The 460,911-nt window shown below is 39.1% G+C and overlaps 1 protein-coding gene and 1 pseudogene across 2 annotated transcripts; both read left to right on the plus strand.

Moving 5' to 3' along the window:
• The first annotated feature begins 57,351 nt into the window (after positions 1-57,351).
• spas (spastin) lies at positions 57,352-363,590 on the plus strand. Of its 2 annotated transcripts, XM_067140818.2 has the most exons (9): positions 57,352-57,802; positions 133,261-133,431; positions 183,774-183,932; positions 222,542-222,708; positions 272,480-272,662; positions 272,920-273,177; positions 282,360-282,550; positions 348,111-348,304; positions 362,124-363,590. In XM_067140818.2, the coding sequence occupies exons 1-9, from the start codon at positions 57,352-57,354 to the stop codon at positions 362,285-362,287; spliced, it is 1,938 nt and encodes a 645-aa protein (XP_066996919.2). In that variant the 3' UTR covers positions 362,288-363,590. The 2 variants fall into 2 exon arrangements, with proteins under 2 accessions (XP_066996919.2, XP_066996920.2); XM_067140819.2 differs by lacking the exon at positions 183,774-183,932.
• Positions 192,992-194,813, plus strand: LOC136864168 (piggyBac transposable element-derived protein 4-like; annotated as a pseudogene).
• Positions 363,591-460,911: the final 97,321 nt, after the last annotated feature.

A 460,911-nucleotide genomic window follows, 5' to 3' on the forward strand; every position in this document is an offset into this window, starting at 1 on the left:
ACGAGCAAATTTCACAAATATCTGCCTCAATATCTTATTCCAGATTTGAGTAAACAGAATCAGTGGTATTTGACTTACTGGAAGGTGTTCGTGAGCCCCCTGAATCCGTGTGTGCCACTTTGGTAACAGCATTTCAGGTACTAGTGTGTGTGGTTATTTGACGCATGTAATCCAAGAAGAAACTGAATGCAATACGCGCTTGAAAATTGTTTACACCTCAGTTAATGCATCTCTATTGATGAACTTGATCAGTCACTCGGATACGCCTGCGGTATCCCCAACCGCGATTTACTGGCCTAATTACGGGGCTATATGAATTTGTTCAGGTTGATCTACCGTACTGCAAGGACTCTTCGAGTCATTTAACACAACAATCACCACCACCTTCTCACTGCCATGGAGATAATAATAACGAGGTTTCGGTTGAAAAGGAGATTAATTAAGACATATTTTCTAGGGGGTAACGAGCTATTCATGAATTGAATCTGCGTATATTGTCTTTGTACAATTGTATGATTTATTTATAACTGCTAAGTAAAGGAATCTTCATTTTGCTTTAATAATAAAAAAACACTGACTTGTAAACGTATCGTTCCCTGTCATATTTTTTTATGACGGTGAGTAAATATTCTTAATTTTCAAAGAGTTTTCCAGGGATTCTAATTAAAGACATAACTAACAACAGTGTTGAATAAAATTATTTGATGGTATACTCCTTGCTTCTGACAAAGTGATATTTAATATCAAATTTATTGTGTAATTTGCCTTTAACTTTCTCCAAAACAGGAACTTCGAATGTTAAAATACACTTCCAGTTCTTTTCAATAATTATGACTAAAATGGGGATGATCTCATGTCATCGTTTATAAAATGGGTACTACACTGAAAGTGTTATATGAGTATTTTCTCAAATTATGACGTTAATGTCAGTCCCAGTGCGCGCGTGCAGCCGCTGGTCTCTGTCGGGTGCTAGAGAAACTGTTTCGGGTCAGAGTGGAGTCGGTTATGTTCGGCTGTGCGTGACATCAGCGCGGTGCTTGATGGCGGTGAATCTTAGGCCTCCCATGTAACACATACCAAATAGAGATGAACCCATTCGGTGGGCGAAGCGGCGAGATCCGCGGCTGCAAGTGGCGTGCTCGGCGGGGAAAGCGGATATATCCGCCGATTCAATTTTTTTCCTCAGCTGTCTGCCTGCAGGTGTTTATTTCATTTTCAGCGGCGTATACTGGATAAGTCTGCCCTCTGATGTGAATTGCTTCAACTATGTTCTTCCAATACCAATGTGTCATATACGAGTTTCATCATAAAGAACGCAACTTACGTCCGGGAAAGCACGACCTAAAGGCCAATAGCTTCGCTTTGAAGCTTTAGCTCATCGCCTAATCGTCCCAAGGATGCAATAATATTGCTGTAGGAGGGATTTCTAGAGATTATGGTACTGAACAGACAGCTATGATGATATTTTAGAACTGTAATCTGATTTATTATCCTTTGTCTTCAGTTCTTCCTTCACGACTGCAGTGTGCCTTTACCGCGAGTTACACAACGTTTATTATCGTACGCAACCGTAATATATGCACAATTCATGATTTCCGTCCAAACTGCAGAGACCAGGGTCCTATTCGATAATTTTTTTCTTAAAAATTTTCCCGCTAAAACGAGGAAAGTTTTTCAGGGGTTCGGCCTCCACCGACCCCACAGGCCCCCGAGAGAGGCCTCCATCGCATTAACCTCTGGCAAGGTAGTAGTATAATAGGACAGTTCGGCCGCCACCACCCCCACCACCGGCTCACAGAGGCCTCCTCCACCACCACCACAGCCAGAGGCCTGCCAGAGGCCTCCTCCGCCACAGCCAGAGGCCTCTTCCAGTGCTGCCAACTTAACCTAACTAGCGCGAAATTTGAATTGGTAAACAAAGCCATGATCATTTTTGACAGCCACGTGCTTTTTGACAGACAACAACGCATCGCTAACCTCAGTGCTGCCATCCTGACGGGCCTAAACCTTAATGCTACCAACTTAACCTCACTAGCGCGAGATTTGAATCGGTAAACAAATCCACGTGCTTTTTGACAGCTGTCACCCGCCATCTTTAAACTACAGAGCACCGTGCTGCCTCTTTATCGCAGTAGCTGCAAATTCGTCACCTGTCATCGGCAGTGCTGCCATCTTTGCGGGTCTAAACCTTAGTGGTACCAACTTAACCTAACTAACGCGAGATTTGAATCGGTAAACAAATCCACGTGCTTTTCTGACAGCTGTCATCCGCCATCTTCAATCTATAGAGCACAGTGCTGCCCTCTTTAGCTACTTACCTTTGAAATGTGGTGGCGGATAATTTGAAACATGCTTTTTGACAGCAGCCATCTTTGAGCACCGTGCAGCCCTCTTTATCTAGATACCTGTGGTGGCAGACAATTCCACGCGACAGCAGCCAGCTTTGAGCACAGTGCTGCCCTCTTTGTGGTGGCGGGAAATTCCACGTGCTATACAAACTCACGTGCTTTTTTCTGACAGCTGTCATCCGCCATCTTGCATCACAAACCTCAGTGCTGCACTCTTTAGCTAGATACCTTTGAAATGTGGTGACGGCAAATTCCACGTGTTCTTGTTTGGAAACAAACCTATGCGCTTTTTTGACAGCTATCATCCGCCATATTTAATCCAGAGAGCACCGTGCTGCCCTCTTTAGCTACTTACCTTTGAAATGTGGTGGCGGCAAATTCTACGCGCTCTTGATTGGAAACAAACCCATATGCTTTTCTGACAGCTTTCTGACAGCTATCATCCGCCATCTTTAATCCAGAGAGCACCGTGCTGCCCTCTTTAGCTACTTACATTTGAATTGTGGTGGCGGCAAATTCTACGCGCTCTTGTTTGGAAACAAACCCATGTGCTTTTCTGACAGCTGTCATCCGCCATCTTTAATCAAGAGAGCGCAGTGCCGCGCTCTTTAGTTGAAATGTGGTGGCAGCAAATTCTACATTCGCCATCTGTAATCTACAGAGCGCCGCGCTGCACTTTGTGGTGGCGGACAATTTGAAAAGCTGCCAACAGAGCATCGTGTTGGCATCTTTATTCTTCGACATGTGGTGGCGGCAAATTCCACATCCTCCATCTGAGAGCACCGTGCTGCGCTCTTGATCGTAGTAGCGGACAATTTAAAACGAAGCGATTAAGAATATAATCGAACACTGTACTCGATACAACATATGATCAGAACATCGATTTGTTCTAAGAGAAAACAAGAGTACAGTTTTGAACGGCTTGCGTATGATAGCCATTGTTATAACCTCCTTTTCCTACTATGTTAAGGCATAGCTTTATCGAACATACAACGCGATCTTACACATAAGATAGCACGCATATCGCGTACCTGCAAGTTTAGACTTGAACACAAAATACTGTTTATAGTTCGACGTTGTTGAACACTGCATTGCATGACTAGAATCGAGCACTGTTTAGAAAGAAAAAAATCTTCTCAACATACTTACTAAGCTGCTCTTCCTCCTCTATCAAGCTACATCTCTATCGAACCTGCATTGCAAAAGCAAGAGTGTGCAAGTTTAGACTTCAACACATACTACCGTTCAAAAACATATATACATACTAGAGTTCGATGTTGTTGAACACTGCATTGTAAGACTAGAATCAAACACTGTTTAGAAAAAGGAAAAAAATTCTCTTCTCAACATACTTACCGAACTAGACAATAACATACTTACGAATCTGCTCAACACCGTTTTTCTTGCTTTTCTTCTTTGAGTAATAAACAAACTCTATCTTGCTAATAAGGAACGGGAGGATGGTAATACCTAATCTAAAATAAAAGAATATGCCAATTCTACATTATTTATTTACATCTTGTATGTACAAGTTCTATCTCGAATCATTTCACCGTAGTGATGTTTGCGTACTTCTCCTTTCTGAACACAATTCTTGTATGTACAAGTTTAAACTTGAATCTTTTGCTGTACTACACTCTTAGCGTACTTCTTAATATCTTTATACAATATGTTCAGTAAATTGTGATGTAAGACAGCTTAACGTATATATTTTACAAAGTACACACCTCTAGCATAATGTTCACACACACGTACTGTACCAGGAAAGCCCAGGTCCTGGTCCATATCAATCGAAAGAAACGTTATTCCAGCATAAAAGATCCAACCGACGTACGAACATCTAAGTAAAGAATGTTCCAGTATGTGCCAGACTCCACGAGTGCACTAGGCGAAGTCAAGTTACGTCACCTGTCGCTCGAAGCTCACCTCCCCTAGAGTTATTTCTCGAAAAGAATTTTCTTTGCCAGCTTTTCAACGCCTTAACCAATTTCAACGGGATAAACGCTGAATTGTAGCGGACGTCATAAAAGTTAATCCCTGTGAATTTCGATTTAATTCATCCCATGGTTGTTGAGTTATAATAATTTAAAGTCTAAAAGAAATTACGCACTCACGGTGACATGGCCAAGAGAAATCACCCCTCCCAGCGCCAGCATATATATGTCAAGGCTAACAGGCAGAGCAGCGCAGTACAAGGACGAGTATACAGATGTGTGTGAGTGAGACAGAGGAGAGACCGACCCGCGTACAGTATGTTCGCGCAGTCACGGTGAAAGTACTTGCCGTCGCGTTTCCGGAACACGAAGTTATATCGCCGACAGAATTATAAAGGACGTCGCACTGTATTTCGTACGTCGCGTCGCGACTACAGTCTAATTCTAAAGATATTTGAGAATATAATGCGAGTGAACTTATTGAAGTGCAAATATCAAATATTTAACGTTCACAGAATATATCATTACGTGTAGACTTAGGTTACTTCACATGATATTGAACTTCTACAGAAACTAATGTGTAGAATCACCAGAACTCATTTCTTTTCGAGTATTGAACTGTATTTCTTTATTCACGCCATATTAGTATACGACTTACAGTAGTAATCTGGGTGAATACTAAGAATATTTCTGAGGTAATATGACGTTATAATAACAAGATAAGCAGAAAATAATCCTTAGTGATTTAATGACTGTGTTCAAAGACTGTGATTATAGACTATGATTTGCCTTTTCAAGTGTGAACTGTGTACTTACGGACGTTTCAGTAACGACTTTAAATAGTATTTCATACAGGAAGGAGTGTGATCCTTCATTTAACGTCTTGAAGTTCAATTACGCCATAAATTGTGTTCAACAGTAAATGACAGTGTCAGTGATAACTACTCGCACTAAGTGAATTTTTCGTGTGCGAAAAATCACCTTAACAAGCTGCAATTCTACATGATCCAGTTCCAGCCGTCATCACCTCATCGGGAACGTCAACATGGTGTGTTAAGGGAACATCGCCGATCCTGATTCTCCACGGAACATTCCAGATGTCCATCTTTCAACATTTGTAGCAACATTTCTTTCAGTAAGTGAGTGGAAACAAACTGACAAAAATTTTCTCATTAATTTTGAACAGTGGAAACTTCAGTGCCGCGTGTGAACAAATATTTCAGAGTTCTCATAGTTCCTCAGAAGTGATTAATTTAATTTCAAATTTCATTTTCATATCTCGTAGAAAGACTTTAGGCTTTTCAAGTGTGCTATATATCAAGGTTTACGAAACTGAAGACTGAAAATTTTTAACAGAAATTTAATTTCCCATATCAATTTGCAATTACAAGTGTGTGCTTATGTTTAGAAAGACTTTAGGTGGAAATTCAATACTTCATATTCTCACATATGAAAGACTTTGGAATCAGTGATATTCATTTAATTTTCATGAACAGAATTCAGGAAGATTGCGTTCAAATTTTAATTTCAATGCCAGATTTGAGTCCAATAATCATATTGTAGGGTGAAGAATTAATAAATTGTTTAAAATTTTTTTAACCATCTATTATTCGCTCTGCGAGTCTATCCTACACTGTATCGGCTCCAAAACCAAGTTCCACTCCCTGAGGTCCTACACATGACCTTTACCCAAAAACTTTTCCTGGTACAATACACACACACACATATGCATCCGCTTTATGTAAAGTAGTACCTATCAATATTACTATGCCCCCAGGCTAGAGTGTTGGTAGAATTTGGAATGACAAACCGTTTGCAATCAACATTATTAAGGGCTACCTTACTAATTAAATGAGTGTACAACTGGTGCTTCTTGCTTCTAATGACAGACATTTGCTTATGCAAAATAGGTGGATTACTTTTAATGCAATTGTTATAGTTTTCAAAACTTAGCTGATTCTGAATGACATTCTTTTTAACCCCCTTCAATCTCTTTATTTGTAGTTCATTTAAGAGTTTTATGCAATATGACTTGGATTTAGTACCTACAAATGAATCGATAATATTTCCAGCACATTCATCTTTCATTTTACCTAGAACATTTTTGTTCACTAGCGGTAGATGATATTGATTATTTCCAGGGTAGTTACTAGTATCAAACCTACCCAAGTCTGGCTTTATATCATTGTAATAGTCATCAGTTTTGATTTGATAAATAAACGAATCGGTATCTGTGTAGAGCAATTGCGCATTATGCGCGTACTTCTTCATCATATAATCGTAATGGAATTCATACATGAGTGTTTTAGCCAATTCAAGTACTGCAAAGCCGACGTAGGTAGGTTTGTCGTACTTAACCCTAACACGATTCATCTGTATAATAACTAAATTCTCATGTATGATGGTACAGCTGTGGAAATTTGGTTTACTTATTAAATAGTTAGTACCATACCATTTCTTAATATTTTCCCAGTTTGTAATCAATTTTACATCAACGCGTTTGTCAACATTTTCCATAGTCTTACCAAACACACTGTTATTCATGAGCTTGTAGAAATCTTTCTCAAACAAGTTAACTGCATTTGTTCTTAAATTATTATTCAGATCGATATATGGCTTTAGCCACGGTGACTGATTAAATTCTATTACACGATCAATTTTGGATAACTTCAAACCATGCTGCAAACACTGTTTTAAATTTCGGTAATGAATGATATACTTGGATTTATCACACAAATTAGCAATTAGCATTTTCGTCGTTGATGAGATGTACGGGGACTTCATATTTTCAGGGCAGAACGGTAAGTCATTATGAGAAGTGTGTAAATCTTTAAGATACTGTAAGTCAACTTCGAGGATATAGCCTTTATCAGCTTCATCGCCTACGGCGTGCAGCTGTAAAGCATCAATTTCGCACTGCGTTAGCCAGCGGAAACCACTCACCGGTAGATGCTGACTCATCGCCCACCCATACTGATTGTTAGCATCGAGATAAACAATATACTGAGATTCCTGACTAGAATCGAAACTCGGCATGTACTTATTATTTGCCTTAGAATACCGCCCGCTGCACTGACTTAGACCGCCTCGAATAGACGATTTGATAAAGTGCACCATATCAATATCAGTTAGCAGTTCCAAATTCACCTGCGTGTATTTTAACATGGCATCCTAAATTAACCCAGGCGCTGTAAAATACTGACATGGGTCAAGGCTGTAGGTTTTCTTGCAAACACAGCAAAAATTTTCAAAAACATCAGCTAACAAAAGTACATCCGTTTTTAAATATAAGTCTGAGTATTCACCTAGCGTTTGAATGTGGAACTGCTCCCAGATATGTTGTGCATGTAAATAGTCATCATCACTAATATCTTCTGAATTCAGCGAGCTGTCAAAGGATTGTTTCGATGGTAAGGCACGTTCTTCGAGGCGTTCTAAGCAGTCAAGATATTCATAACAAAAAACATCCTTAAGCCGAAGTAAATTAAACTGCCCTTCTTCAGGAAAAACGCGTCGAATTTCCGTAAATTGTTCTGGCTGTAAATGACTAGAAAGTTTATCGAGGCTACTCGCCATAAAGCGAAACGAGTCAAGGAATCTCAGTTTTATAGAATGTTCCGCATCTACTTTTACAGACTTTGTAAACGCAATGTACCGCTCTTTATTCTGAGGGATTATATCTACTTTTTCATCTGAAGCTCCAAATTGTGAAATGAGGAAATGTGAGTCGTAACCAGATAAGTTATGAAAAATTACAGGGATAAATTTTGGAACTCTGTACTTAAGATTACAGCTATAATGAGCGGCACATCTGTAGAAACCAGTGAAATGATCATGATCAAAAACTTTAGGGTCATTTTCGGAAAATTCCCCATCACAAATGCTACACTTTGTAGCATGTTCATGATCATTTAACTGAATTCCGGTGAGTGGTTTCATAGGAATATTACTATGTAGAATACGACCAAGACGTACTGCATCACTTTCAAGTCTTTCTGAAAATAGTTTAGCAGCATCAGGTCCTCGATATAGCACTAACTTGTTAAGCGTACTATCATAACTACACTTGATGTAATACGCGAAGCTATACGGGGCATGCATGTGCGTAGTATTAGTGAAAGAGTTGTCAGGATTAGGTGAGCATGTGCTGCATGGCGTGAGGATGGCTTCAAAGTCTGCATAAATCACGAAAGGTACCCACATCTGCTTGTGAAAATTTGTACATTTTAAAACATTATTGCCCGTAGGAGGTATCTCTGGTTATACATGATTGCAGTCATTCTTGGAATGGTTCGTTAACTGATCTTCAGTTTTAAAATACTGCAAGCATCCATCACATAGCCACTTTTTACCATCATGTTTTGACAACTGACTACCAACAAGTCTACTCAGATTTTTAATCCAGCAAAAGTGGCTATTCTCACTGTTTTCGATATAGAGTAATTTAACATGAGTACTCTTCTTATTACGCGTATAATACAGAGGGCCTACTACAGACTTTTTCTCTACACTATACACATTAATGCTAATGTTATTTAGTTCTTCAAAGCGCTTAATATCTTTTAACTGCACAGGAAATTCTATACTATCGAAATTTAGCTGCGTTGAATAGTGTGGATACGATTATGTTCTATTCGCTACATTCGATTTAGCAGGATTTAAAGCCGACATCACCGCCCATGCAAAACATGCCTCGTCATTGTTTTGGATGTTTACAACAGCTTCTTTTCGCTGAATCCATGTCGGCAGCTCGATGTACGATGAACCTCGCATGGGATTGTACTTATTAATGTTAACTTCTAGATACATTACTTCAACTAAAGCCCACCCTTATTCCTTTTCCTGAAATTCCTCGCTCTTAGTTGAAATAATGTTAGAGACATCCCTAAGTACATCACCAAAATTAGTTGACTGACTTATGACGAAATTGTTCGTATTAAATGATTTAATGTCCGTTATTTCGGATTCATCCGTGCTTTTAATGTACAAGGCGAAAAGTTCAAAATTAACTTTAAATAAATTTTGATTGGACAAAGTTTTAGCGAGAAGCTGTTGTACATCCGGTTGAACACAATTTAAAAAGTTTGAAGTGCTCTGAAACTTTTGACTGGCACGAATTCTACAACTAAAAATCCTGCTTTTAAATGCAGTATTAATTTCCTCGATGTTTGCATTACAGCCACTTCTACTAGCATTATTTTTATGCGCATTACTCCGTAAGTGACCCTGAAAATGTGAAGATATTACATCAGTGTTACAGTGTTCGGAGTAAATAGTTTGAAGTTCATTTTTCCTAGGTTTTTTACTACTAGTACTTTCTACAGCTACATCAGTAGCTGTACGCTTTTTCCCTACTACCTGAGGGCAAGTAGATATTTGATGTACCTCTGCTAAGTGAGCCTGGTATTGCTCTACATTAGCGAAGTACAGCCCGCAAACATCACATAAAGCGGATGTTATGCTAGGGTGTTTTGATTTAACATGACGCGTAAGGGCATCTACCCTCGTAAACGTCGCCTCACACTGCTCGCAGGAGAACGTAGTAGATGCCTTACTATGTTTTATTTTTAAGTGACGTGTAAGGGCATCTCGTCTTGTAAAAGTTACATCGCATTGCGAGCAGGGAAACATGTTGATTTCAAGTCCTGAAAAGAGAACAACCATTTATGAATAGAGATTAGCCTAAAGTTGCAACGTGCGGAAGAAAACCAAGTTTTAACTTATAGAAGTCAGACATTGTCCTAAATTTAAAAAAGCATGCAGAGAGACATAAATGTTTTATACCTAACAAAGCAGAAGCACTTTTGTTCTTAAAACTATAGTAACTTATTGTCCTTTCCTCGAGTCGCAATGAAAAAACAAAAAATTTAATTAATAACGATCAACCAGCATGAAAGGTTGAAGAGAACAACTATTTATGAATGGAGATTAGCCTAAAGTTGCAGCGTGCGGAAGAAACCAAGTTTCAACCTATAGAGGGCAGACATTGTTGTAAGTTGTTAAAAGCAAACAGAAAGTGATAAATGTTCTATACCTAACAAAGTCGAAGCGTTCTTGTTAAAAATATAGTAACTCTATATCCTTTCCTCGAGTCGCAAAGGAAAAATGAAAATTTAATTACTAACGATTAACCAGCATGTAGGATTAAAGAGAACAACTATTCATCAGTAGAGATTAGACTAAATTTGCGATGCTGGGAAGAAACCAAGTTTCAACCTATTGAGGTCGGACATTGCTGAAAGTTTGAAATTATAAGATTAACCTCTTCTACAGCATGCTGATTGAAGAGAATAACTATTTATCATTAGACTGAAGTTACGATGTTCGGAAGAAACCAAGTATCAACCTATTGAGGTCGGACATTGCTGAAAGTTTGAAATTATAAGAATAACCTCTTCTACAGCATGCTGATTGAAGAGAATAACTATTTATCATTAGACTAAAGTTACGATGTTCGGAAGAAACCAAGTTTCAACCTATTGAGGTCGGACATTGCTGAAAGTTTGAAATTATAAGATTAACCTCTTCTACAGCATGCTGATTGAAGAGAACAACTATTTATCATTAGACTAAAGTTACGATGTTCGGAAGAATCCAAGTTTCAACCTATTGAGGTCGGACATTGCTGAAAGTTTGAAATTATAAGATTAACCTCTTCTACAGCATGCTGATTGAAGAGAATAACTATTTATCATTAGACTAAAGTTACGATGTTCGGAGGAAACCAAGTTTCAACATATTGAGGTCGGACACTTCTGTAAGTTTGAAATTATAAGATTAACCTCTTCTATAGCATGAGGATTGAAGAGAACAACTATTTATCATTAGACTAAAGTTGCAATGCTCGGAAGAAACCAAGTTTCAACCTATAAAGGACAGACATTGCTGTGAGTTTGAAATTATAAGATTAACCTCTTCTATAGCGTGCGTATTGAAGAAAACAACTATTTATCAATAGAGATTAGACTAAAGTTGCGATAGAAAAATTTCGAAACATACCTTAAAATGTACGCGCTGCAAACTGTTACTCAGATGAATAAAATGCGTGCGTTCAAGCCTGAAACTCGAGCGATAATATTCTGGTCGTACCTAAAAAGAACAAACATACATGAATGTGGTGTAGGGTACGTCAGCTTGCCTAGCTATCTTTACAACTCGAAGTTCGAAACATACCTTAAAAATGCACGTGCTGCAGACTGTTACTCGGATGAATAAATTGCGTGCGTTCAAGCCTGAAACTCGAATGATAATATTCTGGTCGTACCTAAAAAGAACAAATATATATGAATATAGTGTAGGAATATATATATATATAAAAGGGTACATCAGCTATCCTAGCTATCTTTACAACTCGAAGTTCGAAACATGCCTTAAAATGTTCGCGCTGCAAACTGTTACTCGGATGAATAAAATGCGTACTTTCAAGCCTGTAACTCGAATGATAATATACTAGTTGTACCTAAAAATAAAAGAAAATATATGAATGTAGATGTTCATTACGTAGCGTAGAAGTTGCTTTGCAAACAGTAACTAACAGTTCAGGCTTACCTTAAGTTGGAGGCTGAAGAATAATATTCACAGCAGACAGTACTTAGACGGGGGATGTGCACGTAATAAACACACACAAAGAACTGTGAGCGCTTCACGCAGACTGCAGCGAGTAAATATGCTGCTTGTTACCAAGCGGATGTGAAAGTTGCTGACACCTGCAGTACAGTTGGAACTAAATGTTTATGCAACAAGAGCTCTCATGAGGGCCTTACGCTGAGTTCTGCAGGCTGACGTATTTAAGCCGGGATCGAACCTGCTGTTGATGCCGAGGTGTCAGAATTTAAGAGTTCTGCAGCGGATCGAGCCTTATCAAGTTAGCGCGCGATCCTCGACCTCTGGACTTAAACGGGAGGGTACTAAGCTAAGCAAGAAGCCGACATCCGCGGTATTCCTTACCTGTAGGCACTTGAAGGTATTGAGCTAAGACCGCATCCGGCTAGATCATGTAATTACACGTTATGACGATCGCGCAGGTCCCTCGCATAGCATTTGCTTCTTTACGGCTTCCGACAGTAGGGGTTCGAACCCGCTGTCTCCCGAAGTAGCGAGAATGTTGAGGGTGATTCATCTGTCGGATGGAGGCGATCCTACTGTTGCATATTACATTCTCAGGTAGTTTCGAATAACCAGAAAGCGTGCAAAAAGGCAGCATTATGTAAGGGCATATAACGCTGTTGATGGGGACGTTAAACCTTGTGCAGACTCCTTCGAAAATGATTGTGAGTACAAGATGTTGATGGCGATTCATCTGTCGGATGGAGGCGATAAGCTGTGTGCAGGCTTCTTCGGTAGGAGTAGGCTATGTGCCGGTACCGGGTTTTACCCTCCCCCCTACTGTTGTATATTACATCTTCGGGCAGTTTCGAATAACCGGAGGGTGTGCAAAAAGCCAGCATTAAGTAAGGGCATATAACGCTGTTGATGAGGACGTTTAACCTTGTAAAGAATCCTTCGAAAATGATTGTGAGTACAAGATGTTGATGGTGATTCATCTGTCGGATGGAGGCGATTAGCGGTGTGCAGGCTTTATCGGTAGGAGTGTCTGGCTCCATGGCTAAATGGTTAGCGTGCTGGCCTTTGGTAACAGGGGTCCCGGGTTCGATTCCCGCGGGGTCGGGAATTTTAACCTTAATTGGTTAATTTCGCTGGCACGGGGTCTGGGTGTATGTGTCGTCTTCTTCATTTCATCCTCATCACGACGCGTAGGTCACCTACGGGTGTCAAATCAAAAGACCTGCACCTGGCGAGCCGAACTTGTCCTCGGACACTCCCGGCACTAAAAGCCATACGCCATTTCATTTCATCGGTAGGAGTAGGCTATGTGCCGGCACCGGGTTTTACCCTCTCCCTACTATTGTATATTACATTCTTAGGTAGTTTCGAATAACCAGAGGGTGTCAAAAAGCCAGCATTAAGTAAGGGTATATAACGCTGTTGATGGGGACGTTAAACGTTGTGCAGACTCCTTCGAAAATGATTGTGAGTACAAGATATTGATGGCGATTCATCTGTCGGATGGAGGCGATAAGCTGTGTGCAGGCTCCATCGGTAGTAGGCTATGTACCGGCACAGTGTTTTACCCTCTCCCTACTGTTGCATATTACATCTTCGGGCAGTTTCGAATAACCAGAGGGTGTGCAAAAAGCCATCATTAAGTAAGGGTATATAACGCTGTTGATGGGGACGTTTAGCATTGTGCAGACTCCTTCGAAAATGATTGTGAGTACAAGATGTTGATGGCGATTCATCTGTCGGATGGAGGCGATAAGCTGTGTGCAGGCTTCACCGGTAGGAGTAGGCTATGTAGCGGCACCGGGTTTTACACTCTCCCTACTGTTGTATATTACATTCTTAGGCAGTTTCGAATAACCAGAGGGTGTGCAAAAAGCCAGCATTAAGTAAGGGTATATAACGCTGTTGATGGGAAAGTCAAACCTTGAACAGGCTCCTTCAACAGGAGTATCCTATATGCCGGTACCGTGCAGGTTCTTTCGACAGGAGTAGGCCATGTGCAAGCACTAGGTTATACCCTCTCCGTACAATCGTAATATTTTATTTAAGAACTTACACCAGAAGGAATTACTAACACGATTAAGAAAATGTTCCGTAAGTTACAAGTAGCTTATCATGTACGCACTGTCTTCGTTCAAGGTTACTACAGCCGGAAGACGAGTGTACAATTTCAGTCAACGCATGTATTCCTCACCTCGCTCTAACTACACAGGTACAACTTCAAAGACAGTGTTCTAAGCAGCGGAACAAAAATGTAACCTGGTGTGAGCACATAGCCTGTTCCCAAAGCTTAACACTGTAAATGTTAGGAGCTCCTTTTTTACAGCTAGATGCGGTTCTTAACGTAACAGGGCCGGGATTAAAAATATGTTTTACAGCCGAGTGCCCCCTCCTGACGCAAGAGTTTGAATCGCAAGAATCTGTTTACGGCCGATTGCCCTTCCTGACGCTGAAAGACCAGGATTTAGCCAGTTACCCTTCCTGATGTAACAAGACTAGGATTTATTTTTAGACTGCACTTGGCTAGAAATAGCCACACGAAATTATTATATAGAAAGAGAATTGCCGGCTCCTACGGTTTGGTTTAGTGTGCTTGCCTCTCACCCGGCAGTCTCGGGTTCGATTCTCTTAGAACGAAGGTGCACCCCAAACACATCATTCAATGTTCTGATCATATGTTGTATCGAGTAGAGTGTTCGATTATATTCTTAATCACTTATTTTGTAATGTAATCTTTAAGTATTCGATAAAGCTATGCCTTAACAGAGCAGGGAAAAGGAGGTTATAACAATCGCTATCTTACGCAAGCCGTTCAGAACTGTAGACATTTCTTCTCCTAGAACAAAGGTATTCCTTGACATGTTCTTTTTAAATTGTCCGCTACTACGATCAAGAGCGCAGCACGGTGCTCTCAGATGGCGGATGTGGAATTTGCCGCCACCACATGTCAAAGAATAAAGATGCCAATACGATGCTCTCTTGGCAGCTTTCCAAATTGTCCGCCACCACAGAGTGCAGCGCGGCGCTCTGTAGATTAAGGATGGCGAATGTAGAATTTGCTGCCACCACATTTCAACTAAAGAGTGCGGCACTGTTCTCTCTGGATTAAAGATTGTGGATGACAGCTGTCAGAAAAGCACATGGGTTTGTTTCCAAACAAGAGCGCGTAGAATTTGTCGCCACCACATTTCAAAGGTAAGTACCTAAAGAGGGCAGCACGGTGCTCTCTTGATTAAAGATGGCGGATGATAGCTAATAGAACTTTTCAAATTGCCCGCTACTACGTGCTTAAGGTAGTAGCCATAAAGAGGGCAGCACGGTGTTCTGTGGATTAAAGATGGCGGATGACATCTGACGAAATTGCCCGCATGATAGCAGCACGGTGCTCTGTTGATTAAAGACTATCATAGTAAACTTTTTTCACTAGATTGTACTGCTATCTTAGCATAACCTATACGTATGAACTTAAAGTACAATGAATAGTCATGCTTCACAGCGTGCACAAATTACCTACCGATTTTGCATGCATCGACTCTAATACTAAACTTCTTCCGCTAGATCGTACTGCTATCTTAGCATAACCTATACGCATGAACTTAAACTACAAAGAATAGCTAAGTTCAAAGCGTGTACACATCACCTATCGATTTTGCATGCATCGACTTTCGTACAACGATCGCATATGTGTATTGCTAACGTATGTGTATAAAGTTAAACTTCTCCCGCTAGAGTGTACAACGATCACAATTGTGTGCTGCTACCTATGTGCATGAATTTAAAGCATAAAGAATAGCGTGTACACATCACGTATCGATGATGCATGCGCCGACTATCGTACTAGGCTTCTTCCGCTAGAGCATGTAGCAATTGCTTTTGTGTTTCCTTAACCCATGTGCACGAACTTAGAGCACAAGGAAGAGCTATGTTCTAAAGCGTGTACACATCACCTATCGATGATGTATGCATCGACTATCGTACTAAACTTCTTCTACAACAGCGTGCAATCATCGCTTGTGTGTTCTGCAATCTTAACATAACCTATGTGCGCGAACTTCAAGCACAAAGAATAGCCAAGTTAAAAGCGTGTACACATCACCTATCGATTTTGCATGCATCGACTTTCGTATTAAACTGCTTCCACTAGAGCGTGCGACAACCTTATAACTATGCTGCTAACTTAGTATAACTTATACGCATGAACTTAAAGCCTAAAGAATAGCGATGTATAAAAATCTTGTGAACATAGCAGTAAGAATAGCAATGTTTTAAAAGCGTGTACGCATTGCCTATCGATTATACATGCATCAACTAGAGTACTAAACTTCTCCCGCTAGAGTGTGCTGCTATCATAGCATAACCTATGTGCACGAACATAAAGCACGAAGAATAGTTAAGTTTCAAAGCGTGTACTTATCACCTATCGATTTTGCATGTATCAGCTATTATACCAAACACATTCCGCTAGAATGTACAATGTTCACATGTGTTTGCGCTGCTACTTTAGCATAACCTATGCGCATGAACTTAAAGCACAAAGAATAGCGATGTTTAAAAATCTTGCGAACATAGTAGCAGTAGGAATAGCAAGGTTTAAAAGCGTGTATATATCACCTTTTGATAATGAATACATCAACTATCGCACTAAACAACCTCTACGCGATCGTGCGACCATCGCTTGTACGTGTGCTGCTATCTTAACATAACCTTTGTGCACGAACTTAAAACATAAAGAATAGCTATGTATAAAAATCTTGTGAACATAGCAGAGTGTTAACTGCGTAGGTGTAGACATTGAACTTTGCATGCTGAAGCAGCATACTTCGTGACCGTGACGTCACAGCCACGTGCTCTTGTTTGGTAAACATAGCCACGTGCTTTTTTGACAGCTGTCTCCGTGACGAACCCTAACCTCACTTTGGAGGACAATAGAGCGTCGCTAACCTCACTGCTGCCATCTTTACGGCGGTAAACCTCAAGGCTGCCACCTTATGCATGTTATAGCGCGGAATTTAAAATCCAACAACAGAACATTGCTAACCTCACTCTTGCCATCTTTACTGCGGTAAACCTCAAGGCTGCCACCTTATGCATGTTATAGCGTAGAATTTAAAATCCAACAACAGAACATTGCTAACCTCACTCTTGCCATCTTGAAAAGTTCAGTGTCCCAAGCACTAGTTAGAAAAACGTAACTCATCGCACCTCGGGGATTTTATTAAGTAAGACGTAACCCCTAGATTCCATTCCTTGTTCTGAACATAAAACCATTTACCAATAAAGATTAATTTTCTACACTTAACAAAGTACAAGCGTTCTTGCTGATAGCGATCGATGAGGTTGTTGCTCCTTTAGCCCTTTAGCCTATTAGCCCTTTAGCCTATTAGCCCTTTAGCCCATTAGCCATTTTGCCCATTAGCCCTTTAGCCCATTAGCCCTTTTGCCCATTAGCCCTTTTGCCCATTAGCCCTACAAGGAATGTGCGGTAAGGAGGAGGAAGAGTCCTTTCATCCTTTTTGCCCTTCTGATAAGATGTAACCCCTGGGTTCCATACCCTATCACGATTTTTTTTCGGCTTAACATTTTGCACAGTAGCCCTCGCCTGCACAAGCTACATGCTTGTAATCTATGTCAACAGATTGAAACAATATGTTTCCGAACCGATATTTCATGTTACATATTTATGTAATAACTTGTTCAACAGCTAGGGACTTAAATGTAATCAGAGTATTTCTTATAGCATTAGAGTTCTGTTTAATTTTACTTCCCGCATAAGCTACATGCTTGTAACCCATGCCAACAGATTGACTGATATTTCATGTTACATGTTTATGCGATAACTTGTTCGACTGATTTTCACACAAGACGAATGATGGAAGGTAAATAATTTGAAGTTATACTTTTGCTATATCGTTTACCGAGCGAGTTAACTGCGCAGTATGGGTACAGTGTGTTTTTTATTTTTACACTAGGCTAATCATTGAAGTTGTAGTTGTGCAATATTTCTTACTGAGCGAGTTAGCTACGCGATATGTGCACAGTGTGTTTCCATAGTTTTTGATTTTACACTAAGCAAATCATCAAAATTGTACTTTTGCTCTGAACACATCAAACAATGTTCTGATCATATGTTGAAGTTAACAACATCGATTACAGTGTTCGATTCTAGTCTTGTTATGTTTCATTCTGATCTTCTTAGAACAAGGGTATCCCCTGACATATTCTAAACACATGATGTATTGAGTACAGTGTTCGATTCTAGTCATGATCACTTATGTTGTGTTCTGAACACATCAATCAATGTTCTGATCACATGTTGAAGTTAACAACATCGATTACAGTGTTCTATTCTAGTCTTGTTATGTTTCAATCTGATCTTCTTAGAACAAGGGTGTCCCCTGACATATTCTAAACACATGATGTATTGAGTACAGTGTTCGATTCTAGTCTTGATCACTTATTTTGTTTTCTGAACACATCAATCAATGTTCTGATCACATGTTGTATCGAGTACAGCGTTTGATTATACTCTTCTTATGTTTCGAAAGTCTAAACATGCACAATAATGTTATCGCTGCACACGCTTACCTTCGCGATGCAGGTTTAAACTTGTTCGATATAAAGCTATGCCTTGACATAAGAGGCGGAGGAGGAGGAGGAGGTAGAGATGGAGGAGGAGGAGGAGGAGGAGGAGGAGGAGAATGATAAGGCCTTAACAGCCTATGTATAGTCGCCATTGTTTGAAGATGACAGCTGTCAAAAGAATTTTTCAAATTATCCGCCACCACATTTCAGCTAAAGAGGGCAGCAGGGTGCTCTGTTGATTAAGCACATAGAATTTCAAATTGCCCTCCACCGCATGCATAACAGCAGCTGTTATCTTGCGCAGTAGCCTCTAAGCTAGCTTTCTTCATAAGAGTAGCCGCCATCTTGTGCGAGCACCCCTAGGCTGTCTCATAAGGAGCTATGTATAGTCACCATTTTGTGTCCGCCATCTTGCGTAAGCATCCCTAGGACGTCTCAAGCCATCTTGTGTCCCATAAGAACAGCCACCATCTTGTAGAAATAGATAGCTGCCAATGCCAAAGGGCTTAAGTAGTAATCGAACCGTTGATCTCATCATTAGACTATGTTTTTTCTTGTTCCTGATACTACGAACTTACGTATTAGGCGGAAAAATTTTGTCCGTTTTGCTCTACGATGCACCGTTTTCGAGATATTTAACATTTTGCATTTAAGCCTCCAAATTTAATGAATCGAACCAGCACGGTACGTTATACTCTTTACCATAGCTAGACCTGATCATGTTACGAAGACTCGCTTCAATACAAGCTAAAACAGAGCAAATGCCAAAGGGCCTAAGTAGGAACCGAACCGTTGATCCCATCATTAGACTATAGTTTTCTTGTTCCTCATACTGCGAACCTGGGTATTTGGCGGAAAAAGTTTGTCCGTTTTGCTCTACGGTGCACCGTTTTCGAGATATTTAACATTTTGCATTTAAGCCCTAAATTTAATGAATCGAACTAGCACGATACGTTAGTCTCTAAGCTAGCTTTCTTCAGAAGAGTGGCAGCCATCTTGCGCAAGCACCCTTAAAGCGTCTCATAAGGAGTTGTGTATAGCCGCCATCTTGTGTCCGCCATCTTGCGCAAGCATCCTTAGGGCGTCTCATGCCATCTTGTGCAAGGACCCTTAAGCCGTCCTATAAGAGCAGCCGCTATCTTGAGCAAGCATCCCTAGGGCATCTCATAATGAGTCGTGTATAACTGCCATCTTGTTCAAGCTTCTCAAGGGCGTCTCATAAGAACCTATGTATAGCAGCCATCTTGCGTAAGCACCCTTAAGGAGTCATGAATAGCCACCATCATATGCAATTAGCGTCGAGAGATGGCTGCTGTAGAATTTTTCTTTTTAAATTATCCACCACCACATTTCAAAGGTATCTAGCTAAAGATGACAGCACGGTGCCCTCTTGATTAAAGATGGCGGATGACAGCTAACAGAACTTTTCAAATTGCCCGCTACTACAGAGGGCAGCACGGTGCTCTGTAGATTAAAGATGGCGTATGACAGCTGACGAAATTACCCGCATGATAGCAGCACGGTGCTCTGTTGATTAAAGATGGCGGATGACACCTGTCAAAAAGCACATGGCTTTGTTTCCAAACAAAAGCACGTGGAATTTGCCGCCACCACATTTCAAAGGTATCTAACTAAAGAGGGCAGACCTATCTGTGTCGGTGCGACGTAAAGCCCCTAGCAAAAAAAAACACTATGCTCTGTTGATTGAAGATGGCGGATGGTAGCTGTCAAAAAAGCACGTGAGTTTGTTTCCAAACAAGAGCACGTGGAATTTTTCAATTTGCCGCCACCACATTTCAAAGGTATCTAGCTAAAGATGGCAGCACGGTGCTCTCTTGACTAAAGATGGCGGATGATAGCTAATAGAACTTTTCAAATTGCCCGCTACTACGTGCTTAAGGTAGTAGCCATAAAGAGGGCAGCACGGTGTTCTGTGGGTTAAAGATGGCGGATGACAGCTGACGAAATTGCCCGCATGATAGCAGCACGGTGCTCTGTTGATTAAAGATGGCGGATGACAGCTGTCAAAAAAGCACATGGCTTTGTTTCCAAACAAGAGCACGTGGAATTTGCCGCCACCACATTTCAAAGGTATCTAGCTAAAGAGGGCAGCACTGTGCTCTGTTGATTAAAGTTGGCGGATGACGGCTGTCAAAAAAGCGCGTGAGTTTGTTTCCAAACAAGAGCATGTAGAGTTTTTCAAATTACCGCCACCACATAGAGAGCAGCATGGTGCTCTCTTGATTAAAGATGGCTGCTGTCACGTGGAATTGCCTGCCACCACATTTCAAAGGTATCTAGCTAAAGAGGGCAGCACGGTGCTCTCTGGATTAAAGATGGCTGCTGTCAAAAAGCATTTTTCAAATTATCCGCAACCACATTTCAAAGGTAAGTAGCTAAAGAGGGTGGCACTGTGCTCTATGGATTAAAGATGGCGGTTGACAGCTGTCAAAAAAGCACGTGGATTTGTTTATCTCGCGCTAGTGAGGTTAAGTTGGTAGCACTAAGGTTTAGGCCCGCCAAGATGGCAGCACTGCGGATGACAGCTGATGAATTTCCAGCTACTATGATAAAGAGGGCAGCACGGTGCTCTGTAGTTTAAAGATGGCGGATGACAGCTGTCAAAAAAGCACGTGGCTGTCAAAAAACACGTGGATTTGTTTATCTCGCGCTAGTTACGTTAAGTTGGTACTACTGAGGTTTAGGACTGTCAAGATGGCAGTACTGAGGTTAGCGATGCGTTGTTGTCTGTCAAAAAACACGTGGCTGTCAAAAAACACGTGGATTTGTTTACCTCGCGCTAGTTAGGTTAAGTTGGTACTACTGAGGTTTAGGCCCGTCAAGATGGCAGTACTGAGGTTAGCGATGCGTTGTTGTCGATGATAGCTGTCAAAAAGCACGCGGCTTTGTTTACAAATTCAAATTTCCCGCGGGTGGTGGTGGAGATCTCTGGGAGGCCTCTGTCTGTGGTGGTGGTGGAGGAGGCCTCTGGGAGGCCTCTGGCTGTGGTGGTGGTGGAGGAGGCCTCTGGGAGCCGGTGGGGATGGTGGCGCCTGAATCCCTGTATTATACTACTCACGTTCGATACCCTAGCAGGCTTAACGTTGCTCTGACCACCCATTATCCTCCTAGACTTGATATGATGCTAAGGAGATGGTGTAAGACTTAAGGCGACCTTAGGTCTTGGGGAGTTCAGATGCGTGGGATGATGATGCTTGTTGTTTAAAGGGGCCTAACACCGAAGGTCATCGACCCCACTTTGGAAGTTCAGCGACCGCGCAAGGTATTAGCCAAAGAAAGACAAGGGCTACGAAAGGCGTTAAAAATGAAAGACTCCTTAGCCCCTGGTAAACCTAACAGCGTTGGGGTCGGAGAAGAACAAAGAAGGTCGGATAGGATGGATAAAAGTAGAAGCAATGCCAGGACTTATCTAAGGGCTCTCGTAGACGCCAAACCCATGCTACAAAGTTCTGAGCCGCTGAAAACGAAAAGTTTACCGTGCTATTATAACAAAAAAAAAAAAAGATGCTACACACGAACATAATAGTAAATAGAACCCAGGGCCTCCTCCTCGTCCGAATGGCAGAGAGGGTAATAGGGTTGTTCCAATCAATAAAATAGATGTATTAAGTCTTACAGTACTCTTTCTAGTCTTTCCACAGGTGCTGTCACTCCACATGATGCTTCCCAAATATACGATCGAGTTCACCACCTCGTATTTGCTAATCTTGGTAACATTTAGCTGTTCAGAATGATCTAATAAACATCCCGAACCACCAAGCTGGGAATAATAAGTTAGCTGCAGTTGAATGCCCCTAGCAGTCTAACAAATTATCGGATAAACATGTAACTTGAAATTTTGGTTCGGTAATATAATATTTGAATCTGTTGGGTTATAAGCATGTAGCTGATGCAGAAAGTGAAATAAACAGTTCGCCTAATGCTATAAGAAATACATTGGTTACATTTATGCCACCAGCAGTCGAACAAATTATCGGATGAACATGTAACCTGGAATATCGGTTCGGAAATACACTATTTGAATTTGTTTGCATGGGTTATAAGCATGTAGCTCATCCGGAAAGTGAAATTAGACATAACGCCTAGTGCTATAAGAAACACATTGGTTACATTTATGTCCCTAGCAGTCGAACAAATTGTCGGATAAACATGTAACTCGAAATTTTGGTTCGGTAATATAATATTTGAATCTGTTGGCATGGGTTACAAGCATGTAGCTCATGCGGAAAGTGAGATAAACAGTTCGCGTAGTGCTATAAGAAATACATAGCTTACATTTAAGCCCCTAGCAGTCAGACAAATTATCGGATAAACATGTAACTTGAAATTTTGGTTCGGAAATATACTATTTGAATCTGGTGGCAAGGATTATAAGCATGTAGTTCATGTGGGAAGTGAAATAAACCGTTCGTGTAGCGCTATAAGGAATACATTGCTTACATTTAAGCCCCTAGGAGTCGAACAAATTATCGCATAAACATGTAACATGAAATATCGGTTCGGACACACATTATTTCAATCTGTTGGCATCAATCTGTAGCTCATCCAGGAGCGTAATTAAACACAACGACTATAGAGAAAGCTAGCTGAGGGGCTACTGTGCAAGATGACGGCTATAGATAGACTCTAACGGCCTTTCCTTCTCTGGCGAGACACAGCTCCCCTCGTCCTCCTCCTCCTCCTCATGCGTACAGCAAAACGGCAAAACGGCACGGGACACAGCTGCCCTCCTTGTCCTCCTCCTCGTTATTCGTATAGCAAAAGGGCATGGGACACAGCCGCCCTCCTCTTCATCCTCCACCTCCTCATCCGTACAGTATTTGTATTTGTATTTATTCTAGAACATAACAGGCGTTCAGCACCCTAATACATGTTCACAATAAAACGTTAATAATAATAATAATAATAATAATAATAATAATAATAATAATAATAATAATAATAATAATAATAATAATCTACAAATAATACTAAACTGAAACTCTATATACTAACTAGCTACCTGAACGAAATAATCCTTAACAACCGTAACCTACTAAATATATACTATACAAGGTCATTTTATCTGTACAAGTCACCGATTCCTCGTTCCAGCACACTCATCACGTGTCCTTATGCACTCATCAACTTGCGTCACATTCATTGTTCCCTTACCTACTCTCGATAAATACCAAAAACAACGCTAGTCAGCAATTACATTCCATCCTGTCATATCAAAAACAAACAGTCCCTACCTTTACAAAATCACACACCATTTACCCAACTCCACCCACTCCACTATTTACCCAATACCATTACTCCCCTCACCATTAATTATATCATACTATCTCCATCCAATGCATATCATCCAATTATTAAACACGCTTACCCTAGACATACATCACTATTCCAATCAACCTATCCCCGTGTCCACCCTTTAACTCTGCTTCTTTCATTTTGCTCTCACAGGACATTTTACCGCACATAGATACCTCTTCAGCTCGCCCCCGTTTTCCCACTGCTTGATAATCCATCTTAAAATAGCCTGCTCCTCCCCACTTCCCAATAGTTTCCGATGTTCGGCACTCAGTAATCTACTTCTTATCTTACTTGTTCCTTCACAGTCATTTAGTAGGTGAAAATCGTCATTCACTGACCCACAGAGTATACACACTGTCTTGTCTCTCCCTAGTAACCAACCCTTATTTTTATGCAATCCCAAAATCCACCACACCATCCCACGCCTATTTAACCTGTCAACGTATCTAATACTTATCCCTGTTACCTCCTCTATTTTAATAAAAACATTCAGCGAATTTCTCAGTCTACTTTCCCCCAATAATTTCTGCCTATGAATGTCCCTAATCCTCCTCTCAAGCACCCTCATCCCTCTGGCTTCTCTCTTCGTCCAAACCACCCCCCACAGATGCCCTAATCCTATCATCTCCAAATATCCCTTAATTTTTTCTAGCCAGCCGCCCTTATACATGCTCGTTCGTTGTTGTTCATACGCGGCCTATAATACTCTCCCCCATTCCTGTCTTTTTAAATTCATCCAATATCTATCTATTCTTTTCACACACTCAGATTCCAGATCGTACCCACACATTAATCCCGCCCCTGCATTCGGTGTGCATCTCGGCAGACCCATCACTATCTTTCCAAAACTACTAATAATACGTATTAATTCACCTCTTTTCTCATCCAACCCCCATACTTCTGCGCCATACAAAACCTTCCCGAAAATCACCGATCTTAACACTAACCTCAGGGTTTTATAACTAATACCGGGATATTTAGCTAACAAGTTTTTGACTGAGGCTAGGGCTGCCAAGCCTCTGCTTTTCGCCCTAATAATCTGATCGTTCCAGTTTGCTTTACTGTTAAGAATGACTCCTAAATATTCCAACTTCCTTACTTGTTCCAACCTTTCTCCCTGCAGCACCCATTTCCCTTCCACCCCTCTTCCTTTGTTTCCCTGGGCTACTAGCATTTTAGATTTATTCCGATTAATTCTCAAGCCCCATTTCTTCGCAAAAAGCGACACTGCATTTAAAGCTCTTTACATCCCTCCTGAAGTTAGAGTCATCAATATCACATCATCAGCAAATATCAGTCCCGGTACCTCTAACCCATTAATTACCGGCACATCCCAATTGCTGGCCCCATGCCCCTCCAAGATATCGTTAATAGATAAAATAAACAAAATTGACGATAATTTACATCCTTGCTTTAAACCCACCTTAGACTCCAGGGGTCTGCTCAATCTACTGTCTCCCAATTTTACACAAAACGTGACTACCCTATATATTCCCTCCACTGCCCTCAACATCTTTTCCTAAACCCCCAACCTACCTAATTTCTCTAATAGAGCCTCTCTATTCACCTTATCAAACGCGTTTTCAAAATCTATTGCAGCCACATAAACCGTACTTCTCGACAGGCTCCTATACTTTTCTAAACCGGTCTTTACTATCTTTATACTATCCACTGTTCTTTTCTTTTTTCTAAATCCTCCTTGGAAATCTGTCAATTTTTCATTTCCCTCAGCCCATTCACTTAACCTGTTCGCCAACACACCCGTGTAAATTTTACTTAAGGAGTCTAACAGGGAAATTCCTCTATAATTGTTCAAACTGTTCCTACTACCCTATCCCTTGTATACTGGACATACAATTCCTGTTTCCCATTCCTTCGGGTACTTACCCCCTCATAGATCTTACTGAATAGTTTAACTATGTCCTCTACCACTGTCTCATTTTTGCTAATTTCTTTCCAGAACTTGTTATTTATCCCATTACATCCCCCCGCGGACTTGCCCCTGACTCTTCTTATCACTCTCAATGTATCTTCCTTTGTAATTTCCTTATCCAATTCATAATTCGCCACTCTCCTATTCCTCCAAATTACTTCTTTCCCCGTCCCTCCCCACCTTTCTTCCCCCTTATTACCGAGTAATTCGCCAAAGTACCTCACCCACTTAACTTCCTCAATTCTCATTTTCTCTACATTCCTTCCCCCCTTAATTATTCTATTAATATTTCCCCATACTTTTTCAATGCTGTTAGTCTTACAATCTTTATTTATAGCTTCAATTTGTTCTTCTAACCACGCCTTCTTTTACCTCACAAAATTTCTTTTTGCACTCCTTCCTCAATTTGCAGAAAACCTCCCTTTCTGCGCTCCCACCTTTCTTTCTTTACTCTCCTGACGCACCCAGCACCCTCCTTCTCATTCCTTCACACTCTCTATTAAACGTTTCTTCACCCTCTTTCTTATTTCTCCTTCTACATTCTGTCTTCTGCGCTATCATCTTTATTGGATGTAGCAGCAATTCCAAGGCTTTATGAATATTATTCTCCTCTAACGCCACTTCCCACCCATATTTCAGAGGTTATACTTCCTCTTTTGCAACCCTATCCTAATCTCGTCCCACTTTCTCTGGCCATTTATACTTATTGTATCCACTCCCTTGTTTATCCTTCGTCTCCGCTTCCTTCCTTATGTACTTCTCTTCCCCCCTTATCAACATAACCCACACTGGGAAATGGTGTGATTCTATCCAGTCTCCTATTTCCATTCTTACAATATCCTCCATCACTCCTTCCGAGCGTAAAACCATTTCTATCACACTCCCTCCCTTCTCAGTAACATATGTAAATTTCCCCGTACTGTCACCCTCCATCCATCCATTCAGAATATACAAATTTCCCGCAGCGCACATCTCTAGGAGCTTCTCCCCATAACTGTTTATAATTTTAAACCTCACTCCTTCTACTTTTCAACATACATATACCATCCTCCCTACTATATACTGGGCTCTGTTCCCCTATTCTCGCGTTCTAATCTCCGAATAACAACATATCCTGTTCTTCTGCAAACTTCCCTCTTATTCTACTAATATCCACCAATAGCTCTTCAAAAAATACTTATTTGCATATGCTGAACTACTAGGATGGCAATAAACGAACAATAGATTTATTTTCTTCCCCCTTCCCTCAACCCCTCCCATATTCAATCTCAACCATATAGTTTCTATCATATCTGTCTCTATATCCTCTACCATTTCACTAATTTCTTCCTTAATAAATACTATCATCCCTCCTGGTGCGCGTCACTTACTCCTCTCATTTCTTTTATATTTATATTTAATCACAAACCCCTTCCATGCTATCTCCCTCCCTGTTTCCAGCCACGTCTCCAAGAGTGCCACCACATCGAAACATTCTATTACTTCCCGAACTTTCTTATTTCCTAATTTGCTTATTAATCCCTCAATATTCACAAATCCTATTTTCCAATATAGTTAAAATTTTCCCTCCCTCCCTTCTAAGTCTCCTTCTTTAGTCTTACTCCTTGTAGTTCTAGCCCCTTCATCCCCTATCTCCATTCCTCCTTTTTTGCAGACCTATTCCACTCCACGCCTTCCGTATCCTCTATCCCCTTACGGACTTTACCCCAAAGGTATTTTAAACTCCTACTTCTTCCCTTGCTCATAACTGATTTATCTTCCTGTCTATCAGACTTCTTAAGTCCTTTCCCGCTCACTAAACCACTGCACTCTGTTCTCGCCATTTCTTGCTGCTCACCCTCACTCACCCCTTCACAATTCTGATCTTCTATGTCCACACTGCACTGTCCCATTCTCACCTGAGTTGATCTCCTCTCTCTTCGGCTCCACTCCTCGTTGTTACTTCTTTCTTCCTTCCATCTTGCCTTGTCATCTCTCCTCCCTCGGCACTAGCACGATCGTCCATCTCCTTCAACTTCGCCACTGAGTGCTCCCTCACCCATCTTCCGTTTGTCGCCACCAACCTCTGGCCTCTTATTCGTGCCTTTAGTCCCTGATATCTCGCTCTCCAAAGGTGCCTATTCAGTATCTTCATATTTTCACTTCCTTCCTTTCCCATGTCTCTTTTCACCCCTACTTTCTTGCCCTGTAAGTTGTTGCCGTTTCTTATCACAATTTCTGCCATTAGGGTTGAGAAAAATTTTACCCTAATTGGCATCAGCCCTTTTGTTCTTCCCACTCGCTCCACATCGTCAATGTCCACTTCACTGAAGTGTATCTTCATCCTATCCCGTATGACCTCTACCACCTTAGCAATCAGTTCAATCTAGCCTTCCCTCTCACCATCTTCCACACCATACACAAATATTTCTTTCTTCATTCTCTCCTGCCTGTAACCCTCTGCTTCTCTCTTCATCATCGTCACCTCCTCTTCCAGATGTTTCACTTCCCTCTTAATAACTCTATTTCTTTCTCATTGTTGTCCACGCTCCTGTTCGATTCCTCAGTCTACGTTTCCAGCCATTTCTTCATGTCTCCTATCTCCTTCCTCTGTTCCTTATCCCATTGACACTTTTCCTGTATAACTTCACTCACTACCACCTTAAGTGCTGAAAAGTCCCTCATGTTGAATTTCCCGCTGGTATTTGGGCCTGGGTTCAATTCCACCCCCCCAATAACCAGCAGCACGGCTATTACTGTCGCTACCAGCACCGATTCCCCCATTCCTACTCCTTCTTTTCTTAACACCCGTCCATTCTTGATCTCCTTCCTCTGCTTCAACTGCCATTTCCCAATCGCGGCCCGGTACTGCTCAATACCGACCATGTTTACGGCACGCACTGCACCACGCGACTTCACTCCTCGGCTGCTCGAGCTAGACTGTCATCCGTATAGCAAAAGGGCAAAAGGGCAAAAGGGCTCCTCCTCTTGGCTATACATAGGCTGTTATAGCCTCCTCCTCCTCCTCCTCCCCTGACAGAACGTAAGAGAACAAGAGGAAACATGTTGACTATTGAACAGTAAAAACTAAGCTCAATCCTGTTACAATTAGCACACACTAGCTGATGTACCCGTGCTTCGCTACGGGATTCTCAGAAAGACTGACTTTGTGGTTTTCCTAACCTGAAATCAACATAGGTCATTACAAAAACGTAAGTATGAATGTAGTATGAATGTAGTATGAATGCTATCATATAAAATACTCGATCAAATGGAAAGCCGCACGTTTTATCACTTTTAACGAACAGAGCTGCGGTTAGATTGCGGTGCCAATCTAATAGTCCAAAATTCTAGAGCTGGGATGACCAGGCCGCAGATTACCATGAACACTCATCTGCCATTATTCCGCTAAATATGCACACTGTTCATTCCAATCAGTGCCTCAGAGTAGGGATTGAATAGCCCGAATGCTATGATGATCCAGTGTGTTACGTACCAGTTGTATCAGAAAATTTATAAACCAGGGGAATGGCATGCTAAAGAAGAAAGTTATCTAACTCCCCAGCTACTTCCCATCAATATTCAGACAGGCTGTTACACTCTGTACGACTGGGCGAGTTGACCGCGTGGTTAGCGGTGCGCAGCTGTGAGCTTGCATCCGAGAGATAGTGGATTCGAACCCCATTGTCGGCAGCGCTGAAGATGGTATTCCGTAGTTTCCCACTTTCACACCAATCAAATGCTGGGCCTGTACCATAATTAAGGCCTAAGATACTCCTAGCCCTTTCCTGTCCCATCGTCGCCATAAACCTATCTATGTCGGTGTAACGTAAATCAAATAAAAATACTCTGTACGCAGCAGTAATCCTATCTACCGGAGATGAGGGGCAACAGAAGACACAAAGCACATCACGACAAACAATGGTCAATGTAATGTTATTGTTGATCAATGTTATGAGCTTTCTATACTGTAGGCCTTCACATTTAGATTTCTTTCGACTCTGTGATTTGTAAACCATAAATTGTAGTTTCTTATTCTCCGACTTTACATACCGATTTTCATTAAATGCTGTTTACCCATTTTCTCGTTACTCGGCGCTGATATGGACTTCCAAATTCATGAATATCTTTGTGATCACAGCCAGTACGGTAACAATGTATAAGACATGAATAATAGGAAATTTGATACTATATAACCTTAGTTATGTTGCATTCATCGATTACACCTCTAATAAGAAATATTTCAGAATTACATTTTAGGCCTTCCCCTAAACTACCATTTCACTCAGCGTGAATAAAATAATTTACAGCCTTGACTATAGCGACTTATTTCCTGACTTTGCATACCGATTTTCATCAAGATAGGACTACTAATAACAACAATATTTGAGAATTAAATTTTAGGCCTTCCCCTAAACTATCATTTTTCTCAGCGTGAATACAATTATTGATAGCCTAGATTGTAGCAACTTATTCCCCAACTTTGCATACCATTTTCTTTAAAATAAGACCACTAATAACATAAATAGTTGAGAATTCAATTTTAGGCCTTCCCCTAACCTACCATTCACTCAGCGTGAGTAAAATGATTTATAGCCTAGATTGTAGAGGCTCATCCCCCGACTTCACATACCGATTTTCATTAAATTCTCTTCAACCGTTTTCTCGTGATGCGTGTACAGACAGACACACAGACAGACAGACAGACAGACAGACAGACAGACAGACAGACAGACAGACAGACAGACGGACAGACAGACAGACAGACAGACAGAAATTACGGAAAAGTAAAAAGTGCATTTTCTTGTTACTATACATGACCGATACAGAAATACGATTATTTTCAAATTCTGAGCAATGTACAGACAAAACTCTTATTTTAGATATATAGACTAGAATTGATTGCAGAACAAGCTAATGTTGTGTGTCTTTATCCGACATAACAAAACATGCTGATAAATAGTGACTTTTAACGCTACTATGCTGTATGTTTCTATTCGACAAGGCAAGTTACAATTAGCACACACTAGAGTTGATTGCAGAACAATACGAAAACCTGTTTACAATTAGTGTTTAAAACAGAAAATTTATAATGCAAAACATTATGAGATTTTGAATTCTGCATTGTAAGATTAATCTCTCTGTATATACAAACTCACTTCTATGCAATCAGCGCGCACACATGTTTTGCAACAAATGGTGTATATCCCCATCCGACGTACAGTTGTACTTCTTTTTAATTCTGTAGATAAAATGATTACTACATAGCAGGGGATACCTTTGCTCTAAGGAGATCGATTCTGCGGGATTCGAACAAATGCAATAGAGAAAAAAATATGTTTAGTGATTTAGTTTCTTTTTGCTAGTTGCTTTACGTCGCACCGACCGAGATACGTCTTACGGCGACGATGGTACGGGAAAGGGCTAGGAGTGGGAAGGAAGCGGCCGTGACCTTAAATAACGTACGGCCCCAGCATTTGCCTGGTGCGTAAATGGGAAACCAAAGTAAACCATTTTCAGAGCTGCCGACAGCGGGATTCGAACATACTATCACCCGAATACTGGATACTCGCAGTCGAGCCTGTGTAAGCGGAACGAACGGTCGTGCTGTGTGGAGTGTGCTGGGTGAGCGGAGCAAGAGTGGGAAGCCGACGGGGCGAGTGGGGTGTGACAAGGAAGATGATCGTCGTAGAACAATATAGGGCCGTCATAGGTAGATGGCAGGGAACAACGAAGAAGAATACGCCTGGAAGCAAAGAAGTGAGTGTGGAACTGAGATTGAAGGGTGAGATGTTATTGGCGGTAACTGTGGTCTCAGTGCTCTTGGTGATTGGGGGTGGAAGTGAATCCAGACCCTCAGAGCAGTGGAAATGTGAATTGGGAGGATATAGAGGTGATAAAGAAAGTGGTAAAGGAGGTAGTTGAGGAACTCTGCCTGTTTGAGCAGTTAAAGCAGATGATTCAAGAGCAAGTCAAGGAACACGAGGAGACGACGCTGTGGATCCAGGAAAACTCGAACGAAGTTAAAGCTTGCTTGTTGATGATGCTTGTTGTTTTAAGGGTCCTAACACGAAGTTAAAGGAAGAGTGGAAAAAGTGAGAGAGAAATAGTATTGCTAAGGGAGAAAATAAAAAATATGGAAGAGGAGGTAATATATTTGAAGAAAGAAGTAGCAGCCCACAATCTAGAACGGAGGAAGAAAACCATATTTATGTACGGTCTACAAGAAGATAAGGGAGAAGCAAAAGTGACCTAATCTATTAGGTGGTAGATGTCATACAAAAAATAATGAAAATTAACTTTAGTGAGGTAGATATAGACGACGTTGAGAGGGTAGGCACGATGAGGGGGCGCAGATCTATAAAGGTGACGCTGCTATCATCTCTAATGGCGGACATGGTAATCAGAAATGCCGGAAACTCGCAGAAGGAAAAGATATGGACTAAGCCGGACTTGGGAAGAGAGGGGAATAAAAATTTTAAACTCCTGGAGAAACATAGGATTAAGGCAAGAATGCAAGATCTGCGGGCACATACTGTATTAAGGATAAGTCACTGGTGGTGTCCAATGGTAAGTGGACCCGCAATTGGACGGTGCCGAAACTTCAGTCTTTGGAACAGTGTTTAAAACAGGTTGAAACGAGTGCCGGAGAAGACAGACATTATGAAAAGGCAAGTCCAGGAACCAGTGCGAACAAGGGAAACAGTGAGTTGAGTGATCTTAGTGTGGAATTGAGTCAGGAGGAAAGAAAGAGAAGGCAACAAAGTTTCGACGAGTTTTGGTCTGACAGTGAAAAAAGGAAAATATGGGCCAGAGAATTAGTTAGAGAAATAAGAGGAGAGTCCGGTGGGGAGGGCTGTTTAAGCCCAAGTGTGAGTGAATGTGTTGTGCAGAGTGAGAAACTTAATAAGTGTGAGGAAGTCAATAAAAATAAGGTAGGAGCTTAAAAGATTTATGGGGAAAGATAGATAAAAGAGAAGAATGTATAGTAACTAGGAGTCAAAAACTAAAGCTAGTATGTAATTTAGGGCTAGTGTTTTGTTTGTATTGCTGTTCTTGATGTATATAGAATAGTAAGATGGTTTGTTATGATGGGTAATAAGAAGAGTGTGACGGTGGTATGTGTTGGTATACTAAGTATAGTGAATTAATGCAGTAAGTTGTAATTGGTATGCAGTAATGTAATTTGGAATGGATCTGGAGTGTTAAGTCTAAGTGAAAGATTGTGGAGTTGAGTGTTGGTATAATAGGTATAGTCAATTAATGGAGTTAAGTTGTAATTGGTATGTAGTAAGGTAATTTGGAATAGATTTGGAGTGGTAAGTGTGAAGTGGCGGTATGTGATTACGAAGTTGGTGTAGTATTGGTGTCTGTATAGTGAATTTGGAGTGTAAATGAGTAATTGTGGAGTTGGATGGAGTTTTTGGTAGGTAATGAAGTATGTGTTTGTATAGGGAAGTTAATGGGGAAATGTGTTTGGAGGTACGTGGAGTTGGAGGTACGTGTCTGTATAGTGAATTTGATGGTGATAGTGGTATGTGTTGGTATAATAGGTATAGTGAAATAATGGAGTAAGTTGTAAGTGGTATATAGTAAGATAATTTAGATTTGATTGGGAATGTTAAGTGTAAGTGAATGATTGCGGAGTCGGATGGAGTTTTCGGTAGGTAATGGAGTGTCTTTATTTATTGCTGAAATGTGGAGATGGAGAAGTGGTGGTATATGTAATGGCAGAATTTAGGTGTTCAATAAATCAATCAATACTGATCTGCATTTAGGGCAGTCGCCCAGGTTGCAGATTCCCTATCTGTTGCTTTCCTAGTCCTTTCCTGAATGATTTCAAAGAAATTGGAAATTTATTGAACGTCTCCCTTGGTAAGTTATTCCAATCCCTAACTCCCCTTCCTATAAAAGAATATTTTCCACAGTTTGTCCTCTTGAATTCCAACTTTATATTCATATTGTGATCTTTCCTACTTTTATAAACGCCATTCAAACGTATTCGTCTAGTAATGTCATTCCACGCCATCTCTCTGCTGACAGCTCGGAACATACCACTTAGTCGAGCAGATCTTCTTCTTTCTCTCAATTCTTCCCAACCCAAACTTTGCAACATTTTTGTAACGCTACTCTTTCTTCGGAAATCACCCAAAACAAATCGAGCTGCTTTTCTTTGGATTTTTTCCAGTTCTTGAATCAGGTAATCCTGGTGAGGGTCCCATACACTGGAACCATACTCTGGTTGGGGTCTTACCAGAGACTTATATGCCCTCTAATTTACATCCTTACTACAACCCCTAAACACCCTCATAACCATGTGCTGAGATCTGTACCCTTTATTTACAATCCCATTTATGTGATTACCCCAATGAAGATCTTTCCTAATGTTAACACCTAGATACTTACAATGATCCCCAAAAGAAACTTTCACCCAACGCAGTAATTAAAACTGGGAGGACTTTTCCTATTTGTGAAACTTACAACCTGACTTTTAACCCAGTTTATCAACATACCATTGCCTGCTCTCCATCTCACAACATTTTCGAGGTCACGTTGCATTTGCTCACAATCTTGTAACTTATTTATCACTCTATAGAGAATAACATCATCCGCAAAAAGCCTTACCTCCGATTCCACTCCTTTACTCATATCATTTATATATATAAGATAACATAAAGGTCCGATAATACTGCCTTGAGATATTCCCCTCTTAATTATTACAGGGTCAGATAAAGCTTCACCTACTCTACTTCTCTGAGATCTATTTTCTAGAAATATAGCAACCCATTCAGTACCTCTTTTGTCTAGCCCAATTGCACTCATTTTTGCCAGCAGTCTCCCATGATCCACCCTATCAAATGCTTTAGACAGGTCAATCGCGATACAGTCCATTTGACCTCCTGAATCCAAGATATCTGCTATATCTAGCTGGAATCCTACAAGCTGAGTTTCAGTGGAATAACCTTTCCTAAAACCGAACTGCCTTCTATCGAACCAGTTATTAATTTCACAAACATGTCTATTATAATCAGAAAGAATGCATTACCAAAGCTTATATGCAACGCATGTCAAACTAACTGGCCTGTAATTTTCAGCTTTATGTCTATCACCCTTTCCTTTATACACAGGGGCTACTATAGCAACTCTCCATTCATCTGGTATAGCTCCTCCGACCAAACAATAATCAAATAAGTAATTCAGATATGGTACTATATCCCAACCCATTGTCTTTAGTATATCCCCAGAAATCTGATCAATTCCAGCCGCTTTTCTAGTTTTCAAATTTTGTAACTTATTGTAAATATCGTTGTTATCATACTTAAATGTTAATACTTTTTTAGCATTAGTCACCTCCTTTATTTGGACATTGCCCTTGTAAGCAACAATCTTTACATACTGCTGACTGCATACTTCTCCCTTTTGAAGATCCTCACATACACACTCCCCTTGTTCATCCTGGAATGTCCTTCTTGGAATCTATTTTTGCCTTAAAATACCTATACATACTCTTCCATTTTTCACTAAAATTTGTATGACTGCCAATTATGCTTGCCAACATATTATCCTTAGCTGCCTTCTTTGCTAGATTCAATTTTCTAGTAAGTTCCTTCAATTTCTCCTTACTTCCACAGCCATTTTTAACTTTATTTCTTTCCAGTCTGCACCTCCTTCTTAGTCGCTTTATTGCTCTATTATAATAAGGTGTTGAGAGGGATGTTAATTGAGAAGTGGTGTTTGTTTGAATAATTGTCTTGAGGTGTGTTATGAGGTGGAGTTGGAGGTAGGTGTATATAAGTGACGGTATGAGATTGGAATGTTGACGTATGGTGGCATATGGTGGTATGTGTTGTTATAGTAGGTATAATGAACTAATGGAGTAAGTTGTAATTGGTATGTAGTAATGTAATTTGGAATTGATCTGGAGTGATAAGTCTAAGGGAAAGATTGTGGAGTTGAGTGTTGGTATAATAGGTATAGCCAATGAATGGAGTAAGTTGTAATTGGTATGTAGTAAGGTAATTTGGAATAGATTTGGAGTGTTAAGTGGCGGTATGAGATTGGCAAGTTGATGTAGTATTGGTGTCTCTATAGTGAATTTGGAGTGTAAATGAATGATTGTGGATTTGAATGGAGTTTTTGGTAGGTAATGAAGTATGTTTTTGTATAGGGAAGTTAATGGTAAAATGTGTTTGGAGGTATGTGGAGTTGGAAGTAGGTGTCTGTATAGTGAACTTGATGGTGATAGTGGTATGTGTTGGTATAATAGGTATAGTGAAATAATGGAGTAAGTTGTAAGTGGTATATAGTAAGATAATTTAGAGTTGATTGGGAATGTTAATTGTAAGTGAATGATTGCGGAGTTGGATGGAGTTTTCGGTAGGTAATGAAGTGTGTTTATTTATTGCTGAAATGTGGAGATGGAGAAGTGGTGGTATATGTAATGGCAGAATTTAAGTGTTGAGAGGGATGATAATTGAGAAGTGGTGTTTGTTTGAATCATGTCTTGAAGTGTGTTATGAGGTGGAGTTGGAGGTAGGTGTATGTAAGTGACGGTATGAGATTGGAAAGTTGAAGTATGGTGGCATATGAAGAGTGATTGTGTATATTAATTAGGCAGGGTTGGTAAAATTTGGTTTGGTGGACGTGATGGCAAGTTTAATATGGAGCATGGCTTGGTATTAAAATTGATTAAGCATAGTTGAATATGATGAGCAGGAACAGATAAGTAGTACAAGGATAAAGTTGCAACGTGAGCAGAATACGTAATGGCAGAATGTAAGTGTAGCGAAGACATTATGATGAGGTACACATACCCGGCTGTTGATGTAACGTAAGTCTGAACGCAATAACCCCGAGTGGGTCAAGTAGAAAAAAGGTAGGTGGAATGGAATGTGCAAAGGTTTGCGTGTCTAGTCAAGAGGGGCATGAAAGTCTTTGGCATTCTTAATACCGCTTATTTTATTTCAACTTTATTATGTCTTTTAATTATATTTTATTTAAACTGCCCATTCTAGAATGACAATAGAAATATTCAGGGGAGACGTTGGACGTGGCATGAAAGGGCCGAGGATGACTGCCGTGGTGACCCTCACTTTGGGGGTTACGTTTCCGGAGTATCCGAAGAATTCCATGTTATGTCCAAGGAGTACGTTTGATTCTTCTTCTCCTTCTCCTTCTTCTTCTTCTTCTTATTATCATTTTGTTTGTTCATTTTGTTTACTGCGTGTATTATTTTTCTTTTCTTTTTTCTGTACAGTATGTGGAGTTTGAAAGAGTGAATTTTGGCGTAGGCTGGACATTGTCATTTTTCTCATTTAACGGATCAAATGCGTATTTGTTACTGTAGATCTAGAGAAAAATAATAAATTATAAAAAAAGAATACTGGATACTTGCCGCACTTTTTTGCCCGGTTAGTGATTTAGTTACCGTAACAAAAAATCATACTACTGTGGAGATAAAATTATTTTAATACTTAGCAGGGGATATCTTTGTCCTACATCATACTGTGTTAAGGAGAAAAATTCTGAATTCAAACTCCGTTCTAACACAATAAAAACATTATGCGATTGAAATTTTGTTTACAAGGGAAAGGAATAAAGTGTACTTCCTCTTAAATCAATAATCACTACTATTATGCAGATAAAATGAGCTGTGAGAGTAATTGGAAATGTGACGGTATCTACACTTACAACAGATGTTTAGAACACACAATGTTTAAAATCGATCCACGAAATACAGAATTAAACGTTACATTTCTCTTAAAACAATAATCACCACTACCACGATTACCATTACAGTTTAAACCGACTATCTTACGCTTCGGAGACTAACACGTCGCCAACCTTACAGTCTAAAGTTGATTACAGCTAAGATACAATTTATATTATTTGCCTGGTGTGAAAATGAGAAATTACTGAAACGCATCTTCAGAGTGCGGTTCGCACCTGCACGCTCCAAGCTGATAGCCGCATGGTGTAGCATGTGAATAAACAGTAAAACAATAATCACTGCCTACTATTACACTGCATCATAAAACTACACACGCAACTACAAGATGAATCCGGTTTTCGAAGGCGTTGACGTGTAAATTATTAGCACTCCACAGTAGAGACGCACACACTTACCTGAGATTAACAATACTTACATATTGTAAAGGTGGCAGCAATGAGGTTAAGCGCCTTGAAAATGGCAACAGCGATGCTCTATTGTCCTTAAAAGTGAGGTTAGGGCCCGTCAAGATGACAGCTGTCACCTTGTCAGCTGTCAAAAAGCAGATGGCCAAGCACGTGGCTTTGTTTTCAAACAAGAGCACGTGGTCGTGACGTCATAGTATTGTGGTATTCTGCGTCAGCATGCGAAGTTCAACATCTAAGCCCACGTGGTTAGAACTGTCAAAAGCACGTGGATTTTAATTCCCGCGCACTACGTAGTTAAATTAGTGCACAACGGACATGCTAAGACAGCAGCTGTCATCTTAACGACGTAGGAGCATAAATTTAAAATCCACGCGGTCAGCGCAACGTTAAGCTTGCAGGGGTATCGAACTTGAAGTGTAGGTAGGGATTTTATTCTGTATTCGTGAATTCTGATAACAATATGCGAAATCCTGCAGAGCTAAATTCCGGCACCACATTACTTTTACGAATTATATTCGGTATTATGAAGATAGGTTAGATTTTCCTGCGTGTATGTACCCAAGTCGCGAACTTGTAGAAACAATGAACTTTGTATTCCATGTGTTAGCAAATACTTCCAAAGCTAGCGAACTGGCCTGTGCAGTCTTGCTGATATGTGCATGCTAGGCTAAAAGGTAAAAAAAAACATGAACTCGCTATTTCATGTCTCAACAAAGACTCCTGAGAAGTACTTTTCCTGTTACGACTTGACTTTAGCAGCGAAAAGATGCCCCCAACCAGACCTGATCTAATCTCTGTGTAGGTTAATAATATTAGCTTTACGTCCTACGAAATACGTTTTAGAGTCGCCAAAGTGCCGAAAGTTAGCCCCGCAGTAGTTCAGACTCAGTCTCCGTTTTAGAACTTCAAATATGCTTCCCAATATTACACCCCGCTATGAATAAAGCATTCGTATTACCTTACACTATATCGCTAGTCCTATGTGTAGCCGTCAACTTCCAGCAATCTTAGCACCAAAGTCCCTGGATCATGTCTCATCTCGTCTAGTTAGGTTGAGCCTCAGACTTGAGATTGGAACGCCCTTGTAAAGTTAAGCCAGGCGTCAAATGCGTGGGTTAACCTAGCACTCTTAACTATAATCACATTGGTAGTTGGGTTAAGCTAGCATTCTTGGGTCTGTAATACTTACGCCCTTAAGCCTAGGCCCGAATCCAGGACCTGTGAAGTTATGCTTGGAGTCAAATCTGTGCCTGTAAGGGTCACGCTTACACTATAATTACGTTAGCAGTTGAGTTAAGATTTTATCGGCATCGAATTTAAGACTTAGGTCCTTAGGCCTAGGGTCAAACCCGGGTTCTGTCAAGTTAAGCTTGGAGTCGAATCCGTACCTAATAGGTTAAGCTTACACTATAATCACGTTAGCAGTTAAGTCAAGATTGCTTAGCCTCTAGGCTAGCTTTCTCCATATAAACCTGTGTATAGCCGCCATCTTGCGCAAGCGCCCCTAAGCCGTCTCATAAGAGCAACCACCATCTTGCACAGTAACCTCTGACCCAAGTTCTAGGAGTCAGTCTTATAAGAGCCCGTGAAGCCACCATGTTGTGCAATTGACGTCAAGAAGGGCATCTGACCGTAAAACTGAGGTTGGGCTCCTCCATGTGGTTAGGTGTGCTCTAGTATGCGAATCTCCATTGTCCTACCAATCAAAATAACGTCTCGAGAATACCCATTGCCCTACTATTCAAGATAGCGTCGGGACGGACATCTGGCCGTAAAACTGAGGTTAGGCCCCATCAAGATAGCGGCTCTGAGGTTAGGCTTGCTCTCTTGCGCGTGAAAGTAAAGTTAAGCCCCTCCAAGATAGCGTCTGTGGGGTTAAACTCGCTGTCTTAGGCGTCAGAAAGGGCATCTCGTGGTTAAAGTCAGGTTAGGCCCTCTATGAGGTTAGGCTTGCCCTCTTACGAGAATACAATAAGGTTAAGACCCTCCAAGATAGCGTCTGTGAGGTTAAGCATGCAGTCTTAGCCAACATAGCAATGACCTTGCCAGAGGTCAATGCGGTGGAGGCCTCTCTCGAGGGCCTGTGAAAAACATCTACTAAAATGTCTAAAAGAATTACCGGCCAGATAAGATAATTTACTGGCTATGATAAGTGAAATTTTGGAATTTGGTGGGGAGAATAGTGATCATAGTGTAGTAAGTTCTGCCGAAGTGGAATTTGTAAGTGACAGGAACTTACCTCGAATGTGTACTGCAGGCTTGAATGCACAGTGTTCGGGCCCAGCTGACGCGAATTTTCAACAGTCGCGAAAAAAACAACACGTGTTCTATTCCAGTTCAAGTAGCGATCATGACAGTGACAGTGATGACTATAATACTGATTACAATCCAACCAGTGTTAGTTCTTCGGCAACTTATACTGAAAATGGGCAAAGAACGTCTCGCATTGATCCAAAATTCCATCGTGATGTAAAGGGAGAGTTTTTAGGGAAAAAAAACCGACCAAAATATTTTAATTACTTTTTGATGACGAGTTATGCCAGAACATAGCTGAACAGGCAAATGATGCCTAGCAAGAAATCGCACATAAAACCCAGTTTAGTAAGATGAAACGAAGGAGTCGAGATCAAGAATGGGTCCGAACAAATAACGACGAAATAAAGATTCTTATGGCCATAATGTTGCCGCAGGGTATTGTACAAAAACAAAATACAGTAGAGACAACACGCGACACTCAGCGATATATGGAGGGACAGCTATTAGAGTTCTCTCTAGCGGATTGACCTGAAAACTGCTGATTCTGTCATAAGAGCACGTGTATTTGTGTGTGAAATTTTTGCTGTTATTTATGCGTTTTCAGTGAGTTGACATAATTAAATAGTAGCGTGTGTCATTCCTTGATATCTCCTCTCAACATGAGGGGAAAGGTTTGTGCTGTGTTTGGCTGCAGTAACTATGAAGTAGAGAAGAATGCGCGGTCTTTCTTTCGTTCCCCTCGTGGCAAGGAAATGTAAGTAATATTGTGTTTGCATATATATTCTTCAGGTGACAAAGGGATTTTTATAGTACTTCATAATTTTCTGACCTGCTCGAGCCATATTTTAACTGGCTTAAAATATAATACGCAAATTTTATTGTATAGTGCAGCAGTTCACCTTCTATACCGATGTGTTGTAGGCGTGATCTGTGGGTTTGATTCAATTCAGGAAAATATATATGCTTATGAGTGTGGCTGGTTGTGTTCCAAGTTACCCCATTTGGAATGCCGTAATGCGTTGTCAAGCACTGAAGAAAATATGGGTGATTTAAGAAATGTACCGGTACATATTTTGTTGAAAGAATATGATGATGCAAATTTGCTTTACCTTAATGTAATGGCATTATTGCAAGTATTGCTTATAGGGAAAGTTTGAATGTTTTTGAGGCTAAATTTATAGATTTTCTTTCTGCTAGTAGGCTTCAAGTTAAAAGGATAATTGTCCAGCTCTTAAATGTAAATTCATTTTCGGAAGCTTATACCCCTGATGGCTAAGTGTCAATTGATATGAACCATCCATACATACCAAGAAAACGATCGCGTTTCGGAATGGAATCATAAGAATTATGCGAAGCCGAGACAGTTTATATAACTTGATCTGATTCCATGTGCATCATAATGAACAGCTGTAAAAGGCATAACACGGTGCAGACTGTAAATACTGTAAATATTACTTGTAGTGTAGAGTAATATATTCTGTGTGTGTCACTTATAAATTGTAGGTATATAAACTTGATCCCTAAAAAGCGCTAAGCACCATAACAGAAAATTTCCTGAGTATTATAATTTATACCATTGGAAATCTTTTATGTACATGTAAACTTTGTAAAGCTGCAATTTACATATACAGAAACATTTATTTCCAGACAGAAATTGCTACTAAATTGCCTAAAATATTCCGGTAAAAGTTACTGTATAAACGAAAACCAGAGCTTTGCTGTTAGGAAGAAGCAACCTCGATATCGCAGTGTGAAAGCACTTAGTACGTTCTTGCAAAAATTATTGAAAAATTAAAGTAATAGGATTTTTCAACAATTAAATACCGTACATTATATTCGAGTAAATATTTCTCTTAGGACCCTTCAGTTGTCCATTTTAGTCTAAGATTGTTTTCAATCAAGTAATTAAAATTTTCATCAACCTGGGAGTGAGCCGGTGTGTACCGAGCTCCCCGCTTGAGGGGTTAACACAATAACAACAGCAGATAAATTTGTTACAATGTTTATATTTAATCGCATTTCTCAGGGTAGGCATTGCTTCAGATGACTCCATGTAGTTTCGCCACTGCCTAGGAGAATAATGGACTCTGTTATGGAGTGCACAGGAATGAGAGGGAGACCAAGGCGGCGATGGTTAAACTCAGTTTTTAAACCATTTAAACAGAAGAGGTATAGTACTATATGAGGCCACAACACTAGTTACTTGTTACAAATAGAGGATCGTGGCGACGTTTGGTAAATTCTCAGAGGCTTGCAGACTGAACACTGAAAGGCATAACGGTCTGTGATTATGTATGTATGTATGTATGTATGTATGTATGTATGTATGTATGTATGTATGTATGTATGTATGTATGTATGTATGTATGTATGTATGTATGTATGTATGTATGTATGTAAATTGATGTAACAGTGTTTCTTTTTTAACAGTCTAAGAAGGGACTTAATAGGACTAATTATTCATTATTATTGTTATTATTTTTATGTGCTTTTACTTATTTTAATTATCTCCTGTCCAATATTCCGTTTCGGCTACTATTTCACATGAATCCATCAGGATAATGTAGAGACGTAAGATGGCGGTGAGCGCACGCTTCCGGCTTCAAAATCCTGCTGCTCATTGCCACTTTAAGTCTATATGCAGGACGAATAGGAATGCATAGTGTGACGACTTCTGCTGGTTGATATGTTTCTACACAACGCGGCGCTGGCGTAGATGGAAGGTGATCAGGTGTCTCCGAATATGTTATTCTAAATGAGATCTGATGTGACTTAATTCGGAATTTATCGTTTAAATAAATGATTTTCAACCGTGTGTTAATTATGGTGATGTTTCAGGACTGTGCATTCTGTCTACTGACCGATGACTGTTTTTATGTGCGATCTGTTTTTCGTTCAAATTAAGATATAGTGTTCGTTGTTTTGAAAGTAATATATGAAAAGTACGTAGGAAATATTTTGCATTTATTATTCTGAAATTTGTTCGTCAGTACCTTAACAAATATCTCAAACGTGTATGTGTCTACGGAGCTAAGTGATATTTCATTAATTCACTGCGAAATCAAACTCAGTTGCAATTATCAATGTTCCGAGGTATCTGTGAACAGCAGAGGTGAAAGAAGGTGCTGGCTGGAATGAGTCTAACTACAAGGTCGAAAGATGAATTAAAATTTCAATAAAGATTATATTTTCAATAGAAAACAAGATTTAACAAATTTTCACTAGATGAAATAACAATGAAAAATCAGGTACAAATATAACTTTATAAACGAAAGGACAAGTTAAGGGATCTTTACAAATTCTGGGCTTCGAGCCCCAAGTTTATAATTCCTGAGCCCTCAGCTCACAACCACAAATTACCAAAGGGCAGAAAAACTCCTCATTACATGAGCACTTGCTCCCACCTAGTAATGTCAAGCCCCCTAGAGGCACCTTTTAAAACACCATAAAGAGCTGACCCGCTCTCAATCTTTCAATCATATTAAAGACAATACAATGCTTTACAATCACTTGCCATCGAGGCGCAACTTACAAGAATTAAACAGGGGTATCTTGTACCCACCCTACAGGGCCTTAAAAGAAATATAATAGGTTAATTAAATGGCCCAAAATACCAATATGAATGGAGGTGTAGCTTGCGCTCCTACATGAAACCTTATAAAACCTAAGGGCACTAGGCCGCTGACACAGGGGCTATTCCCAAACTAGGGAGGTGAATCGTATAAGAAAATTTTAATACATTAAGAGTAGAAAATCGGTTATGAAAACGTAGTCACCTAAACTCAAAATGAAGGGGAGCTCGAGAGGGTAAAGCACTCCCTATCCCCGATTTACAGTTAAAGTAATAAGAAACTTCTACATAAGCCGGCACTAAGTTACATTTTTAGAAAGGTAGGTTACATTGAAAAGGATTCGGACCTTCCCCGAGGGCTAAACTGCGGATCTAGCAAGAAATAAAAATGTTAAAAGGCCATTACCTTGTAGAAGAGCTGCTGGCGGAAGAAAGAGGCGCTTTCCGCCTCCTGCTATACTTCCATACACTAAGCTAGATGTTGTACGAGTGACCGAGAGCCAGGAAAATCAGCAGTTTTTATACTCTCGGGGAAGATTCGAGACCTTTCGTGAATGATTAAGACACACCCACAGTCGTTTATTGGGTAGCTTACAGTTACACATCAACACTGGGGAAGGAAGACGCCATTGGCTAAAAATTAATGACAGAAATTTACGATTGGCTAATTTCAAAACTGGCGGAAAGAAAGATTAATATTGCCAACCCACAAATGAAAGAACAACATTTAGTAAAGAACAAACTTATGAATACAAAATATCTTCAAGAAAAGTTCCTTCACTTCGCACCAGGGTGCATGATCATAGTTTTTGGTAGAGACATCTGTGAGAGAATGTCCACACTTCTTGATAATTAGTAAACAAAAACAATTCGAAATTAATACAGTGACATCTTCTGATAAACGGTTGAATTAAATTTGTTTTAAAGTTCAGAATTTCAGCTGTAAGGCGAAAAATTCAAATCTTCGGCGTACAGGTGTACCAACCGATACAATCAATATTATAACCTACGTTCAACTGCTAGTATACATGCTAGGTAATATAAACATATCATAACTCTAGAGGCACCCACATGATTGTTACGCGCCGGTATGTCATACATATGTAATTCCTATTTAACTACTTAAATTATATGTTAACATGCTCAGCTTAATGAATCTTACCAATACTTCACCCCATCAGTCAGTTAACTGGACACATTTGACATTTTCCGGATATGTCTTGTGGTCGTACGAACTTGCATTTCATTCCTTACATCTTTTACTCGAAAATAAAATCGGTGTCGTATGTAATGGAAAATTAATTTTGGTACCAAGACCTGAGCATGTTCAGTACACCACAGAAGTCCACCATGAGAAACAGTAATTGGAGGTAAACTATTCCGGCATTCTTGGAATATTTCTCCCCATAATGCTGCTTGTACACTAAAACTTCTCACAACTTCCTCTACATCAGAAAACATAAATGATAAATAATTCGATGGGTAAATGGGATACTTGGGACGATTTCTATATTCTGGTAGACTTGTTAGGACTGAAAACGGACTGTCTTTTGCCTCTTCTGTATTAAATACAATGGCGTATGTCTCTTAGTGCCGGTAGTGTCCGAGGACAAGTTGTCTCGCCAGATGCAGGTATTTTGATTTGACGCCCGTAAGCGACCTGTGCGTCGTGATGAGCATGAAATTATGTTGAAGACGACACATACACCAGCCCCGTGTCAGCGAAATTAACCAATTATGTTTAATATTCCCGACCCTGCCGAACCCGGGACTCGTGTGTCCAAAGGCCAGCACGCTAAGCATTTAGCCAGGGAGCCGGACTACTCTGTATTGTTTGTCAGAGGACGAGTACATGCTGTAAAATCTGACACTTTGTTTGCATGTTTAACAATATATCCACAGAAGTGATGAATAACATTCATTTTTGAACCGGTGAAAGGAAGTATTTGTTCATCTTCCCAACTTTATAATAGTGGCTGATCAAAGGTAAGCTTGCTGTAATCCTTTTCCTGAACTATACTTATGATTTTAGCATTCTCTTTGACAACAGCTTTCGCCATGGCTCTAATCTAACTAAAAAAAGTGATTTTAAGGGTACTATCACTTAAAGGCTGATCTTGACTTGGGATAGGCTTCGACCACTTTAAGAATAGAGTGGGACCTTTTGGGGGTGAAAAAATGCCGTATTCCATTCGAATATTTATCGTGACCCGACCTGCAACCCCGGACATAGCATGCTGTAGGCATATTCGCATGCGTTAGTAAATTGAAGCACATGCTAAAGTATAAGTCCTACTTCTCAAATGCTTAATCTTCTTCACGTTTCAATTCACGAAAAGTTAACATCAGATATTTTGCACGTATAAAACTGGAGAACGTATAAAACTAGCGAAAAAGACCAAAATCTGTTTACATACTTCCACATTAAACCGACAAAAGAATGCGTACATGGACCTTTTTTATCGACAGCAGCGCTGCATATGGCGGAGAACAAGTGCACCATGTGTTAACATGTGATTCAGAGGGAGTTCTCACACTATTCATTTCTATTCGTCATGCTATACGAGGTTTGTCCGGAAAATACGTATAAAAGTTGAATAATAACTTTATTTGACAATTATTCAGGTATTACAATATGGTCTCCTTCAAAGTACTCTCCCTGAGACAAGATGCACTTCTGCCAACGCCGTTTCCACTGTTGATAACATTGTTGAAAGTCTTCAGTTGTGATGCTGTTCAGTTGCCGTGTCGTTTCTCCCTTGATGGCTTCCACATCACCCAAGTGCCGCCCCCGAAGCACCATTTTGCATTTCGGGAACAGGAAGAACTCACAAGGGGCTAAATCGGGTGAATAAGGCGGGTGGTCTGTCACGGTGATTGAGCTTCGGGCCAAAAACTCACGCACAACGAGCGACGTGTGAGCGGGCGCATTGTCGTGATGAAGGATCCACCTGCCCCCTTGTGCCAAATCCGGTCGAACTCGGGCCACACGAGCTCTGAGACTTGATGTTGATGCGCTGTTCCTCAATCAGAGAGAGCTCCATACCGACGGCAGGTGAAAACGGGTAACTTTCAACAAGCAGCCGCACACTGCTACTGACACGCAGAGCTCTCCGACTCGAACTGAGCGTTGAGAAGATTGGCGACAACAGCAGTGCCACCTAGCGCGCCTCCACGATACGTGATACGTCACCCCGACGGATTTATACGTATTTTCCGGACAAACCTCGTATGTCTGTGCAACGCTCTATCTCGTAGTATTGGTGCTATTGAAGACGAAAACATGTGGCCGCCGCCATCTTACGTCACTACAGATCCATTGTAAATTTCGATGTTACTGTGTTACGTGCAGGCTTGTTTTTCTTTATGAACACTTTACATTAATTTTTTGGAAAACTGCTGTGTGGTAGAATAGCAAATACCTGCGTAGTGTTTGGATGTGGTTTTTCCTATTCACGAAGAAAGGAAAGGAAGGAAGTAGGATTTCAATTCACCGCTAAGTGGCTTAAATGTGCTCATGTATACTTGTTGTGTAGTTAGTAATCAGTTCACCTAGAGCCACCGGCGAGTGCAGATGTACGGAGTGGAGGGTCCCTGGAGTGGGAGAAGGTAGTGTAAGTGCGGAGTGTTGGAAGTCAGCGAGGTGCTTACAGGCAATGATTGGTGTAGAACAGTACAGGGCGAGCATAGGTGGTTGGGAGGGAAGAAAGAAGAAGTGAAGACAAGAGGATGTAGAATAGAACTGGATAAAATAGGATACTTTATGCTTTCTGCAGCGGTGATTTTGATATTGCTTTGGATCGGGGGAGTAGAACTGAACCCAGGTCCGACTTCCAGGGGAAATATGACCTGGGAGGACATGGAAACAATCAGAAAAATCGTAAAAGAGGTGGTAGCAGAGACATGTCCCTTCGAACAAATCAAAAACATGATCAAGGAACAAACGAGGGAGTTTGAAAAAATGAAGGGGTGGTTTCAAGAAAAGGTAGAAGACACAGCTTCACAGGTGAGAAGAAATGGTGCAGAAGTTTCAGCATTAAGAGAGGAGATAGGGAGATTGGAAGAGGAGATGTCGAAACTGAAAGCCGACATAGTTGCTAACACCCGAAGTCGCAGAAATAAATGCTTATTTATATATGGAGTGCAAGAGGGGAAGAAGGAAGATAAGACGAGTATAATTTATAAAGTAGTGGACATAATTCAGGGTAAAATGAAAATAAATTTCAGTGAAGTGGACATTGATGATGTGACAAGAGTGGGAAGATTTAGAGGTAATAGGCCTATCAAAGTGCAATTATTTTCTACATTGATGGCTGATACAGTGGTGCGTAATGCAGGTAACGTGCAAAGGGAAAAAATATGGATAAGGAGGGACATGGGAACTGAAGCGTGGAGGAATGAAAGAACCCTTAAAAAACACATGATACGAGCCAGGCAGCAGGGGTTGAATGCAGTCATCAGAGGACAGGAATTAGTGGTGACAGGCAACAACTGGAGGAGAATATGGTCGGTGAATAGACTGATGGATCTAGAACGGAGGATGAAACAAGATGAGGAGGCTAAGAGAAGTGTAGTGAATAATGGGGATGACAAACGATTGGAAGATAATAGGCAAGTGAAAGATAACGAGGGTAGAAGTGTAATTATCGGAAGTATTACTGAAAAGTGTCAATATAGACAGAGTGAGGTGCTAAGTGGAAGTATGAACAACGGCAAGGAAAGAGCAGTGGACGGACAGTGCAGGGGAGAGGCTGAAGAACAAATGGGTGAGGGGGGCAAGGAGAGTGAGCAACAAGAAGCTGAGAGAGCTGAGTGTAGTGGTGTAGTAAGGCAAGATCAGGGTAAAAAAGTAAGGTCAGAGTTAACCCGTGAGAGCTTCGCGCGGAATCAGAGTTTGAGCGGAGGGAGAAATAGAAGCTATACGGACATGTGGAGAGTTATGAAATGTAATGAGGGTATTGTAACAAGAAGCAAAAAACAATAATATAGCGAGTAAGTAAGTAATTAAGGGCGTGGAGGCTGAAATGTTGTGATGGAGAAGTGGTATATAAGTTATGATATGTTATAGGGTTGAAATGTGGTGTTGAAGAAGTGGTGGTATAAGATGGTGGATGGCAGATTGTTGATATTTGGAGTTGGAGGAGTGGTGGTAAATGTGGTGTTGGATAAGTGTTATATCGTTGGAATGTGGTGTGGGAGAAGTGGTGATATAAGTAGAGGTGGTATATAATGTGGAGTTGGTGTTGTATTGCTGAAATGTGGTGTTGGAAGTATTGAAGGCTTAGTATTTATGATTAGGTGATGTATGGTTTGGTATTGAGATGGTTTATTTATTGCTGAAATGTGGTGTTGGTAGTATTGAAGGCTTAGTATTTATGATTAGGTGATGTATGGTTTGGTATTGAGATGGTTTATTTACGGCTAATTTCGTGGGAGTTGGGAGGTGGTATTATTGTATTTGTGTCTGGTATGAGTATTTAATTTTTGGAGCTGGAGAGAGGTGAGTTTATTATCATTTTGTAAATGTTGGTTTGTTTGTATGGAGAGGAGGAAGAAATATGAGGTTGGAGAGGTGTTGGTATATGCGTGATTGCCGAAATTTTTGGGAGATGGAGAGGTAAATTTTATTATGGAGTGTTATGGCGGAATAAAATGAAAGAAAGCAATGTTAACGCGGATTGGTAAAAGCTGTGGTATGATGGATTGGAATATTTAATTTTTGGAGCTGGAGAGAGGTGAGTTTATTATCATTTTGTAAATTTTGGTTTGTTTGTATTGTTGATATAATGTGGAGTTGGTGTTGTATTGCTGAAATGTGGTGTTGGAAGTATTGAAGGCTTAGTATTTATGATTAGGTGATGTATGGTTTGGTATTGAGATGGTTTATTTACGGCTGATTTCGTGGGAGTTGGGAGGTGGTATTATTGTATTTGTGTCTGGTATGAGTATTTAATTTTTGGAGCTGGAGAGAGGTGAGATTATTATCATTTTGTAAATGTGGTGTTGGTAGTATTGCGGGCTTAGTATTTATGATTAGGTGATGTATGGTTTGGTATTGATATGGTTTATTTACGGCTAATTTCGTGGAAGTTGGGAGGTGGTATTATTGTATTTGTGTCTGGTATAAGCTGTGGTATGATGGATTGGAATATTTAATTTTTGGAGCTGGAGAGAGGTGAGTTTATTATCATTTTGTACATTTTGGTTTGTTTGTATTGTTGATATAATGTGGAGTTGGTGTTGTATTGCTGAAATGTGGCGTTGGAAGTATTGAAGGCTTAGTATTTATGATTAGGTGATGTATGGTTTGGTATTGAGATGGTTTATTTACGGCTGATTTCGTGGGAGTTGGGAGGTGGTATTATTGTATTTGTGTCTGGTATGAGTATTTAATTTTTGGAGCTGGAGAGAGGTGAGCTTATTATCATTTTGTAAATTTTGGTTTGTTTGTATGGAGAGGAGGAAGAAATATGAGGTTGGAGAGGTGTTGGTATTTGCGTGATTGGTATTTGTTATTCATTGCCGAAATTTTTGGGAGATGGAGAGGTAAATTTTATTATGGAGTGTTGTGGCGGAATGAAATGAAAGGAAGCAATGTTAACGCGGATTGGTTAAAGCTGTGGTTTGATGGATTGGAATGCAATGACGGAATATTATGGCTGGTTTGGAATGCAATCTGGTAATGTTGCTGTTGTAGCTTATTCTGGAGTAGGTCAGGGAACAATAGAGGTGATGAAAATGCTGAAGCAAGAAGGTTGCGTATGTATGAGTAATAACAAGCAGGAAGTTGTAACACCAGCAGTAGAATAAGGTTGCGTAATGAGTGGGTACGTGTGAATGATAACAAGCAGAAAGTTGCAACACCAGCAGTAGAATGTAAACATAGACCCGGCTGAGGAGGTAAGATAGTTTGGGACCAGCAATAAGAAATGGGATAGTTGTTATTCTTAGTCTTATTTTTACTTTTATTTTTATTCGTGAGTTGTTGTAAACTGTTGTTGATGGAGTTGGTTCTGGTCTATAACTGTGGCGTTAGGTATTTTTGTTTTATTGTTCATTTTATTTTGTATATGGTGGAGAGTGGTGGCTTAGGTTGGACTACGTTTATTAATTTTATTAGTTATTGATGTTTTATTATTTTTGTTTGTAAATTTCTGTTGGAGGAGTAGGGTGGCTTAAGTGTGAATTTAGAATTAGACAGGGGAGTAGCTGGACGTGGCATGAAGAGACGGAGGATGACTACCGTGGTGACCTAACTTTTGAGGTCACGTTTCCGGGGTATCTGACGGGCTTCATGGCATGGCCAAGGTGTACAGTAGCAGTAGTTAGTATTTATTTATTTATTATTATTGTGAACATGTATTCGGGGCTGAACGCCTGTTATGTTCATTAATAAATACGATACAATACGATTGTGTAGTTAGTAATGCAATTTAATTTACCATTAAAGATATCTAATTATATAGAGACAGACGTTACTTCTTCATCAGGATGAAACGTTGAGTGTGTTTATAATTATTTACACGGCATAAGCCCAAAAATACAACTCATGAATAATCATAATGTTAGTAAAACACTTGGTTACAGGTGATGATTTCGTTTTGGTTATCCTCGTAATTGAATAATAGTAGTCCCGGTCAATCAATCACTGCTGATCTGCGTATAGTGCAGTCGCCCAGGTGGCAGATTCCTTATCTGTTGTTTTCCTACCCTTTACTTAAATGATTGCAAAGCAATTGGAAATTTATTGCACACCTCCCTTGATAACTTATTCCATTCCCTAACTCCCCTTCTTATAAACGAATATTTGCCCCAATTTTTCCTCTTGAATTCCAACTTTATCTCTATATTGTGATTTTTCCTACTGTTGAAGACACCAGTCAAACTTATTCGTCTAGAAATGTCATTCCAGTCCATCCCTTCCCTGACTGCTCTGAACATACCGCTTAATCAAGCAGCTTGTCTCCTATCTCCCAGGTCTTCTCAGCCCAAACTTTGCAACTTTTTTTAACGCTACTCTTTTGTTGGAAATCACCCAAGACAAATCAAGCTGCTTTTCTTTGGATTTTTCCAGTTCTTGAAGCATTTAATCCTGGTGAGGATCCCATACACTGGAACCATACTCTAGTTGGGGTCTTACCACAGATTTATATGCCCACTCCTTTACATTCTTACTACAACCGCTAAACACCCTCATAATAATGTGCAAAAATCTGTACTTTCTATTTACAATCCTATGTGGTAAAATCTGACCAACCTCAATGAAGCATTAGCAAATAATTTGCGGTATTAATAGCTTCTAATTATTAAAACTAAATACATGACTAACACATATCTTTAAAGATATGTTGCAAGGATATCGAAAATACTATTAAATTAGAGTGGAAAGATTAGTAAGCTTGCATAAATCGAAATAGCTGTTAGGTTTATTATAACAGAATATGATTTCTATATATCTCAAGATTTGTGGTAGAGATGTTTTTTCAATTCTCTACAATGTGATACTTGTAGGGGAGTAGTTGTACAAAAAGAACATTCTTATCCATTAATTTAGTTCCGGGGTTATCTGTGGAACGCAGAGGTTAAAGAAGATGCTGGTGGGTATTGGTCTATCTACGATAGTCAAAGATGAATTTAAAATTTTAAAATTTTAAAATAAAGATTATATTTCTTTTCAGATCTTACATTTAAAAAAAAAAAGAAATTTGCAGATACATAGGTAGTTGGTACAAAATTCGAGAAACCAAGAATTGGTAATTTACAATTTTTGAGCTTCAAGCTTCTAATTTACAAGGTCCCAAAATCAGCAATATTGCGTTTAGTCAGATAGATCTGGAGAGATATCTCCCAAAACACAATTTCCAAGAGCAATTTGCTCCAACAGTTACAAGTTACGGCCTTCCAAACGCACCACTCAATGTTACACCACTATCAATTAAATTACAAGAAAAGAGCTTACATGCTCTACGAATTCAACCAAGGAGACTGCGCTCTCAAACTCTTACGGCCTATGCAAGGCAACCATTAACCTTTACAAGACTGAAAAGTGCGTCTCTGCTCAATACAATTATACCTTTTTGCCTCTCTGCACACAACCTACAATTGAATGGGTGAAAACCATAACGGTATAAGTGGCATTTCTTTAAAAAATGAGTTAAGTGCAGGATGTAACTCCAGGAGGATGTATCCTTTCACCAACCAGGGGATACAAGTGATAGCGGTAATATTCTGCGCTCTAGTGATGGGTGGTATAACTACAAATACCATGCTTTATATGAGTGTTGAAGATGTTTAAATGTCTTTTTCTCTGAATGACCAAAATGTTACTTATACCGTTATGGTTTTCACCCATTCAATTTACAATATCATATGAATTTTAGTTTACACAGGGGTATTTAGTACCCATTCGACTGGGCCTTCGTGAAGAGAAACGGGTTACGTTACTGGCACAAACACAAAATATATGGAGGCGTACACTTGCGCTCCTCGAAATCAGAAATTAAAACCATACTTGGGCTTGCAGCCCGACGATGCAGAGGGTAATCGCGCACTACTGAGGTGACCAGAAGGACAAGTTAATTTATGATTTACAAGAGCAAACCATTACAAAATCGTAGTCACCTCAAGATTAATTGAAGGGGAATTCAAGAGGGTAATGCACTCTCTGTCCCTGATTTATAGTTTAAGTCCTTAGGACTTACATGAAATTTTACATTAGAAGGAAGGAAGTTTACATTTTAGGAATCGACTGTTACATAGTTAAGGATTAGAATCTTCCCCTCGTGTCAGCTTGAAGAGATACTACTTTGATGGAGAAACTGTTGCCCATAACCTTAGCAGATATTCTGCCTGCCGAAGATTGAGTCTCCCGCCTCCTGTCTTAACACAAACACTCAGTAAGACGACGATCAGTTAGACAAACTAGCTCAAAAAACTACAGTTTATATACCCGAGAGGAAAGAGAAGGCTCTGGACTAAATCCGGACACACCCTCTCATTTTTATTGGCGGATAAAATAGGTACAAGAATCGTTTGATTGGCTGAAAAATAAATACATAAAATTTCTGATTGGTTAGAAACCAACCCTGGCGGGATGAGTAAGAGGTGTTGCAATCTTTGAAGTACCGGTACCAAAAATAAGAAAAGTCAATTCAGTTCAGAAAACCTATAAACACAAAATTTCTTCAAATCTCTAATTATTCCACTTAGCACCAGAGTGCATGACCTCAGCTTTTAAATAGAGACATCTATGGAGAATAGTTCAAATTTCTTGAAACCAGTGATACACAAAAACAAAACAACGAAATCTAGTCAGTTTAGGAAACTTTAGAATAACATATTACTCCATCATTTAGTAGTGACATCTGTTGACCAATGTCCCACTTCCTGCAATACCTGTTTCAAGTTTTGTATGATAGATAACGTAAAATGTAACAAAGGCTTTTCAGTCTGTCAAACACACAGCAAATACAGTGTAAATTATAACCCTATAAACATACCTGGAACATTCTGGAATGTTAGTGTGTTTTTTACAGGTATGTTTATAGTGTTATAATTTACATTGTATTTGCTGTGTGTTTGAGAGACTGAAAAGCCTTTGTTACATTTAACTAAGTCAACACTTGAAAACATGTCTTCGTTCTTAACATAACAAAAAAAAATTGATAGATAACGTTCTTCAAGGCACTTCTTTTAAAACCGCGGTGTTGAGGTGTACCTACCGGTACAAATTTCTTTTTGAAATATGTGTAATCTGTAGGCATATGTTACTACGAAAAATGTTGTTCACGTGTGGAAACTTACTGAGATGTATTTCAGACAGAATACATATAATGGTTTAAGCTGAGTCTTAAAACGGAACATACCGTACCTAATGTAGTCACAGGTAAATTGTATGAAAAAGAAATGTTTTGAAGGCTAAGCTCACATGCTTTAGATCTAAACCCAATGGACACGTATGTTTATTGCCTAATAATAATAATAATAATAATAATAATAATAATAATAATAATAATAATAATAATAATAATAATAATAATAATAATAATAATCCTTTTCTATAGCTTTGCTCACACCTTTGGGGTCGCGGGAATGAACTGTGTCGCACATGTGGGTTTGGTCCTGTTTTATGGCCGGATGCCCTTCCTGACGCCAATCCTATATTGAGTTATGTAATCACTATTGCGTGTTTCAGTGGTGGTTGGTAGTGTATTGTGTTGTGTGAATATCAAGAGGAATGTGTTAGGACAGACACGAACACCCTGTCCCCGCGCCATAATAATTAATCAGAAGCGATTCAAACCCCGATCCGTCCTGAATCGAACCCCGGGACCCTCTTGTCGGAAGAGCTATACCAGATGAATGGAGAGTTGCTATTGTAGCCCCTGTGTATAAAGGAAAGGGTGATAGACATAAAGCTGAAAATTACAGGCCAGTAAGTTTGACATGCATTGTATGTAAGCTTTGGGAAGGCATTCTTTCTGATTATATTAGACATGTTTGTAAAATTAATAATTGGTTCGATAGAAGACAGTTCGGTTTTAGGAAAGGTTATTCCACTGAAGCTCAACTTGTAGGATTCCAGCAAGATATAGCAGATATCTTGGATTCTGGAGGTCAAATGGACTGTATCGCGATTGACCTGTCTAAAGCATTTGATAGGGTGGATCATGGGAGACTGCTGGAAAAAATGAGTGCAATTGGACTAGACAAAAGAGTGACTGATTGGGTTGCTATATTTCTAGAAAATAGATCTCAGATAATTAGAGTAGATGAAGCTTTTTCTGTCCCTGTAATAATTAAGAGGGGAACTCCTCAAGGCAGTATTATCGGACCTTTATGTTTTCTTATATATATAAATGATATGAGTAAAGGAGTGGAATCGGAGGTAAGGCTTTTTGCGGATGATGTTATTCTCTATAGAGTGATAAATAAGTTACAAGATTGTGAGCAACTGCAACGTGACCTCGAAAATGTTGTGAGATGGAGAGCAGGCAATGGTATGTTGATAAACTGGGTTAAAAGTCAGGTTGTGAGATTCACAAATAGGAAAAGTCCTCTCAGTTTTAATTACTGCGTTGATGGGGTGAAGGTTCCTTTTGAGGATCATTGTAAGTATCTAGGTGTTAATATAAGGAAAGATGTTCATTGGGGTAATCACATAAATGGGATTGTAAATAAAGGGTACAGATCTCTGCACATGGTTATGAGGGTGTTTAGGGGTTGTAGTAAGGATGTAAAGTAGAGGGCATATAAGTCTCTGGTAAGACCCCAACTGGAGTATGGTTCCAGTGTATGGGACCCTCACCAGGATTACCTGATTCAAGAACTGGAAAAATCCAAAGAAAAGCAGCTCGATTTGTTCTGGGTGATTTCCGACAAAAGAGTAGCGTTACAAAAATGTTGCAAAGTTTGGGTTGGGAAGAATTGAGAGAAAGAAGAAGAGCTGCTCGACTAAGTGGTATGTTCCGAGCTGTCACCGGAGAGATGGCATGGAGTGACATTAGTAGACGAATAAGTTTGAGTGGCATTTATAAAAGTAGGAAAGATCACAATATGAAGATGAAGTTGGAATTCAAGAGGACAAACTGGGGCAAATATTCATTTATAGGAAGGGGAGTTAGGGATTGGAATAACTTACCAAGGGAGACGTTAAATAAATTTCCAATTTTTCTGTAATCATTTAGGAAAAGGCTAGGAAAGCAACAGATAGGGAATCTGCCACCTGGGCGACTGCCCTAAATGCAGATCAGTATTGATTGATTGATTGATTTATTGATTGATTGAAGGCCTCCAGGCTAACCGTTCAGCGAGTGAGTTGGACAATAATTAATAATAATAATAATAATAATAGTAATAATAATAATAATAATAATAATAATAATAATAATAATAATAATAATAATAATAATAATAATAATAATAATAATCATAGACAGTAATCATAACTATGTGATTGGCGTTACGTCCCATTAACTACTTTTGCTGTTTTCGGAGACGCTTAGGTGCCGGAATTTAGTCTTGTAGGAAATCTTGTACGTGCCAATAAATCTACCGACACGAGGCTGACCTGTCTGAGCACTTTCAAATACCACCGGACTGAGCCGGGTTGGAACCTGCCAAGTTGGGATCACAAAACCAACCGCCTGACTCACTCAGCCCATACGCGCCTTATTAATGTAATTGCATTACTGTTTCCGGAAATATGTACGAATCATACTGTAAGATAGGAATGGAAATAGGATTGACCATGGATCGGTCAATAACAGCCTGGGTATTTTAAAGCATTTGTAATTTGATATACCAGTGTTTTGTTTTTAACAGTAAAATAAAGGACCTAATAGGTATAATTAATCAGTATTATTGTTATTGTTTCGTTGTGCCTTTAAGTTTTTAAATTATCTCCAGTCTAGTATTCCCGTTTCAGGTACTATTTTACATTGTAGCAATTGAAGCTTTCACGGCAGGCGTTACAAATCATGTCACCGTCTTCCGGGCTTTTAGGCCGTGGTCCAGGAGCGCGTGAATGTCCCGATGTTTTACCGTAGACTATTTTACGTTAATGTCGAGGGATAATGTAGTGACGTAAGATGGCGGCGGCCGAACTCTTCGGGCTTCTGAATCCTGCTGCTCATTGCCAGTCTAAATCTATATGACTGTGGTATAGCCCCTACTTGTTATTCTAGCTTCTTGGGTGGGGGGTGTCACTGTTACGTCATAGGATGCAGCATGTCGTTCAGTGATGGCGGACGGATGCAGCGGAAGGCTAGTTCAAAATCCCCGAAGAAGTCGCGGAAAACGGATGAACGAAATTTGAAACAAGACTTTCCATCCGTGCATAAAAGAAATTTATACGTTGTTTCATTTCCAGTGATATTTTTGTTTAACATTTTACGATCTGTAATATATCAGTTGTTTGTTATATTTAAGTATTTGTATTTGTCTACTTCGCGATTTGTGCACCGTCCAAAAACGAATATAAACTGTAATGTAGAAATCGTTATACCAGATAGTAGTGAAAGTGAAGCTCAAGATTACCCACAGGATATGTCTCAGCTTCATCCAAAACATCCCACTGGTCCTGGACCAGGGGACCCTTTGTTAGCCAAACAGAAACATCATCATAGAAGAGCGTTCGAGTTTATTTCCAAAGCATTGAAAATAGACGAAGAAAACGAAGGTAAATTTCACCGTTTCACTACCCTTCGGGTAGATATTACCTCTGCACGACTTTTTGCTTGTGCTGTTGTTAAGATTTTTATATAATGTTTTATAACCATTATCCGGGGAGAAATATTATACTTCCATGGCATAGCGAGAAATAACCAATTGGGGTTACAAACTGAAGGAAAATCCTTGATTACAGAACGATTACTGTAAATACCCTCTTTGCAAAAATAAATTTGAATGTCTTTTTAATTTTTGTGTTTTACCAATATGTTTCAAGTGCTGGTTTCTCAGAATTAGGATATTTATTCATTCCATCCCACACCAGTAACTTTCTCCCTTCTCAATTATATTTTTACTATTTAGTGTTGTAAGTATTACTCGCACACTTTTTAGTGATATATTTTTGTACAGGGGTGAGGAGTAAGGAGGGAGCTCTCCCGGTTTTGGTACAACTGAATGGAAATGAAATCTGAATTAAATCTGTAAGATGATTGATCGATATGAATTTTCTAAACCTTTATCTTAAGCCAACAACTGTCACACACACATTAAACATTTCTCGATGCAAATCTTATTCCTGGCATGAATTCTATAATTTGGCTTTGGTGTGTAAACAACAACAGTACTAGTACATAAAGTATACACCAGATGTCGCACAGCATTGCATAAGCGATTCATAGTTTGTGTTTCAAAGGTTGCCAATACGAATCTCGAAGATACCGAGGTTGACCGATTCAGCACTAGGGTGTCCATCTATCACTAAAAAGTGTGCGAGTAATACAGCTGGTTAGTAGTGTCCTTCCACCGTCCGGGAGGTCCTGTAGGTCCACCAAAGGTCTTGGTACATGCATCCTACTGCTAGTGATACTGCCTTGCTTGTCTCTCCCCTTCCTCTTTACCCTGGCAGTAGACCTACTTGCCTATTCTCTGGCTTACATTGAAGATAGAAATTTCATTCTCTAAAAAGCACTAGACGGGTAAAACTTCCAAACCCTGTGTGCAAGAAGTGAGGTTAGAAATTCAACATTGCGCAGCTCGGGCGACGTCATGTAACACTCGGCAGGCTTGCCAACTTATGCATTCTTAGTGACAAGACCATTGGGCTGGATTGGTTAGGTCCGTGTAGTGATGAGACCATTGGGCTGGATGGGTTAGGTCTGGGGAGTGACAAAACCGGCATACCACAAAACCATTGGGCTGGTTTGGTTAGGTCCAGTTAGTGACTAGACCATTGGACTAGGGCAATCAAAGGGCTGTGGGGGCATAAGCCCTGAGGTTAGAGCCGCGAAGCGGCCCTTAGGCCTCTAGTATCCCGCGTGACACCACCATTCGTCTCGGTAGGTTAGTGACAAAACCATTGGTCTCGATATGGTTCTTTTACTTTTAGCAAATATGGCAGCCCTGTACTTGCACACGGTGCAAGCTCTGTCGGAGACGAAGCGAAGCTTGTCTGACGAATAGGAACACATCGCGAACATTGGCCGGCCAATAGGGACACAGCACATGGTCGCATTCAGCTGATTTGCACAGTCTTGGTTTTAATTCTGCTGTATAAGTAAGAATGTTTGGGCGGGAAGGTGGATTTCTAGCAAGCATAAAGGAAGGTTCTCCCTTTTCTGCTACTTAAGGTATCGTTGCACATCATTTTTATGATTTTTATCATCCCAAAGTCTGCACATGGGGTACGGAAGTGGCGCCAAAAGAGGGAGATACATAGGTACATATTGTCAGTGGAATTTACTAGTGTATTTTACGGGTAATTACTCTCCACTGCCAAGAAATGCTGAACCAGTGTGAAACTGACTGGAGGTGCTATCCGTGCTAAGGGTAGATTAATTTTTTCATAGAATTTTTAATTTTAAAATGCTTTCAGAATATCAAAGTTGGTAGGAGATTCTGTAGGTTGCGTAAGTGAAGTGATCAGTGCAAATATAACATGTACTGTGATGACTGGCATATTAATTTGTGGAGGCCTCTTGATCTGTGATCATTAGTGCTTAAGTGCATGGGGTTCTGTTTCTGAAGATGGTAGAACTATAGTAACGGGGCCTCAAGGATTATTACATATAATGTTACTTTAAATGCTGCTCTTCTTACCTTAAAATGATCAGTGGAAGAGATATGTGTTCAATACGCTTGCCAGGGACCAACTCACCTGCCCCTAGAAGTACATTTACTTTTATATGTCATAGAATGTTATAGATTTCTGCTGTATAACCAATTCTGCTTTATAACCAAAAATACTGTTTTAGACGCCATACTCCATTGCTTATAACGGTGATTGGTTCACGTATGGAAGAGGATGACGTCATTGACACCTAGGATGAGGCCGAGATTTTGTTACCAACCATTGCAGAAGAAAAGAAATATGAAGAGTCCATGGAAGTTTAAAAGGCCGCGGCGCATATTCTCCGCCCGGCAAGTAGTTCTAATCTATCTTTGCACATCCAGGTCAATCTCTGGCATTAGAACAGTGGCCCCTTTGGTGCCACACTCCCTTCGAGAGGCTCTTTTCTATCGCCGCGGCGCTTACTGTCCGCACGGCGAGAAAAAATGTATAGCCTTATCAAACTAACAGTTGGCAGCATTGTCGTTCCTCTTGGCGCTCCCTCTCAGCTCTACTAGTGCGACAGTCAACACGTGCGCCACCGAGTGGTGGATCATGTTACTAAACCTTGAGGCCCCTTTACTACAGTTTTGTCCATACTTGTTGGAACATGATCAATAGGCCTACACCACCAGAATAACCATGTGCAAAGAATATCTGATAAGAGATGCTAACAAACCCATAACCTATAAAATATATACCGTATTATGTGTTACATCCTTCAATTGCATAGGTTTTGTCCTGAAAAGTGTTTCTTTGAAATTCTGGAGATCTACAGAAACAGACCCCACGCATGTAAGCACTAATCTATGAAAATAATTATTGCAGGTTAAGAGCCTTCCACAAATTCCTTTGCACGGAATATGTAATAGAAGATGCAAAAAGAGCCATAACCTATAAAATAAAATGGTTAATAATAAGGAGGTTCAAGCATGTAAATTGTTCCCAGAACTTATTACTCTGATTATCAGGCTTAACTCAGAGAATTAAGAGTAGGCCTAGATGAAGTATTATTTGATCCTGTGATGATTAAAATGGGATTCTGCAAGGCATTATTTTGCTGTCTTATATATATGGTTAATGTATAGTGCAAGAGGTTGGAGTGTTAAGTGAATATATAGTGAAGTGCAGTATATGAAGAGAGAATACAAGAAACGTTTTAAAAACAACACATTTGTAACACAATAAATTCCACTGCCTTCTAGATACCATGCCCAAAGCAAGCACAAAATGTCATCAGGCAAGGAATACGTTGAGAAACTCGACGTTTGCCCTATCTGTGAGAAGAAAGTGGAAGATGAGACATCGGTAGAGTGTGACAGAGCGTGCCAGAGATGGCACCACTTGGCTTGCACAGAGTTGCAATAGGGACAATTCAATGCCCGAAAGCAACCAAGAAGAAGAAATCAAAGTTAATGTGGCTATGCAGCGGCTGCGAACAGGATTTCGTACTATACAAAGCAGGAAAATCAATGCAAAAAGAGATAGAGTCGCTAAGTTAGATGTGAACAAGAAGCTAGACATGATGGCTGAGACCCTAAGTAAGATGAAAGAAAGCCAAACTTCACAAAATGCTAGAGGGTCAGTCATCAAAAACACCCAACATCAGCACGAATCCAACCGTGGTTGGGAGAGACGAGAGAAATCACAGAAACCAATTATGGAAAATCCCAACGCCAAAGGGAAGGACCAACAGCAGGAAGTGGGAACAGTGGAAACTGCAACAGAAAAAACAAACCAAAACAGACGGCAGACGAGAAGAGTGATCCAACGAAACTGACGAAGAACTAACCGCAGTAAATATTGAAACAACGCGGGATGAGGAAACGAATGAAGGTTATAGAGTTGTGTCCTACGAAAGGCGCAACAGTTCTCGCACGATAATAGGATCGGGAACCGCTGAAGGCGATTTAATTCAGGCAGGCGAGAGGAGGGCCTGGCTGTATATTGGGCGCCTGTCACAAAACGGGACAGCAGAAAAAATAAAGTACTTCTTGATTAAGAAAAACATTAGGCCTACTCCTGAAAGTATATCGTGTTAAGAGTTGAGAACCATGGGAACCAATAAGGCATATAAAGTAGGCATTCCACTCCAGGTGCGAGAAAGTGCCGAGAGACCAGAATTCTGGCCTAAAGGTGTCCTCATCAGGCCTTTTCATTTCTCTTGCACAAGAACGAATAGATCCTATCCAGGAACAGAGCTCGAAGCCTAAGAAAACTCAGAGAATAGACATAATGCTCTGGAACATAGAGGGCCTAAAATCCATCCTGAACTTAGGCCCTCCAGATTTATTTAAGATAGGTATTGTGATCCTAACTGAGACTTTCTTCACAAATCACATCAATGTAGAACATTACTACAACATCCACAACCTCGCAAGCCAGGGAGAAAGCGGATGTCAAAGTGGAGGCATCTCTTGTCTAATCAAACCGCGGCTATCATCGCATCATGTTATCCAAAGAACGCTGAACCTGCTCACAATGAAGGCCCTAAGATTGAACATTATTGCTGCCTATTTCCAACCTCACAATACAGCACAGGATATAATTGAGAGCCTGGCAGCACATTAACGCTCATCAGTTACAAAGATGCCACCATTCTAGCAGTTGATTTTAACTGTCGCACGGACAAAAAGCACATGAAAAGCAAAACAGTCCTAGAATTCCTAGAAGTGGAAGGTTTTATCCTAGTGAACAAGCCACACACTCCAACCTATGTATACCACAATGGCACTAGTATGATAGACTTGTTATTTGTCAACAACTATATCAGAAGCACCTACTTCAAGACTCTCGCAAATGCAGGCGTGGCCCCCCTAAGGAAACACATACCTGTATACGCTCTGGTCACAATAGATGAGCCTCTACCAAACATCAGAGATCAGAAGAGAGTAACAATAAAGAAAACACTGAATACCAGCATCCTAGCCGAAATATCTCCATCATCGAAAGATCACATTCTTGATCAAATAAAGCAGGGAGAGGTAGACTCCGCAGCATTGAAACTGGACAAATACATAAAGGACGCCCAAACGCGCAGTTCAGGGAGCAAACGAAAGTCACAGCCTTGGTTCGACATGACCTGTTATGACAAAAGAAAACAGGTATTGGACCTCCTATACACTGCAAGAATCTCCAAAACTGAAATAGACTTGCAGACCTACAGCATTCAGAGACGCGCCTACAAAAAACCTACTCGAGAAGAGAGCAACCTGGGTAGAAGAAGGAAAGAGATTATTAGAGAAGGCATGTGAAAACTACTTTGCAGCTTTGAAACCTAGGTCACCAAAGTTCTCCCAAACTATCAGAATGGAAACATGGAAATCACACTTTCAACAGATCTATAACAGGCAATCAACCCCAAGGACAATCCACGCAACTCTAACTTCAGACTTCCCACGCATCACAACAGAGGAGGAAACAAATACGGTCATGGAACTGAAAAGCCATAAAGCTGCCAAACCAGACAAAATCTTTAATGAGCATCTGAAGGAAGCCCTGTCACACCTAGAGGAATTATGGACAGCCTTATTCAACAAGTGCCTAGAAATAGGCAAAGTACTGAGCAACTGGAGGACCGCAATGCTAAAACTCTTGTACAAAGGTAAAGGTAGCCCCGACCACTCGGACTCCTACAGAGGAATTGTGTTGGAGAATGCGCTGTTCAAGGTATTCACCAGAATCATATCTGCAAGACTAGAAAAGGAAACAATCGGACAAATACCGGATGAGCAATTTGGATTTAGGAGAGGCAGATCGACATTTCATGCAAAAAGTAACTTAATGGATGATATAAAGGAACCACTTAGGCATCACAGAGGGAAATTTCACGTCATATTCATTGACTATAAGAAGGCCTTCAATCTACTGAACCACCAGATAATCATCAATAAGCATAAACGTACGATCGGGGAAGGCAGCTATCTAACGATCATCATGGACAACATATTTCAACTAAACGAGCTCATCATCAAAGACAACATCCAAACTTCCACCCTGATACCACAGACCAGTGGAATTCTGCAGGGGGACCCGGCCAGCCCCCTACTGTTCAATCTTGCAACATCAGACGTTATCCAGTGCTTCGGAAATCTAAAGGAACAGGTCACTTTCTATGCATACGCAGACGACATGGCACTAGGCTCATCAAACCTCGAGGTACTACAGGAATGTATGTATCGCCTAACATTATGGGCAGAGAAGAATAAGCTAGAGATCAATGAGCAAAAGACAGTCCATGTGATATTTAGGAAGGGAGGGAAAATAACGGCAAAAGACAAACTGTTCTTCACTCCAAACCAGGAACCAATCAAAATAGCAAAGGAATTTAACTACCTCGGAATGACACTACAGACCACCGGAACGACGTACACTAAGCACATCAGGAATAGAGCAACAGCAGCCATAACGGCCATCAATGACATCCAACTCCTGCGAAGACTCTCTGTACCCACTGCCATAAAGATCTTACACACCAAGATAATGCCCATAGTGACATACGGACTAGAATTAATATGGACACATCTCACCAAATCAAATCTCAAAGACATCGAGCATATCAAAGCAACATATCTTAAGAGATTATTATGTGTATCGAAATTCACTCCCTCTAGACTAACATACGAACTCATCAGAGAACCTTTATTCATAGAACAATTAAGACAAAATGCCCCTACCATCCACAAAGGCATATCAGGAACTGTTAGAAGAACTTCAGAACAAGAAAAAAGAAATATGGCTGGAATTGTACTCGACCGAAGCAATGACGTCTACAGACTGGAAAGGTGCGGACTACGATCTGCGCTACACGCTGACGCGATTCGCAGTGCACGGGTTCCACCCTCCCGTATGCAAGAAAAAGGGTTTCCACACTCCAGACGAAGTATCGTGTGTACGTGAACAGTGTGATCGGTATCATGCGCTATGGTGTCACCAGAGACGTATATCGCTAACACAACTTTGTAGCAACTAAATTGCTGTATGCAGAACATCTATGCACGTGCGCTTTTCTCTTATTATTATTATTATTATTATTATTATTATTGTTATTATTAAAATAATAATATATGATACAAGTTCTGGAATTACAGAGAAGGCCTGTTTTCAGACATACAGGCGAAACAAATGACAGGGCAGTCGTGCCTAGATGCGTGCGCTGAAAAATGGTAAGTCTTACTGAACTTTTGCCCTAGAGATATTCTTGCTTATATAGAATAATTAAAACCGACACTGCGCCGATCTTTGATATGCGGCCATTTCCTGTCTTCCTGTTGGCTGGAGGGCAGTTCCTATTGTCTCCAGTAGAGCTCACATCATGTCCAGCCCACTGTTCCCACATTCCATGAAAATTACAAAACCACGGGAGTTTGAAAGTGACGTGTGTTAGTTGTAGTCACACTCTCCATAATGTAATTATATTAACTTCCCGAAAAAGTGAGATTGGATGGCTTTGTCAAAAGCCAATACTGTCGTGGTCTACTAGAGGCCTGCAGGTGTAACCTGCTCACTTTGCTTACCCCCAGCCCAATGGTATTGTCACTAACCGGACCTAACAAATCCAGCCTAATGGTCTTGTCATTAACCAGGACATGTCATATTCTTGTCACTACCGAAAAGTGTTGTCACTAGCCTGACCTAAGTTGGCACCCATGTGTAGCAGGCGGTGACGTCATGAGAACTGTGTCACACTGCATTCTTTAACCTCTCTTTTGCAAACTAATTTGTAAAGATTTACCTGATATGATGGTAAACGGAATGAAGAGTTGGGTTGTAAGGATGAAAAGTCCTCTCAGTTTTAATTATTGTGTTAATGAATTGAAAGTACCTCATGGGGATCACTGTAAATACCTAGGTGTTAATACAAAAAAAAAATCTTCATTGGGGTAAGTAACCACATTAACAGGATTGTAAGTGATAGTTACGGATCTCTTCGTGTGGTTGTGAGGGTATTTAGGGGTTGCAATAAGGATTTATAGTGGGGGGTATGTAAGTCATTGGAAAGACTCCAGTTAAATTATGGTTTCAGTGTATGCGATTCTCACGGGTATTACTTGGTTCAAGAACTGGAAAAGAGCCAAAGGAAAGCAGCATGATTTATTCTGGGTGATTTCCGGCAAAAAAGTAGAGTTACAAAAATGTACCAAAGTTTGGGCTGGGAGGACTTGATAGTAAGAAGGCGAGCTGCTTGACTAAATGGTATGTTTTGAGATGTCAGCAGAAAGGTGGCATTGAGTGACAGTAGATGGATAACCTTGAGTGGAGTATTTAAAAGATAGCAAGAAGGCGAATTGCTTGATTAAGCGGTAGGCTATGTTCTGAGCTGTCAGCAGAAAGGTGGTGTGGAGTAACAGTACATGGATAACCATGAATGGAGTATTTTAAAGTAGGAAAGACCAGTATGAAGATAAAAGTTAGGAATCAGTGACTGGAATAATTTTCTAAGGGAGATTTTTGATAAATATCTCACATTGAAATCATTTAAGAAAAGATGGAAGGAGGCCAGAATGATCCAGCAAATCTATGACTTAATCCTTGCAGGACCTGTCTGGGTAGTAGGGGTTTCAGACAGGGAGAAACTATAATTAGTTGATAGTTTTACCAATTTCCTTCTTTAAAAAAAAAATTCTCTCATCACTCTCCTCCTCCTCCTGCTGTTTTCACTCCACCTGTCTCCTCTTATCGTATCTTACAATCACCGTATTTACTCTTGTATTACACCCCCCCCCCCTCCAATGGCTTTTCGAAATGAAGAAAATGAAAAAATTAATCTTGCATACAAGAGACACACACACACACACACACCCCCTCCCCCCCAACATAATTCGTCAGAGAAGAACAACGATTCTGGCAGCTCTGATGACATTGCACTAATTTGTGAATAGTTTCCTCCGTACAACCCACACAATGAAAACATTCGTCGAAGTCATACTGTCGTATTCTATGAACAGGACAGACTGAGGACTTGGGTTCGAATATCAGATTGACCTTGATATAAAACACTTTCTGACACCATTAAATTCTTACTCTAATTTATTTAAACAAACTATCAAATATTCTCTTCCAATAATATTGCATCACACTTGTAATTATTCTCTTCTCAATATTAGTTTTAAATAACTGGCTAGTTAAGAGACTTTAAAGACTGAAGAGAATTTATAAATGCTGTATAGTGAATCATAAAAGTGTGTGTATTTTCCAAAGAAGTCAGTGAAGGTAGCAGTATATGGAGTTGGTCAGATCAGGCAGCAGTTGAGCCTGCCATCACTGACTTTATTCTACAGATTCTGTTCTCTGCCAAGTGATCTAGTGTCCATCCCTTCCCAAGAGAACATTCCTTTCTAATGTTAACAGAATAACTGCCTGAATAACACCAGAACTACGACCACAGAATCACACAGAATGGCCAAGAATGACCAAGAGGCTCCCTTGTCACTCTCCTGTATCACTTCTCTGAGCTTCTGGAACAAGTCATCCCCTATTACCATGTTCCGTCACATCACTGATCTGTTAGCTACCTATTGGTTACTTCAAGTGTGGTCCCACCCGTCTCATGGATGTACATGTGACTGGTGACCTTCCCGAGATTCCTTCTGGAAAGAATTATTGCACCACAGCGTGCGTTCTTATTTTTACAGGGCACCTTGCTACGTGACTAACAACAGGTTTGTTTTTCCTGGTCCACCCACTAAAAGCTTCTAACTATGACCTTCTAGTCTGTTTACTTGCTTCTCTGACCAATATTCTGATTGCACAAGTTTGCCTCATTCTCAGCTCACTGAAATGTTCCAAGTTGAGAGTAGCTTTAAGAAATGCTTTTAATTATAATTGTAATTCTGCACTTATTCACTGCACTGATATTCTATTACACTTAATCATTCATTTCCACTGTTTTTTGCTGTATCTTCCCTTTATATATTACGCTTAAACCACTCATGATTATTAGGGATTTCTGACTGGGAGGTCACGGATTGAATCTCGTTCGATGCGCTCGCCCCATAATTTCCACGGAAGGACGTGTTGCGAATCGGTGCTCGCAACAATACGGTACATCTGTGTTTCGTATTTAAGAAATGTTTGCTTCTGTAGTTTTGGCCTACTGCAGCTCTGCTCGCGTCGCACAGATAGGTGAATAGTTTCATGTCTGACCCGCGCATTGCAAGCACACATCATTCATCTGTGTGTGTGTTTTTTGTAGCTAAGAATGTCCGCCAGCATAATGGTTAGCACAATTGGCTGCCGTTCTTGGGAGCCTGAGTTCGATTTCTGGTACTGTATTGCCAGAAGTTTACGAATGGCAGCAAGACTGATATGCAGTAAAAATGGTACATGCAACTCCCTTACACTGGGAGGCCTGCCTAAAAAGAGCTCCACCACCTCGAGATGAGGAAAAAAGTTTACTTTAGTTAAGAAATATTCACAGTTTGTGCTATTAATATAGCAGGCGAGATCATTAACAAAGTGATCGTTTAATATCGCGTAACTCGGGCCAATATACCTTTTCTTTAATAAAAGGTAGGTTTAAAACGTGATAAAAACAATTCAATCGTAACTATTGTTTTACTCACCAACGTACCTCACAAATAATAATAACATACATTATTATAGACCAGAGCCATCCAAACAGCGCTCTTGCCGCGCTCTAAGCCAGCGCTCTGAGTGCTTTGGGGAAAGGTAGTTTCGGTAGTGGTGGGAGGAGCTTGGCTGGCTGAGCGAGCGGTCTGCCCGCCTCGCCGAAGCGCTTTGTTGACGGCGTGTAACTAAATCAGTTTCACAGTTCTCATGACTGAACAGCATACAAAAAAAAAAAGAAAGGAGTGGTGAAGCAGCAGCCTTTAAAGCAGCTGTACAGCTTATAAAGGGCACGCCGAATGTATAGTGTGCCACCGAGATTTAATGTGTTTAAAAAAGTACAATTTGGAACGGCACTACATTGCCAACTACATGGATGATTACGGTGATTTGACAGACGCCAGTCGCCACTTGAAGTTGGAAGAATTGAAAGAAAATTTCAAGCAACACTGTTCTGTAACTATTATTGTTTTAATTTTAAAATGTCTGTTTACAAACGGGAATGAAGAAATGATTGAATTAGTATGTGAAGAACACAAAAATTGTGACTTTCCGTATTTTTGTCTGACAGGAGATTGAGAAGAGTGAGGTTGGTGGACCCAATTTACGAGCAAGCTACAAATGTTCGCCGCGAATTGCCAGAGCTGGGAAACCCTTCACGGAAGGGAATGTAATCAAGGAGTGCCGAATGGACATGGCGGCATGTATTTGTCCTATGGAACCAGTTGAGAAATTTGATAAAAGTCTCTCTTTCTCCTCAAACTGTGGCTCGCGGAATAGACGATATGGCCGTTGATATGGAAAATCAGTTGATTGAGAAGGCAGCAAATTTTGTACCCTTTTCCATCGCCCTCGACGAATCAACCGACATTGTGGACAGAGCTCAGCTCGTTATTTTCATTCGAGGGGTGGATGACGATCTTCGAGTCACCGAGGATTGCCTAGACTTGGTAGCCCTAAAAGACACCACTGCCGGTTTCGATATTTTCCAAGCAGTGGAGGGTGTTGTTGAGTCAGTGGGATTAAAATGGTAGCGGTTGACAAGTGTATCGACGGATGGAGCTCCTGCTTTATGTGGTCTACGCACGGGTTCCTCAGCTATGTAAAATTAAAAATGGCTGAGAGCGGTGGTACCCTAATGGCGGCGATCAGTGCTTGAAACACCAGAAGGCAATCTGTGCAAAAGTCGCCAAGAAAGACATAATGGGAAGAGTTGTGCGAATGATAAATTTTCTTCGCTCCCGTGAACTCGCGCACCGTCAATTCAAAGAGTACCGGGCGAGTTGGTCGTGCGGTTAGGGGTGCGCAGCTGTGATCTTGCAATCGGGAGATAGTGGGTTTGAACCCCACTGTCGGCAGCCCTGAAGATGGTTTTCCATGGTTTCCCATTTTCCCACCAGGCAAATGTTGGGGCTGTACCATAATTAATAAAGGCCACATCCGCTTCCTTCCCATTCCTGGGCCTTTCTGGTCTCATTGTTGCCATAAAACCTATCTGTGTTGGTGCGACGTAAAGAAAATACCAACAAAAAATAAAGAAATTCAAAGAGTTCTTGGATGACATCGAAGTGGAGTATCCGGATATCCCGTACCATGCAGAAGTAAAATGGCTGAGCAAGGCGAAGGTGCTTCATAGAGGTTTTTTTTTTTTTTTTTTTTTTGCTTGCGGAATGCAATAAATACCTTTTATGACATGAAAGGGCAGCCCGAAGTTCTTTTGCGTTATCCTAAGTGGGTGGCGTACTTGGCCTTTTTAAGTGATTTTACTGCCCATCTGAATACTTTGAACACTTCGCTTCAGGGCGAAAAGCATCTGCGATTTGGTGGAAAAAATTCAAGCGTTCAAAGGAAAATTGATTTTGTGGGAAAATCAGTTGCGTGCAAGGAACACAGGACATTTTCCATTGCTTGAAACAGTGAAATAAGGTGTTGTCTTTGATGAGTACTTGCAGGTAATTCGCCAATTACAAAAATAGTTTGAAAAGAGATTTTCAGAATTATCAGAACTCCAAGCGGTGTTAGATGTATTTGTTCGACCATTTTCTCTTAGTGCAGACAGTGATCCACAGCTATTTCAATTAGAGTTGCTTGAACTGCAGTGCAATGTTCGTCTTAAAGACCGCTTTCTAATGTCATGAAGTTTAGAAGAATTTTACAGCGGCTTTCCGCAAGAAAACATGCATCGAATAAACATGTATAAACATGCATGTACAGTTCTGTCAATGTTCGGCTCAACGTACATTTGTGAGCGTTTCTTTTCGGTTCTTAAGCTGACCAAAAGTAAACATCATGCAACGATGAGTGATAGAAACTTGTGCAAATGTTTAAGAATAGCTGTGTCTAGAAATATTGTAGGCCTACTCAGTTTCGAGAAGATTGTTTGCTCCAAAAGTAAAAGCTCGTAAAAACGACTGAGCAAAAGTCACTCAAGGCTTGTACTGTCTGTTCATATTGGTATAATTTTATTGAATTTTCCTCTCAGATATGTTCAGATTTCAGTTTTGAATAAATCTCATTACTGTATTCTTTACTTAACACTTGATTTCGTTTCCTGCATATTCCATACATCGGAGTACCTTTCGATTTGTATGTGCGGTATATTGACTTGATTTACTTAATTCCTGTTGTTCCTTGTGGAACATAGGGCATCAACAAAGCATCTCCATCTGATCCTGTTGCCAGCCAACCTCTTCACCTCTCTCCAGGTCTTGCCTTTTTCCATTGCCTCCATGTGTACAGATCTTCACCACGTTTGTTTGGGCCTTCGTCTCCTCCTTTTACCCTGCAGGTTCCAACCCAGTGCCTCTCTCTCAATGGCTTCATTCCCTTTCCTTAACGTATGCCCTATCCATTTCCGCCGCTTTATCTGTATGGCCATCTTGGTTTCACCCGTCCTTCTCTATAGTTCATGATTGGAGATTACTTCCGGCCAGTAGATGTTTAAAATCTTCCTTAAACATCAGTTGACAAAGGTCTGCAACTTGGAGGTAATCACTTCAGTCACCTTCCAGGACTCAGACCCATACAGTAGAACAGCCTTGATATTACTTCGGAAAATGCAAAGTTTGGTCCTGATAGATATTTTGTTGTTCTTCCATACCGGATAGAGCCAGACAAAGTCACCATTTGCTTTTTGTATACATTGAGAAACATCCTGTACTGCTCCTCCATCTTTGGTAACTACACTGCCCATGTAGGTGAAACTATCCACATCCTCTATAGGTTCATCACTGAAGACAAATGGGTCTAGTTTGTTAGTGTTCATCCTTAGGGCCTTGGTCTTCTTTGAGTTAATCGTTAGTCCCACCTTTTTTCCTTCTTTTACCAAGTCTTCAATCTTTGATTGCATTTCACCCTTTTACCAAGTCTTCAATCTTTGATTGCATTTCACCATGTGCCTCAGACAGGAGACACAGATCATCAGCGAAGTCTAGGTCTTCTAACATAGTAGCCAATCCCCACTGGATACCGCGTTTCACATTTCGCGTTACATTCCGCATTACCACATCAATCACCACCAGGAACATGGTTGGCGAGAGGATACAACCTTGACGTACTCCTGAACGTATAGATATAGGCTCAGATACACGGCCCTCATGTATGACTCTGCATTTATAATCACGGTATGTTTCCTGAATGAGGTTGGTAATTTTTGATGGCACTCCATACCGCTTCACTTCCTTCCACATAGCTTCTCTGTTGATTGAATCGAAAGCTTTTTCGAAATCGATGAACACTGCATAGAGGCGAGATGACCATTCAGCACACTGCTCCAGAATTATCCTCAAGGTGTTTATTTGGTCTACACATGAGCGATTCGATCGAAAGCCTGCCTGTTCCCGTCGGAGCCTCAAGTTGATATACTCCTTAATTCTGTTCAACAGAACCCTGGTGAAGTCTTTGCTAGGGATTGAAAGAAGCGTAATGCCCCTCCAGTTGTTACAGTTTGAGATATCGCCCTTCTTTGGCAACTTCACCAGCAACCCACATTTCCAGTCTGTCGGCATTTCTCCATTAAGCCATATCTTCTCAAATAGCGGCTGCAACATATTGGCAGTGGTATCCATATCAACCTTCATGACTTCGGCTGGAATATTGTCAACACCTGCTGCCTTACCAATATGTAACTCTCTCAATGCCCGCTTGATTTCCTCCACTGTTGGAATGCAGACTTTAATCCTTTGGGTCAGGCTGGGTTTCTTCCTCTTCTTCTTCACCTTCTCCTGCATCTACTTGCTCCTCCAAGGAGTGGTTTAACACCGCAGAGAAATGTTCCTGCCATCGCTTCAGGTGATCCTCGGAGTTTGTTAGGAGGACACTATCTTTGTTTCTGACTGGACGGTTTTTCTGCATCTGCTTCCTTGCCAGAACTCTGGTGATGGTATAGAGTTCTCTAAAATTTCCTTTTCTGGCTGCCTCCTCTGCTTGTTGAGATAGGTCATCTATCCATTTCCTTGATCTCTCCTCACACTTCTCTTTACTTCCTTATCCTTCGCAGCATATTTGGATTGCAATTCTGCCTTCCTTGCTCGTGTCTTACATGCATTCATTACTTCCTTTATCTCTTTCCTTTGATAATTTCCCATGTCTGGTCAGTCATCCAGTCTTTTTTCCTCCTGTCCTTAAAACCCAGGATATTTTCACTTACTTCAGTAAATACAGATCTAGTCTTCACCCATTTTTCCTCAATAGTTTCATCCTCCACCTCAGTGAGTGCTTGGAATCGATTCTTTAGTTCTATCCTGAAGGCTTCTTTCACATTTCTGTCATCCGTTAACTTTCCAACATCATATCGCTTCCTTATTTGCTCTATCCTTCTCTTTTGTGCCTGTATCTTCATTCTAAAGGTAGCCACAACAAGATGGTGATCACTACCAATATCTGCACCTCTCTTATTCATCACATCCAACAATGAACTCCTCCACCTTTGTCCAATAGCCACATGATCTATCTGGTTTTCTGTCCTATGATCCGGTGATACCCATGTCACCTTATGGCAGTCTTTATGTGGAAATATAGTACCACCAATAACCAAATCGTGGCTTGCACAGAAGTCCACAAACAGCTGTCCATTCTCATTTCGTTCCCCTAAACCATGCCTTCCCATAATATGTTCAAGTCCTTCGTTGTCCTGTCCCACTTTTGCATTCAAATCTCCTCCAACTAGGATGATATCCTTCCTTTTCTGTTTCTTAACCGTTCTATTAAGATGTCCATAGAACTCCCGTTTGTCTTCCTCCTCCGCCGGCTCCATAGGTGCATAGCATACTAACAACACAATGTTTCTAATATTGGTCTTAAAACGTGCCACTATTATCCTTTCCGTCACAGGGTACCACTCCATAAGGCTCCTCTTGGCCTCCTTATCCATTAATATACCCACACCTCCATAACTCACTCCGTCGCCCTCGGGTCTTCCAGAGTATACAAATGTAGCTCCATCATGGGTTGCCAATTCTCCAAACTCATTCCATCTTACTTCACTCAAACCTAGGATGTTCAGGCCATAACCCCTCATACATGCCACTGCCTGTCGTAGCCTTCCACTTTCCCGCAGAGTCCTCACATTCCATAGCCCAATTTTCGTTAGCCTTTTCAAGCCAAAGGTCGTCATCTTTGGATCAGTCCGGTTTCTCATTGTTGATGTTTCTGTAATAAGGTAATTTAAGGTTGTGCGAGTTATTGGCCCACAGCACCCGAGCTTGGTGGTGGGGCTGCCACCTACGCCTCCAAGCCTACTGTTTTCTGTTGGGGTAGTCTCCCTTAGCCTTTGAAGATCCCTCTTCACCACAAGGCAGTGATTTTCCTCTTTATTTTACCCCAAGAGGAAGGGTTGCCAACTTTTCCGTACCAAAGGTCTCCTTCTCCGCCTCAGTTGCCATTAAGGACTTCACCAGAGCCCGTTAGCCGTTACTTTTCAGGGTTCCTGTAAGGCCTTCACAGCTACCCTAGCGGTCCTGGGGCACACAAGGTCCCCGCTGTACTTCACCCTTACAGGGTATCCCCTACTTCGTACTGTTGCCCGTCCCCCACGACGTGTACGAGGGGATGGACTTACGGGGGACATATGCAGTATATTAGTTATGGCAAAACAGCCCTATCAATATGTCAACAAACCCACAAAAGCCGTCGGACGCACGACTGTACGTACATACATACGTACTGTATCTAGTCAGCGCGGTCCGAACATCGTCCGTCTCATGTTTCCTCGCTGCCACACTGTAGTAGTGGTAGGGGAAGGAGCGCTAGTTTGACTGCTCAGTGCTCCCCGAGCGCACTCTCGGAGTGCAATGGCTGATGGCCCTGTTATAGACAGTTATGCATTTCAGCATTCAGTCTGCAAGCCTCTGTGAATCTACAAAATAATATAGATATTGATTCCCATAGGAAACCTGAAATATTTGTCCTGAATGAGTAAATTTATATATCAATATAAATGGTCCGTTATTGGACATTATATTGGTACAGTATGTAATTTACTAAATGTCGCTACAATCCTCTATTTGCAACTAATGCTGTGGCCTCATTTAAATCTATACCTCTTATATTTAAATCCTTAGAAACTGAGTCTAACCATTGCCGTTTCACGGGACTTAACTGTGGCCAAGATTAAACTTGGCAATTGGGAGGGACCCAGAGAAATAACCATAGGCTCTGCATACCTCCCATATGACTCAACTAATCTTCCCCCATCAGAAGAAGTTGAGAACCTAATTTGCAACGCAAAGAGGAAAGGCGAACACCTAGTCCTTGGAGCAGATGCAAATTCACACCACACGCCATGGGGCAGCACGAACTGCAATGCAAGAGGCGAGTCTTTACTAGAGTTTATTATTGGAACTGAGTTGACGTTACTAAACCTAGGAAACAAGCCTACATTTATAAATAAAAATCGCAGCGAAGTAATAGAAATTACACTAAGCACTACACATATTGCAGACTTTATTAAAAACTGGAAGGTACTGGAGGAATCATCATTCACAGACCACCAGCACATCCAATTTGCAATAGATGCGAACTATGTGGGATTGAGATGTACAGAGACCCAAAAAGAACTAACAGGGACAGATACAGAGAAGTTCTAGGGAAGGCTGTACAAAAAATTCCAACTAACATGAGAGGACAGAAAGAATTAGATGAGGCAGTGGAACTATTAGAAGAGGCCATTATAGACTCATTCTATGAAAACTGTCCTCTCAAAGAAAAACAACCTCCAAAAATGTAACGTTGTGGAACAACAAACTAGCCAAAATGAAAAAAGAGGTTAGGATGTTGTATAAAATATCATAGGAAACTCACAGAGTATAACATAGAGATACGGAAAGCAAAAAGAAAATCTTGGAGACTGTTCTGTGAGAAAGTGAAATCACACACTAAAACAGCAAGGCTCTAGAAGGTTCTGAAAGCAACCCATATAAATCAAGTGGGGGCACTGGAGAAACCAGATGGGTCATATACTCAGGCGGGGAGGGACACGTTGGAGATACTAATCGTAGGTTATGATTTTCATTTCCGCGTTGACATATAACTAATATGATGGAGTTCGAGGTGGAACATCCCTCAAACTCTTATCATATGTGGAGATACTAATGGCGTGTCACTTTCCTGAATCTGGGGAGATGACTGAAGAAGAAATGGTTGGAACAGAGACCGGAGTTCGAAGAGCAGACTGGGACGGTGCCAACAGAATAATAAAACATAACCATGTAAAATGGGCAATCAACACGTTTCATCCTATAAAGGCTCCGGGACTGGATGAGATACTTGTGATACTCCTACAGGAAGGATGGGAGATACTCATCAGTGCCCTGACGCACCTTTCCAGAGCTAGTCTAGCTTTAGGGTATGTGCCGAAATCATGGTTTGAAGCTAAAGCAGTATTCATACCTAAGCCTGGAAGGGCAAATTATGCCCAAGCCAAAGCATGCAGACCATTATGTTTAACCTCCTTCATGCTGAAAACAATGGAGAAAATTCTGGATAAATATATCAGAAGAACGGTGCAACTGAACTCAACGTTACATGAAATTCAGTTTGCATATACTCTTGGCAGATGAGCCACGTTCTGACGAATAATACACCCATGGTATCCCCTGCCTGTCGTGAGAGGCGACTAAAAGGAGCGACCAAGGGATGATTGAATTAGAACCATGAAACTACTTTTGATTCGTACCATCATGCGGGGAACACCATGGGTTGCCTGTACTTGCGAGTAGTACCACTAAATTAGGTACGGAATAGATTTGTGATTAGTAGCAGTAAATCCGTGCGTCGTACCCATGTGAGCAACACTGCGGGTCTGGGCGTAGCCTGTGAGTTGTACCACTATATGAGCTGCACCGTGGGTCTGCGTTGCCTGTGATTAGTACCCACTATGTGAGGAACACCCCAGGATCGTGCAAGTCCCTGTGGTTAGTACACCTAGGTGAGGAACCTTGTTGGTTTGCGTTGGCTATGGGTGGCTCCATTGTGTGAGAAACACCGTAGGTCTGCGTTCCCTGTACGAAGTGAGTAGTACCATCTTGTGTGGAACACCGTGAGTCTTCGCTACTTTTGAATAGTACCCCAACATGACAAATATCATGGTTCTACTTCACTCGCGACATGTACCATTCTGTGGGGCCTTAGACGTGGATTTTGCACCTCTTTAGACATCAAGCATCATTGTGCTTTATAAGTGGTCCCTTGGTCAGTAATACTATTATTTACGATCTTTTTTTGAGTCTGATCCACTGTTTTTTGTTTGTTGGGTTCATGTCCATCCATTCATTCTTCATGACATATTTTATTTTGGTCAGTGGATGAATTTGAACTTTTTGTTATTTCATTTCGTACCATTAGGGGCCGATGACCTCGATGTTAGGCCCCTTTAAACAATCATCATCATCATCCAAGTTCTGAAAGTATTCCTAAAAGTCTTGCATGCGAGAATTTATCATAAATGTGAGGAGAATATCGAACCTCGCAGTTTGGCTTCAGACATAGTTTTGGTACTAGAGAGGCATTATTCAGTCTGCAGGTATTAGTCCAACTGTGCCGAGATGTCATTGTCGATGTTTTTGCTTGTTTCATCGATTACGAAAAGGCCTTCGATACAGTCCGCCATGATGAACTTATGAACATTCTTCGAGAATTAGGACTTGATGGACGGGACATTCGTATTATTGGTAATCTCTACTGGATCCAGTGTGCTGGCATAAGAGTTGATGGTCGTGTCTCGGAAGAAGTCTCAATTATGAAAGGAGTTACCCAAGGCTGTATTCTTTCCCCCATGCTTTTCAACATCTATTCAGAAAAGATTTTTCGAGATGCTCTTCACGGAAAGACTCGAATTGTGGTTAATGGTTTCATCATAAATAACATCAGGTACGCCGATGACACTGTGCTACTTGTAACCAATCTCCAGGATCTACAGGAACTACTTAATGCTGTCACTGAAGCCAGCAGCGCAATGGGCTTGAAGCTTAATGTAAAGAAGACCAAGTGTATGGTTATAAGTAGGAAAGAAGATGGCATTCGAGGTAATCTTACAACAGCAAAGGACCAAATCGCAAGAGTGACAACATTTAAATATCTGAGATGTCACATCAATGATGACTGGGACTTTACTCACGAGATACGATGCAGAATTGAGCAGGCCAGAACTTCTTTTCAGAGACTTAGAAAACTTTTGACAACCGGTGCTACATTTTCAGCATTCTGTTATATGGCGTTGAGGGATGGACACTGAGACCATGTGCAAGAGGTTGCAAGCATTTGAAATGTGGACGTACCGAAGGATGCTGAAGATACCTGGGACAGCTAAAATGACCAATATAGACGTTTTGAACCATATGAGCAAAGAACCAGAAATTCTCACTACCATCAAGAGAAGGAAGCTAGAATACTTTGGTCATATGATGCGGAAATCTAAATACCACCTTCTGCAAGTAATAGTCCAAGGGAAAATTAATGGAAAACGTGGTCCGGGGAGAAGTAGGACATCATGGCTCGGCAACTTGAGCCAGTGGTTTGGGGTGAGAAAGCTTACTGCGGCCGTGAAAGCCTTTTTTGATAAAGCTTACTCTGTTCAGAACAGCTATGAACAAACAACAGATCATGCTACTGATCGCCAACGTTCTACGAGGACATGGCACATGAAGAAGAAGAAGAAGAAGATGATCCACTGAAGTAACACTCCACCAGTTGGTCTGTAGACTAGAGGAATGCCTAGAATATAAAGAAATTGCACTGGCGGCATTTCTGGAGCCTTCAGCAATATAACCTATGACTTTTGTGATCAAAGCACTGGAAAAGAGCAATGTGAGTAAAACCGTCGTCAAATGGATTAAATCCATGTTAGACGGAAGGAAGATAAAAGCAACTCTGTTTGAAGAAACTCTGACGGTTAGGGCCACCCGATGCTATGCTCAGGGAGGAGTTCTTTTACCCTGCTGTAGAACCTCGTGGTGAACAAAATCGTAGCTATGCTCAACGAACATGGTTTTTATATACAAGGTTACGCAGATGACCTATTCTCCGGACCACCTTTTGAGCAGACTAAAGCGGAAGTGAGTGTATAGACCAGGGGATGGCGCGGGCGACTGGGGCAGCGCCTTCGGTGTTGTTACACGGTAGGTGAGGGGGAAAGGGGGGTGCGCTACTCAGAGCGAGTTTTGGCAATGGTGCAGTCAATGCGGAGCTGCCATACTTACTCACTCAGTGGATGTCCTGAACACATGGGTGCAGTTTCAATCACAGTCTGTTTAAAAAATCAGTGAGAGAATTTTATCAGTATGCTTCGCTTTTACAAAAACAGTGTATGTGCGTATTGTGTGCTAATTCATAATTCTTGTAGTCTCTTGTACGTTTGTAGGTTTCTTCTTACTCCTTATTGGATATTATTGTGCAATGGATCCGAACAAAAATTCACCAGACTCTTATCAGTTGAAGAAGAAACGCAAGATTTTTACTTCCGGCGAGAGAAATATGATTCTGTCTGTTTATACGCATTTCCGAGCAAATAGTATTGACGGCAGGATTAGTTTACCTCGTGTGCTGACCCCGGTTCTGATTCCGACTTGGGTATGCAGCCACTTGATAGTGACACAGATTAATTACTGCGGCACAAGGTAAGCTGACGCTGAAACCTCCTGCATTATAATAATAATAATAATATGTAATAATATTTTTATAAAAATATATTTGTAATAACTAATTTATTGAAATTGTACTGGACAAAGCCGAGGTGGGACAGGTTTTTGTCTGGATCTCCAACTTCATCTGTCAGTTCCAAGTTAATTCCAGTACGAGTAGGCCCATATATAATCCTCACTTCTCTCCCTTTTTCATAAATTGCTCGTGAGTAGCAACTCATTTCAATCAGAAATCAGGCCATATATTTAGATAATAATAGTGAATAATAAATAATAAAATGTTATATATATATATATATATATATATATATATATATATATATACTGTATATTGATAATAATAATAATAATATGTAATAATATTTTTATAGTCCGCCTCTGTGGTGTAGTGATTAGCGTGATTAGCTGCCACCCCCCGGAGGCCCGGGTTCAATTCCCAGCTTTGCCACAAAATTTGAAAAATGGTACGAGGGCTGGAACGGGGTCCACTCAGCCTCGGGAGGTCAACTGAGTAGAGGTGGGTTTGATTCCTACCTCAGCCATCCTTGAAGTGGTTTTCCATGGTTTCCCACTTCTCCTCCAGGCAAATACTGGGATGGTACCTCACTTAAGGCCACGGCTGCTTCCTTCCCTCTTCCTTGTCTATCCTATCCAATCTTCCCATTTCTACACAAGGTCCCTGTTCAGCATAGCAGGAGAGGCCACCTGGGCGAGGTACTGGTCATTCTCCCCAGTTGTATCCCCAACCCAAAGTCTGAAACTCCAGAACACTGCCCTTGAGGCGGTAGAGGTGAGATCCCTCGCTGAGTCCGAGGGAAAAGCCAACCCTGGAGGGTAAACAGATTAAGAAGAAGAATATGTTTATAAAAATATATTTGTAATAACTAATTTATTGAAATTGTACTGTGAAATTTTAGTTAGTACATTAAAATTGTGAAAGCCTCCGTGGCTCAGGTGGCAGCGCGTCGGCCTCTCAACGCTGGGTTCCGTAGTTCAAATCCCGGTCACTCCATATGAGATTGGTGCTAGACAAAACGGAGGCGGGACAGGTTTTTCTCTGGGTACTCCGGTTTTCCCTGTCATCTTTCTCTCCAGTATCATTTAATTTCATCTGTCAGTCATTAATCGTTGCCCCAGAGGAGTGAAACAGGCTTCGGCAGCCGGCTCAATTCCTGTCCTCATCGCAAGATGGGGCTTCATTTATTCCATTCCTGACCCGGTCATTGACTGGAAAACAGATTGTAGGTTTTCACATTTAAAATGTAATTCAGTAAATTAATTGTTTAAAGATGTAAGCCGTTAAAAAACTGTATGGGATTCTAACACGCACACGTTAATGTATTAATTATTTTAAATTCATTCGAGGTTCAATCCGTGAGCTGTGCTGTATTATGGTGGTGGAGTACAACTTTGAATCGCGCGCCGGCTCATTTGGCTACCACGGCGTGTGACGAGACAATAACGTCACTTCCGCTTTAGTCTGCTCAAAAGGTGGTCCAGAGAATAGTGATTGTGGTACGAGGTAAGGTGATCAAGTGTTATCCAGGACCTCATGCAAAGGTCACGTAACCTTGTGGAGAACTGGTGTCGGGAAGAAGAACTATCAGTCAACCCGAACAAGATAACTCTGGTCCCTCTTACAAAGAGAAAATTAGAGGGAAAGAGATCACTGAAGCTCTTTGGGCAATATATATGTGGAAGAACAGGCACTGTACCTAGGTGTAGTGTTAGATAAAAATCTAACCTGGAATCCACATATAGAAAGGAACATAACCCGGGCCAAGAACTTGCTGTGGTGCATGTAAAAGAACCGTCGGGAAGACGTGGGGCTTAAGACCATCAATGGTAATGTGGATATATACAATGATCATTAGACCATTAGTGGCCTATGCTCCAATCATCTGGTGGCAGAAAGTAAGCCAAGGAAAAGTCAGTAGTAGATTGGCTAGCCTACAGAGAATGGTATGCATAGCTATAACTGAGACTATGAGAATTATGCCTACAGAAGCCTTGAATACTTTACTAGACCTCCCATTACTATTCAGTTTCATAAAAGGACAGGCTAGAATGAGTTCATATAGATTGGCATAATCTGAGTGCTGGAATGCACAAAGACCCAATCTAGGACACTGTAAAATTAACAGAGTAATAACAGAGGATGTTCTACACATGCCTTCTGATCATATGATACCAAAGTACAACTTTGAAAAACTGTTTGAGACCCAGATAATAAAAAATGAAGACTGGGATATCAACAAATGGAATACTGAAAAAGAAGATATAGTGTGGTGGACTGATGGCTCAAAGACTGGGGATGGCACAGGAGGAAGGATCAACGGGGAAGACCTTGAGAGATCAATCCAGATTAGCCTGGGCAAACACGCTACAATCTTTCAAGCTGAAGTGATAGCTATCACAACATGTCTTGAAGAAAATCTGAAAATTAACTATAGGAATAAGAACATTTTCATTTTTACGGACAGCTAAGCGGCCATTAAGGCACTAGAAGCAGTCCAGATAATATCCAGAATTGTCTAGTATTGCCATTCACATCTCCTGAAGCTCTCAAAGTACAACATTGTCAAAATAATATAGGCACCAGGGCATGCAGGTAGAGAAGGAAATGAAAAGGCAGATAAACTGGCCAGGAAAGGGACAGAAACACATTTTGTAGGCTCAGAACCTGTGTGCGGGATTTCTTATGGACAAGCCCGACACTAGATAGGAAAGTGGGTATAAGAGAAACAAATTGAGAACTGGAAAAATACTCCAGGAAGCAGGCTTGCAAAGGAACTGATAAAAGGACCAAACAAGAAGCATACTAAAGAACTGTTGAAACTCAGCAGAGAAAATATAAGATGGGTAGTAGGACTGTTGACAGGACACTGCCATCTGAAAAAAAAAACACCTACATAGAATTGGAGTAATAAGAGACAATATATGTAGAAAATGCAATGAGGCAGAGGAATCAGCTGAACACATACTTTTAGAATGTGAGGCGCTAGGTAGAATGAGACTCTCCACTCTAGGACTACCAGGTGAAGAGAGAAAAAAGTGCAAGAAGACCCATTAAGAACAATCTGCAGCTTTGTGAAGGGAGCAGGTATATCTAGGTGGGAATGAAGGAAAAACATGGTAGCAAAAGATCTTGGAGATCAACGCTAATTAGGAACTAATATTTAGAGGCCCCATGAAGAAAAGAAGAACCATCGTCGTCTTGGTCTCCCTCTACTTCTCTTACCCTCTATAACAGAGTCCATTATTCTCCTAGGTGACTATCCTCCTCCATTCGCCTCACATGACCCTACCACCGAAGCCGGTTTATGCGTAGAGCTTCACCAATTGACTTCATTCCTAACTTAGCCTTTATCGCCTCATTCCGAGTACCATCCTGCCATTGTTCCCACCTGTTTGTACCAGCAATCATTCTCGCTACTTTCATGTCTGTTACTTCTAACTTACGAATAAGATATCCTGAGTCCACCCAGCTTTCGCTACCATAAAGCAAAGTTGGTCTGAAAACAACGATGTATAGATAGTTTATTATTATTATTATTATTATTATTATTGTTTATTTTCCTTAAATTGTACATGTACAATTTAGGGGTGGTAGATGGAGAAAGGGCAAGCCCCACATACACGGAAGTGCCTCCATCTCCACATGTGTACATAGACTCTACTGAATATTTACATACAAACTTATGTAGACAATTTTAAATTTACATATTTACACTACAAACACTGTACCCTTAGAATAATGATTATCTTGATTTATCCTGAAAATATTAGAGTAAGAACACCCAGCCATTTATACTCTCACTCAGACCCCTGTATACACACTCATTCACAACCACTCCCACACGCTCACGCATACACATTCGCCCACATACTCCTGTACTTGCACCCATCTTTCTTGCAATTCTAATTTATACAAGTTATATACATCACATACGGGTTTCTATTTACATATACATTTTCTTTACTTCACGGAGGAAGTGAAGAAGAGGAGGTAGCTTTACCTCAGATGGTATAAGGTTCCAGGTACGAAGAGCCCTTGAGTAAAACCCATTTAAATATGAGGTTGTTCTAGCGAAGGGAGGGACAAGAGTAACTCCTTGGACTCTTTTAACAGAGCGGTAATTGAGCTGCAGGCAGTGGAAAGGGGAGAGGTGTGTATTATCTGTCAGGGATTTCCTAAGGAAGGCTACATCTATTTGTGTACATAACGAGTTCACTGGTGGCAATGACCTGGCTGTGTTTAAGGGGATGTGTTTGTTAATTAAACGTTCTGCTCGTCGCTGGATACCTTCTAGTTTCATCAAAAGATGTTCACCATACTGGGGGACAATGCGATCAAGGGCAGATTATTAAAATCAATCAAAGGCATTTATGTTGACAATTAGGCTGCAGTGAGAACTGATGGTAGAAGGAGTTCTTGGTTCAGGGTAAATACAGGGGTTAGATAAAGCTGTAATCTTTCACCTCTGTTGTTCGTAATTTACATGGTACATCTGCTGAAAGGTATAAAGTGGCAGGGAGGGATTCAGTTAGGTGGAAATGTAGTAAGTAGCCTGGCCTATGCTGACGACTTGGTCTTTATGACAGATTATGGAGAAAGCCTGCAGTCTAATATCTCTGAACTTGAAAATAAGGGCAACGGGTATGGTATGAAAATTAACCATTCGAAGACTAAACTGATTAATATAATAACAGTAAGTTACTTATTAAATTGACCACCTAATCAATACAATAAGTCATTGTCTTGGATGATTTACATTGATCTATTAACTAAAAATGGTACATGTTTCACCTAGTATGAAGGCATTCGGAGAACGCGTGGGTTCGAACCCCACCGTCGGCAGTTCTCAGAATGGTTTTCTCTGGTTCAATATTTTCACTTCCAGGCAAATGCCGGTACAGTTCGTATCCATAGGCCAGAGGTGAGTCCTCCCACCCCTTACCCAATTTAATTCACCATAACACATTTCATTTTCATTAGCTCCTCGACTGAGGTTGGTGCCAGTAAGGGCATCCAGCCGTAGAAACATCCCGTATAAATTAATCTCATCTCATCCAGAGCCGGTATCAAGAAATGAGACTATGGGGTAGACATACATACAGATAGATCAATGTTAAAATTGGACCTCTATGGACCATCTCAATTTGAAGCGATGTTAAAATGTAGTAGTCAAGAATGTGAGTTTATTGACAGTTGATGAGCCCTCGTCAAATGATTCAAATGTTTCAAGAGGTCCAATTTTAACATTGAATAACCTTTAATCTACAACTTTTTATCTTCTCAATGTGTTCTACATTTCTACCATATGCCTATGACTTTCGTCTTTTGTCTCCTAGAAAGGAATATAGTGATCTCCTGACCAACATTCAGTTTCTGCTTGGGTTCGTTTTCAAGAACCATCTTTTCCTTTGGAGTACATAAAGTTAGATAACAGCAGATTCACCTGGCATATAAATAAACATTTAAACACATTTGAAATAAACAATATGAATTATATTGACTGTGCAATTGTTCACCTCCATAATAAGGTCAATAATTCACGGAAATATATCATTCTTGTCGCCACAAATCTTGATGATGCTGGTCACATTGTCAGCAATGACAATGGCAGAGGATGTAGTTTACTGCCAAGTAGCAGTCTTGCATCATGCTGTGGGTTCCAGACCATCAATAATAATAATAATAATAATAATAATAATAATAATAATAATAATAACCTAAATTCAACTAATATCACCCACCCTAATAATAATAATAATAATAAGTGCGGACCTCGCTGGAAAAGGATAATGACTACGACTGCAGTCCAGCCGTGGGTTCAGTATTGCCAAGGCAGCCAAGACGGCACCACGCCGGATCTCCTCAAGGATATGATCCATATTAAAATGCTTATAGGAAAAGATGGCAAAGATTTAGGGACTCAACTGGCCAAGTGGAATACCTGGACCTAGCCTGGGAGGTACGAAATCAATTACTGGAAAGAAAGATTGAAAAATGGGAGGAACTTTGCCATAATCTCTCAGAAAATGAGTCAGATTACGAATTTTGGCGGATTCTCACAGAAGCCGCATTCCAACAAAAGTTTACAATCTTGGAAAATCGGATGTAACAAGAGTTTTTTTTATAGATTTATAATTCATAAGCGAACAGCAAGGATTGTCTAGTATCGAAGAAAACGAGTTAGATCGCAAATTTCGGCGGATTATATATAAAATAGCACTACCAAACATTATGCGGTTATAAGGAAACCACAAAAACCAATGGCAGCACCAATATGAGGCATACTAGGCAAGACGAGGAGTGAGGTAGTTTGCCATTGCTTTCTTCACTGGGTCAGAAAGTTCTATTGCAGCACGACTGACCCTATGAGCAACACCTTTCATAACACTCAGATGCACTAGTCGTGCTCTGAATGTCATTACTCAGCACCACCCATACCACAGCAGCTTCCATATTGTCACAGCCATGGATGAGACTGGGACTTCGGTGGAAGCTACACTTTACTCTGGCCTGTGCCAAGAGATGGATACAAAAGTGCTGTATCCATCAAGAAATGGCAGCAGGCAAAGTATCCCCATAAAAAGAATTAACTCTTTTCACTTCCTTTCACCCCCCCCCCCCCTCTCATAAGTGAATTTCCTGTTTAAAATACTTGTCTCTTTAATAGTAAAGGATCTTCTAAATACCAGTTATCACGACTCTAAAATCTTCAGTTTTGAGATATGTGTCACCATAAAAGGAATTCAACTCCATTTCACCCCCGTCCCCCAAAATGATTTCGCCCAAAAGGAGAAAGTTTGGGACCCCAAACAACAAATAATACTGTAGTAATCTTGTTTATGTATTGAAGAAATTCTGAAACTAATTAATGTAGGGAAAGGGAGAGCTATGGATCAATACACATGGTGGAAGAAGGGAGTTTTGAAAAATGACATCATCTATGAAGCTATGTTACGCAGCAAAATAACATGTTTAGCTATGAAATGGGAAACAGATTTGTTAGAAGAAATTTTTGAGAGATTGAAACCGCCATTATCTCGTTTTTTGAAGTAGAAGGAAGTAGTTTTGGAAGTGGATTCTTCATATGTTTGATGTTACGCAAAGACGTACTACTAGGGTGATATCATCACCTTGACATCCAAATGGGGGACTATTTTAACTGCAGAATATTTTGTGAGGGTGGACGCCATCATAAGTGTTGTATGTAATCATAAAAGGAGATAACGTTACATGTCTTCTGGGGTTGTGGCTGTAATTTCCAGTTTCTTTCTATCTCACAGATTTATCAACATAACAAATCCATAGTGGGGAATGTTAGAAGGATATTTTAGTCAGTTACCCAAATTACGTCCTTGTAATTCCTGAATGGCTGTGTCCCTCTTTAGAAAAGCCATTCGTTAAAGAGACTTCTCGACAAATACTCTCACGCCTTGGTTAAGTTCATACGGCCCCTCCGTGGTAGCAAGTTCTCATGGTTAACAGTCAGGAATTTTATGAGTATTTTCAGAATATGTTTGAATTTAATGCTCTAATAATTACACATATTTTATATTTCAAGAATAGAACGGTTAAGTTTAGAGGTAATCACTTCTTTATTCTTCACCGAGCTCGATAGCTGCAGTCGCTTAAGTGTGGCCAGTATTCAGGAGCCCTGAAAATGGTTTTCCGTGGTTTCCCATTTTCATACCAGGCAAATGCTGGGGCTGTACCTTAATTAAGGCCACGGCCGCTTCCTTCCTACTCCTAGCCTTTTCCTGTCCCATCGTCGCCATAAGACCTATCTGTGTCGGTGCGACGTAAAGCAACTAGCCAAAAAAAAATCTTTCTTCAGAAACCCTCTATGACCTGCCTATTCGCTCTGTTAAAGTCTTTTAATGGCTTCCCTTGTTTCCTCTACTCCTTCAGTTGCTTCTAGATCTAGGACTTCAAACCGGTTTTTCAACTGTAACTTAGTTTTCTACTATCGGTTCCTTTTTTAGCTTGCCAATGTCATAAAGTCTACTTCGTCTCTGGAAAATTCTTGTGTGTGCTGATATCTTAAATTTAAACCAAGCCATCACCAAATGATGATCAGATCTAACATCGGCTCCTCTCTTATTTCTCACATCGTGAAGCGAGCCCCTCCATTTATGACTTGCTGCCACATGATCAATTTGATTCTCTGTGCGATGGTCAGGCAACACCCGTGTGACTTTATGGCACTCCTTATGTGGGAAAAGTGTCCCTTCAATAACCAGATCATGTTCTGCACACAATTTATTGAATAATTCGCCGTTCTCGTTCCGCTCACCAAGCCCATGCTTTCCCATAATGTGTTCCACTCCTTCATTATCATTCCCCACTTTTGCGTTTAAGTCTCCTGTGAGCAGCACAACTTCTTTCCGTTTTATTTTCTTTAAAACGCCTGTTAATGTTGCATAGAATTCCTGCTTCACTGAGTCTTCAGACAGCTTGGTTGGGGCATAACACTGCACTATGCATGCTCAGTAACAGTTCAACACCGTCCCTTGCAACCTCTCCATGTTCTCGCCCTGAGTACAAGAGGGTCATTCCATTCCGGCACTTTATTTTTCTCCAAAGTCATCCCACCTCACTTCACTTAAACCAACGATGCAGATAGGTCTTATGGCGACAATGGGATAGGAAAGGGCTGGAAGTGGAAAGGAAGAGGCCGTGGTCTTAATTAAGGTAAAGCCCCAGCATTTGCTTGTTGTGAAAATAGGAAACCAAGAAAATTCAGTCGGTAATTCTCCATTTCTCTGATGATCTGTGTCAGCTTCCCAGGTTCTCTCATTGAACGAACACTCCAACATCCAAATCGTGTTACCTGTTCCGTGCTAAAGGTCGTCAGCTTTTTGTCTGTCCGGCGATTTCTCTTCTCTGTTTCTTTAATAGGTGTATTTAAGAGCTTACGAGTTATTGACCCATAAACTCCGAGTGCCTTGGTGGAGCTGCCACCTTAAGGCCAAGGCACTGGCCCTTACACGGATGTTGGTGTCTATACTGAAGAAAGAGCCTCTCCTCTTCTTAACAGTGTATACTTCGGTTATACCGCCGGTACTCGGTCACCACGTACCCAATCTGTGATAACAGGGAGCACCGCGAGAAGGATGGGTTTGACATTTGGCTGAGAGAGCCCTTGCTCCCCATTCTTCTCGTAGCATTATTCAGTTGCCTGGCGCGTACTGAAAATCTGATCCTGACAGCCCCTCTGTGGTCTTGAAACCACACTGGATTTCATCAAACTTCCTCTCAACCACTGATCGCACCCTCCCTTCCCAGATGCCAGTGAATACATTACCTGGTATACTAATCAATGAGATACCTCGATAGTTGTTGCAGTCCTGCCTGTTCCCTTGCTTATAGATAGGTGCAATTACTCCTTTGGTCCAATCTGAAGGTACATTACCAACCCTCCATGCTAATCTTATTATTCTATGAAACCATTTCATCCCTGCCTTCCTACTATACTTCACCATTTCAGGTCTGATTTCATCTATTCCTGCTGCTTTATGACCATGGAGTTTATTTACCATCCTTTCCACTTACTCAAGCATAATTTCACCAACATCATTTTCCTCCTCCCCATGAGCTCCGTTGTTCGTGACACCACTATGAAGATTTCCTGTTACTTTGAGAAGATTTTCAAAATATTCCCTTCACCTCTGCAGTGATTCCCTGGGATCTATTATGAGTTCACCTGAATTACCCAAAACACTGTTCATTTCCTTTTTCCCTCCTTTCCTAAGATTCTTTATTACTGTCCAGAAAGGTTTCCCTGCTGCTTGACTTAGCCTTTCCAGTTATTACCAAAATCTTCCAAAGACTTCTTTTGGTATTCAACAACTATTTGTTTCGCTCGGTTTCTTTCATCTATGTGCAATTCCCCGTCTGTATCAGTCCTTGTTTGGCACCATTTCTGGTAAGCCTTCTTTTTTACGTTTACAAGCTTTTACGTTTACTTCATCATTGCACCAAGATGTTTGCCTTTTCCCATCTCTACACACAGTTGTTCCTAGGCATGCTGTTGCTACTACAGCATCCCTGTATGTCACTCATTCTCTTTCTATATCCTGAACCTGCTTACTGTTCACTGTTTGAAACTTACTAATTATATCCATGTATTTCTGTCTAATTTCCTCGTCCTGGAGATTTTCTACCTTTATTCGTTTGCAGACAGATTTCACTTTCTCTACCCTAGGCCTAGAGATACCTAGATCACTACAGATCAGATAATGGTCTGTTTCATCGAAAAATCCCTGAAAAACCTGTACATTCCTAACAGATTTCCGGAATTCAAAGTCAGTTATGATATAGCCTATTATGGATCTGGTACCCCTAGCCTCCCATGTGTAGCGGTGAATAGCCTTAGCCTATGCTTAAAGAATGTATTCGTAACTGCTAAACCTATACTAGCACAGAAGTCCGGGAGACACTTCCCTTCTTATTAGCTTCCATATCTTCCCCACATTTACCAACCACCCTTTCATATCCTTCAGTTCTGTTTTCAACTCTTGCATTGAAATCACTCATTAGCACTGTCCTATCCTTGCTGTTGACCCTGACTACGATGTCCCTCAATGCTTCATAAAACTTGTCAGTTTCATCCTCATTTGCACCCTTACATGGTGAATACACTGAGACAAGTCTCGCCCTAATTCCTCCAACTGCCAAATCTACCCACATCATTTGCTTGTTTACGTGCCTAACAGAAACTGTTGCGTGCAATAGTATTCCTGATGAACAGCCCTACCCTAGAGTCTGCCCTTCCGTTTTTAACTCCCGTCAAATACATTTTATAATCTCCTATTTCTTGATATCTCCCCTTACCCGAATATCACTTGCTCCTAGGATATTCAGACGCAACCTCTTTGCTGACTCAGCCAGTTCTGCTTTCTTTTTTTCCATAAGCCCCATTAATATTGATTAATATTAATAATAGTAATAATTATCTTACGCCCCACTTCACGATTTTCGGATACGCCAAACACAACATACTATGCATTAATTAAAAAATCGAGGCAAATGATCGTACAAAATTAAACTTTACAATAAAACGCATTACCACCATACCTGTAGATATACATAAATGTGGTAAACTTTCCCGTTGTTTATTTTTAATCTTCCCATCCTGGAACTTCTGGCACTATGCGGGCAATTGATAGCATACCTAACCTAGGCCTTTCCTATACCATCGTCGCCATAAGACCTATGTGTGTCGGTGCGACGTTAAACAAATAGCAACAAAAAAAAAAATTCAAATGAAAGCAGTGATTAGATTTATTCAGGTTTACTGTGCGGTAGGCCTACTGCTCAACTGACAGAGACAAATGACTGGCTTTTAAGTTCTTTTCTATCATTATTGCATAATATGATAGTACGATACGCTTATCCATGTTCGCTGTGGGGTTGAGTATGAAGTGAGACGAATTTTCGTAGCAAGGTTTTATGTTTGTATGCTCTTCCTGACGCCAACGTAATCAGAGGAATTAATGAGATGAAACGAATGATGTGATATGAGTAACTAAAACTGACTATATTTACTTTATATGTAGGCCTAAAAGTCATGTTCACCATTTATTGTCTTTTTACATTTAGAAATACTGGCTTCCAACAAAAATACCCAGTATAACTCAAATACATTCATAAGCTTGTTGAAGAATTGTGCAGAATGTTTACATGTATAATTTATAGCTTCTTAAATAACCTAGAAGCCATGTGTTCACTGCAAAAAATTTGAGGTTATCACATATTGGACCCCCATTACTTTTTTTGGCCTTGAAAGTCTAAGAAGAAGGGGTCTAATATGCGAGTAAATACGATAATTACGTCTTGTATGAATTTAACTTACCTGTTTTAAATTCCTGGCAACGGATCGATTTGAAGCACCAATCTCAAAGTCCGTAGTCTATTTATTGGCTTTACTATTCTACTAACATGTCACTTGGCAGATAAAGATTGGTTCGACCCCCACTGTCGGCAGCCCTGAAGATGGTTTTCCGTGGTTTCCCATTTTCACACCAGGCAAATGCTGGGGCTGCACCTTAATTAAGGCCACGGCCGCTTCCTTCCCACTCCTAGCCCTTTCCTGTCCCATCATCGCCATAAGACCTATCTGTTTCGGTGCGACGTGAAACAAATAGCAGATAAAGATTTAAAAGCTATATACATAGGCTAAACGGATACATAGTACATCATTAAGACAAGCGACATTGCAAACTAATTCATATTTCCCTAGGGTGACTAGACTTTTTTTTGCTTTACGTCACACTGACACATAGGTCTTATGGCGACGATGGGATAGGTGATGATGATCCTTGGTGTTTTAAGGGCCTAACATCGAAGGTCATCAGCCCGATGGGATAGGGAAGGCCTAGGTGTGGGAAGGAAGCGACTATGGCCTTAATTAAGGTACAGCCTCAGCATATGCCTGGTGGGAAAATGGGTAACCATGGAAAGCCATCTTTAGGGCTGCCAACAGTGGGATTCGAACCCACTATCTCCCGGTTGCAAGCTCACAGCTGCGCAACTCTAACCGCATGGCTAACTCGTCCGGTGACGTCCTATTTTATCCGGACATGTCCTCCTTTTTAGATCATTGTCTGGGTGGATTATTTAAAAAAGCTGAAATATCCTCCTTTTTTAGTGAATCTGCTTATTTTTGGGTAATCTGTTTTACTACTTCATTTTTACAAGTATTCTTCATACGCGGCGGTATCGTCTATATTGTATCGTATATAGAAATGTGACTGTGGATATGCAGTTCATATGATTATTCTAGGCATGCTTTGCATTATGAAAATGTACGCTATTTACTACTCTGTATACAGCATGCTTCTCTCTTCAGCATTACTCCATTGTAACTGTGATATGTTAATGTGTGACGGCTGACAATGGGACAAGCAACAGGAGATTACTGGGATTTGAAGGAAGCCTGTTTTAACACATTGGAGACCGTGTCTGAAGGTGGCATATGGGTAGGCGGACTGCCATATTTTGAAGTTTTTTAAAAAATTGTAAAAAATACAGTGAAACCTCGGAATGCGAGTAACTTGGTCTGTGAGTGTTTTGCAAGACTAGCGAACATATTAAATAAATTGTAACTTGATAAGCGAGTGAGGTTCCGCAATACGAGCATCACATGTGCCTACGATTTCCCCTCCCCTGTTCGTTTGTTGAATGGATGAACGAGGTCCTTGGTCCTGTAGTGAAGAAATACCTTTCAGAAAATAATCTGCCGCTCAAAGTCTTGCTGATTATGGACAATGCTTCATCCTCCAGGCCTTGAGGACTACTTACTGGATGAATTCAAGTTTGTTAAGATTAAGTTCCTTCCAACACTATTCCAGCCTATAGATCAGCACCTCATTTCGAACTTCAAGAAGCTATACACCAAAGTACTATTTGAGTGATGCTTCGAATTGACCGCAGAAACAAACCTTACCCTGCGAGTGTTTGGGAGAAATCATTTCCCCATTGTGAACTGCCTGAAGATCATCGATAAATCCAGAGATGGAATCACCAAGACAACTCTCACTTTCCCTTGGGGAAAGCTTTGGCCGGATTGTGTTCTTGGACGTGACTTTGAGGGGATTGTTGGTGAAAATGAGCCGCCAATTGTCGATTAAATTGTGTCCTTAGGGAAGACTATGGGGCTGGAGGTGAATGACGTGGACATTCAAAGGCTGGTGGAAGAACATAGCCAGGAACTGGCCACCAACGAACTGATGGACCTGCATCGTGAACAACAGGAGGAGGTTATGGAGATCTCGTCCGGGGAAGAGGAGGGGGAAAAGTCAATGGAATCTCTCACTTCAACCGAGATTCGCGAGAAGTGCAAAATGTGGGAAACAGTGCAAAATTTTGTAGAAAAACACCACCCGAATAAGGCTGTAGCATTGCAAGCTATGAATCAATTCAATGACAATGCAATATCACATTTTCGTGAAATCCTCAAAAAGAGGCAAAAGCAACAGTCATTGGACAGGTTCTTCGTCTAAGTTGCACGAAAATTCCAGTGAGCCAACAGAGAGCAGTGATTCAGTTAGTGAAATTCGTGTTACACAGTCACTCTTCTCATGTCATCTCTCGTCTCCCTCACACTAACAATTATTCTATTGTAAGAGAAGGTGTACTTCAATTTGTTTTACGTTATATTTCGTTTTAGAAATAGTATGCAAATAAATATTTTTGTGTTGTGGACGAATCATCCGTGTTTCAATTGTTTCTTATGGGAAAACTTGCTGTAATATATGAGCGCTTTGGATTACAAGCATGTTGTCGGAACGAATTATGCTCGCAATCCAAGGTTCCACTGTAGTAGGTAGGTTGCAATTGTAACACGTATATATCATTAAAAAGATTAAAAAGTTGCATTAGGATATATTGAATACTTTTCACATTACATATTTTCTAACGGTATGCCATTTGCAACAACAAAAAAAGTCTGACAACAAAGTCTTTAACATAATGTGCTTGAGGGTGGAATAGTTTGAAGCATTCAGGGACACAGAACACATTGGATACCACCAGCATGTCTCTTTTCTCGTTACTTTCCCATTTGCTGCTTTTCCTTTATCTGCACAGGCTTTGCAAGTGCATCCAAATCACCAAAAGTACTCGGCGAATGTGAATCAGTCCCTGTCTTTGAATTATCATGGCTTGCGTCACTTTGTTCTAAATGAATCTCCAGTCATATGAAGATAATGAAACATTAGCTAAATAAACCACAAAGTGCAAATTCACACCTGGGTGGAATATGATAGAATAGGTTATAAATACCTTCATCACTAACATGAAGTTCGAAATCAGGGTCTAGATCTGAATCATCTACCTCTTCTTCTGAACCACTGTCATCAAAAATCTCTTCTAAAATCTCTAGAATTCTACTTTCATTCAATGATCCAATCATGATAGCAGAAACGAAACAGTCTAAACACTTCGCACGATGTAAACAAAACTCTGAAAGCGCGTGCCTTGAGCAGCTGGAAGCATGGAGTGTTGAAGTGCTTTCAAGCAAAAATAAGCTCCTATAAGTTCGAGAAAACTACGACAGAGGGCACGAGCGCACGGTATAGCTTACAGTGACTCTATATGTACAGTGTGGCCAAGGCCAGTCCAGCCGCCATGTTTTTGCCAAGTACTCAATCAGCTGATTTTTCATGTATGTACTTATTTCAATTACAACGAGACTGCAGGCTCATACAGAGGGATTATAAGGGTCATTATATTCTGGTGGGCACTTACATGATTAAATATAGATTGTACCGTATATTAATAAGTGGCTGAGGATATGAGCACATACTAGATTAAATTTGATAAAAGGAAACTCGTGACCTCTTCCCGAGGCACATCCCAATGGAGATGAGCTGCACATACCTTTTTAAACAACACACCAGTCCTCCTGATTTTCTTAAATCTCTGGCAGTAGCGAAAATCGAACCTGTGCGTTCGAAGACAAGAAGTTATAGTGCTAACCATTAGGCTACAGATGCGGACAGTAGACTGATGAAGGAGGTTGATATGGGTAGTAATTATTTCAATAAAGAATAGTTCAGTGTTTAAAATGTTATTTATTTTTGCTTATACTGTATGTATATATCAGTACTGGGCATATTTAGACTTAAGTTACCTGAATACTGGTAGCTGACTTCTCATTTAAATAATTCTTGGCATACAGAAATTTACAATTACTTAAGTACTGGTAGCTAAAAATTCTGTGTTGGTAGGCAGGTAGGTCTACAATGACATTTATATTATAATACATATGGGATCGTACAGACACTACACATAAGGGTAGACTCATTGTCTTGAATACTGTGTGTGATGAATACAATGAGATTTTTCTTTCACATATCACATACTGTTGATATGTATATAATCTAAACACACATAGAACATAGGAAATAATTTTAGTAAATTAGGCCTACTCTATGTATATTATCCAGTGGATACACAATATTATATTACCTAGCTAGTTCGATATTTACATTACATTAACATGATATATCTTTCCACTCATAGCACAATTATAGCAGAAAAAGTAAGCAAATCTTGTATGTAACATTTTCAGTAAGGATTAATAGGTTACTGTGTTAAATGTAGAAGTGGTACTAGTTCAATAAATTTTAGACAAGTAATTGTTTAGTTTAAGATACCAAGTTCATTTCATGGTACAAGAGGCATTTCATTGAGTAAAATAACACATTACCTTTCCTGAGGAGATTCGAAGAGATTAGTTTTCAGTTTTAAGAGTTTGGAAATATCATACAAAATCATACACTGGATACATATTGAAATTGGGAAGACATAGTGTTACCAAATGTAAGGTCAACTTATTAACCTCAATTTGCATAACTTTTATCAGAATAATATGATCCCATGAGTAAGTAACTCAAATTAATTATTTTTCAGAAATATATATGGTACAATACAAAAAGGAATTTACCTGTAATGTGTTAATGTAGGCCTAGGCAAATTATAGGGTAACACATCTTTTCATTACTCACAAAATCTTATTTTAAGAGAATCCTCAAATATTACTGTATTTACAAATTAATTATAGCATTATTACACAAATCGATAGCCTAGTACTTTCACAGTTTCCATCACATATTATTCACACACATCATGACAATATAGCCCAGTACAATGAGTTTAATACCTTCATTCAAATCAAAGATGAATGAGCTGCTACAGACTTGCTGCTAAAAATGTTTTTGCCATTTCTTGTTCTGGAGGTGATTTTTAACCTTAAAACAATATATCTGTTCAACAAAGTGTTCTGCAAATCATGACAGTCAGGAATATGGCACACAGTAACCTCACGTTTTACTCTACATGCAAAATAGTGTACTAAGTTTACATTTTGAGGTTTTACAATACCTATGTAGTTAGAAAATATCTCTTCTACTTTAAAAATAAATTGAAAAGTAGGTTCATTAGCAAACCATAATGTGTTATCTTTGAAGCATTTCAGCCTGGTCAGTTTCTCATAAGGTAAGCCGTAGGGTTTCAAACCACCTAAACTCATTAAGCATTTATCACAATGCTCATGGTTTTCACTTATGCTTTTAATAATGTAACCCAATAAACAATACATGCTATTTTGTTCACTTGAGCTCATGACTAATCTCTTAAACACCAAACCCTGTGGTAAGTTAGGTTCATTTGTTACCTTTGAGGGTTCAATATGCTTTATATATTCAAGAAAACCTGCCATTGTTTCTCTGTCATCCTCACTGTAACTTCCTCTGTTTACATCTTTCATGTAGGCCTATTGGGAGAGCATAGTTTCAAATTCTGTTTAAATTGTAATGCAGTTGGGACTATCTGCTTTGCCCTAACAAGACTGAAAAGGTTTTCTAAAGAGTCCTGGGTAAACCTGGAAGTCAAAATATACTTGTAATTACAATCATTTAACAGAATATTTTGTAAATCTAATATGGATTTAGTACATATCTTAACACCAGTTTGCACTGGTTTCCAAACACCTTTCTTTCCAATTTTAAGTAAGGAAAAAATGTCAATAAACCTTTCCAGAAAGAGAATACTTTCATTATATGATACTATATTATGCTTACTTAAGGCCATAGTTGGACAGCGGGAGGTCAAAATTGCAAACCACTTTTCTACCAAGTCTATAAACCATGCTGTTGTGAAGTAATCAGGTCTGTTTTCTTCCTCTGCTAAGAATTTTAGACTGCTGCTTACTGTGTGATTGATCACATTAGTAGAGGTCGATACCGTCATTTTATTGAAATGTGTAGGAGACAAGTCATTCTCACTTAACTTTGGTGCTAATTTAAAAGTGGATCTGTTTTGATGTTTGGCAATCTCCTCTATATGAGAAAAGTTTACCTTACTGGAGATTAAACCAAATTCTTTTACAATGGATTCAGGAACTGTGATTACTTTATTGTTTGCAATCATAGATTTGATATTTTTAAACAAATGTACTGGGTCTGGAATGACATATATTTTTGAAGTTTCATCAACAGGATGGACAAATTTATTAACAGTTTCACAGTAACGACCAGCTTTAACACCTACACTCCTCCAAAAGCCCTGATTTGATGACCCCATGTCTGATACGATTCCTAATATGGTAAGACCAATTTCATCCGCCTCTTTTGTAATTTCAGAAACAATACTTCCATACACTGCACCATTAGTACTATCCCCTGTTAAATAATAGCCTACTGTTTGTTTCCATTTACTCGATATGCCACCTAACATGAAGACCAAGGCATGTGTAGCTTCACCTTTATGACCTGGTAATGTACATATCCCCAATAAATTGTTTAGTTGAGATGTCAAATTCATTTCCTGGTACAATAGACATTTCATCAAGTAAAAGAACACATTGTCTTTCCTGAGGAGATTTAAAGAGATCGGTTTTTAGTTTTAAGAATTTGAAAACATCATACAAAATTCCTGACTGAAATGGGAGATTCTGAATTTTCCTTCGGAGGGTTCTTAAAGAAGGGAGAGGATAATTTTGTTCTAACAACTCTCCATATCCATTCCTTCCACATAAAAACTTTAATTTAAGTGCTTTTTGAATAGTTGTGTTTGACCAACTTGATACTTTTCCCCCTAAAGAGTTTAACTGGTCATCCCCAAAAACCTTCTTTTGTGTATTTGTCATTTTTTTTACGTTGTTTCTCTATAAGTTTATTATATTTACTACACCTATTTTTAAGCTTACGGTTCTGTAACAAAAGCTTGTCATACTTATTTTTATACTGTTCAAGCTTACTCTCTAAACACTTCACTTTTTGTCTATCACTTAACGACACAAAAGAAATATCTGATGCTACAGATTCATCCAATACAGGCACTGGGAATATTTCACTTACATTTCCTGAGGTGTTGATAAGCTGCTTTTTTGGGCTTGGAAGTTTACGAGGTTTGGGAGGATTCCTTTTTATTTTCGGTGGTTCTCGGTGTGAAAAAATTGTTGGAACTGCGTTCCATTTGAGGGCTCTTTTTCCATCTTCCCTCGTTTTTTCCCTACATGTCTGCTTCAAAATGAGCCTATAAAAATACGAACAATAGTATATAATGACTAGTTTTCATTTGGCAAATTGGAAGGAAGTACACAAACAAAAGTAATCTCATGAATTTTGTGCCATATTTGGTACTTACCTCGCACAAGTAGGAATAATTTGTAGGATTCCAACCTTCTCTTCTAACCATAGCACCCCATTGTTTCCTTCGAGATGGGTCCCGCGGAAAAGATTTCATTACAAAACCCTTTTCGGGTCTGTTTGTACATCCATAAGCACAACAGCCAGGCATGTTATTTATTTTGAACTCAGATAACTTAAATCCATAGATGTTCACACGTTTCAAAACTAATAAACCTTCGTAGTTAATAATGAAACATTATCGGTATTATTAATGATAAAATATGTAGTTTAAACTTCACAGAAATGCCGTCAAAGGAGATCTTACACTGTGTAGAATACATATGTTTACATCAGCTGACTGAACATTCGGCAAAAACATGGCGGAGCCAATCAGAATGAAGCACTCGTTGGCCACACTGTACATATAGAGTCACTGTAGTATAGCTGTTATAAAAGTTCTTTAAAGTGGTAGGTATAGTTTCCGCCAGATTCTCGTTGTGGCTGTGTTGACAATATAACAAATATGCGGGCCCGAGTTAGCCTCGGGCGCGGTCAGTCTGCGCTGTTACCCCACCCCGATACACACTCGGGCTTGGTCTCGAATGTGTTAAATGGATGGCACTGAAAAGTGATATTGATTATTGCAATGTTGAAAAATGCATTCTGTATTTGCAATAAGGGGTAGTGAAATGAAAACTGAACATCCACCATAACACACTTTCCATGCGAAAGGTTGCTACACTGTTGTTACGTATCGATACTGCCATCACTGTGGTAGGGAACTGCATAGTGACAACTTTCACAGGTGCATGCGATTGTTGGGTTATGTCCTTGTTGGAGCGCGGACTGGTCTGCAGAGAAATGTGGTTTGTTTTTTTGTGCCTGAGGGTACTGGAGTACCCGAAACTCGTCGCATGTCTGCTGTGTATGGTGAACACTTCATGACCATGACGAGTGTGCACGAGTGGCATTAATTTCGAGAAGGGTGGACACCACTGCCGGACAATGCACGCCCAGGACAGTCCCATAGAGCCATTACTCCTACGCTTCAGCGATTTGGTTGGGAAACACTGCATAGTGACAACTCACAGGTGCACTCAGTTGTTGGCTTATGTCTCTGTTTTAGCGCAGACTGGTCTAATGTGTTCGTCCAGCTGTAGAAATGGAGGCAAGCAAAGAAGAGCAGAGAAATGTGGTTCGTATTCTGGTGATTGAGGGTGCTGGAGTAATTAAAGTCAAGAATTTCATGTTTGGTCTGTATTAAATAGAGATTACAAAACAGTGAAGTAGATTGTACAAGATCCACCTTTTCAATAAAAGATGTGTTGTAGGTTAAGATTACAACCTCATTTTATATGGTACCGGTTTCAACATCCATGGATGTCATCATCATCAATACAGATCCAAAATGAAATTTATTTCAGGGAAACACTTCAGCATCCTCCGTACAGACCAGATCTATCACCTCTTGACTTTCACATTTTTGGCGACATGAAGAAAGACATTCGTGGACGTCTGTTTAATTCAGACGAGTGGTTGTGGATCTGTCAGCGAACTTCCTCTTTCTGCAAAACTGGAACTGATTGTCTCGTATCCCGGCGGGATAAATGTATAAATGCTTTTGGTAATTACTTTTGAATAACCATTCCATTGTCACACCCGTAGTTGGTATGTCAAATGGTTTTCTGGGAATTATTATTTATTTTAGGATCCAACACACACAGTAGAATTGGGATATTTTAAAACCCTTATTTAACATCTAGGACGTAGAAGCGACTAACCTGTGAAGTTTTGACTTTGTTTATCGGAACAGTAGGCCTAATGGGGGAATGAGTTTTGTTTTAGGGGTAGCATGTTTCAAAAAGATTTATTTAACATCGATGACATAGAATATTTTGATTTTCAGAGTCAACCACCATCTATATAGGGGAGAAATATTTTGAAGTATGTGATATTGTACACCTAGGACATTAAAGACCAGCCTTGTTGTAAAATTACAACTTCGTACGTCAGCCTGTTTCGGAGGTATGAATAGTTTTGTCTCTGGAACTAACCCCATGTAACCCCGTAGAGATGGAATGTTTTAAAACATTTCCTATTTCATACCTAGGATTTAAAATGTATACCGCCTTTTGGAATTTTTCTTTGTACAGTAAACTGTTTCCGAGGAATAAAGACATTTGTTTTCCGATCTAAGCTCCTACTTGACTCTCTGAGGGGTTAATTATTATTAAAACCTTCCCTTATTCAACATTTAGGATATAATTTGAAATTTTAACATCGTAAGTGAAAACGATTCCATAGAAATGAATATTTATGTCAGCGGGTCTCACTACGCTCCCTGTCAAAACTCCTTTGGGGTGTATTGTTTCAAGACCACTTCTTATTTAAAATTTAAGACTTAAGGGACGCTAAATATAAACTTTGTAGTGAAACGGTTTCAGATAAATTAATATTTTGGTCATCATGTCTTACCCCCCTCTCTGTGAAAAACGCATAGGGGTATATTCTTTTATGACCACTTTGTATATAAAATCTAAAACATACAGGAGCAACAATCATGTGAAATTTCAATCTATGTCAAACGTTCTCAGAGATTAATATTCTTGTCAGTAGACCTCAACCCCCCTCCCAGTCTAAACCACTTAGATATTTATTGTTCTTAAGATCACTTCTTATTTAAAATCTAAGCCATTAGCAGCAACCATTATGTGAAATTTCAACCTAGTGTGTCAAACGCTTTCAGAGAAATTAATATTTTTATATCAAGCCTCACTGCCCAGTCAAAACCCGTTAAGGGTGTATTTTTTTAAGATCACTTCCGATTTAAAATCTGACATACAGGAGCAACCATCATGTGAAATTTCAATCTCATACCTCAAACAGTTTTGGAGATATGAATATTTGTTTCCAAGCCTCACCCTCCGGTTTGAAACACCTGAGGGTGTATTGTTTTAATACCACTTGTTATTTAAAATGTAAGACATAAAGGAGGAACCATCATGTGAAATTTCAACCTCATAAGTCAAACTGTTTGAGACAAGTGAATATTTTTGTTTTTGGATATTAAACCCGTTTAACACTTTGTTTTGAACTTGTCTCGTGAAACATCTAACGCATAAAGAAGCAATCATTGAGTGATGTATCGGGGGTACACCTTCTCCGTCCTGTTAAACTGCGCATCTTCTATGAGGCTATCTGTGTTACGGAACTTGAACTAATGTAACGCAGGATACTTGGATTTGCAACTGTTCGATGTCTCTACCATTGGCTTAAGTGCTCCCACTGGCAGGATTAAGGACAGTTAATTCTTAAGGGAAAGTTAATTTTCAGAGATAGCAGACCTTAAGTTTGTGAAGATTGCTTTGTTCTTATGTCAAAATTGTCAACACCTCTGACCCCCCTCAAACTCCTGTATCTAGCAGCCAATCAGATATTTTGTGAATATTTTCTCTTGCCAATTGGAATTGGGGGTGTGTACAGGCATCCAGCCTATCTGTAATGAGTTCTGGAAACTTCCCCTCGAAATGCTATAAGAGCTGGGTGCTTTAACGCTCGAACTGCGGCTGGGTCATTTGTGACCCAGCTGTTATTTCTTTCTTCCCTATCTTCTACAAAAAAAATATTTGTAGCATGTGTACAGCCACGGAATATTGTGCATTCTCAACGTGTGTGTCGTGTGAAGTGCCAATCCTACAAATAAGCTATATGTAGCATAATGTACATCGTGTGTATTGATGTCAGACGATTGGTCTCTACAAATGGAGGATATGGACATCCTTCATGCTTTACTGTACATTCGCGGTGCCATAGGAGCAAGGGCTTAGAACTGGACTCATTGTGGGTCAGCGAGGTGGGGCAGTCCTATTGTCCACATATTTCTTATTTGTATGGTTAATATTCTACATCAAAATACCCTATGTATATTAAATTTCAAAAAAATCTCCAGCACAGGTACTGGTATATTCATTGGCTCTACACTTGATACAAATAGTTCTTTTTCAGAATATAGAGAAGAAAGAATTAACAGCTGGGTCACATGACCCAGCTGCGGTTCTAGTGTTATGTCATCTTCATCGCTCCAGTTCAGTGAGTGTGGCGTGTTATTCGGAGACAGGGGCTGGAGCTGGACATTCGGAAGGCCCAGCTAAACAAGGTAATAGCAGAATTTTCTTAAACTTATGATAGCTCCACATATAACTTCAAGTGAAGGTTTCAAACCTCTTTCACTTTATGGAAAGTTCTAATTTAACAGTTTAAATGTAGATTTTTGGCAGGTCTGAGGACTCTGTTCAAATATCGGCTGGGAAACATATAAACTAAGGGAACAAAGTGTGGTTACCCTTGGTTGATTCCCATTCAACTTGGTATGGGGTGACTAAAATTTTCTAAAGCTATAAAATCTTAACACATGTTTGGCATTTAGTATTTCTTATTTAGTCACTCCTCTGTAGAATAGGCTTAGCCTCTGCAACTTCAGGCCATAAGCCCACTTATACTCCGTACTGCTCTACTTCTAAATTGACGTTTTAGCAGATTTTGGCTCTGTCTGGTGGTTATGCACTGAAGCATAGACATCCAACCAATCCCAAGCTGCCATTCATATTGATTTATATCGGCAGAGCACGATCTCGAAACTTAGTTGCCAACTCTAATATTTACATTCGCCACGTGGTTAACCTATCTCGCTCAGCGTGTTTGGTATTCGGTACGGTTCGCGATCTTTTGCATTTTCCTTCAATATTTAGTGTGTTTTTCGTATTGTTGGAGGGTTCCAGTGACTCCGAGATTAGTAGAGTGTTCCCTTTGTAGGCCATAACCTGCTTTCTGTCCCAGCCATTAGCCGTTAATGGTGTGTTATTTCCTCATTATCTTTTATTGTTAATAATATATTCTCTTATAGTGCCAGATATTGTTAGAAAGTGTAGTTCTTGTGAATTTGTTTTCAATCCATATTCATTCGTTTTTCTGAGTACTGTATTACAATTTAAAAGGGCTGTTTACCGCGGTCATATTGCATCAGCTGGCAACAGAGGGAAGGCGATGCTCATTTATTTTACGAAACTTCAATTTAGAAGTAAGGCCGTGCGGAGTATAGGGGTTTAAAAGTTTTCCTAAAAGGAGTACAAGTGTCTTGCCTCCTAGCCTGTTGTTCATGGCCAATTATGTAAAACCCTTTCTTTTTCATTAAGGCCATTTAGAATGGGCACTCATTGCCTTTGTTTAAATTGTAACTAGCAAATGTACCCGTGCTTCGCTACGGTATTCTACATTGTATTCGAATATCGAAGTAAATAGTGTACATGCAGTAAATTAGATTGTTTTAAAATTGCATGTCTCTTAGCGTCATCCGAGAAAGAGCATGGGGAGGTCCCCGTACGTTGTTTCCAATGTAAAGTGTTTGTTACGGATTTGTGATATAACGGCAGGTTCACTTGCCTACTGCCATTCACAATCGAGTTGGGAAGTTAACACTATAATTGCAAGCCCCATTGCCTACTACGCGGACAGAATCGATTTGGGGAGTTTTCGTTAAAATGGCAGCCCCCTTTCCTACTTCCAGACAGATTACAGTTGATGAGTTTTTATTATAATGGCAGGCAATTACTCTACTATCATTCGAAATTGAGTTGTGCAGTTATCATTATAATGCCAGGCCCATTTTCCAACTGCCAGCCAGCTTACTGCCGGTCACACCAAGTTGGTGAGTTTCCATCAAAATAGCAGGCCACTATGCCTACTGTCAGTCACATTTTAGATGAGGATATTCCTTTATAATGGCGGGCACCCTTGCCTACTGCCAAACACAATCAGGTAGGGGAGTTTTAAACAAAACTGCATGCTCACTTGCCTTCTGCAAGTCAAATCGAGAAGTGAACTATTCATTAAATTGTAGGCCTTGCTTATTAATGACAGTTACACAGGAGTTGGAGAAGGAAACCTTTCCTACTGCCAGTCAAAGTCGGTGTGGGGAGTACTGATTACAGTAGCAGACCCACCCTTTCTCGATCGCTACAAATCGACATCAGTGAATATATATCGACATACGAAAGTATATGCGTGTTTACAATATTGAAGACCTTCATTTACAGATTAACTGCTACTAAACGTACGTCATATCGACAAAGGATTATACCATAAGACACGCCGGATTTAGAGGCCTAAATGGCTGGTCCCATGATATGTCATGATATGGGTCAGATTGACTTAGAAAGGTGGAACAGGGTAAAGTTTTTGTAAGATTATCTCACATTACATTACTTTTCGGATAATTATGTGACAGCTACATATATAGCATTTGGCTCACATATGGCTACTGGGTGGGCCAATTTTCGTGAAGAGTTTAATGATTCTGTATTTCATATAAGTAATTGAAAGTATGAATTATGCATGTGAAAATTCCAAATTGACTTAACATCGATTAAAGAGAAAAATCAAACGTAAAAGGGATACAGATACGGCAAAAAGTCATAAGACCACGGTTGTAGATCATTCCAAATTGAACGGAGATTGTGCAATCCGTTATAGGATAGGAATTTCCGAAGGTCTGCACCATCATTAAAATTGCCTGCGTATTTCGATATACTTCGGGGATTCAAAGTGAAAAATTTAATGATCTAGGAAGTTTTCCGTTCGTTACAGGCTTAAACGTATAATTTTGTCAAATTTCAATTATCTTCTTTTTCTTCTGGCAGATTATGGCGCAATTTGGATTTTGGGCGAGGCGGGTAAAAATTAGTACTTTCAGGAAACTAAACCAAAAATTATGGAGATGGTCATTATTACCCCTTAAACGGAAAGCTGTACGAAAATTTCGCCAAAATAGTCAGTGTAGAGGCACACAGTCGTTCGATTTGATTTATATAGATAAGGAATCTGCTCCATGTAAAACACCTTTTGGGCTATGTCCGCTGGACTTAACCTGCAAAAGTGACCATTCATGATATCTCCCTTAGTAATCCTCCTGACGAAAGAATGCACATGAAAAAAAGGTTTAGAGGTGGAATTCCATCACGTTTGGTCGATTTCCAGTCAGGTTGGTCTTGTTCTGTATATGTTGTGGAAGAGTAAAATCACCATTTGTGTTCCCTATAAACCGCCAGTCCATTCCGGAACATGAAATGTTATTTACGTTTAAAACCTACCTTTGGACAGGTGGATGCTAAATATAAATTTTGGTTCGAATGTCTTCAGTAGTTTTCAAATTGTAAGGAGTACGCTTTACACGCACCCGCTCGGGAGTTAAGTCCGATGGGACTTGTACAGAAAAACGGTCCGTTAATGATATCTCCCTTATTAATCCTCGTATCGAAATGATGCACATGAGAAAAAAGGTTTAGAAATTATTATCTACCAAGGTAGGTAGATTTCCATTAAGTTTGGTTGTGTATATTTTGTGGAAGTGCAAAATCACTGTTTCGGTTTCGTATAAACCCCCAGTCAGTTCAGGGATTTAGAAACAATATTTGCCCAAAACCTATCAAGGACAGGTGTATTCTAAATATGAGTCTTGGTGGAAATACATCCAGTAGTTTGTAGCACTCGCGTACATACGGCGTAATTAAGGAAGAAATAATACAGTTAAGAAAGTTGAAAGTAATAGAAAATGGATTATAACTGCGGACAGCCGGATAACGACAAATATGTAAATGCCAAGTGAATGTATTGGAAAATCAAATGCCCCTCAATAAATTATGCTAGTGTGAGTAATGGATATAATAAAGCGGTAACAGAGGAGAAATTTAGGTCAGTGATTCTTAGGTAAACAAATAATAAGAAGATGACTAATGGTGTTATTACTTAATCTATTCGAGGGCGGTTATAATATCCAACGATATTCCGCCAATATCCCTCAGATAGGCCGATTGACGCCTCTCTTGCCTTCTACCCAAGGAACAACCACGAATTTAAAAGCATGATGAGGAAAATGGCAATACGTTACTTCCCTGCTGGCATGCAGTCAGAGACGTTGCCATGGTAACCTGTAGTTTCGTTGTCGGTCTGTCGGTCACTCAATGCAGAGCATGATATCAGCGGAAAATTGTAAATTTCTCCGTCATGTGAAGAGTAAGGTAAATTATGAACATAACGAAAGTTGTTTATAATGAAGAGACGTTTCACGTACGGTAAACGAAGTTTACAGAAAATCAATAGTATAAGAGAAAATGGAGGAAAACCATTCTGGTTTTCCTATAAACCACCCGTCTATTCGACGATTGTAAAATAATATGCATATAGAAACCTTCCCCGAGATGAGTATTCTCTAAATATGAAGTTTGGTTGAGATCTATCCAGCCGTTTCGAAGTGATGGTGGAAAAACCATTCAGGTTTTCCTATAAACCCCCGTCTATTGAAAGATTTTAAAATGATATGCATATCGAAACCTTCCCCGGGATGAGTATACTCTAAATATGAAGTTTGGTTGAGATCTATCCAGCCATTTCGAAGTGATGGTGGAAAAACCATTCTGGTTTTCCTATAAACCCCCGGTCTATTCAAAGATTTTAAAATAATATGCATATCGAAACCTTCCCCGAGATGAGTATACTCTAGATATGAAGTTTAGTTGAGATCTATCCAGCCGTTTCAACGTGATGGTGGAAAAACTATTCTGGTTTTCCTATAAACCCCCCGAGTATTGAAAGATTTTAAAATGATATGCATATCGAAACCATCCCCGGGATGAGTTTACTCTAAATATGAAGTTTGGTTGAGATCTATCCAGCCGTTTCGACGTGATGGTGGAACAGACAAACAAACAGACAGACAAACAGACAAACAAACAGACACGAAACGTAAAAACCACCGATTCGGTCTTGAGTTGACCTAAAACGGATAAATATCTGAAAAATTGGCAAAACAAAAGAAATTACAGACAGCGGACCCCCTACAATTTTATTTATATAGATTGTTTATAGGCCAGTGTGTAACGAACTGTTGAGTAGAAGTGACTATAAAATTTGTCAGGCATTACTTTGTAAGGAACATATGCTTCTTAGAGGCTGGACTATATTAACTTTTAGAGCTCAGACTCCTAGGCTATATATTATAAATTAGTGGAGCAAACATGCTCTTATAAATAGTGTATGTGTTCAGAGCTATAATGCTCATCCCTTGTATATTATCGTGTTCATAATTCTCTCTAGTTTCTTGTACCTTTTTTGACTTAGAGTCCGCTGTTATCAGAGCTGAGAAGCTCATTGTCATTCTATTTAACTGTTATTTGCTCTAAATTAAAAAATTTAAAAAATGAAAGAAATAAAATTTCAAAATTTAATGCTCTAACTTATGTTCTGGTCATTTCCTTGTCCGCCCATTCACCCCGGCACCTTCTTACACCTCTGTGTTCCACGATGTCCCCAGAACAAGTGAAATTTCAATTTTGTCTGGTGAACAGTTTTGGAGGAATGAATATTTTGGTTTTCTGGTATTTATTCCTGTTTCATCCCCTTAGAGGTGGAATTTTTTGAAACTTTGTTTGTAATCACCTACACTGTAATAGAAATATATCCCAAAAATTTAAATTCTTTATGTCCGGTAGATTTGCCTGGGCGTTGATTGACAGTAAATCGGGACATTGTCTTTTATATTTCGTCGCCTGAATGCAGTAGTAAGAATCTTACAAAAATCAACATTTGAGATAAATATACTATTTTACTCATAAAATTGACCTCTTTTCGATGCAGTTAATACAGTTGCTACAGCCAATAACTCAATACGAACTGCTCCTAAATGTGAAGGTTCCTTAAATACAATGAGATTTTCTCAAAGTCTCACTAATGGATTAACCTAAGCTAGTCTATACACTGGTGGCTAGTGTAATACTGGGTTATTAGAACAGTAGTCAGTGACTAATATTATCTGGAAGGCAGTCGTATTCGTGCAAAAATTAGTTTTGAGTTTTAGTTTAAGAACATGCTTAACAACACTATAATTATTGACATCAAAGAAATAAAATGTTATGAAGAACAATGAGAATCTGTCAACTGACTTTGGCCGTGGCCGGTAATATACAGAGTGAGTGAAATTCCAGGCAAGTGCACCGAATATTCTTGAAGTTAAAAATTGTGCAATGTTTGAAGTTATACTGCAGTTGCAGGTAATATAATATTTGTTTTCTAGTGTCACCTGAAAGTGATTTGGGCTTCAGCTTGTTATGCAGTACTGAAGACCACGACTTTACTGAGGCACTGCCATAAACCATTGATAGTAGATACGAAGTTAGCCACGTTGCGACCCCATTGACACCAGTGCTCCTCGTAGAGTTTATGTATTATTGAACTATCAGTGTATTTTCTAGATGTACTGGCCCGGCTATAATGGGACTCTATGTGACTGAAACTATATATGTGAACTTCGATATCTTGAATTGCTTCACTAGGAGTAGTTGTGTGAAGAAAAGTGCTTGCCACCATGGTCTTCGAGAAATCTATGTTCTCATCGGTCTTCTTTATGATGATGTTGATGGTATTATTTGAAACAGTGTAGCTGAAAAAAATTTCTTACACACTCGCACAATTTTACATCCATTATTGTAGTAGTATGCAAAATTAGGTTTACTCTTGGTACTATTTTATCTTTTCGAAGGCAATAGAGATGTAATGCATTTACTTGTGTTTGGCATATGTAATGAAGCTGGTCATCGCGCCTTGGAATGGACATGGCAAAAGTAAATACATTCTTCAAGAAACTCCTGTCCCACATTATCACATATAGCAGTGGTCGTCGCAAGTTGTAAATCGATTACTGGATAGTAGAAAGGAATGATCTGAGGTTAATAATGCACTGTAAAGTTACACCATCCTTAACATAGACTCCTGGTTCTTGAATTTCAACTTCACATTTGCCCCACCTGTCTGACCTGTCACCACTACAGAATGCATAAATTGAATGTGAAAGAAATGAGGACTGACAAAACCAGGAATGTGTTCGTGAACAAATGGGTCTAGTGGTGGAATTACAAGGTCCAGCGCGCAGTGAATTTCTAGATCACCATATGGGGAACACAGATCTGCCATCAAACAAACTGTAGCAACCACCAAGGACAATTACTTTTGTGACTTCTATGAACAATTAGATTATTATTATTATTATTATTATTATTATTATTATTATTATTATTATTATTATTATTATTATTATTTCGTATGGCAAAACAAGGATACATTATAAATACATATAAATACATATTTCTTAAATAGTATGTAATTTACAGGCTAGCATTCAAAACTTAATGTCCAGACTTTTCAGCCAGTCCACTGCTTCTGTAGAGGCACTATGTAATTCTTGAACAGATCCATTGAATCTTCTTTTTGGGCAGTCCATAACAACGTGCTGGATGGTCTGAGGCACATTATCACAGTCGCAGAATGGGTCTTCAGATTTTCCCCACTTGTGAAGCCAGAATTTACACCTTCCATGGTTTGTCCTGATTCTGTTTAGAGATGTCCATTTCTTTCTCGGTAAATTGAAACCAGGAGGAGCTCTACAAGGATGGTGGATTAAACCCAGGTGGTCAGGATTTGAGGAGGTCCATTCATCATGCCAGATCTCATCAGCATCAAAATGTGTTTCCAGTAGCTTCTCGCCTAACTTCCATGATGGGTTTCTGGACTTTAATCTCTTTGGTTTCTGAGGGTTGCAGTCCTGATGTAAGGGCAGGTGAGGATTACTGCGACATTTCTGCCATTCTCTTACAGGAGCCAGTTTTCTTTGTATGTGAGGGGGATGGATGTTGGATAAAACAGGTAACCATTTTAGGGGTGTCAATTTGATGGTGCCTGATATTGTCCTCATGGTATCATTCAGTTGTGTATCAACTTTTGAAGTATATACACTGTTAAGCCAGACACGGCAGCAGTATTCTGCAACTGGATAGATCAAGGCAAGAGCTGATGTCCGTAGTACCATCGGGTTTGCTCCCCATCCTGTTCCACTGAGCTTGTGTAATATGTTGTTCCTTGTTTTTATCTTGGCTGCAGTGTTAGAGAGGTGTTGCTTGTATGAAAGTGTCCGATCCATTGTGACGCCCAGATACTTTGAATATGGGTTATACTTAAGTTTTTGGCCTTTGAATTCGACTTGAGGTACATAGTTGGCTTTTTGATTGTCTAGGTGGAAGCAGCTTACTTCAGTTTTCTTCAAGTTGGGTTTGAGTTGCCATGTACTGAAATATTTGTTCAGGTTATGGAGATCCTTTGTGAGTATAGTTTCTGCTGTTTTGAAGTCACTCGATTGGGCAACCAGAGCTATGTCATCTGCATATATGAATTTCCTGGAAGTAGTTTCTGGAAGATCTGCAGTATAGATGCTGAACAGTAGAGGAGCAAGAACTAATCCTTGAGGTAAACCATCGTTTAGTATATAGGGCTTACTCTTATTGTCGTTTAAATGTATTTCGAACGCTCTATTGCATAGCATGTTGTTCAGCAGTGTTGCAAGGTTCTTACAGGGAATGATCTTCAAGAATTTCAAAATCATCCCTTGTCGCCATACTGTGTCAAGCTGATGTCAAGTCCACAAAAACAGCGATGGTCTTCTTCTTGTCTTGAAATCCGTTCTCAATGTGGTTGGTGAGTGCCAAGACCTGGTCACAGCAGCTTCGGTTAGGTCGGAATCCTGCTTGTTCAGTTGGTATGTGTTGGAAGGCTGTGGTTGAGATTCTGTTGTAAATCATTCTCTCCATTAACTTGTAGCAAATACTTAGAATGCTATTGGCCTGTAATCTTCAGGACTATCTCCACTTTTTCCGGGCTTTAGAATGGCAACTATTTTAGTTCTCTTAAGCAAGGATGGAAGCCTACCACTTCTTAAGATGTCATTAAAGAACATAAGTAACCAGTGTAGAGTTCTATGTCCACAATGTTTCAGGAATTCTGGATATATCCCATCCATTCCTGCTGCTTTGCCTGGTTTTATTTCTTTTAGAGCTGTTGAGATTTCTGCAGTTGTGAATTCCCCTGAGAACTGGGGGGTTGATTCAGTCGAGGATATCCTAGTGTTTAGCTCTTTATTGACTTTTTTTAAATTCATCTTTATTGACATTTTCTGGTATTTTGGATAGTTTAATGATCCTTTTTGCTACATCTACTGGAGATACCTCTGAGCTCTTATTAATATATTTGGGAGTACAACTACCAAGTTTTCTAAGAAGTGTCCATGCTTTTCTGCTTGAGTGTTGGAAATTCATGCTTGCTGTCATTGAGTTCCATTTGTCTTTTCTGGAAGAATCTAGGCAGAGCAATAGTTCATCAGCGACTTCTGTTCTGTTGCTGATTGGTATTCTTCGTACAGCTCATCACATCTTCTATTCCATCCGGGGATATATTCTTTTCTAAATCCTCTGGGAATGTGTTTCTTTGCTATGGAGTGTGTTAAACTAACAAATCGCTTATAGATGTCCAGCTTGGGTGGAATCCATTGAACATTGTGATCCAACTCATTAGTAAACGCTTCCCAGTTTGCTCTTTCAAAATTCCAGTGAGGTACAGGTGTTGATCTTATTATTGGGACTTCAATGTCAATTTTTAGAAGAATTGGTCTATGCTGACTTCGGGGAAAATTGTTCAGTACTTTCCTGCTGCACTGTAAAGGTCTTCCGTGCTCGTCCCTTGAAACAAAACAGAGGTCTGGGTTGGTGTCCTTTTTCCATCTTCCTGAGTGAAAGGAGCCTCTCTCTTTTGCATCGTACACAAGGAAAACATCATCTGTTTCAGACCATTCTAACACACCAAGACCATCTGAATTAGTATCTCCATACCCCCAGGAAGTACTCCTACTGTTGAAATCTCCCATGATGGCTGCCGGATGATTTACATTCTTGATGGCTTCATTACACCAAGGTTGAGATGGTGGTTTGTAAATGTTTACTATTTCCAAGTCTGCAACTTTAATCCTGGTGGTGAAAATGTTATCAGAGCTGATGTCAAGAATTTTTACTTGCTCAATATTATTTTGAATGTGCGTAGAGATGCCATAGGTTTTATGGAAGGTAACTGCAACAAGATTGAATCCTGGTAGTTTACATCTGGAGTGAAGTTGGTTTTCATTCTCGCAATGTGTTTCTTGAAGTAGTACGACATCTACATGGTTGTCGTTACGCAGTTTTAAGAGGTAGTCACTTTTGGATCGGCTTATACCCTCAACATTCAGTTGTAGGACCTTCAAATTGGGCCCTATGTCCTTTGTTTGGCTCTGAAAAGAGCCATTTTGATTGGAATAATTTTCCGCCATTATAGTCGAAGTTTAATGTATCCTCTATTTGCTGGGATATCCGTTACGCAGAGCTTAAGGTCCAGCAGCCAATTTCGTTGCTTACTTAGCACCACCCGGGAGACATGTGTAGGGTAATTTAAGGTTATACCTACGGACGTAAAGCAATGCTTGTCTGGAGGAGTCAATGCTATCACCAGATCTCGTCATCATGCCACTGAAGATGTTGGTCATGTCATCCACATCAAGGACAAACATGGATAGCTCCTTCGAAACCCAGTGGATATACTTAGACAGAGGCATGAACACTTCAGTGCCATTTGTAATAAGAAATTCCCACATCCAAACATCTGCACATTGAATCTAATACAGAGTGCAGTGCCACCCGTCATGCCTGCGAGGTTGCAGCTGCCATCCGCGCAATGAAAATCAGCAAAGCAACTGGTACTGATGACATCCCTGTTGCAGTTTGGAAGGAGATAGGCAGTGTGGAACTTTCTAGCAAAATTCTTCAACAAACGCATTGAAGACAATGACATACCATCCACCTGAAAGACCAGTAATACTGTGCCAATCTGGAAAAGTAAGGACGATGTTACTATCTGCCAACGACCACCCAATTTGTATCCTCTCCTCTGCCACACTATATATATAATGGTGTATGGCCTCCGGAGAGGCCTGGTGCAGGTCTTTTCTAGCAAACGGCCTATTAGTGCCACACTATGAAAATCTTTGAGTGGGGTGATTGTTGCACACCGGGAAGCATCAGTACTGTCTCATCAAACCAATGTGGCTTCGTTAATGGCCACAAAACACCACATGCTATCCATGCTGTCCGGTTGCTGGTAGAAAGGTGCAGAGAGAAGAGAAGAATGGTCCATATGGCCTTTCTAGATTTAGAAATGGCATTTGACTGGGTCCTCCATGAACAAATCTGTACCCATGGTGACCCAGAGAAATTTGTCTGGTGGGTTCAGCTCCACCACAACTTGTCGTATATACGCTACCTTACACCTAACCTAGTCCTTGTAAAACCTTCAATTACTATGTTTAAAATATTTTAATTATCTGTTATTATATGCTAAGTATGACTAACATAATGATTTCCCTGTAAATATGTATTGTAAGTTCGTATAATCTCAAAATCTGTTCAGTTGAAAACTGTAGAAAACTCTGTAATATTCGTATATTAGGTATGATCCACTATCATTCTAATACATGTGTAGACTTCTCAAAACTTACCTTGATGTTCTATTATCCAGATACGTGTGGAAGCTTTGGGAATTACAGCAGAGTCTCGTTAATCCGAACTAATTGGGACCGCAGTCTGTTCGGATTACGAAATTTTCGGATTAACCGGAAAATATTTTCTAATAATAACGTTATTGTTTTTACATCCCACTAACTACTCATACGGTTACCGGAGATGCCGAGGTGCCGGGATTTTCTCCCGAAGGTGTTCTTTTACGTGCCAGTAAATCTGCTTACACGAGGCTGACGTATTTGAGCACCTTCAAATACCACAAGACTGAGCCAGTATCGAACCTGCCAAGTTGGGGTCAGAAAGTCAGCGCCTCAACCGTCTGAGGAAAATAGTTTCTACAGTACAGTACATGCTGTAATCTGAAATGCCCATTATTTAGCAGTTACATTAATAAAATACTGTATAAAATTACAGTAGGCTAGTTAAGAACCCGTAGAGGAGAAAACGACTAAAACTAGGTTAAAACGTGTCTCCTAAAACTGCTAAAATACGGTAACGGGTTACACTAGTCTCATGTTCAGATGCCGCGGCCGCCTAGAACTTGCCGTACGCTACGTCGAGCAACACTCCACTACTACGCCCATTGATGTGATGTTTATGAGATTCTGGTTTAACACTGCATCTTCGAGTAGGTCCCAATCACTACAGCAAAAGAAACTAACAGACTTTGTAAAGATGAACGCGCAGTGATTGATGGTTTATGATGTGTAATTATGTTTACATTAAGTTATTCTAGTAAAATATGACTAATAAAGTGGAAGTAAGTCTTCATTCTATAATATGTTCATTCATTTCAATAAGGAGACCTTTTTTAAAAAAATTGAATATTTCAGTTCGGATTAACCGGACTTTCGGATTAACGGGGTTCGGATTAACGGGACTCTAGTGTACGTAGACTTCTTCATTATGGGTTTTAATATTGTTGTCAAATATTCATGTTTAATCTACACTCCAGTTGACTGGTCAGTCGATAGATTGTTCCTTGAATGATCAGGTGTGTTCCTTTCAGACCTTGCAAGAACATTTCCAAAAGTTAGAGATTTATAGACTAGCTGTCGAACAGTATATATATCGAGCTGAAGGCCGAGAGGCCGGTAGTTAGTATTGTCTTGTGATGGTGAAGTGAATAATAAGTATGAGGACTTGTTGATATCTGTACTTGTCAGAATCTACTGTAAATTTCTTCAGTGTGTTTCTCTTAATAATGTTGCAGTGTTGTTTATAAATGTATGTAATTGTGTAGTCGCAAAGTGAACTGAGTGTTGTTAAGGAATAGACTTGGCGACAATAAAGTGATTTTCCAATTAAGAAGTTAATGTATCTAGTGTGGTATTTATTTTTACCAAATAAAATTGCATTGAGAACAAACTCTACAAGCTTTGTCCATTGTGCAACTAGCATCACAGCACCATTTGACTTTCAAGTGGAAGTTCATCAAGATTCCGGCCTGTCACCGCTGCTATTCATCCTGTGCATGGACACAGTAACTGCGGACCAGCAAACACGGCATCCATGGACCGTTCTCTGTGCATGTGGCGTTATGCTGGCTAGAGACTCGTGAAACATGCTTAATGAATTGGTTACCCAGTGGAAACCAAGGCTGGAAATGTTTAGATTGCGACTAAACCTTGCAAAAATAGAATATCTGGAGTGCGTAACCCAGACAAATGGGACAATGTTATTCGATGACACTCCATTACCGAATACATCTGAGTTCTGTAATCTTGGCTCCTGGGTGACAGCAGACGGTGACACACTTGTAGATGCTCGAGCACAAGTTAACGCTGCCTGGTTGAAGTGGTGCCAGGTCATGGACAGTGTCCTTTGCGACTGTTAGATCCTCCTGTGTCTCAGATTGAAGATGTACCACGCAGTTGTTCGCCCAGTGATACTGTATGGGGTGGAATGTTTGCCGGCAACAAAGAGACATGACTACAAGATACGAATCTCGTGATTTCCATATTGACAGCTAAGTTCACTAATATAACAATTTATTACTTTTCTCCTGTTCAATACATCAAGTGTGCTACAATTAAAATTTACTTCTATACATGTTTCAAACCTTTTGGGCCATCCTCAATAGAAATTAATTATACATAATAACGAATAAAAACACTTAAAAATTAAGGAATGGATATGTGGTCTACATCTTATGTATGGTCTTAGTCTTAACTTAATTCATGATCTTAAAAGGTTACAATTGTTAAAATTCTTTGTTTGTACTAGTGATCCACTTGTCTTGAGTAATATTTCCTGATGTTTTGAATGATAGAATATTGGCTAATGGGAAAGGCAATCTTTAATGAATGAAGTTAGCTGCCAGTAGGGAGCTTAAGATGGCAGCAAATATTGTAGTGTTAATATTTCCTGTAAATGAAAAGGGGGCAAATTAATTTACTGGAAAAGAAATTATAGAAGTGTTGACTCAGTGTTGTTAAATAATGGATAACAACTGACCTCCCGTTTCCCAGTAGAATGGCCGTGCTCTTATGTGTGGTCTAGTGTGAACTGAGATGCTTGTTTGTTGCAGAGGACTGAAGCTCTTGAGGGTAAGAGAGGGGTAAGAGTGGAAAAGTTTGGGGTGTAGGTCAAGGGACTGAAAGTGGGGAAGGCGGAGCCTTTGTTCGTTAGAGGCACGACGATACGTTGTTGGATGTGTGTTTAAATAGAAATGAAATAGAAATTTCATACAGGAAATTAACTCTTCATTAATCTCATTCAAAATGTGTTCTGGATTAATATATTGGTTTATGACTATGTACGAGGGTAATCCCAAAAATAATGTCTCCTATTTTTTTTATAAATACAGAAATCTGTTTGTGTGGCTGTTTATCACAATATTGTGAAGAGCATTTCCCGTGCTCGCATATAAACATGCGCACGCCGCACTGAGGCACTCAGTCTTGGCTTGGCAGCCGTTGAGAGTGGAGCTCCTGTTGAATGTTACTGCCAAGTGTGAAGTGCTCGCAGTTATTCGGTTTTTGAATGCAAAAGGTACTGAACTGATTGAAATCCATCGCCAATTGACGGAAGTGTATGGTGAGTCGTGCATGGATGTCACAAATGTTCTTAAGTGGTGTACAGAGTTTGCAGCCGGTAGGACTGAAATTCACGACGAAGAAAGCAGTGGAAGACCGTCAAGACAGTCGTAAAGGCTGAGCAAATCGTGCGTGAAGATCAGCGGATCACCCTGGATGATCTCTGCACTTTGGTTCCTGAGGTTTCCCAAAGTGCTGCTCACAGAATTTTAACGGAAGGTGTGCGCAAGATGGGTGCCATGCATGCTGACTGAAGACCACATCCGGCAACGAGTTGATTCTTCCCACGCATTTCTTCAACGCTTTGCAGCCGAGCAGGACAACTTTTTTGACTCAATTGTTCATTCCACTTTACACCTGACACCAAGCAGCAATCACGCCAGTGGTGGCATCCCTCTTCGCCAAAGCTGCGGATATTCAAGCAAACACAGTCTGCCGGTAAAGTCATGACAACTGTGTTTTTGGATCGAAAAGGAGTATTGTTGGTCAACTTTATGCCCGCTGGGACCACAATTAATGCTGACAGGTACTGTGAGACCCTGAAGAAACTCAGGCGGGCAATTCAAAACTGGAGAAGAGGAATGTTGAGCAAGGGCGTAAATATTCTCCATGACAACGCTCGCCCGCACGTCGCCCGGCAAACCGTTGCTCTCCTGCAACACTTTCAGTGGAACATCATCACCCACCCACCCCATAGTCCTAACTTGGCGCCCAGTGACTATCACTTGTTCCCTAAGTTGAATGAACGTTTGGCTAGAAAGCGATTCAGCACCAACGACGAGGTGAAAGACGAGGTTCACAACTTCCTGAACAGCTTGGCAGCGAGCTGGTATGACATGTGCATACAAAAACTGTCATAGCGTCTACAAAAATGCATTGACCGAAATGGTGATTATGTAGAAAAATAGCAGAATGTTCAAGCTGTACAATGATGTAAACTATTGTAGAAATAAACAGGTCTATGTATTTATAAAAAAAATAGACCTTATTTTTGGGGATTACCTTCATATGTTTTCGAATAGGTTAAGCAGTTGCCCTTTCTATGCAAAACAAATGATCCCTAAATCTTGATTAACATACCTAATGGTTCAAGTCTTTCACGTGTATGCTCATAGTTGAAAAAAACTGCTGTATTTGATGGCTCGTGAAAGACATCCACATTCGAAAATGAGTTATTACAATTGGAATTTTTGCTTTTGGATGGAGATTTAATTGGCACAAACTTTTCTCTGATGAAAGGTGGTTTTTCATTTGAAAGGAAATGTGAACGGGTTTACCATAAACATTCTTCTTCAAGAAGACTTGTACAATTGCTTGAAACTGCTTGCCCTGACCAGAAATTTGATTTTTTCGATTTGTATATTGTACATCTAGATTTCAGAGAATACTGTAATCGGTTGAATATTTTGTAATAAAAAAAATATAAACCGATGAGCAACACCATGGTGTCTACAGGTCATGAAAGTCATCATGTTGAGTTTTGGTCATGAAAGTCCTAAAAAAGTCATGAAATTTGTTTTCAGGTCATGAAAATAGCAAACAGATAACTTCAGATATGTGAAGTTTACTAATCTCTACAGTGAATAAACCATCAGTGCCATGCTGCTTTTCATAAACACATTTATTTCTATCATCATCATCATCATCATCATCATTTCTCCTCATCCAGCTGGTTTGGTTCTTTTATGGTACTTCTCTAACTTCCTCTCTCCTTCTGCTATTTCTTTCCATTAGGTATCAGTCCCATGTGGATTTCATCAATGTCTTCTTTTTTCCTCATTTTTATCCCTTCATCTCGTGATTCCACCTTTAACATTGTTATATCGTTATCTGTGTCTACATACTGTACCGCAAAATATACATTTCATGTTTCTGTATTGACAACTAAAATAAAAATCTTTAAATTGTTATAGTGATTTAACTCTATTCAGGTAAACACTCTGAAAAACTTTAATTTTATCTGTTCAACCCCATTTAAGAGAATATTTTGTAAATTGTTCACTATTTGCATTCTTATGCATTTGTTAGTCTTGCCTGCAGTTTACCTGAATGATGTTACTAAAATCAGTTGAACCCCTTGTGGGTGAGGGACGCGGACGAAGAATATACCCACGGTATCCCCTGCCTTTCGTAAGAGGCATCTAAAAGGGGCGACCAAGGGAAGATTGTACTAGAACCATGAAACTACTTGTGATTAGTACCATCACGCGGGGAACACCATGGGTCGCCTTTACTTGCGAGACGTACCACTATGTTAGGTACACAATAGGTTTGTGATTAGTAGCAGCAGAGAGCAGTTCATTGTGGGTTTCCAGTACTTGTGATTAGTACCACTATATGCGGAACATCACGGGCTTACGTTGCCTGGGATTGTACCATTATGTGAGAAACACCCCGGGTCTGAGCATTTACTGTGATTAGTACCACTATATGAGCGACACTGTTGGTCTGCGTTGCTTGTGATTTGTACCCACTACGTGAGGAACACCACGGGATATTACGAGTCACTGTGATTAGTACACCTATGTGAGGTGCACCATGGGTTTGCGTTGTCTACAAGTGGTGCCATTATGTGAGAAACACCCTAGGTCTGCGTTACCTTTACGACTTACAATACTTGTGAGTAGTACTGTAATGTTTGGAACACCGTGAGTTTACACTACCTTTGATTAGTACCGCAACTTGAGAAATACCATGGTTCTACTTTACTAGCGATAAGTGCCATTATGAGGGACCATTGGCCTGGATATTGAACCTCTTTAGACAACAAGCATCATCGATTCAGGATTGTGCTTTGGAAGCAGTCCCTTGGTCAGTAATACAGTTTCTGGGAAGGTGAGGCATTGTAGGTCAGATCCACTGATTGTTTTAAATTAATATTCATCCATTCATTGTTCATCATCCTGTTTCGAATTCTGGTCAGTGGATGAATTTTGTACTTAAAAATTGTAATTGCATTTCGTCTCATTTCGTACCATTAGGGGCCGATGACCTAACTGTTAGGCCCCTTTAACACGTTGACGACAGCGCATTTTTTTCAGAGTTTATTCATTAGGAACGAAGTGAAAAATCAGAGATACTTGAACTCTAATGGATACATTACATACTATTACATATCTTAAGTACGGCCTATAGGCTTTAGTGTGCACTGTGTGCTGAGACCGCCCGGCGGGTCTCATTGTCCACAAGTAACGCACGGGGTTCGCGTGCACTCTGTGACCTGCCGGCCACCTCATTGAAATTGGCGGTCTTTATGCAGCATTGTTTGTTTTGATCAAACGTAATGTTGTGAAGCAACATTTTAAGTGTGTATGCAGTTCTGCTGATATAATTCTTACAATGACTTGGTAAGCGAGCTGAATTTCTTACTTTCTTACGTTTCAAATGAATCAAAGCTATGTATTAGTTATATTTTGAGACATGTCGTACAATATATCACTGTACAGAAAAACAATATATATACAAATCTCCACCCTATCAATACAAATTTATTTTACATTAAGCAAGTAAATATAGTCAAATAGTCAAGACTAGTTTCGACCCCTAGGGGGTCATCCTCAGTTGACATGCAATAAAAATTGTATTGTTCATAAAAACATCACATATAGTGGTAAAAGTTTGGACTAATTTAGACTGATCATTAATGTTGATATGTCTAATGCAACATTAATGATCAGTCTAAATTAGTCCAAACTTTTACCACTATATGTGATGTTTTTATGAACAATACAATTTTTATTGCATGTCAACTGAGGATGACCCCCTAGGGGTCGAAACTAGTCTTGACTATTTGACTATATTTACTTGCTTAATGTAAAATAAATTTGTATTGATAGGGTGGAGATTTGTATATATATTGTTTTTCTGTAAAGTAATATCCATCAATACGGAAATGAAACTTATAAATAACAATATATCACTGCTCGGTGTGTATAGTGAACAATATTGTTTTTTCCAGAATTAATGGCATGGATGTTGAAAATATTTCTAAATTCTTCCAAGAGATTATTTCGGAGGACGATAAGGAAAAGAAAATTGAAGTTAACTCTTGCGAATCAAGCACATGCATTTCAGATCCCCTTCCGTCAGCTTCTCATGAGACTCCAAACCGACTGTGGGAAACCCGTTCATCAGCCGCAGTTCTTTCCGTAAGCTATAATGATGCAGAAGACGCAAATTACAGTGGTCAATCGTGTGGCTTCAGCTGAAAGTACTTCAGATGATTCATACGTCGAAGACTTGGAGGAAGAAGATCGGCCTCGTCCACGAAAAATACAAAAGTGGGACATCCTTCAGCGTCATGTTAATGGACAACCATCTGGGGATCAGTTGCGACAGTGAACACAACACACAGGGCAGATATCTGCAAATGTACAACCAGGCCTTCAAACACCAGTGATTCAGGTAGGACAGAAAACAAATCTTTCATGGTTTGATGTCACTGGACAACATCTTAAACAGTTCCAATGTCCACCAACAGAGAAAATTCAGAATTTATGTAACAGGAATACACCAATAGAGATACTCAAAGGTCTAATTAGTAATGACATTATTAACTTGATACTGGTGGAAACAAACCGAAATGGAAAAAACACAAAACAAAATAAATTGACAGATGTAACTGAACCCGAGTTGTGGAGCTTCCTTGCACTCATTATTAATATGGAGCTAGTAAGATACCGTAAAATATCAGACTAGTGGTCAAAGCATTTTTTTATACTGCAGCCCTTTTGTACCGTTAGTAATGACACGTGACTGGTATAAGGATATTTTGAGACTTCTTCATTTTGCAGATAATGCCACTCTAGATAAGTCAGACAAGCTCAGTAAAATTAGACCTTTACTTGACCTTCTTGTGCGTAATTTCAAAACTTTCAGAGTTCCTGGGGAAGCTGTAATAATTGATGAAACAATGGTGCCTTTTCAAGGTGTTTTGTCCTTTAGACAATACATCCGTGGTAAAGCTTCAAAATATGGTGTTAAATTGTTCAAGTTGTGCGATTTGAAAGGATACACTTACAAGGTAATTGTTTATCAGGGAAAGGTGACCCATGTTCCTTCTACATCTGATGACCGAGTCAGTAATATTGTTGTTAAAAAGTTAATGCAGGATTATATTGGTCAAGGTCGTACTTTGGTAACAGACAACTTTTATAATAATTTGTCGATTGCCCAGTATTTGATAGAAAATGACACACACTTAGTAGGAACTCAAAGAAAAAATGTGAAAGGTATTCCCAAAAATGTACTGCTATGTCCATCAATGAAGAAGGGAGAGATAGTTGGCAAAGAAAGTAATTCTGGAATTATTGTAACAAACTGTAAAGATAAACATAATGTGAGATTCAACTCTACGACACATAAATTAGATCCGATTGTTAGAGGAAAAGAGAATAGGAAAGGCAAAAACCTAGTGAAACCTGAAGCAGTTGTATACTACAACCCAAAGAAGCAAGGTATTGATTTATCTGACCAACTGAGCAGCTGTTTCACTGTACTGAGAAGAACAATTAGGTGTTATCATAAAGTTGCACTGGAACTTTTGCTTGGAACGGCTATTATGAATGCGCTCATTTTACATAATGAAGTAATGGGGAAAAAATTGCAAATTGAAAAATTTGGAGAGGGGATGGTCGCTGGAATTTTGGGGAACAGTGTGAGAAAAGCAGCTACTCTCTCCATTTCTCCCAAACGCCGTCATATTTTGAAGGAAACAGAAGAAAAAGATGGCCAAAATAGAAAAGTACTTAAACGTTGCGTCAGTTATTACGCAGAACTAGTGAGCATCCATGACAGAACTTAAGCTCAGAAGCACTGGAAGAAAGTGTCCACGTACTGTGAGGACTGTCCCAAGAAGCCGTCGTTGTGCCTGCTTTGTTTTCATAAGCAACACTGAAGTCGTACCTCACATTGTTACATTCATTCCCTTTTTTTACCATCAGTGTATTAGTTTAACAAAATATTAACCAATCCATGTATGCAATATAATTTTCTTTATATTAATATTATTATTAATAATAATAATAACAATGCTGTTAATATTCAACTCCAATACAACTGATAGTTATGATTTTCTGAACAGTGTTAACCTGAATGTCTCTATTCTTATATTTGTGCATATTTTCTTCATAGAAAATTATTTAAGTAATGGAACAAGCATATTGAATAATTATTTAATTATCCTAGCTCCTATGTACTCCCTGCATGTCCCACTGTATACGAAGCTAGTTTGCCTTATGTAGAGATGAACCAGAAAGGACGAAAGCATAATCTGTGAACGGCACGCAATACGGCTCCAGTGTGTATATATATATATATATATATAATGTGTCAAGAGACTGCCTGCGGGTCTCACCGTCCAGAAGTAGAGAGTTGGTGTGACCCACCGGTGGGTCTCATAGTCGCCAACATGTTAAACAACAAACATTGTCGTCATCATCAAAATCAGTTGAAAAAGGTCATATGGTGTTGGTGGTTTGTTCCTGCCTGTTGCTCTGATAACTCAGTTCCATAGATGCAAACACAGGAAAATCAGGATTATCATCTCTGGCTACACCATGGGTGCTGAGGAGCCCTATCCTATATATGAACCTATACACAAACACTGAATAGCAGACATATGAGCACTGAAAATTATTTAACGTCCGAGTGGAAGGCTAACTTTTTGGCTTGAGTCTAGCTTGACAAAATAATGCATATGGTTAAGGTAATAGTTGTAACTTGTTCCTGAATTATAGAATAACTGTAAATCATCTTACCATTTACTCTATTGTAAAAAACCAAAAGAAAAAAAAACCCTCTCGTTGCAGCCTGTCTTGATAAAATAATTTAAGATGCCATACAATATTTCTAATCGTATTCCACTATTTCGGTTAGGCATGGTATTTGCAGAGATAGGTGGTGACAATGAATGAAAGGATACATGCCGGAGACGTGAAAATTCTCAAAAATGTTTTACTGAACCTTTACTCAGATTACACTGGATGAAATTGGTCAAGAATATTAGAAAGCAACAGAATCTGGACTAAAATATATTTTGTTGGATGACAAATAGTGGAGAGATAAGAGTAAAATGGTAAGGAACTCTCTACTTGCCCTGATCTCACTGCATCTGGATGAGAGGCAATAATGTTAACCTCTTAACTGGGCATGACGTATATATTCGTACGCCGAATGTTACAGGACAATGGGCATGACGAATATATACGTAATCGTCTTTTACCGCGAATATCTCCTGGGTATGATGAGTTACTTTGCCGCCTTGTGTATTATTGTCTAAATTGATGTTTTCTTCGCACGATTGCAGCAAATACCACATGTCACACTCTTTGAAGCGTATTTGTTTTTATTTTACATCTGTGCGGTGTTACTTGTCCGCAGTAGGCCAAATATGGCAGCATCTAGTTCAAAGCGTAAGTTCGAAAAGCTCGAAGAAGACGAGATTATTCAATACTTAGAGGATGATTGTGACGATTTTCCTTCTCAGAAATCTGAAGATGAGTGGTTCGATGCAGAGGAAGGTGAGTCTGATAGTGAAAGTTGTTCCAAGAATGAGAATGATGAACAAGATGAACAACATGACGAATCGGATGAAGGCGAAGTGGAGTTCTGGTGAGGTAAATGACGTAACTGACCGTGAAGTTAATGTAAAATCTTTCACGATGTCACTAGCATGATGTGTAAGTCATAAATATTCCTTTATTTTATTTGTTTCAATTGTAGGTGATAACATATGAACAAAATACACAAATTTCAACCAGGTAAATGAACTTGCAGTTAACGTAAATGGTTCAGAATGTCACATTCATGATATGATATTTATAAATACCCCTTGCTTTTATTTGTTTCAATTTTTGGCTGTGAAATATGGGCCAAACTATCAAATTCCAACCAGGTAAATGACCTTGTAGTTAATGTAAAAAGTTCTCTAACATTAAAATTAATTAATTAAAACTCCTTTAATTTACTTTTTGTATCACAGATGAATGATATTAATGATATTACTAACTTTCCCGTCTATACTGCCGTGTAACAACAATCTGCTTTAAAAATGCACAGGGCAGGTTACACCATGCACATCAATAATACCCAGTTAAGTGGTTAATAATGATGATGATGATGATGTGTGCCTCCGTGGCTCAGGCGGCAGCGCACCGGCCTCTCACTGCTGAGTTCCGTGGTTCAAATCCCGGTCACTCCATGTGAGAGTTGTGCTGGACAAAGTGGAGGCGGGACAGGTTTTTCTCCGGGTACTTCAGTTTTTCCTGTCATATTTCATTCCACCAACACACTCCAATATAATTTCATTTCATCTGTCATTCATTAATCATTGACCCAGAGGTGTGCGACAGGCTTCGGAAGCCGGCACAATTCCTATCCTCGCCGGTAGATGGGGGCTTCATTCATTCCATTCCTGACCCGGTCGAATGACTGGAAACAGGCTGTGGATTTTCATCATCATGATGATTTGTGATGTATTTGAGTGGCTTTTTGATGAATGTGTAATTTATGTACCATTTTCTCTTCTAACAGAGGAACAAAAATTCAAGAAAAGTTTATATATATGTATATTAATTTTTAAGGTGTTCATTCAATATGCACTGCGCTTTGTTAAGAGTTCGCTGGCATTCATCCTTTTTTACTTCGGTTCCTAAGATTCCAGTTTTGTTTTCACAGTTTCCTTCTGCACTGCACTAAGGTGTAAAGTTATCTGTTTGACTCTGTTCCTTACCTCTACATAATGGTCTTTTTTTACAAGGATTCTTACTTGAACTATTTTTTAATACCTTAAAATTTTCTTTTTATTATTTTGGTAGGTCCTATCGCTTGAAAGGGAGAGGCAGTTTTCAGTATCAGTTTCATTTAAGTTTTTGAGCAAAATGCATGCAACTTTAAGCACATTGCACTGCAGTTTATTTACTCTCTTACCCTATAGCATATCAATATACAGCACAGTACAAACTTTCTGCATAACCTTTTACTTTCCTCTAAAAGATCAATAATTGAAACTTTTCATTAACTTCATTTTAACAATGTCCGAATCGTTGGCTGAACAGTCAGCGTACTGGCCTTCGGTTCAGAGGCTGCCGGGTTCGATTCCCTGGCCGGATCGGGGATTTTAACCGTAATTGGTTAATTCCAAGGGCACGGGGGCTGGGTGTATGTGTTGTCTTCATCATCATTTCATCCTCATCATGACGCGCAGGTCGCCTACGGTCGTCAGATAGAAAGACCTGCACCTGGCGAGCCGAACCCGTCCTGGGATATCCCGGCACTAAAAGTCATACGACATTTCATTTTAACAATATCATTTTCCAAATTGTCTGCTGCTTTTAAATGGTCTTTCAGTTTTAAAGTGGAATTGATCTGAGTTCTACTACATTCATTTCTCTTTTTTTGCTAATTGCCTTTCCAATAACCGACTTTGACTATCGAGGATCATTTTTATGCAATCTTTAAGAGATAACGTGGTTCTCACATTCTTCGACATCTCTACCAACACGCACATTACAAGAAATGAACTTGTGTGTATATGGATAAGAAATTCTACCTGTCAATACTGTTTATTGTAAACGTCGACTTACATCAGTACCGGTTTCGACTCTATTTGGTCATCAGCTGACAAATCATAATATTTCATCTGTTAGGCATTGGTTTTTGTTACTTATCTAAAAAGATGTCATCCAATAGCACATCCAGATGTGTAATGGGGATATGAGTTGGATGTTATCGTCATTTCGTTCATGATTCCGTGAGATTAAATAACTCATAAATAACGAAGAAATGAACTGTCATACACACACCCTCTTGCCCCTGGTTATAAAACTGTACTGTACAAAGATCGGTGAGCTTTCTTCCTAATTGGGAATTGGAATTCCAGAGTTCATTAGGTATGCCCTGCTTGGTCGATTACTCATGCAGATACAGAATATAGACCTTGACTTTCATAACAAAACTGTGATAGAACGTGTCCCTTATCTCTTCAAGAATTGTTAAAAACTTGCCAGTCACAATTCTTTCTCATGCATTTTATACTCTAAATTTCACTGAGAAGTGATCTTCGAGAGAGATTAAAGAAAATGCCTGGTCGGTGGTCGGGGAAATGGGTGATCTTTAAATAGAGGTATAAAGTACATTATCCTTATAGGATTTTTAACTACCGGGCGAGCTGGCCGTACGGATAGGAGTGTGCAGCTATGAGCTCGCATCCAGAAGATAGTGGGTTCGAACCCCACTGTCGGCAGCCCTGAAGATGGTTTTCTGTGGTTTCCTATTTTCACACCAGGTAAATGCTGGGGCTGTACCTTAATTAAGGCCACGGCCGCTTCCTTCCCATTCCTAAGCCTTTCCTGTCCCATCGTCGCCATAAGACCTATCTGTGTCAGTGCGACGTAAACCAACTAGCAAAAAAAAAGATTTTAACTCTTTTCCTTTAAAAATCAGTTTTCAGTCTCTTAACTGGAGTGGTCTTTCAGATAGGTCACACAATATTAAAAAAAAAAACTTTGTATGATTCAGATCTGGAAACACATTGTGACTACTTTGCCAAGAGTATTTAATAAATATAATTGATGACCACGGAAAGAATGTCTGGGCGTTTGTATTTTTGTAAAAGGAATACCTTGAACATCGCAGACATACACCCTTTAGAAAATAAACAAACTACCTACACTAGAAATGCATGAAATCTGAAATTCAAATTCATGTAAAGAATAGGGCCAACATTACTGTGTTATTCAGTGTTCTTCACTATCCTCATTGTTGGTGGTCTTCCACAAAATGGTAGTAATGTAGAAGGGGCAATGGGTGTCTGGAATGTACTGTTGCACTTTATGCATGTTGATCTTCTTTTCATTGACTGGCAATTCATCTGGGTAAAGTTAAGTTGTGTCCTCATCCTGAGGTGGTGCAGCCCTTTTTAGGCACATCCCCAACGGATGTGAACTGCATGTACCATTTTAGCCACATACCAGCCCTCCTACCATTTTTAAATTTCTGGCAGTACCACCTCGGCCCCCCGAGGATGGCAGCTAATGGTGCTAACCATTATGCTATGGAGACACACTTCATCAGGGTAGGCTCTGATAAAGTTCAGATGTTCTGGTATTGAGACTGCTTTCTGCAGCCAATAGGACCAGACTAAAAATCCATCAGTCCATTCGGAGGCTCAAACAGCACCTAGGTTCTTTGTCGTAGACATACATCTTATTGGACATGCTGTCAGAAGAATCTCTCTTCTGCCCCGGTTTCTGCTGTTCCAATGATACGCAAATTTTATTGCAGTACATTGGCCACCAAAATGCAGTGTCGACCATATCATCCGAAGAGTCTGCGCTAACCTCAAATTGCTGCTTTCTTGCCGACAGAACCAACTCCCGGTATTCCTTGGGCATGTATACTCGGTCCGCTTCACAAACTTCCCCCCAATCAAAGTGAAATCCCTATCACAAGGGATGTAAGAATTCCCTCGCTCTGGATAGTAGTGGTAGATCTTGTCAGAGCATTTCTGAGGAGTTAGTACCAGCAGGAGCTGAACAGTTGTGTGATTCTTGTTGTGCCCAGTGTACCCATCACTGAAAAGTTGTAGCACTGTCACATTTTTTGGCATGTCATTGATGATTGATGGAAGTATTAAACAAACATCATTCGCCCCTATGTATGCTACTCCTTCAAGCTACAAGAATATCTTTGAGCCATTGGTATTCAGTTCATGGATGCAGAAGGCAAAGACTCAACTGCTGCAAGTAGAATATGTCTGCTTAATCGAAGCACAGTGCCTTGACGGCAGAGTTTTCCTTGCAGAGATCTTCAGTCTGTTTTATGTTCTTGTAGAGCTTGTTTGCTCGGCTTTCATGAATCAAAAGTTCTGTAGAAGCGATGCTCTTGGTAATGTTGTGGAGTGATTAGCTGCAAAATTTTACACTCTGTTCCTCACACACCACGTAAGTGTCAAATTGAGAATGACCGAAACTCAATCCATAGTTATCCTGGAAATAGCTGTGATAATGTTCAAACTTGCAGATATCAAAAAACTTGGTTGTGTACATCTGGTGCATGAGCTTAACATTTAGTCGACCATCCAAGTAAGTCTCTTCCCGTGACAAATAATGGGATTGGTAGATTGGGAATGATGTACTCATCCAGCCTCTTTATTTCATAAGTGGGGATCTGGAAGTATATCTGTGGTAGTCCTTCGGAGTCCTTTGCTGTTGAAAAAGGTCTCTTAGATGGCTGGCGGAGACATTTTTCATATATAGAATGGAGGTTAAGAAAGGCCTTTTGTCAGAGAGCTATCCTTTCGCTACAACAAAGGATGAAGTATGGACAGGAAACCATGCAAAGTTTGGCATCCACTTTACATGCTCTCCCTCTCTTGATTTGATACACTTCAATAAGCAACTGCAGGTATGTGTCCTGTAGGTCCTTACCTTCTCCATGTCATTCAGTTTACCCAATATAATTCGTTGCCTTTGGTTGTGGTACCATACACAACCATTAACCCGACTCAAGGAAGATAGGGCCACTTTCGCTATTCTCCACATGAGTAACTCCTGCCTGGCGCATCCACGTTGCGGGGGTGGGCATCCTCTACTCCAGTAGGCCGGTGTAAGAGGATGGCTAAGTTCAAGTGGGGACCCAGTCCCACGGGGTATAACGTGGAACCCATGCCCAGGGTTACGGGTGAAGACCTTAACGGCGGATCCAGCAGAGAAGGAGACCTTCGGAATGGTGGAAAAGGCGGATGAGGCAACCCATCCTCACTGGGGTTAATTGGTTGAGGACGTAAGATGGGTAGACGGGACTCCTTAGTCGCGGTGAAGACAACCTATGTAGGAGTAGGATGCTCCAAAATCAATGTCCCCAGCCAGTGGATAGGGTTGAGCGTGGAGTTAACGGCCTCACCTTGTAAAAAAAAGCATTGTTCAGAAGACTTCTACGAGAAAACCGGACGGAAATCAAAGACGACAAAAGCTTAGGAAAAGGACACGAGTAAGGAAAGCGGATATAAACATGGCGACATGGAATGTATGAACAATGTTGAAATCGGGAAAAATGCAAGAAATTGTAAATGAAACAAAATGATTTGGATACGACTTAGTAGCGATTCAGGAAATAAGATGGAAAGGGCAAGGATGTATTGAAAATCAAGATTATAACCTCTATTACAGTGGGCCGGAAGAAAGAACAGGACAGTTCTGTACAGGATTTATAGTACATGGAAATTGAGGAAGAATGTAATAGGATTTGAACCGATCTCAGATAGAATATGTAAGCTTCGGATTAAGGGGAAGTTTAGGAACATAACTGTTATATCAGCACATGCACCAATTGAAGATGCAGATGAGGAAAGGAAGGAACAATTTTATGATGAGTTAGTACAAACCGTTGAAGAGGGACCAAGAGGCGCGCGGCTGTGAGCTTGCATCCGGGAGATAGTAGGTTCGAATCCCACTATCGGCAGCCCTGAAAATGGTTTTCCGTGGTTTCCCATTTTCACACCAGGCAAATGCTGGGGCTGTACCTTAATTAAGGCCACGGACGCTTCCTTCCAACTCCTAGGCCTTTCCTATCCCATCGCTGACTCCATATGCTGAAGAAAGATTGGATGAAGTACAGTGTGGCTTTAGGCAAAATAGGAGCACAGTAGATCAAATATTCGTGGTACGTCAAACGATGGAAAAATGCTATGAGCATAATATAGATCTGCATATGTTGTTTGTAGATTTTAGACAAGCATTTGACAGTATTTACAAGGATAAGCTATATGAATATATGGAGACAATAGGAATACCACAGAAACTGATTAGGATGTTCAGAATCACTTTAGGAGAAGTAAGGACAAAGGTGATGGTGGATGGAAGAATTGGAAATGAGTTTGCTCTTAATACAGGAGTCAGACAAGGTACTCTCAGCTACTTTGTGTAATCTGGCAATTAACCAAGTCCTTGAAAAAATAATGGATACCGGAAATATTGTATGTAAATCTAAACAAATTTATGCGTATGCGGATGATGTAGTGTTAATAGCCAGGAATGATAGATATTTGAAGGAAATGTTTCTTGAAATGGAGGAAGCAGGAAAACGGATGGGATTGAAGGCGAATGACAGTAAATCCAAGTATATGCATGTGACTGTTATAGAGGGCAGAAGAATTCAAGATAATCTGACAATAAATGGGCATAATTTTGAGAATGTACGAAGTTTTGAGTATTTGGGAACCATGTTGACAAACAATAATAGAATAAGTGAGGAGATACATCGTAGAATAATAGCTGGAAACAGGGCCTATTATGCAAATCTTACATTATTTAAATCTCGTCTATTGTCTAAACCTACAAAATTCAAAATATATAAGACCCTTATTAGACATGTAGTGACATATGGCTCAGAAGCTTGGAACCTTTTAGTTGATGATGCAAATAAATTAAGAATATTTGAAAGAAAGATTATTAGACTAATATACGGCCCAATTCAAGACCAGAATGGTTGGAGGATAAGGACGAATGCTGAAATACGGAACATATTAGACCAGGAGGATATAGTTAGATTTATTAAGGCACAGAGACTGCGGTGGCTTGGCCATGTGGAAAGAATGGAGGAAGATCGAATGCCAAGAAAAGTAATGAAATCCCGAGTAGATAAAAGACATTATTCGGAACAAATATTTCAGATTCCCTAGGGGAATCAACATCTATATCATAGATAAAAGACGGAGACAAGGAAGGCCCCTTAATAGATGGAGCGATGAAGTTGAAGCCGACTTGAGGGCAATGAACATCCGCCCATGGAGACCAGCCGTTCAGGATTGAAGTAGATGGCGGACTATCGTAGAAGAGGCCAAGGCTCACACAGGGCTGTAGTGCCGGATAAGTAAGTAAAGTAAGTAAGTAAGCAGGCATAATTTGTTGGTCTTCTTTGGTGACAGCCTCAAAGCAATTAATTTTACATCTGTAAAGGAAAAGTAAAACAACTCAAATAATTCAATAAAATTAAAAAACTAGATATAATCCCTATATCAATATAATAAATAGCAACAAAGTGAAGACTACTTAACATACCTGCAATCAGGACCAGATACGTTGTAGGGAACTAGCTTGCCAATGTGGTTATTGTATTCTTCCCCAGACAGCTTTGCCTTTTAAGTAATGGTTTTCTTGTATAATCCTGGATGATGGAACACCTTTCCTCTTTTTTTCCATTTTCAAGGTGTGGACTGTCTGACTCTCCAGATGATGACATTACAACAAAACACAGACTTTCTTTGTGTGAATTACATGCTAGTATGATTCTCTCTTTCTTCCCATGTGGCTTTGAGGCTACAAGAGTGTGTGTTCTGAAATCTGTCAACAAAGCGTATTGTTACCTGTGTTATTGGTAATTAGTTACTAAAGGATGCGAGTCCTGACCTTAAGCTCACTAGAAAATCAAAACAAAATTGTTGGCAATGTAATTGCCACTTTTGCATAAAGATTTTATTTATAACATCAAATCATAACGGAGTGTGTATTCCACACTTCTAACTCAACGGTACCATTTTTGTGACTCATGCCCATTACAAAATCAGTGATTCAATTGCTTCTTGAACTTTATCTTATATCCCAATCTTCTAACTTTGTAATCTTGACCCCTCTGTCATCGATTCTTTTGAACTTGTGACTAATCATTTTCCTAATTCTTCCCAACTTCCTGGTCTTTGAACATTTACATTCACATGCTTGCTGATAGACCTCACTTTCTGAAGTCTGCTTTATTTAGAGCAAAGAAAAGATACAAAATAATAGCTGCAAAATAAAATGTCGGAATACACTCAGCGTAAATCACAAAATTATCTGCTGATCATGTTTCAGTCTCTCTGCAAAGACAACTGCTGCATAACCAGATGGCATGCAGACATTGCAGTGTCATGTGGTCAGTGTGGATTGTATATATGAAATAATATGGATGGATGTACCTGAGTAATATATGTGTGTGTGTATGTATTTATGTTGCAGGACAAAAGGAACTTGCAATTGAACTCTACAAGAAAGGAATCTCAGAGCTGGAAAAGGGTATTGCAGTGGATTGTGTTGGGGGAAAAGGTGAAGTCTGGGAACGAGCCCAGCGTCTTCATGATAAGATGAAAACCAACTTAATAATGGCCAAGGATCGCCTGGATTTCTTAGGTATTTTAGTAGAATGTGCAAGCACCATTTTCTGTGATACCTTAATTCTGCTTTTGGTATGTCTCTCCCTTATATTATACTCGGTGGACTCTCACTTGGTGCCATTTGACTTTCTTTACTGGAAATTCAAATAATAAATCGTGGAAAGGAGAAAGGTGAACGATTTTCTGTGTTAAAACTGTTTTCTCCCTAATATTGGGAAATAGGATTGTGAAATTCTTGATTCCCCAGATTTTGCTATTTACATATTTGTTTCTAATTAGGAATAACATTATTTAGCATAATGGCATATCACAATTATCTAACACACCGGTACCTATTTTTGTGTTATTTCGTGGCCATAGTTTTGGTACAAATGACCCAAGTGAGGGAGCATCATCTGTTGTATTGATGTATCAATAACTATTTGAACTGTTAAGTATCTCTCTGATAGATTTTTCTCATGATGCATGTATATTTTTAACATTGAATCTCATAAAAATTACTGAAAAATCTCCATCTGAAAATTTCAGCCAAGTTAATACAAGTTGCTACATATTTGTAATTATATAGTCTGACCAACTTTCATTGTTTATTAAAGTTCCTAGTTTCATTTCCAACAAATATTTTTTAAAGTGTTAAAATGTGTTTTAGAATATGGTGAAGCAGAACATATTTTAGCAATTTGCCAGTGAGACGAGAGTTCTCAGCAATGGAATATTGTCTTCACAGGACAGAATGGAACAAAACAGATGTGAGAACCTGTACGAAGCCACTAGGGCACGCCTACTGTCTAATAGTATGATAGCATACCAGAAAGATTATAGATTAACTTTCTTTACTCATGTACTTCCTGAATGTTATTGTCTAAATTATTCAGAAATTACTACATTAAGATCAAAGATGAATGTAGATGAGGCTTTAGAAAACCTGTTATCTTACTCAATATTCATTCTTTCTTAGCTTGTAGCTTTGTCAGTCATACAGTATTTTTATTTCCCACTGTCATTTACTTAATTTTGGATTTCCTTTTTTTATCAGAGGTACCCATACTATTAAATTATAGTGCACAGGAAGTAATTATATATTTTATCTAAGGGTCTATCAAATCTGTTAAATGAGAATAGTTATTTGAAATGTATAAATATTTGAGTAGGAACGCTAACAAGAAATAGTATTATGAAGAATAACAATAATGATGTTGGTTTTGTCCCCCACTAACTACTTCTACAATGTTTTAATACGAGGAGTGTTCTTTTTTTTAAAGTAAGTACCGTTTTGATGTAGAACAGGTAATGCAATTTTTTAAACAATTCTTTTTTTACATGTAAGCCTGTACCTTAAACTACTTCTCAACGTAAGTTCCAGGCATATTTAGACACTTGTCATATCGTGAAGCCAGCTTCTGAATTCCATCCGCATAGTAATCTGCCACCTGATGTGCCAGCCACTGCCGTGGGGTCCTTTTTAGGTCATCGTCGTCGTGGTGCTGACTTTCTGAATGCTTTTTTTAGGCGCAGGAACAAGTAAGTGGTAGTCACGAGACACTAGGTCATGACGATACGGAGGATGATCAAATTGTCCCCAATCAAATGAAGCGATGAGGTCTTCGGTTTGATTATCTGTGTGAGAACGCACATTGTCATGCGGCAAAAGAATCCCCCTTGTGAGCATGACAGTCATTTGTTTTGGGTTGCGTGAGCACAACTTCCGATAATCTAAGCATCCTGACACAATTTCATACAGAACACTCCTTGAAATTTCAGCCAACTCATAACTTAATGACGAACCTTTGCATCAGATTTTTGCACCAAATCTTCGGTATTGACAGACGGTCGTCCACTACACTTCTCATCATGGACATTAGTACGGACTTCTCTAAATGCTCGAACCCACTTTTTTTTTACCATTCCTTTGCTCGTAGTGTGTTCTCCATACACTTCACTAATCTGCCGATGAATTTCGACAGCTTTCATACCTTTTCCATTTAAAAATCGAATGACAGCGCGTACTTCACACTCTGTGGGACCGTTAATTGTCAGAGGCATTTTCAATACGCACAAACAAATGTAAATATGGACGAATGTTTCCGTAATGGCGTTTGTGGCTAGCCTACAGATGTACGTACTGGGCGAGTTGGCTATACAGTTAGGGTCGCGCAGCTGTGAGCTTGCATCCGGGAGATAGTGGGTTTGAACCCCACTGTCGGCAGCCCTGAAGGTGGTTTTCCATTTTCACACCAGGAAAATGCTGGGGCTGTACCTTAATTAAGGTCACGACCGCTTCCTTCTCACTCCTAGGCCTTTCCTATCCCATTGTCGCTGTAAGACCTATCTGTGTCGGTGCGACGTTAAGCAAATTTTCACAGATGTACGTACTGAGCGCCCATGCTCTGAACAACAATCAAAGTGCTGCAGCGGCCATATTTTATAACTCTACTTACTTTAAAAACATGCTTCGTATATTTCAGTTGATAAATTAATGAATAAAATTAGCATTCATCAATAGAGCAATGGTCTACATTATTAGGAGAGTCATAGTTATGGTCAATCAAGTTTGTCTTCTGAAGATGCAAAGCAAAGTCTTTGCGAACATAAAGATTCCCTGCAGTTTGCCTGTTTTACATGGCGATATACCAAAAAGTATGGTGTCTACACAGCTTTTATTATATAATAATAGTTAATTATTATTATTTTTTATTCCACTATCTACCTTTGTACGGTTTTCAAAGACGTCAACATGAGGCTGGCATGCTTCAGCACTTTCAAATGCCACCAGACCCTGAGGTTGGTTTGAGCCTGTCGATTTGAGTTCACAAGGTCTGCGCTCTACCATGTGAGGTACTCAACTCATCACTGTTTTTATTATGGTGAAAATTTGTGTTCACTTTTCCATTACTTTGATTGCTTTCCATAGTAATTCATGTAAACAATAAAGGTCTACAAAAGGTAATGTTACTGTGACAGTGAAGGCCAAGACTGCTGGGGCAATCACCATTGCCAGGCTGGACATTGCTAAGGGACAGCTTAGAGGTAGCCGAACCACCCGTAATGTGTTACGGACGGTTTCAGGAGATACCATTCCCATACCTGCCTCCATTTACGGTTTATCCATAATATTTACGGAAAGGCAGTGTGTTTTATGGTTTTGCGGGTATACTGTCATATTTTACATACCAAGATCTTCTTTTTAAAATTCTCACTAAAACAAGCTTGCGCACCGATACATGCTGTGCAAACGGTGAATATTTGATACATTGCTGTGATTTATGTTCATCCATTAGGTACAGTCTTCAACTTTGAATACGAGATTCATCCTGAATCCTAGTCGATATAGATTTGTTTGTGTTGGAAGAAACCAACTCGTTCTTTAATGCATTGATTCGTTCATTAACCTTTATAGTCCTGTATTCACCCTGAATTACGAACCGTAGGTTGTGTTGTGGTTACGAAATAATATGTGAATTATGTTTGTTGCTTAATTTGCTTCATATTTATTGCCATGTGTTGCTAAGCTGAGGTTATGTATTTGTAAAGTAACGTGAATTGTGTTCGTTGCTTACTTCGTCTTAAGATCGTATTCTTTATTGATAATCATGAGCAAATGTATGAAAAAAACCCATTATCATCAGGTGTTTAGGGAAACATATTCTTTGGTTTTTCCGTATCTACTGAAATCTAGAAAAGCAGACAAATTTGTGCTTTGTACCATGTTCTCTTGTGATATTAACATAGCACATGGTAGCAAAAATGACCTGACTAATCATGTAAAGTGTGTTAAACATCTTGGTAATTTGAAATCTAGGTGTGAAAATCAGAAAATTAACGTTGGTTTGTTTTTTTGTGTGCCAAAGGTGGAGATAATATTTACAATGTAATTTAGGCCGGGTGTTTACTTCCTTTTTAGTGGAACACAAGATTCCATTGAGTGGAGCAGATCGTGTAGGAGCTATGTTCAGAAATATGTTTCCTACATTGGAAATCGAAAAAAATATTGTTGTCGCACAAAAACGTGTATCCTGAACGAAATGGCGTGTGTTGCAACGCAGGACATTGTTACTTGTTTACAGAATAGTCCGAAGCAATGATACCAATAAGTTGTATCCTATTGTAGTTACTTTGTATGATTCTGTTTGTGAAAGTATTATAAGTATTGTTCTATCGGTACAAGCATTGGAAGGGGATTCGACAGGGCATAACATAGGAAAGCTGTTATTGTCGTTAAGAACTGTCTGTCATTCTGTTCAGACAATGCTCTGGTTATGATCGGAGAAAAAAATGGAGTTTTAGCAGTTTTGAAAGAAGCTCATCAGGATATTTTTGGCATTGGTTGCAGCTGCCATTTAATTAACTTTGCTGCTGAAAAAGCTGCTGCAACTTTACCAGTTAGAATTGATGAGATTCTTGTTGATATTTTCTATTTCTTGGAGAAGACTGCCGAAAGAAAAGAAACAAAGAAGTTGTTGAAGCATGTATGCACAAGATGGTTATCCCTAGCCAGGTGTTTAGACAGAAATTCAATCAGTCAGTCACTACAGATCTGCAATTGGGGCAGTCACCCAGGTGGCAGATTCCCTATCTGTTGTTTTCCTAGTCTTTTCGTAAATGATTGCAAATAAATTGGATTTTGATTGAATATCTCCCTTGGTAAGTTACTCCAATCCCTAACTCCCCTTCCTACAAATGAATGTTTGCCCCAATTTGTCCTCTTGAATTCCAACTTTATCTTCATATTGTGTTCTTTCCTTCTTTTAAAGACACCACTCAAACTTATTTGTCTACTAATGTCACTCCAAGCCATCTCTTCACTGACAGCTCGGAACATACCACTGAATGAAGATGTTGATTTCCAAAGGGAACCTGAAATATTTGTTCCGAATGAGTAAATTTATAATATGAATATAGTTGGTCCGTTATTGGACATTGTAAATTTTCCAGCTAACTCATTTCCGGCTGCCAGCGTTTCGCCCCAGTGTGCTAACTTGGGCTCACCAGTTGGTAAATAGCACACCTACCAAGACGCATGGCTAGTGCATACCGTGGAGGCCACTGCGTAGGCTACTTGGAGCCACCGGTCGTGCCGATGCACTATGAGAGATGGTAGGTGTGCTATTTAGCATCTCATGAGCCCAACTTAGCACATTGGGGCGAAACGCTGGCAGCTGGGAATGAGTTAGCTGGAAAATTTATAATGTCCAATAACGGACCAACTATATTGGTATTACATACCACTTAGTTAAGCAGTTTGTCTCCTTTATCCCAACTTTTCCCAGCCAAAACTTTGCAACATTTTTGTTACACTACTCTTCTGTCGCAAATCACCCGGAACAAATAAAGCTGCTTTTCTTTGGATTTTTTTCCAGTTCTTGAATCAAGTAATCCTGGTGAGGGTCCCATACACTGGAACCATACTTTAGTTGGGGTCTTCACAGAGACTTATATGCCGTCTCTTCTACATCCTTACTACAACCCCTGAACAACATATTATTACTGTAAAACCTCGATAATTCAAAATCTCACCTAATTCGAAGCAGCTCTCGGTCCCGGAAACATGAGGTACAGTTTTGCTTGTTATTTAAATCGTTTAGTTCGAAATACGGATAATTTGTAATTCACAGAACAATGTCGGTCCCATTACCGAAATTCAGACTTTTTAATTCGGAACGGCCTTTACATTTTGAAAGAAAATAGTATTTTATGGAGTAATTTAAATTCAAAATTTCTCCACGTCATGAAAGTACGCGTCTTGTGCAGGGGTAACTTTGCGCTCTTTCACCCACTTCGGCATGTCTACCGTGTGCTTCATATCAGCTAAGTTTGAACGGAATCGTAATTATTTTGTATTCGGCGTTTTAAGGAACACCACAATATTACGTAGCAGGCAGTGTACGGAGAGGTAGAATCCGCGAACACTGGCGATGCCGACAGTTGGCAAAAAAGAGTGGCTTATAGCCTATAATCAATTCATATGCACCTAACAATATTGTCAGTGCCGATGAAACTGCACTGTTTGTTTCTTTTATTTTTTTAAAATGCTGAGGCCAAATGAACTTACGGTTTTAAAGGAGAGAATTGCCAGCCAGAAAATGTGCTGTGTTGCTCTGCAGTGCACACGGGAGCGAGAGACTTCCTTCCCCTGTCATATGAAAGTTCGAAAAGCCACGATGTTTTAAGGGCGTCGGCCACTTTGCATGCAAGTACAAGGCATCTAAAAATTCAAACAGTACAGTAATCTAAAAGATAAAGCATTTGCACAGGGGAGCCAGCATAATTTTTCCTCCTCTTTGAAACATGTTTTTCTTCCTTTTGTACCGTGAGGTTATGTTTGCCATTGTTTTATCCAAGTGCATTATTTGAATAATGTAAATGCACCTTGTTGGATACATTTTGGAAATAATTTTTTTTCCATGGCATTTGAGAGGTTTGAACTGTGAATCAAGGTTAATTGCATGCAGTAACGGGTCTTAGAATATATTGTGATCCTGCAAGGCTTGGTATTTCTTAATTCGAAATCACACAATTGGAAGTCTGATTTTTGCGTCCCAGCGACTTTGAATTAACAAAGTTTTACTGCACATTATTTTATTATTATTATTATTATTATTATTATTATTATTATTATTATTAATATTAATAATACTAGATTATTATTACAACAGATTATTAGACCAGTGGGATCCACTTCTTTAATTTTTTTAGGGATGAGGTGGTAGTGTGTGCTTCAGATATTTCTGAGAGTTTATCTCTTTTTACAGTTCGCAAAGTGGGGGTCAGTAGATCTTGATTCTTCCTCATCTTCTGCCAAAAGAATGGCATGTTCATCCAAACGTGACTCACACCTGTTCTTAGAAGCGTGAATCCCACTACATCTCGTCAAGAAAAGCTGTACTGTTTGTTTTTTCCCCCTCTGACCTAAAAGAGGCATTTTGTCCTTTTTTTCATGTGACTATCCCGTCATTTCATAAGATCAATACAGTCCTTCACAGTCCTTCCCTGCATATCCTTGTACTGTTTGAATTAATGATAGATCTTTCGAAATAGATCCTCACCAAGTTTGTCAAGCCAAGCATTAGGAAATGTTTCTAAAGCCCATAAAATGTATAAAAATTGTGTTGATTGAACCTCGGGAAAGTTGGTATTCTTTATGTAAATATTCACAGTAGTGGAAGTGCAAAATATATCCCCAATATTCAGTATTTTGTGGAAGCAAATTGTTAGCTTAAGGTATCCTGAGGACATTTTACTTAATAGAATCATTTTCTGATCACAGTAGGTGCTAGCTATGTGGTGAAAATAATTGCTATAGCCTATTTATGGAATCTTATCTTTTTTTTGGTGTTTGTATAATTTCTACCCTTGTAGCCAAGCAATAAAGTTGTGCGTCGGGATAAGACTGAGAAGATGCACCACTGAGATGAGTTTCATATCCTGACCCTGATAACAATCCTGATCTGATCTCGCCCAGAGCAAATTCTGAAACTGTTCTTCAATTGTAGATCCAAACATTACAATAAATTACAACTGCCATTGACTCCACTCAAGGATGAATTATCATATTTTTTCGTACAAATGTACACTCACAGAACACCTTGAAATACTAGAGATAGGAATTTCATATTCACAGAACATGTTCATTAGTATGTTCTGCAGAAATGATTAGCATTTCAGTCACCTAGGTTCAGCATATGTTCTGTTGCCTAGTAGGCACTGGGTCCTCCATGGGCACTGATAACTTGTTCCATGCGTGATGGCATCGACGCGTATAAGGCATGAATGGTGTCCTGGGGTATAGCCATCCTTGCTGCATTCACCTGGTTCCACAGTTCATCTTTGGTGGTGGTTGGCATTGGGTCACAGTGCCGCACCCGTCGTTTCACCATATCCCACACATTTTTGACTGGCGACAAGTCCGGTGATGGGGCAGGCCAGGGCAAGTCCTGTGACAACAAGAAGGCGCGTGTTCGTGCTGCAGCATGTGGTCGCGCATTGTCCTGCTGAAATATGGCGTCTGGGGTGTCGTGCAGAAAGGTTATGGCTACGTTTTGCAGCATGTCATTCACGTAGGTCAAACTGGTCACAGTGCCCTGGAAGCACACCAACTGTGATTTGTAGTTGTACCCGATAGCACCCCACACCATAATTCCTTGAGTTAGTGCTGTATGTCTTGTGCAAATGCAGTCAGTGTGATGCCTCTCCCCCTGTCTGCGGCTAACAAAAATGCGGCCATCATTTTCAAACAAACAGAATCTGGATTCGTCCAAAAACACTATCTGCTGCCATTCCTGTCCCCAGTGATGTCGTTCCATACACCATTGCAGTCTAGCATGTTTATGCACATTAGTCAAAGGTAGATGGAGAAGCGGACGGTGTGCCGGTAACCCAGACCGTAATAAATGGCAACGGACTGTCACTCTTGATAGTGTACGATGTGTTACACTGTTGCACCATAGCCAAGGAGGATGCAGATCTCTCCTGCAATGCCATTCGGATGAGGTGTCTTATCTTCTCGGGAGGTGGTCTGGTTGGTGCGACCAGACTCATCCCGTAATGTTCTCCGGTCTTCTGTGAACCATTCTGTACATGCGCATTGCACTACCGATACACTTCGTCCCACACAAGCAGCAATTTCCTGAATGAATGCATCACAATCTCTCATTCCAATAATGCGCCTTCTTTCAAACTCGCTCATTTACGTTATGGTTCTCGCATACATCTGCAAGGCATCCTGTACGTCTGCTAAGTCCCACTGATCCATTGCCTTCGGTTTATAGCGACGAGAACCGCAGGCACATTTTACCAGTCGGTGGTGGTGCGCCGAGATATCAAAGTGGACCTTGAACCTGAGGGCCGACATGGTTCAAATGCTAAGCATTTCTTCAGAACATACTAATGCACATGTCCTGTGAATATGAACTTCCTATCTCTAGTCTTTCAAGGTGTTTGGTTTTAATGATCATGAGTGTACAAACACAAGACTAATGACATAAGGATGCCCTAACAAGGGAACTATCGATACAATCATATCTAAATCGACAATGAAATTTCACAGATAGGATGAGGAGACCATAAAATTGTGATGCATAAAATTTTAGCTGCCATTTCGAACTGCAAGCTATCAAAATCTTGATACAAAGTCCGTGTGACAGTGCAGCTACTGGAAAACCCTTGCATCTTGCTGGCTCACACGATGCACAGCAGAATGGAGTTCCAGTTTTGCTGAAGAAAGAGAAAACAAACTGGCAGGCTACCATGCACCAAGGTCACTTTATTGTTAAGGAACAAATGTAAAATGAATCATAAATGTGGTGCATTAATCGCATGATAAAAACACAAATATTTGTGACAATGCATAACGAATATGCAATTTAAGGCCACTTTGTTCTTCACAGTTTTCCTTACTTGATTGAAGGCAATATTTTGCAGGCACTTTGAACTCAGGACGTCTCTCCATTGTGTAATTGGTTACGAAGCATGAATATTTAATCATGTCCTTGAACTGTGGGGAAGAAAATTGAAAATGAATGAAGGATTGCATTTTCAGTATGCTGTTTCTCATCAAACTGAAAGTCTTTACAAGCCGATACATTGTCTGTTAAACGGCGATACAAAGTCATCCATTGCCAGAAGAAAAAATCCTAGGGCTGTATTTTCCCTGTAGTGCCAGGAGGAATCTGGAGGAATGTCTTCGAGGCAGCTTTTATCACTAAATTAATCCAGAAATCTAATGCCCCCGTTTTGCTGGGCAGCTCAGCCGGTAAGCAAAAGTTCCCAGAGGCGGAACGTTCGCTTACAGGCAACGCTAAATTATAGAGGGCAGGGACAATCTAAGGACTGACGACAAATGAAAACACTAAAAAGAAATGGGTTTTAACATTTATTAAATAAAATATTAGCACTTTCCAGACTCAATAAATATTTTCCAAAATCTTGAAATAAATTATTTATCTCTTCCGTGCTGGAATTCACCTCACAGTTCTCCATAAAATTTCATTCTGTAAAGATACGAAAGTGGGTCTTAATGAATTGTCTTAGAAAATTAAATGAACTATTATTTGAGAGAATCCTATCTCAAAATATCAAAATTCTGAATTATATCTTTCTTTTTGAATTATAATTTAAATTGACAATACTCTGCGATTCATTTAACCGTGAGTCAAAGTTCTACCTCACACGAAAAATCCAATAACTCATTTTTATTAATTAAATATTATTTCAATTAATTATTTAAGCTTCAAATTATATAATAAAATTATTTTGAAATTCAATATCCAACTCATTTAATTCTTATTTTTATGTCAATTGTCCTAGTGTTGTGCACAACTCACAATAAAGACTTAAATTTCCCGCATTGTAGCGTTAGACATTTTACATTTTGTGAGCTTAGTTCATTGACGCGATCCTTGCTTAAGTATTTTCCCTCGAAGCAAAGATCCTAATCTATCTTATTCCGTCATAAAATCACTTAAAGATTCATAATTGAGCCAAATATGCTCGCCACAAAACAACAACAAAAAATCGAAACTTTACGCGCTCAGCGTACACATAACATGACGAAATATAACCATGGAAATCACAATTACAAACAAAATCAGTCATTCATCCATCTCACATTCAAGCTTTGGTCCACGGTGATATTATTAAATAGATTTAACGAATCCTATCTCTTTATTTTTATTTTTAAATTTTATTTGAAATATGAGAGCTTCTCTCGATGACCATATCAGACAAGGGCTACCATTACGATCGTCTGACGTGTGATTGTGACAGGATTATCACTTTTCCAATGTAATAAATTCCACAACGATGTTCCAGGATAATTTTACAGTAGAAATCGTCACTAAAAATTCCATAGAACTGCCTACAGTCACAGATAAATAAACATTCGCGCATACGGTCTATGAGTCACGACTACGTTATTTTTAATCCCTTATTATCACAAATTATTGATCAACATGTGCTGCATAAGAAGAAACTATGTTCAAAGACACACTCTCTTCCTTAACTGACTCATGTAATGGACACACCAATAAAATCCTATCTTAAGATCCATTTACAAGTCTCAAAAATACCAATAACAGTAAATGCAAAATTTGTGGACATTCAAACCACGACCAATATTCCAGGCCAACATCTACCTCAATATAGCACACATTAATCACTTATAAGCACAGCAATAATTACACTCATGACCTTTAAACATTCTATTAGACCGTAATAATGTCACTTATTATTATTATTATTATTATTATTATTATTATTATTATTATTATTATTATTATTATTATTATTATACGCGCGCGGTCGCGTCATCGCAGGCTATGGTTTAATGAAATCATAGATGACTCTATTCTATCTCGAATCTATGGTAAACCACAAAACATCAAGGAAAAATCCTAAATTCACAGAACACGTCGATATTCTGTCCCAAATAATTCAGAAGTTATTCCATCATTAATTTATAAATTAATAACTATTATCGCGTGGGTCAAATATTTTTAACACTTCCCTAGACTTATCATGGGACAGTGAGAACATGTCACGAAGCACTCACTCACATAGAACAAATTATAGGTCCCAATTACACTCCCACACACATCAAATCTACCAACACCAGTGAAAGAAGAGTGAAATTCCTAACTACAAAGACTATTAGAAATGATTTCAAATATCCAAGCAAGGACTACGTCTACATAATGATTACAACAGAAAATAGAGAAAAGTATAATTTAAAATCTTAGCTGTAGTAGACTTGGCTTCTGGACTCGGTTGATGATCAATGAATATTTAACCAAACTCCATCTCCGATGTTATTCTCTCCCGGGCTGAATTATGCCTCACATTTTAATGATACATGGCTGCAGCAGGCGAGGACTTAGGACAAATACAAACTCCGTCGTAATGCTGAAATTCCATTCTTCCAAAGTATTTCAGGACTGCTAGGAATCTTGCGTCTTCTGGTGAAAGCTGAAACTAAAAGATCCGTCTTAGAAATAATTCCTAACACACACTCGATTCTTCAAGATGGCACAGTTTTACCTACTTTAGAAAATTTTCTTCAGATTTATAAATTTAAAGAAATCTGAACTGCTGCGTTTCCGATATTTCGGCGTCACTAAAATTTCCTCAGAAGCAGAAAATTTATTGTCTTTCCTCAATGAATGCTGGTAATATTCCACGTCGGATACGTCGTTTCCAATAACACATGTGCTCATACAATTATTCCCGTAGACAACTGAGCAACTGAGCAAATTAGCAGAACAGAATGAGCCGAATGAGCAGAATAGAATGAGAAAGATTTTCCCAAGTACATGGGTATTTATTTCTTCAAGACGTAGGTGTGTTTGTTAAATAAATTTAATTGGCTGAGATTTTGCGATCGGGCTAACCTTGCGATTCAATTGGTTAAATATCATGACGTCAAAATCTCAAAGTATTGATCGCTTTTAATCTGGTCGGGTTCCTGTCCACGTGCCACCCTTCTGATGTCTTCAACAAGGCACAAAAAAACCCAGACTCGCTTACACGGCACGGGAAAAACCGGTTTCCTGCTGGCTATCAGATAGTGCAGAGTTGAACTCACCTTCCTGGACGACAATTTTATGCATGGTTCCACTCAAGTATTCTTTCCACACAAACCAATAACCAATTTTCAAGGGTGCACTAAGAGTAGCAAACATTTCTCTTCTGCAAATGGGAAGACAGATTTTTAAACCAATATGTCAATTCCTTTCTCTCCATTTTTTGATTTTGTGGCTGTTACAATTATATAGTGATTCCGGGTGAGATGGCGCAGGGTAGCCCAGTACGGCAATCGCCCGCTAGATCATTCGACCACTGCATCTCGTGTGTACAGTGTGTACATGAGAACAAAAGCTATCTGCTGGATGTCACATGGTGCGAGTGATTTCGCCTGAAATCCTGGATATTTCTAGCAAGTATGTCTTCTCTGTGTTCAAAGTTTTGCTACGGCATGATATGAAAGCCCACTGACTGGGTTGTTCAAGGCAAATTAACTTTGCATTGGCACAGGCGGTTGACTAGGTTAGTCAACGACTATGCTGGTGTGATATACGCCATGTTGGGCCAACGCAGTTCCTGGGCCAGGGGTGCACCGTCTCTCCCCAAATGTCGGGTGAGGTGGCGCGCTACTACATTTCTGGGAGAGACGGCGCGGTATTCTTTGAATTTCCATTTAGGTGTAAAATGTGTTTCCATTCTCCGATCAGCTTGTTAATAAAATATATTATATAGCCTATATGTATTTTGTTTAATTTTATGTCAAATTATACTAATTATGGAGAAGAGGAAGCAGCTACATACAGCCTAATCGAAGTTTGTGGTACATGCCTTTAATGCAACTTTAAAGCATAATATCTCTAACAAAAGAGAAATATCAGTGAATGAAAAGAACAAAGTGCAAAGAAAAATTGCAACCACTGCCACAACGGGAAAGAGTGGGAAAGGAGAAAAACCTCATTCCAATGAAGCAGCCAAAATGATTCAAGATGGGCAAAATGTTACAATCATCAGATATTGCATTAAGTGTGTGGAGTGCTGGGAGAACTATTATTTGACACAAAAAAAAGGACGACGATTGGATTAAGTGCACAGTCTGCAACAAGTGGCTGCATGAATTGTGTTCAGTGTATAAGAACTTGTGTAATGATTGTGGATGAGAGAGAGTAAGCAAAAACATATCCTAAAAGAACTGAGGGATAAATCTGAAGTTTAAACAATTAACTGATTTATTAATGACCAAGGAACAATAGACACGTGAATGTAAATAAGGTAAATAAATGTATTAAACCTGTAATCATAGTTTAATTCTTGATTTCTTCCCTCCTTAGCGAATCAAGTACATAACACCATCTCACCCGGACACTACGGGAGAGATGACGCAGGTGACACACTTTCAAATAAGCAAACTCTTTCTATAATCTACTTACATTAAGACCCTTTCCTTCATAAGGCAGTAAGAAGAGATATCAGGAATGACGTCTAGCATAAAAATAAGCTAATCGAAATGTTGGCGAAGACTTGCTGCACGATCATTACAAAATGTGCGCCATCTCTCCCCGACTTTATTTCTGGCATGAAACATTTCTTTCGAATCTCTCAGGCCAAAGGTTCCAGTTGCATCCTGTAGTACAAGAACAATTTCGGGAAAAGAGTACCAGCCATGCAAATTGTGTATTAATGGGTGAGTGCATGAAGCGATTGTGTAACTGCTTTGTACGTTTCTCACCAACAACCAATAGTCCTTTTCGCTTTCATTTCGCACACAAACTCCCCTATGATCTGTACTGTATATTGAAGAAGGGGCGCAGTCTAAAAATTGCTCTGTTGCTGCTTCCACAAATTTATTTGCGACTTTACCTTTTCCGTCTTATTCGTGCAAATATGCACAGGATATAAATTTTGTGATTTTTTTACTTTTTATTCTATACGTTTTCTTGAAACGACTCAACCATGTAGTACGTGGGCTGAAATTAGTTTGCCCCATTGAAATCTCTCTTGAAATTTCCAAGGCCCACAGTCGCAGGTCTTCATTGCATGCATTCCGCTTCAGCCTTCTTGCTTCTGCGAAGCGAGAAAATAATTTTGTATAGATCAATTTCCTGTGTTCAACAGGACTTACTAATGTAGAATCTAATTGGTTCTTCCACCTGTACAGTTGGTGTAGTGATGTCAATGTACGACAAATTTTGCGAATAGTGGTTAATGAAAGCCGCTTCTTATCCCCCTTATTTAACCATAAATTTACAGCTTTCCTCTTGTACGCAAGATTTACAGTTTCACTTTCTTCTGTGGACATGAAGCATAGCTCGAACTAGATTTCTTAGATCAGACGTCATCACGTAGTTGCTCTAGGGAGCTCTGCTCGGGACAGGTGTTGGTCACGTGACGAGAGCAGCGGACAGGCGGGTTGAATACCATGACCGTACTGTACTTGCCGCTCGGAAATGTTACCATATGAACAACCGCTTGTATTATAATAATAAAAATAATAATAATAATAATAATAATTTGCAGCATGCATCATATGAGACGAACAGGACACAGATTACGTTGTATAACAGGACAAGAAAATTATTCATTGACAAAGGTATACAGCAGTGTGCAATATTTCCTGAATAAACACATTTTCACTATTAACTGAAGCTTTGGGACACGTACATTTACTGAAAGAAAATACAATTTATGTGATTTGTACATATTCTTTGCACTCTCATTAATATACATTTAAATATTTCTATTGCATTTATGCCTATGACAACAAATTAAAACACGCAGACTGAAGCATATCAGTGATGTACTCCTCCTTCACGGGACCTTTAGGCTCGTTTAGATAGTATTGTATCAATGTTTGGTACTATCGTTTGCGTACTGGCAAGTCGCAAAACACATTTCAAGTTTTCATCGGTGAGCCTACTTCTTTGTCAAGATTTACATATCTTCATTAATGAAAACATATGTTTAGAATAATAAATTGATCTGAAGTTTAAATGTGTACAATCTATGAAATCTCTCCCGTGAAAAACGAACATAAAATTCAGTCAGACTGTTTGTGCTTGCAAACCTATCTTTCATTTCAGTATCGCACTGTAAGTCAATCAGTTCTAGCTGCAGTTCTGGTCCAACAGTTTGCACATGCACTGAGAAGGGAATAGCGAACACCTGCAGATCCTTTTCTAATGCCTGAATATCGTGAAACCTACTCTCAAAATCGTCATATAGTGACATTAAAACCTCTTTATAATCTTCTAATGTTTTTTTTGTAATTTTATTCAATATTTTATTACATACTAGCTGATGTACCCGTGCTTTGCTACGGGATTTTCAGGAAGACTGACTTTGTGGTTTTTCTAATTGAAGTCAACATAGGTCATTACTAAAACATCAGTAGGAAAGTAGTGATTAAAAGCAATAAAATACTCGATCAAAAAAAAAAACCTCACATTTTCTCACTTTTAACGAACAGTACTACAGTGTCGATGTAACAGTCCAAAGTTCCAGAGCTGGAATGACCAGGCCGCAGACACTGCCTTTATTCCGTTAAATATGCACTCTGCTCATTCCAGTCAGTGCCTCAGTAGGGATTGAATAGCTTGAATGCTTTGATGAACCAGTGTGTTACGTACTAGTAGTATTAGAAAATTTATGAACCAGAGGAATGGCATGCTAAAGCAGAAAGTTATCTAACTCCCAGCTACATCCCACCAACATTCAGGCTGGCTGTTACACTCGGTATGACCGAGCGAGTTGGCCGTGTGTTTAGGAGCGCACAGCTGAGAGCTTGCATCCAGAAAATAGTGGATTCAAACTCATCTGCCGGCAGCCCTAAAGATGGTATTCCGTGCTTTACCATTTTCACACCAGGCAATTGCTTTGGCTGTACCTTAATTAAGGCCAAGGCCGCTTCCTTCACACTCCTAGCCCTTTCCTATCCCATCGTCACCATAAGACCTACCTGTGTCGCTGCAACATAAGGTAAATTTTTTTAAAATTTGGTACGCGCCGGTAATCCTATCTATCGGAGATGAGTGGCAACACACAAGACACAAAGCACATCACAACAAACAGTGGTCAATGTAATGCTATTGCTGATCAATTTTATGAGCTTTCTATATTGTAGGCCTTCACATTTAGTTTTCTTTCGACTTTGTGATATTAGGGCATCTTATAAAATTATTTATAGTGCAGACTGTAGTTCCTTATTCTCTGACTTTGCATACTGATTTTCATTAAATTCTGTTTACTCATTTTCGTGTGACTTGGCGCTGACACGGACTTGGTAAGAAAAATCTAAGTTCATGAATATCCCTGTGATAATAGCTGGTACGGTAACATTGTACAAGACCTAAATTATCGGAAATTTAATAGTATATAACTTTAGGTACGTAGTATTTATATCGATACGACCACTAATAACATGAATATTTGATTATTAAATTTTAGGCCTTCCTCTAAAATACAATTTCACTTAGCATGAATAAACTTATTTATGGCCTAGATTATAGCGACTTATTCCCTGAATTTGTATACTGATTTTCATTAAGGTAGGACCACTAATAACCTCAGTATTTCAGAACTAAATTTTAGGCCTTCCCCAAAACTACCATTTTTCCAGCCTGAATACAATTATTTATGGCCTAAATTGTAGCTAGTTATTCCCAGACTTCGCCTACCGACTTTTGTTAAGATACGACCACTAATAAATATTTGAGAATTAAATTTTAGGCCTTCCCCTAAACTACCATTTTTATCAGACCAAATACAATTATTTGTGGCCTAAATTGTAGCAAGTTATTCCCCGACATTGCCTACCGACTTTCGTTACGATACGACCACTAACAGCAAATATTTGAGAATTAAATTTTAGGCCTTCTCCTAAACTACCATTTCACCCAGCGTGAATACAATTATTTATGGCCAAGATTATAGCAACGCATTTCTTGACATTGAATACTGATTTACATTAAGATACAACCACCAATAACATAAATATTTGAGAATTACATTTTAGGCCTTCCCCTAAACTACCATTTTACTCAGCGTGAATACAATTATTTATAGCATGGATTATAGCGACTTATTCACCGACTTTGCATACTGATTTTCATTAAGGTACGACCACTAATAACATAAATATTTGAGAATTAAATTTTAAGCTCTCATCTAAACTACCATTTCACTCAGCGTGATTAAAATTATTTATAGCCTAGATTGTAGCGACTTATTCCCCAACTTTGCATACCGATTTTCATTAAATTCTCTTCAGCCGTTTTCTCGAGATGCGTGTACATACATACAGACAGACAGACAGAAATTACGGAAAATTAAAAAGTGCATTTCCTTGTTACTGTGGACACAACAGATATGAAAATACCATCCTTTTTAAATTCTGACCAATGTACAGACAAGACTCTTATTTTATATATATAGATTAAACATTTTGCTGTGTTATTTTCTTGAATTATTCAATACTCTTCTTCCCAAGAAGGTTTGAAACTTGTTGGCATCGATGGCCTACGCTGTGCTGAAATCTCTTCCATAGCAAATGCAACATTAACTGACTAGATTTGAACGTCGTGTGATGTGAGCATAAAGAAGGAAACACACTACTGTCACCTCTCATTAGTTCTCGCGTACCGTGTCGCAATCTAATCTGCCCTTTGCACCACTGGCCTCCAGTACGTACTTCATCATGCACTTCCCCTACTTCTTTCCCTACTTGCTTGCTAAGCTGCTGTCCTTCCTCGAGAGCGGGGAGCAAACTGACTCCGAAGGTATTTTGCTTACGATTGACGATGCCTGTCTTAGACGACTGCAGTGTCTCTTCACTGGATTGATGGGAATAAGATTTGGGGCTCAAACTCGGATCCGTAACACCTCTCGTACCCTACCTGGCAATGGTGTGGCTTCTATTTCAGGTAATGCAGATGAGATGTTGCTGCTTCCACTATCACTTTCACTGTCACTATTTCTCTTCAGACACAACTCCGAGACGATACTGGCACCCATGGGATGATTTTTAATTAGTTTGATCACATGTCGACACATCTCCCTTTCTTCTGAAGTTATTTCACAGGAAGAGGAGAAACCTTTTTCACTGAAATAATGTAATTCATACCCTAGAACATTACCCGGATTCATGACTGCTCTCTCAAAGGAACATTTGTTAACTGCCTGGCACAGAAAGCTCAAGGTAATGCGCTTGCTTCAGCTGGTCACCAGGGCTGTCCACGTCAAGCTATATGCTAACGCGCGCAATCGTATTAGACATTTCCGTGTCGATTTCAGGACCTTACAGCTCAAAAATGGCAGCTAAATTTTCATGCATTGCTTTTGTATGGACCTCTCATCCTCTCTGCGAAATTTTATTGTCTGTTTCAATATGACCGTATGGATAGTTCTCTTGTAAGCCCCTAATATGACTTGCCAACAATACTTTTAAGAAATAGGCAGTAAATAACTTGCATTGCTCTAAATATATAGCATTCCTTCTCAAATCTAGGAAGAAATAGAAATTTTTTTGGGTGCCTCTGAACAAAGGGATGTTTTTAAGTGCCTTATCTTTCTATTCATATTATTAATCTTGATGTATACGAACATTTGAATTAGATCGTGCATTTTAGCTTTTAGTAGAGTGGTGATACAATTAGACTGCTAGACTACAGTTTTCCTATAGTGAGCATTTTATTGTGTTGTGAGTGAATGCTTTTGTAAGTTTTCTTTAAAAATATGTAGAATAAAATACCTTAAGTTTTATTTCAAATTTAGGGATGTTAATCTACTTATGTATTTATATGTATGGATAAATGATGTACTATTTCCTTCTTAATTTAATGCATGAGCTGTACGTGAAATCAAACAATGCCAAACCTTACAAAAAATCTCACCTTTTTATGTTTCAGTATTATGTAATTGTTTATCCATATATCAAATATCAATCCTTTATCAGTGTCTACAACATTTGAAAATTATTGTAAAGTATGAAGAATGGTTCTAATAGCTCTTCTCCCCCATGTTACTGAACTTACGCTACATGATTTTGTCATCAGAGCTGCAACATTATCATTCAGCAGCAAATGTGTAGTGTTTAAAGCAGTACTACATAGTCTGTACTCCGGGATATCTGATTATCATTGTTATATTTTCTTGTCCATGGTGTTCTGAGCATTTTCTTCATTGGAATTGAAACAAAATATATGAATTTAACAGGATTAAAAAAAAATTACATCATCTATCCTTTTAAATGAGGTAAGTACATACATCTTGCAGTGTTAAAATTCCATGTATGTTGAATTGAAATGGTTTTGAAGCAAAAAAGTTGTACAAATGCTTCATAACAGTTCTGGTATATCCAAATAATTTTCCATTAAGTTAGTGTACAGAATCTAAAATTAGAGAAGTCAGAAGGCACAGAGACGTGGTAAATACGGTGGATGTGGTAAAGCCTCTCAACCAATCTTGTCCAGCATTCTGTGGATGACTAAAATATTTGAAGTCTTGGGTTGCCTTAGAAGAATATACAGTAATACCTTTTCTGTTTATTGGTTGTGATCTCTGTTGAAATTTTGTTATAATTTCTCCATCTATGCAGTACACCCCAAAATGTACCATCTGATTGTGTGGGAGTAGCTCTTACTAACAAATACGTTTAAAATTTTACTAGTCACACCTTCTTAGTATGAATATTCTGCAATCCATTACAGAACAGTTCATGAATCTTTTTTATAATTCTGTGCAGCATTTTTCCTTTTTCTATGTTTAAAAAAATCAAGTGCAAGCTATACTGTTCACAACCATACTTTACATATTGATGCAGTGGAATGTGTCCCACACATATTGCAAAGCCAATACACGGGGATATCTACTTAAACGGACTCTAAATGTTGGATCTCCGTTAACTATTTTTGTGCATTATTTGTTATTGATCAAAAAATAAAGATGTGTGTTCAAAAAGTACAGCTAAATATGGAAAGATCAAAAATACATTTCATAACACAGTTTTCTGAACAATCCATCACTTGAATTAATTTGTAAATTTGGTTTTATTTAAAATGGGATTGGCTTCAGTAGTCACCAGATACTAGAATAGTATGACTTGCATTAGGCCAAAATATTGTTTATATTAAATGCCCTAAAATGCCGTTGGATAATGCTTCGGGTATGTATTGGTGGGGGGCATGATTAACATGAACACATGCACTATTAATGCAAACACTCCTATATATTAACAATATTCAGAAACAGAAAAATCAGAACATTAATAGAGCTTGTTTCTCAAATATATTTTACAACGAGTCTTATGTACGGAGTTTTTCAATAATATTGACAAGTAAACAGGAAAATAGAACTTGACTCATAAAAGTTTTGAAGGAATGTCTTATGTACAAAGCTATCAAAATCAGAACTTAGAAAAGTAGAACTGGCTTCATAAATACATTTTCTGAATAAATATCTTATTACTTTAAAAGAAATGTAAAAAGTTCTACCACCAGATGTATTGCCTGGACATTCTCCATTGGGAAATGTAGTTCTCTGAAGGAATGCCCACTTTTCTAATCTCATTTATTGATATAAAATCATCTACCACCTTCTCCAGATTTAATGCCTTAGAAGCCTTCTTTTGTAGGCTTATATCCAGAAGGCTCAATGAATTTAATCTCTACTCTCCTGTAGTAGTATGGAAATAAAGCCTGAGGAAAACCTCTCAGCTGTTGAGGTTGTCATGGGAATTGCCATCACCATTTTTTTAAACTTGAACATTTCTTAGAGCAAATCAATAATATTGTCTAGTAGACAGCCTATAGGTGACCTTCATGCTTGTGAGGATGGGGCTTTACCTAAGATGACTTCTAATGATGAAGATGGCACACACACGCAGTCTTCGAGCCAGATGAAGGTCAAAACTACCGATTTGGCTGAGAATCGAGCCCGACCCTCTGGACCAAAGACCATGGTGCTAACCATTGATCTTTAAAATGAACTACTTTCTTGAAGTGATAGGTAATGTTCTCAATTATTTTTCCTTCATTCAGCAACAACTCGTGAAATATTCCTCTGTAAAACAAAAGAATATCAGAGTCTACATCGTCTTCATGAAGTTGTAAGTTTTTTTTATTTGTTTGCACCATTCCCAAGTAGAAACTGCTCGAATTCAAGTAAGAATTTGTAATATGATGTATCAAAATGGGGAGCCAAACAATTAACATTGGTATCTATGATTGCAAAGAAAGGACACCTATACCTTTGTTCAGCTGAATCAAACTGATCTGCTGAATTACCTTCAGAATCGTCATACTATTTGGAAATCTTCATCCCTCTAGTCAGAGTGGTTGAATGAACTTCTGCAACTTTAATGGCCATTCACATATCTCGTCGCACACCTTGCTTTTTACACTGTTTGAAATGAATGCTCGATTGATTGTACAACATGGTTCGTGATTGTGAGACCCACATACCAGAAAGTTACTACCATTGAACGTGCCTTGCTCGAATATCTCCACTTCTGAGAGCATTGTGTTTACTCACACTTACAAAACTTATATTTTTCTATAACTCTCAATTCCGCACCTCTTTCGACTGTACATGGATAACTTGTTAATTGTACTGATTACTTTTTTACTGGGTGAGTTGGCTGTGCGGTTAGGGGCGCGCAGCTGTGAGCTTGCATCCGGGAGATAGTGGGTTCGAACCCCACTGTCGGCAGCCCTGAAGATGGTTTTCAGTGGCTCCCATTTTCACACCAGGCACACCTTAATTAAGGCCACGGCAGCATCCTTCCAACTCCTAGGCCTTTCCTATTCCATCGTCGCCATAAGACTTATCTGTGCTGGTGCAACGTAAAGCAGATTGGTAAAATTCTTTCAAGAATAAAATTACTGTGTCCACCTATTCAGTACATTTATTCTATTCTTCTATTATTCTATTCTGTTCTTCTACATGTTGTGGAACATGCTGCATGTTGATGGGGTTATAACCATAGAGTCCTGTGACCTCTCAGTAATGGGTATGGGAAAAGTGTGGGGGTACTACCTCCTACAATTGTAGAAGAATTTTTGTAAGAAATTGATGGACAGTTTTATGGGAAAACAGTGTGTATTTTTTAGTGTATTTTTAAACATTTCAGCAAGGACATGGGTTCATCCTTTTTAAATTATTAGACAGTAATAATTATGTTTTTTAATTAGAAGATGCTATGGCTGAAGAAGTCTTAAATTAGACGAAACATTGCGATAGTTCATATATCACACCCTCGCACTATATATAGAAGTGAGAGATATTATTGTCAGTATTCGATTACTATTATTGTTATTATTATTGTTGTTATTATTATTATTATTATTATTATTATTTCAGTTGTATATTTTGTCATTAATATTTATAAGCTAGGAGGTCTCCATATGTGGTATGAGTAATTTGTTTTGTACAACGGCTGGGAAAACATTGCTATATTGAACTTGGACTCTCTGCGCAAGTCATGTGTATATCCCAGTGTTTGATGAGATGGACTTCTTGTTGTCGTCGGGAAGTTCTATGACTCATATGAAACACCCCAATGTTTGTTGATCTTGTGATTGCCTTGTGACACTCGAAGAGATTCTGGGCGTGGTCTTGGCATGTGGATCCACTCATGATTGTATGGCCAGGGTGAAACTTGATGTATCATCTGGGAGGAAGGGGAATGCTGATGTCTATTTAGCACATGATGAAACGGCGGGAAACCACACACCCGGTACGGGAAAGGAGTGCGGACACACAGTACGGGAAGGAAGTAGTGCTAACATACGATACGGGAGTGAAACTGGATATATGGTACTGGAGTGACACTGCTGCACTATACTGGACTGGACTTCAAACATTTGTGGAACGTAGTCTTTTTATGTTTGTGAAAAGTGACTGAAATACAATTAAGTATTGTAGCACTTGTGGCACTTGTGAGATAGCTGTATGCTAATAAAAATAATTCAACCCCTCTTTCAGTCCTTTTTACCCCCTCCCCCCCAAGTGATTTTTCCAAAAACAAAAAGTATGTAATACTTTATTTGTAAAAGAGATTAGGAATACCAATTTTTATGTCTGTAACACATTCCGTTTTTGAGATATACCCATTTAAAAAATTCAACCCCCATTGTCAGTCCTGTTCACCCCCTCCCGCTTAACCCTCTCGTGCGCACAAGCCTCATATGAGGTCCCAAAATTGTTTTTCGTTTAGTGCAGCGTTCATTTAATATTGTTATGAATTTGTGGAAAATTATGACTCTGTTCTTCACTTTAGACCTCATGCGAGGTGTGATATTAGTTACAACTATATCTATGAGATGACAGCACTTCCTTCCAGCTGCGAAGTTGTAGGCAGTTGTGGCGCTCTTGTTATTTGTGTGTTTCATATGGAGACTAAATTATTGAAATTGATACGTCCTTTACAAATATATGCAGCTGATAAGTAAAAATGTTTTATATAGCAGAAAAGCATGCTCTTTCCAATGGTATTAGTATTTTTATTGTACATGCAATTTATTACCATTATTTTGTGTAATAATGTAGGGGGCCTCATATGAAGTCTAAATGTACGAGAGGTTATGGTTCACAGTCATAACCTCAATTAGAACTACACCATATTGTAGTGTTTTGGTGGAATTTTTTATGCAAACTGAGACAGACTACTGATGTTTCATGGCACATTTGTCATATATTCTCATTTCTATGCATTTAGAACAAAATGGATGAAGAACCAGGGCCGTCTGTAGAAAATGTTGTCTTCACAACAAATGTCACAATATACTCTGCGCCCTGCCAGTAATACCTGACAATATGATATAAATCGCTTTTGCGAAATACGGAAGTATTTGCACTTCATTGACAATCAGAACATTCCAGCAGACATCAATGATCGGCTTATACGTTTACGTCCTATGATTGACCACTTCAAGCACATCTTTAGATGTTCTTCCCAGCCAGAAGAATTTTCATCAGTTGATGAGATGGTCCCTTTCAAAGGCCGATCAAAGCTGACACAATGTATGAAGAGTAAACCCTAAAAATGGGGCTTCAAAATTTGGGTCTCAACCAGTTCCTCAGGATACATCCATAGCTTTGAGATCTATCAAGGAAAAGTGCAAAATGGTGAAGGTCATTCTGAATTTCGAGCAGTTGGTGGTGATGTTCTTAGGCTGCGTGAAGACGTGAAGTTCAAAAGCCATAAGCTTTTGATAATCTGTTTACATCGATTAATCTTCCCTAGAAACTTCTTGAAGATGGCATTTATGCTTCCAGGACTATCAGAGCTAACAGGCTTTGTGGTGCTGATCTCAAGCTGCGGTCTGTGAAAACCTTGAAGAAGGAACCAAGAGGGTTGTGTTCTGTTACGTCGCAGTCCAACATCATAATAACCTGCTAGCATGATAATTCATTTTTACACTTAGCATCTACATTTGTTGGAGCAGAACCTGTAGGTGTTGCTAAGAGATGGTGTCGAAAACTGCGTTCAATAATTGAAATTCCACAACCATATTCCATCAGCATTTACAATTCCCACATGGGTGGCGTACATCTAATGGACTCGCTCGTAGGTTTTTATCGGCACACCATAAGGCACAAAAGGGAGTACTTCAGAGTATTCCATTATCTACTGAATGCGACCATTGTGAACAGTTGGATCGTCTGGAGAATGAACCCAGTTTGTGAGAAGCTGGATCTGTTAAAATTCAAGTCCTCAGTAACTACTTCTCTCATTTACATGGGAAGCAATCATGAACCCAAGAAAGGAAGACCCGCTTTACAGATGCCACCAGCAACCAAAAAATGGTTGAAACTGAAGGCTACCTATAAGCTAGGAAAGGATAGAAGTGCCACCTTCACGGTTCTTCAAGGGAAACCAGGTATGTCTGCCTTCGCTGCCAATATGCCCTTTGTCCACGGTGTTTTGAGGAATTCCATAGCAGGAAATAACAACAGCCACTCCTTGATGCAAAATTTAGTTTGATAAAACGTGCATGTAAAACTGACATCCAGCGCACAGTATCTCCCAAGAAAATTATTCCTCAGTTCAGTTGTGTTGTGTTATGCATATATGCCTCATATGAAGTCCGTGGAATTTTCAAAGAAAATACACTATTGTGTCTTTTTCTTTAACATGATTGTATTTTGTAACCTTCCAATGAATAAAAAAACAAGACAATATTTATTTTCACTTCAAACTGAAAATGCATGCACGAGAGGGTTAATAGGTTTTCCAAAAACAAAAATATGTGTTTCTTTATTTTTAAAGGAGATTCCAAATAAAACTTTTCATAACTGTAACATCTTCAGTTTTTGAGATATAAGTATCCTCAAAAAGGTATCCAACCCCTTTATCACCTTTTCTTTCATCCTTTGGATTTTTCCGAAATCAAAAAAATACGTTTCCTTATTTTTGAAGGAAATTCCAAATACCAATTTTCATGTCTGTAACATCTTCAGTATTTGATGTATAAGTTATATGTTTAGTCCTCAGCCCGGAGGCTGGTTGGATCCTCAACAGCTCCGCCATCAGCTGTCATAGATGGCCTAGGCATCACTGAAGAGGCGTACTAGGGAAATGAGGAGTAAGGTAGTTTCCCGTTGCTTTTCTCACCGAGCCAGAAGTTGCTATTACATATCAGTCTGCCAAGCCCACTGAAATGCATGCACTAACCGACCCTATGAGCAATATTTTCACACCATTCATAGCAGGGACTGGCTGCAGAAGGAATGGCATTACTAGCATCACTCATACCCCAGTCACTTTTATTTTGTCAAAGCCAAGGATAAAGCTGAGACAGATCAATGAAAGTAACAATATTGCTCTAGCCCATACCAGAAGACATAGTGCACTGTAAACACTAGGTCCCGCCAGCAAAGGCATGATGTATAAGTATCCACATAAATATAATTCAGCCAAGTTCACTTCTCTTCACCCACCCTACCCCCTTAAGTGGATTTTCTGAAAACAAAAAATATGTGTTTCTTTATTTTTAAAGAAGATTCCAATTAACAATGTTCATGTCTGTTTTTAAAAACATCTTCAGTTTTTGAGATATATGTATCCACATGAAAAGAATTCAACCACTTTTCTAGCCCCCCCCCCCTACTGAAGTGCTTTATCCGAAATCAAACAAATACGTGTTACTTTTATTTTTAAAAGAGATTAAAAATAACAATTTTCTCATCTGTAATGTGTTAAGTTTTGCTATATACTGTATATAGGTAAGGGTTATTCTGCCCAAAGGCAGGTCCAAACCTACGCAGAGGTGTTCCTGAGCTGGAGTTTACGTGTGGTAGGGTGGCCAGTTCCTTTCCGCTCCTCCATTCCCGTACCCCCCCCCCCCCCACCACCAGTAGTGCATGGCAACCCATCCAACTCCTGACCACGCCCAATGTTGCTTAACTTCGGAGATCTCACAAGATCCGGTGTTTCAACATGGCTACAGCCGTTGGCACTGTGTATATGCTCGTTTTAAAAATTTACCCCCTTTAACACTTCCCCTTACGTGGATTTTCAGAAAACAAATTATGCGTGTTCCTTTACCTTTACAGGAGATTTCAAATACCAATTTTCATGTCTGTAACATGTTACCTTTTTGAGATATACTCATTTTAAGAATTCACCCCCTTTGTCGCTCCTGATCACCATCCCTTAAGTAGATTTTCTAAAAACAGAAGATGCGTGCTTATTTTTAAAGGAGTTTCCAAATACCAATTTTCATGACTGTAACATCTTCAGTTTTTGAGATATAAGTATCCACATAAAAGTATTCAACCGCTTTTTTACACCCTTAGCGGCAGAATATCCAAAAATCCTCTGTTAGTGAGCACCTACATTATAATATGAATGTATCCCCAAAATTTCATTTCTTAATGTCCAGTAATTTTGGCTCCGCAATGATGAATCTGTCAGTCAGGACAAGTATTTATATATCTAGATATCCAGCAAGATACCCATGCTTCGTTACGGTTTTAAACTGAAAATATTTAAACTGAGCCTGTAAAATTTGCCCTCAGTTCGTACGTCAAACTGGTTTTGGGGAATGATTATTTTCTGATCTAACACTCATTTGAACTCCATAGGGAGGAATTTGAATGTTTTAAACCCTATCTTATTTAAAATCTAGGACGTAAAAGCGACCAACCTGAGAAATTTTGATTTTGAACATCGAACCATAATGGAGGAATGAATAATTTTTAAGGGGTGGATGTTTTTAAATATTTATTACCATCTAGGATATAGAAGACCACCCTTCATAAGAAATAAGTTATTGCCTGAAACAAATTGGAAGAATGGATATTGTGTTTTTGAGATTCAACCACCATCTAAACTCCTTACGGGAGAAATATTTTGAAGTATACAATATTTTTCACCTTTGACATAAAAGAACACCCATCTCGTAAAATTACAACTTCATACATCAAACGGTTTTGGAAGGATGAATAATTTTGTTTCCGTAGCTAACCTCATTTAAGACTTCAGGGGTGGAACGTTAAAAAATATTTCCTACTTCACACCTAAGATTTAAAATACAAAGTATATACCGCTATTTGGAATTTTGTCTTCGTACGTTAAACCATTTTGGAAGAATAAATGAATTTTTTTTTTTTTCTTTCGGATCTTAACCCTCAATTAACTATCTGAATGGTTAAATTTGTTTCAAACCTTTTGTTATTTAATACCTAGGATATCATTTGAAATTTTAATTTCATAATTCAACAGTTTCATATAAATGCATATATTTGTCATCATTCATCAACCCCCAGTCAAAACCCTCATAGGGGTGTATTGTTTTAAGTCCACTTCTTATTTTTATCCTCATAAAAATAATTCAACTCCTTTTACACCTTCTTTAAGTAGATTCCACACACCCCGTCCCACCACAAAACATGTGTCTTTTATTTTTAAAGGAGATTCCAAATACCAATTTTCTCCTCCGTAACATCCTTAGTTTCTGAGATATAAGTATCCCTAAGCAAAGAATTCCACTCATTTTTCAATTCACTTATTCCCCCCTTTAATTGGATTTTCCAAAAACAAAAAATACATGTTTCTTTATTTTTAAAGGTGATTCCTAATACCAATGTCCACGTCTGTAATATCTTCAGTTTTGGAGATACCATCATCTTAATAAAAATAATTCCACCCCTTTTTCAGTCATTTTACCCCTCCCCCTTAAGTGTTTTTCCGAAAACAAAAAAAAATAGTTACTTTATTTTTAAATAGGTTAAAAATACCAATTTTCACTCTGTAATGTGTGGTAAGTTTTTGAGATAGGCTGTAGATATTCTTATTTCAAAAATTCATCCCTTTTAATACTTCCCCTTAAGCAGATTTTCAGAAAACAAATTATGCATGTTCCTTTACTTTTGCAGGATATTCCAAATACCAATTTTCACGTCTGTAACATCTTCAGTATTTGATATATAAACATCCTCATAAATAGAATTCAACACTTTCATCACTTCTTTCACCCACCCCACCCCCTTAAGTAGATTTTCAAAAGAAAAAAGTTTATTTTTAAAGAAGATTCCAAATACCAATTTTCACGTTTGTAAAATCTTCAGTTTTGGAGATACCAGCATCTTAATAAAATGAATTCAACCCCCTTTTTCAGTCAATTTACCCCCCCCCCCCCCCAAAGTGCTTTTCCAGAAACAAAACATTACCTGTTACTATCTTTTTAAGAGAGATTACAAATAACAGTTTTCATATCTGTAACATGTTACGTTTTTGAGATATATTGTAGATACACTAATTTTAAAAATTCAACCCCTTTGTCACTCCTGTTTACTCCCTCTTAAGTGGATTTTCCAAAAAAAAAAAAAAAAAAAGTATTTATTTTTAAAGGAGATTCCATATACCAATTTTCATGACTAAAATCTTCAGTTTGGAGGTATAAATATCCACATAAAATGTATTCAACCCCTTTTCACCTTTTTCACCCCTGTTAACAGGATTTTTGCAAAAACAAAAAAATATGTATTTCATTATTTTTAAAGGAGATTCCAAATTCTGATGTTCATGTCTTTAAACTGTTCAGTTTTCAAGATACAGATACTCATTTTTAAAATGCACATCCCCCCCTTTTCGCCCCCTTAGCGACAGAATATCCAAAAACCCTCCCTTAGTGAGCACCTACATTGTAATATGAATGTGTCCCCAAAATTTCATTTCTTTATGTCCACTAGTTATGGCTCGACGATGATGAATCAGTCAGTCAGGACAAGTTTTGTATATTATATATGAGTAAAGAACTGGAATCAGAGATAAGGCTTTTTGCCGATGTTATTCTGTATAGAGTAATAAATAAGTTACAAGATTGTGAGCAACTGCAAAAAGTCCTCAACAATGTTGTGAGGTGGACAGCAGGCAATGGCATGATGATAAATGGGGTCAAAAGTCAGGTTGTTGCTTTCACTAATGGGGAAAAGTCCTCTCAGTTTTAATTACTGCATAGATGGGGTGAAAGTTTCTTATGGGGATCACTGCAATTACCTAGGTATTAATATAAGGAAAGATCTTCATTGGGGTAATCACATAAGTGGGGATTGTAAATAAAGGGTACAGATCTCAGCACTTGATTATGAGGGTATTTAGGGGTTGTAGTAAGGATGAAAAGGAGAGGGCATATAAGTTTTAGGTAAGACCCCATCTAGAGTATGGTTCCAGTGTATGGGGCCCTCACCAGGATTACTTTATTAGAGAACTGGAAAGAAAAGTAGCTCGATTTGTTCTGGATGATTTTTGACAATAGAGTAGTGTCACAAAAATGTTTTTGGGCTGGGAAGATTTGGGAGAAGGGCAACAAGCTGTTCGACTAAGTGGTATGTTCCAAGATGGCATGGAGTGACATTAGTAGACGAATACGTTTGAGTGGTGTTTTTAAAAGTAGGAAAGATCACAATATGAAGATAAAGTTCAAATTCAAGAGAACAAATTGGGGCAAATACTTGTTTATAGGTAGGGGAGTTAGGAATAATTTACCAAGGGAGATGTTCAATAAATTTCCAAATTCTTTGCAATCATTTAAGGAAAGGCTAGGAAAACAATAGGTAGAAAATCTGCCACCTCTGTGATTGCCCTAAATGCACATCAATGTTGATTGATTGCATGTGTAAACAGGTTCAGGATTGTACTGAGAAATATCGTGGAAAGCAGACATACGTTGGAATACTGCTCTTTTACCTGTGTTACTACTGTTACTGCTCCCTCAACTTCACTATAACTTGATGCTGCGACCTCAAGGACTTGAATGCTATCTTTAAAGTCACTGTAATCAGTATCTGATTTGTCCAAATACCTTGAAATAGTAGCCACATTTTTGTAGTTTGAACCTGCTATTTCACAGTTTAAATCAGCTGATGTTGTCAAACTCAAGTATCTATCAAAGTAATTCTGAAAATTGTAAATGAAATGATTTAAATGCAGTATTACCCCTCTTTTGCATTAAATGCAGTATTACCCCTCTTTTGCACTTTTCAAGGGACCAAGGAATACTGGTGTAAAAGGGGGGAAAGTGTAAATCGTGGGAAACAACTTTTTCAGGTATATATAAAAATGCTCTGGAAAAGGAGGTAAATGTTACACAAATGCATATTATTAATTTATAGAGTATTTCAATCTCAATCGATTTACTGTACTTACATAAATTAAAGGTCCATGTAAGTTAATTACTGTACTGTATTAACTGTTGATTACACTATCTTTGTAATTCTGCTCATCCTTTACCGGTAGGTGGTTAAAAATTTGTGTAATACTGTATATTATTTTACTGCTGTAGTCATTTCCGGCTCCAGGTGCTCTCACAGGTGTTATGTCATCTACTGTAATTATCTGTAAACTTATGGTAGCATGTGGAATATGCCATAAAGGACCCTCTAGAGTGGGAATTATGTTGTGGTGTATACTGTAAATGGCACGTAAGGAGAGATTGCTGGCTCAGAATATTCCAGGAAATACATGGGAAGGGTTAAAACAAACACAACTTCTTATCATGAAGGAAAGACATGTGATAATTAAGGACTGTTTTTTGAACAGGTTCCTAAATTATTTAGAAAGTAGTATAGTAGTGACGGGCAATGCCCATTGTTGTTTGATCACCTTTGACAAAATTTCAAAATGCATTCAGTGGAATCAGTAGAAAAGATATCATTAAATGGTTGCAACAAAAAACACATCCATCTTGTTGGTACCACATGGATTTCTGTATGTTTAGTGGAATATCTTCTAATAATTATGGCAGCACTGCCGTTAAGAACTGGAAATACTTGTTGTTATATAATATTCTGTTATTAAAATAGGCCAATTACTTAAATCGTACATCACACATTTATCTCAGCCACCGTGGCTTCTCAGTTGATAGGTAGTACATGTTACGAAGATTAACTTGTCCATTGTGTTTGTTTGAAAAATCATCCATAAATAAAATATTAGGCAGGAGTTTGTTGCCGTGGACACTATTCGGAATATTATAATCGATTAAAAAATCATTGCTATGTAGCTGCTGATGAAGTGAAATGCGCAAGGGGTTGGAATGTAGTATTTGCAGAACAACACATTGACTGGTCCCACTCTCACATTTAATCTGTCTTAGTGATATATGTTTTGTATGCCATAGCTACTAAATGCTAATTTATCTCCTTCCTCAGTTACATTTACAAGGACAGATTGTCAACTTTCTTGATTTTTGCAAAATTCAGTATGAATATCTGAATAACTTACGAAGAAGTCATCTGGTCAATATTAGAACATATCACAGACTAATAATCTGCATGCAAACAGATACCCGAAGAAAAGAGTACAGAGAGTTTATAATATTTGCATTTGATTTTTATGTTTGCAACTGTATAATAAGGCAGCCAAGTTGTTGCTGACTCAGCTTTAACACACGCATTAAGCGTCATCTCTCTGGGGCAGACGAGGACGACTATTAAACTACGGCACAATTCTTCTTCTTTTGTGCACTTGAAGTAAAATATTCTGCCTGCCCTATCATTTTTAAACTAAGAATTATTAACAATACCTCACAATCATCACGTCAACACAAGAACAACTCGACCATCGACCACAACTTTTGATGGAATTATTGTGTGTGTTCAATAATTTTATCTTCCTCAATTCAACAGAACAAAAAAGCAGTTGAGTGCTCCAACATTTAAGAACATTCTTCCAATTATATCATGTATTTTAACTTGATGCTTTCAGCATCCTGAAACGTATTTTAATGTGTATCAATTTGTGACCTTGTCTATTTTACTTATCTGACAAGAATTTTTGCTGATGTGTCCTAAAAGAAGGGCAAAACATGTCTCGAAACTTGTTAATATCATCCTAATTAAACAGTTTTTTTAGTGTTGTGAATGTGGAATCTTTGATCGTACCCTTAAAAAGTATACTGTCGGCAATACAGGCTTTGCAGTGAAATAAAATTTTATGCAGGTTTAGTTAGTCATGTCGAGCATATTCTATATCAGGATGTTGAAAAAAATGGAATAATAAGCTGATCGTGCTAAAATCTGTACATAACCAATGCAGTAAAATGATTGAGGTCGTATCGGCTGCAACTGCCGACAAAAAAGAGAATGTAGAAAAGTGAGAAATAAACTGGAAGCAATCAATAAAGAACTAATGAATGGCTTGATTTACTTCGTAGAACACTTCAAAGAAGCCTCGAATGATTTAGAAGGAGACAGCAGTTCAACAATACAAAACATGCTCCTTTGGTTCCATCATCTAGTACCAGGAATCGCATATGGATGCAGATGAGGAGCTAGAGTGCTATCCAGTGATTGCGGCGGTGGTCTGTCTTGATTATTACAACTACAGTACCTACAAAACAATACCAGATGTGTCTTTCGTTTAACTCTGATTGGAAAGGCACAAACTGTTAGTGAACACAGCACGCTAGTAATCGGCCATTCAGCCAGCCTAGCCAGTACCCCAGCCGTAGCAAGTCCAGTCTGCAAAGGTTATCAAGCCCTTTTAGCCAAGCTACTTTGATGTGCCCCTCGTGTCGTAACAAGCCCAACCTAGATCTGTAGTGCTGTCGCATGATGCAAGCCTAGTTTAGCTGGCAGACACGCACAAGCCCAGCCAAGCCTGAGACCGCTTATTGTTCATCTATACGTTTTCCTTAATGTAGATTCATCTGGAGGCTCAAAATCAATATATTTTGTTAGGAAATTTCTCAGTACCAGATTATTTACTTTGTCAAGAGGAATGTCTGTGCAAACGAATGTTCTGCATACTGTATATAGTAGAACCTCATTAATCCGGACTAAATGGGGCTCTACGTTGTCCGAATTAATGAAAGTCCGTACTAAACAAAATATTTTATGAAATGAGCCCAGGTACATATTTAAATACTGTGTTCAGTAAAAAGAACCTGTACAATACAGTATTTTAAATTTAAGAAATACAAAGGTTGTTTAGTGTACACGATATCATGCAATACAGTATTAGGCCGTACAAAATAGAGAATAACTATACTCCACACTGCTTTACTTCTAAATTGATGTTTTAACTGATTTTGGCTCTGTCTGTTAGTTACGCGCTGAAACATAAACATCCAACCAATCCCAAGCTGCCATTCACATTGACTTATATTGGAAGAGTGCTGTTTTGAAACCTAGTTGCCAACTCTAATATTTACAATCACCACGTGGTTAACATATTTCACTCAGCGTGTATGGTTTTCGGTATTGCCCCCTTATTACCTGGCTAATCCAGCCACTGAGTGAGAGAGCCCAAGGGGAAACGTTCTTTCAAGGCTGACCGAATTTTTAGAGGCATTAAGGGAGTAGGATGGACGACCAAGCAAAGAATAAATTTTCAAAACAATATTTCTGACATTTATTCAATATAAGCATTTGCAGAAAAACACAAATAGTCTTACTGTGACAGAATTTTAAATTGTGATTTCATGGTGTCGAGTCTCTTCCAGTAGTGAGTGAACAAAATTAAATTAATCTTCGTAGGTGTAGACAAAAGTTAGGCTCTGAAAAATAACCTCAAATTAGGCCTCCATCGGCTTCAAAAATTGAAATCAAAGAAAAATGTGACTGAGCCTCTCCTAATTCACAGTAACATTTGCATATCAACTGGTATTTAACTTTGTCTTATTATTTACTATAGCAAAATTTAATTTAAAAATCCCACTTGTCCACGTAGTAAATCTCTGATTGAAATTTTAATTAATAATTATTTACACTATTCCAAGATAGGTAACGCTAGCTTATTCAATTTATGAAAATCCCCCTGTCAATCGTGAGTCTACTTCCAATGTCACAATTAATTAATTGACACTACTGTTGATTGCCATCAAATTATTTCATTACATTTCCCTTTAATAATCACACGTTCACAAAGTTAACGTATTCCACCTATTAAATTATTAATTCAGTCATGACTCAACTGATAATTTAATTAATTATTTATTATTACCTCCTTGATTTACATGTTAGATATGCAATCTAGTGCAAATTAATTTCTGTCCACACAGTATTTGAAATCTTTGCCTTTGCAGTTTTCTTTTAACTACATGATTTTTCATCTGAATCAACTTCAACAGAAAATAAATTTTAATCTAGTCTTTAAGTTATTATAATCTCAATAAATTTTTATTAAGCACTTCCATTGAACCAACACTTTGACATAAACAACGCAGGAATAATCTAAGTCATCGCGGTGAACTCATGACTAGATTAAAACACAATGTGAAAAATGAACATCTGAAAATATTGCTAACTACTCCATTCATCTCATTCTCATTCACACAAGGGTAACATGAATTTTATATACATTATTTTATGCTCGAATCCTGATTTAATTTTATCAGTTCATTATTTTTACACATGGTCGGGTCAGTAAAGTCAAGTAGATGAACCTAACCTGTTAACACATTCGACTTAGCCTATGATCAGTGATCGAATTGGAGTTATCACTTTGAGTAAATTATTTAAGAACGACGACGATCTACTGTAATTTCAGAATATTATTCGAAGATTTGATAGATATAATCATCACCATCAGGTGGCTCATGAGGTTGCTAACACAGAGTCCGTGAGCCTCAATTAATTATTATTAATTCCTACACATAAGATATGCATTCAACACGTGCTCCAAATTATACTAACTCGCAGTGTTCCAAAGACACTAACTACAAATTATTATAATTATATCCCTCAGGATCACCAATATTCCAGGCGCATTCACTAATAGAGCACATTAAAAACCTTATTCAAGAATAATCTAACACTATTTATTGCTCACGGCCGTTAAGTCACTGTTTAACCCAGTTTCATACTCAAATTTCATTATTATTATTATTATTATTATTATTATTATTATTATTATTATTATTATTAATGATTATTAAATTTATCAGCCATCTCAAAATTATCTTGAAAATGGATGATATGATCCTAAAGAATTGTAGGTAATGCATGGATGACATTCAGTTCAACTCTACTCATTGAAATCACATACAGTTCCATCTCACAGTATCTCAGATATCACATGCAATTTAACCCATTACTGCCTGAATTAATTTTTTTCTGAGATTTGCTTATTTATTGTGTTTTGCTGCATGTTTGAGACCAAAATAAACTAATAAAACAAGTTTTAGAATTTTGGAATCGCTAGGTCATAATATATTTGATGTTGCCAGATGGCAACGCTAGGCGCTTGCACTACCTATTTTTAAACAATGGTTTTGAAAGTCGAATTTAGGTTGCAAAGTGGGTATTTTTTGTTTTCGTGCAATAACAGTTTTGAAATATCTTAGCATTATTTGCTGTAAAAATATGGAATATCAGTTTTTAGTCACATCACAGCAAAAAGAAAATAGAATTATTGAACAAAGGAGAAAATATTTGTTTGCAGTACATACAGTAGATACATATGTACAGATCATTGCCTGTGAAAACAAAAAATAATTGGAACACTAGAATAACATCAAAAATAAAGAAAATGAAGAATCAAAGAACTTCAGATGCAGTTGCAAACTATAGAGTAACTACAGTAGTCTATATTTTCGGAGACATATAAAAGCCCACCCTCAATACTTGCGTGTTAGCCGCAGAGATAGAGAATGACAATCTTTCACTGTCTTCATATCATCCTGCGTGTCCCAATAAGAATGCTTGGAGGGCAACCTATTATATCCAGAAATGAAAAGTATGGTGATAAAACGAATTTCATCAGAAGTTATTTGTGGGTCCGTACAATTTAAAAACACTGCATACGTTTTAGTCTCTCTAACTAAATGTTCGATCAGCTGGTTATCTGTAAACAATTCAAAAATGTCAACAACAGTCGTGGATTTTTACTTGCTATAACTAGGCTCCATTGGTCTATCTTTAGTTTATTTGATTTATTATTTCCTCTATCAGTTATCCGCTCTTTCGCAGCATTGGGTATTGAAACAGATCTTGCATCAGTAGACAGAAAAGGCACTTCGTCCTCTGGTAACACAACTTCACCATCGTAACTAATCCCAATTCTTTCATTATTTACAAGCTTCATTTCAGCACTGCCACGTAACTGTCGAGAGAGAGATTATCAATAAGCCCACCATCATCTTCATCACCAGGAGCCCTCATCTGTAAGTACATTTACATAGGGCGGTTCCACAAAAATATCACCATCGAGATCTTCAGTCAGTAGCATATCCAGTGCTTCTAAAAGCGAAAATCCCTTCCTGCAATGAAGATGTATGAATCAGTGTAAAGTATCATGATCTGACAGCTGCAGCAATTTTACTGAGTATAAACTCCTAGCGTTGCCATATAATTCAACAAGCACTACTACAGCATTATGCGCCCGTACTATTTCAAATGCTTACAACACACATAATGAAGTGTGCACAACACTACTGTAAACATAATCCAATGAAAGAACTTAACTTACAGATTTTATATCCTTAGATGAAGCCGGCAGCCATTTCGCAGGAATCTTAAAATAACCAAGAGTCCACCAGTCTTTGTGTCACAACAATAGATTTTTAAATTAAATAAACGTGATTACTCGATTCTACAAACTCTTCTCTAACTGTCAGATAACACAACAATCTTCCTGATTATTCAAAAGAACAACTACAGCAAACTACACTAATGGAGTTCACAAACCTCGATCACACACGTAACTCGTCTACGTTTAACACATTGGAGACCAAGCCCGAGTGTGTATCGGGGTGGGGTAACAGCGCAGACTGACCGCACCCGAGACTAACTCGGGCCCGTGTATTTGTTATATTGTCAACACAGCCAGGACGAGAATCGAGCGGAAACTATACATACCACATTAAATAACTTTTATAACAGATATACCGTGCGTTCTTGTCCTCTGTCGTTATTTTCTCAAAATTATAGCAGCTTATTTTTGCTAGAGTTTGCTTCTAAACTCCATGCTTCCAGCCTTGGTTCCAGCTGCTCAAGGCACGCGCTTTCAGAGTTTTGTTTACATTGTGCGACTGTATTTTGTTTCTGCTATCATGATTGCATCATTGATTGAAAGTAGAATAGTAGAGATTTTTTGATGACAGAGGTTCAGAAGGAGAGGTAGATGACTCAGATCTAGACCCTGATTTCGAACTTCATGTTAGTGATGAAGTTATTTATAACCTATTCTATCATATTCCACCCAGGTGTGATTTTGCACTTTGTAATTTATTCAGCTAATGTTTCATGATCTTCATATGACTGGAGTTTCATTTCGAACGAAGTGACGCAAGTGATGATAATTCAAAGGCAGGGACTGATTCACATTCGCCAGGTACTTTTGGTGATTTGGATGCACTTGTAAAGCCTGTGCAGGTAAAGGAAAAGTAAAAAATGGGAAGGTAACAAGAAAAGAGACATACTGGTGGCATCCAATGTGTTCTGTAGCACTTTGTGTCCCTGAATGCTTCAAACTATACCACACTCAAGTTCATTATGTGTAAGACTTTGTTGTCACACTTTTCTTTGTTGTTGCAAGACTTACCGTTGGAAAATGTGTAATGTGAAAAGTATTCAATAGATCTTAATGCAACTTTTTAATCTGTAGAATAGATGCAACAAATAAACATTACATGCAGAATTTACTAGTACATTGCCTTTAGACTATCCTGAAGCAGTTGGGAAGCTTTTATGCAAAGATGGATCTGCTGAAGAAACCAACAACATCTACCTTGATATCTGCATTCCATTTGTAGTATATCTTGGTGAAAACATTCCCCTTGCTCATCACTAACTGCCCAAATTCTCAGGGAAGAAGTTTAAGTGTGAATGTAGAAAATGCATTTTCAATGACATCCTACATCCTAAGTTTCTGTAGTTATTTAAATGATCATTGATAAGAGTATCACTATTTTGTACTTTTTTGTTACCTAGAAACCTATTCACCACTTTTTTTATGACAACCACGCAGCAAGTTCAGCGGGATTCAGCTTAGCATCAAATTGTGAATTCGTAAGCAATTGTCTTACCTGAGGGCCAACAAACTTCCTTCTTTTACCTTGGCTGCACTTATACTGGGAAACAGTTCTGTCAGGTATTTGAAAGCTTCCCCTGTTTTGTCCATTCCCTTCACAAAGTTTTTCATGAGCCCCAGTTTTATATGTAAAGGCGGAGGATACACATTTAAAAGGTTCACCAGTGGCTTGTGTTTTATATTTCCGTGGTTCGAATTCTTCTCTCTTGGGCCGCTCTTTGACTATGTAGTGTTGTTCAATAGCTTGACTATCCGACAGGCACAGGAAACTACAGAATTTTGTGAATCCACTCTGTAATCCTGGGAGAAGTCGAATAACTTTTCAATTGCAAATACGCCAGTTATGTTCCTTGTATTTAATTGCTTCTAGAATCATTGACATACTTTCGTGTGTTTCTTTCATACTAACTGCATGGGCCACAGGAACAGATGGCAGTTTATTGCCATTGTGAAGTAGTACAGCCTTCAAACTAATTTTGGAAGAATCTATAAATAAATGCCAATTTTCAATATTGTATACAATTTTTAGCTTTGACATCAAGCCAGTCACATCACAACAAACACAGAGTGAACCATCTTGCCTAAAATATGGTAATAAGTTTTCATTCCTATTTCAGTAAATGGTAACTTCCATGTCCTTTCCCAGTAAATTCCACTCCTGAAGTCTTGAAGCCAGGACTTCAGCATCGTGCTTTGACAGATGTAAGTTGCACACTAAGTCATTAAGTTCGTTTTGTGAAGGATAATGTGGATATCTTTCTTCCATGGCACTGTAAGATGACTGAAGGAGCCACTGATAAGTAATTTCCATGAGGTATTGGTCTGATGGCTGAACGCAAATCGGGATATGAGATTTTATTTTTATTTTTTGATGAAAACCCTGATATTTTGGTTGTGCAGAAATAAGTGATTGGTATGATTTTCTTGTTCGCGCTATGAAACTTGAAGTCCAAACGGCATGTGCTGTTTTTCCCCTTTTAGCCACTGAGTCAGTTTTACATACCAAAGATCTAGTTTAGCTTGAACTTCTGCTTCTGTCTCACCCCATAGCATAACATCATCAGCAAATACAAGTGCATTTGTTGTCCGATCCTTTGTTTTCACTGCTTTATAACCTCATCCATGACAGTAATGAAGAGAAGTGGTGATAGACAACTTCCTTGTTGCACTCTGCTCTTGGTTTCAAAACAGTTTGACCTGCCTCCTTGAATTTGCACACAGCTCTTTGTCTCTCGGTATAGTTATTTTACTCGAGCTATAATCTCATCTGGCACTTCTTTACGTCTCACACATTCCCATATGTGCTTACGTGGTACGTGATCATATGCCTTTTCAGTATCCAGGAATACCACTATAACCGTTCTATTCTTATCTGAGAATTTTTCCAAGAGCGTTCTGTCAAAAAAATGAGGTCTAGCGTTCATCTGTTCGGTCTAAATCCATGTTGTTTTCCTCAAGTTTAGGTTTAACAAATTTTCTGATTTTTCTCTCCAAGAGGGTCTCATATATTTTTAACCCATGAGATAGAAGGGTTATGTCTCTATAATTGTTACACTTCTTTCGGTCACCTTTCTTAAATAGTGGAATAATCACTCCTTGCCTCCAGCCACTAGGGATTTCATTTTCTTCCCATATTTTATTTAGTACTCTGTACAACCATTGTACTCCAGCTTCTCCAAGTGCTTGAATCATATCCACACTGAATTCGTCCAGTCCTGCAGACTTGCTGTTTTTCATTTTACATATTGCTGTTTCCACTCCCAGCCAGGTCAAACTTTCTACATTATAATTTATAGGGTTGTGCCATTTCTAGCTTTGACAGCAGCTTTTACATCCTCATTCCACCATGCTGTTACTTTGGATTTTCTTATTTGGCTCTGCCTTCAACATACTCTCTCAGCTGTCTTCACCAATACTCTACTCAGGTTATCCCATTCCTCATTTGCAGATCTCAGATGTTCTTTTGTCTTAAAAACTTATGCAAAAATAATATGTAATTACATAAAAATCTGCTCCCTGGTAACGACATCCAACCTCATCCCAGTATAAATGTTAATTATAGTAGAAAAGATTGTGATATTTTATTTCTTTGTATATTTTTGTAGTAGGTTATGTACCTAGTCTGGCCATAAATACAGTTACTGTACAAGCTACCTGATGCCAAGTTCTGCCATTTTTTCCTGCATTAACTTCCAAAGTGATTCTATTGCTTCCAGTGTCTCGTAATCATGGAATGGGGCAATTATGAAAATGGTGTTGTGGTAATAGCGTAGGAAGACAGTCTTTTGGTATCTTTCATACCCTTAAGAAAGTTGAGAATGTGATTATTATAACCTGGATTTATAAGAACAATCAAATAGTAAACTAAGGTGGCAAATAAACACAAGAAAAAAGAAAATGTAAGGAAAACTACGTGAAAATCTGAGGAATTACTTCTTTCATAGATCTCTTACCTTATTTGAGGCTGTTACAATATATAGGGAAGTTAATCCTGAAATTTTCTTGTATGAAGCTACTGCCTCTGTCAGTAAAGAATAATTTGTACAGTGAAAATATTCTTTCGACGTAACATGACATTACAGATGCAAGTGAAAAGCACTACAGTTCTTCTTTGATGAATTCCTGTAAAATATCTGTTCTTTCACCAGAAAGCTTTTTAGAAATTTGACACTTGTTTTATAACCAGGATTTCAGTAATATCTGACTGGCCTTGTCGAATGCAGTTTGGTAACACCGTGATTTTATAAAAACAATGTTACTGGAATTTTGTATCAGAGAAAATGAATGTTTCAAAGAGTTATTTCGAGTTTCCGACTGTTATAGTACTGTAAAACAGGTTTAAGTGGATCACATGTACTGAAGCTACTCACAAATGCTCAGATGCCAAATTACACCTTCAAAGCAAACAAAATTAACTCGCCAGTAGCCCGAGTTTGAAGGGGGAGAAGTGATTTAAAGTAATACAGTACTTATATTTTTGTGGTACTATAGCAGAACACAATATGTCAAAGAACTTTATTTTTCAGGACATAAAGTGAATTTCATTTTGGTTACGTATTGACGCTTTTAAAAGTTGGTGAGTTAGCTGAAATTCATATTGTATTTCAGTGGTCTCTGAGTGCAAGTGGCGTACATTTGTGATAATAAAAAGAAGGAATAAGTTTTATTCAGAAAGTTCATAGAACAAATCACTCAGTTGCCTCAAATGTACTAAACATATTGGAATCTTTATTTAGGGAACAGCGTATTCTACGGGGGTATAGGGTAGCATGCCTGCCTCTTACCTGGAGGCCCCGGGTTCGGTTCCCGGCCAGGTCAGGGATTTTTCCCTGGATCTGAGGGCTGGTTCGATGTCCACTCAGCCTACGTGATTAGAATTGAGGAGGTATCTGACGGTGAGATAGTGGCCCCGGTCTAGAAAGCCAAGAATAATGGCTGAGAGGATTCATCGTGCTGACTACACAACACCTCGTAATTTGCAGGCCTTCGGGGTGAGCAGTGGTTGCTGGGTTGGCCAAGGCCCTTAAGGGTTGTAGTGCCATGCGGTTAGTTAGGGTTGTTCAGTATTCTACGGGCACTAGAATCATACCAGGCGTTGCCATCGTACTGTCACAAAATCTACTACCATATTGGCATTAAAACTGAAAATTCAATTTTTTTATATATTGGGTTCTGCCTTATTACCACAGATATGGTCCTTAGAACACTGCTTTGGCATCTGTGCATGTGTGATCCAGGTAATTGGGAGGGATGTTTATGGAAACAATGTCTCTCTTTTGGATGCCATTTTTAGCAAAACATTCCTGGGCTGTGGCTATGCTGGCTCTTCTTCTGCATTTAAGTAATACGAAACTGTTTCCACTTATGTTCTGAGTAGTATGACAAACCATGAACTGTATTGAGTTAAAACTGGCTGAGGATGTAAAGAGTTAGAAGCAGTTCACAAAACTTTTGAATTTTAATCGGTGACTTTACACACACTTTCTTCATCCAGGAGACAAGAAATTCCACGTCTTTAGAATGGCTTCTAACAGTTTCAGTGACACAATGCAAACAATGAGCAAGGTATGTCAGGTGAACTAATTTATGGTAAATAATTTTTAACCCTTTTCCTGCATTAACAATATGTTGAGCAGCATCACTGATAAATAACAGTACATTGTCATACTGTACCAGTTTTGGCCTCAGGAAAACTGACTAGTCATTGAAAAATTTTTCAACAGTGGAATTATTTATTCAGTCATGTACTTGTACATTAAGAAGAGATGATCTGCTGCCTGCTTTCATAGCATAAAGCACAATGCTACACACCACATTATCCTGATGCATGTGTGGTTTCTTCTATAGAAATGCATATTTTTTCATGCTTCATTTTATCCCAGTCATTACAAATTCCATCTTGACAACACTGTGGCACATAGTTTTTGCGCATTGTTGATTCATCTCGTATGCTTTTATTGGTGCATTTTTCTAGAAATGCCCGAAGCTGCACATTATTCAGTTTCCAAAACAGCATGTCAAAATTCACTAAATGTATCTCTTGAACTTGGTTCTTCACCTACGTTGCTTGTAATCGGTTGCTGATTTAACTTAGACTACTTCTTCTTAACACTCTCCTTACGCCGCGTTGTATTAATATACTGCATAATGCTGTAATTTTTCTTTGCAGAAACACACTGTTCACATACCAAACAAAATAAGACTTTGCCGTCCTCACTAAAAGTATTACTGCGAAACTCGTTTATGTATATTGTGTAACAATACAGATTGAGAAATTTCTGTGGATTTTTTAACTTAGCTATAGCACCTCACCTTATTGAACCAACTTGTTATTCATGACTAATACACAGCAACTGGGTGAGCTAACAGCTTGGAACTTGCAGATTCACCAAGCGTGTGACAAAATACCAATATCCAGTTTGACTGCCTAATTGCAGAAGCAACATCAGCATTGAATCCCAAGTTTTTCTCTTAGTTGTCTTACTTAGTCTCTTACTAGGTGAATCAAATATAAACCAGAATTATTTTTTACAGTTTTATTGAATCCACCAACAAATACACAACAAGCACTTCATTTTTCTACATAGTCTCCCGAATTTGAGACACATTTTTGCCACCAAATTGGCAACCTTTTTTATGTCATCGAAAAAAGAAGAACGTGTGTGCAGCTAGTTGTGCATGTACTCCTCTACCGCTGCATCATCATGAAATCACTTTCCTCTCAATGCGAAGTTTGTTGAGTTATGCAGCTTTTGTCTCAACCAAAAGACGGCAGTAATAGGCTGCATTCACTGCCCGTTGTTCGTGCAAGAAATCTACAAGCAAAATGCCCGCATAGTTTTTAAAAAACAAAACAGTTGCGAGCACCTTTCCAGCAGAAAGGCTTGTTTCGGCCTTGACTGGACCAGCTGCACCTCGTTCTCGCCACTCTATACTTCGTTGTTTTGACTCCGGGGAGTAATGATGAACCCAAGCTTCATCAGAAGTGACAATGCAACGCAAAAAATCATATCCTTCCTCCTTGTAGCAATCTAGATGCCTCCGACAACCATCCTGGTGGAATTTTTTTTTGTTCCTGGGTGAGGAGACGAGGAATCCACAAGGCAGACAATTTCTGAAGGTAGAGTTCATCATTGATGATGGCTTGAACACTTCCAAAGCTTATTCCTACGAGTGAAGCAATTTCAAAAATGTTTATGTGGCGATCTTCCTCAATAAGGTCATGTACAGCACGAATGTTGTCTGCAGTGATGCTTGTCCGCGTTCATCTTTGGTGGGGCTCGTTTTCCACTTCTTCCTGTCCTAGCAAAAATTGTTTGTGTCATTCATACACCTGGGTCTTTGAAAGAATTGCGTTCCCAAATTGTGCACGGAGCTTTCTCAAATTTCCGAAGCTTTGGTTCCTTCTTTCGCCAGAAACTTGATGATGCGCTGCGCAACGGACGTGTGTACCTCTTGCTCGATCCTGGCGTACTGAAGCGAGTGGTCGCTCTTTTGTATGTGATGCATCAAGATCCTTACTCCGGACATCCCCACCAACATCCTTTCAAAGCCCCACCCATTTCCCATTCGCTACGGGAGCCGCTAATTTTTAATTCTGCTTTATATTTGATGCACCTACTATGTGGTATTATTTGACTACATCCAGGGCTTCCCCATTTTAAACTTTTACCCTAGCTTTGCCTTTTTATGCATTTGACTGAAGTTGCTATGTTATTAGCCAATAAAAAAGGAATCGGTGAGTAATGATTGATAGGAGTGACATGTACTTTTTGAAATAACTGTTTTCAGGTAAAATATGCTTTTTCAATTCAAAATCATAAAATAAGCAGTCAGAACCATTTTTCTGTGGAATAAGCATTCTTAACACGTTGACTGCCAGGACACATAGCAAGAAATGTGCCGGTGGCCAAAGCATTCTTTCTTCTGTGCATATAGTAAATAAGCAGTAAAGCAAATTTCGAAGTGATATTTCACTTAATCGTTCAATGTACGTACGAAATGCAATAAAAATTCCCAGCGCCCCGAGGTACCGCCGTGGCCCCGCAGAAAAGTTCACTGCATGGTTTTGCCTAGATGACCAGAGCGGTACAGTCTAGCGGTATTAGAAGCTTGCTTTGTTTGATAGTACACATTGTAAATAACAGAGAGCATGCCACGATTTATTTACTAGCACTTAGGACTACAATCGCAAGGCACTCATTGTTTTACAGTAGGGTGTGTGCGAAATACTTGCGAGGTATTTCTAAGTTATTGTACCAGTGAACGGAGAGGTTAGTTATAAAAACGAAACTGTTTTCTTCTCGATCTTGGAAGATAATGACGCTAGCCCTTCAGTATGAGAATTCTGGTATGTAGTGTCCATGCCTAACTGATCTATTATGTTTTGCAACACAAAAACACTTCACCGAATCAAATTTGAAATATATTTATTTCCTATTTACTCTTGCCAAATGTTCAGTGGTAGTGTAAAATGTTTCTATGTTGTCAATGAATGTTGTTAATTTAGGAAATGCAAATACGCTCATGTTTACGCTATATTTTTTGCGATAAGCGTAGAAATCAGCTCAGATATGGGTGCAACAACTTGGAAGGAATCAGTGTGGCCTATTGATTAGGTAAGCATAAGCTTGGGGTTAAAATAGGAAATCACAGAAAACCATAACCAGGTTTCCAGACAGTAGGATTCAAACCCACAATCTCCAGAATTTTGAGCTTGCGAGATAGCTAATCTGGTACACCTAAGCACATGGCTAAAGTGATTGGAAAAATACTCACATATTGCCAATAAAAGGAGGCTGGATTAATAAAAAATGAAGACTATATTTTGGAAACCAAGCACAGGATTTGCTCCGAGGCCATAGCGGTACGTTAGCATAGTGAATTCAACAGCTCAGTGGTCCGCCGGTCTGGCAGGAAAAGTCATATAGCAACACTTGTCAGCGGTACTTTGTACCGCCGTGGCCTCATGAGACACTCTCTCAGCGGTACAATGTACTGTTCTGGCAGCCAATGTGTTAGGTACTACGAGATAATTAATATTGCTTATCAAGGTGTGTCTTATGAAGTATAACACTTCAGCCTACCATTAGAAGTAGTGATGGGAGTATTCAAGACCAAAATGTCGAATTCTATTCTTAAAAGTCCTAGAGATATCTCAACTGTTGATAAAAGTATTTGAATACTTCCGCACGAGGTAATCACCAATGATAATCCCAAAGCGAGACCACATTGGTCTCTCTTTATGCAGTATTTGAGAACAGTGAGGATAGTAGCGTCATCTCTCTGGAACTACCTCTGTATTCATGTTGGGGGTAAGGAGAGTAATGCACAACATACGAGTATTTACCTAAGATGTATTTGAATGCGTCTCTCAGACGGAAGAATGAGAACTCGATTTATTCGAATACTTCTCTCAGACAGAAGAACGAGAAGTTCTCGATGTATTCGAATGCCTCTCTCAGATGGTTAATGGTCACTGTCTAAAAACAAATCACTTACAATAAATTGTTTGCTTTCTTTATACGTCTTATAAGGAGAAATAAAATGTTTCTTCTTTTCTTTTTTCAGAATTTGCTTTACGTTGCACCGACACGCATAAATCTTATGGCAATGATGGGATATTAAACGGCTAGGAGTGGGAAGGAAGTGGTCATGGCCTTAATTAACATACAGCCTCTGCATTTTCCTGGTGTGAAAATGGGAAACCACGGAAAACCCTGTTCAGGCCTGCTGACAGTGGGATTCGAACCTACTCCGTCCCGAATGCAAACCGACAGCTTAGTGTCTCGACCCACACGGCCACTCTCTCAGTGAAAAAAGAAGTTAGTTAACACAAATGATATGTAATATATACATAATATATGAATGAAAATACACATTTTGACAACCAATGGCATAATATCCAATTTATATAAAATATCTGCAATTCAAAATTTCCCGTGTGTTAATCAAATAATATATACAATGTGCAAGGCTAGCCTTTGTTAAAGCACTTCCTGAACACTCATTGTTCCTGATGTCTTCAGTTTGCTTACATTTCAGTTACTCGAGTTACGTAAGATTCGAGAGAAACTAGTTTCCGAATGCAAGTTTTGATTCTTAAATGTTCTCGGATGCATAGTAATCGATTCTGGAAAATATTCGATTCTGCCCGTCACTAGTTAGAAGTATGAAAAAATATACATATTGCCTAGAAATCCAAGCTTTACTGTCGACCAAAATATTATACGCACTCGAGTTTGGAGGTGGTTTATGAAATAACCAATAGGCCCACTGAAAATAATATAAACACCATCTTTTTTCCTCGCTTCATTTCACGTTTGGTCATGTAGGTTTTGAATTTTTAATTTATATTGTAATATTTTTTATCGCAGGTGGAACGCAAAAGATGCCCTTTTGAGCCTGTTTCAACCATGTCGTTCTACCAATACAAATACAAACTGATATTTAAAAATGTGAAATCATTTATGTATTTCACAGTCATACAGCATAACTATTGGATACGTAAAAATTTTCCAACCACACCGATCCGAGAAAGTTACCTCAGGACATTGTTTCTCCGAAACCCCTTGTCTGATGAAATCCAAATTTTAACACAGTATGCACTGGGATGGTTTAAATATAGTTTATAAATTTCAGAATTTTGTGTTTCCAAGAAAAAAAGTTATAAATTTTCTGAGGTAACTTTTTCTCGGATCGGGGTGGTTGGAAAATTTTTATGTATCCAATAGTTATGATGTATGACTGTGAAATTTGTAAATGATTTCACATTTTTTAATATCAGTTTGTATTTGTATTGGGTAGAACGACATGGATGCTTAACTGGCTTGTGCTGGAAAGACCTTGTAATGTTACTGCGATAGTGCCAGACACCGTGCCATGCCACACCACGCTGGAAGTTGAGTCTACTGATTACAGTTGGCTGCACAGTGGCATTTGCTTCGCAGTATGCTTAAAACGTCCCTCTGGAATTTAATAATTACCTGGAATCAGCATTGAAGCCATTGGCATTATTGAGGCAATGAAAAACATTTCCCATCAATTTTTCTCATAAGGAATAGCAAGCTCACGTCCTCATCCTGAGGTGGTGGAGCTCTTTTCAAGCACATCCCCAGTGGAGTTGAGCTCCATGTATCATTTTATAACAGCTCTTCTCCCAGTCTTAAACCTCTGGCATTACCGGTAATCGAGCCCAGGTTCCCCAAGGACGGCAGCAAGTAACACTAACCGTTACGCTACGGAGGTGGTCAGCTTTTCCTTTTACAGTTTTACTTCTTGCTTTACGTCGCACCGACACAGACAGGTCTTATGGTGACAGGGGAATGGGAAAGAGCTAGGAGCGACCATGGCCTTAATTAAGGTACCCCACCATTTGCATGGTGTAAAAATGGGAAACTACAGGAAACCATCTTCAGGGCTGCCGACAGTGGTGTTCGAACCCACTATCTTCCGAATGCAAGCTCACAGCTGCGCGACTCTAATCGCACGGACAACTCGTTCTGTGGACACCTTTTCTCATAGGGACATTGGACCTCCAACGGCAACTTTAAAAATATATTACTTTTGTTTTTATGTTGTTTTTGCTTTCTAAATTTTTTAAGTATTTGGTATTTACTTACCAGCCTGACTTCTCCGCTGCTACCTGGCCTTTCGTCCTACCAGTCACTAGAATTCCCATGCTGGGGTTTTCTACCCACAATAAATCATAAGTTATGAATTTCATTATGGTCCGTATTGACAATTGATAGTACCCACGATAAACACGTATTTTCCATCTTCATATTAACTAACTTCAGTTCATTTTGTTGGCAAGTGCATATTCCTATAAGACGCCTCCAAGACCTTCGTTCACTGAATTTTGGTAGTGAGTGCCATTTGTTTTATTACCTTAGATGGCAATAAGGTAGGTAAAAAAAAAAAAAAAAGGGTTTCTTATTCATCAACGAACAGCTGATTGCCTTGGAATATCAGTTCGGTCTATCAAATATGCAGTGAAGAAGAATAAAGAAAATGATGGCAAGGAAATCATTGAAGGTACTCCCACGCCCGATATGAAGAAATGACTCTCAGCAGGACGACCACACACTCTAATAGAACAAGTAGCGAATATTTATGATTAACTTAAATATTATATTTAAGTGGTCCGCCTATTCAATACGTATATAATTTATTACATCTAGTACATGTTTCGTCCCCTAAGGGACATCATTAGCTAGAATAAACTACAATAATATATCAGAATACAAAAAGTACATTACTAGATTGTAAAGACAAATTAAAACACTTTTATATACAAGGACATTTAAAATGAATTATCAGCAAACTTTGTTAAAGTTGCAAAACTGAATAACGTGAAATGGAACGAGGAAAATGGTGTTATATTTTCAGTGGGCCTATTGGTTAGTTCATAAACAACCTCCAAACTCGAGTGCACATAATATTTTGGTCGACAGCAGCTATTATTCCATGCTGACTTTTTCCTTTCTTGATATTTACCTGATAGACAAGTTCGTTGTTAACCGATTTTTTAATTTCACTTCCTCAGTTATCCAGAATCCTCTACAAACTGCTTGGGATGCTGCATTACATTTTCACCAGCCAAATTGTTCTTTAGAGTATCGCTTGAAATTCCTTGATGAGTTTATCATGATCACGATTTTACTTATTTTGTGTGTGTGTGTGTGTGTGTGTGTTTTTTAAAATCTGACCCCACTCTCAGTAAAGGCATTTCTCTGCAATTTCTTTGTATAAAATTTTGGAACCCTCATGAGAACTTGAAATCTCTAACCTTATATTATGATTTGTAATACTGAAGTGTAAGCTATCCCTACCATTGTTAGTGAGCACATTTTTGTTTTTGCTTTTTATTTTAGTTGGTCTAGTGCACCTGGGACAGTTAGAAGTGGATAACGAGCCTAGAAAGCAGAGGTTGACTCATCCCCGTGCAGTCTCTCCCAAGCCTAAGTCCCATATGCTTCAGCCCCTATTGAATGATGGACCTGAGGGTAAAGCCAGCCCTCCCATACCCCCTAGTAGGTACAAACAAAAGTATATATTTCTCACATGTGTTGGTCTTAATTTTAAAGCTTTGGTCCTATTTATTTTTGTTATTTATGTTTCATCCATTCTATCATTTTGTTTTTAATTTCTTCAAACTGGTGAAATTGAAACTATTATGTTAACATTGATTTTTTCACGGCCCGTACTTGTAAACATCATATGGGCTTTTGGGCTTATGCCATGTCAAGAAGCAAGGCAAAACTCTTTACGTTTCACAGAGAACTTTGCTCCGCATCTTCAGAAGAAAATTTCAACTGTTCACGAGGAAGACTTCTACAATAATAACCCTTCAGCTTACTGTTACAAGTATGAAAAAAATATGCATATTGCCTAGAAATCCGGGCTATAGTCATTATTCTATCCTGACTTTAGCCTTTTCCAATCACCTGATTGACAAGTTATTTGTTAACTGATTTTTAATTTCACTTCCTCAGTTATCTAGAATCCTATGCAGGCGTGCTGAGTGGCTCAGACGGTTGAGGCGCTGGTCTTCTGACCCCAACTTGGCAGATTCGATCCTGGCTCCGTCCGGCAGAATTTGAAGGTGCTCAAATATGTCGGCCTCGTGCCTGTAGATTTACAGGCACGTAAAAGAACTCCTGCGGTACCAAATTCTAGCACCTCGGTGTCTCTGGAAAAAAACGTAAAAGTAGTTAGTGGGATGTAAAACGAAATAACATTATTATTAGAATCCCCTACAAACTGTTTGGGATCCTGCATTTCAGTTTCACCACCCAAATATTTCTTCCTCGTGAACAGCCGAAATTTCTCTGAAGATGCGGAGGAAATTTCTCTGCGAAACGTAAAGAGTTTCGCCTTGTTTCTTGACCCGCCATAAGCCCAAAAGCCCATATCACGTCTGAAACTATTATGTTGCTTTCTGGGAACATGAGGCCTGTTAGACAAATGTAACATTTTAGATTGAACTTTACATTGTGAACATACAGAAAATATTTGTTCGGTCTTTTTTTAATATAAATCGCCTCTTTTATATCATTAGAAGCATTACTCAGTGCTCTGCAATTAATCGCAATGCATTCATTGATGCTCGATTCATACATCCTGTGGAAAAGCTACGGTATAGGTATATTCCTATATCCCCCCCCCCCCTTTTTTTTTTTTTTTTTTTTTTTTTTTTTTTCTAATATTTTCCCTCTCAATTTTTACCTTGTTCTGAAGTGTAGTGTACTCTGTTTGAAATGTAGGAACACTAATGGTTTTTTCCACATATTTTATATAAAGTAATTTAAACGTGATATAACCAAGCATGTTGGCTGCGCAGTTCGGGTCACATAGCTGTGAGATTGCATTCAGTACATGGTGGGTTTGGACCCCACTGTCGGCAGCCCTGAAGACAGTTTTCCGTAGTTTCCCGTTTTCATATTAGGCAAATGATGGGTCTGTAGGCCACCGTTGATTCCTTCCCAGTCCTAGCCCTTTCCTATCCCATTGCTGCCATAAGACCTGCTTGAGCTGGTACGACATAAAGCCAATAGCAAAAAGGAAAAGCTGTATGTTAGGAACTGTTGTCTGTTCCAATGGTTAAAGCGACTGGTTGCCCTCCAAGTGGTCCTTGTTTAATTTCATGATTCTGCGTAAGAGTTTTGTTCTTATTATGCGTGTCCTAAGTGGGGTTGAAACACCCTCCTGAAGAAAATTGAACTACAATATATCTGAATCAAATGTTCTGTATTTTGGTCACAAAAACCTCATATTGTTGACAATGATTTCTGCCGTGTTGATCACATGCTCTTAGGTCTGTAACAGTGCATGCAGCCGATTGTCTGAATGTAAGAGACTTTGTACATTCTGATTCAACAGCCCGGTCTACTTTATATATGTGAAATTTGTCTCATGAACTTGTGTGGCTGAGGCATTTTTGCTGTTACATGCGTGTTCCTAACTAACTTCGGTTGAGACTGGAAACGAAGCGGCAGTGGCCTATAACCCTGAAGTTGGAGTGGTGAAACTGCTGAAAATCACTTCTAGGATAGCTGGGATGGGATTTTAATCCATTTCCCTTTTCATTTATATTCCCATGGCTGATAGACCCTCAAAAAACTTAAATTTGTTACTGTGTTGGGATTCGTACATGAACCAACTGGTTCAAAAGCTACAATGCTAACCTGTCCATTGGGTGGTATCCTGTTATCAGTTAGATCAGTGCTAAATCAGAGGTGAAATGATTCAAGTTATTCTCCTTCTCTGTTACATTTTATATCTATTAATGAATTGTATTCCCTCTTCCCTTATTACACTCTAGGGGAAAAGAAGGTATGAAACATAAGAGTTTATGCAGGCTATTGTAATGTGTTCACACATGAACCCAGGGGCGTAGTGAATGTGGTACGGACCCATTTTTTAAAATAAAAATTTAAGCTCCCTCAAATAAAATGTAAAAGCTAGTAATAACTAATATAAATTGAATTACAGCAGGTATAAGTAATGCAATATATTGTCATGGGATTATTCATTATTATATTTGACTGCCTCCGCAGTATAATGGCTAAGTTGCTGGACTGCCAACCATGAGGTCCCGGGTTCAATTCCCTGCTCTTCCACAAAATTAAAACTGGCCAGAGGGTTTGGAATGGCGCTGTACCTGTCTCAGCTTGCCGGGCAGTGAAAGTAAGGAGCAGAGAAGAGGAACTGGGCACCCTGTCTCAAGGAAATACACCTTGAGACTCATTGAGACTCCAACCAGTCTTTGGACTGAAAATTCAACAGTCAAACAGATTTTTAAATATATTACAGTGACCGAAACTCAAAATAAGCATATAATTCTAGCTGCTGTTTGTTGTACTTATGTTGAACCCTAGTGAAACTGGGCCATGCAATGTGTCTTTGGCGAGGTTAAAGTATTGATGATTTCGCTCACATCAACGGAGCTTTCACACTTGATAATGAGGAGGCTGACAATGAGTTCACGGAGTCTGTCTTGGGTCATAGAATTTTGTAGGTAGTTCTTCATAAATCTTAGCTTTGAAAATGATCATTTGGCCATAAAAATAACAGGAATAGTCAGAAACAGGTAAAACACTGTATGTAAGTCTAAAATACTCGCAGGTACGATTGAATACTCTATTACTAATAGGTTTGTTAAGTCGGCTATAGAGGTTAATGAGGCTATATTTTGTTTTTACAAAGCATTTCTGAAACTTATTTCCTCGTCTGGGAATTCACTACATAAATCTTCATCATATTCATTTTGAAGAACCATTGCTGCATTGTGAATTTCTTCGTTGGAAGCAGAATTTAGAAATTATGGGAAAAAGGTTTAGAATAAGTGGTTAACATAATGCATACCCTCAAAATTATTATTTCATTGGGCTACAGTAATGTCCAAACAGCCATTAAAAACAGTGGTTCTCAAGTATGCTTTTTTGATGTACTAGCTGTCCATCCTGACACATTTGACGATGAAAAATTCAATTTTCTATATTTTAAATTTTCAAATTGTGGTGGAATGCCCCACCTCATCACCAAAAAATTAGCTGATGACAGTACTTGTTCAAAGTTATGTTGGTAGCAAGACAAATTATCATCTGTGTTCTGTATAAGAAAACATGCTTTATCAAGCTCTACATTTTCTGATTGTAAAATTTGTGATGCTAAATTAGTATTTTCCAGAATCTTTGTTTGCAACAATATTTGAACAATGTTTTAAAATTTCTCTTAACCCTTTCCCATCCACATTTTCACTCCGCTTATCCCCAGGCTTCAACCTATTATATAGGAAACATTGAAACAGAGCACATTGTTTCAGAAAAAGTTAAATATAATAAAAAACTGTTGATCACAATATATTCAAATTTTCAACAATATTAGAAAACATACCATCACATTCATTTTTCTATTCAATGAGTCATAAGGTTCCTGCTTCAAACCTCCACCCCTCTACTGGTGATACTCGAAACAGAGGTAGGCTGTTTTTGTCGCATTCTCATGCTGCTTCAATCCCTCTCAACCAATAATCACGTGATTCTGGAAGTGGAATGATGCCCATGTATATCAGTTTTTATTTCTTTTGAGTAAGTGTCTTCCCATTATGTACCTTTTTTTTTTTTTTTTTTTTACTGGAAAGTGCCTGTTTGAATGCTGCATTTATATAAATGTAATTGGCTATGTCACTTAATAGTTTGTCTCCTCCTAACATATGTAAAAAGTAATGTTTCTCGTAATACTTTTTCAAAATTATGGACAGGTTCAGCACCATCCATATAATCATTCCGAGTAACAAAACTAAATGTTTGTGTTACCTGAACTGCCATGGCATTGCCATCAGGTCCAATTTCTTGATATCTGTTTTCACTTATATCACTGTTATCACTAAAATTATCTTTGTTGATATGTTATTTACTCACTAAAACATTACCTCCACCCCTACTCAATGATTCATTGTCACGTTCTTCGCCTATATTCAGGTTAGTTTCAATATCTGCAGTATTCAATCCCGCCATGTTAACGGACGAAACAGCTGACCAGCACTCGCGGAAGTTCAAGATCGTTGCCTAGGCAACGTCAAAACCAATAATCGCTTTTTTTTTCTTTTCTTTTTCTGAGCCTTGTAGAATGACCTGCGTGTTCATAAATGCCTTAAAAACATTTCACAGCCGAAGGAAATTATAAAACTATCGCACAGACTGCAGGTAATGCAGTCGGGCGCTAAGGAGTGGAAGGCAGAGTGAAGAGTCTGGCACCAAGGTTGGGAAAGAGTTAATTGATTTTTCAAACCAACAGCTTGTTCTGTTTCTTCCTTTCTCTTAGATATCAATATTATTTTTTACGGTCTTAAGTATGTCAACAACACCGGGCGAGTTGACCGTGCAGTTAGGGTCGCGCAGCTGTGAGCTTGCATCCGAGAGATAGTGGGTTCGATCCCCTACTGTCGGCAGTCCTGAAGATGATTTTCCGTGGTTTTCCATTTTCACACCAGGCATATGCTGGGGCTGTATCTTAATTAAGGCCACGGTCGCTTCCTTCCCATTGAAGGCCTTTCCTATCTCATCATCGCCGTAAGACCTATCTGTATTAAATAAAACTAGTATGTTTTTATTGTTTAACCACCCATTCACTAAAATAAAATCTTAAAAATTAGGACTTTGTCCTTATCAAATTGTTAACATAACAAATGATTAAATTAGATGGTACATGTTTCGCCTCTCATTGTAGGCATCATCAGCCATAGTTTCACCTTAAGAATAAATCAGGTACCTGATTGGAATTGATTTATGAAATACTGTTGATTTATAACTATGTTTTGTAAAATGCACAAGAGGTCATTATACAACGATTAAAATATAAGATGCAATATATTATTGCATACCTGCCAACTTTCCCAATTTAGGCAGGAGACTCCTGACTTTCAACAGTTTTTCCCGCCTCCCGATTATTCTATTATTTCTCCCGATTTTAGCATATTTTTTGGTGAACTTAAAACATTTTCAAATCCCACCCTTTCACCTTTTTTCGCCAGTGACTGGAAGTCCTTCGCTCATTGGCCGCTTTCAAACGAAACATTGACGTTTATTAATGAGTGAAATGTGCGCGAATTTGCAATGTTTATTGAAACCTGTATATCGCGGTGCGTATATCAATTGTCAATCTCTCGTTCTCGCGTGCTATGTTCGTGTTCGTTCACAGTTCACATCAGTCTAGTCGATTCTAGAGACTAGTTGCTAGACATGGAGTCTTTTTTAGTAATTTGGTGACAGAATATCAATGATAATGACTAGGGATTTTAGGAGCCATTTGGAGACAATTCTGACTAATTTTAATTTCTCAATATAAATAAAGCAAGTGTTTTGTCTGTAGATTGCTCAGAATTTAAAGAGAATGATATCTCTGTACCAGTCATGACCACAGTAACAAGTGGAAATGCAAGTTTTAACTTTCCATAATTTCTGTCTGTATGTATATATGTATGTACGTACGCTCATCACGAGAAAACGGCTGAAGAGAAATTAATGAAAATCGGTATATGAAGTCGGGGAATAAGTCGTTACACTCTAGGACATAAATAATTTTATTCACGTTGAGTGAAATGGTAGTTTAGGGGAAGGCCTAAAATTTAATTCTCAAATATTCGTTATTATTGGCCCTATCGATAAATATTACATAACTAAAGTTATATGTCATTAAATACCCTATCATTTATGTCTTATACAATTTTACCATACCGGCTATGATAACAGAGATATTTGTGAATTTGTATTTTTAACAAGCTCGATAGCTGCGGTCGCTTAAGTGCAGCCAGTATCCAGTATTCGGGAGCTAGTGGGTTCGAACCCCACTGTCGGCAACCCTGAAGATGGTTTTCCGTGGTTTCCCATTTTCATGCTAGGCAAATGCTGGGGCTGTACCTTAATTAAAGCCACGGCCACTTCCTTCCCACTCCTAGACTGTTCATGTCCCATCGTCGCCATAAGACCTATCTGTGTTGGTGCGACGTAATGATATTGGATTTTTGTTGCTAAGTCCATATCAGCGCTGAGGTACGAGAAAATGGGTGAACAGAATTTAATGAAAATCGGTATGTAAAGTCGGGGAATAAGGAACTACAGTCTACACTGTAAATAATTTTATTCACCCTGTTTGACATGGTAGTTTAGGGTAAGGTGCCAAAAATTTCATTTTTAATTACCTATCTTATTGGTCATATCGAAAAGTACTACATAACAAAAGTTATAGAGAATACAATTTCCGATTATTTATATGTTATTCAGATTTACCGTACCAACTTTAATAATATTGATGGTGATTAAATTGTGAAGAATGAGAAAAAAGTCATGAAGGAACGATCGCTTGAATAATATCACTAGAGGGAGCCATGAAAGAAAGGACAACTCACTTTACATTAGATGCTCTAATATCACAAAGTCGGAAGAAAACTAAATGTGAAGGCCTGCAATATAGAAAGCTCATAAAATTGATCAACAATAACATTACATTGACCATTGTTTTTGTGATGTGCTTTGTGTATTCTGCTGCCATTTATCTCCGATAGATGGGATTACTGCCTCAGTGATCCCAAGAGCGATGCCGGTGGGAGCTTCAGCTCCTGGCAGGGTCACCCTTGCCGGTAAGGTCGAGGGTGAGGGGCCAGACTAAATGACAGACCTTCAGCTGTAGGTTCTGAAGGAAGAAAATCTTTGTCTAACACAGCCCCATAGGCACTGTGGGCCCATATCTCACATGCCCAAAATAACTTCCATGAAAAGTCAAAATGAGAGATACACCGGACTGCTGAACCCGATGGCAACATGGCGAGGATAAAGGATTATGAGATTTGGAACATGGAATATACGAGGATTAGCTGGAAAGGAGAATGAACTAGTGGGAGAATTTGAGAGAGCAAGACTTGTAGTGCTGGCACTGACAGAGACAAAAAGGAAAGGTCAAGGGGTGGATACAGTGGTGAACGATCATGTACTCATTTAGAGTGGAGTTAGCATCAGACTAAGGGCCAAATCAGGAGTAGCACTACTGATCCACAAGAACTTCAGAAACAAGATTCAAGAATGGAAATTCCACACGGATAGGATTCTAACGGTCAGCATACGATTAGATCTTGAGATAGAGCCGATGACGTTTATTGTGGTTTACGGAGTGAGCGACGATGTAAGAAAGGAGGGGAAGGATAGGTTCCACGAAGAGCTCCAGAATGTGGTGGATGACACTCGAGCGGAAATCGTATTAGGAGATCTCAACGGCAGAGTAGGAAACCAGCCAGAGGGAAGTGGCGGAGCTGTTGGCCGGCATGGTGAACACATGGTTAACAACAATTGTGAGAGGATTGTTGATTTCTCTGTTGCCAATACCATGTCCCCGCATAAGATGATACATATGTACACGAGGGAGGAACCCAGCCGAGATAAGCGCTCCATCTTAGATTATGTGTTAGTGAAGAGAGATCACCTCCAGAAGGTGACAGATTGTCGAGTGTACCGTGGCTACGAAATAGGAAGTGACCATTTTCTCTTGATAACAACAATGGAAACAACAGCAAAGGTAAAGAGGAAACAACCTAAAAACAAGAATCAAGAAAAGATTAAGGTATACAAGTTGAGAGAACAATTATGTACAGGAGCAGTTCACACAGGAAGTGGAGGAGGAGTGTCATAGGATAGAGGAGAGGATCGAGGAAATGGACCTGGAGGGAAAGTGGAACATGTTCAAGAAGATACTATTAGAAGTGGCAAGTAAAGTATGTGGAACAACAAAGGTGGGGGAGTACAAGAAAAGAACAAGCTGGTGGAATGATGATATCAAGGAAGAAGTAAGAAAGAAAAAAGAAATACGGAAGAAATACTTAAGAAGCAAGATGCTGAGGACCATGAGCTCTATAAGGAACAAAGAAGAAAGGTTAACCCTCAGACACTCAGCGCGCCGATCCATCGGCGTCGACTTATCAGGCTATTTAAGTATGAAATATTGTTTGTAGAGTGCAGCACAAATTAACTACGGTATCTTTGGGTTTTAGTTCATAGTTAACTCACCAGATAGACTCACTAGACGTAAGAAATAATTTGCTTCAGACAAATGAAAAATGCACACCGTGTATGTTTACATCTTGGCGCTGAGAAGTTTTAATTCAATAAGTGTCGTCGTGTTTTGCTTCGTAATACGAATTCAGCTCAGCTAATTTCCCTTATATAGTTTTCTGTGATATTCTATTAGTATTTCTAAGTTTTATTCGCCATTTTTGAGTGAAGTGTAGTTAATTATTCCCTCGTTCAAAGGGTTTGTTGTTGTTTATTTTTGTGCAGATTTTCAATGGAATTCATCACTAAATGATACTGAAGTATTAGATTATTTAGATGAACTAGATAGCGATAGTGATTTTAGTGCCGAAAGTGACTCTGACTACACGGAGGACGACGACAGTGATTCAGAAATTAGGCCTACAGCTGCTCATGCCATATCTGACAGTGAAGATGATGAGATGAATGATGACTGCAGGGAAGTTCTGCCACCTGAGCAACCTCTCACACATCCATTCCAATATCAAGAATTACCTGGACCCAAACACATGCCAACTCCTGATTCCCTTCCAATAGCATATTTCTATCTGTTTTTCAGAGATTTCCTTCTTTCCCTCATGGTAACAGAAACTAACAGGTACGCACAGCAAATTATTTCTAGTAAGCAAGTGTACCTACTCATTGAAAGAACTGGACTAGAACTTCTATTGCAGAAATTAAAGGCTTTCTGGCATGCATCCTCAACATGGGTATAGTAAAAAAAATAACCATTGCTTCATATTGGAGTACACTACCTTCTCTAGCCACTCCATGGTTTGGAAAAATGTTCACTCAGCATAGGTTCTCCTTCTTGTTGCGATTCTTTCACCTAGTTAACAATGAGGGATTGCCAGTTCCAGTAGAAGTAGGTTATGACCCCTGTGCTAAATATTAACCTTTAGAGGATCATGCCAACAGGATTTTCAGGCACCATTACACTCCACACCAGCAAATTAGTGTAGATGAGAGTTTCGTAGGTCCTAAAAATAGAACTAGCCTCAAGCAGTACCTACCCAACAAACACCACCACAGATGGGGGATCAAATTTTGGATGATTTGTGATTCAGTATCCAACTATTGTCTGGGATTTTACACTTATAGAGCTGCAAGATCTCAAGAAGATAAAGACAACATTGCAAAAAATGGTCTGGGGTACACTGTTGTAAAGAAGCTTCTGGTCATGGGGGGTTACCTTAACAAAGGCTACCATGTATTTGTGGACAATTATTTTATGTCAGTGCCACTTGTTCACCATCTCTACCAGCTGTGTACATTTATAACTGGAACTGTTAGGAGGAACAGAAAACTTTTGCCACAACAATTTAAAAATAAATTTTTTGTTGGACAGAAAGTGTACTATAGATCTGGTCCACTTCTAGCATGTGCTTTCCATGAAAAGAACTCTAAAAAAACCCATTCATTTTTCTGTCAAGTTATGCTACAGCTAACGATCAAGAAGTTCCTGCATCCCACAGTTATTTCAATAGGAAGACCAAACCAGAAATAATTGCAAATTACAATAAATTCATGGGAGGAGTTGACACATCTGACATGATGCTATATAGTTATCTGGATGAAAGGAAAACTGTAAGGTATTGGAAGAAGGTGGCTTTTAATATGATAGCTAGGATGGTGTTGAACAGCTACATCCTTTACAAGGAGAATTATAAGGGGCCTGGGAAAATTAAATCTAGGCTCAGTTACACAGTAGCCATTATTGAACACCTGGGGGAGGAGTGGATGGCTACAAAGTCATCAGTCATCGGCGGTGATCTACGAGGACCACAGGGGTTAAGGAAGCTTCCAGGGAAAAGGGAATCTCAATGTGTAGTTTGTAGCACTAAGGAGACAAGGAGGAGATCAAGAACATTGTGCCAAAGGTGCAATAAGGGCCTGCATGGAGTGTGCTACCCCAGGCATAAATGCTGAACTCCAAGTGTGGTGTGTGCAGTGTATCACTAACATTTTTATAGTATTTTATAAATTTACAGTACCTTGAACTTAATTATTTCAAATTAAAGAGAAATTTCTGTTCTTCCTTGTAGGATAGGTTTACACAGAGCAAGACAATCAGTAATTCAAGTTTTTAAACTTCAAAAGTAATTTTTTTCATCAAAATTATTTTTTTCAATTTTGATTATATTTTTGTGAGTGTCATGTCATATTGAATAATGTGAGATATTTTTTTTCGTAATGTACAGACATATGTGTATCAGTACAATTTTTTTAATTTGAATATCATTTAAATAGCTGGTATAGTAAATTTTTAAACATTTAGATGAAAAATCATGAAAATAACTGTGAGTGTTTTGGGTTGCACTAGTGAAAAGGGGCTGAGTGTGAAAGGGTTAAAGACCTAGTGAATATAGCAAAAAAATAGTCATGGGAAGAATTCGGACAAAGAATGGAGAAAAATTATAAAGAGAACCAGAAGCTGTTCTATAGAGCACTGAAAAATATTAGAAAGGAGAAACATTGCCCTCTAAAGTTTATAAAAGATAAGGAAGGGAAAATCTTAACAGAAGAGAAAGAAATAATGGAGAGATGGAAAGAATATTTTAAATGATTTACTGAATGGAAATGAAAATGAAGACAGCCCACGGTCAAGTGAGGAAAGAGAGGAGATGAAATGCAGTTGGCTGTTAGACAACTCAAGAATGGGAAGGCCCAAGGACATGATGGAATAGCCCCAGAAATGATTAAGAACTTGGGAAAGAAAGCAGAAGACTTTCTATTCAAGATTATGGTAAAGGCCTGGAGAACAAAATAGGTACCTAGGGATTGGGAGGTAGCAGTCATCATCCCCATCTTTAAGAAAGGAGACAATCAAGAGTGCAGTAATTATCGTGCCATATCCTTGTTATCAGTGCCTGGGAAGGTCTTCTCAAAGATCCTGGAGACTAGATTAAGAAAGGAGGTAGAGGCTAAACTTGAAGAAGCCCAGTGTGGCTTCCGCCCGAATAGAAGCACGCAAGATCTCATATTTACTGTTAGGATGGCCAGTGCAAAGCTACTGGAGAAGAACAAGACCCTTCATGCTACATTTATTGACCTGAAACAGGCATTTGACAGAGTCCCGAGGTCCAAACTCTGGAAAGTCCTAAAGGAGTATGGAGTTAGCAAGTCACTTTGCAGTTCAATCACGAGTCTGTATAAGAACTATCGGAATTACGTGCGGACAGGAAATGTGAGGTCAGCAGAGTTCACTACGAGACAAGGAGTCTGGCAAGGCTGCAGTCTTCGCCCTCTTCTTTTCATCGTGTACCTCGACCAAATTATGAAGCTGTGTCATGAGAGAATCAAGAAATTGATGGTCGGAAATTACCTCATGCGGCCAGTACGATTTTCTGACCTGGCAATTGCTGATGACCTGATTGTTGTTGCCTCCAGCGAACAAAACCTGAAACACAATATCATTGTATGGGTGGAAGAGCTTAAGAAAAAAGGTATGGATGTGAATGTGGACAAGACAAAGACTATGGTTATCAGCAGGAATGAGGAGAGACACTGTATCATGGTCGATAGTAAACCATTAGAGCAAGCCACCAAGTTCAAGTATCTTGGCTCAATCATCAGCTCAGACGGGAAGATGGAGGAGGAAATAACAGAAAGAATAGGAACAGCAGGGTGCTTGTTTAATGCCATCCGAACAAACTTCCTCAACAAGAAGGAGATCTCAAAGGGCACAAAATTAGCCATTTACATATCCACCTTTGTACCCACATTGACCTATGGCTGCGAATCCTGGGCGCTAACAGAAAGAACCAAGAGCAGAATCCAGGCAGCAGAGATGAGGTACCTCCGAAAAGTGGAGGACAAAACCAGGAGAGACAGGATCAGGAATACAGCCATCCGGAAAGTACTGAATATGAAGCCACTGGAGAAAACCATCCAAGAATATCAATTGAGATGGTTTGGCCATGTCCACCGAATGTCGACAGACGGCTTGCCGAGGTTAATGAGGGAGGTGAGAGTGGAAGGAAGGAAGGCTTGAGGAAGACCACGGAAGTCATGGGAGGAGGGGATTAGAGAAGCACTGCAGGAGAGGGAACACACTGTACGAGAGGTCGTTGCCATTACCGGAGATAGGAGTAGATTACAGTAAAATTAAATTCTTTCAAGGTCCACCTATTCAATACAATGACGTTTTATTGTGATTTAATCACATGTCAAATAGTTAAATCACAGTAAAACGTCATTGTATTGAATAGGTGGACCTTGAAAGAATTTAATTTTACAAATCACAATAAAACGTCATTGTATTGAATAGGTGGACCTTGAAAGAATTTAATTTTACTGTAATCCCACTTCAATACGGAACCAATGAAATTCATAACTGTAAGATAGGAGTAGATGGAGATCTCTCATATCCTCGACACCTCCTGGTACAAGAGGACCGGATTAAGTAAGTAAGTAAGTAAGGTGCGTATTGAGTAAAACAGCCTGCCTGAATATTGGCGGGAAGTAGCTGGGGAGTTAGAGATCTCTCTTCTTTAGCCTGCCATTCCTCTGGTTCATAAATTTTCTGATAGGCCTACTACTGGTACGTAACACACTGGATCATCATAGTATTCCAGCTATTCGATCCCTACTATGAGGCAGTGATTGGAATGAGCAGTATGCACACTTAAATGGAATAATTACACCGGAGTGTTTGCGGCCTGGTCATCCTAGCTCTGGAACTTTGAACTGTTAGATCGACACCGTAGTACTTTGCAGGTTATAAATTTCATTTTTTGTCCGTATTGAAGATTACTTCTGATACAAATTCTTATAATTTTGTTAAATACCACCTATTCAATACAATAATGACTTAATAAAAACTTATATATTTATTAAGTTGTCAACAATTATCAATCAATTATCTAAGATTTCTGAAGGAAATGAAAAATCTAATGAACTCAATATATGTTGTACATCCCTTGAAAACACTAGGAGCCTTCCCCTGATCAAAGAAAAGGCTTTCAGTGTCGCAATACAAGCAGGTAGATGGATAATAACCCATTTTACAACAGCTATTTCCTCCTTTCTGACATTTTCTTTCTCCTTACAGTAGCCTCCCAAGGTTTGTTTAAACAAGTGCATTCTTCTGTTAACTTTCTGGGCGTCTTTTGCAGTTTTTATTTACCAGATTAAACTGTAAAAATGTTGAAAGATGAGGGCTCTAGGTATTTTTTAATTAAACGATGGATATCAGGCAATAGTGACTATACAAGTGACGGTGATGTCGTATACTGTCAAGTATGCAACAAGAGTGTAAAATGTGATAAAAAAAATTCAAATTGAACAGCATTCGAAAAGAATTTCACATCTGACATCAAAAGAGCAAAGTAACTGTACGCAACAGCTACTTTTAACCGACGTGAAAACACGGTGTGATGTTAGAACATTTTCCGCTGATATTTGTAAAACTTTCGTATGCAGCAATATTCCACTGCATAATTTGAATAATCCATGTCTACGCTAGTTTCGTGCAAAGTATTTTGCTAATCAAAGGATACAAGATGAATCTACCCTTAAGAAGAACTATTTACTTTCACGCCACGTTTCTATCTGACAAAAGAGGGAACTGTATCTGGATATCAGTAGATGAAACAACTGATTCGTGTGGCTTAGTGAATCGGAGAGTGATTGTTACAAAGTGCGCCTTTTAGTCACAGATACAGCTTCGTATATATTGAAAGCTGGTCAGTCTCTTCGAGCATTTTTTCCAAATCCCATCCATGTCACATGTTTGGCCCATGGATTGCATCGTATTGCAGAAGATATACGTACCAGCTTTCCATCTGTCGACAAAGTAATTTCAAGTGGGAAAAAACTGTTCCTAAAAGCACCAGCTCGTGTGCATTTGTACAAAACTCATCTGTTCAGGTTTTTCTTCCGCCAGAACTTGTTATTACAAGATGGGGAACTTGGTTATCCACAGCATCGTTCTACCAGGAGAAATTTAATCAAGTGAAAGATGTAGTTGAAGGTATTGATGATAGTCATACTCCACGTGTTCGTGAAGCAAAGTGCACGTTTTAATCTGAAACTGTGTATAAATATATCAGTTTTACCCATCTGCATTATTCGTCGCTTTTGAAGGCGATTAAGGACCTAGAAAGTCATGGAGCACCCCTACAGAAATCCCTGCATTAGTTCTTTAAATCGTGTCCCTAGTGAAACTAGAGAAAAAGTTAAAAGAAAAATCAGTACGGTGTTGGACTCAAACCCAGGACCGAAGAAGATTCAATCCATAAACAACTACATAAGTGGAATCAGGCAGTCTTTGCCATAAGAATGTTCCGAGCAGTCAGTGCCAGTGTACAAGTATTGCCCACTTACGTCCGTTGGTGTAGAACGATCATTTTCAGGGTACAAATTAATTCTGTCCGGCAACGGAAAGTCATTGACCCGTGAAAATATTGAAAAATTCTTGATAACCTACGGCCATGCATCATTTTACAAGGAATTAAACATGCTTGTCAGTTTAACACTGAGTTCAAATTAAATAATAAGTCTGGTAACTGTATTTTTGTTTTATTTTTAGTGCATATTTTCGTGCATATATTCAACATTTTTAGTGCATATGTGCATGCATATTTTTGGAGTTTTTAGTGCATATGTATCCGGGCCTTCAGTTAGGAAAACTATAAGGACAGTTCTTCTGAGAATTCCGTAGCGAAGCACGGGTACATCAGCGAGTTATTTGATACAAATAGCATTGCACTTCACATAAAATCAGACGGGCGCTTGATGCAATTTATTAATCTATGCATTTGCTAAGTAATGGCATGACTGATTAACACATGTAGAGCATGAATTCATACTATTTTCGGAAGGTTTATAGACCGATCATTTCATTCACATACTTCTTGTCAGGGAAGTAAAACGGAACATTCTTGAGACTAACGGCTTGCTCCCGGAAGATGCAACTTATTCTGTGAAGTACACGAATTTATGGCCTTTTTCCGTAATCACGCATCCGTGGCTACATGTCTTACCCGAGTTGGAGATCATGTTTCTTTCACAAGGGATGACAAATAACCTTTTCAGGGCTAGAAAAAACGTGACCGTATGTACTAAGTGGTAATAGCGAAAATTCGTGGTGCGATAAGTGAGGTATTTTTATATAGATTTAATACGATCAGAATCGGGACTTTGAATTTATGGCATTCTAAGTGGGAAAGCATGTTATTGAGGAATGCACTAACAAGATTTCACTGTATATGTTTTAAAATGCGTGGTTTTTGAAACTTTGTATATTGGACAAACAGGGAGAAACTTTTCAATATGATACCTGGAATGCATCCATGCAGAGAGACACAATAGATACTCAGCCATGAGTTCACACATGACAGCTTAAATCATAAATTTTCTACAATAGAGAAGGATTTAACAATCCTCCACACATGAAATATAGGTAAACTAATGAATAGATCAAAAACAGAATCCTAACTTCAACACTAATGAGATTACTGGATACATACACATCCTCCTACAAGAGATTTCAAATTTAGATTCATAAAGAAAAGTTACTAAAAAGAAACCGAAAAAATACCCCAACTCTCCACTACTTCCATTCACCTCAACATTACCTCCTACCTTCCCCTCTGTTTCTCATCTTGTCCCTCGCACCCATCAGCTGTTCAACACGTACACTCAACCAACAGACAGCATATGCAAAGCACTCCCAATGGACCAGCGGGGATGTAAGCAATTGTATATTATTTTCATTTCGAACACTACAACAAAGTTTTCTTCACTTCTACGACCATTCTTGTCTTGTCTTTTCATTTCAGACTCCTAACTACACACTAACATCGAAAGATAACACAACGTTCATACCAATCTTCAACTATTTTTTAAAGGAGTTTCCACCTATTCAAGTAGAAACTAAAATCCACAAGAACTTAAGTAAACGGCACTAATTTCACATATATACGCTCAACCAACCGTAAACATTAATCATATTACTACGAAGTGTTAATAACAGTAACAACTTGCTCCTAGAAGGGGAAGAAAAGGAAACAACACTCAGCAAAATGTTTCATTAGTGCACATTATTCTTCATAGATTGGAATGTTACCGTGCTTTCTTAAAGTGTCACCAAACATTTTACTAGTGTCGAACATATTTTGAACAATTCTAAGTCGCCTAATATTTTATTGTCTGTGCCAGTTTTTGTATTGCACACTTCTTAGCTGAAGATGTCCCTCAAATCGGGACGAAATGTGTACTAATTAGACGTTAAGTCCAAAATAGACAATAAGCTAAATTTATGTAATCATAGATTAGCCATTAAAAAGTATTGGAAGGTAGAAATCATCTCTTAAAATCAAAGTTGAGACATGAAAGTAACGAGAATGTTCATTGGTATAAACAGGTGGGAACATTGTATACTGAATGAGGAAATAAAGGATAAGTTGGGAATGAACTCAATTGATGAGGCTGTCCACATGAACCGGCTTCAGTGGTGGGGGTTATGTGAAGTGAATGGAGGATAGATAACGTATGAGAATGATGGTCTCAGTCATGGAGGGTAAGGGAAGTAGAGGGAGACCAAGATATAAGGATGATTGGACTCAGTTTCTAATGATTTAACCCTGGAGAGGGCGCATCACGGTCTTTTCGACCGGGTTCAGAGATAAATGTTCATAGTTCGTAGCGTAGCGTGCCACTAGCTTCCATCCCCACAGTACCTTACATTGGACCCGTCCACTAACAGTGTGCATAAACAGTGTGCATAAACAATTCACCCCCTCATGCTCCTCAGTTTCAGCCTAAGTGCATTGCTTGACGGACCTGGTCTAAAACTCCTGGCGCGCTCCATGACGGATGCATGTTTATGAGTCGCGTTATACTTCATTTTTTCAGTTAATATACCAAGAATATGTCATGTTTTGTTTTATTTTTGTGTAAAACAATGCCTTCATAAATAGTGAAGTCCAGCGCATCATACCGGGAAAGAGAAATCCAAAGACTTATAAAGAGCGTTAGTTTCACGCACAAACAACCGTTGCCCAATGACTTTGTTTTTTACTATCTTGAACATTACTCTAATATTATTTACAAGCATGCGAAATGTATCTTTAACATTCAAAGGCGTAATTATTTGAAAGAACTAAACCAACAGCTAAGCATGAGATATTTGCAAGAACGGTATTCAGACTCTCCCAGCGGGGCTAAAAAAGGAACATTCACTAAATGTTAGGATTATCTGAAAAAGAGCAGCCCTCTGAGCTCTACAAGAACTAGAAGGGCCTGCAAAAAAAAAAAAAAAAAAAAAAAAAAGACTAGATGCCGTAGATGCCATGTATGCCAGTGATATATCTACAAAGAACACTCGGCAGTGACATGTTCGGTGCAGTACGGAAAGTCAGGAATCTAGTGATGACGCAGAATAAACGTCAGTTGTTTAACATCTGATTTTTTGTCTTGTCAAAATACCTTTGAACATTATTTACAAGTTTATGCTAAATTATTTACTAGTTCTGTAATATTAAAAATAGTTTTTGCTTAACTTTTGCTATTTTCTTCATAACTCGGTCTAAAACACCATGCGCGCCTCCTCACAGGATTATTTTTACGCACCCCCTCCAGGGTTAAAGAACGGAGTTAGAGAACTAAATGAGGTCACAGAGTTTCTGTAGTTACAAACAGAGGATTGTGGTAGAGTTGAGTAAAATCACAGAGGCCTGCAGACTGAACGCTGATAGGTATATCAGTCTATAATGAAGATGGAAATGAAAACCTACAACCTGTTTTCCAGTCATTGACTAGTCAGGAATGTAATGAATGAATCATATATAGGCTATTAGTACGATGGGGTCGCCACTCCCAAAGTGATTTATTAATGACTGATAGATGCTATGAAATGATAATGAAGAGTGTTGCTGGAATGAAAGATTACAGGGAAAACCGGAGTACCCGGAGAAAAACCTGTCCTGCCTCCACTTTGTCCAGCACAAATCTCACATGGAGTGACCAGGATTTGAGCCACGGAGGCTCTTATAATGAAGATATATGTTAAATTTGAAATGTTAGTAAGAAATTAAATAATGCTTTCTAATGTAGGTTTTCTAATTTACAAACTGAACAAATAAGTACTGTACTTGCAAATTATGGTAGTAATATATACTTGTAGATACTTCATGATTGTGTATATATCGCGTGGAACAAAGCACATAGTTTAACATTGAAGAACATAACCTTTGATAATAATCTTTGAATCCTATGGTAGAAAATACATGTCATTTTATTTAATAAAAAACAAAATCAGTCTAAAACAAAACCTGGTGTTTACTAGTTATTTACGTTCATGACCATTCTTTGCTTTTAGTGATATTGTGCTACATTTATGATTATTCTTTGCTTTTAGTGATACTCTGGTGGCAACTCTAAAGAAAAATGATGTGAAAATTTGGTGAAATGCTCCACCTACTTGCCAAAATTAAATGTCCCCTCTTGCTGAAAATGCACTCAGATGGAGCACTGTCGCTGAATTTTGTGTGCCAATTTGGGATACAGACATTCTTTTGTAATGATATCATAGGTGTAAGATAAATTACATTTCTGAAGAAATCAGATTTATCTTCGATTGTCACCATTTAAGCAAATTTTGGCCTTCATTTCAAGCATAACTTGTGCTAGATATGCATCTATTCTGCACTGGTGTCTTGACAGGGATATGGGGCTTGAGAGTTTTTAAAATATTTTTATGAGAGAGCATATAAAACACTAGACAAACCCATATATTAGTGTTTTCCTCTATCACCTCTCCAAATTTGGTCCAATGTGGGCTAGTTATACTCCCGCTTGTTTACGTTACCACGATCCATTCACTAGATGGAATTTTTGCTTAGGCCTTTTCTTTTTTCTTTTTTGTACCCTTCTGATACTTAGTTTGTTCTCCGAACGTCAACTATACATTGAAGCCCCTGCACCAACGTCCTTTTGTTGTTGAGACATATTCCCCACCCGCCAAAACTAGGCCGAGCAGTGAACAAAATAACAGAGATGTCTCTCAAGGAAATAACAGGGGATTGGAACCTGACACCCCGTGCTGTTTATGAAAGGGAACATGTGGACAAGCTGTAGCAGGGAGGAAGGAAAGAAGCACGTTGCAGGCACACACGCAGTTACTCTGCAAAACTTGTCGCTGTGCACTGCGCAGGCTCATGTCAACTTCATGAATATTCGCTATGCTTTACAAAGACTCGTCCACTGTCTCTCTCGTACCACAGCCGAGTGCACTGTACGTGCCATGAACTATCACTTGCAGTGCACTGATGAGGACCTTGGTAACGGCAAGACTCTCGTTCTATGTAGCTTGTACTTTAAGAGTTGTTCATGGGAGTTGATAGTTGTCACAGATAGGATATTTTTAAATTATTAAAATAGTTGTTTCCATGTATTTTGTTGTGTAGCTATTGTATATACCCTACATCACTTCTCTTATAAGGTACTTAAATACTTGGCAAAGAATTTGCATGGAAAATAAAATGCTCTCATTTATAAAATGATTGCTGTTACAGGCAGTAACACACAAAAATGCATGGCAGTGTCATGAAAGAATTTTCCTTCTTTGATCTTTAAAATAAGGAAATTTTAAGTTGATCTCTTGTTTCAGTATCATCTCTTAATGCTTGAAATCTTTATTGAAAATCACATCGACAAGATATTTCAGAAGGTTATTCTTAGTTGGAAATCAACCAATTTTGAGCACTTTAATGGATATTGTCACTGACGAATGTCTGAAGAGATAAAGTCAACCTAGTGGTTCAGATCGCATGGGTGTGAGCTTGCCTTAGGGAGAATGTGGGTTTGAATCCCGTTGTTGGCAGCCTTGAAGATTGTTTTTCCATGGTTTTCCATTTTCACACCAGGCAAAGGCTGTACCTTAATTAAGGCCATGGCCATTACCTTCCCAATCATAGCACTTTCTCATCCTCATGGCGGCAAAAACTTTTAACGTGCAAGTACGACGTTAAACCACTAGCAAAATGATAAGAGTGCCTCACATCTGCTTTACGTTGGGTGTGGGTTTTTTTGTTATTTGTGTAAAGAAATTCATTCTGGGTAAAATTTTTGGCAGTTCCAGAAGTAAAGGAGCAAAATTTTTGCTCAAATTTCCTCACTTTGCAAACACTGCCAGCTCTCTCGAGTCAGAATGTGAACTGTTAAGCCTATTGCTCACGGTAAAATGTTTTGTAAAATTTGTTGTACAATTAATTTTATAAAAATTGGGTGAAAACAAGTTGTTGCTCATGGTAAAATTATTTTATAAAATCCGTGAAAGCATCAGAATGGCCATCTATGAACTAACTTCTGAACTAAGATATTTGTGTGCTGCCATCTATCGATAAACTTTTAAATTAAGAATCAGCTGTTCAACTTACAGTGTGTTTAAGAGTATGGCTCCAACAAACGGAGCAAAACTTGCGGCTTTAGCTGCAATTATATGTTGTACAGTGGTAAAAAGGAAGAAAAGAAATGCCAGGAAATGCTGGACTTGGGATTGGATCAAAAGAAGAGAAGAAGGCAGACGATTGCTGTCCTTGGTCGAAAATGAGTTGAGGTTAGTCCACCCGGAACCTGCCATTTTAGAAAGAAGTGTTTGTTTACCATCGAGCTTCACAATCTTCTCATGACATAGCGCCAGCATCATCGTGATGTCAGCTTCGCTGATGGGTTTGTTTTTGTAAAATTAATTTTATGGAATAGAAAATGTCCTATTTTATGAAAAGTTTTATCAAAGGCTTTATAAAACTTGAATTTTACCGTGAGCAACATGCATTATGCTCGAATAGAACTGTAGCTTCCAATCTAGTGAGCACTTTTATAGGTGAATCACCGAGCTCGATAGCTGCAGTCGCTTAAGTGCGGCCAGTATCCAGTATTCGGGAGATAGTAGGTTCGAACCCCACTGTCGGCAGCCCTGAAAATGGTTTTCCGTGGTTTCCCATTTTCACACCAGGCAAATGCTGGGGTTGTACCTTAATTAAGGTCACGGCCGCTTCCTTCCCACTCCTAGCCCTTTCCTGTCCCATCGTCGCCGTAAGACCTATCTGTGTCGGTGCGACGTAAAGCACTAGCAAAAAAAATATTATAGGTGAATCATTGCGCTGGTTAATTAACTATATCTTTAATCAGATATGTTGGGAAAGCGAAGTTGTGTTTTATTTATGAGAAATTAGTCCTTCATAATGATGAATGATATACTCCAAAACTGAATAAAATATAAACTTGTTTTGAGAAATGCATCATAATCCTCACATGCTCTTCAGTAGGCAACCTGCTTGATCAAAATTGTCATGCGGTTTACTTTCCTTTCCTTGTCGTAATGAGTGTGCTGTCTGGTATTAGCTGTATAGGGACGTGTTGTGTGAAATGCCTGGCAATTACCTTTTGTTTTTCAAATGTTTTGTTTCTCAGCAAGTCGCTGAGTACAATTGTCTCCGACACCGTACTTTCTTCCTGCATGGTTTCAGTGTTCCCGGCATCTTCAATAACCCTAAGCTTTTCTTTGGCCTTGAACAAGAAATTATGAGAACTGGTAGCCATACTTAATACATGGTTCACACTTCACCTCTAATATGCTACCACCGCCACACAGACCAAGGCCAGACACTATAGTATAATGGGATCCACTGTTTGCGGTGTATTTTAAATAAAGCATGCAACCGAGTTTTTCTTCGCTAAATTCCGGGGAAGCTATGCATGGACTATTCGTCTATATACGTTGTGTGTATGTGTGTATATATTATACAAGGTTGGCTGTTTTCATCCCATCCTTAGTTTGCCCTAAGTTATTGTTACTGTTGGAAGTAGTCTGTAACTAGTTGAGTATGATTCTCATTCTGTACTTCTTAGTAAGACTAAAATAACCACCATGCTGTAACTAGCAGTTATCCTCAGGAGTATGATTTTGACTAGTAAAAGGGTCTTTGTCACTTATATATATAGTATTGTAATTCATTACCAGAAATCTTTTGAGCAGGTTTTTTGGGTTGACCATGTTAAACTTCTAGGCTTAAGTTTTACTAATGGTTCCCTAGTAAATGCAGGTGTGACCTTTGGAGTTAGTGATCCAGTCATTCTGCATGAATGATGGGTGGCATTAGTATTCAGTTCATATACTTTTTGGAGAAAGTTCCAGATGAGGTAAAGATTTTGATGTCTAGAAATCTCTAGTTTGCAGTATCACACTGTGGTTAAGTCTGCTGTACACAGTGGATTGATCAATGCTGCCTCATGCTTCTTTCCATACATGTTGCAGGCCTGTGTTGTTTTTGTGGGTGAGCCTGTTAGATGAAACCTAGGGGTGAACATTACAGGATGTTAAACTAGCAACCAGGCTGCATTTCACTGAAATTAACAACTGATCATGGTCAGTAGAAAAGGCGAGGAACATAGTACAAAGTTCTCAGTAACATTTGCAGCAAAAGTGCGAGCTGTGAGGTGTCATCTGACTACTACTATCCCTCTGCAATCGGCAAACCCAAGGCACGCTAGATATCACCATCGGGTTGAGCCAAGAAGCACCAATGATTAATCAGTGTGTTAAAATAAAATACCAATCTTAATCACATGATGATCCTACGAACTAGAAATTGCAACCAACATTTCCGTTCTTACCTCATTTAGGATTTTCAATCCTTTTACTAACCACCATTCTCAGATTGACTCGTTTATTTGCTGTGAAGATGCCCAGCCACATCAGTCTAATCTAATTCATATTTCTCCTTGTAGAGCCAAAGGCATCCAGGAAACGCTCCAGTTGGTATATTCTGCAGCCAGTTCTTTTACTGCATCCTATGTTCTGTCAATTCCAATGAGTTCCTCTTCACCTGTTACACTCTCAGGTGTTCCTAGGTCTTCTGTGCTTTAGGTGTTCATTTGTGATCACTTCAGGCCATCTTATGTTGATATGCTGCAAACTGTTATACAAAAGATTTTTTAATTCCAATATATCTTCCTGTTCAATAAAATTATATTTTATGTACATGTTTCAGCCCTATGTTTGGGCCATCTTCAGTAAAACAATTAAAATATTAAAACATGACTATAATTTACCGCAAGTGTTTGTTGTTGTTCCAAAAAGGGGTTTAGTTGAACAAATGAGCTATTTGCTTTCTGGATTCAACCCTTGACGTCTTCCTCTGCGCTGCCAGTTTTTCACATTGTGCTCTGAAGTTAGACAAAGGAGCCAACTTCCTCTATTCGCTTGCCGGATATGGTGAGTTGGTTTTTTGCAGTACCATTGATTGTTCATCTCCTTAGTCTTTGCAGCATTTGTTTTAAGCCCGACAACTGCTGCTTCTTGCTCTAACTCCAGGAGCTTCTCCTTCATATCTTAAACGCTTTTAGACACTGGGCAGATGTCATCAGCAAAGTCTAGGGTTTCAAGGAAGCTGTCATCCTCCCATTGTATACCTCTACATCTTCCCTCCATTGATTCCTCATTACTCAGTCTAACATGAATGAGAACAATGTAGGAAAGACGATGCAGCCTTGGTGAACTCCTGAACTGATTACAATTTGCTAAGTTAAATTTTCCTTCATGAATCATTTGACATTTGTATCCATCATACACCTTATGGATTATGTTGGAGATTTTATCTGGAATGCCATATTCATGGAGTGTATTCCATATTTCATTTGAGTTTACCAAATCAAATGCTTTTTTAAAATTTAAGGTGAGATATAGTGGGCTCTGCCATTGTACTCTTTGTTTCAGAATGATGCAAAGAAAGTTTGAGATTGCTAGGCCTACAGCTCTGAATTTTGGCAGAAACCAGCTTATTCCTTGCACAATTTGCAATTGAATGTGTCTTTGATTCGCTTGAGGACAATTCTGGACAGAAATTTGCAGGTGATGGGCATAAGCGTGATGCCCCTCAAGTTGTTGCAATCTACAGTATCACCTTTCTGTGGGATATTTACGATTAGTCGTCCTTTCCACTTCCTTGACAATTTCTCTTCTTGCCATACTTTTAAAAAAATTGGCTTCATCAGTCTGACCGAGGTTTGGTATTGACTTTGAAGATGACAGGAGAAATGCTACAGACTCCTCATGCCTTTCAGTTGCTAATTTTTATTAATGCTGTTCATATTTCTGCATATGAACACTGCAACGGCATATCGGGACCTGCACTTACAGTTTTAAATATTTCCTGAATTTCTGTTAAGGTCTTCAGTGAATTGTTCTCTCTACATCTTGAGCTGATCTTAGATTGTTAGGGACCGAGCTCGGTAGCTGTAGTCGCTTAAGTGCGGCCAGTATTTGGGAGATAGTGGGTTCGAACCCCACTGTCGGCAGCCCTAAAGATGGTTTTCCGTGGTTTCCGATTTTCACACCAGGCAAATGCTGGGGCTGTACCTTAAGGCCACGGACGCTTCCTTCCCTCTCCTAGCCTTTTCCTATCCTACCGTCGCCATAAGACTTATCTGTGTCGATGCGATGTAAAGCAGCTTGCAAAAAAATGTTAGGATGTCTCTCGCTTTGTTCTTCATGAGCTTACATTTTCTGAACTTGTCATGGTATGGATTCCTGTAGTCTGTCCCCGTTCATGAACCATGGGCAACGGCAGAGTGGCCTAGTAAGTGGTCCTGAGAGTCGGGATACCAGTTGCTATGGAATGGAAGTGGGCGTCTCCGACATATTCTGAGTCGTGGCCCCCCTTGAGCTCAGGCGGCTAGGACTATACAATCCACCGGTGGTTCCTAACCGGTTAGAGGAGAGATCCTCACTTGGACTATGTGTAAGTAGGGTAGCATCCTGCTTCACAAATTTACAGAGCTCAGAACATTTCAAGCAAGCCTCGGACCTATGGGAGTAATGGAGTCGCACTTCCATTTGCCAGGCGAGGGGCTCCTTGAAAACAACTTGGGGAACAAAATGGCATCCGATGGGGAGCTATCAGTATTAATGCTGCTTATGGAAGGAAGAAAGTAGAACTGGCTGAATCCGCAAAGAGGATGCATCTGGATGTGCTAGGAGTAAATTATATTCGGGTAAGGGGAGATAAAGAGGAAGAGATAAGTTATAAAGTGTACTTGACGGGTGATAAGAAGGGAAGGGCAGAGTGTGGGGTAGGGCTGTTAATCAAGAATACTATTGCACATAACATAGTTCCTGTTAGGCATGTAAATGAGCGAATGATGTGGGTAGATTTGGCAGTTGAAGGAATTAGGACAAGAATTGTCTCATTTTATTCACCATGTGATGGTGCAGATGAGGATGAAGTTAACGAGTGTTATGAAGCATTGACTGACATCGTGGTCAGGGTCAACAGCAAGTATAGGATTGCTAATGGGCGATTTCAATGCGAGAGTAGGAAATGGAACTGAAGGATATGAAAGGGCGATTGGTAAATGTGGGGAAGATAGGAAGCTAATGCGAATGGGAAGCGTTTGCTGGACTTCTGTGCTAGTGTGGGTTTAGCAGTTACAAATACATTCTTCAAGCATAAGGCTATTCACCGCTACACATGGGAAGCTAGGGGTACCAGATCCATAATAGATTATATCTTAACAGACTTCAAATTCAGGAAATCTGTTAGGAATATACAAGTTTTCCAGGAATTTTTCGATGATAGAAACCACTCTCTGGTCTGTAGTGAACTATCTCTATGCCTAGGATAGAGAAAGCGAATAAGGGGAGAAAATCTCCAGGACGAGGAAATTAGACAGAAGTGAGAAGTTTCGAACAGTAGACAGTAAGCAGGTTCAGGACATAGAAAAAGAATGGCTGGCATACAGGGATGCTGTAGTAGAAACAGCAAGGGGATGCCTAGGAACAACTGTGTGTAAAGGTGGGAAAAGGTGGAATGATGAAGTGAGAGCAGCTTGTAAATGTATAAAGAAGGCTTATCAGAAATGGCTCCAAACAAGGGCCGAGGCAGACAGGGAATTGTACGTAGATGAAAGAAACAGAGCAAAACAAATAGTTGTTGAATCCAAAAAGAAGTCATGGGAAGATTTTGGTAATAACACTACCCAGCATGATTTTTGCGGCAAAGCATCCGATATGTGATTTTAACTAAATAAGATCTTCTGATTTCAGAAATGTCATTGGTTCTATTGTATCACATCTATTGTCGCGGCCACCAAATTAGGCGGGTCAGAGAAATTACGCTGTTGCCAAGATTACATAGCAACTGGCGAAGAAATATCTAACTGAACACAACGTTTCGGAGCGCGAGGCAAGTTGTTCTCTCTCAAGCTCCTGATGTTACTTCATATAATGTTTCAAAACAAATTATACTACAAGCTTCAGAAAATACTGCTGATTTCAGTGGTATAACTATTTTCCATATAAACCGCTTTAAATAATTACTAAAAATAAAATCTTGAACGAGTAAATTTAAATCCGTATAATCATGTATTTAAAATTTCGGTAAGCGGCCAAGTTTTAATTTCTTCAGCCAATAAAATTTCGTCTGCGGGAAAAACATAAAAAATCGCCTGACTTAAATTTTTATCTGAAACATATTTCCGTGAGTCTTGTAATTTTCCTGGAAAATGGTTCGGAAAACGATCGTGTAATTGTCGCTAGCTGAGGTAGTTCGGGGCGCGCGCCAGCACAGGTCACAGGACGCCGTAAATACTTTTGGATTACATATTAATATGTATCAGTTTTATTACATTATAACTTGAAATATTTGAATACTGTATATTGTACTGAGTAATATAGAAAAAGAACTAGTTTAAAGAATAGGTTTACATTAATTTACAGTGAATTAAGAATTGATTTCTAGCTTCAAGGCAGTCTAAGATTTCTTAGTCACTGTCATCTCTGATCTCACTGTCTGTCGAGTCGTCATTTACGCTGATGATGAATGGCTCCATTCTTTCTTCCTTGCTATTTTCTTGGCCCAATCGTCTGTTTGAAGATTTTCTGCGCGATTGAAGCACTTTTTCGAATCTGCAGCATTCACACGATCGATGGCTTCTGATGTGAGTTTTTCTACGTCCTTTATTTTGAATGTCTTGTTCCTGTCCGCCACTTCTCTCTTGACTTGAGCCCAAATCAATTCACATTCAATATCCATCTTTAACTGCACTTACGGTGCGAGCTCAACGGTTGCATGCCAGGGAATGGCTCGGGTAAAGTGGCCTGGAGCGGATGGGCTTCAACAAGACAGCACTGCACGATCAGTGTTGCCAATCCGTGCTCGGAGGTAAGCAATTCTCGACCATCTGTCACTTCGCCGTTCCTGTATCTGACGACAGCGCAGTTTTTCTCACCCGCCTAATTTGGTGGCCGCGACAATAGTTTTCGTGTTATTTGCCATTGACTGTCTGAAAATGTGTCATTGAGTCACAGTGCTGCTTTGTGATAACAGCGAATCGGCAGTTGTTAGAGTGGCCGTGGTTTGCTTAAAGGCTGTACTACTTCATAACAGAAACATTCTAGCTTCGATTCCTGTGGCACATTCCGTTTCACTAAAAGAAAATGATATCACAATGCAAACTATTTTAGATAAAATCAAATATCATGAGCACCGGTGGAATGCGTGTAGTGACTTGAAGGTGTGTGGTATCCTATTAGGACAACAAGCAGGCTACACTATATTCTGTTGTTATTTATGTGAATGGGACAGCAGAGCTAGGGACAAACACTGGTCTACACCTTCCTCACCCAAGAGACAAGTTTTGACACCTGGTGAAAAATGTTACAAATGCTGCCTTAGTTGCCCCACAAAAATTATTTTGCCTCCGCTATACACCAAACTGGGAATCATGACACAGTTCGTTAAGGCCTTGGACAAAAGTAGCCCCTGTTTCAAGTACATTGCAAGCAAATTTCCACATTTATCTGATGGAAAAGTCAAGGAAGGCATTTTCAATGGACCACAAATTAGGAAGTTTCTGAAAGATAGAAACTTTGAACAGACGATGAATGCATGAATGCCGTGGAACTTGCTGCATGGAATTCAATAAGAGAAGTCATGATGAAGTTCCTAGGAAATGTAAAGGAAGAACAATATGAAACCATAGTGAAAACGATGTTGGCTGATATGAAAGAGTTGGGGTGTATAATGAGTCTGAAACTGCACTTCCTTCATTCTCATCTCGATCACTTTCCGGAAAATCTTGGGGCTGTTAGTGAAGAGATGGGAGAGAAGTTCCACCAGGACATCAAGGAGGCAGAAAGAAGATACCAGGGGAGGTGAGATGAACCAATGATGGCCGACAAACTTGATGCAGTCAGGTGCTTGGCAGTCAAGCGTTCATTCCAAGGGGACATCTAGGACTGTTAAAGTTTATTTTGTTCACATTTATGATACTGAATAAGAGTTACATTGTTTGCTTGTAAATCACGTTCAATTGTCAAAATAAATTGCTTTCATTGCCTCAGAGTCGTTTGTTTATGTGTTTTTTGTGTAAATTAGTATTACATTACAATAAATGCTAAATATTTCATTGTAATTTTATACTCGATGATTATTCATTGTATATAATAATTCAAGACAATATTCGACTATTTTAAAATATATATAATAATACAAAAATTATTAATATTTACAAAATAATGAACATTTTACAGTATTTTATATGCAGTATTCAGATCTATCTCTTATTTTGATATACCAATTGCAAGAAAATGTGACGTGATACGTAGAAACGGACAACGGATTCGTATTCAGCGACCCAAAATTACTTAAGATCACCTATCACACCTCTTGCTGCAAAAAAAAAAAAAAGTTTGAAAATGCTGGGTTGTGTAACCTGGAACGGCTAGGTCAAGTAGCAGGGAAATCTTTCTGGACAGTAATAAAGAGTCTTAGGAAGGGAGGGAAAAACGAAATGAACAGTGTTTTGTTTTGAGTAATTCAGGTGAACTCGTAATAAATCCCAGGGAATCCCTAGAGAGGTGGAGGGAATATTTTGAACATCTTCTCAACGTATGTTGGTGAAATTACGCTTGAGGAAATGGAAAGGATGGTAAATAAACTCCATTGTCATAAAGCAGCAGGAATAGATGAACTTAGACCTGAAATGGTTAAGTATAGTGGGAAGGCAGGGGCTGTCAGGATCAGATTTTCAGTATGCACCAGGTAATTGATAAATGCTATGAGAGGAATAGAGAATTATGTTTGTTTCGTAGATCTAGAGAAAGCATATGATAGGGTACCGAGGGAAAAGATGTTCACCATACTGAGAGACTATGGGATTAGGGATAGATAATTAAAATCAATCAAAGGCATTTATGTTGACAATTGGGCTGCAGTGAAAATTCATCGTAGAATGGTAGAATGAGTTCTTGGTTCAGGGTACTTACAGGTTTTTTTAAATGATATTTGTTTGTCGCGTCGACCTCTGTAGATCATTTGCCACTACTTGCACCATATGATATGAACCTGTATGTAATTGTAATTGCGGATGTGTAGAGTGTTGAATGTGAGGAAGGGAATGTTAAGGGTGACACAAACACCCAGTCCCCAGGCCTGGGATATTAATCATTTTACATTTAAAAAACCCTGACCTGGCCAGGAATCGAACCCGGGGCCGCTGGGTGACAGGCGAACGCGTTGCCCCCTACACTGCGGGGCTAGACACTTTCAGGGGTTAGACAAGGGTGTAATCTTTCACTTTTGTTGTTCGTAGTTTACATGGATCATCTGCTGAAAGTTATAAAGTGCCAGGGAGGGATTCAGGTAGGTGGACATGTAGTAAGCAATCTGGCCTATGTTGACGACTTGGTCTTACTGGCAGATTGTGCCGAAAGCCTGCAGTCTAATATCGTGGAACTTGAAAATAGTTGTAATGAGTATGGTATGAAAATCACCCTTTCGAAGACTAAATTGATGTCAGTAGTTAAAAAATCCAAGAGAATTGTGTGTCAGATTGGTGATTCAGAGCTGGAACAAGTAGATAGTTTCAAGTATTTAGGATGTGTGTTCTCCCAGGTCGCTAGTATAGTAAGTGAGATTGAATCAAGGTGCAGTGAAGGTAATGCAGTGAGCTAGCAGTTGCGATCAACAGTATTCTGTAAGAAGGAAGTTAGCTCCCATACGAAACTATCTACATCAGTCTGTTTTCAGACCAACTTTGCTTTACGGGAGTGAAAGCTGGGTGGACTCAGGATATCTTATTCATAAGTTAGAAGTAACAAGACATGAATGTAGGGAAAATGATTGCTGGTATAGGCAGGTGGGAACAGTGGCAAGAGGGTACTCAGAATGAGGATATAAAGGCTAAGTTAGGAATGAACTCGACGGATGAAGTGGTACACATAAACTGGCTTCAGTGGCGGGGTTATGCGAGGCAAATGGCAGAGGATAGGTTACTTAGGAGAATAATGGACTCTGTTATGGAGGATGAGAAGTAGAGGGTAACCAAGACGACGATGGTTAGAGTTAAGTTTTTAATGATTTAAAGGTAAGGGGTATAAAACTAAATGAGGCCACAGCACTAGTTGCAAATAGAGGATCGTGGAGACGTTTATTAAATTCACAGAGGCTTGCAGACTGAAGGCTGAAAGACATAACTTTCTATATTGATAGTCTATGTATGTATGTTCTTAAACAAGGTTCTTGTGATGACATGCAGATTTATAAGTAGCTTTGTTGGTTTTCTCCGAGGATTCTTTTACCAATAGCTGGTTCTGCTCCATGCTTTTTTCTTCACCTCTTTTTTTATATCATTGTATTTTGCTTCCAGTTGTTCTTTGTGTTGTTTGCTGGTTCAACTGATCATCTCAGATTTCTTAGATTTGTTGGGCCGATTGCAGAAACGGTATTTAGACAATGTTTAAGGTTAAACAATGTCCAAGTATAGTTGTCGCATTGCAAAGACGTTATTTTCACTTGGACTCTGTCAAAAACCAATGTTCAACCAGCCATGTTTAAATGCTGCCGAGCACACTGTTTAACCTCAAATTTTAGAAATTAATCACAATCGGAGGTTACGTACCATGAAACATATAATTTGTATTATCATGTTGAGACAATTCCTGGAAGAAAGGTTAGATCAACTGCTTCCTGTGGGTCGTCTGCTGCGAAATAGCAGCAATTCATTTGAAATGTATGTTGAGGTACAGTTTAAAATACGATTTCGATTTTCAAGGGATAATATAAGGTACTTGTTTCTTGAGCCTAAACAAAGGATAATCCAGTAACTGTCAACTTAACTACAATTCTTGGCAGCAAATATATTTTATTATATTTGGGATAATTTTGCTGGAATTATAGGTCGCATTGACTACATCCATATCAGAATAACTTGTCCTGATCATCAGAGGGCTGTCACATACATCAAGGAAAAGGCTTTTTTTTTTTGCTTTACGTCGCACCGACACAGATAGGTCTTATAGCGACGATGGGATAGGAAAGGCCTAGGAATTGGAAGGAAGTGGCCGTGGCCTTAATTAAGGTACAGCCCCGGCATTTGCCTGGTGTGAAAATGGGAAACCACGGAAAACCATCTTCAGGGCTGCCGACAGTGGGGCTCAAACCCACTATCTCCCGATTACTGGATATTGGCTGCACTTAAGCGACTGCAGCTATCGAGCTCGGTGATAGGAAAAGGCAAGGACTGGGAAGGAAGAGCCATATCCATAACAGCCCCAGTATTAGGCTGGTATAAAAGTGGAGAAACTACAGAAAAAATCTTTAGGGCTGCTGGTGGTGTGTTTTGAACCTACGACTTCCAGAATGCAAGCAACATCTGCAGGGTCTCTCATATAAACTAAGACCATTCAAGCGGCAGTTTTAGTCTCCGATATGTAAGGTGCAGTATTGGAGGCGCGCGATAGTTCTTGACCTTGCAAACAGCGCTCACATGTTCGACAGCGCAAGTATCAGTTGCCAGTCTGAATCTCTGCTGTTAACATGCTGAGGAAGTTATCATTGCAGCACCATATTTTCATATGTGAAAGTTATTTCAAGTACGAGCTGGCTCGACGGGTACGTGATACATTCGTTCAGCAATTTCCAGGTGAAGTGTCTTTCACCCTTTCCTTTATACACAGGGGCTACTATATCAAATCTCCATTCATTTGGTATAGCTCCTTCATGCAAACAATAATCAGATAAGTACCTCAGGTATAGTACTGTAGTAGTATATCCCCCAAAACCTTATTCATTCCTGCTGCTTTTTTAGTTTTCAACTTTTGCATCTTATTGTAAATGTCGTTATCATAGATAAATTTTAATACTTCTTTAATATTAGTCACCTCTTCTATCTGGACAATATTCTTGTAACCAACAATCTTTGTTGCGAGTCTTGAACGGTCATATCAGATGTAAGGCTTTTCAGGTGTTTGCTCTATTAACCAGCGTTTCGTCTTAGGTCTGACACTAGACTCTTCAGAGTGGGATGTGTCAGACCCTACCCACTGACGCTGGGTGTATACAGGTGAACTTATCAGAAGCCTATATAAGAGACATAGTCTGATAACTGCATACGGGAGATTAATCTCCAAAATGGAATTATTGCCTGCCTAGCAATTCCGAATGGAAAATTCTAAATTCCCACGGAGGGAATTAGATATTTTTCACCAATAGAGCATGTCAAAAACATATCAGGTGTAAGGCTTTTCAGGCGTTTGCTCTATTAACCAGAGTTTCGTCTTAGGTCTGACACTAGACTCTTCAGAGTGGGATGCGTCAGACCCTACCCACTGACGCTGGAGCAAACGCCTGAAAAGCCTTACATCTGATATGTTTTTGACATGCTCTATTGGTGAAAAATATCTAATTCCCTCCATGGGAATTTAGAATTTTCCATTCTTGAACGGTCATCGAATAAATCACTCACATAATTAGCATAACAAGTAGGGGTTTCTGCTAGACTCATACTGCTCCACAGCATTCATTATAAATAGGTCAAATAACATGTCTTGTTATGAAATTGCTCCATGCGTTGCCTTGGTACTTTTTTTGAAAAGTTTCTTTTAGGATGTTTATTACCTGGTAATGTGTCAAGAGAAATTTTTTGGATTTTTTTATTGTGACATTGATTGATATTTGACAAACCTTTTGTACTTTTAGAATTATTATTATGTGTTTAGTTTAAAGTTTTATTTATTTTTTAAGTTCTTGAAGTTTTGGATTGTTTTGGGTGGAAGTTTGTCCTTGTTACAGCCCATATTGTCTGCAAATTAGATGATCTTTTCCGACAAATAATAACAATAACTTAAGTGACAGTTGTATGTGTTTACGCTTCGTGCAATAGATATGATGTACACAGTTCCGAATGTCATTGGGACTGTCACCAATTATCCTAGTAAACCCGAGAACAAATCCTTACACATTGGAGGAACTGATAGAAAATGTTAGGAATGAAATCGGAAACATTACAGTGGCAGAACTCACTCGTGTCAGCCAGAATGTGGTTACCAGATACAATGCCTGTATAATCCAGGAAGGTCGGCACTTCCGGCATCTTTTATAAGGTAAGATTTATATACACCCTTAAAGCAGGGCTACCATGCGCAACATAATTTTGGCTGTAGCACAGAGTACAAACATTGTGCGTTCAGTCTTAGTGTATTTGAGAGACCCTGTATATGGCCCATACAATTCATTCGGTTACATAGTACAGTACTTTACTTTCATTTTCCCTTCACAGGTGCTATTTAGATTACACTCACTGTATCAGCGCTATATGTAATAAAGGCTACAGTTCCTCGTACAGTGGCATGTCACTTTTGTCTTGATAATATTACGAGAATTCATTGCCACCGAAAACAATATTCTTATCTGCTCATGCTTAGCCACATTTGTGTAATGTGTAGGAAGACGACAGCTGACTAACGTTCGGCGCATGCACCAACGAATTTCATTGTTTGCATGGAAATACTTGTCTCCATTTTCGAACCAGAATTGAAATTTGAAACAATGTCTAGCTAAGTACTGGCTGAATACTGTTCATGTAATGGAACATCGTGCGTAACTTAGACATTTAGGTAAACACTGTCTAAGGCTGAAAACTAGTCATAGTTTCTGCAATCTGCCCTTTAAGTTTAATAATACCCAAGGCACTTTCGGACATCCATTCTTTTGTTTTGTCATTCTCGATAGCCTTGCACTGCTTCTATGTATCAAGCTAAACATGCTTCATCTTATCCCGTACTCTTTTGATGTCTGAATCTCGTTAAAGAGGTAGTGCCTCAAAGTGGTTCCTGAGTTCTGGTTGGAATTCTTCGCTTGTATAATTCTCGAGTTTTTTGAGTCAGTTAATGAGTAAACTTTTATCTGACCTTGCAACCTGAAAGCCCACTCTAGAGTTTACCTAACTGGTTGTGAAAGCCTACGTCAGTACATCATTTAGCAGAAACATAGAAAAATGGCAGTTTGATTATGAAACAATTTGTATCTTCAAGGAAAGCTCTGAAATAAGTGTTTTACCAGATAGAACAGTGTTCCACAACCATTATGACCCCACAAGGTGAAAGGTGTGATGAAAACTTTTGTCTCTTAATCCATTTTTAGGAATTAATAGTAAAGTATTTATTTTTATGTTTTTTTTCTGTTAGCCCACTTGCAATGTTACATTTGATTGTACACTCATTTGCAAAAAAAAAAAAAAAAAAAAAAAAGTGCACCTTGAAGGAGTTGTCAGTTTTGCACAAAGCTTGATAGATGTGATTGCAATGTTATTGTAAGCAATTACTGATGACAGTACCAGTGCAGGAAGGTAATTTATTGCAAAAAACTGAACACTTCACAGGAGACTCAGTATCCTGTGGGTACACATCTAGTTTGGATAAAAGATGTGATGCAAGTAGGCATGTAGGCATACAGATTTTCTGTGAAAGCCTGAGACATACCTGTCCATATTTGCTGCAACTAGTCCTCTAGATTGTTGGAACTCCTAGGCTGCTGATATTGAGAATCCAGATGGTCTGCACCATGTCTGATAGTTGATAAATCTGGTGATCGGACAGGCCGTGGTAGTATGGCAAAGTTGCAGAGGCATTCCTGTGATGCGCTTGCTGTGTATGGCCGAGCGTTATCCTGTGGGAAAATGTCTCTTGGATGCCCTCACATGGAGAGCAACACGTGCTGCAAGATATCCTGCTCATTTCGCTGTACTGTCAGTGTCTCTCATATCACTACTTTGGACCTACTGTCATATACGATGGCCCCCAGACCAGCGCACCAGCAGAGGGGGCGGGGTGTCGAACTATAGCTTAGTTAGGATTGAAGCACTCACTATGCCACCTCCAAACATGAACTCGACCATTGTCAGTACACTGAGATAACCTGGATTCATCACTACTGACAGCCTGATTCCAGTCCGTAGTAGTCCAGGTTTGTTGTTCATGACACCACAGTAAACGGTGACGACAGTGGCTGGGTATCAATGGCAGGACACATAATAGGTGCTGTGAAATTAAATTTCCTTCAGCCAAGCACTTGGAAATGGTTCGGTAAGACACGTGCCTGTAATGATGGTGCTGTGATGTGCCTGGGTGGTGGATACTGTAAATATTGGATCTGCTCATGCTTTTCAGATGATCAAACAATCCTCTCTTGGTGGACAGTCAAGGGTATTCTGAGCCCAGTTGACATGTCGGTTTGCCCTCACGTATCCATTGATCCTGACATGCCCCAATCGTTTTCTCATAAACGTCGTAGATGATGAGCGATCCGCTGATAAGACCATCCAGCTTCACGCATTCCAATAATGTGCCCCCTCTGAAACCCTTATAACTTAGCCAAATCTCTTCAGTTGCATTATGGGGATATGTTGAGGGGCTAACAAGTATTCCACAACCGGAAGCAGCATTCTGCTGCGTGCGAGTAGCATTTGCAAACCTTTACATAGGCTACAGATGACAATTTCACAGCCATTGGTGGCAAGACCGTTCAACTAATTGTCACTACACTAATCATTTCACTATTTGCTTGAGGTGTAATTGCATGCCAAGTTTGCAGCGAAACTACAACTCCTTCGTGGTGCACATTTTTTAAATTGCAGATGAGTGTATTTTTATGACATGAATTTTTACGGATTTTAAGAAATTAAATATAAATTATTTACTCACATTTGTTATGTTGTAGTTCTGCTTATTGATACTCGGTACAAGTTTTGTGTCTGTATTTTTCTCTAAAAGTGAAACTTTCCAATCTTTTATTTTTATATTACATTGTTTTGGTATGTGTCCCTATTTGTCAGTGTTTCTTAAACTTTTATTACTTTTTCCCTGTAAGGATCACCCACCGATTGTTGTGCCCTTCTTCCCTTGAGAAAACATAGTCATCTGCATGTGTCTTTTTCTTTTAACTTGTACAGTGAAACCTCATTAGTGCCTTTCTCATTAACACGTTTTTCCACTTAGCACATCATAGATTCAAAGTCGCGATTCTCATCGTATTAAATCTACATAAAAATACCTCACTTATCACTACAGAAATTTTTGCTATAACCATGTAGTACGATCACATTTTTCCTATCCCTGGAAATGTTATTTGTCATCTCTTGTGAAAGGAACGTGATTTCCAACTCGGGTAAGAAAGAGTCCTCACTACAGTTGCATGATAACAGGAAAAGATCTTGAATTCCTGAACTTCACAGGATAAGTTGCAACTTCGGGAAGCAGACCGTTAGCCTCAGGGATGTCCAGTTTTCCTTGCCGGTTAGCAGCAAGATTGCTGAATAACACAGTGAGCCTGTTTGTGCTTGTATTTCACATTCCATTCAGAAATTAGAAATTTATTTTGTGTTGAGTGGTACAATGAAGGGTAGCGAATATTTGTTGCCTGATAGCCTACATCTGGATTAGGAACAATGATAATGTTATTGGCTTTACGTCCCACTAACTACTTTTACGGTTTTCGGAGACACCGAGGTACTGGAATTTTGTCCCGCAGAAGTTATTTTATGTGCCAGTAAATCTACCAACACAAGGCTGACGTATTTGAGCACCTTCAAATACCACCGGGCAGAGCCAGGATCGAGCCTGCCAAGTTGGAGTCAGAAGGCCAGCGCCTCAACTGTCTGAGCCACTCAGCCCGGTAGGATTAGGAACATAATCATGTGAAGTTGACTAGTGTAGTGCATATTTGTCTTGTGACAGCATAGTTATGGATTCGGAGAATGTCACGAAATTCTTTACTAATGAATACAGTTAAAATCCGTCAGAAAGTGGACTGGCATCTGCATCTTGAAGCGCGCAGAGGTAGCCTGAATGTTGAAACTCGCACCTTCGAGTTACGACTCGATCATTCGATTTGGTCTAATCTAAGTATGGTCTATTTAAAATGGCGGCCAAAGTTGTAGTCGTACATGGTTGAAGTCGAGTGTAACCTCCAATTCATTGTCTAAGAAGTTGATCAGAAAATAATGTTTAGTATCCCACTGGTTCGAAATAAAGGTCGTTTACTACCATTTGTTTTAGAAAGAGTGTGATCTGCAATAATACTTCGATATTTTTATGGGCCCTTGTGCAAATGTTTTTATATTTGTTGTCTGGTGGTTTATTATTATTATTATTATTATTATTATTATTATTATTATTATTTATTTTTTTTTTACACCTTTCAGTGCACTGTTATTTTATAATCCCCAGCGGAAGAGGTTTTTAGATTTGTTCTCATATTTGTTTGTTGTTGTTTTTCACACTTTCTAATATTCTCTGGTCATCTTTAGAAAGGGTAGATACAGTTTTCACCGTATCCGTGGATACGTGACGTAAAATGCCATCATATAGGAAAAAATCGTATCTAGTGTTTCCATATCCCTGTTGGATAGTTTTTATTTGTGTATTCAGTAGTACATTTCCTCACTTAACACATTCTTTTTCCTTATCCCCTGCAGAAACTTCTTAGCGAGGTTTTACTGTATTGCATTTCATATGCAGATTCCTTCTTTTTTGTGTCATAAATGTACATAAATTTCTTGTTATCAACTCCAGAGCATGTTTGTATTTTGTATTTCTTTGTTGTATTTACATTTTGTAAAAGATTTTAGGAATACCATGTAATTTGGTCTGATAGCCATCAGTGAGTTGTTGTTGTTCTTGTAGTAGTTGTAGTATCATATAGTGATTTGGTTTCCTTTTTGTAGTTTGGTGGTTAAATATGACCCATGCTTTTCACGTATGGTTTATTTTTCAGCTTTGGGCCGAAAGCTCAACATTCCTGCTCGACGTGCTGCTGGGTCTGTCGCAAATAAGAGCCAGACACTTCCACGCAGCATGGGTTCACGATCTCAAAATTCTTTGGGGACCACTCGACCAGCCAAACCTACATCTACACCACCTGCTATTAAACGTCAGCTGTCGGTATGCATGTTTGAATATGTGGATGCATTGAGATATATACAGAGTTATTCAACTGAGTTGGCTATCCCAGATACCTTCTGATCGTTAAAGATATCAATCTTCTGTTTTCAAATTCTTAAATTGTATTAAGGGGCTTGTAAAATACTGTCCAGTTCGTCTCCATCATATATGTAATTACCAAGGAACCGTTAGCAACTTTGTTTTTTTGAATTGGACTGTACTAATTTCACCCAATAAAACAACTAAGAATCGAGCGACAAATTCGGTAATTGTCATAAAAGGAAAAGAAAGTTCCACCTGATCAATACTTTTTTTATTTACATGTAATGCAGATTATCACATGTCTAGGACCGGTTTCGACCTCTTAACAAGGTCATCCTCAGCTACATTAGAATCTTATTTGCATTTTCACCTTATGCCTCATAAAGATCTTTAGGACATACTCTATTGTTTAACAATATTATTTAAAAAAAAATTTCCCCCTCTTGCTAAAATTTTAAAACATTACATCATAACTGAAACTGTGACAAAACAAGCTTATATCTTAATATACACATGCAATTGTAGCGGAATGAATTCGTCTTCAAGCTTATTGAGTGTAAATGTTTACCATAGGCGTTTTGCCTATTCAGTTGAAATAAGCCCCATTTTACAAATGTATAGTCATTTTTGAGGGGAGCTTTGTTTATATTCTTGAATGTTATAGCAATGAGCTACCAGTAAAATATATTAATTAACTAAAGTTGCGTGTTGATAAAATGTTATATTACATGTTCACATTAAAATATTAAAGTATGATAATGTACTTAGTAGACTAAATTGTGTGTTGACTTCAATAAAATTTTACATATTCACATTAAAATGTTATGAAGTGTGACTAATGTACTTTGTGACACTGAAAGTCTAAAATAGCTGTTGGCCTTAGTTCTTGCATTATATTATGTTGTTGCATTAAAATACTGCACAAATTTGCCTTTTACACAAAACATTAGATATTTGATGCATTGTAAGATATGCTATATATGAATGTCTTTTAAGTCCAAATAGTAAGTGACAGCACTTCCTTATATTTTATAAATGCAAATTCAAATTAAAAGCTTTAATATGCAATGCTTATACACTTTGTGTATGACTCAACCACTTTTTAATTGACTTGAACATATTCTGGCCTGTCTGATGCGACTGTTGTTCTGGAATTTTCTCACTCTGAATGTCGTAAATGTTGGTGGTTCCTTTCCTTTTTATGAAGTTGGCAAAATCTGTAAGTCGGAATGAATGAATTGAATTAAAAATTCTAGTTGAAATGAAACTTTACGTGATATAGTATAAGTTCTAAAATAATCTACTTACTGCTGTGGGGTGGTTGTGATGCGAGTTGCTTGTCTGTCTGTCGCGTATTGTATCTTGTACTAATGGTTCTGGTGTTGTCTGTATAAAAATATTTTAAATAATATTGTTAAACAATAGAGTATGTCCTAAAGATCTTTATGAGGCATAAGGTGAAAATGCAAATAAGATTCTAATGTAGCTGAGGATGACCTTGTTAAGAGGTCGAAACCGGTCCTAGACATGTGATAATCTGCATTACATGTAAATAAAAAGTATTGATCAGGTGGAACTTTCTTTTCCTTTTATGACAATTGGTAACTATCAATACGGAAAAATGAAATTTATAAATCAAAATTCAGTAATGTTGCAAGTGATAAATATCATTATGGCTCCGTATTGAAGATACTATACTTGTAGGATGCTAATTAATTTATTATTAACCACCTATTCAATACATTAAAATTTTTATACAATTAGGAATTGATCATTGCCACCTTAAGAATGCGAGACATGTTTCGCCTTTCATAGAAGGCATCGTCAGTCACTGTACCTCCTCAAGATTAAATCAGGCACCTGATTTAAAATTAAAGTATAATTACTAAGATCTAATATTAACATTTTTACAATAGGACCAGACTAAGGAAAAGAATACATATTTGGTATTAATGTGTATAGCAACAATATCAGCCATTGGCTGTTGATTACTAGTTGTGTAAGGAACATATACAGTACTTAGTAGCAGTAGTCTGATTTGAATATTTATCATTATATTACATTATTTGGAGTGTTAGGAAAATATACCAGCGATTTGAGAGAATATTAAATGAGACTTTGCTCAGAAGTAAAGCCATAATATTGGAAGAACTACCTGGTTAAGTCTTAGGTTGGAGAATTATGGCTTGCAATAAGTAATTGGTGATTTATCTTGGCGTAAAAGGAAAAAGAATACAGTATTGGGTATTAATTTGTATAACAATAACAATGTTACTAGTTGTGACAAAGGTACATGCACATGCTTAGTTGCAGTGGTCTGATTTTAAAAATTTAAATATTACGTTATTTGGAATGCTAGGAAATATAATTACTAAGTTTAATATTAACATATTTACAATAGGAGCAGTCTAAGGAAAAAGAATACAATATTCAGTATTGATTTGTAACAACAATATCAGCCGCTGGCTGTTGATTGCTAGTTGTGACAAAGGTACATATACAGTGCTTGGTAGCAGTGGTCTGGTTTGAAAATTTAAATATTACATTATTTGGAATGTTAGGAAAAATATTCCAGTAACCTGAGAGAATGTTAAATGAGACCTTATTCAGAAGTAAAGTTGTGATAATTGGAAAAACTATCTGGTTGAAGTCTTAGGTTTGAGAATTTTGGGTCCTATTTGACATTGTCTCAAGTTACTGGAATATTTTTCCTAACATTCCAAATAATGTAATTTAAATTTTCAAACCAGACCACTGCTACCAAGCACTGTATATGTACCTTTGACACAACTAGCAATCAACAGCCAGCGGCTGATATTGTTGTTACAGATTAATACTGAATATTGTATTCTTTTACCTTAGACTGCTCCTATTGTAAATATGTTAATATTAAACTTAGTAATTATATTTCCTAGCATTCCAAATAATATAATATTTAAATTTTTGAAATCAGACCACCGCTACCAAGCACTGTATATGTACCTTTGGCACAACTAGCAATCAACAGCCAGCGGCTGATATTTTTGTTACAGATTAATACTGAATATTTTATTCTTTTTCCTTAGACTGCTCGTATTGTAAATATGTTAATATTAAACTTAGTAATTATATTTCCTAGCATTCCAGATAATGTAATATTTACATTTTTGAAATCAGACCACTGCTGCTAAGCACTGTATATGTACCTTTGACACAACTAGCAATCAACCGCCAACGGCTGATATTGTTGTTATACACATTAATACCGAATATGTATTCTTTTCCTTAGCCTGCTCCTATTGTAAAAATGTTAATATTAGATCTTAGTAATTATACTTTAATTTTAAATCAGGTGCCTGATTTAATCTTGAGGAGGTACAGTGACTGACGATGCCTTCTATGAAAGGCGAAACATGTCTCACCTTCTTAAGTTGACAATGATCAATTCCTAATTGTATAAAAATTTTAATGTATTGAATAGGTGGTTAATAATAAATTAATTAGCATCCTACAAAAATTCAGTGATGTACTTATTTTGCAAGTCCGACGGGCACTTTTGAAGATATTAAAGGGTTTCATATGTGTAGGCATTAGACAGAACATGATGCACCACTCGGTGTGATGCCACGCGACTCACGGGTTATTGAGAAATGCACACAACCCAACCCCTTTTTGATGGATTGTAAATTTCCCTGCGCAATGGAAGTGGGTGAAAATGGGGAGAATGAAACAGTGCTCCTAAAAATACCTGAACATCTTCTAAACAGCGGTGAATGCTAGCACACTAGTGTAATTTATTCTCAACTTGACCACTGCCTGCTGTAAGTATATCGATCTTACATGTTGGCTTGAAGGAGGACCAAAGAGTCCATCAATAACATTCTCTTAATTTTTTCATCCATTTTTTTTTTTTTTTTTCCAATGACCATGTCATTCATTGTATTTTGAAGTTGTTGGTTACATTTCATGTACAGTGCACCCTTGAGAAGGACAATAATGCAATTGAAGTATTACAATGTCACTGTGTTATCTCGTCTCTTTCCGTTTCAACCTCAACGAAACAAATGTTTTGTAACTTCGAAATGCTGTACATCATATTGTTATTTCTCGGGGCCTGCTCGAGATTAGAGTGAGGTACACGTGTTTATCAACAAGCCTTGAATCAAGCAGCATCGCAAGGAGTGGCACATCGCTTTCTGTCTAATGCCTACACGTATGAAACCCTATAACTCCTACCCCTCATATTAAATTTCTCTGTGTTGTCACTACTACTCATATTTTAAATGTGAATTTCTATCTTATATGATCAGTATTAATCTTTCATGATTTTAGAGATAGCACTTGCTCTTAAATTATATATTTAGGCTATAAACATTTACAGCAAGCTATACTGGAGCAAATAAAAGCAGTATGTACAATTTAAGACAATTTATTTTACATTTTGATCATTATTATTACTATCATTATTGGATAACAATTCGTTTTGTTAGTAATTTCACAGAACAAATTATTGGTAAAAAACAATTGAAAAACTGTAATTCAGTTTCAGGTTTCATACCTTGCAGTGGCTTGTAGCCTGAAACCGCTGTAGATGGCGATTTCTTGACATTGGAATCTGTTGATTTATAATTGCAGCAGCCGTCAACATCAGTGACATGTTCTGTTACCGTACATTACAGTTGATAAAAATCATTGTTGCCCGTATTGAAGATACTGAATGTAGTATGCTAAATGGTTTATTTTGTCACCTATTCAATACATATAAATTTTACATTTAGGATTTTATTAATTATTATTATTATTATTATTATTATTATTATTAATTAATAATAAATTCCTAAATGTATTATTATTATTATTATTATTATTATTATTATTATTATTATTATTATTATTATTATTATTTATTAATAATAAATTCCTAAATGTAAAATTTATATGTATTGAATAGGTGACAAAATAAACCATTTAGCATCCTACATGCCGTACATTAGCCGAGCATCGCCAGTTCACATTTAGGTGCCGTCAAATGCTGTTGGATATATTCATTAGGGTACAAGGAAGGGGTATGGCCTCCGGAGAGGCCCGGTGCGGATCTTTTTCTTGTAGACAGCCTATTAGGCGACCTGCATGTCTGCGAAGATGAGGGCCGTATCTAGGGTGATTTCTAATGCTGAATACATCACACACTCCCAGCCCCCGAGCCACTGAAATGAACCAATTAAGGGTAAAATCCCCAATCTGGCTGGGAATCGAACCCGGGACCCTCTGGACCAAAGGCCAGAACGCCAACCATTTAGCCATGGAGCCGGACAACAGTACACCGTGTATGACTAGGAGAGCACATGGTGACCATGTTTGTTTACTAACACTCGAGCCTTCGCACGCGTGAGTGGAATGGACACAACCGATGGCTACACTGCCATCTGCCGTATTTACTTGTGTATTAGACCCCCTCGTGTGTTAGACCCCCCTGGATTTTCGAGACGAAGAAAATGAAAAAGGAAAAAAAAAATCTCGCCTCTAAGAACCCCAACATAATTCGTCAGAGAACAACGATGATTCCGCTTCAAAGCGGGTACAAGTCTTATTGCAGCTCTGATGACATTGCACAAATTTGTGAATAGTTTCGTCCGTACGACCTACGCAATGAAAGTGCGTCGAATCCATGCGGTACGTCTGTGTTTCGCAGTTAAGAAATGTCTGCCTCTGTAGCGTAGGTCTACTGCAGTTCTGATGACGTCGCACAAATAGATGAATAGGCCTAGCTTCGTGTCCAACCCGCGCATTGCAAGCATGCATCAGTCATGCTATGTGTCTGTGTTTTTAGTTAATAATGTCCGCCAGCATAATGGTTAGCACAATTAGTTGCTGTTTTCGGGGGGTCTGACTTCGATTCCCGGTACCGTACTGCCAGATATTTACGAATGGCAGGAAGGTTGATATGCGGTAAAAGCGGTACATGTAACTCCCCTCCACAAGGGGTGTGTCTAAAAAGAGCTGTTCCACCTCGGGATGTGGAAACGAGTTTACCTTAGTTGAGAAATATTCGCGGTTGTTGCTATTTATACAGCAGGCGAGATCATTAACAAAGTGGTCGTTTAATATCTCGTAACTCGAGCCAATATAGGTATATATTTGGAGAGAAGTAAGTTTAAAACGTGATAAAAGCTATCCAATTAAAACAATTGTTTTACTCGCCAACGTACCTTACAAATAATAATAATAATAATAATAATAATAATTATTATTATTATTATTATTATTATTATTATTATTATTATTATTATTACGTACTTTAAACGATTTTCGGAGACGCCAAACAAAGCATACTAGGGTATGCCTTATTATTATTATTATTACGTACTTTAAACGATTTTCGGAGACGCCAAACAAAGCATACTAGGGTATGCCTTGATAAAAAAAAGAGGCAACGATCGTATGAAATTAAACATGATAATGAAACGCATTACTGCCACACCTGTAGATATGCATAAATGCGGTATATGTTCCTGTTATTTATTTTTTCCGTCAAACTTTGGCACTATCAGGGCGATAATATAGGTACCTAACCTAAACAGTGTGGTCTGTCTTACCTCATGGACAGCTGTTTACGCAAATCCTGATGTGATAAATGTAGAGAACAAGCATGAAATGTACTTAAAAATAAGGGTCTGTGTTTCAACAGCCTCAGTTTTTCCAGTTACTATGTATTCCATTCAGAAGTACAACTCGTAACATACGCTAGTTATCAGCTGATGGTTTGGCATGCCTTCTACAGCACGGCTTAATTCGGAAGGAGTGGCTTCTGCTACATATACACCAACTGGGAATATCACAGACCATCTGGGAATAAATTTACACTGTTTAGACTCTATAGTCGGGAACAAAATTATTTTTTTAAAGTTCAAAAAGATGGGACCTCGTATGCTCTTGATTGCAGTGCATGGCTCAAAGAGAATGAAGCATGGCTGACGCGACTGACGAGAGATAGCAGTGAAGATGATGTCACATAGAATGCCGACACGCCGGTAGTAAGGCCGAGAAGTTGGCGGCGCATTGCGATAATTCAATTGAAAGCAGTGATCAGGTTTACTGTGTGGTAGGCCTACTGCTGAACTGACAATATTTAATATTTAATTATATGATAACACGATACCCTTATCCCTTTCTTTTACGGGATCGAGTATGAAGTGAGACGAATCTTCGTAGCGAGTTTTTACGGCCATATGCCCTTCCTGACGTCAACCTCACCTGAGGAATTAATGAGATGTAACGAATGATGTGATGTAATCAAAACGGACTTTTATATGTACCGTAGGCCTAAAAGTAGTGTTCACCATTTATTGTCTTTCTATGTTTAGAAATACTGCCTTCCGACGAAAATAGCTGGTATAATTTAAATACATTCTGAGTTTGTTAAATAATAGTATAGAATGTTTACATGTACAATTTATAGCTTTTTATAACCTAGAAGTCAAGTGTTCGCTGCACAAAATTTTGAGGTTATCGCATATTGGACCCCCCTTTACTATTTTTGGCTGTAAAGGTGGGGGAAAAAAAGGGGTCTAATACGCAAGTAAATATGGTAAATAACAGATTTTGGACTGACTGTCAAATAGTATCTGGTTTTTACAAAGTTCCACGCTGGATCAAAAGATGGCAGTACAGTGTAGCATCGTCTATTTTGTCGGGTAAGAGACGGTAGATGAGTTGTGGGCGATACAGTGTCATATCGGGCCCCACCCGCCACGCGACCGGAAGAGGAGTATCGTAATGTCGGACCTCACCCGACAGACGAGAGGTAAGTGTCAATATCTCCAGAAGTACTTGTTAAATTTGCAGAATAAGCACTTGTCGCTCGATTCTTAGTTCTGTTGGTGGTAATTAGCATAGTTCCATTTAAAGAAAAGAAACAACGTTGCTACTGGTTTCTTGGTAATTATGTATGTGATGTAGACGAATTGGACAGTGTTTTATGAGCCCCTTAATACATTTAAAGGATTTTGAAACAGTATGTCTATACCTTTAATGAATCAGAAGATATTTGAGGTGGACAACTTAGCAGAATAACGCTGTGAAGACACTTGCAATATATTAACAAAGTTCAGTTCATGAACAGTAGGAATTTTTTTATCTATCCTTTGCCCTGTCATTAGAACAACATTTACTAAATTTGGAAGGGGTGTAAATTCACCTTCCCTGAGTTTGTGTGTTACTGTAGTCACGTCCTAGTTCGTGAACCGTGGGCAATGGCTGAGTGGCCTAGTAAGTGGTCCTGAGAGTCAGGTTACCAGTTGCTATGGAATGGGAGTGGGCATCTCGGACATATTCTGAGTCCTGGCCCTCCTTGTGCTCAGGCGGCTAGGACTATACAATCTACCGGTGGTCCATAACCCATTAGAGGAGAGATCCTCACTTGGACTATGTGCAGGTAGGGTAGCATCCTGCTTCATGAATCAACCGAGCTCAGAACATTTTAAGCAAGCCTCGGACCTATGGGAGTAACGGAGTCCCACTCCCATTTGCCAGGCGAGGGACTCCTTGGAAACAACTTGGCGAACGGAATGGAATTCGATGGGGAGCTATCAATATTAATGGGGCTTATGGAAGAAAAAAAGTAGAACTGGCTGAGTCAGCAAAGAGGATGCATCTGGATGTGCTAGGAGTAAGTGATATTCGGGTAAGGGGAGATAACGAGGAAGAGATAGGAGATTATAAAGTGTACTTGACGGGTGTTAGAAAGGGAAGGGCAGAGTCTGGGGTAGGGCTCTTTATCAGGAATACCATTGCACGGAACATAGTTTCTGTTAGGCACGTAAATGAGCGAATGATGCGGGTAGATTCGTCAGTTGGAGGAATTAGGACTAGAATTGTGTCCGTGTATTCACCATGTAAGGGTGTAGATGAGGATGAAGTTGACAAGTTTTATGAAGCATTGAGTGACATCGTGGTCAGGGTCAACAGCAAGGATAGAATAGTGCTAATGGTCGATTTCAATGCGAGAGCTGGGAATAGAACTGAAGGATACAAAAGGGTGATTGGTAAATGTGGGGAAGATATGGAAGCTAATGGGAATGGGAAGCGTTTACTGGACTTCTGTGCTAGTATGGGTTTAGCTGTTACGAATACATTCTTCAAGCATAAGGCTATTCACCGCTACACATGGGAGGCTAGGGGTACCAGATCCATAATAGACTATATCTTAACAGACTTCGAATTCAGGAAATCTGTTAGGAATGTACGAGTTTTCCAGGGATTTTTCGAGGATACAGACCACTATCTGATCTGTAGTGAACTAAGTATCTCTAGGCCTAAGGTAGAGAAAGTGAAATCTGCCTGCAAACGAATAAGGGTAGAAAATCTCCAGGACGAGGAAATTAAACGGAAGTACATGGATATGATCAGTAAGAAGTTTCGAACAGTAGACAGTAAGCAGGTTCAGGATATAGAAAGTGAATGGGTGGCATACAGGGATGCTGTAGTAGAAACAGCAAGTGAATGTCTAGGAACAACTGTGTGTAAAGATGGGAAAAGTCAAACATCTTGGTGGAATGATGAAGTGAGAGCAGCTTGTAAACGTAAAAAGAAGGCTTATCAGAAATGGCTCCAAACAAGGTCTGAGGCAGACAGGGAGTTGTATGTAGATGAAAGAAACAGAGCGAAACAAATAGTTGTTGAATCCAAAAAGAAGTCATGAGAAGATTTTGGTAACAACCTGGAAAGGCTAGGTCAAGCAGCAGGGAAACCTTTCTGGACAGTAATAAAGAATCTTAGGAAGGGAGGGAAAAAGGAAATGAGCAGTGTTTTGAGTAATTCAGGTGAACTCATAATAGATCCCAGGGAATCACTGGAGAGGTGGAGGGAATATTTTGAACATCTTCTCACTATAAAAGGAAATCATCCTGGTGGTGTTGTGAACAGCCAAGCTCATGGGAAGGAGGAAAATGATGTTGGTGAAATTATGCTTGAGGAAGTGGAAAGGATGGTAAATAAACTCCGTTGTCATAAAGCAGCAGGAATAGATGAAATTAGACCTTAAATGGTGAAGTATAGTGGGAAGGCAGGGATGAAATGGCTTCATAGAGTAGTAAAATGAGCATGGAGTGTTGGTAAGGTACCTTCAGATTGGGCAAAAGCTGTAATTGCACCTATGTATAAACAAGGGAACAGGAAGGATTGCAACAACTATCGAGGTATCTCATTGATTAGTATACCAGGCAAAGTATTCACTGGCGTCTTGGAAGAGAGGGTGCGTTCAGTCGTTGAGAGGAAGTTGGATGAAAACCAGTGTGGTTTCAGACCACAGAGAGGCTGTCAGGATCAGATTTTCAGTATGCGCCAGGTAATTGAAAAATGGTACGAGAGGAATAGGCAGTTGTGTTTGTTTCATAGATCTAGAGAAAGCATATGACAGGGTACCGAGGGAAAAGATGTTCGCCATACTGGGGGACTATGGAATTAAAGGCAGATTATTAAAATCAATCAAAGGCATATATGTTGACAATTGGGCTTCAGTGAGAATTGATGGTAGAATGAGTTCTTGGTTCAGGGTACTTACAGGGGTTAGATAAGGCTGTAATCTTTCACCTTTGCTGTTTATAGTTTACATGGATCATCTGCTGAAAGGTATAAAATGGCAGGGAGGGATTCAGTTAGGTGGAAATGTAGTAAGCAGTCTGGCCTATGCTGACGACTTGGTTTTAATGGCAGATTGTGCCGAAAGCCTACAGTCTAATATCGTGGAACTTGAAAATAGGTGCAATGAGTATGGTATGAAAATTAGCCTCTCGAAGACTAAATTGATGTCAGTAGGTAAGAAATTCAACAGAATTGAATGTCAGATTGGTGATACAAAGCTAGAACAGGTCGATAATTTCAAGTATTTGGGTTGTGTGTTCTCCCAGGATGGTAATATAGTGAGTGAGATTGAATCAAAGTGTCGTAAAGCTAATGCAATGAGCTCGCAGCTGCGATCAACAGTATTCTGTAAGAAGGAAGTCAGCTCCCAGACAAAACTATCTTTACATCGGTCTGTTTTCAGACCAACTTTGCTGTATGGGAGCGAAAGCTGGGTGGACTCAGGATATCTTATTCATATGTTAGAAGTAACAGACATGAAAGTAGCAAGAATGATTGCTGGTACAAACAGGCGGGAACAATGGCAGGAGGGTACTCGGAATGAGGAGATAAAGGCTAATTTAGGAATGAACTCGATGGATGAAGCTGTACGCATAAACCGGCTTCGGTGGTGGGGTCATGTGAGGTGAATGGAGGAGGACAGGTTACCTAGGAGAATAATGGACTGCTATGGAGGGTAAGAGAAGTAGAGGTAGACCAAGACGATGATGGTTAGACTCGGTTTCTAACTATTTAAAGATAAGAGGTACAGATTATTATTATTCACAACACTAGGATTGTGGCGACATTTAGTAAATTCACAGAGGTTGCAGACTGAACGCTGAAAGGCATAACAGTCTATAATGAACATAAGCCTCTCCATCTCCTCTTGTGTTATCACCACTTCTCCCTAGTCACTCTTGCCCAGTCCTCATCTCTTCTCTGTACACACTCTACCACTCCTTTTATCCACCTGTCTCTTGGTCTTCCTCTTGGTCGTTTACCTGTTATCTCCATGTCGTGCATCCTCCTCGGTATCCTTTCCTCTGTCATTCTCTTCATGTGTCCATACCATCTAAGTCTAGATGCCTCTATCCTATTCTATAGTGGTTCTTCTTTTACTATATCTCGAACCTTCTCATTTCTCATCTTATCCAATCTTGTCACTCCTATCCTGCTTCTCAGAAATTTCATTTCATTTGCCTATATTCTATTCATGGCTCTCTGCATCATTACCCAAGTCTCAGCTGCGTACATCAGAACAGATATATAGTACATCCTGTATATCACCCTTTTGCTTCTCTGAGGGACATCCTTGCTCCAAACCAGGCTTCTGACACTTTTCAGGAATGCTCCTGCTTGTTTTCCACGCTTGATTATTTCCTTATAATTTCTTCCGCTTTCCTCTATGATACTTCCCAAGTACTTGAAACTCTGTACCTTCCTAAGCTGTTCCCCTCCAAGCAATATCCCTCTCGTAGGTCTCTCCTTCTTTCTAGGTGTGATCATTATCTCACTCTTTTTGGCATTAAATTTCATTCCATAGTGTTCCACCTCATCTACCCAAGCTTCTAACTGTTCCTGGATATCCTCTTCCTTTTCTCCCCAAACTAACAGGTCACATCATTACTTTCATTTTTCCTTCTCCAATTTTTCTTGCCACTTTTGTCATTATCTCGTCCATTGTTACTTTGAAGAGCAAAGGTAACAGAGCACTTCCTTGTTTTAATCCACCTCTTTGCTCAAACCTGCCTGTTCTCTCTTCTCTTATTTTCACACAACTGACACTCCCATTATACATCTCCTTCACACTTTCTACAGTCTGTTCCTCAACACCTTTTCTCTGTAAGGCTTCCCATACCTTGTTTCTACACATAGGTCAAAGTCCACGAAGGCAATCACAAGATCCTTACCCCATTCCTAATGATGCTCTTGTAGCTGTCTTACTGCGAATATAAGGTCTACTGTAGACCTTCCTGATCTGAAGCCATACTGCTCTTCTCTTAACTTTTCTTCCACCCTCTTTCTGATTCTGTTCTCCAGAATCTTCTCAAACACCTTTGCACAGTGGCATATCAATGTGACTCCCCTATATTTCTTAAACTCTTTTCTATTCCTCTTCTTGAAAATGGGTATGTTTACCCCCTTCTTCCAATCTTCAGGGGTCTTCCTTTCCTTCCATACTAATTTCAACACATGATACAGCCACTGTTTCCCTACCTCTCCTGCTGCCTTCACCATCTCAATACTTGGTTCATCTAACCCTGGAGCTTTCCCTCCTTTCATCTTGTCCAGTGCCAGCTCCACTTCTGCCCATGTTAAGTCATTTTCTTTTTCCATATTTCTTACTTCCTCCCTGCTTCTACTTTCCTCCCCAGTGCATCCTTCTGGGTTTAGTAAATCTTCAAAATACTCCTTCCACATTCCTTTGAGTTTCTCCAATTCCTGCACTTCATTTCCATTTTTGTCTGCCATTATAACATCTTCCCTCATGCCTTTCCTCTTACTCTTGACCATTCCATACAGTACTTTTTTATTTCCTTTGCTATCCTCTTCCATCATGTTTGTCCACTTTTCCATCCATTTTTTCTTCCCCTCTGTTACAGTCTTTTTAGCTTCTACCATTTTGGTCTTATCTTGTCTCCGTTGTCCTCTGTTGAAACCATACTCTGAAAGCTTTATTCTTCTCCCTAACTGCCACTTTGACTCTGTCGTTCCACCATGGGGTCTCCTTGCATCTTTTCCTCGCACTAGTTCTCCCACCCACTTCCTCTGCACTTTTTACTAGTGTCCTCTTCAACCTTTCCCATTCTTCCTCTCCTGTTTTTGTATCATCTGTTGTTAAGTTCAATCTTATTTTTTCCTGGTATTCTTCCTTGGTTTCCTTTTCCTTCAGTTTCCATATTTTGATACGTCTTTCCTGCTTCTCTGTTCTCTTTCTTTCCATCATTGTTCTCAGTTTCATTACCAATAGTCTGTGGTCACTATCTAGGGCCTCTGATGGTATTACCCGTACATCTATAACATTCCTCTTCATTTCCCAGTCGTAGATCATGTAAATGAAATGTCGTATGGCTTTTAGTGCCGGGATATCCCAGGACGGGTTCGGCTCGCCAGGTGCAGGTCTTTCTATTTGACTCCCGTAGGCGACCTGCGTGTCATGATGAGGATGAAATGATGATGAAGACAACACATACACCCAGCCCCCGTGCCATTGGAATTAACCAACTAAGGTTAAAATCCCCAACCCAGCCGGGAATCGAACCCGGGACCCTCTGAACCGAAGGCCAGTACGCTGACCGTTCAGCCGACGAGTCGGACGTAGATCATATAATCTACAATGGATTCCCTAGACCAGTCACTGCTATACCACATTATCTTATGGCTTTCTCTCTTTTTGAACCACGAGTTCCCGACCATCATCCCATTTCTCTTGCACAAATCAAGTAGCCTTTCTCCTTCCTTATTCCTATTTCTCCATCCTTCCGCTCCAAGCATGTTCTCATAACCCTTCCTTTCCATGCCTACATGGGCATTCAAGTCCTCCATTACCACGTTATTTTGTCCATTCAATTGTTTCTCCAATTCTTCCTCAAAGTCATCTTTCTCTTGTTGCGTGCATCCTGCTTGTGGAGCATACACTTATACAATTTCCCAGGTTTTTCCTTTGACTGTTATTTTGACTTTTATCAACCCGTCACTTATCCCTTTTACTTCCTCTTCCAATCCATTTCTTACTACCACTCCTACTCCATTTTGCTTTCCTTCATCATTTCCTATCCAGTACAACCAAAAACCATTCCGCAGCTCTCTTTCCCTCACCCCTCCACTTAGTCTCTGCCAGCCCTTAGTACATCCAGTTTTCTTCTTTCCATCATGTCTACGACCTCCTCTACTTTTCCGGTCATTGTTCGTATATTCAGTGTGCCAATTCGTAATCCTGTTCCTCACCAGGGTCGTAATCTGTTACATCCGTCCGGCTTATCGTTCCTTGTTTCCTTGAAAGCAAGTTAATATCCATCACCGGCTTGCTAGGACCCTCGTGACTTCACCAGAGCCTCGTTAGCCGCCATCTTTTTCAGGATTCCTGTAGGGCCTTCACAGCTACCGTAGCGGTCTCGGGGCATCCACAGTCTCCACTGTAATTCACCCCCACAGGCTATTTCCTACTTGATGACGTTGCCCATCTCCCACGACGTGGACGAGGGGTTGGACTTGTGGAAGACCCTTGATTCACAGTTTAAACCTTTCAAATGCCATGGAAAATAAAAAGAACGATTTCCAAAATGTATCCATCCAACAAGGTGCATTTACAGTATTCAAATAATGCACTGGGATAACTCACCGGCAAACATAACCTCACGCAATGACATTAAAAAGAAAAAAAGAAAAAATGATTCAAAGACGAGGAGAAATCTATACTGGCTCCCCTGTGCAAGTGCTTTATTCATTGGATTACTGTAATGAATGCATTTTAGATGCCTTGTACTTACACGGAAAGTACCCAATGCCCTTAAAACATTGTGGCTTATGGAACTTTCCTGTGACTAGAGGAGGAAGTGTCTTGTTTCCGTCTGCATTACAACACGGTACAGTGACTATTCTTGTACGATTTCCCACCATGACATTTGTCCATGGCCGCCTTGTCTTGTAATTTAGAAAGGGCAACTCTTGCCTCGTCACAAAGTATTCTAAGACCCATTAAAGCATGCAATCACCTTGGTTCTCAGTTTAAACCTTTCATATACCATGAAAAACGCTATTTCCAAAATGTATCCAAAAAGGTGCATTCACATTATTCAAAAAATGCACTTGGATAAAACACTGGCAAACATAACCTCATGCAATGAAAGAAAAAATTCAAAGACGACAAAATTATGCTGGCTCTCCTGTGCAAATGCTCTATCTCTTGGATTACTGTACCATTTGAATTTTTAGTACTTGCACGGAAAATGCCCAACGCTCTTAAAACATCTTGGCTTATCGAACTTTCATATGACGACGGAAGGAAGTCTATCATAATCTATTAGCTTCATTTCCGTATTGATTGCTATTACAACATAAAATAATTTAGAAGCCTCCACCTTATCAATACAATATTTATTTACTATAAAGCAGTAAATTCAGTCAGTACCGGTTTTGACCCCTATGGGGTCATCTTCAGCTGACACACATTAAATTGGTTTCAAAAACATCATGTGTAAAACATTACACCTTCATATAACTGACTCAATTAAACCAAACATTAAAAAGTTGCTTATTAAAATAGTAAATGGATCTTATTCTTTGGTTTGAAAAGTACTTATTATGTGAGGCATATGACCTCATGTACCTAATCTATTAAACATCAAATGAAGTTTACACTTGTTTACACTAGTATTTGTAAAATTGTTACATATTTACAGCATTTATCGTCTTATATAACTGACTCAATTAAACCAAACATTAAAACGTTGCTTATTAAAATAGTAAATGGATCTTATTCTTTGGCTTGAAAAGTACTTGTTATGTGAGGCATATGACCTCATGTACCTAATCTATTAAACATCAAATGGAGTTTACACTTGTTTACACTAGTGTTTGTTAAATTGTTACATATTTACAGCATTTATCGTCTTCTAGATATATATACATAAAAGGTTTAGACCCGATGTAACAGGCTAGTTAAAAATAGATGAAATGGTAAAAACAAGCAAAATGGGTCTAATTTTTTGTTCTGATTTGTAATGTTTGTTATTGCTGCATTGCACTTGTAAATTGGTAAGTACACGGTGTATATATGCTAAAGTTGAGGCTTATAATTGTTTTCATTCGTTCCAATGTTCCTTAACAACTGCTAGTATGCAGGTGATGAAGTTATCTTGATATACAGATGTTGTTATGAAAGATTGCGTGTGCCATTATTAAGTTAAATAGTGCCTATTATGACCTGAATTTCATTTGATATGCCGTGCATCTTGAAGTAAGGTTTAAATTATATCGATGTTAGTTAATGTACATTTGTTCTGGTGATAGCGTGAGGGCTTCTTTTATGTTGTAGAATATTATATCTGCAAGTAGAAATAATTTATATAAGAAACGGCGTGTAATAGGTTGAGAAAAGTGAGTTGTGTGTTAAAGTACTTACGTTGAGTGTAGGCACTGTGTGTGCTGCACAGCTGCTCGTCGAGATTTGTGACGTGTTATTCTGGGGCTGTAGTTCGCGGCTGTGGAGGAGAGGTTTGGAGGGATGGGTGGAGCGCCTGTGGAGGGAGCGGGATTAGAGTAGGGGAAGTCTTTAAGTGGTTCATTTGTATGTGTGAGTTGTTGTTTCTTAATTCTTTTCAGATAATCATTTTTTAGAAGGGGAATGACTGTATCGAAAAGAATGTTGGTTTTTCTGTGATTTCATTTAAGTTGAAATTTGGGTTGACGTATTGGTCTAAGTTTATGTAGAATTCTTCCAATATACTGAGCAAGGGGCTCTTAGGGTTGGTATTCAGAATTTGCATGTCATTGTTAATGTTTGTGAAACACAATTGGAGAAATGACTTAGTATTTCAAAATATTACTACCATCACCACTGAAACCGAAAATTCCATAAACAAAATACCCCAGGGACAACAAGATGAAATTAGATATGAAATTAAAAAAACATTACCACGGTATATTAACAGAATCAGTAAAGAGAACAATAAGCAAGACACCATAAACCACATACAACTCAAAAAGTTTAAAAACAAAATTCAACAAAATAATTTATTAATAACTAAAGCAGACAAAGGTAATACAACAGTTATAATGGATAAAGATGAATACATAACTAAAACCAAAACTTGCTTCCAAGATGAAACCTACCAAACTAAAAACAAAGATCCCACCAATAGCATTCAAAAAACCTAAAAATTTTACTGAAAAACACCCACTTCCTTTTAAATGAATAGGAAACTACATAACTAATCACAATGAACCCAGGGCTACCTACTGCTAAAGCATACCCAAAAATCCATAAAGATAATATTCCCATGAGGCCTATAATAAACTATAGACCAAGTCCCACCTATAAATTATGACAATTCATTCAAAGATTTCTTAAAAAACATTGTGTGTTCCAGCCAAGAAAACCATAAAAAACTCAATAAAATTATGCAACATCACCAAAAACATAAAAATAGAACAGCACCATAGATTAGCATCGTATGACATAATAAATATGTACCCCAACATACCTACACAAAAAACCATAAAAATCATAGAATCCAATCTCAATAATCATAGCAAGCTCAGTAAGTTAGAAATAGAGGAATTCATAAAATTATTACACTTTGCCATCAACAATAATTACTTTAAATTTCACGATACTCTATACCACCAAAAAGGATTACCCATGGGATCGCCAACATCAGGCATATTGGCAGAAATATATATAGACTATCTAGAACACCAAGAAATCCGAAAACTAGACAACATCCCCTTTTGGTGTAGATTTGTAGACGATGTATTTGTTATAATAGATAATAGGCATACCAACGAAAATAAAATCCTAGAACAACTAAATAAAATAGATCCTCACATAAAATTTACTATGGAAACCGAAAATAACACCACCATAAATTACCTAGATATATCCATAACTAGCCACAATAACCACTTAACATACTGTACAGAAAACCTACTCACACATCTAACGCAATAAAAATAGACTCCACCCACACACGCACAAGAAAGCCGCATACTATAGTATGATATACAGAGCATACAATATACCACTCACGAAAAAAGACTTAAATAAAGAATTGAATCTAATCCATGAAATAGCCAGACGGAACGGATATAAAAAAGAAATGATCAACGAGATCATTAATAAAATAAAAAACCAATCTGAAACCAAGCTAACTAGAATTGAAAAATATAAAAAAGACTATGTACTATTCACCTACAATAATGGCCACATACATTCCATAACTAACATTTTTAAAAAACAAGGCCTGAAAACCACACGTAGCAATACCAACATCTTACATAATTCCAAATCAGTCAACAACATAAATCAATACAACCACTCAGGTGTCTACCGCCTGAAATGTAATGACTGCAAGGCCAGCTACATAGGGCATACCGGGAGAAACTTTCAGATACGATATAACGAACACATAAATGCAGTTAAACATAGACATTTCTCAGCCATGGGACAACATATTAATGACCAAAAACATAGATTCACAAACATTAACAATGACATGCAAATTCTGAATACCAACCCTAAGAGCCCCTTGCTCAGTATATTGGAAGAATTCTACATAAACTTAGACCAATACGTCAACCCAAATTTCAACTTAAATGAAATCACAGAAAAACCAACATTCTTTTCGATACAGTCATTCCCCTTCTAAAAAATGATTATCTGAAAAGAATTAAGAAACAACAACTCACACATACAAATGAACCACTTAAAGACTTCCCCTACTCTAATCCCGCTCCCTCCACAGGCGCTCCACCCATCCCTCCAAACCTCTCCTCCGCAGCCGCGAACTACAGCCCCAGAATAACACGTCACAGATCTCGACGAGCAGCCGTGCAGCACACACAGTGCCAACACTCAACGTAAGTACTTTAACACACAACTCACTTTTCACAACCTATTACACGCCGTTTCTTATATAAATTATTTCTACTTGCAGATATGATATTCTACAACATAAAAGAAGTCCTCACGCTATCACCAGAACAAATGTACATTAACTAACTTCGATATAATTTAAACCTTACTTCAAGATGCACGGCATATCAAATGAAATTCAGGTCATAATAGGCACTATTTAACTTAATAATGGCACACGCAATCTTTCATAACAACATCTGTATATCAAGATAACTTCATCACCTGCATACTAGCAGTTGTTAAGGAACATTGGAACGAATGAAAACAATTATAAGCCTCAACTTTAGCATATATACACCGTGTACTTACCAATTTACAAGTGCAATGCAGCAATAACAAACAGTACAAATCAGAACAAAAAATTAGACCCATTTTACTTGTTTTTACCATTTCATCTATTTTTAACTGGCCTGTTACATCGGGTCTAAACTTTTTATGTATATATATCTAGAAGACGATAAATGCTGTAAATATGTAACAATTTAACGATCACTAGTGTAAACAAGTGTAAACTCCATTTGATGTTTAATAGATTAGGTACATGAGGTCATATGCCTCACATAACAAGTACTTTTCAAGCCAAAGAATAAGATCCATTTACTATTTTAATAAGCAACGTTTTAATGTTTAGTTTAATTGAGTCAGTTATATAAGACGATAAATGCTGTAAATATGTAACAATTTTACAAATACTGGTGTAAACAAGTGTAAACATCATTTGATGTTTAATAGATTAGGTACATGAGGTCATATGCCTCACATAATAAGTACTTTTCAAGCCAAAGAATAAGATCCATTTACTATTTTAATAAGCAACTTTTTAATGGTTGGTTTAATTGAGTCAGTTATATGAAGGTGTAATGTTTTACACATGATGTTTTTGAAACCAATTTAATGTGTGTCAGCTGAAGATGACCCCATAGGGGTCGAAACCGGTACTGACTGAATTTACTGCTTTATAGTAAATAAATATTGTATTGATAAGGTGGAGGCTTCTAAATTATTTTATGTTGGAAGGAAGTCTCTCGCTTCCGTGTGCATTGCAACACAGTACAGTGACCCCTACGCTTGTACGATTTCCCGGCTGACACTTCTCTCCTTTAAAACTGTAAGTCTGTTTGGGCTTGGCATTAAAGGAATAAAAAATGCATTTTCATTGGCACTGACAATATCCTAATATAATCTATTAACTTCATTGTCCGTAATGAATGTTAGTATTCGCAAATATAAAGACAGGAACTTTTCACCTAATCAATACCTTTATTCTATTATAAAGTACTTAAAACATGCTAATATGTCGGTACCGGTTTCGACCCTTTTAGTGGGTCATCTTCAGCTGAAGAACCTATCGTCTTAATAACAAATCACAATTTGTCCTAATTATGAATGACTCGTGCTAACTTAAAGTTATGTATTGTGGTAATAAATAGGGCCCAGATTTAAAAAAAATGTATATGCAATTGCATTTTTGACATATTTTGAGGGTTAGTGCATATTCTAGACGTAAGAGCATATTCCGGTACATAATGTCTGAATTTAAGGACAGTTACAAGAACTACTAAAATAAATCCGTTTTGTAAATCCCTAGCTAGTTGCCTGTTTTATGTGCATCCCTCACTAGTTGGTATTTTCGACTCTCTGTGTAACGGCACTTTACTTTTACAACTGACAATGGCAACAGATAGCTTAGGTGTGGGTAGGCAGGCCGGACTTCCCTGAATTCCTTTCTCTACCACAGCAGATAATAATTTCAGTTGGTTGGGCACGTGGTCAGGACAGAAGTATCTCCAGTTCACTAGTTACGTTCCATTTTAATGCCCTGCATCTCATTTTTAAAAGTGTTAGTTTCTAAAAATGCCAAAGGAAAAGAGCAGCAGAAGAGATTTACTAAATCAGTGGGTGTTGGGTAATAGGGACTATTCAACAGATGGTGTCATCGTGTACTGTCAAGTTTGCTCAAAGGGAGTGAAATATGAAGAGAAATTTCAGCTTGAACAGCATTCAAAAACAACTGCACATATTAAAGCAAAGGAGGAGAAGAACAGCACACCACAACAACTACTTCTTACGCAGGTAAAGCCCAAGTCGTGTATTCTGAATACATTTTCAAATGATCTTTGTAGGGCTTTCGTATGCAGCAACATTCCTTGGAATAAATTAAACAATCCAGTTCTGAGGTCATTTCTCGAGAAATATTGTGTAAATCAAAAAATACCGGATGAATCAACTCTTAGGAAAAATTACCTACCTCCGCTATATGAATTTACCCTGGAATTGATCTATTCTGATATTGGAAGAAACTGTGTCTGGATATCGGTGGATGAGACAACGGCTTCATGTGCCGTTACATAGCAAATTTCGTGGTTGGTAAATTACATCCAGACGAACCCAGTAAGCCTCATCTTCTTGCTTGTAAAGTACTAGAGAAAATCAACCATAGCACAAGAGCAAGATTTGTGAATGATTCTCTGCGACTGTTGTGGCCATCTGAAATTGAGAAAATTGTTTTAAAGTGCTTGTACTGCTCTCAGATGCAGCTTCGTATATGTTGAAAGCAGCTAAGGCCCTCCAAGTATTTTATCCAAAACTCATACTTGTAACCTGTTTAGTGCATGGATTACACCGCATTGCAGAAGAAATACGCGCACAGTTTCCAACTGTTAACAATTTAATTGGATGTGGGAAGAAACTGTTTCTGAAAGCACCAGCTCGTGTCCAGTTCTACAAAGATTGTCTACCTGAAGTTTCTTTGCCACCTGAACCTGTCCTGACTAGGTGGGGGCATTGTTATCTGCAGTATCATTTTATCAGGAAAATTTTAATGAAGTGGAAGAAGTGGTTGAAGATGAGCATGTTGTGTGTGTGTCCATGCTGCAGAAGTTGTGTTTGAAACTGCTACTGTTTATCAAGATGTGAATTTCATTCATGCACATTTTTCTAAACTTCCAAAAGCCATTGAGAGCTTAGAATCTTCTGGTGCTCCCCTCCATGAATCACTTGATCTCGTTGAGAAAGCTGCATCTTCATTGAATTCCGTTCCAGGCGAAATTGGAGAGAAGATTAAATGCAAGGTAGAAAAGGTGTTGAATTTGAACCCAGGACGGAAGAAGATTAAGTTAATTAGTCAATACTTCAGTGGAACTAGGGTATCCTTGCCAGATGTATGCTCCGAAACATTGGTGCCCATGTATAAGTACTGTCCAATCACGCCAGTTGATGTAGAACGATCATTTTCAGCCTATAAACTCATTTTGACGGACAATAGACATAGTTTGTCTCCAGAAAACATTGAAAGACTACTAGTTCCCTATTGTGATGCTTCTTTTTGCAATAAATGATACCTGTAAATAGGTAAGTGAATAAAATCGCATGTTTTTAAGAGCATATTTCCTAATTTTCCGTGCATATATTCTAACTTTTTAGTGCATATTTGCATGCATATTTTCAGGCTTTTTAGTGCACATAAATTCGGGCCCTAGTAATAAAATATGATAGAAAAATGGTTTTGAAAAGTCTGCATAGTTTTTAAGTTCATTTTGATGCTGATCTTGATGTTCACTCATTTGAACCAGTGTTGCTTTGTTGACACACTTATATGAAAACGTTTCAATGTTGAGCTGGTAAAATATTACTGTGTTAATTGCAAATGATTAATGTTAAAATAATGATATGTTATGATAATAAAATGTGCTTGAAGAAGTAACTTTGACAGTCTAGAAAGTTCACCCGTTCATTAAAACACTGTTCTTGATGTTTCTACATATTCTCACTCATTCAATCCATTGTTTCACTGTTATACACCTATTTTAAAATATAAAATCTCTCATTGCTAATGTTCCGTCCTCTCAGAAAATTTATACAGAGCGCGCTCTTGTCCGCGTCTCTATTGAGTGTCCAGAATGCATCTGGTTTCCGGCAAGAAAGAGACAGACTAGTACAAGACAACATGTCGGCGAGAGAAGCATTCACGGCCACATGGCCTCTAACTTAATCAATAGCCATCCAGGCATTTCAGTTATTGTTAATGTGTAAATAATTTCTACGCAGTTTGTTAATCATGTTTAATTGTAATAAATGTTTTATTTACGTGTAATATTGATACATGACTCGGCCCTATGGTCTTATCACGTGCTTAACCAAACTACAGTCCACTACCAGAGTAATCATCGCTGTTTAGTAATACAACATGTGTGCTACAGCATTCAATTCGTCACCCAACATTTTGGTCCATTTCCGGGCCCGATATTACACGGTAAAAGTGAAACGCGTGTGAAATATCCGCAGGATTGGAAACATACAATGCAACGTGGGACTCTTCAGTTTACAAGGTCAGATTCCCTTTAATTACCTTTTCCTTGCATTATTTACATTTGTGTGAGCCAGTGCTTTACGATGGACGAGAACGAAATCGCAAAGCTGATCAAGCAACGGGGTTATCTGAAAGGTAGAATCACAAAAATCAAAACTTTCGTCGAAAAGTACGACACTACTCAAAACCTAGCAGACATTAGGGTTAGATATGATGCACTTGTTGATTTAGAAAGCAAATACGATTTAGTTCAATCGCAGCTTGAGGTGGAGGATAGTAAACGAGATCATGGTGTAGATAGAGATGAAGTAGATGACATTGTGTACAGTTTGAAGGCAAAAATGCAGGTATTATTGTCGCCAGACCAACACGAAAATGCCGGTAGTACCAGAAGTAACACTTCCAATTCGTCGCATGAAAATATCAACATCAAATTACCCGCGATTAAACTACCCATGTTTAGTGGTAACTATGAAGATTGGATGTCGTTTGAAGATAATTTCAAACTATTGGTGCATGAAAATTCCAGTCTAGCAACCATTCAGAAATTTCACTACTTACTAGGAGCAGTTCAAGGTTCAGCTAAAGCATTAATTCAGAACCTTCCAACTACTGAAACAAACTATACGGTAGCTTGGAATCTATTATGTGATCGGTTTCAAAACAAGAGATTAATAGCAGCAAAGCATGTTAGAGAAATCTTAAACATTGCAACAGTGGAGAATGAAACCGCTGAAGACCTCAGGCAGTTCATCGGCACATTCTCAAGCAACTTACAAGCCCTTAAAGCATTGAAATTAGATACTCCTCTCGAAGAAGTAATATTATCACAACATATTGTTGATCATCTTGATTATGAAACCAGGAGGGGCTGGGAACTAGAAGCAAACGCCAACAAACATTCCTCCCTCAAACAATTAACATCTTACATTGAACATCGCTGCCAAGTCCTTGAAAGCATGCAAACATCTGTCAGTCAAGTCAAGGTGCGCGGTAGTAAAGAAAGCTCACACAAGAAAAAACCGTCGTCCTATACACATGTTGCATGCATTAACAATCAGTGCTCTTATTGTAAACAAGGTCATACACCAGGACTTTTTGCATGTGAAGCATTTCTCAAGTTAACTGTGTCAAATCGCATTCAGTATGCTCGTGACAACAAACTCTGTTTAAATTGTCTTCGAGCATCACATAAAACATCAGAGTGTACATCCAGTCACTGTCGCAAATGCAACAAGGCCCACAACACATTACTACATCTTGAAAATCACAAGTCTAGTACAATTAACGAAACTACTTCTAACAACAAGGTGGTATTTGCCAGCGTTCACACAACCACCAAGAATGAACATCCATGTACTCGAAACAAACCATATGTGTTGTTATCCACAGTTATTGTCAAAATCAAGGATCACAGTGGTAAATTTCGCAAGGTTCGAGGACTCTTGGACAGCGGCAGTCAGACTCATCTCATTACTACAGACACTGTCAGCAGACTAAATTTAAAATGTAAAGAAGACACCACTTCTATTGTAGGCATTAACAATTCTTCGTCAACTCTGAAACACAGTGTGGATATTCACCTCCAGTCCACAACATCAGATTTTAACACTAACATAAATTGTTTAGTGGTTCCTGCCATCACAGGAGAAATGCCTTCCATGGAGTTAGACTACAAATCGTGGAACCTACCTAATGACATCACACTAGCAGATCCTAAATTCTACAGTCCAGGCAAGGTAGATTTAATCATTGGTGCAGAGATGTTCTTTAACATTTTAAAGACAGATGGGAAAAAACGTGCAGGTGATTACCCGGTATTGCAGGACACTCATCTGGGTTGGATAATTTCTGGTAAATGCCCTCAGTCAAACAGCCATCCTGCATGCAACACAGTCACTTCTCTCTTTGTCAAAAAGGAAGATCAACTCGACACGCAACTTCGTAAATTTTGGGAAATAGAAGAATTGCACACTAAACCTAAAACTCAGGATGAACAACAGTGTTTACAGCACTTCAAGGAAAACACCACACGCACTCCTGAAGGAAGATTCGTTGTCAGGTTACCTCGTAAAGAAACTCGATCACCCTTGGGCAATTCTCGTGATATGGCAACACAACGATTTCAACAACTGGAAGCAAAATTCAAGAAAAATCCAGTATTGCATGAACAGTATGCGAACTTCATGTCCGAGTATGAACAGTTATCTCACATGAGGGAGGTAGGCCTACATGCAACAAATGATTCTGAACATTATTACTTGCCACACCACGCAGTATTTAAACAAAGCACAACTACATCAGTCAGAGTAGTTTTTGACGCATCAGCCAAAACTACTACTGGAGTGTCGCTTAATGATACATTGTTAGTAGGGCCTACTATACAACAAGACCTTTATTCCATTGTGTTGAGATTCAGGACACACAACATTGCATTTACGGGAGACATCACGAAAATGTACAGACAAGTTCGGGTTCATGAAAATGACACGCAGTTGCAAAGAATTATTTGGAGGGAATCGCCACAAACAGCTATCAAGACTTACGAACTATTGACTGTCACGTATGGTACAGCTTCCGCTCCATATTTGGCAACACAGTGCCTCAAACAATTGGCAGAAGATGAAGCAACCTCATTTCCACTGGCATCAACGGTTTTACAAAGGGATTTTTATGTTGACGATGCCCTGTGTGGTGCGTCCAACATCGCTGAAGCATTAAAATTGCAAAGTGAACTCATAGCCTTACTCAATAAAGGTGGTTTTCCCATCAGGAAATGGTGCTCAAATCATCAAGCTATACTTGCCCTGTTCCACCTGAAGACAGAGAAATTAACTTACCTTTCCAGTTTGATAATGATGACACCATACAAGCTTTAGGATTATCATGGCATCCTACGTCAGACAAATTCTTAGTGGCAAACAGAATCAAACACATTCCAGGGAACAGTAACATTACTAAACGCACCACTACGTCAGTTGTAGCATCTATATTTGACCCATTAGGATTGATCAGCCCATTAGTGATACTATACAAGATATTTTTGCAGGACTTATGGTTACATCAACTTCACTGGGACGACCCACTGCCAGATCCATTAGCATCAGACTGGGCAAAATTACAAATGCAGCTAGCACACATTGACAACATACAAGTAGAACGCCACGTATTAATTGAGGGTGACTTGGCAAATATTCAAGTTCATGGATTTTCAGACGCTTCCGAGCGAGCTTATGGCGCATGCATCTACCTTCGGTCAGTGAATCAGGAGGGTGAAGTATCAGTCAAACTGCTATGCTCTAAATCGCGCGTAGCTCCGGTTAAACGAGTCACTCTTCCTCGTCTAGAACTTCTCGGTGCAGCATTATTAGCTCAGTTGGTACACAAAACCATGCCAGTCTTAAACTTGGCCATTAATGAAACACATTTATGGACAGACTCCACTATCGTACTATCATGGTTAGCATCACCAGCATCACGTTGGAAGACCTTTGTAGCAAATAGGGTAGCTCACATTCAACAATCAACGAACACTAGTGACTGGCATCATGTACCATCACAAGATAATCCAGCGGACTTGATTTCTCGAGGCGTCAGACCAGCAGATCTGCAAAACTCAACCATTTGGTGGTCAGGACCCGCCTGGTTGTCCACTTCTGAGTTAAATTGGCCGCAGCACAACAATGTTGAGGATTCGCTCGCCATAGCAGAGCAGCGACAATCATCCACACTATTAGTAGTGACACAAGCTGAAACTATTATTGAGAAATTCTCATCATTAATAAGACTGCAACGAGTAATAGCTTATTGTTACAGATTTTTGCATAACACTAAGCATGCCAGGGACAAGAAAATTGGACCTTTAAATGTTGAAGAATTGGAACATTCATTAGAAGTCTGCATTCGTATTGCACAAAATGCAGCCTTCTCAGAAGAGATTGGAGACCTGAAAAATGGAGGCGTAGTCTCTAAGAAGAGCCAGACAAGGAACCTATGTCCCTTCTTACACAACAATATTCTACGGGTCGGAGGCAGGTTGAAGAATGCATCGATTCCGTTTTCATCCAAACATCCAATACTGTTACCATCAAAACATCACCTGACGACTCTAATTGTCAAACATGAACACTTACAACAAGCTCATGCAGGACCAGAATTGTTGTTAGCAACCCTTCGTCAACGTTATTGGATTCTGAATGGCAGAAATGTAGCCAGACAGCAAGTGCACAAATGCGTAACATGTTACAAATTGAAAGGCGTAACTAGTCATCAACTCATGGCTGACTATCCTGAGCATAGAGTTCAACCAGCACGTCCATTCAGTGTTTGTGGCATTGATTATGGAGGTCCTATTCTACTTCGCCCAATTAACAAGAGGAGCAATGTCCGTATCAAGGCATACATCGCACTATTTGTTTGCTTCACGACAAAGGCTGTACATTTGGAAGTAGTCAGCAGTCTTACTACAGATGCCTTCTTAGCCGCACTTCGCCGTTTCATAGCCAGAAGAGGAAAGCCCGCAGATATCTACAGTGACAATGCTACTACGTTTATTGGAGCCGATAGAGAATTAAAAGATCTTCACCAATTCATGGCATCACCGCAGCATCAAGAGGAAGTTGTAAGCAATCTGGCAAACAAGGGTATCAACTGGCATTACATTCCACCTCGTTCACCCCATTTTGGAGGATTATGGGAAGCTGGCATCAAGTCAGTTAAATATCATTTGCATCGAGTTGTTGGAAACTCATCATTAACATTTGAAGAGCTTAATACTGTGCTCACACAAATTGAAGCCTGTTTAAATTCTCGTCCACTTACAGTCCTATCCTCAGATCCGACTGACCCTCAACCCTTGACTCCAGGTCATTTTCTTACTGGTAACAGTTTGAATTCCATTCCTGAATCCAATCTGACACTTGTACCCAGCAATAAACTTTCAGCATGGAAACGGTTGCAGCAAATGGTGCAACACTTTTGGACCAGATAGCATAAGGAATACTTAACCCAACTACAAAACAGGCCAAAGTGGGCCTCCCAGCAACCTTGTATACAACTTGGAGCAGTGGTGGTTATCAAGGAGGACAATCTACCCCCGCTTCAGTGGAGACTAGGTGTGGTTGAGGAACTTCACCCAGGTCTCGATGGACTTGTGCGAGCAGTCACCATAAAAACTGCTCATGGAAATTTCAAGAGACCAATAGTGAAGTTGTGTCCCCTTCCCATCGAGTAGTGTTTTCTTTTTAATGACAATATGATTCCTTACAGTGTCAGTGAGTTGATTGGTGTATAAAGTTGTATTTGTAGTTATATTGTACAGTCATTTAACAAATGAACAATTCAAAAACTCTCATTGTGCAGCTGTAAACAAAACAATGCATCAGCCTGCACACCAGTGTACAGTTCTGTTTCATTTTATCTATGTTAATTAGTGATTGACGTTCATTTAAGTGCAACATTTATTATTATATATTTGTATTCTGATGACATTTTGTTTTATGTTAGTGTTATTTTCATTGAAACTGTATTTTGTCTTGATTGAATGCAATCAACAGAGGGGAGAATGTTCCGTCCTCTCAGAAAATTTATACAGAGCGCGCTCTTGTCCGCGTCTCTATTGAGTGTCCAGAATGCATCTGGTTTCCGGCAAGAAAGAGACAGACTAGTACAAGACAACATGTCGGCGAGAGAAGCATTCACGGCCACATGGCCTCTAACTTAATCAATAGCCATCCAGGCATTTCAGTTATTGTTAATGTGTAAATAATTTCTACGCAGTTTGTTAATCATGTTTAATTGTAATAAATGTTTTATTTACGTGTAATATTGATACATGACTCGGCCCTATGGTCTTATCACATGCTTAACCAAACTACAGTCCACTACCAGAGTAATCATCGCTGTTTAGTAATACAACATGTGTGCTACAGCATTCAATTCGTCACCCAACAGCTAACTTACGTAGTGCTGTATATATAAATTCCGCGTCGGTAGATTTATTATTGTATGATGATGTAAGTTGATGAGCTTGTATAATGTCTTCATAAGCTCATCTCAGAGTCGATTTGTTGGGCTTTGAAGTTCTGTTAACCAATGTGCATTCGCGTTCGTTGTATTGTCAAAAGATCTGGTGGAAAAAGAGAAAAGAATTTTACTAATTGAGAATGTCTATGGAGCCTGTTTTAAAAATTAATGTTGTTGTTGCTTACTGTTGGCGCTAGTTGGGAGCACGCCGTGCACTGTTTTGTGTGCGCCGAGGACTAGCTATTGCGGCATTGGAGGGGGGAAGTAGTGGGGCCAAAGAAACGACTTGGAGAGGAGTTGGGGTAGGGCGGAGCGTGTCTATTGGAGGTTCATGTGTGTGTTTTTGCTTTTGTTTGTTGACTCTCTTTAAATAAATGTTTTTTAAAGGTGGAATGGTGGCATTAAAAAGGATGTTTGCTTTTTTCTGTGATCTTGTTCAGATTAAAATTTGGATTAGCATACTGATCCATATTGATATAGAATTCTTCCAATATATTGAACTTACTCCTTCAAGCATGTTTTATTATCATAACATATCATTATTTTAACATTAATCATTCGCAATTAACATAGTAATATTTTACCAGCTCAACATTGAAACATTTTCAAATAAGTGTGTCAACAATGCAACACTGGTTCAAATGAGTGAACATCAAGATCAGCATCAAAATGAACTTTTAAACTTTGCAGACTTTTGAAAACCATTTTCCAATCATATTTTATTACCACAATAAAGTTAGCATGAGTCATTCATAATTAGGACAAGCTGTGTTTTAGCATTATAAGTTATTACTAAGACGATAGGTTCTTCAGCTGAAGATTACTCACTAAAAGGGTCAAAACCGGTACTGATATATTAGCATGTTTTAGGTACTTTATAATAGAATATACGTATTGATTAGGTGAAAAGTTCCTGTCTTTATATTTGCAAATATTGACAATATCCTTCGGTGCGTAGGAATTGATTATATGAGCCACGCTTTTTCACTAACTGTCGGCATTGTCAGTCTTCATGGATTATGTTTCTCCATACACTACCTGCTACGTGATATTGTGGCGTTCCTTAAAACACTGAATACAAAAGAATTACGATTTCACTCAAACTTAGCACACTGTAAACACACTGAAGTGAGTGAAAGTGCAGAAAGCTACCCCTGCATGGAAGACACGTTCGTTTATGACACTTAGACATTTTGAATTTACATTACTCTGTAAAATACTATTTTTGTAAGGCTGAATTTTGGTAATAGGACCGACATTGTTCTTCGAATTACGAATTAACCATACTTCGAATTAAACAATTTAAATAACATGCAAAACCTACCTCATATGTTTCCGGGAACGAGAGCTGCTTTGAATTAGGCGAGATTTTGAATTAACCAATTTCGAATTATCGAGGTTCTACTGTATCTAATATTAATGAAAAGTAATTGAATAACGCAAGAAATATGCACACAGCGATGTGCCATATGTTGTGGCTAGACACTATGGAAGATATCAAGCAATATTGAAATGGTAAGCCTTCCTCAAGGTCACAGCGTGGACAAATGGATTATGGTCAATTATCTTTTGGTATAGAACTAAGGGGTAGCAGCTATACGTATATTAATGTAGAACTGGGTTGGTCATCAGTTATTCTGTGTATCCACCACTTTGTCTGCAGTTTCTGTACATGTCGTTACCTGATAACCAATAATGAAACAATCACTTTTTGATATTACAGTATGCTTAATTCCATCCTGATACTTCATTTCTTCGAAAAAGCATGATAGTCTACACTGAGGCTCTACAACAAAGGCAACAATATAAAAAATACCGAATTTACTCATGTATTAGACCCCATCACATATTAGACTCCCCTGGCTTTTCAAGACGAAGGAAAAGAAAAAAATCTCGCATACAAGACCCCCAACGTAATTTGTCATAGAAGAACGATTCTGATTCAAAGCGGGTACGAGTCGTATTGCTGCTCTGATGACATTGCACAAATTTGTGAATAGTTTCGTCCGTACGACCTACGCAATGAAAACGCATTGAAGTCATGCGGTACATCTGTGTTTCATAGTTAAGAAATAGCTTCGTCCGTAGCGTAGGCCTACTGCAGCTCTGATGACGTCACACAAATAGGTGAATGGTTTTGTGTCCGACATGCATTGCAGGCATGCATCAGTTATGCCATGTGTCTGTGTTTTGTAGTTAAGAATGTCCACCAGCGTAATGGTTAGCACAATCGGCTGCCGTTCTCGGGAGTCTGAGTTTGATTCCCGGTACCGTACTGCCAGAGATTTACAAATGGCAGGAAGGTTGATATGCGGTAAAAGTGGTATATGTAACTCCCCTCTACTTGGGGTGTGTCTGAAGAGAGCTGCACCACCTCGGGTTGAGGAAACGAATCTACTTTAGTTGAGAAATATTCATGGTTGTTTCTATTAAGAAGGCGAGATCATTAACAAAGTGATTGTTTAATATCTCGTAACTCGGGCCAATATAGGTATTTTTTGGAGGGAAGTAGGTTTAAAACGTGATAAAAACAATCCAATCATAACGATTGTTTTACTCGCCAACATACTTAACAAATAATAATAATAATAATAATAATAATGATGATGATGCACACAAACAAGACTTTTTCAGAAAAAGCATTGTGACTTTTGGGACTTTCTAGGATGTAAAGTGCAAAGAGGCTGGATGAACACCGTGCTCAACACAGCGAGCTAATGAAAACCTACTGGATCTATCAAAAATTGAGTAAACGCCAGAATGTATAATGAAACTTACCGTGGTCCCTAGGTGGCCGATTAGCGAATAATAAATAAATAATAATTTTATGTTTCCGCTTACTATTAACAATTTTCGGAGACACCAAACGAAACATACTAGTATGCGTTAGTAAAAAATGGAGACAACGAACGTACGAAATTAAACATCATGATGATAAAACGCATTACCACCACACCTGTAGATATCCATAAATGCGACAAACTTTCCTGTTATTTATTTTTATTCTTTCTATCGTGGAACTTTTGACACTATCCGGGCAATAGCATACCTAACCTAAACATTGAGGTCTCTCTTATATCATTTACAGCTGTTCAGATAAATCCTGATGTGATAAATGTAGAGAATAAGCAAGAAATATACTTAAAAATAAGGGTCAGGATTTCAGCAGCCGCAGTTATCAAAAGAATGCTCCCAGTCACCGTGTATTACATATGAAAGTACAACTCGTAACATACGCTAGTTATCAGCTGTTGGATTGGCACGCTTTCTACACAACTTTATTCGAAAGGAGTGGCTTCTGCTACACATACACCAACTGGGAATATAAGAGACCATCTCCAGAAACCATTTGGGAAATTATTCACCCTGTTTGAACTCTATAGTCGGGAACGAAACTGTTTTTAAATGGTTCAAAAAGACAGGACCTTGAATGCTCTCGATTGCAGGGCTGCTGCTATGGTTGACGAGATGGCAGGGAAGTTGGCAGCGCAAGACAGTAATTCAAATGAAAGCAGTGATCAGGTTTACTGTGTGGTAGGCCTACTGCTCAACTCACAGAGGCAAATGACTGGCTAATAAGTTACTTTGTATCAATATTGCATAATATGATATACCCTTATCGTTTTTCTCTACGTGATCGAGTATGAAACAAGACGAATCTTTGTAGCGAGTTTTTATAACCGTATACCCTTCCTGACGTCAACCTCATTGGAGGAATTAATGAGATGTAAAAGACGTGATATAAGAGTAATTAAAACTGACTATATTTACGTTATATGTAGGCCTGCCGGGCGAGTTGGCCATGCGGTTAGGGGCGCACAGCTGTGAGCTTGCATCAGGTAGATAGTGGGTTCGAACCCCATTGTCGGCAGCCCTGAAATGGTTTTCTGTGGTTTCCCATTTTCACACCAGGCAAATACTGGGGCTGTACCTTAATTAAGGACACGGCTGCTTCCTTCTCACTCCTAGCCCTTTCCTATCCCTTCGTCGCCGTGAGGCTTATCTGTGTTGGTGCAACATAAAGCCACTAGCCCAAAAAAAAAAAAAAAAAAAAAAAAACCCAACCTCTGTCTCCATTGTAAATTTGATATCGTTTTCTATTTCGTTCACCCTTCTTAATACTTCTACCGGACCCTATTTGTTTTTCATCTATAATAATGAAAACGTTGTCCACATATCTCACCCATTTGAATAATCCTTTACTTTTCTCAGTTATTTTATTTGATTCCAAATAGTCCATGTAAATATTCGTCCGAATACCAGACGCCTGGGAACCCATAGCCAACCCCTTCTCCTGTTTGTATATTTTGTTATTAAATCGAAAATAATTGTTCTCTAATGTGTATGCTAACAACTTGATACATTCTTCAATCTCTATTTTTCTTAACCCGCTATGTTCTGTTAAATTCCTTCTAACAATATTTATTGTTTTAGAGATGGGGATGTTGGAGTACAGGTCTTTAATATCGAGACTATGAATTGTGTTATTTTCTTTCATTTCAATCTTCCTTGTTCTGTTGCGGAAATTGCATGCATTACTGACTGTTGCCTCTGTTGTGAATTTAAAATGCTTCCTTAAGAATACCTATATAAATTGGGCTAAACCGTATGTCGGACTATTTCTATAGTTTACTATCGGTCATATGGGAATTTCTTGCTTATGGATTTTGGGCAATGCCCTCACAGTGAGCATTCCCGGTTCATATTTATTAGACTATAAGTCATAAATGAAAGAAAAGTTCCACCTAATCAATACTGTTTTATTGTCACATGTAGGACCTTTTGAGAGGTCTTATGGTGACTATCAATACAGAATAAAAAATGAAATTTATCAATCAAGATATTTATTAGACTATTCGCGTCCTTGGAGTCTAAAACAAATCCTACTTCTTTCAACATCTTTTTTTTTTCAATTCTTTTGAACTACGTTCGCCGGATCTTTCTTAATTAAAGTGAACTTGCCATTCTTTAGAAACTCCTCTGTTTTATCAATATATTCTTGTTTATTCATTAGAACAATCGTATTAACCCTTATCCGTTTTGGTTACTGTAATGTTGTTGCTTTCAATTTTCCCTTTTAATCCTTTTAATTTTTTTATTTATTATGATCACTTCTTTGTCCTTATACTCTATTATCTTAGACAATATTTTTCCCATTTCATGCCTTGTCGCTTCTTGCTCCTCAAATTCCACTTTGGATATACCTTTTCTACTTCTGCTATTATCTCCACTACTTCCCTCTTATTACTATTATTATTATTATTATTATTATTATTATTATTATTATTATTATTACAAATTTTCATCCAATTATGCTTAGGCCCTGTTTCTAATATTGCCGTTTCTTCCACGCTAAATTCTGTATCTGTCAAATTCTTAACTGGAGGATAGAATGTAATTTCATTACTATTCGACCTCTTATCATCTTCTTTATCGTTCCCTTTCTCATCTTTAGCCCCTTCAGTAATTCAAGTTTCCTATCTAATGTATTCTGCTTCCTTTTGAGAATGAAATGCAATGAATCCTCTACACTATGTTCTATCTCATCCCTACCAAACCCAGAAAATCTTTCATGATCTGCAGGTGAAGGTCATATAAGTCCTGGTTCAAATGGCTTTTCTTAATATGTAAGAACCTAATTTCACTTTTCAACCCTGTCTGATTCACTTTGAACTGAGTCATCCTCTTATGTCTTCGTGAAATTCCCCTTCTCTCCACCGACTTCAAATGTTTTGGAATTAATTTATTTCCTAAATCAATTCTTAAGAAATTTCAAGACCTTAGATAATTTGGCTATTTTAACTTTTGTATTTTTAAATTTATTTGTTAATTTTCTAGCTTGCCTGGCATGCTCAGAATTGATTATTTTAACCATGTTGGTTCAGTCTTGTCCATATTGACTTATATTCATTTTCTATGAAACTCTTTCCTGCCTTGTCAATACTTTACATTTTATTATAATTATCTACCGTACATGTTTCGAGAGCTACTACTCTCTTCTTCAGTGGTGCCAGAACATCAAATTAAATCCTTGGACTTGATACATTTGTATAATACAGTCATCAACAAAACAAATTTTACATAAATCTTGAAATTGTTAAAATATATCTTTGTGTCTAAACTGTTCACTTACACTTAATATGTCATTTAGTAAAAACTTTAAAAATAGAAGAATTTTCAAATCATAAAATGAATAAAACCTATTAAGTTAGTCACTATATAATACTAAAATTTAAAATCTGCTCTGCTCTTCTCTTGAAACTCCTCCTTTCCTTAAGTCCTACATCAGACTATTTACTACTCTGTTGTCGGCTGTAACTCGATTAGCATACATATAACTTCTTCCTGCATAAAGCGAGCAGTTCAACTCGGCTTATGGATGTGTTTGAGATGACTAAACAGACCAGTCTTGGCATAAAACATACACCCACACAAATCACACTGAATGGATGCAGGAGGGCGGAATTGTAATTGATGGAGCTTTCTTGCTTGTCGCTTGGCCTCTTGATGTCTGCAGGGTTCTCTTTTGAGCAAGTTGACCAGTGGATGTAGTGTTCTACCACAGTGAAAATTCTTCCCATGTCTATATATTTATACCAGTTGTCTTCATGATGTGTTTCAGCTGGTCCTTAAAATGCTTAAGAGGGGCTCCATGAGGTGTACTCCTGGAGCAAAGTTCACCATAAAGAATTTGGTGGGGGAGCCTGGTATCACTCATGCGGTTAACATGGCCTAACCACTTCATTTGATGAGCGATGATTGTTGCCACAATGCTATTTAGCTGCGCTTTGTCATGAACTGCATTGTTGGTCACATAGTCCTTTCACTTGATATTCAAGGTGTATCGTATTTTTTGTTGGTGGAAGCACTCAAGTTTTTTGATATCACGGTGATAGTGTGTCCAAGTTTCACAGCCATACAGTAGCATGGAAACGACAACAGCTTTGTACACCATGAGTTTGGTATGCAGTTTTAGGCCGTTATTCATGAAGACTGTGTGCGTTAACCGTCCCAATTCTTTTATCAACATCTTGTTTGCAGGTACACCATTTAGACAAGATGCGTCCAAGATATGAAAAGTGATCAACCTGCTCCAGTGTTGTGTCTAAGATGGAGATACTGAACCCAGGAAGATTTAATCCTGGGGCAGGTTGTGCAAGTACCTTTGTGTTTTTTTTTTTTTTTTTTTTTCAATGGCAAGACCAAAATGATTACATACAGTTGACTGACTGTTGTAATTCTGCAGGTGTTAGAGCGGGAGATGCAGTGTCATCGGCATACTGCAGTTATGTCACTCAGGTAACCAGAGTACGTCTTTGTGGGTGAAGTCTTGTTAGATTGAAAAGACCTCCATCAAAACGAAATTTAATCTCCATGCCTAAGTTGTTTGCAGGTGATTCATGCAGTATGGCAGCCATGTACAGTACAAAGAGTGTAGGAGCAAGCACACAACCTTTTGTTCAATCCATGAGTGATTGGGAACGAATTTGATACTGAGTTACCATGAAGAACCTGTCCATACATGCCATCATGAAGAGCTTGAATTAATTCCACATCCAAAATGTCTCAATACTTTCCACTTAGCAGATCTTGGTACTGAATCAAAGGCTTTTTCCAGATCACAGAAAACTAAATACAGAGGCTGCTGTTGATCTCTGCATTTTTCCTAAAGTTGTGTAGCACAGAACATCATATCTGTTAGGCCTATGCCTTTGGAGGTTCGGAAACCACATTCAGACTCGGTCAAAATCCTCTCTGAGAACTTGGAGCCAGTTTAATAGAATTTTTGTGAGAATTATACCTCCAGTTGACAAAAGCGTGAAAAGTCTAGTCTTCAGTGGTATACCTCCATTTTGTATGAGTTCCAGGGGGATGTTATCAGGTTGCCTTTCTTGGTTTTAGTTGATTGAGTGCTTTGGTGAAGTCTCTGTATGTGGGTGGAACTGCCATCCATGGTTGTTGAGGCTGCTGAGGGACATTACAAAGAAAGTCCTAAACGGCATTGGAGGCACGATTTAGAAGTGCAGAAAAATGTTCCTTCCAATGCTCTAAAATTTCTTCATTATCAGTTAAAATGATGGAGTTGTCAGCAGTCTTCATTGACCACGATGAAGATCGAATTGGACCATATATCTCCTTTATGCCAGCTTTGAAGTTTTGCAGGTCACGGGCATCAGATAGTCTTTGCAGTTCCTCAGCTTTTTGTTGCCACCAGTTATTCTTGGTTTCCCTAATTTGTGCCTGACATTTACCTTTTAAGTTCCAAGAAATGTGATTTCTTCTCATTGAAAGACGGATCTTGAAGATAAGATAGATGGGCTTCCCGTTTGGCGTTGATCAGACACTTATTTTCTTCATTATTTTCATCAAACCATTCTTGTCTTTTTTCCTCACAAAACCAATGGTTTCCTCAGCTGACCACCTCCACCACCACCACCACCACCACCATATTCTGCTTGCAAAAGGCAATATTGTGTTTTCTTTATGGAGGGTAGTAGAGGAAGTCCATTATTCTCCTAGGTAACCTATCCTCCTCCATTCACCTCACATGAGCCCAACTCAAGAACATTGGCTGCTGTAGGAACGACGAAATAGTTCGGCATCAACCACAGCAGTTTTGGTGTGTCATTTAGTTTCAAGTTTGGATATGTTGTCCGGACCTCATCAATGTTTTAAATTAAGACTCTAAGTTGTGTCATACCAAAGTGTTTATATTATTATTGGTTATATGTGTGCTTGCCAACGGCTGTAGCTGTGTTGAAACACCGGATCCCGTGAGATCTCCGAAGTTAAGCAACATTGGGCGTGGTCAGGAGTTGGATGGGTTGCCACGCGCTGTTGGTGGGGGGTAAGGGAATGGAGGAGTGGAAAGGTACTGGCCACCCTACCGCATGTAAACTCCGGCTCAGGAACACCTCTGCGGAGGTTCGGACCTGCCTTCGGGCAGAATAACCTTACCTTACCATGTGTGCTTATGTATTCCAGTTTGTGCGTGGCTGAAAATGACCCAGTGTATATGGGGTCAAAACTAGTCCCAGTTTTATTTTATTTTTATTTTTTTCGCTATTGGCTTTACGTCGCACTGACACAGATAAGTCTTATGGTGATGATGGGACAGGAAAGGGCTAGGACTGGGAAGGAAGCAGCCGTGGCCTTAAATAAGGTACAGTCCCAGCATTTGCCTGGTGTGAAAATGGGGAAACCACGGAAAACCATCTTCAGGGCTGCCGACAGTGGGGTTCGCACTTACTATCTCCCGAATACTGGATACTGGCCGCACTTAAGCGACTGCAGCTATCGAGCTCAGTAGTCCCAGTTTTATAAGACAGTATACATTCTAATGGTATTGAATAGGTGGACCCTTCCTACCCTTTGATAGCGATGTTTCATTCTACAAGAACATCCTCAGATTCTTTCAAATCGTGGTTTACTGTTTTCGCTCCAGGCAAATGCTGGAGCTGTATCTTAATTATGGCCACGGCCGCTTCCTTTCTGTCCTTTTGTCGCCATAAGACATATCTGTGTTGGTGCGACATAAAGACAGTTGTAAAAAAAATCATTTTAAATCATACGGAAACATAGTTGCTTAGTTAAAGTTGATTATGGCAAATTGGGACCACAGGCACTTTGCAACCACTAATAGTTTCTGAATTTGTTAGGAACTGCTTCAAGAGTTCGATGACAGACCCATTCAGCTGACTGCCAAATGAATGATCCCACAAGAACTGAAAGGATTCAGCATTTTCAGTTGCTTAGCCTGGGTACATTCTAAGTTAACAGTCATACGTAAGAGAACACACTTTGTGTGAGCCAAGCAGCATCGCGTCTGGACAAATGATCCATGTATAGTTATCTCTGATTAATTCTGATTTTGCCTGTATCATAATGATGTCCACTCAAGGGTCATGCAAAAGCATGGAAAATAATTCAAACTAGGCTATCCAAAAAAGATGGACAAAAAAAGAAATGAAAATGCCTATCTTTGGGGATGTGTTTCAACTGATGGGGTTGGACTATTTGTTGGGGTACCAAATTACATGAAATTGATGGTCTGTGTGCTACTGTTGGACAAAAAAGTGTTGCTGTATGTCCAGTTTCTGTAAACAGGGGGCTCAGAGTACAGATCTACTATGTATTTCAAAATGATGATGTGCTGTCATCCTAGACTTGTGCAGAATGGTTTGACTTGCATAAGAGTGCCACTCCCCATCTCACTTGGTTCATCAGCACTGAATGTTAATGAGAACATTTGGGACATGTTGGAACTTCTAGTGAAGATGAAGAAGCAACACCTGAATTTTCGCTGTACTAAAGGAACAGTCGGCCATGAAGTGGGCCAAACTCATTATCACTGATATTCAGAGGAACGCTGATTGTATGCCCAAATACCGTACACCAAAGCCGTAATTAAAACAGTTGGTGATGTAACACCATATTAAGGAATTAAGACAGTATTCCATAATTTTCAGTCTGTGTACTTATATAAGAACAGATGAATTTCAACCGACCCCTGACTGTCTCGACAAAGCCATATGCGTCAGTGAAACATTGGACCCCGCTTGAATGCAACCACAGTGTAATGGTCTGCTGTTGTCTTCCAGGGTACCGTACACTTATGGGCACGTAGCCGTGAGCTTGCATTCTGGAGATAGTGGGCTCAAACCCCATTGTCGGCAGCCCTGAAGATGATTTTCTGTGTCTTCCCATTTTCACACCAGGCAAATGCTTGGAATGTATATTAATTAAGGGCACAGCAGCTTCCTTCCCACTCGTAGCCCTTTCCAATCCCATCGTTGCCATAAGATTTATCTGTGTCGGTGGGACTTAAACAACTTTTAACAAAAGACACTTCCAGAATATATGAAGGTAATCCCAAAAATAAGGTCTCATATTTTTTAAATTAATACATAGACCTGTTTATTTCTACAATGGTTTACATCATTTTACAGCTTGAACATTTAGCTATTTTTCTACATAATCACCATTTCGGTCGATGCATTTTTGTAGGTGCTGTGACAGTTGTTGTATGCCTATGTCATACCACCTTGCCGCCATGCTGTTCAGGAAGTTGTGAGCGGCGCTTCGGGAAACCGCGGGAACCAAAGTGCAGAGATCATCCAGGGTGATCCGCCGATCTTCACGCATGATTTGCTCAACCTTCACGGGTGTCTCGACGGAAGTTGATGGTTTCCTGCTCCTTTGTTCGTTCGTCATGAATTTCAACCCGACCAGCTACAAACTCTCTATATCACTTACGAACATTTTTGACATCCATGCATGAATCGCCATACACTTCTGTCAATTTACGATGAATTTCAGTCGGTTCAGTACCTTTTGCGTTCAAAAACCGAATAACTGCGTGCTCGTCGCACTTGGCGGTAACATCCAACGGGAACTCCATTCTCAACGGTTGCCAAGCCAAGACTGAGTGCCTCAGCGCGGCGTGCGCATGTTTATATGTGAGCGCGGAAAACACTCTTTACAATATTGTGAGCAACAGCCACACGAACAGAGGTCTGTATTTATAAAATAATATGAGACCTAATTTTTGGGATTACCCTCGTACATACATACATACATACATACATACATACACATATTCATTATACAGAGTATCTCAAACATTTTGAGTCAAATTGGATCAGGTGATAGTGGGTCCACAAGTGACATGTATTGAGATACGGAAGCAATGGTCGGAAATGATGCATTTTTATTGTATTACAGACATACACAGCGTACACCGCGTTACAGCAAGAACAACAACAATAATAACAATGTAGCTCATAGTAATTTTTCAAAGTGACTACTGCCAGTCTCAGTTCATGCATGGCAATGGCGCATGAAGTTCTTCCGTACTCTTTCAAAGATCTGTGGTGTCGTACCAGGAGACAGGCAGCTTGGGCCCTTGCAAGCAGGTCTCACACACCTCACCGTGGACACAACACAAGCTGTCTGATGAAATGGACAACTGACAACAGGGATACTGGTGTGCGTGCGGCACAGATTAATGCGCCAGTGCGATGCAGCGGTAGTCGCATTATACACATGCTTTGAGCTAAGTTGTGTACAGTATATCTGTTTGATGGTCAAGGGTGCACGCTGTTTGTCACCTGCTGCCTGTTCCAGTGAAAAACAGACACCCGGGATCTTCGCGAGAGTGTGGCAGAACTGCTTGCGCCGTTGCAATACATGCACTGAGACTGGCAGTCGTCAGATTGAACGATTACTATGAGCTACATTGTTATTATGCAGTTATTACGTATGTTCCTAACACAATAAATATGCATTTCAGACCGTTGGTTCCCTATCTCAATATAATCGGTTGTGGACCGACTATCAACTGTTTCAACTTGATACAAAAGATTTGAGACACCCTGTACATTGTTATGCCTTAGTGTGTTCAGTCTACAAACCTCTGTGAATTTACTAACTGCCACCCCAATCCCCTTCTGTGGCCTAGTTTAATTCTATACCTCTTATCTTTAAATTGTTAGAAACAGAGTTGAACCATTGTCATCTTCAAATCAAATCAAAATCTCTTTATTTGCAAATGAGGTGTCTACCTCGGTGGCAAATGGTACACTAAAATACATTATTGTCAAGCACTAAATTTTAAATTAACAAGAGAAGAAGAAAATTTTTTCTAGAATACAATAATATACAATTTACGCTAACAATTTTTTCTATTAAACAAACAGATCATCCTTAATAAATTTATATTGTTTACAAAATTCTACTTATAATATCTCCTATACTTACAATCATAGTCAACTCATATACAGTATGTGGAATACTTCAAATAATACTATACAACTGGTATAAGATTAAAATTTACATTGCATTTATTTTTTTATCTTTTTTTACCCAATTTGGAACCTAAGTAGCATAATGACCTGCTGCGTCTTAACCAGGGCCCCTTTTGCCACCACTTTTCAGAGTTCCTGAAGGGCCTTCACAGCTACCGTAGCGGTCCCAGGGCCCTCGAAGTCCCCACTGTATTTCACCCCTACAGGCAGTCCCCTACTTTGGCTGTCCTAACTCCATGGACCAGCGGATGGAATTAATTTTTTCACACACATTTTTTGTTTACAATAGCCTGCACTGGTCGAATGCCCTCTAACATTTCATTTATTTTCCCCATTGCTGTTTATTCTCTTCTTGAATATCTGTACAGATTTTGGAAAAGGATCAAACACTACCCGTGGTAAACTGTTCCACTCCTTCACGCCCTTCCCAATGAATGAAAATTTACCCCCTCTACCTTATTAATTACTTACATGAATACGATGAGTACTTAAACAAGGCCAAGATATTTCACTGCTTACAGTTAATAAAATATCATGCATATTCGAACTATGATGTACAGTAGAGTCTCGATTATCCGACCTAAACGGGACCTGGAGTACGTCGGATCACCGAAAATGTCGGATAATACAGAATAACTTTGAAAATGAACTGAAACAATCAGCAAGGCTATACTCTAGTACTAAAACAATGACATGTTTTACGGTACTCTGTTTATTGAATTATCAGTTCAATTGTACAGTACATGGAGTATTGAACGAAAACATTCCAGTTGTCTTACGAAAAGAAACTTTTCTCCACAGATATTAAGCTGCTTAATGCCGTACAGGTTTTTCTATCGATCAAGCCAACCAGCACTGGCAGGAAAATTAGGGCCCCCTTCGTTAAACTCCTTCTGGAAATACACAGCCTTTTCCTGCAGAATGGGGCCAGATATTGGCTGGTCCTCTTCCCGGTGTTGAGATAACCAAATAAATAGTGCTTCACTTACTTTCTCGTACTCACATTTTTCATTTCTTCTCTGCTCCGGTAGAGCACCACTTTTCAATTTCTTCCCTCTGTTTTTCCAGTCTCCCACTGTAACACATCCAACACCATAATCTGAAGCCACATTTTGAAGAATTTCCCCTTTGTCCAGTCTCTTTAATGCACTCAACTTGTCTTCTATAGAAACAATCACTTTCTTCCATTTACTCGCTATACTCACAGAGGATATGAAAACTATAACATCCTCACCCAACCAATACTACAACGAACAATGACTGAAGGCTCACTGCACCTGACCTTGAGAAAAAACTGTCCTACCGCCAGCGGTCAGGCCAGTGCTTGTCCCATGGTCGCACCCTCCACAGTGGGTGTGCCTGAATTTAGTCTCCACCAAAAGTTCAAATTAAGTTTACCATTGTCGGATAACACGGAATGTCGGATAAGCGAAGGTCGGATGAGCGAGACTCTACTGTACTTCGGAATTTCTAAAATAGCTGCAATGCTAAGGAAGCTCTGCAGGTTTTATAAGTTATTTTGGGTAAGTTTATTCTGCATTATTTCTTTACAAAATATAGCCAATTAGTCTATAATCATGTTAACTACATCTTTTAAATTTTATCATAATTACTCAGAAATTAAATTTAATCCAGTTGGGAGAACATCAATTTGGCTTCAGAAGAAATGTTGGAACACTTGAAGTAATCCTGACTTTACATTTGATCTTAGAGGATCGAATTAAGAAGGACAAGCCCACATACATGGTGTTCAAAGGTCTTTAAAAGGCATTTGATAATATCTGTCACCAGGCTATTCTGCTCATTAAATACGTTCCCATACCAATGATTTAATTCATTAGTTATTAGTAGATTGTCAGTGATTACCTCGCCTTCTCTAGACATTATCATATTCCTAATGCTTATAGTGAATTTTTCACCCATTTTGCCTGCATATATTTGTCAGGAACAGTTTTCTTTTCAGAAGCGAGTTCTTTGGGCAGATTGTGAAACCTATTTGTATGCTCCGAACTAAATTGCCTTTTGTTGTATGCATTCCTTACTTTCCTTTTAAGGCTCCTAATTTTCCTGTTGTATTCCAGATCTGGGTTCAGTTAGTAATTTAAGGGGCACAGACTGCTCAGTAGCTATTGACCTGAAAAATTAGCATCTATTTTTTCCAAAGTTAGTATCAATTTTTCCAAAATTAGCATCTATTTACAAAGTTAAAATAATCGCATGGTATTATTAATTTTAACGACTCCAAGTTTTTGAAGTGCAGTACAATACAAATTCATTGTTCAAACGAAAGCATTGTCAGTACTTCGGCATTGCTTTTTTTTCAAATTGCACCGTCTGTCTGTAACCACTGTTTTGTAATGAGACAACACGTGCTCGTTATCTACATTGTTCGTTGGGGTCCACAACAGCTTAAGACAGTATTTAACAAATATGCTGAACTGTGTCTGAACTGCAGTTAATGCAAGCATGACATCACATTTTTCACTTTCTTTCATCTTGGTTTGAATTGCATGTTTCAGAGAATAGTAACCAGACCAGATATCAATTCGTGAGAGATCTGTTACTCTAAACAATTTCTCAAGCTCATCTAATTTATCAGTGTTATTCAAAATTATATTTTTTGGATACAAAGCTTGAGAAATTGACACAAAATGCTTATGGTTGGGGTCTTTAGCTTTCAGTGTGGCTGCACTGTGAAAAATGAGCAACTTTGACAATTGTGTCTTTACATGCAGCCTGCTGTAGAGGAGTGAGCTTAATCAAAGCATTATTAGTTGCCGCAGAAAAATTCCCCTCACAAATGAAGGTAAAACTGGCGTCAAGGTTATGCAGTTTGGGGTAAAGGAGATGAGAGGTAGGATACAGAGACCCTTCAAGTTCAGTAAGGAGGTCAACCAATCCAGCTGCATGATCTGTGACAAAAACCATGTGGGAGTGAAGCCTATTCACTTCTCGGTCACTCAGATCAGTCAGGTACTTAATACCGTAGTTGTTGCTGTCTTTTATGTCAGACATCTTGAAAAATGTAACATCATCAGTAAAGTAAGCACTCAAATAGAAGACAGCCTGAAACCAGCTATTCCATCGGGTTATGACAGGTGCAGGAAAAAGCTTTGCTTCCTTTGAAGCACCATACTTTGATGTTAAGAATATATATATATTTCGTATGGCATGAGGATACATTGTTACAATTTGGTTATTAACAAATATGTACAATTACACGAAAAACAGTATGTTAAGAATTGTAAATAATTATATTTTCGCTTTCTTGTGTTCAAAAATGCAGACTTTGCCATTGCAACCACATGATTTAAATCTCTCATCACTGCGACTCAACTATTGCCAACCAAGCTGATCGTATGTGCCCAGCACTGTACATGCATTAAATGATCCCCTATGACCATGCATAATGTTTCATAACACCGGGTCATGTACGGACACTGTCACTAACAAACATTCTAACTGCAACATATGGTACACTATAACTGCGCAGAGCTTCTAAAACAGCACGAGAGCATTTTGTAGCATTTCCTGCATCAAGATAGTTTACAGAAACAACGTGCAGCTCTCTTTTCAATCCGGCTGGGACTTGGAATATGATGATAAAAACACAATGGCCCATTCTATCTAGTTCCATCACAGAGTATGTTGATGTTCTTCCCCACTAGGGCCCCTGCTGTTCTTCTCTGGCGGTCAGATGCAACTTCTGGAAAGGAAGAAAGACCTCACATTATAACAAAATAATTTAAAATTACTTGATCAGTTGGGTACGGGTAAGATAGTTCGATATGAAAATCTCACTCAAATTCGGTATCCCTCAATTTTGCGTGTGGTTTCGATGTCATAATCCCTAAACCATACCCGATCAATGAAATCGAAACTTACCCGGTAAATATACTTCACATAGAGTTCTCACATATGGCAGCTCTTCATTTGAAAACTCAGTAAACCAGGCTCTTAGCTCATTGCTTTCTAGCTTTTCCAGAGGTATATTTGCTTTGGCAAATACTTCAACTGTGCGTTTCGAGAAGTTATCTCTGGAAATTTTTCGTCATTTACAACTATCTGTGTAAGCACAGAAGATTGCTTTCTTTGAGACGAACTAGCAGCAGGTGTTGAACTTTCGTTATTGATTTACTTACGTGTTTTTTAGATTTAACATGTTTCACAATGCTATCTTTTTTCTCCCACCCAACTCAGCAATTACAATACTTGCAAAACACTGTCGCTGAATCTGTGGCATATAAACCATTCTTTGCATATTGCTGAGCCCTTTCGTGCGCAGTTTTTGTTGTGCGCCACATAACCTAAACATCGCTCGACTTTCTACTCTTCACTAGTTTCAGTTTGGAACAACAGGAAAACAACGCTGCATCTATCTCGTTATTTCCGTAACACTATTTACATTTTGATAATAATCGATACAGATCTTTTTCCCCTTGCTATTCCCATTGTAAATATCGACTAAAGTCGGCAAGCAGCAAACAATCGGCTACTTTTATTCATCGATCGGAATGGTCGAAAGATTTATGCATCATACTTTGAGTATTTCTGACAATTTTCCCGAAATATGTTTTCGCCAGTGAAATAGCACATTTTTACAGAATTCACGCCAAAATCACATATTCATACTAATTTTGCATTTTGGGTCACAATTCGCATTTTGTCACACTTCTATTTATGCGAAAATATGATTTTATTCCACATTAGAATTACCATAGGCTTGGATTCAGTACAGGATTTATTGCATTTATTGCAGATCCAATTTTTTTCAGATCCCTATATATGTACAAAAAACTACTTTCAATGATATTTTGGTTTAATTTTTTGTCTTTGTCCATCAAAATGTGAAAAAATCTGTCAGAAAATAGTCGTAGCAGTTGAACCTACGCTGTACACAAATAATACCCTGAATTTGTGTCCGGGTTATGGATCCTCAAATCTCCAATAAATGCCTTTATGTCACGCAATGTTAGGTGATGCCAATTTCTCGTTCTGCTTTTTTTGTGGTCGGTGTTGCTTGTATTTTCCTTTTGTCCCCATGTAATTTAGTTCCACTGAGAATATCATCAAATATTTCGTCATCAAAAACTAGATGAAAATATTCTACAGGGGGCGTATCTGTATCAAGGTGTGATGGTAATATTGGCCCTTGATTAATATTACAAACGGGAATAATATTTGTTGGCCCAGGGTCGCTATTACTCACGTCTGTCCAGTCATCTGCTCTGTCGCTATCTGTTTCAGCGTCACGTGTCGTTGCACTGACGAGCTGGAGAAAGAATTTTCGTCCTTGGGCACACATTCACTAAAATCACACACTTCCTTGACCATATCATCCAATATTGACACTGTGTCTGTATCACTGATCCGTTTTCACGATGCCATTTTACCGGAAAACCGCGAAAATATGTAAGGAGTATGCACACGAGAAAACTGTGCCACACAACATATGAATAACGCACCTCCCACAAGCAGGAGAACAAACTCAGCAAGATACTGCAGGGATTTCCCTCACCGGAAGAGTTGAGAGAACAACTCGTGCCATCTCTGAGCATATTTGGTTACCTCCTCCACTAATAAACCCGCAATTTTTGAACGGAACATATATATATATGTTTCCACCCGGAGTGTAAGAAAAGTCGACCATGTATATGTTTCCGCCCGTGAAGAGTTATTAACTATTATATTAATATTAACTAAGTTATCCCACATTACGTTTATGTGCTCACCTTGTGATGCCGAGCTGGGTAACATTTGCCATAGAATCTCTTGGAATTTAAAGGGTTTAGTTTTACTGTACTGGTATACTTCTATTTTCTCCTCATTGTCTAGTCTGTTGTTTAAGGGATGTCTGATATTTAATTGTGCAGCAGAGTGGTCGCTAATTCCTGGTACTGCCATACAACTAATGTGTAAGTCATCAGGTCTTACAAGATAAAAAATCGTGTTGTTTCTTGTAGTAGAAAAGTCTACTACTTGGGTAAATCAACCATCCCTAATTAGCTTGTTTACCGCGACCTGACTGTAGCCCCTTCCTGTAGCCTCGCCAGACCAGTTTGTGTCCAGAAGATTTAGGTCACCTGCAATTATAAAACATTAAGGTTAAGCTCAAATATTTGTGTGCTATTTGCTGACGTTCCATTTATGTATTGATGAGAAAAATTACAATATATTATATCTGCTTCCCTAGTGGTTTTAATGCAGTCCCAAGAGTCTTGCTGAGGACAATCATTACCAAAATGGTTAAAAGTGCTCCTACAAAGTAATTAATTTACATAGAAAAAACAGTGGTGATGCCAATGTAATACAATATTTTTTCTGTTTTTTGTAATGCTTGTTTACTTAGTAAGTGACTGGCTGTGAGGTTTGTGTCACGACGCTGTCATCTTGTATTCGGGAGATGAAATGAAATGAAATGGCGTATGGCTTTTAGTGCCGGGAGTGTCCGAGGACATGTTCGGCTCGTCAGGTGCAGGTCTTTTGATTTGACTCCCATAGGCGACCTGCGTGTCATGATGAGGATGAAATGATGATGAAGACGACACGTACACCCAGCCCCAGTGGCAACGAAATAACCAATGATGGTTAAAATTTCCAACCCTGCAGGGAATCGAACCCGGGACCCCTGTGACCAAAGGCCAGCACGCTAACCATTTTGCCATGGAGCCGGACATTCGGGAGATAGTGGGTTCGAACTCCACTTTTGGCAGCCCTGAAGAGGTCTTTCTGTGGTTTCCCATTTTCACACCAGGCAAATGCTGGGGCTGTACATTAATCAGTGCCATAGTTGATTCCTCCCACTCCTAGCCCTTTCCTATCCTGTCGTTGCCATACGACCTGTCTATATCAGTGTGACTGAAAGCAAATGGTAAAAAATAAATAAAAGAAACAAAATTAAGAATGTTTCTTCACACATTTAGTGTTGCTCTTGTGCAAAGGATTCATGAAAGGTTTCTAGCCTCAGTAATACATACACTCCTTAAATCGATAGAGCTCGGTGTCTAGTTACTGCAGGTTATTGATACATTTGCAATAGTTTTCTGTATGATTTTCAATATAGCGTTTGCTATTACTACCAAATTACATTTTAACATGTCTTTAAAATATCATCGTTAACTTTTAAAGATTACTAGGAAAAACAAACAGAAAAGTTATTTCCCAGAATATTTTGCTGTTTGGGCTATAATTGAGATTGTGATTTGAAATATATTGTTTTAGATAGAGAAATCCTGAAGTTTACAAAGCCCTTAACTTTATAACTGTACTCATACACAAATTTATTTTTCATTTTATATATACAATGGGTACCTTGACTTAGAGGTGTTTCTTTTTTTAAATCTGTGACAGGGTCCTAGCAGTTCACCTGTACGACGTGCTAGTGGCAGCAATGCTGGCAGCAAGGGCACTCCATCCCGCAAAACTCCATGTCCAACTCTCAAAGGTGTTGACCCAAAACTTGCTCAAATTATTCTGGATGAGATTTTAGAGGGTGGTGCCCCTGTACAATGGGAGGATATTGCAGGGCAAGAGGTAAGACAAATAGATTTACTAATGCTATATTTCAGCTCATATACATTTTTCTTACTTGAAATCTGCAGTGTTCACTGCTTGAAATCAGTATTTTAACTTCTCCTTGGTTTCTTTCCTGTTCTACTATTCTGTTCTTGTTTTCTCATGTCAGAAAGTGGGATCTTCTTTTCTTCAGCGGCATGTTAAATGCTTTTCTTTACGTTTTAGTTTTATATTGTGTATGGGTGATTAAAGGTTTTCTAGTTAATATTCTCCAGGTGGCGAAACAAGCCTTGCAAGAAATGGTGATACTTCCTTCATTGCGGCCAGAACTCTTTACTGGATTGCGCACTCCGTCCCGAGGCTTGCTGTTATTTGGCCCCCCTGGAAATGGCAAGACTCTGCTTGCACGTGCTGTTGCTACTGAGTGCAGTGCTACGTTCTTCAGTATTAGTGCAGCTAGCCTCACTTCTAAATATGTGGGTGAGGGTGAGAAGCTTGTGCGAGCGTTATTTGCTGTTGCTCGTGAGCTCCAGGTAATACATTTGGCATTTGGGTCTCATTTTCTTATTAGTTTATTTATTTCATACTTGGTTATAATAAAAATATTTTGTAACATTAACATTTTTGACTATTTTAATGGAAATTACAAGTAATGAACTTCATTCCAGTTCCTTATTGGCTTGAAATATCTAAGATAAAATTCTAAATATATGTTTGCCATTTGATGGGTGATCTATCTAAAAAGCTACATAGGACATGTTTTGATCTAGCCTAGAGGACATCATCAGTTAAAGTAACACAAAGATGAAAGACATATACAAAAACAGTGATACATAATAAACTTAAGGTAAAATACAATTGACAAATGCAATGAAAATCTATGTTTAAAATGTATATAGCTTCGATCTTGGACAAATTTAATTGTAACAGGTGTGGGTCCAACCGTATTTAATACACCTATTGGTTGGCTGGAGGAAATAATTGTGAAGACTGTTAAATGTTCTGTTTGTCATGCTTCTGGAAACGGAGTGAAGTTTTAAAAATCTGTTGCATTCCTTCATAGAGAACACAAGTATAGCCAGGATTTCCTCCTTCCTCCAGCCTTGTGCTTATATAGCTCAGGTTGAGTTGGTGTTGACTTCCACACTGCCATTTATCATATTCAATATAAAGAAGATTTGTTGAACTAAGATTTAATGGACATTATTGTTTATTTTGGAAAAGGGAAAATGATAGATGAATTCACTTTATAGAAAGGGGACACATGGTACTTTGCCCTCCTACCCCCATGAATAAAACACTGTTGAACTTATATGGGCTGAGGCGAAACATCATGTGAGCTTACTTATTACAGACTTCAAAGTGAAAGAAGTGCAAAGGTTAATTGAAGGTTTAGCCTGTGTCACACTTGATAACTGGAGGAATTACATTAAGAAAATTGAATACTATGTAGAAGGCTGATGAAATTCAGGACGGCGTCTAACCCTTCATCGTCCACCTTGGTGACTCCTCAGACAGAGACCATCTCCAGAAACCATTTGCGAATAGATTCTCACTGTTTGGGCTCTATAGTTGGAAATAAAACTATTTTTTAAATGTTTTGAAAAGATGGGATCTCGAATGCTCTCAATGGCAGTGGAGATGTCATTTGGGATGATGAGACACCGGTAACAAGGAAGTTGGTGGCACAAGACTACAATAATTCAAATGGAAGCAGTGTTTAGGTTTACTGTGTGGTAGGCCTCCTGCTCAACTGACAGAGACCAATGATTGGCCATTAAGTTCTTTTATGTTAATATTGCATAATATGATAAATAAAACTGTATATCCAACCCTTATTCCTTTTCTGTATAAGGTTGAGTATGATGTGAGCAAATTTTCAAAAAGTCAAAGATACCCGTCTCCCTTAATCTCGAAAACCACAGATTAGGGAGCGGATATTGTTTATTGTAACCATTTCATAATTTGTGATACATGCAGTATACAAAATTAGGAGTAACCTGCGATAATTATTGAAATTATGTTAATAAATGGTACATTCAATGAAAATTAATATAAACACAGATGATTAGAAATTGAATATAGAAAGAATAACCTGAACTGAATGTTGGAGTTGTGTTGATTGATGGCACTTTGAAAGAAAAACTGAAACATCTATGAATATTAATATCTTTTAAGATTATAAACAAAACCTCAAAGAATCTCAATATTGCCTTTACAGACTATTGATAAAAGGGAAAAAAAGAAAATGAGTATTCGGCAATACGGCAGACTAATAGAACTACTACGACAAGGTAGTCTCATACTGTACCTTAAACCTACGTACCTAATGGCTCTAGACTTCAACGGAGTTATTTTGTCTAGGTTACCTTATGCTCAGTTCAGTTCCTGGCTGACATGTATCACATCCTTTCCTTCCCTCATTTTCCTACCCCACATTCCCCTTATAATGTTAAATAATTTTGTGATTTTCCCCAGGTGCATCCATTCTCTGTTCAATAACTTTACAATTGTATACAGCTGATTTTTGTTCTCAATTTTCCTTACATCCTCCTCATCTATAAATTTCTCTCGTATTTGCTTTGTCATTGAACAATCTTTTATAAGGTGTGCCCATCCCATTTCTTCAGAACATAGTAAACATTTATTTTCATCTCTGTTTTGTCTGTATGCTTTATTTTTATGTATCCCCATTAACCACCATATTATACCCCTCATTCCCTTTTTTGTTATAATCTCTACCTTTATCCTCATTATCCCACTTACATTACAAAATTCTTCTAATGACCTCTTACTTCTACATTGTGCAGCAATACATTGCTTTTCAATATCCTTAACTTTTAGGACTATATATTTTTTTCATATTCTCATCTTCTCTATACAGTCTCTTTTCCAGTAATATCCTATTCCTGTTGTTTCCAAAATGTTCCGTACCCCATCCACCCAGTATCCATGGTTCTGATGTTTCATTTGGTGTTGATATGCTATCTTAGTTTTAATTGAGCACTTCACTTCTGAATATACGTTTTCATCCGCTCTTATCATCTTCTGAGACAACCCTATCCTTCTCTTCTTGGCTACGACCACCCCTCTGCTCACAGAATTAAATGCTTTCTCCAAGCCAATAGCAGTAATGTACAATTCTCCACGTTTCTTTTTTACATACTTACCCATTATTGTTTTCACTACAAAAATATTATCAGTTGTCCTCATCCTTTCTCTAAAGCCTGACTGAAGTCTCTCCAGAATAGATCCCCCCTCTGCCTACTTCATTATCCTTTTTGCTAACACACCTGTGTATATTTTACTTAATGTATCCAGCAATGTTACGCCCCTGTAATTATTTGGGTTAGATTTATCTCCACCGGGCGAGTTGGCCGTGTGGTTAGAGGCACGTGGCTGTGAGCTTGCATCCGGGAGATAGTGGGTTTGAATCCCACTGTTGGCAGCCCTGAGGATGGTTTTCTGTGGTTTCCCATTTTCACACCAGGCAAATGCTGGGGCTGTACCTTAATTAAGTCCACGGCCGCTTCCTTCCAACTCCTAGGCCTTTCCTATCCCATCGTTGCCATAAGAACTATCTGTGTCAGTGTGACGTAAAGCCAATAGCAAAAAAAAAAAAGATTTATTTCCTTTCTTCTTGTAGATTGGGCAGATCACTCCCTTTTGCCAAGATTTTGGAAACTCCCCCCCCTCAAATATTCTGTTAAATAATTTCACCATACTTTGTAAGATATCCTTATTCTACGCCACCTGCTTCCAAAATTCGTTAGTGATGCCCGAAATCGCTCCTGATTTGCCTTTCTTGGCTTTCCCTAAGACCTCTCTTACTTCTTCTATCAATATTTCCTTGTCTAATGCAGGCACAGTACACCCCAGCCCTACCAATATTTCGTTTTCATCTATTCTCGGTCTCCACCTATCTTCAGTCTCTAATAGTTTCTTATAATGCTCCACCCAGATAGCCTGACTTATTTCAGTCTGCTGAGGAAGCTTCTGCATTCCACAAATCCTACTAATTGTACTCCATACTTTTCTACTATCATTCTGTTTTCCATTGCTATTCAGTTCAACAACTCTGTGCTCCTGCCATTCGGACTTAGTTGTATACAGTATTTCTCTGTATTCTCTTCTCAAGTTACAAAATTCAATCCTGTTGTTTTCTCACCCGTGCTTTCTATACGCCTTGAATGCTTTCAGTACTTCATACTTTTTATGCCTGCATTGTCATTGTACCAACCCTTTCCTATTATGTTCTTCCCCTCCTTAATCCTCATCTTCTCCCCTGCCATCTTTACAGTGTTTTCTACTATTTTAACTGCTGCAGTCATTACGTTAATGTCGATCATTGAGTCTATTCCAGCTTTCACTATCTGGCCTATTTCTCCTTCATAATAGTTCATAAACTCCTTCCTTAGCTCCTCTCCACCTGTATTTAGTAACTAACGTTTCTTTGAATTTTATTGTATTGCTTGTTAATGCCCTACCCTCTCTATCATTTACTCTGACAGTAATTGATAGATGATGTGACTCACCCCATTCTTTAACCTTCATGCTTTTAATCACAGGCAACGCATTCCTAGAGCATAGCGCCAGATCTATGCTACTACCCCCTGTCTCTGTTATGTATGTCAGGTTCCCTAATTCGTTGCCATGCCACCATCTGTTCAAAATATATAGTTCTACTGTACCACACAGCTCTAGCAACTTTTCTCCATTTTTATTACAGCCCTTATCCTGGCTCACTCTCTTTTGTACATAAACTTCTTCTGCCTCTTTGTCGTACACCGGCTTCTGGTCCGCAACCCTCGCATTGAAGTCCGCCATTATTAGAATACCTGCATCCTCAAAAATGTTTTGAATTCTATTAATTTCTAGTGCCAACTCATCAAAGAAATCCTTTTTCTCAAATGGAGAGGCTTCAGGAGGGTTGTAGACAAAACCAATACATAAATCTGCCTCACTCATCGTACATCTTTATTTTGACCCACATCATCTCCATTTTTGATTCAATTTGGTCTATTCTAGCTTGCAAATCCTCCCTAACCATAACCATTATCCCACCCGGATATCTGCCCCTGCCGGTTCGTCTTTCTTTTGCCTTATAGTAAACCGTGAACTCTTCTGTTTCTACATTACTCTTTGGTGGAATCCAGGTTTCCACACATGCGAGGATATGCAAGCTTCGTAACAACTCTTTAAAAGATTCATTCTGTAACTTACTTCTAAGACCTTCAATAATGATGCACCCAACTGTTATTTCTAGTTATTTCTTTCTCCCCTGCCCCTCACTCTGGCTGTTCTTCTTAGACCTCATAATCCTAGTAACACCCAGTTAATCAGAGTTCTCATCTAGAGTACTAACACATTCTCTATCGAGGCCACCCTCATTTAAATTACCTTTTCTATGCCAGAAGTCCTTCAGACTCACAAGCCTGCGTTTCGGTGTTGCGTCTCTCACGGAGTCAGCACTCAGCTGTCTCTGTAGGTCACCAGGACTGCCCTCACTGTTAGTTGTCTCTGTGTCTGCTTCTTCCTCTCTCTGTCCTTCTCGCTTCACTTCCTGGTCGTCACTTGCTGCTCCGCATTCTGTTGGTCTCAGCTTGCTCGTACGTTCACCTTCCTCCTCGGCCAATGTACTTGCTGTGTTGCACATATTCTTTAAGTGCTCCACCCCCCCCCATGTTCTAGTCCACTTGCCATCACCCACCACTGATTTGTTGCCCCTTATGTAGGCCATTAATCCTGCACACCTACCTTTTCCTAGTTGGAACTGTAGGTTTTTCTGGTTCCTGAGGGCTTCTTTCTCCAGCTCCTGTTTGATCCATAATTTTTCACCTTTCAATTGGCTTGTATTATACAAAATCATCTTCACTAGTAGGGTTGATACGAACCTCACTCTCACTGGTCTCTTGCCTTTTGCCTTCCCCATTCTCTATATATCGTCTGTATCGGTCTCCCTGCAGCTGATCTTCAACCTCTCGTTTATTAGCTCCAGCACTTTGGATACCAGATCTTCTTTAGTGTCCTCGGGTAGCCCATATATAAAAATATATTTCTTTCGGGTTTCCTGCTGTCGCTTGTTGTCCTGCCGCTTCAATTCTTTTATCTCTTCCTCCATTCTTCTCACCGTATCCCTCAGACTTGATATTTCTTTATTATTTTGGACCACCATTTTTGTCACCTTGCCTATCTCCTCTTTCACTATTTCTTATAGATCACTGGCTTGCTCTCGTAGTAACTCTCTCATTTATTCAGCATGACCCTTAACGATTTCCCTTATCTTCTCCATCTCTTCTCATCCTACCACATTATCAGTATCAGGTCCGGGATTCATCTCGACCCCTCCAATGACCAACAACACTGCCATCGCTGATGCAGCCATCAAAATTGAAATCAGACTCGCCTGCTGTCCGGCTCTGCAACCCATGTTGCACCTCGTGGGCCTGCCTCTACCATGCCAACGACCTATCGCCGCCCAGTACAATTCTATTGAAATCCCCATGTCAGCACTCACTCACTCAACAACCTTCCTCTTCGCTTGCACGATTACAACTCGCAAGTTTTTACAACTGGATGCCCTTTCTGATGTCAGCCTCATCGGAGGAGTTAATGAAATTAAATGAATGACGTGATATACTGTAAGAGTAACTAAAACTGACTATATTTACTTCGTATGTAGGCCTAAAAGTCATGCGTTCACCATTTATTGTCTTCTTTATTTTTTAAAATTTGAAAGCCTGAAAGGCTGCCTTCTGACGACGATAGCCAGTAAGACTCGGAATACAATCACGAATTTGGTGAAGGATAGTGTAGAATACATACATGTACAATTTATTTCTTTATACCCAGAAGTCACCGGACAAAATGGGAGGCTATCGCATATTGGACTTCCCCTTACTTTTTGTGGCTATAAAAGCAGAAAAGAAGGGGGTGTAATACACGAGTATGGGCCAATGACCTGCAATGTTAGGCCCCTTAAAACAACAAGCATCATCATAATCATCATCATCATCATCATCATCATAAATACACGAGTAAATAGGGTAATTATTGAAATCATTTTCTCTCTTTTTTTCAGGAATAAAATTACAGACAGCTTATTTCAGAGACATAAGTTAACAGTGCAATATGTACTGATGGCTCTTTTATCATATCTGGTTTGCAGTATTATTAATCAACATTGTTGATTTTAAACCCAATTTGTAAAAATTTGTATAAAATAGTGGTTATTTTACTAATGACTGTGAAAAGTGTGATATAAGCAATTCCTAAATGTTCAGCTATTTCAATTTTAGTTTTATGTAGATTATTGTCCACTTCTCATGAATTTAACTTTCTCTTCATGCATGTAACTTTTCCTCTTTCTGTTCTCCGTGGCTAACTTACAGCAATGTACAATTTCTACTAACAGAACCACAGTTTTTATTTCTCCGTACACCAGATGTCAACTGTTGGCATCATTTTAGTGCTTACAGTTCAAACAGAAGCTTGTCACTTCCCATGACTTTTGTTATACCACCACACCGCACCCCTCCGATATTCTTTCTCTTTTAGTTAAAAGCCACACGGTCACTTCGCACAACCTTTGTTCCACTACCACACTCCATCCCCCTGACATCTAGAGCTAAAGCCACACCGCCAACAGAGCCAACTCTAATGTATCACATTTCTGACTCGCCTGTAATATCGTCAGAGGAATTACATACGTCGGTGACATTATATTAACATTGTTACATACAAATAAACTGCATGTGGTGAAAATTAATATGTTTAACACCAAATTACGTATAAATGGGTTACGTACAAATGAGGTTCAATTAACTAGTTTTTTAATTACATTTTACCGGGACTTACAGAAATGTACGTATAAAACAGAATCATGCAGAACTGAGTTATGTATAAATCAGTCTCAATTGTATATTGATTTACATAAGCCGGACTGAGTGGCTCAAGACAGTTGAGGCACTTGCCTTTTGATCCCAACTTGGCACTTTCGATCCTGGCTCAGACCGGTGGGATTTGAAGATGCTCAAATACATCAGACTCGTGTTGGGAGATTTAATGGCACGTAAAAGACCTCCTGCAGGACAAAATTCTGGCACCCTGGCATCTCTGAAAATCGTCAAAAGTAGTTAGTGGGACATGAAAACAGTAATATATTATTCTTTTACATAACACTGGTTTTTACAGAACTTGGTGTTGTAATCATCATGGACCTGCTAATAGTCAACCAAGTTTGCATGTAATTATTTCAAGTAGTAGAAAATTTTTTTGTTTTTGTTTTTGCTAGTTGCTTTACGTCGCACCGACACGGATAGGTCTTATGGCGGCGATGGGACAGGGAAGGGCTAGGAGTGGGAAGGAAGCGGCCGTGGCCTTAATTAAGGTACAGCCCCAGCATTTGCCTGGTGTGAAAATGGGAAACCACGGAAAACCATTTTCAGGGCTGCCGACAGTGGGGTTCGAACCTACTATCTCCCGAATACTGGACACTGGCCGCACTTAAGCGACTGCAGCTATCGAGCTCGGTAGTAGTAGAAAGGTTACCATACATACAGACAGGCAGATAGAGATGACAGAGAATTAAAAATTGCATTTCGTTCTTACTGCGGATACAACCGTTATGGAAATGCCATTCATTTTTAATTCCGAGCAATGTAGGCTACAGATAAAACTCTTATTTTATATATATATACTGTAGATCATCTGTCCCACCCCCCTCTTTGTGAGTCACTGCGATATTGCAGGTTAGAAAAATGCCAAACCACAGGCGTATTTACATTAACGCTATATAAATGTAAATACAACAGTTTTACAGAAAAACAGAATGGGCACACATGCATCAAATAGAGAATTATAGGCAATATAAAAATATGGTTTAGGCTTGTTCTAATTGGAAACATCTTTATGAAGCCTACATTCCTGGACAAAAGAACAACCAAAGGCTATTACGTGCCCCCACACATTCCAAAAGCAGTTTATTTCCCACCCACTCTTGCTATATCAAGCAAGCAACTTGCATACAGCCTTTCCATCGTGGGTTGGAAACATGATGAAGTTTGTAACATGTAACATGAGATGTAGTCGCACCAGAAAAAGTGCTTTCATCTTGAAAATTCTGTGGCTAGAAATTTGTATTCTAACAGCATGTATATTTTCAATTCATTCTGGTTTAAAGGTCTGTGAGTGGCTCAGACGTAGAGTGCTGGACTTGTGATCCTAAGTTGGTGGGTTTGATCCAGGCTCAGTCTGATGTCAGTAGATTTATTTGCATATAAATGGACCCCTGCAGGATAAAATTCCAGCACCTCTGTTGTTTATGGAAACTTTACAAGTAGTTAGTGTGTCATAAAACCATTATTTATTTATTTATTTATTTATTTATTTATTTATTTATTTATTTATTTATTTATTTATTTATGCATTTATTTATTTATTTATTTATTTATTTATTTATTATTTCTTTCTTTCTTTCTTTCTTTCTTTCTTTCTTTCTAGTTTTGCACTGATTTGAATGTTTACCTCCAAGTATCTGTAGTATTTGGGCATTTTCATTTACATCTTGTTGAGTGATTATGCGATATACCCAAAATGGTAAAATGAAATTATTGTATGGTTGTGTATGAATGTTTAAGATTAATTACAAGTTTATAAGCTTTTGCTGAGTTTTTTAATATGACGACAATCCTAATAAAAGTTGCTTTGTTCTCAGCCATCTATCATCTTCATTGATGAAGTAGACTCACTCTTATCAGAACGACGTGAAGGAGAGCATGAAGCGAGTCGAAGGCTTAAAACTGAGTTTCTGGTGGAATTTGATGGATTGCCATCAAATCCTGATGAACGTGTTCTAGTGATGGCTGCTACAAACCGACCACAGGAACTTGATGAAGCAGCTCTCAGGTTTGTGATCAATATATGGTATACCAGGTGGTCCACCCACCCCTTGTAATCTAGTTTCATGCTCCTCACCTTGTTTACTACAGTTCTGAAATATTTGTTAATAAAGAAGCCATATTTTCCAGGGTTGACTTATTAAATGTAATAAAAACTTTCCAATCTGTCAGACACACAAAAATTTCAAATGCAAATTAAAACACTATAAACATACCTGTAAAAATTGCATATAATATACAAAGAATGACATGTTTCATTCTACGAGAACATCCTCAGATTCTGTCAAATCACTTAAATTATGTGCATATATGTACAGTATAGTTTACATAGTGTAAACTTGTCTGATATAGATTTAGGTGATAATATGAACCATATGTAAGTAAAAACTGATCGCATGGGAAACGACCAACACCGTATAATGAAATATTTTGTACTTATCTATACTGCCAAAAAAGTCTGTTGTCTCCTCACTATAACAGATCTGTGAACCTGGGATAGGAGCGGTTTTGAACTTAGCTAACGGTTCCTCGGAGAGGGGCAGGGGAGGAGATGGGCGCATGTAATGATGTGTGGATCTTTCCTGCTGGTTGGAGGAGAGCAGGTTATTACCTTTTTCATTCTAAAGCTAGCAACTCTAACCAGGAGAGGGGGGGGGGGGTAATTGGGGGCGGAGCGTTTTGAAACTTTTTACAGCTATCTTCATCTAGTACTGTAATTATGTATTGTGAATAAATGCAAGATTTATGATGTGGGTTTAATAAATTAGTTATTGAATTGGAGTGTACCTATTTTAATGTTTAACTCATGTTCTGACTACATGAGACATTTATTTTATTATTGTTCATCATCATCAAGTTTTCCGCTCCAGTTTCCCGGGTGTGGTTTACGAGCGCTCTCCATTTTAGTCTATTCATGTAACTTCTTAATAACTTTATTATTATTAATTCTTTTATTACTATTAATATTGAAAATGAAAAAAATGAAAATCCACAGCCTGTTTCCAGTCATTCGACCGGGTCAGGAATGGAGTGAATGAAGGCCCCATCTAGCGGCGAGGATAGGAATTCTGCCGGCTGCCGAAGCCTGTCGCACTCCTTGGGGGCGATGATTAATGAATGACAGATGAAATGAAATGATATTGGAGAGTGTTGCTTGAATGAAATATGACAGGGAAAACTGGAGTACCCGGAGAAGAACCTGTCCTGCCTCCGCTTTGTCCAGCACAAATCTCACATGGAGTGACCGGGATTTGAACCACGGAACCCAGTGGTGAGAGGCCGGCGCACTGCCGCCTGAGCCACGGAGGCTCATACTATTAATATTATTATTATTATTAATTTTACGAGTATTCCTGTGAGTTTTATTTAGTGATATTTGATAATCTATAAAGGATCGTTCCGAGCCTGCGATGGTAAGTCAGGTGCACTTACTACAGATAAGAATATCCTAACCCACATTCCAGACCCTTATGTCAGGGATTACCTCCTGTGGGATTCATTGAGCGCTGATGTATAAGTGTAACTGTTGTCCAGATGTTAATTAAGTAAGGTGAATAGGAAGGAGTTTTTTAAAAAGGTATGTTCGTTCAGGTGGTTTTTGTTTTCTTTTCTCACGATGTAAATTTTGATGGCTTCCTTAACCCTTTAAGTGCTGAGTTGTCTGTTGACTGTTCGGTACATCAGTGCTGAGTTTCTTCATTCATATGTGAAAAAAATTGTAGAAGCCTCAATTTTTAACTTATCATTGGAGTGATTAGCTTACAATGTTTCTAAATATTGGTTCCTTATAAATCTAAATGCAAATGGAAAATCCTACACTTACGTTCAATATTATTTTGAGAGAAACCAAAATTACACTTTTGTGCCTATACGTACATTATCTTTATACAAAGTAAAGATCCCAAAATTATATCATTCCCTAAAATCTGTAGGCAGCTAACTTCTTAGAAGTACAAAAGTTGATATTTTAAAAGACTTTCTAAACCTGTAATGTGGTGATAGTAAAATGTTTTCTACTGGTTGTTTATGATGCTGATTTATTCAACTATCTGCACCAATTCCACTGGCAAAAACGTTTTTAAAAAATCAATGATTTTAGGGTTGGCATCAAACACTACTTGGCCCTCAGAGTCTGTTACAGTTACTTGCAAGTCTGGTGGAGAAAAGAATCCGTCCACCGCTAAAATAGTGATAAAATAGCTTTTGAACTCACCGTGTTTTTCTTCTTTAGTTTAGGAGGAGGTTCTGTTTCTCTCTCACATACAATATTTTCGGCACACTCTGTATCACTTTCACTTTCAAAATCGCTTAACAATTCATTAAAATCATCCTTTATCATCACTTTCCACTGTGGTTAATAACTGAAAGATTCTTTGATCCAAAATAACATCGCAGCAAGAGCAACTAAATTGTTGTTGTTCTGCCATGTTTGTTTACATCACAGATGAACTCCACAGATGTCTACAAAAAGCTCCGTAAGTTACTTCCTGAAGCTGTAATCTGTGATCAGTTAGTTCTACAGTACATAATGCCCAACAGATAGCAGAACACGTCGGAGATCAAATTGGCACTCGAGAGTGAACCGCGGAAAAGAAAAAAAAAAGTTCTCGTGCACCGCCTATAGACGGGAGAAGTAGTGCTGGACGGGACGCATCAGCCCGTCTATAGGCGGGCGTAGCACTCATCAGGTTAATTTCCAAAGATTTACTGTTATTTTTGAAGTGTAAGATTTTTAGGTCGGTGTTGATGTCTGTGAAATGGTGTGAACTGTCGTATATGTGCTCCCCAAAGGCTGAATGCTGATTATATCTACAATAAATAAACTTGATATTTCCACCTATTCAATACAATTTTAATGCTGTTATTCAATTACAAAATATTAAATTTCACAGGACTAGTTTCAACGCGTACTTGCGTCATCTTCAGCTTTTTCGGAAAATAGGCAACCTTAAAATTCATGACATGTCTTAAAATGTTTGGCATGAAATCCCATTAAATCTATAATTAAAACCTTAACTCATTAAAAACTATTATGACAAGTAAGACTTGCAAGTCAGTTGTATAATAAAAGTTCATTGGTTAAATGATATTCTTATGAACAAGCAGTTGTGGAGTCCTTAAATTTGTTGAGCGATTGATAAAATATTGTGTTCCATTTCACTACAACTTGTATACTGCAGAACCATCTCGAAAAACGTGAAAGTTGGTCATATGGAATTTTCTGGATAAAATCTTCTATGTCTTAGGCCTATGAGGTGGAAACATTAAAGTAGTTTCTTGTGATGTTTGTGAAACCAATGTTTCCTGGTTCAATGCGGAACCTGTAAATATATTAAAACGCGGTTAACGATCCAATGTTGAATGTGTTGTGGCTCTAATCAGCAAAATCATGAAGTGATTATATGTAGGACTCACCTCAAACTGCCATGAGACAATGCTATTACTAGCCGCGCTCAATGAACAATGAAAGCTCTGAGCAGGTTTGCATGATCGGACGTAGCTAAAGAGGGGAAGTAGGGGTGGGTTGAGACGATGTATGTGGACCGCTCGGAGTGTGGTTGTTTTCTTTTGTTATTTGTTTGATTACTTTTATCTCATCATTGAAATCTGTTGTGCTCATAGGTAAGGAAATAGCTCTGAATAACAGCATTAAAATTGTATTGAATAGGTGGAAATATCAAGTTTATTTATTGTAATTCTTGGTCCAATACGGAAAAATGAAATTTCTTATGTTAACTGATTATATCTGATCATGTTTTTGTATTCTTTGCATCTTGTTTGGAAATTACGTTTTTGTTTGGCCTTGTTTAGCTTGCGTTTGCTGATGTGTCACTGTAGTGTGTAGTTCGTTCTAAAAGCAACTTTTAGACCTTGCTTTTTGAAAATATTAGCTACTTTGTATGTGTTCTTGTTGACGTAGCTGATAACTATGTACTTTTCCATGTCATGCGTGATTGTTTTCCGGGCATTTTCTTGTGTTTATTTAATAGTTTATCTACTGTGCTCGGAGTGTGGTTGTTTTCTTTTGTTATTTGTTTGATTACTTTTATCTCATCATTGAAATCTGTTGTGCTCATAGGTAAGGAAATAGCTCTGTGTATCATTGTGTTCAGACCTGCTATTTTGTGCGTGTGTGGGTGGTTTGACTCGTCTATAATGTGTGACATCTGAGTGGGCTTCCTGTATACTTTGTAAGACAAGTTGTCACTATTCCTACTGATTGTAATGTCTAAATAGTTTATTTTCTTGTCAGTTTCTGGTTCCATCGTGAACCTGATGGACTTGTGCAAAGAATTTAGTGTGTTTAATAACTGGTGTCCATTAGTGATGTCATTATCATATACGCAAATTACATCATCTATAAATCTTCTCCAGTTGAAGATTCCATTGGAATTCTTGCTGTTTAAGAAGGTGTTTTTAAAGTTGTTTAAGAAGATGTTTGCTATTATACTTGACAATGGTCAGCCAATGGCTAACACTTCATTTTGACAATAGATTTTGTCATTGACTGCAAAGCAATTTTGGTTTAACATTGTTCTAAGAAGGCTAATAAATTCCCTGGTTTCTTGTAGAGACATGTACATGTACAGTAAGGTTCAGATGGATGTCTGGAATTTGTTTGTTGATTGCTTGTTTCGTTTTGTACGCAAGTTTAATTTAGTCTCTGAACCTTAGCAACTTCTGGCACCACACTCAATGGACATCATGCGCAACTTTTTTTACACGAATACAGTAAAACCTCGTTAACTCGAAGTAGTTGGGATGCAAAAATTGGACTTTGTATTACGTGATTTCGAATTAACCGCCAACACATAATTTGGAAATGCCAACCCTTGCGGTGTCACAATATATTCTAAGACCTGTTACTGCAGCAATTAGCCTTGATTCACAGTTTAAACCTCTCAAATGCCGTACTAAAAAACTATTTCCAAAATGTATCCAACAAGGTGCATTTACAGTATTCAAATAACGCACTTGGATAACTTACCGGCAAACATAACCTCACGCAATGAAATCAAAAGAAAGAAAACATGATTCAAAGACGAGGAGAAATCTATACTGGCTCCCCTTTGCAAGTGCTTTATTCATTAGATTACTGTACTGTATGCATTTTAGATGCCTTGTGCTTGCACAGAAAGTGCCCGATGCCCTTAAAAAACATTGCAGCTTATCAAACTTTCCTATGACGAGGGGAGAAAGTCTCTCGCTTCCGTCCACATTACAACAGTACAGTGACTACTTGTACGATTTCCCACCATGGCACTCCTAAGACCCATTAATGCATGCAATCACCGTGATTCTCAGTTTAAACTTTTCAAATGCTATGGAAAACACTATTTCAGGAATGCATCCAGCAAGGTGATTTACACTATTCAAATAATGCACTTGGATAAAACAATGGCAAACATAACCTCACGCAGGAAAAATTTTGCTGTCTCCCCTGTGCAAATGCTTTATCTTTTGGATTACTGTACTGTTTGCATTTTTAGATGTCTCGTAGGCCTATTTTTATGGAAAGTGCCAGACACCCTTAAAACATCATGGCTTTCGAACTTTCCTATGATGGGGGAAGGAAGTCTCTCGCTTCCGTGTGCACTGCATAGCAACACAGAACATTTCCCGGCTGGCAATTCTCTCTGTTAAAACCATAAGTCCGTTTGGCCTCAGCGTTTAAAAAAATAAAACGAACAAACAATGCAGTGTCATCAGCATGACAATATTGTTTGATACGTATGAATTGATTATAGGCTATAAGCCACGCTTTTTCACCAACTGTCGGCATCGCTAGAGTTCGCAGATTCTATCTCTCCGCACACTGCCTGCTTCGTGATATTGTGGCGTTCCTTACAACGCCGAATACGAAATAATTACGATTCTGCTCGAACTTAGCAGATATGAAGTACACTGTAGACACGCCGAAGTGGGTGAAAGTGTGCAAAGTTACCCCTGCACATTCCGGAAGACACGTTCTTTCATGACACAGAGAAATTTTGAATTTAAATTACTCTGTAAAATACAATTTTTTTAAAAAATGTAAAGGCGGTTTCGAATTAAAAGTCTGAATTTCGCTAATGGGACAGACATTGTTCTTCGAATTACGAATTATCCGTATTTCGAATTAAACAATTTAAATACCATGCAAAACCGTACTGTACTGGGAAATGATTGTGGGGCTAGAGCATGGGAAGGATCTCGGGTAGTGTTCGGTTGATTTTGTAGCAGGTAGAGAGACGGATAGTATCGCAGGGCGAATAATAGACGGTAAATCTTTTTGATAGAGTTTATTAACAATATCCACAGAAATATCACCCTGCAATTGGAATTGCAAACTCGAATTTCTAGCTAATATTTGCCAAAAAGTGCAAAATAAAAAGATTTATGTTACGATCTTCTGTGACGTCTATTTGCTTGAGGATGTCCAAAATAATTATTACTCTTTCATAGATCATGTACAACCTACAGTTCATCTAATTTAAATGCAAACACAAAATATCACTTAGTACCTTGAATATTATCCAGTACGTCACTTATGGTGCTGACCTACAGTCTTTCTAATTTTTAGAGTATAAAATGAACACACACAGTCATGAAAAATTTGATAAATTAAATAAAATATTTGGTCACTTGCTGTATGTCTCTACAGTTCGTTTGAATTGAAAAATGAAATTAATAGAGCATTTGTAAATCCTAAAGTTCATCTAGGTAAAAAGGAATTCAATTAATTAATGACTGAAAATAACTTTATAGTTTAAAAGCAAAATATGAATTTCTTTTAAATGATGATAAGTTACGAGTTGATATTCACACGAAGCACTTGTTAGAGCACTGTAATGGACTAAGTGCTTTGTAAAAGTCAGTCAGTTGGATTACTCACTCAGAATACGAAAAGATCTGCTTACAAGTGTCGGAGTTGTGCTGTACTGCGACTTGGTGTCTGGAACATTCCGCAGAGTGCGGCCAAGGCTCGAACTCAGCACCGGTGGCGTTCAGTGAAGATACCACGTCATTCTCCCTCGTCGACGTCCCTTGATGGGTACCATAACTGAAGAAACCACGTAAATTCCTTGTTGGAAGCGCGTTCGATGTAGCAGGATCTCGCAGCACTTTGCCAAGATTTCCGTTGTTCTTGGAGGCAATGTCGGAACACGTGAAGTTCAATTGGCACTATTGAGTTCAGAAATATCACGGATATTAATACTGCACACCGACATAAGTTGTAATGCACAGTTCTATTCTTATATTGATTTTACGGTGTTGAATTAGCATTCACAGTCCATGCTACGGAAAACTCAGTTTTTGTGTACACAGTTCATGGGTTTGAGATTTAACACAGTTCATAATTGTCAATAATTATGTCTGAGATTCGACTGTAAAGTAATGAACACAGTCCATAAGCACTTGAAAAATGTGATTTATAATTCACTGTTATACTATCGTAAAAGAAATACGTCCTAGATTGACGATGTCGCGATGTCGTATACTGATCAGTAAAATATTGGACACTTCAATTCTCACTTCCAATTATACCTTCACTCGGTTAACAAATTTACAAGTATCATATTACGATAATTCAGTCGGAGAAATATCTCGAATATTTCCGTCGGCGCGGCACGCCAGAAACTTTACGTACGACATTGTTGTACTATTTTAACAGCGTTCAAGTGTGGCCACGACTATGTCCTCGCGAATCGCGACGGAACATACTGTCCTTACGGCACACTTACTGCACACACTGCACACTGTACTCTCTGCACACTGGTTATGGCCTTGGCCCAGTGACCTATTTATACGGGTCTTGCGAGCAGCACTCAGAATCAGGTGATGAAGAGGCGAGAATTCCTTCCTAACTTTAAATTATCATATTTCAAAAACCACTGGACGGATTGATTTCAGATTTGCAGGGTTTTACTTCCAGAATATTAACTACAATTCAGCGTTGGTCTCGTGTTGATCGGTCAAGGCGTTAAAAAGTTCATAAAAATAATCGAGAAAGTTCCGAAGGGGGGTAAGCTACAGGCAGCGGTGACGTCACTTGACCTTGTTCAACTGGCGTTCTCCTTCGTGCTGCACAGTGAGACGAGAACATTCTCTCACACAGCTGTTCATGCATCGGAACTTAATTGTATGTGCCGGGGCCTGTGCCTTCCTGGTACAGTACCTCATGTTTCCGGGAACGAGAGCTGCTTTGAATTAAGCAAGATATTGAATTAACTGATTACAAATTACCAAGATTTTCGTAAGTAGACAAATGTGATGATTTTAATGAAGTAAAATTGTCAAAATTTCTGGCTTCAAGATGACTTTTCAATAACAAACTCTGCTTCTTGAAAGCCTTAATTCTATCACACATGGTGCTAATTAATATGTTTCTCCCTTGCAATGAAATATTTAAATCATTAAAATAAAATGTTATATCCACTAGAGGTCAGCTACCCATTGTTTATTCTGCAAAGTTGGTTGTGGAGAATCTTTCATCTCCATGAACAGAGCAATTTCTTCAATTATTGCAAAGAAGGTTGCTAGCACTTTCACGCAACATAATCAGCACAAAATACAATAAAAGGGAATGTCGTTACATTCTGCCTCGAGATCTTTTTAAAATTCTTTGAACTGCTGATGGTTCAAACCTTGCTTTCTGCAGAAATTTACACATTTTGATACAGTATCCATAACAGATTTAAAGTTGAGAATTTTTTTTTTCACATAATTGTTCTTGATGGTAACACAATGTACCGATAATATTGGAGGTAACTCAGCATCGCGCACCTTCCTTTTGATGTGGCATGCAAAACCTTTCCCTTCCGACGACATCACTGCTGCTCCGTCAGCAGCGACACTACACAGATTACATGTGATAAATATCATTTTTGATCCGTATTGATGATATTTGATTGAAATAATAACAGTAAGTTATTTTATTAATTTGGCCACGTAATCAATACAATAAATCTTGTCTTTGTTGAATTACATTGACATGTTTATTAAAATGGTATTTGTTTTGCCTAGGGGCTGCCTGACGGAGGCGGTAAAGGCATGCTCAGTTCGCCCCGAAGGTCGTAGGTTCGAATCCTGGTTAGTTAGTCTTAAGAAACGAGATTTCCACTTCCGGAAATGCACATGGCCCTGAGGTTCACTCAGCCTACACTAAAAATGAGTACCAGGTTAATTCCTAGGGGCAAAGGCGGCCGGGCGTAGAGCTAACCACTCTCCCTCATCAAGTGCCGAGGTTACGGATAGTGGAAGCCTTTACCTTCCACCATTCCAAGGGCCATCATGGCCTATATGGGGATGACTTTGCTTTACTTGTTTTGCCTTACATATAGGCATCATCAGCCATGAGTTTATCCTTGAAATAAAATCAGGCACCTGATTTACATATAAATAAAACTAATTTATAAAAAGCCTTGAAGAGACTTGAAAGAAAATTAACATATGGTAAAAGACTAGTACAATGTTGGTTTTAAAGACTATGCTATGAGTGAGAAGTTTACATTTGGTAAAAGTATTTGCAATAGTGACATTGGAAGACTACTATTATAAGTAAAATGAATAAAGCAACAGTTTGTTATAGACAAGTGGTAAAATTGCTATAAAATTATGTTGAGCGACTAGCGCTTAGAACTAGATAATAATGAGAATTACGATCAAAATCGTATTTTTTAAAACATAATGTTGAATAAAATAATGTTGAAAGATGGTCAAGTGACCTGTAATTATTGGTTTACGTAAGATAAAAGTCAAAAGTCAATAGATATGGTGTTGTGGTTCACTTTGATGAAGAAGTACGAGGTTGTAGTTGAAGGTTAATATACAATGTTGATATTCGACCTCTATGGACCATCTCATTTGATATGATGCTATAACGTTGTTAAGACGTAGGTTTGTTGACATGCTGGTCGAAAAGGCAATGGGACAGTTGAATGTAGCTAACGTATTGAATGTTGGATCAAAAGTAGAATCTTTAAAAGGAAATCAGAAGCGTGGTGTTAATTTTATGAAAAAAAATCATAATAAATTTTTAGGTGGAAATCGTGTACACTTACCATTTGAAGATGGCGAGGGTAAGTTGTTATGTTATGAGCTAAAAGTTGTTGACGACTGTCAAACTCTTACTACGTGTGTTATAGCTGTAGGATTGTATTGGAGGGGTATCTGTTTGCGAAGGCGTGACTATGGGCTTGTTTGTAATACTTGGTGGGGAGCCACTAGCGGTGGGGGAGAAAGAGGAAAGTGTATTGCTGCGCGTATTGTAGCGGTGGGATGCTGTTGGATGGAGCAGTATTAGAGTGGTTGTGGCTATGGGTCTATTGGTTGTACTTGAATGGGCGGTACTAGCGGTGGGGGAGAGAGGAGGGGAGTGTATTAGTTATATTAGAGGTGGGAGTGCTAATTAATTTAACGTTGAAAATTCTTAAGAATATGTTGGTGAGGGGAATTAATTCATGTAATAGTAATAAAATCTACTTGTACAAGGGGCATTTTTAATCAATGATATCATTTAAATTCTTATCTTTATTAAACTGCTGGTCGAGGAATATGAATATGTTTTCGTATTCTGTCATGAGTTTACTTTTTTGATTCTCTTGAGGGTATAAAGGTCCTGTTCTATTGTAGTGAATTTATGCCCTGTGTCCCTCATTTGGTTGGCCACATACTTGCAGCAGTACACTTTTCTCTCCCCTCTAAGAATTACAAACAAGCCCGTAGTCACGCCTTCGCAAACAGATACCCCTCCAATACAAACCTACAGCTATAACACACGTAGTAAGAGCTTGACAGTCGTCAACAACTTTTAGCTCATAACATTACAAGTTACCCTCACCATTGTCAAATGGTAAGTGTACACGATTTCCACCTAAAATTTATTATGATTTTTTTCATAAAATTAACACCATGCTTCTGATTTCCTTTTACAGATTCTACTTTTGATCCAACATTCAACACGTTAGCTACATTCAACTGTCACATTGCCTTTTCGACCAGCATGTCAACAAACCTACATGTCTTAACAACGTTATAGCATCATATCAAATGAGATGGTCCATAGAGGTCCAATATCGACATTGTATATTAAACTTTAACTACAACCTCATACTTCTTCATCAAAGTGAACCACAACATCACCATATGCTATTGACTTTTGACTTTTATCTTACGTAAACAAATAATTACAAATCACGTCACCATCTTTCAAAATTATTTAATCAACGTTATGTCTTAAAAAGTATGATTTTGATAGTCATTTTCATTATTATCTAGTTCTAACCGCCAGTCCGTCAACATCATTATATAGCAATTTTACCACTTGTCTATAACAAACTGTTGCTTTAGTCATTTTACTTATAATAGTAGTCTTCCAATGTCACTATTGCAAATACTTTCACCAAATGTAAACTTCATTCATAGCATAGTCTCTAAAACCAACATTGTACTAGTCTTCTACCATATGTTAATTTACTTTCAAGTCTCTTCAATGCTTTTAATAAATTAGTTTTATTTATTTGTAAATTAGGTGCCTGATTTTATTTCAAGATTAAACTCATGGCTGATGATGTCTATATGTAAGGCGAAACATGTACCATTTTAAGTAACATGTCAGTGTAATTCAACAAAGACAAGATTTATTGTATTGATTAGGTGGCCAAATTAATAAAATAACTTATTGTTATTATATCAAACTACACAGATTTTCGAGTGATAAACCCATATCATTCATTGCATCTTCAACAGCTGCAAATATATCTGCACCGGTGGTAGTATCTTTGAGGGGAATGATGTCCAGTAGCTCCTCAGTTATAGTGAAATATTTTTTGACTCCCCTGATGTAAATAGATAGCTGTGCCGGGTCACTTTTGTCAGTAGTCTCTTCGAGAGCAATAGAGTACTTCTCGAAAGTGCCACATTTGTTCCGCAATTGCTCTTTCAGGTCGGCACCAAGTTCCTGTACACAACGAGAGATGGTTTGTTTTAACAAGCTTATCGCCTCAAGGTGGGCCACAGCATGTGGACACAGTACTTCCAAGCACTCTATTAAACATGTTTTTACAAATTCACCGTCAGTAAAGGGTTGCCCACTTTTTGCAATTTTCAGAGCAACAATATAACTTGCTCGAACTGCGCCTTCTGAAGTCTTGGATTCAAGTATCTATGGGACAGGGAGATAAAATAATTATCTGTGTTTCCTTAGCAGTACATCTAAATTTAATTCTAAACATTCTTAATAATACAAACCCCAAAACAAAAACAAATCCCCTAAAGTACATGTAAAACAATTACTAATGAGTAAGTTATTACTTACCTCTGAATAACTTGGCCATTCCGATTTTAACTTAGCAATTTGTTCTGCTCTTGCTGCGCCAACAATGTCATCGTAGGTTGAAGCATGTTTGTTGTGGTAGTGTCGTCGAACGGTTGAAGACTTTATGCTTAAAATGGTATGGCAAATTAAACATTGATCTTCCCTTCGGTATTGACAACAAAATATGAATCCACTCATAAGGATTAAATGACTTTTTTAACGAAGGAGAAATCAACTGCTCCACTATATGTTCTGTCGAATAGATTCTACTGAGAATGACACACGCAGAGAGGGAATGAGAATGAAAGTACTGTCTCTTAGGGCCCTTACACACGAGCGTTTTTTTGTCGCCGTTGTCGACCACAAAAAGTGGTTCATGTGTGGCCGGCTATCGCCGCTTTGCCGTTACCATACAATGCAATGGGAAGAATACCTCCCCTTTGCACACGAGTGTTTTCTCGACCACATGCGAACCACATGTCGCCAGCTGTAGCCGATCCCGGCCACCGACCACTTGCCGACTGCAGGGCATACCTTTACACACGGGCGACATCCTGGCGACAAGTTCCCGCTGGCAGTATTCGTGATGGAGTCGTTTGATACAGATACGTTCATTGCCGAGATTCAAGCCGAACTCTCTATATAGAACTACGCTAGTGATACATACAGCAACCGAGTTGAGAAGGTCAGAACATGGGAGAAGATCTGTGAAGTCCTTCACAGTAACTTCCAGAACTAAAGCACGGAGGAGAAAAATGAAATAGGTAAGATCTACATATATTTATTTACAAAATGTTTAATTATTGCGAGTCATTCTTCTGACGATATAGCCTTCCTCATCACAGTATCTGTCCGTGAAATAATTGTCCTTATTTCCTGTAGTAGTTCACTGAAAGACGTGTTTGACATTCTGAAGAACTGGAAAAACTTATCTGGATAATTGCAGAGTTCGTGATATAAAGCAGGAAACTGCCCCAACTGTTGCCGGACTTCTACTATTGGATGTAACCACATTGTCCGCGTTTTCCTTCTTTCGCTGCTTCTTCGCATGAGCAAAAGAAGTACAGCCTCCTCTTCAGAATCCATTATAAATGAGAATGACCGAAGTTCCACTTGCCGACTGTCCCAGCGGTGAAGCTCACCGGACCACATTTTGTCGCTGGCTCGGCCACAAAATGTGGCCATAATGAACTGCAGAAGTGGTTGAGCCGGCCACAAAGATGCGTATTTTTGCAGTCGATAACGACGACAAAAAAACGCTCGTGTGTTAAGGGCCTTACACATGCACCAACCACTGCATGGGGAACGGTGCTGCTGAGTGCAGCGCTGGTGCACCCCAGCACTAAGGCCTGACCTAAATCCATATCATAAGTTTACACTACGTAAACTATACTGTACATATATGCACATAATTCAAGTGCTTTGATAGAATCTGAGGATGTTCTTGTAGAATGAAACATGTCATTCTCTGTATATGTGATTTTTATAGGTATGTTTATAGTGTTTCAATTTGCATTTGAAATTGTTATGTGCCTGACAGGCTGGAAAGTTTTTATTACACTTCTGAAATACATCGGTCCCTCTCCATAAACCGGGGTAATGTAATGAGATGTGTGGTTATATGCTAGAAAACAACAGGAATTGTGAGCACCACTAATATTTCACTATGGTTACCCCGAATTAACCAATAAAATTAGCACAGATAAGAACAACAAGTACCTTGCAACAGGAAGTACGCACACATCCAGGAACAGGTATTGTATAGGCTGGGAATTGTCAACTGCATGTTAAGCCTCGCAATAGCTTACTTGGCACGGCACGGTCAGAGGTATGCTAGTGGACAGTACTGAAGGGTAGGGAGGTTTGATTCCCACGCAGGTTTTTACTGCCAATTGCCTGGGTTGGCTGGCCCCGTGGTGTAGGGGTAGCGTGCCTGCCTCTCACCCGGAGGCCCCAGGTTCGATTCCCGGCCAGGTCAGTGATTTTTCTCTCGACCTGAGGGCTGGTTCGAGGTCCACTCAGCCTACGTGATTAGAATTGAGGAGCTATCTGATGGTGAGATTGCGGCCCTGGTCTTGAAAGCCCAGAATAACAACCTAGAGGATGCGTCGTGCTGACAACACGGCCCCTCGTAATCTGCAGGCCTTTGGGCTGAGCAGCGGTCGCTGGGCAGGCCAAAGCCCTTTCAAGGGCGTTAAGTGCCATGGGATTTGGTTTGATAATTGCCTGGGTTGCACCAATGTTGCATACTTAAAAGTTTCCACAGACTGATTTGTTTATTTGCCCTTGTAAAGTGCCATCGGTATTGTGGCATAGGGTTTGGAGCTTGATTGTACAAGGATGAGGGGGGAGATAATTTGTCGCTAAGACACAGGTGACCCGTTAGCTACGTCATAGGTGTTCCAAGCTTCATAGGACATAGGTAAGGCAAAGTGTGCCCCATTGGAACGATAACAACATGCGATGGCAGAGCTCTGCATACTCCCTTCCTTTGGGGCAGGTCACAACAGAACACAAAGTGTATTCACTGCCTTGTAATGTATTCTAGCGATGAGTATGTGGATATGTTGCTTATCTATGGAGAAGCTAGACAGAATGCATATCAGGTATAATTCCTATATGAAAAGGACTACCTGGATAGACGACAACCAACAGGCATGACATTTCGGAGTGTCAAAATACGTCTGCGGACTAGTGTGTCCCTGGGAAGGACGCGGCCTGTTTGAGATGATCCCATGATGTCTGCTTACATTGAAGTGGTGGTGTTAGATGCTATCCGGCATAACCCTCACACTACCACACGAGCCATTACACAGGAGATTAACATCAGCTGGACATCTGTTATGCAGATATTGTATTTCCATCTATTTCGCCGGTACCATCTGCACTTAACTCTAGGAACTCCATGGTCACAATTTCATAGTGTGGGTTAATCGCCATAATACTGGAGTGTGGATAATCCCTGTTGGGAATGACAGGCTGCTTTTCAGATAATATGGGGTGTGAATGTATGGTCTGGTATCGTGAGTGATCATCCCATTGGTCCCCATTTCTTTGATGACCATCTGATGGGTGAGCGCTATCTGCGGTTTCTCCAAGATGAACTGCCAACATTGTTGAAACATGTGCCACTCCTGTATCTGTTGCTGGTCTGTTGTGCAGCTTCTGTTGTAAGGTACATGGTCTTAGTGTCTGTGCTTATTTCACAGGTTTATTCGGAATACCCATAATGAATTAATAGTGGTGCATGGTGGGTTGCAAATAACTACATTGCAAAGGACAGATGAACCACCCGGTATGTGCCTACTTTCTAAACCTTGTTGTACACTTTCTAGCTAAAAAGAAACTGATCCTTATGTTGTTGTTGTGGTTTTTTTTTTTGCTTTATATTCACCGACACAAATAGGTCTTATGGGGACGATGGAATAGGAAAGGGCTAGGACTGGGAAGGAAGTGGCCGTGGCCTTTATTAAGGTACAGCCTGGTGTGAAAATGGGAAACCACGGAAAACCATCTTCAGGGCTGCCGACAGTGGGGTTCAAAACCTACTATCTCCCGGATGCAAGCTCACAGTAGCGCGCCCCTAACCGCACGGCCAATCGCCCGGTGATCCTTATGTTTAACACTTCTGTTGTTCTTCTTACTTCAATAATATATTATCGTGTATTTTAAGATATTCTTCACCAAGGTATGGCATCATCATCATCATCATCTTCTTCTTCTTCTTCTTCCCCCTCGTTCAGCTGTCACCGTGTTGGGATATTTATGGCACCTTTATTTCTTCCTCTAACAGACCATCATTTGTTTTTCTTTAACTGTGTTCCAATCCAGGTTTCTTCTAATTATACTATTCTTGATAGTTTCCAGTCACCTTAGTCTGGGTCTCCCTCTTTCCCTCCTCCTCTCTGGGTTTCCATCAGTCGCTTTGGCATTATTTCCTCATCCATTCTCGTAACATGTCCAAACCATGTAAGTTTATCCCTCTTCGATTTCCTTCCTGACATCCTTATTTCTTATTCTGACCTTTCTCATCTTCCTTATCACACTTCTTAAACGTTTCACTGGCCTGGATTTTATTCCCCTGTACTGAGTGAATTATCCATGTAGTTTGAATCGCGTAGCTGTGAGCTTGCTTTCGGGAGATGATGGGTTTGAATCCCACCTTCAGCGGCCCTGAGGATGGTTTTCCATTGTTTCTCATTTTCACACTAGACAAATGCCAGGGCACCTTAATTAAGGCCACAAATGTTACCATCCCAATCCTTCTTCCTCATCCTTACGTTGCAGAAAACCTTCAATGGTTTGTGTGACGTTTAAAAAAAAACCTGTCTTTTGTCTGTGTCCAGGTCTCCACTAAACTGGTGCCTTCAAATAGATAGGCTCTCTCCTTTTTATTCCCTTTCTTCCACATCCATCTCTTCTCATCCCCCATCGAGCTCGTTTCTGTTTCCCAGCTTCATCAGGAGGGTGGGCTTCAATACTCATTGAGGGGCCATCTTGACAGATCTTCAGATTTGATTTGACAGTTGTTTATTCCTTTCCTGTACTTATATTATTATCCCATTGGGATCATTTTCTCCTTTGTATTTGTCCTGTGTACCTATTATTTAACACCTGTATTTGTCTTTGTATTATGTTTATCCCCTTTTCTTGTACCTATCCAGATTTCTTGTTATCCTACAATTGTCCCACATGGAATCTGAAGATCTGTCAAGATTGTCCCCTCAATGAATGTTGATTCCCACCCTACTGCTGAAGCTGGGAAGCAGAAACGAGCTTATCAGGGGCTGAGAAGAGATGATGTAGAAGAACTGGGATTGATGAAGAGAGAGCCTGTCTATTTGAAAACGACAATGTATGACTACGTGGAGATTGTCCTTGTCCTTTGGTGTTTCCATGTTTGTCCTTGTCTCCTATTTCTGTTGCTCCTTTTTCACACTGACCTGCCTGCCATTGTGTTCGTCCTAGTACAGTAAAATGTCATTGTAACGAATACCAGTTTAACGAAATGTTCAGAATAGCAAAATTATTTTTAGGCCCCTCCCTTTTCCCAATTGAATGTGTGTTAAAATATTTCATTGTAACTGTTATCATGTTTTTGTGGATCACAGAGGTGAAAGAAGGTGTGGGCATGAATGGGTGGATATACGAAAATCGAAAGATTGAATTAAAACTTCAAAATTTTCAGTTTTATTTCTTTCCATAACCTTTTCCCTTTTTTTTCTCTTCAAATCTTAAATACCTTGCCAAGTTATTAACAACTAATTCAGGCATCGTCAGTCGACAGCAAAATGCCTTTGGAGCCATTTTGCTCCCCGCTTTTGAGGAACGAGAGCAGCTTAGCGAGCAAGTAGGGGGAGAAGTAGGGGAAGTTCATGACATAATACGTACTGAAGGCCAGTGGCGCAAAGGTATAGCACATCTTTCTTGACTGGTTAGATTCCGACATGATACGCGTGAACTCATGTGAGGTGACATTCCCTATTATTCGAACATGCAGTGGTTAAGTAGAGGAAACGTTTTACATCGCTTCTATGCTCTGAGGAAAGAAATAGCTCTCTTTATGAAAATGCACAGTGAACCACTAGGAGAACTGAACAATGGAAAATAGATGGGAGTTGTGGCATTTCTAGTATGGTAGATCTCACCAGCCACCTTAATGATCTTAATTCCTCCCTACAAGATCGAGATCATATCATTATTAATCTCTTTGAATGTCTTAAAGCTTTAAGCAAAAAGTACTACTGTGGGAAAGTCAGTTTGTGAATAAAGACAAGGCATTTTCCCACTTTGAAGAGTTGTGTCTAGCCCCAAACTATTCGAGTAAAACATTAGAGGAATATAAAGACGTTTTAATGTCACTATACGACGAATTTGAGAGTAGGTTTCACGATATTCAGGTATTAGAAAATGATCTGCAGGTGTTCGCTATGCCCTTCTCAGTAGATGTGCAAACTGTTAGACCAGAACTGCAGCTAGAGCTGATTGACTTACAGTGCAATACTCAAATAAAAGATAAGTTTGCAAACACAAACAGTTCGACTGAATTTTATGTTCATTTTCCATGTGAAAGATATCCTAGATTGCACAAATTTAATTCACATATTTTAAGTATATTCGTATCAACTTATTTATGTCAAAAGATGTTTTCATTATTGCAGGACACGGAAGTCGGCTTACGATGAAAATTTGAAACATGCTTTGCGACTTGCCAGTATGCAAATGATAGTGCCAAACATTGATACAGTACTATCTAAATGAGCCCAAAGGTCCTGTTAAGGAGGAGTACACCAGTGATATGTTTTAGTTCACGTGTTTAATTTGTTGCCATAGTCGTAAATGCCATACAAATATTGAAATGTGTGTTAACGAGAGTGCAAAGAATGTGTACGAATCACACAAATTGTATTTTATTTCGGTAAATGTACATGTCCCAAAGCTTCAGTTAATCGTGAAAATGTGTGTATTCAGGACATATTGCACACTGCTGTATATTCCTTTGTCAATGAATAATTTTCTTGTCCTCTTATACTCTCTAATCTATGTCCTGTTCATCTCTCATAATACATGCTCCAAATTATTATTATTATTATTATTATTATTATTATTATTATTATTATTATTACCATCATCATCATCATTATTATTATTATTATTGCAGCAGCAGTTGCTCATATGGTAACATTTCCGAGCAGGAAGTACAATACGGCCACGGTATGCAACCCGCCTGACTGCTGCTCTTTTGTCACGTGACAGATAGCCGTCCAGTGCAGAGCAAGTAACACCTGCTCCCTAGAGCAACTGTCTACAAATTTACACTTAGGAATCTATTTTCGAAAATTCACACTTTCCAGGCCTATCAAAGGCACAATCTGCATTTAACAAATCAAATATTCTTCACTGTCTAAAATGCTCAACAGTCTGATATCTTTAACATGAAAAGAATGAAATAGAATTCAACAGGGGTAACAAGTACCCATTCTACATGGCCTTCGGTAAAAACAAAAGGTTACAGTTTACTGGCCCAAAAACCAAAAAGGTGAGGAGGCGAACACTTGCGCTCCTTGAAATTTACATTAAATGCATAAAATCCTATTTGGGCTTATGGCCCAATTTTACAGAGGCTAAGCCTATACTACGGAGGTGACTAGATGGAGAAAAATATGTAAGTTACAGAAATTACAAGATAGAAAAAGGTTACAAAATCAGGCTGAGATGGAATACAAGAGGGTACCTCACTATATTCCCTAATTTCGGTCAAGTTCTTTCAGCTTAATTGAAATTTACATTTAAAGTTTGAAATTTACCTTTTAGAAAGTTACATTACTAAAGATTTGAAACCTTCCCTTTGAGCTAGCTTTGAAAGACTATCAGATTTTAAACTGGTTCTGCCATTACCTTGAGCTGGTGGACCTCCTGAAGATGGATAAGGCGGCCTCCACCTCCGTTACGAACACACACTTAGACTGGAGCAATCACAAAGACAAACTGGTCCGAGAAGTGCCAGCTTTTATAGCAGAGGGAAGGTTCCAGAAAACTCTGGGCCAAGGGCCGAACACCCCCCCCCCCCCAATTCTCATTGGATAATCAAATATCAAAATTTTCTCATTTGTGAATAAATAAATGTACAAAAATTCCTGATTGGCCAATGCCTTAAATTGGCGGGAAGAGATAGAATTTTTGATGACTTTTGACCATCGAAAAACAAACACTAAATATTCCAGTTTCAGAAACCTTAACGCACGGAATTACTCTTGAATTTTAATAGTTCATCTATACACCAGAGGGCACAACATAAGTTTATAGTAGCGACATCTGTTGAGAAATGTTCATACTATTTCCGAAATCAGTTTCAGGTATCCTGATCTAGGGGGCCTTCTGCAAGGCGCTAGTTTTAAATGTACGGAGCGTATGTACCTCCGGTACAGACCTCCACACCCTAAAGTTCAACACAGGTGACACAGTTTTGAAAATTTTACTTTTAGAAAAATTTGAAGTTGTAGTTTATAGTAAGAATATTTCTCGATAAGAATTCATTTGTAAGTAATTATGCCGTAAATAAGTCTTGAAGTCTTGCTGAAGCCATAGAAGTCCGGGAGGTGCGGTTCAAGTTTGACGGCAAGAACGGCTGCCACTGCCGATATCTGGTCGGGGTCCCCCGGACCCCCCCAAGTACCCTCAGATACACTTCTCCCTCTACTGTGAGGGGTAGCCATGGTGATGGTCGCTACAGACCATATATTCAAACACTGCCCCCGATAATGTAGGTGGTTGTGGTACCGCACCTCAGCCCTTGCCCGTAAGGATGGTGCTCCAGCACACCGTTATGAAGGAGACTGGGCCAGAGTGGGGTGGGCCTTTACCCCACGCCGGCATCACTCACCAGATGTCGTGACCCGGCCGCAGATGACAAAGAGGGCACTGAAACAATAATTTACTGGGCGGCACTGATTGTTTTCATGGGGATACACTTCCTTTGTATTTCAGTATGGTGGTGCAGATAAGGTGGGCGGCATCGAGGATGAGTGTGTGAATTGCAGGCTCAGTTTGGGAGGCAGGGGAAGGTAATGGCAGACGGGCAACAGAGGGAAAGCACATCTTATTAGATGGGAAGGTTTGTAAACAGGTGGAACATTAAGAGGTAATACACTAATGTATATTAGTGGGGCAGAAGGCCTCCACTTTTCAATTTACAATTTACATTATTAATTTTAAAGATTCTAAGCTGTTAAGGAAAGAAATATAACTACTTCCTCACTGCCATGACTTAGTGGCCTTTACTGCAAAACAAGAGATTTCATACGGGTTTAACTTGAAATAAATGCACCCTAAATATTCTTTGAGTGGCTGGATTGCTCACCAAAAGAGTGACCGGTGTTAAGAAATCCAAAATAAAACACGGTCCATGAAATCTGGGGGCAAGTTTGCCTGCCGGTACAAAATTCTTAACCATGACCTGATCTCCGACCTTTAAATTGGTGGGCCTCCGTCCACGATCATATCTCTCTACTTTAGCTGCCTCTGTGGATCAGCTGTAGAGTGTCGGCCTCCGGATCCCAAGATAGCGGGTTCAAACCCGGCAGAGGTAGTCGGATTTTTGAAGGGCGGAAAAAAGTCCATTCGACACTCCATGTCGTGCGATGTCGGCATGTAAAAGATCTCTGGTGACACATTTGGTGTTTACCCGACAAAATTCATTAAATCTCAGCCATAGACGCCCAAGAGAGTTTCGTTTTACTCGATCTGCCATCTAGTGGGGGCCTAGAGTAAAACGGAACGTCGAAATTGAAGGTTACTTCTAGCCTTCTTCCACAGGTCCCTGATATTATCGGAATCTATTGTCTCTGGCAGTATCTCATTGATGGACCAAAGATTAGACAACTGCGTGTTGGGAACGAACTTAAACATGAGAGATGGAGGAGTGAACTTGTGGGACTCATAAACAGCTGAATTTAAAGCAAAAGATAACCAATGCAGAGACTTATCCCACCTAGAATGATCTTCATGATGAAAAGCTATCAAAGCAGATCGTAGATTACGATTGACACGCTCAGCCAGAAATGGTTGAGGACAGAGGTGCCAACTATTACGGATTGTCTGTAATGATTACGGATTTCATTTCACGATTACGGCATTACGGTCAAAGGGGAAATTATTACGGAAAAGCAACATTGTCACGATAAAAATTAATTTCTGTGAAAAAAAGGAAAGAAGTAAAAAAATGTGTATTACCTTAGAGCATTGCTGGTCAACCCACCTCGTTTCAATGTTTGTAAGTTGGCAACTAAACATATTTGGCAGTTTTTTGGTTGTCACTTCCTTTTGTTTCCCGCGAGCGTTGTGAAATCACGGCCAGCTACATAGATATGCGCTGCTCTCTTAGCTAGAATGACGCGGGAATGACGTATCAAGTCAGCCGTGAGGTAGGCTCTACCCATTATCTTTGGGCTCTACTCCTTGCTCTGCTGTTCTGGAGTGCACGGTTTGTTGTGTGCTTAGAACAAGTGGTATATTTAGCGCATTTCAATTCTAATTATCCTAGACGTTGACTCGAAAAGTAGTGATAGGTTTTGTGAAATGAAGCGGAGCAATTGTCAAATTGCATCTTCTTCTAAGAAGACAGCAGTGTTACAGAAATATCGAGATGGTTACACAAAGGAATGGCCATGCTTACTTGCCTCACGTGTTGGTGAAAACCACGTGTTTTGCAGTGTGTGTTCGTCTAATTCCTCTGTGGCTCACAGTGGACTAGATTGCAGAAGACGCATAGAATCCAAGAAACATCATACATACCGTGAATCAAAATTACAAAACCAGTCTGTTTTGTCGTTCTTCGTAAAAAGTAATGAAACTGCGGTTCAACCCGGAAAATAAATTAAATAATTCTTCACACCGTGGAAGCTTCACTTCTAAGATGCGGAATTGCCGTTCACATCATTTCTTTTGGAGCATAATATTCCGTTATCAGTTTCAGACCACGCTGGAAATTTGTTCAGATCAATGTTCAGTGTTCCCCGACTCTAAAACATCTCAGAAATATGGTTGTGCAAGAACTAAAATCTCTGCTTTAGTTCAATACAAAACATCTGAGGCAAAAAAGGAAATAAGTGAACTTTTGCAAATAACGCCTTTTTCTTTGGCTACTGATAGTAGTGTTGTTCATAAGTTTCATTTCCGTATTGATAGATATTACTTTACAAAAACAATATAAATATAAGTCACCACCTTATCAATACAAAATTTATTCACATTCAGCTAGTAAATATGGTCAAGACCGGTTTCGACCCCTAGGGGATCATCTTCAGTTGACATGCATAAAAGATATATTTTACAAAAACATCACATATAATAATTAAAACTTCAACTAAGTCCAACTGATCATAAATGTTGGTATGTATGTCTTGGTACATTTGAGCTATTGTATGTGTCAATCCTAAGTTTCCCAGCATACAGTGTCAAGGTAAGTAGTTAACTAATATGCATCATCCATGAAATTACATGCTATTTTACATGTTATCACTATCTAATTTGGGTTGTACAATGTGGAATGAGATATACATACATTTGTGTTAATAGTAGTAAGTTCAGTAATATACATTAAAAATTGGTTCTTAAATTACATTAATTGATTATTGTTCAGTCATATGAAAATGTAGAATTATTGGTTTGGACACTTGTGATTAAAATATTAGTATGTAATACCTTGTTGGCATATATCTTAAATACTAAAGTATCAGTTTATAAAGCCTATTATTCTTATTTTATGTCTTGGAATAGGGTTGAACTTTTAAAAAACTATTTGTTTTGTTGAGCATAGGCATTTGATAATCTTGTTAAATTGGACACATAACTAAAACAGTGGTACATATATATATATATATATATATATATATACCTTGTTAAAAATACATTGCATTAACATTATTAATATGTGGTGCTATATATGCATTGTTTGGGGTAAAATGGGGTTAACGAAGTTTTCACAACAGTATTTTGATTAGTTATGATGTTCCGATATAATTGGTCCGTAAAAATATAACTATATACATAATTGCGGTTAGGTAAGTATTTGTATAATCTGCTTGCAATATAGGTAATATTTGATTGTAATGTCTGGCGATATTTTGGGCAGCTACTGTTGTTAGAGCTATTAAGAGTCTTGAATATTATTGATGGAGCATGTTCTTCTTTTCGTGTACCGTAATATGTTGAGTTGGTGACATTTGTAAGAACGCGTTGAATGTTATGCGTCCTGGTAGGGTGCACGTTGATTTTATCATAGAAGCATATATGTTGTGAAACAAAGTATCTGGGAGTAGAAATAATGAGTGTGAAAATGGTGCGGTATGAAAGTGTAATAGTAAATCGTATGTCGTTTCACTTACGTTAGGTGTTGGAACCGTGCACTCTGTGTAGCTGCCTGTTGAGATCTAATGCGTGTTGCTCTGAGATTGTAGTTGGCGACGGTAGAGGGGAGGTTTGGGGGGATGGGTGGAGTGTTAGTAACGGGAGTGGGGTTGGAGGGGAGGAGGTCTTGGAGCGGTTGATTTGAAGGTACGGATTTTTGTTTATTAATTCTTTTAAGGTAGTAATCTTTTAGTAAGGGAATTACTGCATGAAAAAGAATATTGTTTCTGTCTATGTTTTCATTTAAGTTGGAGAAAAACTCCAACTACTTACCTTGACACTGTATGCTGGGAAAAACTCCAACTTAAATGAAAACATAGACAGAAACAATATTCTTTTTCATGCAGTAATTCCCTTACTAAAAGATTACTACCTTAAAAGAATTAATAAACAAAAATCCGTACCTTCAAATCAACCGCTCCAAGACCTCCTCCCCTCCAACCCCACTCCCGTTACTAACACTCCACCCATCCCCCCAAACCTCCCCTCTACCTTCGCCAACTACAATCTCAGAGCAACACTCATTAGATCTCAACAGGCAGCTACACAGAGTGCACTGTTCCAACACCTAACGTAAGTGAAACGACATACGATTTACTATTAAACTTTCATACCGCACCATTTTCACACTCATTATTTCTACTTCCAGATACTTTGTTTCACAACATATATGCTTCTATGATGAAATCAACGTGCACCCTACCAGGACGCATAACATTCAACGCGTTCTTACAAATGTCACCAACTCAACATATTACGGTACACGAAAAGAAGAACATGCTCCATCAATAATATTCAAGACTCTTAATAGCTCTAACAACAGTAGCTGCCCAAAATATCGCCAGACATTACAATCAAATATTACCTATATTGCAAGCAGATTATACAAATACTTACCTAACCGCAATTATGTATATAGTTATATTTTTACGGACCAATTATATCGGAACATCATAACTAATCAAAATACTGTTGTGAAAACTTCGTTAACCCCATTTTACCCCAAACAATGCATATATAGCACCACATATTAATAATGTTAATGCAATGTATTTTTAACAAGGTATATATATATATATATATATATATATATATATGTACCACTGTTTTAGTTATGTGTCCAATTTAACAAGATTATCAAATGCCTATGCTCAACAAAACAAATAGTTTTTTAAAAGTTCAACCCTATTCCAAGACATAAAATAAGAATAATAGGCTTTATAAACTGATACTTTAGTATTTAAGATATATGCCAACAAGGTATTACATACTAATATTTTAATCACAAGTGTCCAAACCAATAATTCTACATTTTCATATGACTGAACAATAATCAATTAATGTAATTTAAGAACCAATTTTTAATGTATATTACTGAACTTACTACTATTAACACAAATGTATGTATATCTCATTCCACATTGTACAACCCAAATTAGATAGTGATAACATGTAAAATAGCATGTAATTTCATGGATGATGCATATTAGTTAACTACTTACCTTGACACTGTATGCTGGGAAACTTAGGATTGACACATACAATAGCTCAAATGTACCAACACATACATACCAACATTTATGATCAGTTGGACTTAGTTGAAGTTTTAATTATTATATGTGATGTTTTTGTAAACTATATCTTTTATGCATGTCAATTGAAGATGATCCCCTAGGGGTCGAAACCGGTCTTGACCATATTTACTAGCTGAATGTGAATAAATTTTGTATTGATAAGGTGGTGACTTATATTTATATTGTTTTTGTAAAGTACTGATAGTAGTACGGATTCAAATGCAGTTAAACTTTATCCTATAGTTGTCTCTTTCTTTAATGCTCAGAGAGGTCAAATATCAATTCTTTTATTGTCATTGTTAGAGAGTACCGACAATACAGGTGGGGGAATTTTCTCTGTTATTAATAGTGAATTGTCTTCTTTAGCCATTCCATGGGAAAATTGCATTTCTTTTTCATCTGACAATGCATACACAATGATAGGGGCAAATAAAGGTGTTGCCAAATTTGTGAAGGACAGGCATTCTTCTGTTTATGTCCCGGGTTGTTCATGTCATCTCATACACATCTGTGCACAAAAAGCAGCAGTGTTACAGAAATATCGAGATGGTTACACAAAGGAATGGCCATGCTTGCCTCACGTGTTAGTGAAAACCACGTGTTCTGCAGTGTGTGTTCGTCTAATTCCTCTGTGGTTCACAGTGGACTAGATTGCAGAAGACGCATAGAATCCAAGAAACATCATACATACCGTGAATCAAAATTACAAAGCCAGTCAATGTAGAGAACTTTTGGGTTCAGTTATATTACTATCTGGATAAGAGTTCTAAAAGGCAAAACACATTGAACGTTTATCAGGCTGTTTGTGGCACAGAGGGTCACAACATTTTGAAATATGTTAGTACCCGTTGGCTCTCGCTTCTTCAGTCTATTGATAGAGTTCTTGAACATTTTTTGCTAGTTGTTTTACGTCGCACCGACACAGATAGGTCTTACGGCGACGATGGGACAGGAAGGGGCTAGGAGTGGGAAGGAAGCGGCTGTGGCCTTAATTAAGGTACAGCCCCAGCATTTGCCTGGTGTGAAAATGGGAAACCACGGAAAACCATTTTCAGGGCTGCCGACAGTGGGGTTCGAACCTACTATCTCCCGAATACTGGATACTGGCCGCACTTAAGCGACTGCAGCTATCGAGCTCGGTAGTTCTTGAACAGTGGGAAGCTTTGACACTCATGTTTTGTAGTGAGACCCACCATAAAAATGAGACCACCAAGCAGTTTGAAACTGTGAAATCTTTCATACAAAACCCACACACACAAAACTGTTTTGCTACTTTCTTCAGAGTTCACTTTCTGTTTTTAACTCTGTGAATATATTTCTGCAACAAGATGCTCCAGCCATGCATCTTCTCAGGAGGAAAATTACTGGTCTTTTAACTGACCTACTGGTCAGATTTGTTCAGCCATGTTCTCTTCAGTCAGAATCTACCTCCCTTTTGAGTGTTGAATTCAAGAGGAGGAAATACCAGGAAGCCAATGAGGACTTGGTAATTGGAGCAAAAGCTAGGGCAAACTTGAAAGATAATGACTGTGATGAAGAGATGTTTTATAATTCTGTAGTTTTATATGGCAGCTTGCAGTTACATTACCAGGAAATTTCCCCTTGATGATGAATTTCTTCATCATGCCGAAGTTGTAGACATCTCTCTCAGAATGAAGGTTTCCTTTTCATCTCTTGAATATTTTGTTCGAAGATTCCCAACTTCGGTCAAGGAAAGTGAACATGACAAACTTGAAGAGGAATTTGCAGTTTACCAGTGTGATACTTTCCCTGAATATATTGTACATGGACCTAACTTTGATGTGAATTGGGGCAACATTGCAGAGCTTAAAAATGAAAGTGGACAAAGTATAAACCCTTAAGTAATGTTGTATTTGCAGTACTAAGTGTACCTCATCGTAACTCTCCCAAAGAAAGAGTTTTCAGTGTTGTTAGGAAAAATCAGACAGAATTCAGGCCTGCATTAAGTACATCTACACTGGAATCGCTTATGGTTCTGAAGACAAAAATGTCATCTCAGGTGGAAGTATGTTTCAAGAAAACCTACACCGAAAAGCAGCTGCTGGGTGCGAAACAAGCTACAAAGAATTTTTTATTGCAGAACTAACAGGTAATGAGCAAATTTTATTGTGTGATATGATATACTTTAGAATAGATTGCTGTAGGAAAGGCAAACGGGGTGCTTTGTATTTAACTCGTAAACGTTTTTTGGGGGGGAGTTAAAAATGGGATTACTGATAACCCACTTCAAAGGTTGGCACCTCTGGTTGAGGATAATAAGCAGAGTAGCGACATGTGATATGGATACATCAGAACAGAATTTTCGGAATAAATTAGATGTAAATGCCTTAGTGTTATCGGAAACTATTTATTGACAAGGACCAAATGAAGCAAACAAAGGTAGTATTAAGGCAAGAAATGGTAGACTGAGTTGTAGCCAACTTATTCGGAAATAACCATAAAAATCTAGCGAAGCCATCTACACGTACAAGGCTGAATTTATTCCCGTTCCCCTTAGATTGAGGGAAGGGTCCGATGTAGTCTATATACAAATGCTCTATAGGGCGAGATGCTTGATGTGATGACAATAGTCCTAGCTTAGTAGACAAGGTGGACTTGCTAAGCAGGCAAGATTTACAGGCTTTAACAATTTCTCTGATTTTGCTGTCCATACTCTACCAGATAAACAGTTCTCTGGTTTTCTCTCTGGTTTTGAAGATGCCCAGATGCCCCCCTAATGGGGTCTCATGATAGTACTAGAAGATCATGGGCACAAGAACAGGTGGAACAATTACTTTCATCTTCTGGTCGTGCCTTGAAAGGCAGCATAGAACCCCATTCCTCAGAACATAAGGGACAACATTTTCCCCAGAAGAAAGGGTTTCCATTATAGGACCCAGCACTGGACCTTTCCGTTGATGTTTCTCGATGTCACAAAATAACATAGGGGCATCAGTCAAAATAGCACTAACACAAGGAGGTATGGTAATGGAAGGAGAAGAACTTTCCTCCTGTTCAATGGACTCAACATCACCAGAAAACATGTGGCTTAACCCATCTGCGACCACATTCTCTGATGCTCTAATGTCTTGCACGTCAAAATGAAAAGCTGAGATACGGATAGCCCAACGGGTGATATGTCGGGTATGATGAGGCCTAGCTGAAACCCAGCTTAAAGCTTGATTGTCAGTTTCTAATTCAAATTTAACATGCTCCAGATAAAGGTGGATCTTCTCCAAGGCAAACAGGACTGCAAGTACTTCCAATTCATAGATGGACTACTTGGCTTCTTGAGCTGATAAGGTCCTAGACGCATAGGCAATAGGCCACCTTCCGAGTTCAGTTTCTTGAAGAAGGACAGCAGCAACAGCAGATGAAGAGGCATTGGTTTGAACTATGAATTTCTCAGAGAAATCTGGCATGGCTAATACTGGGGCATTACAAAGAGCTAACTTGAGATCTTCAAATCCAGCTTGCTGCGATGGTCCCCATTCGAACCTGACACCTTTCCTACGAAGTAGATTTAGGGGCGCCGCAGTAAGTTGGGAATAAATTTCCTGAAATTCACCATGCCTATGAACCTAGCGATTCCTTTGACATCCTTAGGCGGCCTGATGTCACGAATAGCCTGAGTTCCGGAATGGTCGATAGAAAGTCTATCGGGCGACACAATATGTCCTAAGAAGGACATATAGAAGGCTTAGCAAATGCTACTTTAGATAACTTAACTATCAACGCAGCCTTACCAAGGTGATTTAGAACTTCCTTAAGATGATCTAAGTGTTCATCAAAGGTTTCCAAAAACACGACAACATCGTCGAGATAATGATACAGATAATTATATTTGATGTCAGAGAAGACTCTGTCCAACAGCCTGGTACGAACAGCCACGCCCGTGGAGAGCCCGAAAGACACGCGGTTGTATTCATACAAATTCCAATCAGTAGCGAAAGCCGTTAGATGTTTGGATTCTTCCGCCAAAGGAATCTGATTACACGCTTGGTTAAGATCTAAGATGGTACAGAACTTAGCCTTACGAAACCATGAAAGAAAAGCATGAAGATCAGGAAGGGGCACTGATTGTAATACAACTTTATGGTTTAAAGCTCTGTAATCGATGACAGGTCTGAAACCACCTTGGGGTTTCGGTACAAGAAAAATGAGAAGATGTACAATATTATAGGGAAGGATCCACCTTTCAATACTCCGTAGTAAGTTGAACTAAAAAGTAGTTCCAACCTGTTTATTGGGACCGGTTTCAACACATTTTAAGTGTCATCATCAGCCAATTAGCGAAGATATTAAAACAACTAATATATTGAACACAGGCAAAAAATTAACATTGTATCATATCGTAGCAATTCAGTTAATGTTCAAAACACAACCACATTAACTGAATTGCTACGATATGATACAATGTTAATTTTTTGCCTGTGTTCAATATATTAGTTGTTTTAAGATCTTCGCTAATTGGCTGATGATGACACTTGAAATGTGTTGAAACGGTCCCAATAAACAGGTTGTAACTACTTTTTAGTTCAACTTACTACGGAGTATTGAAAGGTGGATCCTTCCCTATAATATTGTACATCTTCTTATTTCTCTATTCAATACGGAACAATCATGAAGTTTTTAACTTTAAATACAAGAAAAATGGGCGATGAATACTCCGATTTTGAGGTCAAATAATACCGTCCTTTAACATTTGCTCGATGATCTCCTTAAGAACCTTCGTTTTAGGTGGAGATAGCCTATAAGGAGGAAATCTTACAGGAATTTAATCCGTTACCTCAATCTTATATTCAGTTAGGTTAGTGACACCAAGGGTTTCTGAAAATACATCCGGAAAAAACTGACACATCTTTCGAATACTCTCAGCCTGGTCCTCAGGTAGTTGCCTAAGATCTAACATCATCTCACTCTGGGTAGGCGAAATAGATGAAAATGACACGGAATTACATTTCAAAAGAGGAATATTAATGTTATTATTCAATTTGAATGTGCACGATTTGCTCTGAAGAACGAGCACCAGACCAGAATACGGCATGAAATTGGCCCCTAATATTACAGGGCAAGACAACTGTTTAGCTACAAACAACTTGATTTTCTAAGTGAATTTCAAAATATGGATTTTAGAAAAAATGAAGCTTAAAATTTTTAAAGGTGATGAATTTGCTGAAAGGCATTTAATAGAAGACAAACAATAGTATGGAAATTTATAACAGGCTTTCAATTTAGAGTACTACTCCTCTGAAATAATGGAGCTAACGCATCCTGAATCTAATAGCACCATGACAGGTTCGTTATTTACCTCGATCTGAAGATATGGCACCAAACCTGGGGTCTTGGAAGCAATTTTAAGGCATTCCCTAGGGCCTTCAAATGATAAATTAAAGAGGGTATCTTCCTCGAATAGTTCGGTGTCTGATTCAACGTGAGCTGAGCCTTGGGAAGTTGAACATGCCTAATCAATCAATCACTACTGATCTGCATCTAGGCCAGTCACCCAGGTGGCAGATTCCCTATCTGTTGTTTTCCTAGCCTTTTCTTGAATGATTGCAAAGAAATTGGAAATTTATTGAACATCTCCCTTGGTAAGTTATTCCAGTCCCTAACTCCCCTTCTTGTAAATGAATATTTGCCCCAATTTGTCCTCTTGAATTCCAACTTTATCTTCATATTGTGATCTTTCTTACTTTTAAGGACACCACTCAAACTTATTCATCTACTGATGTCATTCCACGCCATCTCTCCACTGACAGCTCAGAACATACCACCTATTGCAAGAAATCAGCTTCATTTCCCATATCAAACCTATTTACAAAGAAACAGTAAAAATTTCCACCTGTTTGATACTTATATTTGCATTAAGCAAATCAATTAATCATACAAAGTACATGTTTCATTCCATTTTGGAACATCTTCAGCTGTATTACATTGCTTAGGTGAAATCACTAAGTATTTATCTTTTTAAGAACATCTCAAACAGGTACCTTGTTTTTCTTAAAATCTATGTAAATTTAAAATTTGAAATAAATTAAATCAATGTTGATGGTTGAATGGTGTGGTGAAATGAGAGGGAAATAGATCTGCTTATGGTAAGCCTATTTTAAAAAACTTTATCTATTCATTTGAACAGATGTGGTAAAAAATGTTTCCTTCACTTTTATCACTAAAATATTCTGCGTGCCTCCTAATAAATATATATATATATATATATATATATATATATATATATTTTTTTTTTTTTTTTTTTTTGACAAATAACTTTCCTTTGTCACTGTTCTGAATATTACAAGGTGTTCTCTTTATTTGCTCCTTCCAAGCTGAATGCTGTTTGTTTTGAATTTACAAAAATGTCTCTTGAATTCAGTTAGTTCAGGATCCCTGAAGCTGATTGCTGTTTTACTATTAATAAAAGAGCTTTGCTATAATCTAAAATGAAATAAAATGGGGGACTTGCTTTTTAAAAATGTGTCTGCACAAGGAAACCTAGTAAATAAAAGAATGGTTTCATACCTTGTTGTGAATAGGATTTGATACGGGAAATAAAGCTGATTTCTTGCAATCTTAAGGCCATCCAGGCAAATAAACGTGCCAACATCTATTTTAACCTAAAAGTGAAAGTAGCTAAGTTAGCTAAGGACATAGTTTTCTTAAAGAACTGTCTCAAGGATAACCTGGTACCCAAATTTTAAAGTAAAACCCAAAGGAAACACGTACCCTCCAGCTATCACTATGATACACAAAAAAGAATTAATTGAATTTGGCTGAAAAATGAAATAAAATACCTTCATAGGAAGAAAGCATTTCTCAATGGTAAAATTTATTCAGCACGTCTCCAAAGTCCAACACTACTGTTGCCCTTGGAGTGGAATTCGTTCCAAAGATATACCCAGGAAAGAATGGATATAATTTTAAGTAAGAAACAAGAAACCCTTAATAACAAATTATCGTTAAAAAATGCCAGGTCAAATGAAGGAAAAGGCATGACTCCATCTTCAAGTTTAGAAACAGGTTCAAACGAATACCCCTCTGCCATCAAGAACATTTCTAAAGTCAATCTTACTGAGGAGAAAAAGAAAACTTAAATTCAAGGCCCAAATTTCAGTTAGATAGGAATGAACAAAGAAAAAGAGCTAATAACCACTATTGCGGAAGTCGAAACGGCTATACAAAGCTCCCCAACGAGGTCCAAAATGCCGTCAGACATGAAGTAAAAAAGAAAATTCCGTACCTTGTAAAAGGTTTAAAAGTTTCCCAAAGTAGTATTAAACCACTATGAGTTTATCACGCAAAATAAAACAAGAAGAAATAGTAATTACCAAAGCAGATAATGGGGGGGGGGGGAATAGTAGTTCTAGATAAGGAGGAATATATCAGGAAAACTGAAATATTTTCAACAATAGCACTTTTTCAGAAATAGATTGAGACCCTATAATATGTACTCAGAAAAAGTTAAATGCAATACTAAAAAGCGCAGTCTTCATTTTGAATGAACAAGATGTCCAGAAACTGATTAAGTTAATATGAATCCTGGTCTTCCAACTGCAAGGGCCTTACCCAAGTTGCACAAAGAAGGAATACCCATAAGACCAGTTATAAACTTCCGTAGCAGTCCTACTTATGAAACATCGCAATACATACATTCTTAACCAATCATTTTGTTTCTCACAATAAGACACCAATAAAAAATTCTGTAGATTTCTCTACTAAAGTACTTAAGAATTTTAAACTAACGCCACGTCATATAACATGTTCCTCTGATATATAAGACATGTATACAAATATTCCAGTAGAAGAAACGATAAAAATCATTCGGAAGAATTTAATAGAACATAAGCAACTTAGCCTACCAGAAATAGAAGACTTCATTAACATACTTAAATTTGTTACGAAACACAATTATTTCACTTTTAATAAGAAGATATACAGACAGGAAGGCCTCCCTATGGGAGCTCTTGCTTCTGGCATTTTAGTCAACATTTATCTTGATCATCTTGAACAGATCAAAATAATAGGAAAAATAGGGGGTCTTAATCTATGGATATGCTTTGTAGATGACACTTTTATAGTAATAGATCATAGAATGAACAATAATAATTTCCTTAATATTTTAAATTCATTAGATTCCAGAGTAAAGTTTACAGTAGAAAAAGAAAAAGAACGTTCCATAAATTTTTTAGACATAAAAGGAAGAGTTTATTTTAAGATACATAGAAGACCCACTTTTACTCCCATTACGATAACGAATTACTTATTACATCCGGAATCACAAAAAAGATCGGCTTACTACAGTTACATACATAGAGCATTTAATATACCTCTCTCCCACGTAGACTTAATATGGTAAATAAAATAATTAGAAAATTCAAACAGAAGTTTCACACTAATCTAACACCAGAAATAAAGAAGAAAGATAAATACGCCAGGTTTACTTTCAACAATCCTAATTTATATGCAGTAACAAATTTGTTCAGAAAACTTAACTATAAGATCGCGTACTCAACCAGCAATAATACTAAGCAAAAATTTTTTTACTACAACAGCGTCAATTCCCTAGGGAAACACAAACCTTTAGAATCAGGGGTTTACAGATTAAAATGCCATCAATGTGAAAAATCTTATGTCAGACAAACTGGATATAGTTTTATGGTAAGATACATAGAGCATGTCAATGCCGAGAGGCATAAAAAAATTTCCGCCATGGGCCAATATATGAGTACAACCGGTCATCAGTTCACCACTATAGAGCAAGATTTGACAGCATTTCGTAAAACAAATGAAGGTGGCCTTCTAAATACACTAGAAAATATATTTATTTAGATCAATGAAGTAATCAGGATAATAACCTGAATGATATAACTGATAACATGAACCTTTTATACGAAGGGATATTATCACATCTTGAAACATTAGGCATTAAAAACAACACAGACAATAAAAGAAAGAAAATGAACGAACTTCCACCGTTCCGTATATCCATCCCCCCTACTCCTCCTTCTAAAGCCGAAACCGTGACCGTAAGCGACATGCCTCCTCCCCACTCCACAGCCTTACCTCCCCCGAAGGTGGAGCAAGCATTGGAACACACACATCATTACTTCACAAGATGAAGGCTGCATCAGCCGTCGCTCCTCCAAGGACACAGTACATTTTATCAACAACAAGGTATGAAACCATTCTTTCATATACTAGGTTTCCTTGTGCAGACATGTTTTTAAAAAGCAAATCCCCCGTTTTATTTCATTTCAGATTATGGGAAAGCTCTTTTATTAATAGTATAACAGCAATCAGCTTCAGGAATCCTTAACTAACTGAATTCAAGAGACATTTTTGTAAATTTAAAACAAACAGCATTCACCTTGGAAGGAGCAAATGAAGAGAACACCTTGTAATATTCAGAACAGTGACAAAGGAAAGTTATTTTTCAAAAAAACTTTTTATTAGAAGACAAGCAGAATATTTTAGTGATAAAAGTGCTGGAAACATTTTTTACAACATCTGTTCAAATGAATAAATAAAGTTTTTTCAAATAGGCTGACCATAAGCAGATCCATTTCCCTTTCATTTCACCACTCCATTCAGCCATCCACATTGATTTTAATTTATTTCAAATTTTAAATTTATTTAGATTTTAAGAAAAACGAAGTACTTGTTTGAGATGTTCTTAAAATGATAAATAGTTAGTGATTCACCTAAGCAATGTAATACAGCTGAAGATGTTCCAAAATGGAATGAAACATGTACTGCGTATGATTGATTTGCTTAATGCAAATATAAGTATCAAATATGTGGAAATGTTTACTGTTATTGTTTCTTTCTACATACCACTTAGTCGAGCAGCTCGTCTCCTTTCACCCAAGTCTTCCCAGCCTAAATTTTGCGAGGTTTTTTAAACGCTACTCTTTTGTCGGAAATCACCCAGAACTAATCGAGCTGCTTTTCTTTGGATTTTTTCCAGTTCTTGAATCAAGTAATCCTGGTGAGGGTCCCATACACTGGAGCCATACTCTAGTTGGGGTCTTACCAGAGACTTATATGCCCTTTCATTTACATCCTTACTACAACCCCTAAATACCCTCATAAACATGTGCAGAGATCTATACCCTTTATTTACAATCATATTTATGTGATTACCCCAATGAAGATCTTTTCTTATATTAACACTTAGGTACTTACAATGATCCCCAAAAGGAACTTTCACCCCATCAATGCAGTAATTAAAACTGAGAGGACTTTTCCTATTTGTGAAACTCACAACCTGACTTTCGACCCCGTTTATCATCATACCATTGTCCACCGTCCATCTCACAACACTATCGAGGTCACCCTATAGCTGCTCACAATCTTGTAACTTTTTTATTACTCTGTACAGAATAACATCATCTGCAAAAACCCTTAATCTGATTCCACTTCTTTACACATATCATTGATATATATAAGAAAACATAAATGGTTCATGTTTGTGGGTTACTGTAGTCACATCCTAGTTCGTGAACCATGGGCAACAGCTGAGTGGCCTAGTAAGTGGTCCTGAGAGTCGGGATACCAGTTGCTATGGAATGGGAGTGGGCATATTGGAGATATTCTGAGTCCTGGCCCTCCTTGTGCTCAGGCATGAATTTACCAAGCTCAGAACATTTTAAGCAAGCCTCAGACCTATGGGAGTAACGGAGTCCCACTCCCATTTGACAGGCGAGGGACTCCTTGGAAACAACTTGGCGAATGAAATGGAATTCGATGGGGAGCTATCAATATTAATGGGGCTTATGCAAGAAAGTAGAACTGGCTGAATCAGCAAAGAGGATGCATCTGGATGTGCTAGGAGTAAGTGATATTCGGGTAAGGGGGGATAACGAGGAAGAGATAGGAGGTTATAAAGTGTACCTGACGGGTGTTAGAAAGGGAAGGGCAGAGTCTGGGGTAGGGCTCTTTATCAGGAATACCATAGCACGCAACATAGTTTCTGTTAGGCACGTAAATGAGCAAATGATGTGGGTAGATTTGTCAGTTGGAGGAATTAGGACTAGAATTGTGTCCATTTATTCACCATGTGAGGGTGCAGATGAGGATGAAGTTGACAAGTTTTATGAAGCATTGAGTGACTTCGTGGTCAGGGTCAACAGCAAGGATAGAATAGTGCTAATGGGCAATTTCAATGCGAGAGTTGGGAATAGAACTGAAGAATATGAAAAGGTGATTGGTAAATGTGGGGAAGATGTGGAAGCTAATGGGAATGGGAAGCGTTTGCTGGACTTCTGTGCTAGTATGGGTTTAGCTGTTACGAATACATTCTTCAAGCATAAGGCTATTCACCGCTACACGTGGGAAGCTAGGGGTACCAGATCCATAATAGACTATATCTTAACAGACTTCGAATTCAGGAAATCTGTTAGGAATGTACGAGTTTTCCGGGGATTTTTCGATGATTCAGACCACTATCTGATCTGTAGTGAACTAAGTATCTCTAGGCCTAGGGTAGAGAAAGTGAAATCTGTCTGCAAACAAATAAGGGTAGAAAATCTCCAGGACGAGGAAATGAGACAGAAGTACATGGATATGATTAGTGATAAGTTTCGAATAGTAGACAGTAAGCAGGTTCAGGATATAGAAAGTGAATGGGTGGCATACAGGGATGCTGTAGTAGAAACAGCAAGGGAATGCCTAGGAACAACTGTGTGTAAAGATGGGAAAAGGTGAACATCTTGGTGGAATGAAGTGAGAGCAGCCTGTAAACGTAAAAAGAAAGCTTATCAGAAATGGCTCCAAACAAGGGCCGAGACAGTCAGGGATTTATACGTAGATGAAGGAAACAGAGCGATACAAGTAGTTGTTAAATCCAAAAAGAAGTCATGGGAAGATTTTGGTAATAACGTGGAAAGGCTAGGTCAAGCAGCAGGGAAACCTTTCTGGACAGTAATAAAGAATCTTAGGAAGGGAGGGAAAAAGGAAATGAGCAGTGTTTTGAGTAATTCAGGTGAACTCATAATAGATCCCAGGGAATCACTGGAGAGGTGGAGGGAATATTTTGAACATCTTCTCACTATAAAAGGAAATCATCCTGGTGGTGTTGTGAACAGCCAAGCTCATGGGAAGGAGGAAAATGATGTTGGTGAAATTATGCTTGAGGAAGTGGAAAGGATGGTAAATAAACTCCGTTGTCATAAAGCAGCAGGAATAGATGAAATTAGACCTTAAATGGTGAAGTATAGTGGGAAGGCAGGGATGAAATGGCTTCATAGAGTAGTAAAATGAGCATGGAGTGTTGGTAAGGTACCTTCAGATTGGGCAAAAGCTGTATCTCATTGATTAGTATACCAGGCAAAGTATTCACTGGCGTCTTGGAAGAGAGGGTGCATTCAGTCGTTGAGAAGAAGTTGGATGAAAACCAGTGTGGTTTCAGACCACAGAGAGGCTGTCAGGATCGGTTTTTTTTTTAATGTTCGCCAGGTAATTGGGAAATGCTACGAGACGAATAGGCAGTTGTGTTTATGTTTCGTAGATCTAGAGAAAGCATGAAGATACTTGGACCTGTGTGAGCTGTGGCAACAGAAATTTGAATAGCGGTAACAAACCTAGGCCTACAACGGTCAACGAATCGCTGGCGTCTCATTCCCTGGAGGATGGAGGTAATGATAATATACTTGTAATTCTCTCTTTATTGCAACAGGATTTACAAGCATTAAAAGCAGAGAATGAGATTTTAAAGGAGAAGGTACGTTTACTGGAATCGAAAGTACCGGTACCAGTAAACACTCAGAACGCAGGTGGCTCCATGGCACATGGTGTCAAGTTGCTTCAGATTCTAGGAGGAAAAGTGTACAGTTAAATAAGGATAACTTTGTAATTGACAGCAAAAATAGATTTTCAGCCCTGAGGGAAGGAAGCGATACGCAAGGACTTATCCGTATGGGAAGCAGTCAAACGTATAGCACAAAATCCATTACGAGAAGCGCCAAAATTAGGCCTAAAATCCCACACAGTGCACCGGCGAAAGTGTCGAACATTCTTATATTGAACAATGAAGATATTGCAGCATCAGCAATCATCTGTCCTGGGGCCCCAATCAAGAAGGTATTGGAAAAAACGGAACAGGCAGCAAGAAATCTCGGAAGTCATGATGCAGTAGTGATCATTGGCGGGACGAACAACGTACCTCACAACAACGCTAAGAATGTCATTTCTAGACGTACCTCACAATGACGCTAAGAATGTCATTTCTAAACTTAAATGTACACTAGGTAAGCTGACTCACACTAATATCTTTGTAGTGAACGTGCCCCACAGGCATGATTTGATTAGAGACTCGTGTGTGAACATTGAAGTGGACAAAGTTAATACAGAGATGGATAAAATTTGTAAAAATTTTCGTAATACACAGGTAATTAATAGCAGCAGTTTCGAGAGACACTGTTACACAAAGCATGGCCTTCATCTAAACAATTCAGGTAAACAAAAGATAGCAAATATTGTTCTAGGTTTTATTAATCTTAAGATATGTACTGTAAAAAAGGCAACTCCCTTGAGTTATAATACTGACCAGGAAAACTAGTAGACAGAGCCAGCTGTACTTCAAGCTGGCTCAGTCAACTAGAAAATGAAACTCAGGAAAGTAAGGAATTTCAAGTTACCCAATTGCAACAGTCAAGTTTTAGGGAGGAAGGGGGTCTGAGATTGCTCTTGGTAAACTGTCAAAGTGTAGTAAATAAACAATTAAAATTCGGTACATTGATGGAATCTTATGAGACTGATGTGGTGATAGGAGTGGAATCGTGGTTGAAAGAAGGGGTGGGTAACAGGAGTATTTCCAGAAGGGTACACAGTCTATCATAGAGACCTAGAAGATAAAAAGGGAGGAGTGTGTTTAATCTGGTGAAGGAAACTTATTGTTCACATGAATGGTTTACCGATAAAAGGGATGAAATTAGTTTGTGATAAAATGAAGGAGGTGGGAATTATAGGAACATACAGGCCTGGAAGAGAGGAAAGGGACATGGAAATATTTGAGAAAATAATAGATTATACTCATATAAACAATAATAATGATATGGTAATAATTGGGGGTGATCTAAACTTGCCTGAAGTTGAATGGAATGGAGCTGCAAGTAAAGCCCATGAACAGAAACTGGCAAATAAGTTAATTTGGGAGGGAGGATTTACACAAGTAGTACAAGAACCGACTCGTCTCAATAAATTACTAGATGTATTCTTGTTTAAACCATGGGATATTGTTGATAAAACTGAGGTAATTGAAGGAATAGGTGACCATAAGGCTGTAAAAATGGATGTAGGAATGGTACCAAAAAGGCATAATAAGAGGGTCACACAAGACAAGAAATTGAACAGAAAAACTAAAGTTGATGAATTTGGGACTTACCTTAAATCACAATTCAGTTGTTGGATAAGTGAAGGGAGTAATGTGGATACACTTTGGACTAATTTTAAAGGAATCATTTGGGAAGGAGAGAAGAGATTTGTATCTGTTAAGAAGGGTAAAATAACCTCAGACCCTGTTTATTATACAAGGGAAATAAAAAAATTAAAAAGAAAATGTAGAATAGTAAACAGGAAAATCAAAGAGGGTAGGGAGAGTAGAGAAACTAGAAAACAGCTAATGAGGGAACTGAATAGAGTGAAAAAGGAAGCAAAAGAGAATTATATGAATGGCATACTTCAAGAGGGAAATGACCACGAAGGGAAGTGGAAAAAGCTGTATTCATATATCAGGAATCAAAAAGAAAAAGGAATCCAAATTCCTACAATGGTGGGTGAAGGGGTGAACACTATTTAACAGAAATTGAGAAAGCAAACCTATTTAGTAGGGAATTCAGAGATTCAGTAGATGATTGTCAGGAGTTGGAAACCGAAACAGAAGATAGAGAGGGAGAGACACAGAGGGAAACAAGAAGCTTCTCATTCACAAATGAAGATATTTTCCAACTGCTTCAGCAAGGAAAAGCAGCAGGAAGTGATCAAATTACTGGGGAGGTGTTAAAGACAAGTTAAAGGTACATAGTGCCTTATTTAAAATTTCTCTTTGACTATGTCATAAATAATAGTGTAATACCAAAGGAATGGAAGGAATCTATAATAATACCAATTTATAAAGGAAAGGGTGATAAAAGGAAACCAGAGATCTACAGACCAATCAGCCTGACCAGTATAGTTTGTAAAATACTGGAGAGTTTAATATCAAAGTACATCAGAGGGATAAATGATGATAAAAATTGGTTCATGAGGAGCCAGTATGGATTTAGAAAGAAATTTTCTTGTTAGGCACAACTGGTGGGATTTCGGCGGGACATATCAGATCAATTGGATTCAGGAGGCCAGTTAGATTGCATAGCCATACATCTTTCCAAAGCCTTTGATAGAGTGAAACCTGGAATATTATTAAAGAAATTGCAGGGAATAGGATTGGACATAAAGGTTACACTTTGGATAAAAACATTTCTAAATTCAAGGGTTCAGAAAGTCAAAGTAGGAAATAATGTATTACAGGAAGGAAAGTTTGGAAGGGAATTGCACAGGGTAGTATAATCGGTCCGTTACTTTTCTTAATATATGTAAATGATTTAGGGAAGATTGTATGCAGATGACATAATTGTTTATAGGGAAATAAATAATATTGAGGATTGTTCAGAATTACAAAGGAACCTTGAGAGTGTCCAGCAATGGGTTGAAGAGAATAATATGAAGGTTAATGGAGACAAATCAACTGTTACAACATTTACAAACAGGAGTTTTAAAACAGAATTTGAGTATACTTTGGATGATCTAGTTATCCCAAAAGATGGCAAGTGCAAATACTTAGGTGTGAGATTTGAAAGTTGTTTGCACTGGAAGGGTCATGTGGATGACATTGTTGGGAAAGCATACAGATCGTTACATGTCATAATGAAGCTACTTAAAGGATGCAACAAAGAATTAAAAGAGAAAAGTTACTTAAGTATGGTTCGTCCATTATTGGAATATGCAAACAGTGTTTGGGATCCTCACCAAGAATACCTAATAAAAGAAATAGATAGTGTGCAGAGGAAAGCAGCAAGATTTGTAATAGGGGATTTCAGGAGAAGGAGTAGTGTATCTGAAATGTTCAAGGAACTTGGGTGGGAAACTTTAAGTAAGAGAAGGGAGAAAACTAGACTTATAGGATTATATAGAGCCTATACAGGAGAAAAAGCATGGGGAGATATCCGTGAGAGGCTTCAGTTGGAAAATAATTATATCGGCAGGACTGACCACAAATATAAAATTAGAAGGAATTTTAGCAGAAGCGATTGGGGTAAATTTTCATTCATTAGGAAGGGTGTGAAGGAGTGGAACAGTTTACCAGGGGCAGTGTTTGATCCTTTTCCAGAATCTGTACAGATATTCAAGAAGAGAATAAACAGCAACAGAGAAAATAAATGAAATGTTAGAGGGCATTCGACCAGTGCAGGTTAATGTAAATGAAAAATGTGTGTGAATAAATTAATTCCATCCCCTGCTCGAATGAGTTTGGACAGCCAAAGTAGGGGACTGCCTGTAGGGGTGTAAGTACAGTGGGGACTTCGAGGGCCCTGGGACCACTACGGTAGCTGTGAAGGCCCTTCAGAAACTCTGAAAAGTGGTGGCAAAAGGGGCTCTGGTTAAGACGCAGCAGGTCGTTAGGCTACTTAGGTTCCAGAATGGGTTAAAAAAAAAAAAAAGTAAATAAATGCAATGTAAAGTTTAATCCTATACCAGTTGTATAGTACCAGTTGTACATCAGTTGACTATTTTTGTAAGTAGTACAGGATATATTATAAGTAGAATTTTGTAAATAATATAAATTTATTAAGGATGAGTTGTGTGTTTAATAGAAAACATTGTTAGCGTAAATTGTATAATATTGTATTATAGGAAAATTTTCTTCTCTTAATTTAATATTTAGTGCTTGACAATAATGTATTTTAGGGCCGGTTGCATAAAAGTTAATCTGAGTTCAACCACCCAAAACTGATCTCCAGTCAAGCTGAACTTAGAATTTTGGTTGTATAAACACATTAATCCAAGATCATGTCTTCTTGATGGAAGATCAAATCTGACTGGTGAATTTTCTCAGATTAACCTGGTTGAACTCAGTTCAGCAGAAGGAATATAATTATTATTTTTGTGAGAAATAAATCTGTTTTAGTGTCTATGACATAATAACAAAGAAAAATAATAAATAGGCCTACTGTTGATTAAAGTAAAATGATAAGTAGGCCTAATGCTAATTGTAATTATTTGAACAATAATCCTACTATTAACAAGTTGTTTGTTCTCCACTGTTTTATGCTTAGGGCCTATAGGTTATGCTATTTTCAGATTTCAGATTACTCTGACGTTTCATCCGAGAATGGAGAGTTTGAACTCCAAAGAGCTCCTCGCGTGTTTCAACATAGAAGGAATCCCTTGTTAGAACTAAATGATCGACAGTTTAAAATACGGTTTCGATTAGGAAAACGTGTAGTTAAAGAACTAGAACAAAGATTAGATTTACAATTAAGGACACAAACTAAACGAAATCATGCACTGAATCCAATGTTCATGATCCTTCTCACACTAAAGATTTTACGCAACTGGAAGCTTCCAAATAGTAATTGGAGATGTACCGGTATTCATTGTAAATAAAGGAACTGCAAGTAGGACTATACACAAAGTCACTAGAGAGATTGCAGCTCTAAAACCTCAATTCATCAAGATGCCTGCTGAGGAGGATGAAGTAAGAAGGACATATCTTTTTCCTCTTTCTTAAAATTTGCAGTACGCGTCTTCTTGTTACTCATCTTTCTTCTCCATTTTGCGGCTTTGTTTACGTATCGCAGACAAATGAATGTCGAATGGCGCCGAGAATTGTCGATCGTTTCTGTCTAAATCGCATGTTCGATACAACTCGATTCGATACAATCGCAATTATCTCTCTTGTTTAGCGATGTTGTCAACTCTGTTTCGTCGACCTAAGATCAAAACTGAACTTGGTTCAGTGATCTCAGATTAGTGTTATACAACTCACACAGAGAAAAGAACAAAGTTCATTTCCGATCTTCGATCAAAACTGAACTACAGTTAGCGATTTTTATGCAACCGGCCCCTAGTGTACCGTTTGCCACCGAGGTAGACACCTCATTTGCATATAAAGAGATTTTGATTTGATTTGGCATATGACAGGGTACCGAGGGAAATGGTGTTTGCCATACTGGGGGCTATGGAATTAAAGGCAGATTATTAAAAGCAATCAAAGGCATTTATGTTGACAATTGGGCTTCAGTGAGAATTGATGGTAGAATGAGTTATTTGTTCAGGATACTTACAGGGGTTAGACAAGGCTGTAATCTTTCACCTTTGCTGTTCGTAGTTTACATGGATCATCTGCTGAAAGGTATAAAATGGCAGGGAGGGATTCTGTTAGGTGGAAATGTAGTAAGCAGTCTGGCCTATGCTGACGACTTGGTCTTAATGGGAGATTGTGCCGAAAGCTTGCAGTCTAATATCTTGGAACTTGAGAATAAGTGCAAAGAGTATGGTATGAAAATTAGCCTCTCGAAGACTAAATTGATGTCAGTAGGTAAGAAATTCAACAGAATTGAATGTCAGATTGGTGATACAAAGCTAGAACAGGTCGATAATTTCAAGTATTTAGGTTATGTGTTCTCCCAGGACGGTAATATTGTAAGTGAGATTGAATCAAGGTGTCGTAAAGCTAATGCAGTGAGCTCACAGTTGCGATCAACAGTATTCTGTAAGAAGAAGTCGGCTCCCATATGAAGCTATCTTTACATCGGTCTGTTTTCAGACCAACTTTGCTTTACGGGAGCGAAAGCTGGGTGGACTCAGGATATCTTATTCATAAGTTAGAAGTAACAGACATGAAAGTAGCAAGAATGATTGCTGGTACCCACAGGTGGGAACAATGGCAGGAGGGTACTCGGAATGAGGAGATAAAGGCTAATTTAGGAATGAACTCGATGGATGAAGCTGTACACATAAACCGACTTCGGTGGTGGGATCATGTGCGGCGAATGGAGGAGGATAGGTTACCTAGGAGAATAATGGACTCTGCTATGGAGGGTAAGAGAAGTAGAGGTAGACCAAGGCGACGATGGTTAGACTCGGTTTCTAATGATTTAAAGATTAGAGGTATAGAACTAAATGGGGCCACAACACTAGTTGCATATCAAGGATTGTGGCGACATTTAGAAAATTTACAGAGGCTTGCAGACTGAACGTTGTAAGGCATAACAGTCTATAATGATAATGTATGTATGTAATGTAAGAAAACATAAAGGTCCAGTAATACTGCCTTGAGGAATTCCCGTCTTAATTATTACTGGGTCAGATAAAGCTTTGCCTCCTCTAATTCTCTGAGTTCTATTTTCTAGAAATATAGTCACCCATTCAGTCACTCTTTTGTCACATCCAGTAGCACTCATTTTTGCCAGTAGTCTCCCATGATCTACCCTATCAAATGCCTTAGATAGTTTAATCGCAATAGAGTCCATTTGACCTCCTGAATTCAGGATATCTGCTATATCTTGCTGGAATCCTACAAGTTGAGCATCAGTGGAATAACCTTTCCTAAACCCAAACTGCCTTCTGTCAAACCAGTTATTAATTTTGCAAACATATCTAATTTAATCAGAATGAATGCTTTTCCAAAGCTTACATGTAATGCATGTCAAACTGACTGGCCTGTAATTTTCAGCTTTGTCTATCACCCTTTGCTTTATACACAGGGCCTACTATAGCAACTCTCCATTCATTTGGTATAGCTCCTTCAACCAAACAATAATCAAATAAGTATTTCAGATATGGTACTATATGCCAACCCATTGCCTTTAGTATATTCCCAGAATTCTTATCAATTCCAGTTGCTTTTCTAGTTCACAACTTTTGTATCTTACTGTAAATGTCATTGTTATCATAGGTAAATTTTAATACTTCTTTAGTATTACTCGCCTCCCCTATCTGTACATTATCCTTGTAACCAAGACTCTTTACATACTGCTGACTGAATACTTCTGCTTTTTGAAGATCCTCGCATACACACTCCCCTTGTTCATTAATGATTCTGGAATGTCCTTCTTGGAACTTGTTTCTGCCTTAAAGTACCTATACATACCCTTCCATTTTTCACTAAAATTTTCTTATGACCACCAATTTTGCTTGCCATCATGTTTTCCTTAGCTGACTTCTTTGCTAGATTCAATTTCCTAGGAAGTTCCGCACCCAAGTGGCCTCACCTGCTATGCTGAACAGGGGCGTTGGTGGAGGATGGGAAGATTGGAAGGGATAGACAAGGAAGAGGGAAGGAAGCGGCTGTGGCCTTAAGTTAGGTACCATCCCGGCATTTTGCCTGGAGGAGAAGTGGGAAACCATGGAAAAACGGTTCGAGGATGTCTGAGGTGGGAATCGAACTCACCTCTACTCATTTGACCTCCCAAGGCTGAGTTCCAGCCCTCGTGCCACTTTTCAAATTTCGTGGCAGAGCCGGGAATCGAACCTGGGCCTCCGGGGGTGGCAGCTAATCACACTAACCACTACACCACAGAGGCGGACGGTAGCCCACTTCGATATGATATTACTTGGCTCGAGTGTGTCAACATCCCTAGATTGTGGTACGTTCCTTTTCTGCAAACTATTATTATTTAGAATATCATCCAAATGGAACAGTCAGTACAGTATCTTAATTTAAGTCCTGCCGAGCTGAGTGGCTCAGACGGTTGAGGCGCTGGCCTTCTGAATCCACCTTGGCAGGTTCGATCCTGGCTCAGGTTCAATCCTGGCTCAGTCCGGTGATATTTGAGCGAAGTCAGCCTCATGTCGGTAGATTTCCTGACACGTAGGAGAACTCCTTCGATACCAAATTCCAGCATCTTGTCGTCTCCTAAAAAAGTGAAAGTATTTAGTGGGATGTAGAGCAAATATTATTATTATTATTATTATTATTATTATTATTATTATTATTATTATTATTATTATTATTATTATTATTATTATTATTATTGTCAAGGCGCTGGTGGCTGTAAGTAGCTTGAGTGAGCAGGGAATACGTTCGGTCTGTGTCAGCCTGGATAAGTATGTATTATTCACTTGGTCAGGTCTAAAGTGCTCCGTACAAATAACGCTATGAAACCAGGTGTCGAGTTCTTCCTCTCAACTGCCTTCATCCACAGGGCCCAACAGTCTATGTTCTTAGGAAATCTACACTGACTTAGCAAATGTCGTGTGATAGTCACCTAATAGCGTGTGGGCCCTCCTCTAGCTCTGCGAACTGCTGTGGGATGCCGTGGAAGTGAGTCGACAAGTCCCTGGTAATCCTCTGGACGCAGCTGACACCAAATTGTTTGCAGAGCGGCCGCCAATGCTGGTCTGTTTGTGGGTGCAGGATCCATGGCATGGAGCCTGCGTTCCAGGACATCCCAGATATGCTCGATAGGGTTCATATCGGGGCTCCTTGGTGGCCTTGGCAGTCGTTGGACCTCCGCTGCTTGTTCCTGAAACTATTCCCAGGCGACGTGGGAGCGATGTGGCGGCGTGTTATCATCTTGAAACACTGCAGAACCGTCTGGGCGCTGGAAGGCCACAAATGGGTGGAGATGGTCTCGGAGCAGCTCAGCATACCGCGTACCATCCTAAGTCTCTTCCAGAATAACAAGGGATTCCATTCCATACCAGGAAAATGCACCCCAGACCATAACAGGGACACCAGCGCCCTGGACCACACCTTCGAGGCAGGCGGGATCCATCGCTTCATGTGGTCTGTGCCATACACGGTTCTTCCCATCGGCATGGTGCAGTTGAAATCGTGATTCGTCCGACCATGTCACGTTATGCCATATTTCCAGTGTCCATCCCTGGTGACTGGCGACAAATGCGCGTCGTCGTGCCCGATGACGTTGGGTTAACAGTGGCACCCGTGTGCGGCGCTGGCTCCCATACCCCATAGAACCCATGTTCCTACGGATTGTCCACTGGGAGACGTGTCTAGCACGGCCTGTGTTGAAGTGAGCCGTGATTTGTTGCACGGTTGCCTGTCTGTCACTATTGACAATCCATCTCAGATGTCGCCGGTCACGGTCATCGAGGGTGGCTGGACCACCGGTCGTTCATCTGTTGTGGATGGTGATACCTGCATTCAACCATTCACGATACACCCTGGGCGCTGTTGATTGTGTGAAGCCGAATTCCCGCACCAGTTCCGAAATTGCACTTCCCATCCGTCTGGCACCGACCACCATACCCCGTTCGAACGGTGTCAGTTCACGACGACGTTCCATGTTACACCTGTCACTTGCACAGCCACTGCTCACAATATCTCCTATGCAACTGCCGCTGGCACAGGGGGCGTGTGGTGCGCAGACAACCCACCTGCGCATCAGTGCTCCGCTATCCCATGACATTTGCTCAGTCAGTGTACATCAATCCATATTTTAAAACAATGACGTTCTCTCGATAAAAATTTTAAAAAAACATGCTCGTCTAAGTTTGATACATACTAGCGTACGAGAAGAAAAATTTACCGATCAAATCGATGCCGGGTTTTCTGTTCCTTTCACTTCTATTGTTGCACCCATACACACAAGGACCTATGATAAACAATAGTTCCATTAGTCAACTTGTTACAGATAACTTACTGGGGGAATACAAACTTATGACTAGCAACTAGCTCACACTGCTCCCTAGCCGGCCATGGTGCCGAACAATATGGCTGCCGCTTTCCAGAAGTGGTCCTGTTTGTTCTAGCTAAGGGCCACTCCATTACTCTTCTCACCTCCCTGATACCAATGCTATGAAATGGCGTATGGCTTTTAGTGCCGGGAATTTCCAAGGACAAGTTCGGCTTGTCAGATGCAGGTCTTTTGATTTGATGCCCGTAGAAGACCTGCGTGTTATGATGATGAAGGCGACACATACACCCAGCCCCCGTGCCAGCTAAATTTACCAATTATGGTTAAAATTCCTGAACCTGCCGGGAATCGAACCCGGGACCCCTGTGACCAAAGGCCAGCACGCTAACCATTTAGCCGTGGAGCCGGACATCCCAGTGCCATGATGACACAATAAGGAGTATTAGAGAAGAAGTCTGCAGAAACAAAGTATTTGTTTCAATTGATGAAACCAGTGATGTAGAGGGCTGTTACATTGCCAATGTTATCGTGAATATGTTAGAAGTACATAGGCCTGGAAAAATATTTTTGCTCAATACCGAAGTTTTGCAATCTGTGAACCATTCTACAATATGTTGCCTCTTCGATAAATCGATGGGACTACTATGGCCTGAGGGTGTAAGGTATGATGTTCTGCTCTTTGTGACTGTTGCAGCGCATTACATAGTTAAAGGTGCCAATGCAGTCAAAGCATTTTACTGAGAGAAAAAGAAATGGTACATGTAACCTTCCTAGCTCACGCTTTTCGCAGAGTGGCCGAAGAAGTCAGATCAAATTTCCCTGAAGTTGACAAGCTTGTGTTCCTAACCGAGAAGGTATTTACTAAGGCTCCATCACTTAGGGAACTTTTCAGATCCCAAGCACCGGATATTCCATTACCACAGCAGCCTTGCATCACACGGTGAGGTACGTTGGATCAATGCCTATATTTACTATTGTGACCCCTTTCAGACAGTGAAGCATGTAATAGATTCTTTCGACGTACAAGATGCCAAGGCCATTAAGGTGGCTGAAGAATTGTTTTCAGATACGCAAATGGAGCGAAAACTAGCGTGCATCTAAGCAGATTTCATTACCTTGTCGTCAGTTATTACACGTCTTCAGGAGAGAGGCGTGGCTCTAGAAAATATGATCAATTTAGTCAGAACTCAAATTTCTGATATTCAGCCCCAAAAAAATGTCAAAGAAGTCATTTTTCATTTTATTTACATTATTGGGTTTGAAAAATTCAGCATTGTAAATCATTTCAGCTACTTCTTCTGGAACTATAGTCTTACATTGTTTTTTGCTCTTTTCACGGATGCCAAATTCTCTGTCACAAGGCATGTAGAAGTGTCCAGAAACCAGGAATTTTAAGTCAACAGAATCAAAATAGATTTTTGCAATGACATAAATCATAACCATTAACATCATTTGATTCTTTGAATTAAAATGCATTTGTGGCCATTCTGGTCTGGCAGTGTCAGACAAACTGAAACGTGTTCTTGACAAGAACTCGGGTTTTAATGTTTTGTGCTCCATCTCTCGGATTATGGCGGGTGAAGATTTCAGCATTATTGGCATTGAAGAAGAACTTACATTCAGTGATTTAGGGCACTTCCAAGTATTTGGTGCACTTCCAAGTATGCTTCAATAGCAACCGTAGATGTTGAAAGGAACTTTTCAAAGTACAAAAACATTCTGGTCAACAATCGTCATTCTTTTTCCTGTGAGAATCTACGAATGCTCACAGTCATATACTGTAACACGGGGTGAGGTAAGCCTGTATAGCCTGTCATGTATTTAAGTGCACATTTTCCTTATTACCTCAAATCCGATAAAGAATTCAAGTACTTAACAGCGAAATTCTCTCTTCTTTGTCCCTTAGATGTTGCAGTCTTAAAGATCTACATACCCTGAAATGTTATTTTCCTTGAAGAAACGAACACAGAACTTGGAGTACCAAACAATAGACTGAAATAATAACCAGTATTTATGTGCAAATAATTTGTATTTGTCAAATAATAATTAAATTATTTTACGTATCTATTAAAATCATTTCAACATACAATGGCGTAGTATGTTTGCATTTATTGTGTAATGAAATTATGTCAGTTTCATTCAATTTTTTTAGCATTTTTTAAAAAGTTTTCAGGTCATTTTATGGGATATTTGCACTCATTTTATAGGTCATTTTTTAAACATTTTAAAGTCAAAATCTGGGCCCTGTGATTATTTTAAGAGCAAGGCATACTCAAATTTCTGAAATTCACCAAAAAAGTCGGTCATTTTTCATTTTAATTACATTATTGGTTTTGAAAACTTCAGCACTGTGAATCATTTCAGCTACTTCTTCTGGAACCATAGTTTTACATTGTTTTTTGCTCTTTTCACTGATGCCAAATTCCCTGTCACAAGGCTTGTAGAAGTGTCCAGAAACCAGGAATTTTAAGTCAACAGAATCAAAATAGATTTTTGCAATGACATAAATCATAACCATTAACATCATTTGATTCTTATTCTGCCCTGTGCAGTTATCACACCACATCTGCAAATTTCTTTTGGCAGTGAATCAGGAAGAACTTTAAGTATGCATGATGTACTTGAGGGCATGCGTGATATAGTGTTGTCATAATTGAGAGCTTTTGTAGCCTTGTCTGCTTTACATAAGTGTACTTCTTTCTAGGATATCAAAAAAAAAAATTCTGACCCAACTGTGCAATTTGCTTTCGTCTGTAGTTGGTCACACGTTGTGCAAGTAACAGCCCGGGGGCGATGAAATGACAACTCAGGAAACTCTCTAAAAATTCTCCAGTAAAATCTGTGATCAGTGTCTTTATCATGATGCATTAATTTCAACACACTGTACATTTTGTGAATGTTGCGGTTAGGACTCGGGTAACGTGTTGAAGATGTGTGGAGGGAATAATAGCTTTCTCCCATAGGAAATCACATGATGTGAAAATTTACAATTCCTTTTGTGAGCATTCGAAATAGGCTTTTTCCCTTGTTGGTCTTTGAACATTTTGTCCCCTTTCTTTAACTTTTCGATCAAAGTGTTAACACATTTTTATGAAAGCCCTAACATGTCTTCAGAATATATACTGCACACCTGCACATGTCCATTGTTAGAGGGTAAAGAATAGGTTACAGAAACTAGCTGGTTCAGTGTATTTTCCATTTCTCCTTCTCTGAATGTTGACATTGATAATCAGACCCATGAGATATGTAACTTGCACGTCAAGCTGTCTGTCTCCTGAAATTGGTGTTGAGTTGCTGTATTTACTTGTGTGTTAGACCCCCTTGCATATTAGACACCCCCTCCCCCTGGCTTTTTGAAACGAAGAAAATGAAAATATATATCTTGCATACAAGACCCCCAAACGTAATTCATCCCCACAGTACCAACTTCCTCCTCCCTTTTCTCCTTTTCATGACCTTGTTCCACCTTCTTCCTATCCTCTAATCTAAGTTTCTCTTTTGTACATTTCTCTTTCTTCTTACTTTCCCCCTCTGTAACACTTCCCAGTGACTCATTTTGATTCCTCACCAATAACTTTGCTGAACTCATCCCCAGACTAGACCCTTTGGCCCTCAATTTCTTTCACCTAAAAACACGCATGAACAATCCACTCGCATAGTAATTCTAGTAAAGGCCTCTTGATCTTCCCAGTAGGCGTAAGAGTATGAAAACCTCCTGCTATCCATTCAGAATATACATGTTTTCTTTGAATGGCTTGTTGATGCTTACATCAAGGGGCTGCAAGGCTAATGTCAAGCCACCAGGAATTATTGCAGCATCAGTCTTCTGGTTGACCATTTCTTGGTAAACATCAACAACAAGATGGCCATGGAAACTGTCCAAAACTACGAGAGACCTGTGGTTTAAGAGATGGCCAGGCCATCTTCCCCATACAACACGCTACCAATCTTTAAGAGATCCGCCACCATCCATCCTTTCTCCTGGACACGAATGTGCACACTGGAAGGAAATTTCCCTTTAGGAATTGTGTTTCACTTGAAAATTACATAGGGAGGAAGTTTTCCCTTGTTCACAGTAACAGCCGGCATAACTGTGCAAGCGAAGCTTCTACAATGGATGCTCCCTTTTTGGTAATTGTGTTTCTCAGCATATCAAAGAAAATCGGAGTTTGATCTGCATTTCCAATTTGCTATACCAGGTAACTGTACTCACGCCGCTTCCTAATTACAAATCAATGAAACTGCACGATTTTTTTCAGTGAGGTCCTTCGGAAGTTGCTGGATTAGAGATGTCCTTCTTCAAAGAGAAAGATTGTTCTTTTTCATGAACCGGAAAAGCCACTCACTGCTTGCTTTAACCCGTTAACGCTGTGTGTGTCCATATGATCACGGCCTGCATTCTTTCATTTAGATTGCTCTCAGTGCTTTGTATAGCGCTGGAATTGATTGCTGACTGTGTAGATCAATTCAAGAAGCATGTGGCAACTGTGTGCGAGCACATTATTACGTGATACATATCAACTCATTGTTTCGGCGCACTTTCGTTTCGTATCATTGTCACAGCAGCTGAATCATGATGGCGCGCTTCAAGTAAGTTTGATATTTCACATATATTTATGTTTAGATTACACAACTCATATGCTTAACAAGTTTGGGAGTGATCTATGTTCACATTATGATGCAGTTAATTTACGTATAACAGTAAATATTACTCCCGTAGGCACTTAAAACATTGCGTGATCGTATGATCACGCTAGGCGCTTGTGTTAGCTATTCACCCTGTGCGTGTATTTGATGGTGGACGTTATGCTACCTGTTAGGATTACTGTTATACATCAATTTTCATTCAACAACTTTATTCGATTTACGGTCATCTATTCTGCATTTAAATAAATTGCTACTTGTTAACATATATGCAGCTACAAAACCTTGTTTCCCATTTTACAGGGACATTACGCTCCAAGAAGTATTAGATATTCTTGAATCGGGTGAACCAATTGGAAATGTTAACAGCATTTTTATTGAACCTCCGGAAGCTAATATTCACTCTGACGAAGATTCAGGAGATGAAGATGGTGGTCTTGTTGATAACCTCACAGGTCGCCAGCTTTCAAGTAAGGCAGAAATTGTACTTGTTGGCAACAATCGTATGGGAGACGCAGGCGATGATCCCATTTGAGCAGGTATTTTAGATCACTCATCTAGCAAGAAAACTAAACTTCAAAGAATAAATTCTGTGTGGAGTAAGGATGACAACCGAGATTCAGTTGGCATATTCCTGGAAGCTGATTTTTCCACCTTATCCGGCAAATCTCCTACAGAGTGCTTTGAACTGATGTTTGACAATGAAGTGATGGAGTTCATGATTCAAGAATCAAGCAAGTTTGCCTTGTTTAAGAATTGTGACGACCCAAAAATATCTAAGGAGGAATTAAAAGTATTTCTTGCTGTGCTAATTCTTTCCGGTTACAACAATGTGCCTAGTAAACGATCGTATTGGGAAGCAGCGGATGATGTACGTAATACACTTGTAAATGCTATGAGAAGAGACCGCTTTCTGGAAATTTGTCACTTCATTCATTGCGCGGATAATACTCAGCCTGATATGAATGATAAAATGTGGAAATTACGACCTCTTATAAACATGCTGAAGAAAAGATTCCTTGCGAATTTCCGGCCTGAAAAGGATTTAGATTTTGACGAATGCATGGTGGAATATTATGGTAGGCACAGCTGCAAGCAATTAATCCGCGGAAAGCCCATCCACTTTGATTATAAGGTCTGGTGTTTGATCACTCCCTCAGGCTATCTCATAAATTTTGACAAATATCAAGGAAAGAATCCTCATGGTAATACTGAATATGAGCAACGATTTGGTAAGTGTGCTGCTCCAATGGTACTGATGCTGGAAGAACTACCTGATGATATGTCACACTTACCCTTTCAACTATATTTCGATAATCTTTTTACTGGAATGGCACTTTTGGCTCATCTAAAACATTGCGGATATGGCGCTACAGGAACCATTCGAGAGAATAGAATTCCCAAAGACTGCTCGATCACACCTTCAAATGAAATGAAGAGGCAGGCTCGTGGGACATACGACATGGCAATGCACTCGGAGGGTATAAGTATTGTTCGGTGGGTTGATAACTCCATGCTTACCATAGCATCAGCATGCCATGGTGTTGAACCAGTTTGTAAGGTAACACGATACTCCCAGGCAGAGAAAAGGAAAGTGCGTATAAACCGGCCAGCTGTGTTTGGAGCTTACAACAGTGGAATGGGTGGAACAGATAGGATGGACCAGAATGTATCGTACTACAGAGTAGGCATACGCGGAAAGAAATGGTGGTGGTCGCTATTCACATGGCTCCTGGACGAATCCATTCACAATTCATGGTTACTGCTAAGGAGATCTGGGTGTGATTTGTCACATCTAGAATTTCGTCGCCACATTGTGCAAACATATCTACATAAGTTCAAAATAAAGCCAGTAGGAAGAGGCCGCCCCATCACCTCAAGATACAGTATCCAGCAGAGTAGTGTCACTGACGATGTACGACTTGACGAGATTGAGCCCCTCGTAGCGCCCTGCAATCGATGATGCTGTGCTGGAAAGGAATGCTCCAGTACTGTTCGCACCGAGTGCATAAAATGTAGTGTTGGACTCTGTGGTCCATGCTGTCCTATTTTGTACAGTTTGAAGCATACAGTTCTTATATTTGTTCCTATTCGGTAATTTCTGTGAATTAGATAACTTGAATATAATATATTACGAATATCTTGAGACTTTTATTGCTTTATTTATGTATGTACATATTGTAATTAATGTATATTCTTCATAAATTATCATATTTAGTTTATTTTAATCTCTTTTGTTCATAATTTATCAATATCAATACATAAAATCTATAAATACTAAAGAAATGCTATACAGACTGAAATGCTAACACATCCACCTTGCGTGATCATATGAACACGCCACCTAATGACGAAAGCGTGAAAAGTATGAGCTTAATATTTTGTAGTTATGTTATACTATGGACCTGAAGTGATTTAGACGAATTTCAAAGAAAACAGACGAAAAAAATAATTTTGGCATTAAAGGGTTAAAATCAGGATTTTTCAAGGCTTTTGCTATTTCTACAGCCTTTAACGGGAGTATCTCGTGGAAAACTGAAAAGCGTTCATTTTTCAATTGATTTACATAAGAAGCAATTTTCTTTTCAATTTCTGGATGCTTCCTGGTTTTTGGTCCCCGAAATGGTAGTTTTCTTCTTGGTACACTGTAATTCTTTCTGCTTCCACCAGTAATGCACGTGATAGTGCTGCAGAAAATTCACAAGATGCAGCACGATTGCTGTTATTTTCAGCAAATTCTAATGCATACAATGTAAATTGTGCATCGTAACTACCGTTTTTCTTTCCCATCACATCACTAACAAACACTTTGCACAACAATTAACATGTAAGAACACCGTTTAAAGCAATTACTGTAAGCATAACAAGGGCGAGTTATGACTAGCAGTCACAGGTGTGTTCTGTCCCCGAGCGCTGGAATGTTGAGTAATCGTAATCAGTCACTTCCTCCTCTCCTATCATGGGAAACATGAACTGGTATTTCAAAACTAGTTCCCGATTTCCATACATCGGCATGAATCACAAAGACTAGGTAAGTCCGTGGTTCGCAGCTGGTGGAAACCGTAGATGGAACAAAGAGGGGGGGGGGAGGAATATGCAATTTTTTTTGTCAAATTTTTGTTCTAAAAATTAGGGGGGAATTACACGGGAGGGGGGGATAATTACAGGGGTAGATACAGTATGACCTGACACGTCTCATAAAAAAAGTAAGAACTCTTGAAGAACAGTTGAAAATTATAGAAGAAGATGAATCTTTTAAAAAAAAAATCGCTAAACGACTTGGCTTAGTGTCTTCAACCTAAACTCAATATTTACCGAGAAGAATGAGATAAGAGCAAATTGATAAATGTGGCAGTTCATTTAGAAAAGAAAAACCAGAAGAGAATCTACATTCGCTGAGCTGGAGAATGTTCTTTTCACTTGGTACCAGCAAGCAAGTCCTTCCAGTGTCCCTGTAGATGGAGCTGTATTATGAGAGAAAGCCAGGAAAACAGCTAAAAGATTGAATATTGATAATTTTGCTGCATCAAATAGATGGATCGCTCTGTTTAAAGTGCAACGTGGACTAGTCTTCAAGATGATTTCCAGATGGAGTGCTTCCCTAGACACGGAAGGTAAGGACCTGTGGTTCGAGAGACTCATCCCTACTGGACGGGTACGAGCCGGGCGACATACAAAGCGGACAAGACCAGACATTTTTTACAGTGTCGTCCTGGGCAGAACACTGGCGCTGAAGGGTGAGTTGCCATGGAGGGAAAATTTCAAAAGAATGACTAACCGTTCAGTTGTGTGTGAATAGCGACAGCAAAGATAAAAGAGTGCCAGTCATAGTGGGATAGTTATTAAAACCATGTTGATTTAAGAACACGACAAACCCATGAAATATCATGCAAACAAGAAATCCTGGATGCCACTGAAAATTTTTCACAATTCTTTAGGTCTTTTGATGCCTGTGTGGGTGCACAAGGAAGAAATGTAGTTCTCTTTGTGGATAATTATGCTGCTCATCCTCAGGACTCATCATTTCTTCGTAATGTGAAAATTGTTCTCTTTGTCTCAAATTTTACCAGCATGTTGCAGCCTCTTGATCTTGGGGTAATAAAATGTTTCTAGCAACTGTACCGTAAGTGCCTGTCACAAACTGTTGTGAGCTTGTTGGATACCGGGAAAGAAGCGAGCAAGAAAATAGATTCTCTATGAGCGATCCATTTCACAGTAGCATCTTGGCGGCAGGTGTCCCAATCAACTGTCGTAAACTGTTTCTATAAAGGTGATTTCAGCTGTCAGCTATGTGCAGCAGGAATAGACTCTGCTGAAAATCCGTGTGCTAATGGTGCAGATAGTGATGACGATGATGCCTTTAATGAAGGCTTGGTACAATCAAGGGGTGAAAGTGACACTGTCCCCGTTGATTTTGAAGACTGTGCTGATCGGTTCTGATGTAGCCAATGTGCAGTTGAAACAATTGAAGAGCAATGTGATGTAGGCATGGAGGAAAGGAGTGACGAATGGGAAGATGGCGGTCATAAGCCCCAAGTCTTCCCGCGTTTCGCCGAAGCCCATGCCGCCTTAGCGAAGGTGAAATTCTTGTACTTCCATGATATCAGTGATCATGAGGAACAGAACACTGAGCGAGTGGGCCGTGTGTTGAAAGTCGCACATCTGTGAGCTTGCATTCGGATATAGTGGGTTTAATTCCCATTGTCGGCAGCCCTGAATTGGTTTTGCGTGTTCTCCCATTTTCACACCAGGCAAATGCTTGAGCTGTACCGTAATTAAAGCTACAGCCGATACCTTTCTAATCCTAGCCCCTTACCATCCTTCAGTCAACGAAAGCCTTCGGACATTTTAATCTGAAGTTAAACAAGTACAGTGGAACCTCGATTATCCGTACCCGGAAAATACTCTTTCCCAGAATATGCGTTCAAATTACGTGGTCCCGCGAGCATCGTAATTAAATCATGTAAAAATCCTGCATTATCCGTTCCTTGAAGAAACGATTTCCCGGAACATCCGTCCAAAAATTTCAGTCCCACCAAATCCTTGATCAATCGATTTTTAATAAACTGTATCTCACAAAAGGACGGGTATGGCATACTTATGGATCTTGGCGTTGACGCCCCGTCATTGCGATAAGTAGAGCAAGTAGCCTACTGTACTGGAAAAGCGATCGGCGGTGAAGTTGCATAAGGGACCATCTTAGCATCACATTCGGGTGGTATTGTTTAGAGAATCTCGGAAATCATAAATCAGAGAGTTGCCACAACAATTGTAAGGAGATATGATGGATTTCGACAGCTCTGCTTGAAGGCAGAACTAGTTTCGTCAAATGCTTCGCACTTATAAAACGTCCAAACTATGTCCAGGATTAGATGTTTATATTTTTACTTCTTTTTTTTTTGATCGTCCTGCTGAACAGGTTTTCGGCACTTTCCTAGGGCACTGTAGCGTAACTGGGCTTTCAGACAGGAATAGAAACTGCTCCTTCTCAACACAAATTTAGTATTTTAATATTATCGTACGCGATTATGTTAGCGAGACCAGAACAGATGTTGCACCTTACATTAAAAAAGAAAGCCGTGGTAGGTCTTGGGATTACCTATTACTGTTTTCGTCCTAATGTAAGACTGTGAATTTTACGTTTTCGTGCTAAAATGCAAAAAATCGCAGTCGTTTCATTTGTGCACGTTACATTTAAATTGTTTGTATCATTTCCAACTCTTACTGACATGTGCAGCGAGCGCGCTCTCCAGATGACCTCAAGGTCACGAATAACCGTAATTTCTGAAGTTTTGATGATATTTTCTTTCTCTTTCCAATTTGATTGGATTAGTGATGGGCAGAATTGAGTATAATGCATTCAAGAACTTTTGAGAATCGATACATTCGAAACCATGTTTTCAAGTTCAACATAACCTTTAAAAGTCGCTCTAGGCCTAATTTACGCGGTACGAGATTTCCAGAAACTGACTATGAACAGTATACCGGAGACCAAATTACAATGGAAGATTAAGAAAAGAAGGGATTTCGCCATCATGTTGGGCACTTTTGTATCTAATGTGCTTTATTTTGTTAGATGAGAGAATTAAAAACTACTTGTGGTCGACTGTCGTTCGGCTTGGTGTTATTAGATTTTTCGAAGAGTTTGGTTAATCAAAGTTGCTAACTGAAAAAAGTTTTCACAGGAAACTGATGAAGATTCCCCTGTAAAATTGAATATAAAGCATCGAGATTTTGAACTCGCGTACCGGTAATTAATGAGGTTTCGCGGTCTAACATGCCTGCCTCTCATCCAGATATAAGGGCTGGTTCCAGGTCCACTCAGCCTACGTGATTACCTTTAACTGAGGAGCTATCTAATGCCGAGATGGCGACCCCGATCTAGAGAGCCAGGAATATCGGCCAAGAGGATTTGTCACACTGACCATGCGTCACCTCGTAATCTGCAGGCCTTCGGGCTGAGCAGCGGTCGCTTGGCAGGCAAAGTCCCATTGGGGCTGTAGTTTGGGTTGGTTTAGGAGTTTTTGTAAGATTATAATTATACATATTTCATTTTTGTGATGTTTAGCCAAATTGGTGTGGTTTTCATTCATTCCCGGATTTTCCGTTTTCCCGTGTTGTACGTTTTATTTTCATGGTCCCTTGAAAAATGGAGAATCGAGGTTCCACTGTATGGGGAAAAAGAAGAAATAAAGTCTACAGGCTTCCTTTTTCAATTTTAATTATCGAAAAATTACACATTCTTTGAAACTGTCCATATTTTGCTTAAAGTGCAGGTTATAGTCATAACATCCTCTTAGAACATTAACTTGCAATAAGAGAACTAACCGTAACAGTTTTCAATTATTAAAAGACATAAAGAAAAGTGGAAAGAAATGGTGTAAAAATCATGCTTGATATTTCCATCGCGTATATTGTGGTTGCAAGATTTTGATGCCCCCATGAGGTTTCCATAGAGAAAAATGTCCAAATACAGAACCGTATTTTATTATTTAGTTTCCCCCAAATTTTTATTACCCACATTTATCGTTTTCCCACATCCGTCGTAATTTTCCCCACCTCCCCCTTGAAAAATGATGCATCAAGGTTTTACTGTATCTGTTCCTTTCTGTTTCTTATAGTTGATGTGTTAAGGTCAAGCTTACTAGGGACTGATTTGTCAGTGGCAGTGAAGTTGGACAGTGTTCTAAGCCATTCATATACTGCTGCATAAAATAAATGATGAGTTGTTATCTTTTACGTAGCCATACAGACGCACATGAGATGCTGTGAGTTGGTACAATATTTTTATTCACATATATTCACAAATTAACACACATATAACCTTAATGACAGTATCACAACAAAACACTTCACTTTGAGAATATCAACAAAGCCGCCATTATTGTAAACAACTACCAATCGCTGCACATGCAGATTACAACTTTGAAACATAGTTGAAAACGGATTACTACCGACTACCTACCTCTGCATGTCAGCTAACATGTCACAAGTATATTCTTGCTACACCATAACTTGTCAACCAATATCTTCCAAAACAACAACTAACTTTTTTCGTCAAGATCGTCTCCTTATATATGTGCCTGGCCAGGCTTCTAGAAAGTTACATTACAAAATATATCTTTGTGAAAATTCTGGAGTGTCAATACATAGGTTGTAATGTATAGAATATTCTCCACTGTTCTCGTGCCTATTACCATTCTGGAAGTTACAATGTGTTTCACAATTATGGATTACAGTTTGTATATACAGGGAAGAATAAATTATAATATTAATTTACAGGTATTTACATTAACGGAACTGATATAAATGTCTACGTACAACACGTTTCATGACGTCAAATCAAATCAAATCAAATCAAAATCTCTTTATTTGCAAATGAGGTGTTTACCTCGGTGGCAAATGGTACACTAAAATACATTATTGTCAAGCACTAAATATTAAATTAACAAGAGAATTAAATTTTCCTATAATACAATATTATATAATTTACGCTAATGATTTTTTCTATTAAACACACAGCTCATCCTTAATAAATTTACATTGTTTACAAAATTCTACTTATAATATCTCCTGTACTACATACAAATATAGTCATCTGATATACAGTATGTGGAATTACTTCAAATGATACTGTACAACTGGTATAAGATTAAAATTTACATTGCATTTATTTACTTTTTCTTTTCTTTACCCATTCTGGAACCTAAGTAGCATAACGACCTACTGCGTCTTAACCAGAGCCCTTTTTACCACCACTTTTCAGAGTTCCTGAAGGGCCTTCACAGCTACCGTAGCGGTCCCAGGACCCTCGAAGTCCCCACTGTACTTCACCCCTACAGGCAGTCCCCTACTTTGGCTGTCCAAACTCCTTAGACCAGGGGATGGAATTAATTTATTTACACACATTTTTAATTTACAATAACCTGCACTGGTCGAATGCCCTCTAACACTTCATTTATTTTCTCTGTTGCTGTTTATTCTCTTTTTGAATATCTGTACAGATTTTGGAAAAGGATCAAACACTACCCCTGGTAAACTGTTCCACTCCTTCACACCCTTCCCAATGAATGAAAATTTACCCCAATCGCTTCTGCTAAAATTCCTTCTAATTTTATATTTGTGGTCAGTCCTGCCGATATAATTATTTTCCAACTGAAGCCTCTCACGGATATCTCCCCATGCTGCTTCTCCTGTATAGGCTCTATATAAACCTATAAGTCTAGTTTTCTCCCTTCTCTTACTTAAAGTTTCCCACCCTAGTTTCTTTAACATTTCTGATTCACTACTCTTTCTCCTGAAATCCCCTGTTACAAATCGTGCTGCTTTCCTCTGCACACTATCTATTTCTTTTATTAGGTATTCTTGGTGAGGATCCCAAACACTGTTTGCATATTCCAATAATGGACGAACCATACTTAAGTAACTTTTCTCTTTTAATTCTTTGTTGCATCCTTTAAGTAGCCTCATTATGACATGTAACGATCTGTATGCTTTCCCAACAATGTCATCCACATGACCCTTCCAATGCAAATTGCTTTCAAATCTTACACCTAAGTATTTGCACTTGCCATCTTTTGGGATAACTACCCCGTCCAAAGTATATTCAAATTCAGTTTTAAAACTCCTGTTTGTAAATGTTGTAACAGTTGATTTGCCTCCATTAACTTTCATGTTATTCTCTTTAACCCATTGTTGGATACTCTCAAGGTCCCTTTGTAATTCTGAACAATCCTCAATGGTATTTATTTCCCTGTAAACAATTATGTCATCTGCATACAATCTTATTTTTGATGTTATATTGTTCCCTAAATCATTTACGTATATTAAGAAAAGTAACGGACCCATTATACTACCCTGTGCAATTCCCTTCCAAACTTTCTCTTTCTGCAATACGTTAATTCCTACTTTGACTTTCTGAACCCTTGAATTTAGAAATGTTTTTACCCAACGTGTAACCCTTACGTCCAATCCTATTCCCTCCAATTTCTTTAATAATATTCCATGTTCCACTCTATCAAAGGCTTTGGAAAGATGTATGGCTATGCAATCTAACTGGCCTCCTGAATCCAATTGATCTGATATGTCCTGCTGAAATCCCACTAGTTGTGCCTCACAAGAAAATTTCTTTCTAAATCCATACTGGCTCCTCATGAACCAATTTTTATCATCACATATCCCTCTGATGTACTCTGATATTAAACTCTCCAGTATTTTACAAACTATATTGGTCAGGCTGATTGGTCTGTAGTTCTCTGGTTTCCATTTATCACCCTTTCCTTTATAAATTGGTATTATTATAGATTCCTTCCATTCCTTTGGTATTACACTATTATTTATGACATAGTCAAAGAGAAATTTTAAATAAGGCACTATGTACCACCCCATTGTCTTTATCACCTCCCCAGTAATTTGATCACTTCCTGCTGCTTTTCCTTGCTGAAGCAGTTGGATTTCTCTGAAAATATCTTCATTTGTGAACGAGAAGCTTCTTGTTTCCCTCTGTGTCTGTCCCTCTGTAACTTCTGTTTCGGTGTCCAACTCCTGACAATCATCTACTGAATCTCTAAATTCCCTACTAAAGAGGTTTGCTTTCTCAGTATCTGTTAAATAGTGTTCACCCCCTTCTCCCACCATTATAGGTATTTGGATTCCATTTCCTTTCTGATTCCTGATATATGAATACAGCCTTTTCCATTTCCCTTTGTGGTCATTACGCTCTTGAAGAATGCCATTCATATAATTCTCTTTTGCTTCCTTTTTTACTCTATTCAGTTCCCTCATTAGCTGTTTTCTACTTTCTCTACTCTCCCTACCTTCTTTGATTTTCCTGTTTACTATTCTACATTTTCTTTTTAATTTTCTTATTTCCCTTGTATAATAAACAGGGTCTGAGGTCATTTTACCCTTCTTAACAGGTACAAATCTCTTCTCTCCTTCCCAAACAATTCCTTTGAATTTAGCCCAAAGTGTATCCACATTACTCCCTTCACTTATCCAACAACTGAATTGTGATTTAAGGTAAGTCCCAAATTCATCAACTTTAGTTTTTCTGTACAATTTCTTGTCGTGTGTGACCCTCTTATTAAGCCTTTTTGGTACCAGTCCTACATCCATTATTACAGCCTTATGGTCACCTATTCCTTCAATTACCTCAGTTTTATCAACAATATCCCGTGGTTTAACCAAGAATACATCTAGTAAGTTATTGAGACGAGTTGGTTCTTGTACTACTTGTGTAAATCCTCCCTCCCAAATTAACTTATTTGCCAGTTTCTATTCGTGGGCTTCACTTGCAGCTCCATTCCATTCAACCTCAGGCAAGTTTAGATCTCCCCCAATTATTACCACATCATTATTATTGTTTTTATGAGTATAATCTATTATTTTCTCAAATATTTCCATATCTCTTTCCTCTCTTCCTGGCCTGTATGTTCCTATAATTCCCACCTCCTTCATATTATCACAAATTAATTTTATCCCTAATATTTCATCCCTTTCATCGGTAAACCATTCATGTGAACAATATGTTTCCTTCACCAGAATAAACAGCCCCCGTCCCTTTTTATCTCCTCGGTCTCTACGATAGACTGTGTACCCTTCTGGAAATACTTCTCTATTACCCACCCCTTCTCTCAACCACGATTCCACTCCTATCACCACATCAGTCTCATAAGATTCCATCAATGTACCGAATTTTAATTGTTTATTTACTACACTCTGACAGTTGACCAAGAGCAATCTCAGACCCCCTTCCTCCCTAAAAAATTGACTGTTGCAATTGGGTAACTTGAAATTCCGTACTTTCCTGAGTTTCATTTACTAGTTGGCTGAGCCAGCTTGAAGTACAGCTGGCTCTTTCTACTAGTTTTCCTGGTCAGTATTATAACTCAAGGGAGTTGCCTTTTTTACAGTACATATCTTATGATTAATAAAATTTAGAACAATATTTGCTATCTTTCGTTTACCTGAATTGTTTAGATGAAGGCCATGCTTTGTGTAACAGTGTCTCTCGAAACTGCTGCTATCAATTACCTGTGTATTACGAAAATGTTTACAAATTTTAACCATATCTGTATTAACTTTGTCCACTTCAGTGTTCACACACGAGTCTCTAATCAAATCATGCCTGTGGGGCACGTTCACTACAAAAATGTTAGTGTGAGTCAGCTTACCTAGTGTACTTTTAAGTTCCGTAACCTCACACACAATACGGTCATTCGACTACGTAAATAATAGTAATACTAATACTTTCATGACATACTCACACACAATAAGATCATTCTACTACGTAAATAATAATAATAATAATAATAATAATAATAATAAATCTAATACTAAATGGATGTTCATCACTTTGTAGCCATACATACAAGTAGTAATAATAATAATAATTGTAAAATAATAATCACAATTGTAAAATAATAATAATAACCATAATAATTTGAGCTTGATTATCTGCATTAGTTATCCATGGGTGAGAGAACATTGTTTTCAAGTTATACCTGTTATCGCACTTGCATCATCTTCTTCTTGTGCATCTAGCCCTGAGGTGTTTTTTCTTTTTGTTATATTCTGATTAACAGTTTTTTCAGTATATTTTATAATCGTATATTTATACGATTATGTAATAATGGAGTCTTGGTCCTCATGCTCCATATTCCAGTGAAATGTTGCGTTAACTGTTTCCTAGTTCTAAATCTGTCCTTCAAATTTCCTGGAGATAGTCTGTGAGGTTCTTTCATCAGCAGTGGTCTTTAACATGTTACAAGATCTAATCCATAGCTTGTCATAGTCATGCTGAAAAAAGAATTGGAGAGGTCTTATGTTAATACATTGGAGGTATAAATCGTTGCTGTTATTACTGTGTGCATGATACAAAGCTGTCTTTCAAAATTTGTGAAGAATAGTACAGTTGTTTGAAACACACAACATTGTTTTGTTATTTGATGACATTTTGACTTGTACACACTAATGGTGTTATCTCTATTTGTTGTTGTTTTTCAGGCGGTTTTCAAAGCGTATCTATGTGTCACTGCCAGATCATCCAACTAGAGTTCTTCTTTTACGGCGATTGCTGAGTCGTCATAACAACCCACTGTGTAAAGAGGAATTGGAGCAACTTGCTACACTGACTGAGGGCTACTCTGGAAGTGACTTAACTAGCTTAGCTAAGGATGCTGCTCTAGGACCAATTAGAGGTATATATAGAATAAAAAATAAAAAAACCTATCGTCTGATTGTTGAATTCAGTTCAATATCTGTGAGTTGTCAGTGTTGAGATAACAGCACTTTCTTAATATCATTTAAGATTTTTTCCCCCTAATGGTTAAATATTGCACTAAACTAGACAAATTCTCAGCAGTTCTGGGAAGAGAAAGTGTTAAGATTGCAAGGGTAGTAACCATGGCTTCAATTAAGGAAATGCTCTGGTTATCTTCAGTTCAGTCTTCTTCCCTGATAATCTGTTAACACTATCGCCAGTGAAACAATCAAGCGAGTTGGCCGTGCGGTTAGGGTCGTGCAGCTGTGAGTTTGCATTCAACAGATAGTGGATTTGCATTTCACCGTCGGCAGCCCTAAAGATGGTTTTCTGAGGTTTCCCATTTTCACACTAGGCAAATGCTGGGGCTGTACCTTGATTAAGGCCACAGCCGCTACCTTCCCAATCCTAGCCCTTTCCCATCCCTCTGTTGCTGAAAACATTTGATGTGTTTGGGCGACATTAAACAAGTAGGGTAAAAAAAAAAACAGAAACATTCAGAGACAAATGTTGTAACTTTCAGGCTTTTCAGTCTATCGAAAACCATAATTATAACACTGTAATATACCTGTAAAAACAATACACAGTATTAAACAAAGAATGACATGTTTCCTTCTACAAGAACATCCTCAGATTCTATCAAATCTCTTTAAATCATGCGTATATATGTACAATATTGTTTATGTTGCATAAACTTGTCTGTGATTGAGTGTTGGTGATATTATAAACTAGTAATAACAATTAATGATTGTAGAAGTATTCAACAGTCACCTTATTAACTTACGGAAATGTTTCTATACTTATCTAAGCTGCTCATGTGTAGCCCGTAGTCTTCAACAACTTCTTCTGGACTTTGGTTGTGAGGGGTGAGCTGAGAATTTCTGTGGGCGTTGAACTCTGTTCTGTGGAGAGGGCAGGGGGAGTAGGGGTGTGTTGTGGACCCTGCTTCTGTCCATTGTAGAGGTGATGGTTATGTTGCTTCATCTTATAATGTATTTTTATATATTAGTGAGTAAATGCAAGCAGTCCACTTCATGACCGTATTGATGAGTTCAGTCAACAAATTAATTTAAAATACCACCTAATCGATACTTTTTCTTGCCTTGGGCAAAATTATAAAGACATTAGCAAACACAGGACATGTTTTGACCACTTAGTGGTCATCTTCAGCTGTATCTAAATAGCTTATATGAAAACATTTGGATAGTAAGCACATTAAAACCTTAATCTCTGTTCCCATGGAATCCTAAAAACTATTGCTGTAGGTGCTGGAAATGAAAGTGGGGGTTGGTGGGGGGTAAGGTGATACGTGAAAAAGATACTTAAATTACAATTCGCATCTACAGTTATGTTAAAAAACTTATTTTCTAATAAACATATTTAAAAATATCTTAAAAGCGTCTATGGTGAGGCACTTTTTGTAAAAATAGTAGGTGGCTTGAATAAAGTCAATGTGTAAACAGTCTTCAGCTGTTTGTTGATTGTATGTTGTGTTGAGTATCTTCCTTAAATGTTGCTCCTTAGATTATGGTAAAAGGTTGTGTTGAACTGTTTGACTTGCAATAGTCCTATGGTAACTTCTCTGTTATATTGCGTAAAAATGGCGGTCTTCTGATTAGGGCAGCTTGCCTCATGATCTGCAACCAGCAGAAGATCGTCAAATGTTAAAATGTGTCATTAAACAAAAATCTTCCAAATTTAATTAGATCGCGGGGAGAAGGAAGTAACGAAAAGTTGTATTGTCTTAACTCACCTTTTCTGGAATGGTGTCTATTCTCCGCTGCCTTGGGGATGTGTCTGTGTACACGACCTAGTGTAATAGCGATGTGACATGGCTTGTTTGTTTGTACAATTCGCCGGAGAAGAGGGAAGCAGGGTTGTGTCATCTAATATGTCTCGTGAGGGGGGAGGGAGTACTAGCTGTGCTTCCAGGACATCGTATTTGATCATTTCCCTTGTTCGTCTTGTTTGTTTGTCCATTCCATGTATTTACTGATATGCTCATATAAGAGGTTTTTTGTGCTCATTTAGTTTAAATTCTGTTCTTTGTACTCTAATTTATCAAGAATAATGTGGATGTTTTCTAGGCTATTCATAAGATTTCCTTTATTGATCGTATTGATGATTTGGAGATCCAGTCTGATGTTAGTGAATTTGTGGCTTGCCTCTTTCATATGAGCTCCCATAGCAGAGAATCTCCTGTACTTCTCTGCATTAACGTGCTCCTGATATCTAATTATAAAGCTCCTTCCTGATTGTCCCACATATGTGTTTCTGCACTGAGTACATGTCAGCCTATAAATGCCTGATTCCTGGAATTCAGCATCCTTTAGTTTATTGACTTTGTTGTGATTGACAAATCTATGTTTCGTTTTGTTGTTAGTTGAGAAAGCTACTTTGGTGTGTTTCTTGAACAAATTTGTGATTTCATAAATCCTCAGGTTATTAAAGGTGAATTTGACGTACCTCTTTACTTTCTCTGATTGCTGCTTTAGTTTAATTTCATGTTGATATTTACACTTAGTAATGATTTTGTTGATGAATTTCAAACTGAAACCGTTATATAAGGCTTGTTGGCGAATGTAAGTCTGTCTGTCTCTGTTAACAGAATTTCAAAGGCCAAAGCAGATTTCTTTTGTGAAATGGGATGTAAAGAATCGCTTTTTATTGTGGTTGGTGTAAAAGTGGGTTTTCTATGTATTTTGAAACTGAAACTGGTTGTTTTTCCGAATTGTTCGAATATCTAGAAAATTGAGCGTAAATTCTGCTGTGAATTTAATCTTTGGGTCCAAATTATTTAAGGTACCGTATTTACTCGTGTATTAGACCACCCCCTTGGCTTTTCGCGACGAAGAAAATGAAAAAAAATCTCGCATATAAGACCCCCCAACGTAATTTGTCAGAGAAGAACAATGATTCCGCTTCGAAGCGGGTACAAGTTTTATTGCAGCTCTGATGACATTGCACAAATTTATGAATAGTTTCGTCCGTACGACCTACGCAATGAAAATGTGTCGAATCCATGGGGTACCTACATCTGTGTTTCGTAGTTGAGAAATGTCCGCCTCCGTAGCGTAGGTCTACTGCAGCTCTGATGATGTCGCACAAATACTGTAGGTAAATAGGCCTAGCTTCGTGTCCGACCCGCACATTGCAAGCATGCATCAGTCATGCTATATGTCTGTGTTTTGTACTTAATAATAATCCGCCAGCGTAATGGTTAGCACAATTAGTTGCTGTTCTCGGGAGTCTGACTTCGATACCCGGTATTGTACTGCCAGACATTTACGAATGGCAGGCAGGTTGATATGCAGTAAAAGCGGTACATGTAACTCCCCTCCACTGGGGGTGTGTCTAAAAAGAGCTGTACCACCTCGGAATGAGAAAACGAGTTTACTTTAGTTGAGAAATATTTGCGGTTGTTGCTATTTATGCACCAGGCGAGACCATTAACAAAGTGGTCGTTTAATATCTCGTAACTCGGGTCAGTATAGGTATACCTATATTTGGAGAGAAGTAAGTTTAAAATGTGATAAAAGCTACCCAATTAAAACGATTGTTTTACTCGCCAACACACCTAACGAATAATAATAATAATTAATATTATTATTATTTTATGCTCCCACGTAGGCCTACTTCAAACGATTTTCGGAGACGCCAAACAAACATACTAGGATACCGGTATTAGTTAATAAAAAAAAGAGACAACAAATGTACAAAATTAAACATTATGATAATAAAACGCATTATCGCCACACCTGTAGATATCCATAAATGCGGTAGGCATATATTTTACTGTTATTTATATTTATTCTTTCCATCGAGAAACTTTTGGCACTATCAGGGCGATAATTTACCTAACCTAAACATTGTGGTCTGTCTTATCTCGTGGACAGCTGTTTACGTAAATCCTGATGTGATAAATGTAGAGAACAAGCATGAAATGTGCTTAAAAATAAGGGTCTGTGTTTCAACAGCCGCAGTTACCAAAAGAATGTTTCCAGTTACTATGTATTACAATCGGAAATACAACTCGTAACATACACTAGTTATCAGCTGATGGTTTGGCAGGCCTTTATTCGGAAGAAGTGGTTTCTGCTACATGTACACCAACTGGGAATATCAGAGACCATCTCCAGAAACCATTTGGGAATAGATTTACACTGTTTAGACTCTATAGTCGGGAACGAAATTATTTTTAAAAGGTTCAAAAAGACGGGACCTCATATGCTCTCGATTGCAGTGCATGGCTCAAAAAGAATGAAGCATGGCTGACGCGACTGACGAGATGGCAGTGAAGATGATGTCACTTGAAATGCCGACACGCAGGTATCAGGGCAGGGAAGTTGACGGCACAAGGTGATAATATTCAAATGAAAGCAGCGATCAGGTTTACTGTGCGATAGGCCTACTGCTGAACTGACAGAGACAAATGACTGGCCATTGAGTTCTTTTGTATCAGTATTTAATTATATGATAACACGATACCCTTATCAGTTTTTTCTACGGGGTTGAGTATTAAGTGAGACGAATCTTCGTAGCGAGTTTTTACGGCCGTATGCCCTTCCTGACGTCAGCCTCACCAAAGGAATTAATGAGATGTAACGAGTGACGTGATATGAGTAATTAAAACGGACTTTTATATGTACCGTAGGCCTAAAAGTCGTGTTCACCCTTTATTGTCTTTTTACGTTTAGAAATACTGCCTTCTGACGAAAATAGCCAGTACCGGTATAACTTAAATACATTCTAAGTTTGTTAAATAATAGTATAGAATGTTTACGCGTACAATTTATAGCTCTTTATAGCCTAGAAGTCATGTGTTCACTGCACAAAATTTTGAGGTTATCGCATATTGGACCCCCCTTTAACTATTTTTGGCTGTAAAAGCGGGGAAAAAACGGGGTCTAATACGCGAGTAAATACGGTATTTAAAATACTTTGACTATCATTAATTTCTTTATTTATTATGGCACAGGTATCGTCAACATAGCGCAGCCAGAGATCTAGTCCTTTAATGTGGCCTACTATCTGAGTGTGTTCCAGGTGATCAAGGTATATGTTAGCTAAAATTCTGGAAACCGGAGCTCCCATTGGTAGTCCGTCCTGTTGATATATTGTATTATTAAAAGAAAAGAAATTATGGTTCAATACGAATTCCAGGATAGTTATGAAGTTTTCTATTTCCGGTTTACTGATACGTTTGTGAGCTAATAGATTGTTTTTTTAATCTTAGTACTGCCTTTTATAGGAATATTCGTATACATATCTTTAATGTCAAAGGAACTTGTTACATGAGAAGAAGTTAATTTATAATCTTTAACAACCTTGCAAAACTCCTTGGAGTTCTTATCGAGGTTTTGGTGTAAAAATAATGTAACTTTGAGTCAAAAAATTATGAAGAAATTGAGAGGTTTTATATGTGGGACTTTTCGTAAAATTAATTACAGGTCTGATAGGTATGTCGTCCTTATGTAGTTTAGGCATAGCCCTTCCTTTAGGAAGTCCTGGGTTCAGATTTATGAGTTTCTGAATTTCTTGGTCGTTTAAGAGAAAGGGGCTTTACTTTAGTATCCCTTTCAAATTCCTTTGTATTTTTAGGGTGGGGTCTTTCTCAATGACCTTAAACTTGTTGTTTTTGAGAAAAGTTTCTGTTTTCTTAATGTATTCGATTTCATTTAACATTACAACTGTTCCACCTCTATCGGCTTTCATTATAACTACGTTACTTTGTCTAATTTTACCCTGAAGTTCTTTCTCTACCTTTGTATTGTCAGAATCCTTTAATTATGGAGGGGAATTTTTTTCCTAGCTTGGTACATTAGATAATTTTGAGTATCAACTGGAAGGGTTTGTATGGCCGTTTCCGTTTCTGCTCAAGTTTGTATTAACTCTAGTCTTTTATTGATACTGTGCCAATTGTGATTTGGCCCCTTCCCTAACATTTGTAATTCTTGTTCTGTAGACGTCATGTTCACAGTTGAAGGATGTTTTAAGTTGTGGCTTATTTTGTTTTGTTGGGGCATTGTTTCTTAGGTTTTCTAATGTCTTATTCAATGTTGTCTGTTTCTTTTCCATTAGACTCTATACTTTATCTCTGCTGTATTTTAGCACGGAATCCCATTCTAGCGGTACTAAGTTTATTGAAACTGAAAGGTGCACCAAGTAAAGTAAACCAAGCAAGAAATAGTACGAACAACTAACTGAAGCTAAAGTTGAAACTTGCAAAAGTAAGCAAAGATATAATATACTTTAAAGAATGTCTGAATGACAACCTAATTCCGAATGGAACCAACCAGAGGGAAAAATATTCTGGATGTCGTGCTGATAAAACCAGATGAGCTGTATAGGGAAATTGAAGTAATAGATGGTATTAGTGATCATGAAGCTGTTTTTGTCGTAGTTCAAAATAAATGTGATAGAAAGGAAGGTCTTAAAAGTAGGTCTGTTAGGCAGTACCATATGGCTGATAAAGCAGGCATGAGGCAGTTTCTAAAAAGTAACTATGATCGGTGGAAAACGGTAAATAAAAATGTAAACAGACTCTGGGATGGGTTTAAAGAAATTGTCGAGGAATGCGAAAACAGGTTTGTACCTTTAAGGGTGGTAAGGAATGGTAAAGACCCACCTTATTATAATAGAGAAATAAAGAGACTAAGAAGGAGGTGCAGACTGGAAAGAAATAGAGTTAGAAATGGCTGTGGAAGTAAGGAGAAATTGAAGGAACTTACTAGGAAATTGAATCTAGCAAAGAAGGCAGCTAAGTATAACATGATGGCAAGCATAATTGGCAGTCATACAAATTTTAGTGAAAGATGGAAGGGTATGTTTAGGTATTTTAAGGCAGAAAGAGGTTCCAAGAAGGACCTTCCAGGAATCATTAGTGAACAAGGGAAGTGTGTATGTGAGGAACTTCAAAAGGCAGAAGTATTCAGTCAGAAGTGTGTAAAGATTATTGGTTACAAGGATAATGTCCAGATAGAGGAGGTGACTAATGCTAAATAAGTATTAAAATTTGCATGTGATAAAAATAACATTTAGAATAAGATACAAAAGTTGAAAACTAGAAAAGCGGCTGGAATTGATCAGATTTCTGGGGATATATTAAGACAATGGGTTGGGATTTAATATCATATCTGAAATACTTATTTGATTATTGTTTGCATGGAGGATCTGTACCAAATGCATGGAGAGTTGCTATAGTAGCCCCTTGGTATAAATGAAAGGGTTATAAACGTAAAGCTGAAAATTATAGGCCAGTCAGTTTGACGTGCATTGTATGCAAACTTTGGAAAGTAATTCTTTCTGATAACATTAGGCTTGTTTGCGAAATAATTAACTGGTTCGATAGAAGGCAGTCCGGGCTTCCACTGAAGCTCAACTTGTAGGATTTCAGCAAGATATAGCAGTTATGGATTCAGGATATCAAATGGACTGTATTGCGATTGACTCATCTAAGGCATTTGTTAGGGCAGATCATGGGATACTACTGGCAAAAATGAGTGCAATTGGACTAGACAAAAGAGCGACTGAATAGGTTGCTATATTTCTAGAAAATAGATCTCAGAGAATTAGAGTAGGTGAAGCTTTATCTGACCCTGTAATAATTAAGAGGGGAATTCCTCAAGGCAGTATTATCGGACCTTCATGTTTTCTTATATATATAAATGATATGAGTAAAGGAGTGGAATCGGAGGTAAGGCTTTTTGCGGGTGATGTTATTCTCTATAGAGTGATAAATAAGTACAAAAGATTGTGAGCAACTCTGCAACGTGGCCTCGAAAATGTTGTGAGATGGACAGCAGGCAATGGTATGTTGATAAACGGGGTTAAAAGTCAGGTTGTGAGTTTCACAAATTGGAAAAGTCCTCTCAGTTTTAATTACTGCGTTGATGGGGTGAAAGTTCCTTTTGGGGATCATTGTAAGTATCTAGGTGTTAATATAAGGAAAGATCTTCATTGGGGTAATCACATAAATGGGATTGTAAATAAAGGGTACAGATCTCTGCACATGGTTATGAGGGTGTTTAGGGGTTGTAGTAAGGATGTAAAGGAGAGTGCATATAGGTCTCTGGTAAGACCCCAACTAGAGTATGGTTCCAGTGTATGGGACCCTCACCAGGATTACCTGATTCAGGAACTGGAAAAAATCCAAAGAAAAGCAGCTTGATTTGTTCTGGGTGATTTCCTACAAAAGAGTAGCGTTACAAAAATGTTGCAATGTTTGGGTTGGGAAGAATTGAGAGAAAGAAGAAGAGCTGCTCGACTAAGTGGTATGTTCCGAGCTGTCAGCGGAGAGATGGCGTGGAATGACATTAGTAGACGAATAAGTTTGAATGGCGTTTATAAAAGTAGGAAAGATCACAATATGAAGATAAAGTTGGAATTCAAGAGGACAAACTGGGGCAAATATTCATTTATAGGAAGGGGAGTTAGGGATTGGAATAACTTACCAAGGGAGATGTTCAATAAATTTCCAATTTCTTTGAAATCATTTAGGAAAAGGCTAGGAAAGCAACAGATAGGGAATCTGCCACCTGGGCGACTGCCCTAAATGCAGATCAGTATTGATTGATTGATTGATTGAAATTCTTAAAAGGGACACAAAGAAACAACATACGCTCAATATTCCAAATTTCAACGCATGACCGTACACGTAAACAAATCCCCCTTTTCTCCCTACTGTAACAGGTCATTGGGCAAGTCAGAATTCGTATTGCAAGCTGTCCACTTCAGGACCGTATCGATGAGTTCAATCAACAAATTAATTTAAAATACCACATTCATGTCTTTATAATTTTGCCAAAGGCAAGAAATAAAGTATTGATGAGGTCCCTATCTGCTACCGATTTTCATTACTCCTAAATACAGTAGAAGTCCGTTATAGCGAGAATTCAGGACAGCGGAAAATTTACTCTATAGCGGATTGGTATTATCTCCGATTTTGTCGGAAAACCCCCCATACACATTAAAATTGGTATGAAATGGCGATCAGTTTGTTCAAAACGTGCGTTTCCACGGATGATATTCACACTACGGCTTACTTGTTTGTTATTTTTCGAAATCCGATGCTACGTGAAAGTGTATGTTTAATTTCATTCTGAAAAACTTACAGTACCATAATTCTCCGAATCCATGACGAACCCCACTTTTTCCTCAAACAAATTTTAATCAGGCTGAAAAAGTTCTTTGTAAAATCATATGAATGCCTTTGTTTTACAGTACGCATTTTAAAACTAGTTTTAGACGCCGAACATTGGCTTTCGTTATACCGCATTTTTTGTGACTGCACAATTTTTCTTTATTCCACGGGTTTAATGACCATTTACTTAAAATTGGCATCATAATACCGAAGAGAACCCGTTGAAAATTTGCCGGCAATACCTATTCCATGTATCTCTACAATACGGCGATCCGCCAGGAAAATATTCTTGCTGTCTATAAAACTGTTACGATACTTTTACTCAGCATCAGATATAACCGGCTACCGCTACACGCATGTCTCGCTTACTGGGTTCGGCCAACTTCAGCGGCTAGCGATGTATAGGCCTAATCGCGGACGCTGAAAGTCAACGAACGAGTTTATTGCGCCACGGTATGGCCATTCGACCCTTGCGTTTTTCACGCACATACCTCACAATTTCATTTTTGACTTCTTTAAAGCGTCTTAGTTGCGGACCACTGAGTGCACTTTTTGTTCAGTACACTTTTTTTAGCTATCGTTGTCTTCACGCTGACGCCAAATATTGGCTTTAATTAGCCTATGACATATTTTCTTGCGGCTGCACAATTATTCTACATTTCTGAGTGTTTAATAACAATTAGCTTAAAATTGGCATCATAATACAGTATCGGCGAGAACCCTTAGAAAATTTGCCGGCAATACCTGTTCCACGTATCTTTACGACTATCCATCACGAAAATGTTCCTGCTGTCTATAAAACTTAATTTTACTAAGAGTCAGGTACATTAGACCTGTTATAACTCTGCCACTGAGTAGCCATGGCCTTTCTAAGAATTCGAAGGCTCGCATGTTTTGATGCCATTCTGCAGATTTGAGAAACGTTTTTGTAGGGGCTAATAGAATGTGATTCTCTCTTCACTATTTCCCGAGATCCAGTAACGTTACACACAGGCACCGTACAACCGGCTGTCACGGCTAGCAATGTATAATAAAGAGGCGGTCGTTTATTGTCAACAGATTTTGTGCGTGCATGCGTGTGTGAAAAGAAGCGGCGTGGGTACCACGGTAGTTGCCAGTGGTATTCATTCCTGTTAGGCCGTGAATGGAAGACAACCCTTGATTTTTTTGCATGAGATTCTGAGGGAAAAAACATTGTCTTGGATTCGGAGAAATATGGTATCACTCCAGAGTTTCCTTCTTCAAATGGCATCACCTAACCTAACCTTATATGTGTCGTGAAAACATATTTGAAACGCACGTAGAGCCGATTTATCCTCGCTAAAAATTTGCATTTGAATAGTCTTTCCAAAATTTAGCTAGAGTGAGAAAATATGAACTATCCTCTGAAATCAGCCTGCTCTGCCATATCTGGAGGTGTATCAAATTTTTAATTAATTTCAGTATATAACATTAAAATTAAGAGATCGTTTACTTCAGCCAATATTTTAAATGAGTTGACAACTGCTGTCGGCCATTTAATTTTCCGCATTTATTACAAAAACTTATCCTCTTTCATTTTGAATTTTCATTAGAGAACAGCAGTCGTTGGGTATTACTAATCGACTCCAACATCGCCTTCGAATGTTTACGAGAGAGCTCGCAAATGCACAAATGAGAAAACTATAGACTACCGTACCAAAGATGATCGATCGCATTTTGTGGCAAACGTTTCAGTTTCCTTATTCAAACAGCGTCACCTATCCTAACTTAACCGTACTATACATATGATGAAAACATACTTAAGCGCCAGTAGAGAAATGATAACCTTTTCGCTATAAATTTACATGATAATAACCTTTCCGTAATTTAACCAGACGCGAGAAAATATAAACTAACATCTGAAATCAATTGCGCACTCTGCCATATCTCGAGGTGTATCCCATTTTTACTTGATTGCAGTATTTATCATTAAAATTAAGCGATCGTTTAGTCAGCCTTTATTTTTAACGAGTTTAGAACTGTTATCGGACACGTTATTTACGCACGTATTACGAAAATATGTTCTCTTTATTAATAATCTTGACCATGATGGTCAGGATTGGATCCGTATTGACTTAGTAACAGTAAATATGTAGTTTTCTCTAGTCAATACTATTCATTTATTTACCTTTCACCTTAACATCTAGTACATGTTTCGAGAATATTATGCATTCTCTTCCTCAGCTAGTGGATTAAAATTCAGTATACAATAAGACCTGACTAAAATAGGGGGGGGGGGGGGGCCCCCATTAAAAATTCAAAACAATGAGTATGACAATGTAACACTTAAAAATTTGGATAGTACAAACATAGAATTAAAATCCCATTTTGTCAAGTACAAATTAAAAACACAATATAGTAATGTCTAATTAAATACAACGTCTTGTGATGATATGAATTCACAGTGTCCTTGAAGTTGCCTTGCGTAGTTCAAAAAAGTTGAGTTAGGAATGAATGAAATTGCATTAAAACTTGAAGTCCTGCCGATATCCACCATTAATGGGTGGTAAAATGATGTCTATTTAAATTAAAATATTGGACACAGCGTCGTATAACGATGTGAATTTACGGTGTCCTAGGAATTATAATACTATCTTGCGTAGTTCAATTGGGTTTGTACAAGAATAAATGAAGTTGCGTTAAAACTTGGAGTCCTGCCATTATCTTCGGTTGATAGATATATTATGCAGCCAGGTTGAAAATAGGTTAAAATGGTCTATAAAAAGGAAATGAAATAAAAATTAACAAAAAGGCTGCAACATGAACAAATGAGAATACAACGGGGTAAAAATATTAAACCTTACCGGTGTGATGATGTAAATATTACGTGTGACATGCATGTGTTAGATAGATGTGAAGGCACCTGATGTTGTATGGCAACTGGTTACGGAATTACATTGGGTTGCGTAGTGGGTGGAAGGAACCGCCCCTGATACTACAGCCATACTTCCCCCCTTACACGCTTGACATCATTTGGCCTCTTACTAGGGTATTGGGTTACCAATTTAAACAACTGATTGTCTTCTGCAATGTGTTCATTTAGGCTGTTCTCATTATCAAATTTTTGCAATTTGTATATTTCTAATTTCTCTAGGGCACTCATTTGTTTGCCTTTGCTTAATGAATGTAATAGTCATATCACGTTCAATATTTGTGAAATGATGGTTGCTTTCATGCATGTGTTCACACATTGCAGAGTATCTAGAATGTTTTCGTGCATTGACATGCTCTTTATACTGTACCACCACACTTCTACCTGACTGTCCGACATATTTTTTTCCGCAATCTTGGCACGACAGTTTGTATACTCCTGATTCACTGAACCTACTGTTGGTGTTTACGCTATTCGAATTAAACAATAAATTATTATTATTATTATCATCTGTCCTAAAGGATACATGGATATTGTGTTTCCTAAATAGTTTAACCAAACTGTATGATTGTTTATTAATATAAGTGAATGTAGCGAATTTCTTTTTTTCTTCCTTATTTACAAGTAGAGTGTTAGGTCTATTCACGACCTTACCCTTTATCCTATTGACATAGCTTTTGGGGTAACCGTTTCTTTTGGCAATATCTTGTATAATGTTTATCTCTTTATTAAAATCATTTCTGTTTAATGGTATTCTTACTGCTCTATTGATGAAGCTGTAAAATGCCGCTTTCTTATGTTCTCTTGGGTGGTTCGAGTCTTTCCTAATAACAACATCTGTGTGTGTAGGTTTTCTAAATACTTGGTAAACCAGGTTTTTATTGTCTCTAGTTAATGTTACGTCTAAGTAGTTTAGACTTTTATTATCTTCCGACTCGATTGTAAACATTATATGTTTATCAAGGTTGTTTAATTGGTTTAATTGTTTAATTGTAACAGTTAAGTAATTTTACACAACATAAGATTATGTAGTAAGAAATGCACAAAGTCATGTCTTCAATGCCGATTGCCAGTCTGTGTGTGTACGTACAGTAGTTATGTTACGATCGTAGACTCATGAGTCAGAGTGTCGGTGTACAGTCACTCCAGAACAGAATACTGTATCAAGATGTTTTGACATCAAGAGCTGGGCTAAGTGGCTCTGACGGTTGAGGCGATGGCCTTGTGACCCCAGCTTGGCAGGTTTGATCCTGAAGGTGCTCAAATATGTCAACCGCGTGTCTGTAGGGTAGATTTACTGGCATGTAAAAGAACTCCTGCGAGACAAAATTTAATATCCTGGGCATCTCCAAAAACCGTCAAAGTAGTTAGTGGGATGTTTAACCAATAACATTATTGTTATTGACATCAAAAGTACGCTCATTCAGTTTCAGAGCAGCTGTACATTGCTTTTAAAAAATCAAGATAATTTTTTAGGCAATGGATAATCCACAGAATGGTTAATCAAGGGCTGGATAATATAGGTTTTACTGTAAATTTCAGAAAATGCCTATACTTTTCTGTAAGCTACTGTGTATGGTTTTCCTATTCATTGTCATGAATTTCTATAAAGGCTTGGAGTTTCTTTTATATATATATATATATCCACTTTTAAAAAGTAATTATCTTATTTTTTATTCTTGTCTTCTGAATTTTTACCTCCTGTTTTTTTTATTTTCACAGAACTCAATCCTGAACAAGTGCGGTGTTTGGACCCCAGTAGTGTTCGTAATATTAATTTTCAAGACTTTGCTGACTCACTTAAAAGAATTCGACGAAGTGTGTCACCGCTCAGCCTGGCAGCTTATGATAAATGGAATTTGGAATATGGGGATGTCAGTCTATAGGCTTCAATATATTAATGTGCAATGCCTTATTGAAATTCACCTTACATGTCATTATCATAATATCATATTGTTATTAACCATCAAATATCACTATTGAAATATTCATGCTGATCGTATTGCTGTGATAAAAGCATAATTTGACCAGCTTTCATAATAGCCTATAATTGTAAATTCACCTCCACGTGCTATTTATATGCTTTCACTCACAATGGTGGGAGTTAATGAAGAAATGTTAACAAGAATTGTTATATCATTTGAAGGAAGGTTGTATTGTTGTAAAATCTTGCCTCTATACTTTCATTTTGACAGGAGGTTACTTTGGAAGCATAGACATTTTGTATGTATCTGCCAGATACCACCTGTGAAAAATGAACATGTCTGGTTAAGCACATGGCGGCTAAGTCGTCATAATTTAAAGGCTTTGTATTATCAGTGATCTGTACCAAAATCAGTAATGTAAAGTGACATAAGCTGTTACAATGACTTTGTTCTTAATCAAGAACAAAGTTAAAATTGTTTATTGACACATTATACAGGTAAGAATTATCATGAATTGCTGTACAACATACTTACGCCCACTTTTTGAAAAATAATTAAAATCTTGTGTCATTTTCTCCTATATTGTTACTGTTCAGTATAAGGTACTACCAGGCTGAATTAGTTAATAGCTACCATGTACTTAACTAGTTTATAAATCAACTTTTAAAGATTCATAATGGCTGAAAATAGACACCGACATGCTTATAAGTGGCCTAGCAGTGTCGAATGCTTGAAATTGACAGTACATGCAACGGACTGAATCAACGTGACAGCAGGCTCTGTCCGGGGTTTGGTGTGTGCAATATGTGGACTCCAGTGAAACGTATAGTAACAGTTAACTGTGAAGTGTTGCTAGTACTTTATTTTTATTGTACTGTAAGGTACTAATTTTTTATCAGTGCTTACGGTATCATTCAACTTGTTTGTGAATAGTTTTGTTTATTGTTGGACTTGAGTTTTCTGTTTAATTTTTATCGCAATGAATCTTAAGGCCTTAAATACAGCCTGATCTCTGTCTAGTGATTTTAAATGTTCAATCTATTTTCTTCATAGACACGGAATTTCATCAGAAGATTGTTGTACAACTTCAGACATTCCATTTTGTGTTAGTACAATCACTCGGTGTGCAAATGAGCTTGTGGGGAAGTTGTTATCCTTCAGTTCCATTTGCCACATCATGAACTTCTTTTGCTACTTTTATATGGAAATCTTTATGTGTGCTTTGTGATGTTTCTGTTTTGTAAAGACACTGTTGTTTGCAATTTTTCGTGTTGTGTTATTTAATGGATATTTTGGATCTTACAAGTGTTGCAAAACTTTGCAACATTTGCAGGTTTACTACCGAAATATGAGAAATTTTTGAAATCTTAAATGGATGTGAGATAAAATTGAGAAGAGAAATTATTTGATATTATCCAGTGGCCTTTTGTGCATTTAAATGTTTTTGTGTTTTGAAAGAAGAAAAAACTTAAGCGAAGCTGAGGTTATGTCCATGAAGCGTGTACAATTTGGTGGACTGACAGCTTGATCTATAGCAGCTTGCTGAGATAGACTACTGCACGTCCAGATTTTGTTACACACATTTAAATTGTGATTTTGTTACACGCATTTAAATTGTGAAACTTATAAGTTTTTAAGACCACATTGTTGTAAAGTGCAAAGAATATTGCATGAAATAATTACGCTTTTCACAGAGATTGGAACCACTAGAACAATACTACATAATGCATTGGTAAACATTTGAGTGTGAATAAAATATTGAAACCTATAAGCTCAGAACTTGCTTTCTTTAATTTTCCTGATAATATACTGCTGAATGTTATGAAATAGATGAGCTTTACATTATCGAGTAGGATTTTTGACTGGTCATTGCTCATATTTTTGTTATTTGTCTGTATTTATAAAAAAATTTACTTTGTAAAAATTTTTAGCAGCTTTTTTCCTCTTTACCATATCTCTTCAAATCCAAGATAACCCCATATTTTTCCTTTTAAAAGATTTAATCAGTCTTCAAAATTGCTTTGTGCAATCATAACCTCGTTTATAATGAACTACGCATTTAATTTGAGAAAAAAATTACACAATTATCATGTAAATTCTATGTAATCCCCTAATCACTTGCATTAAAGGCATCTGCAGGGTGTCCACCCTTATGGAAAACTGGGAAAACCAGGAAATGTCAGGGAATTCAATAAATAATGGGAAACGTCAGGGTGAATTCAGAAAAAAAATCTGGAAATTCGTTCTTCAGCCAAATATAATGGACATACCATATTTATCCGTGTAATAGAAGAACATTTTTCAGTTTTTATAACATTAAATTAGGACAGGTCTTTTATGCCAGGAATAAAATGTAAAGAAAACTTAATAAACATTTAAAAAAAAAAAAAGTGTGATCCCAAATGTGAAGTAACCGATAGCATCAATATATTGATAACCTATAGCAAGCAGTAGCGAGTATGATCGATCAGTTGATCGATCGAATTTTCAATGTTTTGATCTGCTTACTATTGAACATTCTATGTTGTTGGGGAATGGCGAGCTTGATGAATTAGTCCTATATTGCATTCTCAGGTTTTCCAATCGCTTAAATACAAGGCTTCCACAACAAAATATGCATATGCAGTGGAACCTCGATTCTCCGTTTTTCGAGGGGCCATGAAAATAAAACGTAAAACACGGGAAAGCGGAAAATCTGGGAATGAATGAAAACCATACCAATTTGGCTAAACATCACAAAAATGAAATATGTATAATTATAATCTTACAAAAACTCCTAAACCAAACCAAACTAAACTACAGCCCCAACGGGACTTTGCCTGCCAAGCGACCTCTGGTCAGCCCGAAGGCCTGCAGATTACGAGGTGACGCATGGTCAGTGTGACGAATCCTCTTGGCCGATATTCCTGGCTCTCTAGATTGGGGTCGCCATCTCGGCATTAGATAGCTCTTCAGTTAAAGGTAATCATGTAGGCTGAGTGGACCTGGAACCAGCCCTTATATCTGGATGAGAGGCAGGCATGTTAGACCGCGAAACCTCATTAATTACCGGTACGCGAGTTCAAAATCTCGATACTTTGTATTCAATTTTACAGGGGAATCTTCATCAGTTTCCCGTGAAAATTTCTTTCAGTTAGCAACTTTGATTAACCAATGTTGTTGTTGTTGTTGTTGTTTGAGTCATCAGCCCATAGACTGGTTTGATGCAGCCCTCCATGCCACCCTATCCCGTGCTAACCTTTTCATTTCTACGTAGCTATTGCATCCTACATCTGCTCTAATCTGCTTGTCATATTCATACCTTGGTCTACCCCTACCGTTCTTACCATCTACACTTCCTTCGAAAACCAACTGAACAGGTCCTGGGTGTCTTAAAATGTGTCCTATCATTCTATCTCTTCTTCTCATCAAATTTAGCCAAATCGATCTCCTCTCACCAATTTGATTCAGTATCTCTTCATTCATGATTCGATCTATCCATCTCACCTTCAGCATTCTTCTGTAACACCACATTTCAAAGCTTCTATTCTCCTTCTTTCTGTGCTAGTTATCGTCCATGTTTCACTTCCATACAATGCCACGCTCCACACGAAAGTCTTCAAAAACATCTTTCTAATTCCGATATCAATGTTTGAAGTGAGCAAATTCCTTTTCTTAAGAAAGCTCTTCCTTGCTTGTGCTAGTCTGCATTTTATGTCCTTACTTCTGCCATCGTTAGTTATTTTACTACCCAAGTAACAATATTCATCTACTTCCTTTAAGACTTCATTTCCTAATCTAATATTTCCTACATCACCTGCCTTCATTCGACTGCACTCCATTACTTTTGTTTTGGACTTATTTGTTTTCATCTTGTACTCCTTACCCAAGACTTCATCCATACCATTCAGCAACTTCTCGAGATCTTCTGCAGTCTCAGATAAAATAACAATATCATCGGCAAATCTCAAGGTTTTGATTTCCTCTCCTTGGACTGTGATTCCCTTTCCAAATTTCTCTTTGATTTCCTTTACTGCCTGTTCTATGTAAACATTGAAAAGGAGAGGGGACAAACTGCAGCCTTGCCACACTCCTTTCTGGATTGCTGCTTCTTTTTCAAAGCCCTCGATTCTTATCACTGCAGACTGATATTTATACAGATTGTAGATAATTCTTCGTTCTCGGTATCTGATCCCTATCATCTTCAGAATCATAAATAGCTTGGTCCAATCAACATTATCGAATGCCTTTTCTAGATCTACGAATGCCATGTACGTGGGCTTGCCCTTCTTGATTCGATCCTCTAAGATCAGACGTAAAGTCAGGATTGCTTCACGTGTTCCTACATTTTCTTCTGAAGCCAAATTGATCTCCCAACTCAGCTTCAACTTGTTTTTCCATTCTTCTGTAAATAATACGTGTTAAAATTTTGCAGGCATGAGATACTAAACTAATGGTGCAGTAATTTTCACACCTGTCAGCACCGGCTTTCTTGGGAATAGGTATAACAACATTCTTCCGAAAATCGGATGGAACTTCTCCTGTCTCCTACATCTTGCACACTAAATGAAATAACCTTGCCATGCTGGTTTCTCCTAAGGCAGTCGGTAATTCAGAGGGAATGTCATCAATTCCAGGTGCCTTGTTCCTATTGAGGTCACTCACAGCTCTGTCAAACTCTGACCTCAAAATTGGGTCTCCCATTTCATCAGCATCAACAGACTCTTCATGTCCCAGAACCAAATTATCTACATCTTTACCTTGATACAACTGTTGGATATGCTCCTGCCATCTTTCTGCTTTGACTTCTTTCCCTAGAAGTGGCTTTCCATCTGAGCTCTTAATATTCATACACCTAGATTTCCTTTCTCCAAAGGTTTCCTTGATTTTCCTGTATGCAGCATCTACCTTACCCAGGACCATACAGCCTTCGACATCCTTGCACTTCTCCTTCAGCCATTCTTCCTTAGCTACCTTGCACTTTCTATCCACTTGATTCTTCAATCGCCTGTATTCTTTTCTGCCCTCTTCATTTCTAGCATTCTTGTATTTTCGTCGTTCATCAATCAGGTCTAGTATCTCGTGAGTTATCCACTGATTCTTAGTTGATCTTTTCTTCCTTCCTAACATTTCTTCAGCAGCCCTACTGACTTCATTTTTCATGATTCTCCACTCTTCCTCTATAGTGTTTCCTTCAGCCTTTTCATTTAGTCCTTGTGCAACATGTTCCTTGAAACAATCCCTCACACTCTTTTCTTTCAACTTGTCTAGATCCCATCTTTTTGCATTCTTTCCTTTCTTCAATTTCTTCAACTTCAGATGGCATTTCATGACCAACAAGTTGTGGTCAGAGTCCACGTCTGCTCCTGGGAAAGTTTTGCAATCCAACACCCGGTTTCTGAATCTCTGCTTAATCATAATGAAGGTTATTTGATACCTTCCAGTGTCTCCAGGTCTCGTCCACGTATACAGCCGTCATTTGTGGTGTTTGAACCAAGTATTGGCAAGGACTAAATTATGATCAGTGCAGAATTCAACCAGCCGACTTCCTCTTTCGTTCTTTTGTCCCAATCCAAATTCTCCTACCGTACTACCTTCTCTTCCTTGACCTACCACTGCATTCCAGTCTCCCATCACAATTAGATTCTCGTCACCTTTTACATATTGTATTAAATCTTCTATCTCCTCGTATATTCTTTCGATTTCTTCATCATCTGCTGAACTAGTAGGCACATAGACCTGCACTATTGTGGTGGGCATTGGTTTGGTGTCTATCTTGACGACAATAATTCTTTCACTATGCTGGTCATAGTAGCTTACCTGCTGCCCTATTTTCTTATTCATTATTAAACCAACTCCTGCATTTCCCCTGTTTGATTTTGTGTTGATAATTCGGTAGTCGCCTGACCAAAAATCTTGTTCTTCCTGCCAACGTACTTCACTTATACCAACTACATCTAACTTTAGCCTATCCATCTCCCTTTTCAGATTCTCTAACCTACCACAACGATTCAAACTTCTAACATTCCACGCTCCGACTCGCAGAATGTCAGTATCCATCTTCCTGATGATCGCCCCCTCTCGTGTAGTCCCCACCCGGAGATCCGAATAGGGGACTAGTTTACCTCCAGAATATTTTACCCGGGAGGAAGCCATCATCAGTACATCATTCATACAGAGAGAGCTGCATGTCCTCGGGAGGTGGTTACGGCTGTAGTTTCCCGTTGCTTTCAGCCATGTTGAGTATTATTACAAGGCCGTATCAGTCAATCATCTAGACTGCCGCCCTTGCAACTACCGAAAGGCTGCTACCCCCCTTTCGATGAACCATTCGTTAGTCTGGTCTCTCAACAGATACCCATCCGATATGGTTGCACCTGCGGCTCGGCTATCTGCATCATTGGGACACGCAAGCCTTATTATACAAGGGAAATAAGGAAATTAAAAAGAAAATGTAGAATAGTAAACAGGAAAATCAAAGAGGGTAGGGAGAGTAAAGAAACTAGAAAACAGCTAATGAGGGAACTGAATAGAGTGAAAAAGGAAGCAAAAGAGAATTATATGAATGGCATACTTCAAGAGGGTAATGACCACAAAGGGAAATGGAAAAAGCTGTATTCATATATCAGGAATCAAAAAGGAAAAGCAATCCAAATTCCTATAATGGTGGGAGAAGGGGGTGAACACTATTTAACACATACTGAGAAAGCAAACCTATTTAGTAGGGAATTCAGAGATTCAGTAGATGATTGTCAGGAGTTGGAAACCGAAACAGAAGATAGAGAGGGAGAGACACAGAGGGAAACAAGAAGCTTCTCATTCACAAATGAAGATATTTTCAGAGAAATCCAACTGCTTCAGCAAGGAAAAGCAGCTGGAAGTGATCAAATTACTGGGGAGGTATTAAAGACAATGGGGTGGTACATAGTGCCTTATTTAAAATTTCTCTTTGACTATGTCATAAATAATAGTGTAATACCAAAGGAATGGAAGGAATCTATAATAATACCAATTTATAAAAGAAAGGGTGATAAAAGGAAACCAGAGAACTACAGACCAATCAGCCTGACCAGTATAGTTTGTAAAATACTGGAGAGTTTAATATCAAAGTACTTCAGAGGGATATGTGATGATAAAAATTGGTTCATGAGGAGCCAGTATGGATTTAGAAAGAAATTTTCTTGTGAGGCACAATTGGTGGGATTTCAACCAAACTCTTCGAAAAATCTAATAACACCAACCCGAATGACAATCGATCACAAGTAGTTTTTAATTCTCTCATCTAATAAAATAAAGCACATTAGATACAAAAGTGCCCAACATGATGGCGAAATCCCTTCTCTTTTCTTAATCTTTCATTGTAATTTGGTCTCCGGTACACTGTTCATAGTCAGTTTCTGGAAATCTTGTACCGCGTAAATTAGGCCTAGATCGACTTTTAAAGGTTATGTTGAACTTGAAAACATGGTTTCGAATGTAAGTATCAATTCTCAAAAGTTCTTGAATGGATTATACTCAATTCTGCCAGTCACTAATCCAATCAAATTGGAAAGAGAAAGAAAATATCATCAAAACTTCAGAAATTACGGTTATTCGTGACTTTGAGGTCATCTGGAGAGCGCGCTCGCTACATGTCAGTAAGAGTTGGAAATGATACAAAAAATTTAAATGTAACGTGCGCAAATGAAACGACTGCGATTTTTGACATTTTAACACAAAAACGTAAAATTCACAGTCTTACATAGACTATATCTTAACAGACCTCTATCTGATCTGTAGTGAACTAAGTACCTCTAGGCCTAGGGTAGAGAAAGTGAAATCTGTCTGCAAACAAATAAGGGTAGAAAATCTCCAGGACAAGGAAATTAGACAGAAGTACATGGATATGATTAGTGATAAGTTTTGAACAGTAGACAGTAAGCACATTCAGGATATAGAAAGTGAATGGGTGGCATACAGGGATGCTGTAGTAGAGACAGCAAGGGAATGCCTAGGAACAACTGTGTAAAGAAGGGAAAAGGCGGAACATCTTGGTGGAATGATGAAGTGAGGGCAGCCTGTAAACGTAAAAAGAAGGCTTATCAGAAACAGCTCCAAACAAGGGCCGAGGCAGACAGGGATTTGTACGTAGATGAAAGAAACAGAGCGAAACAAATAGTTGTTGAATCCAAAAAGAAGTCGTCGGAAGATTTTGGTAATAACCTGGAAAGGCTAGGCCAAGCAGCAGGGAAACCTTTCTGGACAGTAATAAATAGGGCTCGGATGTTTAAGACCTAAAAATAGCCCAAATAAGCAAGCAAATATGACCTCAAAAATGAGGAAATATGACCTCAAAAGTGACGAAATATGACGTAAAAATGACAAAATATGACCCAAAAATGATTAATCAAAATTTAAATAAATTATAAATCGGAACGGTAATTTCTCTGATACATATTTGTTAACTAAATTCTTTATTCTTTCTTTAATATTAGTTTTCTGAATATACATGTGCAGGAATTATTCACAGTCTATTACCCTTGATTCACTTATCAAACTTTTGTGAACTAAGTTCGCTAAGATTATCAGATCACACAACACTGTAAAAGTCCATGTTTGCACCCTGCATTGGTGGTTTGAAATACAAGAAAACTAGAAATCAATCTATTTAAAAATATATTTTGGAACGTTTAAGCCCAGATTTCATTAACATTATTCAAATGTGTTAAAGCTTAAACTGAGCACCAAGAAACGAATTAAATAGATGTCTTTCAGTACATTATGGTAGGGCATCAGAGCCTATAGCCTATAATGCAAACTCGCATACCTTTTTCATTCTTCTCCGGGGGTGGAATTGAAGTGTATGACAAGATTCATCTTCAAAGCATCAGGTGCGAAAGACCTCCAATTATCACTCAACACATTCCTGTAAGAGGAGAAGCTCCTTTCTACATCACAAGACGTTATTGGTGCATATTTAAATAATGTTAAATCACTGCTGTCCAGTATGCACTCATCTTGAAGTGTACTGGTACCTTCTCCTCTAAGAACATCATTTATCTTGCACACACGGTGAAAACCATCATTTCGATTAAGCACATTTTGAAGTTTCCGTTTTACACTGTCGCCAAATATTGCATGTGATTGTTCTACTGAAAGTTAACACTTCTCACAATGTCAATACTTGCATGAATTTCTAAGGCAGCAGTTTCTAAACGAGTAATTGCACTCGGTATATTTCCAAAGTTCGACTTAATATATGCCAAACTATCTGACAAACTGTTAGAAAACAATTCCTGGGCAATCTTGATAGAAGAGGCATCATCTTTGTTGAAGCCGTTAACAATGTTTTTCATAGTGGGGTAGTTTACGCAATAATACGCGGCAGCATCGAGCCACGTCCCCCACCTAGTAAGGACTGGCTGTGGAGGGAGTGGCGTCAAAGGAGCTAACTCCTTGAAAGTCGCAACCTGCAGTGGTGCTTTCAAAAAAAATTTGTTGACGTTAGATATTAATTTATCGACTTCAGGAAAATGTCCACGAATTTTTCTGCCACCCTATGCAGAGCATGTGCAAGGCAAGTAACGTGAATCATTCTTGGATAAAATAGCTTGAGGCCTTCAGCAGCTTTCACCATGTACAGAGCAGCATCGGTAACAAAGAGAAGAACGTTTTCCCGCTTAATTTCCATCCTTCCACAAAATTTTTAGTGCATTATCAAAAAGAATTGCAATCGTTGAATGATTTGCTCTCTCTAAAACTTCTGAGGTTAGTAGAAAAATATCCCCAGGGCGATCAGCATGGAGTGTTCCAATAATTGCATTCCCTATATATCTGCCTGCAGTGTCCGTCGTCTCATCAATAGATATCCAAATCTTATTGTCTGCTACACTGTGTCATATTCGATTCTTGAGTATCTTCATAGCAACGCAATAGTTTTTTCGCAGTGTTGATTCTGTAGGAACAGATTTTTTAGTGTATTTCTCCAGAAAATTCTTGAAATGGGTATTGTTCACCTTGTTTAGAGGAATGTTTGCAGACACCATCATCTCGCAAAGTTCCTTTGAAAAATCCAAACATCTGTCCATTGCTGAAGATGTAACAGCCTTATCGAATATCAATTGCTGCCTCTTCTTATCGACATGTTGTCGTTTGACATTGTTGCTGTGTTTCGCCGTGTTACAATGTTGTTGCACATTAAAACGTTTTTCAGCCACGACTTTCACTTCACACAACTTGCAAAATAGAACTAAACCGTCTGTACAGAAATATTCTTCTCCAAATTCCTTAACGAAGCTTCGTAACTTAACACTAGTAGAAGACTTTTCCTTAGGCATACAGAAATGTGTGCTGGGATACGATTTACTGTAAACTACCACTTGTGTAAGTGAAAGGAGGTTGAAGTTCTAATATACCGGGCGAGTTGGCCGTGCGCGTAGAGGCGCGCGGCTGTGAGCTTGCATCCGGGAGATAGTAGGTTCGAATCCCACTATCGGCAGCCCTGAAGATGGTTTTCCGTGGTTTCCCATTTTCACACCAGGCAAATGCTGGGGCTGTACCTTAATTAAGGCCACGGCCGCTTCCTTCCAACTCCTAGGCCTTTCCTATCCCATCGTCGCCATAAGACCTATCTGTGTCGGTGCGACGTAAAGCCCCTAGCAAAAAAAAACGAAGTTCTAATATCTGAACTAAGACAAGTGAACGGTTACCAGAAGTAATTAGCTAACTGCTGGGATGGGATTTTTCGAATTATTTCTGTCTCTACCTGGGAGACCGGGTTGCCCAGTACAGCGGGTTGGTTATTCCACTGTTTGACTTGTATCAACAGCATGATAAACTTACTGAGAAGCAGTTTTGTAAACACTAGTTCACATTCGGTAAGTTGAAGATGATTTTGCACACCTACAGCTGTCGTCAAACCGCCGAAATATGACGTTTCTACTAAAATACCTCAAAATATGACCTTATGGCAAAAAATAGCCAAAATATGCATTTATATGACAAATTAAAATCACTTAATTGTGACGATAATCACCTGATTTGCACCGAAATCCAATCAGACAAGAAAATAGAGACAAAGAAAAAAAAATATGACTTTTCCTAAACATCTGAGCCCTAGTAATGAATCTTAGGAAGGGAGGGAAAAAGGAAATGAGTAGTGTTTTGAGTAATTCAGGTAAACTCATAATAGATCCCAGGGAATCACTGGAGAGGTGGAGGGAATATTTTGAACATCTTCTCAATGTAAAAGGAAATCATCCTGGTGGTGTTGCAAACAGCCAAGCTCATTGGGAGGAGGAAAATGATGGTGAAATTATGCTTGAGGAAGTGGAAAGGATTGTAAAAAAAACTCTGTTGTCATAAGGCAGCAGGAATAGATGAAATTAGACCTGAAATGGTGAAGTATAGTGGGAAGGCAGGGATGAAATGGCTTCATAGAGTAGTAAAATGAGCATGGAGTGTTGGTAAGGTACCTTCAGATTGGACAAAAGCAGTAATTGCACCTATGTGTAAGCAAGGGAACAGGAAGGATTGCAACAACTATCGAGGTATCTCATTGATTAGTATACCAGGCAAGGTATTCACTGGCATCTTGGAAGGGAGGGTGCGATCACTCGTTGAGAGGAAGTTTGATGAAAACCAGTGTGGTTTCAGACCACAGAGAGGATCAGATTTTCAGTATGCGCCAGGTAATTGAGAAATGCTACGAGAGGAATAGGCAGTTGTGTTTATGTTTCGTAGACCTAGAGAAAGCATATGACAGGGTACCGAGGGAAAAGATGTTCACTATACTGGGGGACTATGGAATTAAAGGTAGATTACTAAAATCAATCAGAGGCATTTATGTTGACAATTGGGCTTCAGTGAGAATTGATGGTAGAATGAGTTCTTGGTTCAGGGTACTTACAGGGGTTAGACAACGATGTAATTTTTCACCTTTGCTGTTCGTAGTTTACATGGATCATCTGCTGAAAGGTATAAAATGGCAGGGAGGGATTCAGTTAGGTGGAAATGAAGTAAGCAGTTTGGTCTATGCTGACGACTTGGTCTTAATGGCAGACTGTGCCGAAAGCCTGCAGTCTAATATCTTGGAACTTGAAAATAGGTGCAATGAGTATGGTATGAAAATTAGCCTCTCAAAGACTAAATTGATGTCAGTAGGTAAAACATTCAACAGAATTGAATGTCAGATTGGTGATACAAAGCTGGAACAGGTCGATAATTTCAAGTATTTAGGTTGTGTGTTCTCCCAGGATGGTAATATAGTAAGTAAGATTGAATCAAGGTGTAGTAAAGCTAATGCAGTGAGCTCGCAGTTGCGATCAGCAGTATTCTGTAAGAAGGAAGTCAGCTCCCATACGAAACTATCTTTACATCGGTCTGTTTTCAGACCAACTTTGCTTTACAGGAGCGAAAGCTGGGTGGAGTCAGGGTATCTTATTCATAAGTTAGAAGTAACAGACATGAAAGTAGCAAGAATGATTGCTGGTACAAACAGGTGGGAACAATGGCAGGAGGGTACTCGGAATGAGGAGATAAAGGCTAATTTAGGAATGAACTCGATGGATGAAGCTGTACACATAAACCGGCTTCGGTGGTGGGGTCATGTGAGGCGAATGAAGGAGGATAGTTTACCTAGGAGAATAATGGACTCTGCTATGGAGGGTAAGAGAAGTAGAGGGAGACCAAGACGACGATGGTTAGACTCGGTTTCTAACGATTTAAAGATAAGAGGTATATAACTAAATGAGGCCACAACACTAGTTGCAAATCGAGGATTGTGGCGACGTTTAGTAAATTCTCAGAGGCTTGTAGACTGAACGCTGAAAGGCATAACAGTCTATAATGATAATGTATGTATGTATGTATGTATGTATGTATGTATGTTACATTAGGACAAAAACAGTAATGGGTAATCCGAAGACCTCCCATGGCTTTCTTTTTTAATGTAAGGTGCAACATCTATTTTGGTCTCACTAATATAATCGTGTAGAATAATATTAAAATACTAAATTTGTGTTGAGAAGGAGCAGTTTTTATTCCTGCCTGAAAGCCCAGTTACTCTGCAGTGCCCTAGGAAAGTGCCAAAAACCTGTTCGGGAGGATGATCGGAAAAAAAAAAGTAAAAATATAAACATCTAATCCTGGACATAATTTGGACGTTTTATAAGTGCGAAACATTTGATGAAACTAGTTCCGTCTTCAAGCAGAGCTGTCGAAATCCGCCTGTCTCCATACAATTGTTGTGGCAACTCTGTGATTTATGATTTCCGAGATTCTCTAAACAATACCACCCGAATGCGATGCCAAGATGGTCCATTATGCAACTTCACCGCCGATCACTTTTCCAGTACAGTAGGCTACTTGTTCTAATTGTCGCAACGACGGGGCGTTAACGCCAAGATCCATAAGTATGCCATAGCCGTCCTTTCATGAGAGGCAGTTTATTGAAAAACGATTGATTGAGGATTTAGTGTTGATGGGACTGAAATTTTTGGACGGTTGTTCCGGGAAATCGTTTCTTCGAGGAATGGATAATGCAGGATTTTTACAAGATGATTTAATTACGATACTCAGGGGACCACGTAATTTGAACGCGTATTCCCGGAAAACATATTTTCCGGGAACGGATAATCGAGGTTCCACTGTAGACAAAATTCCACTACCCAACGGATGGCTGTGTTTGTTTACTATGTGTGTACTATCTCATAAAATGTAAAAACAGACAAAAGACACTGACTGAATGCAGGAAAGTGTGAAATTCACTTGAACTTAATACTCATTCGAATGCTCATTATTCTTTTTCTACTTCTTTCCGATGAGGCCTGCTAAGGACCATGTGCCAATTTCAATTCAGTTCTTCATACTTTGTTGTTTTCTCTTCTGCTCCTTCCAATATTCTTTCATCCTTTCACTATGCTGTTTCCTTTTGTCCTTGGACCACTTCGCACCAGGCTTCTTGTTCAGTTTTCCTTGGAATCCTTCCATACTTACTACCCTCTTTCTAAAAATTTCACTGTCCATAGTTTCTTCTTCTCTTATATTATTTCTTTCTAAATCTTTCTTTACTTCTTGAATCCAGCTAGTTGTTGCCTTTTTGTCCCAAAGGTACTTGAAAATCCATTCTGTAAATATGTCCAAAAAGTTGCAATCTCCTTTTTGTTATGTTTTCTGTGATGTTTTCTATGTTCCTGAATATTTCATCGTTAGATCTTAATGTCCACAGTTCTGTTGTTTTCACAGGGCCTAAGATTTTTCTTATGATTCTCCTTTCTAATACCTCAAGTTTATCTAATCTATAGTTTAGTACCAGGCATTCACTTGCACATAAACATTCCGGTTTCACCACTGTAGTGTAGTGCCTTATTTTAAGATTTTTAGATAGACACTTTTTGTTATAAAAAATCTTTGTGATACCATATGCTCTTTCCATCTTGTGTACCCTTTCTTCTACTGCAGATTTGTCTAAATCATTTTCTTGAGTTATTTTTCTCAGATATTTGAATTTCGTTACTCTTTCCACTGGACCAATATCTGTTGCCAAAATTTTTGGAGCATCCTTGATGATTTAATAATAATAATAATAATAATAATAATAATAATAATAATAATAATACAGTATGATTGGTTTTAATGAAATGTCCAAGGATGTCTAGCTCCTCTCTTACTGGATAGCTTTTATATAAGTTGAAATTCTGGACTTGTCATTGACAATTTTGGCGTACTGTGCCCTTTTATTTTGCGCAAGTTATGAGGTGCATTGTAGCCGTCTTGTCATGTTGGACTTCACCACTGAAAATTATGTACTGTATCATCCCTATTGTTCTATGAGGTGACTCTTTGCACTGCGATATTAACACATCTCTGCTCATTTGGTATTTTCTATTTTTATTGATTACTACATAGGTAGGATGAATTTCTCTTTCAGCTACTATTGCTTATATATGGTATTTGTTTATATCTCTTGTATACCTTTATTTTCTTTGTTCATTTCTTATTTGATGGAAATAATATACACACTAAGCCTCAATCAGTTTGCATAAATTGATGTTACTCAACATGTCCCAATCTTTCTTGCTCTCATATCACCGCAATACCTTCTTCTCCCTTTGTCATATCTGTTATGAAGCCCATGAATTGTTGGTCAAGAGGCTTGCTATTCTCCCTTCCATGCTTTGAATTGATGAACTTGAAGAGTTTAGTATATTATTTAAGTCATTAACCACATAACCTCGATCCAGTGTAATCCCCTGAAGGCCCAGTTTACTGAGTAAATCTCTTCGAATTTCCATTATCGTTATTTATGTTATTGCTACTTATCCTCATTACTTTTATAACATCCCATTCATTACAATGCAAAGTACAAAAATAGAATATGCAGATTGGACAGAGGCATTACTCATCAGATCAGCGGTGACTCATACTCTGAAATAATTGAGCACTGCAATTTGGAAATACCAGATTTTGAAATAAAATGGCTGCTACATGCCACCTACATTTCGAAACATTCGTGGAACTACGCAGTAAATGCTCAAGAAAACAGGTGTGTCAAATTTACGGACATTCGTTTCCCCCATTTTGAACTAAAAAATGAGGGTTCACAAATTATGCAATGACAAGAATTATGTGAGTAAATATGGTACTTTCTCTCTTTCGGTCACCTTAACCTTTCGGAAGTGGTAAATTCCGTTTGAGTAGCTACTAACACAGTGGCACATTTTCCATAAAGTACTGGGAAGTAACATACAGTGAGATACTCTTGTGTAGTATAGTATTTTTAACAGGTTCAAACAGTACAGAATATGTATCAAGCTGTCAAAACTGATCATAGTCTGAAGAGCAAGGTGCCTGGCTTGCTGAGGAAAGGTGAGGGACTATTAATTGGTCAGGTATTTTCATCAGGTTTAAAAAGACAAAGTCTCACTTTCAAGCTATTAAAATTATTACAGTGCCAAGGGCAAGGAAAGAGAATCTGGCACGGTGAGGAAAGTAATGGGAAACCTACAATAACATAAGAGACTCATCTACAGACACATCGTTTTCAGGTTTCAATTTGTAGAGTTTCTTCGGACCATATGTGGCTTCATCGTATGCTTCGTTATTGACAATGTGCAAGAATTTGAGAAGGAGATGAATCTTATTTCAGAGAACAGCTCCAAAAATATTGGGGTCTCTAATATCTGTCTACGAGAAAAGTAGCTCTTGTTTTCAGGTAGCTGATGAGTGCCTTGCAAGAGAAAGAATGCAAGTAAAGTCATAATATCATCTTTATTTGTGTCAGTCCACTGATTCACTCTCGAATATAATTTCAAGGTTGGTGGGCTTTCTAAAAACTGTTGAGCATACCGGTTGGTTTACCTACTTATTAGTTCCACTAACTCAGGACTGAAAAACAACAGAAAATATTCCAGCAGATTATTTACGTCTTCAATTTGTACGTTTAGTCCAGGTTGCGCCGTAAATGTAAATCTCGGCCATTCAGATCCTACCTTTGTCCACAAACCGAGCTGAATATCACCGCTAGTACTACCGTCATGTTCACTTGAGTCGCTTTCACCATTGCACTCGCTATCTCCTGACATTTCAACATTAGTCTCGCTATCAGATGACACATCACTCTCCGAATTGTCACAGTGTAATAAATCAAATTGTTTTTCTTCTCGCAGTTGTTTAAGCTCCACTTGCACCATAATGCACTATCTAGCTCTCTCAGCAGCCTGGCTGCCGGTACTGGCTGGCTGCCAGCTGGGCACGGAACCATGGAACGAAGCATTTCGCCCGGTCATGTGATTTTAGGAGAGCGCTTCTGTAGGCAAAGCTCAAAACTAACATACACGCACAAAGGAAAGCGATCTCAGTTCCTATGACAGAATAAGTCGTCATGCCCATTGCCGAAAGACATTTACAATGTGATGACAGAATATTCTGTCATGGCCACTTAGGAAGCCATGTAGCTATGACGATTTATTCCGTCATTACCGCTTGAAAGGTTAACTAGCTCTTCCAAGAAGAGTCCTTCAGCATTTCGAGAATGGCCAGTTAAATTTTCAGTGAACAATAGTTCCTCATTGTCTGTTTTGTCTATCTCAGTCTATCTTTGACATTCATAATAAAGAAATAAAGAATATAAAATTAACAATAAGATAATAGATGATGTAATATATAGTATACTGGTCTCCAGTGGCTTAGGATGGTGTTGGTTAGGAGATTAATGGACTCGGCAGCAAGCAGAAAGAAAAATTCTGTTAAAATAACCATTGTTGGATTCAATATTTATCAGCAAAGCTGGGATTCCTATGTAAATACATATTTGTTTTCTTATCAACTACAGTTAAAATTTAGTCATATGTTTATGAATTATGATATATGGAGAGATTGAAACCATTTTATTTTCCATGTTCTTTGGGAATAGTACATACTTTTACATATTTGAGGAAAACTCACACACATATTTAAATAATGTGGTATAGAAGGCCTCTGCGACTATGTTAATGGAGCAAGTCTGGGTGGAAAAAATCCACAGCAGGCGAGTTGCCGAGTTATTCTCCCCACCCTCGTGTCACTATAGACAGCTCACCGGAGATGAAATGGGCTGGCATTGCTGCCAACTCATTTACTGTCCCGACTGTGTGAAAATGACGAGTATCACAACCTGAGACTCTTCCACTTCCAGAGGTTTCCGTGGAGTTTCGGTACCCGATGGACCGGTGACCCTATTGTCAAACCGTCTTGTTTATAAACAACCTTATCAAATATAAAATAATTATTGTTGATTAGTAATCTTAAGATAGTCATGAAGTCCTGAACTTCAAGCTTACTTAGTTGACTGATAGCGAGTAAGTTTTTTCGATAATCGGGAATAATGAATTAGTTTTTATACTCGGATACATGTTAACTATATCAAAGGAATGCATAGAATGGTTGAAGTTTGAAACTGTCTAGTTTTTTGACTAATTCTACAGTGTTCCTGATAGATTTATTTGAAGAGAATCTATAGTATTTACTAAGAAATTGCTGGATAGCATAGGTAGACATATACAAACATACACATTACACAAAATATTATAGCATTATGCTTGAATAAGAGTAAAATGGGAAATAAAATAGTAAATAGATTTTCAATCACAGTCATCAGAACAACCCATGGAGGGTGAGTTAAAATAGCAATCTGATCATACAAACACGAGTTAGGAACTCACCAGATATAAATGTTTAAAATACATATAACACGTTAAAACTTCGCTTAAGTCTGAGATGAACTTGGTAGTTAAAAGTTTGAATTTTTAGTCACTTTTTCATTAAATGATATCACTTATTGACTAGAAGTATAATGAATATTTTCTTTGAGTAAAGACGAGTCTCATTCAATTATAGCCCAAGCTCTTTTTCCTCATTTATTTCAACGTTTATAAATATCTCCTTTTTACACTACAGGTACCACATTGAACTGCGAATATCTTAAGAACCTTGGTTCAAAACTTGGTCTCCACCTCATATGTTATGATACAACATAAAAACAATAGACCACAGACAACAGCACAGCCGTGATGTAACACATACTTCAAAGCTCTCAGAGGAACATCTTAAGCAAATTGAATATTGTAATTCTGGTCACAAAGCGACAAAATCTTTACTCAAAGAAAATATTCATTATACTTCTAGTCAATAAGTGATATCATTTAATGAAAAAGTTACTAAAAATTCAAACTTTGAACTATCAAGTTCATCTCGGACTTAAGCAGAGTTTTAAAGTGTTATATGTATCTTAAACATTTATGTTTGTTGAGTTCCTAACTCGTGTTTGTACAATCAGATTGCTATTTTAACTAGCCCTTCACGGGTTGTTCTGATAATGACTGACAAGTTCTGAACTTGTGATTGAAAATCTATTTACTATTTTACTCTTATTCAAGCATAATGTTATAATATTTTGTGTAATGTGTATATTTGTTTATATGTATCTATGCTTATTTCTCACATTTTGGCTGAAGATGATGCTAAATAGCATTGAAACTAGTCCCAAGTAAACATGTTGTAACGTAACCATTATAACATTTATTTGTATTGAAAAGGTGGACCCTTTAAGTTACCTCTCCACATTCTCAGTTCAATACAGATATAAGATGAAATTCTTAAATTTAAGTGTTCTTACTTCTTGTGTTATACGTATGGGGCAGGTGTGGTGGAGGGCAAGTAGGTGGGGAAGGAGAAGGAACTGTGGGCGGAGCGCTGGGTGGTGGTATAACGTGAGGAGGATAAGTAGGGGATGTAGGGGAAAGGGTTGTGGGCTGGATATTGGATGCTGGTTTAACTTGTGGAGGAGGGTCTCAATATATATGGTCTAGTAAAAAAGTTAAAACAATTAAAAGAAACAAATAATAAGTTAAATAAGCTCGTAATTAAGAAAGAAAAAGAACTCATTTCACCAATATTTAACAACCCCGCAATTAATTTATCGAACACTAAATTTTCTGAACAAGAAGTGAATATATTGAAGAAAGGAGCGAAGTTCAGTTGGTCCAACCCATACAAAACAGAAGACCTAAGAAATACAATAGCAGAAACAGAATTTAATATAGTGAAACTGCCGACAGAAACACAGAACGATGTTAAATTTGAAATAAAAAAGGAACTCCCAAATTTAATAAAAGAAGTGAAAACTGATCCCAATCAGGCCCTATCTAAGCAAATAAAGGATTTTAAAACCAAAATAAAAGTTAATAATGTAATTGTCACCAAGGCAGATAAAAGCGAAATAATAGTACTTGTAAATAAAGATGACTACATTAAAAAAACTGAAAAGTTTTTCTTGGATAACTTCTATACAGTTGTGAACAAAGATCCAATCCCCAGAATTCAAAGAAGTTTAAAATCTATCCTTAAAAATTATAATTTTCTATTCAAAGAACAAGAACAACAGAAACTGATAAACATGAATTCGAAAATACCAAAGGCAAAATACCCAAAATACAAAAAAATAACATCCCCATTCGACCAATCATAAATAGCATGAACAGCCCCATTTATAGTACATCAAAATTTATACTCCAGTCTCTAAAATAAAACATTACAGATTTAATAATACTACTTCAGTCAAAAACTCGATAGATTTCTGTGAAAAATTAAAAAAGTTCACCTGCAACCCATCATAAAGTAGTCTCCTTTGATATCACTAACATGTACTCTAACATACCCTTAAAGAAACAGTCAAAATAATTGAGTCCAATTTATCCAAACATAGCATTTTAAGTAAAATAGAAATAGGCAAATTTATTAAATTACTCAAATTTGTATGGAATAACAACTACTTCTCATTCATTAACAAAATCTATCACCAATTAAGCTTGACTATGGGGGCCCCCAGCTCAGGCGTATTGGCCGATATTTATATGGATAACATGGAAGGATCTAAAATTAAACCAAATATAGAAGGCGTAAGCCTTTGGTTGAGGTACGTAGATGATAAGTTTGTGATAATAGACCACCGAAAAAATAACAGAAAAAAATTCTAAGATTTTAAAACAGGGTAGACAGTTGCATAAAATTCATCAAGGAGGACTCCCTTCATCCGAAATCACATAAACAGGCATCCTTTTTCAGTCTAGCCTTCAAAATACCTTCATCACCAGTTAACTTTAAGAAAGAGCTCAGATTTATAAAAGAACTAGCACTGATTAATGGTTACAAAACAGAAACAATTAATTGAATCATTAACAAAGTAAAACTTAAACTGGCCACTAATCTTACTCCAGAGAAAACTAAAAAATCAAAATATGCTTCTTTCACCCACTCTAATCCTGCAATTCATCAAATTACATATCCTTTGAAAAAACGAGATTTACAAATAGCATTCAAGACACACAACACTAACAGAAATATATTTTTCAATCATAATACAGTTAATGCAAATAAAGATGGGATATCAGGGTTCTGGAACACAGAGATTAACATGCACACAGTGCAATTTTTCATATGTTGGCCAGACTGGGTGTAGTTTATCACAAGATATATGGAACACTATAACGCATTAAAACATAATAAGTATTCCACAAAGGCTAACCACATGAAAGAGACCGGCCATCAATTTAGTACAATAGATACAGACCTCAAGATAATCAAAAAGAATTGAAAAAGAAAAGTTAATGACCAAATATGAAAACATTTATATTTATTTAGATCAGTACTTCAATAGGGAAAAAACCTAAATGATGCCATCGAAATAGAAAGCCCATTAATAGAACAATTACCAAAATTGCTACAAGCCTTCAAATCGGATAACAGTAATTTTTAAAAAAAAATTCAACCAAAAACCTTCTAATACGTCAACAAATACAACTCTCACCTTGAATATACATAGAGACCTCCCTCCACAAGTTAAACCAGCATCAAATACCCGGCCCACACCCCCTTCCCCTACGTCCCCTACTTATCCTCCTCACGTTATGCCAGTACCCAACGCTCCGCCCACAGTTCCTACTCCTTCTCTACCTACTCGCCCTCCACCACACCCCACCCCATACGTATAACACAAGAAGTAAGAACACGACGACAAATAGTCGCAGTACTGCAACAAGCACAGGTAGGCACTAAAGCGTGAAATAAAAAGGGGTAAGTGATGTTTCGACCTTAAGAATTTATAAAAGCAATTACAAACCATCACACTCGTAACATTCTTTCGTCACAGACATATTCATCCAAAACGTTGCGGTAAACAGCACCCCAACAACTAAGTAACAAATATTCGTGTCCCTTTTAACTAGTGATGGTCGAGACTCTCGAGACCGATGTCGCAGATCTCGAGACTTTCGCGAGAATTTCGAGACCAATTCTTCTGCAGTGCAAGCTGTGCGATGTACCAGTAACTACGAGTGTAAACTTGATAGTATATCATTAGCAGTTATTGCGTGAAATAACGTTCTCATATGGAAACGTGTGAGCCAATAAACTTTGTCAAAAGCCTGGAAAAGTACTGCATGTTCAACTATGAACCCCTTAATATCATTAACGAAAGTGAAAACAGAATGTCAGTATCTTAAACTGTTCACAACTTATTTAGGGGTGTACATCTTACCCGAATAACCCTCCATAACTTGTGATTCTTCTTCTTCTTCTTAGGATTTTCTTGGGCGCTGCTGAAAAGCCATTACCCAGTCACAACACTTATTGTCGCAAATTTTCAAGAGAAACAGACTGAGTTTTACGTATGATGGATAGAGTTGTTCAACACTTGTAGAAACACTAGGGTTACAGATCGAGAATGGGACGTCATCATAGGTTACAGCAAAGAGATTGGGTTACAGTTATGTAGAGGAGGATGAGAGTTAAGAAGCTCATAAGACTCACTAGTCAAACGAAGTTAGAGTTTAATGGTACAATTATCCAAAAATTCTTGAATAGCAAGAACAAGTGAAGGTGTAGGCTGTTGAACGAGGCGAGTGACTGTTGTGGGTACTTGTATTTTTTGCGAGCGTAAAGTGTGGAAAAAACATTTTCTATGTAGGGTAAAATGGGGACATTGAAAGAAAATGTGATTAAAATCGGCCATGCTATTATTACATGAACACATGAGTGAATCCACTAACTTTAATTTGAATTTATAAGCCAGAGTCAAAGCATGATTAAAGCGTAATCTGATAATTGTAGTAATATGTCTGCGCGAATATTTTGTTGTTGAAAACCACGGGTGACTAGCAATACATGGTTGCAGCTGATAGTAATATTTGCCTTTAAGTTTCGCCGATTGTGTCCAGCTGTGCTGCCATTTTTATTGAATAGCAAGTTTAATAATCGGCGTGAAATCTGTGTAGGGAAGGGCTATGGAAGCGTTGATGCCTGTTCCGGATGCAGCTTGTTTTGCCATTTTATCAGCCTGATCATTACCGGCATTGTTCGAATGTCCTTTTATTCATGTTAAAGTTATATCAGCACCATTTTCATCGAGTTCAAATAAAAGGCGTCGAATATTGCAGATGTACCAATTTGTATAGGACTTATGTGGCATTGAACTTTGAAGCATACTTGAGGAATCTGTAAGAATGATCGCTTTGGAGACTTGATTATGTTTTAGGTATAGCAAAGTTTGTCGTATAGCAAAAGCCTCAGCAGTAAATATTGAGGCATGGTTTGGAAGTGTGTATTGCTCACTGCGTGTAACTGCGGAATGTAATATACGGCCCCCGTGCCTACATATTGTTTGGATCCATCTGTATGTGTTATGAGAGTAGGACTGAGATCATTTATCACCATTTCAGGTGTTAGTTTAGGTATTGCAGAAGGTTGCATTGTGCTGTTAATAAAGGAAATGTGCTGAGACACTACCATATTAGGTTTGTAGAACTTGTGATTAACTGTAGATAGGATGTACACCTTCTTGGATACTAGAGGCGTGCACTATTCGAACTTGAGACGGGGAAGATGAGCTTTGCTACATATGCGACCTCCATTACACATGAGTGGAACGTGTAATCTAAAATGCCCGAGTTTACTCCAATTCTGTCAACAAGGGTGACGGGCAACGCTCTCGAGGCCGATTCTCGTGTTTTAGATTAGACATTCCACTCATGCGTAATGGTGGTTGCATATGCAGCAAGGCGTATCTTGCCTCGTCTCGAGTTCGAATAATGCATGCCTCTAGTATCCAGGTATGTGTACCTACAGTACCTGTCAGTTTCTGTACTTAGCCTATTCATTCGTGTACCTACCAGTGCATACAATGCCAGAATTATGTTATACTGCTTCAAAATAGACCTCGGTAGAAATGAACGCCCTAGTCACTTATTAACGCGTATTTACGGAATGGAGAAGGTGCGTAGTTTGCTATTCGCATACTCAGCACAAACAACACTGAGCTCCGTAGGCCTGTAGGTCTACGACACGCTGCTCACCACAATGCGGGGTCAACGCTCTTGAGATCTCTCGAAATTTCTCGCGAGAAATAGTGCCTGCGCTAGTTTCGAGAAATATCGAGAAATCTCGAGACCTTGTCTCAGACTGCCCATCACTACTTTTAACCACGCTTCAATAACCAACAGACCAGTAAAACTTGGCCGACTCAAATCAGTTGGGGATTGATGAAGACTACAAGTATAACACATACAACAGACTACAAACCTCCAGTGATTCATCTTTTAATAATGGTGTAATTCTCATTTAACGAGAATATATTGCAAGTTTAGTCTTCTAATTCATTAATCTTCATATGAACATTTATGCTTTGATAAATAACTTAACACTAGCAGTGTTAGAAAAAACGGGAATTTTTAGCCAAATCTTACAATTTAATTGGCACATTACTATGACTTGGACATTAACCTGTGATTGACATTTAGTCTATTTTTTATATAGTAATGATATTTTATTGTGTAACAACATTTTAATGAACAAATAATTGTACAATAAGGTTTAATATAATGAATCAACCTTGAGGTAATCATACAAAATGGCTGAAGATGCTCGACACAACAAGCGAAACATGTCCCATTGAATGTTTGATTTGTACTAAATGTCCTTTTAGAACCAATAAACATTTTTATGTACTGAATAAGGTGGATATAATAACAAGAATTTGTAACTGTTACTGGATTCTGGTTGCACTTAAGTGACTGCAGCTATCGAGCTCGGTCCAATAAACTTCAAAGTAAACTCAAATCTAACCAAGACTAACTTAGAAGTAAGATCACGAGTGAACTCCAATCAGAATTAAGTGGACTAAAATTAAGTCAAGATGAAATTAAGTGCAAACTTAAATCTGAATTAAGTGAAGTGAAAGACTGACAGTTTATGCTGGAACAGGGACGGTTTAAGTTAGAACAGGAAGTGCACTATCTTGAAACACAATTAAAGTGTGGCATTCTGCAGGACATCCACAAAATGGTAGATAAATAGTTTCAATGAATACCACTGATTGTGGAGTCGGGGGTTCGAGACATGAAGGAGGAAGCGGGGCCATGGAGACTCATACTAGCCCCACCAGCAGTGATGGTGGCTCCAGCACCGCAAAGGTAAAACCCCCCACACTACAACGGACGGTGGTCTGTGGGCACAATGGTGCAGTTGGCAGCCACCTGCCAAATACAACTGAGGAAGTGGACCCAGCACGCTAACAAAACACTGCAGGAATTCGCTCAAGATGTGGAGCAGCTAGCCCACAAGGCTCTGGATGAGCTGCCTCAGGACCACATTCAGCAGGAGGCAACCTATACCTTCATCGATGAACTCCGTGATGCTGAAGTTCGTCAAAGGCTGATGCTCAGTGGGGAGCATAACATCAGGAAGACCTCAATGATAGCCCTGAGGATGGATGTGGTGATGGGAACAGCGGCACCGACACCAAGAATACGAGCCGTGAGAAGTGAGGATGTGCCGGAGACCCGCCCGTAACAGGAGAGCGATGCATGCCACCGCCGAGACGCCGATGCTCCCACTAGATCACCTGCTGGAAATGCGGTGACTCTCCTGGGGAGGGAATAATGTATGGAGACGGCCCCTGATCAGGGAAACATATAAGGGCCAAAAAGAAGAGGGGGTCATCAGCGCCATCACTACCATCGCCTTGCAACCTATACTTTCATCGATGGACTCTGTGATGCTGAAGTTCGTCAAAGGCTGATGCTCAGTGGGGAGCATAACATCAGGAACGCCCTGAGGATGGAAGTGGTGATGGGAACAGCAGCACCGACACCAAGAATATGAGCCGTGAGAAGTGAGGATGTGCCGGAGACCCGCCCGTAACAGGAGAGCGATGCATGCCACCGCCGAGACGCCGATGCTCCCACTAGATCACCTGCTGGAAATGCGGTGACTCACCTGGGGAGGGATTAATGTGTGGAGACGGCCCCTGATCAGGGAAACATATAAGGGCCAAAAAGAAGAGGGAGTCATCAGCGCTGTCACTACCGTCACCTTGCTTCACGTTAAATGTGGCCACCGAGTACAGCGACAACAGCTTGATCACGGAGACAGAGGCGGCAATAACCATCGCGAGGCCAGACATCGCTGAGGAACAAACAGAAAGGGAGCCCAACCACCCCTACATGTGCGGAGACACCATCCCTGTTCTGAAGGAGGCGCTATCTGAACTGACACTGGGATGACAACGCCTACGAGTCTGGGCCTTCGTCGCCGCTGTCACGAACGTGGTCATTCTGGGCCAGACACGCTATGGGCATATGAGGCGATGGCCGATATGGAACGACATGTATTGTGGGTCAGGAGACAGGAGATAATGTTCCAACGCCCAGGGACACGACCCCGCATAGTGTGACTAACGCTGGCCAGCGACAAAGTGATACCTGTCAACAGCGAGATGATGGTGACGGCATGGCTAGAGGGACCCACACAAGATGAAGCATGGATGTGGAACCCGGATCGACAACCGCTGATTGAGGAACTCTATCTGACTAGGACGCTTATTCCAGCATGAAGCTGTGTTTGGTACTAATATTGAATTAGACATCGTAGGATCAAATTATACCCAACGGAACCAAGCTTGGGACATGTGAATCAGTCGCGTGCCAATGGACGATGAAGATGTACAGACCATGGAAGCAGACAAAGGATCAGATAAGCTCCAGAAGATTATATCCGATGCCCGGAGGTGGGACAGCTCGGAGAACTTAAGGGACTAAGAGGGTTGTCATACTGGATCAATCGAACGACTACGATCAACCGACTTGAGAATTAAACCTACAGAGAGCAGTGGTACCAGTCACACAGCATCGATAGTTAGCAATCAACTACGAGCGATGAAGATCGATTGGTTTGTGAAAAACCAAGCGTGTCCGTTTGCAGTGGCAGTCGGTTGATAATGGCGGATGTAACCTCACGGTCTGTTGATGAAATCAACAGATTAATTTGCTTAGTGCATTAAACACAGTGTTATATAATCCTAGACTCCCTGGATATAGTAATAGGGAGACCATTAGATTTTTTAACACACTATAGCTTCGAGAATTGGGACGAAAACTGGTAAGTAATTTTTAGCTTTATTATGTTTATGTTATCGGTAGTGTTATCTCAGAGTAATTATTGGTAAAATCTATTACAGTGGAACCTTGGATTGCGAGCATAATTCGTTCCGGCAATATGCTTGTGATCCAAAGTGCTTGTATATCAAAGCAAGTTTTCCCATAAGAAACAATTGAAACGCGGATGATTCGTCCACAACACAAAAATATTTATTTGCAAACCATTTCTAAAACAAAATATAACGTAAAATAAATTAAAGTGCACTTTTCCTTACAATAAAATCATTGTTGGTGTGAGGGAGACGAGAGATAACATGAGAAGAGTTACTGTGTAGCATGAATTTCACCAACGGAATCACTGCCATCTCTTGGTTCACTGGAATTGTTTTCTTCTCGTGCAACTTTAACGAGGAACCTGTCCAATGACTGTTGCTTTGGCCTCTTTTTGAGGATTTCACGAAAATGTGACACTGCATTGTCATTGAACTGATTCATCGCTAGCACTGCTACAGCCTTATTCGTGTGGTGTTTTTCTACAAAATTTTGCACCGTTTCCCACATTTTGCACTTCTCCCGAATCTCAGTTGAAGTGAGAGATTCCACTGACTTTTCCTTCTCCTCTTCCCCGGACGAGATCTCCATAACTTCATCCTGTTGTTCGCGATGCAGGTCCATCAGTTCGTTGGTGGTCAGTTACTGGCTATGTTCTTCCACCAGCTCTTGAATGTCCATGTCATTCACCTCCAGCCCCATAGTCTTCGCTAAGGACACAATTTCATCGACAATCAGCGGGTCATTGTCACCAACAATCCCCTAAAAATCACGTCCAAGAACACAGTCAGGCCACATCTTTCCCCAAGTGGAAGTGAGAGTTCTCTTGCTGACTCCATCCCATGCTTTATCGATGATCTTCAGGAATTTCACGAAGGGGAAATAATTTCTCCCAAACTCTCGGAGGGTAAGGTTTGTTTCTTCAGTCACTTTGAAGCATCGCTGAAATAGTGCTTTGGTGTATAGCTTCTTGAAGTTCGAAATGACGAATGATGAACAATGGGCTGGAGTAGTGTTGGGAGGAAGGAACATAACGTTAATGAACTTGAATTCCTCCAGTAAGTCGTCTTCAAGGCCTTTAGGCCTGGAGAATGAGTAGGAGCATTGTCCATAACCAGCAAGACTTTGAGTGGCAGATTATGTTCTGAAAGGCATTTCTTCACTACAGGACCAAAGACCTCGTTCATCCATTCAACAAACGAACAGGGGAGGGGAAAACATAGGCACACATGACGCTCGTATTGCGGAACCTCACTCGCTTACCAAGTATCAATTTATTTTAAATGTTTGCTCGTCTTGCAAAACACTCATAGACCAAGTTACTCGCATTCTGAGGTTTCACTGTATATGGAATAAATTGGTAGAGAAAGTTACACTAGGAGAAGTAGTAATTATTGTTCTCATGACTTAATTGATGACAAGTTTGGAAAACATATGCAGTGCTTACTTACCTAACCTCCATCTCATTCTGAAACAGCACATGGAATGAACACCATCGTTCGCTTTAATGACAAATAAGTATATACCATAAGTACTATATGAAGTGTTTGTTTTTCATAATATTGTAATTCTTTGTTTCAGAAAAACTTGTGCCAAAAAAATGGTAAATTCTGAGGGCAGGGTATTGAACTCAGAGAGGTCCTGCTGTACAGAAAACAAAAACGTGCGTCTACATTGATGTTGCCAACATTTTGGAACATGTCATTGCTATATTTAGAGATATAAACTTCATGTTAATTGGTCTGTATCGAACTGTGATTACATTAATAGCTCTGTCCTGCAATGGTTTCATTGCCGCCATCCTGTATTGCTTTTTAGGATGATTTCTGCATCCTGAATCAGGATCCGATGTTAATTTTTCCCCATCACATCACTTTTTCTCAAAAATCCTATATTATGTTTATTTCATCACATGCACTAATGCACTTCTTACATTGTTTTTTTTTTTTTTTGCTATGGGCTTTACGTCGCACCGACACAGATAGGTCTTACGGCGACGATGGGATAGGAAAGGCCTGGGAGTTGGAAGGAAGCGGCCGTGACTTTAATTAAGGTACAGCCCCAGCATTTGCCTGGTATGAAAATGGGAAACCATGGAAAACCATTTTCAGGGCTGCCGATAGTGGGATTCGAACCTACTATCTCCCGGATGCAAGCTCACAGCCGCGCGCCTCTACACGCACGGCCAACTCGCCCGGTCTCTTGCATTGTTAGGAAGTGTGCTGCTTTAATTTAGATTTCACCGGGTGAGTTGGCCATGCGGTTAGGGTCGCGCAGCTTTGAGCTTGCATCCGGGAGATAGTGGGTTTGAACCCCAATGTCGGCATCCCTGAAGGTGGTTTTCTGTGGTTTCCCATTTTCACACCATACAAATGCTGGGGCTGTACCTTAATTAAGGCCACGGCTGCCTCCTTCCCACTCCTAAGCATTTCCTGTCCCATCGTCGCCATAAAACCTATCTGTGTCAGTGTGAAGTAAAGCAAAAAAAACAGATTTCCATATTCTTTTATTCATTTATTTTATTGATTTGACATCCTCCAGCCATCTTGTAGTCCTGTATTATCATGCTCAGAGTGTAGAGGCGGCAACACACGATTTTGGCTGAGTGGCGTCATTCTCTTGTTGTGCTTCGTCCGCGACAGTCTGAGATGTGTTTCGCTTGCTAGTGTAAAGAGATTTTTTTTTTTTTTTTTTTTTTTTGCTAGGGTCTTTACATCGCACCGACACAGGTAGGTCTTATTGCGACGATGAGATTTTTGTGTTCATAAGTGTTCTATATGTGAGTGACGTACTGTGTTTATTTATTTATTTATTTATTTATTTATTTATTTATTTATTTATTTATTTACTGCGCACTACAGGATTTCTAATCCCAATTGCAGCGGCAGATGTTTACACGTGTTTCTTTTTAATGTTTCAATCAGTCTAATAACCTAATATGTAAACTATTCTAATATTATATTTACGTTGAGAAATAAATAATATTACTTATCTAATCCTTACAAGAAACAAGTAGTTTTTTTTTTTTTTTGCTTTACGTTGCACCGACACAGATAGGTCTTATGGCGACGATGGGACAGGGAAGGGCTAGGAGTGGGAAGGAAGCGGCCGTGGCCTTAATTAAGGTACAGCCCCAGCATTTGCCTGGTGTGAAAATGGGAAACCACGGAAAACCATCTTCAGTGATGCTGACAGTGGGGTTCGAACCTACTATCTCCCAAAGACTGGATACTAGCCACAGTTAAGTGACTGCAGCTATCGAGCTCGGTAAACAAGTAGATAAAAATCATAATTTCGTATCTAAACTAGTCTAATAACCTAATGCCAAAACTATTCTAATATTGTATTTACAATGAGAAAGGAACAGGAGTTCACAACTAATCTAATTTAATCTTTACATGAAAGAGTAAAATAAAAAATAAAAATCGTAATTTCATACCTAAACTATTATTTTCTTCTAGTTCTAACACTTATAATTACATTTATGGTATACGGCTTAATGTACAATGTTTATAATACATATTATGGTTCAAATGATCATTACAAATTAGAGAGTTTTCACAGAGATGCTGAACTGTTGTAAAAACAGGTCTAGAGGTACACAGAAGTCTAAAGAATTATTTTTCTGAACTGCACTGTTGTAGACATTGCATAGCCTGTAGAGTGGGGAATTTTTGTGAGCGGTTGTTCTGACTTTTTTTGTTATGAAAAGTTACATTTGTCCTCGCATTAAAGCGGGGCACCATGGAAGCTCAACAGGCATAAAAATTCAGGGTTGTCAATAACAGAATTCACAGTTTTGTACAGAAACTTCATGTCATCCTTTTGCCTCCTCAGTTCCAAGCTTTCTATTTCAAAATTTAGAAGACGTTCGTTGTATGCTATGTGTGGATAATTACCGGTGTTTTTGAAATGTAAATATTTTAAATATCTCTTTTGGATTTTTTCGATCTGTGCAATATATATTTTGTTTGCTGGATTCCATATAACGCTTGCGTATTCTACTTTAGGCCTGACAAGAGAGCTGTAGAGGTGTATACAGGTTTTTAGGAGTTTAAAGGGTTTGACATTCCTCATCACAAATCCTAATGTCCTGTATGACTCAGCAACTACCATCTGTATATGTGGAGTGAAGGCGAGTTCTCAGTCCAATAATATCCCGAGGTCTTTAACCTCATTTACTGGTTTCAGGTCATCGTGACCTAGTTTATAGTTAAAGGAAATACAAGTTTTATTTCGAGTGAACGACATGGATACACATTTATCTACATTTAGATATAGTTGATTTTCAGTCGTCCATTGTATTAAATTACTTAAGTCAGCCTGGAGAAGTTTGCAGTCGTTAATGGTGAAAATGGATTTGAATACCTTAAAGTCATCGGCGTATAAGGGAGAGTCCGAGAATTTTATTCGTTCAGGTAAGTCATTGATTAGCACCAGGAACATCCATGGCCCTAGATTAGAGCCCTGGACTATTCCTGAATTTACAGGGTTTTCTCTGGATGAGTTTCTTTGATAAGTTACATACTGCTTTCTATCTCTTAGGTAGGAGCGGAAAAGACATAGTAGTGGGTAAGATAATCCAAGCATATTTAATTTTTTTAACAGTATGTCGTGGTCAATTTTGTCAAAGGCCTTTTCGAAATCAGTAAATATTGCATCTATCTGGCCACCTCTATATTTTTGCGGATATTGATTGTGTAAAATTTATGAGATTTGTTACTGTAGATCGTCCTGAAATAAATCCATGTTGCTGTTCTGATATTAAAGGTCTTGTATAGACTGTGAGTCTACGACATAAAATAAATTCGAAAACCTTGGCTATAGCTGAAATAATTGATATTGGTCGGTAGTTTTTTTATTAATATTGGATTACCAGATTTAAACACAGGACATACTCGGGACAGTTTCTATACTGTGGGAAATATGGATGTTTTGAGAATTAAGTTAAAAATGAAGAGGAGAGGATATTTCAGTACATCTTTGCAACCTTTCATAACATACAGCGATATCTGATCTGGTCTCGTGGAAGACTTTGGCTTGAGCTTGTTTAACGCTACTTCAACATCCTCTAGAGTAATGCTGTCAATATGGATATTGCCAGTGGTTCCTGATGGAACGTTTGGAATGTTATACTGAGCTCTATCTTGGGAATATACAGACCGAAAGTACGTTGCAAACCCTTCCGTAATGTTCCTACCATTCTCTAATGCTTCAGAGTCGTATTCATAGGTATTGCGACTATTGTTGTTTTTTTCTTTTATTCTTTACCCACATCCAAAAGGTTTTGGTGTTATCAGTGATATCCTGCTCTACAGTTTTTACATAATCGTTATATGAGGATTTAATTGGCGACTTAGTTTCGGACATTAACGTTTTAATAATAATAATGCTATTTGTTTTACGTCCCACTAACTAATCTTTTACGGTTTTCGGAGACGCTGAGGTGCCGGAATTTAGTCCTGCAGGAGTTCTTTTACGTGCCAGTAAATTTACTGACACGAGGCTGACGTATTTGAGCACCTTCAAATAGCACCGGACTGAGCCAGGATTGAACCTGCCAAGTTGGGGTCAGAAGGCCAGCGCCTTAACCGTCTGAGCCACTCAGCCCAGCAACTTAACGTTTTAAATTGCCTATTGTAATATTCTGAAAGGTGCTTCCCTTTTCGGTAGTATTCTTTCTCTTTCAGTTTTTGTTTTATGCTCTCTGTGAACCAAATTGGGTATGTCCTGACTTTCCACGAGTTGCTTTTAGGAACAGTCTCATTTAACACTGCGTACATTTTAGAATGAAGACAGGCTACTGCTTTGTCTACATCAGTGCATTCATACAGGTCTTCCCAAGTAAGATCTCTTAGTCCTGTGAACAAGTGTTCAGATTTAGCTTTTTTGAAATTATAAGAATTTTGAGCTTCCCTTTTGCAGTTTCCATGGTTTGGAGTGATATGTACTTCTCTTTCTAGGGCGGGGTGATGGGAGTCCTCAGGTAGCAGCAGATCAGTATTCTTTTTACATTCGTTATTGTCTGACTGGCGAATACTAAATCCAATGTTTTACCGTTACTATTGGGAACAGAATTATAGGAATTCAAGTCGTGTAAACTGAGGAAGTTTTTTAGTTCTTGGGTTTGTCTCGTTAAATTTAAGTCACTGTTTTTATTAATTACTGTTGGCATGTTAAAGTCTCCAGTAATGATTACATTACTATCCATTATTTCATAGTGAGATTCCATCCACCTAAATACCTCACAATGAACCTCTAGTTTTGCGCTTGGAGGTACGTACACGTTAATTAGATACCAGACCTTTCCCCGAATATTTACCTTCAGAAATATCCCCTCGAAGTGTTCAGTTGTTTGCTCAACCTTGAGAACAGGTAATCCGCTTCTAACTGCAATGACTACCCTACCTCCCCGCCCCGTTGGGCCCCTTACTCTGTCAGCACGGTATACTTTGTACTTATTACAACAGACCTCGCTATCATAGACACTAGCATTTAGCCAGGATTCAGTGATCATTATAACATCGAAATTATTACTAAGAATACTTACATTTAAGTCATCTAGTTTAGTCTTAAGACCACGTACATTCTGGTAATAAATGGAAAACCTACTCCTCTCCATCACAATTACAATTTAGATAGGTCATCCTGGTTATTTATAACAATGACTCCAGACCCTTGGGTCTTGCGTATTTTAATTATACCATTCCTTACCTAAATGTAAGCGTAATTCTTCTCCCTCCGGACTGCACGGGCCTGGGAGAGCAGCTTCTTCTTCTGAGGGGACAGACTCTCGTTTACATATATGATGATGTCACCAGGAAATCCTAGTTGTCTGTTGGAGAGATTTCGCTTCACTCGCCTCCGCTCCATGAAGTGGTCCTTGTCCGTTCTTCTTACAAATTTCACTATGATCCCGCAGTGTTTCTGGTTTGGTGCCTTAGGGAGTCGATGGCAAACATCCACCATTTCTTTTTAAGTTCTATGTCCAACGCACGCCCGACTTTCTTTACCGTGTCTAGAATGAATTCATTTGGTATATCCGGAATCCCATGTATTTCGATGGTATTCCTTCTCGTATACTGTTCAGCTTCCCCCACACGTATTTCTAAGGATTTTATTTTATCCTTCAGAAGATATTTTCCTGGGTGAGGTTTTCTATATCTTGAAAACACTGTTCCATATCTTTTTGTTGTTTGGAAATCAGAAGTATAGTATCATCTAATTTCTTGTGACACAGTTCAAGGGAATTACCTAAATCAGTCTCTCGAGTCTTCTGGTCTTCCTTTATTTGCCTCATTTCTTCAGTTAACTCTTTCAATAATTCGTAAATGCTGTCTAAAGAGAGGGCGCTCGTGGTAGTCAATGATGTTGATTTCCGCGCACTGTTTCTTGGTTCATGTCTTGTATACTTATCGCAAGTCCACTCCATGTATCTGTTTACACTGTTCGTACACTTTTTGTGGTACCAATTTTTACATGCCAGGCACTGTACCTTGGGAGCCATACCCAAGTCGACCGCACATTCTTCGCAGGCGCTCATTTCACTGAGTTGTTTATGTGCTCCTTATTTCTCCAATTACTCGAGTTTATTGGTTGATCAGAATATTTTCACTTTGGTGGTAGTTGTGAAATACCGCACACTATTATCACACCACAGATACACTCGCAAGTCCCGATCTGACACTAGTTAATACACACTTTGCAGGAGCTCGTTATTCTCGTGCTCTTCACTCGAAATATTTTTAATAATATTTTTATTGAACTTGCATCTATCAACATGCCACGACGTGGCTGCAAGAACAATCCATTCCTCATGGCCCTGATACACCAGTACTACAGCGTCCAGAATATTTACAGGATTGTCCCTCTTTTGAATCTGACGCAGAAATGGCGGGCACTAACTCTGACTGTGATTTCTCCCCTGAATGTGTTAAAAAAGAACCAAGACTGTTTGAACAAAGTGCATTAAATGACTTTGTTCGAGATCTTGGCCTTACAAAGGAATCTGCCGAGTTACTCGGTCTAGACTTTGTGAAAGGAAGATGTTGGCACCAGGGATGACATACTATTGGTTCAGACATCGCGAACAAGAATTTACACCCTTCTTTTCTGTAAAGGGAGCCTTGGTTTACTGCAACAACATTCCGGAGGTTATCTTAAAACTAGGAGCACCACAGTATGACCCTACAGACTGGAGACTATTCATCGATGCCTCCAAGCATAGTGTGAAGTACGTCCTTCTTCACAATGAAAACAAACTTGCATCCATTCCCGTTGCTCATTCAATTATTATGCGAGAAAAATATGGAAATCTCGAAATGCTGTTGCGTAAACTGAAGTACCAGGAACACAAGTGGCAAGTGTGTGGTGATTTCACAGTGATAGGTATTCTGTTAGGTTTACAAGGCGAGCTCGATAGCTGCAGTCACTTAAGTGCGGCCAGTATCCAGTATTCGGGAGATAGTAGGTTCGAACCCCACTGTCGGCAGCCCTGAAAATGGTTTTCCGTGGTTTCCCATTTTCACACCAGGCAAATGCTGGGGCTGTATCTTAATTAAGGCCACGGCCGCGTCCTTCCCACTCCTAGCCCTTTCCTGTCCCATCGTCACCGTAAGACCTATCTGTGTCGGTGCGACGTAAAAACAACTAGCAAAAAAAAAAAAAAAAGTTTACAAGGAGATTACACAAAGCACCCCTGCTTTCTGTGTGAGTGGGACAGTCGAGCAGGGTTACATCACTGGACTCAAAAAGAATGGCCAGGTAGACAATGGATTATAGGGTCGAAAAACATAAAACAGGAAACTCTTGTTCACAAGAGCAAAATACTGTTACCTCCACTTCATATCAAACTAGGGCTTATGAAGCAATTCGTTAAGGCCCTAAACAATGAAGGTGAATGTTTTCAGTACCTGTGTCATCGATTCCCAGGCATCAGTAATTCCAAAATCAAGGAGGGTATTTTCACAGGTCCAGATATCAGAAAACTCCCTTCTGATGCTAATTTTGAAGACGTTATGACACTCCAGAGCGATCGGCATGGACAGCATTCCGGAATGTTGTCAAAAATTTTCTTCGAAACACAAAGGATTCAGACTACAAAAAATTATGGATAGATTGCTAGTTTCTTTCCAAGATTTAGGCTGTAAAATGAGCTCAAAAGTGAACATGTTACATTCACATCTAGTCTATTTCCCTGAGAACCTAGGAATGCTGAGTGAAGAGCAAGGAGAAAGAATCCATCAGGATTTACAGGAAATGGAACGCAGTTATCAAGGGAAATGGAAGAAAAACATGCTGGCAGATTACTGCTGGTTACTAAAGAGAGAAGGTCCAAGTACTCCTCACACACGAAAAGCAAGGCGAAGAAGTTTGTTATACTAAGGTAGGACATTATAAAATTGAAACCGTAGACTTACCATTCTCAGTATGTTATGAAGCTTAATGCGTGGTAAATTTTGGCCCATTTGGCTATATTTTTCTACAGATCTGTTAACACAATACACTACATATCTTTATATTATGTTCATGAGTATACTAGTGTAAGATAGGAGTGTTCAGATGGGTGAAAATAATAAGAAAGAAGCGTTCTTTACAAGTGATAATAGTAATCCCACATGAGCATGTGCTGCATATTTATCAAATATTCATTTTGAATTTGCACAACAACCTGATGTGATAGAGGAAAACTGACTTCCATTCCGGAATCAGCATGCCCTAAATATGAAAGATCACTATGTAAACTTCGTGCAATGATCGAAAAGCTTGAATTCGCAGGTCAGTGTAGTTAAATGAATTTTATCAGTTCCACCTTTTCAATACAAAGTTTAGCAATGTGTTAACATTACAAGTTAATTTAATTTGGTACTAGTTTCGACCTAAGGTCAAGGTTATCATCAGCCATAACACAAATTATACAATATATCAAATAGTCCAAAAACGATGTACAATACAATGACATTAAAAAGAACATGTGAGAGTTAAAATTAGACAGATTTTGAATATTGTAAAAAAAAAACATTACAAAGTTAAAACTGTAGATAAAGGGTGGTCACAATGATACCAAAAAATTAAATTGTGCACACAGTACCGGTACTGTACCAGGAAAAGTTCATGGGTATGGGGCATGAGAAGGACCTCAGGTAGTGGAAGGTGATTTTGGAGCCGATACAGAGCAAGATAGAACCGCAGGGCGAATAATAGATGGTTATACTTTTGTTAACAATTTATTTAGAATGTTCAAAGATTCATCACCCTGCAATATTAATATAGGACTCAAATCTTTCATCAAAATCAAAGGTTTAAACGGAGATCTTCTTGAAGTCAGTTCAAGAAAAAATAAATGAATATCACTGATCCTATAGTCTTTTTTAACTTTTATGAAAACACTAAATATTTGTCTTGAACCTAGAGTCTTTCTAAGTATTAAATCAAAAAAAAAAAAAAAAAAAAAAAAAAAGTGAACACACTTATTACTGAAAAATTGAAATAAAAATTTAACTTCTTGATGAATGTTTCTCAGTTCGTTAGCATTGAAATTAAGGATCATAAAACACTTGAAAACCCGAAAGTTCTTCTACGTAATGTGAACATGAATTAGTTATTAAATTTGAAAAATAAATCTATCACTAAATATGAACTTCTTGGTAAGGATGAAAGGTTATGAAATATTGTTCACACGTAGCACTGAGAATATCACTGCTCAGGATTAATGAAAAGAAAGTCAGTCAGTTTGTGACTACTCACTTAGAAGAGAAGATTTTGCTTACAAATGTTGAATGGGAGTCTGGAACATTCCGCGGAGTGCGGATGGAGACTCGAACTCGGCGATGTTCCATGAAGAGACTACGTTGACGTCCCTCGATGAGTACCATAGATGAAATGATGTCTGATGTAACTGGATCTTGAAGTACACTGACTGACAGAGCAAATGCAACACCAAGAAGGAGTGGTTCGAAAGGGATGAAAGTTGGGGAAAAAACAGAGACGGCACGGACGAATAATTGATGTTTATTTCAAACCAATATGCAGGTTACACAATGCGCACGGCATCGACTCAGTAGGATGTAGGACCACCGCGAGCGGCGATGCACGCAGAAACACGTTGAGGTACAGAGTCAATAAGAGTGCGGATGGTGTCCTGACGGATGGTTCTCCATTCTCTGTCAACCATTTGCCACAGTTGGTCGTCCGTACGAGGCTGGGGCAGAGTTTGCAAACGGCGTCCAATGAGATCCCACACGTGTTCGATTGGTGAGAGATCCGGAGAGTACGCTGGCCATGAAAGCATCTGTACACCTCGTAGAGCCTGTTGGGAGATGCGAGCAGTGTGTGGGCGGGCATTATCCTGCTGAAACAGAGCAATGGGCAGCCCCTGAAGGTACGGGACATGCTGCACGTAGCGGTGGGCATTTAACGTGCCTTGAATACGCACTAGAGGTGACGTGGAATCATATGCAATAGCGCCCCAAACCATGATGCCGTGTTGTCTAGCGGTAGGGCGCTCCACAGTTACTGCTGGATTTGACCTTTCTCCACGCCGACGCCACACTCGTCTGCGGTGACTATCACTGACAGAACAGAAGCGTAACTCATCGGAGAACACGACGTTCCGCCATTCCCTCATCCAAGTCGCTCTAGCCCGGCACCATGCCAGGCGTGCACGTCTATGCTGTGGAGTCAATGGTAGTCTTCTGAGCGGACGCCGGGAGTGCAGGCCTCCTTCAACCAATCGACGGGAAATTGTTCTGGTCGATATTGGAACGGCATATGCTGAAGAATGGCGGTTGACGTGGCGTGCGGGGCTGCCACCGCTTGGCGGCGGATGCGCCGATCCTCGCGTGCTGACGTCACTCGGGCTGCGCCTGGACCCCTCGCACGTGCCACATGTCCCTGCGCCAACCATCTTCGCCACAGGCGCTGCACCGTGGACACATCCCTATGGGTATCGGCTGCGATTTGACGAAGCGACCAACCTGCCCTTCTCAGCCCGATCACCATACCCCTCGTAAAGTCGTCTGTCTGCTGGAAATGCCTCCGTTGACGGCGGCCTGGCATTCTTAGCTATACACGTGTCCTGTGGCACACGACAACATGTTCTACAATGACTGTCGGCTGAGAAATCACGGTACGAAGTGGGCCATTCGCCAACGCCCTGTCCCATTTATCGTTCGCTATGTGCGCAGCACAGCGGCGCATTTCACATCATGAGCATACCTCAGTGACGTCAGTCTACCCTGCAATTGGCATAAAGTTCTGACCACTCCTTCTTGGTGTTGCATTTGCTCTGTCAGTCAGTGTATTTCACCAAGACTTCCGCTGCTCTGGGAGGTGATATTTGAACACGGAAAGTTCAATTGGCGCAATTAGTAATCGCAGATATTATTATTCACTGTCGTAAAACACAGTTTAGCTCGTATTCTAATTTTATGATGGTAAGTGAATAATTACAGTCCTTGCTACATAAGACACTATTTAAAATCGTCACTGATAACGTCTATAAATACACAGTTCAAACACTTGAATATGCAACGTGTAATAATTTTTATCACAGTCTCTAAACCAATATTGTAAACAGATAAAGCTGATTTTCTGATCGTGATTATATTATATTAGCATGAATTGTCTAATAAAAAGTTCTTAATGTTCACCAAGTTTATTACTGGAGAAAGTCGTGTCCTGATATGGCACGAACACTGAGTAAATAAAGAGACACACTTCAAGGATGTACTGTTTTAAAAGAAGTGAGTCCTAGAATAATTAGGGTTATCGTAACTGATGGTTTCTGTTTATCACACACGACAATTTGAGATATCGTAGTAGTACACTATTATGCGAAATTAACAAAGTTCACATGTCATGCGCTAGTCTGTGAATATCAAATGCTTGACTTCTCACTTCAATAAGTTCACAAGTGTGATCTTCTGAAATGTCCTGAATTTTATCGTAGTCGCGGCACGATAGAATAAGTACGGTGCAACGTCCTTCACAAGTTCACCGGCGATCGATTATGGCCATAATTACGGACTCACAAAACGCGACAGAGTGTACTTCCTTCGCGAACGAGACTACACTGACAGACTGTACGAGGGTCAGACTGCTCTCTCTCCTTCTGTCTCACACATACACACTGCTTGCCGGCCTTGATATAGTGGCATATATATCCCCGCCAGGAGGGGTGGCGCTATGAATCATGTGACTGAGAGTGCACATTCTTCTCAAACTTTAAATTGTAATAATTCAAAAACTACTTGACAGATTGACTTGACATTTGCTGGATTTTACATTTATAACGTCAGCTACAATTTAGCGTTGGTCCTGTTGCAATCGGTTAAGGCGTTAAAAAGTTCATGAAAAAAACAAACTTCGAGAAACGTCTCTAGGGGAGGCAAGTTACAAGCGGCAGGTGACGTCACTTGACCTTGCCTGGCTTGCCTGTGGAGTCTTGTAGTTACTGGAATGTTCCTTCGTTCAGCTGTTCACATATCGGAAGGGAATTGTATGCTGAAATGAAGTTTTTAATCCACATGCGCCAGGGCCTAGGCATTCCTGGTACAGTACATTAAAATAAGGCAATTGGATGTCACTAAGGAAAGTTTCTAGTTGATTGATTTTGATGCTGAAGAAGATTCTTCGAAATGTGTTGCATTCCATTACAAAGTTCTAATAGTCAGATGACGTTATGTGGTAGCAATGACATTTAAGATTAAGTTATGCACATGATATGATTAATGTTAAAACAAGGTACATTGATGCTGTTAAAAAACTTCCAGTTGATGTTCTTAACACTGAGGGCAATGTTGCATATGAAGGTCAGATTAATTCTAAGAAGCAGGTGGTAAAGATTTGCAGTTCAATATGGAACGAGAAGTTTGACCTAATAAATAATAATAAAAGCCAAAATTAGTATGAGGACTGCTGAAGAAAAGGGCCGATCAAAAGGCATAAGTAATATGTGTCTCACCTTGCGCTGCGATGTGTAGAACATAGCTAGTTGTACATGACTGATACGGAGGGAAGGTATGTGTGAGGATTGGAGGGGAAATGTTGTGTAGGAAGAACGGGGAGAGTGAGGAAGGAAAGGGAATGAAAGGACGGGGTGTTTTAAGGTGGGGCCGAGGAATGCAGGAATAGGGGTAGTTGCTGCGGGAAGGTACCATGAATAGAATGAAAAATCGCATTTTGATTAGTTGACTTAAGGTTTCTAAAAATATTAATTATCATCATCATCATCATTTCCCTTTATCCAGCTGTAGCCGGGTAGGGGCAAAAATATTAATAAGAAGGTCAAATAAAATATTGGGCTTCTCTGAAATGTCATTAAGGTTGTAGTTTGAATGGAAATACTGATCTAAGTGTATAAGGCAGTTTTCTGTTATATTAAGGAGGGGTCCTTTATTTATCATTTTGAGGATTTCCATATCTTGTTCTATGTCAGTAAAACTATGATTATAATCGTGCATGTGTTGTCTGACTGCTGAGAATTTGTTATATTTTAGGGCATTAACATGTTCTAAATATCTTATGTTGAAACTCCTCCCAATTTACCAATCCTCAAGATGGTAAATAAAGGACCCCTCCTTAATATAACAGAATATTCCTTCATACAGTTAGATCAGTATTTCAATTCAATACAACCTTAATGACATTTCGGAAGAGTCCAATACTTTATTTTTAGAAACATTAAGTCAGCTAATCAAAATGCAATTTTTCATTCTATTCATGGTACCTTCCCACAGCAACTAGCCCATTCCCGCATCCCTCGGCCCCACCTTAAAACAGCCCCTCGTTTCTTTCCCCTCCCTTTCTCAATCTCTCCGTTCTTCCTACCATGCATTTCCCCTCAAATCCTCAGACATACCTTCCCTCCGTATCAGTCATGTACAACTAGCTACGTTGTACACATCACAGCGCAAGGTCACATGACTACAGTAACCCACTATACAAACTACTCCATTATTACTTTTTTTTTTTGCTAGTGGCTTTATGTCGCACCGACACAGACAGGTCTTATGGCAATGATGGGATAGGAAAAGCCTAGGAGTTGGAAAGAAGCGGCCATGGCCTTAATTAAAGTATAGCCCCAGCATTTGCCTGGTGTGAAAATGGGAAACCACGGAAAACCATCTTCAGGGCTGCCGATAGTGAGATTCAAACCCACTATCTCCCGGATGCAAGCTCACAGCCGCGTGCCCCTAACATCATGGCCAACTCGCCCGGTCCATTATTAATAATTTAAATGTTTATCAGTATCAGCTGCATAAAATTATCATGACTGAAGAAAAGTATAAACTTTTTTCTTATGCACTAGTTTATTTTATTTTGTGAATTATACATTTTACACAGTTTTCAAAAATTAAAATTAATAACAAAAATTCATTTGTAATTATCTTGACAAGTGTTCCCCACCAATGTTTTGTAAATTTTAGTCTACCAAATAAAAAAACCCTACATTTTATGTGATGTGATATTAAGGGGAGATGATGGCATAAAACATATTTATTAAAAATATATTTAAATGACAGTTATGTGCTTGTAATAAAAGGTTGAGTAGATTAATTACCCTAAAATCCAGGGCTTACAAAAGCAATGCACACTACTCTGTCAAACATTATTTTCTATAATCAGTATTTACAAACAATTCTGACAGACAATATAAGACATTGCAAATTGAAATCATTTAAGAAAAGACTAAAGGACTAGTTAAACAATTGATAGGAAATTTTCCAGCTGAGCAACAGCCCTAAATAACATTCTACTATACATGGCCATAGTATTTATTAGTTGGAAAGGCATATTCTTAACTTCTGAAATAGAAGTCAAAGGGCTTGTTATTAGCACCTATTATTGTTCTGCAGAGTTTGGTTTCTTTCGGTGAAACTTAAGGCTGTTTTCATTTTACTTCATCTGATTCGTAAGGAAAGTATTTCAGGATGAGTAGGCTTGGTAGAGTGTTCACGTAAGTAAAGAAGATACATATGAACAAAATACAGAAAGAAAAAAAATCAATGTTGAGGTAAGAAAGGGAGTCCTACCAGTGCTTTGTGGAAAAATTTGTCACTCTGTACCAAGGAGTTTGCCAGTAACTTAGATGGAAGTACAAGATGTAGATTAATAGGTTTAATATTGCCAAGTGAAGCAATCAGATCAGCTTGCCAGTGCAAAGTTTGTGGAGACAGTAGTTTATGTATAGTGATGAGGGTAAAATAAACAAGACCTTGTGTGTAATTTACGTGTAGCTGTGACAAGTATCAGTCTATTACACTACCAATTTACTCATAAGAACAACATTCGAGAAGCTGTTCCTTTAGTTACTAACCTAGTGTACATGGTACTAGCCTCACCCGAACTCAAGAAATGTACACTTATGTGAATACAGAGAACCCTAATGAGAATTAAAATTTTCTATTTAGGAAGAGATGTCCATAGACAAGTTTTCTTCACAGCCATTTGATGAAATTAGATGCTTTTGAAGCTGCTGCAGTCTTCAATAAACAGAGACAGGATTGATTGATTGATTTATTGATTGATTTATTGATTGATTGATTGATTGATTGATTGATTGATTGATTGATTGATTGATTGATTGATTGTTGTTTAAAGGGGCCTAACATCGAGGTCGTCGGCCCCTATTGGTACGAAATGAGACAAAATGAAATGACAACTTAAAAGTCCAAAACCCTCCACTGACCAGAATTCAAAGCATGAGGATGAAGAATGAATGGATGGACGGATATGAATTTAAAACAATCAGTGGCTCCAACCCACAGTGCCTCACATGCACAGAAGCTGGCACAAAACAATAGTAGTACTGACCAAGGGACTGCTTCTATAGCACGATGCTGAATCGATTATGCTTATAGTCGAAACGGGTCCAAAATCCAGATCATCGGCCCCTCATAATGGTATTTATCGCTAGGAAAGTAGAACCATGCTATGTGTAAAGTTGCGGTACTTATCAAAAGTAGCGGAGACCCGCGGTATTCCACATATTATGGTACTATTCACAGGTAGTGTAATGCGCACATGTAACACAGACCTATGGTGTTTCGCACATTGCAGCGCTATTTACAGGCAACGCAAACCTATGGCGTTTCTCACATAAGTGGACTAACCACAGGGACTCGTACTATTCCGTGGAATTCCTCACATAGTGGGAACTGAGCAAAGGTAAGGCAGAACCATGGTGTCGCTCATATAGGGGTACGAATCACAGGTACTGTAGGACCCACCTCCTGATTCACACACTGTCACTACTAATCACAAACCTATTGCGTACCTAACATAGTGGTATTACGCGCAAGTAAATGCGACCCATGGTGTTCCCTGCGTGATGGTACTAATTACAAGTAGTCTTATGGTTCTAATTGGATCATCCCTTGGTCGCCCCTTATGACAGGCAGGGAATACCATGGGTGAATTCTTCGTCTGCCTCCCCCACCCACAGGGGGTGTGTGTTTGGTCCGCGAGAGGTATTTTATTACCCTCAAGTCCGCCAGCAAGCCGGTTAGGACCCCCCTATCTGCCACCTGGGACGCACCACGTGGGAGTATCACCTCTCCCCCTGCTACGCCAGCGTAGCAGGTTCGTGGAGAGACAGGACTGACATTCTTACAAAGTTTGGATTTGGATTCTTTGCTCAGAAGACACTATGGAAATTAAGCAACATGCTTGTTGTGAAAGCGATATGCTACTATTCTGAACATGGGACAACTTATAAAGAAGAGGAGAGGCAACAAGAGATTTCCACAGTCTCAAGAGGGACAGAAAGAATAATTATGTGGGATATTAAACAGTGTAAGGAACTAACATACCATTGCCTTTCCATGTTTTTATCAATCTCACAAAATTCAGAACATATGTGCATTTTTTTTTTCCAAATTATTTGCAGGATTGTAATGAAACTTGGCACCCTCTTTCTACCTTACATAATGTAAATTTTGACTGAAAGCATTTCTTGATATGTGTATTATTTTCGTAGGTGGGGTCTCACCAAGTGCTAAGAAGAAGAAGAAGAAGAAGAAGAAGAAGAAGAAGAAGAAGAAGAAGAAGAAGAAGAAGAAGAAGAAGAAGAAGAAATAATTAAAAGTTAACATCCATCTAATAAACACACAAAAATAAGCATACATGGCAATAAAGTCAAAACTGACACCCAATTCAAATACCTTGCAGAAAACAAATAACCTAAACGAAAAATGCCTCGATCCAAATTATAACAATCAAGCTAGCTAAAACAAAAATTAAACTGGGACATCTACAATAAAAAAAGCCTATCCATTAATGCAAAACTAAAACACAACACAGTTATAATACCACAAGCCACATATGTAGCAGAAACACACTTCCATCTGAACGAACAATCAAAGATCGAAAGACGAATTTAAAGAAACTGCATTAACAAAAGATATCAGAAAGATGAACATGGAACATAGTGTCCAATGAAGTTCTGTACAACAAGTTGCAACCCAGTACTGATACTATGCATAAGAGGAGACTAGGATTCTTTAGACACATGATGAGAATCCAAGATTTGAGTCTTCTGAAACAACTGGTACAGAATAATCTAAACTCAAAGAGTACCACAACAGAATGAAGATACAAGAAGATAGCATACACGAGATAAAATTAAACAAAAAATCCAGGACACAAACATCTGCTTCAAACTCACAACACAAATATTTTCAACATTAGAAAGGACACAAAGATTGGAACATATAACAAAGTGCTGGGAGGGCAGCAAGCCAAACAGTCCCTTCGAATAGACTTGGATAATGGACGGACTAAAGTGCACTCATTAAAAGGGAAAAAAGAAAGCATTAAGACACTGCTACAGCAAATGCAAGTTGTTCCGGCCTAGCTATGGCTAGACCACCTAGTTGCTCGCTACCACTTTAGGACAGATAGCAGCACCCTTCAGTGTGCATTTATTTTGAAGGCCCCCAGCCGGAAGTGGTGTGGATGGAAGGGGATGAGAGACTGTTATGCTCGGGTGCCTCAAGCAGGAGAAGACGGGAACATGTGACTGACTGTTATCGAGGGCATCTGTCCATCAATACCCAGTATTATGTATTTATAATGTGTTATATTAATAAATGTTGTTATTTAATCAAGTGAGTGATTTACGTTCAAAACATGGTCCAAATATCGGGCCGGATTATCTACACCACGAGGACCTTGTGAAAGCAGCATGGCATGTAGTATGGACGACTAGTTTCAACAGCCACATACTTGGAAGTTCACTTTAATGACATCATCTGGCAGTCCCAGGTTCGATGTTCCAGCACCAGAGGTAAACTAAACTGAGAAGGCAGGTCAGTACTATTCATTTAAGGCTCTCCTTTACTCCTTGTTCTTGTCTTACCTCCTCCATCATGGAATCATCAACAAGGCAAAAGCTTCTTAAGCAGAGGTCGCGATTTAAAGTGCAAGTTACCCGCTCGGAAACTTTCGTTGAGAATTTCATCGCTCAACAACATTTGAATTTGCATGAAATTAAACTACAATACGAAGACATGAGTGCATTAATGTTGAAGTTTGATGACGTGCAGTCAGAATTAGAATTAGGAGATGTTGAAAACGAACAAGCTCATGATAAGGCGCGTGCCGAATTCGAAACCAAATACTACAAGGTAAAGGGCGAAATGAGTAAAATAATAGCCAACCTTGAAGAGGCATCACTCGAAATGGTAGACTCAGGAAGAACTCAGGTCAGCAACGTTGCAAGTTTAAAGTTGCCGGCTATTAACATTCTACATTTCGATGGAAAATACAAAGACTGGCTCTCATTTGCAGACAGTTTTCAAATTATGATCCATAACAACAATAATCTGCCAGGTGTCTAGAAATTTCACTATTTAGCATCTGTACTCAAGGGCCCAGCCAGCCAATTAATTCAAAATTTACCCATCACAGAGGTGAGATATGAGGTAGCGTGGAAAATGTTGAAGGACAGATTTGAGAACAAGAAACTAATAGCAGTTACTCATGTTAAGGCACTCTTAACTTTAAAATCAGTCTCCAGTGAAACAGCTATAGAACTGTTAAGGTACTCTAACACTTTTAATAGTCATTTGAATGCACTCAAGGCTCTAGAACGTAACATTCCACTGCATGAAGTTATTTTGACTCAACTGTATGCTCAAGGGCTTGATGCTTGTACTAGATGAAACTGGGAATTATCACAGGCAGACACTCGGGTTCCATCGCTTGATGACTTGCTGTCATTTGTTGAGCACAAACGACAATATTGGGAATGTATCTTCGAACACCATATTTATTAACATTCAACTGTTTGATATATGTACCAACACACATATTTACAAGAAAAAGTAAAAATTTCCCAAACAGACAAGCTCTGGAGAACTTCCCTAGCTCACAGCACACTGCACCATCGCACAGACAACAAGCTGACAGAAATAAGCCTAAACCTCAAGGGGATACTCAACCATGCTACACTTACACCACTACCAGTCTCATAAAGTGTCCCTGCTGTCATGGTAATCACCCGATATTTGTGAAGAGTTTGCAGCTCTCAGTGTGGAAGATAGACAAAGAAGGGTTAAGAAAATGAACTTATGTTTTAAATGTTTGCATACAGAGCATTCTGCCAAACAGTGCAAATCACGTGGCTGTAAATTATGAAGTAGGAAGCATCACACCTCATTACATAATCCATCAGGTAGAGAGGGAGGTACAGCCCATCAAACTGCATCCAACTCCTCTCACACATACTGCAATACAAGAGACCCTGTAGGGGTTTTGCTGTCCACTTCCATGGTCAAGGTACTAGATTCTAGGGGGCAAATGCAGGTCTGCCGGGCACTTCTTGACAGTGGCAGCCAGGTTAATCTTTGCACTGAAAGTCTAGCACAGCAATTAGGCCTTAAGAAAATGAAGAATCCCATACCAATCAGCGGCATAAATGATTCCATTTCTCAATCAAGGTACAGTGTTCAGTTAGAGTTGCAATCCACTGTAAGTAACTTCAATGTGAGTATGACTTGCTCTGTCTTTCCACGTATCACAGGTAACATGCCCATTCAACATGAGCATTGGAACTTGCCCACTGACTTGAAGTTTGCTGACCCCAAGTTCTTCCAGCCAGGTGACATTGAATTGTTAATAGGTGCAGAACATTTCTTTTCATTACTGAAACCTGAGCACAGAACTTGACCACCAGATTATCCTATTCTTCAAGACACTGAACTAGGGTGGATTATTGCTGGACACTACCATCGTAGGGAAGAGAAATATCTTACTCTAACTACATGTTTCTTGAAGTCAGAGGACAGGTTAGACACCCAACTACAACAGTTCTGGGAAATAGACGAGCTTACATCATGAGTCATGACAAGAGAAGAGAGAGCCACAGAAAAACACTTTACAGAGAATACTACTAGGGATGCTACAGGTGGATTTATAGTTCGCTTACCCCTCAAGCAGAAACCTGAGGTTCTGGGAAACTCCTTCAATCATACCATGTCAAGAATAACTCAATTAGAACGGCATTTCAGCAGACAGCCCTCACTTAAGCACGAGTACTCTGACTTACTTCACGAGTATGAGGCGATGGGGCATACGGTTAAGGTGGATATATCTACTCACTCAGGGAATGAAGGTGGAAGCTATTATCTACCCCATCATCCAGTTTTTAAGCTTAGTAGCTCGACTACCAAAACTAGGGTTGTATTTGATGCATCTTCTAAAACTTCTAACAATATTTCATTGAATGATATATTAATGGTTGGAATGACAATACAACAGGATCTTTACTCTATCATTCTAAGATTTAGAATGCATACCTTTGCCTTCACCGCAGATATTGCTAAAATGTATCGGCAAGTCATGGTTCATGCAGATGATAAGAAACTTCAGCGGATTATCTGGAGGGAATCACCTAGGGACCCACCCTCTCACTATGAACTCACAACTGTAACATATGGTACAGCATCAGCACCCTTCCTAGCTACCAGATGCCTGCAGCAACTTGCTGAAGATGAAGAATCGAGGTTCCCCAGAGCAGCACAAGTTGTTCGGAGAGATTTTTATGTTGACGATCTATTAAGCGGCTGTGATGATATCCAGGATGCTCTTCAGTTGCAGTCTAAAATGATTAATTTACTAGAGAGTGGAGGATTTCACCTCAGGGAACGGTGTTCAAACCACCCAGTATTACTGGAAGCAGTTTCAGAAGAGGACAGGGAAACCCAGCTGCCTTTAAGTCTTGATGAAGGCACTAGCGTGAAATCTTTAGGCCTATCATGGCATCCAGTAACTGATCATTTTCTCATTTGTGGCAATCTGTATTCAGACAGTCCCTATCATGCTGATACTCATGTAACTAAACGAAAGGTCTTATCTGTTATTGCATCAATATTGATCCACTTGGGTTGGTCAGCCCTTTGGTAATTTCTTACAAGATTTTTATACAGAAACTTTGGCTAGTCAGTCTGAACTGGGACAACAGACTACCATCTCAACTAGTCAGAGAATGGGAAGAACTTCACCTTAAGCCACAGGCAGTAAGAGAATTTTATATTGAGCGGTTAGTCACATGTAAGGGACCCCCTGTTGATATACAAATTCATGGTTTTTCTGATGCTTCAGAACAAGTTTATGGAGCTTGTCTTTATGTACGGTCTGTCAAAAAGGGGGACAGACCTGTGTCAGATTATTATGTTCAAATCCAGAGTAGCACCGGTGAAGAAACTGACACTACCAAGACTTGAACTGTGTGGAGCACTACTACTTGCCCGACTACTCCACAAGACCCTTCCAGCTTTGTCTCTGCCAGTCAGCAAGTTGTACCTGTGGACGGACTCCACCATTGTCTTAGCCTGGATCGCATCTCCTGCTACTCGCTGGAAAACATTTGTGGCCAACCGAGTCTCTTCAATTCAAGAATACTCTCACAAGGCAGAATGGAGACATGTTCCAACCAGTTGCAATCCAGCAGATTTAATATGCAGAGGTGTTGCTCCAGGACAACTACGAGGTATGAACCTGTGGTGGCACGGACCATCCTGGTTAACTGAGCCCACTGAATCATGGCCAGACACAATCTCGGCCCATGCAGAAGAGGAATTACCTGAGTCACGAAGCACACTTCCTGTAGTCATGTTGATAGGTACCAATTGGGATGAACTTATGCTGAAGTACTCGTCACTGTCCCGACTGACTCGAGTTACTGCATATTGTTGGCAATTTATTCAAAATAGTGCCAGTCCTCAAGACAAGAGGTTAGGGATATTAAGTGCACAAGAGCTGCAGATGGCCTTGCACTCCTGTATCAAAATTGCACAACAAGTGTGTTATGCTAAAGAGATAGCCAGTCTCAACTCTAAATGCTGCATTTCAAGGAAGAGTAAAATTGCAGATTTACATCCTTTCTTAGATGATAACGGAATGCTATGGGTAGGAGGAAGACTAGTAAATTCAAAACTACCTTATGACACTAAGCACCAGCTTATCCTTCCTCCCCAGATGCTCTCACAAATCTTGTTGTGATGGCAGAACACATTAGGCTTTTACATGCAGGTGCTCAATTAGTACTTGCATCATTAAGAGAAAGATTCTGGATTCCCACGGCTAGGGCAGTTGTTTGAAGAGTCATCCACAAGTGCCTGACCTATTTTAGATTCAAGGCGTCAACAGCTGAACAGAGTGCAACAGAGTCACCCATTTCTTAATGTAGGAACTGATTATGGTGGTCCTTTCTTTGTCAAGTGGGGAAATGTAAGAAGCAAACAGACAATGAAGAGCTATATTGCATTGTTCATCTGTCTGGCTACCAAGGCTCTTCACCTGGAGGTGGCGAGTGACCTCTCTACTGATGCCTTTATGGCAGCCCTGAGGGGATTCATAGCTCGACGTGGGAAATGCTCCATCATCTATAGCGATAATGGGACTAACTTCATTGGTGCCAACAGAAGGATGCAGGATCTCCAAAAACTATTCCTTTCAACCAGCTTTTGTGAAGAGATAAGGAATTCATTAGCAATGGAAGGCATCACGTGTCACTTTATACCTCCCAGCTCTCCACACTTTGGCGGACTGTGGGAAGCAGCTGTCAAGTCCATGAAGTACCACTTGAGAAGAGTTGCGGGTAATGGGCTACTGACATTTGAGGAGCTATGTACCCTTACTGCACAGATAGAAGCCTGTCTTAATTCTTGCCCCCTATCTGCCTTGTCCAATGACCCCAGTGACCTTAATTATTTATCACCTGCTCACTTCCTAATTGGTGCCCCCCTCGCAACCATTCCTGAGCCTGACATTACTGACCTGCCCATCAACAGATTGTCTTGATGGCAGCATATCCAGGCAATGCAGCAGCAGTTGTGGAAGAGGTGGTCTGCCGATTACCTGAACTCACTGCAGCAGAGGAAGAAATGGACCTGTCCCAAGGAGAACCTAGCTACTCGAACAGTTGTTCTTGTGAAGGAGGACAACCTTCCTCCTCTCTCTTGGAAGTTGGCTGTGGTGGAGACTGTTCACCCTGGGAAGGATGAACTTGCATGAGTGGCTACCATCAGAACAACCAGTCGCCTTTTTAAACGACCTGCTAAGAAGTTATTTCTATTACATATTGAACACTAAACAGGATCGTGTGGCTAAACATAATGTGTTTCATGTTAATATTGTTTCTTTTCATTTCAGAGTGTAATTATGGTGCTGTGTGTGTGATTTGAACTGAGAACTCTATAGTGTGAATTTCTTCTTAATTTCATACTGCATAATAATGGATGAGGACACAGTCAAACTACTTAGTACCTTCTGTTAACAGTGTGTAAATATTTTGTTGCTTGTGTTTCTGTTTTGCTTATGTTTATATGTATATTTATTGAATGATCAACTCATTTTGGTTACTGAACATGAACTCTGTATGTCAGTGCCTGTGTGATGCTTGAATTGAACTGAACTCTCATGAGGGCATATGAGGCAATTTCATTCAGTTGAATCATGGTGATTCAATGGTGGGGAGCATGTTCCAGCTTAGCTATGGCTAGACCACCTAGTTGCTTGCTACCACTTTAGGACAGATAGCAGCACCCTTCAGTGTGTATTTATTTTGAAGGCCCCCAGCCGGAAGTGGTGTGAATGGAAGGGGGGTAGAGACTGTTATGCTTAGGTGCCTCGAGCAGCAGGAGACGGGAACATGTGACTGACTGTTATCGAAGGCATCTGCCCGTCAACACCTAGTATTATGTACTCATAATGTGTTATATAAGTGTCGTATGTGTATTAAAAATTGTTATTTAATCAAGTGAGTGATTTGTGTTCAAAACACAAGTCCTTATGCTTTAAAAAGTGTGTGCAAAAACTGTAAGTGGTATCTCTCTGGATTTAAAAAATGTTTCCTGGTGGTCAGTTAATTACTATCAATCACTACTGATATGCATTTAGGGCAGTCGCCCAGGTGGCAGCCCTATCTGTTGTTTTTCTAGCCTTTTCTTAAATGATTGCAAAGAAATTGGAAATTTATTGAACATTTCCCTTGGTAAGTTATTCCAATCCCTAACTCCCCTTCCTATAAACGAATATTTGCCCCAATTTGTCCTCTTGAATTCCAACTTTATCTTCATACTGTGATCTTTCCTACCTTTAAAGACATCACTCAAACTTATTCGTCTAGTGATGTCCTCCCACGCCACCTCTCCACTGACAACTCGGAACATACCACTTAATTGAGCAGCTCGTCTCCTTTCTCCCAAGTCTTCCCAGCCCAAACTTTGCAACATTTTTGTAATGCTACTCTTTTATCGGAAATCACCCAGAACAAATTGAGCTGCTTTTCTTTGGATTTTCTCCAGTTCTTGAATCAAGTAATCCTGGTGAGGGTCCCATAAACTGGAACCATACTCTAGGTGGGATCTTACCAGAGACTTATATGCCATCTCCTTTACATCCTTACTAAAACCCCTAAATACCCTCATAACCATGTGCAGAGATCTGTACCCTTTATTAACAATCATATTCATGTGATTACCCCAATGAAGGTCTTTTCTTCTATTAACACCTAGGTACTTACAAAGATTCCAAAAAGGAACTTTCACCCCATCAACACAGTAATTAAAACTGAGAGGACTTTTCCTATTTGTGAAACTCACAACCTGACTTTTAACCCTGTTTATCATCATACCATTGCCCACCGTCCACCTCACAACACTATCGAGGTCACCCTGCAGCAGCTCACAATCTTGTAACTTATTTATTACTCTGTACAAAATAACATTATCTGCAAACAGCCTTATCTCTGATTCCACTTCTTTACACATATCATTGATATATAAAAGAAAACATAAAGGTCCAATAATACTGTCTTTGCCTACTCTATTTCTCCGAGTTCTGTTTTCTAGAAATATAGCAACCCATTCAGTCACTCTTTTTTCTAGTCCAATAGCACTCATTTTTGCCAGTAATAAATAAATAAATAAATAAATAAATAAATAAATAAATAAATAAATAAATAAATAAATAGATAATACAGTCCATTTGGCCTCCTGAATCCAGAATATCTGCTATATCTTGCTGAAATCCTACAAGCTGAGCTTCAGTGGAATAACCTTTCCTAAACCCAAACTGCCTTCTCTCAAACCAGTTATTAATTTCACAAACATGTCTAATATAATCAGAAAGAATGCTTTCCCAAAGCTTACATGCAATGCATGTCAAACTGACTGGCCTGTAATTTTCAGCTTTATGTCTATCACCCTTTCCTTTATACACAGGGCCTACTATAGCAACTCTCCATTCATTTGGTATAGCTCCTTCAACCAAACAATAATCAAATAAGTATTTCAGATATGGTACTATATCCCAACCCATTGCCTTTAGTATATTCCCAGAAATCTTATCAATTCCAGCTGCTTTTCTAGTTTTCAACTTTTGTATCTTACTGTAAATGTCATTGTTATCATAGGTAAATTTTAATACTTCTTTAGTATTACTCAAATCCCCTATCTGGACATTATCCTTGTAACCAACAACCTTTACATACTGCTGACGTACATTCTGACTTTTGAAGATCCTCGCATATACACTCCCCTTGTTCATTAATGATTCCTGGAATATGCTTCTTTGAACCTGTTTCTGCCTTAAAGTACCTATACATACCCTTCCATTTTTCACTAAAATTTGTATGACCACCAATTATGCTTGCCATCATGTTATCCTTAGCTGACTTCTTTGCTAGATTCAATTTCCTAGTAAGTTCCTTCAATTTCTCCTTACTTCCATAACCATTTCTAACTCTATTTCATTCCAACCTGCACCTCCTTCTTAGTCTCTTTACTTCTCTGACCGAGCTCGATAGCTGCAGTCGCTTAAGTGCGGCCAGTATCCAGTATTCGGGAGATAGTAGGTTCGAACCCCACTGTCGGCAGCCCTGAAAATGGTTTTCCGTGGTTTCCCATTTTCACACCAGGCAAATGCTGGGGCTGTACCTTAATTAAGGCCACGGCCGCTTCCTTCCCACTCCCAGCCCTTCCCTGTCCCATCGTCGCCATAAGACCTATCTGTGCCGGCGCGACGTAAAGCAACTAGCAAAAAGAAAATTTACTTCTCTGTTATAATATAGTGGATCTTTACCATTCCTTACCACCTTTAAAGGTACAAACCTATTTTCACATTCCTCAACAACTGCTTTAAACCCATCCTAGAGTCTGTTTACATTTTTATTTACCATTTTCCAGTGATCATAGTTACTTTTTAAAAACTCCCTCATGCCTCTTTTATTAGCCATATGGTACTGCCTAATAGTCTTAAATTTAATACTTTCCTTTCTTTTACATTTATTTTTAACTATGACAAAAACAGCTTCGTGATCACTAATACCATCTATTACTTCGGTTTCTCTATAGGCACCGTGCGTGACGCTCTAGCGGCCGGGCGGAGAACAACACGTGAGGCAGACTCCAGACTCGCAGTAGCTGTTATGTTATGACTGAGAGTTACTCCGGTGATAATGGCAGAGGAAAGGAGATCAAGGAAACGCAATTGTTGTATTGTCGGATGTTCCAGTACTTATGCAAATACGGGAAGTGAAGTACAATTTTACTGTTTTCCAAAACGAGCGATAGAAGCGGACCGAAGGAGGCGATGGGTACAAGCAGTTAACCAAAAGAAGTAAGTAGGCCTACACATACGCACTGCACATGTTTGCAATAAGTTCAATTGATCCCATTTAATTTAATTTTGATTTTAATTTTTAGCACTTATGGATCACTTTGGCAACCTACGACATACTCAAGAATATGTGCAGCCTATGTTCCGACAATATTTCCGGATGAATAGAAGAAGAGGAATGTGTCGCCGGGACCCAGCTTACAGCGCTTTCATAGACAACTCCAACGATTAAAAAAGGAAGAATCAGACGGAAAATTTTCAAGTACAGTTTGCCCAAGTAACATAACCAAGGATGCATCCGTGGAACAGATGCATCTGATTTTCATTGTTCAAACTTCATGTTTTCTTGCTCAACAAATAAAAATGACATAAATACACAAGCATCATTTCCACTTAATTTCGATCTGGGAGGGGGCATTAAGAAACATGATAAAATGTGTGGAACGGAAGAAGATCATGCAGACATCAAGGGTCCAGGTTTCCAAGGCTTCAATTCCATAAGGAACAATACACAAATGCGTGATTTAACAGGTGTGAACTTCAACGTCTTTGCCTTGCTGCTTGCTTTATTACCAAACTGTAATGTTTCGAAATTATGTAAAGAAACCAGATTACTGATTCTCTTAGTGAAAATGAAAACTGGACTGTCCTATTCTGCTTTGGGAGTGCTATTTGGTGTTCACAAGACAACAATTTTACGTATTTTTACGACCGTGCTTATGCAACTGGCACTGCGTACGAAACATTTCATATTCTGGCCTAGTAAGGAAAGTGTTCAAGAAAAAAGCTTCCAGCATTTAAGAGAAATTACAGTAATTGTTGATTTAGGGTTAAACAGCCTCCCCAAGTAGATCAGAGAGTGTATTTCTATCCTCAATACAAGGGTTACTTCACTGCAAAAGTTTTAATTGCAATCACTTCAGTGGTATGATATCCTTTAAATCTTAATGTTACAGTGGAAGAGCTGGGGACTTATTCATAACCGACAGTGGTTTATTAACTTTCCTTCAACCTGGCAATGAGATAATGGCTGATAAAGGATTTCCTGGCATCAGACCTAACTTATCTGGCCGCGGTGTCGTAATCGTGACACCACCGTTCTTACATGACGGGAGATTTAACAGCTGAGGAAGTTGAGAGTACTTACAATATTGTGAGTGTTAGAATTCACGTAGAAAGGTGTATTCAAAGAATCAAAATATACAATACATTACAGAAATTGCCAACATAAATTTTTCAACACGTGGATGACATCGTGCATGTGTTGCGTGTTAACGAATTTGCAACCTCCAATAATCAAAGAATAGTTTGAGAATTGTTCTACCATCAGTTTGTTTTATATATTCTTTGTTTATATTTTGATCTGTTCAACGTTCAACAAGCAAGAATTGACAAATAAATAATAATTATTATTTTTAGGAATACCGCTAATTTTTGGCAAGTAATTATTGAAATAGAACTTTTGTTATTTTGGTGAGACATTCCTCAAGATACTTATTGTCCTGATAAATAGGTATTGTCAACTGTTGTGCTTTGCTATATACCCAGTACATATAGATCACATTTTCCCAAGCCAGTTACGTACATCAGTATTTGTATTTGTGTGTAATACATATGACTTGTCTTTAACTGTATTTTATTTTGCTCGTCAAAGTAAAGATAACGTACTCGCACGTTTCCTGACTCCTCTACTATTGGTTTATCTTTACAGGAAGATGGACACTTCTAACACTCTGTCAGCTACATTTCCTTTGAGAACTATGCCATCTGGAGGTCCACAAATCCAAGGTTGTTTCTTGTGGATTATTAGCCCACATCGAATAACACGAACACCAAATTAACTTCCATAGCATTCTACTGCTTCACTTTCCATGTCACTTCCGTAAGAAAGATTGTTCAAAGCAGCTCCCCCAATTAGAGATTCAGTTACAAATGCGAGAGCTAAAGTATCAAAGTTATGTCGCCTAGTTTTGATCCGATGCGCTTTCGTGCTAGCAGATATTCCTATCTTTCTTTCTTGAAACCTCGAGGGCTTCCTGATCGAGATAGTGTCCAGGGAGTTTTAAATTATACTGTATGATCTGTATCAACCTGCACTTTGCTCGTAAAAAACATTTCATCACTCACATTGCGAAAGATGTATTTGTCTGGCAAGCGCAAATCGTTAGAGAGTTGTAAATGTAATATCTGTGTCACAATTTCCTCACATTATTCTCTCTCCACATCATTCACTACCCTGCCTGTCAACGAGGTGACTACGGCCCTGCACGATTTTTCGATTTCAGTACTTGCTTCTGCTCGAAGCATTGTACGAAGACTGCAAGGGATGTGTTTTAAAATCTCCCCACTTAATTCGAAGGTGAGGAAGAGATGTCTCCAGAGTCTTTTTACCGAACAGTTCTTCTATGCGTTTGCCTTTTCTACATTTTTCTGTTGACATTGTTTTCAGGCTCGGTTTTCGCTGATAGAGACATTACGATTCTGGTCAACCTGAAGACAAAATAAAAATGCGTAAAACTTAGCAAACATGCATTAAGTAATCCTTACTAAATAAACTTTATAAATTGTTACCTAACTACACCCTGCCTACCTCAAGTTTCACGATATAAGGCGGCAAAGTGACAGACGTTTGTCTGGTGACTTTTCCTGTGATGTATCCGAACCATTCGAAATTAACTCTTCAACGCCGTTCACGTGGCCACTGACAACAAGGTTTCTTCCTTTATCGCACGATGATTCACTTAAATCCCCGAATTGAATCACTTTAAACCCGCAAATTGTTGGAATGTCATACATGTTGTACCGAGACTCTCGCACTACGCCTCACCTCTTGTTTCAGAACGGGCCACTATGTAGCGCTAGTAGTAGCATTTCGATCTACCTGCACGGTGCCTATAGAGCTCATCTGGTTTTATCAGCACGACATCCAAAATATTCTTTCTGATAGTTACGTACTTGTTTTGTTGGAGATCCGCGTAATGCTAGCTACTGTTTTTCCGATTGTGTAGTGTTTTCTTATATTGTGTATTGTACTCTTACCTTCCTCTATTAACTATGTTCGTGTCTTGTTTGGTGTTACCGCTGTAGTAGAGGTAACATTTTGGTAGCAGAGGCAAGCGCTAGATTGCGGAAGAAGAAAAGTGAACCGTGATCATACCTAACCTAAAACTCCGTAAAAGTTGTGGTTCGTATATCGCTTGAAATCTTGTTTCTACCTGTCAGGATGGCTCGCGCTGTTCCTAATCCTTTCCATTTAAGAAAGGCAGAACTGATTCACGAGTTAAAAATTCGCAAAATTAATTCGACAGGGAATGTCAGAGATGACACTAGCCTGTTGAAGCAGTCCCTTGACCTACCTATAACCATACCTGAGTTAACTACAGACGAGTTGCATGAGTCTTTGGCCGTGATTGAAGATAGGTTACCTGAATTTAACGCCATTCTTGTGTCCTTTAGTGCTTCTAAGCCCTCGCATGGCCAATTAGCGCGGGTTAAGGGGCAGTTATTACATTATTTGGACAGGATTAAGGATGTGTTGTCTATGGAATTGCCGGAAGTTGAGCGGCAGAAATGTCAGATCTTATTAGAACAGTTTTCCAAAGTTTTCGACAGAATCAGTGGTTTCCTTGAAGGTAATAAGTTAAATAACACCGTTTCTCAAATTCAAGTGTCGACCCCATCTGGAATGAGTGGCAGTGTTAATTGTGGCGAGGCATCTGTTGCTGCTCAAGTGTGCGATCTGACACCTAGTGCTGGTGTTAGGCCTATTCAGGAGTCTGAGGTGACTAATGCTGCCCTGGGATCTTCTGTTTCGTTGTCTGGATCTAGGACACCTGTAAGTCATTCTAATGATACATCTCTTTTGCATGTTGGTAACCGTACAAGTTTTCCTATGATTCCTGCTACTTCTGTTGAAGCTCAGTGTTTACCTTCTATTCTTAATCAACCCGGTTCTGATTCAATGGTGCAAAACCACCCACCTGTCCTAGCGCCACCCGTATCGAGTTGCATAACCTCTACACAACCGGTTAATGCCCAAATGGTCTCTCAGATTAGTGAGAACCTTTCTCAAATTAGGTTGTCTGCGCCCGTAACATTGCAGGATAACGTTAATCCTAACCTATCCTGTACTCTGTCCTTTTCACAAGGGCACCCGAATCAAAGGCACGAGGCCTTGCTAAACCCTCTGGACTATTCTAAGCCTTCCCAAGCACCCTCTACACCTGTCTTCCCCCAGATTTTCTCCAATCTGCCTCACCCGTTGACCACTGTGTTTAGGGGTATCTCTAAATTTTCAGCTAACTCCGTTGATGAAGTTATTTCCTTCCTTCGCTTTCTAACCGAGTTCAAGGATCAGGCAATAGTGTATAATCTCAGTAACGATAACGTATTTCAAATTCTATACCCACATGTCTCTGGAGCTCTTTCTGAGCACATTGTCCAGGCCATTACTGAAAGATGGTCAGTAGATCAATTTCATGCCCATGTTCTTGAATATTTCATTCCTGCTCGTGCCTTGTCTGCATTAGTGCAGAAGCACTATTTTGGAGTACAACATTTTAATGAGTCACTATCTGAGTATGTTCAAGACATTAAGCTCCAAGCTAAGATTTTCCGGCTCCACTATTCAGAGGCTCAGATGGTTGCCAACATAGTCGAAGGTCTCGCCCCGAACTATAGATCATATCTGGCTCTTTCACCCCGACCTGCAACATTTGCCCAGTTGGAAGCAATTACAGTATCCGCTGAAGGCATTCGATATGCTGACCAGCTACGCCTGGCATTAGCCCCACCTCCTATAACCGTACCCCCTACTCAGGATTCTAAAACCACCCCGTCACCTGCTTCCAACGCGCGTAATTCCCGTTCATGTTTCAATTGTGGCTCCACGGCTCATCTCAGGCGGGATTGTCCCAAGGCCGGGACATTAGGCAATAGGAAACCTGCGATGGGTGGAGGCTCTTCTACCAATACTTCTTGCCGTAACTGTGGATCAACTAGGCATTTCTCTAGGCAGTGCCCACGTAACACTTCTGGCTCTGGACCCCCAGGACGTAGTAGTGCTAGATGACTAACCGCCTGTTCTGATGACAAATCCCAAAGCATGGCTTCTTGTCTTGTCGATCATGACTGTACCTTGGTTGATTTACTTTATTCTGAGGCTAATGATTGCTCCCAGTCTGACTCTGGTCTTCATTTCTTACAATCTTGTAGGATTTCTGCCATACCTTCTTGTAAACTACCATATTTATGCATAGAGGTAAATAATGAACCTGTCTGTGCGTTGCTAGACTCTGGGAGTAGTGTCACCTTGATGAGTGAGACCTGGTATGATTCTATGAAAACTGTTTGCAAGCTACCTACATTACAACCCGTGTCCTTAACCTGCCATACTGCTAATTCCAATTCATTGAATATTGTAGGGTCCCTAGAGGTCAAGATTAGAGTCCGTGATTTCACCTGGAAAATGCCAGTGCTAGTGGCAAAAGATTTGTCCTGCCAATTCATATTGGGTGCAAATTTTATTGCAAAAACAGGCATGATTTTGGACCTCCAGTTCAACAGATTCCATTTCAAATTTTGTGCAAGAACATTTGAGCTGTGTGATCGCTCCCCTATTCTGCCTTGCCATGTTAACGCTGTTCCCGAAGATTCTGATGAACCCAAGGCTTTTGATTTTAATCACTTACCCGAAGAGCAGGCCAACCAACTTAGGAAACTCTGCGATAAGTTCCCTGATGTCTTCACCGACAGGTTAGACGTCACCAATGTATTAGAATACAAAATTGAGGTTACAGATAACATACCTGTTCGCTCTCCTCCGTAGCGGTTGTCACCTCCCAAAATGAAAGCTCTGAAGGCTATCATTGATCAAATGCTCGCTGACGGAGTGATAGCCCGTCCAAGTCAGCCTATTCTTCTCCCATGTTTCTGGTCCCTAAACCACAAGGTGGTTATCGGCCTGTAGTGGACTATCGGATGTTGAACCGTAAGGTAGTCCTCCAATCTGTCCCACTTCCTGATTTGCACTCTTGTTTTTCTTGGTTTGCCAATGCAAAAATTTTCACCACTTTCGATTTAAATCAGGCTTATTACCAGATACCCCTTGCTGAAGAATCCAAGCATCTCACTGCATTTGCAACCGATTGGAACCTATATGAATTCGAACGCGTCCCTTTTGGCCTAGCAACTGGAGCGGCTGTCCTTACACGGTTACTAGATTATGTCTTATCGGACATTAAGTTCAAGTTTGTTTATAATTACCTTGACGATCTCGTAATTTTTAGCGAAACCTTCGAGGAACACCTACTCCATCTCAAGGAAGTGCTTGAAAGACTGCGTGAGGCAGGTCTAACCCTCAAGGCATCCAAGGTTTCCTTCGTACAACCCCAGATGTCCTTCTTAGGACATATCGTGTCGGGGAGGGGTGTCTCAATCGATCAGTCTCGTACTGCCGCCATCCAGAATTTTCCCCCTCCAAAGGACGTCAAGGCTGTAGCCAGATTCATTGGCATGGTGAATTTCTTTCGCAAGTTCATTCCTAATTTTGCTGAACGTGCAGCCCCATTAAATGATTTGAGAAGAAAGGACGCCAAATTTGTGTGGGGTGATGCCCAACGTGAAGCCTTCATGAACTTGAAATTCGCCTTATGTAACGCTCCTGTACCGGCTATGCCAGACTTTTCTAAATGCTTCATCCTTCAGACTGATGCCTCTTCCTCAGGCATATCCGGAGTTCTTCTACAGGAATTTCAAGAAGGGCATCGTCCTATTTCTTATGCTTCCCGTGCCCTGAATCCTGCTGAGCGCAATTATTCCATTTATGAGCTGGAAGCCCTGGCTGTTGTCTTCTCCTTAGAACTCTTCAGAATGTACCTGGAACATCTCCCTTTCGATCTGGAAACTGACAATCAGGCGTTGAGTTGGGTACTGGCCAAGCCGCGAAAGACCGGTCGTCTAGCACGATGGGCAGTGCGTATCTCAGCCTTCCAATTTGAAGCCCGCCACATTCGTGGCATGGAAAACGTTGTGGCTGATGGCCTCAGTAGAATGTTCCATCCAGACAACTCTGACCCTCAATCCGAGCCAGTAGACTCATCTCCCGAACAAGTATCAGCTTTTGTCAATGTTGTTGTCACTGACTCTCCCTTCCTTTTCAAGGATATTGCCAAACATCAAGAGGATGATCCTGAGTTAAAAGCCATTGTTGACAGGATTAAATCCAGTGAGCATGTTAAGCCCTATATTCTTAAGAATGGTGTCTTGTGTTGTCCTGCTCGTGGTCGCAGAGACCCCATAATTGTAGTCCCAACTAACCTGGTCCCGGCTCTCTTCAAATACTTTCATGAATCCCCAGTGGGCGGTCATCTGGGTGTTTTCAAAACAAGAGAAAAAATCCGTAACCACTTTATTTGGAAATCCATGGATAGTGAGATCCGTACCCTTGTCAAGTCCTGTAAGATTTGCAACATTAGTAAACCTGCCCCGAATACTCGTCTAGGTCTCTTGTCTTCTGAGCAAGCTTCTTGCCCCATGGAAAGACTGTTCATATACTATATTGGTCCTTTCCCGAGATCTCGGAATGTTCATCGTTTCATACTCGTGTGTGTTGACGCCTTTTCACGTTTTACGTGGCTGTTCCCCACTCAGATGGCTAACGCCAACACCACCATCTCGTGCTTGAAACAGATATTCGCCTCGTTTGGACCCTGTCAATTCTTGGTAAGTGATAACGCAAGAGCCTTTACTTCTGCCCAGTTCTGGAATTTCTGTTTTGATCTATCCATTGCTCATGTAACCACTACCCCGTATTACCCGAAGCCGAATTATGCTGAGAGAGTGAATCGTAACCTGCGATCTGCCCTAATCGCTTATCACTCCTCAGACCACTCCAAGTGGGATTCCTCATTGAATTGGTTGTCATTTGCATTTAACACTGCTGTCCATGAAAGCCACAAGCAAACCCCTGCTTCGTTGATGTTGGCTTTTACTCCAAATTCTCCTCTATCTAACCTATGGTCAATTAATGATCTTCTGCCCGACGATGCCAGCCCAGAAAAGATCCAAGCTAATTGGCACCGTGCACGAAAGAACTTGAAGGTTTATTACGCTAAGGTCCAGCGTAATTACAACCACGGGCGAAGACCGCACGATCTCTCTGTGGGTGACCAGGTATTTATTAGAACACATCCCGTCAGTAGTGCTGCGGACCATGTTATCAGTAAGTTGGCCCCCAGATTTCGAGGCCCCTGCACCATCTTAAAGTTCCTTACCCCGGTGACATTACTGGTGAGCGATCCCGAAAGGAAAAGGATCAGCAGAGTACATCTCTCCCAGATCAAGGTACCTTAAGTCTGGTAGGGAAGGGTAAATACCATTGTTGGTGACCTTGTAGATTTAGTTGTATGTTATTAGTAAGAATTTAGTTATAAAATAAGTTTATTGTAAGGTTATTTATAAGGTTTCAGTTATAAGATAATAATAAGTTTTATTGTAAGTAATTGTATAAGTGAATACTTTAGGCATCCTCTAGTGTAATCGATTTAGTATTATAAGTTAGATAAGTTTTAGTTTAGGGTCACTACTTGGAATTTTCTTCTTTTTACGGTCAGGTTTAGGGCACCCTCCTGTAGTTTCTTTTCACCCCCACCATAATCTTGTCACGTGAATTGTAGATAGCAGTGCTTACCCCGGGGCTAGTGCCCTAATATCCCTGGTGTGCGAGGGAGAGTCCCTACTGCATACTTATTAAGCCACCCATCGGGTGACTCTACGCGAGATCTTGAGCCCAGCAGCATACTTTTAACTCAAAGTATTCCCCTGTCTGCTGCGGTTTGTGTGTGTTACAGTGGCTGCAGTGACCAGTTTCTTCGGACAGCAACCTGAAGTGTCAAATTGGGAGGCACACTGTGTGCCTTGGGCGTCATCATCCGGCACCACTATCCTGCGGGGAACATCCTATTGGTGGCAGGTGGACTGGACGGTGTCTCATCCCGGCTTATTTGGTGCAAGAGATCACTGAACTGCATCTCACTTAGGTGTCGGGCTTGGACTGACATTGAATGGAGGCTGGCGGCAAACGGCCGTGTCGGCAGCCGCATCATCAGCAAGAACCTGTGGCCTAGCTGTGCTGTGACTGTTGTGGGGAAGTAGTGCAAAAGTGTTAGCAACAAGTGAGAAGTTTTGGTATTTCTAACATTTGGAAGAAAGTATGGTGTACATGATTTGGTGGACAGACTACAAATTGTCTAATCATCTGTGAAAGAAGGCATTTTGGAAGTGCAATGTGACAATCCATGTGGATTTTGTGATATTTATTCAAGAGGTGGATCTATATTATTTTTGAAAATTATGTGACAGTTTGTGTTGTTGGTTATGACAAAGTTAACTTCAAGAAATCAGGTGTGTTATAGTAATATACCTTTACTATCGGTACTGTGTGAAAACGTTCTATCGCTTGCTCCCCAGGGAGGTTATATTATTGGTCGAGCAGGGCTCGACTTTCGGGGGGAGGAAGATGTTACAGGTGAACTACGATATGATGTTTTATTTTTATTGACCTAACCTGTACTGTATAATGTTGTAACATAGGCATTTGTAAATAGTAGAATTCTGTCTATAGTTCCTGGAAAGATCCAGAAAGTTACATAACTTTTGTACAGGGTGTGTTACTTCGTTGGTATGTGTTCTAGAAAGTGTGTTCTGTCTATTCTGGAAAAATACGACTTTCGCGATCATGCGTATTCTAGAATGTTAGTCAAAGTTCGCGATCGAAAGTAAGGTTGTGTTTGGTGAGTCTAGGTGGCGATAGGGAACACGTGCACGCTGATTGGTTGCCTCCAAGGCCAGTAATTCCTATATATAGTGAGCGAGGCAGTGTTCGAATTAATTCTGTATCCTGAATTCTGTCGGTCTCGGTTTATCTGTCTGCGAGCAGCCTATCTGGTTGACGTCCCCCGGCTTCGGGGATGGCACTCTGCTCGGGTAAGCACTCTTGAATTCTGTTCCTGCTAAAATTTCCGTAATGTTCCGATTTGCTTTTCATACAGGAGTCTGCCCTAACCTCGCCTAGATTCACCAAATTAGTTACTTATGACGCCTTAGTTTTTCAGCTGGACTTACCTTTTCGTTTCCGAGGCATTCCCGTTTTGTTTCACTAAAATATGTATATTGTAGTTTAATAGTATTTCCCTTGGGGTTTGCCTCTGATGTAGTTTAATAGTATTTCCCTTGGGGTTTGCCTCTGATAGTTCTGTATCACTTTAGGTGCGCTAGATTTTGGATAACCTGTAAATTGCATTGTACTACTGCCTTGGTAACTAGATGTACAGTTGATTTGTAATTTGAATTTACACTGCTACGAATAACCTATGTATATCACTGAACTTATAGCTCATAACTTGGAATGTATTTGTAGAATTATCTTGTAAATAATATTTTTAAAAACTAAGGATCACGGTGATTCATTTCGGAATCCGCTATCTAAGCCATGTCCATGCCTTTGGTAGGTTCCCAGCCCTTCCATCTTCCCGTTTTGTCGTTCACTAGTTGGCCCTCCTGATAGTTACGTACTTGTTTTGTTGGAGATCCGCGTAATGCTAGCTACTGTTTTTCCGAGTGTGTAGTGTTTTCTTATATTGTGTATTGTACTCTTACCTTCCTCTTTTAACTGTGTTTGTGCCTTGTTTGGTGTTACCACTGTAGTAGAGGTAACAGGATGACACTTGGGAATCAGTCCAAAAGCAAAGAGAGTGCAAGGCACTTGTCAACTCCAGTAGAACAAGAAACCAGAAAGCAGTAACAATGGAAAAATACAGGGAGGCCAACAAGGAGGTTAAGAAGAAAGTGAGGAGAGATAAACAAGTGTTTACAGACCAACTGGCAACACAAGCAGAAGAAGCAGCAAGAGTCGGCAACAACAAAGAAGTATATGCCATTACGAGAAAGCTTTCGAGGAGGAACTTTTCAAGGCAGAAACCAGTCAGAGATGAAAACGGAGTAGCCTTGACATCTGAGACACAACAATTGGAAAGATGGAGACATCACTTCATGGAAGTACTCAATAATCTTGGTGAGGAATCGAGAACTGAAGAAGTTGAAACCATTTTGGAGGATCCAGACATCTCGGTAGAACCACCAACACGACAAGATATTGCACAAGCAGTGAAACAAATGAAGAGTGGCAAAGCACCCGGTGTAGATAACATTATCCCAGAAGCCCTAAAGGTAGATCCAGATTTAACAGCGGAAATCATGGAGCCACTTCTAACACTAATATGGAATGAAGAACACCTCCCTGAGGAGTGGAAGAAGGGTGTCCTCATCAAGATACCGAAGAAAGGTGACCTCTCAGATTGCAATAACTGGAGGGGAATAGCGTTGCTCTCATATGGGGGAAAAGTGATGTCAAGAGTCATACTGAACAGAATAAGCATAGCCGTTGACAGGAGACTACATCAAGAACAGGCAGGTTTCAGAGAAGGTCGGTCTACTGTGGATCAGATTAACACACTAAGGCTAATCATTGAACAATTTGCTGAGTATCAGACATCTCTGTATATACTTTTCATTGATTTTGAAAAGGCCTTTGACTATCAACCGGAGGAAAATGTGGAAGGCTATGGAAAAGTTCAGAATTCCACAAAAGATAGTCCGTCTTACACAGGCAATGTATGATGGATATACTTGTCAAGTAGAACATAAAGGGAAGCTGTCTGAACCTTTTGCTTGAAGATACCTTGAAGATCGCAGAGAACGGGTGATGCAGGATTACCCAAATTTCCTTACAGATTAGTCAGTGTATTCATAAATTGTGGCAATAGACTTAAAATGGAACTAGAGTACTGGTAACTAATTTTTACTGATCAATTGACAACCTCTATTGTCCACGAGATAAACAAATTTGCCGAAATGAAATTACAGCAAAATACTCCACTTCAGAAGAGATCTATCTGGTTTTCTTGGAAAGCTGTGTCATTAGAAGAGCTGAAGGCATTTATTGGTACAATTATCAACATGGGGATGAACAGTAAGGCAGAAATGCAGGATTATTTTAGTGCAGACTGGTTGGATAAGCAAGCAGGGCTCCATCCAAGCATTTGCTTTGAACGCTTCCACACACTCGAGACATATCGTTAAGAAAGTGAAAAACATGATTTTGTGTCATGTAAATACCACAATTCATTAATTTTGTAGTTTCTTCCTGTATATATTGTTACAACCAGTACTTAACACCAGGTTTTAAAATATGCAGTTTGCTGACAGAAATAAATGCGAGTTGGGAGATATCAGGACATACAAATAATTCGAGTGGAAAGGGTTAAAGATTAATAACAAAAAGACTAAAGAAATGCGCATAAACCATCGTAACAATTGCAACTTGACTCTAGATGGAATGGATATAGAAAGGGTAGAGGAATTTTGCTACTTAGGAAGCATGGTAAGCCAGGATGGAGGCGCTTTTAGAGATGTGGTGAGACATATAAATAAAGCCAAAGGAGCTTTTGCACGGTTACGACCAATATGGAAATCCCCTCACATTCGTATAAAAACGAAGCTAAGGATATTCAACTCAAATGTTAAATCTGTGTTACTGTATGGAAGTGAGACCTGGAAAGTGACCAAAGACATTACCACAAGGTTACAGACTTTTATAAATCGGTGTTTGAGATACATTATGAGAATATGGTGGCCAAAAGCTATCTCAAACAAAGACCTTTGGGAGGCCACAAGTCAAAGTCCCATACAGGAACAGATAATGAGAAGAAAATGGAGATGGACTGGGCACACCCTGAGAAGACCACAAGAGAGTATCACAAGGCAGGCATTGAATTGGAATCCACAAGGCAGTCGCAGGCAAGGCAGACCGAGGATTACCTGGAAGAGAACCATAGATAAGGAGATTGCTGGAGTTAACAAGACATGGAGGGAGGTGAAAGCATTGGCAGCAGATAGAACAAGCTGGAGAAATTTCGTCGAGGCCCCATGTTCCACATGGAATTAAAGGAAATAAGTCAGTCAAGTCACTCTTTTGTCGGAAATCACCCAGAACAAATCGAGCTGCTTTTCTTTGGATTTTTCCCAGTTCTTGAATCAAGTAATACTGGTGGGGGTCCCATACACTGGAACCATACTCTAGTTGGGGTCTTACCAGAGACTTATATGCCCTCTCCTTTACATCCTTACTCATCATCATCATTTCCCCTTATCCAGCTCCTGCCAGGTCGGGGCATTTATGGCACTTCTCCATCTTCCTCTCTCCTTCCACGATCTTGTCCCAGTCTAAATTTCGTCTTCTTATGCCACACTCCACTGATTCAATCCATCTTGTTCTAGGTCTTCCTCTTGCTCTCCTGCCCTCACACTTTGCCTCCAGCATCTGTCTTGAATTCTATTTTCCTCCATCCTCTTTAGATGTCCAAACCACCTTGAGTTTATTCTTTTCAACTCTCTCATATAGCTTTCCTATCCAAACTTCCTTCCTAACATCTTCATTTCTCACTCTATCTTTCCTTGTCTTTCCTATCATACTTCTTAGGAATTTCATCTCACTGGCTTGAATTTTACTCTCTTGCATTCTAGTCAAAGTCCAAGTCTCAGCTGCATAAGTCAGTATGGGTACATAGTACAGTTTGTACATTATCTCTTTACTTTTCCTTGGTACTTCTTTGCTCGAAACAAGTTTTCTTACACTTTGGTAGAATGCATTACTCTGCTGTTCCCTACTGTTAATCTCAATGTCCACCCTACCATATCCTTTACATCCTTACTACAACCCCTAAATACCCTCATAACCATGTGCAGAGACCTGTACCCTTTACTTACAATCATATTTATGTGGTTACCCCAATGAAGGTCTTTCTTTACATTAAAACCTAGGTGCTTACAATGATCCACAAAAGGAACTATCATGCCATCAACGCAGTAATTAAAACTGAGAAGACTTTTCCTATTTGTGAAACTCACAACCTGACTTTTAACCCCGTTTATCATCAAACCATTGAATACTGTCCATCTCACAATAGGTCCAATAGGTAAAAAAATCTTACATTGTCTTAGAAGGTTATTGTGTCAACAAAAAATAAGAGTATCACCAGTAGTATCACCACCACCTGTTCAAAATGTGGGTGCATATTTTCATTGCCTATCTGAAATATTCCATATTTCAAAATTTCATGGCTATTCTGCCATTGTTTCCTCTTACATGTATTTTGCAGGTAACCAGGTAGTAAAATAATTGTTTAATTGAGTTAAAATTTTATAAATTTCTATTACCTGCAAAAATTTCCAAGGATAAGAAAGTAAAGTAGTAAGTGCCAGACATAACTGTAAAAGAAAATTACTTCACACACACATGACAAATGCTTCAATTTTTAAAAATATTAGTATAATAAAACAAATTGGATTTCAGTTAAATCTGCTATGGTAATGGAGTAAACCATACAGCCAGTGTCTCCACGCCAAGTGTTGGGCAGTGGTAAATAGCCTGACCCACTATAAGAACCAAAGGCTAAGGGCAGAGGAGTCCTTATAGAAGGGAAATGGGCCCTCAGTGGAGGAAATGCCACTGAAACCCCATATCAACTGTAGCGTCTGTACTCCAGATGAGCGACTACAAAAGGAGTCTGTTCTCCATGTTAGGAGCGGCCTACAAGTTCCGGCTGGCAGTAGCTCTAAAACCTTTGGGAGTGGCGAACCCATCGTAATAAAAGCCTATATGATGACAAGTGTACTGAAGCCTCGGAAAATGCTAGGGCGTTCCCCACAAGCGACGTACAGTTCTTGTAATGCTGGGAGAAATGAGAGAAATGGGTGACCAGCAGCCAAATACATCAAGATAGCGACCATCAATGTAGTCACACTAACAGGGAAAGTGGAAGAAATTGTTGATTTTATGGTTGACAAAGATATAGTATTGCTGGGAATCAGTGAGACCAAATGGAAATGAAAAGGTGAGAGGAAACTAAAGAAAGGATACACCTTATACTATGGTGAAGGAAGAGAAGCCAAAAATGGTGTAGGTCTCATAATTAGAAAAGACCTAAAGGAACACCTGGAATCAGTGGAAAACATAAATGACAGGTTGATTAAGGTCAAGATTGATACTAGAAACTGGTGTTACAGATATAATTCAAAGGTATGTTCCACAAACAGAAAATAGAGATACAGTTCTAGAGGTATACCTTGAATAACTGGAAGGCCATATACAGGACAAATAAGTTGTGATCATAGGAGACATGAATGCCCAAGTAGGTCAGGAAAGGAAACAAGATGAAGAGATTATAGGACCATTTGGATATGGGAAGAGAAACAAGACTGGAGATATTTTGGTAAAATTTTTGTAGAAGAAATGAGCTGATCATTGGTAACGTATGGTTTTGAAATAAAAACAGTCATAAGATAAGATAAAGCTGGGATAACAAAATCAAAACTCTGATAGATTACATTTTGGTCGACAAAGGTAACAAGAAAATGTTGGTAGATGTAACAGCCCTCCCAAGTGAATCTTTTGAAGGAGATCACAGAGTTGTGATAGCCAAGTTAAAGATGGGAAAGATACAAAAGATGACTGAGATTAGGCAGAGAAAGCCAAGGGTGTGAAAATTGCAGAAGGAAACAAATGAAGAATTCCAGACACACATTAAAACAAGTGTACCTATGGAAAACATTGGAAGGGTCGAAGAAGAATGGGCGTACTTTAAAACAGTCATGATGGAGTCTGCAGAAAAGACCTGTGGAAGAGTATCAGGAAGGTAGAAAGATCAAGAAACGCCCTGGTGTAATGACAGCGTAAACGATATAGTTAAATGGAAGAAATAAGCTTGGAAAAGATGGCTGAGAAACAGAACAAGAGAATGCAAAACAGAAGGTTCTGTTGTGGACTGTATTGCAAATAGAGGAGTCGATGGCAATAAAAGTACTAGAAGAGGAGTGGTGGAAAGATCGAGTAAGGTGGAGGGCTTTGGTACACTACCCTACCCAGAGAGAATCTGGAAAAGGGAATGGATGAAGAGAAGAAGCATAAAAATATAAACTGAATTCATACTAACCTAACCATGCTTACAAAAGCTATTCTAACCTAACCAAATGGATATTTGTAGCTACAGTAAGTTACAAATAAAAATATCAACTTGGTCCCTTTGTTAAATGATTAAACCTAACGACATTTCGAGACAGAATGTTCAAAAATGAAACTTTCACCACTGTATAGTCTACTTCACTGTGTAACAGAGTCCCAGGTAAAATAATCTTTAAACTGATCTCTAATTTCACGTGAACAGCAACTTGAAGGCATTCACATTTCTTCACCTTCAGCATTATAGCCATCTGTGTCATTTGTTAAGTTTTCGAAGGCTTCTGGATCTTGCACGAGTTCATCGCATCCCGCCCCATCTCTGTCCAGTATTACATTATGCACGACACAAGTTGCCAGTATTAATTTGTCGCATTTTCTGGTTTCACGGATATTGGGGTACGGTAAATCCTAAACTTAGAGGCCAATAAACAAAAGGGACACTCTACAGCACTCCTTGCATGAGACAATCGAAAACTGAAAGTTTGTTTGTCATCAGTGAGTCCTCTTTTGGATATGGCTTCAATAAGTTTGGAAGCAATCTAAATGCCTCATCAGTCACAATCACATGAGGCACAGGTATACCTCCATCATATAGAGGTTCATCTTCTGGAAGGTCAATCTGCTTATTCATTAATTTCTGTCCAAATTCACAATTCAAAAAGTTTCCACCATCACTGTTTCTACCATAGGAACCAACATCTATCACAATGAAAGTGAGGCCTGCAGACACAAATGCCATCAAAACAATTCATGTGTACATCTTACAATTAAAGTACAATGAACCACTGTTGTGAGGCTTTTGTAACCTCACATTCTTTCCATCCAGAGCACCCACACAGTTAGGAAATTGTTTCTTAATTGCAAATTTGGTTGCAATTTTTTCCCAGTCTTCTTTTTTTGGGAAAGCCAAGAATTCTGGCTGCAATGCTCTATAAATGGCATCACATATAATAGGAACAAATCCACTGATTGTGTTGTGTGCAATCATAAATCTGTAAGATGCTGACATGTATGAGTCACCAGCTGCCAGAAACCTGTAAGTAAATAAATACATTTATACTGTTAATTGTGGTACCTTCAAGTTATGAATTAAAACTGATGTAGATAAATGCATACATTGTTTTCAGTCCTTTTTTTTATCAATACTTTATTAGCAACTTGTAGAATACAACAGACTATTCCTACCACTAATCTTTTATTTTATATATTTTGCCATGAACATGTTTGCTGTTTCGCCAGTGAACGTTACTTCTACATTTAAAACTTTAAAAAACTGTTGTGAATATTTAATTTAAAATGCTTACCTCAATGATACTGTCAGCCTTTCCTCAAAACTTATATTTTTCCTGTAATTTGTTTGCATGATTTCTATTAGTGGCTTCACATTTTCCACTAATTCCTTATAAGTATTGATGGTCATTCAGTAGTAGTTACTGAACTTTTCTTTGTTATTCCACAACAAAAACACAAGTTGGTGAAATTCTCCAAGGCTCTTGCATTTAAGAAAAATTTGCCTTGTCCATTGCGATCATCTGGTTCTTTTCTTTCTCCTAAGATATTCATAGATTAGAATAATGTCTTCACCTGAACTATTGCTTGCACAACTCATACTTTTCTGCTCGTGAATATGAATACAACGTCTGTAGCCGGTACTGGGCGGGAGTATTAGCTGTTTCCGTGCAGTCGATCCCTATCAATCGACGACAAGTGTGACAAGGTAAATGAATTGATCGTTAGTACCCTATGGCAGTTGGTTGCTCTTGATCGTTTGATGCTCTACATAACAGGAGGCTAATTCATGAGTTCCGGGACATTTTCACTGCCACTGGAAATGACTACCATCGCAGTGACACCAGCCATGTCAACCCAATCTGGCAGCCACAACGCAGGGTACCCCTGGCGAAGAAGGCAGAAATCGACCAGACGCTGGATGCCCTGAAGCAGCAGGGAGTTATCGAGCAGTTAACAGCCCAAGGCCATTGCCAGTTGTCCTGGTGAAGAAAAGAAAAAGAATGGTGAACTCTGATTCTGCACCGATTACCACAAGCTGAACGACGTCACGGAGGGCTGTTTCCTATTACCCCTGATAGATGACACCCTGGACATGTTATCTCAAGGGAGTTTTTAAAAAGTAACTATAATCGGTGGAAAATGGTAAATAAAAATGTAAACAGACTCTGGGATGGGTTTCAAGCAATTGTTGAGGAATGTGAAAATATGTTTGCACCTTTAAAGGTGGTAAGGAATGGTGAAGATCCACTACATTTACTATGAAATTGAATCTAGCAAAGAAGTCAGCTAAGGATAACATGATGGCAAGCATAATTGGTGGCCATACAAATTTTAGTGAAAAATGGAAGAGTATGTATAGGTACTTTAAGGCAGAAACAGGTTCAAAGAAGGATATTCCAGGAATCATTAATGAACAAGGGGAGCGTGTATGCGAGGATCTTCAAAATGCAGAAGTATTCAGTCAGCAGTATGTAAAGATTGTTGGTTACGAGGATAATGTCCAGATAGAGGAGGTGACTAATACTAAAGAAGTACTAAAATTTACCTATGACAACAATGACATTTACAGTAAGATGTTGCTGTTTGAGTCATCAGTCACTGGTTTGATTCAGCTCTCCATGCCACCCTATCCTGTGCTAACCTTTTCATTTCTACGTAACTATTACATCCTACATCTGCTCTCATCTACTTGTCATATTCATACCTTGGTCTACCCCTACCGTTCTTACCACCTACACTCCCTTCAAAAAACAACTGAACAAGTCCTGGGTGTCTTAAGATGTGTCCTATCATTCTCTCTCTTCTTCTCGTCAAATTTAGCCAAATTGATCTCCTCTTGCAAATTTGATTCAGTATCTCTTCATTTGTGATTCGATCTATCCAGCTCACCTTCAGCATTCTTCTGTAACACCACATTTCAAGAGCTTCTATTCGCTTCCTTTCTGAGCTAGTTATCGTCCATATTTCACTTCCATAAAATGCCATGCTCCACACGAAAGTCTTCAAAAACATCTTTCTAATTCCTATATCAGTGTTTGAAGTGAGCAAATTTTTCTTAAGAAAGCTCTTCCTTGCTTGTGCTAATCTGCATTTTATGTCCTCCTTACTTCTGCCATCGTTAGTTATTTTACTACCCAAGTAAAAATGTTCATCTACTTTCTTTAAGACTTCATTTCCTAAATTAATATTTCCTGCATCACCTGCCTTCGTTTGACTGCAATCCATTACTTTTGTTTTGGACTTACTTATTTTCATCTTGTACTCCTTACCCAAGACTTCGTCCATACCATTCAGCAACTTCGCTGCAGTCTCAGATAAAATAACAATATCATCGGCAAATCTCAAGATTTTGATTTCCTCTCCTTGGATTGTGATTCCCTTTCCAAATTCCTCTTTGATTTCCTTTACTGCCTGTTCTATGTAAACACTGAAAAGGAGGGGGGGCAATCTGCAGCCTTGCCTCACTCCTTTCTGGATTGCTGCTTCTTTTTCAAAGCCCTCGATTCTTATCACTGCAGACTGATTTTTATACAAATTGTAGATAATTCTTCGTTCTCGGTATCTGATCCCAATCACCTTCAGAGTCTTAAATAGCTTGGTCCAATCAACATTATCGAATGCCTTTTCTAGATCTACGAATGCAATGTATGTGGGACTGTCCTTCTTGATTCGATCCTCTAAGATCAGACGTAAAGTTAGGATTGCTTCATGTGTTCCTACATTTCTTCTGAAGCCAACTTGATCTTCTTCCAACTCAGCTTCAATTTGTTTTTCCATTCTTCTGTAAATAATACGTGTTAAAATTTTGCAGGCATAAGATACTAAACTAATGGTACGGTAGTTTTCACACCTGTCAGCACCAGCTTTCTTGGGAATAGGTATAACAACATTCTGCTGAAAATCGGATGGGTCTTCTCCTGTCTCATACATCTTACACACTAAATGGCATAACCTTGCAATGCTGGTTTCTCATAAGGCAGACAGTAATTCAGAGGGAATTTCATCAATTACAAAAGTTGAAAACTAAAGCAGCTGGAATTTATAAGGTTTCAGGGGATATACTAAAGACAATGGGTTGGGATATGGTACCATATCTGAAGTACTTATTTGATTATTGTTTGCATGAAGGAGCTATACCAAATGAATGGAGAATTGCTATAGTAGCCCCTGTGTATAAAGGAAAGGGTGTTAGACATAAAGCTGAAAATTACAGGCCAGTCAGTTTGAAATGTATTGCATGTAAGCTTTGGGAAAGCATTCTTTCTGATTATATAAGACAAGTTTGCAAAATTAATAACTGGTTTGATAAAAGGCAGTTCAGGTTTAGGAAAGGTTATTCCACTGAAGCTCAACTTACGATTCCAGCAAGTTATAGCAGATATCCTGGATTCAGGAGGTCAATTGGACTATATCATGATTGACCTATATAAGGCATTTGATAGGGTAGATCATGGGAGACTACTGGCAAAAATGAGTCCAACTGGACTTGACAAAAGAGTGACTGAATGGGTGGCTAGAAAATAGAGCTCAGAGAATTAGAGTAGGCAAAGCTTTATATGTCCCTGTAATAATTGAGAGGGGAATTCCTCAAGGCAGTATTATTGGACCTTTTGTGTTTTCTTATATATATCAATGAAATGTGTAAAGAAGTAGAATCAGAGATAAGGCTTTTTGCAGACGATGTTATTCTGAACAGAGTAATAAATAAGTTACAAGATTGTTAGCAACTATAAAATGACCTCGATAATGTTGTGAGATGGACAGTAGCCAATGGTATGATGATAAACAGGGTTAAAAGTCAGGTTGCGAGTTTCACAAATAGGAAAAGTCCTCTCAATTTTATTTACTGCGATGATGGGGTGAAAGATCCCTTTGGGGATCATTGTAAATACCTAGATCTTAATGTAAGGAAAGATCTTCATTGGGGTTGTACCGGGAGGTACACCTCTAAGCCACACATTTAAATCTTGCGCCTAAAAGAACTCCTCTTCTGGAGAAATCGTGAACTTGAAACTAGACCTACTTCAACCTTTACTCAGAAGATGTCACTACAGAAATCTAATGAAATTTTGTTATTTTGAACTTTCCTGTACTGTGTGAATTTCTACTTGTTTTGTTTGCCCTTCATCAAGAAGTTTGGACTTTTTTCAACAGATGCCACTGCTAATAAACTATGATCATGCACCCTGGTGCAAAGTGGAAGAACTTTGATTTGAAGAAGTTTTGTATTCATAAGTTATTTTTTTACTAAATTATGTTCATTCATTTTTGGGTTGGCAATATTGATCTTTTCTTTCCGCCAGTTTTGAATTTAGCCAATCATGAATTTCTGTAATTAATTTTCCGCCTATCACAGGCTTCTTCCTCGATTCTGAGTGTCACTTTTGATGTTAACCAATAAAACCCTGAGGGTGTGTCTTGATTATTTATGAAAGGTCTCGAACTTTCCCCGAGGGTTTATAAACTGCGGATTTTTACGTCTCTTGGCCATTTGATTGTCATCTAAGTAAGTGTGTGTGTGAAGCAGGAGGCGGGAGGTGCCTCCTTCATCAGGCAGCAGTTCTTCAGCAAGGTAATGGCCAATTAACATCTTTATTTCTTGCTAGCTCAGCAGTTTAACCCGAGGGAGAGGTCCGAAACTTTAACTTTCCTGCCGCTTTTCCCACACCTGTGGGGTCGCGGGTGCGAACTGTGTTGCACATGTGGATTTGGCCCTGTTTTACGGCCGGATGCCCTTCCTGACGCTAACCCTCTATGGAGGGATGTAAGCACTATTGTGTGTTTCTGTGGTGGTTGGTAGTGTAGTATGTTGTCTGAATATGATGAGGAGAGTGTTGGGACGGACATATACACCCAGTCCCCGAGCCAGAAGAATTAATCAGAAGCGATTAAAATCCCCGACCCGGCCGGGAATAGAACCCGGGACCCTCTGAACCGAAGGCCAGTACGCCGACCATTCAGCCAACGAGTCGGACAGGTCCGAAACTTTAACTATGTAACCTAATTTCTGAAAAAGTAATTTCTGCTGGCTTATGTAATAACTGCATAATATCTTTAACTGTAAATCGGGGATAGAGAGTGAGGTACCCTCTCGAGCTCCCCTTCATGTTGGTTTGAGGTGACTATGTTTTGTAACTGGTTTTCTTTCTTTCCGTAAAGTCTTAATTATTCTTATACGAGTCACCTCCATAGTTTGGGAATAGCCCCTGTTTCATCGGCCTAGTGCCCTTTAGGTTCTAAGAATTCACGTCTAGGAATGCAAGCATTCGTCTCCTTTCATTTTGTGTTCGGGCCATTTATTTAGCTGTTATTTCTTTTACATGAAGGCCCTATAGGTTGGGTACGAGATACCCCTGTTTCAATTTGTAAGCTGGGCCATGGAAGGCCAAATGGTGTAAGATATATTTGGTGTTGCCTTAAATAGGCTTGAAAACTGAGAGCCTGTTAGCTCTTTTTCAAAGTACGATTACTGAATGCCTTTTGAAGGCTTGATATTGTGAATTGGGAGCCAGCGCTCCATGTATTGAGGGATTTCTGCCCTGGTATAAATTTGTACTCTTTTGTAATTTTGAGCTGGGAACTCAAAAATTGTTATACTATCAATCAATCAATCAATCAATCAATCAATCAATCAATCAATCAATCAATCAATCAATCAATCAATCAATCAATCAATCAATACTGATCTGCATTTAGGGCAGTCGCCCAGGTGGCAGATTCCCTATCTGTTGCTTTCCTAGCCTTTTCCTAAATGATTTCAAAGAAATTGGAAATTTATTGAACATCTCCCTTGGTAAGTTATTCCAATCCCTAACTCCCCTTCCTATAAATGAATATTTGCCCCAGTTTGTCCTCTTGAATTCCAACTTTATCTTCATATCGTGATCTTTCCTACTTTTATAAACGCCATTCAAACTTATTCGTCTACTAATGTCATTCCACGCCATCTCTCCGCTGACAGCTCGGAACATACCACTTAGTCGAGCAGCTCTTCTTCTTTCTCTCAATTCTTCCCAACCCAAACATTGCAACATTTTTGTAACGCTACTCTTTTGTAGGAAATCACCCAGAACAAATCAAGCTGCTTTTCTTTGGATTTTTTCCAGTTCCTGAATCAGGTAATCCTGGTGAGGGTCCCATACACTGGAACCATACTCTAGTTGGGGTCTTACCAGAGACCTATATGCACTCTCCTTTACATCCTTACTACAACCCCTAAACACCCTCATAACCATGTGCAGAGATCTGTACCCTTTATTTACAATCCCATTTATGTGATTACCCCAATGAAGATCTTTCCTTATATTAACACCTAGATACTTACAATGATCCCCAAAAGGAACTTTCACCCCATCAACGCAGTAATTAAAACTGAGAGGACTTTTCCAATTTGTGAAACTCACAACCTGACTTTTAACCCCGTTTATCAACATACCATTGCCTGCTGTCCATCTCACAACATTTTCGAGGCCACGTTGCAGAGTTGCTCACAATCTTTTGTACTTATTTATCACTCTATAGAGAATAACATCACCCGCAAAAAGCCTTACCTCCGATTCCACTCCTTTACTCATATCATTTATATATGTAAGAAAACATAAAGGTCCGATAACACTGCCCTGAGGAACTCCCCTCTCAACTATTACAGGGTCAGACAAAGCTTCACCTACTCTAACTCTCTGAGATCTATTTTCTAGAAATATAGCAACCCATTCAGTCACTCTTTTGTCTAGTCCAATTGCACTCATTTTTGCCAGTAGTCTCCCATGATCCACCCTATCAAATACTTTGGACATGTCAATCGCGATACAGTCCATTTGACCTCCAGAATCCAAGATATCTGCTATATCTTGCTGGAATCCTACAAGTTGAGCTTCAGTGGAATAACCTTTCCTAAAACCGAATTGCCTTCTATCGAACCAGTTATTAATTTCACAAACATGTCTAATATAATCAGAAAGAATGCCTTCCCAAAGCTTACATACAATGCATGTCAAACTTACTGGCCTGTAATTTTCAGCTTTATGTCTATCACCCTTTCCTTTATACACAGGGGCTACTATAGCAACTCTCCATTCATCTGGTATAGCTCCTTCGACCAAACAATAATCAAATAGGTACTTCAGATATGGTACTACATTCCAACCCATTGTCTTTAGTATATCCCCAGAAATCTGATCAATTCCAGCCGCTTTTCTAGTTTTCAACTTTTGTATCTTATTGTAAATGTCATTGTTATCATATGTAAATTTTATTACTTCTTTGGCCTTAGTCTCTTCCTCTATCTCGACATTATCCTTGTAACCAACAATCTTTACATACTGCTGACTGAATACTTCTGCCTTTTGAAGATCCTCACATACACACTCCCCTTGTTCATTAATTATTCCTGGAATGTCCTTCTTGGAACCTGTTTCTGCCTTAAAATACCTATACGTACCCTTCCATTTTTCACTAAAATTTGTATGACTGCCAATTATGCTTGCCATCATGTTATCCTTAGCTGCCTTCTTTGCTAGATTCAATTTTCTAGTAAGTTCCTTCAATTTCTCCTTACTTCCACAGCCATTTCTAACTCTATTTCTTTCCAGTCTGCACCTCCTTCTTAGTCTCTTTATTTCTCTATTATAATAAGGTGGGTCTTTACCATTCCTTACCACCCTTAAAGGTACAAACCTGTTTTCGCATTCCTCAACAATTTCTTTAAACCCATCCCAGAGTCTGTTTACATTTTTATTTACCATTTTCCACCGATCATAGTTACTTTTTAGAAACTGCCTCATACCTGCTTTATCAGCCATATGGTACTGCCTAACAGTCCTACTTTTAAGACCTTCCTTTCTATCGCATTTATTTTTAACTACCACAAAAACAGCTTCATGATCACTAATACCATCTATTACTTCAGTTTCCCTATAGAGCTCATCTGGTTTTATCAGCACCACATCCAGGATATTTTTCCCTGTGGTTGGTTCCATCACTTTCTGAATCAGCTGTCCTTCCCATATTAACTTATTTGCCATTTGTTGGTCATGCTTCCTGTCGTTCGCATTTCCTTCCCAATTTACATCTGGCAAATTCAGATCTCCCGCTACAATCACATTTCTTTCCATGTCGTTTCCCACATAGCTGACTATCCTATCAAATAATTCCGAATCCGCATCAGTGCTACCCTTTCCCGATCTGTACACTCCAAATATATCAAGTTGCCTATTATCTTTAGAAATGAGCCTTACACCTAGAATTTCATGTGTCTCATCTTTAACTTTTTCGTAGCTTACAAATTCTTCTTTCACCAGAATGAAAACTCCCCCTCCCACCTTTCCAGTGCCGTGAGAAAATTTCTGCATCCATTATATCATTTCTCAGCCATGATTCAACTCCTATTACAATATCTGGTAAATATATATCTATTAAATTACTTAATTCTATTCCTTTCTTTACAATACTTCTACAGTTCAGCACTAACAATTTTATGTCATCCCTACTTGATTTCCAGTTCCCTGTTCCCTTATCACCGCTCCCTAGGCCATCCCGTTTCCCTGAATGTACCTCCCTATTACCCTTCCAAACAAATTTCCTAACTTATACGTACCACAGCGGTTTAAATGAAGGCCATCCGAGCGCAGATCCCTATCTCCTACCCACCCATTAGGATCTAGAAATTTCACTCCCAGTTTCCCACATACCCACTCCATAGTCTCATTTAAATCCCCAATCACCCTCCAGTCAGTATCCCTCCTACACAGTATTCCACTAATAACAATCTCCGCTTTCTTAAACTTCACCCGTGCTGCATTTACCAGATCCCACACATCTCCAACTATGTTGGTACTTATATCAGCTTGCCTTACGTTGTTGGTACCAACGTGAAACACTACCACCTTCTCCTTCCCCTCCTCCCTCTCTTCTACTTTCCTCAACATCTGCCTCAACCTAATTCCTGGATAACATTCTACCCTGGTTCCCTTTCCTCCACACACTTTCCCCACGTGTCTAACGATGGAATCCCCCATGACCAGAGCCTCAACCCTACCCACCTCATTTGATCCCCTCCCCTGCTGGTCAGCCCTATCTTTCCTGATAGCTGCAGAAGCTACTTCCTCCTCCCTTTTCTCCTTCCCATGACCCTGTTCCACCTGTCTTTTCCTATCCTCTACTCTACATTTCCCTTTCCTACCTTTTCCCTTCCTCCTACTTCCATGCATCTCAGCAACAGTTCCCTGTCCCTCATCTTCCCTCTGTTGTTCTACCTGGAGTGACTCGTACCGATTTCGCACAGACACCTGTCCTGAATTCTGATCCTGAATAGAGCCCTTGGCCTGCAATCTCCTTCCCCTTAGAACATTAGACCACCTGTCTTCTACAACTCCTCCCTTTCCTTCCCCTCCCTCTTGTACACCTACTGTAACCTGTACATTGTTTGAGGGAGTCCTATCTTCCTTCCTGTCTTCTGTGAGAATCCTAATTATCTCCCTCAAACTTTCCAACTCCTCCCTCATACCCCTCAATGCCTCACCACACCCACAATAAGTACACTTGCGCTCCTTAGCCATTCTTTACGGGGGTAAAATTATAAATTAAAAAAATAAAGTAACTTATTTGCAAAAAAAAATAAATGAACGGAGGGATATATTGTCTGGAATAGTACACAACAAGGTAATTAATATACGACTACACTACAATACTACTTAGTCGTGCTCTATTTTTTAATTTTATTATCCTAGAACCCCTAACAGGATAAAAACTGCTATTAATTACTGAATATCGAAAGTAATACACAAGAACTACACAATTCCAAACTGCAATTAAGCCTATCCTAATTTCAACAATATTTTAGTAAGAGTTTCTACGGATACCTCTACTACACCAGTACTACACAAATATTTTACAATAATAAAATAAGCACACTAAATTCTAATAGGATATTACTCGTATACTACTGTACAGTACACTGCAGTAATTTTAAAACTACTTTCAGACGTATCCTAATTACGATACCGGTACCGTACCGTATGTCACTACTAAGCACAACAGAAATGAAATTTGCAAGAACTACTGTACTCAAAGATTACCAACGAAGCTAAATGCTTAGACAAATTATTATTAGTATTAGGGTCTAATAGATACACACGAAAGATAACACACGAATATAGCAGGCAAGATACGGCACTATCTAAATGTACCGTACTGTATCTATACTACAATGTATCTACACTACACTATACTGCGTTTGGTTAAATGCTTAAGTATCAAAAAGGAATATAACTGGCAAGATACTATCTAATATATTATACCTTATCTTCACTACAATTCTACTAAAGGGCTTGTAGCCCAAGAGCGTGAAAATTCTGAAATCATGGATCTTTCTAAGTCTTGTTTTTAAATTGCTATGTCGTTATCTCACTACGAGAAAAGTTGTTAAAGTTTGTTGTTTCTTTAAAAATATAACCTTTGCTAAAGTTTTAAATCATTTCTTGACATTGTAGTTAGACCCATTCACCCTGGCACCTTCTTTCACCTCTCTGCTGGTCAACGGGTAATCCTGTAAAAAGTGGTAGCTGAGCGTGGTTGAATGGGTCTCTATTAAGCCCTTTTTGACGGCTAAACATTGAATCCGTTCCGAACTCTAAGTATTCTCTCAGTCGCTGGAATTTTTTTTCTTTTCCAAATTTATAAATTTCTGTCATCATGTCTGGCCATCGCGAAGTCCTCCATCCCGGCTACGTGCGCAAGGAGGAATTGATTTACGAATTATCTATTAGAAATGTTCAATCTGGAGGCACGGTTGCAGCAGATACAACCAAACTGAAAGAGTCATTAGAATTACCTATTAGTCTCCCAGCTTTGGGAGAGAAGGACATTGATGAGGCTCTATCCACTATCACAAACAACACCACTGAGCTAGCATCCGTAGTTAGTTTTTTTGAAGTAAGTGATCCATCTCCTAATCAACTCAAGAGAGTGCAGGCAAGATTGTTCCACTTTTATACTAGGGTGAGCGATCTATTGTCTCTAAAATTAAAGGAAGATCATGCTATGGAGGCGAGTAATTTAATTGATCATCTATCAAAAATGTCCAGTAAAGTTAGTTAATTGTTAACTGGGACAGCTACTCCCAAAACCGACCAAGCCACTATTGTAAACATAGCTAATGAGGAGGATTCTTCCAAGGGTGAAGAAGGTAGTAAATCGGCGGCAACTCAACAAACTTCTGCCCCATTAGGAAATGAGCCTGATCGTCGTACCTCAATTCCACCTTTTTTTTTTAAAATAATGCTGTCTCTGAAGCTTCTTCACCTCCTAGGTCGTTACCTACTATGTCACTCGGGTTAAGTAGGTTGCCTCACCCTTTGGCTATGTTACTTAGGGGAATTTCTAAATTTTCGATTAATTCTACTAATGAAGTCATTTCTTTTTTAAGAATTTTAGTTGAATTTCAAGATCACGCTCTAGTGTTTTCTCTTTCTTCTTCTCAAATTCTTCAGATTATTTACCCTTATTCCATAGGTGTTCTCTCGGACAAAATTGTCAGAGCCATAGCTGAGCAATCTTCTATAGAAGACTTCCATGCACACCTTCTGGCGAATTTCATTCCGGCTCGAGCCATGTCTTCCTTAATTCAAAGGTATTATTACAGAGTACAGCGACTGGATGAAAATCTCGCTGACTTCATCCAGGATATTAAGTTTTACACAAGGGTATTTGCTCTTCATTTCCCCGAAGATCAAATTGTGCATACAATTGTTGAAGGGATTTCCCCGCCCTACAGGTCATACTTGTGTTTTGCGTCACGTCCTCAAACGTTTGCTGAGTTAGAGGCTATGGCGGTCTCGGCCGAAGGAGTTAGGTATGCCGACACCTTAGGAATCGCTAAGGAGCCCCCTCCGTCTTCGAGTAATTTTCGGCCTCAACCTCGCCGAACCTTCACCACCAGCAAATGTTATGCTTGTGGATCGGCAGATCATCTCCGTAACAAGTGCCCAGTAATAAAATCGAGTGGGACAAAGAATAGAGCAGGTTCATCATAAGGATGTTTCAAGTGTGGCTCCTTTAATCACCTCGCCAAGAATTGCCCTAACGCCAATAGCACCTGTTCAACTTCTGGTGCAACCTCCACCAACTCGAATAATCGAAAGTGACTAGTGGCATCGGCTGAGTCGGCAAATTCATCTTCCCTAGGCTCAGCCCCGGGTAAAACCTCCGAAAGCTCAGAACAGGGTAGAAGTTCTTCTAACCCCTTATTTGAATGCCCTAAAGAATGCCTTAGGATTGCGGCGGAGACCCCCGCACTGGTACGTTTTCTGAAAGTGGAATTGAATAGTGAGCTCGTTACCGCTCTATTAGACTCAGGGAGTGTTTGTTCTATTATTTCGGATGAATGGTAATCAAAATTAAAGTCTGTCTGTAAACTTCCTGATGATTGTTCGACTTCAGTTCAATGCGTTTCGGCTAATTCTTCTCCATTAGAAATTTTAGGTTTTCTATTTGCCAAAATTCGTATTTCTAAATTCACTTGTAAAGTAAAACTGTTTGTGGCTAAGCACTTGTCTTGCGCCATAATACTAGGAGCTGACTTCATGTCTCGTACCAGTCTAGTGCTCGACATTCAGAGCAAGTCGTGCACCTTCAAATTTGCTAGTAACTGTAAAATTCCTTTGCTTAAGTGTAGTTCTGCATCATGCTCATCTATTTCACCTACCCAGGATGAGATGTTGTTAGACCTTAGACATCTACCTGAGGAGCAGGCTGATAGTATTCGTAAGTTGTGTCAGTCATTTCCGGATGTATTTTCCGATACTCTTGGTGTTACTGACCTTATTGAATACAAGATTGAGGTTACGGATTCGATCCCAGTTAGATTTCCTCTTTATAGGTTATCTCCTCCTAAAACGAAGACTCTCAAGGAGATCATCGATCAAATGCTAAAGGATGGTATTATTTGACCCTCTAAGTCGGCGTATTCATCGCCTATTTTCCTGGTTCCAAAACCTTAAGGGGGCTTCAGGCCTGTGATTGACTATAGGACTTTAAATCGGAAGGTGGTGTTACAGTCTGTGTCTCTTCCCGACCTTCATTCGTGTTTTTCATTGTTTCAGAAAGCTAAGTTCTTCACCATCTTACACCTTAATTAGGCGTACAATCAGATCCCTCTAACCGAAGAATCAAAACATCTAACAGCTTTTGCCACGGATTGGAACTTGTATAAGTACAACCGCGTGCCTTTCGGGCTCCCCACGGGGGGCAGCTGTGCTCACGAGACTGCTAGATAGGGTCTTCTCCGACATCAAATTCGAATACTTGTACCATTATCTCGATGATGTCATATTTTCGGAGACCTTTGAAGAACATCTAGATCATCTGAAAGAGATCCTCAATCTCCTTCGTAAGGCAGGGTTAACGGTGAAGTTATCTAAGGTAGCTTTAGCTAAACCTTCCATGTCATTCCTAGGGCATATTGTGTCGCCTGATGGTGTTTCGATCAATCATTCTAGAACACAGGCCATCCATGATTTCAAACCTCCTAAGGACATCAAAGGTATTGCCAGGTTCATTGGCATGGTGAATTCCTTCAGGAAATTTATTCCCAACTTCGCTAACAGAGCAGCACCCTCGAACTTACTACGTAGGAAAGGCGTCAAATTTGAGTGGGGGCCGTCTTAACAAGCTGCTTTTGAAGACCTGAAATTAGCCCTTTGTAACGCCCCCATCCTTGCAATGCCTGATTTCTCGAAGAAATTCGTCGTTCAAACCGACGCCTCGGCATCGGCCGCTGTGCTTCTTCAAGAAACTGAACTCGGAAGGTGACCCATCGCCTATGCATCTAGGACACTATCGGCTCAAGAAGCCCAGTATTCCATCTAAGAACTTGAGGGTTTGGCAGTCTTATTTGCATTAGAGAAGTTCCTCTATCTGGAACATGTTAAGTTCGACCTAGAAACTGATAACCAAGCCTTAAGTTGGGTCTTAGCTAGGCCGCGCAGTACGGGTCATATAGCCCGATGGGCCATCAGGATTTCTGCCTTCCAGTTTGACATTAGGGATATAAGAGGATCTGAAAATGTTGTGGCGGATGGACTAAGTCGCATGTTTGCTAATGATGTGAAAACCTCCGAATTGGCAGATAGTTCGTCTCTTCCCAAGCCCATACCTTCTGGTGTAAATGCCATTCTAACTGATGCCCCCATGTTGTTTAGGGATGTTGAAAAATTTCAACGTGAAGATCCTGTGTTGGCCCCTATTATGGAAACCCTTTCTTCTGGGGAACATGTCGTCCCTTATGTGTTGAGGAATGGGGTTTTATGTTGCCCGTCGAGGCACGATCAAAAGATGAAAGTTGTGGTTCCAGCGGTTCTTGTACCTATGATCTTCAAGTACTACCATGAGACCCAATTAGGGGGGCATTTAGGCATCTCCAAAACTCGAGAAAAGATCCGAGAGATGTTTATTTGGAAAGGTATGGACGGCGAAATTCGTGAATTGGTAAAAACGTGTAAATCTTGTTTGCTTAGTAAACCCACCTTGTCCACTAAGCTAGGTCTATTATCTTCTCATCAAGCGCCGCGCCCCATGGAACGCCTCTATATCGACTACATAGGACCCTTTCCCCAATCAAAGGGGGTCGCCAACAAATTCATTCTCGTGTGTGTAGATGGTTTCAATAGATTTTCCTGGTTATTTCCAACTAAGCTGGCTACCGCTCAGTCCACCATTTCTTGTTTAAATTCCATCTTTGCTTCTTTTGGTCCGTGTCAATATTTGGTTTCTGATAATGCTAAAGCCTTTACCTCCAATCTCTCCCGTAAATTCTGTTTTGATCTGTCCATCTCTCATGTAACTAGTTCGGCGTATTATCCTCAACCATCTCTGGCTGAGCGGGTCAATCGTAATCTGAGATCGGTGCTCATCGCATTTCATCATGAAGATCATTCCAGGTGGGATACGTCCCTGCATTGGTTGGCCTTTGCTTTGAATTCAGCAGTTCACGAGTCTCATAATTTCACTCCTGCTTCTCTGATGTTTACATTTGTGCCTAACACGCTGCTCTCTAACCTTTGGTCTCTCAATGATATTCTACCAGAGACAATAGATCCTGATAATATTAGAGATCTATGGAAGGAGGCTAAGGCCAATCTTAAGATTTCTCATGAAAAGGTTAGGGAAAGACATGATCGTGGACGGAGGCCCACCAATTTAAAAGTAAGAGATCAAGTCATGGTAAGAAACTTTGTTCCCGCGGGCAAGCTTGCCCCCAGATTTCATGGGCCGTGCATCATTTTAGATTTCCTGACTCCTGTTACATTATTGGTGACCAATCCAGCACCGAGAGGATCTTTAGGGTCCACATCTCCCAGGTGAAACCTGTGTAATGTTATTGTTAACTTTGCCATCAATATTTAGCAGCAGTTTGAAGGTTATATTTTTTGGGAGGCCTTCTGCTCCAAATTATTTTATTGTGTAATATGTATATATAACTATATGTATGATCTTCCCCTTTGGTTTTTCTGCTGTCCATTCCTGAGTGGCCATTACCAAGCTCCCGCATCCTGCATATCCACACCATTGGCAAAAGCTTTCCACGCCGCATGCCCCTCAGCATCACCAATAAGGATTGTACCCTCTATTCTCAAGTCACCAACAACACTTTTCTGTCGCCGAGATCTTACTGTTTCAGTGCCCCCGCAGCCGTTCGTCGCCGTACCACCACTGAGGTGGAATACGGGCCCACTCCACTCCCGTGATGTCTACCTGTGTGCGGCGCGCTGGAGTCCATCTCCCGGCAAAGGCTGAAGTGCGGCACCCCTACCGCCAACTCATCTGGGGACTGTAGATACACTTCTGATCTGTGGGAGAGGTGTATCTGAGGGTACTTGAGGGGTCCGGGCAACCTCATCTGGACATCAGCAGCGGCAGGACTTGCCGTCAAAAATATTCACTTGTACCTTATCTTCTATGATACAAAGACACTATACAGCTGGAGTTTAACAAGTTTCTACCCATTAACAAAAAACTCAAGAAATTTTTTTCTTCAAAATGAAAAAACTTTTTTCAAATTTCTTCTGTGTCACCCTTTGGAAGGACATTTGGGGGCGGAGGAGGTCTGTAGCGGGAGGTACACCTCTAAGCCGCACATTTAAATCTTGCGCCGAAAAGAACTCCTCTTCTGGAGAAATCGTGAACTTGAAACTAGACCTACTTCAACCTTTACTCAGAAAATGTCACTACAGAAATCTAATGAAATTTTGTTATTTTGAAGTTTCCTGTACTGTGTGAACTTCTACTTGTTTTGTTTGCCCTTCATCAAGAAGTTTGGCCTTTTTTCAACAGATGTCATTGCTAATAAACTATGATCATGCACCCTGGTGCGAAGTGGAAGAACTTTGATTTGAAGAAGTTTTGTATTCATGTTATTTTTTTTTTACTAAATTATGTTCATTCATTTTTGGATTGGCAATACTGATCTTTTCTTTCCACCAGTTTTGAATTTAGCCAATCGTGAATTTCAGTAATTAATTTTCCGCCTATCACAGGCTCCTTCCTCGATTCTGAGTGTCACTTTTGATGTAAACCAATAAAACCCTGTGGGTGTGTCTTGATTATTCATGAAAGGTCTCGAGCTTTCCCCGAGGGTTTATAAACTGCGGATTTTTATGTCTCTCGGCCATTTGATCGTCATCGAACTAAGTGTGTGTGTGAAGCAGGAGGCGCCTCCATCAGGCAGCAGTTCTTCAGCAAGGTAATGGCCAATTAACATCTTTATTTCTTGCTAGCTCAGCAGTTTAACCCGAGGGAGAGGTCCGAAACTTTAACTATGTAACCTAATTTCTGAAAATGTAATTTCTGCTGGCTTATGTAATAACGGCATAATATCTTTAACTGTAAATCGGGGATAGAGAGTGACGTACCCTCTCGAGCTCCCCTTCATGTTGGTTTGAGGTGACTACGTTTTGTAACTGGTTTTCTTCCTTTCCGTAAAGTCTTAATTATTCTTATATGAGTCACCTCCATAGTTTGGGAATAGCCCCTGTTTCATCGGCCTAGTGCCCCTTAGGTTCTAAGAATTCATGCCTCCTTTCATTTTGTGTTCGGGCCATTTATTTAGCTGTTATTTCTTTTACATGAAGGCCCTATAGGTTGGGTACGAGATACCCGTTTCAATTTGTAAGCTGGGCCATGGAAGGCCAAAAGTTGTAAGATATATTTGGTGTTGCCTTGAATAGGCTTGAAAACTGAGAGCCTGTTAGCTCTTTTTCAAAGTAAGATTACTGAATGCCTTTTGAAGGCTTGATATTGTGAGTTGGGAGCCAGCACTCCATGTATTGAGGGATTTCTGCCCTGGTATAAATTTGTACTCTTTTGTAATTTTGAGGTGGGAACTCAAAAATTGTAAAACTAAGGGCTTGTAGCCCAAGAGCGTGAAAATTCTGAAATCTTGGATCTTTCTAAGTCTTGTTTTTAAATTGCTATGTCATTGTTATCTCACTAAGTAAAAAGTTGTTAAAGTTTGTTGTTTCTTTAAAAATATAACCTTTGCTAAAGTTTTAAATCAATTCGTGACATTGTAGTTAGACCCATTCACCCCGGCACCTTCTTTCACCTCTGCTGGTCCACGGGTAACCCCGTAACAGGGGTAATCCCATAAATATGATTGTAAACAAAGAGTACAGATCTCTGCACATGGTAATGAGGGTATTTAGGGATTGTAGTAAGGATGTAAAGGAAAGGGCATACAAGTCTCTGGCAAGACCCCAACTAGAGTATGGTTCCAGTGTATGGGACCCTCACCAGGATTAGTTGATCCAAGAACTGGAAAAAAAATCCAAAGAAAAGCAGCTCGATTTGTTCTGGGTGATTTCTGACAAAAGAGTAGCGTTACAAAAATGTTGCAAAATTTGGGCTGGGAAGACTTAGGGGGAAGGAGACGAGCTGCTCGACTAAGTAGTTCTGAGCTGTCAGTGGAGAGATGGCGTGGGAGGACATCAGTAGAAGAATAAGTTTGAGTGGTGTCTTTAAAAGTTGGAGATATCACAATATGAAGATAAAGTTGGAATTCAAGAGGACAAATTGGGGCAAATATTTGTTTATAGGAAGGGGAGTTAGGGATTTGAATAACTTACCAAGGGAGATGGTCAATACATTTCCAATTTCATTGGAATCATTTAAGAAAAGACCTGAAAATAACAGATAGGGAATCTGCCACCTGGGCGACTGCCTTAAATGCAGATCAGTAGTGATTGATTGATGATTGACAGTGTTTTTCGACTTTGGATCTGAAGTCTGGGTACTGGCAAGTGGCACTCCATCCGGAAGACAAAGAGGAGACTGCATTCTCGACCGGCCAAGGGCTGTACAGTTCACCGTGATGCCTTCCGGCCCCTGCAACGCACCGGCGACATTCGAGCGAGTGATGGAGTCTGTACCCAGGAGGCTAACCTACGATACTGACTCGTGTCTGGATGACATCATTATCATGTGACACACATTCAGGGAGCATATTGAGAACATGCAGAAAGTGTTCCTGAGACTCCAAGGGGCTCACCTATAGCTAAACTCTGGAAAATGCCAGCTGTTCCAGGAGGAGGTACCCTACCTGGGCTACATCATGTCATCAGAGGGAGTAGCCATGGATCCGGAGAAGTTAGGAGCTGTCAGGGACTGGCCGGTGCAAAGGACAAGCGTTGCAAGAAATAAATTTCACTATTAAGCCCGTATTGTCACTTGAACAAGTGTTTTGATACTTTCTAGCAAAAATTCAACCTTTACAATACCACAAGTAGTTTATTCTTATTCTGAATAACATTTACTTAATAGAATGGGGCATGTTTCATCCATTTTTGGACATCATAATCCATAGTAAAAAGACAAAGAAAAATTGAAACTAGGATATATTAAAACACTTTAAAAAGACACCGGGTGATTCTGCTAACGAATTTAACAATTTGCCAATTAAAGGACATTAGCTGTTTTCAATGTGCTAAACATACAAATTAAGTTAAAAAATATCAAACTGGATGCAGAAATCATTTCCGAAACATGCATTTGGAAAGCTTGGAGACGTAAAGCACACTGATGATGTTCTGAATTATCGAAGTGTTGCAGATGAGTGAATTCTTGATGTGATAATTTTGGGAAAAATCAAGTTTCTTTTTAGTTGAAGGCTGTTACCATTACATATTGTAAGCTGTAGGAGGAAGTTCTTTTAAAAAAATGCACAAACCGAGTACCAGTCTTATCACCACAGATGTAAAAAGATGGATCTAAAAAGAGAAACGCCAGTTGAGAAAAAGAAAACTCACATGAATTGTAGGTCGTTACGAAAAGATGAGCAACTGATTACTTACGTCTGCGCCAGTCTCATATTGTTTGGATCAGCCTGTGTGCTGTCTCCAGCTGAACTGTGTGTGTGTTGATCGCATGTCTGAGGCGGCGAGCATGTAGGGGTAAGGGAGAGGGACTCGGGAGGGTAGGCAGGGAGTGGAAGTGGATAGTTGTTCTAACCTGTTGCGAGGTTATGAAGAATTTCTTAACGATCTTTTCGATTAACACATTTGTATGCTCAGATATTTTGTTGAAATTATGGATTGGATTGCATTGTTGGTCAATATTAATAATTATATTTTCCAAATTATTAAGTAGATTACCTTTATTAACAAATTGAAGGACACTTGCCAACACTGTCTTCGCCTACCATGCGATCTAATGTTCAGGTCTGCACCGGACCCGGAGCAGCCAGCGACGGACTATGTGTGGGAGTTGGTGGACCAGCTCAATGACTTCCACGATTATGTCCAACAACAACTGAGGGTAGCCAGCGATGGGATGAAAGCTCGCTGTGACATGCTGCCGAACTCTGCGGGTTTTCTGGAAGTTGACCGAGTTTGGCTGTACCATCTGGTGCGGACAAAGGGGAAGTCACCGAAGCTCCAGTCACCATAGGTATGCGTTGTCTACAGGACCTGGCAACCTCCCTTAGGGGAAGATGATGGCTGTCCATCTGGATCGGCTGGCACCGTACTGCGGAGCAGCTCAGGACGCGCAGCCTTAAGGAGGGGGCAGTGTGGTATGGAAGGCCTCCATGATGCCATTTTAATGGAATGAGCCTCGGTGGAGGAAGTCAGGTTGGCTCCACAGTGGGCGAATTGCAAAATTGCATTCCCCACCCTCGCACCACTATGGACAACCAGTCGGAGATGAGATGCACTGACATTGCTGCCAACTCATTATTCACTGCCCTGACAGTGTGGAAACGATGAGAACCATGAACCAAAACTCTCCATTTTCAGAGGTAACCACAGGGTTCTAGTGCGCGATTCATCTCGAAGGGTCAGTACCCTTATATAAAGGCAGTGAGCAAGTGCGAGGCAGTTTTTTTTTCAATTTGCTTTATGTCGCACCAACACGGGTAGGTCTTATGGTGATGATGGGATAGAAAAGGGCTAGGAGTGGGAAGAAAGCGGCTGTGGCCTTAACAAGGTGCAGCCCCAGCATTTGCATGGTGTGTAAAAGGAAAACCACAGAAAACCATCTTCAGGGCTGCTGACAGTGAGCTTCAAGCCTATTATCTCCTGAATGCAAGCTGATAGCTATGCAACCGAAACTGCGCCCCACTTGCTCGGTACATTTCAGTTCAGTTTGAGCTCAATCAGTCAGTCAGCGGTTGAGAACAATCAACGAGACAGTCTTGGGAGGTGTGTACTACTGAATATTGGACCAGTGTGCTACAGATTCGATGGAGATCTGCGAGTGGAAAACGAGCGATTACAGTACAGAAGATTGATTGGAGTGCGATGAAAACTGTGTGTCTAATACGGACTTGACTAACTATTGTGCGTGCGCTTAAACTGTGAACAGTTTAGCTGCTTGAAGTGTACAGCAAGCTTATTCCTGAACTGCTCTAGGATACATGTGACAGTGTACAGTGCACGTGTACGTTAACTGTGTAGCGTAACTCTTTTAGCATGTAAGTAGTAGTCTAAGATTAGTGTGATTGAACAGTGAGAAACAAGAGAGTGCAATAACAAGTGTAACTGTGTACTTGTGTGTAAATTGTTATTAGGATTAATAAATCTTTGTGTAGAATCTACCAGTCGAGAATATATTTACCTACTACCCTGCCAACTTGTTCCACATTTTTGATAGTTAAAGTTATTTTTGTCATACTGAGCAAGTTGGCTATGCAGTTTGCGTGTAGCTGTTATCTTGCATTCAGGAGACAGTGGGTTTGAACTCCACTGTCGGCATCCCTGAAGTTGGTTTTCTGCAGTTTCCCACTTTCCCACCAGGCGAACACCGGGGCTGTACCTTAAATAAGGCTATGGTCGCTTCCTTCCCAGTCCTAGCCCTGTCCTATCCCATTGTCGTCACAGGATCTCACTTGTGAGTCAGCGTGGTCTAAAACAAATAGAGTAAGGGAAAATAAAAAATCTTGCCACAAAATAAATTAAATTTTATTTCACAATCTGCAATATTTCAAAGCTAGATACTGATGTATATACAGTGAACTCGGTTAAGAAGTTCCCGCATAAGAAGTTTTCCCGCCTAAGAAGTGTGATATTCTTGGTCACTTGATCAGTTGCATTAAGATATATGTATATTTTTCCCGTTTAAAGTGTTCTGTTGTAAATATATTTCCCGCTTAAACAGTTCAGATTTTAGAGCCCCTTGAGACAGAAAATGTCCGCTCAAAGCAGCCCATAGTTAGAACCCTCCAGTCTTCGCGCAAGTTGCACCCTATGTTAGACAGTTCGCGCGCTCGCGGTGTGTCTGGTGTCACGGAACATGTGCGGGCCTGCCAAGGCCATATGACGTCACGCTATGACAACACGGACAGCAGATGCTCACTCTCACCTTGTGGAATCGAATCGAACCTATCAGTCGAAATTTCCACTCCACCGTTCCATCTAGCGGAATAGAATCGAACGGGATTCTACGTGGGAAACATAAAGTACGCAATGGATGATTTGATAAAACTTTAATGCAGTAATTTGTGGGCCGCAACAGGGTGAAGTCATTAATCGAGGTGGTCTAAACATTAATTAAAAACCGTAAAGTGTATTTGTCCACAACATTACTGTTAACCTACCACAAAATTGAATATTCTAACCTGTCTGATTTTTCATTCCCTTGCTTATGTTTCATGTTTGTGGATTACTGTAGTCACGTCCTAGTTCGTGAACCATGGGCAACGGCTGAGTGGCCTAGTAAGTGGTCCTGAGAGTCGGGATACCAGTTGCTATGGAATGGGAGTGGGCATCTCGGACATATTCTGAGTCATGGCCCTCCTTGTGCTCAGGCGGCTAGGACTATACAATTCACCGGTGGTCCATAACCCGTTAGAGGAGAGATCCTCACTTGGACTATGTGCAAGTAGGGTAGCATCCAGCTTCATGAATTTACCGAGCTCAGTACACTTTAAGCAAGCCTCGGACCTATGGGGGTATCGGAGTCCCACTCCCATTTGACAGGCGAGGGACTCCTTGGAAACAACTTGGCGAACGAAATGGAATTCGATAGGGAGCTATCAATATTAATGGGGCTTATGGAAGAAAGAAAGTAGAACTGGCTGAGTCAGCAAAGAGGATGCATTTGGATGTGCTAGGAGTAAGTGATATTCGGATAAGGGGAGATAACGAGGAAGAGATAGGAGATTATAAAGTGTACTTGACAGGTGTTAGAAAGGGAAGGGCAGAGTCTGGGGTAGGGCTCTTTATCAGGAATACCATTGCACGCAACATAGTTTCTGTTAGGCGCATAAATGAGCGAATGATGTGGGTAGATTTGTCAGTTGCAGGAATTAGGACAAGAATTGTGTCCGTGTATTCACCATGTGAGGGTGCAGATGAGGATGAAGTGGACAAGTTTTATGAAGCAATGAGTGACATCGTGGTCAGGGTCAACAGCAAGGATAGAATAGTGCTAATGGGCGATTTCAATGCGAGAGTTGGGAATAGAACTGAAGGATACGAAAGCGTGATAGGTAAATGTGGGGAAGATATGGAAGCTAATGGGAATGGGAAGCGTTTGCTGGACTTCTGTGCTAGTATGGGTTTAGCTGTTACGAATACATTCTTCAAGCATAAGGCTATTCACCACTACACATGGGAGGCTACGGGTACCAGATCCATAATAGACTATATCTTAACAGACTTCGAATTCAGGAAATCTGTTAGGAATGTACGAGTTTTCTGCGGATTTTTCGATGATACAGACCACTATCTGATCTGTAGCGAACTAAGTATCTCTAGGCCTAGGGTAGAGAAAGTGAAATCTGTCTGCAAACGAATAAGGGTAGAAAATCTCCAGGACAAGGAAATTAGACAGAAGTACATGGATATGATTAGTGAGAAGTTTCAAACAGTAGACAGTAAGCAGGTTCAGGATATAGATAGTGAATGGGTGGCATACAGGGATGCTGTAGTAGAAACAGCAAGGGAATGCCTAGGAACAACTGTGTGTAAAGATGGGAAAAGGCGAACATCTTGGTGGAATGATGAAGTGAGAGCAGCTTGTAAACGTAAAAAGAAGGCTTATCAGAAATGGCTCCAAACAAGGGCCGAGGCAGACAGGGATTTGTACGTAGATGAAAGAAACAGAGCGAAACAAATAGTTGTTGAATCAAAAAAGAAGTCATGGGAAGATTTTGGTAACAACCTGGATGGCTACGTCAAGCAGCAGGGAAACCTTTCTGGACGGTAATAAAGAATCTTAGGAAGGGAGGGAAAAAGGAAATGAACAGTGTTTTGAGTAATTCAGGTGAACTCATAATAGATCCCAGGGAATCACTGGAGAGGTGGAGGGAATATTTTGAACATCTTCTCAATGTAAAAGGAAATCATCCTTGTGGTGTTGCGAACGGCCAAGGTCTTGAGGAGGAGGAAAATGATGTTGGTGAAATTATGCCAGAGGAAGTGGAAAGGATGGTCAATAAACTCCATTGTCATAAAGCAGCAGGAATAGATGAAATTAGACCTGAAATGGTGAAGTATAGTGGGAAGGCAGGGATGAAATGGCTTCATAGAGTAGTAAAATTAGCATGGAGTGTTGGTAAGGTACCTTCAGATTGGACAAAAGCAGTAATTGCACCTATCTATAAACAAGGGAACAGGAAGGATTGCAACAACTATCGAGGTATCTCATTGATTAGTATACCAGGCAAGGTATTCACTGGCATCTTGGAAGGGAGGGTGCGATCAGTCGTTGAGAGGAAGTTGGATGAAACCCAGTGTGGTTTCAGACCACAGAGAGGCTGTCAGGATCAGGTTTTCAGTATGCGCCAGGTAATTGAAAAATGCTACGAGAGGAATAGGCAGTTGTGTTTGTTTTGTAGATCTAGAGAAAGCATACGACAGGGTACCGAGGGAGAAGATGTTCGCTATACTGGGGGACTATGGAATTAAAGGTAGATTATTAAAATCAATCAAAGGTATTTATGTTGACAATTGGGCTTCAGTGAGAATTGATGGTAGAATGAGTTCTTGGTTCAGGGTACTTACAGGGGTTAGACAAGGCTGTAATCACCTTTGCTGTTCGTAGTTTACATGGATCATCTGCTGAAAGGTATAAAATGGCAGGGAGGGATTCAGTTAGGTGGAAATGTAATAAGCAGTCTGGCCTATGCTGACGACTTGGTCTTAATGGCAGATTGTGCCAAAAGCCTGGAGTGTAATATCTTGGAACTTGAAAATAGGTGCAATGAGTATGGTATGAAAATTAGCCTCTCGAAGACTAAATTGATGTCAGTAGGTAAGAAATTCAACAGAATCGAATGTCGGATTGGTGATACAAAGCTAGAACAGGTCAATAATTTCAAGTATTTAGGTTGTGTATTCTCCCAGGATGGTAATATAGTGAGATTGAATCAAGGTGTCGTAAAGCTAATGCAGTGAGCTCGCAGTTGCGATCAACAGTATTCTGTAAGAAGGAAGTCAGCTCCCAGACGAAACTATCATTACATCGGTCTGTTTTCAGACCAACTTTGCTTTACGGGAGCGAAAGCTGGGTGGACTCAGGATATCTTATTCATAAGTTAGAAGTAACAGACATGAAAGTAGCAGGAATGATTGCTGGTACAAACAGGTGGGAACAATGGCAGGAGGGTACTCGGAATGAAGAGATTAAGGCTAATTTAGGAATGAACTCGATGAATGAAGCTGTACGCATAAACCGGCTTCAGTGGTGGGGTCATGTGAGGCGAATGGAGGAGGATAGGTTACCTAGGAGAATAATGGACTTTGCTATGGAGGGTAAGAGAAGTAGAGGTAGACCAAGACGACGATGGTTAGGCTCGGTTTCTAACGATCTAAAGATAAGAGGTATAGAACTAAATGAGGCCACAACACTAGTTGGAAATCGAGGATTGTGGCGACGTTTAGTAAATTCACAGAGGCTTGCAGACTGAACGCTTAAAGGCATAACAGTCTATAATGATAATGTATTTATGTATGTATGTTGCTTATTTCCTTCCAAGCATTCTGTCTTACGTTGTTGCAATAATACTTATGGGCCTTGCCGTAGAGGAAATTACGTTTTTGAACTAAACTGATAAGATTTTCCGTGTCCATTATTAGTGAGGTGATTAAAAACTACTTCCCGACTCTATGCAGGAAACAGCCGATTTGCCAGCAGCCCAGCAGATACACATGCCGCCAAACAGCTGGCCGAAAGATCCCGATCGTGTACGAAGTTGAACGAATGTTGATAGCCAAGTTGACAGCCAACTGGGTGTTGGTGGGAGGCACACAGAGGCATTGCAATACCACGTGTTGGCCTAAAATTGAAAGTTATTTTTTATTTTACCTTTATACGAGCTAAACATTGTATTATCGTGTCACTCGTAATTATTACATCGCATTATTAGAACGTAGCACATGGATGAGAAGACATGAAAAAATTCTTGCGGGGAAAGAAACTGTTTACGTTTAGATGTGCTAGCGTTGCTACTGCGCCTTAATCACTCCCACGTAATACCCCAGATACATTTCCACGCACTCATTTTTGCACCTTCAAACCTGTGTTTCTTTTCTTTATTACCTATAGCATGAAGGGGATTGAAGCGGGAAAATAAACTCCTTGGCCATGCGGTACTTTTGAAACAGCCAGAAACTACGCCCGTTGCCATGACAACCAGTAGGAATGCAGCGGCGATTTAGGCCTAGGTTCTAAGAATCTCTAAGAATAAGTTGCTAGATTTCCCATATGCTGCCGTTATCCTTGAAGCAGGTGTCAGGGGTGTGAGGAAGATAGAAAGCACATGCTAACAAACTGTAGTACACGTCTTTGCGTCTTGTAAGCCTAAGCTACGGATTGCCAAGCATAGTGTAGCGTCGTAATTAGTATAAATAGGAGTCTGTGAAGTTAGTTGTACTTGTAATATCAACATACAAACTTTTTAAGTGAAA

This window comes from Anabrus simplex, chromosome 2, assembly GCF_040414725.1.
Source record: "Anabrus simplex isolate iqAnaSimp1 chromosome 2, ASM4041472v1, whole genome shotgun sequence".
In the NCBI taxonomy this organism is placed as follows: domain Eukaryota; kingdom Metazoa; phylum Arthropoda; class Insecta; order Orthoptera; family Tettigoniidae; genus Anabrus; species Anabrus simplex.

Bases quoted from the DNA above. Each gene is read 5' to 3' on its own strand.
- spas (XM_067140818.2), top strand. From the start codon at position 57,352: ATGTCGTTCAGTGATGGCGGACGGATGCAGCGGAAGGCTAGTTCAAAA. The intron at 272,663-272,919 runs GTAAGACAAATA...AATATTCTCCAG, and splicing joins AGGATATTGCAGGGCAAGAG to GTGGCGAAACAAGCCTTGCA. The intron at 273,178-282,359 runs GTAATACATTTG...CTTTGTTCTCAG, and splicing joins CTGTTGCTCGTGAGCTCCAG to CCATCTATCATCTTCATTGA.